This window comes from Metopolophium dirhodum, chromosome 5 (assembly GCF_019925205.1).
Source record: "Metopolophium dirhodum isolate CAU chromosome 5, ASM1992520v1, whole genome shotgun sequence".
Taxonomy (NCBI): domain Eukaryota; kingdom Metazoa; phylum Arthropoda; class Insecta; order Hemiptera; family Aphididae; genus Metopolophium; species Metopolophium dirhodum.
In genome coordinates, this window is record NC_083564.1 from 33,835,998 (window position 1) to 34,405,435 (window position 569,438).

At 30.8% G+C, this 569,438-nt stretch overlaps 4 protein-coding genes and 1 non-coding gene across 9 annotated transcripts; 4 read left to right on the forward strand and 1 right to left on the reverse strand.

Moving 5' to 3' along the window:
* Nucleotides 1-19,540: 19,540 nt before the first annotated feature.
* On the forward strand, nt 19,541-53,817 carry LOC132945153 (serine proteinase stubble). The gene is made up of 9 exons (XM_061014813.1): nt 19,541-20,050; nt 48,581-48,683; nt 50,116-50,713; nt 51,578-51,936; nt 52,001-52,086; nt 52,221-52,327; nt 52,394-52,691; nt 53,228-53,353; nt 53,428-53,817. Exons 2-9 carry the CDS (start codon nt 48,593-48,595, stop codon nt 53,584-53,586), a joined length of 1,824 nt encoding a protein of 607 aa, XP_060870796.1. The 5' UTR covers nt 19,541-20,050; nt 48,581-48,592; the 3' UTR covers nt 53,587-53,817.
* A 10,459-nt stretch (nt 53,818-64,276) lies between these two features.
* On the forward strand, nt 64,277-215,852 carry LOC132945330 (uncharacterized). Its single transcript, XM_061015038.1, has 9 exons — nt 64,277-64,931; nt 106,825-107,018; nt 144,392-144,529; nt 144,655-144,800; nt 156,081-156,256; nt 157,577-157,703; nt 160,749-160,858; nt 168,960-169,036; nt 213,756-215,852. Exons 1-9 carry the CDS (start codon nt 64,657-64,659, stop codon nt 213,764-213,766), a joined length of 1,254 nt encoding a protein of 417 aa, XP_060871021.1. The 5' UTR covers nt 64,277-64,656; the 3' UTR covers nt 213,767-215,852.
* On the reverse strand, nt 151,104-151,177 carry Trnai-aau (transfer RNA isoleucine (anticodon AAU)). Its single transcript has one exon. It is a non-coding gene; the product is annotated as a tRNA-Ile (tRNA).
* A 2,211-nt stretch (nt 215,853-218,063) lies between the features above and the next one.
* LOC132944346 (protein TANC2) lies at nt 218,064-416,355 on the forward strand. Of its 5 annotated transcripts, none has more exons than XM_061013637.1 (22): nt 218,064-218,319; nt 288,560-288,758; nt 402,319-402,519; nt 404,633-404,733; nt 404,840-404,924; nt 405,003-405,116; nt 405,222-405,317; nt 406,066-406,386; nt 406,864-406,971; nt 407,089-407,373; nt 407,451-407,659; nt 408,275-408,567; nt 409,028-409,469; nt 409,531-409,652; nt 410,071-410,571; nt 411,043-411,358; nt 411,434-411,602; nt 412,435-412,616; nt 412,682-412,851; nt 412,925-413,114; nt 413,178-413,278; nt 413,341-416,355. In XM_061013637.1, the coding sequence occupies exons 2-22, from the start codon at nt 288,587-288,589 to the stop codon at nt 413,507-413,509; spliced, it is 4,347 nt and encodes a 1,448-aa protein (XP_060869620.1). In that variant the 5' UTR covers nt 218,064-218,319; nt 288,560-288,586; the 3' UTR covers nt 413,510-416,355. The 5 variants fall into 5 exon arrangements, with proteins under 5 accessions (XP_060869620.1, XP_060869624.1, XP_060869622.1 ...); XM_061013640.1 differs by lacking the exons at nt 218,064-218,319; nt 288,560-288,758 and adding exons at nt 350,896-351,299; nt 354,825-354,903; XM_061013641.1 differs by lacking the exon at nt 406,864-406,971.
* Nucleotides 416,356-447,955: 31,600 nt separating this feature from the next.
* LOC132945950 (uncharacterized) lies at nt 447,956-449,183 on the forward strand. The gene is made up of 2 exons (XM_061015791.1): nt 447,956-448,501; nt 448,598-449,183. Exons 1-2 carry the CDS (start codon nt 448,377-448,379, stop codon nt 448,890-448,892), a joined length of 420 nt encoding a protein of 139 aa, XP_060871774.1. The 5' UTR covers nt 447,956-448,376; the 3' UTR covers nt 448,893-449,183.
* The last annotated feature ends 120,255 nt before the right edge of the window (nt 449,184-569,438 follow it).

Below are 569,438 nucleotides of genomic sequence, written 5' to 3' on the forward strand. Positions count from 1 at the left end.
AACAAAGCGTTAGAAATTAAAATCCCATCTTTAGCGACTTTTCGTAATTTGTCGGTAGTTTTTTCCATGGCATTAAACAACTATTTAATCGAAAAATTACCTCTTTGAAGTACCATCTTGATTCAATTTGCTAAAAGATAAGGTACTATATGTTAAAATCGAAGAACTCCTTCAGGTAAAACTTTTGTATACAGGATAAAAAAAAAAACACTAATGTAAAACCACTATAGCTTCCTCGATCTGCTCAGAATCTAAAATGACAACAGTTTTTTTTATAATTTTTATAATTAGAAAAAATAAAATTGATGAAAAAGGTATAAACTCTAAAGTAATCACACTCTATATACGACATTACTTGGGTAAAATAATAAGATTTTCATATTTTTAGATGAATGTATATAGCCATACGCACTATATATAGGCATATAACTAATTTATTCCAAAAGAAGAAAGAAATAATTATGCTAGTCTCGTCCACATAAGCTGGCACACGTAAATCTTAAAAAATGGATCTCATCATTATCTATATAAAATGTATATTACACTGTGCATAACAATTTTATTTTACGAACATTTACATATATTACGCGTTGTATTATAGAAATTGAATATTGTTACAGCGTTTGAACATTAATAAAATATTATGTACAACTGTTTTGTCGATAGGTATTTAATGTATGTAAACCCAAACTCAGTAATATTTCCATTATTAAACGAAATTTAATATGCAAGCACAATAATTCAATGTTTTAATTCATTTTTTGAGCGCGCAGATACCGAACGAATTCCAATTTCCGAACGCTGAAATATTATAATTTCAACGTTTTCGATACAATACTATTTAAATTTTGCAATACCGTAAGAACTGCAGTGTACACATTTTTTTATACGGACTGTAGGAATTAATAATGTTATACTATGCAAATATTATATTTTAAAAACCAACACGCTGTTTTATAGTAGTATCGAAGTTCTGGGAATATATTGTACGAGTTTCATGTTAATCAAGCAATTCTGACATAATTGAATTGTGAACGGTTGTTTGCTTGTTGTTGTTATTTTTTTTTATCTCTAACGGCCAGAATGGAAAGTCAGTCGCAGGTATAATATAAAATTTCCCAGGTTTGAGAGAAAAAATTCGAAACCATCGGTTTAATTCAAGATTTACTACCATCAATATTATATAGGTACCTAACTACAGTATGGACGCTGTCTTCACTGCGGGTAACTGCGGTTAACTGATAGGTAGGTATGTATACACACAAGAGGTTGAAGAAATTACCTCATTAAGCGTTCGTTAGTGCGGTATGTGTTTGTTTTTCAAAAAACTATTTCATTAAGCATTTGATACCAGCTAGGTTATAATGAAATTTTATAGCAATTATATGGTATGAGCTTAGACATAGATACCATATAATATAGACAATAACATATTATATACAGTGTATATATATTTTTATTCGCTTGTATCCGTTCGGAAGTAGGATAATATATATCTATATAGCTCCGCGGGGTGTTGAATCAAATATATATTTTGAAGCCATATAGTGGTCCGAGCCAATAAGAAATATACGCGTTATGTTTTTGACCGAATAAAAACAAATGTACATAATAACATATTATACGCGTAGGTATATAGTTTGAGAGTGAGTATATTATTATAGGTATTATGTATAATATCGAATTGATATTACAAAAAAAAAAATATAAATAATTTATTTTTTGACACCAATAACTATTTATACGTATAATACAGGTACGAGTCGGCGGCGCGTAGAATTTATACGAACGTAAAAAACAAATAACACGATAAAACGGATTGTTTGTGGTTACAGCCAGCACATTTCGTTCTATAACTATATAGATACGACGGCGATGAGAATATAATCGAATAAAGGATTCACGGATTCGTGTCGTGGTTATTGACAAACTTGAGAGCGTACGACCGTGAAATTTGGTCAACAGATTAATTTTTTTACGCTGTTCGCAGTGTACCTATATATAATATATTATATTATTTACCTATGGTTTAACTGCTGCTGCTGCAATTTCGGCAATAAATTTTGTCCGGGGAAAATTCGACAAGAACTGCACAGAATATATCAGCTATACCTTCGCTAAACTTCAGTCATATAATATATGACGTATCCGTTTACGGGCTATAATGTATATAGTGTGTCAATTTTTTTTTTCGTTTTTTGTTCATCATCGCGATACCTGTTTCGTGCCCGTACTACTAAACTGTTCCAACCTTACGTGAAACCATCACACGCAGTTACGTGATTGATTAGTTTTGATATTTTTTTTTATTTTTTTTTATCAATATTCGTGTAAGCACTTGACTGACGCGAGGAAAGTGACGATTTATTTGCTCACCGGCTATGTAGTGCTGCGACACGATGTCGTGGACAAAGTCACTCATCGGGATAAAAAAAAAAGATAGGAAACAATAAAAAATGTTTTTTGATACCTATAGAAAAACGTTCCCGAACAAAACCGTATGTATAGTAAACGCTGAATAATTTCATCGTTTTAAGACGATACCAAGACGGAACGGTTTTCTAATAACACGTCATTATAGGTAGTTACAGTTTTTTTCACGTACCCATATCATATCGTAAATCGTAAAATTGAAAATCAAAAATGCTACTTTGCGCGACCTGCCGACGCACACGCTATATAACAACCCGTTTGTACAGTCAAACAAACCGCGATTCGTCATTGGTCCATATTATAATATTATGACAGTGGCGTAGAAATGTTAAGAAAATTTAAAAATAATTTTAATGGTCTATGATAGTCGCTCAAAAAGTATATAAATATGAACACTTTGCAGCTATCTATCTGTGATAGCACGAATTTAATGTGTAAAAGTGTAAAAGTTATCAGCCCCTCCCCCCCCATCTTCCCCCGAAGAAAAATCCTGGCTACACCACTGTATTATGATACACTGCGCACGTTCCACGCGAATCACAAACACATTTTGAAAATATCGTTCTCGTTCGGCATTATGTTTGCCCTATTACCTATAATTTATGTGCAATTTTTTTGCGTAAAAATGCCACCGCGGCTGGTGCAGTGGAGCTCTGTTCAAAGCGGATTTAGTCTATACATTTATTTGCAAATTTTCAAACGAATATCTCGGATGGTGGCAAAATATTGGGCACAGACGGTCGCGGGAAAAACTTCTGTTTCAGTGCGGCGCGAACAGATCGCCGGAGGCTCGCCCGAATAAATTAACACGTTACGATTTCCTCGGTCCACCGGATTTTATACGAACGGAGCACAATATTATAACTTAGTATAGTAGTTACTATCATTATAAATCATAATACTACACAAGTATGTACGTATAATAATAATAATGCCCATATAACCCAGTCTAGACATATTTTGTTGTTATTAAACATTTATATTTACTGAAACACCTATTTGTAAAAAAAAAAAATATATATCTTATCCCAATGACCAAGTTGCCGAGGGTTATTTCTTTAATAATAATAATAATAATAATAAAAAAAAATAATAATCATAATAATATAATATAGGAAGGTACAATTTTTTTTGCGTACCCATATCATATCGTAAATCGTAGAAAAACGCTACTTATTGGCAAGACCCGTCGACTCACGCTCAATATAACAACTCGTCTACAGCCGCAATTCGTCATTGGTCCATATAATAATATTATGATACACTGCGCACGTTCCACGAGAATCACAAACACATTTTGAAAATATCGTTCTCGTTCGGCATTATGTTTGCTATATTACCTATAATCGGTGTGCAATTTGTTTGCATGAAAATGCCACCGCGGCTGGTGCAGCGGAGCTCTGTTCGACTATACATTAATACGCAAATTTTCAAACGAATATCTCAGCTGGTGGCAAAATATTGGGCACAGACGGTCGCGGGAAAAGCTTCTGTTTCAGTGCGGCGCGAGAAGATCGCCGGAGGCTCGCCCGAATAAATTAACACGTTACGATTTCCTCGGTCCACCGGATTTTATACGAACGGAGCACATTATAACTTACTAGTATAGTAGTTACTACCATTATAATACTACACAAGTATGTGCGTATAATAATAATAATAATAATGGGTTCCAGTCACGCATCCATCGTCCGTCGGAACCTATTTATTTCTGCCACGCGAAAATTATAACGCGCGCGTTTACCGAAATCATAGCAATTATATTTATGATAATGTGTGGATTTACCTTAATTCGAAAAAGAAAACAATCGTCGTCGAGTATAACATTATAAAGAGCGATGATAAAAACACATATTATAATATCGTAATAGTGATTTAGGTCTACGACCGTTTGAGATCTGTGCAATACGATACCGACTTAAATGTCACTGCGTGTTTGTCACCGTTGACATGATTCACTCTCTAATAATAATTATTAATGTCTTTCGGTGCACGTTCATTCCGAAATTACTCCACTGAAAAGTACCTACATTATTACATTAACCACTTCTGCGTTGATTTTAAGTGATTTTTTGCTAACTTTTTCCGTGCCATACTCAAAATATGAAATCGTGTGTTACTGTGTAAATTCAAAATCCCAAACAACCAATTTACAGGGCTAATTTATGTGAATATTTTAAAATTTGAATTATTAATTTCCATTACATATATTAATAAAGTTACGCAAAGTTTTAAACTCCAGACGGGTTACACATAGAAATATTATTAAAATATAATAAAGAAGGCGGGTGGGTACGTACGCGAACTGCAAACACGGCCAGACATCATGTACATAATATATTATGTTAGATTTATTCGTATGTACCTTGTGTTATTGAATTTTCCACAAAATGAAAAAAACCGAACATTTAAAAAAATCGTAACCACATTTTCCGGTTATAGGAATAATAATTGACCCAATAACGACACGTTGTACAAATAAATTCGTTTTAAGGCGTATTTAATATTAAATAAACATGATGCAATATGTACTCACTATACCTACCTATAATAATATATACCTATCAGATACAATATCTAAACAAATATATACATAATATATATTATTTATTTTACAGGTGCGCACGAACAAATGAACAATACACCGATACAATACGCGTACCTATACATTCTGTCAGTGGAAATAATTCTCGTTGGTATAATTTATGTAAAATCATTTAATTTATTTATTTTTTTATCATATATTTTTAGGCAACAATAATATAATATACCGTTTACGGTAACGAACGGTCAGTGCAGGTAACGTCTTTTCGAAGGGCCGAGACGAAAACTGCGGAAAAAAAAGATGCAAAAAATCTATTGTCGTGGAAAAAAAACCGTCCAATTTCACCTGAACAAATAATTTCCCAGTCGTCTGAGATTTCACAGACGGACACTGCGAGACAAAAATATATATTATACTATGACGAATGTCCGTGTTTACTTTCACTCGTCGACGTGGGCGCTTGTTTCCCACATGACCTGATCATAATTATTATTTTACCGGGGTGTGTTTAATAATAATATGCCATTTTGTAATCGACTTTGGCGGTTACCGATTATGAACCGGGTAAAACACGAGTCCGGTCACCGCAAGTATTAGTCACGATCCCCCCGGAGACATTAAATATAATATTATACGTACACTATACCAACAGCCATCGTATCTGAAACCGGCCAATTTACGGGCTTCGGGACGACTCCCGGATCCTCGGGGCCACCCAGCAGGTTTTTTTCCCGTCATAACTCAACCACTTCAAAATTTTTTTACAAATTGCAATCTATATAATAATATAACGATATCTGCTCGCGTATCAGAGCCGAGCGATTTTACTTAAATTTTGAGTTTTTAAAATTGGAACGATATAGTTGTCGTTTACCGCACGATAATAATATTTATAAGTGTAATATAATTATGACGTGCCGCAGTGTCGACAAAAAAATCGCTAATCGAAAACATAATAATAATATGCAACTACCGATATCGAAACCGTAAAATTATCAAAAGTGGGTTATCGCAAGTAATAGGAGATGTACTATTATAATTATAATCCAAACTAATTAATACAATTAATTAATAATTACTATTTACTACTCGATTCTTATCTGTTTCGCGTGTTCGCTCTGATCGCGTCTGAAGTACGTACAAAATGTATAATAATATTATGTATAATTGATTACGGCGATATTTTAATGCTTCCGACTAAAAATCGTAATAAAAATAATAAAGTCAGTCGAGCATTTATAATATAAGTGTTTGTACGTAGCACCGTTCACCTGCACTTCACTAATACGCATCGTACCAATTATTTTTTATTAATTATAAAAGTTCTCGTTTTTAAAATATTTGTTTTATAGCGATTAACTTGAATATAGTGTATAATCGAACAATAGAGTTACCAACACACTATACTACCTAACTATAAGTGATTAACTTTTATTTAACTCTTTGGTTTTTTAAGTGTTACGTGATTATCATATTGCCTATACAGTATACATGGATAATTTTCATTAATAATTTAACAACTTTTTCAAACAAACTTAATGAAATTCATTTTTAAACATTAAAACGTTGAAAACTTTCACACCGTGTTTAAAAGAGTCGGAAGGTTATGTGAACATATTTCCGAAAAAACAATTATTTTCTTTTATTGTTTTTGCTCTCTAAAATATTTACATCTAAGTGAATTAGTTTTTTGCATAATATTATTTAAAATTTCAAGAGCGTGTAATATGTTTCTCACAACTTCATTTAAATGTTAGATTGCTTTGAATAATACTGACCTAACCTAATTTTAAACTATTTATAATATATGTTTGAAAACCATGATCATAATACGGTAAGTTGGTGCCGGCTGAGTGTCTCCCTTCGCTCATTGCTATTCGGCCAGCACCTACCTATTGTGTTGTTATTTTTTAGGAAAACAATACAATAATACATCATATTATTTTAAAAACTGTTCCAAGAAAAGCTCAGATCACTGTAGTATTTATGTTTTAAACTTACAGAACATTTTCAAAATTATGAATAATTATTATTAAAACAATTTATGGATAGAGTTTTTAATGTGTATAATATTATATAATATTTTTAATGAGAAACCTGTAGTTATTAAAATTCCACGTGGATGTCATACAACAAGACACAAATTGTAATCAGTATAAAGTTTAAACATTTTATAAAATAAAAATCACATAAAAATGCTTTATAGATTACAAAAATGCTGAAACATTTATAAAATATGGAATAAATTTGTAAAAACTAATATCACTTTTTTGTAAGCATTAAAAAAATATTAAATAATCAAAATGAGTTCTGTAACAAAAAGTTTTATTTCATAAATTGTTAAAATTCATGTAAATAATTATACATTTGTCTGTTAATATGACTACGTAATATAATGACTTCCATTATATCTTTACCCTTACGGGTGTTAAACTATTAAATAAACAAATAATAATATAATGCATCTTGGTTTTTGGTTCTACTTTTAAACATGCAGCATCAACATTTAAAGTTTTGAAACTGTGTTGGAATCGCGATAGAATTATGGTTATTATTACTTTAATATTCTGAATTTCAAAGTAAGCGATTAAGCTAATTTTTATCGGTTATATTTACATTTTAGATTCTGAGCGGAGCAATTAATGTATTGATTTTACAACTATGTTTTTGTTTTTTTGTTACCACGATAACAAACATACCACGTTTGAATACCCTTCGGAAATAGCTTAACCACTTGCACGTCTATATACTGCCATCGTCGACGTAAAGAGATGTTTTGACTAAATAAGCTCTGCGTAAGCTAAACCCTCTGAAGCTGTTGATAATAAGACGAGTGATAAGTGCCGCTGGTGAGTTAAATTAAAATCACACATCTCTTTCTCGCATTTCTTGTTTGTACGTTTTAGAAAAATAATGGCTATTTAATCCGCTCAATGTGAAATTAATCGATTTGAATCAACAAGTATAAATAAACGTCCGTGGTTCAATCCACGGCTGATGACAACAGTTTTGCACTATTTTTTATTTATTTATTATTAATTCTTTAATGATTGAAATAAAATATTATATGTTCATTTTGGTCGTTGTAAATATAAAATTATTGACCTTAGATTTTGATCGGAACAACGCGTATGTATTGATTTTAGAATGATGTGTTTTTTTGTTGTGTCTGTCATTACCTTTGGGGCAGTAAAAATGTTTCAATTTACATTTTAAATTAGCATTTAGTTTGAAAAAACGTTCGCAAAATTCATCAAAATCTAGAAAATTTGGAAATTATTTTGTAGTTAAAAATGTATTAAATGTTCAATTTTTATATCTATGGATTGAAAGTTCAAACAAAGTTTCACATTAGTAGTTCATATTGTAACGAAAAATCTAAAAAAATATATAAATACAATGTTTTTTAAACATATTTTAAGTTTAAATTTGAACGAAATTAGATATTCAATCGAAGAATAACGATCTATGTTATTTTGTTGTAATTTAAGAATTATTATATTATTATATTTAAAAGTATATTATTACTTACCTACTTACATTTTCAAATGCAATTTTTAACGTTTTACCTACTGTATTACTAATGTCAACTAATGTGAATAATGTCTATTGGTAAAATGAATAAATAATTAACTTTAATAACAATATTATCATAAAATATACTCAATAATAGGTATAATATTCTGTCTTCACTTAGAATCGTTTTTCTTATAAGTACCAACATTAATTTTATTTCATTGAATTTAACACATTCGTTGCAGCAACTCCTCTATATAGACACCTCCCACACAGCATAAAAATTTTTCCTAACTATGATAAAAATATTTTCAGAAAAATAATATAGTTGTCAAAATATTCGTTAAAAGTTTCGCAAATAATTAGGAAATATTTTAGTTATATTCTTTGGCCAAGAAGTTCATATTTTTGAAAAAATGTTATAAAAAACATTTACAAAATATTTTGGTCACATATTTTCAAAAAAAATTTTTACGGAAACTTTAAAAAATATTAAGTCAACATTTTTATGCAATCATATAGTACAATATTTTGTTATTATAAGAAGAAAATATTTATAAAATATTATTAGTTAAATATTTTTTATTCAACCACTTTAAAACATTCATAAAATATTATCATTTCCTAAATGCTGTGTGGGCTACTGTACAGCAGAGCGGTACCCACTTTACCATCATTTTTAACACTTTTCTTAAGTTTGGTTTCACGTCTGTCTGTGATCAAATCTTGCGCGCTCGATTTGAGGCACTTTTTGAAGATGAAAAATTCTGAAAATTGGTATAGACCTTGGTCTTGGATGACAATACAATAATCCGTTGTCATTTTGGGACATGGACCAAAAAAAAAAAAAAAAATAAAAAAAAAAATTTTAAAAACACACTTTTCCATAAAAACATTTAAAAAAAAATTTTAAAAATTGCACTAAAAAGACAAAAATAATTCTCTGTACTTAAAAATAATGAAAAATTTATTGATGAAAAATTTAAAAGTGTGTGGTGCATCATACAAAACATTAAAAGCCGAGCTAAGTCTCACATACACTTCTTTGTTCAATCCTGTTTATAAGATAGTGACTGGCAGTATATGTCAAGTATAAGAGCAAAATAATGAAAAATTTACTGATGAAAAATTTAAAAGCCAAGGAAAGTCTCACATACACTTCTTTGTTCAATCATGTTTATAAGATAGTGACTGGGAATATATGTCAAGTGTATGAGCACCACACACTTTTAAATTTTTCATCAATAAATTTTTCATTATTTTTAAGTACAGAGAATTATTTTTGTCTTTTTAGTGCAATTTTTAAAATTTTTTTTTAAATGTTTTTATGGAAAAGTGTGTTTTTAAAATTTTTTTTTTTATTTTTTTTTTTTTATTTTGAATTCTGAGTGTTTATATTCATTATTATTTATAGTATATAATATTATAATGTCACACTATTTTTACAGCTAAAATTCCTATGATCCAGCGGAACATTTTCACAGTGAATTTTTTTTTTTGCAATGTTGAATAAACATGATAGATTTAGTAACAATTTATAATATAGCAAATAATAATACTTTAATCCTTCCTAGTAATTTAACGATGGTATTTGTTATTATAATTATACCAATAGTACCTAAACGTTCGTTACGATAAAAAAAAAAATAATAAAACAAATCACATTATTATAGTGATCCGTTATAACACAAAAACGACAAATTATTAATTATTACGGTTAAAGGTAAAAACGATATAGGTATAGGTGTAATTCCTAATCGACAAGAAATATCCACTTGAACTCCAATGATATCTATGTTCATTTCCTAGGTCATTTTATTATGTAATATTATTATACACTCTTCGTTGTACGTTAAAATGTATAGCGAAGACTGCAGTCGGAAACAAAATAAGTATTAATGCACGCGTGTTATGCACTATTTTGTCAAAAAAAAATTTCACTCCACGATGTGCATCAACTATTAATAAATATTGTTATACTGCAGGCGACGGGTACCTACACCGAGTTATGGTTTAATATGCACACTGCGCATCTCCACGCCCATAATAATATGAATTACATAGGTACCTATTACACCACGAAATCAAATAAGTGATAATATTAATATAATATCGTTTAGTGTTTTCACTTGTGCATATTTTTTTTTTTTCGAATCGTTATGCATTGGCCGTTTAAACAATACGCGACAGTCGTCGCTACCATTAAATTATTATTTATATTATAGTGTGCCATATGTTTACACGATTCCGCGGCGTGTACCGTCAATTAGTAGGCGCAGAGGGTTTTCTCGAGGTAGGCGTAAGAAATCGAGAGGAAAGAAAACGTATTCTATAATAGGTATAATAGAATATATTTTGTTTAACCAATTGATCAATTGTTTGGCGACGTTGAACAAACCGAACAGTATAATATTATAAAGCGCGGTGACTTGTATACTGATAAGCGCACACGACTTTCGACGTGTTTTCGATGTACTATCGACATCGGTGTAAATCAATCGGAAGCATTGTATAACAGGAAGATGCGCAGTTTTTACATTGTTTATATTAATATCCATGCGCAAACGTTGTAATCGGACCAATAATGTTAAATTTTTATATTCTCTCTATGCCAAAAATAAATGACAAAAAATAATAATTTTTACAATAGGTACTTTAACTCGTTCGACGCCACGCGACGGGTAGTCGACATCGTCTACTCATCTATAAAAACAAGACGTACTTTAATATAAATATGGGTAAACTACATCTTCCTTATATTATAATATATTATTATATAGTGGGTGGGTATGAAAAAAAAATTAAAAAAATATGATTACCAATATTACTTAACTTCTATTTATTGATCTGATTAAAATTCATTTTTAAATGTATTAAAATATATTACATATTATATCGTAATATATTATTTAAACTAGCATCAGAAGTTAAAAAAAAAAACTGGTAAATAATAGGTCTTAAAATTTGTTGTTACATTGTACCTACACAAAAATATTTTACACACGATTTTACTCATGTTCTGGGAATTGAAATGTGACGTCATTTTTCATATTTTTATTCGATAGGTATTCTTAGAATTTTTTAGTTAATAATTTAACAATTACAAATACGGTGAAAGTACCTACTTAACTGAGTGTTATGTTTGCAGAGTAATAAATTTGAATAACCTTATAATTTTTTTATGAACTACGAATTTTCGATTAAATAATAGTTTACCTCAAGGAATCCGGGACACTTCTACTATTCCCAAAAAGTGTTTAACTGAAACAAAAAACACATTAAAATCCCAATTTACTTCCTCTGCAAGCTATATACCTAACTTTAAGAATTTATAATTATTAATTTTCTCGTCAGTAAAATATAATATGAGAGACTATATTATATTATTTTTATTTGGTGTTAAGTCTTAACTTTTATTTTGTAACTTTATTATTTTCAAAGCTTATAAAAATATGGGTCAATAATATTATACAACTGAACATTTATAGCAATTAACCATATTATTACAATAACAATAAAAACGGACAATAATATTTTTTATATAGTTTATGTATGGAAGTTGTTACTTATTTACACTTTCATAAATCAGTAGACAATAGGCTGAAAAATAAGTGTCCGTGAGCCACAGTATGAATAAACCTGATTATCTACACAATTAAACCTCATTTTATATGAATTAAAAACATTTAAATTTTCTTATTTAATTATAAACACTTTTGAGTGAGCTTTTTATTCATTTTAGTATTTTATTCAATAATTCATGTATAAGATACTACAATACTGTACGGTAGAAATTAATGTTTCACTGTTCGTTGGTAATATTTTTTAAAACTGCAGCCTATAATATGCAAGTGGACTTAATACAGTTTTATATTTTTTCATTCTATAGAATATTGTTATTCATAATAATATATCCTTATAAGACTGGATTGTGTTTATCAAGAATAAGATATCGATCTGTATGATCTATACAATTGATATGATCACGATTCATGATGTATTACCAACAAATTCCAATATATGAAGTTATGTGAAAACACATGCCCTTCACTATTTAACTTATTAAATTTGTTTAAAATTATCAATATTGTGTTTAAGACGAGAACTATTCATTTAATAAAATCGACTGACGTCAACTTTATTTTAGAATATCACATTTTGTTAACTATCAACGAGTGGTAATTAAAAACCGCCATTTTGCGTGTTATTTAGAATAACGTGTATATGATTTTTATGGTTATTCAAAATCGGTTCTTAAATCGAGTCTTTATTAATTATTACATAATTATTCATGAAAATATTCGTGGAAATATTTACAAGTTGATCGTAACTACTTTTCAAACTAAATCATGGGCTTCACAATTTTTTCAGGTGGTTCTCGTTAAAAAAAAAAGGAGAAGTTATCTTATCGAAAATTCGCAACAACAAATAATGTATACAATATCCAAGCATCTGAAAATAATAGTCTTTAAGTAGGTATACTTAAAAATGTCAAAAGTCAGAATTTGAATAAATGTATTATTAACGGATAAAGAGGCGGGTGGGTGAGCATTATTGGTGAGTTACTTATAGTGATTCCTTCGTTTCCGGTTTATGCTGTTTGTCATTATCGGAAACGGATGAAATATTATTTGTTTTTTTCGACGACCATCTAAGTTCTCAATTATTTCAGCCCAGAGTGCCACGTAATCGACGTAATGGTTCAAATTTATAATGACGCGTTTTGTCATTAATCCAGAGCTAGTTTTATGCCTACGCTCATCGATTCGTCTCGTACCGATCTTATTTACATATTATCATCGTAGAACTGGGTCATGGTCGATATGCCGTCTCTATTATCTTACGTAATTTGGATTATGATGTAGAAAACATTTATTCACATCCTACTGTCGATATTAATCATACTCGGAAGTCGGAGGGTGCAACGTGTAATTTATGAAATGGATTATAATAATTATAATCAATAAGTGCACTGGGAAAAAACAATCTAACACTAATAAAATCCATTTGAAAGTCACTATTAAGTCTAAGTTTTTTTTAAATTTGCAAATTTCAATGACTTAAATCTTACAATCTTTTTTTAAAAAAACACTTATTACTTGACTAGTTAGTTATTTAGAAATTCTTACGCCTCAAATATAGTTTTATTTAATAATTATATATTATGTATCGCCAAAGTCCGGGATTCACTGCAGAACACGCATATAATAATATAGTTCGTTTGTATATTAAAAATTGTTAGTGTATTTAGCTTATATTTACATAATTATGTTATACTTTGCACGATTTTATTACACGGATGGCTAGTCTTGCGTGTAACATAATAATGATATGTATTGTACGTATCAATTCCTATACTATATAATATCTCGCATAAAATTTATTGTTTGTTATATTAGATCCGTCGAGTTCACCATTTAAATATTTCCCAATTAAATAGTGGTGTGTGATTTTTTGTCGTTGTTTTTAATGTTTTAATTCTTCCTAGACCGAACGCGTTCAATATTATATGGATACGAAGTAAACGAATAAAAAAGTTCAAGTTATGTTTTAATGTAAGCCGTAAACCATAAAACCATATAATATATATATATTATTGTGTATAATTTTAGGTTAAACAACTATATAGTATTATGGAGGTCAACAAAGTATTTAACCACCGTGTGCGCATTAGATATTGGTGTACCACGAACATAATATATTATTCTCATACGTTTGATCAAAGAAAGTAAGATGATAATACCATCATAAATATATAAGGAGGTTTTATATAGGCGAACATGACGTTTGAATAGCATCGCGGTATACTTACACGGTAAGCTAAACACACACACACACACACACACACACACACACACACACACACACACACACACGCACACCGTACATGGCATTACCTAATTACGGTATTTATGGAATCAGGCTGAAGTATATAAAGTGTATAATTTTCGTACAATATAATGTATCTATATAATACATTTATGTGCTTGTTTTCCCGCACAAATCGCTAATTTTCGATACCTACCTACATGATTTTATTTTCTCATAACCATTAACGCGTAATGACGACGGTGCTGTATAATTACAACCGTAGAGAAAGGATTTAGATAACTCTTATGTTTGTACAGCGCATATTATGATATAATGTGTAACAACGAGCTGGTTTATTAGGCATATTGGACGAGAAGAACTGTGAAAAACCGCGATCGTTAAACAAGTAGACACTATTATAGTTTTCCGTCCACAGACGGTGTATTGGCTGTGGTTTTTTTCTTTAACGATTCCGAGACGAAAATAAAACATAATTTGTGTCGATATCTGGGTTAGATGGTTTTGTAAGACCGGATCCGGTCACAGTGTTCCAATAAGAAGAATAACGTAGTTGGACTCGAAATCGGAAAATATCAAGGTTATGGCTATGGATGTTATATGTTCTCGAGGGTGGCTGTATGATCATAATATTATTATATAGGTACTGCAGAATTCAGAAAAATCGTATTCCACGCGTTCCGACGAGCTCCACTCGAACAGGTGGGTATCTTATTATTTCGCAAAACGAGGTAAATCTATTTTGAACGTTCTCAAAGCTGATAGGGATTAAAATACGTGGACGATACGCGTTTTATTTAATCAGTATACAACATAATATTAATAATAAGCTCTAATAAGCGTACCTGCGATTCACCGATACCAGGTGACCCGAGTTCGTTTTGAATTAATTGTTTAGGTAGGTAGTTGTACATTATTATTATACACTGCACACTTGCACGCGTGTTAGAATATTATTGGCACGTCTGATAAATTTCGCGTTATTTGTCCGATCGTATTACTGGCTGCAGAATATAATATATTATGACCTTTATATTATATATATATACGACTCTGTAGTTGTAGTCGATCATACAATCGCGTTATGAGCGATTAATCATGTTAAATATTGGATAATCGGCATCGGTGCGGGTTTCAGTGTGCGTGCGTTTAATAAGTCATAACAACACACGTGGATCGCTCAACTTTGACACTAATTTACGTGCCACGTTCGGAAGGTGACGTAATTTATCACTAACCAGGACAACTTCCTGAATATATATATATATTTGATATATTACGCGGTTGTAGTTTTAAGGTCAAAGTCGCTCTTTACCTGCTGTTGCTGCTGTTGTTGTTTACAGGCCATTGACATTTGCCGTGGCCCGTGGCTCTAACCACAGCTTGCTGCTGTGTAATATTAACTATAATACTCATTAACATAATATAGCTCGTAACATTTATTGATTTCAACCGAGCCTAAGCCGAGTGTTTTTTGAATGTCCCATTTAGGTACCTGGTACATATATATATATAATTTTTTACACGATAGGTGTACAAAGAAATTATGACCAGTCATAGCTGATATCGTTGTAATCGTCTGTTTCACCGAACCTGTATAGCTACCAAATTACCAGTTGACGTTCAATTATTATATAAGTAGCTTCAAATACTTTTCCATACAGTACACATTTTTCTTCCACATTAATCCGTTAATTCGTTATTATTTCATTATGTTCGTAATAATCATTATTTACGAGTAACGATAAAATTTAAAAGTAATTAAATTGTATTCCCGGAAAATAGTATAATGCAACACTTGTACTTCAAGCGATAATTGATGTAGGCACCGTAATATAATAATACCTATAGCATACGAGCACTAAATAGTAAATAATACTTAAAATGTTAGACATCTATTATAATATTATTATAATAGTGGTTTTCTAAAAATGTTCATGATATTATGTTTTGATGGCATTTCAAAATAAATACACATTTTTTGATTTACGAAATACTAAAAATATTAAATTCTTTACAATTTTTAATAATATCATATACCTAGTGTTCTGAATTCACGTATTACGCGTATGAAATTTTTATCTTTATTATGAGTAAAAATTCATACCACGCGGAGCAATATAATATAATATATTTTATTTTATTAATACAACTATACATATATAGTACATAATATTATTAGTGCTTGTACGGGATCAGCTTTCTTGTACCTAATGAACCAATATGTATACACTTATACAACCACTTACAATTTTTATACTCATGATCGTCTGATAACAGAAATAAAATTACATTAAAAACCAATTTAAAATATTTAATTTTAGAGACTTATAAAATATACATTATTTAATATGTATACATTAGTTTTTTTTAGTATTTTTATTGAACTGCAATGAGCATCACTTTACACGGTAAGTAATTATAATGTACATTTTAATGGTTGACACATTATTTGATAACGGAACTTAAATTTTCATTTTACTTCCAACTGTATCTATATATATACATATATATACATACATACTATAGTTGTACGTGTCATTAGTTTTGTTTTTTATATAAAAAATTTAACTAAATTTAACTAAACCTTTTAGTTTTAAAATTTCAAACACAAGTTGGTTAAAATAATAATAATTAATCATAACTTATGATAACTTAAAATATTTTTTATACAAATCTCTTATAAATGAACACATCCCGATTACATTATAATATATTAGGTATTATACCTATACGTGTTTAAACTATTTAGATTTTGAGTTGAATAACGTGATTTATTGATTTTTTTCTGTAGGGAAATTAAATTATATTTTTAAACACTGTTCATCATTACTTTCAAATTCAAAAACAACTACTAATTTAAGTCTGTGTAATTTACATATAATTAATGACTTCTGTACCACACTATAGTTATTTAATTGTATACAATACGAGTATAAAAGAGTTTTGACGTGGAGTGTGGAATTTCTGAACAGCAAAAAATAAATAAAAATAATAATAATTTGGTTGTAAATATAAAGCTTTATTTTACAACTAGGACAAACTTTAACAGAAAACCCTTGATGTCCCAACCAACCCTTCATACAAATGCACTTAATCACTTTGCAATTTTAACTTGGTAAAAACGTGTAGTGCTTGCTAAATTACCAACTCCGACAATATCAAAAAATGGAAAAAGTCATTGTGTAGTGGCAATATTACGCGATTGATGTGTTCTGAAAAGCACAGTTTTTAAGTGTTTTGTTAGTCGAGAGTTTGATACTATAGTCTATAATAAATAAGATAGGTATACAATTTATTATTATAATTTGAAATTTTGATTGTTTTAGTGTTGAATATTGTAATAATGTAAAATAATATATATTAAACAAAGTATGGTTTCAGCATTTGAGCATCAACTACTAGGTTATTAGCTTGCAAAAAAAAAAAATTAGTTAGGTACATATAAATAATACAATAGTATCCTTACATTAAGTTGTACATATCGATAAGTTTTAGAAATGTGATGATTTCGTTGGTGTTGTCTTGGATTGGGTTTCGGATAGGTTGTCAGGCATTTCTAGGCTTTTTCTGGTATCTATGTGGTTTTGACAGTAGACAAGGAGGTGCTTGACTTTGAGAGGTTCTCCGCAGGTTTTGCACATTACAGGTTCTTCTCTACGCATAAGATGTCCATATCATCTTTGAATGACCTATGCGTAGTCTGTCGATAGAACTACTTAAAGTATGATTTCATTCAGACACATTTAAAATATAAATTATCGTACTATACAAAACATAAACATAATATAAAATAAATGAATATTTAGAGTTTAGCTCGTACCTTTACATCTGTCATATAACCCGATAAGTTACAATACAAGAGTTTAATTATAAATATCAATTATATTTTTTCATAATATGTTCATAGCTTGACGAAAATTATATTTTTTTAACTACACTTTGAAATGTTTAACAATAGATGATACTGCTTATCAATTGCATGATATATATACATGATGTATATCAAGTAAAGTATTAAATTTTTAAAACCTTAAACTTGAATTTTAAAAAGCCATTGTTTACCTCTCTTTTCTTAGATTTAATAAATTAATAAAAATCGTTGTATGTAAAATACACATAAAAAAAACTCAATTGTAAATAAAATAAGTTAATGTTATTTACGTACAATGCATAGATTATTTATCTGATCGATTATTAGTCTTGTAAAATAACTCAAGATGTTATATTTTACTTGGTTGTGGGAAATAACGTACTATGTACATTTTAACGTATTAGCTTCATCGAAGTAAAAATCCATATACCAGATACTAGATAGTTAAGTATACTATATTCATCATAATGTTAGAGAATGATATATTATTGTTTTATAAAAACGGTATTAATAATAAAGAAATAAATTCTTCATATTTATGATAATAATAAGTTAAAAATCACAAACAACAAATATCAGAAACCATTAAACAGACAATTAATTCACATAAATTAAAATTATTAATGATAAATGAACAATTTAAAATAAACATGTTTAAAAAGAATTATTGTTGTCTCCAATAAACATTGAATTAAATACAATATTATTTATTATTTTACCAATTCAATGGATCGATATGGTCGAAAAGTTAGTGCTCAAGTATGCTATCAACTATCATCTATCAAATTGTTATTGATGGTTGAATAGTTCTTAGTATTAGAAAATCAATAACTATATAATAATAATATATACTATATATATATATTGAAAAGAATCACATAATAATATTATGCTGTCATGTCAGTATAACTTATACGTACTTATTCCGAATTTACTGTAGAAAAAAAAATGTACAGGTTTTTGAATTTAAACAATTTACAAATAATCGACCCAAGTGAAACAAACGAAAAGTAGCGATATTAATCGCACACCTATACGACACATAATGAAGTGTCGTGCATGATAATTATATATTATATTGTTATGTCGATATACGGAACACAATGTATAAACACTTATCGGTATATACGCGTATTAAAATGTAAAACGTTCCGATAAATAATGATAATAATAGTAATAATATAATTCTCCTGCTGTGCGCGGCATATAAGTTATAACATTATTTTAGAACGTATAATAATAATAATAATAATAATAATATGACCCACTCCTACGGTTCCCCCCCATTGCAACAATCGCGACGGAGGCGGCAAGGATCCGTCTGTCAAAGCCACGTGCTCGTCTCGAACGCCGCGAATACCGGCAGTCACCCGCGTTCCGTTTGCCCGACCGCTACACACTGACCAGATAAAAAAAAAAAAAAAATGAAAATGATAAATACAAACATAAAATAATACTCGTCAGAGGTATCGTACCTATTGCGATCGTAATAATAATAATAATAATAACAATAATTTATAAGTCGACGGTTCGATTTCGATTTCATTTACTATGCGAGTTACGTTACGCGTGTATATTGCTCTAGCCGTCCGATAATGATCGTCGATTGAATCGCGCGTGTTCGAGTGCAGCAGTGTGCAGTTGTGGTGTGCAACGACGGTCGATAAAAAATATAGTTTATATTATATAAATTACTATTTTGTTATTTTTATTCGCTCATCGGACGACGGTTCAATATTTTTATTCGTTCATTTTTAATGATATCGAGATTCCTTTGGCGCGGACTATGCAGGCCGGGGGTACCGGGCGTGCCAAGTCAATGAACAGTTATTGAAAAACTAAACGAAAATCAGGTACATATTATTAAAATATTATTTGCTCTATAAAATCATATGGTAATAGTAGCTGATGCTTTTTACGTGCAAATATGGAACAATGCCTTAATTATAGTACCTGTATTCCATTTTATTCAGACATTTGGTGTTTTCACATAATTATATTACTTAAATAATATTTTACACTTACAATCCAAAATTATGATAATGCTGTAAATTATTCCTAATTACATACCTAGTGGTATATTATGTACTTAACAAAAAAAAATATTCAAAATGGGTTTAGAATTGGTTAAAGACATTGCAAGTTAATTTAACTACATAGATATTTGAGAATATAATTGTTTATATAAAAAAAAAAGAATAATGAAATAATAAATTATGTTCAATATTATATTGGTCGAAATAAATATTTTTTCCCTTAAAATATTTGATAATTTTGTAGTCGGCTATTAAAGTCTCTGTAGAATAATAATATTTTATGTGCTATATATTTTTAGTACAAGTATGCCCATTGAAAATGTTTTAAAATAAATATGAAAATATGAATGAAATGTACATCAATATTCAATAGTTAAAATGAAATATTTTTGATTAAATATATCTCAATGTATTATTATTGTTATCATGAATTATAAATTATAATGGCATATTATCGCCATAAAAATATCATTAAAATAGTGCAGAATTTAATATAGAATATAAAATATACCACTATGTAGTAAACACTGACCTACTGGCTTATAATACGAAAAATGAACCAGATACAAATATTTCTCTATAAAAATTTAAATAATGTATATACAGTCGTACAGACTAACATCGTGTATAGCATTTACTTTGTCTTAAAGTACATATACATTTTTTAACGATATTAAATCACCAGTTGTTCGAGTATATTATACTATAATAGTGTAGTAAATGTGTAATAATAATGCACCACTGCATGAATAAAACATTCGAAAAATGTAAAACGGTTTTTACTGCATATTCGCAGTAGAGGTACTTGAAATAATGATAAGTCGTGTGGGTCAATGATAATAGATACGTCAAATCGACTTGGATAGAGGGATACGGGAAAAAAAAATAAAGTAGGAAGAAAAAAACGATTAACCGGTTTTTGTTGTATGGTCAGAAGAATGAAAAAAAAAAAAAAAAAACAGTAAGAAGAAATATACTGTACGTGTGTCGTATGATTGAAAAAGCCGACAACCATGCGCTCTCTAGCTAGACAGGATTGTCGTGTTTAAACGGCTCCAGAAATGGCAAAGATGGCCCCAAAACAGCCGCCGCCGCGATATCTGTAATTGGTAAAATTGGTCGGGGAATTTTTTTTTTCTTCTCGTAGGGAGGCGTAATTTATTTTAGGCGACTTCCAACGACACCTTTTTAGGATATGTCCATTTTTACGGACATCTCGGTCACGAACTATAGGCTTTAACGCTATTGTAGACACTTAAGTGTTGTATGCGTAAGGGAGCATCAGCACCATTGTCTTAAGTATATACACTCAATGCAGTGGTTTTCGTAAAATTGCAACCATATATTTATTCAATAAAAGAGTTATTATTTTTTTTTCAATTACATCAAGACTGCGATAACTATAAAATATATTTATAAAAATAAAATCGTTATAAATGTTGGGCCTGCGTTGTAAAATCTGATAATTTACTAGCGAGAAAGTCATACACGAATAACATTTTATACTTATAGTTGGACCCAATGGCTACATCGTAGATGAACATCGACATGTATAATATATCCTCATCAGAGAAAAAAATAATACTTACGAGTTCATAAAGCACTTTCTTTTAAATATTTTTGTAGTCTTATAAAATTAAATTATTAAAATTACCTATTCACAATATTATAATAACAGCGCTTTGAGCGATGGCCATAAGTCACTTGTTGAATCTAAAGACGGTATTTATCTAATTACATAAATAACATAAAAAATAACTGCAGTTTGCTCAAACCATTCTCACGGTTGTAAAAACGAAATAATATTTACATTCTCCGTCTTGTTATTATATTGTAATCAAATGTATTAAACTGCCTAAGCAATTTTTAAGCCTACGGTTTCTTGCATTTCATCACGTCGACATCATATTAAAATCTGTCGATCCGAACATCCAATTATAGCTTTAAATATTGATTATAACAACGATTACGATACCATACTTTTTAACCGTAGGTATACTAATAACTAATAAGTATACTATATCAAAGCACAAAGTTCATTATAGATTCGTCGTAAGTCCATATTGAAATATCTCATATTATAGTCATATATTATATGTGTCTCGTCAAATACAATGAGCTGGTTATACTTTATAATGTCATACATTTTCTACTATAATAATATAATCTCACTGCTCCACAGTGTACCTACGCCCATTCACAATCATTACACACGCGTTTATTTTAATAAAATATAAATATATTATTGCGTGTTTCGTAAAGCAATAAATATATTCCAAGTTCAAAGTATGTTTGTATAATTTTTCAACGTGACTTCTGTAGCAGACCTCCCGCGTTGGAAAAATAACGGTCATCGGACCATAAACGCTGCACCTGGTATATACCTATAATGCCAATGGTATAACATATGTAAAATACATGGACGATGGGTGAAATTCTACTGTTGCATAACATGCCAAATGCATCCGTGGTTAAGGTGTACTTTGTGAATCAAAGCAAATCGAGACATAAAGATTTTCTATTTAACGAGGTGTATAAGAGAATACATATTAGAAAAGTGCATTGTGTTGCGATGAATAGTTTATGATGTGTACCTTGTATATTCGTACGGGACGTGAATTTAATAATTCAATAATAAAAAAATAAACTGTTAATTACCTATTGTAGTTTTAACCAATAAAAACTATTTACGGTGATAAAATAAAGTGCACTTTTACTAACCTGGATCCAATATAGTATAATAATATGTTGAATGGAATATATAATTTCTTTTACCTAAAAATACAAAGACGTCTGATTAGATTTCGATATAGGTACTTACGTTTTACATATAGTTACCATCACATGTTATATAAAATAATAACTTTAAATTTCACAATATTCGTGAAGGTTGTAAAATATAATAATAACACATATACAAAACGAAAACGATATGACCGTTAACCGAAAAGTCGATAAAGATTACTCGTCTTGCTTCATTTTCTTAACCATCTACAATAGTAAGTAGGTATTTCAAAAAATAAAAAAATAAGTGCACTAGGAGACTAAAAAACTTAATAATAGGGTTACCGTATTAGTTCACCAGATATCTAGTGAAGTCAAATTAGTGTTCGCAGAACTTGCACATATACTTACAGCTGCAAAAGCAAAATATCACGTGAATACAAGAAAGCGATAAAGTCGTGGTCTTAGTTTTATGGCCACGCCGACGGTGCATGCCTCTATCAACGTGTTCAGGTTCAACGTGTCAGAATAATATCGTTTTGCTACTGTTACGATAGGACACCATGGGTACATGACACCAGTGCTGCCAAATGGTACGATCTTGGTGGGGAAATACGATCATTTAGAGACAAGTACGATCCCCCACCAAACCCTTAAATAATACGATCTTATTAAGTTTTTAATAATTATTATTTAGAGTATTAGAAATCACGTATTTTACAATTTTATTAAATATGGAAAAATCTAATATTTAATAAAATTTATAATTTTTGGACATAAATAATAAAAACGACTGATTCTTTCTGATGGAATAGATAATGTCTATCTCACTATCTCAGTGATAAAAACCAATGATATCTATAAGTACGTCTTATATACAAGACGTATACAACCATTTAGTCTTATCAGTTCAGTTATGCTTATCATAATATCAACCATTAATTAAATAAATAAATAACATATTTTTACGTATACTTAAAAATTGTTAAAAAATATACACATGTCATAATTATTGCTAATGCACAGTGCATAGTGTATACACTCGGAGTCCGGAGATTCTACACTCCTTACATTCTTGCGCTACGCCGCTAGTCGCTACTATACCTTATTTTATTATAATTTTTTTTTTTTTTTTTGGTACGATCAAAAATACGATCTTTTAGGAATTTTCCCCCATTTTTTGGTTTACCCAGTTTGGCAGCACTGCATGACACTGTGTTCAAAACGTGTATACAAAATAAAAAAAAAATAAACAATTTTCTTCGTCTCGTCGTGTTTTTATCACCGCTTATTTGTAGCAAAAATAATACATAATATAACGATCACGGCGGCGACCGTTAACATAATAATATTTTACTATAATATCGTCTGCGGCGCGGTGAACTGATATTAAATGTTTATACAATACTTACTTACCATAGGTATAAATGTATAACACTATACGTACCTCCAGACCAGTAATCAAAACCTAAAGATATATATCATATATATCATTAATATTGTATGTATATTGGTACGAACAGTAAACGTGAAAAACGCGATACACTATACGATACCCATACATTATAACTTACGCTACGATTATATTACATACCTACTCACCTACTCACCTATTATACGTTGGTACAATATCATTAACCTGCAGCGCATACGTCTGCAGTGTGTAAGCACATAATAATAATATTGTAAGTCGCACGCATACGCCTATGCATAGGTACGCTATGTAACTGCTAAGTACCAATTTCGTTTATTACCTAGGTAAATATGTTTACCAAGATTGTTTCTATGTTAATACACACACGACTATAAAACTGTCGTTATTATTACTGTATCGAATAGTCGACTGACTTTTATTATTCAGAAAAAATTACCATAATATAATACGTCTACGTGCAATCCGTCGGCTTACGCTTATCACAAGAGACGGTAACGTTGTTTCGATTACACGTCCGTATTCTCAGTGAACTGCACTGTAAGCAGATAATTGAATTCCTGTTCAATCCGAGAGATTTTAAAACGCATGCCCATATTTTCGTCAAGTAAATAATGGAAGTACCTACATATATTATGAGGAGTCTTGACGACATTGGCCTCGAAACATTTTAAAACAAAATCTAGAAGCATGAAATATTATATTTTATGCAATTTATTATATCATACCGATTACTCCGGGTCACCAATTCGAAATAATATAATATACGCGTATTATAGGTGGGTAATCGAACGACTTTAAAAATTTAGTTTATTTCACTTGCCCACACTGCGAAAATCGTTTTAAGAATATATTATTCAACGATTACAATCAAACATATTATGCTTACCGTTGACGTGATTGTAATTTTAGAATACAATACAATATCATAATAATATTATTAGTAGGTACCTATTTTATATTTTATCGGTTGATCAGCTGCAGCACTATACTTTAAATCTAAAAGTCGTATTATACATCGGTAGACCGTAGTAATACAATTATTATTTTATTAGAACAATCGGTGTGATAATTAACGAAAACTAAGTAAAAAAAAAAAAGGAAACCCGATTTGCTTGTGTCGTCTTAGATACACACAGTGGAATTAATCAACAATAATTACCCGGGTTGGCGAAAATCTCTGTATTTTCTTAGCGTTTAGTGAAATGTGCTATTAATTAGACACCTTCCAATTTACTTTACTCGGACCGTGTCTAACCTAGATTAACAAGACCATAAATGTTATGAGGAAAAAAAAACTTTAAACAACAACTCATAAAACGTCTAAAATTTTAGGGTGACAGGTATAAACGGATATTTATGTTTTTTATTACTTTATCACATTATTATTTTAATTACTTTTCTATTTTACTTTCGCGTGAGAAACCGGCAGTCGTCGGATAGCCAACCGGTCTGATTAAAATCATTTTTCTTTATTTTTAATAAGTTATTATTTCTGTGTGCCCTTGAAACTATAACTCTTAATTTCTATTATAATATCATAGTTTATGGAGCCCAAAAACTGGTTTACTCCTTCTGAGAAATAAAAGGAAAACGTGATTTATTACTGTTTATTTTAGCTTTAGGTACATATAATATTTCCGATTAATTAATATTAAAACAATATATTATAACGAGGTAAGAAAATTCGGCCTCATAAAAAAAGTCAGAAGCAAGAACGTTTCAGAAGCTTAAAACAATAATAATATATAACTAATTTATATTTTGGTTATCGTTTAAAAACTGAAATGATTATTAAAAAACCGAAAACATTATTTGCGAAAACGTGTTTATAGTTGTCTTAAACCAGATGTTATTTGAAAATATTATAATTATACGCCGTGTGATTGAAAAATAAGTTCAATATAATATCATACGGGATGATGATTATTTGTTTTGTCGATAATCATCGTTGTGTGATTTTGCGAACAAGTATTATAATAGCAGGCCATTATAAATGTATAATTCAACTTGTTCTATAATGACACAATTAAAAACACGTAGGTACATCCATAATAATTTTGGGTAGAAAAAAAAATAAAACCAATCCAACTGTTATATTATTATTATTATACACACGAGTACGCATCATATAATTCATATGAATTAATAAAACATTAACATGGTGTATAATATAGGTAATACGTGAAGTACGAACGTCGAATATTAGCAACATGAAAAAATAATATGCATCATAATCATAGTCATTAATCCGATTAGTTAAAAATAAATATAGGTACGAACCCATGGAATTATTTTATTATTTGTACATATACCTACTGTACACATGGCTTACGATATATATTTTGTCATATTATTTTAAAAAAATATCATCGAATACCTACATAGATTGACGATTGCTATGCATCTGCAGTTTATAGATTCGGAATTTCGACATTAAAATACGTTTTGACTATTGAGCGGAATAATTTCTATTATTCGGTACACATTGTAGAAATAATCATAAGTATTATAACGATAACGATAATAATATATATTAGTAACTAGTTAGAGCTAAAAAAATAATTTTCAACCCGAGACGCGTAAGACGTTAGACCCGACAAAAAGAACTAGACGATAATAATTTTCAGTTAAAATAGCTCAATGGCGAAATGTCGTGGTTTCCCGTGCATTATAGAACAAAAGTGTCACTAATCGGTCGACAATCGAAATTCGTTTGCCTTTTAAATACTGACCGAAACATTTAGCTGGCCCGTATTGCACTCACTGGCCTCCAGATAGGTACCTGGTACATGGTTACTCGTGTAATATATTATATTATAAACGAAATACTTTTTTCCCGAACCATTCATCAGTCTTACGGCATTTTACACTGGACGGTTAACCGAATCACTCAAATGGAACCTCGCGTGGAGATTGAATGTAACATCGTATCCTTGTGGGGGATTTGTAAATCGAATTTCCCGCGGGGCTCGAAAAAAGTATTCGGATAGAGGACTTAGAGGGGATGCGCTCGCGCTATATCCGAATATATACGTTCGCCGCAATTTATATCCGTTTTGTTTTTTTCGCTCTTATATTATTATTATTATATCCTTTATATTTTTTGCGTACGGGTTTCGTTGCCATTTCGACGCTTTCGGACCGGGTCGAACGGCCAATAAAATTAAAAAAAAACATTATAAATGTATACTAATAAAATAAATAAGTACCTACATGTACCTATATGGCTTTATTACATATCTATAGACTATAGTATATATGGGAAACAGATTCGTACGAACTCGGCCACGATCGAGACCATTGAAATCATTCGATAACGATTTATGCTCAAATTTATGTTTGCGTGCGAGTTGTATTATACATAATGATATGTACGTCCATACTAACAACCAAACAAAATAATATGATTACTATATAGTGTCCTAGAAAACGACTATGGCTAGGGCGGCTGGTCTGTGATGGTTTTTATCGGGTATTCAAAGAGATTCTGCAAATCATAATAATTATATAGGTACCTCTATGTACGAGGTAATGGCCGCTGCCAAATATTGATTTTCACCCAAACCCGAATTTCGTTTTAAACTCTCCGAATTTAGATCAAATAATAATAGTAATTATTATCACCTATAACCTAACTATACTACGTACGGGTTTTGTTTGGTTTTTGGCGGACAATTTGTGTGGATAGTATTTGTTAAATATTATCAAATTACCGATAACCATAAAATATACACGATAATTAAATTCAGTCTGTAATATAATATGCAGAGTTCAATATAAAGTGTAATTCGACGAATTGTTTACTACAACATATATTATATACTCTTTGTTTGTGCATCGATTGATTCAAAACCGAAAAAAACCCAAAAGTTTTAGAACAACTAAATAATGAGTTAACGTTAATATTATATTACTTACCTATGTCACGAATGTTACGATTATTTTTTTCTTCATCTCGTTACGATGTATTTAGAATGGGTATACAGTATATGTACGCATTATTACCGCGTTGTATGCATTTACGGTTATACCGTTCAAGTCTAATTTAATACCTATTACGTGAATATTAATAACTGTATTGATTTTAGTTTAACTAGAATCTTATAATTATTTTATGAGTTATACAAACCTATTTAGTATAATTGTATTATTATGTGTGTCTAAATCGTCTGTAATAGGTATGGTAAATAAATCGTATCACACAGAATATAATAATATCATATTATTATTTACATTGTATATTATATTATTATGATGACACGAATTAATGGGCTATGTAAACCGCACAGGACATCCTCAAATCGCGTTGGATATTATTATTATGCATACATAGTACAGATATTATAATGTAATTTGACTCATTATTATGTGTCGTATTGAAATTCGGCGTACCTACTATATGATTTATAAATACCTAACTAATAATCAATAATAGTCCATAATACACCTCGCATACTAGGTTCGTTAAGGCACACAAGAATCGTATACGAATACACGTTATAATACAACCATTTTTTTTTGCAAAAATGCTTTCTAGTGTTTTCCATAAATTTCTTTTAAAACGAATTATGCGCGATTGTTTGCGAGCTTTTGAAGACAACACTTTCACCTGATCCCGCGGCCGACTCGTGTGCCTATATAATATATCTTTCTACATTATACAATAATATGTATTAACGCGTTAATAATGCATGTTTGGCTCTAATAACTCGCTGTAGACAACGATTTACGCTTGCTCTTTGTTTTTCCGAGTAGTAATAATGATATCGTATATATATATATGTATATAAAAAAAACAATAATTAACTAGAAGATGGGAAAATTAACGTCCTACATACAACACGCCCGACGTGCACATTATATCCTGCACTCGGTATGTGCACGGTGCGTACGATATAATATGTATAACGATTTTAATTAACACCGGAGACGTGTTTGTAAGCCGGATGTCACATGATGTCTCCGCGTATGGACGATGATCCACAGGTCGTATCATTTTCGCGCGCTCGCACAAATAATATCTGCGTAGTGTATATAACTGCCACAACAGTTGTACAATATAATATAATAATAATCATGTCGACGGATTTACGAGAAAAATTAAAAGTTCTGATATAATACGCGCTGGAGGAGACAAACTAGTGCTCAGTCGCATTACTAAAAAAAATTAACCATAACGATTATATCTGGAGACGTATATAATACCTTCCTACCTACGCATCTACTTCGCAGTCCATCCGTCACACGACCATACGATATTATTGTTATCTTTAGTTTTATTAAATCAACGTTTTGATAACTACCGACGTCACATGATGTCTCCGCGTATGGACGATGATCCACAGGTCGTATCATTTTCACGCGCTAACACAAATATCTGCGTAGTGTATATTATAGCTGCCGCAACAGTTGAACGATATAATGTAATAATAATCATGTCGACGGATTAACGAGAAAATTTGAAGTTCTGTTACAATACAATATATTACACGCTGGAGGAGACGAACTATAGTGCTCAGTCGTAATACTAAAAAAAAACTAACTGTTACGATTATCTCTGGAGACGTATTCTATACCTACTTACGCATCTACTTTGCAGTCCATCCGTCACACGATATTATTGTTATCTTTAGTTTTATTAAAACAAAGTTTTGATAACAACCGACATCAATATATTATATTCAATGATAAATCGTAACATACCTACTTCAACAAATTAACATGCGATAGGTACTTGTAAACGCAAACGTTCAAAAGCACAGTATATATGTATAGGTACAAGGAAAATGATAACACAAAAATAAAATGACTGTCGTTTTTATCTTTGCCAAACTTTTGTTCCGTTTCGGTTTTGTGTTCCATATTTCTGCGTATGACGAGTTTAACGAGTCGTGAAAAGAAAGGAACATCGAAGGAAAACATCAACATGTGACTAAATTATATCTTCATTTTTATTTTGAAAAAATGCTTATCTATTATTATAATAAGTATGCAACAAAACTTTGGCATTTTACCAACTTGGGTGTAGGTACATGAACAAATTGTTTTTAATATATGATCAGATACCAACAATGTTTTTCATAATAATATAAAATATATTTGTAGGTAAATAAAATTTAAAAACAAAAACAAATTCCACTCATTAATAAAATTAAAACAACCCATAAGTACAATCGCGATCTTTTATAAAAATGTACAATCGCGATCTTTTGTAAAAATGTACAAAAAATATGTTCTGAAATCAAGAAGGATTATACATTACAATATTACATTTAAATTCGTCAGAATATTGAAATCAAGTTTAACCGGTTGCTGCGGTTAGGAAATAACAATTTGTGATAGAATCGTGGTTGACCGATTTTCATCAATCGCCGCGATGTTTCGTGTCATTATACGAGATTTATACGCGGGTATCTATCTCATTAAGCCCATAGGAATAATTATTTTTACTATAATAACAGTGCACCGATGAGTACCGTTCGAATCCATCTGAAACCGAATTGGCGTGTACAAATAATAATATTATATTATTATGATCATGCCCACCGCACCGGTCTACTACAACTGTGCCCACATCGATGATCATCCGGTAGTTCACTGCGAGAACGGTAGCTGCGACGATATAATAATAATGATAATTATCGTAATACTAATATGTATAGGTATTATTATGCGAACGTCACCGTGAGAGATATTATACGATGTATTGGTAGGTGGGTAATAATAATAACAATATGGTCGAAGCGTCCCAGGGGAATCGCTCTCTTTTGTCGGTCGCAAACCGCTGCGGCGGGGAGTAAAAACGTTGGAATTAAATACGCGTATGAAAAAATAATAAAAATTACAAGATAAAAGATAGCTATGGGCTCCGAGAACGGTTAGGTCCGCTAAAAAATAGAGAGAAAAAAACTATTGCGCGGCAGCTCCCGCAACCGGGTTTTGATAATTTAATTACAATAAAAAAAAAAAGAAAGATAATCGCGAATAAGGCACAGGGCCGCAGGGTGTGATTTGTGGAATTTTAACGACCGAACCCTCCGGGGGGGAACGTTCTGCACACTCGCGAGCACACGCTCTCTAACACATATACGCACGCACTCGCACACGTATACCAGATTACCGGTTACCATCGTCGGCAGTTGTACCTATATACCCGTAACTAGAATGACCGTGCGCACTTTGAGCGTATAGAAAAGATTCGTGTTCGGAACGGAATGAGATAAATGGGGCTCGTGTGTTGAATTGACAGCTGCAGTGACAGAAACGGACCAAATGATCAAACGTCATCGAGGATGGTAACATAACGAAAACACGATAATAGAGTCTGCAAATATAGTTTGTTTTTTTTTTTTTTAATATTATTATTATACTCTGCATATTATTATTATGCGATGTACCCATGCATATCGATTGATTATATCAACAACTATTATAAGCTGATATTATTTTTCAAACAAAATCAAAAGTTTCGGTTTCAATGTTAAAATCAAAAAAAGAAATAATATAATGGATAATATATATATATAATATATATAAGTAATAATAGTGGCAGATCAAAATAATATAATGAGTACATATTGTAATATACATAAATGTCTAGGGTATAAAAAACGTGTGGTTTGAATATATTATTATTCGCAAACTAATATAATATACATATTTTGTAAATCGTTTTTTTAGAAGATAAACATTATATATGTTGGCGGAAGTAATAACTGTGGCCTTGTATAACTGTGCCTGTATATTATAGAAAATCGCGGTGAAATTTACTCTTTATTATCAGAAACTTAAAAAAAAACACCAAGTAGGTACCTATAAAATATTAGGTTCTTTGAATGGTAACTATTATTATAATGTCCGTGAAAACGAGTTGACCTATCTATTTTTTTACCACTGTTTATTGTTTGTTCTTTTTTTTTTAACAATCGTTTAATCGATATTATTATAATGCACTGCAGCAGCTGGTACCGAGGTACATAATATTTATTTATTTATATACATTTTTTTTGTAAAAAATTCTAAGATAAACATAATTTTTGATTTCTTATTTTTATCTGTTGGACCCATAAGAGTAGGACTAGATTTTGGCTGACAAAAAATTTCTAATCAATATCTATACACTCGCATATGTGTTATCTGATGAAAACAACTTTATTACTAATCTTAAAAAGATGCAAAAGACATCCGGAGGGTTTCTTAGGCTAGCATAAAATTGCAATTGAAAACCTGTTAGTTCAGTATTTCAGTCACACGATTTCAATGCTTTCAAGCGAGACACGTTTATTGAAGTGCATTCACGATTCACTAACAAACAATTATTAAACGGTTCTTTACTTCTTTGAGATCCTACTTCATTTATTTCTATTTTTTATTTTTTTTTTAACTTTTTAAAGTCAAAAAAATAATGACATTCAATAAATTGACGTTCGTATACCTAGTTGATAGTATTTAGCTTTACTCGCTGTCCCGAAAATAAAAGCTTGAATATTTGAAGTTTTACTAGGTTAGTTTTACTATTTGATGTATGCGTTTTTTAATTGATTAGTTTTTAATCTATTTATATTCTTTGCCATACCAGATCATTATTAGGTACCTATTATAATAGATATAAATTTGAGCATAAAAATTAAACAGATAAATATATTTTATAGCATCAGTAGGAAGTAGGTACTCATAAGTATACTTGATTTTTTTTTTTCATGATTTTATCACTTTAATTAAACTTAACACGATTAAAATATAATAGATTTGTATAAAATACTTACATTATAATATTTAGTGTATAATGATTATAATAATTGAACAATAATTAAAGTTAATATTCTTCAAAATCATGGATTTGTTAAAGAACTGTTTCAAATTCAAAAAATGAAAATGAAATTCAATAAAATAACCTAATACATTTTAAAATAGAATTGAGCATACTATAAAATCTTATTACCTACTACCCAGTAATACATTTCTTATAATAAACATATATATAGATTTTACTAGTTTTACCATTAATTATATAAATACTATAATCAATGGTTTTACTAATAAATAATAATTATTAAAATTGATAAAATATAGATAAAACAACGTATATAACAAAATAATATACAAACAACATATTATAAACATAAACATATACGAACAAAATATAATATTAGTATATTATACTATTCGACAATAGTAATTATTATTCTACTATCGTAAAGTTTTATGTTTAGGTACTGTCCAATAACATTTAAGTTTTAAAATAATATATTTTAAAGATAAAATGAAAATTTAATTTAATAAGCCACCATTAATTTAAAAAAATTAAGTAGCAAACATTTTTATCATAATTATTTACCTACTTATGCTTAATGTTTTTAGTACATACACATGTATATTGTACACAATAATTTTCTATTATTAAAAAAAAAATATAATAATCAGCTGATAATTGAGTTAGTTTACTCTGATACTTTCTATGTACACAGTGTAGAAAAATGACAATTTTATAATGTTTACTATGGATAATTTAAATTATATTATGTCTATTTCACAGTGTCATAATAATAGACAAAAGTAAATAAATATATTTATTTTTCAATCCAATTCCCAACCAGATAGCCATGAAAATTGTAATAATCATTGTGGATTTTTTGCGTTTTATCTCGTTGCTCCACTAACAGTCTGAAAAAAAAAACGATTCTGCAGGACAAATCACATCGAATTAGTCGCTATAAGCAGTGAGTAACTACGTAGAATACAATACGTTGGCACAAAACAATATAGTAATAATAATAATAACAATAACATAAGTAAGTGACCAAAGTTTTCAGGTTACTAGATTGAGAAGACGGTTGTTAACGCCGTATCTAATGGCCTGCTCGTAGCGTGTCAAAACGTATGAATTCCTCGGAACAGTCGATCCGGACCAACCATTATCCGAAGGTTTCTGATAAAGTTTCGTATACAGCTTAACCTGTATTATTTGGGCTCGTTATGTTACGTAATTGGGCAGGAAAAGGTAACAACAACGAAAAAAAAAAATAGAAAAAATATACCAATTATGGAAAACTCGTTCGACCGCAGATGATCCGAACAAATAAGATTTGCGCAGATGGGTTAAAAACGTTAAGTAAGCTTTCGGTGTTCATTGGATGAAAATACGTATAACTAAAATACATATTATAATCACACCCATCATTACCCATCATACATTTTCGAACGATAAAAATAAACACATCAGTCATAATATCTGTCGTGGTAGATAATATTATTATGACGACGATTGACGAATGTTCATACGGACATTGGAACTTTAAAGTTTGACAGAGATCATAACAATGACGTGTAATGTGCTATTATAACTGTTATATAATAATTGATAGATAACATCTCATAATGATAAAAGCGGTTTCATGATATTATTATATCACAGGCAGTTGAACAACTGGGAGATTAGATTAACCTACTCGTTTAATTACTTAGGAAACTAATTAGTAGGTCAGTTAAAAAATAAAGCTTGACAAACTTAGGAATTATATTCACTAAACCTATACATTGTATAACTATGATATTTGATGCTTATTAGAGTATATTTGTTTTATTATCCCTTAGATTTGTATACGGCTTTAAAAGAGTGCTAATTAACTTTAATTTTCATGAAATATAAAAAACAATTTTAACATCTTATACATATAATGCAAGTGGTACCTATATTAAACTATTATATAATAATATCTTAAGTGGTTCCTCTTCTTCGATAGATTTGTCTAAGAAAATAATGAATATTTATTTTTATTCGTTATTATTATTAAATATTAGGTATGTAACATATGTACATGATTTACACCATAAAATTTCTTTAGAAATAAAAACGTGTTACACCCATGTATGAATAATACCATTAAATTGGACATAAATATTAATTCTACCGTATCGTTCGAGCGTATAATTTAAGAACTTAAGAATTACGTTTTTATAATGCGTTATCATTATTTTTGAACATTTTACTATCGAGATACTTTCACGGTTATAATAAATTGATTTCAACATTTCGCTATAATCGCAATGCATTTTTTAAAAGTACGAATTAAAGATGACATCGTTTAACGCCACAAACTCGAAAGTGCGTACTATTATACTATATCATTTTTTATATACCGTAAATATTATTCGAATATTATATGCTTTTTGCTTTTACATATGCTAATGGACGTCATTGAAATATTAAATACAAAAATAAAATTATAATAATAATATTTATTTACTAAAAGAGAGGAATTTTTACATGCGGCGATGTTTGGCTATCCGTTCGTTTGTTTTTAGGTATGCGCTTTTCATGAAATATTAAAAAAAAAAATTACTGAAAAATCTACGTTTTTGTTTACATCGCGCTGACACATCAAACAATTTTATTATTATAGTCAAATAATAATTTTTCCCACCCGCATAAAATCAAAGTACCTAAATAGATTATAATTTGATAGTAATAATATGTATGTAGGTATACATTGTACCTAACAACATCTCCTCCCAATAATAAGAGCTGTATAGGGTACTGTGACAATTTTGTTTTTTCTGCATAATATTATATACTTACCATGAAAATAAAAATAAAAATCAGTTCCTAAATAGGTCGATGGAAAAATCGTTATTAATTCTATGTACTCTGCACTGGCAACACAATAATAATATTATTATTATATACTGTGTGATGACATTCTACCGCGGTAATGCAGGTGTCAGAAGGCGATTAGAGACGTATTATACCGGACGCGTTTTCTCCGTGCAGCCACTATATAGGTACTTATCTAAATAATATAATACATATTATATATATATATATATGTGTGTGTAACATGTATGTATAGGTGCCTGCACATCAAACACGTGCTACCGCGCGGATAATTATTATTGTTAGGACCATTATCACCGGTCGCCGCTTAAGTAACGACCAGCCAATTATTATTATTGTAATGATATGATATTATTTATTTTTTTTTCGGGAAAAAACAACGAAAAAGAAAGTGAATCGACGTAGTGTCTATGTAGATAACAATATTATATTATACTAGCGAGGTCCACGCGCGCACGGAAGAGGCGTCATTGAAACGACGACGACTAAGACGTTGGAGACGTCGTGGTACGCTATTATACACAATAAACGGCTATTGTCATGGAAAGTTCATTGTGCCTTGTACTGTGCCACTCACGCACGCACGCACACAAATTCGGTTACGTCCATAACACACACACACACACATGATACGTGATATAAGCACAGCGTGTCGCGTGTGGACGGCCTTCCGAAAATAATAATAATAACGACGATAATTATTATTAAGAGAATAAAAACGAGAAAAACTTTCCTCTCGCATGACGTAAGCTCGGAGGCGACAAAATTGTGCAACGCCAGAATAGACCCGTCACATTGTCGTAAGTCACATAACTCATAACACAATAACGCGGATGACACGTCATCGGGGTACCTACCGCAGTGTAGTAGGTCAAGACGTCTCGTAATAGGTACCGTACCTATATATATTATTATTATGTTTATTGGTTATGATAACAATGAATAATATTATTATGTTTATTGGTTATGATGACAATGAATAATATTATTATGTTTATTTTTGAATCCTGCCGCACCAGCAGCTGCTGTCGACACGGGTACCTCTACTATTATATTAAATAACGTACCTAGTCTGTACTTATAACATAATATTATATACATAAATTACGTGCGCATAGACTCTGAGGTGAGAACCGATAACCGATAAAATGTTTTAAGAAGAAAAGTGCATGAAATTTCATGTTATGGGTAAATTTAATTTGGTAAATAAGTAAAAAAATAATTAAAATTGAATATTTTCATTAATTAATATAATAATATATTCAAAAACAGTTCAATACGAATAATACAATACGGACAGATTTTATCACTACATATTTTATAAGAAAAAATATGTCTTACAAGTAATCATATTATAAACTATATTATGATTATTAAATTGTAAGATTGTAAGATTGTAATAATACTTTCAGGAAATAAAAATACGTCTTTTTATTTTTATAAAAAAAGGTTTTTACTCGTATCAAAACGTGATTTATTTCATAAAAAAAATTACAAATTGATCTTAAAAGCTGATACACAATGATTTATGGTGTTCTACTAGAATAGTCACTGTCAGTTTTATTTTGTAGTCATTGCAACTTATCAAGGTAGTTGCAAAGAGTCAGATAATTTGTCAGTACGATTTATAATATGTGAAGATAATCCCATCAATAAAGTCGGGTTGCAAATAACCACGAATGACGTTTCAACCAGACATTTTTTTTAAGATATAATAATGGACTGTTTTTTTTAAAGAAATTACATTATTTTGACTTTCCTTTACTTACGTTTAATATAACACGTATACTCCACAAGTAAAACAGAAGATAAGAAACATAAAGTAGCTTATGTCATAAGCATTATTTTAATGATTTGAAACTATAAAATGATTATTTAATCATTTTTTGTACCTATATTGAGTTTAAGTAAATAACAAATACGTAATATTATAGTTTTAAAATTTAAAGTTTTAAGTTTTAAATTTAAAGTTATGGTTAATGATATGATAGAATATTACACTTCAATCAATTAATAAACAATATTAATTTATGAACTTCTGCTTTTTTTAAAAAAACAAAACAATTTATTTGTGCTATACCTTTACGGCAGTTGACTGTTGTGACAGGATATTTCTAGGGTTATCTTGTTTCTTATCATTTTCTAAGACATTATCAGTGTTGAGTTTATCTAGATAAATATTCTTTTATCTTTTATCTTATCTAGATAAATAGAGATTATTAATTTACATAGTTATCTAAGATAAAAATCACCGTTATCTAGATACATTTATCCAGATAATTTAATTTATTAAATGGCTTTTATTTATTATAATTTATAGGTAGACAATTAAGTAATTTATTAAGTAGGTAGTATTTACTAATAACTATCGACATTTTCGATAACATACTATTATACTATATTAAGTTATTCTATATTCCTACGAGCCTACGAAGAGTGCCATAAACCAATATAAAATAATTATCCGATAATTTATCTAGATAAAAAAAATGTTATCATCTTTATCTAGATAAATAAATAATTTAGTGATCTTTATCTTTATCTAGATAAAATTATATTTATCTCGGCTCAACACTGGATATCATACTGCGTTCTCAAGAGTAAATTAATTACGAGACGTTCCATATTATAATATTTCGTACTTTCGTAGTTCATAATATTATCATATATATGTTTGCATTGAGTGTACATGAATTTTATTACGTGTGTTTTTTCCATAATATTATTTCCTCTTCACAACGGTTTCATAGAAATGGACGAAAATCGCATCATACTGTGTTTATTATATTGTTGTTATTGAATATCACGCTGATTTGTTTAAATTAGGTCATTATTCACGGTTTGTTTTTATACACAAACTCGGACGACACCAGATTGTGGTTTCTACTATTATTACTGTTGTTGTCGTCCCGAGGCCTACATTGGTACAATTTTTCGTGTACCTATACGTACATTTGTTCAGGAACACAATACCAAACCTGCTATTATTATATTATTGTATTATTTATACGTTTCTTAAGTTATTTCATTTGTGATGTACTGACCGGATGATGGGCATCGATAAAAAAAAAAACGTAATTTATTAATCGTAAGAAGTTCAATATATAATCTGTGTAGGCACTTGAAGAGTATAGATTTCTTTCTGTTTTAAATCAATAAGGCCATCATATTATATGTACAGTACAACTAGTACTTGCCATTACAATTGTGTTCAGAAATATAACACTGTCAGCGATTTTTTTGAAAAGAATATTGACACAGTTACAAACAAGACCATTTGTAACATACGAGCATGTTTTTAGGGATTATTTTTTATTACTTTGTCTATAATGGTCGTCGTGAAAAAATCCAGTAGGAGCCATGCATATATAGTTTGTCAAATTTAAATAACCATTATAAAGCACTTTTCGTTTTATTCTTTTTATTTGAAAATATGGGAATTTCAAATAGTATTGCTATCATATTATTCTTGTAAGAATCTATAATATAATGTATAATGTATAATAATGTATAAAATAAAAAATAATAATTTTAATTTGTAATAATTTTATTATTATTATTATTATTATTATTATTAATATTATGGAGGTGGTAGTTAGACTATTGGTTTGTGGTTTATTATTTTTTTATATTGTATACTTAAATTAAACTTAAGCTAATTTGTACTAGTCAATAAATGATTGAAGAATAATCTCACTTTCTTAATAGTTCTTCATGTTCTGGTATGTCATTTTTTCCCGGACGTCGTGTGTTTTTCAACATAGTTTTGATACTATTATTTATTACTATCATTTATTATATTATAATTTTTTACTATCATAGTTAAAATTAAATATTATATTTGTAATACAATACATTACATTTTTTTACAATTATATATAGGAATATAAATTCAAAAAAAATTTTTTTTGAGGATTGATTAATGATTATAAAGTGATAATATAGTAATACATTCAACTTTAAATATTAATATTATACTAAATAAACAATTGAATTGTTCATTTTGTTAAAAAAAAAAAATGTTGTATGGTTATATTATACAATTTCAATAAATTAAGAATTTTGACTACTAAGTATATTATACAACAGTGAATTACGATACTTATTAGTTATTATAATTTTGATAGCACATAACTTTATCGTCAATAAATAAAATATAACTCATCATTACTATAGATACGAATCATGGCAGGATAAGTTGAAAGTTTTTTTTGTATAATATATGAATGCATGCATGGCTTTCATTCACTATATAGTTGCTCTTCTGAAGTTCTGAAGCATTTTATATACAATTTTGGGTCAAAACACAAACTTTATTTTGCATAAAACTGACAAATGACCGCGTATAAACAAAAAAAAAACTGTTCAGGTAGGATATTATAATAATATTAAGCGCTTTTCTGACGTGTTTATCTAGCATAAAACGTCACGTTATATCAGCATGAACAGACGAGGGTCACGATTTTCGCGGTTTTTTCCCCTCGGTGACACCTGCAGTGTCTTGTAAGTTGTAGTCGTCCGATTGAAAGTTGGAATATTGTTTAGGAATGGAAAAAAATGGTTTTCCCTTTCTTCTTTTTCGTCTTTCAGTATTTCCGTCTTGGACATGTTTGGTATTTGGGTACCTACCTTTCCAGGTCGCCACTGGGTATATATTGGCTGTGATTGTGAAAGCCGCGTAACGCTTTGACATTGATCGATAATTTACATACAATGCATGTAAATATAGGAGCTTCTACATCGGGGTACTATTTGCCCGTTTTCTGTCTCGTTCTTTTTCCCCGCCCTTCGTATCTTCCTTTACTATTTTCTTTTCATCCACACATATCTGTTGTTCTGAGACAGCCATAAATTTAAACAGTTTCCCTTACCGATTTCACTTCAAGATAGAGAGAAAACTACACTATTTTTATTTATGCAGAGCACACTATAAAAAAAAAATAATACTATTTCATAGATATACATTTATAGTTAGCGTGTACTATTTTGTATAATTTTATTCTTTAATATCTGAGTTTAATAGCTTATAATCCTTATACTTAAACGATAAACCTATGAAAGTATAGGCTTACTATTAATTTATAATTTGGTTTTAAATTAACATTTTACAATATCTCCACAATTAGTAAACACTTTATACATGTCAAAGACCATAAACTTACCTTCCTAGTATAAAGAAACAAACGAGCCCCACCAAGAAACACTTATAATAATATTATTAAACACAAAACTTAACAAAATATTTTTGTAGTTTTCATTTTAAAATATATTGTATGAATGTGTATATGTATATATTTTTGGATGTGATCAAAGGATGTGACATTTTGAAAAATACGAAAGTTTAATCTGAAGCGAAACGCAATAAAAAAACCTGTCAGACCGAAACGTTAACTAAAATAGAACACCTGTGTCAGGGTATTGCTTCATTTTCTAAAAAGTCAACTCCTATATTTCCCCTTTTAAACATCAGTTTGTAGTTTTGAATACAAATGTAATCGAAAATATTGCATTGATTTTATTTTAAAAAAGGATTTAACAATACTATAATTTGAAAATAATAGTAATACTTATAAGTTATAAATAATAGGTATTAGTACTGATTAAAAATAGATAAAGCAATAATACAAATTATACGTTTGAGTTGCAACAAAATTAATTTGTTTAAAAACAAGTTTCTTTTTTGAATTGGTAAATAATAATATGAAGTTCGATACTATAAAAATTAACGAAAATATTAAAGAGATTGAGAGTTAAGCACTTGTCTCACCAAACTCACTTAGAGACAAGCTAGTGTAGAATTGTTTAGTGGTTGTATGTTACTATACATTTGAATGCAATCATAAATCATCGTATTCGTAAATTTATTCTGAGTTAAGTTCGGCTCATTACATAACATAGTGATTATAATATGACATTTTAAAAATGTTAAATGCTCATAACAGTTATTTATGGATAAATATTTTCAAAAAGTATTAAATATAGTTTAAACAAAAATAATTGATGAATATTATGTAAGAACATTGATTTAAACTTTAAAAAAAATCTTAAAATGACGTAAACATAGATACTTATGTATAAATAAACTTGTACCTATCGTTCTAAATTAATAAATTAATTGCATATTATAAAAGCCATAAGTCAAAATATTTTTTTTTGATTCCATACCATATACAGTGCAAAAAAACGTTTCACTCGAAATTTAAATTTAAATTGTATTTTAAAATTAGTTCTTGAAATATAGGTATAGGTATAGGGAAATATATATTATTCTAAAGATAAATAACTATTTCAAGTGTGCCTAATTGGTTAAAATACGTATTAACGTTGTAATGATTTATGTGTATAAGAATCGGTAAATTGATTTATGACCCATCGACCATCGTCACCTTATACTGTGAAAAGGTACTATAGTAATAGGCAGTATGTGAAATCAAAGAAGATTTTACTCTAAACATAGGTGTCGGTTTACGATTTTCCGCACATTTGCAACTCTAGATGTTCCGGGCTTAAGAAGATAATAATATCAGGGGTCCGTGTGAAATTCAAGATACGCATAAGTCATGATTATTATACGTGGGAGGCCATGGCTTGTGTGGTCGACACGAATATTGTACATACAAAGGACCTAATTCTTATTGGGTTATTACATTCTCAACCCCAGCTCTCTGTTCAGAAGTCTGGACACATTACACAAAGTATCCAATTCATATTATACAGCGTGCATGTATCAAACATTTAATTTGGTAGGTATAAAAAAAAACGGTTGTATGAGCCGATAATTTGCACGAAAACGAATATTATAGAACAATACATAGGTACAGAAATAGGAAGTTCTAGTTCAGAAACTAGTGAGCAACTACGAATAATTTGACTTGGATATATTATACTCTTTTACCTCGATTTAAAAGTGATACCTTGGTAACCTGCAAATATTTGTACTACTATATACCTACCGATTAATATTTATTATTATTCGAGAAACAGTACAAAATATAAACGCAGTACCTACTAATACAAATTCGTGTGAAACGGAGTTTTGGTTAATAACTATAATTATTATTGTAAATTATTAATACATTCGGCTGACATAATTAATTAGTGTATAAAACTTTCTGAATAATTACATTTTACAAATTCATTTTTTGAACTGTATAATCAATGGAATGATATTCATCAGAAATTCAATATATTAAAATAACAACTATTATAATGTACAATACATTTTATACTTTTTGCTTGGTTTTACTTTTAAAAATAATGTTACATGTCTTTTTTTAGACTATTAAATTATTAATCAAATATTGTTTATACCTTATCGGACTTATATTCTAAAAGCATGGTCATAATGAAATAAACACATTAATGATTTATGAGAATTAATCACTATTTAAGTATTAAAACAAATATCGAACTTTATTAAACAAAGACTTCAGTTTTTTTAATTTTTAATGATTCAAACATTTAGATTTCCATCAATATGTCTAACAGGTATAAATAATATTATAAAAAAACAGATTATAATAGTAGATGAATAAAAAAAAAATTAAAAAGTTCCGATTGTTATTAAAAAGCTAAATTTCATAAATATTTACTTAATTTCTTTCTTTCTTTTAAAAACCTTTTAAGTTTTCAATTTTAAAGTGTCTTATAAAACTGTACGTTTATATTAGTAAGTAATTAGGTGTATATATGTTTATTCTATATATTGTCTATTTAGTAGTAAATGTATTTATTAATCCGATTGAATGCATGTCATGTAAATCTTGAACATGATTTTAAGACAACAGTCACTAACGATAACTTCTCTTTACCACGTTTGTTTAATAGGCTACCGCTTACTGCTATAATTTTAAACAGTTTGTAGCAGGTGCTTACAACGAGGATATGTTGTGGTTCAAATGATACTTATTCCCCCTATAACCATTCTAATTATTTTTAATCCAAATACTCAAGTAATATAAGTAATATAATACATGAAAAAGCAAATAAAATTAACTTTATAGTTTTCCTATAAAATATATACTGAATAATAGTTATGAATAATTAAATTTGAATAAATATAGCTGTATGAATGCAAAAAAAAAAAGAGAGTTTTACAAAAAAAACATTTTTTTTATTTATTATATTCCTTCAGTAGTCTTAAAAATTCTTTAATCTATAATTACTTAAAGTTTAAATTTAACTTGTTGAAATTATTTTATTTGTTTTAATTTGACCTACAGTTATACACAGTACGATTTTTTTTTTAATAAGTAAGTATAGTTATTATTTTTAAACTATTTTAAACTTTTAAAAATATAAGTAGGTATGTCTACTGATAACTACAACATTTATTAGAGTTTATTATAAATTTAAACCATCTGATTCATAAACGGTATAAATAGGAAACTATAAACATATAATTTTGAAATAATAAATATCTTTAGCACACGCGCGCATATAAACAAGGTCTTATAACTATTCAATATTCCCCTAATTTTAAATTAAACTTTATTTTTTGTTGATACGTCTTAAAAGTTTGTGATCACAGTCGTATTTTCCTTACCGACTTTTTTCTCACCAAAACATCAACTATACATTAAGCATTTTCTCTATACAAAAAAAATCAATCCTTCCTGCACCATACCCATACGTTTGGGGTAGAAGAAACACTAACTTTACCATACTAAATTACCATCCCACTACTATCAAAACAGATATCATTTTATTTTCCTCAAAGCAGACATTGCAATTTTACTTGTTTACAGTGTCTACAGTGTTTACAGTGTTTTTGTTATATTGTGTAATATGCAGTATTTACTATTTGGTAACATTCTAACCAATTTAATCGTTGAAATTTACTGTAGAGATAAAACTTTTTATTTAACCGGGCTAAGACAATTTTTAACAAAATATACATTTATTAATAAAAATATTTTGATCACTTCAAAGTCGATTAAAAAATAAGGTAGGTAGGTACATCTTAAAAATTCAATACTGTAAATTTAATTTGCTCAACCCTAGCATATCATGTACAAATGTTTTAATATAAAAGTTAATTAGTGTGTTATTCATAAATATGGCATTTCAACCGTCATTTGTATAGTGACTTAGTGCAAGACAATAAAATTACTTTTTAAAGCTTTGTAGGTTTTCTATAGGTATGAAAAAATACATCCACCAGAAAAGTAAAAGGAAAAAGAAGAAAGCTTAACAATAATAATAATAATAATAATAATAAAGACTCCCGTTGATATAACCAATCCATTGATTTCTATGGAATTCTCATCACAGATGACCTGTCATGTTTTCGTGGTAGTTTTTGCATCCAAAATGTACAGTCCAAGGGGGCATCCAATGATCATGCAGTTTTATTCTCTTTATAATGTACAGTGTACATACACAATTACTACGATAGAGACCCGTCACGTACATGGTATACTTTCACTTTGTAACCTTATAGATCACATTGCTGTCGATCATCATCACTGCGTTATTGATAGGTTGTTTCTGCTACCAAAATGGGCCAAGTTCTTAAATAATATAACTGGGTGTATGGAAGGTGCAAAAAAGGACACTAATAAGTCAGTTGCAGCAGAAAAAAGTCCAATAACGCTATAATTTTTTTTACTGTCTGTTTAAATCGGAACTTGTCGCAGGTCGTATCATCATACCTTGAAAGTAAACACTATTAATATTCATTCATATTATTTTTTTCAATGTTTGGTACACAATCAGTCGACTTAGCAAAATGTGGTTTAGATTATGTTTTTGTCGAATATAATGTAAACACATGTTTGGTTATACGGTAATTACGACGACAAATCGTACGGCAGAATATCATGGCTTTCTAATGTTTATGAGACGATTGTAATCTGCCGTGTGCATATATAGTAGTTCCATAAGAGATACAGATCTGATTGGACAATGTTACATTGTATTCGTTTAAAATTTTTATTTGGATAAGTGTTACGTCGTTAAAACAACTTCAAATACAAAAGCCACGAAGAAATGTAGTTTTTAATCGGAACGTTTGAAACGGGACTCCCAATTGTTCGTTAATATATTATATTTCCACGTCGACTATGTCAAACTTTTAGATAGGTACCAAATGACATTTTTTTTTAATCTATAAAATTCCGAATTTAATTGTGATTTTCATTTATAGTTTCGAATATTATTATCATTATTTATTTATTTATTATTTTTTTATATACATATTTTATCGTAGAAAATGAAAACCATTAAACATTTTATGTACCGACAGTTCAATTTTCCAATTCATTTTTATGATAAATTATTTTTATATAGGATTATAATTTAATTTTTATGATCTGTAATAATTTAGAAATTTTAGAAATTTTAGCAATTTTTATTATATTAAAAATTGCAGTATTTGGTTGAACTAAATTTCGATTTTAGATCGTTTCTTTTACAAGCAGTAAAAATAATTTAAAATAGTTCTGATAAACAATTTTGAATAATATTATTGATTTAAATTCTATCAGCAACTTATTAAAAGACAACGAATAACAGTGAATAACACATAAATATGAAATTGGAGGTCAAAAGCTAAACATAGCTTGACCAAGAGAATCAAAAGAAATGCAGGTGGTGGTTTATGTATAGTACCTACCTATATATTATATACTCACGCGTGTTATACACAAAACCGCAAAATGTGATATGGGATAATCATTTTGTTTCTTCTAATATCATAGAGGCTTTCTTTTTACATAGAAGAATATTTAGCTGGAGAGTATAACCAGGTCTGATTTCATCTGGTCAACAGCGGGGGGATACGGCTCGAAACTAGTTATTATTACCACGTAGGCATACTTACAATTTGCTTAGATTGCCCGTTACATGAACAGTGACTATCAGCAATAAAAATCCAAAGTAATTTATATTATATTATTCAATAAACCTCGGTAAAAGAATAAAAAATAAAAATATTGAAGCATAACATAATAATAATTTCTATTTATATAAAATTAAATTGTAATAGGAACCCACATTTATATTAAATAAAATAAACTATTTAGAACAAAATTTATTAAGTTTAACTTATAATAATTGTGAAACATTTAGGTAAATTCAAATTAATAGACATAGTCTTGGTTTTGGTAAATTAACAAATACCAAATTTAGAAATACGAAATAAACCAAGAGGTACGTATACAATGTAGGTATTTATATACAATCAATATTCAATTAATGGTTTTATACTCGTTACTGAAACATTGAACAGTATCTACTATTTATCGTCTGGAATATGAGTATAACCAAAAAATACTTATATATTATAAATTATAAATGTTAATAACTCATGTGTGTTGAATACATGAGTTAAATATAATAATCATCTAATTCAGATTATTATTTCTACTACCAAATTAATAGTTTTGTTTTAAAATCAGGTTGAAAACATCAATTATCCATAGTTAAGAAATATATATTTTATTTTAACTACATAATATATTTTTTTAAGTCTGATTAAACATATTTTATTTTGTTGAATTCCGATACAAAACATTATAATATATTTATGTATTTTCAATAACTCGAAAGTGCTGTTTTTTTTTATTAATCATAAAATGTGTCAACTGAATATTTGTCTGTTAAATTATTTTTATTATTAGGTATATACCATATGGGTGTTATGACATTTAGCATTGAAACTTGAAAATAGTTTTGTGAGGTCATTGTCCGAATAGCGATTGTATGGGTACCTACATGGCAATATATGGTTGTATGTATTTTACTATTTCATAGACTATTTTATAGTTGAAAGTGATGTAATTGAATACTATGGAGATATCTATACTGGATAACATGGCTAGTGTTATAATCATAATATGTCTGCGATGGGTCTAGTAGAACAGTTCTGCTGTATAGTTACTGAAGACATACTGTGCTGCTGTTATCAGCTGACTGTGACGGATCAATGTACAACAGGTTTGCGGTACTAAATGGTTGTGATCGTAATATTGTTATTGATAATATCGGAAGCCGAGGGGGCGAGGACCAAACGTTGTATGTTCCAGTCGCTTAATCGGTTACTGGCTTTGCAAAAAGCGAAAACGACGTTTACTACAATACTGTTGGTGTTAATGATGCGTTAGAGCGAGTCTATTAATAGGTGAAAATGCGTCGAGTGACCGCGATAAAAATGTACACACATATTTTGACGGCCATTGTTTAATCGAGCGTACTTTTAAAATTGTCGATTTAGGTACCCCTCTCACCTCTCTTGCCCATGATTATAATACAGGTTAATTAAATATTAAAAAAAAAAATCCTAACAATGATAATGGTTAATTGCATTTGTTCGGTGTTAATAGAAACAAAGTCAGCATGTAAAATAAAAAAAAAATGCCAATAATTATTTATTGATGAATAGTATTAAAATAAATAACGTTTTAATAAATATTGTCTTTATAAACAAATCGATTTTAGTAAAATTGAATAGCAAATCTTTGGTATAAAGCATTCGACCAAGTTTTTATTATTATGCGAGTTGTCTTATTGTAGTATACTTATTTCTCAATCATAAGTTTCTTAATGTACTAATGCACTTTCAATTATTATATAGGTCTGTGCCAGCATGAGAATAGCGACCTCATGGATCGTCATGTCTCTACTGACCGCCATATTCGAATCGTCTCAAGGCCATGATCATCACAAAGCGCTTAACAGTAAGTTCAAATGTAGTTGAAGAATGTTTAAACAATTCAATGTTGGACGAAAACGTCATACAAATAAAACAACTGAATAAAAAATCAATACTGAATGATTCATTTTTCTAAAGCTATTAATAATTAATAATTAATAATCATTAGTATCGATTAATAATTATTTATACAAATATATGCATTATTGAATGTTTAAATTTCTACGTAAAATACCCAAGTATAATAAAGTTACAGTTACCTAAATAACAATACAATTAAAGTATATCCAAGAAAACACAAATGTATTTAAAAAGTAATTGGGTAAGTAGGTAATAATTTCCCTTTTGAATAAAAAAAAATAAATGCAATTCTAAAACAAAATGATGAGCTAATTCTTATCACACAAGATAAAAAACACAGAACACCGTAAGACATTTCAAATATTTTTCTGTTAAACAGGAAAAATAAAATGATATTTCGACTTTTTTATAATAGGTAGTAATAATAAATAATGATATAATGGCAGTTACATTCAAATAACTTTCCACTAGTTATGAATTTAACCAACTAAAATAATAAATTATATAATACTCATGTAACCCTATCAAATTCTTAAGGCTGTAGTTCCTCTAATGGTGTTTGACCTGGACCAGAAAACCTTACAATTATTACAAAGAAAACAATAAAAGAAGAAACAATGTACACCGGAACTTGTTTATAATTTGCATTTAAATATATCACGATACACAATAAATCCAAACACCGGGATGGCTATGAGTGAAATGGCATTTCATTAATTTTTAATCAATTATTTGTATACTATTGGCAATACTTTTTTAATTACATTTTACTCGGAAGAAAAGAGAATAATTTATTAAATAAAATATAGTTTAACACAAAAGTTATAAAATGCGTGTATTAATGAAATATTGAATATCCATCAACCGTATTGGAACTATAATTATATATTTTCAAATTGGATTTAGTTCGACAATGATTAAACATTTCAACGTTTATTGTACACGTATATAATTTTGACCCAAAACAAATTACATTTGTCGACACGATTATATCGATTCATTGACAGCTTTAAACGTTTCGCGTAATACGAATGATTATAACACGATCGAGTTTAAAACCTTCAATGAGCAAGTAGGTGAAACGGCAAAACGAAATGGAGCCCTTTTCTAAAATATTTTTTAAAGAGTGATTTTCGTATTAAAAGTCGATACTTTTTTTCCATTCGAATAGGAACGTTTATAAAAAAAAAGCATCTTCCGAAACCTAAGCGCAACGGTTCTTCCGAAAAACCTATTCGTCTGTCGCGTCCCGTACCATTTTACAAATCCAATGAGTCCTTCGTCCTGCCGCCAACGTGTCACCACCACCGACGGCACAACAATTAATAAATAATACCTATAACAATAACAACAATTTACGAACGTTTCACGCGCAGATTACAAGATCAACAAGAAACCATGCTCGGTGAACAGCCTGGAGGGGACGTGCATGTTCGTGTACGAGTGCATCAACACCGACGGCCGGCACATCGGCATGTGCGTGGACACGTTCATGTTCGGCAGTTGCTGCGCGCACAACCTGACCACTGCGCAGCTGGCCATGTTGCCAGACTCGTCGGAGCCGGCGGTGCTGTTCACGCAGCCGGGTGGCAACGGCGTGTCGCAGCGGCCACAGCGGCCACACCACAGGCCGCACCGGCCGTCCCAGGTGATGACCCGGCCCAACGGCGGCGGGGACGCGGACGGCGCCGTCACGTCGTCGGTGGACAAGAAATACCACTACCAGCCGGCGTCGGCTACGCAGCAGACGCCGAACATGCAGCCGCAGTCGGCGCACGTCAACCGCGTACCGTCCACCAACTTCATTTCGAACAGCCGGCCCAACTTTTTGTCCAGGCCCGCTGCCCAGCCGTACACGACGACGACCACGACGACGACGACACCGACGCCGCCGCCGACGTCCACCGCCGGTCGGCCGCCCGTCCAGGAAGTGGACGACAACGACAACAAAGTGGACTCTGTCTGGTCGCATAGGTTTGTGCATAATAATATTTAAGTTGTATTCCTTATCACAGGAGGCCTATTGATAAGCTCACTCGCTGACCGAGCAATTCATAGCGGTTGTCATACTTTAATATTGTCATGAATGATATACGCTAGAACCCGAATATAAAACGGCCTGAAACTAAAACGTTACTGAATGCTTAAATTCGGTCAGCAATCAAAAAGTTTAGGCAAAGTGGTAAAAATACAATTTTGTTTTAGTTGTATAAAAACGACTTCATCTAAAGGTATCAACGAAATACATCGACTTTACCAAAAAAAAAAGCTTAAAAATTAGTCTAAAAGCATACAAGATACATAATATGAAACACTAAAAATATAAAATATGATTTAGAAATAAAAATTAGAAGTTTGAAACTTGTGTGCAATCAAAAGTATTTGTATCTATGTATGCATTCGATGGAAATAAGTTGTAGAAAATAACGACAAATCCTATATCAAGTTATGACATTATGCCGATTATTATTATACACCACAGACACACAAAGATACTATGTTTATTATTATTATTATTATTAAGTCCTCCCCATTTAAGGAACATTTGGTTTTGCTTATGATGATTGAGTTGGTATATCAAATTATTCATTTAATTTATCGCACACAAAATGTGTATACCTACCTATTTCAATTTAGTTGAAAATGTAGAACTTGAAAATTGTGTCGAATTGGTTTAGGAAATACTATTAGGTTTCCGTCGAATGTTATATTTATTACAATTTTTAAATCGGAATACCCATACAATATGCATGTCCTTAGAATAAATAATTAAAAATAATGATGCTACTTTGTCTTACTAAATTATTATTACTTAAAAATACATTTTTACATGTTTAGACCTAGTTGGAGTTCGAATATGGGTAACCATCATTCATTTATCACCAAGCCAAAGCCACTTCCTCAACACAGACCACAATATATGATACCATCGTCGACGATGTTGACGACCACTACCACTAATCCTATCACTACCACGACAACTACCACCCCAACTCCTCCTACGACAACGAGTACAACTACAACAACTCCTGCACCTGAACCACCACCACCGACCACTACAACTACTACCACTGATAAACCTTTAGTTATAAGTACAACAACTAGTCCCGTGGCAATGTCCACCACCGTTTCGGGTAAGCCGGAAAAACATACCGCCAAGCCGGGTGTATCGGCTGAGACCAATCAAAAATCAATGCGTACGTTATCAACATAAATAGTTTTGCATAGAATTAAATATTAATACGATTTTGTATTTCTTAGCTTGTGGTTTGGCTCCTTTGCACCCCAGGCACGAAGTCCGCATTGTTGGCGGGAGAAACTCTGCGTTTGGTAGTTGGCCTTGGCAGGTAAACAAATCGTCCACATTTTTTATTTATACACAATAATTCATAATATTTGAAATAACCATACTTCACCAATATTTTTGATCTTCTGCCTATATTTTTAAAAATAAATAAATAAATATTATTATCAATTATAGGTGTCTGTGCGAAGGACGTCGTTCTTTGGATTTTCCAGTACGCATCGATGTGGTGGAGCTTTATTAAATGAAAACTGGATAGCAACAGCTGGCCATTGCGTAGACGAGTGAGTAAACGATGAGATTCAATTTTGAATAAAAAAGTAATAAATTACTGTGTATAATAATCACAGCTTGCTGACATCACAAATTCGTATAAGAGTCGGAGAGTACGACTTTTCATCCGACCAAGAACCATATCCGTTTGTGGAACGTGCAGTTGCCCGGAAAATCGTGCATCCTAAGTACAATTTTTTCACATATGAGTATGATTTGGCCATGGTGCGATTAGAAGCGCCTGTAAAATACACACCTCACATAGTGCCAATATGTTTACCTGGATCGGACGACCTTCTTATAGGTGAAAATGCCACCGTAACTGGATGGGGACGACTAAGCGAAGGAGGCACTTTACCTTCAGTGTTACAAGAGGTAATAATGTTATGTAGTTTAATTAAGCATGTTTTTTCTGTCGTTTGTTATTATTCAATTTTTGATTATTCTACGATATACTTACCTTTTATTTTTACTGCTCAAAACATTGAGTAAAAAATTAAATTAATGTAAAAAATCAAATATTAAAAAAATACATCTTTTCTCATAAAATTATAAAAAATGTCTTCAGAGTTTTTATCACTCAAAATCCAAAAAAACAAAATATTACTGTCTTTATAGTATAAAATCATGGATTAAGTCTGGTGCAAGGGTGTGAGTAATGCGAGTTACGAAAAATTCCTCAACAGAAATTTCCTGTGTACCTTACTAGTTTGTTAGCTACTTTGTTAACTGTTATTAACAATATGTAAACTTTAATTTTAGTTTATAAGATTATTTTTATCTGACCATAAATGGTTTAAGTAATGAAAAATTATATGAAGTTTTCCTTCTTCTTATAACACTTGTTATGTGTACATTCTTACGGTTTACTTTGGTTAATATTTTATAAAACTAAGGTATTATTTGTATAGGTGAGTGTACCAATTGTTAGTAATGACAAGTGCAAAAGTATGTTTTTGAGAGCTGGTAGACATGAATATATACCAGACATTTTCATGTGTGCTGGATTCGACGATGGTGGACGTGATTCCTGTCAAGTGAGTGGAATCCAAATATTTTTTTAAAACAATACGATAGTTATAAAAATAACGATGTCTATTAATCTTTTAAGGGCGATTCTGGTGGTCCATTACAAGTCAAGGGCAGAGACGGGCGTTACTTTTTGGCTGGTATCATAAGTTGGGGTATTGGATGTGCAGAGGCAAACCTACCCGGCGTGTGTACCAGGATTTCCAAATTCGTACCATGGATTCTACAAACAGTCACATAGTTATATTATTACCATTATCATGGAGTTGAGTCTTTTATGTAGACTCCAACTATGACGCTAACTATACTTATATAGATATATATATTTGAAATACCGAATTGGTAGCACGTGTACGTTAATTTTCGACGTTAAAAAAAATTGTAAATTCTGTTTTTTATACGTATGTAAATAGTTTATACATAATATATTATAATCATAATTTTGTTAGAATAAAACCTTGCAATAAATCTATCTTCTGTACGAATAAAACTTTAATAATACATGCATACTATCAGAAATGTATAGTAAAATAATGATTCTAAAATCACATAGAATTTGTGTTATTATTTTTAAAGAATCCAAAAACTTGGATATTTAATTTCAAAATTTGATATATTCTCCTATTGAGATTAATTTATCTAGGTTCTTGGAATAATTCCAACAACAATTATTGTTTACAATAGTCTCAAGTTTTATTCAATTTAATCAACGTGTATGGTGTAATTTACTGCAAAAATGTTCTTACATTTTTTTTTTGCGCATGGAAAATAATAAATTGATTATTTTTATACCTGCAGCACGAAGGAATTTGTACATCTTACGATGAAGAAAAACAAGTAATTTATTAGAATTCTGCTATCAAAGGTTATAAAGTAAATTTTTAAGTAATTATAGCAATTTGAACATTTATATAAAAAGTACCTATAGTTATTTTTAAAGATAATAATATTATACAACTGATATAACTGGATAAAGTTAATAAATTTAAATTTCCTAAACTACGTTTTCCAAATATTTATCTTTGAAGAAATTTATTTTATAGAGGTATCTACTATGAAATAATATAATTTTTACAAAAGAAAATAATTGCATGTCATAATATGTTGTGGAAATATTATTCATACAATATTGAAAAATGTATATTAATGTATTAAACTACTAAAAATATCTAAGGATCTGTAAAGAATAGTTTAATAAATAGTAGGAAAAATTTATTTGATTTTAAGATAAAACGATAATATTATTAAATTAAATTAATGAAGTAATCAAAGTACTATTATAATAGGTATTCCGTTACACAGTACCGATATTGAGTATTAATAAGTGTTTTCTTACACTAAATATTTTAAAAAGATTACCAAAAGACTATTATATATTTGAAACTTACCTTTTATTTTCCTTAAATAATTGTCTATGGGACTGAGTGTCACTGTATTTCTATTTACTAGGTAGTTACTACTGAATAGTGAATAAGCTGAAAGGATTTAATCATATCCGCGTCATAATAAGTAAATTATATTGATTATTCAAGTAATTGTATATATGAAAATGTAAAAAGATGATAGTTGAATGTATTATAGTTATACATATTGAATGCTTATCTCTGAATAATTATTTTTTAATTTCACTTTAGATATAAAATCTATTTTAAATAGTATTTTACAGTAGATAAAAAAAAATAAATACTATTTTATTTTATTTTTCAAAAACTCGTTTTGTAACGCATTATTTTGTTTATTTTTAAAGGTTATTTTGAGTTAATTTAAATACTATAAAAATAATAACATATATTTGTATGCATTTTTATGCAAATGCACATAAAAATGTACAATTTGCATATTATAGTAAAACCCTATTTATAGAACTTAAACAACAAAATATAAATAATTATAAAATTTATCATCCCATATTTAATATGGTGAGACGCAATAAGTTATTCATAATATTATCTGTTGTGAAAATATATTATAATAAGTATGAAACTAAAAAATTCCAGGAAAAAAATTATATAAAATAATTTAAAATCAACTAGGTGCTCTGATCATAAAATTATGAGACGTCTATAAAATCTCATGGTTTAATAATTATGATAAAAACAACATATTATGAGTAAATGAACATAATACAATAATATACCTTAAAAGTGACCAATCATAGTTAAAACGGTATTTCCAACGTTACTTTTTCGACCGTTGTCCCGGGAACCTACAAATGCACAATATCATAAACGACATAAACAACGTGCTAATAAAACATTCGCTATAATTATGTTCGAACATCGCGGGACCTGCAATCCACCGCAGGTAGTTTGCCTTCCTGATAATATTATATTGCTCGCATAATCATAATCATGTCTCGCGAGCAACGACAGGCAGGATGGCTATAATAAAATATTATAGTCGACTATGTCCTGACTGACTCGTTGACTGTTCAACTTAGAGCGTAAATAATGATATCTTGAGGCTTGAAATTTTCATGGTACCTTCGTACCATCATATAAGTGTGCACTAAATGCATCTTCCAAAATTCGCATTTTAATGTGGTGCTTGCACAAGTATTTTTAGATTCTAGATGATTGATGAAAATTTTTAAGTTTTGAATACCATACACCGAACATTAAATAATGAATTGAACGAAGTTTACGGGATCAGCTAGTAATATTATATTTTAATCTGATTCAATAAATAATAATATAAAAATATCAACCCAAGTACTTAGGTGGACATAGCTGGAAACTATAATCGCCAACTTTATGAAAATATATTTTATTTTTTCAAAGGCACAATGGAGCCTAGAATGACACAGTTGGTAAGTCTTAAATATAATATAATAACGATATAATGTCCTTGATGACTATTTTATTTTTAAAACAAAAACACAAAACCAAACTCAAAGACAAAATGTTTTTATACGTTTTTAAAATTAAAATATGTTTTGCTTATATTATTTGTGTGAATTATATTATACCACGCTCAATTTTTAAATAAAATACGTTTCATTGCGTTAAACTATAAAATTATGATCATACCATAGATGTGGTACAACCATAGACCTTTTACTAATATACCAGCCCACTTCATGTTTCCACCTAGTCAAGATAGGTATTCATACTATATATATTTTATACTAAACGGGATGCATCACTGCGATATGTCGGGTCACGACTAACAATGATTTTGGTATATGATGGGCCGGTCTATACGTAAAAGGGTACAACAATAATTACTATTAAACTCACTATTAAAATCCACAATTTATTGTTATACTTTATTATTAACCAATACAAAAATTAATTAAAACCAAAATACGGAGTCTACCGTGTATGCAATTTCATACACATACAAGTGAAATAAGATAGTGAAACCATTACGCCTTACACCTATCTTGTTAAATATAATATATTAATAGGTATAACGGACGAAACTATATGTTTTACAGTTTTATTTACAATGCGGCTTGTTTGGTTTGTCTTTAGAAATTGATTTTTCCAATAAAAAAATATATATATACTATTAACACTATTAATTTAAAACTAACATGTTCTTATTTTTTTTTTTCAATATCCATATCGCCATTTGGCATTTACATGTATTGTTAAGCATAATTTATTTAGAAGGTCATAAGACGATTTTCGCCTTAAAAATCTGAGTAACATAAATGACACTTCAAAAACAAATGTCCATACCTTTCCTAATTAAACAAACATTTTCGAAATTTTTTTTTAAATTTAGCTTGAAGATGTGGTAAACTCTATATTAGTTTAATTTTGAAATTTGGTTGGAAATTTTTCCACTAGCAAATTCAAAAACAAATACAATTTGTATGGAAATAGCACTATACGTTTGAAAAATTAACATTTTCATCCAAAAAAGTGAAATTTGTATAAAAACTACCAGCACTTGAGTTTAAAAAAAAAATTTTATAATTTTTATAATTTTTTTTTCAAATACATAGCTATATAGTCATTTACATGAATTTTCAAGCTTAGCTTTAAAGATTGTTAGACGCTGCCTTCCCATTCAAAAAGTAAGCAACATAAACGGCGCGTGAAACACGATTTTCTATATCTCTTTCCTAGTTAAAAGTATTAAGTTAGGTACTTTAACAGTGATATAATTATTAGGGGGGATTCGGGTGTAGTATCCTCCCCCCATGACTTTTTTTTAAACTGGTGAACCATTTTTAAGTACTTTTTAGCTACAAATATTATTATTTATATGTACTACCATTTATCAATACTAATATAGGATATTTTATAGAAACAACACCGAATTCTTCTATTGTAGCTGTACATAGGTAACTAAGATAATAATATTACTTCGTAATAAACACTCATCAGTAATCACTAGTCACTATTTCAATCGCACAAAAATTGAAATATATTGGAACACGGCTTACAATGCCGTTAACTTCAAAGGTGATTTTTGGGAATTTGTTATGGGAACCTATGAATTTCAACGAGTTATGTACCATGGTGCAACAGAATTTACCGGCCATATTTAGTTCCGAGGTTGTTAATAACAAGTTCGGGGTTTTGCGTATATTTCGCATAAGCTGATTATTCCACGAATCTACTCGAAAAAAAGTAAATTTTGAAACTTTATTTACTACGTATTTAGGTAGTATGTAATTATCTATTTTAATATGTGCATGCATTTATACAGTACCTACGTCCTACTTACCATTATTCAAATGACTCCCCTCCACACACACACACACACACACACAAACAAACATGACCAAATTGCACCACTGTACTTTATGTGTTAAATATTAATATAAATTGATTAGAATAATATCATATAGGTAGGTACTTACCTAATATAGTATTAGGTAAGTAATCTAAAATTTTTTCAATGGAATTTTAATATCCACAAAATATGGTTTAATGAATAAATAATTTACTACGATAAATTTTCATTAAATTATAAATAGTATTATACCATACAAAGTATATTATGATACAAAAAATAACCAAATAATTATACACAATTGTTAATAAAATTCGATTGTATGTTATGGTAAATTGATATGTGTATCGTTTGTGGCTTAATCTCTTTTCGAACCACTGCCATTATCAAACATAATTTTCTGGAATTCATGACTACCAAACGCGAACCAAAAGTGGATAACCATTTACCTACTTTGTTATATGAATTATTATTTTAATTTGAAACTAAATTGTGCTATACATATACTATAATATATTTCCACGAAAGACCAACAGACAACGACAACGAATGAACCGTTGCGATATGCGCGTAAATGTCACAGTAAAATATTGTTATATGATCTCAATTAAAATATACGATATTAAATGTTGATAAATTGAGCATCCTGCAATTATAACACCAAAAAGACAACACTTAAAAAGTTGTCAGGACTGTAGAATTTGTTATTTTAATTATTTACAAATTAATTAATTAATTAAATCGTTATTTTAATAAACAAATGTAAATTGGGTAACCTAAACAGACTTCTTCATAATTTTCAAAGCGCCTTAAAATTAAATTAAATAATACGGCAAAGGCTTTAAGTACTGAGATCTAAAGACCATAAAGATTAAAGGAACACACACAAAAAGCACAAGCCAAACAAACTTAATAATAGTTATTATTCCTATTATAATGTTCTGCAGGTTATATTATGCTTAATTAATAGAGTAATATACATTTTATATATTTTATTAGGTACATGGTTAATACTAAATAATAATTAATAATGAAATGTATACGTAATATATAACTTTTTATGCAGATATTTATTTTAACATATTATTATAACCTACACCAATGAATAAAAATAAATGGTCTATCATTTTGTAGTAATAGATTAACCTACTTTGCAGATTTAAAATCAAGCAATCATTTTTTGTCGTCATTGATATCTTTAAAATGATTATTGCTTCTAATCACATAAACATCAACAATCTTCACATTAACTGTTAATCCAATAAATTGACAAAATGTAAGGTACCAGACAAAATTTGAAAGTTATAGATATTTTAATTAATATTCGCTGTTTCGTCTATTTTTCATATAATATAATTTCTGTATGATAATATTAAACTATTTTTCAAAAACGCTGACTCGTTTTGTAATTAATATTTTACGTACATATTATAAAAAGCTTGGATCCATAATTAGGTATCTTGATCAGTGCTACCCTATCAAAGTATATTATATTGAAGTTGGTGTACCTGCGTGAATCTTATATCCAAATATCAATAAATTATTATTACACTGTGGTCGGCCACGATCACAAATATAGGTATACTATAATATAGTAGTATATATATGTGGCCATGATAGTTTAATAACGCCGCCAAGTGCAGCCTGATGTGGATCTATAATATTGTATTCGCTTAGGTACCCAAATTATACATTTGAAATAACTTATAATATTATTTAGGTATAATGTAACGACTTATTTGTGGTGCCACGATTATAATGCATAATAATAGGTACTTACTTAATAGTTTATACTTCTATAAATGTAATATGTAATATTATATGACACGAGACTATTTCACCTGGACGAAACTTGGATTTTACAAATATACACACTACAACTGTATAGAAGTGAGTTAGTACAATATGATTAAATAAACAAACGTCGTTGAGCGCATATTATAGTGTGCCCCAGACATGGAATAAACGAGTTCTTTATCAACACCCCGCCGATGTACTTGGGATGTAAATTTCTTATCGTTTATTCCAAGTCTGGGGCACGCATAGATATATTATACAACTAGTAGTTAGTTTTATATGTCTGTACGGCACACACGCGCAGTGATCGGAAAAAATATACGCGAGCTTGCTGACAAGCCTATTTATTTAGTCACGGGTGAGTACATAATATTATTATACATTATACGTAAATAAAACTGATTCTAAATGAGTCGTAGACTGTCGTGAGGATGTTGTATGGAATTTATGCTATTCCTGTTTATACAAAGTTCCCGTTAACAATATAGGTGATTGATGTGTATCCTAGCTACTATACCTTCACGAAGCGTTCCGTCGGCTCGGAGGTGATAATATAATATAAATATAAGCAGAAGCTCGTTCGGGATTCGTTTCGCAAAAGTTGTTCAAAACACAGCCCAACATATTATACCTTATAAGCGGACGGTTTGATTAGATTTGCGGATACCTAAGTGAAATCGGCTGAACACTGCACAGATCACCAATATTTGGCATGCGATATTTTCTGATCCAAAAAGGTAGGTACCTAAAATTAATACCCAAATCGGTCGTATTGTTTTTCCTTACTGTCTAGTTGTAGTATAATATAAAATATAGAGTTCAGTAGTCCACAGTGCAATTTTCGTCGGTACACGCGTATATAACTTAACCGAAGCGTTTGATTAGGAATTCATATATTTAATTATTTGTGAATTAAATTCTTAAAACCCGTGTCATTCCGTTAACGTGCGACGTTGCGTACAACAATCAACACACTCTATCTAAAAAAAAACCTGTCTAAGGTAAAACCGATTTTTTTTCTCAAAAGATACGAGTTTTACGAAATGACAAGTGCCAACGACGCGTCGATTTAATAATACTCTATCGCCAAATATCTACCGCCATCGTATTCGTATGTGTTTTCACTGTGTAAAATTATAATAATATATTATAGGTATAGACTACCTATATTAGTGGTTTTGGATTGACCACTATTCTGTTGAATGTGTTCAGGCAAAGTGCACTCTTTATCGCCTCACAATCGCTTTTCTCGTTTCGTATAAATTATACATCAGTTACACTTTGAAAACGGTCGTCTGATTAACAATTTACCGGAAAAAGGCAAATCTCATTTGAAAAAAAGAAGTTGGTATCATCGCCACAATACCACATGCCCACGTGACACTCCTTAAATTATATAAAAATCTAGGAAAAAATCTAAGTATTTGAAAATAAGGGCTTTAAGAATATTTTTCAAAAGTTAAAAAATCAAAATTTGAATAAATTATATTGAAGAAAAAACTTGGCTGTATAATATTATAAATATATATGTGAAATGTATACACCTTGTTATACGTGGCATAATAATATGCATTAAGCATTATATAATAATATCTGTTACGAATTTTTCGTGTGTATCAGACTATAAATAATTAATATATTGTTCCAAGAAAAATGTAGTGTGTATAAATAAGTATTTTATTATACGTATTTAAATAAACGGGTCATAATATAACATAATATGCATGTTATGTGGCAATAGAATTTGGTACAAATGACAGGTAGTATTTAATACTTTAAGCACTAAACTTTTTATTTAAAAAAAAATCTATACTTATTTTTCAAAATAGAGACAGTATAATTGTAAAATTAACCAATACATTGTAAGTAATAATTACATAGTTTGACATAGTATAAATTGTTCTACAAACAAACGCTATGGTGTTAAAAGCTCATAGGTATAAACCCTGAGTTTAACCATACATTTTATGTATTTATAGAAAGACTTAACTGAGGATTTATCCAATTAAAATAATTTGAGTCTAAATATGAGTTGGGTACACATTAATTATAAACAAAGAATCTCGAAATAAGAAAACAGAAAATGCTTTAGAAATACATATAATTAATAACAGTTTACACTGCCACTCTTCTTATATTAGAATGGTTTATTTAAAAATAGTAGATATAAAATAGGCACTATGTATTATTAATTATGTTTAACTTTTAGTGAAGCTTAGATTAATAATTGTTTTAATCATTGTAGACTTATACAGTTATAGGTACATATTAATCACATCGTTTAGATTATAATTTTATTATTATATACTATAGTAGGCAACACTTATGACTAACATTAATTTTATGCTCTAAATTAAACATAAGTGTTATGACTTTATGAGGTATTTCAGTTATATTATAATACAATATAATATTATACTAGACATTAGTATAAACAAATAATTATAATCCACTTGCCTGCTCTTGTTTATTTAATTAAATAATGAAGCATTAGCTGTTTGGTATAAGGATGTACGTTATCTCTGGTAGGCACTTGATATTCTTGAACCGTAAATTTACTCTGAGTATAAATGTATAATAGATAATAAATAAATATACAGACCCTTAACACCTAATCAACTAGTGGATCGGTGGTGGTCTTTCGGCCATGTACTGTAAGTATAACTTACTACAGTAATTTGTTTAAACGATCCGCTTAAATCGCGTTAGATTCAGAACGGATTGGGATAATGATTTGCTTCAATTTACCTCTCCTTAACGACTTAACAATCTTCCTTCGGCACACAACACCACTTTTGTTGGGTATGTTTTTACTTTACATAATCGCATTATTATTCAAAAAATTAGACACAATTTATTTATACTTACCTAATGAAATTGTATGTGGTTATTGAGTTATGTAACGTCGTAAATAGTATTTATCTAGCTCTTATTATGTAAGTAATAGGTAAAGTATTATAATATGGTAGAATACCTATGAAATAAAAAAAATATATACCATTTATGTATTATTTATTTCATTCAGTATCATTATACAAATATAGTTGTTTTCAATGATAATAATACCAGTATTATAATACCTATTCATGTCGTGTGTCAATGACTATTCATGTGCACCCATTTTTTGCCGTCAACGATTTCTGAGAATCATATTTTCATCTATTGCCATTTTGCATTTTAAATACATATAAAATAACTTACAAATGCGATATAGTTTTCAAAAAAATTACTTCAAAATTATCTTTTACACGTTTATCTATATAGAAAATTTATGTTGTCAATATTTTGTAGGTTCCGTATAGTAAAAAATACATGAGAAATAATATTGTATTGTGAATAATATGTATTAAAAGTTTTTATTTTATAAAAATCTTGTATATACAGACTACAGTACATAATATATAAAAAAGTAAATAAATTGGTACAAATTAATAGGTACGTACAATTTTTTTTTTTATTATCATTTTGATATAATATTATTATTATCAAATAGTTTTAGATTAAAAACAAGTTTTGGCCTATATTTTAAGATTGAATTTCAAAAACACGTTATGTCCATTGCATAGTAATTATCATATTCGTAAATGTAAATTTTCACTAATTTTGAATTTGAATTGAGTAATTTTCAATATTTTTGTACTTATCAAATATATAGGTAGAAGAAGGTTGTGCGCATAAACCTATAAACTATTTTATGATGGTTGTGCGATTTCACGTGCAGTTAGACAACAGTTAACCATACATAAATGATAAAAGTGTGATCAACAAGTCAGAAAACGATAATGAATACTGACCTATATACGTATTAATTTATTTCAATCGTAAACTCTTATTGCGGTATAATACAAGTACTATGTATAGTGTGCGATATAGTATGCATTAAAATGTGTCGACCATTGATTTTCCCGGGGCATGGTGTATCTTTACGAAATGTTTGATTTAAACAAGACGGTGGACTGCTATGGCTTTTGCGCTCACTTCCGCTACCCTCGGGGTTCTATTATACACGGACGCCGGTGGGACTTAAATCTTATTATTATAAACATTAATTCATATTATGGCAGATATTGTCAATATGCAATATGAACCCTTCCAGATTCTCGATCGTTGGTCGAAAATAATAAGTAATATTAATAATAAAATGACGATATACATCTATTATTATTGTCACGTGTTATATTATATTTTATATCTCTATGACTCGTATACATATTAACAATTATTTTAATATTTATTATTATCGCTAAGACCGCATAACTAGCTTTTGCAAGGTCGACCGTCACCGCGGTCCACTTCTCGTAACGGTCGCCAGATGGCATTTACGCCTTTTCTCTTTCCGCGGAGTGATTCAACGGCGGCGGCGGCGGCGCGACGGGCTGTATACGTAACTACGCACCGCTCAACCCCTTTGAATGGGACGCAGCGCGCGGCACGAGCTCAACAGTCGTTTCGCGCCCGACGTGCCGACCACACGCGCTCGCCGACCGAGGTTTCCGTCGCACCGGAACCGAACGGATTTCGCGCCGCACACACGGAACCGAACGTCTCGCGTACGTCTGATTTGATATCGTCGTTTCCGATTTTCCGATCGAGACGCGGCTGATTCTCACGGCGTTTCCGGCTTCTGAGCGCCCGATAAGTCAGGCAGGTCGAATATTGTTGTTTTCAGGGGAAAAAAAAATAATAATTGCGAATTGTCCCGCCGTCGCCGCTCGGGTAGACGACGTTCGTCGCGATCGTCCGTATAGGTTTATGAACTGCCGAGTGTGGTGATAGGAACGGATCGTGAGAGAGGAAAGCGCGGCCACGACGAGCGTCGACGATGCGTACTGCCGCGCTGACCGCGGTCGCGGTGTTGGCCTGCTGCCGGCCACCGCTACCCGCCGTCCGGGCCGTGTGCCTGCACACGGCCAGGGACCTGCAGGCCCAGGCCCGCGCGTCCGAAGTGGTGGTCAAGGCGCTGGCCATGCGCGTCTGGCCGGAACCCAATGGGCTGGTGGGCGGCCACTTTGCCGTCATGGCCGTCTACAAGGGCGCCCGGGCCGTGAAAAACGTGTTGCACATCGGCGGCACCGACTTGTTCAACATGCACGACAAGTGAGCAATATTTTGTTTCACATCTCACAACAATATCATCATAACAATTTTATTGAAAGTTGTATAAAAAATTGATGCTCGGATTTTTATGTAAATAGTGCAATAATCTTTTGTAATTTTAAAAAAGTGTAAAAACGTATGTACAAGTTAAATGTAGGTATAGTGTAGTTGTGATTATGACGTAGACGACGGAAACAAACATCAGCTTGATTTTTTTGAAATATTTTTTTTATAAACGTCCTACCTATGTTACGACATAATTAAATAATACGATTAGAATGTAAATGAAAAGAACAAAAATACGGTAATATCACTAATCGTGATCAAGACAAATTATTGATGATCGACAATTATGAAATCGGTTATATTTCAGTACAAGACGTCCTACCAATGTCGATCATCAATAATTTGTCTTGATCACAATTAGTGATATTTCCGTATTTTTGTTCTTTTCATTTAGATTTTAATTTTATTATTTAAGGACGTCTTGTACTGAAATGTAACCAATTCCATAATTGTCAGATGCGATAAGTGTATATGCGTTCTTTCGTATTTTACTAAAGTAGAGGCGAACACAACGCACCTTTATAATATTTAAAACGTGTGTGATTCAGTGTCGATGGTAATTTTTTTTTTCATGTAAAACCACCTAAAGCCAAAAGCAGTTCTACATTAATAAAAAGTCAGTATAAGATTTAAGTGAAGAGTGTTTTTCAACTGATGGGACCGTTTTGTTTTTAAATTATGTAAAGGTGAGTGAAAAAAAAAAAATAAAACGTACGCCAGCATATTATAGGAGGAGAAAACCCATGTACAAGCTGTGAAATAATTCGCTATCGCTTTTTTTGTTATTTATTTTGCTTGAAAATACGTACCCTCATAATAATATTATTACAAGTCTTCTATTGCTGTAAGAATACACCTATTATATTATTAGCCGTATAGGCTATACATTTTATAAAATAAAACTGGAATTTTTATGATAGAGCAATGCCAATTGGTGTAAAATTAGTAATTACCACTCTGAAAATAACATAACTTACAATATAATCCACGATATATTGTCAAACAAAGGATATAATAGATAGTACCAGCTATTACATATTACTCCTGATTTTTTTTTATGCCTTATATACGAATTATTGATTTTTTACAATTATTGACAAATGATTAATGCGACCATTTCACATGTTTTTGTGAAATTTAATACATTATGATTGTCCGGCGCATTATTTATTAGTTTTACCCCGATAAAATGTGACATTGGACGGTTTAGAGGGAACAAACTATACGAGTACGTAAGCTCTATTTTTTTTTCAGCTGCATCACAAAATGTAATAATGTGATATTATAAATTAAAACATGCACTACGTGCGTTATTTTCCTGTATTGAGAACTAATTCTAGTAACTATAATAATATAATAGTCTGTACTCTGTAGTAGGTGTAACTTACTCGAGTGTGTGAAACGTTCATGTTCAGCAAACTCGTATTGTGTATAATACAACGATATTTACTATTTATGACCCTATCGACCTAAATTACGAGCACATCATATACTAAATACTAATATTGTGTGTACGCGAATTAAAATATCTCGATATCCAAGTATTCTATTGATGTAGTTATTTATTAACTTTCTTGGTTATGGTTATGTACTAACTACTAATCAATAGTATAGGTACCTATGTACTTATGTTATAATAACAAAAATTACAAATTACAAATTATAAACATAGTTAGTAACATCAATAGTATTGAATGACCGGTATTTTTGATATTAAAAAAATTTTCAATTTTGAAATGAAAATCACCAACTTTCGGGATATTATGAATATTAATATTCACTATTACCATATTTGTTTAATATTATTGCCTAATCAAAAGTTAACCATATTATTATTTCGAAGTTTTTTTTTCATGAACGCTTAATATATTCCTTTTTAAATTTAAAAAACAGATACGTATGCATTCAAAAAAATTTAAATAATTCATGATTATTTGGATACATTTTCCGCAATCAAAAACATTATGGCAACCTAAAAGCATCAAGCTGACATTTTTAATATTCGTTGAAATGATATAGGTATTATTAAAAAGGTGGATAAGTGGATGTCGCTCTGCTGTACAGTAGGTTACAAGTGGGTCACTGTAATGGATGGTGTTAAATTTGAATTCAATGATATAATATCATTGTATAAGAAAAACGATTCTGAGCGAAAACGGTCAGTCAGCCTATGATTTTACCAAGTATATTTGATGATATTATTGTGAATAAAGTAATTTATATATAACCTATTTACGTGAAGCCTTGTTTTAAATTTTCAATCCTTAGCCATAAAAGTTAAAAATTTATAAATTTATAACCACAAAATAATTAATAAATTATAAATTTGATAAATGTTGTCAAAATTTGAACTTTAAATGCTTATAAAAAAAATTGTACCTATGTATTTTTAATATTTTTCAACTGCTATTAGAACGATATCTCAGGAGCCTTATATTCAATTTTCACGCTTTTTTACCCAACAAATAAAAATTTATTGATATTTATAGAAAAAAAAACTAAAAAAATTGAAAACTGACAATGTCCGTAAACAGCTCAAAAAGAGTCAAAATATTTTCAAAATGTTATGGTGTATAGAAAATGCTAATATAAACATTCAGTGAAATTTTCAAGTATCTACAGTCATTCGTTTTTTAATTACAATAAAATAAGAAAATTGTTACATGAGAAATCGAGTAAATATCAAATGTTGTAAAAATATAAATTTCAGACGCTCATAAAAATTTAATTTAAGTTTCTTCTAGACATTTTTTTTTTGATAAAGGTAGACAAACTTATGAGTAATCTTATATTACATTTTCAAATCTTAGATTTAAAAAGAAAAATTTTTATGAATTCTCATCAAAATAATTTGCTATTTTTCGTGATTTTTCCGTATTTTGTCAAAATTTGAACTTTAAATGCTTATAATTAAAAACTGTGACTAAGGATTTTTAATTTTTTTCATCTGCCTTTGAAAAAATAACCTAGGAGCCTTCTATTAAATTTTCAAGCTTTTTTACTCAACAGATAAAATTTTATTGATATTTATAGAAAAAAAAACTAAAAAAATTGAAAACTGACAATGGCCGTAAACAGCTCAAAAAGAGTCAAAATATTTCCAAAATTTATGGTGTATAGAAAATGCTAATATAAACATTCAGTCAAAATTTCATGTCCCTACGGTCATTTGTTTTAGAGTTACACCAAAAACCAAAATCGATTTTCTCGAAAACAGATTTTGCGTAAAAATTCCCGTTTTTCCTTAATTTTTCTTTTGTTTTTCACGTCGCTTGTGAAAACTACTGGGAAATTTTTACTTTTGACCCCCCAAAGTACCAACTAGATTCACTTTCCTATCAGAAAAGTTACTATTGAAGAAATCCAAGCACTTTTACTGTCCTAAAAGGTGATGACAGACACAAAAATAAAAAAAAAATAAAAAAATAAATAAAAAAATAAAAAAAATAAAAAAAAAACACACATCATTGTAAAATCAATACATTCATCGCTTCGCTCAGAATCTAAAATTATTGAAGTCTTTATATTAAGTTCAATTATAGTTATCATATTAATATGATGATTTATTTATTGAAATTGTCTTAAATTATATGATGGAATACCTATGATGTTGGCTTTAGTCAGAATAAAAAATAACTTAAGTTGGTACTTGAAACCTATAGAGTATATAAAAAAATTATCTTTTCTTATTTTATTAGTAAATAGTTATGTACCTACAGAACATTTATGAATCAATTATAAATGCTACTCGTTTAGTACTAAGTAGTGTATTACAATTATGGCCGTTCTTACAATGTCCGGTAAAGTGTCGGTTAACGCTAACCGACTTATAAGTGATAACAGATTTTATTACCGGCAGAATTTGGCCGGTTAAATGTCGGTTAACTTTAACCGGACATTGTAGGAACAGCCCTTACACAATTACACAATAATCACTATAAAGTATAGTCACACCTTAAAATTATTTAAAATTGTGATTTTATATAATATAAACAATTTAAACTAGTATACCACTAATCACTATATTATTATGATTTTTTGTTTACAATGGTAGCCACCCAAAAGTTTGTTCATAATTTAAATTATTTTCAACATAGAAGTTTTCAATGTATTATGTACGAATGTATGATATAATAATAATGATATACACTAACAAATTGAATTTTATTATTAACTATGTATATTATGTACTTTCTTAATTAATGTTTTTCAACCTTACATTAGGGACGGATTGTATTGAAAAGTTTTGTTAATGTAATTATGGTAATTCTGTTGAAGTAAAATTAGCGTTTTCTTTATTATTTTTTAAATAATTAGACTTTTATGCAGGATACTAATGTACTAATATTGAAAACCAAATAAAAAAAGTGGGTAAGTGTGTGTCGCTCTGCTGTACACAGTGTTTAGAAGAAACGAATTCCTTTTTATAAAAAAAGAACAAGAAAATGAACTAGTTCTTTTTTTCAAGGAAAAATAACAAAATTTTTCGTTTCTTTCTAGTTCCAATAATTTAAATAGATAATTATATAAATAATTTAAATTAAGATTTTTTTTTTTTTAATGTGTATAATGTATATTGCTAATTAGTGATCGTTATCGAGTATCGACGTTAAGAATGAAAATCTCAAAATAGAATTATAAAATATGTACCTACTTGTAGTTATATATTGTAATTAAAAATTAAAGAAATATGCATATGAAAAAAAAACAATAAGTGATTAAATAAGAATTTTTATTTTATTTGGAACTAAAAAAGGAACTCGTTCATTTTCCAAAGGAACGAATTCTTTTTTTTTAAAGGAACAAGGAACGGAACGAATTCCTTTTATCGACAAAAATCAAAAAAAGAATTATAAAACGTAGACAATTTCAAATGTCTATAAATAGCTAATAATCATCCCAAATACTGAATACGTTGTGTATAAAAATTATAATATAAAATATATTTGGACAAGGCTATCGTAATAGTTATAGTTATTGGTTTTCTAAATTATTATAATAACAAAATCAATACCAGCTACTAAAACCTAGTATTATCTAAATATTCCGGGTTTCTTGCGGTATTTTGCGCGTTTTCTCAATTATTAATAAATGGAAATACACATACTTGATATTTTAGATTCTGAGCGGAGTGATGGATGTATTGAATTTACAATGATGTGTGTTTTTTTGTTTCTATGTACACGATAAGTGGTTGAAACAATATTTCGGTTGTCAACTTCAGTATCTTTTCCGGTGGGAAAATGAATCCAATGTATTGAATGTATTTGTGAGATCAAAATTAAAATCTCAGTAGTTTTCAAAAGCTCCGGGAAAAACAAAAAAAAAAATAAATTAAGGAAAAATGGGAGTTTTTACACAAAATTGGTTTTTGACAAAATCGATTTTCATTGTTAATTATAAGTAATAATATTGAATTTCATAACATTTTCAAATATTTTGACTTGTCTCAAGCCGTTTACGGACATTTTTAATTTTCAATTTTTTTAGTTTTTTTTTATAAATGTCAATAAAATTGTATTTGTTGGATAAAAAAGCTTGAAAATGTAATACAAGGTAGGTACTGCTGATATATTGTTGAATAGTAGTTAAAAATTTTTAAAAATACATTTTTTTTATACGCAATTGAAGTTTATCTTTGAATAAATTTATCTAACTGAAAATATATAAATTATTTTGTAGTTAAAAATGTATAACATGTTCAACTTTTATTGCTAAGGATTAGTAGTGGGAAAGTGAATATAGTTGGTGCTTGGGGAATTCAAAATTTAAAATCAATTTTGGTTTATGGTGTAACACTTAAAAAATTACTGTAGATACATGTAGTTTTTACTGAATATTTATATTAGAAAATTCTATGCACCTTACAATTTTCGAAATATTGCGACTCTTTTTGAGCTATTTATAGGCATAAGAAAATCTTGAGTTTTATAATTTTTTTTAAAATTATAGTCGAAAATATATTTTATGCTTGGTCAAAAATCATGTAATAGAACGTTTTAGTAAATGTAATAGAACGTTCTTCAAAAGTTGTTATAATTGGAAATTATAAAAAAAGTTTACCGTGAATCCACAATATTTTTTTATAAGCGTCAGACGAATTATTTTTCCGACAAAATATAGTTCTGATAAAATACGGTTCCGACAAACCACTTTCAGACAAAATAATATTCCAACAAAATATTTTCCGACAAAATATAGCCCTTCATTAAAAAAAAACTCAAAATATCATGTTAAATTAAATTTTTACAAGCGTTTCAAGTTTAAATTTTTACATTAGATATTTCGATTTCTCATGTAACGATTGTATCACATTGGATATTCACCCGTTAACTAACAAATTTTCATTTAATGATTTTCTTATTTTGTTGTTATTCAGAAGCTAATAATTGTAGTTACTTGAAATTTAAACCAAATGTTTATTTTATATTTTTATCATTTACTATACTTAATTATTTTGACTCGTTTTGGGCTGTTTACGGACAATTTTAAATTTAAATTTTTTAGTTTTTTTTCATTAAATGTCAATAAAATTGTAATCGTTGGGTCAAAAAGCTTGAAAATGTAATACAAGTTATACAATATATTGTTACAACAGTAGCTGAAAAATATTAAAAATACATTATATGTTGACGACATTTACCAAATTGAAAATTGTATACAATATTCAACTTTTATAGTTAAGGATTAACAATTTAAAACAAGGTTCCACTTAAGCAGTTTATTATGTTATCAGAAAATCTAATAATATACAATTTTTTTTATAGTTATTTTAGTTTCAAATTAGGACGAAATTACTAATTAAATAACCAAAAATAATGAGTTTAGTTATCTTATTGTATTTAAAAATATTATTCGTGGGTACTTGAAACTTCTCAAGTATATTATTATATACAAATATTTAAATATGCAAATAATATTAATTCATTTCACCTGCTACCGTATAAATTATAGCAATATAAGTATGATACAAAATATCCTAGGCTAACAAACCGCCACCGCTCAGAATTATTTTTCGTATACAATGATAATATCAATAATATAGTAAGCTGTTAAAACATTGTAGTTTATGTATTAAACTTAAGCAAAACTAATTTCAATGGTGTAGGTCAAATACTTACATATTGAATTGCAAAGTTTGCTCCTATAACCTTGGTCCTTGAATTTCAAATATCACTAACGAAAACTCATCATTTATATATTAATCGACCAAATGATAAGGGGGACCTATATGCTAATTAAATCGTTTTCATACATCTTACTAACATTATTCCACTGGAGAGTTTTTCAACTTATATACATGTGAAAGTTTATATGTGTGCTTGTTCAAAGAATTAGGTTAAAATCTGTAAGTTGAAGAAAATTGGAATTTTTTGTTAATCTTTTCAGTAAAGTATACGTTCTTTTGTATTTCTGATATTTTTGATGATGGTTTTCGTTTCCATGCTTGTAGATATTTACACTTAAGAACATTGAGAATAGTTATTAATAATAATATACTTATTAGATTTATAATAGGTACGTAATATCATATGGTATACATATTTTTATAGGTAGGAGGTACCTTAAATACATATTTGTAAGTACTTATACGTTCACAAAATATTACTTTAAATGGTTCTATGGTTTTTATAATAATACATTGAGATTGAAAAAAATTTAATTTTGATAACTTAAGCTACTTTTTTTGAAAAGATTTCATCTCAATTAAGCTCGTTTTTCTTTTTTACTAAATTACTTTATAGTAGTAATGTAATTAAAATGATTATAGTAAATTTAATTAAACATAGTATGTAACATTTTATATAGAAACAAATTCGTGCAATTTTAAACCAGACTTTAATTATTTTTAAATTCTATAAGAATTGAAAACTATGATGTTTATTATCTCAACCATGGTAATTACAATTTACAATTACTAACACTAAATAGTGTATAAGAAACAATAATGCAGAGGTTTTTCAAGTTCATCTGCATTGCAGTACAAAATCTGGTCTACTATATCCTTTATTTCTGGTAATCTGAATTTAAACCAGTAACAATTTACAGTAATTTTCATTTTACGCACTAATTAAAAACTGTTAAATTATAATCGGGTTTAATTTTTAAGTTTAATAAAAATACATGCAATTTAATTAAAGTGTTACTCATATTCAAATTGTTCACTTAACTACCTCTTTATATTATGTGTAGAAATGTATAATATTGTATTATTATAAGTGCAGGATATCAGATGATAATTGGAATAATTTCCAAGTTTTAAATATCTTGAAAAAAAATCATTTATCATTTTTCAAACACAATGTTATATACTTAAATATAGTTAATTTTTATCGAAAAATTTAAATAATATTATAGTAGTAAATCAAGAATAAATTCTGGAATCAACCATAATTTTTACATTTTAACAATTGAAACTAAGAGTTTTCAAGATAAGCTAAATATTATTGAAGTGGAATATTTCCGAAATATCTACTACTTGAATAAATCTAATCTTATCATTTTTAACAGAAGTCATATGTATTTTTATTAAGTGAATTTTTTTTCTATTTAAAATAATTTCTACTATTTATCCAGCAATAATAAACTATTTAGTATTTAGCCTTTATCTAAGTAATTTTAATAATTGAATCATATTTTATCTTTTGTTGAATCAAATATATCAAGTCAATACAAAATATTTGAAAATTATCTATACTTTTCGAAAATAGTTGTAAATAGTTCATCTATAATTTTTCTTATATATTTTAATAGGTAACTGAATAATAATATTGCAAAAAAAGAAAAAGGATTATATCTAAAATGATGTGGTACATTGGTTGATTGATGAAATTATTTTATCCATGCTCTGCTTAACTCAGATTTGATGACGAGATTTACGATTCTTTTACATTAACAATAATATTGTCGAGATTAGGTTTTATTATTATTTCTTTAATGAAACATTTTTAGTGGTTTCGTTGGCTAAAATTATATTATCATACATTTGATCTTATATCTTAATGTTCAGAGTTCCATAGCAAACATCAATGGTATAAAACATGTACTAGAAAAAGTTTATTTTAATAATTACTTAAAATAGGAAGTTACTACTATACAAATTTACCCACATGTGTATTGAACCGTTCAAATATTATATAAAAATATGATGATGATATAAAATATTAATATCTCTTACGAAATTCATAACTGAGATAGATTTATTTGCAGAACATTTTTATACTTATGTTTCTATTACGTTTTACTAATTTTAGATTCTGAATGGTGTAATTTATTACAAACTTGTGTTTTGTTTTGTATCTGAAGAAAATTGTTTTACGATGAAAAAAATGCTTCAATCTTCAATATAGAGTGTATTATTTCTGGTCAAAAATTAGATTTAGTTTGCGCTAAATGCAGAGAAATGTACAAACAAATTACGGTAAACAGTAACTAAAAAAATCAGATAAACGAAAAATATTGACGTTTGTACTTTCTTTTCTTCTAACAATTTAAATTATTTGTTTTTTATTCAAGCAATATTAGTCGTAGAAACTTTAAACATTCCACTATTAATTTAGGCACACAATAACATTTTCAAGCAATTTTGATTAATTCCATGAAATGTATTGTATATTTATTGTTTATTTGATAGTTAGTCTCAAACATGTTTTTATCTTTTTCTTTTATAAAATTGATCAACATTTTTATGTTTAGTTAAAATACTTTAAAATATAATATATTATAAGCATTTAGAATTCAAATTTTATCAAAAATCGTTAAAATCACAAAAAAATTAGTAACTAAGGCTTGACAATTTATCACAAGCTTTCTCATAAATTGTTTTCATAACATCCAATTATTCTCAAAAATATATTTTAATTGATATTTCACGTTTAAACCTAACCTACCCTGTCAAAATTGAATATTTAAACGAAAATCAACGATTTTATTTGTTATAAATTTATAATGTGAAAAATATTTTTCGTAGAACTTGATGCCATATTATATAATATTATTATTTACTAGGTATGCACAATGTTATTTACCCTATTTTCAAAATATTTCGATTCATTTTAATGTATTTGTACCATGAACCTATTCACATCATTCTAAGGCACGTTGGTAGTGACTTATTAATTAATAACAGCTAGCGATATTATATGAAATAATATTATTATTTTTTTTTTTTTTATTGATCTTAAGCTTCGGCAACTATGGCCATTAGCTGTAGTGGTTTATTTGTGGTTTGTTAATGTCGGTAGGGGGGAGGAACACGTGTGTGTTGGGTTTGGCAGAATTTTTGATTGGGCACCCGTAGGTATCTGCCATGCCCGGGTGGGAGATGGCGGCACTTGTTCTCCGGACACCGTGACTTGCACGGAGAAAAATGCCACCCGGTGGTCGAGGATCGAACTCGGACTGGCTGTGCCGAATCCGTCGCGTTAGACCGCTTGGCCACCTCGTCCCCAATAATAATAATAATATTATTATAATTACCATATTATTTGATTTATAAGTGATAAAAAAATGAGTTTATCTCATCGTCAACTGCCATATCCAGGATAAATATATAACTATTAAATAGTTTGTTCAATGGAAAATATTATGTATTGTAATTTATACATATTATGTTTTATTTTTAACATTTTATTTTATTTTTACATTCTGATTTTTCCAGGTTGATTAATTAATTTAATTAGATACCACATAATAATATATAGAGTAAATCAGTGTAAATGTTAACAGTTTAAAAGCTAATAACTGTCTTGAATTTGTTTAAAATATAACTTTGGTACATATAGCTACTGTTCCGTTCTATCGCGTGTTCTTTTTTAAAAACATTTTGATATTGGTTTAAACTTTTTGTGACAGTTGAAATGTTTAAAAAGTTTCATGAAACACGTCCGTAGATTTGAAATTAAACATAGATTAGATAAGTTTTCAATTTTAGTCGTTTAAAGACGCGTTAAAAAAACTAATAATAACAGTGAAGAAAAGTGAGAAAACGTATACCTACTATTTACGTAAACTCTATTTTTCTGGGTGATTTTCCTATGCAATTTATGTGATTGTCCTATATAATTTTCAATGCAGATGAAATACTATTCTTGATGAGATAAGCAAAATGGGATGAGTGTCTGATATTTAAAATTGTATTAGGATTTTTTAAGGTAATAATATGACACATGTTTAATATTTTAAATGGTTTAATATAATATGCATTTTATTTTTAAGTCACTAGTTTAAATAATAGTTTAGTATTAAAATACATAATATTACATTTACCTAAATCCATCATTTTAAATTTATAAATCATATTTATGAATTATGACGTGTATATTGTATCAGTATATAGCTTGATTCATAATTTGATGTATTATGTTATACCAGTCTTAATAGGTGACTGCAGATATAGTAGTCTATCCCAGCGGTTCCCAAACTTTTAGTATCACGGAACCCTTAGGAAATAGTTTGTGTTTTGCGAAACCCTAATGTCTTTAATTCCAACTCAACCCCATTTTTTCTAAAAAAAAACCAGTACTACAAAAAATGTTTTAATCATATTGTTAATGATTATTGTTTATTACAATTAATTAAAAAAACAATTTTCAATGAAAATTTTATTTATTTAAATAACAAACATTTATTGTTTAATTATCACAAATATTTATTTTTAACAAATTATAATTAATTCGATTTTAAAATATACATACTATTAATATTTTTAATGAGAAGAATGGAACTGTTTCATTGTTTGATTTACAATAGTTTTAAAATTGGGTTTTATATCTGAAACTTGAATTCGTAGGTGTGGAGCGGCATTCAATCTATTTCTGTATTTACTTTTTGTATACGCATAAGAGGAAAAACCAGCCTCACAGCGGTAGGTTGCTACAAACGGTAATAGAGTAAAAATAGCTGTTTCAACTAGAGATGGGTCTTCGTCCTTAATTTCAATCCAAATCTCGTTTAAAGATCCAGATTCAAATTTCTGTTTTAAGGATGACATGCTTTTAATTTCAATTAAATGCTCATATTTGAGCATGGATAATATGGCAGGTTTTTTTCGGTTCACAAAAAGATTTTGTATCCAATCAATGTCATTATAAGTAGCAGGAAAATACTGAGACAATGATTTTTCGAGGTTTTCCAAATATTTGATAATAATATTTCTAATATTAGTTGTTAGTTGCAATTCGTTTTCCTTTAGAAATTTCATCAAGACAGGAAAGCATTCAAAAGTATTGTCATTTACACATGCAATCCAAAAATTAAGTTTGTTTCTAAATGCTATATTTTTGTCTCTAACAACGAATGTAGTTATTGTTTTTCCTTGCAAAGACTTGTTAACTTTATTCAGTTTACTGAATATGTCTGCGAGATAAGCTAATTTTATAAGCCATTTGTCATCATGTAATAACTCGAAATAACTCGTAGATATTGATAGATTTTGTTAAAATAATTTTCTCAATAATCACATACATCTGACGGAACCCTTGAGATGGTCCCGCGGAACCCTAGGGTTCCCCGGAACACACTTTGGGAAATGCTTGTCTATCCTATATTCTATCTTTGCGGGCGTTTATTAGTATGTGCCACAGCCCATAGTTATAGGTGCTATAACAAATTAACAACTAATATTATAAAACAATTTTACCTTCTGAATTATTTTCCTATTACAATAATTTTGATCGATAATAACCATAAAATAAAATGAAATTGTCAATATACTATTGGCCGTGTATAATAATAATTATTCTTATATTGGAAAATAAACGTGTTTGATTATGGAAATAAACATCTGATATTGCTATATGTCAACAATACTTTCTAAGAAAATGACCTGACTTATCTGCAGGGCTCAAAACCGTTCATATTTAAATGGTTTTGTTTTCAGTTTTGAAATTTTCCTTTTTTGGTTTAGATTTTGTGAATGCTCTAGTAATTTTTTAATATCGGTGGGATTTGTATTTAAATTTAAGCATTATATTATTCTCTTCCTTTACGAATATTCATTATAACATACATTTTAAATATTATAATAAATTTAGAAAATCTAGCAAAATCAATATTCATATAGTTATAGTGGTTTCGGTTTTGGTTTTGTGAACCGTTTTTAAATATTTAGGTTTCAATTACGGTCGTGGTGTTGAAAAAAAAACGAGGTTTTAAGTTTTAACCGTTCTTTGATAAACCGATTTCGAGTCCTGATTTGATGTTTGTCGTGAATTTATCGCTTGCCGCTTGGTATGCGCCATCGCAACTGACTAACCTACCGACCTAACCTATACATTGAAGTCTCGTCTACGATTCTCAATTATTATTCATCAACATGATTCACAGCCACCTTACTTACTCAAAATTTTACAAATATGTAAGATTTAATATAATATAATTTGGTTGTTATTATTATTATTATATTTGTGGTGGTAGGTGATAGAAAAAATAATATTATGCTCACCCCTGTACCTTTATTTATAAGGACATACATTTGTAGAACAATTTAATATAGGTGAACTCTATGAACGATATGAACTATCGTTGTAGTACGGTTAGACTAGCATCATATCACGTAACCTCGGTGATTTATATTACCTGGACAATTCCCTGAGTGCTAAGACTATCCGGACAAGTATTGAAAAGAAACAGTGTTCAAACAAAGATACTTCTGGGAAAAAAGGGCAGTGGTTCAAATAGTAGAAATTCAGAATTGAGTTTTGTTGCATAGTTGTTGATAATTTGTTAAGTCAAGCAGTGTACAATGTATTGCATTTATTTTCCACATATAATGTGTTTTAAAACTTATTTTAGTTATTTTTTCGTAATGTTATCGTTTTACAAATTATCACATTAACTAATTAGTTGTTATAGAACAATATAAATTGTAATAAAAAAAATAATCATCGTCAACGTCGATGACTGATGAGAATATATAAACAGCCGAGTTAACCATTTAACTACGTTCATATAGTCATATGAATAACTTTAACTTTCTTATAAATTATTATACTCATAGTTGATAAAAAATCATTCAACTTCGAACAACCATGCGAGTTTCTTTTATAAAGTAAATTTGGGTTTTTGGTATTACAGAGGATAAGACGTAAAATGCACATTAATTTATGGCAATATTATTATTATTTACGTAGTTAACTTAATTGTTTTTTAAACTAGTGTTTACCTCGTAATGTCTACAACTTCATAGTTTTATACTCTTTGAATGTAGTAAACAAGTGTACAAAAATAAGATCAGGCCTTGCATTAATTTATTCATGATTAAAGTTAATTTATAATAATATATTCCTTGATATATTCGTATGGTATTTTAAACACGAATTCATTAATATTTCCCTACATAATTCAAACGTTTATTTTTTTAGTAATAATTTTTACATTATACTAGTAAATACTCATTATAGCTCAAATTTAGTTTTTATTATAATTTTATATCAATTTAGTTTGATACATAATATTATATCAAAACTGTTTAGGTATTTTTAATCAATACAAATTATTGTCTACATATAGACAAATAATTATTCTCCACATCATTGTAATAATATAAAAGTGACATAAATTAATGGAACTGTGATCTATAATTTGTTCAAAGGTGTATTAATTTAGGCGACGTTAATTTGATGGCCTTAAGTATTATCATTATTTTAAATACATAGTTTTACTATTACTGTGTACAACACAATTTATGTATGTGAATTATAAATATTATTTATTAAAAGGTAGTTAAAAAGTATATCTTATAATAATATATTCCTTCAATAAGTATTATTGAATTGGACTTTAAAAATATTATTTTTATAATCACGTTATCAAAAAATAACCGTAAAATCTGATATGATCCATATTACGATTGACGTGACAATAAATTATCGTTACATAACAACTAATGAATGATCGACTATCAGATCTTTGGTGAATATAGTTATTTCCTTTTAGTTAACCAATAATGACTTTTACGGTTGTAATATTTTTCATGTGAATGGAACGCATTGGATAGACAAATAATTGGATAGGACACGCAAGGTATAAAACTTAAATCTCGTCTCAGATAAAATAAACCTAAGAAAAACATTTGATTGATACACAACATCTTTAGAAGTTTGGTTGTACCTACTCGAATAGATGAATAAATAAATATCGTCGTTTTCAGAATATTGTTACGCATTATTGGTTTTTCGATAAAACTGTGTAGAAAGTAGAACTATACCTATAGTTTATGTTTAGTCTATATTCTATATAAAAAAAACCTCAAATTCAGGAGGGGAAAAACTTAGTTTTAATACATTCTTTTTAAGTTTTTTAATTGAAACCATGAATTAAGTTTTTGGAAACTACTTTCATAAATAAATTAAAAAGTACAGACTGCAAATAGTGATATAACTAAGGCCCGAATTTAAATGCACCTAAAACCATACAAATATGCTCTAAAAAATAGCCAAAAATGCACTTAAAAAATATATTTTACCACAAAAATGACCTTAAAAATGCCATATATTTTTTAAACAAATTGTAATTTATAAATGAGATATAATTATTACTTATTAATTTATTATTTTATAAAAAAAATCTAAAAATTTGAAATATTGACTGCTATGATGCTATGATGTAACACGAACTGACTGATTTTTTGTTATTTGACCGAATACGGGTGACGCTCCACAGTAATCATAATAAATTGACAATGTGTATGGAAAAACCCGATAAGCCTTCTTAAATATCAAGAAAATAATTTATCTTTAGATAATATATTTAATAGGCTAAATTTCATATCTATATTGAACAATATGCATTAAAAACCAACAAAATGACCCAATAATGCTTAAAATGCTCCAAAATGAAAAAACGTAAAAATATGCAAAAAATAAAATTCGTAGCATTCAAACCTTCGTTACATAAAAGGAATTATGTACTTAGAAAGCATTGTGTATGATCAACCAAAAAAATATGCACTTTTCATTGCAACCGGGCCCTACTTATAACATTTATTAATTATTATTATAAAATTCATACTTCAAAGATTATTTTAAAAATGCATTTTTTATTATTGTTTATATATTATAAATACCCGATATTCTTAAATAATATTATCAGAAACAAGGCAAGCATGGGGATTTTTTTTATGAATTATAATTTAAAGATACAAAATGTATTATAATTACGTTTTTATTTCTAAATTACTGCATGCAGTTTTCGTGATGATAGTAATATTATTCCAACAAGGATTCAAATAATTATTGTTTCTAAGGAAATTGCATTGTATTCGTTGTTTAAGTTTAGATAATGGATGGGACTAATTATTATTCGTTGAAATTGCTAACAATGAGTTAGGGTCGGCGAACTAATGTCGACCAAAATTATGGTTTGTGTTCAATTTTTCCCTTTTGGAAATAAAAGATGAATATATAATATATTTATATATATATATATATTTTAAATGCTTTAATCATAATAAGTTGATGAGGAAGTGGTGGGGGACGTCCTGTCGTAAAATGTTCGCAACGGTAAAAGCGAGGTCATAACGCAAACAGTTGCTCTGACTCTTTAATATTCCGTGGCGTTGTCGGTGATAAGTACGCGTTTCTCATGTAAAACAGTCTCCATTTCTTTTCTTTCGTTCTATCTTTTCGTTTTTCCAAATAAACACCACAGAGAGATGTTATTATTATATTATTTAGCCAGCGTCTTATATTTAGAAAACTATGTACGTATATTGTATATTACCCACGTTATTATACTGCATAACAAATAATAAAAAAAAAAATAGACATTATATTATTATATTAATAATAACTATGACAATAATGTATGACAAATCAAATTAATCTAACAAAAAGATAAAAGATAAAAATATTTTATCTAGATAATTATCGAAATATTTAAATAATAGATAATTTTAGAAATTATAATTAGAACAACTAATTTAAAAAAAATTATATACCGTCATGTAAGTACACAAAATAATATACACACACAAGAAAACTCATAGCTAACGGCCGTTCTTGCCGGGCTGGTGGTGGGATCACCGGCCACTTTTCGTGTCACGTACTATTATTATTATTATTAATTAAAAACATTGAAAAGATATTTACGAGTATTTGTGTATACGAAATAATGTTAATTATTATTATAAGTCATGTGCAATTAAAATTGGTTTAGAGATTGTTTATAGTCCATAGATTTATAATATAAAACATAAAACCCGAAATATATAAATAGCATCTCATGCATTGCTCGTCAGACTTATCAATTGTCATTAATTTCAGACGCATTGCAAATACGGAAAGAATAGACTGGTTTATCTTTATTTCTCAATGAATAATATTATATTCTATGGAATTTTGTTTGGGACGGCGGTGGTTATAACTTGCCATCTGTTCTATTATTCGTATTTTAATTATAGTTTAAAAATATTTATACAATTCTGGGAATTTGACATATTTGTTGCGACAGTAATGTACTAATATAGGCTAATTACATAAATTAATTAGTATATTATTTTATATATTATTAACCGAGTACAGAATATTAATTACTTATAAGTAATAAGTATTAAATAGGAATAATTAGTCTTTTCAGAATAATGTCATATATTTTTAGCCCTGGATGTTATTTTACGTACAAGTTGTGCCTCAGATAATGAGAATAAAAATAAAACATTTTCGAACAGATCTAGCAAATTTTCTCCAAAAAAATTATCTTGTAAATTTATCTAGATAAGTTAAAAGATAAAAAAATAATTATCTGGATAATTTATCTAGATAAGTCCTAACACTGCGTACAACTAATAAGCATACTTGGTTTCTTTTACGTTGTTTAAACTTGAATTTTAAAAGTATACTAATAGTTGTTATTATAAAACCTAGGAAAGTACATAATATTAATAATTAAAATTATTATTGAATTTTACATTTTTTTTTTATTAACAAATCACAATTTTATAAAATTATCGAAATAATATTATTTTTTGGTGCATCAATAATTTTTTCAATTAACAAAAAGGATAGGATAAAAAAAAAAATAAAAGTACTTATATTCACATGGGCAACTATCATAAATTATATTATGGTAGAAAGTTGGTTACGCATTACTTTTGCCTATACATAACGCCGTCATAGTTGTATATTTTAGACATTGACATTTTTAATTTCCTTTCCATTATCATGTAATAGTTTTTAAAAAAAATTATTGCAACAACATTTTTATGTATTAAATATCAAAACTGTTGATCGTTATATTTTCAAAATATAATCTGACTTGACTTGACGTTGGTATATAGAGTTAAAATACACCACCGTCAGTCGGAAATAGAAAATAGTGTTTCGCTGTTTGGTTGAAAGGAGACACGGAAATATCACTATAATATTATGTAGTTAACACAATATATAGTAATTTTTTTTTTGGTTGGAATATACAATTGATTAGTTTTGATAATTATTGGGAGACTACAAATATTTTTATCCAAATATCCTAGTTTGACAAACCCTCACCGCTCAGAAACGTTTTTCATATATGATGTTATTTCATTGGATTCATATTTAACACCATATATTAAAGTGACCCATTTGTAACCTACTGTACAGCAGAGCGTTACCCGCTTTTTTATGTGCCTATACTCTAGTAAAGTCTAAAATCACTAAATTTATTATGTTACATAGTTTCATTACTATGTCTAGACCAATCACTATTCAGTTATATTTTAAATGTATTGCAGTGTACTGCAATACATGTTGTAATAATAATAAGTAATTACAATAATTCAATAGGTTGCGAATTAGGTTGACTTTAATTTCGTAAATGCTTAATCATATGAAAACCTTAGATACTAGTTTAATTTATAAATCACTAAGGTTTATTATTTACACGGAAAACAATGATTTATCCATGTACCCCGCAGAGGGAAATTTCGTTGGATAATATTATTATAGTGGGAACTAGTGGGATACGAAAAAAGTATAAGTTTATAAGATTACATGCAGTGGAATTCGGTGACAATGAGCGCGACGAAAGCAATCGTCGTGTATTGGACATTCACGCGAGTAGATAACTTTTTCGAATTTTTTTAATAATATGTAAACCATTTTTTTTATTGAGACAGTATTTTATTTTTTACTTCAGTGTATTATAAACCTGACAAATTGCGCGTAAAAAATGCATTTAGTTTACATATTATATTTGTATATAGTACAAGAGAGAAAAATTAAGGGAAAAGAGAAACTTTCCTGTTTGTTATTTTTTCCACACACCCTCACATGTAACTTGAATAAATGAACCGTAATAAAGTTAACGTGGCATAATATATGACTATGGCATCTGTAGCGTGTAACATTTTACTGGCAAGTGGCAGCAATAGTAATCGTTCTGTCATTGATAACAGATGCATGTTGATGTGGGACCAGGGACAGTATGCACCAATAATTGATCGGGTTATGGAAATGTATAATAATTTTTATATTTCATAAACTTATTTTTTTACTAAAATCTAGTTTAATTGATAACTGTTAAGTTATAAATTATAACAACACTATTGAGGCCATTCGGTTAGAAAATTAAGTTTGTTTTATTGATAGTTTGAAAATATTATTAAATGCAATCTCGACATAAATTTGCGGGAGAAAATAACATCATTAAAATGTCAAAAACTAATTTTAAGGTGTGTTATATCTTATACAATGAAGTTATTAAAATTATCACAAATCAGTTCACCTATTAATATGGAGTACAAGTATAATATTGGCACCTACATTATGCACACATAATATTATTAAAGTCATAACAAATTTATTGATTTAAATGCCTAGGCAGCCCTATATATAATGTCTAATAATTATTAATTTCTTGTAAAATAAAGCCAAACACATACGCGTATAAGTTGGTGTACATTATATTTATTATTTATACCTACCTAACGTGCGTGCAATAATATAAAGTTAAAAAGTCACTTATGAAACATCATTATGTATGCATTTTCTACGTTTTAACTATGAAAAAGGGAGAGAGAAAAAGTAGGTAATTGCTCTGCTGTACAGTAGGTGTCAAGTGTACCTCGTCATTGAGTAAATAACAGACTGTAATGGGTGTGTCAAATTTGAATTCAATAATAAATTATTATTGCGTGCGAAAAACGATTCAGTTCAAAGACGGTCTGTCAGCCTATATACACTATACCTTAATATATTTCATGATATGATTTTTGATTTTGACATTTAATTAATTTATTTACTATAAGTATTACGGTTTTGTTTTTTCCAATTATTAAGAAAAGTACTGGGAATTTTAACTTTCGACCCCTCATCTAAATTCAATTTCCTGCCAGAAAATATATTGAAGTGGAAATCCAAACATTTTTACTGTTTAAAAATGTGATAGCAGACACAAAACTAGAAAAACTAACACACATCATTCTAAGATCAGTACATTCATGGCTCCGCCCAAAAATCTAAAACTGTTAAAAATAACTACCGATTTCGGTACTATTTTAAAGTTGTTGATAAATCTAGTTATAATTACCTTACGTAATTCGTTCAGTTATTAACTCTGTTATAAAATTTAATTATATTTCTGTTGTAACCATACATTTATTCTTATATATTATGATTGAAGTGTTTTATTAAATTATTTTGTCTTATCTAATTATAGCATATTAAAAAATACACAACCTTATATTATGTTTATCAATACAAAGCAATTTAAAACAATAATAATTATTTTTCTTTACAAAAGAATAATATGAAAAAAAAAATAGTAATAATATTATTTTCATTTAAAGCTAAACTTATTACAATTTAATTTACATATTTCATAAATTGTTTTATACATCAGAGTATACATTTAAAAAGTGTAAATGTATTATTGGGGATTCGAATAAAAAAACTTCTGAAAAAAATTATATAATATACATTTATATTTATGTGACCAGTATATGAATCCTAATGAAATTGTGAATTGTATTATTTTAGTATTTTTAAAAACAAGTACTAAAAATGTAAATAAAGGTTGTGGTACATAATATTAGACCACAACAAAAATAATAGTATAACAACAGAATGTTCTGCGTGTTTTGAATTTAAATGAGAGTCATTGATTGGCTTGACTCAGTAGTGTTTGGTAAATTATATTATCGAAATCATCCCCCAGTTAGTTTTCATTATCAGGATACATATATATTTTATTTTTATTATATTTATATCTTATTTCTTTAAAAAAAAAAAATTAAGAAAAACAGAATATGTACTTATCAGAAATACAAATTATTGGATAACTGTGTTAAAGAATAATATTTTATGTCGATTGTAAAATAATATTACTTCCTAATTCAAATATTACATTTGTACTGTCATAATAAATAAACATTACTATTCTTAGATGCAACAACCAAATAATAAATACGTGTATATGTAGGTATCTGTTATTCGAGTGAACCCGTAATTTATGTTAAATACAATCGAAATCGAAATGACTAAAAGATTTTAATACTAATGGAATTTATTTATTTAGAATTCAACACAACTTGTTTTAGTTAAAAAATGATATATTGTAGTCAAAGTTATAAATATGTAATATCAACAATTATTCAAAGACTTATTTGTATGATATTATACATTTTGAAAAAAATTGCAGGTTTAAAATTGTGTTTACACTCATTAACTCCTACTCTTAATAATATAATATAATATTAGACTTGTGACATCGCAATTTTCCGTTTTCGTAATCATATTATTCTGGAAATGTATTTAGGAATTCTATGTACCAAGTACAAACAGTTAACCTATCTTACTTGTTTGCCGTTATATATAGTGAGTGGTTTAATGGATAAACTTGTATTATTTACATTGTCTAACTCTGACTATAAATAATAAATAATAATAAAAAAAAAATGTATTAAATTATATTCAATGCAAGCTAATGGGCCCACCGATTGACCTAGTCCATTTAATTTATTTATGTAGCTGTTTCATGTTTATAGTTTATTCATATAATCTATGTATCTCATTGAATATACTATAGTGGTTAAGTACCCAAAGTTAGACGTTTACTGTTGTAACAATGTAACGTTCACAATATAAATATTCAAATTTAGTGTTCAACTTGAAGTGTTTATCAGAACTTTTATTGAATTATTACTATCACCCTAACCATTCATTCGATATAAAAAAAAAAAAAAAATAGAGGTATTGAATTTATTATTTCTTTAAATAGTATTAAAAAAAATCAAAAGTTTGTTTAAAATAATAACTTATCATTTATCATTTAAATTATTTGTGGGTTTATTAGGTATGTGATCAATGAAACAGACAAATCTTATAAGAATTTGTATGCGACAGTTAGTATTTAATAACAGAAATAATAAAATAAAGAAAGCGTATTGCAATTTTTAAATTGTTTCACCTAAAGTAAAAGTTGTATATTATTATAGTTAAAGTATATATTATTGGATAATATAATAAATGTAACATCATTATTATCAATGTTTATAAATAGGGGTATTTTAAATATAGGTACATACGTATAGGATTATAATGTGTATTTATAATAATGTACATTATAAATTCTTATTAATACTTTAAATATGTATATTATCATTTACGTTTATCGTTATCAACAACATAGTAGTATAGCTAAAATATACCTTTATTATTATTATGAAAGTTTATCTACATAAAAAAGACGATTTACAATAAAATATGATATACTATTTAATTGATTATATTAAATTTAAATTGTCTTATTTTAAATTAAACTATAAATTATTTATTTTTTAATATACTACAGAATAGGACTGGTAAAATAAAATTATAATATATATCTGGATATATTTTTTTTTACTGTATAGTCTTACATACAAAATCAAACAATATTTGATTCAAAATTCTATACATTTATATTTGTATTTCAAGACCAGTCCTAGACAGTTAGTTAATTAAAATAAATATATTTTTTTTTGTAGTTTATAATTTCTTTTTTAAAATACGAAAGTTTAAATTAATTTACTTCTTAATATTATACTATGCACAATGTACTACACACTATTATACTGATTGAACATTAATGATTAATGATTCTGTTGAAAACTTGGAATTTAAGAAAGCCACTGATGCTATCTATTGGCTATTGTATCTCAATATATTATGTATGGTGTATACTATGCCAACCATTTATCATAATACAACTCAATATTATTAAATCAGTTTTCTTAATTAAATGGATTCATAAAATAATAAATGAAATATTTCAACGTAATTTACAAAATTTGACAACCATCATTATTTCACACATTCCCTAGTAATTTATTTATGTATATCATGAAGATTTATTATTGACATATTGTTGGTAACAAAACTGTAATTAATGGGTTTTGAAATACATATAAACACATTTTCGATATTACATATTATAATATTATTATATTCCAATATAATATGACCCTTGTATATTGATGCAATTAATTATTAAATCTGAAAATAATATTTCGTTAAAAAATAAAAAACTTTAAATGTATTTTAAGAAATATAGAAATATTATTGTTACATTATATTTTAAAATATTAGTCATTGCCTATTCAAATAATTAAATTAAGCATTTCAAGGTTATTTATTTTTTATACAATATACCTAATATTATAAAAAAATGAATTCAATTTAAGTTAAAATAATATTAATTATATACTGTGAGCCCTTACATTGCTAATTCTATCTACAAATGTTGACTTGCTCCATGTATGCAAAACTATTGCTGTTAATTTATATAGTTTAACATTTAAATTTAAATTTCAGTAATTTTAGCAAGGCTGGGCAAGTTAATGATTTTTTTTAACTCAGTTAAGTTAAGTTAATATGCACCAATAACAAAAAGATAAAAGTTAAAAGTTAATTTAACTATAGGTTAACTCAGTTAAGTTAAAGTCAGTTTAGTTAAGTTTTGACATGAAAACGAAATAGACTGAAGTAGTGAAATATAATACAATTCAAAACAAAATAAATTAACTTACTTCTTAAAATGAAAAATTAACTATTTAATTTCACGTTAATTAGGAAAGAAATTTAGTAAGTTAACAGTTAAGTTATTAAAAAGCCAAAAGTAACTAGTTAAGTTAAAAAGTTAAAATAAAATTAACTTTTTAACTTAACTTTAACTTTTTAACTCGTTAATGCCCAGCCTTTAATTTTAGTAATTAATTATTTAAATGACCGTAAATTAATAATGAGTAACAGCTACCTGCAACTGTTTAAACTTTACATTCAACGTCAATGAAGTATTGAATAATTAAGTTTTTGTTCCAATTTTAAGTACCGATAATGTAAAATAAATAAATTATTAAGATTCTCAAAAATATTGCGTGATACTTGTTAAGATAAGCAAATTAGGTTAGTATATTTTCCCTTACATTTTTCTCGAGAAAACAGGGTATAGATCTGTACTTTTTAAAAGTCTTATTCGTTTTTGATATCAATATTGTGATTTGGAATAGTGCAAGAATTATTTTCAGTAAAATTATTTTAAAATTGAATATGCCTTCAATTTATTTTGTGGATATAATAATATAGCGATCCTTAACGACCAGCGATTAGTATAAAAAATCGTCTGACAAACGATATACACCGAAAAGACTATTGTCGGTTTTGTTTAATGAAATAACGTGTAATTCACTGCGCGTATAATTTATAAATATATTGTATACGCACAGCAGACGGAATAAACTGCACAGAGATTTCTAGCAATAATAAAAAAAAAGAAACGATTTTTCCCGGACCATTTAGTCACCCATTTGTCGCTCTGCATTATTATTATTATAGCAAAGCGAAAGAAAAGCACGCGTGAGGTTTTTTTTTGTTTTTACGCACTTATATATATTTATTTATTTTTATAACCTCAAAACTCTCCGAACCGGAATAATGCAAAGTTATACGCGTGATTATATTAGCCGGTACATCGGTTTAATGGGATCGCACCAGAGCGAGTGAGATAGTGGCAGGCAGGCAGGCAGGTAGGTAGGTAGGTAAAATATACAATGGGTACCTATACTGCAGAGCTCGTGGCTGTCTCTTATATATACGCGCCGGAGCTTCGGGCGGCGTCGGCCACTGCGTATTATAAATCTTAATGGGTCCTCTGCTGGGCTCAAATCCGAATTTACTGCTTTCCATTTGTTGCCCAGTGCGTAAGCCACCACTGTGCACCGACACCAGGCCCGCAACGTTCGCTAACGATTTCACTTCCACCACACTGCCACAGTCGTTTTTCCTATACCCCACGCGACCTACACGCCGTTTAAAAACGACGAAGCGTCTATATACGTATTATTATTATTGTTATTATTATTATTATTATTATTATTATTGCCTTTGCACCCAGGCGAGATTAAATCCGTCCAAAAGTCAATAACTCGATCTCTATTTTATGCATAACACTTATATAATATATTATACATGCGTATTATATATATTATATTTATATGCGTGTCGGACGGGTATTGTTATTGGACCCTACTCCCACCCCTCTTTCAATCCTATGCGGCCACCAAACGCTCACACACCATGATGGACTTATCGTATCAGAAATCGGACCGCGATTGCTGCGGGGTCCAATTGATTGAAAACGATTGGCCAACGTTTTTTTTTTATGGAAAATTTTACCCCGGGGAACAACGGACTGATTGTGATGTGCGTTGAAATTATACGTACAAAAGCCACAACACTATTTTAAGGTCTAATTTTTGTTTCCCCCGAAGTGCGACTTTTTAATGGAGTTTTCCGATTGCGGTTTGTGTAAAAGAATATAATAATATATATATATTATATATATCTATGTTTGGGTGTGTGTATGTATTTGTTAAGCCATTTGGTCGGCACTAAAAACTTTTAGTCAACACTGTGTGTACGAGCTTCTCGCAGTCACTTCTATTTTTTTTTATCGTCATCGTGACTGATATTAAAACGTCCGGTACTATAGTGTAGCTGTATTTGTCAAATCGAATCCACGTGTTACAAAGTTCTCGTAATCATATCAGGTACTATGTTAAACGAAATGGTGGTAGGCATCTATGAATAGACTCATTCGTCCGTTGTAGGTAAATAAATTATATTATTTTTTTTTTGTTGAACATTTTATACTGTAGAATAATTCGATACAAAATGCTTTAAATTGTGCTGGAATATCAGTCGGAGTTCCGCTTCTGTTGATTCTAGTTGTTGTGATTTCATTTAAATTAACTATGATATAGCCACATACATAATATATAAGCCATATTAAATCGAGGATCCGACACCCCTGTCCCATGTAAATCGTGGTCCTACTGCACTTAAAGATCATATTTTCGAATTCTTGAGTTTTTTGTGTACTTGTATCTTGTGGATAAACAAACCTGTTTTCAAATGAGTACGAGAGGTTTTCTTCTGTACATTTTTAGTGGATAATTTTTTTGAAAATGTTGATGTATCAAAATCAAAATGCTAAAGAGTTTTTTTGAGTTATTAACTGTTGTGTACCACAAATATAACTAATACAACTAAAATACAATACGCCAATATAAAATATACAACTCTTATTCATGATAATGGGTTTTGAAGATATCGAAGTACTAGTGAATTGAACATTTTAGTAATTTATATTAATGTATCAACATTTACAATTTGTAAAAATGGTCCAAGGATAATAAATACTAGATCCAATATTATATATTATATTTTATACTTTCGTAGAACTGATTTAAAAAATTATTACTTATTATCACTCTGTATAATTATAGACGCATTTATATAAGTACGTATAATACAATATTTTAAAACAGATTCATGAAATATATTTATTATTATCTATTAATATATGTACACTAATTTGTAATCACATATAAATAGATAAGTAGGTAATTAATTTGATTTATATATATTTTATTTTACTATTTTTCTTGATACAGCATTAACAACTAAGGTTATTAGCTTACAACAATAATAATATTGGATTCATATATTGTGTACCTATATGTATATCTATACAAATGATATAAATATAAAATAATATTGTGATATAATTATTTAAGTTTAATAATTTACATTTGTGTTTTGGTACCACAACTAAAATATTCTGAAAGGACAAAAATTTGAGTTTTGTACAGTTTCTTGTACTTCGTGATGTTAATATTTTTTTTATGTTGTACATGATAAGAGTTTTGTTTAATTTCTTGTTTTTTTTTGTTTTGGCATTAAACCAATATTGTCTTGCCTGGTTTGCGGAAAGCCTAATAAAATTTATCTAACTATATAGTATTACAAAATATATACAAACAATAAAAGATTATTAGAGGCATTGTGGTATTCATGTCTACTAAAAATAAAACTATTTTTCTGTTATTGAATTATAAACACATCGTTAAAAAAAATGTTCAACTTTATTTTCTGAATATTAATTAATTAAGATTTTGTGCTTATATAGTGATTTATAAACTATATTATATTTAGAACTTAACTGTATGGCAAATAAAAAGCCAAATTTAAATTTAAAAAAAGATGTAATCACATCATTGTATAGAAACATATAATAAATAAAATATTGTAATAATAGTTTCTGAAGCTATTTTGGAAACTTCAATTTGGCATAAAAAATAACCATTGGTATTATAAAATTAATTTTCCAGAATAACCTGCATAATTTGTTTATTTCACAATACGAAACAAATATACCTACATAATTATATGAACTTATTTTGTAAAAATATTGGATAAACTATTATGAGATTTTTATATAGATACCGACTACCGGATTCTTACTAATTTTTCTGGGACGTGAAAAAGTGCTCTCGTGTGTCAAGATAAAAATAAATACATGAGTTACGTCGGTACATTTGTCAAAAAATGTATGGTACATTGCGATTCCAAATAATTTTTTTCTGAAAATCATTTATACATTTAATTGTATTATTTATATAATATTATGAAGATCGAACCTCCCCTACATCCCTACTGTCTCTTTTGCCTTTGGCAGCATTAAATAATAAAAAAATACAAAAAATGCACTAAAAAGAGCAAAAAAAAAATGTACAATTCTTGCAGAATGCGTAGATGGAGAATGACGGCGTGGAGTGGAGGTGAAGTACCTACTCCGTATACCTAGGCTATAATACATGCGATTATCCTAGTACGTTTTACCTCATCTTTAATTTGAAGTAGTTGTATAATAACCATCTAAATTATCACTGTATTATTTGATATTGTCTTTGAATTTTGATGAATCATATAATAAGTTTGTAATAATTATGCAAATATTATTTGGATTGGTATTGACGTACGTGCCTGACATTGATGCAATGGTGTGAAAACAAAATAGACATATATATTATAGACATACAATTAACAATACTCAGTTGAACTAATCCAAACCATGAAAGAAAAACCATCCAAGAAAACGACCAGGAAAAAATTGACATTATTCTCTGTTCATGTAAAAATCGATATCAATTTATCTAAAAACACAGTTTCAGTTGCTCTAAAATAAAAAGTCGAATGGCAATATTTTTTTTTATCTTTATTCTCGTTAAAAAAAAAAAAAAACGATAACGGGACATTGAATAATGTTGCCGTTTTTTTGTAGTCATATGGCATTTTCGATTTCTATTTTCGACCCGTCTAGATTTTTATTTTTAGATGACATTTTAGAAAAATGAGAATAGACTATAGAACATTTAGGTTCCTTCATATAACATTTATGGGAATGATATAGATACACGACGTTTATTCGCGAAGCAAATTAAAAAAAAAAATTGAAAGAATAATATTTGATATAAAATAATTAATAAATAATGATATATTTTAAAGTCAGAATGAATACATCAAATAAATCCAAAAATGTTTAGGTATATTATTTATAAGAGTGATAATAAAAACGATCACGAAATAAAAAAAACATTTACCTATATCTAATTTCCCTTGCAAACATTTCGAGAAGTGTGAAAAACATTTAACACTTGGTTTAAACTCTAAACAATTATTCATAATTCATATCCCTTGCTTGATGATAAACGTTCTCTGCATACTGTACAATAAAATAAGTGTGACTAAACTTTGTTACTAGCCGAAGGCAAGTAACTTGTTGAAAACTGTTACTTGCTATATTTGTAGATTGATTAATGATCATAATTATTTTAATCCTAACTTCAATCTACATTTAATATCGTACAATTGAAATGATTAATTTATAATTTGCATCTTAAAATAATTATTTAAATTAAATTGTAATAATTATAATATTTCAAAGATTTTAAAATGTATTTATTTGTATAATTAATTAATTAAATGTTACACTAATTATAGGATTAACATAACGATAAGAAGTAATATACATTTTTAGTATAAATAAAAAAAAAATTGATTAATCGTAATAGCACATCATATTCACTTTGTTTGAAATGTTGTCTGTGTTATGATTAATAAGTTATGTAAAATATCATTAGATTAATATTAAGCATATTGTTTAGGCATTTTGGTTGTAAAGAATAATTAAGAAAAAACATTATTTGAATAATATCAATTATTATCTAAGAATATATACAAAACAAAATTATTGCATGTATATAATATAGTGTATGTAATTATAGATGTATTATATACCTTAATGTCTGGTATAATATAATATCTTTTATTGTATAATTTATAAATATTTTGATGTAGGTAATATTTATATGGATTTTTGTTTGCATCGTTGACATTCAACTAAAAAAATGTATCAATGGTGCAATGAACAGAAAATCTCATAATTATATTTTTTTTTGTTATGGGTTTATTCTTAGGTAATAATAATAAAGTTGAAATCTTGTCTATTTTCTCCAAATTGTCTAATCTATAAAACTCTTCGTAGTACTTATATACACATGATTTTAAAACTTTCACAAGTATATAAGAATAAGATAGGTGTACAAACAATGTTTTCAACACCAGATTTTGGTTGAATATCATTTACCTATTGTTCTCCTTTATTAGGGTTCTACTTTCACACACACATACATATCTAAAAGGTGTTTGTAACTAATTTCTATACCAAAGGCAGACTTATCAAAGAATAAAAAAAAAAAAAATAACGGAATTTTAACCAAAAATTTGTATTGTAGAATATCTTATTTTATTTAATAGAATTATATAAATTACTTTACTAAAAATTAAGTGACCTAATTCAGATTTTTGTATTAATCAGCCAAAGTATAATTAACGTTTTATTCTTAAAAAAACACATCAAATATAATATATAAATAAAAAAAACTCAGTATTTAGTACAACCAATGCTATTTTAGTTTTATAATATTATTCAAAATGTAATTATTTCCACACTGAATTAAAAATTGTTTAAAACAAATATCGAACATGTATGTATTATCATTTTGTAACATTATTGTAGGTAAATATTGAATGTGAGTTTAAGACAGAATTTTACGTTTACCTATTCAATTTCAAGAACGTAAATTATATCACTGAGAAGTGAGAAAGCACTTTTCATTTTTAAAATGAGTAGTTCCATTTATAATTAAAGCTATTTCAAACAATAATTTTTTTAGTTTTCAAACATTTATATTATATGTATATATTGGTCTAATATTTAGTACCGATATCAAAGTAAAGTTATCATATTTTTCTTAAGATGTTTATTCAAGTTTTTATTATTTCCATTTTTGTTATCAATCTAAAAGATTATTTGCAAATAAACAAAAGCACAACCATATAAATACTCACGAAGCCTAAAGATGTGATAAAATAACATTAGTAAATTGCCGCCAATGGATTTCTGTAAAACTTGTTTGCAATGCTTTATAATATTAAACATTTATTTTTATTTTTATTAAAGACTAATTTTAAGTATGGCGTTTTGTTTTAGTTCTTACTTTTTTCAATTACAGATGTATATAGGTACTTGAGTAAATACTGTTTATTTAAATAAATTGTCCAGACCTGAATTAACTCATACTCTTATCCATTGTTATGGACGTCTCCAAAACCGAGTTTGTTCGCTAATAAGAAATACGTGGTGTAGGAGTTATCACTAATACTTTATTAATATAATCAGTTGTACAGAATACTTAGATTTAAATAATTAGACTTAAAAGATTAACAGAAGTTCTGCTCGATGGTCTGACAGTACTACACTAACTCTTATACAGACAGCGAGACACGGTAGGAGCTCGCTCGGGCTCAAAACTGTCCACACAGCGAATTCCCTTAGCCCGTGTGACTCTGCCTGTTCACATATTAATATGCTTACACACTATTCTATATAATACTATTACTATATCTTATACTGCGTATAGCATACAGACAGGGGTTCACAACACCATACTAAATTCAAATAAACAAATTTCAATTACATGTTACTCATTGGTCTGGCACTTCTAATTATTTGAGCGTTCAAAAAATCAAACTATACTGGCGTTTGTACAACATTTGTATTACGTACTTGGGGTGACTAATTGTTATTTAAAAATAATAATAACCGTGGAGATTTGAATTTTAAATATTCTTATTAGAACTTACTATAGTTGATACTCAATATAGTTTTAATAATACTTTAGCTCTTTTGTTTGCTAATTATAGATATTTGATATTTTTTTACAATTTTTTCAATTCAAGTATAATAAAACTTAAGATAATTGAGATTTAAATGAAAAAAAATTGAAATTTTAATAAAAGATACTTCACAAGTTTGTCTTAGCCTATTAAAAAAGTTGTTTTAAACATTAAAAGTTTAAATTTTAATGGAATTCATCAAAATCACCAAAATTTTAAAGATAATTGAAATACACTTGAAAATTGTTCGTATAATTTTTATTTAACTGTTCACAATGCTAATTTTAAAATATTTAAATTAATTTTAAGCCTTTAAGGTATTTTATATTTAAGCCACGAACCTATTCACACCGTTCTGCGCCAAGTCTTTATTAACTGAAAGTTCATAAATATAATACATCATATTATAAATACTATATAATATTATTATCAAAATAACATTGAGAAAATAATACATTTTATGTTTAGCCAAAACTGTAACCTACCTACTATATTACGTTGGTAGTTATACAGTTTCACGTCGCGAAACACCACTGTGTATACGCAGTTAACTATACTATCTGCGTGCGCAAAAAAAAAAATGTGGGTAAACTTACGGAGAATAGAGTATATTAAATAATATTAGCTATAATAATAGTAAAATATTCTCAGTAGTTAGTAATATAAGCAGACGGTCTTTTCATATACAATAATTTATCTTTGAATTCAATTTTAACAAACCTATTACAGTGGCCTTCTCCATGACGAGATACACTTAGCCAGCAGAGTGGTACCTACACTTGTATTGTTAATTTTACGATAGTTTGTTTTTAGTGATACACAGAGGTCACTAGTTAGTCACAATATCACGATTAATGTAATATACAACATATTTATTTCTACATTTGGAACAAAAGCTCTCTTCAACGTTTGTTCTGTATATTTTATAGTTTTAGTTATTCCACCCGTGAATGAAATATTTGTACCCACGTCTCAATACGCAAAGCTAGTTTATGCGATGTAGGTAGGTATTTTTCGGGAATTTATGAGGCGTTTAATTTGTATTGCTTCTGAAAACACAAAACACAACTTAAACATATAAATATATAATAGTAAAGTAAAATATATAACCATAATAATTGTAAGTTTGATTATTACCTTCATCTCAGTTTGAAATGGTCTTGAAGTAAATTAAATAAAATTGATAATATGATAAAAAATACATTTCGAATATTATACTTAAAAAAATATATGTCGTTAAAATTCCGACTGTCCTACTACAACGTATCTCGACTTTTGGTATGACATGAATATAAAGGTTAAATTTACGTAACCAGAACTTTTATCTTTGTATAAATCAAACAACCGACTGTTTGTGTTATGCAGATTAGTACCTACTCAATAAAAAGGTGGCATATATATTCGTAGGTACCTACGTAGGTCCTACATATATTAAGGTACGAAAACCCTGAAAGCTTGATGCTATAATGGTAAACAGCTAGTAATACTTACCGAGAATTAAGAACCACAGCAGTTATTTATTTTTCCTTTTTAAATATCCATCAACCCATATAAATCAATGAACTGTAACACTGCCCGAAATTGGCAAAGGAACTCAGTGCGTCGATTATTACTCATAGTCGTGAGCGTTCTAGTTAATTGTCCCGAGGCCCCGTCACCGATGCGCGTCAGCGTCACTAAAAACCCATTAAGCATATCATAAAAAATAATAACGAATAATTTCAAAAAATAAATAAACAACTCGGTTGCTGAAGATTTGATACTCTCGCTGAAAACCACGATCGTTCGTTTATAGTGAAGACCGTCTTTCAAAAAAATCTAAATCTATGTCTTGTGTACTCGATCACGGGCCAAAAGCCAATAGACGCTGTGCAACACGTTCTTAACGTTGACACTTTCATTGGAAAATTCGAATTTTAGTATAAATTATATCATACTGCGAGGCACCAAAACAGTTAGGGGTAAAAATGTGGTCGATACGCCACATTTTATTTACATCATAACTTTATTATAAGTTTGAATATATTTAAGTCATGATTATGACTTATGAGTAAATGTATATTAAGGTACCTCTATATCAAATAATTAAGATTTTGAAGCCACGAAGTTTTGAAATTGCCCGACCATATTTTAAAAACTTTGACGCCACTGTTACTACCGACTTATTACTTTTTGTCAACATTTCTTTTTAATTACAGACTTGGTAAGTACCTTACCCCCCCCCTAGTATGTCTACAAAAATTTAATCAAATCATGCTTTTAAGTTATGTTTGTATCCAAGAATGTGCTAGAACTCGGAATAAACCGTTATGCATATCCGGTGAACGGAAGAAAAAAGTTTATTATCATAATAAATGTTGTTCAGAAACACATTTTGTATAAACATACTATATTAACTGTAAATAGTATATATCTACGTAATTATACCTATATCGGAGGTACCTGTAATGTATTTAAAATTGTTTTCTGGTTCAGTAAATTTTACATTTCAAGAACTGGCTGAAGAGTAAATAAAAAAACGCTTGCCAAGTCAGGGATCTGCATATAAACTTTCTTGATTTTCAATTTTGTATTAACTGATATCACACCCAAGCGGTAAACAATTTGAATCCCGAAAAATGTCGGTGTGAACAGCCCCACAAAAAATCATTTTTATTTTCATTTAGTGAGATAGATCTTTGAAACCAAAGGGCGGATTTCGTTATTTAGGATAATGTTGGATTCACATTGGCTAGGAGAAGTGCAGTGAAGATTTACAGAACTTTATCTTTAATAGTTAATTAAAAATCAAAACAAATTTTATTGAGCGTTTTTTGATGTTTTTCAGCTTTACAGCTTTGTAGTGAATGTAAATTGGAGATAAAGTTCTGAAAATCTTCACTGCATTTCTCCTAGCCAATTTTAATCCAACAAGATCCCAAACAACAAAATCCATTCTCCAGTTTAGAAAATCTTTTATCAATGTTACTAAAGTAAATGTTAACTTCACTAAATGAAAATCTAGCTTTTTTTTTATCTGTGAAAAATTAAATAATTTTTTTACAAAATTTTAATTCCATTTTTAGTGTCTACTTGATAATCTTTTTTTAATGAGTTATCAACCAACTTTCTAGTTATCATAGTTTAGGTGAAGAGTTAAAAATAGAAATTTTGGAACTGATCACGCCGACGTTTTTATGGATACAAGTTATACGTATACCGCTTGGGTGTGATATCAAATCTATCTCATTAATATTTTATTAAATAGTTAAATTACCCATCTACTCATCATTACTGAGTTACATCCTAATTATTTTCCTATTTAATACAAATTCTTGAAGTTTTCAAAATTCATACTTTTTTTCATTTAAATTACCATACTTTCTTGATTTTTAATCAAGTAAGTAAAATTTGTAAAATAGTTCCTTCGCCTCATATCATACTATAAATATTTACAAAATTATTTTGTAGCTTTTCAATATTTTATTGATTTTCTACTTTTATATTTTATCAATAGTTAATTAAACTAAATTAAGTTCCTAAAGTATTTTTTTTTACATTTTAGTCTTAATAATTAAGGATTAAATAAATAAAGAAAAAAATGTTATGTTATCGTGAATAATAAATAATAATTAAAGATTAAAAATGAATCCATTTTGTACCTATTTTTAGTAGATTGTTAAAATCCTTGGTAATTGAAATAATATTAGGACGGTCATGCTATATAATAATTTATGTTTTTTTGTTATCAATTACATTTCCACTTGAATAGCACTTAAAAACTAATTAACGCATTTAAAAGCGCAAATTTAAAAACATTAATTTAAAGATTTATATTTTATGATCATTTAAACTCTAAAGGATTATTAATTTAATTTTACATTTAAGGTGTCGTACGATACCCTGTGTTCATTTTTTATTTTGTCAGTAGTGGGTCGACGAAAATGTAATTTTTTTTCCTTTCCCGCTTGATAACAAAGTATACTGCAGTAGTATAAGTGTAGTGTCAAATTGAATTATTACTACTAGTCAAACACACACTGGACACAAATTTAAGCAATTGCCCGTCGCGTATTTCTCGTAACGAAATATCTCTATCACCAACAGTAACTCTTTTTCTCTATTTCTCTTTTTGAACTTCTCTGGTCATAGATTAATGGAATCCCCCGATCGGTCTATGTATTGAACGTTCTCTGGACGCATTATTCAATTACCTATAAAGCTATAATTTGTTTCTCAGCTGAACACTTTGGCTCCAATAAATCGTTAGTGTGTCATTCTTCAGCAATCGCAGAGCTGTATAAGAACATTACTCATATTCTTGTATCTTGATAATACATTTCCAATTGTTTATACAACACGTTTTTCTTTAACTTTATTGTTAATCAATTACAATTAATATTTTAACGATTTATTAGAATTTCGTTAATTTTACAACACTATACGAATAAATAAATTAATAAATAAATAAATTGGACACATTAAATCATAATAAACAACACTGGTTTAAATTTTAATACCTGTGTAAATAATTTTAAAATTTTAAATTATGCCAACTGACCATAAAAGAATGTAGAATACAGTATTCATTGTAGTTACAAGTATTATTACCTTACTTGATTATTAAATGTATGTATTTGCTTCGTTTTTTTTATTACACCGTGTTTAAATAGTATCATTTGAAATTAATAAAATTGCTACTCGTAAAGTTGGGTAAGTGTAACTTAGGTTAAATTTATACATTTTTGTAAATTATATTGGGCTCACTGCCCGTAATAAATAAATAAATAATAATAATAATAATAATAATATAATATGGCCTGGCGGCTGACATGGTTGAAAGAATACAAACTCCCTACTTGTTTTCATTACATTTAATTGGTATTATATAATATAATATTACCGTTTTAAGTTAATAAAATAATGAAATTACTATGTCTCTATTTCAAAACACATCTATTATATGAAAATAGTTAATAAATAAGAACGATGGTAGGTATTATACGAACACCATAAACGTGTCTTATATTATATTATACTAATATTTGTTTAGTATTTACAAGAGTAAGATGATGTGTGAATTGTATGTGATTATATAACAAATCCTTATTTGCGTCCGAATGGTAGAACTTGACATCGTTTAATTACAGTATTTTCAACTCGATGCCAAAGCGTAGCAACTCCACCGCCACTGCCACCCACTCACTCCAGGGGGATAAAAGGCAAAAAAGAGTTATCGTGAAAACTTATTATTTTGCTTTCTCTGCTTTTTCCATCTTCTTGATGGGTTACCGATTAATTTATTAAACTTTGGCAGGACCCTGGCCAAAATATCCGTTCTTTCTTCTTTGAGCAGAATAGGTATATACTTATACCACGATAGGTATGAGAGTAGGAAGGTGGTGGTTTGGAAAAAAAATAAGAAAAATCGATTCACTGAAAGTGTAAATTAGGGCACAATGGGGTGCTTCTATTACACCACTACCAGTTTTACTCTTCCCGCCACCATCAACGTGTCTCTAGCATAAGATCCGGTGCCAACAAATCCTTTGTACGGGTTTATCAACCTCCTCCCAATACTACTGTTCCTCATTGAGAACAGCCCTCATTATGTAGTTTGATAGAACGAATAGTCATCGAAAACTATTGTTACACAATATTAATATATATGTAAATGCTTTAAAAATAGAAAAAACTATCGTTAGGTACCTAAATATGTAGGACGTAGGTATACATATTAATATATATTACCTATATCTTCTTAGTTATTGTAAATACATTAAATGTACCTAGAAGTATTACTAATGTTAACTATAAAGTTAAAATATAGAACTTACATTGTCAAACACTGTAATATTATCAAACATTTGTAACTCGGTTAGCAATAAGTTTAGATGACAAATTAATAGTAATAAAAAAAGGTAGGTACATAAAATCTCTGTACTACATCGGAGCATAAGTTACGTCTATGGTGTATCCGATACATATTATTCTACAATCTACTTAATCAGTAACAAATTACTGCCGTTGCGTACAATTTTGTACATTTATCTCAATATTCAAATTATTTTTTATCTTAAGTATACAATAATATTTGCAAGGCGTTATAAATATTAATGACTATATCGATAGAAAGTATAATATATTATAATTTATATTATAATACGTAAACGTTTATGTATATTGAACACAATTGAAGATATTTAATGGCCGAAATTGATATATCTCCATCGCACGTGTTTAACGCTAAATATAATTGAGAAGTAAATGCATATTTTGTAGGAAATTAGTATGGTACTACGAACAACTTCTTCTATTGTTGTTGACATGAAGTCATACTATTGCATTTTTAAATTTAAATCATTTAGATTACGAGGTATTCTAATACAAGTATTAAATCGTACCTACAAAAAAAACCTTTATTTATTTACTTTACTGTTTTTTTTTTTTTTAATGTGGAAAATATCTTTTAAATGTTTTAAACTTGTGTACTGAGTTATTCACAATATGATTAATTACAATTTACAGTTAATTATATAAATTATATCAATATATAATTGTGTTATGTTTGTATAAACTTCAAAAGTTATTACTATAACTGGTATATGTATATAATATATACACATAAATATACTATGTTTTATATACAAAATTGAAAATTGATTGATATAATATATATAAATATTCTGTAGTTTGTCGTATTCGATGATTATTTGCATAATAATTTATATTGTTGTTATTTTTCTTTAAATATAAAGTATCATTTTGTGATATATTTCTTACAAACTTTAAAACCATTTTGTTTGGTTTAACTGGCTTAGTTGTTCACTACCATAATACCATAATAAGCCATTTCACAGGCCAGCCGAAATTCAACAATTTGAATACGCCTAAGTAAATCTTCCAAACAATTTTTTACCATTTTCACATTAAATTGTAATATCTTACTCTTCAGTGTATATTTTTTAAAAATATTTTTGAAAGTAGTTTTATTCCCAATAACTTCCACGAATAATTGATCAAATAAAAAATCTATTTGGAAAACGTTCGAAGTTTCTCCACTGGGTTTCTTCGTGTCTTTTATTTTTCTCTCCAAATATACAATTAATTTATTGTAGGTTCTACATTTATTTGACAACAGATTGAGCAATAAAAATATTTAAAATTAAAAAAAAATAATTTGGAAAACGTATATTATTATTTTATTTCGAATGCATTTTCAAATAATCTATAACATTAACTCTGTTTAGTTTAACGCAATATGTACAGTTTCGTCTTATTTTATCAATAAAATAAACCTAGAGATAACATATTTTTATTTTATTCAATAATCAGGCATTTAAAATAAAAAAAGAATCAATATCAATAAAATTATATTAATGCTATTAATACTTACTATAAATGGTAATGTTATTAATAATATACAGTATACAGTATACACAATCACTATAACTGCATGTATTTACGAGTTGTTAAACCTTCAAAATCACGAGATGTCCAAATGCAACAGAACGAGTCGAGATGGATAAAATATGTCTTGACAGGTTTCAGTTGATTTAATTATATAGTTTGGCCGTCAACGAGAAGACATCTCGTGTGTATATATAAACATACATTTGGCTGTAGGGTACCACGTGGTATTGGTGGCGGACGCAGTCAATTTGTGGTAGCAGTATAATATGCTGTGTCGGTAGTGATGGTGATTGTGGTCCTGGTAGTGGTGGCAAAAAGGCAATTGTCAAAGGCCACATTTAATCCCCTCCGGATATTTTATTAGATACTTTTTTTTTTTCATTTTCACGCTCACGCTATGGGTCAGTATATAATTCAAAAGCATCCTGTCCGGATGAAAGAGAAAAAGAATCCTTTTATTTATAATAAAAGCGGATGGAAGTTGGTCTGGTGTAATTTGTGTGTGTAGGTGATAGAGGAGTGGCCAAAGAGAAAAAACTTTTAAGGTATTCAGCGTTAAATGCGGTTTACACGTTAGATAACATTTTATAGTATGAAGGGCTCCTTGCCACCACAGTCACCTAAGCTATAATATTATCTGTTCTTATCGGATACCGAGGATATTCTAGACTAGGATTTTCCGACTTATTAGCACCTTTATCACGTAGTTTAAAGGATAAAATTTGTATAATAAGGGATTATTATTATTATTACGTCCCAGCATCTACCTGCAGGCACCCATCAATCCCCAGGCCATTGTCCATCCACGTCATCTGAGCTTCCTATAAACGAAACATTCTTGTCATCCTTTATTTACTTTGTTCTCGGTTATGGCCAACAATGGTTCACCTATACATGCATAATATTATGAAGCCACATCATTACCGACACTTTCTCATACACCAATTCTTCGTCCTCTATATTGTTTGTTTATATCGACTCATTTCGTAAAAAATAATCAATTTTTAAAGTAAGTAATAAAATAGTTTTTGAATGTATTAGGTACAACTAATTTAATAAACGTGTATTTATAATAGTGTTTCAAAACAATTAAAAAACCTATAAAATGTATTTCATCTCTGTTTAGCGAATTTGCAGCAATATAAAATATACGAGTATAAATAAATTAATAATGATAATTTGACTGTATTTATGTGTTTTAAGCCATTTATTTTATTTACATACATTTACATATAGTGTAATTTGCAGTCGTTGTGTAATTTATATCGTATTTCAGAACAAAAACATTTTATATATTTGATTTTAAATTGTATTGGTACCTAAAAAACATAAATGGCTTCCATAATATTATACTTTATTACATCGTGATATCATTACAAAACTTAAGTATTTTGTGTACCTACGCACGATTACATGTGCTGAAACATATTATATGATATATTTAATGGTGATGAATATTTTACCGATATCAACCCGTTATAGCCTAGAACCAAGTATATATATGTACTCAGAACAAACTATTATGCTAGTAAGTTGCTCCTCGCTCCATACTTAGAATTTTAATATTCAAAATGATCGATCCAAAAGTTTTGAATTCACTTTGATATTTGATGGGAATATATAAAATATGAAATCTCTTCAGTAACTTTAGAAAAACAATTTTTTTCACAAGAAACTTTTATATTTACGAGCACAATATAATATTGCTTTAATAAATACTGTATTCCCCAAAAAGGTTTATAAATATAGTTTATAATGTAGTTAACTGAAAAAGAAAATATCTAGCTAGGTGCAATGTAAATTGAAAATGTAAATTATTCGACACCGTCAGACGATTTGTTTACTTTCTTATAATATTTTGTTGATTCAATTTAAAACAAAGTCTGAACTTGGTGCAAGAAAGTGATGCAGGTATTATTACTATTATGTGTTTTTAATTTGAATGAAACTATATACATATTTGAATGAATTTAAAAAAAGTAAAATGATTCTGAAAATCTAAAAGGAGCTTATTATTGTTTGAGTGCACCAACAAATTGGTTAAGATATTTAAACAAATGAGTGATTGTTCCTACATGTTTTTATACAACGTGTTTTTTATTTTCCACCATGTGAAGTCTATTGAGAAACGTACCTATTACATGGCCTCTTAAAGTACATTTGAAATGTCCTGTACTGCTCGTGTTCAATGTTCAACCTATATAGACAGCGCACCGTGAATTTTTTGTCGTTGTTTTTCACGGCCAGAAAACATTTTTTTAAAACCAATCATATATTATAATAATATTATCAACTAGCTGATCCCGCGCACTTTGTTGCCCGTAAAAAATTACAACTTTTCAAAAAATTGTGATTGGTCAACTCCTTTTGGGTGTAACTCGTTGCAGTAAGTGCAACTCAGACATCCTGGTAGGCAGTCCAACTATATCGGATCGCGGACAATGTGCGACAGCATATCAAGTAGGCAACGACACGCCGATGAGCAGCTATAAGTGCAACTCAGCCTTTGTAGGCAATGTCCGAAAATTCGATTTGATGCATGCTTGTACCTGATCTGCCCGATAACCAATGGCAACCAATAAAATAATAAATACTAATTTCTAATAATTATTTCTCCTATAACCAATAGCAACCATTTATAAACAAAAAATTCCATCGTAAATCTTAAAATTCCTGTTTGAGCACCTCCTCGGAATGGACCTACCTGGTCCAATAATTGGATTAGGATTTATAATTATTGTGAATCTAAACCTTTCTCACGAATCACTCTACCGTTGCATAGTTTTGAAGATCTAAGCATACAGATAGACAGCAGGACTTTGTTTTATACTATGTTAAGATGACCAATGTACATCATATTATATTTTTATTGACTCGACTGTCGGTGATCGTTGTAGGAGAATGAACGTGACGGGATTTTGGAACGATGTACAGGATGACGGGCATAGGGCGTGCGGGGCCAGAGTGACGGTGGGCACGTATTACGTGCTGTTTGCAGACGTCGTGCAAGGCCGATTTGTAGCCAAGGACAGACAAGGCGCGTTGGTCGAGTGGACGGACGGCAACGAAAGGGCCGTGTGGCACGGTCTTGGTGAGTAGTGCATAAAATATGATATTTATAATACTAATATAGATAGATTTGCATATTGTACATAATGTTGTAAATCAATTTTGCGTACCTATTCTCATTGAGTATTGTACACGCAAGGCTATTATCAATTATTGGTACCTAGAGGTTATTACGGTTACAGGATATAGTAATAACGACCTAGTAACGGATATCAAATTCTAAATTACTTTGTTTGCCCCCCCCCCCTCTCTATTTAAAAATCCTGGATATGCCACTGTATATGTAAATATATTATAATGTTTAATATGGATACGAGCACGAAACATTTTAATTTTCTTTGGTATCATTAATAAATAAAGGAGAAGTATGTGAAAAATTAAATATTCGTGAGATCCGCACCATTCCACGATGACTAATTCATAGAATATCAGATACGAGCCCTACGTATTATACGCACTTACACAACGTCATTACAATAGTGACATCCTCTACAAAGACTACCACAAGGCGGTATAAGTAAATACATTTTTTACGTGTGAGATTTCTTGTGTAGGCCCGATCGACAGTTTCGAAAGCTGTATTATCATATAATAGAGAAAGAAAGATTGAGAGTCGGGGATAAAAACTGATCTTACCGTTTGTTGCTTATTGGATTCACATACGCATTCAGTATTACCGCGGTAAAGGAAAAAATATATTGGTTATTTTCATGGCGTTTGGAGGGGGGGGGGGGAGGAGGGAGAAATAAAAATGTTATCGAATTATTTCCATGTGCTCGACTTTATGATAAATAGTCAAAAGTCGCATTATGAACATTCTGTGTCCCTGTAGGAGTAATACCTTTAAATTCAATTATAGAAAATATAAGAACTTAAAGCCACCGTTACATAATTAGTAGGTTTTAAGCGCATTATGATGTGTTTTGAATGCCTATAGAACATATTTATTATTTAATTTATTGAAAATACATCGTTAACGTTACATCCGTGTATTGATCTGCTAATTTAAAATAGTATCTTTAATTTTTCATAATATTTATTGGTAAAATGTCTTCTACATTTAGTAAACATGTTTTGTTTTTTTTACTCCATCCCTTATTATTGAATATAACACGCATTGTAGGTTATTCGATTCGATAAGGCATTTTTCGTTTTAAGATCGAAAAATACTGACTTATATAGTATCGACTATCGTATCGAACTTGGAAACGATACAACTATATTAACGTGTATGCGTGTAAATAATATAGGTACTGATGGCCGCGTTTTTGTATAAAATGTAAAATTATTAATTAACAATTATATATTGTGTTCAATATGATATAATGCACCATGTTTTGAAATACATATACGACATATTGTATGAAATAAAATAATTAATGAAATACTGCAGTCGGGTGATTTATTTGGGTGTTATTGATTTGTTTATGGCAATAAGGGTGGCTAAGATTACTAAATGAGCCCCTACCTAAATCAGTTTGGTAAAAATCAAAAACGAATACTTATCGAATCTTCCTTTATAAATAGGAAAATGTACGTAGGTAATAGGTACTAGAAGAACTGCACTGGATAATATAGCTATATATATACTACGCGGATGTACAATGTTTGGTTTGGCTTTATTTTTATATTAGCATAAGAGACTCGTAAGGATATAACACGTTGGACGTGAGTGTGTTGCTAATTTTCAAAACCGTTCATACTAGTTTCATGCTCGCCCGCCCCTGCGTAACTCCCCATACCGGAGAAATTGTTTCTCAGTTCGGTCACCATGACACTGAAAACCTAAGAGGGGTCCGACGACCGAATTCGCTTATGAATATAATATAGCTACATAATATAATAATAATATATCCATCACGATCCACTTCATCGTCGAATCGAATCGGTTGATTTAGTACCATTATCATCAGCATTATCACCGTTAGAAACGACTTTGCCAGGAGAGAGGATAGCACGTATTGCAAAGGCCAACGAATTATATTTATTGAGATCGGTAATCCTCCTCTACCGTGACGATATTTTCTGGGTCCATAAAGTAATATATATTCTATTTATAATATGTTGTCGTACGTCAATCTGGAACCAATATCGCACAATATAGCTAGAGGTCGGCAGTCGCTAGGAAACCGTTGAAACCGTTTCCAAGAGTTCATTTGGCGTAGTTAACGGGGTAACGGTGTTTTATATTCGATACACTCTATATGTACTTTTCCACACCAATGTTTTTCACCCTCCTCGCATAGAAGTCTCTTTTCTCCAACGTCACATTTCACTATACGGCTCGACAAAATGAAACCACGTTATTCGGACCATTGACCGTTACCAACACTTTTCCGCATATATATGTTACGTATATATACATATATATATATATATATATCATTAATGGAAAGACTTGGACAATTTATGTGGGTCGTAGAGTACAATGAAAAAAAATTCATCCGCATAATGGTCATAGATCTGAGTTGAGGACACGAGAGGAAAAATGACTTTCTCCTCCGTCGTCGTTTAATAGTTGTAGTAAGTTGTAGCAATATAATATTATAGGCAAATGCATATGTGATGGTGCTCGATCCATACAAAGGTCAGCACAGTTTTGGAATCGTATATAGGTACATAATATTACATGTGTAAGAGAAAATAAATGTATTCTTTTTATTTAAAAGTGTACGATTTATTTATATTTTTAAATATGTATGAAGGGGGCTAATATAATTTAACACTTCACGGCGGTATGATTATGTTGTACACAGTTGAGGTACACGTATATATAATGCGTATAACACAAACATTATTATAGTTAAAGCATTCCATGAAAATAATGTGGCCCATAAAATTGTAGGCGTAATACATTAAATCTTATTAGCTTTTCATTCCTAACATCTACTAATATAACTTAGAATTAGGTACATTATCCTTTAACAATAACCATATAGAAATACACAATAGGTACAATTTATTTTATAAATATAAATATATTTTTGTTTAAAAAATGAAAATAATATAATCCTAGGTATTAAATTAAATTTTATTTTTTTATATATAAATAAATATATTCACTATAATAATATGTACCTCATACCTATTAATATATTGTTTAAAAATCTTATTGTTAAATTAAAAACATATTATGGTTTCATAAACCGAATAAAGCACCTACAACATAAAACTTTTTTTTACTCAGGCAATTTGTTACAAAACTGAATAATAAGTTTAGTAGATAAAGTAAAATAAACTATAACATGAAAATAACATAAGAGTGAAGAGGACCCCAGTGGAGGTACTTATTTATAAAAAAGTAGTTATGCCTACTAAGTTTACATTATAATGATCTTCATATTTTTATTTTTGTTAAGCCAGTCACGATACTACTGTATTTTTTACCCTTTTGGGGTTGCGTGTACAGTGTGTGTAGCGTTCTATAATATTACGAGGAGAGAGTTTGAGGTGCACGAATTATTGATCATATTTTTATTCAATTAGTCTTGGAAATTATATTGGTCAACATGGTGATTAGGGAATTAGTTACAGATTTAAATTTATCTAAAAATGTAGAAAGCATTTTGGCTGAAGGTACATCAGTTGTTTTATTTTGTACGGTGTTACCCGTGACATTAGCGTAGGATTGTATTTGTGCTGTGATTAATTCTTTCTGTTTGACTGTTGGGACTGGGCATTGAGCCATTGAGGTGTATGAATGTAGTTGGTGGGTGTGGTTAGTACTGGTAGAATTAGGACGTCGTTTTTGGAGTTATAATCAGTACATACCTTATTCCCTTATCATTTGCAGGATGGTTACCATTGCATAGAGTGCAAATATCTGGAGACTCGCGTCCTTTGCTAAATGTTATAGTGAGATGGCTTTCACCACAATTTATTAACTAAGCAAGACGTGTAGAAGAAATAGATTTTTGTTTGACTACACGATTGACAATTTAAGTACAGGAATATTTCATTGCTTGCGTGGTTCCTTAATTTTGATTTTGATGTTAATTAAGGATGTTATACCAAAAATGTCATTATTATTCCCACCGGGCTCGAGATTAACAAACAACAGTGGCAGTGGGTTATTGGTTTGTTTATGTATACTATTAGATGTATAATTGTTGAACATAATTGCCTACTTCCTCAATTGCTGACACAGATTCAGAAACAATAGTGTCGACTGTAGATTATACGACGAGATTGTAATTTTTTATTGGTATTAGGTGTGATACTCCGCTTTAAAAAAATGTAGTGTTCTCTTGTCATTACCAAGAGTATGAGGTAGGAGCTGAAACTGTCAGAACTACCTATGGCATCGGTAAATACTTTTCTTAATTTAGAATTGTTTTTATCTCTTTTATGAATATTGGTTGTGGCAATTTTTTTTCCTTTGTGTATGTGTGGCATAGTGCATTAACCCCTGGATTTGTGTTTTAAATTTAATTTTTATTAAAATTGTAATTTTTTTCATTACTAAATTTGGGCTCAGAATATTTAGTACATAAAAAATGCTTTTGATTTCTTCACAGTGTTAAATGTATTATTATGGATGACCGGCGAGGAAGGTAAAGAACGTTTACTGCGTTTAGATTGTAATATTGTAGATCATTATTTACATTTTTTTGTTTTTATTGATTACAACTTTGTTTTCAACTATCTTGATAGGCATCAGGGTGAGGGTGATTTTAGAAGTATTGTTATTCGGCAGAATTATCATATCTTATTTGATTCCAAAGGCCACTATATATGTACGACGACGCCTTGGTTATTGAGACACGATAACTTCGATGACTATGTTCTTTCTTTTATAATATTACAGTTATTAGAATTAAAACAGTTAAAACAGTTAATATTCACTTCCCTTCAGTGGTGACTGACGAATGTGTGATATAAACTAAATAGTTTTCTCTGAATAAGATTTAACGTAGATTTATGCAGGTCTAAGAAATATTTGTTGGGATGAATGAAACTTAATGACTTAGAGTTACCATTTTTGAGAAATAACTATAGAGTGTGAGCTGCACTTGTCGGCTGTCTGCCAGATACTGTTTTTTTACTTTATGAGGTAAGATTTCTTTGCATGCCGAGTTATACAACAAACTGACTAATTAGTAAGGTTAGGACATAAGCACGTTATAATACTATTAAAGTGATCATTTTATATTGGAGAATTGGTTCTTATAAATGATGAACATAGCCATTGGTTTTGCATACCATAACTTATAATAACAATGATTTAAGACATGTTATCTTCATAATCATGTTATTATTCATACTCATTATATTAATGTCTTAATTTATGTTAGGTATATTGTAATAGTTTTATATTAAAACACATTTATGAGGAATAAAAATCAAAAATTTAAAATATAATAATAACAACAAATAATTGTACTACTTAACAGTTTCATTAAAAACTAAAGTAAGTAATTTATTATGATAGAAAATAAACCTAATTTGTATAAAATATTTTACTGCTAAATCAACAGAAATTTAAATTTAATAGAATCACGATGAGAAACACCAACAAATATGGTTTGAAATGGAAGTAAGCAGAATAAAAATGAGTTGTAGAAATGACTAAATAATTTCTGTGTGCTATACGTATTCGGGACTGTAAGCCACATACGATAAATAATTATTATAAAAACAAATGTTTTGGGTTTCATATTTACATATATGTTATACCATGTATATTATTCGCAGGTATAGTGTAGTTGTTTATTGGATTTCTTGTTTAAATTAAAGCTTTTGTATCTAAATGCTATGTAAAGTATTCACTATTCAACGGTGTTCATGTTCAAAACCATTTTATTTTTGTAAAATAACCATACAATAGTAAATTTTGATGTAATGTGTATTTCACAACGTTACAAGAAAACAATATAAACACACAACATGCCATATTAAATTTTAATACATAGTTGTTTAATAATAAAATATGGCAAGTTGAGTTTGCTTCTGTACATATAGCATTCAAACGTATATAGTTTTTATGAAAACTTTTTGTTACAGAAAATTAATTAATTAAATTATTATGTACCAGAAAAGGAATGTACATATGTTACATTTTTTTAAAAATACAATTTTTTTTTTTATTAGTTAACCCGCGGCAGCCATTGTGTAGTTTTTAATCTGTGGGGAGGGAACAATAGGTGTAATCACGTGTGTGTAGTTTTGGCAGATTTTCTAGTGGGCACCCGTAGGTATCTGCCATGCCCGGGTGGGGGATGGCGGCACTTGTTCTCCGGACACCGTGACTTGCCCGAAGAAAAATGCCGCCCGTGGACCGAGGTTTGAACCAGCGCCGGTGTGCGTCACAACCGACGCCTTAGTCCGCTCGGCCACTTCGTCCTCCAATTACAATTTATAACAACTATAACCTTATTCCTATTCACATAACTCTAGATATTTCAATATTTTGTATTAATTTGTGATAAGAAAAAACACTTTTATTTTGCATAATATCTACCTTAAATTTTTTCAAAATAAACAATTTGAATACATTTTTTTTCTAAGAAAATATTTCTCAATCTATTTCCAGACAAAAGAAGTTGGGAGCTTTTTTTAAAAAAATGTTTACTGTTGAACTTCTGAGATCAAATAGAGTCAAAAGTCAAAATGACATTGTTGAAAGTTCGTCACCATAATATTATTAGCAAACCTTTGATGTTGTACTCATATTTGTTTTTTATGCTAGACAAATAAAATATAGGGAAAATAAGGTTGTGTACCTACATCTTGTTTTATCTTTTGAAGGCAATAATAATACTACATATTTTCATTAAATTCAGAATCTCTATAACCAATATTTCTAGTTATACGAACAAATATTGATGAATTATATTGTCTATTGATTACTTGTTAATGCTATAATGTATTTCAACAAATCATAAATCATAATATATTATTTAATTATTTTTCTTATTATTTGCGTTTGTTTCTATACATTCAGATTGGTAATAGAACATTTAGATGTATCCAAATTGTGTATCAACCCTAACTATCTGATAAAAATGTATAATTCACATAATCTCGATAACTTAACAATCAATGCAAAGGGTAATTTAAAAGTTCACAAAGCGTTAAAAATTGACTTATAAAAGCACATAATGGTAAATAAGATTCTTAGTATACCTACAACAAATTTAATTATCTGTGTTGTAAATTAATGTTTGTATGTAATCAAGCTTTAAGCTTTATGTTATGGCATATTACAAGCAAACTATTCATAAAGTATTAAACTAAAAAATTATGTTTCAAGCATAGGTATTTTGTTCGCTTAACCTTATTAATTTTAATTTAATTCCGCTTTAAGTAAACTTATGTACCTACCTAAATTTTGAAACTTAAGTTCAAAATTCACAAAATGACCAATTTCGTAAATTAATTATTCTCAGAAATGTTAGCAATAACGTTAAATACTAAATGGTCATAAATTATAATGGTATCAGAGAAGTTGTAAAAGTTATTTGTTCAGTTGAATCAAAGTAAAGAAGCTAATAAATGTTATAATAAAATCATATCTACTCTTAACAAGGTGCATAAACTACAAAACAATCGGATTTAAAGAAGCAAACTTTGACTTTATATTTACTATATTAATAATAAATTTAGTTATGATTTTCAATGTCGTTGTTGCAGTCGTTAAGTCACCGTTATATCAACGTTTTAATATGAATTGTTTCTCTTTAACCTACAATATTATTCTATTTCTACTTTACTATGCATATTTTCTCAAAAAAATATTTCAATAAATAATTACCAAAACTTTTAATTGCGTAGAAAAGAATAGTAGGTATCTATTCTAGACGTAAATCATTAATTTAGCAAAAAATAAAAAATTTCAATATAATATTTTCAAAGTACAACCAAAATATCGAATTGTTCTGCTTATTTCGCTCATTTTATGACGTTATATTTATAATTAAAAATATGATTAATTTCACTATGTATAGGTAACCATAACTCTACTCCATTCATTAGCGTTTCAAATAGGTAGTGTTTATAATATTCAAACTTTTTGTAATAACCAATGGTATAATGAAAAATTTGTATAGAATTGATTTTTCCTTCCTTATTTTGTTTTTTTGTATTTATTTAAATTTAGTATCATTAAACCAACACAGTTTTTCAGTGAAATGATAAACCTAATTAAACTTTCACGTTCGCATCAATATTTGTGGTTGACGATTTATTTTTGACGTCACATTCAAAGTCATCTTCCACCTGATTGATTTATGACTCACATAACTTAAATAAAAAAATAACTCCTATTGTATGTCCTATATGTATAATAAATAATGTTCGGTGCAAAATAGTAGGTATTATACAATATTTTGATATTAGCAAAAGAAATAATCTATCACAAAATATAGTTTTAAAACTATAATTTCAATTTTCACATTCTAAAATAGGATGACATACATATTATTTACACTTTATAATATACTTAAATACCTAATGTAACTTTCGTCCCCAACTAGATTTAGGGAAAGAAAATGTATTCTACGAACAGAATCATAATTATAATATTTCCTCTATCTAATTCTCTTTACGTCGCTTGTTCATAGTAAAGAGATTAATTACTATATGTGTATTAAAAGGAATACCACAATAGGATTTTGATTGAAACCATAAATTTTTAAATTTTAAAATAATTCTAAATTAAAAAAAATTTATACGAATGTTAATTATTTTGATTATTTAATAATGTGGTATAATAATTTTTAAATCTTTGTTTTACAGTAAGTATTTCATAAAATAAAATTTGTTAATCACATAACATTATTATATAAGAGTAAATTTAACTTTTTGACCTGAAGACTCGACAAAGATTTTAATTATATTGTAATATGCATGTTATTAAACATGATTTTAATGTATAAAATATATTTTCTTTGTACTGTTGTATACGATTTTAGTAACTCGCCCATTGTTCCTCACAGTATATAGGATTGCTGCAAATGCTCTTAATCACCCGTGATAGATGAGACGAGTTACTAATTAAAAATTACTTATTTTATAGTCCCTAGTTAAAATTATAAAACATGTATTACTTAAACACAATACTTATCATAAACTAAAATTACTCACTATTGCTCACAGATTACAATAATATACAAAGAAAAAAAACATAACATGTTAACAACTGTTAAGCCACGCCAGACCTCATTTCTACCCCGCAACTCCTCCCAACACAATAGCAATAATAATAATAATTTTCTGATGGTATAATGCGTTGCTTTGCTACATTATTCTGCAGATCAGCTAAATATAAAATAATCAAATACACGTATAACATATCAGTTAAAGAATATTCATTTTTTTAAATTATACAGTGCATAATATTATTATAGTTGTTAATGATGTCGTAGAAACTATAATATATAATATAATATTATGTTCCGAATTCTTAACTGATTGGACATGTTTTTAAATTTAAATTAAATTGTTTTATATCAGTGCTCCCGTTTTGTGATGATATATGAGTAGATACAAAGAAAAATATATCAACTTTCATTATATATTTGTATAGTAATATTGAATACCAATATTCTAGTATTGCTGTTAAGAGACTTATTCACACTAAAATAAAATAATATAGTAAATAGTAAATAAACATAATTTCATAATTTTAATCGTATGAATATATTATTTTTAAATTAATATTTTTATTAAATGTTCGTTAACTAAGAGTACGAGTAAGAGTATGAAAGTACTTATGTTTTATATGAATGTTAAGAGTAAATGTTTAAAAAGTAAATGATGACCTCATTCTCAAGACGGACTTAAAGGGTTTTACGACATATTTTTAAATTTTCATTTTCCAAGCAAATTAAATGAAAATGTAAACTGTAAATAATTTTATTAGGTAATGAAAATCTTAATTAATATCATGTCTAGTTTTGATGCCAGAGATATTATTTCCATTTTCCATTCTCATACATAAATATGTATTTTTTAGATTTATTGATGTGTAAGATTGCAATAACATAATATATAATAATTAACATAATAACATCTCTGAAACCTCTCACTCGTGACTCATTCGAGTTATATTATAATCTATCTACAAGGGTTGTTTAATTATTGTATAGTAGTTAAAGCTGATCTCGTTCCTCTTGTCCTCGGCAGTGTTCAATTGTTTAATGTCGGGGTAAATTGTGTACACTTATTTTGCACCCAAGATTATTTTAAAAATGTATAATTACACCAGTATAATAATATAATATGTAATTTAAGCTTGTATCACCCAATGGCTACTATTGCCGCAGGTTTATTTAAACACAAGATAAAAAATAAATAAATATCATTGAGTTAGTAGAAAAAACCAAAAAGGGCTTATACACACAATGTATTATGTATATGATTTAAATTGTCACCAAGGTAAACATAAACCACCAAAAATAAAGAATAATTAAAAAAATGTATTTCGTGTAATTGTTTTCTCTCTTATTTTTGCACGCATTTATAAAAAAAATCCAATGAGTAATAGTACTGAACTCAAAATTATTATCATTTAGTGCGTAGTCGGATTATAACCGATAATGAACATTTAATATTCGATATATTATGATGAGACGTATGTCAAGTTATTTTTTATAAAAGGAAATAAAATATAAAATATAAAACTATTGGTATAATTTAATTTAAGATTTTCACGAGGAAAAAACCATTAGTAAAAGTAATTCACCACCATATTATATTATATCGTTCACGGACGACACTACCGCTGCTATTTATGTGTATTTATTTGTCGTCATACAGTATATTATAAGGCTTTGAATGCAAATACACTCGAAGACTTAATATATTGAAAAGACTGTAAAATGTAATGTGTTCTTCGGTGCGGGGGACATGTATAAATGGATTTTTCAGAAAATTAAATTCTTAAAATTACCAAGGGAATTGCCCATTGGGGTGTTTAAAATGTATTTCCTCTCGAGCGTAGTTCTTTTTCAAACATTTATGTTTTTCTTTTACTCTTGACGATTCCAATGTTGAGTTCTCAAACGTTTTGGACTCGGATCAGCATGCATTTTCGAGTTCAACACCGACATGTATATCATTATTATGAGCTTATAATTTCACGTAAGAGTTGTCAGTCGACACATAAAACAAACCATAAGAAATCAGACGTGACACGTTATTTAAATAAACTCTCATTGTTATTTTCTTCCATAGTAATTTATACAGGCTGTGTAAAATATTAAACAATATAAAGTATACAATATAATAATATACAATACGTTCAATATATTTTAATGAAATTACATGATATATATGAAAGATTGTATTATAAATTGAACATACGTGTATATTTAAATTGAATTAATTAAAGTTTATTTTAATAGTTGGAAAATATTCAGAACGATTTTATAAATACTATTCTTTTAACTATCGATTTCTGACTTCAATATTACAATATATTTTTAACGATATTTTCCAAATGAACATTTTGTTGTACTTACTCAATTACTAGCTGACTCTATTATGCAAGCAAAGTTAAATTATAACGTTTTTTTTTATAATTAAATTCCTTATTATTAATATGAAACCTGCGTTTGAAAAATAGAATAATAAACTAAGTAACGGAGAGTATACATAGTATTTATAAAAACATTGATAAATATTAATAAGTAGCAAGCATATTTAAAAAAATGAACACAAATGTACGTTCTAAAAATGTGTTCTAAGTTAAACCTATAGGTTTCATATTATAAGATATTTATTTTAATAAACTTGTTATTTTTCTTTCAACTAGTGGAAGTCGGAATATAAGTAAAATTGAACTTCAGTCACTAAAAATGTTAAATAATTATCTAAATAGTAAAAAATCAGAAAATACAAAATAAAAACACGCCATTAAAATACATTTAGCTAGGAAATCACCGCCGTCTAAGAAGTTAGACATTTTTTTTTTAAAAACACAAAATGCATTAATATTTTAACCTTAATTATATCTACATTATATACATATTTTAATATCACAATCATCATACTGACTAACAATTTTTTATATTTTTACCTAATTATGAATTTTTTAATGTCAGTTAAGTTCTATTTTTCCAATGTTATCATGTATTGCTGCTTTAAGATATCTTTAAGATTTTAAAATAATTACATCTTACTGGTTTTTGTAAAGATGAGCCAATCAAGACGAGTCCCCAAACTCTAAACGTCTTGGTTTGTTAGGTTTGTAATATTCATTGTACATTAATATTCTATAATGGCAAAAAATGATAAAAATGTAAAATTATGTCAGAAACATTTTTAGCTTATTATTTATAAATTTAAAACATCCGTTGACATTTATTTTATTTTTATTTTATAACAGCCAAACCTATATCTTTAAAAAATATCTTTCAACATAATATTCGACAGTTTTTTTTTTGTAAACGCCATTTTTTTCCATACATTTATTTATATCATTTCTTAGTTTTGTTATACCTACTTTAACTATAAAACATTATAAATTATTTATTAAAACGTCGAAGTCGAAATAGTTTATTAAAATTGTATTAACTATACAAATACAGTCCTTGCTACATTTCTCGTAATGTAAGTTTTCTAAATTATATATTACAACTTTTCCCTCAAAGTGCTGTGGTTAGAACCATTTTAAAATTAAGTTTAATTCATTTTCGATCATTGGACTGTTCAGTGATGATACTTGTACAGTGTTTAAGTTTAAACAATGAATTGTTAGAAAGTTCAATACGAAGAAATGTAATGAAATTATTTTGTTTTGTACAAATTGTTATTTCATGTACATTTGTCAACAAATGAATTCACATACTTATAGATTTATATTAAATAGTGTTTAATTTAATATATCGTGATATATATTATAATATATATGTAATTAGAAAACTTGTAATTTTACCCAAATTAATTATTTTATTCTGTGAAAAAGATTCCCTCTATATATTGATTTGTAGTTCGCCACGGATATTGTAATGCAAATAATATCATTAGGAAAAATCATGATTGGTTGAACATTTGTGGTGATGAGTGTCTTTAAATTCGATCTTTATTGTATATCCTGGCAAATAATACTCTATTAAAAATAGCACGTTACTCGATATTTTTCCTCTACAGGAAAAATCTATGAATCATAAATAGTTTTTTGCTAATAAGTAACCGTGGCAACGAAAACCTTACGAAAAATCGGTCAGAAACAAAAAATCTTATGGCAACCAAAAACATATTTATGTTAAGAATATATGAACAGAAATGGATAACTATGTAGTATATAATATATTGTATATGTAATCTGCGCTAATTTTAAGCAACGGAAGACATTATTTTAAATGTGTTTATAATATAGCTATAGTCTAGCTATAGGTTGTTTAATATTATTATGTAGAACTAACTTTTATATTAACAGTGTTAATATATTACACAGTTGCATGGACTTTTATATTATTTTTGCTATTGATAAACCACATGAATACAATGTAATATAATCCATTTAATTGTTTAAATATATTGTATTCAACAAGTTAAATCCTACGCGATTCAGAAAAATTAAAATATTGTGCTTAGAGAAAAATTCAGATGATTATTTACCACTCGTGACAAATAGCCTTAAATATATTTGAATTACCAACATTTCCTTTCGGCTGGTAAGTTTTTTGTTCTATGAACGCAAAAATTCCTTAATAATAGGTCTATTAATAGCAAACGATGGTATATACGGGATATATGAACAAATACCGTGGAGATGTGACAGAAATAATATATTGTATAGGTATAATATTATATCGCGAACATCAGACGGATATTATCGACATTTCGCATTCACATAAGGTTAAGAGTCACAATTTTATAGCCCTCCGATTCGGGGTGGAATACATTTCGACGAGCATTGTTGTCGTGGAGCGATCGGATGTATCGTCTTGTTACATGTCGGCTGGTAAATGTCATTAATTTTCCCGTTACCACCGTCGACGACGTTCAAAAAGGGCATTAAGCCGTACCAGCGGCGGTGGCGGAAGGAACGGATACTGCAACAGTCGACGGAAGCTGTAGAATAGTAGTATTATAGCTGATGAATTTATAGGTATATGTATATCAAGTGTGGGTAATCAAACTTAAACTGTCGTGGCCGATTTGAATACATCAGTGTCGTCATGGGGAGCGGTGCAGACTGCCGCCGGATCTAGAAATCAGAGGACTTCGTTTGCGGTGTGCCGGTGTTGGGGGAATGGCAATACAGGATCCGCCGCCGCCGTCGCCACTGCCAGAGACACTGCACACTGCCAACGAAATAACCTTAGGTGTATTGGATTATAGCCAGGCTAATCGAACTATGTGCGAGTTGGCTTCGAAACTGCAAATGAGCTCCGCTCATCGCCTCCTTTCTCGTTAGTGGTGTTGGGGCGATTTTCGGCTATTATTATTATTATTATTATTATTACAAATCCAAGACCGAGAAGTTCCAGCAGATAACCACGGGAGCGAAAATCTCTGATATCTACACGGACCTAAATTAGATTGTTGATTGCGTATGTGTTTTGTCGTAACGACTGTTGTGCTTGAATACATGTAAGTATATAGTATGTATACATTATTAACGTGATTGGATAGTGACAATTAAGTAAATCCCAGCTAATTAACGTATTGGTACACGGAGAAGAACGGTTCGAATTCAATCAGTTGCGTTCATCTATTATATTGTCTTAAGCCAGGTACGGATAATAATCACTTCGTAACCGCGCTGAAATTTAAACACGTTGTATTAAACTACTATTAAATACTAAGAATTAAAATAATAAACGCCAGTCAAACTATACGTGAGTCGTATGTAGAAAAAAAATTTCTCAGTCAGCCATATAGTTATATATAACGTTGAGTATTTCTCCGTGAATCGTATTATTTTTAAGATCTGGCATTGATTAATATATATCAGACACAATAATACAAGTATCCATCAGTTGTACGTTGAAAATTCATTAATATTACGTATGTTAAGTCACTTGGATTTTGATTTTAAACTATTTTCACAAGGTATTATTTTAAGAATGAAAAAATAATTTGAAAACAATAGCGGTTGTCCAATAATTGATGTATGATATGAGAATAATATATACCTAATGATAATTAACGTAGAAATATATACTAATGAATACTGTGATCTATTTCAATTCAAATAAAAAAAATCATAATTTATTTAAATACTTACTTACTAACAACTTTAAAAACAATACTGTGGTTTGGTGCGGTCACTAGTTCCCGGTGACCACCCAGGTTTATAGTGCGCAAAAACCTCGCCACACATACACGTGTTTAGAACTGTACGAACCGTTCCAACTTTACCATACCAACCCTACCAACCTTATAGGCTAATGACCTCAATATTCAAAGCCTTAATCAAATGAGCAATACAAAAAAATAGAAACAATACTTGAATTTTAATTAAAAATTTGATTATGCAGAAAAAAACGAAAAATAATTATTCATTTTACTCTTTTGACCTACATTTTTGGAAATCGTCAAACCATCGTATTCCTCTAAATGACATAAATATATGATGTGCCTATAAATACGGTGCTCATAAAACGGTTTTAAAATATTATAAACAGTTTATATGCTTTTTTTCAAGACCTGACATTTATCAAATACAACTTTTAGTCCTGGTACGCGTAATATTATAAATCAAGTGGGAACAACATCAACTTATGTCAGGCTCAAATTCACGCTATTTTGTGTTGGTAAACGTTGTTTATTTTTTGGATGATCATAAATCCCGATCAAAAACCAGGATTGTGCTCATCTATAAAGAGCGGTAGGTACCGTAGAAAGTTCACATATCAGCGACAAATAACATGAATTATCAGACTAAGGAAATGGGAACCGTTGAATTTTGGTCTATTGGTTAAAGGAAAAAGGAGTTTTTTGCCATGGTGATGAATGAAACCATAGTGTAGGGATAGGCTGGGCGCACTAAAATGTATTGTGTCAAAAAGCGAACGAACGTCGGTCGACCCAGTCATCAATCACCTCTCAATCTTTACAAAATGAATAACGAATTCCAATTTTGCACCTTTTTTTTTCGTTTCTCTTCCAGTTTTTTTCTTTGTATATTCTTTCGTAAAACTTTCTTTTTTTTAGCTTTATTGTCACCGCATTCAATACGTATTAGCCGAATAAAACCACCCTTAACAATATATTTGTCATTTGGACGATAAAAGCAAAATAATTTAACTTATAATAATGCCATTATACCTTTTGACTGGCACAAAATACAAAGGATAATGATCAGCAGAACGAAATTGTTTTTCCTCTAAATAGCAATCAACAATAACAAAAAGAATTGCAACCACTTCGTCCATTTATTTTCTCTTTTTATCAATCATCATCAACTTGCCAACGAAAAATATTAAACTCGTATAATAATATTATCTTTAGTCGAATTTCGTTTGTGTTTTCCTATTTATTATTAAAAACCAATAATATATTCATAATATTTATTTTAATTTTTGAATACCTATCATATTATTTAATCTATAATATTAAGTTTTATCTGGTTTATATTATATTTTATAACTTCAATTTCAGCTTACTTATAAATTCAATAACCATAAATTATAAATCCGATTTCAATCAACACATCTCTTCAAACAGTACCTATGCAGGATACTTAATATTATATAGTTTTATCTCTCTTACCCAGTATAATATTTACTTAAGAAAACATGAAACACGAATTATGATTATCTCTGTTTAGCATACGTAACGCCAGTACACCACCAAATAACCGCTTTTCATATTTTTCACTTAACATAATATTATATATACGTAAGGGGTACTCAAAAGCCGTTTAGTATTAAAAATATATAAGAACGTAATTACTATTCTATATTATGTTATATCTTGTATGTTTAATTTATATACCCCTGGCATGAAAGGAAGGAGGTTTTTTTAACTTCCTGCAGTACTCTTTACTGTTTATATTCAATTTAAAATAACTACATAAATGCATTTTACATACTTCATAATAATAAATTAATGATAACAGCAATACCTTAAATTAAAAAAAACAAACGAACAAACATATAGTGAATATAATTATAATATTATTATTACTAAGTAATAGATCTTCACGGAAACAAATTTTAAATTCTATTGAGGGTACCTTTAAAAATTTAGTAATACCTTTATAAATATTATGTAATTTCTAAAATGAATTTCTAATTACCAAAGAAACATCTAAAACATAATATTTTAAGCATATAAATAATAGTAAAAGCGTTTCATGAGAGGACTATTAATTGACAGTAAAATGTTGCTTCAGTTAGTTTTCGAAGTATCACTATATTACAAGTATTTATAATTTTAATTTTAATGAAGTTTCAGCAAATCCCACTACTTTTAATTGTATGTTTTTTTTTAGATCGTCTTTGCAACTAAAAATTCACATTTATTTATTGTATTGTATTGTACTGTAAAGTACGAGTATTGTTATATGCTGTACGATGTACCTTACCTACGTGACTTATTTACAAATGGTTTATCTACTTTATTCAACACACATTGCACATTTGCACTACTCTTAATAAGTCAGTAGGTATATATAGTATAGACTAATAGACTATATAGTTAAGTTATATGTAGGTATTAGTCAGTAGGTATTCGTAATAGTTTGTGATCCCAGAGTGTTTCAGTCGGATATTTCGAACCCAGGTAACCAAACACCGTTATTTACAACTAATTATTTTGAATCTAAAATACTAATAAAAAATACGATTAAAAGTATATAGGAACCTAAAATACACAGTGTTTGGCCCATTCATTTTTATCATCGATTGTTTTTAGATCATATTAGATATGAAATTAGATACAATGTAGTTCATCGAAGCATAATAGATTTAAAATAACATTATATTAACATTATTTATTATATTTTGTAAGTTTATTTTTTATTTTATTTTTTTTGTAAGTCATTTCGTAAAATATATACACACCATTGAAACCCGCAACCTTAATGGATATAAGCCAAAATTACCTACAATGATTACTTTTAACGTGCAAATGACAATCAATCAGAAATGGAATAAGTACACAATTAAAATTGAGAGTAAAATTACGTTTGATTGTTCAAATTAGTAACTATACTGTGTAAATATTATTCTTAATCATAATTAATAATGAGTAATTCAAAGAGAATAATGTCTACTTATATTATGATACTATTTGCATTATAAATGATGAATAAAATTTGAAATTGCAAAAGTTGTTACGTTCTGGTATACAATCATATTAGTTGGGTTCAGCATTCATATTTATCAACTAAATAGCCGAGCAGGAAAAATTGTAAAGTATATAATATAGTTTTTATAAACCATGACTAGGTATTTTACCCTTTTAAAATCATTGTTTGAATACAAAACAATTAATCAAAATTGATGTAAGTACCTACCTACCTACCTGCTTTTATTTTAAAATAAATCACAAAATCATTAGCTCAAAAAATCTCTCACAGCTATTTCTTATTCAGCTGTTCAAGATTTATGACTATTGACTATATATAAATATGTTCATAAAAGTATATTTTCTATTTATAAATATTATCGTTAGACAAAGTCTGTAGGAATTTACGGGAAAATATGAATAGTTTTATTATAATAATAATTCGTACCTACCTATGTTTAATAATATGTTTAGTCTCTAAATCGAATTTGTCATAAGTCAACGAAAATTGATTAAATTAATACAACCTAGTATTAGACTTAATTATATAATCAGTAAATAAAAAGTCAACTAATTAAAATATAATAATTGTATTAAAAATATGTAAGTCAATGAGCATTAAATAATATATACCGATTATTTTATTTCTTATGTAAAAAAATAATCTTGGAATAATGTAGGTATGCTAAATATATAATCAAATGGTACAAAATATGAGAATTTGAATTAGTTACAATAATTGCATTTAAAAGTTACTGTGATTGAATAATTTACAGTTATATTAAATGCAACTTATCAAAAATAAATAATAATAGTAGTAACAGAGGGTGAAGCAGAAATGGTGCAATTTCAAGACCAATAAAAAAAAAAAAATTCATAGTATTATATCTATTGATAATTTCAAAATAAATATGATTTAAATAGTTACACACAAATGGTACATAATATGTCACACTAAAGTACGAATATTGTCCATCGATTTAATTATTTTTATTTGGTGTTTAAAGTTAGTTATATTAATAAGTATCACTACAGTTTCTTCATAACCAGTTGATATTTTTACATATATTTTAACATTTAAAACCATTATTAAAATGTAATTAATATTTTCGATATTTATTTTTGTAATATAACATGATATTTTGGTTATAATTTATAAGTTATAATTATAATGATAAATGCGTATAATTTAATTTTATAATTATTAAAATCCATATACATTTTGAATTATTTTTTAGTATCGTTAGAATTAATATTATTTTATCTTGGTTTTTTAATTAAATACTTACATCAGGTATTAAAGTACCTACTTTATTTAATGTGAACATTTTTCTACTATAATAGATAATATATAAACGCTTGAAATTTACTAAATAAATTTACTTTGTGTGTTAATAATTTGAAATTAAATTGAAATCTTCTTTCAATCATTACATATTCTGGCAGAAACCTTCATGTTATATGATAAACTTATTATACAACATTTGTATCGATTGTTTAGTTCAATTAAAGTAGATACAAAAAAAAATTAAATCAAAACAATATTAGCAAATATTAAAGACGGAATCAAAAAATCAAGTCTTTAAACAACTTAAGGCACTTAACCCCCCTAGTCTGTTCAAAATTAAGAGGCCCTTGGAATATATTTGTAAAAAATAAGACCCATATAGTTCTAAGAAGTGGAAGTCAGTTTTTCGATTTAACTAATTAATATCTAGTTCAAATTTAAAACATTTCAACATCACAGCTGTTTAAGAGAGCCGGTTGGTTTTGTTAAGTGGAGTACTCAGAATTAGAGGATTTATAATTGGAGTTTGTCATGGGAATTGGCGTTGTGCTTATTTGTCAATTATATTGGTTGTTTTTTTCGATCCAATTATTTAATAGTGTGATATATTTAATTCCTGTCAAGTGATAATACGATCCATACGAAGAGATATCATAATAATGTATTGGCAAGTTAGAATAGTTCAAATTTTTAGATCTATTACGCAAGCACAAAATTGCATACCTGCATGTGTATACCAAAAAAGGTTTTGGAAAGGTTAAGTTAAAATATTATAATATTGGTTTTTATGCAGATACTGGATTTCGACAAAACAGGGGTGAAGTAAGTTAAATCCACTGTTCTGCGGTTGTTGCTTAGATTTTATGTTTAACTGTTATTGTTCAAACGCTGTGTTTGAAGAATACATCATTGAATTTTCACTGTATCTTGTTAAAAATGTCGTGTCTAAAACTTTTTAAAACGTTTGTTATGCTTAATATCTTATCGTTCTCGTGCTGCATTTATACTTTTGTTAATCTGGTGTATTTGAAAACTAAACATAATCTAAGTTGTTCGTGTTTCTGACAGGAATACATTTCAGCCTTCTTCCGAGTATATTGTATGTATAATATAGTTTTATGACAATTTTTTAAGTTCTACTCTAAAATACTTTTCTAGTATACGAAGTTAGTAATGTTAATTTCTTGACGCGGTTAATCAATTACAGCAATGTAAGGTACTTACTAGGTACTTCATGATAGGAATATAGGATTAAGGAACCACAATATATTATATGCTGTAACTATAATGTGTCATGACTATACTAGAGTCTAAAATTAACTCACATCTAAATTATTATTATCAACGTGATTTACTCTTCTAAAATAATGAAGAATGTATTCATCTAAACCATATTATATACAAAAGTAATTTTAGCATAAGTAGAAATTGTTTTACTTTTTCTAATTGAGAAAATGTTTTAAAAATAAATTAATATTTGTTTTTTAACTAAAAGTATTTTACGTCAAAAATACGCACCTTGTTTGAATTTCTATCATCGTGAATACCAATGCTATAAATCATATTTAAAGTCGTTCTATAAAAAAAAAAACAAATGTCTCGAAAAAACGGTCGCAAAACTTTGTTTAGTAATTTCAAAACTATATAAGTTCGAAAAACTAAAATAACGTGGTTGACAAAACGCGAGTATGAAGAATCTACTGCAGACAACCGCGATAATTATTGTGCGATGGTGAAAAACGGTGGCCGCCAAAAAAAAATCAGTGGTACAGCACAACTACGCGATAAAGTCATATTAGTTTATTACATAACTACGCGTGGTGAGCTTCTCGTGACCGACTGCAGAGATGGTCCTCATATTATTATATAGTTGCACTCAGAAAAGGTGATTAGTCCCCTGTGTGCGTCAAGTATCCTCACCGCCACTCAGGCAGGATCTGATTAACTGCGGCCTGTTCACTCCGAGGTAGGTCTCGTCCCCGAGGTGTGTTAGCAGTCAGTCGAATCCTTTGTAAAATCATTCCGGTCAGGGATTTTCTTTTGTCCAGCTCGCCGTTCCTGGTTTGCCCGGAACTTATACGGTAGGTAGGTATTTGTTATTTTGAAAATATATTATAGTAAAGAGTCGCTGTATAGGACAGCCACGCTCCCAACAGGCCTGCTTCGTGTAAACACGGTTCTTATCCAATATATTTTCGTTCCTCGAATTTTTACAGCGTAATAACATAACATGGATGTAAATTTAAATTTAATCGACGATAATAAAACGCTGGTGGGTGTAAAATTCAAATGTTTTTATTACAGTGGTTAAATGACATAATATTGTTTTTATGTATTATCTTATGAATATTTCTATAATTGACTCTCCGAACGAAGCTCATGAAATAACTGTGATGTTTTTTGTTTTAAAATTATGTTGTAAGTTATTACGATATTTAGGTACTCATTGGTGCTCTAAATAAGTTAGATATTACACGAATAGTATTTAGATACTTATAATAATATATTAATCATTATAGCATTATAATATTGAGTTCAAAAAATAGGTAATATCATGACAAAATATATAAGTATTATCACAGTTTTTTTGATACGAACCCCCCACTCTTTACTTCACCTATAACTTAGTTATCCCCACTCCTTATCGGCTGTCAATCATATACATACATAATATATTACAAATACAATATCTGTGATAATACCTATCTATTTTGTCATGGGTAATATTATATCTACACTGCGTGTTCGAACGCATCCATCTATTAATAAAGCAAGAATTCAATAATGTAACACTACTTGAACTTTTACAAACGCCATAATGTGTTTTTGGAAATCGGATATGGCTTGAATTGAATAGGTATTATAAATGTTAAGTGAAATAATTTCTCGTCTAGAAACGGGGTTTTTTTTTATTATTATAGCTTTTGTAATATGACAACAATCACTTTTTAATATATAAACAAAATATTTATTGGAGTTCGTATTTTAAACCAATTTATCTCGAAAAACAACATTGTAGTGTACGTACTTTTTACGGTTAATGTGTATTAAAAATGTAGAGAACCTTCGTTATTTATTACTATAAAAATTATATACCAAAGAAAAGTGTAGCTACTTCTAAGAAACCAGGAAGCAATGTTTCTTGTACAGTTTTACGTCGAATGTAAAGAATTTCTTTAAGATACATTGTAATGTAACTTACTGGAGAAATAAACAATACTAACTTCTCGAAGTTACTGTATCAAAAGGCTTTCCCAACTTTTATAATCACTGTAAACTTTGGAGTACTACGGGGAAAACATATCAGGTCTTAATGCCGAGTGTGTAATTGGAAATTTTCTTTCGAATCAACCATTTCACGTGTTCAGAAAAACCGAAATTTATAAAATCACATGTAATAATCCATTGTAACAAAAAAACAATGATTGTTTTTCGGCTAAATTTAAACTAGCTCTACTCGTTTTTATTTTTTTTCTCGTATTTTCCTTTGTTAGTTTAACATTTTATGCAGCAGTAAAATAATAATATACAACATAATAGAATGCTATATGCAAGTAAACATTTGTTTCTAAAAGTAAATGTAGAAATTACTATTAATTACTTATCATACATTATTCTTATACTCGTTTAATTAACTTGTTACTTATGTTACATAAACGAGTATTAGGTACGAGAAATAATATTACTACTCCCAAATAAATACATTTATATACTAATTGTCTAACATGTGATTTCATAAATTGTATTTATGGTGTAAATAAATTAAAATTAATAATTTCATTTTTCTGACGTGTCTCATTTTACCATTAGGTTTGGAGAAGTAATATAGCAAAACGTGTAATTTATTTTAAACTATTCGACTCAAGCACCCGCAATCTTTTTGACATAAATGTGCAAATAAAACGAACATTTTAGTATATTTGATATTTGTTTAATATCCCGGGGGCGCGATTAATTTTAACCCGTCAAACTCATAACAATATCAGGATTTAAAGTTGCCAGCATAGCTAATACGCACGCAACCACCGAAGTTTTAGGCAATTTTATGAAAGTGGATAGTGAAACCACGATGGCTTTAGAACTTACCTCGTCCAAGAAACTTTTCAATCCTTTATTTATTCGTGTTTTATATCATGTCATGTCATGTTATTTATAAGGTGTATATTCAGAAAATCACAAAACCATATTATAGACATCTAGCGTCCACTTTTATTTTTCAAAATACATTTTCTATCAATAATCAAATAAAATTTAATCGTAGGTAGTAACATAAAAATAATTATAAGTACCTATACGGCTTAATTTATTATTCATATTTGTATATATTATATATCTGTGCATATTCACGTATTTTCATGTAATTTAATATTTATAATATATTATAAAAACAGTAGGTAAACAGAATATACTGTGAGTTCTGAATATATTTCTGGGTTCTCTTAAATCTTCCGCGTAAATACACATCACCTTCGTATAAGCAACACACAGTACACGACAACTTTACCAAACAGTAATAGTTAAATACCTACCCGAACGTGTATCAATAATTACTTCTTATAGGAAACTCCACATAAACCTACTACCACTGATATATGTCTATGTATCTATTCACATACCCTATATAGGTTACCTAAATGAATAGTTTTTGTAATTTTTGTCATCAACTGTAATATAATAATTAACAATTTTACTAAATTAATTAATAAATTATCTAATTTTGGGCAGATTATACATTTATACCACTTAACCCCTGGTATATTATTTAGTATTGTTTCGCTGTTATAGGTTCTTTGCTGGTGAAATATATTTTAAGCATAATCGTATATAATGAAAATAATACCTAATATTTAATAAAATATTAAGATAAACGTAATTTTAACTAAATAAATTATGCCGTAGGAAAATGATCATAAACGATTTAGAAATTGAATTCGTTGGTCCTCGTATGATATTCTCTTAAGTGCACGCACGTGAGACCACAACTATAACATCGATGACTGCTCAGCAATAAGTTTGAGATAAGTGACTACGCCAGGTATTGTATTTTGTTGATCGGTTGATCGGTTATCATCCATACAATTTATTATATAATTAGCTAGCTGATCCCATACACTACATTTCCCTTAAAAAATTACAACTCTTTAAAAAATTGTGACTGTTCAAATCCTTTTGGATGTAACTCGCAACAGTAAGTGAAATTCAGCCACTACGTCTGATTGCAGACAATTTTTAACGGTATATCAAGCGGTCAGCGGACATCGCCCATGAAGCCGCTATAAGTGAAACATATTGGTAAGCACTATGCGACAATCCGATTTGATGCATGCTTGATTAACCAATATACAAATAAAATACTAATACTACGTCATTAATAGTTATTAATAATAATAATAATTTAACTAACGATTAACCAATGGCAACCAATAATCATTATTATTATAGTTTTAAAACACATACGTAAACAAATACGTATACAAACATAATATAGAGGAACTACAAATTTACAATTAATGTAACCTAAACCCGAATCCCAATTTGAATTCCGTAACTTCCATTCAACTATCCATCATAAGTACATTCACTAAGATTATTGATGATATATGTAGTATCTTTGTCATAGAAAAAAAATGCACTCCCCGCAGTTTTTTTGGAATTTGTTCAAGCTTTTGTCTCCTATTCAAGCTAAAAGCCATAATTCCGCCCACTTACTTTATGTTATACAAATTATATCTCGACAATCGACACTTCGCTACGTGAGTAGGTGACTATACACTTTTACAGTCTACACTATCGCCATTTCTCATTGGAGTTCCCCAGTGAGCAATATTATCTCCGGTTCTATTCAATATGTTCTCAATTGACCAACAAACCACACCGATCATGTGTAGAAGAGTACTTTTGCGACAAAGCTATTTTCACCTCCTACGTTGACCCAGTCATAGTCATAGCTTCAACATAAATTCTGAGGAATAAACTAATTTACATTAAAGAATTGACAGGGTTCATTAGGTGTGAAAATAAAAATAATTTTTAGTTATCTGAATAATTAAAAGTAATGAAACTAATTCGCGTGACAAAAAGTGCATATTTTTTTTATTTTTTTTTGAGTATACGGTTGACTAAACAAAAAAGAAAGTATTTTTAAATTTATAATCGGCATTGTAACAGATAAACAATATTTTTCGCTATTAATATTATGTCATAATAATAATACCTACGTGGGCATTTCATTTCTAGAAGAGAATAGGTAATAATTAATATTTCCCCCTATTTTCCTTTTAATTTATAACCGAGTATAATATAATATGTTCAACGTGATCGAGTGCATATTATATTATCTAGGTAACATAATAATATAATTCTATATAAAAAATAAATATGAACTACAGTAACTTGAAACCAATTAAGTGGAAAATACATTCTTAACACAATTTTTAAACCAAAAAAATAGGTCAGTTATTCATAAATAATTATTACCCATCATTATACCGTCTGTTTTATTTGACTGGAATGTATTTATTTTAATAATACTTTTAATCTCAAAAAACCTTACCTAACTTAACAATATATTTTAGCATTGATTTTAACTTCTTATATCCCTGATCTATTTTTATTAAAAAAAAAAAATTAATGTCAACAGAATGTGTATTTAATTATTTATTACAGATCTTATGAAGAATGTTTTAAAAGTTTTAATATTATATATTGCTTATAAACGGTAATAGAATAATGAAAAACGTTGAATTTTTTGTCAACAACACAAATAAACCATAAGTTAAATTTAAAAAAGTTGTACATATTATTACTTATATAAAACTATAAACTATTATTATACCTTTAAATATTACATGGAGATAATGTTAGTATTTTTAATATATAGATATATACATATTTTTCAATTGGAAAAATAAATAAAAACGAGACTTTCGATAAGACCCGCTTTAGGTGATTAAAATCAGGAGTGATTAATTTTTAATTCATTGGTTACACATTTTTTTTAAAAAATAATTATATTTAAAGAAACGTTTGTATTTACAAGTTAAGATAAAATAATTTAATATAGTTGAGTCTTGTTTGAATTTAGTCTGATTAAAAAAAAAAACCTATTTTGAAGAAAGCCCTTAAATAACGAAGTTTACTTTCGATAAGTATTTATTTATGAAGTCCTCTTCAAAATGTAAGTAATGGTTTTTATTGATCTAACAAAATAATATATAAACGATCAGAAACTGACCAAAAATGATTTGACGTGTGGTTGTACACTATTTAGATTTCTCAAAACGTTACTCGATTAGTTAAATTGCTTAAAATAAAGTTTGGTAATAATAATATTCAACTGCTAAAAAATGTTTTATCTACAAATTAAACTTTTTAACTAACATTGTTTGTATATTCTTGAGGAGCCTGCTTGTTTTATAATGTTAATTATTTACAGTGGTAAACAATTTTTATCGATTAATTATATTTTCCATAGTACGCATAAGCAATTAAAATCACATCATTAGTATAAATACAACGAAAAAGAAGATAAATTAATATTCAAAAACACTTTAAATAAAATACAATGATTTTTAATTGAACAGATATAAAGCTAATCGTCTTTTCTCGACGAGTATATTATTATTATGCGTCAATATTCGATAATAATGCTTTCGTGTTCATAAAACATTAAATAAAGTTATTATACATAATAAATATATTATATAGGTATAGTATAATCCCTTTGTTTAATCTTTTATAGTACTTTTCAAAGTCGAGTTTGTACATTTTGTTTTTATCAATGTATACTTATTTAAAGCGAACCGATAAAATAAAAATAATATCTATTGCCGCCATCATAACCGCGAAACCCATAACCCAATAACTTGTTTGGTATAAATTATTTTTCCGTTTCATCGGTATTTTATGTTCACCTAAACACTATGGCCCGCTCAACAACCACAACATACATTTTCGAATTCTATACGACCAGAAGAATAATATTTACTCGTATACAAAGACGTATTACATTCACAGTGGATAACACGCGGCTTGTCATCAAATAATCATAAAAAAAATTAGTTTTCCGCCCTTTGTCCTGCCAGCTATCGACGGATTTGCTTGGCCATAGTTATTTTTCACCGGAGGGTAAAAATCACCTACCGCGTAAGAAGGCAATTACGGACGATTCTCAACCTAATTTTGCGAATAATCTTAAACTTCTCGACCTTGGATTTTGTCGTTTACTACCGGACTTACATCGACACGGACAGGCGTGTATTCATTATTACTCTAATAAGGGTACGCACAACTATCACGACAATACAATATATTAAATATAATAATTTATGACGTGTATTATGCAGTGTCGTCGACGATGGTATACATAATATTATATGGTACCAGAATCGTATTCTTGGACCACGATGACCAGGATTTCATGATGTACACAATATATTTTCCGGAGCCAGGCATTCCATTGGCTGAGTGGTGATGGTGGTGGTGGTGGTGGTGGTGATAGTCCACCTGTTCTCACTCAGCATCGCGATATTTTACGGTGGAGGGCGATGTGGGATGTATAATTAAGTGGATAAACCGAAATCGAATAAATAATAATAATTTGCCGACTTTGAAACGCCAAACGTTTGAGCTCGAATCTATATACTGCGCGTATTTCGTATTACATTAATAATATTATTATTATACTGACAATGGTCAATGGTGTAGTTGCAATGGCCATTTTTTGTTTTCTAATAAGCAATAAATAACGTTCAACTTTAAACGGTAGATCAGTGCAAATGTTATTTATTTATCTTCGAGTACTGCTAATAATTATTATAGTTTACGTACACTACTATACTACTCCACTACGTTGTCTTATCAAAACTTTATACATTCATAGTTAGATAACTTTTCAATACTAACAATAATTGTATTAGATAAATCGAAGTATTGTGAAAATTATTACATTAAGAATTTGAAATGCAATTTATGAGTTGCAGTAAAAACATTAAAATAATGTATAAAACTTTATATGATACGATTAAATGGTATCTAAAATAAAATTACATACAAAAGGATAATATCTTGACTTTTCTTGACTCGTTTTATATAGAGGTATACGTCTAAACGTCCTTTTATATGTCATGGAGTGTATGTTTCTAGTATTGAGTTCCAACTATAATTTATAACGAAACGTTAAACACCAAAACGGCGTGTATTATATAATATTTTGGTGGTCGTTTACACGAATTTCTTATCTTACGACATGTCGTATACCTATATAAATAATCATACCTGTAAACCTAACGGCCGTTCAACTCCTCTGCTCCGAAGTATTCCATTTAATTTATGTGCACTAAACTCAGTGTTCTTACCACTCGGTGTAATCACACATCCTAACATTATGCAGCTGCAGGGCTGTTTAGTTTATCGACTTACACCCTTAGAAGCGATGCCGGTCTGACTCGTAATGTAAACGGAATATTATCAGCAACATTATTCCGTTCAATTTTGCATCGATAAAATATATAATACATATATATCACACGATAACGATGTAGGAATACTTTGGTACTTATGGTAATATATTTTCCACATTGAGGATAATCCGATAAAGTAATGAGAGCCCTGCTGGATAGTGTTTATAGGTTATGTACAGTGAGCATATAGTGATTAGTGAGTATACATTAAATGGAATACTTCGGTGCAGCAGACGAGTATAATAGCGAACGTCCAACAATTTTTTGTGAAACATTGTTAACATAATATCATACGCATGTTTATAACTGGATCCCGGTTATTCAATTTAGCGAGTTAAACGTCGAATAAAAAAACCCAAATAAACAACGTCCTTGGCGCTTCTGGCGTTAAATTTAATCGAGTACACCTATACAAACGTAGTTGAGGATACATTTTTTTTCTGTTACACATATACAGTGTATATAATGTCGTTTAGTATAGCCACAATTTCATGATACTGACAACTTGTAAATTTATAATCATTGTAGGTATATACATTATAATAATATGCACTATATGTCTATACCTACGTATTGATGGGCCAAATTTATGCAACTATATTATAATACTACCATGTGTTGTGTCTATTGTAACATGGCTTATAATATAATGTAGTCCCTTTATGCAGAAATAACTGTTGTTATTATTGCAGTAGTCGGGGACAATTCGCCAATATTATTGGGAAATGAATTTCATTAGCATATCATAACACAGCGATGACTGGTGGTGGGTTTCCGTCGGGCCGCGGCTGCAATGTGGGTTCGAGAAATCATATTATATGATAAAGGTTAAATATTTGAAAATTTTCCACGGTATATGAACAAGATCCTATATGTACAATGTTGTACCTATGTCCTATATAATTGAACCTAATTTTATTGTACTATACCTACCAAATACAAATACATTTAGCACGAACACGCATTATTCTGCATGATCAGACTCACATGAATTATATATTTCTGTTGATATTGGATATGTATTTTTGTAAAGATATTTTTTCAATCGATAACTTATATAGTAGCGACTTATCAAGTGATATATTATTATTTATCCAACTGCGATTACTATACTCAAACTATAATATAATGCTTCCAGTATCTGCGTTGAGTTAAAAGTAACTTTATTATTTATGTTTATTACCTACGTATATTTATATGGAATAATAGTAAAAAATAATTGAGGATTATTAAAATCAATAAAAAGTTAAATGTTCAAATCAACATGATGTAAATATTATAATCATAACATTATGTCTACAATCTATAAATAAATAAATTAATTGCTGTTCGTTAGTCTCGCTAAAACTCGACAACGGCCGGACCGATTTGAATGAATTTTTTTGTATGCATTTGGGTGACGCCTCGGATGGTTTGGATTCTCAAATCATCCCCCTAGGTCCAGCCAGGGGATGTGCTCAAACGGGGATTTAGAGATTTACGGTGGAAATTTTTGTTTATAAATGCTTGCCATGGGTTTTAAAGCTATTATACTAATAATTATTGGTTGCCGTGAAATCAGTGTATTCATGCAATGCGTTTAATTTTTTTGTACGCTGTGTTTTGATATTATATGTATCAGTGGTTAATGTCTACCGCAGGTAGATTGCCTACCTGATAATATACTGCTGCGAATAATAATTGTTATTCCGGGCAACAGAAAAGTTAAGATGAATCTGGAACATCATACACCGAATATTAAATAAGGCATTGAACAAAGTTTGAGTCATATACAGTTTGTACATTTAACGGGTAACGAAGTGCACGGGATTAGCTAGTTGCATATAATAATATATATGATGTTATACCTAAAATATTATATAATATGGGCTACGAGCTCATCATTTTGTACGCTGTACAGTGTACAATTAATATGTATTTCAATTTTTTATGGCCAGAAAGCGACACTAGGTACACAATTTAAATATATTTGATTTCTAAAGTTTTTGATATTCATAATAAATTACAAATAACATACATTTAGGTAGAACTTTATATACATAAATGGTACAGAAAATAACTTACCGGTAAGACATTAATAGTTTACCGTATTACGGCTTACGCTGGAGTACAGATTTTAATATTAAGTTACAGTAATAAGTAATTTATTTAATCACTGTTAAAATGGTAAACTTTATTGATGATAAATTAAAACAAACTTTTTGTAAAAGCCATGCATTATAATAATAACCTTTTCTGTGACTTTACACTGCGTTATGTATCGTATTCTATTTGTACATTTCTGTTTGAATTATTGTATAAATAAATACTATAGAGTGCGATTATTAATAATTCGTCCTGGGGATTTGCAGAAGAAGTATATCGAGCAGATAGTGCTTGTGTGCATTTTAACGACTGCAAAGCCATTTTAGAACACTGTAATTTTATTCCATCATAATAATTGAAGTAACAAATCACACAACACAATGTTCCTCCTAAACCAACTTGTATTTTATAATCATATAATCGTTCCGGTATTATAATCTATGACATTTGTGCCATATACACACACAAACACACACACACACTCACTCACACACACACACACACACACACACACACATACACTATATACGCGTAGCAGTAAAAGGGAAGAGATAATATTATTTAAATAAATATTTAACAAAATATTTAGATAAATATTGTATAATATACATTTTACCTATTATACTAACGAATAAAACATTTATCGACTTCGCGATCTACAAATAGATTATCCGAAAAAGAAAATATGAGTACACAATGTAATAAGTTCACGTCAGTGATAATTTTTTATCAAGACGAATTGAAATTCTTAACGTCTTTTCAGTTATTAATCAGTATAGTGAGACGACTGACGTGGCAAAGGAGATATTTTATTTATAACTAAGATAGTTAGTTACGATCAATATGAATGCCCTTATCGGGTTGTTCGTACTGCAGGATATGTGAAATATTAGACTTGAAAATTTCACTGAGCAACACTATATCGGCTAACATATTGCAACGTCGGTGGAGTCTTTAGACAAAGATTTAAACCTATTCTAGAGATGATACGAGTTGATCGAACTGTGTAACCGTTATATTCGTAGACAACACATTTATCTGGTTTAAATCCTACTCGTGACAATACAAATTATAGTACCTATTCCAGGCCCAAGTTTGATCTAAGCTTAGGTAAATTTGTCGATTAATAACAGGTGCAGATGTCAAGACCGTAAAGCCCAATCGTTAAGTTACAGTCAAGTTGCGCGGTCTGTGACGGTTAAAACTTTTTGCTTTTCGTGCATTAAACATGTATACATTTTAATAACGTGAACACAAACAATAATTATTCATTTGTCCGTCATTTATATAATCGGACAGCTTAAACGAATTGAGTGTTGACCGGGCGAAAGTGCTTGATTTTGTCGATTCGATTGTAATTTATTCGTTTAGGACCACTGTTTGGTCAATTACGGATCCAAGACCGAGAAGTATGGGTGGGAGGAGGGAGGTGAAGGGACATTTATGACCCCACCTACATTCAAATACAAACACCGATCCTCCTACTCTAATTTACTTTTATTTTATTGATTTGTGTAATTATTGTGATTTAATAATCATTTAGTACCTATACTCCTGGGATATATATATATACGTATTATAGGTACCTACTGAGTAAAAATAAAATGTCCATATCATCCTCCACTCGAGTGTAGGGGGAGAGACTGTTCCCTCACACAACGTGTTATGCCCATGATCTCGAAAAACGAACCCACAAGTGCCACGTTTGTTTTTCTAAGTACCTATATATAGGTACAACGTATGCGCGAGATGCGCGTGGGATTACCGCGAAATGTACATAACAGTCCAAAACTGTTCCGAAACGAAACGTGCCTAAACATATATTTTGCCGGATGAAATGTGCATTGTGGGAAAACTGATGACTCTGCCTCATTCGCCATACCATCATATTACGTATATTATTGTCTTAAACGCATACAGACCCTAAAAATGATTTCTTACCGTTTCTATTTATTACCCGGTCATTCTACGAACAATCGTTTAGACCGGCAGCAGGTTACGTTTAACGTTATTTTTATTCATGCCCAAACGTTTTATCTCGTCCGTTATGCGTTTAAAGCTTAAACCAAGTGGATCGCTCAAACGTATTTATGAGTATGCACTTGCTGCTATATAATATAATCGAGAAACGGTTGTTATTATTGTTTTGGAGAAAAATTAGGGTAATTATTTTATTTACTATAATGCAAGTATCATAATTTGTATTTCGTAAGTAAAGCATTATCATAATATCCGATTCGAGTAAGTATATTAATTGTGTACGAGAGCAAAGATTAAATAAAATAACGTTCAATAACGAACAATTACAACCTGGAAATATTCGGTGAATTACTCAAAAAGATATATAATATTATAATCCTTCCTAATAACGAAGAAGGATGAGATTAAATCCTTCAAAATTTCATATTATACAAAGCCGGTGTTATAATAAGTACGAGTACGCCGTTGTGCACGAAAGACGATAAGTATCGGTGTAGTATATATATATTATGTATATAACTATTATTATTTTCGCATAATTTCTGGATTTTCGTTACACAATATTAAAGGTTATAATATTATATTATGTTCACTATTGTGGTACGCGTACACAAAACAAAAAAAAAAATGGTTTAACGTTTCATAACACTTTTAGGTTCATTCCGAAAAAAAATCATAGACTCGATGAACTCAAATTGCTCCACCTGTTGTTTGGGCTGATAATACAGTGATTACACTAAAGTATACGTCGATAGTATAATATTTTATTGTTGTGCAGTCGCAGTGTCATAATCGCTATGGGTAATCATTATTTTATATTATATCCAAAATATGTGTGCCGCTCACTTTTCATGAATTCGCATAATGTATTAATGAAACAAGATTGAAAAGAGACGCAGTGATCCACCTTTTTGTGCTAATACACTATGGTTTATTATGTATGATTTGTATCACATAACGCGGTTGAATGACGTACAAAGCATTAACATTGAATTATTCATTTTTTTGAGTATTTTTATTTATTAAATTCGTAATGTTTGTGCTGCTTACTTGATCGCAATTTTTAGTACTATAATTTTTGGTACTATAATTATTCAGCCCAAATCTATAGTATTTCATATAAATAATAATTATATTATATTATATTATAATAAGTACCAACCTATAAGTTAATAACTCATTATAATTCCAATATTATAATATAACAACTGAAATCATTACAATTTTACCACTGTAATTTGTTTTGGATAATTTTTGTTGTATGGACAATACCATTAGATATAAACAATATGATATTATGTACGGTTAATAATCACCAATCATATGGTATCCAAGCAACTGTCTTGGAACGTAACCTCCGTGGATAACGAGAAATAACTATAGCTGTGTATATATTATGGGACGTTTAATAATATTTATCTTTACAATCCATTGATTTTTCGCCTTTCACACTACCGATGACGGCTGGCATGCATTCCATCGATTCAATTTCCGAAGTGTTTGTAAAAAATTAGTTTGATCTAAAACTGGGCGGGGACGGTTGTTTAACGGGTGTCTGACGGCGGTCATCAGTTATTTGGAATGAAAACGGGCAGCTAAATGGCAAGGACCGTGAAATCAAAATCACAGCAACCGCAGTCAAGTGTCAGTGGTGGTGGTGTCGAAAGATGTCAAAATAAGTACAAAGTCTATTACGTATAATAGTAGGTAGTCGCTATAGAAACCTACGATAATCACGACTTTCAGTTGATCAAATTCGGCGCAATCAATGGAGATTAGGATATAAAAACGTTTTAATACAATTAATTTATGAATAATGATAATTTTTTTTATTATTAGACCACAGTTTTACCAAAATGAAAATAAATAATATCTTCACTATCTATCAACATTTACCTGCAGTCAATTTACTAGAAAAATGGCCTTACGACAGTGCAGTGACAGTGTAGTTAGATTATCTAATCAGGACGCCGTGTTACCGCACTAATGTATAGTAATGCAATTAAAAATAATAAAAACAAAGTACCTACCTATACAATTACTATAAATATAAAAATAACATCATAATATTATTAGGTACTTCTGTCATGACGAGATACCCAGTAAATATTCTCGATGTTGTTATAAAAAAAAATGTGAATTTCGAAAGCACTAGCTGAGTACACTGAAATATTCGGTGGCAATATAATTATAATAGCACTGTATAATAATTGTATAATATAAGAATAAAAATAAAAAAGTAAATAGGTATATAAATGTACCGATTTATTAATTAATACTAAATAGGTACTCTCGTATATATTATCTACTTGTTTGAAATTTAATTACTCGATGGATATTCAATTTTGTGTGAAATTTATTTACTAAGTTTATTGGTCGAATCGTCTTGTAAACTATTTTGCTTATCTTATCTATACGAAATAATATTACAAAATTATACGTCTTATTGGCTTGTATCCAATTGCCTCTGGAAGTACCACTAAAATTTATTTTTATTCACCGTTAAATCCTTTGCTAATCTGATTTTACGTGTACGACATTACTGTTATTATATAAATACATTAACGTCGAAAGTATACGCGACATTAAATTCGTATGGATCTTTAAGTCGTAAACAACAAAACATAGCAATATTTCTGCAGTATATAAAATGTTTAAGATATTCGTTTAACTTGTTCTAAGGAGAGCTGAGAGAAATATTAGATTTACAAAGATGTGTTTTTTCTTCTTTTTTTTACCTACTGGTTTTTTTTCTGAAAATACTTTTGGGGGTAGTAAAAAAACTCAAAAAGTTCCATGAAGCACTTTCTAGATTGGAAATGGAACACAAATATGGCATCTACCTTAAAAGTATTTATTTTTATTTTTATTTTTTGAGTTTTCCCTTAGTGGTTTTCGAGGAAATAGCGAATAACAGCAAAGAACGTTTACGATAAATAAAGTATAAATTCTATTATACATATATTATATATAAGTATAATATAATAACTTGTTTTTAGACAAAATGTTGACTGTGTTTGGTGAACTGAACTCTGCTCTGAATCGTTTTTCGAATAATTTATCATTTCTTTAAAATACGAAGACACAACCCTTCCATCCTCCTATACCCTCGCCATGTGGCCTAAACTAACCACAGTGCAGTTATTTTTTAATATTTTGTTATTGCTATTATAGATACTTCCTAAAATTTTTCGGTATTTTTGGGCACTATTTTTTTTTTGTTAAATTACATACAACTTAATGGTTTGTTTTCAAACCTACTCAATAACTCTACTCAATAACTCAAAACTAAATATTTGATATTTTAATTAATTTCCAGTAAAACTGGAATTATAATTATTTATAATCAGAAATAAATTCCAATATTATAATTAGTAAAACTCAACGAACCATTCAACGTAATATTCTAGTCATAAATTATATAATCTATTTTTCATCGTAAATTTGATTTTATAATTTATATTATATAACAAATTAAATGTCTCGAAAGTTATATTGTGTTAAAAATATGTATACATAAACATTCGAAATTATATATTTTTTTCAATAACAACGTAATACGTTTTCATATTACACTAAGTTATACAGTCATTTTATATCGACTTTTTCGTTTTCATCACACGAAATTAAATTGCATATTGGTAATAGAATATAATATGTATTAAACTTCTGAAATGTATTAATTTGTATTCAGTATAATTGTATAAATTATTTCTTCGGTCGCTTTATTGCTACGGAAATTAAATGTATAAATATTTGAAATATAGCTATACCATATTATAATTAAACACAAATGCCATAAAATCTCTTATAAAATGGAGTGAATATCGAGTGTCATTTTACACGGTATAAATAAGTTAATAATTTATAAAATCGAAAACGCTCGTTTAGTTTGTATAATACCTACTTGTATAATTCGACGGTATTTTTTTTACCCCAGAAAATCGAAAAAAAACATTTTTGGTATTAACATTTTCAGAAAAATCACAAAAATATTCTGGTAAAAGGCGTATACATCTATGGAAAAATAAGATAGCAATACCTAATACAATATATGCAGACGCCCTTTAAAAATTAAATTTATCTACACAGGACTGGTGACAGGGCTTATACCACATCGAATGCATGCTAATTGTTTACAACTTCACAGTTCGTAACAATAATTATGATTATTGCTATTTGTATATTACCAGATTGAAGAAAGTAGTGATTTTACTAGGTTACACACTGAACATCGCTTGTATTGGTAACACTTGATAACAAATTTCCCTCAAATGATTTTTACATCAAAAACTTTTAACTTTTTTCGAAATTTTCGTTCCGTAAAATGTTAGGCACATGTATTATTTTATACGTGTTGTTCGTGTCGCTTACATTTTTTTTATTAAATTGTAGGATGGGGTGACTGGAGTGATTGGTCGGCGTGCAACGTGTCGTGTGACACCGGCCTGCAGTATCGGCACCGACGTTGTCTGAAGTGCGGGCAAGGGCACAACAAGGAAATGCGAAAGTGCAACGACTTCCCGTGCGACGGTAAATATTACTGCATAGTTGCATAGTTGCATTATGATTCGACAATCGCTTCAACAACAATAACAATAATTATTTTCTTACCGTATTTCGATATAATAATTTCGGTAAACTTAACGTGCATACAGGTGTCATGGAACTGGTTGCGCCGGGTGACCGCGTGCGCACCGTCGGCGGCAAACTAAACGGTAGCGAAAATGGGTTCAGTCTTCTCGACACAGTTGGCTTCTCGAACACGTTTTCACTGTTGATCACGCTAAGAGTACAACCAAAAGTAAGTGATCATTATATTTTGTTTTAAACATCATGTAAGGTATTTAGGTATTATAATATAATACTATAATATTATTATCTTCAGGAACGCGTACAGTGTACATTCAAATAATATACACTCTTCACGCCTTTGAGTTTTAGTGTCTGGTCTTTTTCTATAGTTGTGAGTATCAATGTGGTTTACCTAAACTAAATTGAACAAAAAAATTATTTCGTACGTTAACGGGAGCGATGGTTCTCTCACTTCTCAGTAACAATACTTTATTTTATAATCGCAATCAAATATATTTTATTTATCAATCGTTTTCAAAAGGTGTGAATTATATTATAGTTCCGTCACACCAGCACCAATGCTTTTCAAAATGTCTACTCTAAATTATATATTATTTTGTTAAATAACTAGAAACATTTTAGGTCTATGCTAAATTTTTTTTTAATTTCCAGCCCCAAACTTAGTTTTTCATTCTCAGTTAGAGACTAAAGTAGCCAAGTAAACACATGTACCTAGTATATGAAATTGAGAAAGTGCAAATTGGTATTGTACTATTGTTATAATATACACTGATCATAATTAATTAATAATGTTGACTAGAATGTTAAGTTGACAGTAAAGTATATAGCGATATAAGCTGAGTTTTATTTTTAATTAAGTTAATTAATATTATAATTTAATGATCAAGCACATAACTCGTTTTTTAATAATAATAAAATAATATTTTTTACGCTTTAATAGGTACTTAGGTAGGTATATAATTATCTTGTAATATACATTTTTGTCAACGCTCTACACTCTGTATTAGTAGAAGTGTCCAACAAAAAAAAAAAAACCTAAAAATAAAATACTTGAGTTTTAATTGTGATGTCATAACATATTTCACTTATAAAAAATTGAATTTAATGCTTATGACATGACGTTTGTATAGTATAATAACATATTTTACCAATCACAATAGATTCGTTTTTAAAATTCACGTTGCAAGCTTATACATTTTATTTATAAATATACCTCTGTATACTATTATAGCGTATACAGTATAATATATTATAACATATATACTTACTATATGTATAGGTACATCATATTAACTGTATCCATCTTTTCTTGATATAGTAAATACTAAAGTTACGTTGGTACCGTAAGTAGTGTTCAAGAAGTGTTGATAGCATATTATAAATGAGCATATTAATTTAGTACAAAATTTTGACAAATTTGTTCACAAGAACCGGTTTTATAGATGCTGGTGTACAATATTTTAACATCATTATGGCATTATACCGATATGTAATGTCCACGGCGAACCACCATAATAACTGGTGTCATAGTTTTGATCGGTGAATGTGCCATATTATTACCAAAATGAAATTAAAAATTAATATCGTGATTTGCTGCAATAATATATAACATGGCCAGTGGATATAAAATTCGCAATATACCGTCCTAAATGTTTATAATCCCACTGGGACGAGTGGCGCATGCTCATACGTATGGACAATACAATAGATGTTTCGCTTATCGAGAGACACTCATTATTTAAAAACTATTAACATTTTTTTTTTCAAAATATTTTTTTATAATTTTAAGCCGTTACAAAACAAAATTTTTTTTTAAAAATCAAATTTTGGATGAGTATTTTATGAATTAAAAGTATTAAAAGTTTTGATAAGTGGAGTGGAGTGACATACCACTCAAAATTATGGTCCACTAATCCGATCATCTAAACTTTAAATACCTGTAACTACATACTATATTTATTACTCGTTCAAAGTTTGATTTTTATATTAATATTCTCCGAAAAATATATTGGTAATAATAAACTTTGAAACATGAAATTTAAAATATACATTATCATAACTTAAAAAAACCATATAAACAACAAAAAAAATTCAAAAATTTTGTTTTAAGACGACTTACAATTAGTTCAAATAATAAGTGTCTTACGTTAAGTGAATCATCTACGTAATACTATGATGTGGTACATATTATTAAAATTGTCGTTGGTATATTGTAAACATGCAGTCATTGGCGTGTTGCATATAATATTATATCGTTGACGGAAATCGGTTTGTGCTAAGGTACTTACAGGCGTTCAGCGCATAAACAGCCTTCAAAATCCTTTCAACACTAACAAAAAAAAAAAAAATTGTTGAAAAAATAAAAAGTAAAAATAAATGTACTTAATGAAAAAAATCCGTATTTTCTCCCGAGCTGCTTGCGCAAACGACAACCGAGTGCTATAATTGTTTTAAAAATATATTAGAAAAATATATACGTAGAAAAAACACTTCCGGTCGCCATGCTGTATAATATATAACCATACAATACAAATATAATATAATATATTTATCAAACAAAATAAAAACCAAAGTATGTAGTTATAATAACATGTATATAGGTAATAATAATAATTTATAATATGTTATGTTTTTATGAAATCATTTGGTACAATGCTGGTTATAATTATCGATATTTCGGTCAATATTTTATTTTTTTTTTTTTTTTAATTGAGTTTTCAACCAACCGTTATTACATCCCGACAATTATAGAAAATAGAAGATAAGTTAATTACAATATTACACAAATCGGTTAATTTTAAATAATTATAAAATATGAATAGTTATTAGTTATACATTATTAGTGATATTCAAGGTAGGTATGTGATTTAAAAATAATAATAACAAATACTACGAGGTAGAGATTAATGATTTTTGGAGTACATATGGTTGGTTGTTATTGACTATAGAATAATTTGCGTGTTACAAATACGGCTATGTGAATGGATTTAATGATACAAAATGTACTAGGTCTTAGGCAAGAAAAAAATTTTGATGAATTCCACGTTAAGATTTTGAGGTTAACTATTAGGGTTAAGACCAGAAGTAACAGAAGCATATGACGTGACGGATTGGCTTGATGACATTCCTAAATGGAGTAGGTATATGGCTCAGAAGATTTTTCTTTAAGATTAGGAGTATTTTTGTGACAGTTGAAATGATTATTTTCCCAGTGCTCGAGAATATTTATTTGAAGAATGGACATCATCCCCTCGGCCGATGTATCCGTGTATGGAATATTCGGTGAATGAATCATATAAACCATTAATCATTATTAACCCATATAATATGCACATTGTACCTATATACCTATTACCTATATATATGTGTTTTTATCAGATATTATAATAATAATTAATCATCATTATAATATCTACGCACGAGAACTGGAATAAAGCAATTATAAATTCTTAATACTAAAATAATTGTGTAGGTTTTCCTCAAGTATGCAGTTATGCTTAATCAAATCATAAGTCAGAATTAGATTAGATTCATTATTTAAGGAAATAATTGGTGAGCATGCTTGGTGAATCAGGAATCAGGATTTGCCCTACATATAACGTGAGCAACTAGACATTTTTTTTTTCATTTTTGTGTGAAATCATAAGTCAGACAAAAATAATAATGACTAACAGTTCAAAAGTTGAACGTCGCACGGCGCGTAATATAATCCTTTTATTATCTCACGTTTCGTTTTCAACATATTCAATGGGCGCACAAATATAGCCATATATAGGTAGACTAGGTGCAGATAAAATTAATTTTTAAGACGGATGGGACGAACGCCACTGCTATGGTTCTATATAATATTTTCATTCGTTTCAAATAGTCATATTTTATACTTAAACAACAGAACATATAATAATAAATACTGTCGAAATCATATCCGGTCTGTAAAACGTCACCTGCAGTTCCAACTACGATTCATCCGTTGGAAAATAAAAAAAAATACACATCATATATATATTATAATATATAACACCTTAAATTACTGATAGGATACCTAAACTTTAATATTAATGTTATAATTCGCTCGTAAAACGAATGGGTCGCAATTCAAACAATTGCTCGACGCGTATTTTTTTTCTCTCTGATAACACCAACAACGTAAGCTGTGTATAATATATAAAAATAAAAGTAAAATAAAATACGCAATCAAAAATGAAAAAAAGTTTTCCAAGTTTAAATAAGTAAATAAGTAAATCATTCGCGTAGAATAATATAAAAATAGAAATTATAAAATCGCCTTTGTTTTCTCACGATGGTCACCAAAAGAAACATCGTCAAGACACATATTATAATATATACGATATTATTTTGTTTTGTTTGTTTTTCAAATCCTTATTTGTAGTTTGTCAAAGTTGTCCTACTTAAAACTCGAAACTTTTCTAAAAATTACAACTCGCACCACTGTATTATAATATAATATATCTTGGTTATTTGTTTTTTGTGTACATTTAAATATTAGTTGTACAATAATAATATTTATGCTATTCAAAACGTCAACGAAATTTCCATTTTAATCAAGAGTAGACGTTGGTGGTTTTATTATATGTGTACAAGTTTGACATTTCGTTGAGGATTTCCATATAGGAATTAAGAACCCAAACCGTACTTGAAAGATAAAGTGTCGACAAAAAATAAAAACTTTTCTATGGGCCTTAGTCGTTCTTTCTTAGCGTGTAATCCTACGTAGGGTTGATGATCTGTACGATACAGGGTAGTACTATTTTTATTCGTGTCTTAAACAAAAAAATATAATATATAACAATTGCGGTGGTTAAATAGGAATTATTAAAATTGGCTATTTTTAGATAATGGTTCTAATAAGCATAACTATTACGCTATCCGGTAAAAAAAATATTCTATACAATATTTATTTTAGTCTTTATATGTATAATAGGTATTGTACATTAGGGCCATCCCTAAAATAAATATTCATGGGGCGTAGTTTTCCCGAAGTTTGGGACGTTAGGTATATGAACCATCGATACCAATGTTACCAGTAACAAGTTGCTAATATGTAACTAATACGTACAACCATTCCCATGTATCACTATATCTAGTATTTACTAATAATTGATTTCAATTAAATAACAAACGACTTTTCCATTTTCCATTTGAACACTTATAAATTCAAGTTTATACATAATATTTACCTACTAATTTAAATTCATAGTACTTGCATACACTCTTTGTAAAAGGATAAAATTATTTTTTTCATGGTATAAGAAATAACCAAAAATGTTGTTCTGTTTTGTATCTATGTGATTATCTATGATTTTAATAATTTTTCTGATCTCAAATTATTTATGAAAAATGAAAAAGCCATTACAGTCATGCAGAAATAAGACGACTGGGCTATGTTTTTATTTTCCCGGACAGTACTGATTTTGACTAATACCGTATTAGTTTTTACCCTAACTCTAACCATTTATATAAAATGTTTTGTATATAATAGGTTACACAAATATTTGATGAAAATAATAAGGAATTAATTATTAAGTACACTAAATTAAATATTAGGCATAATCACTATAATCATAATAACTGTCATAAACCCTGATATGGGTTTGTTAATGAGCCACACGAAATAAATAAACACGTTTTGTTACACTATTGTTATTAATTTCAATTAAAAACGAAAATATTTAGAACACATATTTTTTGTTTATCTTATCGACTGTACCTATAGTTCAAGTTAATATTTAAATTTCAAAACGCACTTAATGGTATTGATATAAATAATAATTATAAATAAATTTGTAAAAATTATAACGATGTAGTAATAATTTAAAATACAATATTAAAGGGTTACCGACCGTTTCTAAGGAGTTAAATGTATGCAATTTTCTATTTGTGTGCACGCGGGTTGTGTAAATGTGTGCGTAGTTAGTGATCATTAGTGTGAGTGACTGCAGTGTATAAAATAAATACCGGAGCGTATCCGCACGTGAACGCACATGTCAGTAACGTAGCACTTTACGCACTAATTTATTAAAAATGTGAATTTTAGTGAAACACTGAAACTTAGTTTCGTATTTCCAATAATATAGCTTACTGAGTGACATTAGAGTATGAACAAATTGAAGAGAATAAGTTTATCTTGGCTTGTATAGAATTCAATTTTCGATATTATATTTTCAATGTCCAATATTTAAAACTTTAAAACTTGTGACATTTTACTTTTTGAATTTGAATTATTGAGTTTAGTAATTAAAATATCGAAAATTTACTTTTATACAGGATTTATATTAACTTTTCTTCTACAATATTGATGATAATATTATATATTTTTACTCTCAAACCGCTCAGTAAACCATATTATTGGAAAATACAAAAATACATTTTATAGAATTTTTCAATTCCCCTTAAATAAATTAAATAATATAATATGAGTATAAAAAAAAATTTTTCTAGTGTAATAATTTATTTATGAAAGAAACGTTGAGAAAAAAAGCAAAAAACTGGATGGCCCATGGGGGGATCGAACCCACGACCTTCGCGTTATTAGCACGACGCTCTAACCAACTGAGCTAATGGGCCAGATGCTGTCGATGAGTAAATGTATATTATTTAACTTACCATTCAATAATGTTAAATGTTATATTTTATTCGTAAAATTTTTTTATAAAACATTACTTATTTTTCTATATTAAGTATTAACGTAGATATAACATATTATTATATAAAAATCATTTCAAAATAGTTTCTGTTTTAATATTTTTCGTTAAATGATTCGTATTGCATACTTACGGGTTACAGCATGCCATACATATTACTATATAACTATATTTAGAATTTACATTAGAATATAACATTCATTTTCTGAAAATAAAATAAATTAAAAATATTTTCATTGTACTGTTATAAATCATTAAAGTCATATTTTGGCATTTATAAACGGTTTATTTTTATAATTTTATAAGTTCTCGTTGTGTTCTATATTATGTATTATGATTTTATTTTCACATACCTAAGGTTTATGTTGTGAGTTTGTGACATAAATACATAATATACTTAACTATACCTATAATGATTACCATTGATAAGTAGGTTTTACCATTGGTAATGTATTTCTATAAAAAGTTACATTATTGCCTGCAGAATGATAATTGCCAAAAAATTTGAAACTTGAATTTTTTGTAACGAGAAAGTAATGAGTTACTTTTCTATTTGAAAAGTAAAGTAATTTCATTATAATTTTATTTGAGTAATGAGTAAAGTAACTGAATTACTTTTCAAAAGTAACTTACCTAACACTGTATAACACGTTGAATTTTTGTAGCTAAAGTGTGAAATATTAAGGTTTATCATTAGAACTTCATACTGCAACTAAAAAATCTAAATCTAGTTTTTTTTATACATATTTTGATTTTAAATTTGAAATAGGATATTTAAAATTATGATTTTAGTTCTTTTTTTGTCATTTAAAAATAATATTAAATATTATGCGAGTACTCGAAACTTTTAAATACGTATATTATTATAATATATGCGGTTGACTGCGGTTCGTCTATCGTATTTATTATATAGCAATACCATTTGTTGGTACAATAATGTACATAATATTATTCAATATTATATATCATATATAATATGCAATTGTTCGCCTACAGAGTTCCTTTGGAAATGGATTCGCTGTGAATTACCGGGTCAGGGGATGGGTGTGCTCTGCGTACAACAGTCTGAGGGCAAATATTTAAAGCGGCGGCGGCGGACTGTTGCAGCCCGCAGCGGTCCGTTATTAATATAACCTTTTGGCCGCCGCCGCCACTGCCAATCTGCTCCTCTCATCGGCAATATACCATAATATGATACGTATGATAATGTATAGCTATATTATAGTAATATTATAATAATAAGTCAAACCATTCCGATTCTCGAGCGACTTCGTGTACAAATGATGTAATAGTGATGATATCGCCCGGACCAGCGGGCAATGATATCGCGGCCATTGCAGCATAATAATGCACTAAAACACAATACGTGTGCCTACATAAATGTATAATGCGCCAACTCAATTCAATAATAACGATCGGTAGGTACCCTCTAGGCTTTAATGCGTCATTTGTATTTCCTCATTTATTATTTATATTGTTATTGTTAATCTTCTTTTATATTATTTAATTATTTAAGTTTATGAAACATCGTAATTTCATCGTAAAATATTTTTTTTGCATTATAAAATATGTTTGAAAAAAAAATTATACATTTCTATCTAGAGTGTTTAACAAAACAAAATTATAAATGTAATATAATAAAATAATAAACATAATATTATGCACCACGCATGACTAAAAATGTATTATCACTTCAACGTCGCGACAGCTTAGCAAAAACACTATAGCAAAACCAGATGGCTCCAAAAACGGTTGTTGGAATATTGTTTCGTTCATGTACTCTTAATTTTTTTGCCAATCAAATCAGGCCAACACCTGATTTTTAATGAAAATTTGAGTTATTTGATTTTTGCACGAACACTTTTAAATGTTTTCGTGTATTTGTTTAACATTATTTTTTTTGTGGGTATCGTTAAGTCGACAAATAACTAAACTAATGGGAACTTATTATTTAAGCACGATTTTCACGTCTTTTCCGCTAAACCCTGAAAACATGGTTTGATGTTTTTGACACATAACAATTCTGATACTCAGAAAAATCAAAAAAAATATTGATGGTTAACATAACCGCAATCCATATTTTTCATTCGGGACGAGTCCTCGAGATAAAGCAGTTATTGCGGCATCGTCGTCCATAGATATATAAAACAACTAGATACCTAGCCGACTCGTGGTACAGCCTCATAAGACCTAGGAAGTCTGTCAGCCATATATTATATCAAGAGGGAAAAATCCAATTGATTGATCCATGTAGTATTTAATTTATGTCATCAAAAATCACAGAATAATCTTATAATCATTAACCTAATATAATAGGTCAGTGGTTGTTACCATAAAACCATATTATATTCCATGACGAGTATTATAAATATCATTGATTAATCAATCGTATTTTGCCCTCTTCACATAATATTATGTCTGCCCAACTGCAATATAACTCATCAAATCGACTATCTAGTATTTTTATATATCTATGTCGTGGTCATAATAGTTGTGTCGCTGAACGTGATAAGGCACAAATATAAGTAGGACTATAAGTGGACGTCGGGAAAATAGTGGTTTACGATTTTTGCTCCTCCTCATATTAAACTCACCTCGCGGGGCCGATCGATCGATAACTCTCGTAGGTAATGACAACACGAGCACTCTCTCACTCTGTATTATACACGGCGCACATGTTTGCAGGGTGGTCAGCGATTTTTCAGGCTATTTTATTATATAGGTAGGTCCTTGCTAATGATTGCGTGAAACGACTGTGGCAGTAAACGTAATAATATAGAGCTTCGCAAATAATAGTTTATTTTATACACTAATTTAAAACAAAACTGAACGTGTACCATTTTGTGTCAGAATTTTTTTCCCCCACGTCGGCCGCATGTAAGACGTAGGTATACTAGCCAACTAAATAATGTTCATGTATATGAGCAATATTATACTGGACTGCATGGCGTTCAAAAAAATATTTATTATTTTATTATATATTTTATTATTGTTTTGACGTGTCCATTGTTTAGAGTGCAGGTATAAAGCTCCTCACGGGAAGTCACGTTTTTTTTTTAGAACCTTTAAGGACGCATTCATTTTTAACTAGTGTACGACCATAGTAGGTCTCAAACAGTTTTCGGTATAATAAATTAAGATAGTAAAAAAAAATTTGGAATTTCCTACATTTTCATTGATGACTGATCAATTTCCTTTATTACTTCCTATTAAGAAAACGATAATCGATTGTTTGTTGGAATTTGGAAATAGACGCTTTTGATATACAATTGAACATTATTATAGATTTGGATTTAAAATATCGTCGTATTTTCTAATTTAAAACGCGTTTATGTTTGATTTTGAACCGTATACGTTAAATGTCGAAAAGTCGCAGCGCGTTTTAACAACTAAGGAGTGACGGTGTGTACGTGACTTTTGACCCCCATCGTTATTATCATTGTTTCATCGTATGATGTCCTATTCAAATCTCTATTCAAAATGGCGGTGGCAATTATTTCATGCGTGTGTATGGAGTAAACCAATTTGGTCGAATGCGCCAAAAATTTCAGTTAATCAATTATAATATATTATTATGTTTTATTCCAGCTCTTTTGTTTTCGTTCGTATTAAATCTCATTGAAAATTCATAATTTATAATCATTTCGCGTTCGAAAACGCAATAATGCGTGTACATGGCATGTGCGCGTATGATATATGATATATATATATATGTATATATAGATATATTTTGGCTTTGCCCGCCAACTGATTGCAATATTATATACATGGCTGCTTCATGCGTGAGTCGAATAAAATGTTTTTGTTCATAAAGAGACGTATAAATCGTCATCAACTATTTGAATATACCATAACAATTAATATCGGGCGTCATAAAACATATTATTTAATATTTAAATTATATTATAGTTGAAAGTATGTGATCAGTGGATGGATTCATTTTCAAAATTGTTTTTTTTTTTTTTTAATTTTTTTTTACCTATAAAGATTATATGTTTCCTAAGTTATAGGTACTACTGGGTGATTCACTATATGCTAAGTCTCCAAAATGTCGTCCTTATTTTGTTCAAATTGTAATTTTTGAATTTTTAAGAATTCATACATACCACCTACATCAAGAAGGTGCTTAAAGTTTGTATGCCCTTAAGACCTGTTGCGATACCATTTTTTTTCTAATGTATAACTGTATAAGCCCCTATTTTAACTTTACATCGCAGATGTTTATTTTGAAATTGTTGATTGTAGGTTTTGAGTTATTAAACTGTATGTACTAAGCATAAAATATAAAAATCCACGATGACATATAAGGTACATATAAAAGATATAATGCTATGGTGATGGGATAATTATACTTATTATTATTATATTTATAATCATTTTACAATTGGTACATTTGTAAAAAAATTTCAAATGTAATTAGACTAAATATAAAATTTAGTTGTGTTTTTTTCATGTAAATTAAAACTTTTAATTGTTAAAAGCTATTATCTTTAATACATAAAGTATAATAACTACTCTTTAGAATTTTGATTTATATGTAAACCTTAACATAATATAGACCTACTGTCAAATATACCCAATAATAGATTATAACAGTCTATAGTATAATGGTGTATTATGACTTAAAACTATAAATTATTGGATTACTTTTATACTCACAAAATAATTATTAATGTTGGACCAAATGATAAAAAAATGTCCATTTTAAGACATTTAAAATGGTCTTCCCGTATTTTAAAAACTTAATAATATTAATAATATTTGTTGCCGATACATCTTTCTGTTGTACAGCTTGCAGTCAGCCTAATTTTTATTTTTATTTTCAGGTGGACTTTGGTACTGTCTTCCGTTTATCTTCATCGACAGAACCATTGAAAGTCATAACGCTTGAAGTCAGTGGTCCAGATCTATTACGAGTGTCTGTAAACACGAGGCAGTCGAATAGATCAGTGCTCATCGCTGCGGTTTTAGCTGACGGAATTACTCATCAGCTAGGATTGGGGTAAGTTCACTGAATCGTAATTATTTGTTTTGCATATTGTTTATTCAGGTCATTTTTTAGTGCATAACCAGTAACATGCACTGTGTGTTCATTCCTCCCCTTTTCAAAACAAGTTTCACTAGTAAAAATATCCCCTTAGTTCAGTTACCTCTCCAGCTACTCCACTAGCAGTTGGATTGATATACCAGCTATAGTACCCACTCATGATAGAAATAACTACTTTTACGTGGAATTAAAGGGGCTACACGCCAAGCCACGGCACCTTCAATACTATTTATGATAAAAATTAACAATAAATATTTTTATTTTTATCATTTATCAGAATGATAAATAGGTACATAATTTTTTATGAAGAAGAATAATAAGAATCTAAAAAATAATAATAATATTAATATATTAACATATCATAGTTATTAATTATTTATTCTATTGGATAGAGTTAGCAAAATCTTACTCTATTGGGATACAAAAAAAATCTTTAAAAAATGACCTGTGCTTATTTTAATTTTAGAATCATTTGGATTTACAACATTTCAGTAGTGTATTTTAATTCATATTTATATAACATATTAACATTCAATAATTTAAAACCATTCAGTTCAATATAAACTATTATTATTAATGTATGATGTTTTATTAACTAATATAATAATATATATAGTAAATATTAAGTAATAAATGAGACTTAAATAGTTCATAGACTATTATATTATATTACGAATATAAAATGAGTCCGTTTGGCGCATATAATATGTATACCCAATACCTAAATAAATATTTTTCTATAATTATTTAGCATACTAATACTACAAAACCACAATATTACATTACTAAATTATATTAGTATTGGAAAAGTAGTATACCATAGATAAAAAGCCAGTATATTGAATTTTACAGAATATTTTTTTTAATACCATTACAAGTCATAACTATGACAGTCAGATTTATTACCATCCAGTCGATACGTTCGAGTTCAGTATACATAATACTGTATTATATACCTAATCATAAATAATTTTTAGTACATAGCATAATGTTACCCATTTCAGATATTCCATAATAATTTTAGTAAAGTAGATATATAATACAGTGTACCTATAGATCGTATTAAACCTGAAAACAAAAAGGACTTAAAGAAGAAAATATTAACTTTATTAACTAAGAAAAATGACTTATTGCGGAAATAATTTTATTCTTATTCTAAGACGTATAGATTTGTTTTATTTCATCCATACCAATCGATATTATTTTTATTATTATCATTCAAAAAAATACTTAAAAAATAATTTACTCAATTTTATAATACAAAATTATTTTTAGATTTCAAGAAGATGAAATCATAGCGTATTTGGACTGTAGATGGGTTACGACTGAGACGCTTATGCAAAATTCGTATGCCTCATCTCCAGAATATTATGACATGGACGTCTTTGAGGAATCGTTAACGGTATGTTTCATATTTTATAAATATTAGATTATAGATACCATTTTTTAAATATTATAATACGCATAAATTATGTTCTAAAATATTATACCTATATTATTTCAAGTAATAATAAAATAATCTTTTTTTTAAATATTTATTTAAAATAGTTAATACTTAAAGTCTTAAAACCACAAAAGTGGTTTGCTCTTATAAAATATGAATATTTTTTATATTTATCAAATAGTTATAAAAGTTTGTTAATATCTTGTTATATTACTTTTTGAAATGCTTAATTTAAGCCAAACGTACAATGATTTATAACATAATGCATGACAATAAATTGATACTATTTTTTAAAACTTAATAGGCTCTGTAACACTTAACAAAACCTGTATTTAAGAAGTTACTTGAAAAGGCTCATACAAATAAATGAGCTACATTTGTTAATCAAATACTTTAATCTCAGATTTAAATCGGTTTTTGGATTTGAATTAATTGACATACTTAATCCAGTAGAATAGATTTCGCAAATGGTGTTAAAATGTCGTTTTGAACATAACGAAGAAACTCATAACTATATGTACATGGTACATATTATTTTTAATGACTCTTTTAAGATTTAAACTTGGAAATAAACTACATTACTGTTGTAATCATATTTCGTATCGCGAATGGCGAATAGCGTATAATCCTTGTATTGTTTGCCTTGTGTATTATTCAATTTCAAAAAGCAAACATCGATTAAAACCTTTTTTTTAAGTATTAAAATTAATTGAACAAAGCCAAATTTAACTACCAATGATATAGTTATTATCTTGAAGCGTGAAACTATTAAATTAATATACAGCGCGATGGTTATTCGGGACCAATTGGATTGCATTTATATAAAACTACTGATAACCTCTTCGTTCCCAGTGTCCTTATAAATGTACGTCCAGTCGTTATATACATTGGTACTCACTTCTATCATACTTTGATCTTTTTTTTCACAAATCACACTTTTAAAATACCATTTAAATAAACGTATGGCTATGACAGTGGCTTATCGAAAAAGTTTAAATGTTTATCATTAATAACAAATGCGTTTGCTGGTTCATTCTTTTGGTATCTATACACAATAAAAGTTTAAAAATATTTCGACTAATTTAAGAATAAGGAATTTTCGAGTTTTTTTTTCAATTTATGTTTAAAACATTTTTGTTTTTGATCGAAAAGCTTGAAATTCTAATACAAATAGTTGCTCATAAGTTTTTCTTGTACCAAGTACGTCTTCTTCACTGAGAATCGTTTTTTCATAATTAATGATTTACCGCATCAAATTTAAATTTAACACATCTATAAGGGGCATTATATAATATAGCCTACTCAATGCCAAGCTTTCAATTGAGCTAGTTTTCCGGTTTATTGTTATTATTATTTTTTTTAAATTTTAATTGTAAAATTATTGTACGGCTTTATAGATAGGCAATCAAAAGTACACCACGTTCACTGGTCTATTTAATAATATTTTTTCTATGCATTTCAATCATAAAACGAGGCGTTTAATAGATTCATTTCAATTGTATTATAATTTAGAATATCATTCAATTATAATTGTTGAACGCGTAATAACTTTAGGGTATACGATAGTCAATTAATAAATTCCTGAAAATGCTGATGTGCGTTGATCCAACAATGCACAAACAATGTATTAATATTATAATATTCTACTTGAAGTTTTTGACACAAGTAGAGCAGTGTAATGGACAGTACGTTATACATAAATAGCGATTACTCCATTTCTTTAAATATTTTTAAAAATGCATGAACAGTTTATTCATAATTTGATTTGTACACGCAAAATATAAATTATTTAGGAAATCGTATTCCCTATATTATACTATAGTGTAAGTCCTTAGTTGTCTTAGTATTATTTAGTATATAAAAAAATAGTTTTTATTTTAAAATCAAAATCCCAACCATTCGTTCACTAGTCTCCCACTATTATAAACCATTTCACAAAAACACATTCATTCATACAAATTCCCTATTTTCAAACCTATCCTCGCTTCTAACACTTCTTGATAAATCACCACGTTGTTTTAAACAATTTGGACCAACTAGGACCTCCTCAAAATTAAAAAAAAAAAAAATAATAAAAACAAAAAAATTTAAAAACAAAAAAATAATATAAAAACCGTATAGAATTATGAAGTAGGGTCATTGGACCCCCCTTCTATCATGCCGCCTAGTCCTGTATACTTATACCCCCCATATTATCTATTGTATACATTTTATTACAGATTGTTTATATATTATATTCTTGTTTTTTCTAATAAAAAATAAAAATCCAATGCGTGTGACGTGAATCTCAGATGATACCTTTCATTATCTATATTTTATCGTATTATTCCGGTAATTATGATATTACAAATATAATTTGATAAACTTTTTAAAAATAAATAGAGATTTTACTGACATATATAAATCAGTATAATGTACGAAGCGTTAGAATTCAGTGCTTTTAAAAATGTTCAAAGCAGTTGAGTGCTCATCGTGTCAATATCACATTGTATACAATATATTATCATACAATACTGTTATTATACGTTTCAATTAGGTAGAATAGAAATATGTTTGTTAAAAATGTATGTCATGACGTATTGGAAATTGAATACCTATTGTGTGTTAAATGTGTGTGTATCCCATAAACGTAAAATCAGTACTTAATTACAATATTATATCAATGGTTAAATTAAATAACCAATCATTTCCGATGGATTACATTCACGCTATATATACATTATAATTACATATGTATTATATTGTGTATGAAATCGTGATTGTATGTATATGATCCACATCACAGAACGATACACACAATAATAGATCGGCAACTTGTGTCGACAATATAATGACGAATCGGTCTATTATTATTATTATTATTATTATTATCACTATTATTAATCCAGAGGGATCAGTCCTTGACTGTCGTATACATAGCTTCCGGTGTGTCGTCTGGTTTACGGTGGATATAAATAATAGTATATTAATTGGATTTCATCGTTATTGGGGTGTGTTTCGCAGGCGGACTTGGTGCAAATGATCGTCGTGCCGGACCCAACAGCCGTTTCAGACCAGTGCACCGTGTTTCGGATAGCCGTGCTGGACACGGAGATTGTCAAAACCAAAATAAGGTCAGTATAATATTATTATATTATATTATAATGATAGTTATAATAATAGTGAATAGTTGAAATAAATCCGCAGAGAAACCACCCCTATTATAATAGCTATACATATATATTATGACCAGACTTATTTGTTTTCCGATCGTATAAATATAAACATAATATTGTATTATAAACGACTGCGCTGCAGGAGTGGCCGATGGACCTCGGTTGAACAATGCGTATTTTTCCTCGGAAAAAATATATCCTTCAATTAAATTTATTCTTTACAGCTTCAATGGTAGAAATGAATAAACCAATTACGTTTCAGACATCTATTATGAAATATTATATTTAGGTACCTATTAACTTGGTAGTTTGCACAAAAGAAATTGAAAAATAATTATATGTTCATTATTCAAATTATTATTTGCAGCAGTCTCTTGGATTTTCAAACGGTAACTCATCTTAAAAAATATTCAAATAACGTGTTTTTCCTAGGTAATTATTAAAGAGAAATTTGTAAACTGTAATATTGATTAACAGTTATATCAATCAACAATATTAGGTACACATCGTTTAAACTATTTTCTACATTCTCAAAACATAATATATTGTTTAGTATCGGATTGGTCGAAATTGATTGACTTTGGTTTTGAAATATTTATTTCTAAACACATGTTTTATTGTACTCGTGTATTCATCGTTTTGTATGAAAATCGTATAAAGCGCAAAGCAAAACTGATTCAATAAATTTGACTTGACAATTTTTTCGTTCTTGACCCAACATTATATTTACGAAATTAGAACGAACCAACGTGTAATGAAAGTAATTATATAACTTGTTATTTTGAGGCTATACTGATTTCTGTACAATAAATTATAAATACTTAAGTCATTATCATCTTTGGTATATTTTCAAATATAATAATATTTTCGCAGAATAATTTGCATTATGCTAATTTATCTATTGAATATTGTTTACCTTCAACAATATACTCGACAATATTGTATTCACTTGGTTTAAAAATAATATTAACACTTTTACTAATTAATCGTGACAAAACAGAGATCACATATTTAATATTTCTTGTCTGCACCGCTTGCAAATTTTAATTATTATGCCTGTGTATGAATGGAACCAATGAAATCAGTTACTATACTTGCTCATACTTGAGAGTGGAGTTCCACATGACCAGACTGGTTTTATTATGGATTTGTAGATTGTGAATTTACAGGTAGTTGGTCAATTGAATCGGACGAAACAGCGTGAGCCTGTAATTTGCTGATGTTTGATAAGATTTAAGACAAGGAACCCAGGTGCTTGTCAAACATTTAGCCTAGCTATGTATTTTACACTGGGCATGGTAGGAATTATTTTAATGTTTAGCTTGACTTTTGTCATTATTATGACTTCATTTTTTAAAAACGTTTAATAAGTAAGGGGAAAAGTCATTGGCGTTTTAAATCAGACAGCATTTATGATAATAAGTAGGTATGTGAATTTCTATCCAACAAATCTGTTAGTCACATTCACAACAATGGAAGCCAATCATATGCGTATTATACATAAGGACGTAACAATAAAATTTACGTTAAAAAAAAAAAATCAACTTTATTAATTTCGTTAACGGCATAGTACCCTTACATAATATTATATTACAAATTATTATTCATTTCCTAGTTTTAATGTCAGTAAGTACCTACAATTCAATTGATCGAATTTCATTATTTTTTTTTTAAACCACATTTGTTAATAATCCATTAGGATACACTTTGAATTTATTATTTTTTACTGTATTTATGCAATCTTTTAATGGTTATCGATTTCGTATCTGTACTCATTGCGACCTTCTTAGGTGAGGTGGATAATATTCTCTAAATATTTAAACACGTTTTAAACAATGTTCTTTTCGTACGCGGTAGTAGTATATAATAAAGGATAGGTACTGAAAATTTCAACCGGAAGTACTATGCAATCCCTCAGAGGAAATACCGGATAACGTTTGGACGTGATGCGAGACTAGAAGTATCTAACTAAAAAGTTTTTCATTATTTTTAACAAGAATTTCATTCCAAGAATGATCTTGAAAAACGAGAAGGAACATAAGTAATTCGATTTATTTCTTATAACAATAATATATAATATTATCGTCTACGTAACAGCAGACTACTATAAGGTTTAAAGCAAATTCGTCATTAAATCAGTAGCAGGTTAAGTTAAGTGTATAATAATAATATTAGTACAGATCACTGTGATTAAGTATTATTACAGCTTTGGATTATGGTTTTTTATTCAATTTATTATCTTCTGTTATTATATTTTGCGAAGCACATCTGATAAATGTTGGAATCGTCTTTAAATCGCCAATAATTGTATTATCTTGCAATTTAATTTAACACACGACAAACAAAGCACTATTACTCGATTAGCCGTGAAATACAGAAGTTTAATTGGATGAGAGGTTCAAACAGACACCATAGATGTAAAACTTTGACAGTTTCCAATTGAAAGTTTAAGGTGTCAAAATGGCCAAAGGGTAAACTCGTATAACATTTCTCAAAGAGTAGTAATCGGATAACGAGACCATTTTAGGTAAAAATTCCAAGAATTTCTAATAATTAAAAGTTATATATTGTTAAACTTGATACTCAACTTAATGGTAGACTCTCGCTATACTATAAACTATATAAGACTTTCATAATTTTAAGAAATATTTATTCATCCGAGTATATTAAATAATACAGATAGGTAAAAGTTACAATTTATTATTATTATCAAAAAATAAAATAAAAGACGCAGTGTTCGACTTTAATTGACCCCCGGGGCAAACGTTTATAATTTTAAGAACAATGAAAATTCACTGTATTTGAGTAATGTTTTTTTTATCAAAAACCGCACTAAGATATTATTTTAAAATCTCTGAAGTAAGTCGATTTTATTTTTTTAGATTTTATTATTGCAATGATTATTTTTCTGAAAACACTAGTACAAAATAAATACATTGTAAAACCAATATTAATTAAAACTAATATTAGAGCTGCGCTCACGCTTAGACTGAATATTGTAAATTTATTGTATTACTGACATGGTAACCAGTCAGAATAAAAACATAATAATTGTGCCTAAACAATAAATTTACTATGGTTGTCTGGAAAACATTTCCGCGTGCATTTATTTAATGGCCCGATGTATAATATTATACTATGGACAATATTATTATGATTTTTTATAAGAACTTTGAATCGGTAGATGTACTATAGTTAAAGTGAAACAGTTAGATAATTTGTGTGTTACACCGTCTAATGTTCAAAAAAAAAAAAAAAAACGTCATTTCGTAAAGATTCTAAACGTCACACACGTCTTTCCGTGACTCGAGGCAGTGTATCTGATTTGCCTATTTCCAACGCAGTGTTATAAAAACTGTATTGTTGAATTGCGTTTACAAAATAATATTATCATTCTTACTCACGGTAAATTTATATAGTGGTGTACTTAATATACCAACGCTGAGACTAAAAAATAATTTAAATTCGTAATAAGCGTGCACCGATTAATGAGTACACGTCATGAGTCGGTTAAATATAATCGATAGAAATGTGTGTAGTGCATTTCTATGGTTAAAAATGAAAGAGAAAATATTAGTAAATATATTGTAATTAGCTGTCCCGCCCGATGTTGACCAGGTCAAAGATTTATATTTTTAATAAATATATTTGTACAAAATGTATCTATCATATTTCTTCTAATTATAATATATAACGAATTGCAACCATTTTAATTGACAAAAAAAATTTATTTTTTCGAATGCTAAAAAAACTTTACCTATCTACAGCCTATATTAGTTGAAAAATCAAGCTGTATACTCCCTCCAATTTTCAAGTAATAATGTATTGAAATAACTTTTATTGAAAATGGTCCAGTAATTTTTTGAGGCTATTAACTTTGGATAAACCAACATCCATTTTTAGTGGTACCTATAACCCGATTTCACCTGAAAATTTAGATTATATAAGTGTATCTTGGTTTTGGTGTACCTATCTAGGTACCTCAGTTCACATATAAATTTGGGTAGCTTTGCGAACTAAATCAACCAAGGTGAACAATTTATTTGTGGTTGATAGGGTAAAGCACTTGGTATAAATCGAACGTGGTTCAAACTACTCTTTAAACATTCCTGATATCTCCAAGAACAATTCGAAATTTTCACAAAATCGGTCAAGTAGTTTTTGAGAACCTATATAATGGCCACAAATATACATTCAACTCATATTATATTTGTTTTAAGATATAATTTCTTTATTCGAAACCATAAACGTGCGACGATTTGATGGATACTTTTACCTCATCTGCCAGAGTAACTAATGGCATTTAAAATACTAATTTTTACTATTTATTTCTCCTATAACCAATAGCAACCATTTATAAACAAAACTGTCTGTCTTAAATCTCAAAATACCTGTTTGAGCCCCTCTCAAGGTTGAACCAACTGGGTTTAATTGTGAATATAAACCATTCAGGGACTCATTCAAAAACACACAAAAAATACCCAGTGGTTTATAGGAGGAGTTCAATGACATACAGATAAACATTTATTTTTATATGTATAGACATAGATTGTTTTTATTTTCGACCACCCAATTAATTTCACCAAGGAAAATTACTATATATTAAAACCTTCTCCGTTACTTGACCGATTTATTAATGATGATAACCGTATTAAAATAAGAGAGTTCTTTTCGATATAATATGCTCATACATACAAAAAAGGGGCGGAGTTTCTCTACTATATTATGCATGTTATATACATATATACTTCTCTTGAATCACTTTATCAATTAAAAAAACAGCATCAAAATCCGTTTCATAGTTTTAAAGATCTAAGCATACAGACAGCGGGACTTTGTTAAGATAAAGATTTATTATTATTATTTTTTAATTTGAATAATATTTTATATTTGTTTGTGTCCATAGAAACAATTAATAAACAAAAATTTCTATCGTAAATCTCAAAATTCCTGTTTGAGCTCCTTTCGGGGGTGTTTTTCTTCTATATTATACATGTTATATACATATAAACCTTCTTCTTGAACCACTCTATCAATTAAAAAAAACCGCATCAAAATCCGTTGCGTAGTTTTAAAGATTTAAGCATACACAGAGAGAAAAAGAGACTGTTTTATAATATGTTAAGATTAAGATGATGTAAGAAAAAAATTAAAGAGGTCTTATTATTATAATTTTTCGTATATTACATTGTTATATGATGATTATAGTCCATATAACTATTACTATATAATATTATGTAGTCACCAAATTCTAAATGTTTTTTTTTCATATACTGAAAATCGGATAAGGTAATTTAACTTTAATTTCACCAATGGACAATGAGGTTTAGGTCTTTTAAGCTTAGGTACGTTTTTCGCAGTTGAGAGCATCCCCTGGGCATTCGGAGCGATTATTTATGTAATTATATTTAACGGTTAATGTATAGGCAACTTTATTTTGGGTATTATTACACTATAGGTTACTTGTGCGTGTAAATGTTTTTTTTTTTCAGAGTCGGCCATGACTAATGTTTTGCGCACCGTAAATGTAAGCAGTGAAAGTTGGTCATTTCAATATTCTTAAAAGTACCAATCGATTGAACCTTCGTCGCGAGTATAATTTTATAAACTTACACATACCAACTTTAAAAATATTAATAAGACATAATGGTGTACATATACTCGTACTTATTTTTGTAGATAAATTATTATGAAACTTAATTATTCAGGTTTTTTTATTTTTTTTTTTCATAAAAAGTAACGTATTTAATAATATATTATATTTTAAAACTTTTATAATAAAAATATTATTTATTTATTAGTGACTTTCTGTTGTTTTTCTTTTTAATACTGTTAAAATTTTAAAAAGTTTTATAATAATATATACAGTATACACTGTACGCTCTTTATGAGGTTATATGTGCAATATTGCAATTGGTAAAAATGTTATTAAAACAATAAATTTAAAGTGTATTTCAGTTAAAAATATATATTCTCATTGTAAATTATCTTCAGAATATTTAAGAAATATATTTAAAATAAACGTAAAATATTTTTAATTTAAAAATAAAATGTTATTACCTAATTATTTATATTAAATATTTTACTATTTCCTATAAATTATTTTGATATAAATACTAAATATGGTTTATTATATTTGGTCCATCAACAATGTAAAACTTCAAGATTTTATAAATCAAATATAAATAAAAACTGCTACATAGAAAGTAAAGCTATCATCATGCCAATAACTACTACATTCAATATTGTATATTTTAAAAGCTAAATGTGTATTATCTTTTTTAAATTTGAACCATATACATATGATATGGGCTGTACGATTATTCATTAAACAACACAAGAAAATTCCGTATTTAATGATGCGCTTAAAAATACATAAATTACAAAAATACTTAATTATTTTTGTTGTTTGTGTATTGTTATTGAATTAATGAATGAGGTTTTTGTGAACTATTAAAATGTAAATGAAAAAAAAAATGCATACGTATTATTATTATGTATTATACACGCAATTATATATACCATGCACTTATTTAGTTTCAGTGGTAGACGGTGGTTAAAAAGTAATAGAAATATTGTATGGAAAATTTAAATACTAAAATGTTAACTTTAAAAAACGAGTAATGTAGGTTGCTTTGGATGTCTTCATAATTAAAACGTTGTGATATTATCTACCACTGACTGTGGCGCATTGAAAAATATTAACGTTACAATTTCCAACTACTCGCCATAAGTTAAAATTATTTAAAATATGATTTTGCTTACAATCATTCACGGGATTTGTTTTAAAAATACCGAGAATTTCTATGTCGAGTACTAATAATTAATTTTCATACCACTTAACGTGCAAATTTATTTGAAAGCTAAAATTTTGCGCTGAGTAAATAATAAATATTATGTTATTAACATTTTATGAAAACTAGAGTGCACCGTTTTATAAATACCTATATGAAAACCTAAGAACTATCACCAAACAGCTTTTTTACTTAAATTATACTCTAAAAGCTTTTGTAAGATACAATGTGGTAAACAAATATTTATACAATAACTATTATTATACAACACAAATAATTCCATTTTCTTATATCATTACATTTTTTAATCTTAAGACTTCACAATTTAAGACAACTTACAGGAATAAAGGATTTATTGTATTAATACAAATGTATCACATGACTAATAATGTTTTATAAATGGGCAATTAAATTAATATAATGAAAAACTAGCGATGATGTGATATTAAACAAATTTAATTTAAGATCTTAAGTATAGCTTAGCAATTCGGTAAGAAAAATCCAAGCTCATCCAACATCAATAAAAAATATGCTACTATTTTAAAAATGATTATATAAATGTTTTCATAATAAATTGTGCGCTCTTAAAATATGTAAATTAAATTTGTTACTTAGGTACTAAAATTTGTTATGGCTTTAAGATTGATTAAAATTATATGATTTCAGTAAGAACAAACAATTTAGCTTACAGAGTTTTAGAATAATAATAAATTGGTTAAATAGTGAAAGTTAAAAGCCAATATTTTTCTTCTTGTAAACCGATTTTAACATAATATTACAATAATATTGGTGTTAGAAGTCTTGAAGGGAGCTAAATATCCAAATACAAGTTATGTTATAATATACTCACTGAGTATTACTCAGATTATGTAGAAATTTAATAAACACTATAATTGTTTTTTTTGCGTTGAATTTTTAATATGAATAATTTGGAAATGTTTATAATGTTATACAATTTGTGAAGTAAGTTTGTAATTGAAATATAATCTTTTCATGAATTTTTTAATTATTTTTATAATTGATAAAACATCATTATATTCAAAGAATAATTGAATTTCATTATATTTCACACAAAAATAAAATCGCACCATAAATAGTGTTAATTTGTACAAAAATATATTTATTAAAATACGATTTAAGTATTAAACGTTGCAGACTTTAAACGAATAAAAAAAAGGCTCAACTTAATATTTTAACCTGTGTTAAATATTTTGAGTTTGAATCTCGTATACACACGTATATTAAATATTAGTTTTATTTTTCAGGGATAAATCTCAACGTGGCACCAATGGAATTATTAACGGTGAACATGAAACCAAAAGAACTATTTCCAAACACTCGGGTAAGTGACATTTATTAACTACAGCTTCTTATCTTTTCCAATTACTCCAGCGAACTTTAAACGGAAAATACATTAACCATATATTCATTTATATATTTACTATTCTATTATATTATATTAATTTTCATTGGTACATGTGACATGTCTGATATCAATGGGTTGATTTGAATTACATTTCATCATACACAATATTATACGTATTTAATAATATACTTACTCGTAACAGTAATAAAATACTAAAACATAGTTCCAAACAATTTTTTCAGTTGCTTATATTTTATGTTAACATGGTATTTGTCTTAACATTAATATTTATGATTTTCGTCATATTATGCCTACAGCAAAAAATAAAATAATAAATTAGGTGCCTATCTCAATTATTAGCAATATGAACCTCTATAAATAACGAAAAAAACATACACTTAATAAGAAGTTTATTATCGGATTGTTGCAGTGTAGTACTTTTAGTAAATTTGTTATATGGGTATTATTTTAATGGACAAAAAATTATGTTTGCGAACAACCATTGTTAGAACAAATTATTAAACATAATTCCTTAAGTCTGAGATCACAAATGTCCTCCGAATATAACAACACAAATAAAATAGTTTTTAGACTTAGTTCGTTATTTAATTTTTGTTATCTCGTTTGTATTGTTTACATACAATTTTGAAATGCGATTATACACTGAAACATTGAGCACGAAAATACAGAATTAAAACAATATTAGATATTGTGTTGAATAAATGAACATATTAAACTTTTAAATGTAGGTACTATGCACACGTTGTCACATTATCGATAACAGATTGTAAAACGTTAACGTTTTTTACTATAGTAGAATTTATAAATTTAAATCTTCTTTTAATGATTTTTTATAATTATGCACAAGCAGTAATCTTTAAATACGTAATACCAGTTATACTGAACATTAAATTTAAAATATTGCTTATGTTTGAATGTTTGATCCTATACTTGAACATTTCATTTTCACTGTTTATAGTTAATCACCAGATAACCTAATTAAAGAGAATATTTTCAACATTTTAAATAAGCCACAGTTTGATGGTTGGTTTCGAAAGGTGTGCAAACTAATTACCAAAATTAACTCGAATTCCCCGATAATTAAAATAATTCAATATTTTAAGTTAGGTACGAGAAATAATACATTAACTTAAATCGGTTAAAAAGTATACCATACATTTATTTTAATTATGGCCACCTGGGTCATGCATAGATATTGTGCAACTTTCAATTTTTTCAAATTAACTAACGATTTTGATATTCCACCTTACACACTTGCTGGATGGGTTTAGGCCACTATGGATTTGTGTCAGTTAAATGATTAAATGCAGGAATATTAATTTGATTATTTTAATTTTAAATAACCATATTATGAACAGCGCAATAATAAGACAAAAGAAAATAATTCATTAATTAGTTAATAATATTTTCATATAGGTGCAGTTATAAATAATATGCATAATATACATTATTTTAACTTGACGTATTGTTTTTAAAATTAACTAAACAAAGTTAGACGTTGATACAATGGATACTTTAACCAGCATTAGTACATTTTCAGAACTACCTAGTTTATATCGCACGTTTTGTTGCTTCTTTTATTCATGTGCCGTGTATCGGCATTTATATTTTTTATTTCACCCGTGTGTACTTATCGTGTCGTCCATTGTGTGTACGAAATCGTGTTGTCGATGGAAAGGGAAAATTAAAATATAAACGTAACGGTAAAACAGATATTATGTACAATATAAATTATATTCTTATTGTTGTTAAATCTTCTGTTATACAGAGTTTATGGCGTTTATTAACATCACTTGTATTGTTACCAAAAGTTGTCTGGGTTAAATGATTTTAAGTTCATTTTTTTTACAAAGTTCATAAATGCGCAGAAAAGGATGAACACAATGAACATTTGCAGGAGCAAAATTAAATGTTTGTTTAAACGGTTTGTCCAGGCAGACGCGTATTCATAGATATAAAGGTATATAATAATATATTCTCTCTCTTACAGGGCTCAGTGGGCACCTATAAAGGTTTAAGCCGTTTCCACAAAACGTTTTCCACTCGAAAGTTTAATTAATAGCCGTTGCTCTTTGTTCTTGCGTCTTTCAATCAAACGTTTAATTAAACGCTCGTGATTAAATTTATTTGACTTCCCGGCGCGGCGGAGGAAAAAAAGTACCTATCGGAGAAAAGAAAACGAAAAACAAAAAAAAGGATGAAAATACTACAATAATTATAAAAAGGAAAAAAAAGAAGCTCTCCCTCTCTCCGTGCCGTAATGCCATATTTAATGTCAACCTAATGAAGGAGTGAGCGAATTCCACCTCTTTATTTTTGGTTATTTTTGTTTCGTCTAACGAGTCGACCCGCTCGTCGTTCCCTTCCTGTTGTAATAATTTCTTATTTTGATAGGAAATGAAACTTTTTTTTTTACCCCGCGGTTCCGGTCGGTTGTCGTCATTTTATCCGACAACGCTCCCGCCAGCCAGCCAGCCAGCCAGCATTATATTATTATACACCTGCAGCAGTACTATATTATATAATATATTATTATACATATACGTGACTATATAGTTTATACCTAAGGTCGTTTCGCCGAAACGGGAGCCGCGAAAAACCCCTAACGATTGTAGCCGTACAACTACGGTCGGGCCGCTCTCACGAACGTCAGGACGTAGAATATAATATAATACGTCGTACGGGAAAAGCAGAACATAATATTATATATATATATATAAGTTCTTTTGCCGCACCCGACGGGCGCTACGTTATTAAAAACCATAAATCCGGTGCCGCGCATTTCAACAGCCACTCGGCGGCTCCGCGTCTGTCTGTCCGCGTTTAATGGCAATCCTTATATATTCCTTATTATTGTTCCGCCACCTTGAATAATGTACGGTTTAATATTATTATTATTATATGTGTGTGTGTGTGTGTGTGTGTGTGTAGACACGTTCGAAGCGTGGCGATAACGTTTTAGCGTATCACGCCCCGTATGATGATATAATATTGTATATTTTTAGGCCGATGCAGTGGATCTCAAACTACAACTGCAGCGGTGGTACAGGAAATTGACTAAAATACAAAATTATTAGTTTAGAAATAGTTTGTAGGCACATCAAAAACAAAAACGCCTCGTGTCGTATAGTTTCGTTTTCTGTCATCGCAATAAACAGTCTGAGAACCTCTGTCTTTACCAGGGGATGAAATAATAAAAATTGCATTGTTCTCAGACGGAATAACGGCCCGACCGGTGTACATATTATTATACTTTGTAGGTCGTATGTGTATTCCGTTTAACGGGAAAACGGAATCCTGCGCATAACTCCCTCCCCTTCCGAACCATCCCTCGATGACAAGGAAATAATCACTGGAATTAACTTGTCTTCCGCGAGAAAACCAAAAATGCGCACGAGATGCATATTATTTTCACGATGTATACCTAATGCACGCTGGCTCTAGATCACCAAAATGCCGTTATCACTATACTTGGTGATCCGAACACCCCCTTCCTTTAATCCATTAAAATAATGTATTTATTCAAATTCTGATTTTAGGAATTACTATTAGAGACCATTTAATGTATTTTAAAATAATTAGGGTCTTATTCATAGTCAATGCTGAAGAGGATTATTGCTTACGCTAATTTTGATAATTTAAAAAATAAAAAATGTGTAATAATAATACTAAAAGCAATGCTTAAGGTAGGTCTCGACCGATCTTAATTTAAGTAATACTTTTTTCTTTTCTTTAGCCAAAGTCTCGTTTATGAATCTCGTTCGAGTCATAAATATATGGCTTAAGCAATACTTATTCTTAATCATCAACTACGAATACGGCCTTTAGATATTTTATACAATATTTAAGGAGTGTGGCGATAAAATAATAATCGCTTTACATAAAATAAAAATATATATTCTAAAATATCAGATCATTTTTCACAGGTTATAAAATGTTAATATTATAATATCTTTTAAATCTTTTAGTTAAACTACTGATCCGGAGAGAGGGGAGGATCAACGTGATAATTACTTCCCCCCAGATATCTTTTAAATCTATTGTAATGAAATATAAATAAATTATTCTTGGAGTTGGTACAGTATAGAAATTGATTAGTCAGAAAAAATACTCATTCCATATTTCGATTAATTAGTACCTACCTACCTAATACTTACCTATATAGGTACATCAAAGTTTTCATAAAATAATTTGCTTAAAAATGTACAATTAAAAATGGGGTTTTCATTTGAAAAAAAGATGTCTGTACGCCACAAGACGCTAATTGAAAAGTAGAAAAAAATTAATATTTAATTATGGTCTTAATAAAAATAATATAAATGTACTTACTTAAGATTTACAAAACAGGAATATTAACAAAATTTGAACAAATGCATATTTAAATGGAAACTTGAGGATTAACATAATTGGAGACTTACCTAATACCCGTACGAACATATTTTTTTCTAACGCACTAGAATGGTGAAAACTACAACGACCTACAGTATAGCCATGCAATTTATTGTATTTCGAAATATTCGTTTTTTGTTGTTGGATTTTACCTAGGTATTCGAAATATCTATTATTGACTTTTACGTACTATAACTATTGCCATTGTTGTTGATATTATATACATTTTCGATACGCATAATATAATATTACATTTCGTATTAACACTTAACAGTGATATGATATTTGTATGTAGTATTATGAACTTAAAGCACATAATATTTGCTTTACAGTTTACAACTAAATTGAGTTTTTTAATTAATTTTTCCTACGAGTACCTAGGAAACCCGTATTTGATTTCCTGAAATATTGCATGATAAGTATCTACCCATGATACGTTAATTAATATAAATGTGAGTAATTCGTTTTCGACGTACGCTATGAAGTAAAAGGCAAAATAATCCAAATCTGTTTTCAGGAAATGGAATAGGACATGCATCACAGTGTACTTTGCGTCGTTTCGGTCGGATTATTGGTCTAGTGAGCACAAACAAAATGCGACCGCCTTAAAAATACGTCGAAAATTCTCGGAATCGTGTCATTACGGTTTCATTGGTCTTAAATATTTTGTCAAAGCCATCTAAACGGCAACCCTTATAAATAGTTACTGTTACGCGGTTGAGTCTCCTCAAGAATAAAGCACATATACCGTTCAAACGTGGCTCCATCCCTTAGGTTTTGCATGTCGTTTCATCCTCAAATACGAGAAATCGTCCGTAACACTACAATTATTATCTGTGAACTACGCGATAATATATTCGAAGGCATACGTACCTATATTTTTCTAAGCTTTTTAAATCGTTATAGTTATTGTGTTTTAAGGGCATCTTATATTTTGATTGTTTATAATAAATAATATAATATTATAGCTAGTACATATATACATAATATGTCATATACTACAAGTCTTTCATCAGCGTCATGTTCAAATTATTGATCAGTGTCGTTTTTTTTTACACTTACGGTATATCCTTATCGACCCACATAAAATCCGTTTTAATTTAAAACCTATTTGTTTGAAGTTTGAGCACCAAAATTCACAATAAACAATTCGGGTCCGCGAATTTTCAGCCTTAGTATATAAGCATATTATGTGAAATAATAATAATATTATGTAATCCTTATTACATACGTATTATTAGATTAAATATATAACTAAACAATAACTAATAACTAACATAATATAATTTTGAAAGACTAATTATAATATTATATAAGCCAAAATACAACTCGGCTCAGGTATCTAACTTGAGTGTGCTAAATACATTAGGTACCATCGAATACCAAAGTTATTTATTTCAAACATTTTCACACGAGAGATTAAAAATAATTATAAACTATAAACTATATATTATTATTTTAAGCAACAAAATACAATTTTGGATAAAAAATAAATAAATGTTCCATCAAATAATATTTTCTATTTGGTTAAAAAGCATTTGAGATAAAGAAATATTTATTACTCAACCCTCTAATGCTATAATACTTAGATTCAAATACATATAAATGGCTTTGTATTTCTGACAAGAAATAAATAAATGACGGATTAAATCCACGAATTTCATTGCGTCGCTGCAAGTAACAATTTCATAAATATTATAGATAAAATCCAGGATCACAAAAATAAATTTCGGTAAATACTGGGATTTAATTTAGATAATTCATATTCTCAAGTGACGGCCATACATTGGCATTTTAACGGGCTTTGGAAAATACATTTTTAAGCAATTATTTAGAAAAACGAAAATTCAACAATGTTATAATATATTTAAATCTAACTATACAAAGCCTACAAATAATATTATTAACATTATTATAATATGTTCAATGTTTATATTCAAGTATAAAACGGTTAGTTTTCTATAATATTATTGTTAAGAGTTGTAACATTTTAATATTATAATACAGTGAATATCCTTAACAACAATTTTCTTCGTTGAGTTGACATTAAAAAAAAATGTTCTTAGACAAAGTAAAAAACATAAATTGCTGTTAAATAATAGCTTCAACACGTCGACGTCGTACAAAAACTGAATTTAAAAGTTCCAAGCACAGAGTTTGAACGAAAAGGCAGATATGAACTTAGCGATTCGTAAAGCACATACTCGAAATGGCTTTAACAGAAATGTTAAACCTCAAAGCTTTACTGCGTTTAAAATTACCAAATAAATTAGAAGAAGCATAATATCATTTTAAAAACACCAATGAAATATCTATTATTATTTATTAATTTGAATTTAATTTGGGTCAATATAATATTACGTCAGACAAAACTGGAATAACCGATGAACTAATTACATTCAAATGCTATGTTAAAAAATAAACCTCAAGCGCATAATACGAGGATAATAATACAACGATATATATGAAATATTATGACTAAATATACGAATCAAACGACAATATTATTATGAATGTCATTAAATACTCAATATACGATTAGAATAGTGACAAAATCCTGACATTTTTAACGATAACAACGAAAAAATATCAATCCAATATAAACCAGAGAAAAATTAACGATAGATATAATTCGACAACTTTTGGACATCACAAACGGAACGAATGGACGTCCATGCGTATATTGCATGTTTTAATTGAAATATTAAATGCTAAAACCGGTCGATCAAAAAACTTTTTAACTTACGTGCATAGTCATCTGGTTATATTCTAAAGATTTATTTTGTTTGCGCAGAGGATACTGAACTTTATAAATTGCTTCATTAAAACGAAACCCAAAGGTCGCTCAGTAATTTATTTATTTATCTATAACTGACAACGGTTCGGAAAGTTGGGTAAAAATATTGTAACGCAAATTTCTTCGGATACAGTAAAGAAAAAATAGGTGTCCGCCAGATGGGATTGTTTTCTTGATAAATATCATATTTATTTATGTATTTATTTTATTCGGTTGAAATTTTTACTCGATTTGTTTTCTTTTTGGTTTTCTTAGGCCTCATGTACATTGTCAATTTAGCCTACGGGGGTTGTATGGAAGACATATTTAAACAATAATGACTAAAAATAATAATTATAGTATAACATTTGTTTTTCTGTTTCGGTCGAATCTTGGCAATTTTTGAATTCGATTTATATGTATATAATGGACCTATGATAATTTGAGTGTATTTCATTCCTTTAAATTGATCTTAAATTGTATTCAAAATATGTTTCTAAACACTCGAAATTCCGTAAGGTAAATCGATCAAGCCCAAGGCTTTACCGTTGTAAAATGAGTAGGCTTGCCATTATTCAATAGGTAAATATTTTAAGATTTTTATCTGGGCTATTAATATTTTATTGAATGTATTTTTGCTGTTATAATATTATTCCTATATATAAGTAGTTACTTATTGAAAATTGTCTTGTGTATTCCAGTCTATCTGTTTTTACTGTTCACGACCACCCAGTGGTATAATAAAAATAAATACGATTGAAATACATTTATCTAGATAAGTAGATATTATGTAATCTAAGATAACCAATAAATAAATAAAGAATATCCTTATTATTATTATTATTAATAGTTAGGGCTGTGACTATACTGCATTAAAATTTCAAAAGATTCAGTAAAAAATGCAGTATGAGGATACCTATTAAACTATTATATCTTTAAAATATCTATCAAGTGTGACATTTTTTTTAAATTAAAGATATCATTGTTAATTACGACGTGCACCGTTAAAACCTGTAAAATATTTATAAGATTAAAATGAACGATAGTTCATAAAATGTTTAATATGTAATTTTTGTTTATTTGATATTTTTGTTTTGACAAGTCTACGTTAGGTTTATTTTATTATACTCTTTTTTTCACTGGTGCCACATACTAAATTACCCAGGAGCACTTTCGGCACGTGTGCATACATATTATTAAATTCTTATATATCTTTTCAAAATCTTAATTAAATACTCGGCTAAAACACTGTTCACGCGTTATATAATTTTTAAGAAAAAAAACCGCATAACTCTATACACAAAAGTAAAACAATTGTTATATTTATAATAGTTTAAAAATAAATGTTCAAAATGCTTGAACAAACGATTATTGTTTTTCCCAAACAATTATTAGAGTGTAGGTATAATTATTATTGTGTTTTACACCAACTACATACTATTATTATAATATGGTTCCGTTGGTAGATTCATCCAGGTCGGAAATAAAATTGTTTCACTATTTATAATTTATTTTCCTGAGAAAACTGTTAATAATTATAGTCAACAATAGTTACGGTTTTACATTATAAAATATATTATGTAACATTACTTAGCCATTTTCGTTGCGGCTTATCTGATCAAAATAATATCAATTTATAAATGTAAAATGTATTTATCTTTCTCTTTATCTAGATAAATATATATGAAATTATCTGTATCTTTTCTAGATGACATTTTCATTATCTATTCTCAATACTGCAGTAAGTAGGTAGGTACTGTTTATGTTATATGCAATGATAACTAAATTTCTTTGACGAGTCTGATGAACTTGGTAGTGTAACACTTATACCGTTCTCAACGTAGCTGGTGTTTGGCTTCAGCCACAAACATGTTCTGAGGTCTATCATCAGCTGGTGCCACTAGTTCACTTATTTTAGTTAAAAATTCTCACCACATACACGTGTTCTAAACGACTGTACCCTCTCTCACAGTTTAAAACCTACTTAATAACCTTCAGACTAATGACTATAAATGTCGAAGCTTAATACAATAAAAAAATAAATGCTCAACCTCCGTTATAATCAAATTACGACTGTTTTAATGAAAAACTATTTAACTTATTATATGCATTTTTTCTTACTTATACCTACTACAGATAGAAAATTAATAATAATAATTATTATTATAGTAAATAAACAGTATTATTGGTACTATAAAATGGATCTTCCAGATTTCTAGGTTCTCATCTACGCTTAGAGGTAATTGGTTTTTGCATTGATGATTGTTTTTATCCAAAAAATATTATTTGAGATGGCCCTTATCTATACCTAACCCATATGATTCGTATATCACATGCTTCTCGCAATCAGTTGAATAATTCAGTTTAAGCGTTTAAAACTACTTTAGAGTAATATATATTATTAAAATTAATATAGCTATATTACTTTTAGAATTACGGTGAAATGAAAAAAATTGGATTAAATGAGTACCGTAAAAGATTGCTGTAGATCCGTATTACATTTCTGCGATGACCGTAGTAATATAATATTATAGTTTTACATTTTCAATCATTTTTGGTAAAATACATTTTCAATAGTTTTACCGTATTACGTTAATATTTTAACTATACTGTGGCATGGAGTTGTATTTTACCATAATGCATGGAAACTAAACGTAGGAATATTCAAAAATTGTGTAATATTATAAAAGTTTAATCTCGTCATATTCTGTCAAAGAGAAATCTTAAAAATCCAAAATCTTTTTTTTTTATACAATCTACATTTATTTATTTTTTCTACACAAATGTTTATCTCCATACCAAATACACTGCGTTCAGAATTTTTTCTTATGTGGAATTCCATCATCACTTCCAGATCAAAAGAAAAAATAATAAAAGAAAAACGTAACTACATAAACTTTTGCAAGAAGCTTACACTCCGGCTAGTGATGTTTCGAGAACATATTTTATCTTTTTATTATTGGTTATAAAAATAATCTTGGAAAAATATGAACATATTACATGTATGGGTACGTTGAACGCGTTAAACTATGTATGACGAAAAAGAATATAACGTCAAAGTGAAAGCGGAACTTCAATTTAATGGGATTAAGCGGGATGTCAAATTTATTGAATTACATGTACGGTAAATAGTACTAAATCAGATTGGATGAAATCGGTAAAACGTTTTAGGGACCGGCTTTGTTCTTTTTCAGCATTTACGGGAGATTACTTTTCGCAAACGGAACAATCATTGTAGATCTCCATACAGTGGTTGAATCACGTTAAAATGTATCGGTGTCATACTAATATTAAATTATTTAAACATTAAATACAATTATTAATCATAAATTTAAAGTCAATACTGTTCTAATTTATTCAACAGTAACAAATTATTACTTCAAATAACATGAACACAGGAATATTTTTTTAGTTTTTACAAATTATAATCATGCACGTTGATGGTGGCAACAAGTGTTTTTAAATATCATAGACTATCACTTATAAGTACAGCTCAGATGTGGTGCAATTTTTAAAATACCCGTTTGCTATAATTTACGAGAATTTCTCATACTCAGAAAATAAACAAAGGAATTGTATTAAATATTTTTATTGTAAACACTCCACAAATTCTACAAAAATAAAAGACTTCATACTATTTTTTATTATTTATTTTGAAAACATTTTTAACAAAGCTGTACTCGTATATATATAAACAGTAAAGACGTATTTGGTACACTATATTATATTGGTGTATTTGAAAATTTGTATTGCTGCCTTATTGTCCTTGGGTTTTCTTTTGACTTTTCCCCATACTTCTGCTACCCTTCATTCTAAAATTACGTGTCCACGTCACTGTGCAAATAGGTACAATGCGTCAGGTCTTTGATTGAGCTTGGAGTATTATTTCACACGTGAAATAAAACGTCAAATTCGTTTTCATATGATGTACATCACACGTGTGAAAGAAGTGGATTATTGAGTTATATACGCCTTGTATTGTTCACTACCTTATTTCATTTAATTATGCACCTAGGTATACGGCTATAATACTCCTTATACAGATACAATTTTCAAACAGTATCCTACTTTTTTTTTATGCCAGTTGTGTGCTGTAACAGGACGAATGCCTTAATAGTTTACTGAAAACTATCGAGCAGATTATTATTTTGAATATTATGTAAGTAATAATATGTTTATAATTTGGAATTCAAAATATTGTGTTCTCTGTAATTAAACTGTATAGAATGTACGTACTAGGGATGATAATGATATGATAGGACCAGGGGTGGTTCCTGACACAATTAAGGGGGGGGGGGGCAATTTCATAATTTTCAGACAATTTTAATGGTTTTTTTTTTTGTAATTTTGTTTTTAACAATATAAAATTGTTTAGAAATACAGCTTGGGGGGGGGGGGGGGGCTAGGACCCCACTGTATTGTTCATATGTTAATTTATAAAATTATCTGTGTATGATAAGTGCTAGACTAAAAAAGATTGCATATATTTTATGTTTTAACAATTATTATTTTATAGCCTTCGATAGAATAAAAAAAAGTGAAGTTGGTATTTTAAAATAATATTCTGGTCTTTAAGTAGGTGGGCATGCTTAAAAATTACAAAATTAGGATTCGAACAAATATGCAGGATAAAGGGGAAAGGATAAAATGGGATGAGGACGCATTTGGCAAATCACCCATATTAATTATTACCCTGGCGTATTGCGATATGTATCACTGGCAGAGAGCGATAGCGATGATGATGATGATGATGATGATATTATTATACAACGTCACCCGAAACCGTTTGTAGAAAACGAAGCCGACGGATAACAATTAGCAGCGGTAAATCTCAAGAAAATTATTCGCCTTCGTGCTTTCGCCTATATTATTATAATACGCCACCGGATGCTTTTGACTGGAGAGAAAAACGGACTTCTTATATCCATCATATAATACGTCCCGCATACCCGAGGTTCAGTGGATGCATTTCGCAGTCACCGTATAATATCATTTCTTTATGATGGAAAATATTTTGTCGAGAGCAATCGCCTCTTCTCGCCTTTTGTATTTTTTCGTCGTTTGGATTTGATATTTAGGTCCATATGAGTAGGTTATAAGTAACAGGTAAATTAAGACACATTTCTCGGCACACAATCGATCTTCTATAGGTATAGTTCATACGGCATACCACGGTATCTGTGTACGTACATAAAATACTTAAGTAAGTATATGTAGGAAAGTATTTCTAGGTAAGGAAAATACATACAACAAATTAAACAATCTCATTTTACACTATACGAACTGCGACTATAGTTTAGAATAATAGAAAACAGTGATGAGTATTCGATAAGAGTAACATAACTTGTATAAACGCATGTTATGATCATTAAAAAATAATAGTTGAATATTTATTTTTGAAAAATGAGAAAATAAATATTATTTTATGTATAAAAAAATCCGGGATATGTCACCAGGCTTATAAATTCTGGATTTATAAATTTCCAATTTACGATGAAATATAACCTTGATCTTAACACGTCCATGATTTTAACGATTCACATGTTTCTTTTTAATTTTTCAGTAGTTTTTTTCTCACACACTCGCCAAATTCCGTTGAAAAGTGAAAAATGACCCATTTCAAAGAACCCATCGCGCATCGGCCACGTACAGTTTTCGTTCTAGAAACTTGCCACATAAAACTTTTGAAATACACTTTTTGCTTGAAAACTTGGCCTTACCCATCGCACATTGTCGTAAATGCATTACGTCTCTTGCTCCGTTTACAATCTAAAATAGATTTAATTTCGTTCAAATACCAGTACCGTGGTATATACTAATAGTAATTTAATTAGTTTACTTGTCGTTACGATTTAATCAAATAACAAATAAGTAGGAGGTATATCGTTTAATATAATATAAGGACAAAACTGCATTTAGTCTTGAAGACGATATTGTTCAAAATCATTACACGGGAGTAGAGACTTAATTTTTAAATAATACATTGTTCATTATATTGTATGATATTATAATATTATTAGCCAATCTTGGACAGGGAAATGTATTGTATATAATATATATGCGTTGGAAAAAATATTAAATTGGAAAACTTCAAATGAAAAAAAAATATTAATTTTGTTTTCTTTAACTTCGATAAATTATTAAAAAAAATAATACAATATGTAGGTAAGGCTTTCGGTGTATGTAAGTTTATTTTTTCGAAGATTTACGGTGAAAGTTTTTTTTTTAACAACAAAGAATACTTTTATTTTACTTTTTTAATTATTTCATATTCAAATATTTGACTTTAGAAGTTGAGAAAGACAAATATTCGATTAAAATTTTCTTCTCGGGTTTTTGAATATTTTATTATTATTATTATTATTATTATTATTATTTAACTTGTGAAAATTGTCATAAAACACTAGTAACTTGTTAATTATTATTCGTTTGCACTCCGAATAGAATTAGCATGTAGAGCAAAGATTTTTATAATACCATTATGTACTCGTCATACATTACACATACATTAATTAAATTCGATAATAAAACATATTTATTTAAATTAACTTGTCTTTGCATATATAATACAAAATTTTAACTATTATAAGCATTATTGAGTATACAATTTTGGACAGAAAACTATTAGCCAATGGTTGGAGCTTAATAAAAAGTTTACTTCTATAATTTAAAACTGATTAGGTAGGTAATATCAATATTTAATTAATACTAAAGGATTAAATTAATGCATATTGATGTTAAAATTTAAATCAATAAAATATAACTATGATAGAAACTAGTTTGTGAAATGTTTCATACTATTCATTCTCGGGGATTAACATTACAACCATAGTCACTTTATTTTTATTAATATTTATATATTTTATAAAATACATTTTAAATTATTATTATTAATATAATTTTATATTTATTGGAATGTTGATGAATGTACAATAATATTTATTGCAATTTTTGAATTTTAAATTATTAATAATAATTCTTATAAATTAAAATCATCGTTTAATTATAGAGTTTTTACTGCCCTCCACTGAAAAATATGTGCATACACTTCCGTCTAATGGAAGTCTTGTTCAAAGTAATATTATACATTCTTCAATATTCACCGCTTAACAAAAAAAAAAAAATTAAACGCTTTGACGTAAATGTATATAGGCTTTACGCATGAAATTTTGGAGAAAACACAAAGCTCGTTAAGACAGAGTCGATGACTGATCAGGTATAAAATTAAATTAAAAACAAAAAAATCACCGTGCTGTGTAAAAGGTTTCGATAGACAGTGTACCCACCTCATCATTGGGCAGGTCATTGTAATGGATGTGTTAAATTTGAATTTAATGATAAATCATTGCATGCGGGAAAAGATTCTCAGCGGAGACGGTGTGTCAGCCTCTATTCCTGTGGGTATTTTATAGTTTATTTACATTAGTTGGACATAACTATGTTTTTTTCTATTTGTATTTTGTAATACGGTAGATTAAACTAATTTTTGCCGAAATCATAGCATTTAATAATCATTTTTTTTTTATTAATTATTATTATTATAATATTTTATCACCTTTATCAAATCCTCGCGTTATGGACACGCATTATTGACAACAATTGACGACGTAAATGTTTAGCCATATTTTTTTATATTATAGGGTAATGTTGGCTACACTATTTCTCACATTCTTCTGTCGGTACAACTGTGTGTGTGTATGTGTGTATTACGAAACACACAATTTTTTTATGTTATGTACGATACACCTTTTTTCTTTTAAAAGCTAACTTTTTATGTATTATGTTCTTTTGGATTGTTATGTATTAAATCCTATTCTTTTAATATTATTAGTTTATGTGTTCAAATATTTATTAACAATGGGTCGGCGTAAGGGTAGCGCCTCCTACAACTTCAGAAGTGGGATCGCCCTCAATATAAGCTGTTGACTGCTGTCCTCGACTGCCGTGAGGAATACCTAAACGAAAGTGGGGGGGCGCACAGTATTTACCTCACGACTGGTACTGTGTATTACATGAAATCTGTGGCTACAGAAAGGGGGTGGGTTCCGCTAGTTCGCATTTACTGCGACATGTAATCAGGTGTACAGTAATAACTACCATATTTGTATGGTCAAATAAGACGAAGTATGGTAAACGGTAACAACGTTGCTACTGCACATCGAAATATATATAATATATAATATTAATATGTTAAGTTTGTATTTTAATGATCAATTAAACCAATTCCACCGCTACCATTCCAGTACTCACTTCTGGTGTGCGTACCGGACACACACAGATTATTTTTATTTTTGACTTATATCGAAATGGTTCGATGCGAAAACATCAGTGTAAATATTTTGAATATACCACTGCGCACAGAAAATAATAGGAAGTCACACTCGAACCAGCGTTGTACTGCTCGTGAGGGCGAAAAGTCGCAAGTGCCTACGGTTGATGTCTTTTGAATTACAACAAAACGACTGAAACCTTTTCAAATGAAGACGCGGCGCAAAACGAAAATAAGACTAGCCTCGGGCTGCAGTGCAAACAAGGACCGAGCATATAATATGGCGTCCGAGTGATATTAAAGGGTCTAAGCTCCGTCAGGTCCGAGTGCCCGCGGGGCCACTGTTTTTAATTACTAAATAATAATAGTAATAATAATAATAATATGTTATACGAACCCTTTGCGTACACCACGACGGTCGTACGAGCTCTAGTTTCGGCAAATGTACATCGGCGATCAGCAGCAGCTGTAGTACCGATAGCGCATATTATTATTATTATTATTGGACCGAACTGATATTATTATGTGGGTACACTGCTGCGCAGGCACTTTGACTGGTGCCCCGTTATTAGTAAACTGCGGTAATAACCGTATAGTAATATTGCGGTAATCGCCGATTCTTAACACCGGTTAGCTGCTGCGACCGTGGTTTTTTGCGATTGACTTCGCCATATTATTGTACGCGTACAAAATCGTTATCACGATCAATACGATATTTTATGATAACCGGAGGATACCTAGGTATATATGCGCATAATTACGATTTGGCGAAGCGCAGCGACGAGTGCCAAATAACATTCGAACGGTATAATAATAATAACAATTATAATTGGCGTGCGATGGTATTCAATGTCTATAAAGTAGGTAACCGACGGCCAATCGGGCGGACTATATTCAGCGGATCGATACAGTTGCAGTAGTATAATATTTATATCGATTTGTCCCGATTTTGCGCTTACGTGTTTTTTTTTTATTGTCACCGGAAAGTAAGGCGAGATTGTCATTAAATTCGTTTCGAAAACGCTCCTCGACATCGTTATTGAATTAAATAAATAAATTACATTAAACCACACGCGTCTTTGTCGAGTAACAGCTAAATAAATAAAACCGTACGCGGCAAAAATTTGAGTTGATTACCTATTGTTATAGGTGCTTGCTTAGTGCCGTATAATCAGTAAACCGTATTATGATTTTTATTATGTTTTTGTGCTTATAAACTATATTAAATTAGCCTTGTTCGAACTTATCGATAACCATATGGCATATATACACGTAAATAAGTACATGCAAGGTTTACGCATAATATCTTATTTATTCGTAGGGAAAATACGCATATCAAAATAACAGAATAACATTATAATTGGAAATTTCAAATTCTCGAATTTTTTATTTTTATTTGAACACAGTCGCGTACCAACCGAATCGTTGTTGCATCCCACTAGCTGAAAACCACCGGAGTAGATACCCGACAGCGAATAATCGATATTCACCCCCTTTTAAAATTCTATACGAATGTGGATCAAAAGACACAAAAGTGTCATCTGTGTTATTTCTTTCCGGCTTTAGATATCAAAAATATTTAATCAAGAATCAAAGCTGAGAAAACCAGGGATTTCTTGAAAACTGGCAAAGTCAATTTATTTTATACTTATTTAAGCCCTAATATACAAAGTATAAATAAAAAATTGTTAAGGTTACTTCATTGTTCAATCAATTTGGGTTACAATTAAATCTAAACTACAGTTTCAAATTGCAATCGCCCGATACGGTTTTAATTTGATTTCATATTTAAAAACTTTTCTTTTTCATAGTGGTACATTGTACTCTATGTTGGTACAAGTTTTCCAATTGTGACATCAAAATGTATTGATATTGTATATTTGTATACGTAAGTGCCTATTCGTTCATTTAACATTTTCATTGAATTTAGCTCCAATGAAAATTTTTTGTGGCTTAGATAATAGTTTTTAACATTCTTGCATAATAAATAGTAGGTACCTTATAATTTATTATAATAGCAAATTGTTTTATACTAATACCACATTTTGTTTTTGTCTCGTTATAAAATCAAGTCACCGTGTCCTAAACGCTTTACGTGTGAAAAGATTTGCGCGCGCGTAAAGAAGAAAACTTCCACGGGGCTTAAGTAATTTCCACGCAAACTTTCGAATCGTCAGGCCCAGGCGCGAATATTAAGTCTCCACGAGTAGTATCCGCTCCCCACTCATTACAGTTTCGTAAATAATTTTAATGAGTTACCGTGGTTTTGCGAAAGTTTACTTTTCTACGTGCCACGGCGACGTGTGTGAACGTTCAGTGCACAACTCCCGAACAGAATTATTTAGAGAAATGCAGTTTTCGCGATCACTAATCAGTGACGACGGGCGAAACGCAATAGGACGTCGCTCGGGTACAATAATACAATTATAATTATACGGCGTGCGCAGTCTAAAATAAATAAGTGTGTGTGTGTGTGTGTGTGTGTGAGAGAGAGAGAGAGAGTTTGGAGAAATTACGATGATCTAATTAAATTATGTATTAATAAAATTACCTCGTTTGGGGGTGACGCTCGTTTTCTCACGACGGTTGTGCATATACGACACTGTTAATAATACCGCTTTGTAAATATGCACAGAGTGTCCCTGTGTTGGTGAATGATATTGCATAATCGTCTAGGCAAACAAGGTGTTAAGCCCGTGGTATATTATGATTGCTTACTCGATTCAATTTCACTCCTCAGTAAGTATTTATCTACGCCTAATCGTTGAATTAAATTTTATATATTCCTAATAATAATTTTTGAAAAACCTACAATAGGTAAGTATAATATTTTAATATCACGGCGTCAACCGTGACGTCGATATTCAGTATACAAAAATCAACAAATCATTTTAAAATTGTTTACAGGACGCGTTAAAAATTTATTTTTAAATTTAATCTGAGATATTTGTATAGGTAGAAACAAGAAGTATAAAATATAAATAGTTTTTTTTAATTATTTACAGCTTTTAGTTCATATTGTAAACATTTTTATTTGCCATATTATTGTGTTACTTGTTGTCGATGCCAATACATTTTTTTACGCCTCTGATGAAACATTTAAACATATATGAGATATTTATACTAATTCATATTGATATAATGAAAAATTGGTCAAAAAAAAGTTGTAGATACTTAACCTACAAAAATATTTATATTAAAAGCGCAGAAGTTTTTCCTGGTCTTATTCTTGGCTTGAACGTTCATATTAACACCAACAGATGGGCCTATATGGGTGACTAATAAGCTTACATCAACTTTATCAGGTATCTCTTTGTTTTCATTCCACTATGGCGGTTCCATAACACTGGTAGCTATTCCAGCTACACTTTTATACCAGTATTACCATGATCGAGTTTGGCCAGAATTTGAATACCGTCCCCATATCGTTTGTTTTATGGTGGGCGCATAGGCAGTGTTTGTGTGGTGCTTCTCTAAGCAAAGACTTCCCCTCCCCCCCCTAAACAAAAAAATGTATTTAAAGCCTACTCGAAGTTAAAATAATAGTCATTGTTTTATGTGATTAATTCGCTCATTTTGTGTTGGAAGATTATATAGCTCACTCCCTAAAGTGCAATTAAATCTCCAGTTATATAGATAGATCGTATTTTGTGGTTATCCCTGTATCGCACTATTTTTATTTTTATAATATTTCTTATAGCAATATAAATGTCTAAAAATTCATAATGTTAATTGTAAACATTTCGATATGTCACCACAACGGACAATCAAAAATATTGGCTTTCCGAACATCGATTACCTATGGATATTTTCCGATAGCGTGTACACATGATTCACGAATGACTAAATTACTCTTTTATTTACACTTGTGTTATCATCCATCATACGAGATATCCAACGACAAGAGTCAAAATGATAATAATGTATTACATATTTGATATTATAATAGTAGTAATAATATATTATAATATTATACAGTTTATACGCTGTAAATGTAAGCACGCATGAACGTTACTAACATTTTTAATTTGTTATTTTTGAGCCATTGAGTAAATCAGGGTCGATTTGCTCGTTTTGCTAAATGTTATAAATAATATGTTTTTACCATCAAAAACGAAACAACCAAGCTTACATATTTTATAGTAATAATAATTGCGTTAGTATATTTTACGACTCAATAATAATAAAACTCGTCATTATTATATTATTATTATATTGATATTAGCCCTTTATTGTATTTTACTATTATTATTATTATTATTATTATTATTATTATTTATAATAATATGTCTGTCTAAAATGAGACATTGTAAATATATTTTTAAACTATTGTTAACATTTTATAAAGGTTCAAAATATATTAACCATATTGTTGGTGTGTCTAAAAAATGACATCAAAACCTTGTAATATAATGTTAAATTCCAAGAAGAAGAATATGCACTTATCGATGACAAGCTCGTTTTTATGACATAAAAAAATAATTTTAAATGGATGTATTAATGGTATTAAATATATTAAATTAAGTAAGTAATCTGTATTCCGTTTTGTTATGAAACCATTTCAGTTGACGGGGGAAAAAAATGTAAATACTCTTTGGTCGGCTGCTGTGGTAATATATTGGTGTTTGTCACTCACAACTTTTGTTGGTCTACAGCCTGTACGTAATATGTATTATAACTATAGAGATCGATTTGTATGACGTTACTACATGTATTTGATTAGGGTTAAAGCTGTTGATTGGTAGTGAGAAGTGTGTTTGATTTAGGATAATATGCCGAGTGAATCGTTTTAGGTAAAAGTTTATTTGGCGTGCGACGTGATAATTCAAAGTTGAGCACCATAATATTATGGTTTGGTTCGATTGGTTTTAGAGAATGTCATATAATATTATTATACGTCAGAGGTGCGCTTTTCGATGTCTTAACCGATTCGTACATAATAATTGGTCCTCTCCATCGATCAATACCGAATACAATATAATATGTTCTCGTATAATACGATAGGTATTACGTGTGTTTCACAGTCGTCGTCGTGTACGTCCTTTTCACACGCAACTATATATGTGCATTATATTCTTTGTATGCGTCCTGTTAACTTCCTTTTACTCTCAAACTCGAGATTTCTTTGACACGCTCCCTCTCTGTTTCCAGACTGAATTACTATATAATAGTACGAGTGCAGCTCACAATCAGATATTATACGCAATATAATGTATATAGGCACATTATATGATACCTACTGTACAAATCGTTCGATTTACTAAATATGTTGTTGTATATAATATGTCCCGTCATCGTTTTAATTTTGTTAAACGCACGCACATCAATAATATTCTATATCGGTATTGCAGGGTGTGTATATTATATTATTATATTGTGTGTAATACTATTTCGTACAAAGTAATAAAACACTCAGTCGCCTTGAGGTTATATATATTGTACACGCTTTGGATTAAAGTCGTGCACTCGTGCTGAAAAAAAATACGGTTTCTTAGAGCGATAAAAAGAAGATTGGCGAAATCCCTCGGTAAAATGTGATATTTTTATAAAATAAATAAATACATATATATGATATTATACAATAATAAAAATCTAGGTCCTGGTTTTTCTACTTTTTCCATTAAGTAATGGTTCTGCATCCCTATGCTTGTACCTCTCGGTCGTCCACGGCTTAGCCAAAGAAAAATATATAGTAAAAACCTCGAAAATTAATTTCGAAAAAAATGTAATCCTGCCAAATTCCGCTACCTTTGCAAAGAATGACCGACAGAGAGAGAGAGAGAGAGAGAGAGAGAGAGAGAGGGAAACCTATTTCGAATACGAAGTAGGTATAGTTGTTGTGACTGATGCTGCGCACAACGTATAAAAACGAGCGTCATATTTCTAGCACTCTAATTAGTGAGATACTTCTCTTACGGCGCTCCCCTAACGTAATTATTCGGTCTAATTAGTTTACTTTAATAAAGCGAAATTATCTGATGCGTATTTATTTACGACGAGACGTTAAAAAAAGAAACTGAAATATTAACACCGTAAAATCCGTCACAGTGTAATATAAAAGGCATCGTGTAGCGTATCGTACATATTAGTATGCATGATCAGTACTCACCCCTATTGTTTTTTATTCAAATTATGATTTTTGGAATTTTTAAATATACTTAGAGGCAATAATGGGTGTTATCTATTACTTACATTTTTTTAGGCCATTTACTGAGAAATGTATTGTTTCAGTACAAACTTGTTTTGATTAAAACTAATTTACTTGGAAACACTCTTTTCTACTGTGAATTGCTATAAGCGGATCTTTTTTAAAAACATTTTATGTATATAAATTTAAACTGGAATGAATAGTTCTGAATTATTTAACTTGTTGTACTAAGGAGTAAGGGTAATAGTCATGATAATAGGTTTCACTATATTATAGCGGCTATATGAATATTTGATGTTAAACCGCCATGGAATATTACTATCCTCAGTACATAAAGGTTAATAGTTATGAAACTACCGAATCAAAATTTTATTTAGATGGGATAATTGGACAAAAAATAAACCGTCTACTAAACCGTTAGAAAAAAAGTATGTCCCGAAGAATCTGAATTTAAATAAATTCATTAATTGAGGATAAAAAATGGTGAGCATGTTTGATGAATCATCCTGTATTATATATTATGTCATAGAGGGTGATGACAAAAAAATTATGATCCTTTCCAACAAAATAAATATTATTATCTCTGATTTTTCACACTCGTCTTACGAGTATTTCTCAAAAAACAAATACGACATGTAAATTTTCTACCTAGTAATATTAATTGTAACGAATGCAATCGTATAATATTATAAAACACGGCAGAGGATATCATTCGCGTTGTTTAATTTTGATTAAAACTCGGGCCAATTTCGTATTAACGAATTAAAAAGTTTAAGTTAAGTTACTTCTAACTTAAAGGACTGAAATTCGTTCAATTATATTATAAAGTTACTAATTAGTTAATTAATTTTATAGTTACATTGAGTTGATTTTTTTTCTAATATGAAATCCATGGATTTAAAAAATATTTTAATTTATACAAATTATTATTTTTATAAAAAAAAAAATTAACATGAATATTATTCATAGAAAATATTTTAATATTCTACACTGTAAATAATAAATCGTTAACTATCGAAGTGTCAAAAATAATCAAAATAATCTATACAAATACGACGTTATATACATTTCCATAGAAAATTACAATCTCCTCGAACACATTGATTTCAAATCTCTCGAGTTAGACTAGTCAGATCACCACCGAAGAGACGTTAGGGTCGCAATTCTTTAAAAAACTAACGAAAAAAGTTAATAATTTCCATTAGTAGCGTCAATCGGTGTATATCCGCCCCTTCTGTTATTTTATCTCTTAATATTACTCTTATATTATCTATGATTTTTACTATATTATATTTTATACTTTTATCAGATTATAATATTATACTTATTGGGTTTCATCATGGACTGTAAATATTGAATTGAAAACTTAATGCTACTGATTTTTAAGTAAAGTTATTTTTTTTCCTATTACGCTATTAGACTATTTTTCCTATTTAACTCATAACCTTAACATTTTAAAAAGAACAAAAGTTACTTTTAACTTAAAACTGAACTTACGTTTTCTATATTTACTCGACTTAAAAAGTTACAAACACTAGTTATCTTGCTCCACGTGTATTATAATATACGTCATGTCGTCATATATAGTGCATACCTATATGAAATGTAACTGCATTTTCATTGACATGCTCTCCGTTCGATTCCAGAATAATGACGTTCCAGACGAGCTTGTATACCACTACGGAACCACCCTTACATGCACTGTGTGTTGAAAGCCGAAGATTCTTTTCTACCTTCCGCTAGTGAAATATTCTTGGAATATATATTATATTTGCTTTACCCCACGCAGCGTATAATATGTTATAAAACATCTATGTTGTGCAGTTTGGGTTTTTTTCTTCAGATTTACTAAAATTCAGATGAATGCAATATTTTATACGTACCTACCACGACGATTTCCTATTATTACACAAATATACACATACACATAATATAATATGTGTATCCGTGCTGTACATTCGCTGCTGTAGTGAGTAACGTGATTATAGTAATAATAATGATTTGGGGATGAAAAAAAAAAATCGTATATTATTATTCTGATTTGAAATGAAAAAAATAAAAATGTTTCGCGAAACTCATCCTCGGACCCACATAATAATACTACTATAATACTATATACAAATATAATATAATATGCTGTGCAAAATGTGCAGAACTGGCGGACAGAAATGACACGAAAAGTATATGACCGCAGGAACAAAAGAACATAAGACGGAATGACCAAACAAGTTTGGGTCCTTGGGGAAAGCGATACTACGTGTATGCATAGAATATTATACATATATTTTTTTAAAAACTTTTCGTTATTTTTATCACAAGATTTGTATCTCTTGCCCGAATATGATATACTTTTTCGCGGGACGGCGGTGAACACTAAAGTGTGATTATGAATTACGTAAGGTCCCTAGACAGCGGACGCCGCCAGAAGGCGGCATATACGCGACGGACGTATATATAGAGCAGAGATCGCAAACTTTTCGTATTCCTCTCGCTGTCTATGTAAAAATATTATGTAATATCATATTGTATAATATTTTATGCCAGCAACCGCGTTCTCGTGCTCACGGTAGTAGGGTTATTACCATAACGTTTAATTTAAAAACCAAACCAAATCAACCGACCTAACTCGAACATGGTGCATGGCAAAAATGCGTCTTGTAGTGCTCGTTAATTGTATTATATGCATTGACAACTCTATGCAAAACGTATCTATTATTGATTATTATTATACATAAGAAGGTAATCTTTCGACGAATTCCTCTAAAAAATGTTTATTTTTTTTATCTTTATGGTAGTCAGATCACTTACGCATGTACATGTACAAGTCAATATACTATGGTCACTATATATACTATATTTTCAAGCCAATAAAAACGTGATTTGCTTCACCAAAACTGCAGTGTGTGACCACTAAGAAAATCTAAATGAAATAATATTTCTTCGTGCAGATTTTTGGTGTTGGTATTTGCCCTTCCCGGCTCAGACTGTTTTATCGAAGAGAGAAGAAACTATTATCGTTTTACCAGTTATCGCTACACCGCTTCCCATGATAGAAGTGTCATCGTTTTACAAACTTCTGAATCCCTTAGACTAAGTTATGCATATATTATATGTATATATATTTAAAAATGGATTCGTCAATAATAGGTATTATGTAGTATAATAAAGTTGAATTTCAGATATTCATTTTTAATACATTTCTAATAGAAAATATTCTCCAAAACGTGATATTTTAAAAATGAAACCCAACAGTAGGTATAAGTAAATCGTTAATACACATCTCCAGAATTTGGAAAGAATATATCAAATTGAATTTTTGTGAATGCCGTATGGTCTATAACTACGATAATAATATGATGTACTTATGAACATTACTCGAGACTTTTTTGGGGGGAATTTTCTACGAACATCATCAAGGTATAATATAATAATAAATACATAAGGTAATGACCGGAGTTGAAGAACATTAGCTTGTATTATTTCACAATAAAACAGTTGTCTCGGGTGCATCACTTAGATCTTTCTTTAATGCACAAATGACGGAAATACGACCTGCTCATGTGGCCAATAGCAAAGCATATCCCACCTACTCATATGTAAAATCACATATTGCTCCAAAAAGGACATTATACAGATAAATCAAAAGGCCTTCGACGTAGCTCATGGTTAGGTTAGGTTAGGTTAGGTTAGGACTGTTTAACATTACATACCAAAATAATACCACAACAAACTGTGATTTATGTTACCTATTATTATTTATCCAAAATGTTTTGAATATCTATTATTATTTATTTTTTATTTTATCATCATGGTGGCGTTTTTTTTTTTTTTAGCATTTTATTATCAATATTATACTTATGCCTGACTCGACGAAAAAATTGCATTTTATGAATTTGAAAACAGGTATTTCATAGACAAAATCCTTGCCAACCTAACTTAATCTAACTTTGTTAGGTCCGCAGCTATAATATCATTTTCTAGCCATCACTCTCTACTCTCTATTATTGCCTACTCATTTTCATCGTCCACCAGTTTCACCTGTTGTATAGGTACAAAGCATTGAAGAAAAAAATTTCCAACTGTGTTTGCAAATAGGACGATATATATCTGTAGGATGTACTGCTATATAGATAAGTACGGTTGGTTAATTTTAGACGAAAATGGTAACATGGCTCGATGACATTGTACGTATAATCATCAGACGAAACGTCTCATGCCGACCTATAATCGGTGTTCATTCGTCAGGTCCGTCATAATATAGTAACACTATCAACGGCACGTCGTTGGTTTATTTCTGACTTCTACGTATAAAATGTTGTGGACATCTGTAGTCCCTGACATTAGTTATACACGTGCGAGCACGTTGAAAATAAATAAAAACGTAGATGGTAATAAATTCGGTTGACTGAACGCATTATTCCGCTCAGGTGCCGAAGCGACAAGCGAAAAGAAAAAAAAGTCGTATTTTATTTGTTAAAATAATTTATAGTTATGAATTTAATCAAAACGTTTACTCATTACGTCTTGTTTTCTCGATAAATTTGTATATGATTTTTTTTTTGTAATCGGCCTTATCTTTTAAAATTTATTCTATGGATAATCTTAGAGTAGCTAGGAATAAATAAATAACAATTTATGAATAATAAATAAAAATAATTTTTCATTGCATACATTTTTTTTATTATCATTATAAAGTTTTATAAAATATTATATAAACAACTTATTTATTTATTATTAAAAGTAACTTCTTTATCAACTGCTAATCCGTTTACAATGAATGTTTTATATTTTATAATTAAAATCACAATATTGGTTTTATTTTCACTGGAAAATCTTAAGAAAATATTTAATATCAATAATCATTCTTGGAAATCCTGTTTGTATTGCTCTGCAAATATTTTTGATCGTCCTTAATAAGGGGGTTGTTGTAAAAGTAAAATACCGTTTTAAGTGCACATTATTATATTTGTAATTCTGTTCGCTCTCTATTGCTCAAAATTAGTGAATATTAGTCTGTCGGTGTTCCGGTTTTTTCTTTATTTCGAACCAATCGATTTACGTCTTACTACAGATTAAAATATAATATTGTCTAAAAGTGTTTACTTAAAGCACAATATATTTTAGACGAGATAACAATATTATACGTACAAATAACAGTCTATTTTAGATTATTTTGCACTAGTAGCATAGACTTAATAATTATATATATAAAATATATATATGTGTAAGTATAAGGTCTATGATTAGGAGTAACCTGCACATTATTTTTTAACTGTAAACTAATATTTTCAGTAGACTTTATTTACACATTTATCATCACCCTTAATATATATTTATTACCACTTGGCTGGTATATCAAGTACATAATACCATACTGATAGTAATGTAATACGACATTTTATTGTTTATATTTTTAATTTACTGAGTACCGGGAGACAAGACATTTTTTTGAACCAGAAACGCTGGTAGTTTAGGTATAATGTGTAAAGTACAAACTAAAATAAATGGGCTAAATGTTTTGATTTGACGTAAAAACCTCAAACAACTGGAATTCGTCTTTTTACCTGCAGGTACCTAAAATATAAGCTATATTGTATCGTCTGAAAACGAACTCGCAAGACACGCTCGTATTCTGGTCAGGAATTTAATGTTTATTTGTTTCATTCCGGAAAGAAAAAAACGGTTTAGCAAAAGTCCATTCCTAAAAGATGGGTGTTAAAAAACGAGAGTAATTTGTACGTGGGTTGAAGAAAACATACTGCGTGGGCTAACATACTCTAACATCTGATTTCTATAACATATTATATTATTCTCGATTTTTATTCCGTTTCGTGGGACTAATAAACGCTTGGAAAAAAAGATCACTTTTGTCCATCCATGGCGACGTCACCCACCCGGAGAGGGAAAGAGGTGGTTGCTGAGCAACAAGAGATAGTCGACCGAAGAGGTGGTGGCGTGGGATTAGGATTGTTCGACTCAGAATTTGTCGCTGGATTTCATATGGACTAGTTTTAGGATATACGGACGAACTGAGGTGATATTCTAATGATCGACGGGTCAGGTCAGCGGTTTCCTGCAAACCGTGAAAGTACAGATTTAACGATACCGTCGTATCCGTGCTTAGAATTATATAGATCCGTGGATCTCTATCGGTGGTATGTATACCCTCGGTGTAGTGTCGAAAGATCATAGGTGGTATGCGGGGAAATGTATTTTAAATGAAAATTCTAAATAGTATTAATGTACAATTTGTGATTCACGAATTATGTTTGCCCCTTTTTTTTTCAATAATGCAGTTGTTCAAAATCTGATTTTTAAATTTATAAATATACTTAAACCCATATTTATAAATTGTTGACATTTTTGTTCTAAAGGCGTATACAGACTTCTATTTTTCAAATGACAAGTGGGGGTTGCTCCATCCTCTTTTGTAGTGTCAATAATTTAGTGGATAATTTTACTTCACATTGTTTGTAGTATCAAAATCAAAATTTTAACGAGTAGTTTTTGAATTAACCAAAGGTCCAAACCACCCACATCAGTTGTACTGTTTTACTTTCACCGCAATACAAAAATTCTTAAGAATTTTAAAATTTGGTCTAAGACTAAAAATGAATTTAAAAATTTTAATTCGAATAAATTCGTTCTTAAACGAAAAAAAATGGGGCGAGCGTGCTAGGTGAATTACTCTGTATATGTTGGCGAAGGATGTACACCGAGGTACATTATATTGTATGCCGTACTTTTGACTGAAAGCAGCTGTGAATATTAAAAAAGCGGTAAAAGTAGTCGAGAACAATAATTTCTGACAACCGACGGCCGCGGCGGAGCATTTTCAAATATTAATTAGTTACTAATCAAATCTTTTAATTTTCTCATAAATATTGCGTTTCAAATAGCTTTCCATTCAGGTGGTACGTGAAAATATTCAAACCTTATAGGTAATAGTGGTGGTGGTACGTGGATATAAAAATGTCGATAGCCGGCGATTTAGATTTATAGGTGACTGTGTTACCTACAGATTAGCAACGTTCGTCACTTGATAATGAGGACCTGTGTAGGATGTTCGTTTAATTATTATTAGACTGCATCAGACGGGCTGTCAAAAACATTTGATTTTTTTTTTACTTATCCATTCTCATAATCGGACAATGTTACTATGTTTGTGTTTACGGTGGCGCAAAGACATTTTGGAATATTAACATTTCCGTATACGCATTTTTTTTTTTAGACAAAAGAACAGTAGATTTGTACGCATAGCACTGCATCCGAAACACAATGAAACTCTCCATCCTCTCCCTTGAACATGTAATAATATGACAAAGGATGAGCCGAAAAAGTTTTCAACTTATTGTGTTTGTCGTGCACATAACAAAACGCTTATTTCCGTGTCAACTGTCTTTGGGATAATCTACAGTGTACACATAACAATGACTTTAATCTAATATCGTGACTTAATAATATTAATATTAATATTAATTGTATTATGCTTCGTAAGAGCATGAATATATTTTTTAAATTATATTTATTATTTTCAACCATAAGATGTTGGTAACACGGCTCTGCGGATAGGCAATTTAGCTACAACACTGTCGTGGAGTGGTCAGTTCTATTCCGATATCGCCGAAAACGCCTTTCAATGCAATGAAATAATATATTCTTATTACGTCGAAGCGTAATGTCAACGGCTTAATTTCAATGGTATGGACTAAAAATTAACAACAATCTATATTATGTACATAATATTATTCTGAAAAGCACAAGAGGCAAAATAATAAAAAAATAAAAAATAATAATATTTCGTTAACATAAATATTTATTTGGGCCGGGATACACGTCAAAATATTTCTGGCCGATTTTTCGTAAGGTTTTCGTTGTTGTGGTTACTCATAATTATTATTAACAAAAACATATTTTTATGGTTTGTAGATTTTTCTTTTAGATGAAAAATATCGAGCATGCTATGGTTTTTTTAATACTGTTAACTGTGCATATCATAGATTTGGGTGTTTCGTTATTTATTATGTCTATAAGAAAGGCATCCCTATAGGAAAACGTGTGTGACCGTGGTCATCGTTATTTGACACGGCACACCGGCGCGTTAATTTTCTAGGTTACGTCGTGTTCCGGTGGTCGTAATTCGTCGATGATGATAATAATAATAATTATTATTGTTGTAATCGCGCGGCCCGCAGGGAAATTTATCCTCGAAATGTGATATTTGCGCAACATTTATTCATAAGCGCAGTAAAATCCGCCCCACGAAAGATATACGGTTTCATTTTCACGCCATAAACTTTCCGAAATTAAATCCCGACTGTTTTGTGTTTTTTTTTTTTTGCCGTAAAAATAGCGATATTTTATTTACCAGATTAGTGAAGAAAAAAACCGTTCGACGTTCGAAAAAAAAATCCACCTTGGCGCTCGGCAAGTGCAAAAGTCGATATTGTTAAACAGCGAATATGTTTTTTTTTTGTTTTTTTTTGTACGTTTGGCCCGTGAGTTTGCGTTAGTTATATTTATTGAATCGGTACACGCAGCTGATATAGTTTTGTTTTTTGTTTTTTCATTCAGTAACTATTATTTACAATCTTCGCCTATATACTGGCAACGAGTAAATCTGATGACAAGATAACAATAAAAAGTAAATAAATAAACAAAAGTCAATCCGGGGAGAGAAGGGAACCAAAAGTATATGTATAATATCCAACGCGAGTATAGGCGTATTATAGCTGATGATTCAACGCAAATTTTTAAGTAAAAAATAGTAAATTTATTCGCAAAATAGTTGTTATGATAATAATTTATATCGTCCGATAAATAAAATAACAGCATTTATAAACGAGTTGAATATTACATTCCGAAAATTCGATGACACTTTTACTCGTATATACATACATCGTATTATATTACATAGTATTATATACATAAACATGTCTTAAAGTGAGAAGACGTTGAAACTGAGTTCTCTGAAACCGTTTAAAATGAGTTCCCTCTAACTTTTACTTCAAAAGGTGCAAAGCAACGCTCAAAACTGACTTCAAAGAAACCTAAAATGTAATGTGTGATATAAGTATAATTTTATTGTAAAATTCATGAAGAATTATACTTAGTCTTGTTGTTACTTATTTGTCACCTTTATAATAGCTGACATCCTCTTAAATCTTAATATTAATTTAAGCTTTTAGTATACAATATGATAATATTATATTGTATTTATCGTATACATATTATGGTACATTTTACTAAGTAAGGTATAATACGGGTATACAATAGTGCATACATATTATATTAATATATTTATAATAATAATATTCTATCAACCAAATTTTGTAAACTGTACAAAACACTGGTAATTTTAAAGTTTATTTTACGATTTCCAGTATTGTGATGACGTACGGTTCCCCAGCCACTCACGTTGTAATTTAGCAGTTTTTTTTTCAAAATATTCAGTTACTACACATTTTAAGACAATAGAAACACGATGTGCACGAATTCATAGTTCCAAAGATATTCGTAAGCTCGCGTATAAATGTTTATAGAGCCGGGACCAATCCCAAAAATGAATTTACGTCAACGCCAGTCTTCGGTAAAAAATGTGTACGAATTTATACGAACATCGGCGCGACATTCGAACGAAATCTCTTTCTTTCCTCCCCCCCTCCCCTCCCCCACCGACAACGACACGTGAATTTGTGAACATCTACGGTACTAAAAATTCGTACAAAATGTCGGTGCTAGTCTTGCAAATTGACTACTACCTATGTAATACCTACCTACGTCCCACTTGTATAACTGACATAAAAAAATTTGGAAAATGTCGGCGGGAGTCTGGGGAGACGTTACGCGTTTGTATCTATAATATAGATATTGGCTTTTAAAAGGCGGCGCGTCTCGAGTTGAATGACAACGGCGATATTGACAGTGAAATGTCTACGTACGGACGCGAAACGGACCGATATCGAACGCGTCGCGTATTATACTCGACTTTTGATCTTCATTCACAATATAATAATAGTGTATAACAGTATGTCATATGTATATATAGCGAGACGGATGAGACATCTGCAGGCCATCGATTGGGACCTCGTCGAATCGCATAATAATAATAATATAATGCGTATAGTACGGCGCTGTATTTATTTATATTATATTATATTATATTTTACGATATTATCGTGGCAAATATTATTTAGTTTTCGGTCCGCGTCGCCGTCGTCGCGTTTTCCGATCGTCGCCGAACCGTCCCACGCGCGCTCTGCACAAGACGATATAATAATAATATCATTTTGTCGCGCAAAAGTCGCACTCGCCGTTTACTGTCGCGAATATTCTCGGAATCGACTCGTAAAATAACGCTCAACGCTCGCACGGCAGCACGTTTCGTTCAAAATTGGATTTTGTTTCGACACACATAATATTACAATTGTCACCCGGCATTCTTCCTAGGGCAGCCGCCGTATAATGTAGTATATAACAATATGTACCCAAACGTATTATAATATAATAACATTCTACAGCAGTACCTCAGTTACGCATATGACGCAGTACTTATCTAATAGAGTTAACCGTTTTAAGTGTCCTAGATATATATTTGTGTCTTTCGAATCCGTCGATATTGTATCAATAAGATACGCGTTTTGCGTGTGGCTTGTGTCTGTCTTTTTTTATGTGAAAGTCTAAAGCCGCCGGGTAGTTGAAACGATTGTCAGTCACTCGCGCAAAACATCCTATGCGCCTTCAAAATAAAAATAATAATTTTTCTCATCTGAATATTTTATTTTTGATTATGCCATGTTTGATCTCTTCGATAAACCATCCTTTCTATTTTTATTCATATTTTCTATACAAAATAATTTCTGTTTCATATCTGCCCAAGGGTCCCGTGACGGCTCACTTTTTTTGGTATTAATAAACTAGAGAAACAAAATATGAAGAAACAAATTTTTTTTAAATTTAAATTTAAGTTTTTTTTTTAAATATAAATTACATTGTTCAGTATCTTATTATTATTATTATTATTTTATTATAACTGGTATAGCCATTGTTGTCTCTTGTATCTTTTATCTTATGTCTCGAAGTTAAAATCGATAAACCTATCTAATATCTTGAGCAGACTTGAGCACATCTCTGATTTATAAACTATATACTATATAACACTACGATTTAGTAGTAGGTATAGAACTGTGTAGTTGAAGTATTAATATAGTACTAATATTGTGCTTACCGACCCAACACTCAATATTAGTACAAGGCAAACGAAAAATCATTATTTGCTGTTCAGAGCATAGGCGTTGATTCCCAGATAGGATCAACCTAACCTATAACCTGGTTATGTGATTATGAAAAAAAAAAACAAATCACCAATCGGGTTTGTCACCCGTATTTATACCGAACATCAAAATATATTATAAACGCCCTCCACATATTATATAACTATTATAGTGGGCAATAACAAAACGGCAAAACATAATAATATTACCAAATAATATACAATAACCTCTGTTATTACGGTTTGCAGTGAATATGTATTGTCCGTAAAAAAAAAATCCAAATTGGTTATTACGACATATTGTAATTCCGTGAGAAGTTTTATTATATTTATTAAAAAATAAGAATCGCGACAAATTGGTCATCACGATGAGCGTCACCATTCTAGTATATTTTATTTTGAAATAATTTCATCCGTCATCTGACTCGGCAGCAGTGCATCAACTAGAAAATTCTGTTTATGTGTTTATCTCATTATAATATAATATATTATTTGTATTTTTTTCGGAAACAAACCGATCGTATACACGTGCAGCAGTACTAGGTACGTAAGGTGTATTATTATATGATAAATAGAATATTTCGTTTAAATTAAGCAAGTTCCCATTCCCAAAACATATCGTCCTTGGAGAGGGGAGACCATACTGTTCATATTATCGATTCATTTTTTATTTATAATATCCAGTCAAGTTACATAAAAACAATACACACAATGCTAATATATAACAATAGACAATTTATAGTACACTGGTGACTGGTACACATAATACAATATAATATTTATCTGCAGTTGTTCAGTCATTATTAAAATGATAGTGTTTTCTATATTTAACATAAGCGGACAATTGTAATCTCAATAAAAAAAGGGAAAACATGTTCAAAAGATCTATTGTAAACTTTCAATATGGAAATAAAATATTTTGCACTTTATACATAGGTAGATATTATAGCGAATCGGAAAATGTAACACATTAGCCAATTTTATACTCTTGACATATTTGTGAGTTACGACTGAGTGCATTGCACAATATTCAGAGACACATTTCGGAATTTGACGTCCTAAATAAAGTGTAGATGTCACCCATATTAGGTACCCACCCCAATTCAAAAAAAATGTTCATTAAAAACAACTATTTGAAGACAAAAAGTTTTCAAAAACTTCCAAACACTCAACATTTGGTACATACGCGAGTAAACTTTCAAGTTCCTGAGTCGTAATAAGCTGATAAAATAATTGTCTCATAGAAATAAGACCTATGCATTTTTTAAATATTTTATATGGCTAATTTTCTAGCAACTACTGCGTTACTTACTTTTATTATTTTTACAGTCATTTGAATATTGTATTGTGTTTTTGATATTAAAAAGCAGGTAAGTGGATGTCGCTCTGCTGTACAGTAGGTAACAAGTATAATGTACACTGTGGTACACTGTATAATGGATTGTATTAAATATGAATTCAATGATATCATATCATTATATACCAAAAACCATTCTGAGCGGAAATGGTTTGACAGTCCAGATGTTTTATATTGTTATTATATTTTATTGTAGCCTGTAAATTGAATTAATGTTATAAATTATAACAAAATAACTAAAATCGTTATTTTTATTTTTATTCGTTCCTATGGTGATAAACAAAGCGTTAGAAATTAAAATCCTTAGCGGTTTTTTGTAATTTGTCGGTGGTTTTTCCCGTAGTATTAAAATAATAGCTATTGAGAAAATCTAAAGATGACCTCTCTAAAGTACCAAGTTGATCCAATTTTCTAAAAGTTAAGATACGATATGTTGAAATCAAGGCACTCCTTCTGGTAGAAATTTTGTATACAGGATATGAAAAAAAAAAAAAATAATAAGCACCATTGTAAAACCACTAGATCCCTAACTCCGCTCAGAATCTAAAATTATCAGATTACACTTAAAAATTATAATATAAAAAAAAACAAAACATGATGTTTTGTTTTAAATAAATCTGTGAAATAATAATACGCGTGTCATCACAGTAGTATGGATAAATAATATGATAGTGCGTTCAAAAATAATTACAAAAATCATAATTTGATAAAATCAATTAATTATTAAAAAAAATGGTGGTGAACACGACGATCGCACTGTGCATAAATAATTGTAAATGAGTACGACAACACAACACATTTGGAATTTTTTTTCGCACCGATAATTTTGCATTCTACTCGCGAATCCCGCGCTCCGCCGGTGTCATGACTTATCCGGCGGTGACCTTTAAATTGTCAGTAAAACATAACCCGAACCGGCGCGACGCGGTAGGATTACCTATGCACTACTATCGTTATTGTCATGGTAATGTGCTGAATTAATTTTTTTTTCGCCGCAGCGTTTTATTTTCATTAAAATAATATATTATTATTATTATTATTATTACATTGCGTTGTTATACTCATAGCCATCCGTTATTGTTGGACTCGTGTGCGTTGTTTCTTGGACGGTCCGATGTATACGGCGAAATACGAAATCCGCCCATGGCGTGAGATGACCTACAAACCAGACAAAATTTAATCATGCGAATTTTCCGAGTGAGAATAAAGACATGTGTTTCGAATGCGTAATCATTCGGTACACGTTCGCGCGTTATTTATACGTTGTTTTTCACTGTTTTTCTGATCCCGCACTGCTCTTGCGGCGGCGGCGGGTTCTAATCATTTTCCATAAATAAAAACGTGAAATAATAATAATAATACATGTAGTTTGTGTATTCTAAACAGTCCGGAAAACGGTCAAATCAATGCGTTCGAGGGGCTCGCCGTTTAGCTCCCTAAATAAATATGAAAATGTTGACTTTCGGGTGCACGGGGATCGTATAAAATTGTTTCCACCGACCTCGAAACCACCGCGCACAACCGTAATATATATAAGTAGGTACTTACTACCTACTATCGGTAGGTGCTTTGGCGGGCAGCAAACAAACAAGCTGATTTCTGAAATTTATTTGTATAAAACTTTTTTTTTTTTTTTTCAAAAACAAGATTATTTCTGTTTTTTTTCGGCGCCAATAAAACACAACGCAATTTTTAATGATATCGTATAGTAAAACGACGGTCGTTTCGTCTTATTTTCTACACAAGACACAAGGGTGTACCTCGTAAATGATGCAGAGTAAGTACTTTCTATGTGTAATATTGTACACTGCGATTTTTATCTGTCTCCGTAATAATAATAATAATAATGATTTATAATACGCTTATTATTGCTACCTATGCGCCGCCATATTGTTTTATTCTTAATCTTATTGTCACCGGTCTTGGATGATTTGTTTATCAAACAACACTCATTGTTTCAAAATTCAGCTTTGAAAATTGTGTTTTATTTATAGAATTTGTTATCATTTTTACTTTTTATATTTTTTTTGTATGACAGCATACATTATTAATTCATTATTTTAAATCAAAATATTTTTACTTTTAAATTTTGGATGAGTGGTTTACTAGTTATAATTAGTAGGTATTTAAAGTTTGTAAGTACTGCTCAGTGGAAGGCACAAGCTAAGTACGCCGCAAAATGTGTGCATACATAATATATGATGTATTTTATAAAATATAATCAAAAATAAACGATAGTTTCACAAACCTTACTTTGATTATTTAAAAATTCACCGAACTAACGTTATAATAATCGTCATTATAATAGTACTTTTCATAATAATGACGACACTTTACGAATATATTATTATGAATTATGTCCACAGTCGTAGGCTCACTGGTTACGTCATTGCTAATTCCGAATAAGATACAATAGAATATCGTCATCTTTACTATTAATATTATCATATTACCCGTGAGGTATGACAAACCATGCTCGAATTTTTTTGGCCGTGGTGGGTTGTATTTTACAATATGGCATCAAACACACAGAATTTTATGCAAAACAAATAAATAAATAAATAATTAAAATCCGACGACGGTTTAACCTAAACATAGACTGAGCCGCCCCCCGTGAGTATAACATTATAATAATATTATTGTTACATCAATGCACAGAGTGTCCCGCGAGGATTTACTAATTGAGTAATTAGTATTTTGTATTTTTTTTTTTTATCTTTGTGATTTTATTTTTCGGTTTGCAAATGGCGTCCCATATTTTTTTTTTAATTATTCGTAGGTACACGAGAATAATATGTGGCAGAAAGTTTTTTTTTTCTGTAAACGTCTATATAATATGAGCAAAACTCACGATTAAGCTATTATAACCGGAACGAGGCGTACTTTCATAATAATAATATACTTAATGTGTGTATTTTTATCTTTTTTTTTTTGGTCGGTTGTGTCTTGTGCCGGGTGAGCGCAATACATTATAATACACGACGTTTTGTAACATACTGCGAATTTAAAATTCGAAAATTGTGAACGCGTGTTTTAGAGTGTAAAAAAATATGATCAAAGGTAGCGAAACAAATTTCATAAAACTATATAATATTCACCCAGATTCTTTCAATGACGCCCTTGTAAAAAATTACCAGTTAAAAAAACTATTCTATAAACGTTATGTACCATCAAAAGTAAGAAGTTAAATTCTGATATGCTACATAAGATAATAATTATCCAATATAAAAATGTCTTGTATTGTGCATAAAAAAAACTAACACAATCTAAATTTTATAATAATATATTGGTTCAAAAATCAGCAGGTATTCTCTAACTCTCGAGATACTATTGAAAATAAAATTTTGAATTAGCTACAGAAAGAACAATGACATTTATGAAAATATATAAAAATATAACAAACTAACATATTAGTGTATAAGTTATGTTTCTTCAAAAACAGATTGTATGATTTAATAATACGCTATTTGGTTTTGTAAGTTGTGTAAGTATCGTAAATATTTTATATTTAACCATTGTAATATTTCTACAATTGCATACAATGTTATTAACTTTCCTTTACACGTCATATTTTCCTAAAATATTTTTTTGTTTTATGATGTGAACTCGTAAGCCCCCAGGAGAAATTTTTCAGTCTTCCTCTTGCAGAAGTAAAATATAATTGCTCTAATTTGATGTTTATTGGAGGTTTGTAGATAAGTAGACAACTATATCACGCGTTGCTAAAGTTGGATTGTTATCTTATCAGCACCTACGAGTATCATTTAATATCACAGCCACCGGCGGGGAATAAGGCTACTATTTTACTAGCTTTAATTGTACAAAATGCCAAATAATTAACAAAATAGAATATTATGCAGAAAATTATTTTTATTTTTGTAATGCATGAACTGCAAAACAGGTTTATTTGAAATTATTCATCAATCATTCTCGCTTTATAATAATATATAGGTTACCCCGTGTACGCCATGTGATTACTTATTTTTAGGATTATGCATAGGAAACCCAGTCGCAGTCCGCAGCATAAATTGTCTATCGCTCGCGGAGGACCTGAACAGTCGGTATTATGCCGGATATTATATATTTTTGCAGAAAATCGATTGTTTGGATTCTCAATAAAAGAACATTAAAAAATATCAGAAACTAAATTTCAAGTAGAATTATTCGCATTGAGTTTACCAATATTATCACTATAACCACTGGAAATATAATAATATTATAACCGTTTGAGAAATAGTTTTGTTGAATCCTGTATTTATATAGTGGTTGTAAATTTCCCAATCTCACTCGTATTTGTCTCATTGCTTATTTCGCAGACTTTTTTGCGCACTCACATTTTGTATTTCTTAATCATATTCTATCATGCTCGCCGTCGTTGCTCAATACGTGTAAATATTATATAGGTAACGCATATCATGACATACCTATACCTGGTTTTCTCAATGTAATTATTATCGGCCGTTAATTATTTAAATTGTTTTTTATTGGTCGCTATATAATTCACATATCAAATGTTCTACGTTGACCGTACGAAACACGGTTCTCCGAACGAACGAAATCGATCAGGTGTTTTGGACATTTACAGAGCCGCACTCGGACACAGACCACCACCACCTGCACCCGACGTGATCAATCGACCGTTTTCTCGTCTACTAAATTTCACGAAATCTTACGCAGACTTGGGCGTGAAACGCGTGTGATTTTGCACACGCATACACATCCGTCGGAAATATTTTTTATTCGCAACCGAGTTTCGTTTCGTTTGCACAATACGACCGAGATTATAAAATTATTATTATTATTATTATATGTTTCTTTCGCCGGGAAATCGCGTGTCTCGGCGGCCCACGCGCTTCCCTCCTCCTCCCCTCGCCACCAGGTTAACCGGTCCTCCGTATACCGGTCATACCGTGGTCACAGCCGCCGCCGACCATAAATCTCCTCTTCCCCGGACCGGAAGTCCCGGTCTGTGCCGATATCACACGCGGCGAAACCACCGAGTATAAAATAATACGCGTAAAAAAAAATCTATATATTATATTTTAATATATTGTATAATATTCTGTTAAATATTCGCGAGTATATTAGGTACGAATACGCTGTCACCGCCCACCCAATGTCGGGAGCGTAAGTACTCTGCTGCAGCTGCTGTTGCTGCTGCATTGTGCAACGATTATTCAAATTACTACGTTGTGCGAACCACAAATTCTATTGAATAAATTACGTCATGTTTAATCGATATGGTTATAGCGATTGCAGTATACCTACCTACTGCCGTTTGTTTTTGTCCAAACGGAAAAGTTTTTTTAACACAAAAAGTTTCTATATACATCGGCTGCGTCTGAAAAAAAATTCATCCGTAGTGTTTATTTTTTGTTTATTGACAAATTTCCAACTGTCAAAAACACGTTTAAAAACATATTTTTCCGCGGTGGAGGTCGGTGGGTATAATTCTTCTTTGCAGTTTTCCTTTGTTTGTTGTGCGAAATACGATTTCAGTGCTTGCGCGTCGTTATTATTATTATTTTTGTTGTTTTTATATCTTAGGTCCCAAACAAATATGACGCATCAATAACCGATCGAATTTTTGGCCACACCTCTCGACGAATACACCGTACATGATATAAATATAGAGGGGGGAATCAACGCGACCCTCCCCGCCACATTGATCATCGGCCAGCCTTATGTAACGATAATTACTATCACTTTAAGCTGTAGTTTAGTCCGATCGAAAACAATGAGTATCAGCATTGATATATTATAATATTACGTTAAAAAGTCTTTTAATTATTAATATATAAATAATATTAAATACAGTTTTAGTTTGTCTATGATCGATGGTTGCACATTAGAAATTTAGTGAATAGAAATGTGTATGTGGCAGCAATAGAAATCGAAAAAATAAATCCGTAATTATAAGTACCGGTCGCCGGTCGCCGGTCGCCGCCAATAATACGTAATAATCTCATCATTATACTGTATTTGTAGTCCTTTGAATATGTAATATATGTCATTATCATAATAATGAGAGGACTCCTTCTGGTTATGTTAGGCTAGGTACCTAAATCTGGTCAAATTCATTTGCGACCCGGTTTAGCCAAAGACATTGGACCCTTATAGACCCAGGTCTTTCGGTTCAAATATCCCATCGACTTTCGTTTTTTTCTTTTTTAAATATTCATAGTCACTATATATAATAATACTTTTTCGTATTCACATCGATGGTTTTCAAGTACTCAAAGTATCTACCGTGCATACGCGGAAACGAAATATTCCTGCGACTGTTTTCCCGGATTTTTATCCTGCAAGTTTCGATTCAATAATTTCTACTTAAGTTAAGTTTTTTCTTTTAATGTTTTTCTTTGCTCGCCCAGAGACATTTTTATACTTTATCTGTTGACCCGGGTTGTTAGTTTCTAAGTACGACTCCGAGTAGCGTTCGTTTTTATTACCACAGGTAAAATGGTCAATATTATACCAACGTTTCGATCATGTTTATTACGGATAACTAAAAATGCATCAGCAATGAATTATTAACTATAATGGATTTAATACAATTTAATTAAAAATGTTCAACACAAGGCGGGCTTTTGTGGGGCGAAACAAAAACATTTTTTCTCGCACAAAATAGGTTATGTGACATAATTTCATATGCTATTTTAAAAAAATAATAAAAACTTTTATAATTATTTTTGGATCCGCAAAAAAAAACATCATATTATACCACAAATATTATTTTGTTAACAATGTATAGGCAGTTAACGCTATAGTGCTATACATCAGTATATTCAAACCACCATCATCAGCTGAATTCTAATCATATAATAAAATTAAAAATATTCTTCTCAAATCCCCTAGTGAACTAGACAATAACAAAATAAAATTACACGTATATTGGATAATCCCGATTGTGTTTTATCTTATTGTGATATAATTTACTCGTTTTCGAACGCTATTTGGCCGACTTCCAAATAAAAAGTCTCTATTGCTACCTAATGATATTGTTGTGGCCATTATTGTTATTGTTATTAACCATCATTATTCTTAGATTATACCCATAGGTTTGTGTCTGTGAAATACATTTTTTTTATAATATGTACTATATTTTTAGCTATTAAAAGTATAAAATGTGTACTCGAAGTATTCGTTATTAAGATATCAGTAAGAATCGCTGAGTACTGTATAGCCGAAATATTCCAATTTATTAATCTAAATTACTTATCGGATAACGTAAATTAATGTGTTTTTTTATCATAATCGTTCATTTTTCTACGAGCATGTCAATGTCTATAAAATATATTTTTACAGTAGGATGTCTGATTGTGTTTATATTTATAATTTATCGGAGTTCATCGAAATAAATCATTCATAGTGGGCTGTGGGCTATTATATTTTTATATTTTATATTATGAAAATGACACAATTCGCGTAATGATGTATATTATTGTTTCGAGCGGTCCTATGCAAATAACGTGCTTGTGTAAATAACAGACGAATAAAAAAAATGTATTGCATTCGTTAACAGGAAAAAGCACCGCAAAGTACAATGATAATAAAAAAAAAACCTTTATCTGGTTTACCGGGCGTTTTGTATAGGCAATATAGGTACACTCCGGCGATTGTGGCTTGGCAGTGTTGTTGTATAATATTATTATGTTACATCGTTTAAATAGAGTAAACGACAATATAGAATATGAATTTATTGATATGAGTTATCGAATTTCAGGCGATTTAAATATGTATGCTTTTAATATTAATTGTGTAGTATAGTTTTACGATAAAAATCAGTGCCTTTGTCGAATCGATACCTGTAGAATACTCTTGATCTTATGAAGTTGTACGGTAGTCTATACTGTCCATTATTGACGTATGGCGAATAACGTTATTAAAAACAACGCTATACAACGACTTATTATAGTTGTATACAAAAGTCAAAAAGTGTTACACTTGTTACGGCCTCTGACATTGTGCGTTGTTAACTTTTAAGCGGATAGTAATGTTATTCAACATTAAAACGATTGTTAATCTTGTTAATGAATTCGAAATCTCAATGTTAAAACGCTGATTTTGCATCATATCTACATGGCTACACAAATAGACACACACACACGCACAAGCAACACGATAACCAAACTGCAATCCGAACAACTTACAAAAAAACTTTATTGTTCGTTTTAAGAATCTTATCCTTTCAAAGGTGGTACATCGAACAAAGCGAATTGCGTTTACCGAATTAATATACATAATTATTGTATTATTCATCGTTATCGAATTTTATGCGATTTAAATAAGTATTTTTTTAATAATATGAACTGTGTAATATAATTATACGATTAAAATCATTACCTTTGTTGAATTGATACCCACAGAATACTTTTGATCTTATGAAGTTCTACGGTAGTCTATACTGTCCATTATTAACGTAAGGCGATTGTATACGTTATTAAAAACAACGCAATACAATTACTTATTATAGTTGTATACAGAAGTCAAAAAGTGTTACACTTGAAACGTCCCCAGACATTGTGCGTTGTTAACTTTTAAGCGGATGATAATGTTTCTCAGCACAAAAACGATTGTTAATGTTTTTAATGAATTCGAAATCTCAATGTAAAAACGCTGATTTTGCATCATATCTACACACACACACACACACAAGCAACTCCAAACTGCAATCCGAACAACTTACAAAAAAAAACTTAATTGTTGGTTTTAAGAATCGTATCCTTTCAAAGGTGGTACGTCAAACAAAGCGAATTGCGTTTACCGAATTAATATACATATAATTATTGTAATATTCATCGTTCTCGGATCGTAGTTGTTCTCGAATCCACCGCGGTTAATATTATATACTTCCACTCTGCACTTCCGTCCTCGCAACAATACGGACACGTGTATCACTCCAACTCGGACGAGGAGGATTTCCCGGGGTAAATAATTAATTTTTGAATATCGCAACCAGCGGCAGTCGTCTCTCCGACGCGCTGCGCTGTCAACGAGAGAGAGTCGAAACTATTCGCCGGTTTGCGTCCCCGCCCGACGTACCTACCCGTAACATAATATTGTTATGTACATCGTATTTTACCTGCAAACGCGTCCGAAATGTTTATCGCACTCGGTTTTCTGGCTAAACAGTACGACGTATAATATTATTATTATTTTATGTGGTACACGCGCTCGACGATTTATATACGGTATCGCGGGCACGGGACGACGGAAAACCGACTGAAATGTTGGCAAACAAGCTCGACTGTTGTTTACGGGCGGTTGTAAATTTAGATTTTTAATGTTTATCATTCCGAGCGATTATATAACTACTCTATATTAATATATTATTACCTAAAGGCTAAAGAGACAGCGCCCGCGGTAACCAAACGAAATTCCGCGCAATAAAAACCACGAAATAAATTATTTATTAAACGTTTGTTTTCTACAACTAAAAAAAAAAATAATAAAACAAAGACTAATCATCATAAAAATACCGGACTGGAGCGTATGTGTTTGTATTTCATTCCAAAAAGAAGAATTATTGTATTGTTAAGACTCTTAATGTGATTAAAATACACTATAACACTAACGGCGATCGATCGGTGAGATGATGAGTTCATAGTATATATAGCCACACATTACATAATAAATATTGTTATCTTAGGTGTAACGGATGTAGACAGCAGTATTGATAAAATACAATATTAAAATTCGTTGATAACGCAATATGCTATTGACGATTAAAATAACGTGATTGTATGTGGTTTAAAAGCACTTAATTATACTATATTATCTTCATTTTTGGTGTTTTCTTTTTGCTTAGGTTTTCCATAACAGTATTCGAAATCGTAGCAACGATCGCGGGGTACAGTATGACATTATGATTAACCAATGGTTAAAATGTGTAAAAGATAATAATATACATATTACATAGTTTAAAATTCGAAATTTTCTTTGAACACATACGTAATATAAATAATTAAAAATATGGTGTAGGTGAGATTAATTTCAATAACTAATTTATCCGCAGTCAAATTGTAGGTACCTGTTTATTTTATAATCATCAATCAGTGTAGTCTTATATTTATAGAATTTACAAGTTCAATGAAAGTCCGTTAAATTCTATTGAAATTTAAAAATTGCAAAATATAAAATATACAAATATGTGTATGATAATATGTATTTGTATCTTTACAAACCTCGAAATTACAACACTTGTGTCGGGTAGGCAAATAGGTATTAAAAGCTCGTTGATGACACCATTCGTGAACGGAATCGATGGATTCAACATACGCTAAGGCATTGGTTAAATGTATATTAATTAATCAATGGCTAAGGCCTAAGCCACGATCTCGGTAATAGGCGCGTAAACAGTTATATATAATATAAAAAAAATTACTATCGATGTGTGTTTCAAATTATTATTTTTCTTTTACGTTGTATCTAACAATATGTGGTTATTATTTCTGTTTCAGAGTCCGTTTAATGAGACCCGAGGATGGACCTCGACCGGAGACTGAACAAAGAATACGACGACGTATCAACGCAAGCGTGTTATAATACGATATTATATTATTGCAATAAAATAATAATAGTCGGTATTAAAAAAAAAAAAATAAAAAAATATTCAATAATTATAAATAATAACGAAATTATCGTTCGAAGTTCTCGGAATAAGGTGTGCACATAATAAGACGTACTACGAATGATGTCGATGTATAATAATAATAATAATAATAATATAATATTATAATAACCGAGGGCATTTTATTTTGTGAATGGAAATCGTCATCGCACCGCAACGGAGCTGAGTCTAATGCCGACGCCATATTTTATCTCCATATATTAATAATAATAATAATAATAATAATAATAATTATTATTATATGTATTTGATGTCTGTACATAGGTAATTATAATATTATAAAAATACGATAATAATATTATTATATATGCCATACATCTTTGTCTGTGTGTGTTTTCGTGTGCTCGCGTGTTGTGTACACACGAGCAATGTTTTATTGTAATTATTATTCTAACATGTAATTAATTATTATTCCCAACCTAAAATTATAAGCTTTTCATCAACGAACTTCCTCTTTTCACGCGCAATCTTCGCGGTACATATTATTGAATTATAATAAATAATAATATTATGAATGTCAAAAAATGAAAACCCCCAAACAACAATAGCAACTTGGCAATCGATCGGAATACGCGAGACCGAAAATATTATGTAGGTCTCATGTATTCATATTATATACTGTGTACTATATGCTATGTATTGGCACGAAATCGATATTCCGAAAAATTCCAGTTTCACATTTTATTAACAATGTCAAAAAGCGCGCAAAAAAAAAAAAAAATACGAAATACCGAAGGCCATTAATAAAATTCGTTGTCGAGGTTTTGTGTTTCGATCGGTACCTACCTATAACTCTACGTGTACATGATATTATAATAATAATGTGTATAATTTAATTTAATTGCGTTTTAGTCCTTAAGTCGTATTGTACAACTGTAACGGTATTGTCTCATTTGTATCGATAACTACTATACATACGTATTTATATTAAGTGTAAAATGTAAATAGTATTGTCGTCATAATAATATTAAACATGCATCAATGAAATCGAAAAAGTCCCGTGCGAACTTGCCGGTTACGCTACAAATTGATGTCGCCAGTATAGGTATATTGTATATTATAATATTATTATTGTGTATATTAATATGGTTACTGTTGTCGTTATATTTCACTTATTGTTTTTCTTTTTTTTTTTTTGACGACGGAAACGATCACGCGACTCCGAGCCACCCCCCCAACGGATAGATTTCAACAAGTTTGTTTTTATTATTATTTATTCTCATCATTATCAAAACTTTTAAATGTTTAATTTTTTTTTTTTTTGGTTCCATGACTGAAAGGCTGACTTTATACCTAAAATATTTTTGTTCTTACAAACAATGTGTGCATATAAGTTTTTTTTTTATAGTTTGAATCCGACAGTTTCTGTCAATTCTAACGGCTTAACGGCTTCGTATCGATTTAAAACATTTTGATGTAGCCCCCCGAAAAAGTCTTTAAATGTCTTCCCTCCGAACTGTATACGGAAAAAAAAATCAAAAATATTTCTAATCTTCCGTTGGCTAGTGTTGTGTCTTGTCACAACAAGTGGTTTCAATCATGTATACTTATTAGTATTTCAGTTTTTTTTTTATTTGTCGATATTATACATTATTAATAAGTGTATTATAATTTATAATAATTAATTGATCACGTGTACCAACAAAACGTATTTTACAACCTCGACCTGATTATATTATAGTGACAAACTATCAAACTATCAATACACGTTATTGTGATCACTGTTATTATATTATAATCATAGTTAATAAAAAAAATCGAGTGGCCACTGCCGTTCCCCTTGTACATTTAGAAAACCGAATGAGGATTATTATTATGCCATACGATTATAATATTATTATTATTATAGTTTTCGTAGAAATGTTTATATACGTTTGTTTTTGTGTACACGATAAAAAATAAATAAATGCATACGACCAAAATCTCATTGAGCCGTTGTCGTTATTTGTTGCTATACCATATTATGTTACGGGTCGCCACTGAAAAAAACTTAAGTTTCAATTAAACAGCTGCTGCGCACTATCCGCCGCGTGTGTTGCGCCGCAACAGCCGAATGACGACGTGTGATACAAAAAACGATGTGTCCGCACTTCCTTAAAAGAGGATGCTTTTTTTCCATGCCACGTTCCACGCAGACTAGGATAGCGTGGTGTGTGTGTGTGTGGGGGGGAGGGGGGGGTCGATAAACTGAGGTGAATGTTGCGCCCTAAGAAATGTATGAAAAGTCAGTAACTCGATAATCATAATAATATTATAACGGCGAGAAACAGTATTATAGACAATACGTAATAATATTATAATTAGGTAGGTATTGAATGATTTGTATTTATACTTTGTGGTACATTGGTCGCATTACTACATTCATTGCATCAGTTAAAACGTGTTTGTGAAAATAGACTAAAAATAGACGAAAATGTTGTAAATTCACATTTCTGGTGCTTAAAGCGCTTGTGGCGTTGACTCGGCACTGGGCTCAGTCTATATTATAGTACTCTAGTGAGTCGTAAACTAGTGCAGTCGTGTGACACTAGTTTTGTACTTCAGAAAATTATATACGTAAGCTATGACTAATAGGTATATTATTTTATAATTCCGATTTTATACTCTCGCGGCCCCTTGCTCCGTCCCATTATACCGAAATCTGAAATGATGCATCTGACGCCTTTCGTCTTCGTTTGCATACAACGCAGGCGTACCTATCACGGAACTCTGAGTCCTCTGGTCCGACCAATATATTTTGAAATCGATTTTTCGGAAGCAACTCCCAAAATTCCAAAAAGGATTTTGACCAACTATTTGCCACGCCGGACAGTTAAAATTCCGACGAAATCTACGGGTATATCGTATATACCACGACCAGTTGTAAACTGTACCTACGTTGCACACGAATAAGGAATAGGCATGCGCAGAACGTTTTGCACAGCCTGCTGAAGAGTAGCATATTTTTCAAATCACGGTGCCAAACACGCCAATCGCGTTGCCGGTTTTAATTTAGTCAAACCGTCCGAATGTATTATTATGATTTATAGTCTTACCTTAGTGCAGTCATCGTCGAGCGATAATACCTATTACACGACACAACTTAATCGGTATTTTAAACGGTTTAATATTTCTATAAAATATATACATTCGTAGAATACGCCAGTATTTGTATTATAATGTACGAGTATAATAAGGATTCAGACGAAGCACTGCCGATGTTAAAATAAATAAAAATTGACTTTGAATATAAACCAGCTAGGTATAGCGCGTATCATATCATAACTACTCCATAATTATTAAAAATCCAATTATAATATTTCCATGGTTAATGTTGTTACGCTTTATTTTTATTAATTTTAAATTATTGACATAATAATATGGTTTGTATTATTGACTTATACAATACAAAAATGTAGATAGGTATTTACAAATGGAGTTACCTGCTAGTTAATGTATAACATGCATTGGAATTTAATCAATTTTTAAACCGCTGCAGATTTGATTTTTACTTATAAACTTACATTAATCGTCGGTTTTGTATAAAGTCGTATTTTTTAATGCACATGATTATAGTACCTAGGTATACCTACCGGTGAGAAATGTCGTTCCGTTTCCCTTTTACGGGCATTATATAGGTATATACTTTTCGTTTGAAATCAAACGCGGAGGACGGTTTTTGATTTGCAGACGAGTTTTTGGCAACTCTTATCACGTCTGCAGGTTATATAATAACGCTACCGCGTACGAACGGTCTATATTTATACGAGGAATTTATTTCTCCTCTCCCCCTCCCCATAAGGTTATCGTTATTATTTATTACACGATATCGCCACGACCGCGGGGGGACCTGCGTACATCGTTCCAGAGTCGTATAATGCACATTAATATTATATTATAATATATATCGTGTATACGGAGGATCGGAGAAATCCGACGCAAGCCGTAGTCCTCTCGGGGCACGCGCGTGCCAGGAAAAAAATAATAATGAAAAAAACCCGGCGGAGGAGAAGAAGCCGACGACCGTCACAGGATGCAATAATTTCTGGTGGCACGGCTACATAGCATATAGTGGGCAAGTAGGGACGACGCGACGGCACAGGGTGTATTTTTAAACGCTGGGCGCCAACGGATATCTGTGGCGGTGCGGCATCGGCAACGGTAGTCGCAGTCGTCGCGCCGAGTCCATTTCGAATGTAACCGCGAGTGCGATCGTCACGATATTATTAAGACGACAATGCGGTAGTAACAATAACGAATTGTAACAATTATTACAATACGCGTACATTGTAATATTATTCGCGCGGTAGAGTAAATTATTCGTCGGCGCCGCCGCCGCCCGTAGACCGACGACATTTGTGAGCGCCCACACGACGACGATAACCGCGCGGGACCGCACGACGGACGCACACGAGGTGAGTACCAATACCAATACATTTTTTCCCCTCGGCTTAGGGGGGCGTTTTCGGGAGGGTGCGACGAAGACGGATTCCACAGTAAATCCAAAAACCAAAATAATATGTATAGCCAAATGTGGGTTAAGATCTCTCGGACGATCCACATTCGGTCACGCGAAATGCAGTACTTTATTGCAACTCTATACAACGCATTGCTCTTATGTGGACCCATTCCCACCCCTAACCGTGCAGTGTAAACATGACATATTATTACCTATATTGTCTGGTGAAAACAAACCGGAAAATTATAAAAAAAAAAAACACTACCTCTCCCAAACTATAAAAAACGAATTTCAAACCGCCTATACCGGGGTAGCCCCACACGGGCATTCAATACCAATTATAATTTATAATAGGTGAACAGTATTAATTTATTAGTCACCACGCCAGTATTACCCAGAGAAATCACTAGAGTTACCGCGTGAAAATCGTCATACACGTTGCTCGCAATAATTAGTTTTAATAGACTGTGTTTTCTCGAAACTTATCGCTGGCCGCCGAACCATTTAAAACGGAAAGTTTGAGTTGTCACTTGCGTCGCAGTTGAGATAATTTATTTTGAAACGGTAAAAACAATAGAACGCACGTAAAATACGTATTTCGTAATTAATTTACTTAACGACGCACGTATGGTTGATGCAACAATATTAGTTGTAAGCGTTAAGACTTAAAAGTCATTATATAGTTTGCCGGGCTCACATAAATTACAGGTAGGTCGTATAGGTATTTAGTTTTAAATAAGTTTCGAGCGCGATGCACGTCGTGTGTACGTACCCATGTTTCGTGGGCAGGTGGGCCTATAATACCTGTTGCCTATTATTGGTATTTTATTAAAACTCAACATTAACTCTTTGCAGTACTATGTAATTTCTGGATATAAATATATAAGTAGGAACATCCAAATTCGGTCCAAACGAAATTATAAAGCTGAAGATCAGGATATCGTGTTATTATTATTATTACATTTATTAATTTTTTCGCTCGCGTAAATACGTTCGAAAATTGAAATATAAACTATACAAGCGTTTTATTCGTATACGTTACGGGGTACGCATTGCAGAGGAGGAAAAGGTTAATAACAAATATTAACTTCACAAACTTAATTATATACATACATTTTGTATAGCTGAAATAAAAACTCCATCATTCCTAACCACCAAAAGAATTTAATTAAATATTTTTTTTTTATTTAATTTATAATAAACCAGGATAAAATATACCTATAATACTTGTTATATACATTTTTTTTAAGACTTCGTCGTAGGTATTTAAATCATTTTTTTTACGATTTTGATTCGTGTTGCTTTATTTGACTTTGAATATTGAATTTCAGATATTAATACAATATAGTATAATATTATATTTTCGTCAGAAAATGGTTCATTTTAATTTCGACGTTATTGGTACAAACATTATGAAATAAAATTGTGATATTGCGCCACGCCGATTTGGGTACTACATTTAATTTGTATTGTAACAATCGAAATATAAACATTTAATGTTTTTTTTCACTTAAAATGAATAACATCAGGTTGATATAGTTGGTTTTTCTTTTGTATTTGAACGGAATAAAATGTACAAAAAAGTATAATTTATTTTTATTAACAGCCTTTGTCGTTTTATTTAAAATTATTACAATCAATCATTATAATTTTTTTAAAGAAGCATATAATATTATTTACCAATTTATTTCCACAAACGACACCGTTGTGCAGTCATTTCAAACGTAATACATATTATTATGTTAAAATAAATCATAGACGACAACTGCAATAAATCAATCATTCAACATAATAGATAAATCTATAAAATCGTCCAATAATCGAATTCATTAACGTTTTCAAACAATCGAGGCTTTACGAGTCACATACCTATTTTAATATACCAACTTTGAGTGAATAATAATTTGTTTTATAATATTAGTCCATTAACGAATACCGACGCGCGTACGTCACATCATCGTCCAATTGTCTCGTCTGTCGCGTTTTATATTTTTGTATGAAGTTATTATTTATAACACTTCCGGTCAAAGCATTATTAATATACAGTCGGCTTCGACGTCTATTTCCGTTTCGAAATCGTAACCGCACGCGTAATAGCACAACCGCGGTCGCTACTGATGCGCAAGTTGTTCCAATATACAAGGTGTAACAGAAAGACTTGACGAAAAAAAAAATGATGCTACTTAAACGTATGACAAAAATTGTTAAAATGATATGATTAGTAAATACTAAATAATTTATGAAATATACGCATGTCAGCAATTTCCAAAAAAAATAATTTGAAAAAAGTAATTACGTTCAAAATTAATTTGTAATCAAAAAAATTTAGAAATTTAAAAAAATTCTAAAAAATAAACTACTCGACTTAGATAAATGTTTTTACCATCAACAATTTTCTTTTAATTAGATTCACATATTGGCTATTTTGAATATATCCAAAAAAATTTAAATCAAATTTTTAATTTTTTATTTTCAGTATTAAAAAAAAATCATTTCTTGTATAATATACGTGTGGCGCAAGTGACTATAAATTATATATAAAAAAAAAAATGTTTAAATATTGATTAGAACAACATTTATTCCAAAAGGCAGTTTTATCTGTTACACCCTGTATATGTATATGTATTTTGACGGGATTTCTCTAGGAAGGAGGTGTAGCGAAATTTTTGATATTATGCTCTCATGTTTCAAGGGGTGTCTGAGTAGTGACATCGATGAAAAAGAATTACGGAAGTTTATATGATTATGGGTATGTGCTGAAGAATTTTTCGCAATAAAAAATGGAATAATTTCTGTAGATTCGGTGATAATTATTCTGCATGTGCTCTGTAAATGATACCTATATTTTTCCAACTGCACTTGTATAAACGTAAGTTTGACGTTTCGCAGTGGCGTATATTTGTGGGTGAGAAGGACCACTTATTAGTGGCGTTATACATATTATTTTATATTCATAAATTTGTGGAAGCGGCAGGTGTCGCGAAAAGATCGGCTCCAATCACATTTTGTTCATTGATGTGTTTTCACTTTTCGAATAAAATATATGATTACGGTGAATAATAATTAAACGGTCAGTTATTAATTATGTTTATCGACACTTACATCACTCGATTATGTACCAATTACCCATAACCTAACTAGGAACTGGTGGTATTGGAAACCTGCACGTTCTATGCCAGCTTCTACTTGCGTACCATTGAACAATGATTTTACGACCATAACATATTATAATATCAATAAACATAAATCATGACGGTCACTTGTTAATAAAACGTATCTTTATATTTTTTCATTTCTTTAATTGGTATTATAAAAAAATAAAAAATAAATAATTGAAAATATTACTATTGACAAGACGCAATGCCCGTATGTGTTGTATCCGTCTTTCGGACGTGAAGTAAAACAATATGACAAATTTGGGTTCAGCATTCAGCAGAACGGATTTTGATTTAAATTATAATGTCAATGCGAAAGTCGACCTAATATCATTCGTCTCATTTCTCCATTCGTTAAAACAATTTTTAAACAAAAACCTTCCTCTCACTTTAACTTAGGCTGGTTCCGCCTCTGTCTTTGTCTGTACCTACTTTGTTTCTACAATATTACAATTTTCTTACAATCGAACTGTGAGCATTTTAAGATTGTACTCTTGACATCAAAATATTAATTAATAGGATACCGCAAAGGAAACATCGTACGTACTACAAACACAGATATAATGAGCGTTTACATTTAAATTTTATAATAGATCCACTCACTCTCATATTAAAGCCAACTGCACACGAAATCGGTAACAATTACTAACCCCCCACCCCACCCATCACACACACACAAACACACACACACACGCACACGCGGAGATTGAGCTTCGCAGACGATACGCCACACTACGCGACGGTGTATTTAATTTATTTCACCATCACGTGTATTATATGCATATGTACACCTATATAAAATTATACGTAATAAATTACAAAAATACATTGCACACGGCCGTCTGGTACGAATATACCTACGTGTTTGACGACGCCGCGGATAAAAAAAAAATACAAAAAAACAACCGTAATGGCACGTCGTTCGAACTTTGAATTATCGTTTCCGGCGGATATACGAGGCGGCGGCGTTAGAGACGTCCTCCGTACGACGTATACGACGCCCGATAATAATATTGTATTATTAAATTAAAATATTATAATAATAATAATAATAATATATTATTAAGTATATCTTTTTACGACTCTGTTCGATCGCGTTTCATTGATAACGCGACGGCGGCGGCAGCGCAGTTGTCGTTTAGTTTATGTTAATATATACACGTGCGTATACATTATATATATATATATATATGCACATTATATTATAGTGTACGATTTAATTGTCGTACTTAACGACGACGACGAAGACAACGACTTTATAGTAAATATATTACCGCGCGCGTACATCATATTATAATTCATAATATTATTACTCATATATATATAAGTACCTATAATAATATTATTATCATTATATACACGGCCGAGACGTATATAATACGCGCGTCTCGTGTAATAGTATAAAATTATAATATAATACTTTACTATAAAACTGTAGCCGACGGAATGCACCGCACACGACTGCACTCAATAATAATAATAATTCGTACCTAATACCTATGTCGACTTGCATCAGTGCAGTGTGAGCTATAGGTACCCAACTGCACTTCTAAGCATACCGCCGACGATAACTTACTGAACACAGGTTCAGTCACAAAAGGCGCAAAAGTCCAATTTATCGTTACGACCTACCTTTATAGGCCGCGGTATAATAATATTATACTCGTAACCACGGTTATTAGACCATTCCGGCGCGTCACATGGAGGTACGCGAGCGTTTATACTTCCGACGTGTCATTAAAATATTATTTCATATATTATTATCCGGGTACGTAGATGGTGTCGTTAAATCTTCCTATCCCGTTGGTAGTAACGGTGCCCGTTATGTAGCCTGCGCACGACATTAGTGCGAGACGACAATAAACGCAATTTTTTAGTCAACTTCCGAAAAGTATATAATTTACATATTATGTACATATTTTTACATCATACATAATATTAATATACAGTTTTGTGAAAAACATTATATATTGTATTGTTGTCACAAAATATTATGCTCCGTGATCAATATAATGTATTGGCAATCTGTTGTTTTGTTGAACAGTAACGCCTTACGGACAAAACAGTAAAATACTGCTAAAATAAATTATAATAAAATAATACTATCAATTATGTATAATATTACATTACATTAAGAGGACGTCACACCCGCATGTGTTGTCTCCGACTTACACACGTACGATAAAGACAAAACGCGTTTTCGCAGTCTCAGTATAAATCGCACAATTTTGGTTCTAGAGTAAAAATACGTATTATAAAATTGAATTCTGAGGGAATTCGTTCCGTTTTTTCCATTATACTCAAAATAACGTCCATTATATCGTTTACAAAATACCAAAAATGTCGAAATTTTTAAAATACCTTTAACTTTACAAAATTAAAATTTTTTTTAATATTGTCATCTTTTAATTTTGTAATAAGTGTTTTATTTCAACACCAAAATTGAGTGGGTTGTACCCAGACAACACATGTGGATGTGACGTCCTCTTAACAACAACAACAACAACAACAACAACAACAACAACAACAACAACAACAACAACAACAATAATACAAAAAATAATAATACTACCAATATAAGTTAAACAAGTATATTTGGAAATATTATCAAAATTAAAAACAAGTTAACTATATTACTATCAGAATAAGCAAATGACTCATAGTACTAAAGTAACTATTGTTTTGAGTAAGGATATGTATCCACAATTTTCCACCGCTTTTCGTTGTACGCTTTTCGTTAACTCTACGTCTGATTAAAATAATATTATACCTGGAAAACCTACATGTTATTTAATAATTTTAAAATCAGTTAACAGCCGAACATTGAGGTTGAAAGTGTTGTTTTTAATATATTGTATAACATAATATTAACACGATAGTTGTTTTTAGTAAATAATCAATAATAAACTTTAGAGAATCGGAAGTAGTCGCCTCTATCACACGTGTAGTACAGAAAATAAGACGTGTTCAGTTTCCAACGTATATAGGTATACCAATCGATTTTATAATAAGTATTATAAAAGCAGATTTGAATTTTATGTAAAGTTTACTTGAGATCCATTTACACATTTTTGATTTTATCTCCACAAGTCACGCCCGAGTAAACTGCGGGCAAAATAAGAACCTTGAAGCTTGCGGTATTCAATTTTTTTTGGTAAACTTTAGGCAAACAAATCAGAAATGCGGCTAAGTCGATCACGAGTAGACTTCACGACGAATTCGAATTTGTTTTTCCGAATCCTTATCGATCGGTGCTCTTGAAATATAACACGTCTAAATTCCTATACTTACCTACGTCGGGACGGCCCAAAGTTACATTATTTCCATTTTCATATCCTGATTTCGGTCCATACAGAGTACCTGTGTAGGAATTACTGTTTGCAGTGATTATTACGACTGAGTTACGACGAAATTTTAAGTACGCATCTCTTAGGAGATTTTATTTTTATTATACGTATATTTTATACGTTATTTCGACAGCCAATAAATATTGTGTGTGATAGGACGCATTCGGGATACTCATATTCTTTGAGCCGAAATCGGGCATCTCTGGCAGTATATTATACACGAGGAAGAAGACGGCGCAAATACAGAAAATCGCCTCTCCTCGCAAAAAGTTCCAATCCGTTTCGCAGTAAAATAGTCGACAGTTACTCAAAAACACCACAATAATACATATTATTATCGTGCGCTAAACGAAATCCGTCGATCGGTCATCATATCTTGCGACGGCTTACACGTATGATATGCTCACCGAAGCATCGCCGAGATTGAAATATTATACAATAAATAATACAACACCGGACAATAATGTCGCCTGTCAGATGCATTCCGCTCCAAATTTTTTTCCATCCAGCTAAATGGTAATCCGCGTTTGTTGCCACGAATAGAACGCTTCTATATTCACATCGCGGTCCGTTTATAATATTCAGCATAGTTCTGTGTTAAAATGTTATGCGCTCGCTGTATGATATTATAATATATTGATAGGCAGAGATATTCCAAAATATATTATGGAGAACCATTACCTGCAAATTAAAACCGAATTTATGCAAATATATTTGACCCGATTTTCTCAACATATAACACGATTTTCTTTGTTGATGGCCCGTGACACTTTGTGGTGATGATATTATGCAAGTTTTACCGAATTATTATATTCCTTATATTATATCATATCAGCAAGTACCTACCTATATGTTATTATATAAATGTGAAATCAGTTTTTTTACGAACGATTAATCTCAGAAACCTATGGACTGATTTCAATAAAAGTTACATCAATATAGAGTCCTATTGAGACTTTTAATAGCTTCCCTTTTCAACTTCTATAGAATGCTATAATAGGACGGCTCAAGTTCGTTTTTGCTCATGAGTATTTTTTTGTTTGTATTCCGATTGCATAGGGCTTCCATTCGTAAAAAAATACAATTTAAAAAAAAAAATTTACACATAATTGTCGACCCTCCGTGCGTTTCTAAGGGATTTTTTTTTTAAATAAAGTAAAATAATTTTATTTTTAATTTATTCTTTGTCAATCAAAAGAACATCATATGAAAAGCCTATGCCCTTATGTTTATAGCTTGTAAACTCAAAAACTACTCAGCCGATTTCTACGAAAGTTTCAGAGGTTGTACTTCGAAATATCGGGAAAGTTTTGAGAGTATAGTTTGTACCACGTGATATATTGAATCCACCACGAGTCCATCTCAGTCGGATCATTTCACAAAGTGAGGTGCACCGATGCGCCGGTTTCCCGTCAACCGAAGTTTCCTAAACCCGCGGTATATACACATACCGACACATAGTGACATAAAATACTTACATTTGTTCAATTTTTCCCAGACAGATTTGAGACGCACAGCTAGTTTATATATTAATAAAACCTAAGTATAATATTGTAAGCGGTGTTGCTGTCGCGCTAAGTAATCCGATTTCTATGGACGGAAACCATATTCGTTCGTCCGTCGTCAGTGCGCGTGACATGTCGTCGTTTTGTCATGCGATGATGTATTAAAAGCGCACCGTTTATTCGTGAACGAGACAGTCGGTGAATATCGTCGTCATGTTATAATAATTTTATTATGTACACAGCATCGCCTCACTCAGATCGTCATCGTATTTATCTTTGTATATTATTATCCGAAGAACGGCAACGATTGGGTCCGAGCGAGGGACGGGGATAGGAGGATAGGGGATCAAAACTTGAATCGTTTATTAACAAAAAAAAAAAAAAATGGGTTAACCGACTTTTTTCGGCAAATCGGTTTAACGATGTGATAAAAACGTTATGAATTGAGTCTAATGCACACACCGTTTGATTTTAAAAGCGATATTATTGTCATTGTACGAGTGGGTGGTTTGAATGTTTAGTTTACTTATGTCACTGCAAGTCAGTGAACTCGTTTTTATTTTTTTTAGATTTCCAACAATTTTAATTATTTTACTCAACCCCTGTTATATAAACAATTTGTTTTTGTACTCAAGTCGACCCATAAAAAAAAAAAAACACTCAAAATGCACAAATAGGTACTCCCAACCAGTAAGTACACTTTTTTATTGGTTTTTACTTTTCGAAGTCTTTTAATATCACAACATACGATTTATGAGACTTTTAGATAAAAATGTCCATGGTCATCGTTGTATTTGAATCATACTTTTATATTTTTAAGATCGTATCGTACGACAGCTGCGGGTTTGGTTGATTTCGAAAGGGCTCGTGTAATATAATATACTAGGCACACAATAGTAGTTTAACAATGCTTTAATATGTTATACAGAATACGAGTTCCGTCGGACTATCGTCTGATCGCGAGATCGCCGAGTTTGTCTGACATGGACATGGGCATTTATGTCATAATCGAAAATATTATCATTACTCTCAGAGGGGTCGTCGACGACAGAATTATAATACGTAGACTAGGTATAATAATTTAATCGCGTACAACACGTATATAGTTTATTATAATTTTCTAAAAAAAAAGAGAAAAAATAATGTGTCGGACCGTGGCGGTTTCGGAGATGCCCAACGACGATAATAACATTATCGGTCGGGCTCGTCGTCGTCGTCGTCGTCGTCGTCGTCGTCAATGTGTCGTCGTCGTCGGCCGTTGTAATAACTATTATAATAATATATCTTACACGCCTTTAGCTCAGGACTAGTGTATATTAGAACGTCACGTGGCGATATTATTATGTACACTATTATGTACGCCGTTATACTTGCCGCACACAACGCGCGGAAAAGTCTCGTACGATAATAGCGGCGCGTTAGCCTCCGCTATTTTTAAAACTCTATATAAAAATGTCCGCGATTTCACCGCGTTATTGCCGCTTCGTTTTATTATTGTTGTCGTTTTTTTTTTTCGTTTTTTTTTATTATTATTAACTCGACTTAACGACTCCGTTATTGCGTTTTTCACGCGATTGTATTATATATATATATATTTATATGCACATACTTTATTCTATCGCCCGCTCGACACCATCGGCAACAACAACAACAACAGCAACAACAACAACAACAACAACAACCAGTATATAGGTACCGCTCTAAGTACCACCGGGTAAGCCATACTGTGTAATATATTATAGGTACACATATGTGACTTATACTCGGTGGGTGTGTGTGTGGGGTTCAGTGATTTCGGGCACTTAACTGCCACCGAAAAATGTTTCAACTGACCCGGTCTTAACGGTTTCCTCTGATCCCTTCGTTTTTAATGCGACGTATGTGTCTCGCCACGGCAAACACTTTCTGCTGCCCAAAAAAATTCGATTGCGTTTTCCATATTTTCGTTTGCACAGTCTTTCCCTGCACCTCCGTCTATGTGTGACACGACGTCATTTAGTATACTATGATATTACCGAATACTGCACCGGGCTAGTTATAGTCGACACTTGACGACGATATCTGCAGGTTTAACGTGTCCCGCGCGTGTACCAGACGAAAATAATATCACCAGAATTCGCAGTTCGATACTATTAAATCATGTACCTTTGAAGAATTTAATACGATAGTTTATATTTTACAACCTAAATGTACCATATTTTAAATTGGTATTTATATTAATTATTATGGTGGTTATGTCCATCGTATAGTTTAGACCACACGCGTATACTAAATAATATTATTTACTATGTAGGTACCTACAACCTTCCTATATTTCTGAAGCGACCGCGTTTGTAAAATAAGAAAAGGGCACTTCTATTTGTATGCTCCTCCTCCCCCCCCCCCCCCCCAACAACAATCACCCACACGTTGCTAATCGAAAATAATTTCTCGTGATATCGTAATTGTTCTCATTTTGAAAAACAATTAAACATTTTTTTGCATAAAAGTAACATTTCTGCTTTTAGTCGTTTTAACTGAAAACACGATTTGTCGGATGTAATTAATATTGACATTCTGTCCTCTCGACATATACTAGTTCACTCTTTCACTATACGACCGTTCATCAAATATTTAATCTTCAAGTTCATATATTATTTTTCCCAGGACGTCGAGAGTACCCCCCTCCCCCCCACCACACAATGGGCACCCGTGATTGGCTCGTCGCGTTAAAACTTCACAAGTGCGTACAACTGCGATTGATATCTCTCGTAAAGTATATAACATTATAAATTATGCATCGTCGTCAGCGCTAATACGTCAGAGAGTCAACTCGCGTCGACGGTGTTCGAGAAATAAAAAATTCATATTATATATATATATATATATCAATGCATATTATGTAGGCACCGTCGTACCTAACCTGTAGTCGGTTGCTATCAGCCCCGCCACAGCTACAATACTGTAATTATATTATGACATATATTATATAATGCGTAATGCGTACAACATCCTACGGCCTTTGGATTCGGACCGCCGAGTTTTCCTCTGTAAATCAAAAAAAAATGTCGGTGCACACGTATATAGGTGTATACTTTCCAAAAGACGTCGAGGGCCGTCGAGAGCTCCTACCTATATTTGTGAAGAAAGTCTCCCGAAAAACGATGCCGGGTTTCAGTGACCACCGTCACATCCGCTGCATGATGAATATGAATTAGTGAGAGACAAAGTTTTCGGTTTCGCGGCGCTCATTGAAAATTTATCAGGAAAAACTTTTCCCGTCCGAGAGAGACTATTGAAGCTACATCAGCGTGGGACGTATATAATATATAGTACAAATATATTTATATTCACTGCAGCTGTGTATGCGAATACATTTAAAATCGGACGTCCTTTGATAATTTCCCGTGGAGAAGACGTCACCGTCGTCGCGTTACGTCAAACATCATCTGCAACGTAATTTAATAATAATATTATAAGTGTAATATTATTATATTATACGGAAAATAAGTAATAATATAATAGTATTATATACGCTGTGAATATCATTTCGTCTAATTAAATATCATTCACAATAATATTATGTTTTTATTCACCAGCGCACGGGACGTGGCTTTGACGATATTATTATTATTATTACGTCTTCACAGTATAATTTTGCTCTATGAAATATTATTACGTACTCGTATATTTCACGCATTACAAAACCGATGGGTGGGACATTATTATATAATATAGTGTTCTCCGTGACAAACTAAAAATGATAAATCGCAGAAGACTCTACGCGGTTGATAATGATATAATATTATGATAGGGTATGTCATAGTATTTTCCTTGCAGTGCTGCAGCCGGCTGCGTTTTCTGCGATTCGATATTTACGGTCGGAAGATTGAAAAATCAATTTTTTAAACATTTCGGCACATTGAGAGAGCTACAGAGAGCTGCACATCATTACATCAATACGTGATAGTTATTATTTAATATTATCATACGTATGGGTACGCATTTGGTACGTACCAATAGTATTGGGGCTCTAACTCGTAACTTTATAATATTCACTTATTTCCTAAAAATGAATTTTTATTTTTTATATTTTGTGATTTGTTACGATAATATTAATTATAATATTATCACTGTCATTATATCAGCCTATTACACATCGAACATCCACCGTAAATTATATGATAGTATAATCAAAGAATTTTCCCAGTCACAATCTATAAGAAGACAATTTAAATTGTTCAATTGTCGCGTTTTTTTTACTAATACATTTTCTTTAGATACCGTTTAATTGAGCGGTTTTTCTTAGGTTGTCTCTGCAGAGCAGCAAATTCATAAATACCATATTAAAGTAGAACGTCTCGCGTACAAGAAATTGAATAAAATGAATCAAATTAATGGATACCTTACTTTGATTACTATAATATCCTAGAACGTCGTCCACCCATCGTTCCTTTGTCTATTTATGTTTTTAATTAAATAAAGTGGGTAATGAGAAATAAATAAATAATTCCCCAAGTAAAAACCTTAACCTGTATTTTAGATTTAATCAATTTATATTAGCTCCCCGCCTCGCCCACGGCGATGTTTTAAACTCGTACACTTCCAAATTTAATTTCAACCCTATATAGTTTGAAAATAAAACGATATTATAACGTGCCGATTTGATTAATGTAAAATTAACGATGAAAAAAATCTACACCCTTTTAAGTTTAACATAACTATAATATTATCATCATCTGCAGCGATGAGGAGTACGAAATATTACCCGAATTTTTAAAAACATAATACATAGTGTATTAATTATGTATATATTGTATAAGTATGATACACGTTTCACCGAAAAGCGATATTCAGCGCGAATAACGTTTTGTTTAAAATTTATTTTTTTATAAAATATGGACTGTGTTATTTTTTAACTCTCTTCCTGCAGGTCGCGAAAAAAAAATCTGCAGGTTAATTATACCATAATAATTAATGAATAATGACACGGGGACTTCGAGGGCGCTTCATTAATTATATTGTGTACGTTTATATTTTTACCATCACATTATTATATTCACATTTCTCATGTTCGCAAATTTGTATTGAAAATTTGATTTTCGACCTACAACTATGTAATAAATATGGCGGCGATTGTATACACTGCAGTTGATTGTGAGAAATCGTTACGAAATACTACTCAGATCTATAATAGTGTTATTATGAATAAATGATGTACCTGTTCATTTGTTTTAATTTTAACGGGCCCAATCGCATTGTTTAGACAAATGTTAACAATCATTCGAAACGGAATAATAATAATAATAGTAATAATAGTGATAATATGCAATCAATGTGCACACTATATTGCATAGCCATATATAGTTATAGTTACTCGAATACTCAAAATGAATAAGTTTATAGGTCGACGCACTTCGCGCTTGGAGTGAAGAAGGATAAACGACTTAAGGATTATTCAGGACTGTCAATATTTCCGGGCAAAAGCTTAAATAATAAATATAACTCCGAATGTAAACGTCTCTGTTCTAATGTTTCCAGGTTGAGTATATAGCCAAAAGTGGAGCGTACGAAAAGCGAGTTTCCCAATAGATAGATTATCTTACTATAATATATTAATACGGATAATGTAAACGTAAAATGTTATTGTTTAATATTAATCCATTGAGTAATTATTATAAGTATTATCATTCGAATGTTTCACGTACAATTTACATCGGGACGCTCGGTGTAAAATATAACTGTTCGTATTGTAAAATTAATAGGTATTAATGATGTTATAAAAATTAAATAACGTCCAAATGTCTAAATAACTGACAAACATTAATTCATAAATTTAAAAAAATTTAAAAATATAATAACTAATTTAATGACAGCAAACATATACGTACACTATATTGCAATTATTAATTCAAATGTTGTATTTGAAACAAGTCACCTATCATTTAAATTTATTCAAAAATTCAAATTGCAAATAGAATTTAATATAATCGTATACACAAACAAATCGCAATTGTCGTGTATAATTTCATTGTATCAACACTATTGAGATATTATATATTTTCAAATTCATGGAATTTTTCACGAAACGTGCTGTTCAAAAGATGTATCATTGTATGGGTTTCGTTTTTAAGCTATCAAATTTCTAAAATTTAATACAACGTCGTCTGGGCGGGGAAAAAACGTCACTCGACCCACTGCTCGAATAAGACGTTTCGCGCAAACGGGTGCTTCCGCCTTCGCGGCTGTTTAATTGTGAACCATTGTCTCAGCAGCCGTACAATGATCTACACGACATATTGTTATTATTATGCACACGCCGCCGACTTCCGTGTGCGAGATAACGAGTCGTCGGAAAATATTCGCAGCCGGCGTTTCTCGTTTCGACGGCAGTGTGTTCGCGGTAAGATAGGTAGGTACCACTAAATGTTTCAGCTGGATGACCTTGGATTTAAATGGAGTTTTCGGGAGGTGAAAGACACAAATACCAAGAACCTACACGTCGTATTGAAAAAAATTAGAATTTAATCGTAAGCATGATGCGACTCGCTTTTTTTGCTATAATGACAACACCAGAAAAAATCCTTACATATTCAGTTAGACTGTTTTTTTTTTTTTTTTTGTACTATAGTTGTAATTTTTCTTATAACAAAATTGACAAAGTCCGAGTGCTTAGCTAATTGTTGAAATATTCGAATAATATCAAACTAGTCATCTGAGAGCTCAGTTTATCTATTTTTAACACTCCTTATTGTTTTCGTCATTTACTCGAATTGTACTTGCAAGATAAGAACAAAAACATTTATGGCTAACACGTTTTTTTGCAAAATCGTTTATTTAGATTTTGTTATTTTATAAATATTAGTGTTTTATTTTTGCTTCTTTTCTGTGTAGTGCACAAATTCATTGTAGGTGCTATCTATCCGCCAATCATACAGGTGACCCAAAGTCAAGTTACTGAACTGCATGTGGGTTATATTATATTATCGTCGTGCACATAACAAATTTAAATCGTATATAATATAATATTATACCTCACCGAATTTCCGACGCCAACCGCATAGAAGGATTTATTTTACGTGTAGACAGTATAATATTATGATATAGGGTCGGCACCCTATTAGGGTGTATTTGGATGAATTTACGATTCTACACTGATTCAAATACATCATATTACCATTTAGGTACACTTTGTATACCGAGTGTTTCTTTTAACGGCAAACGCACATTACATTGAAAATTAAAATCATATTTTTGAAATTTTTAAATACCTAGGTATATTTTAATATTTATTACAATTTTGTTCAAATTAAAGTTTTAATTTTAACTATATTATCTCATCCTTATATTTTTTATTTTAAAAACCGCATACAATGTAGATTTCAAAGAAGTAGTTAATTTATCAAAAGTATTTAAAGCGCGTCTAAGCTTTAATAATACTTCTAACTTCTTATTTACTACTCTCACGTAAAAATCCAATTTTACGCATCGAAATCGTTAAGTAAAAATGTTCTGCTTTGGGATTTTAAGACAATAATGGACGTCGCCATTCAATAAACTATATATATAACGTTTAAATTATAAATTTTTTTAAACGTCGTGTTTACTTTTAATCTATCTGTATATTATATTGTTGTTGAAACGACATTCGTTTATTATATGTACCTACTATTCCTATAAGATAATAATAATTATGCGCACACACTATTCTGTGGGGTATATAATATTATTAAAATAACTGCACCGGGCTGCTGCGAGATTGAGACAAACCCGACTGCACGCCATTATAACTCAGCCAGAGGACATGTCTCATCTAAATTGATCCAAACGCACGTGTGTAGGTATACAAGTGTACATATATATATATATATATATATATTATGGCCACCGGTGCAGTGCACGTACGCACTGACTGTATATACCTACCGACTATATTATATTATATACGTGTATTTATATATATAAACACTATACAGGTATACGTGTATACTCGCCCACAGCAGTCTATATATATATACAGCACGTATGACACGAGTTATATATATAATATATATAAGGTTCAACCTGTGTATATGTATTTATAATATTATATATATACGTATGTGATGGGTACGCACGCGGCCGGGTGTGTTATGAAAGCCGCGTGGATGATGACGGACGAAAAATCATTTTATCCGCGGTGCGGGCGAAGCGAGCTGCCGAGGCACGTACACGCGCCTTGGGTGGTTGGTGGGTGTCGGCGGGTGGCGAGTGGGTGACTTATATTTCGTCGGGTTTAATTTTCGCTTATCGTCGACTCGCGCGTCCACCACCCGTCCGCCCGCCGAGCACGACAGCCCCGTCGCGACCCCCCCTCCCCCCACCGAATCACCACAGCTGCAAGAGGAGGGGGGGGGGGGGTCGAGATTATTTTTTATTTCCGGTCGGTTAACGAACAACGCGATATTGTATCGTTATTACTGTGGGTGAGCTGCGGGGTAGTATAATATTATTTATGTGGTAGACGCCTATATAGTGGTAGTCGCCTATATAGTCGTATTTACTATATCGATGAAGTCATAGATTCGGGCCGACTCAAATCGATATGATTGTGTATATAGTTAGGTATGACAGGTATGTATAAGTATTTATTTTTAGGTGACGTGTAAGTTTAGTTGTTAAATACCTATATACAAGACATACCTAATAACAGTGTTTTGGTCTAAAGGTTTTTGAAATGAAAAAAAAAATGCGACAAACAAACATAAAAATAAATATATTTTTTAAAATTTAAATTTTATAATTTATATTTTACAGTGAAATTATTTATTTATTCAGTTTTGGTGGTTTATAAAGTTACATTTTTTGGGTTATGGCTTATGACAATATAATAGAAACATATTAAATAATGATGAAATATGTGTTTAGTTTTATGGAGTCATAACTCCATATTACATGGTAAAAATGATGGAAATAGGACATTTGCGAATTGACAGATGTGATAAGACATTTGCCGAAGGAATGTTTTTCTTTTCTCCTGAAAACTAGTCAATATGGAGTTATGTGATTTATTAATTAGGCCGACAATATGTATAATATTATATCGACGAACTGAAAAAATTATCGAATGCACCGCAGCGATTCCACAGTTATGATCCCCAATCTTTCCGTTTATAAATAATGTATCAAAATAAACTAAAAAAGTGTGTATCTCTTTGAAAAATAAAATGTCGGTGTCACCACTGAACAATCCCCCATTAAACGGTTTGCAAAATCTCAGTGCCTGAACACATGCAATCTCTGTGAAAAAAATTTCAAAGAATTTGAATAAATGATAAATTTAAGGATAAAATGGGGAGGTTATGAGGCTCGGCGTGAATCGCCTTGTATAATAATATGGGCGTGTTATCGGGACGCAGACAAAAAAAACTAAACCCACCGAGTGCCGCCGCCTCGACGACGACGACGTACGTTTCTCGCCTCTTCCTTTTTTTCCGACCCATTCTGCAAATGTATTATTACTATATGTACATCGGTACATTTTTTTTCTTCTTTTGTTCACAGCGCGCACGACCTGCACCGTATATGCCACACACACACACACACACACACACACACACACACACACACACACACACACACACACATTAAACACACGAGAGTGTTAACGCATCGCTAAACGCGCTCCGACGGCGACTCCTCCGCCGACGAATTAACATGCAGAAGAGCACTACGGCGTGCCACGTGTATTAAAATGTTGCACAGTGTTGTATAAAACCTTTGAAAGATATTGTGCCACAGCGCTAAAACGCGAAGAAACATAATGCTAATAATTATGCTGCACAACCGTAAGACGCGGGATATGTGTACGTACAGAATAGGCCCCCGAGAGTTTACAGCGGCTCTCTTGAAATAAAATCCCGTCGTGGTGAAATACCTTCATATACCGTCGAGTTTGGTGTAGGTACGTCATATTATTATTGTTTCCATGACGTACCGGAGGGCCTATTTCAAAAAAAAATGCACTTTTGGCCATTGAATCAATAACGTGTTCGAAATGTCCGACGTCTAAAATAAACTACAGTCCACTATTATAATAGGTAACGTATTCAATTTACAAAACAAATTTCAATGCCTGGAACAACACCTATTATGTATCCATAAGCAGATAAATATAAGGACATAATATTATGATTTAATGAATACTTTTGTCATTAAAAAATAAAATACCCATCACAATGTCAGTAATATAAATTATAATAATAACATAATCTGTAATATTATGTTAGTAGCAATTATCATAGACCATAGATCGGCCAATTCAGCCATAATTATTGCATGTTTTATTTCTGTTTTGAGAGAAATTCTAAAATAGAATTGGTTCTAAATTAATTAAAATGAGGTTTTAAATGAATTAATTAGTTAGAATAATTATGTTCTCTTTAAAATCGTATAGTATGTTATAACTTATAAGTATATCTACTTATTATTTATGTAGATATAATTCAATTCTTTCCAGCCTTAAGCTAAAAACTTTAACCACATGTATTAGACTTATTAGAGCACTCATTAGTCTATTATAACATATTACAAATAAACTGCGATCTGTGTACACTGTACATTTTCTTGTTTTTAAAAATAATTAGTAAACATATTAAAAAAGTACCTACACTATGTTTATTAAATATTATAGTCAAAAAAGTACATAAAAAAAAGTTATGACCTAGTAAAACATGTACAATTAACATTTGAACTATGCCATATAAATTTATCAGGTAAAAATTTAAAAAAAAACGACGCTAGAATGTACCCAGTAAATTTACTGAGCACATATTTTCAATTATATCCATGGATACATTGTATTATATTATTCTGTTTAATTAAATTTAAAAACTTCATATATTTATCTGAAAAATGTTGATAGTGCCCACAATTTGCGAACACGTGTTTTTTCTGAATTATAAAAATACCCACCTATAAAAAATACTTTCTCGGAATGCAAAAAGTAAAGCTCCATCACCCTTCCCCAGCCCACCACTGTAAGTATGCCAATGGATTCCTCGCACGTCAACCGAAATATCCACCTATCGATACCCGCATTACTTATTTCACGCGTGGGTAAAAAAATTGATTTACAGATTGGCTTACATGCGTACGTTTCACATAATTTTACATGTCGTGATATTGAAATTTACTATCGAAATTGAGAGGCAATCGACATGCAGTCAAAGCGAGCATCATATAACACAAAAGTGTATAATTTATATTCTAATATACTTCTTAACATATAAATATTATTATAATTTTTTAGATTCTGAGCGGAGCTATGAATCTAGTGGTCTTACAATGGCGTTTTTTTTTTATCCTGTAGGTAGGTATACACAATTTCTACCAGAAGCAGTAACAAAATATAGTACCTTATCTTTTAGCGAATTAGATCAAGATGGTACTTTAGAGAGGTAATTTTTCGATTTTCTCCATAGTTATGTAATGCCACGGGAAAAACCACCATAGAAACGAATAAAAAATTATAATATTATAATATTAATTCAACTTATAGGCTATAATAACTAATAACAATATAAAATATCCAGACTGACAAACCGTCTCCATTCAGTATCGTTTTTCTTATACAGTGATATTATATCATTGAATTCAAGTTTAATAGCATTATGCATTGACCCACTTGTAACCTATTGTACAGCAAAGCGACATCCACTTACCCGCTTTTTTTTCCAAATTTTGACGACATTGTAGTAGTTTTTGTACTGAATGTGTACCTACATACATTTATATATATCATAACATTATGTTGGTATACTAAACCGTCGGCATTTGGCAACCAAATCCTATAATAATAATATATAATATGTCCGATGCAGTTCGTTCTACGGTTTTAGTGTTATGTCCTTATTATTTTTTAAGACTTTTTTAATCCCGCGTACGGTGTACCTACAGGATTATTATTTTTAGGCTCATTTGGTTTTATTGCATTTAGCCGGATGTTTTACGGCTGAAAAGAGAAAAATGATAAAATGGAATTTTAATTAAAACGGACGGGTATGTATACATTGTTACTACATTTATTTGAATAAAACGCATACCTCCTACCAATATATAAACACTATAGTGTAATACTGTAATATATATATATTATGTGTATATATAATTATTTCGGTAAATGCATAATTTTCACCGACTACAACACGAATCGGTAGGTATACTTTTTTGGTATAGTTATGCTGAATCGTTATAACATGCATTATACATATTATATGGACATGTATAATTAATATAGTATACTGTTGTGCTAAGCGAAAACAGAATAACTCTATTTTCGTAAAAATCAAGAGTTTTATTTCTATGGGTAATATTAATGGTTTTATACAGATTTTTTAAGTAAATCAATAGCGTAGTTTCTATTAAAAGCTATCTTAAATGCAATTTGAAATTTATGAAAATGCGGTTAGTCCAATATGTTTGATTATTTGTAAGCGAAAACACTGTAAATTCAAGTACCTACTAAGCAAAAACTCGGTATATCACAAGACAAACAATGTAGTTACCATATTTTGGCTTATACGTTAGAAAAAGAGTTATTGACGTGACCATAACATTAGTTACATATTGTAATTTAAATAATGATTATTTAGTATATTATTTTGTGATTTACCAAACTGATATTGTTAAGAATGTGCGGGTCTCATGGTCACTGCTTAACCTTATTATTTATTAAACTTTAAACTATGATCTCACTTGCTGGGCGCTGGTTAATGATCAATAAAAATAGTGAATTAGTGAATTTAAAATTGTTTCATTGATAAAACTGGAGTTACAGGTTTTTTAAATACAAACAATGTTGTATGATTATGTGCGGGCCAAAACTGCCTAATCGATAATCTGGTAAGTATATTATTATGGACTTATCAATTTTTCGTTTAGTACTCAGATATTTATTTAAGAAAAACTCCATTTTCTCCTTAAAAAAAATTCAAAAAAGATTAAATGAAAAGTGTTCAACCAATTCTATATGTAAAATTAGATATATCAGCACAAGTTTCGATACATTTTTTATATAAGCTGTTTCACAACAATCATTATATTGACTGGAGTTATCCTGTTTTGTCTTAGCACGACCGATTAGGTACCTATATAATATAGATTTTATGCTATTGCTCCCGTTTGTTTGCGGTAAAGCTGAAAAAAAAAAAATATATACAAATCGATTGGAGCAACATGCCATAACATGCGCAATATATATTATTTATTATGACCAACATAACCGCATAGGTACCGCACTTTAGCTGAACTCGCGGTGCTGTTAGAAAATCCTTCGTCTCCGAAAAAATTGGCTTCGCGACGTTCCAAAAGCAGGATACCGCCCAGCAGTATGTTTAGAACAGTTATCTATAAGCTTATAACTAGGACAAAATATCAAGGTAGACTTCAATTTCTGTAGATTATTTTAATATGTAGTTATAGTGACATATACGTATGTAACCGTATGTTAAACGTTTAAGCCTTAAAATCAAAACAATTATTGCAGAACTCAAAAACCTCGAAATCTAACTATATAAAATGTCAACTATATATTAACACTGCAATATAGTGAGCTTTCTATATTATCACTTATCAGTCATTTAACTACCCACCAACCAACGTTTATATATTATCACTTATCAGTTATTCAACTACCCACCTACCGACGATATTGGAGTAATGATAAATAAGTATCCGTCACAGTTGAGTTTATTCCTTTGCCTTCGCTCAGAATTATTTTTTAGTACAACTTAACCTACGACGAATTATTGAATTCAAACCAATCGGTTAAGTTGTAAACGTAAAACCATCAGTCTTACAACTTATTTTTAAAGTAATGTCAACTCCATCGCCTTTCACAAAACACTTCAGCGAACTTTACCAATATTACTAAGAAATTATTCCATATACGCATACTTATACTTATACCTTTTACTCCTCCTTTACGGACGTTTTGGACAATATTTATAAAGGAAAATAATATTAAAAATATTTTTTATTTGTTTTTATGCGGGAGGGCTCGGAATACTTTTTAGGGGTCAACGATCCCCTCTCCCCCATAGATTTCTGCCAATAGTGAGGACCGTGTAAACGGAAAAAAATTCGAGTTTGAGAAGAATAAAAAAACAGTGAAAAGATTGTTAAAAAGAAACACAACGCCCTCCGGAAATACGCACGCTAGTCGCCGTCGTCGCGCACAGCATAATAATAATCACAGTCTTGTGTGTAATATAAATATACGAATATGTTCTACACTGCACCGGCTCTATTTATGGACTCTCGTCGTCTGTCTGTGCGACGAACATTACCGTCAACCCTTTTTGTACATTACGGCGAAGGCACCCACAGAGGCACCCGAGAGTCGCCGGGCCCGAACGGAAACTGTTTTTAACGCTCGCCGACTCTGGTGATCGCGGTGGGTGAGCGGGTCGGCGGGGTATGCTGCACTTAATATTATGATCGCGGTGTTGTAAAGTATATTTTGAGTTTCGGTGTAAAATTGTTTTTTTTTTTTACAATTATCTAGTATTGGGTACATATTTGTGAAAATGATTTTTTTTTAAGGAGATGGTATTGGTACATATTTTAAACACCGACTGTCGGCGAGTATTTGCAGAGTTCATTTTAAATATTATTTTATTTTCTTGAAGGTACTCGAGCAGGAATTCCTCAAAACTTATCTGCAGACAATTGTTTTTCGACTTTCAATAGCAATGTATAGAATTTTAAAAATGAACCCCTCAGACATCTTACTGGTATTTAAAATGAGGCTATTACTTATTACGGTTAATACGGTTTGTACGGGTGTTCCGTGTTCCGGTCGAATCGGATGCAAAGCTCCGGTTTCAACATCGATATCAATATGTTTCGGAGTGCACTGGCGACATGTGCAGGCTCGTATAGGCAGATTTTATGGTAGGTACCCGTAAAAAACCCAGTTAGGCTAGGTACAAATATGACAGTAAATTAAATCAAACCGATCCAGTAGGTACAATTTAATGACTGCAGGACCAACACGATGTTTAGACGTAATAGAAACATTGTACGATATTGCGTCATTGCTATGACACGTTACTCCGGACACCATCGCACACACCAACCAGTGGCGGGGGGCAATCCCCGCCTGGGCCTGGCAAAAATGTGGGCTGTTTGAATAAATTGGGGCCGATAACTTATAAATATTTTACGACAATATTTTTCCTTTGCCTAATAATAGATTTATTCGAATTCTGGCTTTTTTTTGGGGAATTTTTAATTACACTACTTCAAGACCGTATTTTCAAATACTTAGATATGCCACAACGAGTGTCGTGTAGCGATACCAACTTCTTATTTTTCCATGAGTGAACCACCTCCTTTAATTGCTGTAAATTGCTAATCAGGAGACTTTTTGGAAGATTTTGATACAAAATTCCTACTACCTATTAGTTTTTTTGTGTACATTTTAATTTTGATAAGTGCACTACAGGACAATTTGAATCAATTGATATAGTTTATAATCTCGATCCGTACACACACCTCTGTTAAAAATTTCAAATGCTGTCATTGGGGTTCGTTTGTTGTATAAATCGTATTGTAATCGGGGTAAATTGGAGTAAATTGAAAAAATTCAATCAAATTTGAGCCTGTACCGTCGTCACTTATCCGTTCTTTAAAATATCAGCGATTGAAATTAAGTTAGCAACAGCTTTTTGTTTCGTCCGTCAAATTCATTTTTCCCGTTCAGTCATAGAACTGGTATCAAATTAACTTTTACCGTCGAAAATTGACATTTTATTAAAAATTGCAAAAGCATAATAATATGGCACAAGGGCGTGAAAATCCTGACCACGTCTCTCGAGTTATCGTATATAATATTAGCTATAGACTACAAGTGTAACCTAGTTGTAGCAGTACTAAAGGTATATACCACGGAACCACAAATATAATAATTCATAGAGGGGGACGAGGTGGCCGAGTGGTCTAACGCGACGGATTCGGCACAGCCGGTCCGAGTTCGATCCTCGACCACTGGGCGGCATTTTTCTCCGTGCAAGTCACGGTGTCCGGAGAACAAGTGCCGCCATCCCCCCACCCCGGGGCACGGCAGAAACCTACGGGTGCCCCATTAGAAATTCTGCCAAAACACAACACACACGTGTACCAACCTACCCAATATAAAACCTACCAAACCTACCCAATATAAAAAAAAAAAAAAAACCTACAGTGCCCTCCCCACACCCAATGGCCTAAGTTGCCGCGGGTTACCCAATAAAAAAAAAAAAAAAAAAAAAAAAAATAATTCATAGAGTCTGCGGGTGTGCTGTCTCACTCTCTAGTGGGTTTTCGTTTAATGTAATATTAACGAACTATATTCGATATAGTATTATATGCGCACTGCACCGAATAGCTACAACGAGTGTAAACGATTAATAATAACATTAATTCCCTGATTTCTGTACTGATAAAATTGACGTTTTCTGAAGTGAGTCAGTACAGCTGCGCAATAGAATTTATAAATATATTCTACAAGGCAGTGTTTCCCAAATGGTGTGTTGTCAAAATTTGAACTCACTTAGACCTATACCTACAAATAATTTTTTTTACATTCAATTAGTACATGCTATAAGTACATGTATTTCAATAGTTTAGAGGGGATTAATTCTTAAAGTTTGAACAGTTTGGTCGGCGGATTTTTCTCGGACCTATAGGATAGTACCTACTTATCATAGAGAAATATCAATTATTTATCGAAATTTTACGCGAAATTTTAATACTACATAACAATATGCCACGAGGTAAGAGACAAAAGAGAACACATTTGGGAAACACTGCTCTAAAGTAAATTGGGAATTTACACATCAATGATTATTCTGTATTTTCACGGAAGGTAAAATGAGTAATTTACTAAAGGTTGATATTAGTATTTACTGCGGTGGTCCGTAGTGCTGAGGAAGGTACAAAAACTACCAAAAACCACAACAACCTGGTTAAAAAAAACAACGTTTCACTGCTATCAAAGTAGTTACATTATACAGAACTATTTTGATAAGAACAACTGCTTTTCACTCAAATTAAATAATATGATAAATACATTATAACATAATCATGTTATGACCTAAATCAACAATCGTCTAAAACTAATTTGGTTGGTATTTTTGGATTGTTTTTGTAGTGAAAACTGCTATGTATTTTAAATAATTGAAATATAATTTAACTGCATTATAAATCATCAACCAACAAGTCATACTTAATTACAGTAGCTTTAACAGCAATTTACAGTTTATTAATAATATTTATTTTTTTACTGGTTAACGTTATACAAGAATTTGATAATTATAATAGAGTAGATTATAGTTATTTCCCTGGGCCTCTACACGATTTTTTCTCATTGAGGCCCAGTTATTTCGATATTAATTTAAATAAAAATAATAAAAATAGTATTAAGCGTTACAGTATTTTATTACAACTTATTTATTGGTTCATTCATTTTATATTTATTCGAATTATTTCGAAATATATTTGAATGCTAGATCGTAAAAAATAATTAAAATTTGGAAAACAAATTACCTACATAGATAGTAGATACCAACTAATAATTATTATAATGAACGATACGTTTAGGTAAATACTGAGATACTTGATTCACCTTATTTCCAATTCACATTTAAGTATTTAGTGTTGTAAAGGGAGAGAGGGTGAAAAGGTTTAATTTCTTAATATTTAAGGTCACAATTTACTCAACGCGACAAATATTGTTATAATAGAACGAGAAACGAAAAAATGTGAACGTTTCCTCCATAGCTCATCGTATAGCTTCGGCGATTTATCCTGTATCGATCACTATATTCCGTATCGTTTTAATTTTAGCTCGGCCAAATTCAATTATATCAGCACGTTCCTGAGCCGATTAATTTTTTGGAATAAATATTTACTTATTTAAAGGGCAAGTAGGTCTCTACGATTATAATAATGATACGGTAGGCACTCGTAGAAAATACCAAACGCCAATTTTAAGTCGGACCATTTTTAATTTTGTACACAGGTAAGTTATATACAGTCGCGTTGAAACCGCGAATAGTTGTCAGCGCCTATTTACGAATATCGATTAAACCGAACCGATGGTTTATTATTCATACGCATTTATTTATTCATAGCAATTAAAGTTTTCGCGAACGGCGAGTGGTGTCTATATATTATTATGTCCATCCCTATCTCAATAGAGCAAACTGCGATTTAACGAGATCAATGAGCGATATATGCCATTGATGATGCAGGCGCCCTTGGAGAATTCGTACGCAGAAGTCCAAACTTTAAACGCTCATAAATAATAAAACTCTATCGGTTCGATAATCGACGGCATTCGTGCGTCAGTGTTTTTTTTTTTAGAAAAATACGATCTATTATTTACTCTTGCAGGATTATGAAATTAAATATATATATGGAGGCTGTCATTATTACAACAGCTACAAAAAAGAGTACGAAACCTAAAAAAATAACACAGATGAAAAATAGTAAGTCTTATAAGTATTTCGAATTTTATAAAAAAAAAAATTGTTTCCAAAAAGTTTTCGGAGAAAACGAGCGCTGCACTAACGTTAAAAAATCACCTTGTATGTGGGCATAAATCATTTTACCCAACTACTCGAGCTGTGTAAATTCAACATAAAATATTATATAATAGTTCGACCGAAAAAGTCACTCGGCAAAATTAGATCACTGCACTCGGGTAACATAATATTATTATTAGAAAAAATACAATAATATTATATTAATTATTTTATTCGTTGACGGATTGGCAATTATAGCGATCGTACAGCGTGTACCTACGAATCTGTATAAGTAGAGCTGGTAATAAGCTACACGAGGTAAATGCACCTGCAAGGCGTGTGAAATGGGGTGAAGTGCTACGATATTCATACTTGCTTCATAACTTAAGCTTCTGTCAAAAATTTAACTTTAAGACTAAAATTAATAATTATAAAGGACTTAAATAAATTGCTTTTATGTCGAGTGTACTGTCTAGATAAAGTTTTTCAAATTTACATCAAACTTTTTTCATACAAGTTTGTTTCAAATTATACCGTGCAATGTGGTAAAAATCAACATCTTCGTGTTGATAAATTCATTTCGTATGAAAAAAGGTTAGTTGCAACTTGAATCATGTCTTAAAAAACATACTTAACATGTAATAAAATATCAAAATCAAAAAACAATGTCCCCACATTTATTCAACAAAAAAATAAAATATTTTTTAATTTCTTAGTTTAAAGCATTGGACTGTAATTTTATGTCCTCTGAAAAAAAAACTAACTTTAAATGGTAGGTAATTATTAATTAGTTATACAATATGTATACAGTAGAATGTGAGTAACTACAGGCTACGGTTGAAAAAAAAATACAAACTGACGTACTGTTATAATATTTATAACGTTGTAATTCAACCCGAAATCGCTATAAATTATACCAATTTTTGACGTAACTAAATATTTAAAAAAGTATTAAAAATATGGACTTTTAACTTTTTTTGTTCGAAAATTGACAAATTTTGATTTTATTGATATCAACATAATTATTTACGTTATCAATATTATGATACATGACTGTGCTGATCTAGGATTTTTTCTGTTATGTTTTCCAGATAAAATTATTGGAAGTTTGTAATATTTTTTCACTCTGTAAACAATTATGTAAACCTAAAATATGTAAATTTATTAAATTAAATTAAATTTATTGGCATTGATATTATAATCTAATAGAAAAAAATTGATTTACAAACATCAAAATAAAACTAACACACACAACCCTTGATAACGAATTCCCCGAGATTCGTATGGCAATATTCACCGTGATGTAGCGTATTCACCCAGTTTATAATATTAGTTATACCAATGTGGGGGGGGGGGGGTTGTTGTAACAGAATTAACTTACAACGTAAACACTTTACTCTAATACGATATTTACAAATATTATTTATTGACTAGAACCAAAGTTATTACTGGTCTGTACCTAATTTCTGTTTAACATTATACATAACGCCATAATATAAATAATATGTATCTCATTTTTCACTCGTGCAATGGTGGATCGGTAAAGGTAAATTTTAAATATATATTATTAAACAGTGGAGAATCTATATTATATCGCAGTGGATACAAAAATCCACATATAACATAATAATAAACTTGAATTGAAAATAAAAACGATTTTTAAAAACGAGCCAGATGCTTAGATTCGTTTGTGTCGTATATTGTACATTATATATTATGTTTCGCCGGCTACGATAATGTCGTTTCGATGGGTTTATCAATATCGCTCAAGTTTCCGAAGTTTTCTCTCGGCGGGATTTTTGTTATTATTTTTTCCGCCGTTTTTCTCCTATACACTCAAATCGTCCGTCAGACGTGCGCTGTTTACGATCGGACCGTCGATTCGCGGTCTGTTTTTAGCGAAACCATCTTGAAAAACGAAAACGGTGCTACGTCGACCACGTTCGTATATATATATATATATACACACCTTATATATAATATTATACTCCCTTGCACCAGCGATACATCAATGTTCATTGGGTTGAAAGCTCGAAGAACCGAACAATCGATGCAGGTCGTCATGATAGTAATCAATTTCGCGTGTCTCGGACGCGCGAAGAAAATCTCAAAGGAAAACGACTACTACTTATACTAAGGTTTCCACAAATATCGCATAATCGGCTGCGGCGCGATAAGACCTGCAAGGTGCAAAGGGTTATGGTACGATTATATTATGCGAAAAGAGTGATGAAATTGAATTTCACGTGAAATGTGTTCGTAAAACGCAGGAAGGTACACTATGCTATTTGATTAAAGAAAAGAGAAAAAAAAACGTTTAACTTGCGAGACTTTAAAATGGCAGTTTGCCATGCCGAACGAAAACGGAATGTTCGTTTCGAGGACTGCGTTAGATCCGTAACGGTGCATGAGAATATTTCAATCGCATTTCTTTTGACCGACTGTTTCGATAATAATTGCTCCACGTTTATACTATTGCACCAAATATACAAGCTCGTTTCTACAAGCCACAAAAGGTTTTCATAATTGCCTGATAATAAATCGATTTAAAATGCCTACATAACATGATAATATGTCATTAACTTTTGATCACTGCTGCAGTTATAACTCCACGTTAGTAGCGTAGCCTGTTCCGCAGTTGGCCAAATGTCCTCCTCGCGGTGTTATCACTTGTTGATGCTCCAGTCTTCGAATCACTATCGAAATCCTTGTCGCGGTGTCGACCATAATATTTTCATCGACTGGCCATAATAGCATACTAACAAGAAGGCTCTGTCGGCCCGCTGCAGACTCGACCATCAGATTCGTTCTTGCCAATAACCTCAGGCAGAATAAATAATGTATAGCTAATATTAAGTTTTATACATTTTTGTGCGTAATGCATAACTTACACTACGCCAACCCGGGCACCCGGTCTATAATTCTCTACAAGCGATACAGATGGTTTTTTGTTTACAGATAAAACAATTTAACTGCACACGACTTCAATATAAATTATTCCTATAGGTATCCTTAAATCGTATCGTCGTCAAATCACCCTCGTATATATGGTCGATTTTCATAGATTTATTACATCAGTCAAAGATGAGTAAATAATATGATGCATAATTATATATATATATATAGGCACTAGGCGAAGAGTCTTAGAGGACGTCGTACATGCATGTGTTGTCACCATGTTTGGGTGGTGAAATTATAAATAATGAGTTATAAGACGTGTACAGAAATAATAAGTGAATACTGAATATAAGCTGTATACGACTGCTGTTGAGTTAATGTACAGATAAACCTTTAATATCCAACCTGTGGTTGGTGGAGTGAACCTCATAGCATACACTGTATAATTGGACTTGGCATCGAAACTACACCTCGGCAAAATACTGATATATGTATGTATTAATACAGTAGAATCCTATGATAGCTGCAGTATATTATATTATAATTAGGGAACGGACTTTAGTGCCATAAAAAAATGAGAAAAATGTCCTGAAAAAAACACTACTTAATGCCTTAAAAAAATGCTTTAATATAAAAAAAATGCACTAAAAAACTTTAAAAATGTATTTAAAATCAATAAAACTCAATTTTGAATTTAAAACTTATAAAAAAACACATTATTATAAATAATTTATCTTATGAAAAATATTTAAATACAATAAAACCTGCTCTTGTCTTCTCAATTATCTTCTGACCATCTTTTTACCTTAAAAATTATTTCCAAAAAACTAATAGGTATTCAATTTAGATAGGTATATTCGTTATACACATGTCAACAATAATTTCGTAATTTCGTAACATAATAAATACTTAGAATGAATGTTCATACATTTTTATTGAATTTTATCCATTCCTATTTCCTATATGAAAATGACTTAAAAACATAAAAATGCACTACAAATGTCAAAAAAATGCAAAATAAAAGTTACATTTTTTAATTCCTTGATGTATGAAATGAACTTTGTGCTTTAAAGCAATGTTTTAGAACATTCAGAAAAAAATGCAACTTGCATTCAAATGCGTTCCCTAATTATAATACACCTAATATATAAGAATAATAATATAACATCAAAACGGTTTACTTCACCGTATTGTAGTCCGTTATTTTGTGAATAGGTAATGATTTAATTAATAATAATGATAACAATAAAACATTATTATATTGACCCTATATTAAAAAATTGAGTTATTAATTTAGGGCGTAGATTTTAATGCGAATTGCATTTTTTCTGAATGGTCTACCACAAAATGTATATTTCATACATCATAGAATTAAAAAATTAAAGAAATAAATTATTACTTTCAATTTTTAGTGTATTTTTATATTTTTATGTGTGAAATTTGATCAAATTTTCTCCTCAAAAAAATCTTAAAAAATAATTTATTTTTCTATGGCATTTATTTTTTGCACTTTACGTGCTGGAACGTACGTAACGGAGGCGGCAGTGGATAAGTGATTGTAAATTCGGTCTACAATGAACCTAGTAAAGTAAAAATAAAGGCATTTTATTATAAAACCATGTGTATAATGTTATATATTTTATATGTATTATGTTGTATTTTTCTTGATTTTTACAACATCAAATCCACGCCCTAATTATTATTATTATCATTTGTCGTCTACACTATTATAAAGCTGAAATAATTTTGCCGGTGAACAAATACAACGCACTTAATAACCGTTTAGGCTTTAACCGATATGATATATCGTTTTGCGTTTTTACCTTTTGAAAATATCTCTTGGAACAAAAAAAAATAAAACAGAGAACGTCATAATAATAAGTATAGGTATAGTGTGCGCGTGAAAAAATTCGTCTGTGTATCATATAGGCATCATAGTGCATACCAGCTAATGTCGGCTTACGTTCTATAACGTCTCGGGTTTCGGTCGGTCCTATATATTGTGCTCCTATATCTATCTATATATAATATGTATATGTATTATATATTATGTTTTATGGTTATGACGACTGCGACGCCCACCACGTGCTACGGTGTCGCGTGCTTTTAGCCGAGCAAAGTAGAACTGACACAGTTTGTCAACTCCCTCGTGTTTTATCGGTTGTGCTCGCGTCCACATGTACATAATAATATGTGTTTTGTGTGTGTGTGAGCAATACACGTCATATATATATATTTAGTTACCGACCACGCGGGGGAGATCCGTTCACGTGTTATTATGCACAACGACGTGGTCGTTTCCGACTCGCAACACGTCTCCCGTTCCGGTCTCCGTCGCGCGAGAGACGACAGCGCGTAAAAACGCCCATCATGACGCTCGTGCCGCGGAAATTCCTACATCGGTTATTTTTTTATTATATTTTCGATCGTCAAGACCGGAAACTAAGAACGACACAGAAATCCGGCACGGGACTGACTCGACGATGCACATAACATAGTACCTACGTAAAGATAATATTATCAAACTCGCATGTTTCTATGATATTTCGAAGAAATTATTGCTATCGTGAGGGGTCTACTCGATCGCGGATATATCGGGTGTTTACGTTTAAAACATATTTTTTAATGACGATATACATTTTTAGTTCCTTATTCCACAGCAGAATACTTTTCGGAGTACTTGGATAGATAAAAATCTAATTTTCTTAACCCGGACGAGTAGTTTACGAGTTATAAAAATTTAAGTTTAGATGAGCCGAGTGTAGTGACCCAAGAGAGACTATACGCAAAGTGATGGTTCACTACTCCACTCATCAAACATTAAATACTTAAATCAATGTCTTAATAATCTAACATTTAATTTGTATATATCGTTGTAATTGGAATAATATTCTGCTTCGGAATATGAAACCGAAAATGTAAGTAGTTGTGATTAAAAAAGTAAAACCCTTGTTCCTTTACAAACGATAACGATAAATAATAGTAAGAATAAAGGTAATCAAAAATGCAATCTTGTGTCGACTTGAAGTTATGTGAAAATAATATTTTCAAAAACGTTAATAGTTTTTGAAATAATATGTGTTTATCACGATGAATGAATCACCTTGTAGAGATTTTACGTAGTTTACTCATCGCATCTTAATCGGCTGCTATTGCGGTGTAACCTACGCGCCCGAACGCATTTCTTTTCGTTACCATTATCATATTATAATGTTATTATGTAGGTATAATAGGCGCGTGACTGTTTCCGCCGAGTTGTATCGCAATGAACACAAAAATAATATTATAATAATGTTACGCACATCTACGCGGTCTTCTCCAGATCACTATCATAACGTAGTCCACTCGCCTTTGAGTCTAATCTTAAATTTAATTATTTTTACAACGGCAATGGCTGGGGAATTTACGCCCCGATGAGTAACTACCCGCCTGTGATTATTATGCCCCCTCAGCGTCTACAAAATAGAGTAGAGAGTATTATGGAAATGTCTTTGTCGGACGCTATAAAATACCGACTGCCCACCACTTGTCTCGCACAAGTGCTGCTGCAGGTGGCGCTACCCACCGGCTTACCGTATACGATCACGGTTGTTTAAAATATATTTTGTATTGTTGTGTGTTTGTTTAAATAGCCTATGCGTATATAATATTATTATGGACTTCTGTATACTATTATGACGAGCATGACAAAAAAAAAACGGTTCTCCGTCGTCGTATACGTCTTACACCATCACGCTCGCCTAATACAACACATACGTGCGTGCGCGCGTGCCAGCGCATTTGGAAACGCGTAAAAATAAGTATTAAAAAAAAAAAAAATTAAAAATTCACGGTGGGGTCCCGTCTAGACGGTAAATTATATAATGTGTTTATATATATATATATATACGCGGCGCGATGAATGAGAGTCGCCGCCGTTAATGAAACGGTCACCAGAAATAGAGAGCGACTCTGGCGGACAAACGGTTATTTGGCATTTGTACAGATATATAGGCAGGAGACACACGCGCACACCGTTGCGGTGGGAACGAAGGGTTGACGAGGGGAAGAGGAGAGAGAAAAGAGAGTGTGTGACCCTCGGGAGAGATAGACGAGGAGTGCACACACAGTGTTGAGTCGCTGCGGTGCAAACGGAAATAGACGACTGGCGGCGAGGGCCCAGTGGAGGTACGATGTGCACATATATGCACTCGCACACTCACACACATCGGCAGCGTGGTAGACACAATGCTCGAATTCTTTAAAAGGTCTCCGATCGCCCCCCGACCGCCACCACCCCGCCACGCAGTCCTTACAGCCGTTCCGGTCTGTAATCCGACGGATCGGCATTTTTCGATTCCGGACCCGAATCATCGTCGACATCGTTCGCCCGTCACCACTCCGCTCCTCTGCCGCGTCTCTTTCTGCTGAGAGATTCTTCGTACATCACACACCTCCCCGGCCCCGCAATACATCACGAGTCCCGTTTAACTTTCATATACTTACGCTATTTTTAAACCGTCCTCGCGTATCCATCGGTATAAGTCGATACATTATACCTATTATTAGCTATACATGCCGCGACGTTGCTGCAGCGTGCGTCGTCCCCGCTCGATTTATATATTAAACAGGTATAGCGGAAAAAAATTACTAACTTCCACCTCCCGCCCCGCCCAGCTTTGGGCTCAAGTGGCAAAAAATTATAGTTCAAATCTCGTAGGTGCTAAAAATAACGTACCGCTCACGAATTTGTGGGGAGAGGCTCTACCCATTGTCAATATTACTATTAATACACATATTATGCTAGTTATTATAAATATGTCAATACGTTTCATATTAAATTATGTTTTAACATAACGTTCGGTCCATGTCAGCAAATATCTTAAATATTTTAATACTGTTGTCGGCGTTTTTGAAATTGAAAGGATGGTTTAAGGAAATAAACATAGCATAATCAAAAACAAAAAAAATATAGGTATTCAGATTTTTTTAAGAAAAATTATTCTTTATTTTAAAAGCGCATTAGACGTTTCACGCGTGTGGCCACACACGCTTTGCGAGGCGTTATACGAGCCAACAAACGGTTTCACCCACCGCATTAGATGTTTCACATCAAAAATGTGAACTGATAGTTAATTTTATAAAAAAATTTAATTATAATATATATTTTAAAACTATAGTATTATGAAATATTATAATATACAAAGACAAGACAACGTTTGGGGGGGGGGGGGTTGGGGGGTTTGCTTTAATTTAGGTTTATGGTGCTTCAGTTTCCTCTAGCACACTCACAAAACTACTATCTCTTATGTGTTAAACTCACGCTGGTATAATATAATACATGTCCGTCTCATTTTTAAAACGTTCGTCGTTGTCTTTTTTAAACGCAGCTCGGTATCGATGGCGTCGAGTCTTGGTCTAATAACTTTGTAGGGCTGTTCCCTTACGGCCGTAGAACTACGATAATAGGCGTGCATAACATCTATATACACATAACATAGCAGCTTTTATGTCCGTCGGGAGATCCGCGTCTTCGATTAGATTGTTATTGTTATATTTTTTTTTTGTCTTTTATCAACAAACCGCCTTACCGTGGTGGTGGTGCCACTCGATTTTGCCGGTTCGTTTTGCGTTGTCAATGTGCGTATAATATAATAACAATAATAATAATATATGTAACGTACAACAAATATGTGCACTGTGCAGCGACCGTTGAATTTGTATGTATATAGGTACAAGCGAATAAATTGAAACGGTTGAATCGGTCTTGTGTTCTCCGCCGCCGCACCCATATAATAATAATAATAGTAATAATAACATATATATATATACACATTACATTATAGGTAGAAGCCCGCAAAACTCGGCTTTGGAAAACTTCATAAATAAACGGTTTAGAGTACGATAAAAATAATATATATAAAAAAATACGAAATACGTGCACGCCGTTTCAGATCAATAATTTCTAGCCGGATATATTATTATTATAGCATAAATATTATATATATAATATTATGGTACACGTGCACTTTCCGAGTGCGTGGCGTATATACAGTTATAATATGTATATATATATATATATATACACACAACACACACAATATATTATAATAGCGTTTTACATTCATTCTGATCGGCTAAATAATATAATGTCTATTTATAATATATATGTGTACATAATATGACGACGAAGAGGTTCCAGGAAAAACGTGTTTCATAATGTATGAAGTTAAATAAAATTCAGAGTCAAAAGAAATAACACAATATATTATAATAAAATACGGTCTTCGATCAAACGACGAAAATATTTTTCTCATCGAAGTCCTATTCTTTGGTGCTTTTCAACTCTGGATTGTCGTATCGCCGATCAGAGACGTAGGTACACACATAAACGATCAAATTAATTATAATAAGCACTTTATTAAAACTTTGACGTCCAGTGGCGTTCGAGTCACACGATCACCACTCCGTGACCCTCTTTCTGTCTTCACATATTATTTATACATCAATTTTACTATCGAAGCACAATCGGTAATATCGATGTTAAGTTTAACCTAGTCACATTGTACTTATTGACTATGCTTAAAATTATACTAATTGTTATTTTATTACATAGTTGTTATCTCAACCTAATTTGTAGGAATGCATGTTTCCACGTTGTTACTTAGCTTATTGAATATTGTATAATTTGTTTTGGTGTTTTACCTGTTACATTATAGTATGATTGTTTACTTAACCTAGTTACTAGTCTTAATTGTATTATTTTTATATATTATGCATGATATACAACAGGATTTGTATGTGTTAAATATTTTCAATTTGGATATTTTAGTACGAGATATTTTTACCTAGATTCGATGCAACATGTTTGCAACTAAAGTTTTATACTAGTTTTAACAATCGAAAATTGCATTAAAACTAATTACCTAGATGGCTAGGTATAATGATTAATATTTAGTTCATTCATATTTTCCCCCTATGGTTTAGGATTTATTCTCTAATTTTTGGAATTTTTAAGTATACCGTAGACATATATTTTATTGTATACTACCTACGTGAATTCACAGTGGTAATATAAACATATTTTTCAAACAAGATCTGTCTTATTTTATAGAAAATTGTTAAACAGATAATTTTTTTTGAAAACTGTAAGTTTGAAATTATTATAATAATATACAAATCGAAATAATGCTAAGAATAACGTTCTCCGATAATAGGCTTAGAAGACTTGGGGGCTTTGTTGATTTCAAAATTAAAGTGATCACTATTTGCAGTAAATGTTGAGTATAATACTACATAGGCATCACTTTTTTATTTTATTCATAACCATTGTGACTGACTACAATAATATAATCATTGGTTCATATAAAGGTCAATAATAGTCAGTAAGTAACTATGAACTCGTTTGATCGACAATCAGAATTCAGAATATAAATAAATACCTAATAATAATAATAATAATAATTTATAACAATTGAAAAAATAAAACGGTGAGCGCCGTGAATGTATATAAATATCCTAGTAGCTCGATGAATGAGCTTTTTCTACGTAAAGACTTTTAATCTTAGTACCGTAGTGTAGGTCGACATTTACATATCTATATAATATACGTCATATATATCGTTGTACCTACGTCCTACGCGTTTGACCTGCACGGTAATACATATACTACACGACGACCCTCGGCGGCGAGTGCTTTTCCTCCTTGTAATCCGTCATACTCCGTCTCGAGACGACTATAATATATATATACAGGGTGGCCCTCGGAAAACGGATGAATTTTTAATAACCAATACCTAGGTACACGCTTGTTTTTTTTTTTAAATTAAAACAATTTTATTTTATTCGTTTTCTTAGCGAAGTCCTAGCAGCCTCCCACCCCCATTTTACAGCATGGACCCCACCACGGTGTGCAGAGGGTGCAAGGGACGACGCGCTTTCCTGAGGAGCCCCCGGTGATCTGCTGGACAACACGTCAGAGCGCGTTCTCTGTTCAACTTTACGAAATGTCGACTTGCATCATATTATTATTATTATTATGACTCAACGCAATTTTTCAAAACGATGTAATATTAGGTAGACTTATATAAATTACCCGTGCGAACAAAATCGTAATAGCTCAAAAAACAACCACGTATAGGAACTGAGCAAATATTATTCAGAACTCACCAGTTTTCCGGGGATCACTCTGTGTATACTATATAATCTAATATATATACATATTATCATGTCATTATAATATGAAATTATTATTTTTATACAATATAATATCGTAGTGCGAGTTGGCGAACAATTCCACGCGCACCCGACTTCGATACGAGACGACGAGACGTATACAACAAGTCATACGAATGTATATTATTATAATAATGTATCGTTTGTTCGTGCCGTTCGTCGACGCTCTGTCGCGTACATAATAAATCGCAATTCGCCGCTCACCTTAACGTCCGCAAGTGTCTTATCGTGTACATACCATACGCATATATTCTGTACACACACACACACACATACACACCTCATATTATTATGTGCTTCCGTGAAGTTATCCACTTCCGGGCGAATAAAGTTCGGACCACGCGCGCTGCACAACTGCAACTGCAACACACGCACACACATATTATTATAATATGGTCGATGACGTTTTCCGACCGATTTATATCTGTAGGTGGTTTAGTTATAAATGTTATAATATATTATATTGAATGTGGCGGTGGCCATCAGTACAATAACAATACGCCACAGCCGTATGCGCTGAAAACGATTATTAAATTTGTATACAGACGTGAAACAGGTAGCTCTCGATTTTATGGCCCGACACGTACTCTATAATTCGACATTATATTATTATTACCCCATTTGACTCGTGGAAATCATTCGGTTCAAAAGGAAATGTCTAGTTACGTCCATGTATTAGTACGTTTCCATCGTCTATTCAAACGCATGCTTGTCCGGAAATCTTGACATGTTAACAAAGTCAAAAATGTATTCAGAAAATAAGTTCATTAGCAGTAAAATAATAGCTGCAGTACTACCTATACGACTAGTACAAACTACAGACTGTTTTTCGATATGATCGACGTGTCCATCGTTTATTGTTTTGTAGTGGTTTGATAGTGTCAATATAAACAGATTTTTCGTAAATAAATAAATCTGTTTTTGGTCTTTTTTATTTTAAGATTCCTGGTTAGGTTAGTTATAAATTTATAAATAATTTAGTATTAAATTATGACTCCCAGAGCCCAAACCCTCCTGGTTCTGCATTTGTTATTCGTAGTGTTTGCTCCAAGGGTCGGTCCGAAGGCTAGCGTAGAATGCTCGATCTGCAGATCTAGGTTTTGGGGGTACTGTAATATATACAATACAACCAAAAAGTTCCGTGTCAATGTATCACTCTTAGTGTCATCTTGGAAAGTTATTATATTTAATTTTGGTTTTTTACAGTAATAAATAAGAAAATTATAACAATAACATTTTGTTATGCAATTTATTATTTTGATTTATGAAGATCGCAATTATTTTGATCATTTGTTTTAAACTTTAAAGCAGTTTGAAAAAATAAATAATAAATATTTAAATTGAGGGAAATCGACCAAATTAAAGCATATTAAGTTTTTGATTTTGTAATAATAATAGTTAGGTTATCAACTCACGAATGGCCTGAATAAACTGTTTTAAAAATATGATTAAAAAATTGAAAAAAATTATTTTTAAAAACTGGTTTTAACTGGTAATCGATTACCAAAAAACCTTATCAACGGTTTTTAAACGATTAACGGTTATCATGGTGTTTGAAATATCTTCAAAGAAACAGTTACCGGTTACCAAAATATCAAAACTAAACGATAACCGGTTACTGGTTTTCAGAAATTTTCAAAAGCCGATTACCAACTTTATTGATAACGGTTTTAAGCCCTGATAATAATATACCATCGACCTATATTATAATATTATATCAATACAGTATGATTTCATATTATTTTGTTTTGTTTCAATATTACTTCAAAAGATCTGTACACGTGCATTGGTCTTAAGTTGCCTATACATTCGAACAGTTTGCATAGCATGTATGCCGCAGAAATTCTCGAAATTCCTTTGTGCTCTCTTGATTCGGTTTGAGCTAAAGCAGTGTGTTTCTAAGAATAACGACAGTGTTCGCTATAAACCGTAAAGTATATAATATTAATATTATGACGGCAACAGGGCTCCTCAAACAACCACTTTGTTGTATAACAAAGCTATTATAGTAGTATATTATAATGTGGTGGTACATCGGAAATCGTGAAACCCTCGTGTTTTTTCAATAAAGACATACATTTCCAATTCCTATATACATACGTTTCCAATTCCTATATACATACGTACGAATCGCTAGTTATTTCCAAATCCCCAGGATCGCATATATACCTACACGCCGAGACAAAAAGCCTGCAAACAGCATGAACTTGACACGAATAATAATAATAGTCGCGTATGTTTTGGTCGGTTTATATATAATAATATATATATTGTGTGTGTGTGTGTGTGTGTGTGTGTGTGTGTGTGTGTGTGTGTGTGTGTGCGTGTGTGTGTGTGTAATAATACCGATCGATTGTGCGCCGTATACGCGTTACCTATCGTGGAGACTTTAATTAACTCACCCGGTCACGACAATAAGCGATCGGAAACGCGCACTGGTGCAGTGGGTGGCGGTGTGCTGAAGGGTATCATATACGTTGAATTCGGTCGTATTGGCGGATTGGGGTTGTTGAGACTTTCTGGAACAGTGCCTTTATATATATATATATATATTTAATATTATAGAGCTGCGCGGGGATGAATTGACTGCCGAAAGAAGCTGATAATAAGTTTCCGCGACCTGCACGGGCGGAGATCGATTTTCCGTGCACGTCGCATGGGCCACGGATCGAGGGTGTTCGAAATTCTCGGTATTCGTTTTCTAGGGAGGTGGGATTTAACGTGGTGGTCAAGAACTGCGTACCTTACAACGAAATATAATAATATTCACCCACCCTTAACCCGAGACCGTCAAAACACCGGCGAAACTGCTTCGCTTGCGTATAATAGTATATATGACACGTACAAGTTATTCGACTGGTGACTTACTATTTTGTTGTTATTATGTTATATTGTATACCAATATTATTTAATTATGATTCTGTCATACACTGAAATTACACCTTTACCGCAACGTTGCAGCGGAGGTGAGGAAGAAAAGCGGGCATTTTCACCGGGACGCCTCAGTTATTGGTTGAATATTTACTAGAGATATCTCAAATATTAATAATTAACTGTTACAACTGATAAAGTTGACAATTTGACGTTATCACTATAATATTATAATCTAGTCTATGCATATATAAACACGCTGATACTCTGGCAGAAATGCTGAATGCATGATTCTAAACACGGTTAATTGAATACCATCACGCTATAAACGATGTTTATATATAGGGTGTCCCATAAAGTGCGCAACTTTTAAATATGCTGCCATTTTTTTTAAATTTTGTTGGCAGTCTTATCATTTCTAGTATCTACTATTACTCCGATTTAATTATTAGTTGTTGATATAGACCTATTAACTAATGGACAGCGCTTAGAGAGAGAAACCAGTGGACGAGATACGAAAGAACTATGCGTTTTTGAATATCATGGAGGACCATTTACATTTAGTTTTTTCATATAAATGGTTTTCCATGATGTTCCCAAACGCATAGTTCTTTCTCTCTCACTCTATCTTGTCCTCATGAACTGTAGACAGGGTGGTGTGGTATGCGCTGTCCATTAGTTTATAGATTTATATGGTTGTTGATAAGTATAATTATAAGAACAGGGCTACCAACAAAATATTTAAAAAATAGCGGCAGATTTAAAAGTTGCGCACCTTATGGAACACCCTATATTATGACGAATGCGATAAGAAAATATTTTAATCTATCTTTTTATGCGCAGATGCAAGTGGAGATTTGTCGAGGTTTGAAAAAAACTTGGGGGGATAACTTCTACGATATTATATTATAAAAAATTGTTTTTTGATAGTATATAATATACACTACAGAATTAGTCAGAGCCATCGTAATTTCTAATTAGGGCTGTCGAGGGGAAGTTAGGCGTTGTTTTTATAGGGCCTACCTAAATAACGAGCATTTGAGCTTAAAACTGGGCTTTTGCAAATATTTACACTTGGTAAGCGTTTTTCCATATTATTATGATATTTTCGACGCGAAAAGTCCCGCGCTATTCTTTACCAGTATAATATTATGTTATGGAATATATTATATAACATATTATTTCCTCGATCGGACTCGATGAAATAAACGCAAACGCATCAGACGGCGCTCTATAAACATATCGTTTACGGTATTATAAACATTATAATATACAATGAAAAATAATAACAAACGACGTGTTCGCGTCTGATCATATTGAATAAGCATAATACGATGTTATAATGCCGTTAGTTTGGCGTTAAAAACCGTTTGCTGGTTAAGATTTTTCTCTCGGTAGACCGTCTGCAGAATACGGCAGCCACGTCAATTCTAATTTGTCTAAGTAAAATATGACACTGACAGACGTCTGTGCAGTGCACGTGCCCAGCCGATTCCTGTTTTAAAAAAATAAAATCCGTCGTCATTTATCCCCTGAGAAAATGGCACGCACGCGCGCTAATGTTATAATGTTTTATATATATATGTTTAGGTATTTTATGCGCACGCCATTCGCCAGTGCGCGTTTCAATAATCTTCATCGTTTATTAGACCGCACAGTTACGATCTCTCACTTCTAATATATTATAATATATTTATATTATATTATAATAATAATATGATACGTACACAATATATACAGCATAAACCCGTTTGCACTTTGTGTACGGTTGGCTATTTGAGTGTAATTTGAAACGTATACGCAGCGAAACTTTTCCTATATAAAATTCTCTGCAGTCCACATCGTAGTCCTCACGCTTGTCCATTGGTATACGACACTGTTTTATAGTATTTTGAAATAATTATTATGAGCGAAACTCCATCGAATGACGATAAATGTAGGCAATAAATTATTATATATAGGTAGGTACATAATAAGTACATATAAAACTTGGACTACTTGGTAGATAAAATATAATATACGTATACAGATTAAATGCCGTACGGATTCCCACGCGTTTTCTCTCCTCAATTTAACAATTTTATCATTTTTCAATTGATTATTCAAATTTAATTTATTCAAATCACATTTAAATAATTCATATTTATGTAAAAGAAATAATTCGTATACACATTTAATTGAAATGGAAATATCAAATAAGATTTTTCATTTCTGTGGTTATATGGATTCAAATGTTTTGTCCACAAAGACATTTTTTATATAAACGACTTCTGAGTCATTTCACAATATTTTACATTCAAGAAAATAACATTGAAATGAGACACTGTGTTTCTCAAATATTCAGAATTGACTTTCTTATTTTAATATCATATCGCCATTATAAGCTTTTATAATTTAAACACAGAACGTTCAGGTTAGGTTTGTTTATATTTTAAAATGTGAACCATTTAGATCAGGGACAAGGACCAGGATAAATTACCTATACTTGTAATTCGTCCATCATTGAATGCGTTAATACTAAGTGAGTCTGTGGAATTTATTAAATATGCCACTAAACAATAAACATTCTTGCAGATTCATGTTTTTAAATCAGTTAATATTCAGTACTATATAATTTGGATTTTTATACCGCACAAAAACCGTACCATTACATTATTTTTTTACTTAATATAGTAAACGATTCTACAATTTTTTTATTCGATTATGACTAAAACGACTTGTACAGATTTCTACTAACGTTTGACTACGAAAATCCATAAACTAGAAAACAAATAAATCATAAATACATCCATGATCCATGCTCCAATATCGTTATAGTTCAGACTTAATATTTTATAATGTGAGTATGTACATAGGTAGTAGATAAATAAATACGCTTAACGAAATGAAAATTACAATATAATAATTAGACGGTTGAAATTGTGCCCAAGTATAAACGCAATATAATCCGATGGACAATAATATAAATTCGATTTGTCTGTCGATTATTACGTATTATATTATTATATTAACACTATTGTTTTTAAAATAATTTTCTAAAACTGTAATAATTATAATATATTCTGCTGGTACGTGCTTACTAGGACGTCAAGGAAATTATATACCTATTGAGTTTATTTTTTATCTGATGCTTTCCAACAAATCGCATGACTGGCTACAGGTACTGTCGATTAAAATTTCATTATCGTGAACAATTATTATTTATTTATAACGTAGATTTTACACAACGACATAATCGATCAAATCGTCTGGCCTTTACTGTGTGGCGCCTACTCGTTTCCACACTATTATAAATAATTTATAATATGACGTATAATATTATAAAGTATTATGTAATATGTATGGATATAAAGGAAATTAATATGTCTTAAATGAGTTTGTCTGCGTTTACATTTGCGTGTTTGTCGCATTATGAACAATTTATTTAGGACGCCGCAAATCGCAATCAACGAGTTACAAAAAAAAATTGTTAGTTATATTATAATATAATATCATTATCTCATAATAATATTCAAACGATCGATCACGCATTCACGTGTATTTATGTAGGTATTATGTAGAGATAGATTGGTGTCGTATAATGTTTTGAATTAGACAAACCTATCCCGACCAACTAATTAATAAAATAAAACCAACATTCCAATAGAAAATGAATAAAATACGATAAATAATAATAATAATTACAGTTATGAAATTACAGTTATGACTGTTTTTAGATTCTGAAAGGAGCGATAAATGTATTGGTTTCACAATGATGTGTATTTATTTTTTTTTTTTTTTTGTAAGCCAAAATGCTTCAATGTTCAACTTTAAAGGAGGTTTCTGGTAGCAAATTAGACATAGTTTTTGTACTTTGGGAGAGGGTCAAAAGAAAAAGTTTACCAATATACCTACTTTTCAAAATATAAAAACAAAACAAAATGCCAAAAAACCGGCGCAAAACTAGTCTTTGGCAAAATTGATTTTGTTTTTTGTTTTAATTCAAAAACAATTTTCCGTACAGAAACTGACACTTTTAAAAAAATGTTTATATTTTTAACACTTTTCTTAAGTTTGGTTTCACGTCTGTCTGTGATCAAATCTTGCGCGCTCGATTTGAGGCACTTTTTGAAGATGAAAAATTCTGAAAATTGGTATAGACCTTGGTCTTGGATGACAATACAATAATCCGTTGTCATTTTGGGACATGGACCAAAAAAAAAAAAAGGATTGTCCCCACGACGTCGCCGTAATATCTCTCACAGATATTGAACTTTCTCTCTTCCCCAAAAAAAACCGCAACCTCTTACGAAGCAAGTATAGGCGTGTCCTATCCATTATTAAAATATCTATGGTAACAACGGTAATTATTACCAAATAACATTATACCGGTATTCTGATATAAAAATATTTACTTTCAACTAAAAAGTAGAAAATAAAAAATAAAAAAAAAAATTTTAAAAACACACTTTTCCATAAAAACATTTAAAAAAAAATTTTAAAAATTGCACTAAAAAGACAAAAATAATTCTCTGTACTTAAAAATAATGAAAAATTTATTGATGAAAAATTTAAAAGTGTGTGGTGCATCATACAAAACATTAAAAGCCGAGCTAAGTCTCACATACACTTCTTTGTTCAATCCTGTTTATAAGATAGTGACTGGCAGTATATGTCAAGTATAAGAGCAAAATAATGAAAAATTTACTGATGAAAAATTTAAAAGCCAAGGAAAGTCTCACATACACTTCTTTGTTCAATCATGTTTATAAGATAGTGACTGGGAATATATGTCAAGTGTATGAGCACCACACACTTTTAAATTTTTCATCAATAATTTTTTCATTATTTTTAAGTACAGAGAATTATTTTTGTCTTTTTAGTGCAATTTTTAAAATTTTTTTTTATGTTTTTATGGAAAAGTGTGTTTTTAAAATTTTTTTTTTTATTATTACCAAAATCACACCATTTAATATAGACCCGCGTTAGGTTAGATCGTGCACGTGTGATCGACTATAATATTATACGGATACATATTATTATATAGGTACTTTTAAAATTGGGAAAAAGAATTCGTCGGCACAGTGTGTAGAGAGAGAGAGCTAGCTTCGATATATGCACAGCACTTTCCCACTTTGCGGTAAATGGAACTCAAAATTCTATAATCGTTTTTCCGTCGTTGTACACGCCTTCACCTTCACCTTCACCTTCATCGAAACCTCTGTTGCAGAAGCGTCGTCTGATCCGCAGTAACACGCTTCATCCTCGGTGGTTCGAAAACCGTTTACTCGTAAACTGCAGTCACGTTTCGTATAGGTACCTCACCTGTATACCTACCTAATATAACGATCCGATGGCGTATAGTTATATTAGTATTTTTTTTTTCCATAATAATCGCATATTACTTTCTAAACACATATTATTAAATCTGATTAAGTCCGAAAATAATATTATATTATGATAATATTATAATATATTATTTTACTCGCTAATAACAATCGTGAAAAAAAAAATCCTTTCCAATTCGATTTGAAGCGAGGAGCGTATGGTATACATATAATAATATATACGTACCCTTTATTACGACGGTCAACGTGTACACGGCGTTAAATTAGATAAGCTCCAGCGAATATTATTGTATTCGAAAAGTCCTAATCGAGCTACGATTAATTTATCGATTTTTTTTTTCGTATATTTTTTATAACATAGCGCTATTCGTGGTCTTATACACACGACACAGAACATAATATGCAACGATTATGCATACGTCGAATCCGGTCGTTACAGGTTCGTGTTATATAGTGTTGTACTATGATATTGTGTGATATTAAAATACGTATAAGTATGGTGTCGTATACGACTGGGCGAATGCTAATAAATCATACGATATAATTTATACCATCACATAATAATAATAATAATAATATATCGGCTACAACAGCAACACAACGGGTTCCGGGACGAAATGACTAAAAAAGGATCTCATTTCACGTGTACACGAAAACCGGTAAATCGGTATATCCGCGTGACAACGTCGGAGTATAATAATAGTCGACATTTGACTGACGGGACGCACCGGAAGACGGTTTGAATATTATTTTGTACGTTTTCGTTTTCGTATTACTACTACTACTACTACAACTCCTCATGATATACCGTTGGTCCGCGAATACAGGGTACACTATATATAGTGTATGATTTAAAATTACCCATATTACTCAGTACCCCATACATATTTTTGAATTCTGTTTGCAGGACACGAAACCAGACTATATTATTGGATCATCGATCTCCCGCAGACAGAATTCCAAAATATGTATGGGGTACCGAGTAATGTAGAGTCATAGAGAGTGTTTACTACTAATTAGTTTACACGGACATACTGGAATATTATACTCGTTTTTATATATTCTTATATTTTTATCTATTCAGGTTTAGCGATATTATTTTCTATCGCGCGTGCCATAACATGTTATCATATAATATCGCACATGTTACCCCGTCAAAGTCGGAAAAATATTCCGGCAATGCAGGTAATTACCAGACGATGCCGGAGGACTCCTGGTCCAGTATTGCAGGTGTCATCGGTATACATTTCCGTAATTGGCCGATAAGTTTTGTCAAAGTAACCTACCGGTATTTCCTATAAGGTGATGATCGATATGTCGACCGTGAAACTAAATACATATTTACATTTTGGTTTCATCGCCACCTTTCCAGGCCCAGAAGGGTGGGGGGGGGGGGTTATGTGCGAATTGCAAAAATTGTTTTTGCGAACGAACGGATATAACGATAGTTTCGAGAACGGTCGGACAGGCTAAATATTTTCCGATTTTTTTCCTTGACTTCAACCGGGGTTGGGGGAGCACGTCCGAGTTCAAAGTGCTTTGCAGTTATTGTTTTATGAATATAAATAACATAATATCATATGAGTGTTTTTCAGTCATTGAAGTAATATTTTAGGACTCTAATAAATAAATAAATAAAACCTCGCCCACTTCGACCATGCATTTTAAATCACAGTCATTATACCTTCTGAGAATGTCTGATTGTCAACCTCGACGCTAACATTATAAATGCACGATGATCTGGATACAACAATTAATAAATTATATTAGAATGGATGCACAGTGTAGACGCTTTATAGTATATACATGTCCAGCTGTATTCACAGGAGAACCGAATACGATTTTCGTAATATAAATATTATGCGTATTTAAATGTATTAATCCAATTATAATACAATATTGTGTATTTTAATTATTTTTCTTCTAAAAAAAAATCAGTAAAATTCGATAAAAATATATTATAGCGTTAGAAATGCTCTGCGACTCAAATCAAATCGAAACATTCTTTTTCGAGTCACATACAATTACCGCGTAAAAGCGAGCGAGTCTTAAACCCAATAAAAAAAAAAAAACTTCCCACACATTATTCTATATGTCATTCGTTTCGCGATTCGATAACGTCTAAACTTGGATACGTACCTATAATATAGCGACGAATCGATAAAATGTGTACGTGTGACCGGATCGTACTGCATAATTTCCCCCGTCAATCTTTGGCCATAAACTGTAAGTTTGCGTGAGTTTAATTAGGTTTAGGTATGACATCTATATCGTTGTCCATTTTTTTTTCGTTAAATAATATTGAATAAAATAATAAACAATAGGTATATCATATTATATGTACAAATGTTAAAAATATATTTTGTATCCGTAACGACAACGGAAAATATGCCTATCCGGTTATCCACTATTGAAGCAATCAAGAGTTCTAAATAATTTTGTTAAAAATTAGTATTGATATTCAAAAGCTAATCCTATAGCTAGGATTTGTTTTGGAGACTGCAGTTAAGGTGCAGCACAAGAGAAGTTCACATTATATAAGTTGTGAGAGAATGTCCGTAATTCTTATCGATTATCGTAGACATTGTTATAAGACAAGTATTATTTGAAAGAATAAATAATATGTCACTATCGGTAATGCGGTTTAATGTATCGGACGAGACACACATTAGTCATTTTCAGCTTTCTGCAGTTGCTGTTGGCTAACGATATTGACGCATATATTATCCATGTTACATATAGTCTGTAGTTTCGCTCAGTCCGTCCTCTAATAATCATTAATTGTGAGTCCACGCAATAAATAAACTTACCTATATATAATCTCAAAGCCGACGATAAAATTATTTTTGGTCAGACCGACTTTTATACTAATCACGTGCGGAAATAGTATGTCTGATAAAACTACAACTGGTGCGCAGTACATAATATATCCGCCAACGCGACCTCTGCAAAAAAAGGATTTATGAATGAATATCAGATCGATGAGCGACGTTTTGAAAAGCAACAGAATAAAATAATATTCAGTTTCGCGACGAATAACGAAAAAACCCGTAAAAAACGCGTGTGACTTTATACTAGGTAATCTAGTAGGTGTGTGTTCGTGACTTGGACGACGTAAAAATGATTTCGCGAACGAAGGATACCTAACGATAGTTTCAAGAACGGTCGAACATAACATATGCATGCTAAATATTTGCCGATTTAATTTTTTCATTTCAACGATGGTTTAGGGAGGATGGGGCTGATTGCTTTATATTAATATAAATTAAATAATATTGAAGAATTACTTGGTCATTCAATTTGCTTATATGATTAAATTAAATCGTACTCACTTTGGCTGTCAATTGTAGTCACATTAATTACTGAAAATTACTGATTGTCAACATTGACGCTGACATAATATGTACGATGATCTAGATAAGATTAGACACAACGAGTAATAATAATAATAATAATATGAAGGCTTCAGAGTGCAGACGCATTATACTGCGAGCCTAAATTCATATCGCTATGATAAATTCGAATTATATGTCACTCGGTAATGCAGTGCAATATTTACCTATCAGATGAGATAAACATTTGTCATTTGCAGCTTCCGGCTGCCATTGGCCTACGCTACCGACGTATAACACGGTATATCCATATCATATACACTCGTAGTCCGTCCTCTGATAATCATTAAAATTGTGTGACCTCGCAATAATAAACTTATTTAATATTACGTTTGACCCGACGATAAACTGATTATTGGTGGGACCGACTTACTGGAAATATGTCTGAGAAAGCTCGAGCAGCTGCAGATGCAGTGCATATCCACCATCGCGACCACTGAAAAAAGGTTAGGATTTTCGGATGAATCTCAAATCGCCCGACGTTTTAAAAAACGACAAAAATCGTAATCTGCAGCAGTTTTTCAACGATTTCGTTACGACCTGAGGCCACAAGGCAGCAGTACAAAAAGCTGAAATAACATACGAAATAAAACTTTACGAAATAACATGTCGTCGTACGTGCACAATTTTAGTCACATCGACGAGGGCGAAGATAATAAAATATATTATGACCGTTTAGCGCGGTCGAGAATTCGATTTCTAAGGGAGGGGGTTGCTCGTCGTATACCTATTTATGGTACACATATCGTTCACACCCTGCGATGAACGATGCGCAGGATAAGAAGCACGCCGGCCTCTTGCGGTATTATTACTATATAATATTGACATGTACGCTCGCATCACCCTAGGAAAAAATTAAATAATAACGTTCCTGCACGCGTCGTCGACTTAAGGAGCAGGAGATGTAGGTCCGAATTGCGCGAGAACCACCCCACCCGCATCGCCGACATATTATGTCTGATAAAGCTCGAGCTGCTGGTAAAGTGCATATGCGCTATCATCGCGACCACTGCAAAAAGGTTAGGATTTTCGGTTGAATCGCCCGACGTTTTAAAAAAAAGAGGAAAAATCATAATCTTTAGCAGTTACTCGACGATTTTGTTGCGCAACATGTGAACAAAGCAGCAGTACAAAACGCGCGCGACTTTACGAAATAACATATCGTATACGTGCTCGTCATCGGGGGTGAAGATAATAAAATATATAATCGTTTACCGTGGTCGAGAATTCGATTTCGAGGGGGGGGGAGGGGGGCGTTCGTCGTAAACCTTTACGGTACACATATCGTTCACATCCTGCGGTTAGAACGATGCGCTGCAGGTTAAGCACAGACCTCTTACGAATATTATTACTATATTATATTGACATGTACCTATAGGGTCGCGTCACCCTAGGAAAAAAATAAATAATAACGTTGCCGCACGCGTCGTCGGCTCAAGGCGAGCAGGAGATGTACGTCCGAATCGCGCGAGAACCACCCCGCCCGCACCGCCGTCAACCCCAACCCCCGCGGGAGACACTTGGCTGACAGCGACCGCAGCAGACTCTTACAAATCGATAAACGAGACGAGATCGTACGTTACAATGTGTGTGTGTGTGTGTGTGTGTGTCCGCCACGGCGTCGGTGATTGATGGCGTTACAAGAGCGAGACGGTAATAATAATAATAGTAATAATATATTATATACAAGACATTAATTAGTCGGATGACGGTGACGATGATGATGACGGCGGTGGCGGAGAAAATCTCTGGACGGATTTCACTCGCGCTGGGGTTGCATAGGATTATTATTATCATCATCATCATCATCGACGACGACGACGACGACGACGACGACGGAAGACAGTGCGCGCGTGGCGGAGAGGGGCGTACGATTATATTGTTGTCGTGCAAGGGGATTTCGACGAGAACGTGATTTACGGTACGGAAAGTATATTATAATAAAAATATTATGTTTATCATATACGTAATACGTATATACTATATATTATATTTCGTGTATAATGATAATAATATGTACGAAAGGTAAAACGCAGTTCAGGTTAAAACGCCGCATACGTCGTATCATACTAATATTGTATAGAAATAAATAATATTTAAAATATATTATAATGTACTTAACTATAACAGCGTTAATTTATCGACGACGGGAAAAAAATATATATAATACACCGATTAGAAAATAATGCGTTTCGTTTTCGACGTCCCACAGTCGAACGGGCAATAATAATAATAATATGGTGATGATGACAATAACGTCACATCTATATATCATTTTTACGGTCCGTGGGTCGACGGTTATGTGTATATTATCATATTATTATATCATATTATTATTATGTACCCAACTACCGTTTGAGATTTTACGCAGTCTTTCTCGTCCGAATCCTATACCGGGGACCCTATGACTGGACGTCCTCAACCTTCAGGGGAAGCTAAAATCAATAGGTATGTTTGAATCTTTGATACTAATTATATTATCATTAAGTAGGTATTCCATAATCCTATATAATATTGCTGAGCTTTACAACTTAATAAAGTCAAAGTACGTCAAAAATATGATCGAAATCCAACAGCAAGTTGATTCAAACGAAATATTAACTCGATTAACTGGTATTTTAGACTTTGAGCGAACGCGAATTCTACGCGATTTTAGTCAGAATTAAAGTAAAACAAAATTTACGATAAAATAAAATGAAAAGTCGTTTGCGTAATATTTGTTTTATAGTCAGCACTATGAACATTTCAACTTACGTCAATGCAGGATATAGGTATGTGTATAATAAACACTGTTGAAAATATAATATAACAAAAATGTATCTAGACAAGGTACAGATAATAATTGTATATTGCGAAGTAATGTACCTATATAGATACAGATAAAGATAAATATTATATTATAATCTCAATTTTATCTAAATAATGTTATGATAGATAATTTTTTATTTATCAGATTTAAATCTTATATATCAAGTACCTAATGCGAAAACACGTGTGTGAATTTGGACATAATATAAGTTGGACGTTTTTACTTTTTGAGCTTTTACAGTAAAAATTGTTGAGAAAATTTGAATAAAGTTTGAATGAATAACATATATTAAATATTCAAGTTTTTAAATCAAAAACGTACTGGATACTTGAACTTAAAATGTCATTAAATCATCCGAAATTGCAAAAGAATAATTTTAAAAATCTATCAGCGTCAGTAAGTCAGTACCTAAATACTTGTATATAAATCACGGCTTGAGTGTAAATTTCAAGATTTTTAAAAATCATTAATTTTGAAACTATCGACAAGATTTTTAGATTGTAACGTATTTGATTAATTTTTTGGTGATTTTTTTCGTTACGCATGTTTATCTAAAATGTTAAAAATTCATAAAATGGAGTTTCCAACTGCATACAATTTGCTAGAAGAAATACTGCATATACGTGCGATCGGATAAAATCTACTGATTATGTACTTTTAATAAAAAAAAAAATTATTATTATTCATGGGAAATTAATATTGGACTGAAAGTGATTTAAATTTAATTTATCTAGATAAAATAAACTATGAATATTGTATTTGTTGGTAGGTCCGTATTCGCGACACTTCACACGCCACTCGCTTATATTATATAGTATATATCGTACAAATAATACAACAGCATGGTGGATTATTAACGACAGTTTGCGAATAGTGTAAGTTTTATGGCAATTTATTTATCGGTTTTAAATTGTTCGCAAGGTTTAGTGAACTTGCTCGGAAAAAAAATAACTCAGATTAAATGTTATACATTATTATTTAGTGAGAATTATATTGATATAATACATCGTTATGCATACCTATGCAACTGTTAAAAACTAAACGTTCTGCTTACGGTTTAACATAACCGCAATAACTGGACGACAACTAAAAACGTAATCACACTAATTATCGCCGTCATGCAAATCACATAATATTTTCATCGATTCTGACGATTATTATTATTGTAATATTGTCTGCAATCCAGATGTAATTTGATTACGTCTGAACACTGGAGGCTGTATGTGTCTAATAATATTATTATTTTATTTTGTATTTTAACATACGTTGTACGATACAATTTAGTATCGGTTACTATTATAGTTTTATACTATATAGTATAGTTATAACTTATAAGAGTGCGTCATAAAACGATTCGCTAATAATGATTATTTCCAGACTTATAGTTCTTAACTGTAAACGTGTTCGTTATTACTACAAAATAATACCATCCACGTGTATGACCAAAGACGACATTGAACATAAAACGATTTGAATTTCTAATGAAATCTGTGGTTTGAAACCGTTTTATCTGAACGTCGTAAGTTCATCGGCTGTCATTTAATTTGTGGACTTCTACATAATATAAACAATGTTGTAATTTTAGATTCTGAGCGAAGCAATGAATGTATTGATTTTACAATGATGTGTATTATTTTTAAATTTTTTCTTGTGTCTACCATTTAGGACAGTAAAAGTGCTTGGATTTTCTTCAACAGTAACTTTTCTGATAGGAAAGTGAATCTAGTTGGTACTTTTGGGGGGTAAAAATTGCTCAGTAGTTTTCAAACGCTAAGTGAAAAACAAAAGAAAAATTAAGGGAAAACGGGAATTTTTACGCAAAATCTGTTTTTAAAAAATCAATTTTAGTATTTGGTGCAACTCTAAAACAAATGACCGTAGATACATGAAATTTTGACTGAATGTTTGTATTAGCATTTTCTATGAAAATTATTTTTGAAAATAATTTGACTCTTTTTGAGCTGTTTACGGACATAGTCAGTTTTAAATTTTTTTAGTTTTTTTTTCTATAAATATCAATAAAATTTTATTTGTTGGGTAAAAAAGCGTGAAAATTTAATTTAAGGCTCCTGATATATCGTTCTAATAGCAGTTGAAAAATATTAAAAATACATAGGCGCAATTTTTTTTTATAAGCATTTAAAGTTAAAATTTTGACAAAATTTATCAAATTTAAAATTTAATAATTATATTGTAGTTAAAAATTTATAAAATGTTCAACTTTTATAGCTAAGGATTGAAAATTGAAAACAAGGCTCCACGTAAATAGGTTATATATAAATTACTTTATTCACAATAATATCATCAAATATACTTGGTAATATCATAGGCCGACTGACCGTTTTCGCTCAGAATCGTTCTTCTTATACAATGCTATTATATTATTGAATTCAAATTTAACATTTATCTATAACAGTGACCCACTTGTAACCTACTGTACAGCAGAGCAGCATCCACTTACCCACCTTTTTTTGTTTTTTTTACTCGCCAGAATATACTATTATCATTGTGTTTAGTAAAAATAACAAATTTTAATATTCCGATTAATGGAAATTGTTTAATGAAAAGTACATTACCTATTTTATGGTGTGAAAAAATAAATGTATAATATATATAGTACCTATAGGTACCCAGTAGTTGTAGTTGTAAAAGTAAATTAGACGATTTTACATGACAAACAATTATTTAATTCATAAATATTATCTACAGATTATAGTAACATGTGTAGTATTAATGCTATAATATTTTTTAACATAAACAATTTTCAAATGTGAAAATTAATTATTGTTTTATATTGATTTAGATTATCAGGCAAAACATTTTCACAACTTTTTTTTTATGATAAAAATGATAATAATTCTATTATAAATTATTGGAACATTGGATCTCTACCTTAGACATTTTTATTTGTTAGTTCTTTATAAAAAAAAAAAACCAAACATTTTTAATATTTTTAGAGGTTAACTTCCGTCACTGCGTATAGGTGAGTTTATTAAGTATATAAAAAATTATTTAATTTGTAGTTTACTGCATTATTATGCTTATTTATGTTTATGTCCTTTTTTTATTTATTTTTTATGTATGTTCATTATACATACATTTAAAACATGTGCTTACTTACTTCAGTTATTATTATTTATTATTATATATTTTATTAAATTCTTATATAGCAGTAATGCTTCATTTTTTCCTTTCATTAACAAACATATTTTAAATAGAGATATGTAGAGTTACCTTTATAATACTCTAACAAAAATGATCTCTAAAAGTATTCACTTTGGAAAATACTTTTAATTTATCAACTTGAAATTCCCCTAAGGCTTAGACACTATAAAAATTGCAAACTATAAATAAGACAGCGATAAAACTTTGAATACACTTCATCCATACATATATATATATGCATATAATATAACTTTGCTTATACGTTATAACGATTTGCTCGAGATATAAAATCGAAGATTTATCCGACAACTTTTTATATATATATATATATGTAGATAAACTATAATACTATATTATATTTAAGTATAATTCTGTTGGAGTGAAACATTTCCAGGACCTACTCAGCAATTAAGTCGAAAAGTTACCGATTGTGTTTACACGCAAATTCCTGTTTTGGAAATAACCGCGTGGTGAGCTATATATTTAAAAATAAAATAATTATTATGCGTCCATATAACAAGAAGAAACGGAATAAATAATTATACGGTCCTAAGGCGTATTTTTATACGCACATTATATACATATATAGGGTTAAAATAAAATATTAACTCTTGCAGACGTTATTCATTAAAATAATTATATATCAGGAATATTATTTTATAACATTTTTCTTCACACCACGCGGCTTAATAGAATTACGAAAAATTCTTGAATTCCGCGCAATTAGATCGCTTCACAACAATATTCATGTGCCCAACTTGTTTGTGTTCACAAGCACGGAATTATGTAAAACCGCCAAGTTTTAACGAATGATTATTAGTTTTCATCTTAAATTGTGTTTAAAATAAATCAAACCGTATACCTACGTATATAATTTGACGGTTGACGGTGAGTGTCTCGTCGTAGTGGAAATTTGCTAATTTAAAATTGTGCGAGATAATGCAGTTATAACCACTTATAATTAGTAAATTCTCGTGGGATCGCAGCGTCCCTATAGCTTATATAATATATATGGACTTGCGCGCATGCACACGCGCATATTATGCTCTATTTATCCAAACAAACTTTATAATTGGACAATAGGTTAATTTGTTTGCAAACTTCAATTAAACACCTACAGCACACGCATACTTACATACGTTACAATGGAAATAAAACTTATGTATATAATATGTCTATATATGTACGTGTACCTACTTAACCCGGTACAGCGCGGAGATTTTTAAAACGAGTACCTACATACAATTTTTTTACGGTTTTTCGTCGAGTAAAATTCTTATTGCGATTGTCATTGTGGCTCACGCGTTTTCTCGAAGAAAAAGAAATCGACCTGCACTCGTGCCGAAACACGTCGATCGCCGAGCACGTGAACTGCAGGGTTAGTGCTTCGGCGGGGGGGAGAGAAGGGTGTGAGGTCATACAGAATTGTGCGCGAAAACATATTTCACTTATATTATATTATATACATTGAAACTTTTAATTTGTCATTTATTTTGGTTACGATTTATGAGCCCTTTCCTCTGCGAAGGATTTCTGTGCACAGCTAGTACACGTTCCTGCCAACCAGTCGCCCGAGTATAATATATAGGTAGGTACGATAGCTACAGGCAACAGCCGGTAAAGGCCGGTGATGTCATGCCTCCGACCCGTTTAATGGAGATGTAGACAATTTACCGCGTTGACGTAATAACCGTCTATCCAGGAATTTTCGATACTATTAAAACACGCGTCATACGATCAAAACTTTTCAATCGCCAACAATTTTTTTTTTAAAAAACGTGAAGAACGTATTTGCGAATCATCCACAATAACCATACGACATTTCCGAAGATAATTGTGATTGTAATTGTCTATTACAATGTGCCGTTTCTAAAACAACTGTCGTCCACTCCAGTGTTTCTCAACCTGGGGGTCGAGACCCTCTTGTGGGTCTCCAACTTGTCATTTAGGGTCGCGTATGAATTACAATTTAACGTTCAATACGTTTATTTAATTAAAAATAATATTAATAATATTATATGTATTTTATGTTGTGTACAATATACAGTACTTTTACTATTGATAATTAATAAAAAATCCATATTCTATGCATGTATATAAAAAAAAATATGTAGGGGGGTCGCTAAAAAATTGAAATTTAAAAAAAGGGGTCGCCACAGTAAAAAGGTTGAGAAACACTGGTCAACTCTACTGCTGCAGAGCACCACGGTGATAATAGTATACAGGTTGTAACAGATAGAACTGACTTTTCGAATAACTTTTGTTCTAATCAATATTTAAAATTTTTTTGTTTTATAGAATTCATAGTCACTTCCGCTGCACTTACACTTATATTATACAAAAAATTGTTTTTATTTTTTAAACTAAAAATTTAAAAATTTAAATTTGATTTAAATTTTTTGGATGTATTCGAAAAACAGCTAATTTGTGAATCTGATTATAAGAACAATTTTGATAGTAAAAACATTTATATAAGTCAAGTAGTTTATTTTTTAGAATTTTTTAAAATATCAATTTTTTTTTTGATTAAATTAATTTTAAACGTAATAACTTTTTTCAAAAGATTTGTTTTTGGAATTTGCAGACATGAGTATATTTCTTAAATTATTTACTAATCATATAATTTTTACAATTTTTGTCATACGTTTAAGTAGCATGATTTTTTTTTTTGTCAGGTCTTTCTGTCACACCTTGTATAATCCAAGTTATAAGTACCGATGAACAATATATTGTATACCAAATATAGCTACAAAATTGTCTAAATTATAATGACGGCCGCGGCTATAGACGTCTGCTGTCGTTACTCTATTGCACTGACTGCACTTCACGACTGCCGACCGAAACCGTAGACATATTATTATAGCCGTAGGTCATCGGTTGACCGCAAACATGTATTTACTAAGGATTAGTGTCGATGCAGTGTCCTGTCGAAACGCTTTATTCGAAGATCGAAATCATTGATGTGCGTTGATTATTGCCGTCTATACATAGCGACTCGAACGGAGTGATGCACATTTCAGTGTATACTGTATGTATATATATATATAATATAATATATGGGTACTTGTGACAAATTGAATCAAAAAACCGAGAGCGACTTTGTTTTCGACTTTTTCGCATTCGAGTTGAAAATGTTACGTCGTTATAATTATAATGTAGGTACATCATCATCAATTAATATCAATCACGCCTACTGCTGCCAATTAGCTAATTGACAAAATGTGTAACAATCGAACGAGTTAATAATAACAACACGTAGGTACCTACTCTACCTACGCAAAATATAAAAATATACACATTGCATAATATTATTTTATTATATTATAATACATACATACATTATAATGTAATGATTTTAAAACAAATACTCGTCTGCGCTCGGCTTATTGTATGACTATAATCTAATTAAAATGCACGTTTCGACCATATTATATTGTTTATTTTTAATTGAATTTCCATGCACAAAACGTCATGGCTCATCCATTCTTCGTTAGTTGATTATGATATGTGCGGCGCTCGCCACTTTATTTCGCTTGAAAAATCAGCTCGGTGTAAGTGAAATATCGTGTCTAATTTCTAACGTAGGTATTTTTGTTCTACTTTTTGTAATACGATTACTACGAACAAGAGTTTTTTTTATCTCTAAAACATTTTATTTGGCATAATTCATTTTATATCGTCCGAATTTTAAAAATACCTTATACATATTTTTCGATTCGATCCATCGTGATTTATACTTGGTGAACACAAAACCACAATACATTTTAAAATCAATGAACGTTTGTCGAAATCTATAACGTTGCCGTTTTTAAAGACGATAACGCATTATTCGATTTCGATAATTTATTTGCGATATTTTATCAATTGTTCCGATGCGTAGTTTTTATTGCAAGTTTACTGTACTATATACCTACAGTAAAAATATATAGGATATACCTAAGATAAAATGTATAATACATTAGAGATTTCTTTATTTGTATTACTGCAGCTGTCTATACATCAAAGCTAGTCAAAGCATAGCTGTGAGTTGGCCGTTTGCACACACAGCCAATACAAACAGTTTTTGAAAACCATATCATATTCGTTACTTTGTAATCATTATCCTATTTTACTTTCTATGGTAGATTTGACTTTTTCCGATTAGAATGCTATTAGTTTTATTATAAGTATAATATTGGCCATTAAAAAAACTATACTTACTTCCGTTTTTGATTCTGTACGATTTTGACTTTCGACGCTTACAGTGATTTACTATTAACTAATACAACATTTCCGTTTACCCAAATAGGTCACTTTTGCTTTACTTTAAATGTGATTTATCAATTACGGTATGTCACTTGATCACTGTTTATCAGACTATTCAAATAATTGTCGATTCATTTTCTTTATACTTAGGTACTTCGTACAAACAAAAAACAATTTCTTTAAATGAGTGCTATGCACCGTAATAACAGTGTACGCTCATTTGCATATTTTGTTTCAATTGTATTGGACGTCAATTATTATTCAGATTCGAGAGGGTTTCTTTGTGTCGTTTAAGGTTTTAAATTTTTAATTAGGTAATCGACTTTTAATAATTAAAACTGAAATTATTGAACATTGAAACAATGATCGTATTGTACGCACACAAATACACAATGTGCATGTATGTTTATAATATAATATTGTCTTTGCCTTTAAGTGTCATTTGTCAGATATGAACTAAAAAATGTTCTGTGAAATAAATTACCAGCTGAAGACATAAATTTTAAAAATCACGTCCGTCCTCCGTTACTTTTGTGCATTATTTAGTTTGCGGAAAGTTTTTACATTAGTAGACCCACAAAACAAAATCACAGACAGTATGGCTATGCGTAAATGTATATATAATATATAATATAATATAAATGGTATTATAATAATATACGCGTTTATTGTATTTTTTAAGCGATTACCGAAAACCCTGAGAAATGTCAAATTATAGATGCACGTAGTAAAAAAATCTGAATTCGTTCGTTTTCAACGAAATGTTTGAAATGTATTTGAACAGTATTGCTATAAAAATATATTTTAACGCGAACGTGATGATAGGTACAGGGTGATTTATCTTGCATGCTTTCTCCCACTTCCATCCCTCTAATCGTGAATTTATTTAAATTCTAATTTCTTGAATTTATATAACACGGTAGATATTTTTTTTACGTCACGTGCACAATATCCAGCGTAGCGATAAAAATTTTTATTTTTTCAAACGAGAGTCTCTGCTTTTACTGTAAATTGTTCAACAGATTTCTAATGCATAATAATATAGGTAATAAATTCAAATGTGTACTGTTAGTTTCCGAGTTATTAAACTTCACGCACTAAATAAAATAATACGACGATAGGTGTTGAAGGTACGTGGACAGCTACTACTCATTTTGTTTTTTTTGATTTAATTAAAAATATTATAGGACTTAATTAACATTAATCTATTAACACTATATAATTTAAAAATATTGTTCGAGTATAATAACTAATAGACTGAATATCACATAATATACCTCTACTCGTATTTTTATTATAATCAAATACTGTAGTTATCCTAAAATCCTCGTGCAATGTTTAATGAAATAAATGAGCTATAAACTGGAAAAAAGAAGTTTGCATCGCCTGCACTGCAAGATAGCTGATGCTCATCTAAACGTTTAAGAACCTCATTTTTACCGTTATAATATTATGAAAAAGTGTTAACAAAGGCTTAAAATGGGGTAAGCGCATGCTTAGGAATCACCCCGTAAGACGTATTTTCCCCGGTGAATCACTCTGTGCATAAGACGTATTTTCTCGATGTGATACATGCACCGACTAGTCAATAATGCTTATTGCCTAAAAGTTCTATGATAATTATTCATTTTGTTTAATTAAAAATATTATAGGACCTAATTAACATTAATCCATCAACACTATGATATAATTTGAATAAATATTGTCCGAGTATAATAATAGTAATAGACTGGATATAACATACCAACTCGTATCTTATATTTTAATCAAAATCATTATTAAGTAAACTGTAGTTATCTTAACATCCTCGCACAATGTTTAATAATACGCTGTACAACTATACTCGTTCGGGTTTCGACTTAAATTTATCAGTTTATTTTCAAAAATCTGTTTAACGATTTACTATAAAAATGGACAATGCTAGGCCAATAACGAATAGCTATGAACTGGAAAAAAGAAGTTTGCACTGCAGGATATCTGATGCTCATCTATACAATATTTTAAACCTCATTTTTACTGCCATAATATTATGAAAAAGTGTTATCCAAGAGTAAAACGGGGTAAGTGCATGTTTGGGAATCACCCTGTATGCGCAAGACGTATTTTCCCCGGTACATCACTCTGTGCATAAGACGTATTTTCTCGATGTGATACATGCACCGACTAGTCAATAACGCTTATTGCCTAAAAGTTCTATGCTAAATTATTATATCGAATACAGTTTCCGTCTACCAAAGTACGCATATGACTGCAAAGTTAGTGTGCGGTACAACTGTATAACGTAAAGATATTTCACCCCAGAGACGAAATAAAATTGAAAACTTTTTACCAATAACTTAATGCGCGTACATAAATAATTCTGTACAGCAGCGGCGGCGGCGGCGGTGGGAGTTACACATATACATATTATATATATAAATGTATTGGATGTATTTTACAATATACGAAGGTTGTCGAGATTCGCATCGGTCTTTCGTTAATTAATTACATCGATCGCTCGGCCGGTTATACTTGAACACATTTATACGAAAAATATGCTAAACAGGCTATATATATATACATATAGTTAAACTATAATGTACGCGGCTAAAACTCTAAGTGACGAATGCGGCGGCGGAGGTTATTTACCGACAAATTTATACATAATTGCGTTAGTTGACACGGACCGAGGTCAAGTTTTATGAGCAGATAAATAAAAAAAAGCTCAGCTATTACGTTTTTCACATTGCCTCGGAAAAGATGACAAATAAATAAGATTATAAAATCAAAGGTATTGGCGGAAAGCTATATTTTTATCAAAGACGGTTTGTATTAGTCTGTTTATTCGTTTACCTTTAGTTTATTTATAGTCTGCAGTCGGCTAAACGTGAAAATGAAAATAATATCATCGCATATTTATTACATAATATTTACATAGTAATAATAATATGTAGTTACCCATTATATTATGTAGGTGGTATATTGGACATGGCTGGAGGTAGGTATACTCGATTTTTTATTGGCAACATTTAAAAAGTTAATAATATTTATCGCGTTCGCGTATACGTTGTTTTAATATCCGGTTTGACGTATGGAAATCCAGTTCGAACGGTCTTTCACAAAACGGGAAACAAGTGCTGACTCGACTTGTGAATTATGGTCGATATATAATATACGACGACGTATATTGTACTGCGTGAAAAAATCTAATATTTACTGTATGCAATTATTTTTTACAGCGATTTCTTTATCCATAAAATGTGTATACCTATGCATAGTTCAATTAATAGTGTACCTGGAAATGGTTGAATTTCGTATCAAATGCCGGCCTTTACACCGTAGAGTCTGTCATGTCGGTGCGCAGGCTGCATATTGAGCTTGGACCTTGTAAAACTAATGTTATCAAAACCACCCCGCTGGGAAACTTTGCTGGAAAATTTTAGTGTCGCCAATCGCAAAATGACGCCTCTCACCCTGTGGGCCCGTGACCGGATTAAGCCCGAGCATAGCGGGGCGCAAGGAACATCGTTTTTAATAGCCTTTGTGGTGAGGACGTCCGAGAAAAATGTTCAGACATTTTCAACTTTTAATGTTTTGTCTACGTCATAAACCAATAAATATAATATATCAAAAATATATTCAATCTTTAGTCTTCAGGCTTATTTAATAAATCACAATAGTTAAAATAAAAGTATTTATATAAAAAAAAAAAACATCTATATAGTACGTGTATCGTCAGGCTTTGTTATAAAATAGACTTTGATAGTGGCTATTGTCTCTGTTTTATATACATCAGGTTAAAACGATAACCAAAATCAAAAAATATTGTTTTTAATTTGGCGAACTTTGGAGCGTATTATTGCTATTATTACTAGAACAAAAAGCCATTCTTTGGCAAAGACACTCCATTGTCTGGTTCTAGACACGTGCCTACCTCGCCTATATACATTAATCTAGAACTGTCCATATCGACGTGACGAAGTCGCGATGTTATGATAAGACATCTACCAACTCGTGTGTATAGTATCTATTGTGTGTACCTATGCTCCGATACTCGTAACGTATAAGTTGTAGACAATTTTAAGATAGCTCACCGTTCTCACTCACTCTCTCACTCACTACGACTAATTTATATAGTTGTCTGTACTTGACCGCAAGTCGATCATAAAACTTCAAAATTTCATCTTAAACGTCATTATCTATACGGGTGATCGTGACGGTATGAAAATACCGTTAGGTAGGTGTTATTTTTAAATTTTTTTTTTATAGGTATAATAATATTATATCCGTTTAAGCACATAATATATAATAAAGTTGGATCATTGCATCGAACTTGACCCATGTCTGTAGGACATTTAAATTGTGTACAGAATTATTTAGGTTCCTACGTCAATTATATAATATTTCGACAGTTGTTATCTCACTCGTATTATATTTATATAGCTCCGACTACGTGTCATAATACACACGCGAATAAAAAGGGAAGTCAGCCATAGAGTGTATAGCGTGTTTTTGTGAATGTCTCGCCTCGCTCATGATAATTAAAATGTAATATAAATTAAAACCACACTAAACAGTAATGGGACCCAAAACAAACGACCTCGGCTAATTTTGTGCTCGCCCTCGTTAGTTGTATTTTTTTCAGCTTAATTCTATTTTAAATTGTTTCTTTGCGGTTACTTATTATAAGTCATAGTTAGCGTATAACTTTATACCATTCATAATATTAAATATTACAGTATAGTATAACAATAGTATAACGTACACTTAATAATAAATCATAATGTATAGTGTTATACGACAGACAGCACTGTCTTGTTTTTGAAAGTGCACACGAAGTTTACATTTGGGTTTTCAAAAAATGTTTCATACAAAATAATAAGTAGGTACCTACCTACAATTGAAATGAAATGCTACGGAAGAGAAATTATTTGAAGAAAATCTTCAACAGAACAACAATCATTAACGAACGCTTAATGAATGGGTTCTACGTTTTTTTTCTCTGCTCATTAAATAAATAAACTCGATTCGTAAGTAGGCAGGTACTTATATAAGTTACAACAGCTTAAGCATACACTAATTATCAATTGAAAGTGTTTTAATAGATTCCTAATCGACTTTCACGCGTTAAATTCATAACGTAAGTATATTGATTTATGGTCACGGACAGTAATAATTGCCGCAAACAGTTGTTAGGCGCAATACAATTAAAAATAAGGAAATAAATTCCATTGATAATACAAGTTGTAGTGCCAAGGAGATTGGTTATTTTCATTTCATTAGAAAATAAACAAACACATAAATTGTATATAGGAATGTGATAAATTGTCAGTATATAATAGTTAATATATACTTAATAGGTAGTTATTAGTATTTGCTAATCTACTTGTAGAGTTATATTTTATTCACTCGGTCCAATTAATGTTTTTATAGGCTTAGAAATTTGAATATAAAATAACGTGGTCAATACTTAATAGTTACCAACTTATATGCCTACCTATTTATTTATTAGCTATTCAATTTATATTTTGGGAAGTTTAAACATTTGTCTTATGAATTATAATAATTATAAGTCATAACGTACGTAAATCTTATAAAAGATCATACCTACGCGCAATTTTTTCTAAATTACTAAGATATTATAGCTAATTATGTATTACAAAAATCAAAAGTATCCCTCATATATAAAATACACAAAATATAAAAATATCATAATACCACGTTAATATATTGCTATAACGATTATCAATATAAAAACTAAATTTACAAAATATGTATTTTATAAAACTTTTTTATACTTTATACTCGCATGTTTTACTACGATTTAATTCTACTTATTATACCAAGTTAATTTTCAAACAATTTACTGCCTTTGTTACAATTATTATTGTTTTTGAGTTCTACAATGTTTTAAATACGATCCATCGATCCATATACCTAACTTAACCTAACCTGTCTATATAGTATATACCTGCCTAACACAATTGAATATAATAACAACATATTTTATACCAACACGATATTATGATTTTTACAGGAGACATTTTCCTTTGTACGCTTTTATATCAAAGGGGTAGTAAAATACAAATTCTCTAAAACATCGATGATTTTTTTTTTTGTTACACGTCGCGCGATAAAAAAAACAACTACCAGCCCGGAGGTAATCCCCGTGATATTATAATGGAAACTATAGGACAATATATACATTATGATATAATAATAAAAAATAACATAATATCGCATCAAAATATACCTATCGCGTGTAATAGTAATAAACGTTCTACGCTTATGATGAACTTTCCGCTGTTTGATTTACGGTGTGGGTGCGCATAAAAAACGAACGAGAATATTATATTAATATGCAATAACAATTATAATATCAAACATAATTTTGATATAAAATAGGTACAATTTACGTATATTTTGATTTCGACACGCCGCGCAGTGGTGGCGGTGAATTGACTTTCCCGACTATATATAAGTAACGCATATATATAGATATGTTTTAGTAATTTTTTTTTTATAATCACATAATATCTATCGTTGTGTAAAAAAATGACGACTTGATTTTATCCGATTGTCATTCCGCGACCTTATTTTTAAGCCCGTCACATTCGCCGCCGTTAATAATTTGATAACGATTTTCAGGTCTAATGTATCTCATTGCGTCCGCGAGGTTAATCCGCGTCACGCCGTATACCATCTACCGCTGCAACAGGCAGGACGTGTGGTAACCATAATTAATAATAATAACCGATCGAATGACCCGCCGCGACGGATTTATACGGTTTCGGCGAGGTGCAGTAGTATTATCAAGGTATATATACCGGAGATGAAAACCGCAAAAACGATACCTGCGCGCGGGAGTGTTCGTTAAAAACGAAACCAAAGCGGCGAAATAAATTTTTTAAAAAAATGTAACGAAATAAGACGAGAAATAAAAATATATACTACGCATTATTATAATGATTTTTCGTCACTGGAAAACCTCTGTTTTTCTCAACGTTTCTATGGCGAGTAACTGCGCCTTCCCGAAAAAGTTATTAATTACCAAAAATAAATGTTTACTATAATTTCGTGAGATTGGGGCCAATCTGATTGGCCTTGATGTATAGTGTGGTATTCTCACTTTATATAGGCTTTCACGATAATTTATTAAGGGGATTCAATACCGTGATTTTCTGTTTTTGTCTGACACACGCGTGACATCGTATTTTAGACGTGTGTTTTACCAAACATACCAATTGATTTAATGAAGCGCTAAGAATTCTGAAAACATTTTCTTCCCACATTTTTGATATTATTGCCCAAATTCTTAAAAATGTCATATTAAAACAAGCTATTTAAAAATTGTTGTATTTCAATTTTCAGTGAAGTTAAAATCAAAAATGTGGGGAAAACTGATTTCAAGAAGATTTGACGACAAATTCAAATCTTTTTTTAGAATTCTTATCGCTTCAGAAGATCAATTGGTATGTTTGGCAAAAAACACGTATAAAATACTATATCGCACGTGTGTTAGACAAAAATAGAAAATCACGGTATCGAATCCCCTTAATAGGTTAATACGATAGGCACCACGATGACATTTTGATTATTCACGTCGAACATAATAATATTATAATAATTATGTGTTTATGTTATGTCGTTCTAACCTCAAAACGAATTTGTTTCTTCTTGAAATGTCGTCAAACGTGAGTGTCTTAAACACATACCCATCGATGGGTATATATAATAAATAAAACAGAAATTCAAATTGTTCGTTTCACCAGTGCGTCTATGACGTATATTTTATCACCAATTATAGGTGAATGGTCATTGAGATTAAATAGTATTTCGACCACGGTATAATATTTCACTCGAGTTATTAGAATAACGTTCCGTTTCGTGTGCGCTTATAATATTATACGTTTCGAGCCGCCGAGGCTATGATGATGATGATGATGATGACGATGTCTTGAAGGGGTAACGAAATAAAAAATAACCTCACTTATTACTCTTTGAACTGGCACTGCTTTCCGTAAGTCTGGGTCATGCTAGCTAGTGTCATATATTATTCACTGGGCTGCACTTTGCCGTTTAGATTTATTAATTGTCGCGGGGGTCGAATGTAATAATTGTACAATATTGTTTTGTACAAGCAATACTTCTACGATAATAATATTAATATAAGACGATGACTTGACGGAAAAAAATAACAGTTACGTTGACGACGGCGATCGTCTGCACGGTATATATAATATATTAGGTAGGTACATAATTGTACATATATTATTATTATTACGCGCAGATTATAATAATATGTTATAAATATTATGGTACCTACTGCTGTAAAACTAGGTCCTACCTTAGGTAATATATCTTATGATTTATGACATTATTATGTATTATTACGATCCGTATAATGCGACTTATCGTTCGCAGCGTCCGGCGAAGGCGCGTGTCATATTATTACCGTGTGCCGGTACCTAATATAATATATTTATTATTTACGCGATTGATGACGATTGACACACATCCGGTCAGCACACCGAGGCAACGGCGGTGGGTCGAGAATTTGTTCGTATTAGTTATTACCACTATAGTAGTCATACACACTATAAAGTCTGACCACCACCACTTGTATGCATTTGATATCAGCTGTGCTCGAAATGGACAGGAACGCACCGGACCAGCGTTCCGGCTAGTAAATAATAGCTAGTATAGCTTTTATACGTCCCATTCGCCTGTTGTTCATATTTAGAACTTAAGACTTTTGGTTCGTTAAAATATTAATTACCTATTGGAATGAATGTAAAAATATAATAGGTTACACTATAAAGTACAAAATATATATACAACGATAAAAAAAATAATAAATAAAAATTGTTTTTGTATATAGGCGATATATTGACGCTCTTACGGTTACGAATGTAACCAGCTATTGTAGATATGGATCTAGGACAATTCGCCATGGCCGTTATTGGTGTAATGTCCTTTGTGAAACGGCCATGACTATTTGTCCCATTTCGTGTAGATACGGCTAAACATTTACGTATTTTAAAGCCTGTGCTTTTATTTATTTATTTGTTGTATGTTGACTCATCGAATTCAATCCTGAAAAATATTTTCCCTTGGTTATAGTTAAAGGTATAGGAATTCAGCTGATGACAATTCGCGAAGTGAAAAATGACAACAAATATGAAGCTATGTGGAAATTATTATGAACATTTAACGGTTATAAATCGTACACCGAAAAATTTAATTTACTAAATCAAAAGAATGTTATTAAATTAATTTTACTGCATGTCTATATGTTTGTGTACTAACATTTAAAATTAATTATAAGAAACTTTACTTTAGTAAATTCAATAGTTTAGTGTACGACATCTGAAATATAATATAATATTTTCGTAAAAACAAAATGTGTATTTGTTGGGATGATAAATTTAATCGATCAAATTTATATAATTTATACGTAATGTTATAATAAATTATAAACACGTTGGAAGTGTGTTATACATTCAGTTATTGAAAACAAATGAATATATTATATTATAACTCTTTTGTTATCATTCAAACGAGGTGATTATTAGTTTGCGTGCTAAAAAAGCTTCTAGTCATTATGTAAGTACATTATTTTGAAATTTTGAAAACAAAAAGAAACAAATGCTATTTTAATTGTATAAGCGTTACGGCTCGAAAAATCTTCCATTTCGAGCACCACGTTATATTATCACAATAAGACCCCCAAGGAGACACACCTATAGTACTCACCATTCTACGCAATAAAAATACAATTTGGATTAGAATTTTTTACTAATTGTTAGGTTGTTTGACTAACAACATTGCCTGAGTACTTGATTGGTAACTGGGGCTCGGTACTTAATGCGGTAGACAATTTCAAAATATTATGCTCTCAAAGAAATCAAAACACGCCAATTGAAAATGTTTACGTCTTGACCTGCACTGTGCCATAAGACATAAATCAATCATCTCCGTACCGATAAATTTAGGCGTGCACAATTCGCATCTACTAAAACGCCAACAATTGTGCCTACCGGTTTTATGTATAATTATAATATGTATTGTGGGCTATATATTGGAATTAAGGAACAATAGATTTATAAGGGATAAAAAATAGCCTATTTGTTAATCCCTGACATTTACTATATTGATGTCCCTCCGACAAGTTTCTTCCGAATTTTTCAGCCGATAAGGTCGATTGGTTATCGAGTAACAGACATACAAACTGTCGCAATAAGCAATGATGTCAGAGCACCATTTGTTTTCTCGCTCTGACTCACGAGCAACATTGAAAGTTTGCGCTCAGCAGAAGCAACCTTGTGTTGTTAGCATTTTCAGTATCAGATTGAATTGATCTATTACCAAACTTAAAGTTAAGACTTAAAAATAGTATAATATGTGTTTGTACGTTGTCTTTTTTACGGAATTGCAATTATCATTTGACACGAGATGGGTGTATGCGAGAATTTTCAGTAATATTTTTCATAAGTACCTATGTATAACTTGCATGAATACATTTAGATATTGTACAAAAAACCAACGTGCAAACACAGTCGTTAATGTTCTTAACTTTAAGTTTAATAACGGGGAAATGCACTCTGATACCCACAACACAAAGTTTCAGGTTCTGCTGAACGAAAATTTGCAATTTGCGCGAGGGTGAAAAGAAATAGTGCGCCGAAATCCTCATTAAATAATATTATAATTATAATATACGATGAGATGAGCTGATTCTAATGATTCCGTCGTGTTTCAGGTGCAGTTTTTCGAAAACACCACCTCGATGGACGTCGACGGTGACGATTACGTGTTGACGCCATTGCAGGCCGAGGCCAAAGATCCGGAACCGGAAGTCGCGGACGAAGACGGCAGCGATGACCCATCAGACGAGACCGGAACGGCGGCCGACGACTACGTCCAATCGCTGGTCACCATCGAGTCCAACTGGGAGAACGGTAAGTGTTGTGTTCAAGTCCAAATAAGTTTGCGTATTTTCAGGCGTAGGTACAACAGGTGGCCCGCAGCTGGACCATAAAGCGAATATCTAGTGATTTCATCTGCGACCATCCGATCGACAAGGGGGTTGAGATTCTTGAAAATTAACAATAAAAACATTATCGGGGTAGTATTTTCTCGATTAAACGTTTTGTATACTTAGTTTAATCGTCAAGACATTTTCCAGATATAATTACGAAAAAGTAAAAAAGAAAAAAATCCAACAGATCATTCGTCTTGTCTGTAGTTGGTGAAGTACGATTGAGCATGGTCCTTATATTATTATCGGAACAACATTAACAGTATTACGATTGAGCACTGTGTCTTTTTTTCTTGGTTCCAATAACGTCGCTAAATCCAATCATCTTTATAATGTAGTGGATAGTCTGTGTTTAAGGGTTTTATCCGAATTTCGTGTCAACATAATAATATACCTGGTTTGTCATTTTATGTTTTAATGTTAATATATAATAAAATAATATTTTAACAATGTATACGATCTTACTACACATTATATACATTTAAACATTTTAGTTATTGCATTTTGTGATATTTTGTAACAAACAATTTAATAAATTACTATATTAATTATTTTTAATTTATTATTTATAACTTACACAATAAAAATTTTCTCGTTAACCCTAAATACAAACAGATATTTAGTAACGTCATTATTTTCTCGAAAGAATAAACAAAAATAACTAAGTTACTGACTATAGGTGCAACTTGTAATCAGTCAGTATAACTACAAATTTCTAAGTTACAATATATTATTATTATATTATGTAATCAGTTACTCAGTTACAACTAATCGAGTGACTTGTTCATCCTTAGTTGTATATCAGAAATATAAATAAAAATATTTTTCATGAATTGATAAAGCTTGACTTGTGACCTTTCCTTGTTAAATAAAAGATATTACATTATAGCAGCATTGCACGTAATATTGTGCCCAGTTGTATTGGTTTTTGGTGTCAACAATGCGAGTTCTTTGTGAAATAAAAGGTGTGCTCAATCGGTATACAATGTACTCGATCGTTCGATAGCCAATAGCCGTACTTATATATATGTATATATGCGTTCTCCAATTTAACTGTCGTTCAGACGGTAAACGCCCTCGCCTTTATTTTGTTTCATATATAGGGGCACAACTAAATTACAGCAAAAAGGTTATTTGTAAAAGGTATACGTCACGGCACACGGATAAGTCCTTCCCGAGGCACTTATATGATGTTTTTCCCGAGTAGATATCCTGCTTCCAATCTTAAACCCGCCGCCGCGCATATTATGTCTCTTAAACTAATTTTACCCGTAAATATTATGCCGCAAAACCACGGAATTGCCTCTCCCACTTCGGCATAATGTACACCAATGTCTTCCGATTATCATATTTTAATTATTTGACGACATTTTTGGAAATTATGCGATTACGCGAGCTTGTATAAGCGGTGCACGCCACTTTTGTGGTGATATGTTATGCTAAGTCCCGCACAAATCCCGTAATCGAGGTGTCGTAAATTTAGGTACCCGGTTATTCGGTATAATATATTGAGTACCACGCGCGGAGTAGGTATACGTATATTATTATTATATAATATGACGATACGTGCGTGCAGATATTATATACGCACATAATCTTCTTCTTCTTTTGGGTTATTCGGCCGCTAGGACCCTCCCGTCTCAGAACCAATTCTCCAGGCGTCCCTATTCATCGCCAAATCCTTCCAGTTTACACCGCCTCCTAATTCTTTTACATCCCTCTTAACTATATCTTCCCATCTCAATTTTGGTCTTCCCGAGGGTCTTTTGCCTACCGGATTCTGTTCCAGCACAATTTTTAGTAGAAAGTTCTAGCTCCGCAATGTATGCCCTGCCCTGCATTATTTTCTCGATCGTATCTACTATACGCACATAGTATCATTTTATTATTTCTCCAAAACGCGATATTGAGTCAAACCGCTAAAATCATATTTTACTCTCTCGTGCCTACTTTTGCGATCGTTTTTTGTGCAGTTCAAATGAAATACGAGGAAAAAGCGTATTACTCGATTTAGTTCTCCGTCCGTTCGTCTGGTTCAGATCGCTCTCGTACGACCGTAAATACAATAATAATAGTGTAGGCACGTGAGTTTTCGTGTGCACACAACATCCAGTATTACACAGCATATATATATAATTATTATATATATGCACCGTGACTTTTATAAATCAAATAATATAATAAGTCCGACTGCAGTATATGAACTGAAAAGGCTTAAAAGCACGCGGATTTTCTATTGTTGTATTTTTACACTGCAGCTGCGCTGCTCTCGCCGAACCGCAAAACGTTTTTTTCATCCTCCATATTCCTTTGCGTAAAGTACCGACTGCAGAGCTTTATGAAATACTAATAATAATCACTATTTATATTGTTTCTCACACATCGCACTCCAGCTGCATCTGTCTCCTGCAGCCTCAACTGCCCTCAGTCACAAATACACGATAATACGTATGATAATATGCGAGATTTCGATATCGATCGACGTACACAGAGTACCATAATATTCTATATAATATTTGTACGATATTGTTCGCGTACAGATGTTACTCAATGTCGTTCTATAATCATATTGTTGTGGTCGGTAACCATTCTCGTGTGACAATAATAAGCGAAATCACACATGCATAAGCACAACAATATGTATTTCGTTCATAATATTATATAAAATGGACGGTTATTCGTCGTGTGTATAGTAGCACTGCTGTAATTTTCTCGACAGTGTCGTAGCACGCGTTTAAAATTCGATGATAAACGATTATCACCGCACTGTTCTGAGGACGATAGATTTTATATTGGTTCGATGTTATAAAAGCAAGACCGCTGTTTTTCCAATAATGCATCGATTGTAGATCCACAAAATAATAATAATCAATCCGAAATCATTATACTTAATCACCTCAATCACGATTAATTGTTTTACGATGACAACTGATTAAAATATTACGGTATCATGTACGAACGTTTGTACGACTATCGAGGGTTAAAGTGAACTATACTCATCCTCCAGCAAAAACCATATTATGATATTATAGTACGCGTTTGTGTTCCATCAGCCAGTAATTAAAATTATAATAATATTAAATCTTCAAAATTTAAATATCGTGTTGTTTGTTATGAATTGAATAACTTTTGTGGATAAGTACAGATTATGTGACAGAAAATTCAAAAATGTTTTGAAAAATCGATATTTTTAATTAATATTGCTGCATCTGCAGTATGTATACCACACTATGAATACACTACGTGAGTGCATCTATATTTTCATCCCGATAAAGAGTATTATAAATTCATCGAAATCAACATTTTTTTATTGCAGGAACGATGCACAATAAATAATTCTATACAATATTTTTACCAGTGAAAAAAGAAAATCATTAACAACTATACTGTAGTAAAAAAATGTTCATTTTACCAGAACTTATAGTGCACTCGTTAAATATTTCACATAGGACCTTTGACTTGCGTTATGTAATAGCCCCATGTATGGAAATTTTATCGATTAACGATAAGAAATATTCTATTATAGTACTATTATGTATGTGTAAATCAGGAAGTGTAAATCGGGAAAGTATATGAGCAATAATATTGTCGTAATTATACACGTTAGGCATACATACCTCATACCAGGTATATATAGAGGTATAATACCCGCTGTTATATTAAGCTGGGTTCACATTTCGCCATTTCGTGTCGTTTCGTATTTTCATGTTTCTACCAAAATGCAATACCAATGATATGAATATTGTACCTGATGTTAGCATAATATAATTTTTTTTAGTTATCACTTTTCCGCACATAAGTGTAATCACACGTTCAAAAGTTGAAGATATTCAATTATATGCGGTATCGTTTGGTAACTGTGGTAACTTACTGTGATTATTTTACGCAACACGGTGCAGTGTGAACTCGGCTTTACTGCTTTTTACGCAATACTCGTTCAAAACCTATAACGATGTCATAAATATTACATCGTATCATATTACACTTTTTTGATGTATAGTATGTATATAATACCAGGACGAACAGAAAGCCAATAAGATTATTGCTTTAAAAATGTAAATAATATATTCCTAACGCGTGTAAGACAAGCATGGGTCAGCGTGTGCATATATTAAACCTCTACACGTAGATATATTTTTTATAATATTAATACACGCAATGTCGTCGTTATAAACAATCTATATAATATTAGGAAACTGGGAAAATTAATTTCGAAATATTTTGGGTGTTGTAAATAATGGAACATTTTATTTTGATTGCACGAAATCACAGTTCATAATACGGTACTAAAAAATGCACATTACACACTCGACAGGGATGGCGCGGAAAAAGGCGTCAACAAAGTATATACTTTTCGCATCACATCTGTAAGTAAACAATCCAATAAATTTATCGGATAAGGATAAATACATTACGTACGAAAAAAAACGTCCATCTATCTACGTCATTCAGAAATATAAAAAATGTAAAAGTAAAAAACCTGTACCTATATACACGTCATTTTTTTTATTCAGCTCTCTGCCTTTTGCTCGTATTGTTCACTTCTAACTAATATTCCCTATGAATAATTTTAAGTCATTACAAAACCACTTTTTTACGAACAATTTATACTTTTTACCATTTTTATCGTTTTATTTTTTTATTTTTTCCCCTAATTTAAACGATAACTTACATTTTTAATTTCATATTTCAAAGTAGAATATTATTCAGAGTATTCCTATCTATAAAAATCAAATTTCGGACGAGTGGTTTATTAGGTATAGCATAGGTATAAATATCTAAAATTTGAATGACCGGAGCTGTATAGTGGACCAACAGTTTTGCGGGGCACGCCCGTGTATCATTCCACTCCGCTCATCACAACTTTAAATACTAATTATAAGTTATAAGTTATAACCAATTAACTACTCGTCCGAAATTTGTTTTTTATCGATCGAGATACTCCGAATAACATCCTACTACAACTTTAATAGTTTTTTAAATAATGAATGTCTTCCGTTAGTTGGGGATCATCCGGTATTATTTATAGACGACCGCGACGTTGGAAAACTCGTTCGGAACGCGTTTCATCTTGCACATTCCACGTTCCGAGTACGAATAATCTGCTAAATGTTCATTATTTATTAATATTTGATTTAAATAATATACTCTTGGTGTACCTACCTATGTCTCGGATCGTTAGCGCAGCCTGCACAGCCGTCCGCCGCGACAGAAACTGCAGCGCAGACGTCGTTCCGCATATATATGTATATATCAGTTGCAGATATTTCAAACACGGTTACTATTTTAGATGGTAAAATATATCATTCCATCGCCGGGTGCTTACACGTACGAAATACAAATTTAGCTTTTAAACGTATAATATATTATTATAATATTATTATACTTACAACACCCTCCGGACCCTATCGCGACCGGCGGCGGCGTATAGTGAATAACGACAGGTCGTTAGTGCCGTCTTCTTATATAGGTGAAGGCGTTACACGACGGTTATACAGACTGCAGGCCGCTAATGAAAAATCTCCGGTAAGACCGTGTACGTCTTGATGTGTATATATGACTATTAATGTGCATATTATATATAGACACTGCGCCGAGTTCCAAACTGTCGCTACATAGTTCTGTATATTATTATTATTAAAACGCGATCCAGACAAGACGACCACCGCCTATTACGGCTGTTTGCGTCTGCGAGTGATCGATACATTTATATTTTTGGATCCTCGGCGGTTCGTAGGTCCCTGTTATAATAATTGTACAGCAGTGGCCAACGGACGTAAACGTATATAATTATATTGTGCATGTGCGTTACCGTGGTATCGAGGCGGTTACACGCGAGTTTAGAACCTTATATAGCTGAAGGAGATCGGCAGAGCGATTCCCGAGCACCCCAAAAAAATAAAAATAAATCCATGAGTTTTATTGTCTTGTTGCAGTTGTCGTAACGGTTGTTACGGTTCGTTATTATTTTCAAATTATTTATACATTTCATTCGGTTTTTCGGAGTTTACGATAAGTTCTAACCTTTGGCCCGACCCACCTCATCGTCTCGGAACTCATTGGTTATTGATTCGATATCGTGGAAATGGGGTGTTCTGCAAGTTATGCCACTGCAGAGTACTTTACGTCTTTCCGACTGCAAGAAAGCCCTCAGAGGACATTTTTTCTTAGAAAATTCAATATATAACCTTAAATTTTAGTTTTAAAAAAAGTCTTAGGAAATAGTTGTTGAAGAAGTTAAAAGAGCAGTTTAAAGACCTCTGCAGTGGTAAAAGAAAGTGGCTTATACTTAGGTCAATACATTTTTTTTCAATTTTAATGACGATAAATAAATAAATAAATAAATATTGTACTTAGTTGATTTATTTATTTTTATGTAAAAGTTCATATTATTTTAGTGGTCCCATTTTTGTATTGCATATCGCATGACCTACCAATTTGATCTGCGTCTGTTATAATATCCGTCTATATGTATGATGTAGATTCCTGACGACAAATCCTACAAGCACGTTTGTATTATTATGACGTCATGACGGATCTGCTGAAAATTCAAATTGTTTCTTTTATAAACTATAGTTGTATACTTAAAATATTTTATATTATTTATCACAGTTAACGAGTTATGTTCCGAGGGGTACACTATTTAACTAGTTGAAATCTCGAAGAAAACTCGATTTTTAAAAAATATGAAGTTTTCAATTATTAGTTCTTACTTTTAACTTATATAATAATATATTAATCATAAATATTACTAAACAACATTTATTCTTGTGTAACAATGTAACATAATACTAAATTATGTATTATTGTAATGAACAAAATCCCGATTATAATTTTTCGGACACAACTTGTATATCCATACTTCTTTTTTGACTAGACACAACTATAGTCGTGGTGTACCTCACTAAAATCACAATTCGCAATTCCATGTTTGGAACTCGGCTCGCGTTTGCAGCCCTATGTATTGTAACAAATAATAATAATAATAATAATGTATTCACATGAATGGAAACTTAGTTTGGTTTTCAATTGGTCGGCGGTGGTGGCAGGTAATAATATTATAATAATATTGAAACCTCGCGCGCTGACGAAAACATAAAAATTACGTCGCGCGTTATAAAAACAAACGTCGGGACGAAAAAAAATTCTTCGAGACGTATATTTATTATACCTCCTGGTCTTACGCATATTATATAGGTTCACATTAGGCGTGTGAACGAACCATTTCCACGATTACGCCTCGGCGGGTACTGCTGCTGCAGTGATTATACGACTTCTCACCTATCCGCGTAAAAGTAAAAAAGCCATATAATTAAAGTTGCTGTGTGTGTGTGTGTGTGTGTGTATGTGTGTGTGTGTTCCAACACTGACAATCGTACGTAAAGTCTCGGATTATGTTTTTCGTATTCGAATGCTTTCTCACGCGGCGAGCGAACATCTCCGCGCGACGACCGAATGTAGGTCAAATCGTGATCAATTATCTGACGGACATAGGCTGTGCATACCTATTATAATATATATATTATAGGTATAGGTACCTACCGCGGATTAGGTCTGACGTCCATCTGTACGACGATAATATGTCGTCAACGAAATGTTGACGTTTTTAAATCAACAACAGCAACAATCCATTAAGAAGTGGCTTCCCGGGTTCATAGTAGTTAAAAACCTTGCCACACAACACGTGTTTGCTACCTACCGTAAAATCAATTGTAAAAAAAAAAATATAACCTACCGTACCAACCTTACCCTTATCACAGTTAATAACCCCTACAACAGCCCATAGGCCTTAGTCGCCGGGCTTAAGTTCAATAAAAAAAAATTTAAAAAATCCATTAAGTCATTAGGCGTTGACCCCACGCAGTAATATTATAATATTATTCGCGACAATATATACGACCTCGGTGAAAATTAAATTGGGGATTTCTACTCTCCGTCCGTGGGGCAGAATTGTATCGAATTTGAAAATTTGTTGAAAAAGGCCGTTTTTAAATTTTGAACCGCATAATGGCACAAACGAAAAAAATAACCCAACTGTGTGATGTACTGATGTTATACAATGTACGTGATTGCAAATTCGTTCACAGCTATGACGATGATTTTATACATCATGAAAATAGGAGTTATGTAATTTTATTTTACATTGGACGCGCAGATGTTGGTCTCGATGCATGACGTCGCGTAAGGCGTAAACAAGATATTTTTTAAATTTTGGAAGCAATTGCGGTCGTCTCAAGTTCGTTGTGTGGATTAAAAGCAACGATATATAGCATCGTCTCTCGTAATAAATTGTTTGCTGATTCACGATGCTAGTATACCTATGACATGCAGGGAATAACCATTCGGAACCGGGGACCCTAAACATATCCAAAACCCTTATAACCAGAATGATTTTTTTTTCAAAACACTGAAATTATAACTGACACCAGAATAATTATTTACTCTACAAATTTAAAGTGACAATGATATGTACCTAATCGAATACGTATTTTTACGGTTGGTACGATTTCGTAATTAATATTTAATTATTACTATTGACGGGAATTATTATTATGCTTCTGTCAATCGGTATTTATTATGAAATAATATTTCTCGTTATCGACACGCTTTAACTTGGTATATTATGCTTCGTTTCATCCATCATTCAGTGATAAATTCTATTATTGAAGTAAAACTTCTTTCTTGAGGTGTGGGTGAAAAAAATTTGAACGAGAAATGAAACGACACATTTGTTTATTTATTTATATATGTCCATAGCAACCATTAATAAACAAAAATGTCTATCGTAAATTACATATTTTTTATTGTATTGATTTTTCTCACTCTCTCCCTAGTTCACTTATAATTTCACGGGCCCAATTACTTATAAAAGAAGTTTTACTTCCCCAGAGTGTAATGGTGGGCTCACACACTCTCCCACTTTTTTTTATCAGTAATTTTAAGTTAAATAATGTTAATAACCTAAATAAACTAAAATATTTCACGTACCTAAATAATTTTCAAACCAATTTTTTCCTGAATTACTCGTCAACCACATTAACCCACATACATCAACCCGATTAATAACGGTTATGAGCACCTAATTGTTTGTTCAAATTTTAATTAAATATCCTGCTCCGGAGACTCGGAGTAAATGATTCGCGTTTGCAAAAGCCTGCCCTTTTCAGCCGTGAAGTTTATTTGTCGGCACAACGTGTAATGGAGTTAACCAACACGCGTACTTAATCCATATACCTACTTGCGCTTTTGCTCTGTACACTATTATTTATTAACTATATTACGTGAACGCGCCAACACACGCCAAAAATGAGGAGAATGATCAAGGGAGCGGCCTGAGTGGATTAAACGTCTAGCAAATCCCATTTGGGGATGATGTGAACACGTCTGTTTTTGCGATCCCCGAGGAGAACGCGTTGTTCTTTGTCGATCTTCTATCCCAACTACCCCCGTCGGTGTCGTATATTGTTTTTAAGTCACCACGTGGTCAAAGCCATCCTGCAGCGCAGTGCAGCATTCGACGGGGGGTGGTCCCCCTTCACCCTTTTTACGCGGGGCGAGTGGGTCGTTTCGTAATCAGACGCGGAATAACGACTTTTCCAATAACGTTCAAAATGTATAAATATCCACGAGTATTGAATAAACGGTTTCATGGAAACCGTTTAAAGTTCGGACGAACGACGAGGGGTATAACCCGCAAAGGGCATACTATAGTCTCAAAAGTTATGGTCCGCTAGTCGTTCGCTTATTGATAAGGACCAAAACTATTCGTATAAATCAGTATTTTTAGAAGAGGATTCTGGTCATAAAAAAGTCTAAAAAAAACCACCGTGATAGAAAAACAAAATTATCGTGAAAAAAATGTGATTATATATCCTTTGTAATACAGTGACGGTAAATAGTTTAATTTATAGGTACAATAAATGAATAAAAACACTCGAAAATATTAATTTTCTCGGAGAATACGAAAACCACTTACAATCGGGGCCGTCCTTAGGGGGGAGGGGGGGGGCAGGGCGCCCAGGCCTAGAGCCTCGCAATTGTTGTGTGGCCTCATGTTTGAAAAAAGTGGTAAAATTGGTTTAAAAATTGTTTTCACCCTAGGCCTCGCAAATCCTAAGGACGGCCCTGCCCACGACCCGTTTGTTTGTCTCTAGGCGGATGCAAAAGTACGCCTTATATTCGCACATCCGACATCGTTTTGAACCTTTTAGTCGTCGATTGGCGCGGGCAATGCGCCGCTGCAGTGAGTACGATAGTAAATGATTATAATAATAATAACATTATACAACATGCGCACACGATTTCTGCAGTGATAATTAAATAAAACCGTCGTCGCGGTCGTCTCTATATAGTATGATATGCATTTAATAGTATAAAAAATGTTAATCGCGTTCGAGAGTGCGATGGTTGTGCGATCGGAATATAAGCGTTTGTTTTGGTTTCTTTACATTTCGTCGTGTACGTATATAATAATGTACGCATTACACCGGGTGGGTATATAACTTATTACACTATTACGATAATATGTAGGTAGGTACTTATATAAATATTTCTCAAACGAGCTGGAAACGTTCCAGGAGCATATAGACGCGCGCGTTACAACAACAATAAACCTATAAACCGATACGCATATATATATATATATATACTCGGAGTATATTATTATTATTATATTATATGGTACGCGCAGGGTATATATTATTATTTTATATACATAAGTACATATATTTGTAGTGCGTACCTTATATATTGCGGTATTTAATTGGATAAATTGTATTTAATAATATATATAATATGAGCTAATGGAATTAATCGTCCGGCGTTATCGGCGACGGAACATTTTTTTGAACCGTGTTCGCACACTCTACACTTCTACAGTTTATCTCTCACTCCTCCAAACCCCCCCCCCCCCCACCACCACCACCATAACTACCCCGAAGCTGCTTTCCCGCGTTATGCATTATAGCTGGAATGTATATATAGGTGCTCGCAAAGTTTTTATGCTCCGACGTTAGTATTACTTAATATAGAGAGCCGACCGCTCGGCGAGTCTGACGATTTTCCGGCGGTTTTACGGTTTTACGGTGCGCCTCCGTTTTCCACTCGAAGGTATATAGTGGTATATAATTTGTCCGCGGACCTACATAATATATTATACTTATATATATATATATATATAGGTGATGTACCTGCGTATATAAACGACCCACGCTTAATGGCTGTGCAGTGAGAGGGTGCAGCCGGCCCGTCATAATATCGTGAGCGTACCTATTATTATTGTTATTAAATTGTGTAAATGTTATTATATTATATACCCGTGCCAAAAACGGCCGCGACCCTTGACCGGAAACTCAAGTCTCTCATCAGCTGTTTTTTTTTTTGTTTTCAATTTCTTTTACCCGTCGAGAAACATCATTCGTTTAATCATTTGATGAACCGGCAGCGTCCATACGTACATAACCATACGTGAAATTTCGATTTTGTAGACTAACGTGCGTAAGGCATATTTTCAATAATTCTATTTTTTATAATTGAAAACCTGTAGTACACATTATAATACAGTACCATGTGTTATTGTTATTATCCCCCTCCCATCCCACAGCTAATAACGTATATTTATTGTACCCGATTTCCGCCTATAAATCTGACCAGAATAATTATAGGTACGTTGTACACCCCACGTACCAAGGTATATTATAACATACAAGTTACAATGTCATATACGACGTTCGATCAAGCGTGACCGAACTTTAACCATACAGGTACAGAAATTGTGGTCGGTTTTTATGACCACAGGTTATGCGATCATATTATAAGTACATAATATGATATTATATAAATACTTTTTGTTTACGCTCAGGAGTACGATATTATATGCGGGCTTTAGAGTTTTGACGTTCACTATAAATGTATTACTGTATTCGATGTCTATTTGAAGAAATAAAGTTTTAAAATCCGTCGATAAAATTCTTTGTTGATTTAGGTGCATTTCATTAAAAAAATAAATACAATGCACCTATTTAGAAAATACAAAGAGTCAGTCCAATATATTTCAAATGTTTGCTATGCATCCATCAGTACTGCACTGGGTATTTCGAATTATGTTCGAAGTATTATTGGTTTTTTCGGTATATCAATCTACAGCTTAATCGGTTTCATTGAACTAAAGCAGTTACAAAAAAACCAAAAATACATAGGTAGTTACGATTTTCTCATTCCATAGATTAATTTTACAATAGCGTTTTGGAGCTTATTAATATAATACATAAAATAAAAACTAATTGAATTATTTAACAAAAACTTGTAGTTGTGTTAATCAATACAATTTACAATAGGTACTTCGTATATCATTAATTTGTATACTAACTAAAATATTATAGCAGCGTCCACAATAGCTATTTTCCTCGGTACTACCGCACAACAGACGCCTAAAGAATTTTTAGTACGGAACTAAAATGATCAGCCTTTAATAATACATTATTTATTCAACAATGATTTTAAGTAGGTAGGTATACTTGTAAAGACCATATTTTCAATTATTTAGATTCTTATACTAGGTATAGTGTCCCGTGGCGATAGAAACTTCTTTTTTTCAAATAAGTCCAACCTTTTTTACTGTAAGTTGTTAGAGCCGTTATAAGCTCATGGTTTTTTTAGAAGTTCTCTATCGTGTTTAAAGGGAAAATGGACGCAAGCATGCTTGGCAGAACACCGTGTATAGGTACATTATGTATTTTAATAATTCATTATCACGAGGGTATATTTTTGAATTCAAAATCTGCTCGCACGTATATTATACACTCGCGGTTCTCTCTGCATCACAAATATAAAGTATTACGCCTATATGATATAAATTTGAATTCACAATAATAAAATTTCAAATTCTGCACCAGTGATAATAATATTATGTTATAACGCACCCCCATATTATTGTGTTAGATTTCTCCGCGTACCTACCTATGTATACACACCACAACTGCCCTATCGGCGCTGTGTACCTCATACGCATATCCCCTTTGCGTGATCTCAATTTTTTTCTTCTTACTTAGCATATTATTATTATGCCATCGTTATATATTATATATAGATACGTACACCTATATGCAGCAGTAGACGTTTGGTGCGGAAACTGCAACAATTTTATAGGAGAACAAAAAACGGTTAGAATAATTTATTTCTCTTTGATCGGTTACCGCATTACGTCTTTCCATTATGAGCATTATAATACCGGTTTCGGATAACGACTTGAGGGCGTGCTCTCTCTAGTCGCATGAGACAAAGCAAAGGACACCGATCAGAAATAATGCGCCTGGTGGAGGAGACCTCGCTCTGAACGTACAGATTTTAAGTCGTCGCAATAACGCGGAGATTTTAATTGGAGTGATGCGCGATCGCCTATATGGGGTATAATATGTATATAATATGTGTGTGTGTGTGTGTGTGTGCAAACGGAATAAACGACGACAATGTCCAATTGCGAAAGTATTTCTTAAATGACCACAATATAATATAATACGAGCAAAATAAATAATATAACGTATAAATTCTCGCGTTTGTCTTATCCATTAAACGGGTTACGTTAGATCCAAATGTATATAAACGCGTTTAAATAATAATAATTATATACGGAACGACTGCAAGCCGGTGGACGTATATATATATAGTTAATCCGTTCCTAGCCTATTAATAACAAAACCATTTTTCATTTTTCTATACCATGTACATTGTACCCACTTGCTGCAGTGTATATAAGCTCACACTCCTAAAAAATCGGTCCGTCGGTGAACGTTGTGGGTACCTATATATATAATATAATATTATTATTAAAATTATTATTATTATTATTATTAATCATATTAAAAATTATACCATTTAAATAGGCCTCGTTAAGTTTTATTTATCACGATTTCTGTCGGTATTGTAGAAGCTGTCGTGAGCGTGTTGAAATTCGAGTGATTAAACAATATTTGACGCGGTTGGCCGTTCACTTTTTGTCGTACCGCATGGTTAGGTACATTGTACGAACTTTGAAGTCTGATTATTTTAATAATTATTCCCATCGTTGAGATGAATATTTTAAGATAATTTTAAAATGTAAATTTCTTGTGCAATGCAATGACTAATAATAGGAGAATGGGTAAAATTACCTTTTGATTTAATATTTTTAATACCCATATACATTGAGAGCGTAAATGTTATATTAATATGATGAATATGGTCACAATATTTATCTTAAATTATTATAATTATCAATTATTATTTTTATGTTCGAGTCTCCTATATACGCGCGTCTGTATGTAAAGTGCAAAAAAATGTTAACGACATCACTCATAACAAGAGCTCGTAAGTTCATTCATTTGCATATCAATCTTGTGAAGTCGTATTAAATATAGGTGACATCGCTTCATGTGGTGATAGAATAGCATTCAAAATATATGAAAGTTTATTTTCCATTAAATTGCATATTTCGAGATTTTCGGCATATTTAGCGACCTAATCGTGCATTTTTTTACATTTATTGAAGAGCATTTTACATTTTTAGAAGTTATTGCCAACACATTGTTTATCGGTAATATAGTTCAAATCAAGAAGGTACCTACTCATTTTTTTGATTCAAAATCAATTTCAAAAAATGTTATGATGAGTCATAACCATTATTTAATTTCGATTTTTTGGTACGTGTAAATAGTAATAAAAAAAAAAAATGTCCTTGCTGCAGTTTTCTACGACCACCGACATAATGTTTTAAATACTATTAGATATAATAACACGTTTTATACACTGCTTATAATACAAGGCAGAGACTGTTAACTGTTTAGAGCGTGAAAATGAAAAAAATCTCTTTTTTTTATAGCTCTGAATTCATTAAAATATTAAATAGAATATTATTATTGTTGTGATGTTGAATTCGTAACACCACCGCCGACAAATTAAAATATTTTTTTCATATAATATTATATATTTTATAAATGTTATTACACAATTATTATAATAACGACGCGACGGTTTCGCGCATTAAAGTAAATGGATATATTTTTGCAAACTAGACTTTGGTCTTATGGCAATATTGTCTTGCGGTCGTTAAATGAAACTATAACAATAAACGGTCTAAGACAATATGATATTTTATGCATCAACGGTTTTATATATTATAAGAAAGAAAACCCTGCAACGCTTTTAATTTTTTTTATCCGGCCTAAGAGATTAGCATATCAGAAACTTTGTTTTCTTAACTTTACCTATAATAAAATATTTATAAGGTATACTTAAAAAAAAAAAGTTATATGGAAATGAGTTTCTATAGCACGGGTAAAAAAAGTAAAACTATCATCTTATTAGAACTAATCATTGCTAATCAAAAATTGTATAATATATTACAGACGTCTGTCGTAGTCATTTGAACAAAACTTTAAATTAGGTATACATATATTTTAGCTGTATGCACGTCGTTTTTAACTCGTCGGAATATACATTCAAAACGTCGGGTCGTAATTTCTTTGTCCAGAAAATCTGCGAAAAATTAAAGCAAAGTGCGAATTTTAAGGGAGTTTTGGGGGTTCTCCTTCGCCTGTAAAAAAAATATTCAGTTTTTGGATTTTTTTCTGTAATCATACTCGGACGGTTTGTGGCGTGACGACCTCGGCTATAAATTATTATGATGATGTTGGCTATTTTATTGTTCTAATTTATCGTCAACTGTACTATACAGATAAACATAATACAATGTACGGTAATATTATGCAATGCAAATTTAATAAACTAAAAATATCTAAAACGCGAAAAAAATGTAATAATATACCATTGATTCAATAGAACTTATATTATGTAATTTCTTTAAATACGTTTTTGGACAATAGAACTGACTGACTTAGGGAAATGTTTATAAAATCGAAACTTTAGACACAAACATGCATAAAACATAGCTATAGGCATACCTTCAGTATATACCAGATACAATTAATATTGTGTATGCACGGTTTGTCGTCGTCTTTATATTATAATAATAATAATACGAATTTTGGTCTACATGGGGAATTCGTTCCAAGCTCATATATATATATATATATATATATATGAATAGGTCATAGATTATAAATCCAAAAATGGCCGTCGAAAACACTCCAAATTCCTAATAAAAACTGCGGCACAGTGGACGACGCAAACAATTTAATGTATATAATATGACATAATATTATGTGTTCGTATAGTATTATATTATAAATGTACCGTTTATTTTTCCCGATACAATAAGCTAGCGCCGGTTGTTGACTTTTGGTATATCTCAGCGTGGCGAAATCGGCTTTTGTCGCGAGTCCCGGTTAAATACGTTAATACACGATGTGTCAGTACAATATATTATAATATATATATCAAATAATAGTATTAGATAATGACTTTTCTGTAAATTTTGATACCAAAGAGTCATCTTTCGATTTTTAGTTGTATATGCCCTTTCAAGGGGGTTAGAATATTTTTACCGTTATAATAATTTGATTATTTTAGTCGCGTACACGTTACAGACCAATTTATGAAAAATCGTTTGAGGTACGACGAAGAAGCAGATATATTATATTGTACTTTGTATATATGTATTAATTTCTAGGTGTACAATGTTTAGGCATTTTTTTATGCGAAAACATTTTAGTCTTGAATACCGCTTTGTATCAGCATGATGTTTGTATCAACGGTCTGTATAATCAGTGTAAAAAAATGTATTATCTATTAGCAAAAACAGAACATCTCACGACCTATAGAGGTGGCGGTCGGCCCATTCGCCTCTTCTCGGGGTCACCCCTGCTTGTAAGTCATTTTTCTTAACTTTTAGATTTCAAAATATATTTTTAAAAACCTTACCTATAGTGAGTAAAAAAAATGATAAATTAGGTAGGTATTATTAAAAGTATAAACTATATGTTTAGAGTATTAGTTATTTTTAATTATTAATTATTAGTTTTTATTAAGAAAGTATCGTACATAATATATTTACGTAAATTATTTATATTATTTTATATTATTTAATGAAAAATAAATAATACAATTTTTTAACACATTTTATAATTGCCATTTGATTTTTTAAGTGCATATACTTTGTTGTTTTTTGGGCATTTTATAAGCGTACATTTTTTTCTAGAGTTTTTAAGATCATAAACATCCTACCCGGCCAACCCCCTCTTACCTCCTGGTAATATCATCTCATCTTTATACAGTACTATGGTGTAATCATTTCGGTGCAAAATTTTCGGATCATCGGGACACGCAATATGTAGCGATGCGTATTTTAATTACGTACTTAACCTAACCTATATTGTCCATGTCCGTGTACAGTCTTCAGAAACAGTCGCAGGCGAATTCAATGACACGATGATCGGGTGGGCCCGAACGGTGATGACGGTCGATGCTTTTCGACACGTCATAACCGGATATTGCAACATTGCGTTGTAATTCTACGCAACAGAGACAAGTTGCGCTGGCGGAAGTCGGCTACATGACGATTAGGGTGCTACGATTATCAGAATAAAAATCGACAATCCTAACCATAATATTATATTAATTATATTACAGTGAAAAACGATTCGTTAACAGAAAAAAAAAAAACGATTTGTCTATAGTCTATACTCTATAGAATAGACTCTATACCTATATGTTGAATATTATAAGCATTGATAATATTTTATATTATGAACCTATATTACCACGAGTACGAGCTAATCTATTGCTCGCCGTATATCGTATATTATTAATTAATTGCCGAACACATAGTATATAGTGTATAATAATTACTAATTTGCAGTTACAAATGCTTTATGGAACACAACAATATAATATCGAATCAAAACTATGTATATATACGTCCTACTGTATCCGCGTCAGCGGGTGACCTATTTATCGCATTAAAATGTTTAAATAAAAACATATTATGCGTTTGGTAAAATTAAAAAAAAAATTGTAATGTAAAAACACGGGACGATGCTGCAGTTCGACGACGTACAGGACGCGTTGTCTGCGAGTACCCTACCGTAATAAATATAACATCATAATATACGACAATTTTTTTTTGCACGTTCACCCCGAGCGGTGGGTGTCGATTTAACCCGCAACTACTCGTGTTACGCGCCAGCGACATGCACACATATACGCGTATCGATGCTTAAGAATAATATATATATTATAAGTCATGTAAAATACGTATATTATGATTACCTTCTCGATTACCTTAACCCATATTTTTTTTTTCACTAGTAAATTTCAAAATCTCATAGAAAGTCGACACGCGGGAAACGCGCGCGCGTGTATTACAAAACGTCGACAGCAAAACAAAAATAATATTTTATAATAATATTATACTGATATTATAGGTAGTATTATTATTATATATTATTACTCTTTTTCAACACTGCCTAGTATTATGTTATTGATAGGTACCTCCATATAATATTATACCTATGCAGTGTAGTTGCCGAGTCGTCGAGTGGAAGGTTAATCGCGTCGATTTCGCACTGCAAAGGACGACGTTCGAGCACGATAATATCATTATTATTATAATATAATACACCTACATAGAATATTATTGAATATTATCCATTATATCGCGTACCCCCGGGTACAAAAGTCGCCACGAAGTACGTACATGATGTTCGCGAATAATTATTTAACAGCACATAGACATAGGTCGCGAACATATTTTAATATCGTAATATTCTGTTTCCGAGAACTGGTCCAAAAATGTGATCGCCGGTCGTCTATAAATAACGAAACGTAGGTATAATATTATTACCGTGCAGATGATAGACACCTGTTGTAGATATAATTATACCTACCAATAAATGATTGTACTCATTAACATGTTTACGCGTTACACCATTATCGTTTATCACACATTATATTATATATTATTAAACCGGACGGATGCTGAGAGATACGAACACCGATTAGACGCACAGTGCGGGGGCAAAGTGCCACGATTCGTTATCGGTCGATTAATTCGATTTGTTTAACGAACACGCGAGAGGAAATCACATTGGGACGTATAACATTATTTTTTTTATAAAAACGACCGATAAATACCGAACGACCTTTGCAGGTTCGTTCGACGACGACCACCACAGTTAAAATACCTAATTATTATAATATGACGACGGTTTTAATCCTCTAGATTTTTCTCCACTATTTGGCCGGTGAAGACGACCATAATGATTATTATTTATTACTATAGGTACATCAAGTCGACAAGCACGTCGTCTTTTACTGTGCTCGGAAAGTCATATACACGTACGCGGTGTTTTGCGTGTTCAAACATTACAAAAAATGTTTGGTGTTTTTTTATGTATATTAATTATTAAAAATATACTACGATAATAATATGTATAGTCGGGTATGGATTTAATTTCGTGATTTTTATTTTTTATTGTACCTAAATATTATAAGAAAAAACGCATCATTGTGAGTGTTTTTAATTTTTGTTCGATGTAAAGTGGTATACTGGTATATTATGTTTATAATTTTCGACATCTAATTTTCAAAAAGTAAAAATACCTTTCCGAAAGTATTTTTAGCAGAAAGTCTGTTCGAACTACGCAACGTGCGTGATTGCTCCAATATTTCCGATTGAAAACAACAATGCTCACCAATATGTACCCACTATGTTGTTTTATCAGCAGTAATATTGCGTACATATTGTTGTCGGATGATTATGAATGGAAAATACCTTATACTAAATACTATATGATAAAAATAATATGAAATATTTTTTTCTCACACATAGTAACACAATAACCTATATACCTAAAGCATATAAAAAAAAACCACGTGACTACGACCTCGTATACGAGCGTAGTTGTACCTGGATTTATTTCGGACCAATAATTGTCGCGTAAAGTTACGTAGACAGAAATCAAAATAATAATTATGTATAATACAGTAGAAATCGCTAATATATACGCACGAAAGTCCGAAAAAAATATGACATAATAACTGATGATAACCAATAAGTTTAAAACTAAATACTGTGTATTATTTGGCGATAAAATATGGCATACATATTGTCGGACTAAGTCACACATGTTGTCGTAACTACATATAATTGTTATATTAATTAATTCTTGTAGGAATAATAAGCTGTAAATTGTTGTTCTTTTATTTTATAAAATATAGGTGGTATCAATACTATTATTATCGAATTATCACAGTGCAAAAATAACGAGGTTAAGACAATATTTTCCTGTATTTAATCAAAAGGATAGATTCGGGCTTATTTCATCATATTTTGACAAAAGATTTCATGTGAGAGTAAATCCACGATTAAAGTTGTGATGATGTTCAACAATGCATTATATTTTTCTTTAAATCAAAATGTAAAAACCTTAAAAACGAGTTTTCATTCTTACGTGACTATTATTGTGAATTAAATTACGATAATATATTATTATATATGAAAAAAATAACGTTCGTGAAGTAGACCCACCTAAGTACTTCAATTTTTTTTAAATCTATGACATTATTTTGCAAGTTATTTGCAAATATTTGCAAGTTTATTTTTAGTTAAAAAAATAAAAAAAATAGTCCTGTCTTGTCTAAATCGGCAGGTCATGTATAATATCCTTCCCGTAACTTAGGCCATATATCTTTTCAAACCAATTTTGTGTAATCCAATCATACAATATCACGACTTGTTCAAATCTTTTTAATCCAACCACAACCAGTCAAACGTATCAAAATTATACATAATATGACGCAGCAGGTATCACGACCTTTGACTAATTCATTGGCTTTTTGTTTAATGGTCTCAGTGCCAGTATTTCAAATTTTCCACAATTCTATAAAATTTGAAAATTAAATTTTATATTTTAGTTGCCATTTCTATTATAAGACTTTTCCACTAATCTACCTATTTAGGGGAGAGGGTTGATAGGGTGTATTATATCGAAAATAATTACTTTTAATAACTCTCAAACTTTGTATAATTGTCGGATTTTGATGACTATTTTTTTATCTGAAAGAAGAAGACTTCCTACAGCCTGAAACGATCTCTGATTTTGTATTTTATTTCAAATAATTGTATTACAAAATTTGTAAAAAAAAATGCTTTTTATCTTGTATTTTTTTAGACATATTATAAAGTTTGAGAATAAATTATTAAAAATCAGAGATCGATGCGGGCTGTAGAATATTTACCTCTAGCAATTAAAAATTATGAAATTTGGTTGATTCTACAAGGCGGTATCGTTATTCTCGCAGAGTGTATTTTTGAGGACAAAATGGCATCGGCACCGGGCGCCTTAATAATCAGTCCGTTTATCGCGATATTCAGCAATTCCAGTGTTTTTTATGGTCGTTACCTATATAGATGATATTTTTCTAAAAATAATATACCGAAAAATAAGCATCATTACACCAAAGTACGGTCGTTGTGCAGAGTATGTCTTAATATCCGATTTACGATATAAATTATAAACATATATAAAAGATAATATTACATCATATTTGTCATATCATGATAATAAATTGTATGATTTTTGCATGGACCTTCAGTAATAGGTCGTTAAACCAGCGATATGTCACTGCTACCGGTGCAGTCCATTATAAATGATTTCCACTGTATGTGTATAATACAATTATGAATTTATAATAATAACAGTCTGAAGGAAGGGTGCCTATGGTTTTTTTTCTACCTTATTGTTCTCGGTAAAAGTCAATACGGTTTAAATAACCACTACAACTCAGCTGTAAGCTGTATACTCGTATAATATGCTTTTATACATAAATACATAATATTATAATATATGGTTTAGAGTCTCGCCTTCTTAGAACAAATAAAAAAAACAATTATTAATACGGTCTGCGCTCCGAGCAAATGAACAAGGCGTTTTACTGAGTTAAGTATTTTCTATTTCAAAACATCCGGTATATATTATCTTACCATATACCATAGGTTCAATCCCCGAAATATAATAATAATAATGAATGTGTCTTGCCGTTCGCCGATGTCCGTCTCATCCGGGACGTGTGGGTTTAGTTTAATTGTCGGTTTTCGACGAGCAAAAAATAATTATTTAATTATTGAAATAGGTGCACACGGATGAGTGGATAAATTAAATTATAGGCATCTATTACATAATCATCATTTATCATGTTCTATACTGCACAGCGATAGCATTATAATTATTATTGCAATCTCTGCAATCGATACGACGGATATAAGTGTGATGTATAAAATAAAAATTGATTTCTAAATCGAAAACAGTTATCATTATCGTCGTATGGCCAAATTCAAATCGACTATAATGATTACGCCTAACCTGTAGTCTAATATAATCTATTAACATATTATAATATTATAGATAAATACATTTTTTATGGCCCTCAGTTTTTTTTTAATATAATTTATTAATATTGCCTACTATAAATGTTTCGCGGCATAAACGAATGTATAATAATATATTATACACTGTGATACAACTACCAACGGCAGTATATTTTATGAAATTAATGTTTCACGTAGGCTTCATCCTGTTCGTTTATTAAAGATATGTAAATAGTGATCACGAAAAATTAATCAGTTTTAATCTAGTGGGCCGCGTACAGATGCATGCGAGTACAATAGTTCACATTATTAAGGTCAAATAGGCGTTGTATGTAGGTACTATACTTATTAATATATACTAAACGAAATCCTTACGACTATAAATCGATTATATATATTATTTTACCGTAATATGATATACCCACTAATGTTATTACTTATTACTAATTTTTTATTTTCCACATAAACATATTATATATTATTAATATGTTAGATGTGATTAGAATGTTTGTGCCTAGGACTTCCGATAATAGATGCGCTTATGTTTGCGTGATGTGTACTTAACTGCTTTCTAGCATTATTGAATTGGTGACAAATCATCAAAAAATCAGATTTTCCTATTTGTATATGACTATGGCTATAAGTTGCAAATATTGCACCATTGCGTTTTAAAAAATAGATTTGTACACAACTTTATTATTTAGATATATATTTACATATATTATCACAGTTTGCAGATAGGTAATGATGACTTAGAATCATGACCTTCATACATACTTACTCATGATATTATTGTATCCAATACAGTTAGGTACCAACGTTGTTATATGATTTATACACTATACATAATGATATAACCTGTTGTTTTATTTTTCTGCTCTATGAAAATGTATAAAACAAATGGATGAGATTATTATTTTATAAAGTGAATAGTTTATACAATAGTTATAATAAGCGAATATAAAGTTACCTCTTCGTGTATACGTAAGTGTCTTTTATTTCTTTAGGATTTGTTATATAATACTAGGTTCAACCATCGGTTATAGAATAGACTTTTCAGTAATCAATTGGTTTCATATATGTTTTAAACATACCATACATACCTAATAATGTTCTTATGTCTTTATACACAATAAACAGACTGAGATGATAAATTCGATTAATTATTATTATATTATTTTGAGTCATACCTTAAAAAACTGATAATACGAGGAATAAACGTTTCGACGAAACAAGTGATATTAAAAAATGCAGTGTTTTTTCTCTTTATAAACAAAATTGATTAAATTTTTATATTATTATAAAATGATTAGAATGCATTATTGCATTGTTGCACTAATATATTTACAAATTATAATCAATGTTAAAATGTTTTCATTATAAGTATATTTTTATTACATTCTTTGTGTTTTATAAAATTACGCTTTACAATATAAGATTTTATTGAGGTTGAGATGCTTCAACTACGTTTCATATTTTGTACTTTGCCGTGTGTCTTGCGAAAAAGGTTAGGAGGTATTAACTATAAATTAATAAATCATTATTTTCGCAAAATTACTGAATACTCGTTTCTCGATATAATATTAAATTACATATTTCATACGAGAAAATGTCATAAAATGTTATAAATTAAATAGTATTCGTTAACAAAGTGACTCAATGGAAGGCTTCTTAAATCCGTTTTTTTTACCAGTCATTAAGTCGTCTATCTTTTTTGCTTATTGTTCTGTATTGTAACAGATAGCAAATTGTATTATGGAAAATAAAAATAAGTAAAAAAATAATATTTGTAATCTTTAAAAAGTGTAGGAATAGTAATGAAATCCAGATACAGGAAATTCCCAATAGGCAGACCGCATAGAAACAACGAAGCAAACATTCTACTTAGATCAACCCAAAATATGTTCCCTTGGGGGAAAAGCCATGTACGATGTTCAATATTTTTCTCTCTCTAGTTTAACAACAAATTGTATAAGTTTGTTTTTTATATTTCGATTTTATTTTCAAACTTATTGTAGATCAGAATAATTTAAATATTTTGAAAATCACAAGAAGTATACATCCCGACCATTTGACGTTTGTCATCTAACATCTTGAGATCGGACTAAAAATAATCTAAATTTTTAATATTTCTTATATTAATCGAATTTTCTATATACTATTAAATGTTATCAATTAAGCCTAATTAAAATATACGGATAACACTTTAAATAAGTAACACATTTTAAAGCTCAATAGAAATAGTTAATTTTTTTCTTTAATATGTACCTACACATTATACAGTCAGTTGATAGTTGAAAAATGAAAATTTTTGTTATTTCACTCTATATTATATTTGATCGCCTTTCTCTTAATCAGTTTAAAACCGATAAATCAAATTTGAATCAAATATACTGTAACGTGTTCGGGGGAGGTTTTTTATTCCTTGTGGATAAGATTTCCGTAGCCGGGGGTTAGAGCACTGTGTATGAGGTATATTTTATCAATAATAAGACCCATTTGGTTAATAGATCTACAATAGTTATTATATTAAAAATAATACCTAACTGAACATGTAGATGGCTGTTAATAAGTGTATATATAGGTGAGTTCGCTCCAGTTAAGGGTAACTGCCGTGTGTCATTTTAATAATAAGTAATAATGTCTATGGGTCAAAAAGTGTTGAATGTTTATATTTTGTATTGGTCAATCCTATAGTGTGTGTTTAGTGTATAGTATATATATATTATATATATATATATATATATATAGGTGTAACGAATGTTACAGTACATATTGTTTAAAGGAAAAACGGGTTTGAGCACGTTTAGTGATGACCACCCTGTATAACAGCGACCGTATATAATTATTACGTACACTGGCCATTGTCATAAATACATCGTGACGCGAAGATAATACAAATTGTTCGACAAACTGTTATACATCTATACTAATATATTATGATATTATAGCGTTTGTTTGTATGTTCGGGATAAACTCCGAAACTACTGAACCGATTTCGAAAATTCTTTCACCAATAGAAAGCCACATTCTTTGTGAGTGTCATAGGCTAATTTAAAAAGAGAATTGATCACCCCCGGTGGTGCTCAAACAGGAATTTTGAGATTTACGATAGAAACTTTTGTTTATTAATGGTTGCTATGGGTTTATATATATAAACTAATGTTTGTGTGCAGATTAGACCTCCGGGAAGAAGATAGGCAATTTTAAAACGGGTTAAATTTGTTTTTTTATATTCATCGGATGTTAGTACGGTTATAGGTTAGGATTTTGTAGTAATTGATTATATTAATCCACCGTAAGTGCAATTAAGTAAAAACGACAAACTTGGTATAACTATGATACTTTAGAGTTAAATCCATACAGTTACGTACAAACAGCACGGGGTCCGCAATCTAACTTTAGTAGATTGCCTACCTGATAATATACTGCTGCGAATCAGAATTTTTATTCCAGGCAACAGAAAAGTTAAGATAAATTTTGAACACCATACACCGAACATTAAATAACGAATTGAACAAAGTTTGAGTCGTATAGAGTCGGTACATTTAACGGGCAACGAAGTGCACGGGATCAGCTAGTTTATAATATACGTCTATCTATATTATAATAAAAACTACGCTGGCGCTGGTCGCAGGCATATATTATGCTATATAGGTATCGTATAATAACCTAATAATAATAATAATAATAATATATCACGTAGGCCCGTCGTCTTAGGGTAACATAATACACGTCGACGACCATTATATGATATTATTATTGTAACGACTGCGGCAGTGGAACGTATAATTACGCGCGGCCTAAGAAGGGTTATTTCGGACGTTCGTCGTCTCGTCGCCGCAGACTCGTTGAACATTCGATTTGTCTACAGTCGCCCCCCCCCCCCGCCCATCTTTCGATATTTCCCCAGACCTACGCGTTTCGTGTGTGTCGTCGAAGTATTTATTTATTTATTTATTACTTTTCAAACGTATTAAACCTTACCTATTCCTATGATTTATTGTACCCCACATTGCCGTAGACATTTGTCGTGTAGCTGCTGCAGTGTTATTTTATCGGTTGTCCTCTCGTATACCGATTATTATAACATTATTAGGACGATGCGGTGACTATATCGTATTTTGGTGACGGCAACGACGACAAAAATATTAACAATATTATTATTATATTAATCTCATGCGACCTATCGTCACCGCCGTTGATGACTTGTCATCGCATTGGCCGTGTGATTCGTGTTCGACAAACAAACGGAGCACGCGACATTTTACCCGAGCTTGAGTGTTATCGCTGGAGCGGAGAGCGTTATCGCTGGGACGGTCTACGCACGTGACTTGCATACCTAACGATGGTAAAATGTAATCAGACAAGAGAGCAGAGAAAAAAACGCTCTCAGCCGACGCCACCGATCGTGCCATTCCGAGCGATTACCCGCGGTATATAAACCGTGGTATATATACCGCGGTCACTCGCGTCTATTACCGAAAATTGAAATTTTTTCGATACCTATAATACAAACTTTATATGTATCATAATTATTTAAATTAAATTAAACGATTTTTATGTTTTATTTATTAATCACATCAGCTGCGTCAATTTTTTACATAACATATTAATCTATTCACAGTTTTGTATAACCCCCTATACACGATACACTATACACTTGTCACATCCCGTAAAGTGACCAGATGTCGATATATGTATAAGTACCAACTACCACATTACAATAAGACATTTTTAGTTTTTCACGAAAAATACACATCATACATGCAATACATGGAAACAAGTCTGCGAGCTGCCGCTTGAAAATAGGTTCATCGCGGATAACCTAACCAGTAACCGTGCGACAATTCACCGCACGAATGTTCACCGCCAATAATTAACCACGTGTACGATTCACTGTGGTTACAATTCATCGAAAGATGAATTATTTATTAATCTATTAATTCTTTGTAGAAAACTTGTATAAAATCAATAAAAACAAATATAAATTAGGTTATGCATAAACATTTACATAGACTGTCTTAAAAAAATTATCAAAAAAAATTACAACATAAATAATTGAACATAACTTAACTGAAAATTATGGGCTATGCCTCCTAATTATAATTCTCATCATCTATTTAGATAGTCATCACAAACTTTTTGTAATCGTTCAGCAAACTCCTTGTATTTTCTTTTTACGCCTGTGGAATGCCCTGCAATAATATATTGATCAATGTGGAGTTTGTTTAACGATGCTACTTTTTCGAACGCCTCAATACACTTCCAAATACTAGGAGGTATTTACATTTAATGTATTTGAAATACTATTATGCCACCCGTTTGAAAATATTTTTACAAATAAAAGATGTATTTAAAATAAGTGTACTATTACTGCTGCCGAAATCAAACCTAACACTGCACGTATTCTTAAATCCGGTCGTTCGATTGCTTTATATGTCCATTCTTTGATTTCTTTGCATACTTCAACTTTTACACAGCCCAGCACATGATTGTGTTCTAACTTCTAATCCCTTTATTACTTTATCGTTATTCGTTACCAACTTAAATGTAAACGTCCTCTATTTTTCATTTTCTGATATAATTATCACACTCCCATATCAATTCGTTTGAACCCTCTTTTTCGAGTATATATAAATGTACCCTCTGAAGATTAATACACCTTTACCCCGTTCAAATATAGTATACGATATTTCGATATAAATATCCATAACTATAAATGTAAACAATTGTCAAAATTCAAAGAACGACGTACAAGATAACTCGTACCTGCGTACAAATCGGCTGACACTTGATAAAACAATAATCAGTGTAGGACTTGCCGTGTGTCCTACCTACTCGTATGGCATGTATGTGACTCTGTACATTTTTTTTAGTTTAGCCTTTAGGTCTGGAAATTCAATTTGGAAGATAAACTTAATGGCTCATTTAATCAAAAATGACAGGTCGTTATTTCATAATATATAATATAACCAACTGAAAAATTAGTTATCAACGTAATCGGTAAAACCGTTATATTATATAAAAAAAAAATAGGTAGTTATATGAAATAACTGCAGTGAATTGTCCAGATACCCAAGAAAATAGCGACGAGCGTTAACAAATAATAAACAAATCAACAGTTAAATAAGTCAAGAAAATGTTTAAAAAAATGTAGCAAAAAAATAGCAGTAGTGATAGCGAGTAGCAGTATAGCGATAACGAAGGCCAGTTCGGGCACTTATTTAGCAGAATTTCTATTTGGGCACCCGTAGGTTTCTGCCATGCCCGGTTGGTCACTCGAACGACTAAAGGAGTCTTTTTACAATAATCCACAAACGGATCGTCTAAATTTAAATATTATCAACTTATAGCTAAACGATAACGTGTTATCAACATTTCGTGACCAACGTATTGAGGGTATATAAGCTCGAAGGACACAACACGGTGCAGTGTATTTATCGAGGTATACCTGGTATAACTGGTATACAGCAGTCACATAATAATAGGAAAAAATTATTTTATTGTACAATTTCAATTTCCATTATTTCATCATATTTTTAGTCAAAACTCAAAATTAATATTTAAACGCAAACTAAAATTAGATTAATAATTATAATATTCTTATTATCTAGATTTCATTTTTAGACGTAGGTATATTTAAAATTATGTTGCATCCACAGACGTGATAATACTGTAATATTATTATACTGTGATTAGCAAATATTGGTATTTATCGATAAAGATAAATACGCACGACGCAAAGCCCCGTTATTTTTAATTAAAGAGGATGCCACACCCCCACGTGTTGTCTTACAAACGTATAACATGCGTTAAGTAATTTGCTTTTAGCAGAATCAAATTTGTGTGATTACTTTTTATAATAGAGTGACCTATTATCTATACTTTACGTAAAAAAATCGTTTAAAAAATTAATAATTCAACAAACAAACACAGCGATAATGTTCTTACTTTTAAGCTTAATATTAGCAGGTCAATTCAATACAACAAACTAACATTAAAACTAAAAACACAAAATTGGTTCTACAGAACGAAGAGGCAGCTATGGTGTACTTCATTTTTTAAGACAACACGTGCGGATCCTTCACGTTTTTTTTTTTGTCAACGAAAATGTACGCGTTGTTCTTTATACTATAGAGTTTATACTTTAAATGTTTCTTGAACGTCGTCATAACCTATTCATCCACCAAGTGACAAGTATAATATTTATTTAATTTAAATACTCGTAGGTACATTAATCGTTTACAGTTAAATAGTTCAAACCGTAAACAATATTATTAGACTTGATATCAGCTGCAGTGGCGGTGTACTAATTTTCATCTATCGTAAAAAAATCACTGCACCCTCCACACAAAATCATCAGAATGACACAGTCACGCCGGTCACCAATCGAAAATATAATAATATGTAATACTTAATGCCGATGCGGCTTCGAATCCTGCTGTGGAGCGCTACATCAGTGGCGTGCCCAGTGGGTGGAGGTTAGGGGTTATATCCCCCACCCCATCGACCCATAAACCCCCCTATTTGTGTCTTTGGTACTGCCCCCACTATGCATTTAACTGTATTATAACTCGTGACACCCCCCCCCCCCTATTGGAATTTCCTGGGCACTCCACTGAGCGCTGTTATACTATATTACGTATCCGTCAGCACACTCGCGGGTACCCCCAAACCGTAACGTGAATTAAAACAATTTGTCGTACATGTGTTGCGTACGTCGTCTCGTCCGAGGTCGTTTCCGTTTCGTATGTGTACGATGAGATGAGAGTGCGCACCGTCGTCATAACATCGTTTTTTTTTCATCCAACGCCACAGCTGCATCACCACGCGGGTGGGGGCCCGCCGAGTGTACTGCTGCACGTCTTGACTAAAATATTATTGTGTATCGCTTTACTAGAACCGCGAATGAAATGCTTTCGTTTCGACAGCATATAATATTATAATATCGTAATAATATCACGTCATTACACTCGTATATGTGCATTATAATATTATTATACTTTGAGACGGAACGTGTTCCGCTATAGCTAGCAGTCGACGTGTCTAACGCGAACGTAAAAAAATAACAAACGACTTGGCTCTTACACCCTCTCACTCCCCCACCCCCCCCCCCCCCGACACCCCGTCCCATTTCTCGTTAAAAGTATACTATGTATCTAACGGTTTACATTGTACGTATATATACCTACGCGTCTGGTCTGAAGAGTTATCTCGCTGCAACCACGCGCGAGAGACTTGAGCCGCTGTGGTAGAGTTGTGTTGTAATCACAGTATTTTGGGAAAAAAAACTCGACGATCAACACTTGTATAAATCCGCCACATATATAATTCAAAATTCATAAATTTTAATAAATATTCATTCGCTAAATTTCTCGATAACCACCGTCATTGCGCGCGTAATTTAATATATAATAATAATTTTAAATTTATTTTAATAAAATGTATTTATATCATCACGGTCAATGTTTACATTTCTAACTACGGAATAATATGATAAGTGATACTACTTAAACTAATGAAATTTTATTTATTTTAACATCGATAATAGGAACATCATTTAGATTAATAAATCAATATCGGAAAATTCAATAAATACCATAATATACCCCCATTCATTAATATTATTAAATTTTAAATATTATGCAAAGGGTAATTTTGCACAAAACAGCTGTTTGGCCTGGAGAATTAATTTTTTTATTAGGTACCACGGCTTACCTACCACGTGCGTCTATGCGATGCCGTTCCGACAAAGTGGTCGTTGACTTTAAAAATTGGGTAATTTTACTACGAATAAAAACTGCAGGATGGTTTTTAATAATAATAAAAAAAAATAGGTTAGAGGTATGGCGTATCTATTATAGTGTGGTTGCGGGGTGTCGTGGGCTTTCATATACTACCTATATAATAATAATATGGTCTCGTTTTTCCCGTCTCGGCGCAAGCCATTACCGCAGAATTAATCACTGTTATAATTTTTAATTTTAAATAATCATAAAATATATTATTATTACCGTTATGCTTTGGGGAAACGATTTTTTCGTACGAAAAGGTCATAGCTCACATAATGGCGAAAACGGTTTTTCGACTAATCGATTGACTGCTGCAGCAGTGTAAGTAGTTGTGGAGGAACTCGCTGTTGTAACACAATAGTATAATATTATAGTACCTGTATTATAGTGTGGCACTTACTCGATTAGCATTTAAAAATAGTCTAGTCGAGAGATATCATATTATTATTCTGTATACATGTATAGAGGCCCCGTGTATTATATGAAAGCACAAAAACGTTTCCCGTGTAAGTATGTCGTTCAAAATCAAAACCAGCTCGTTAATTGCTACATCACGATATTATTATGCAGCGCGATGGTAATATATATGTTATAATAGGTTTAAAGTTTAAACCGATTGGATGTTACGATAATGTAAATTCTCGCGCACAGGTTTTAGGACGCCAACGTAATTTAATGCGATAATAAGTATTATAATAAATTTATTTACATAATGACACATCGCGTATTATATATAGTAAATTAATATAATAATAATATATTACGTTATAATATGGTAAAACTGAAACGGGAGCTATACGTCATCGATACGGGGAAAAAAAATTTACGTCCGTTGGTCAGGTTCATTGGTGCGTATGCGATAATTGTAAACGTCTATATATACTTACGTACATAATATATAGGACGCGGAAGTTCGAGGCGATGGTTTCTTCGAAATTTTCGCAACGACTTTGCAGTGCGGATGACTAGTTATTTTTTCGGGCGATAACGCTAAATGATAATTATGACACTGCACCGCCATATTATCGCAGGTAGCCAATATTTAATTTATAATTAACACCAGAGCCGTTTATTATCCTTAAAGGCTCAGACGTTCACAACTAGTGATGGGCAAATTCCCGGGAATATAGTTTCGAGAATTTACCGGAAATATAGTATGTTTTTTAAATATTGATCATAGATTTCAGTTTTAAATTAAACTTATGGTTGTAATGACAGCTCTTTATTGATATTATGTCAGTTTAGATATTTATTCTTATAACATTCCTTGGGGAATATTCCCAATGGCACATCACTATTCACAACAATAGTGCAGTCCTTAAGAGGATGCTACCCATGCATGTATTGTCTCCGTCTTACACACGTACAAGTCGTACAACATGGCAAATTTTCGTTCACTAGTGTCAATACCTTGTGTGCTGTGAATTTCGATATTGGACTGATTAGACCTACTATCAATTTTTAAGATAATAACATTATCTGTGCTTAAGCGTTGGATTTTATTCAATATTTTAATTTTCAATATGAGCATTTTAAATTTTTAATATTTCACAGAGCCATATCTTGCTTGAAACTTACATTTTGAAAAATCGGCAACGCTTAAGCACAGATAATGTTCTCACCTAAAAGTTGTATAATAGGTCAATTCATTGTAGTATCAAAAGTAACAGCACACTATTGAAACTAGTGAACGACAATTTTCTATGTCGTGCGTGTGTAAGACAGAGACAACACGTGTACGGGTAGCATCCTCTTAAAGTACACAACTTTTTTTTACTAATTGTATTGATTGATTCAAAATATTATCGAATTTCAGAACAATTGACCGTCTTTCGGTCGAAGCAAAAAGAAATTGTGTAGTTTTTTATATTACACCAAAACAGTCATATATTATGGCAAACAGACATGAACGATACCATAATATTATCTCGCTAAAAAGGGAATTAAGACGGAAGAGAGCGCATAAAAAGCCGAAAATATTATTGTGTCTGATCAAAATTTTTAAACGTTTTTAATTAGGCACCTAACCTAATCTATTTTAGCTGACAAATATTTTGGCCGACAATATTCTTAGACGACATTATATTATTTTCTGCCGACAGTATTTTTGACGACAATTATTTCGACTGTATTTCAGCCGGTGTAGTATTATAGCAGACAAAAATATTTCGGCTGACAATATTATCATATCCGACAGATAAAATACGTTTCGGCCAAAATATTTGTCGGCTAAAAAATATGGTTTGGCCAAAATATCTGTCAAGATGAAACACTGCAGACGGCTAAATTATTGTCGACTAAATTATTTTCTGCTGAAATATTTTCGGATCAAACACTACTGCTGCTGCAGTTGTCCTGCAAGATATTATTCGGCCAAAATATTTGCCGGCTGAAATACTGTCGGCGACATTATTTTCGGACTTTTCACAGCCCCTCGTCCGCAGGTCTAGGAACGGCCCTGAATGTTGGTATATATTATTATGTAAACTTTTACACGGAAGGGGGAGGGGGGCATAAAAATACGATCGGTGCGAGCGCGCGCAGTACAATAATATAATAATAATAGTAATAATAAATGGACCGAAGAGTCTGCCGCCGGAGGAGTTCAAATGAGTGTGTTGATATAACTGAATACATATACATATATATATATATATATATATATATATATTTATAATCATTTATTTGTTCACACACACGCGCACACACGTGTATTATATACCGGACGAGTAGTGGCGGCGGTGGTTGATACCGATGAATCATCGGACATGTGGTCGTGCGGTTCTTACCAATTTAGGAGAGATGCAAGTAGTCGCGGTAACCGGTTGGCACTCCGCCGCCGCCGTGATCTGCAACTATATAATAATAATATAATACAACTTGCGATGGCGGTCGTCGTCGACTGCGACTGCGACGACGGTTTCCAATGCATGATAATAATATGAAATTCGCGTGTGTGTGCACGTGTATATATAGAGTGTGCGCAGACGGTGAAATGGATTATAAGTACATGTGGTTTAACGTCCGCTCGTAAGTCCGTCTATACCGCGACCGAGTTTCGCCATCGCTATATATAGTGTGCGCGCTGAAAATTTCTGCACGGAAAAACCGTCAGCAGTGTATATTATACGTACTGCACTTGGCGCGTATCAGCTGCCGACTTGCAAGTGACCCGGCATGCGGGGGTTACCGTTTTTGTTGAATTCCGGACGATAAGTCCGTTTTGAAAAAAGCTGGACAAAAAGTCCGAAAATACAAAATATTCTATTAAATTTTCATTTATAATTATATTATTCATTACGTAAATAATAAGTAGATAATACAGTGTACTCTCGGTAACTCGAAGCTCACGAGGAAAAAAAAAATTCGACTTACTAAAAATGTCGAGTTATCAAAATCTTAATGTGTTATTGTTATTTGAAGGGGAATTTTATTTGTTCGAGATGTCGAGAATTTCGAGTTATCAAGGTTCGAGTTCCCGAGAGTACACTGTACTATATAAGTATACATAGTATAATCAATATTAATTAAAAAGATGTTATTCGTTTTAATATTCTAATAATTAATTTGGTAAGTATTTTGATTTGGTATAGTTGTGCGGACTATTAAGTAAAAAAAATACATAAAAATAATTATTTTGTTGGATTTAAAAGTACAAAAATTAGTAATAACGAGTTGACAATAGAAGAATTTGTACATAGGTCATTGTTTAAAAAAACGTAATTTTGACCATTATTTTAAATTCGTGTATGGAATTAAAATATTTGTAAACTGTAGGGGAATATAAGGAGTAGTAATTACTAATCAAATTAAAATATAATATTTTGTTTTCGGACTTTTTGTCCAACGATAAAAATGTGCTTGGACTTTTTTCGAAATGGACTTTTTTACCGATTATTATTTTTACTATACCACAATATTGGTCAGCGAATTCCGAGCTTATCTCATTTTGTTTCCGTGCCTACTTTATAATATTAAATACCTATATAATATATATACCGCGGTCGTATCGCTTTTGTGCTGAATCTCGACGTAAATCATAATAATTAATATTATGCGTATACCTGCGTCATATCTTACGTTATAACTTAAGTATTGTTATTGTACCAAAATGTCTTTATGTATATGTTATCTTTTTACTGCGTTCTAGTATCTTTGTAAAATTTCCGTCTGCAGTCGTTGAAGTTATAAAATAAAATAAATAAATATCACACGGAATATTAAAAGTAATCACATACGTCATGATACGACGAAAACTAAACGACCTGAGCTGGAAAAAATAAACTCAAATGAAACCGCTAATTTCAAAAACACTTTCAATCGATTTTTTTAACGTTTTGTTGACACTCGATAGAAACAAATTTACGATCGGTTGTATACTGAGTCCGTGTTTTACGACACGTAAATATGTGATGTAGGTAACCCATACTAAATGGACGATAAAAAAAACAACATACAAACATGTTCAATAACGAGTCGATATAATTTAATAAATCCGTCTGTAGACTCCCGAGACCTGTGTACGTGTAATATGTACGACGGCACGTTAAAACGTGTGTACAATTTAAATTATTCTATAGTTATTATAGGTACCTAAGGTACCTATACAATATATTGTGTATTATATGCGTTTACCATTTTCGCTTACAACGGAGTGTAGACGACTAATAATTAATAGTCTTCGAAAAATTTAAGCAGGACGAATTAAAATTAAAAGAATCCTTTGTTTAATTAATTCCCTCTAACACTCGTCGTTTCCGACGATAGCGTTTCATTTCCGCACATGAACACATTTATTTTTTAAATTGAACAATTAACATAATAATGTTATGTACATGCATATTATATTATTATTATTATTTTTTTTATCGAGTTAAGGCTTCAAAATCTGAGGTCATTAACATGAAGATTATTTTTAGTCAGTTTTTTACTGTGACGGAGGGTACGGTTGGAACAACATGTGAAGTACATGTAGCGAGGATTTGACATCAAAAACCCGAGTGGTCACCAATCGGGAACTAGCGACACCGGCTGTTGCTTGACCTCAGAACACGTTAGTGACTGAGACCAACCACCACGTCACACCAGATCACTATTATATTATTATTATTACTATCATTCTACTACCATTTCCGTTGTTGAAATCTCGACACGTTGCATTAATTATCTTTCTACACAGTGTTTGTTTATAATCGTCGGACATTAATATACATATTATTATTATACAACTAATATAGTTATTATACAATAATATATTATAATAAAGGAAGTTACCGTTATTTAATTTTACGATGTGTAAAATCATTCAGTTATAAAACTAAATAACTAATAACGTCCGGCCCACTTGAACGAAATGCCTACACGATCTAAACTTGTCGGATCGATTGTTATTGTTATTATTATTATTATTGGTACAGTATCCATACGACCGCTGTTAATAATTATATTGTTTATTTAATTATCATCTTCAATCACCGCCATATATAACAATATTATACAATCTGCTACAGTTACCAATAACTTTACATCGAGTTGTATTATAATATAATATAATCATAGGCCTACGCAGTTTTTACAGCAACTTAATATTATTGATAATGTTATTTAGGTTATCAATAACAATAGATGATACGTATAATATGTTACACTGCGCATGCTCGTGCGATTGATGCCATGCTATCGGCGTATGACAACTTTGAGTGAATAAACTTACGTACTATAGGCAAAACGTGTATTTCGGCTTTTAAATATTTACATGCATCGCGACTAGCTCTTAAACCTGTTCGGTGACTGTTTTTACAAAAAACTAATTCGAATCTGCTGAGTGGAATCGAAAATAATAAATAATAAAAATAACAGCTATCGTTTTAGTGCTCTGCATAGGCTGGACTAACAACCGTTGCACGCGCATTAGATACTTGAAAACGAAAATATCACAGAGTGATGCTCAAGACTTGTAGAGTGTAATGAACCTTATACCGCGTATTAGGTATATGTATATTATGATGTATAAACGGCATATTGATTTCATCAATGCGATGTTATCTGGTAGTAGGGTTATTACCTAAGTGTTTTAATAATGACGCCTAACTGGCGAACTATCAAATTTAGACACGTATAATATGACGCACGTATCTTTGATTTTAAAACACAAAATATAATATACACTAATACGTTTGAATTGCTCATTCCTCCGATAGTTCGATGATTGTTCTAGTATCGATTGTTCTGTATCACATTATCATCCGAATAATTAAACTATGGAATACAATATTTCCAGATGCATTCCAAAAATTCCTTTTTTGACCATAATATGTCCACATTACCTATATTATCTCCTAATTAATATATTATAATAATAGTATATAATATACTACCTACTTTATCAATGTGTACATTTAACTACCTATACATACATCATTATCAAGTTCCCACGTACACCTCTACACGAACATATATTATCATAATATACCATATTATCATATCTTTGAAATAACAAAGTGCGTTATAAAACAATAAATTATACCTGCTACCTAACCCATAAAAAAAGACATACCTATACTGAAAAAAAACATTAAGTAATTAGCAATGTTTTATAATTTCCTTTAGATAGGTACTATATTTTTTTTTTTTTTATTATTGGTTAAGCATCAACTACATAGGTTATTAGCTTACAGGTGTTAATTTCTACATTAAATATTATATGTTATTGTACAATTCAATTTTTTTTAAAAATAAAATTATGCTATGAAAGTTTGAAAATGGACCAATTGCTTCGTACAGGTTGTCTGGGATGTTGAGATCTTTTCTGGCTTCGTTGAAGTTTGGGCAGTGGATGATGATATGCTTGATGGAGTAGTTTGTATTGCATGTTAGGCATAAGGGTGGATCTGTCTTTGCCATAAGATGTCCGTGTGTGAGTTTCGTGTGACCGATTCTGAGTCGATTGAGAATAACTTCATTTTTTCTGTTTAGTTCAGTGTATCTTGGCCAGAGTTCAACAGAGTGCTTAATTTCCCTTAATTTATTTTCCGTGGTCATGTGCCACTGTGAGTTCCACAAATCAACACAGTATTTGCTTAGGTACTATATTATTATATTGGGAAATAACGTTATATCACCAGGGCTAGGATTTGTATCATATGCAACATCATGTTTTTTTTTTGCTACAATTTTTTATTGCATACATATCCTATCCCCACGGTTATCACGAATTATTTGTGATAAATTATAATTTTGCGCACTCGGTTTTGAAGTCGATTTGTATTATAATAATAGTTATAATATTATTAGTGATTTACGCGGTTAAACGTTTATTCAACTCTGAGGAGAAATCGGCATCGAAAAATGTTTGGAAACTGAAATAGCGGTCCTACAGGGGCAGAAAATTACGAACGGTCGGCAAAAGCAAAGAACTTAAATATTTATATATTATATTATATTCCCGTTGACGAGTCTTCGCGGGCCGTGCGGCGCCTCTCTGCAGCGTGTGAGCGAAATTAATAATTGACCGTAAACACTCGAACGAGACTCGAGTACTCCGTTCATGTACCTATACATCAGTCGTGCAGGGCTATAGTTATACATTTTGCATTTACTTATACTCAACGGTCAACATAATACATACATACAACATATAATACGTATAGGCGTATATCATGTATAATATAATATATTATTACCGTTTATACGAGCGTGTGTACAAAAACAATTCGACCGCGGCCGAACCGAATGCGAATATATATATATATATATATATATATACGATCGTCCCGTCGACGTCGAGAATGATTGACGCGGACGATCGGTATAATAGATACAGTACGACGATGTAGGTTCAAAAACCGCACCGAGATGAAAGTGATTTAGAAGCAGCAGTACTTATATACCTAGGTACGTGTATAGTACGTATAGTATATACTATCATCGCCACTCCATGCCAAACCTCGAACAAACACTGCAGCTGCAGCGATGCACTCGAGTGCACTATAATATATAAAATATATTATATATACGACTACGGCTCGCGGGTCTCGACGAGCGTTTTGTTTACAACACTTTCCCGAACGCTTTGACAACAATATAATATACACAATATTAATGTAAATACGTTATAATAATACGTTCGATATATTATAATAAGTACAGCGAGCGTTTGCACGCAGCAACTGCACTTCCGGTGCAGCGGCGCCATCGCTATAAGCACGCGTTATACGCTCGTTTGAGTGCGTTGAAATTAATATGTATTTAGGTATATTACTATTATTATAATCGTTATTATTGATGCAGCAGCGAATACGAGTGCTTAACCTACATGACGGTATTATATTAAGAGTGTGGTGCATATATGTGGAAAGTGCGGCTGTCGGTAGAATAAACAAAGCACGAGAATTGAAAAATTATCAATTTTGTATAGGTAACCTATACGTATCTCTGGGTCCGTATATAGTTTGATTAACTCGGACGTGTATTATTATTATAGTATATATTAAGTAGGGCACGCGTTTAAATACCCTAAAACACTGGTAAAAAAAAAACACTCTAAAAAAAATGCAAAATAAATCTTCACTTTTGAAGTATCTACTATATGAAATATGAATACTACATGAATCGAGGAAATAAAAACATACTTACCCGAAAAAAAATTGCATTGCAATTTGGACCTTAACAAAGGATAAATAGTAAGAAATGTCACTATTATATATTATTTCAGCCACTACTGACAACTGCTCGTCTGGTCGTCTGCGTCAGCGGCACCCCGCATCGATATTTTTTATAATATATTAATGGATGATCGAATCACGAGGGATCACGACTTCACGAAATTAAAGATCACGATATTGCAAACTTTCGGAATAGCTGTAATGTGATGCCGACTAATAAATTGGGATATGAAATTGTGCGGCGTCATGTTTTCACAACGATCATAATATTTTTTATTCCAAGGAAGATGTGGATATCATATTTATTTTTATTTTTTAAAAAACATAAATCAATCGGATCAACAAAATATGTGTTCACGATGTACGGTTATTTAATATCGTGTTTAAAATATAAAAATAATAATTAGTCGCACACAACGATCACACCGGCAGATACAATCTTACTCCTCCGACTGGTAATCGGTAAAAAAGTTTAGATGTGGTGGTTAAATTGATAAAAATGATAATTATACCACATTATAATTTTTAATCACTGGCAACATTGGTATAAAACATGGACCAAGAAGATCTTAAAATCTTAGTTCATAGTATAAAACACCATGTCTATAACACAAATTATAATGTCAGATAGAACATGAAAATAAATGATATTGTATAAATTGTGTGAGATACATAGAGTATTACTCTATGTCTCTATGGTGTGATACAGCAGTTAAGAAATTGTCGATATCCCTTTTACCGTTTTTGTAATCTTCGCATAATTGTTAAAAGTCTAATTTGCATTTTTTCATAAATACTAAATAGTATTTTTTTTTTATTCATATCCTCCACGCATAACATTTTGAAATTTTGAGCCAACTTCGTTTCACTGGATGTAACTGCCAGGCGTATTTTTGAAATCAGCGTCCATACCGTTGGATGATTATGTCCAACTAGTTCCAACCTATGATCTCTACAATCTACATAGAGGATTTCCAATAGGTAATAAAAATGTATTTTACTCTGTATACTATACCACAAGTTATATTACTAATATATTAATTTGTCATATTTATTTTTAATTTGTACAATCTGTATAAAATATTTTTACAATAAGCACAATCGATAGAGGGACTTATAATAAGAGGGCTTGGTTGGCTAGGTTGGATATTAGGTATATCATCGAATTCAAATCTAAGTAGTGACATTATAGTATGAATATTTATTATACAAATTGAAAAGAAGAAGTTTATTAACTACCTATAATTAATATATTTATTAATTTTTAAAAATTATTCTTTTTTGGTTGTTCTTTTTTTCCTTCGTCTTTTTTCTGGGATTTCTTCCGATTATACAAGGATATATACAAATTAAAGTCAATATATGTTTACATAAAAAGCGAAGGTACCTATTTATTTTTCTTTAGAACGCGCTGCGCCTATATTTGATAATTTTATGTTTAGACATAATATCACAATAACTATAATTGTTATCAATATCGTTTTTTTTTTTGCGTATACGATATATTTTGTAAACAACCTAATCGCATAAACCTTGAAAAATATTTACATATTATATTCGACACATATCCACACCTTTTATGATAAAATAAAATAATCACATTCATACTTAGACAATATTAAAATTATCTAATTTTACTGCGCTATAAAAATTAACATATTGTTTTATTTATAACCGATTTCATGTTGTTAGCTAATATTAGAATGAATTGATTTCTTACGATATTTTACAATTTTAATGAATAATAAGCATTTCTAAATTATTTTTATATGTAACATAATATTATAATGAGACAACACGCCACGCAAGTATAACTATAAGTGGCTATAACATCATATTTATCTTAATCATATTACCATCTAAAGATATGGGCTCTAGAGGAGGAATATTCTTATGAACATTTAAAATAAAAATGTCTTTATAATAATATAATATTAAAACGATTAATCGCAAATGAAATATATTGTATAAAACTATAAACTTTGTTGTGTATACAATTTAAAAGAAATTTGTTACTGGGCAAACGAGTTTATCATCAGTTAATACGTGCGTATATGAGTGTATGACAATAATAATAATAATAATAATAATTATAATATTATAGCTTATAATGAGTAACAATAGTTGATAATACTGTTTGAAAAAAAAAATGTAACCACACACGTTAATAACCATTGTTGTTGAAGCGTTTTTTTTAGATCAATAAAAAAAAAATAGTTGATAGTATTTAATTGTTTGTAATTTATTAATAATATTGTAATACCTAATTGTAAAGTATTCACAATTTACGCTGTACCTCAAGCGCGGATCGTGTTTATAACAATATCGAAAATGATATCATAGCCCATAGGTATACTGCATATAGGTAGGTACAAAATATAAAATGTGTCTAAATGTAAATTCGATTAGAAACAAAATATATAGTTTCACGCGTTGGAAACGCGTCCTGAATTGAAAATGTTTCGTCTCTTTTGTGACGTTCGATAATAGTGCACAATAACTTGCACAATAACGTTGTGTCGTCGTCGCCGTACACACTCGTTTAAGTGTGGACGTGATCGTCTAAATTCCTTTTCGATTCGCGCGTGTTAATCAATAATAGAAGACGACGACGACCATGGCAATAGTAATAATAATAATAATATACCTTTTATGACAAAGCACATAATATAATATGTACGAGACGTAAACGCTCGGCTCTCGCAGAGGTAAGTGTACCCTACATGACAGACGCACGCCCGTCGGGTGGTCAGGGCTCGACTATAGGTGTACAATATAATAATATATTATGCATATACCTATATACTTGCGGGAAAAAAATTACCGGATACTTGCAGATCGATTTCAATTGTGAATTTTCCGGATAAAAACGTTTTCGAGAGAGAGAAACGAACGCGACGGCAAAAATAAATAACAGACGTCACGTTTTCAATACCGTTCTTCAAAAACGAGTACCTATAAAAAAAAAAAGGTACCGTAGACAATATAATATGTGTATAGGTACACAAAGTTACATAATATTATACGGACAATCATCCGTACGCCACACACACCACGTGCTCGATGTCGCTGTGTTGTACGCACGTTGCGGATTCGTATAAAATATATTATAATAATGTTTAATGTAATATTATTATCGTCGTACTATTGTATTATTGTCGTAATACCTATATAGAGCTGGCGATTTACACGCCAATGACAATTGAAACGCAATGGTGACATTATTCTTCACACTATCTTCGTCCAGAACGTGGCCCGAAACGACGTCCCAGTATTTAAACAGCAGGGACCTATACGTGATTTTCTCACCGTCGCCACATCGAGATTGTGCTGCACTCGATAATGTCATTTGTTGTGATATTATGACGTACAACACAGGCACACAACACCGAGATAAGTATACGATATATACACTGCAATATTCTATATTATATGATGTGTATATTACAGACGATATTATCGACTATGACCTCGTTTTATAAATTAAATAGAAGTAGGTACAACGAGACGAATTATTATCGTTTTGTGCTCAATTATTGTGTTACGGCTGCAGAAGTGTATCTACGTATGTTTATATATTATGTATTATATTATTATGTCTTATGTACAGGGTGCGAATCACAAAGCATGCACACACACTATTTTTTCCTTTGGTAAATCATTTATAAAATTTTGGAACTTTTCAACATACATAATTACTATAATATAATAAATACTAGATACAATACAGCGTATATTTTACATTTTTGTAAAATCACACATTAAGAGACTACCTTATTATCCTCTGTGTATACAATTTAATAACTCAACTCAGAAAGTCAGAAACTTCTCACTTAAATAATGTATTAAAATTTAAAAAAAAAAACATCCGATTAATAATTTATGTTGTAAAATAAGTTAGCTCTCACATGAAAAAAAGAAGTTTATATCGCCACAGGACACTCGTCAAACGATATAAAAAATCTAAATACCTAATTAAAAGTATGATCCAATTACTTAAAAACTCCAAACAGAATTTGAATAAATTCATAATTTAAAAAAAAAATAGTAGTAAACATGCTTGATGAATCACCCGATATATTATATTATTATTATATATTTAGGTAGGTACATATCTATGTGTAACAGATCGACCCGATTGTTGGCGATTCGCAATGAAAAAATCGGTTTCACGTACAAGGTGAACGATTCGTAATTCGTATGCATCATACATTATATTTAGCGCACATGTGTATTAAGTACTGCATTTTTATGAATATCTTAGACCTCGGAAACCACATTCGAAAATTAACAGTTGCAATGTTATGTAATAGTAAATATTATTCAAAAAAATTTAATTTAAAAATGTCTATATTCAATCTAACTGCTTGCGTGAACCAAACACTGTGAAATAAAAAAAATGTCAAAATGTGTGCTGTAAGGTTAAAGGTTTAAGAGGACGTCGCATCCGCATGTGTTGTCTCCGTCTTACGACACATAAGTACAACATAACAAATTTTCGTTCGCTAGTATCAATAGGGTGCTGTCAGCTTTGATATTAGAGAGATTGACCTATCATAAAACTTTTAGTTGCTCACATAAAATCTATGTTTTCTCGTTTGTTTTTTACGATGCGGGAAATCAAACTTTTTTTTTTAAGTTATAATATCTATTGCGTCCGCTGGTATCGCGTCCAATATTACAATGTGTTGCTGTCAAAGATCTAATACAATTTAGATGAACTTTTATAAATGATTTTTTTTTTGACAATTATATTGACGTTAACTCGCAATTGTTTACATTTGTCTACGATTTGTCAGCGTAATAAGTTAAATTCGAACAAAAAAACTACAACAATTCAAAAACCACCATTATTTTCAAATATTTACTCGATTCACGATAAAAAAAAATGGAAAAAATAACCCACTCTGTATACATACGCCGTAAACCGTGCGTGCTTAAATATGTATATAGTTGCAATAACACAGTTGCGATCAGAATCAAACGTTATAAAATAATATATGCTGCTGTCTTTCCTAGTGAAAATTGTATATATTGCAAAGTATAACTGTATTTAATGCAATCGGGTGCAGAGCTTTACGGGATCGCGTGGAATTTTTTTAGTTTAATTCATCACCCGTACGACACTATAATATATTATATACACCATCCCGTGAGCGCGTGCGCCGAATAAATTATTATTAAAAAATTATACGCGTTCTGTTTTCACATTACCGGAAACGATTGTATTGAAACACCGTTAAAACAATAATACACGCGTCGCATTGTTCGAATTTCAACAATAATTATTTACGTTTAAGACGTTATTGTTTATTAATCGTCAATGCGCGCAATTCTATTCGAATTTTTTTTCCACGGCAACGCAAAAATACCGTCGCGCAATATCGAAAATATAAATTTTAGTTTCGAAATCGCACGCGTGTAGTACCTATACTTGGCCGCGGGCTGCCTTTTGTGTTTACTACTAAATCAAATGATTATTGTTTATACAGAACTTCAATGATTTTATTTCACTGATTTTAAGTTAAATAAAACAATACAAACATAATTTATAATTGTCGTTTAACTCGAGTCTCAGATATGCACGTATATGTCAGAATTTTCGAAAAATTTGACAATCGAATAAAGATATATTATATTATAGTGATGCGAGTATGCGACGATTTTATAATAAGTGATAACCATAATATGATAATATCTAATAACAAAAATCGTTCGTAGTACCTAAATAGGGATTAAATTAAGTCGGGTCAGGACTCGGGAACATAGTATTACATAAGACACATAGGACGTATATAGTGTGCAGGGTTGTGGACTTGAGAAGCAATTGCATATCTGTACAACATAATAGAGTAAAAAGTTTTAGAAGAGTTAGTTTTCAAACTACAAGTAGATACCTAACCCTTTATGTAAGTACAGATAATTCAATAAAATATTTAATTTACACGGTTTAGCTGCATATTTTGGATTTTACTATTTACCCGTGTTAGTCTGCGTGGATAATAATAATCCACAATTAATTGTCAAAACCTAAATAAAGTTTAATTGAAAAAATAACCAATAAGGAGTCGAATATCTATTTGGTTTGACCTAAGATTTAAGAATATCTATTTTTTCAATATTATGAATTAGCTTTAGAATTAATTTTGTACAAAACCACGTGGCAACCAGTTTCTAAGGAAGACAACATTTTTTCCACTAGGGCTATAAATTATAAACAATGATGTTTATTGTTTTATATGCGTGTATTTTTTCTTTGTTATTCTAATGAAATGTATAACGTCTAAAAACTAATAAAAACTGTTACTAAAATATTTGTTTAAAAAAAAACCGTTGTACTTATTTCCATATTTTCAGTGCATATAATTAGGTACATTAAATTACATTTTCTGGGACATGTCTCAACGTCTTCTATATAGAAGCCAGGAAGAGGTAATAACTTATAAGTAATAAAGTAACCCAACGAAAATTACACACACATAAAACCGTATAATACAGCACATTGTTATATTATTATATATAAGTACCTACACTCTCGTTGAGGATTTCCACACGTGAGTCAATCAGTTTGAATAACTATTGTACTACGTAGTCGTCGTCGTCGTCATATATCGAAATTATCTATTTATAATAATTATGTAACATATTATATTAGATTTGGAGTTGGAGAAAGATTTGTAGTTGGAGAAGGATTTGAAGTGTACAGGGTACAACACTATACATATATATACCTACAACCATTCATCGACTTGCGAACGTGCGAGTAAAGTTTACTGCGAGCCTATATGGAATATAAACGCTGTCGCTCGGGGAATTCGCCAATCAAAGGCGAAACCCTTTAAAGGCCACCGAAATCCGACGCCTATAGAATATTATAAACGTTCGTATGTATAATTGTTATTATATTCCGTCTGCAAGTATATAATATATAGTATATAGTGGTAAAGTTCGCACCACTACGCCTCGCCGTCATCTCTGCGTCGTCCTAAAGTATACCACTTATATTATGTATATATACCTTGGTGCATATATTATCATTATTATTACATACAGTATGACGTATACCACACATTATCACTGTCTCGCAGTCACCGTGTATATAATGCATGTATTATATCATATAGAGTATAGCGACACGGATGGAAGACGACGAGCGTGGTCGCGTCGATGGAGGAAAGTGATAATATGCATAGGTAGTGCGACGAAGGTGGAGGCGATAATCGCTACAGAACTTTCCTACAATGATAAATTCACTAACCGAGCAGGTTGCATGGCTGCAAGATAACCCACCCCTCGGAGACGGCCGAAAATTCGCCTACCTATGACGATGGTGTGATTTGAAATACAGGGCACGAATACCGATGGGGGGCTGAAAGCTGAATATAACTCACAAGTACATCTGTTTCAAATAATATATAAATATATAGATAACCCGTTCTCCCTCGTTTGTGTGAGTTAATTTAAATAAAATGGCTTAACACTCTATATAATTTCTATTACACGACTACAGTTGCAGTATATAATATAGACAGTAGTAAGTAACCTTCGATATTTTACGTGCGTTTATGATGAGTCATCACTATAATATAAAACTATAATATGGTACCGCACGAGTAGTGTTAATTTATTATTCATTTATGACCACTTATATACTTTATGGGGTGCATATTTTATGTTTAGCCCCCTATAGATTCATTCCTAGATCCGCCCGCGTCGGTGCATGACGCGATAACGATGACACGGCCCTCCGCTCGCGAACACTCGGAAATTCACTCTTGAAATCCGAAAATCGGAAATTGCTCGATTAGAAAAAAATTACCGAACAGTCTCCACCACAAACGATAAAATCATTTTCGTCAAATATAATATTATTATATATTGTATTATACATAATATCTATTATAATTTATGACACGCGGTCGGTCACTCGTCGCGTGCAATTATATTATATAGGTACGCGTACCATATAATATAATAATATATATATTGTTGTTATATATGAGCTTTTACTTACACGCGCAAAACGCACAACCGTGCAAATTTATCGCATAACATATTAATATATTATATTATTATTATTATTCCGACGACGCAGTAGTAAGTAGGTATGATACGCTCGTCACACACGACGACGGTATAAATTATATCCGGTTTATGCTGCAGCTCAGCCGGTGTAATAATTCGTACGACAATTATTTATTTATTGCAGTGCGTGCGCGTGTTATGTGTGCTTTGCGTGTGTGTTGAAGTGCACGTTTTATTTATTTTATATTTTTATTATTATCATCATCATCATCATCATTGTCGTCGTCATCGCGTTACTATAATATTTTTCGCAAACTCGTCGTGGAGCGCCCGTGCCACCTGTTCGACGGCGCGCCGGTCAGCCGGTGTGACGGGGCGAAAAGAGTGAATAGCAATAAAATAAAACTGGAAAAGGCGAAAATTATAATTTACATAATAATATGCATCTCTTACATTTGTGCCTGTACATAATATAATACACATCGACAACCCATGTGTGTAATATAATATTATAATGCGATTCGCGTTCCGCCTACGTTTATAATACTATAATCGTATTTTTTTTCCGCTGCAGCACGTGGACCAAGTTTTTTCGCTCGTAATAATATGTATAATTTTTCGTAATTACTCGCGTATATATATTGCCGGTTTATCGACCTATAACAACGGACACTCGCGGTTTATTCGATGAGTTTACAACTAATTGAGTATACAACGTACGAGCTGTGTATACTGTATACCTATATTACAATATTATATAATATTTAGAATAAGTAATGTGTAATAGGTATTAAATACAAATAATAGTATTTTATTATAATTGTTATTTGTTGTTTATTTTGTTATTCAAAAACTACATAATCGTATTATATATTATATATTTGTTTTCAGAATTATAATCAGATATTTAGTTTAATAAAATACACTTGGTCATCATTTAAATAGTATAGGCTTATTATGCAACGTAGGTTAAAATTCCAAAAATCAGAATTTGAATAAATTTATTATTAAATAGAAATGGGGGGGAGGGTAGGGTGAGTATGCTTGGCGAATGGGGCAATGTGTTTTAATATCAAAATCAAACATTTCCTACTGCATATTTTTAAGTACATATATCTATGCATTGTTTCGACTTTAGACCATGGTTACACACGTCATATCCAAGTGGTTTTCAGTGCATGATGAACTTCCTTGTCCCGTATATAATCCTCAATTTACGTAGGTTACCCATATAGGTGCGTACGTTAATCTATGAACATTATAATGGCACAAGTATACAAATTCTAAAGTAGCGGCGGCGCGTAAATAAAAATAATTAAATAATCACAACTATACCGCTCCCTTATTACATTATCTGCAATTAGCGTCGCGACTAAATACATAGGTACATTATATACGTTTTAAAAAGTATACGGAGGCGCCCGTTGAATTACAATCGAGCGTATTAAAATATATTGTAAAATGCATTTTTTTTCCTTCATCTCGTCGGACTTCCGGTCGTGTTCGCGACTCGTTTATCCGGATGACTAAATAGATTCGTTCGATGTCTCGAGTGCCTCTTTTATTTTTATATTTTTTTATACTCTTCACTGTTTTCAACTCTCCGCTCTCCATACCGCTAAGGCAAAACGATCGCGACCACGAGACCATCGCGCTCCCATGCACTCGACCCCAATACCGCTTGTCCCGGCCGGTGAAAAAAGACGGACGTGAATTCTTTTCCGCAGCCGTATCTTTTACACATGTCAGTAACTTTCTATGGCGAACAGGTAAACGAATTATTTTTCAAAACGTATTTAATCTCTTTAATTTCCTCTCCATTCCCGTTATACATACGGTTTTTCTTATCATCTAGACGTCGTTCCGCGTGACGTCCGTGATATTAGGTTTAGGTGAACATATATATAATATTATTGTTGAGCATTATACATTATTATTATTATTATTATTATTACGACGGTCAACCGTGTTCGAACGAACCAGATATAATATAATGTTATAACATTGTATTTCAGACAATGCGAACAACGAAAAGTACCGTTTAATAATAACAATATATATACGTACCTATTATACGTCTTATAATATGTTTATTTGACTTAAATCGTATTTACGGTTTTATAAAATAAAAAATATCGTTGTCTCTCGATTTCTAATTTCTGATAAACATCTAATATTATAATGCCCATCAAGCTGTATATTATTTTGTTCGGGAACACTAGAGCGGTCTTAAATTTTATTGTTTGTTTAATCCAAGCAATATATTATAGTATTATTAATTTTTATTTTATACGTGTCCGAAACATAGAGCTGGGTTCGGCACACAAAGCGGCATGCACCACTACTGTTCATCAATAATAATAACTATTATTCGTATAGTCTTCTACACTTAGTTTTGAATGAATTTAGCTATTAAATTTTGAACAAATATCGCAGTATCGATTGCTTCATGTTGGTAAAAAGACAAAAGGGCCTGTGAAAAAGTATAATTTATTGTGGATCATTTCGAATGGTTTTATTGGATAGACATATAATTTTTAGTTAATTTAAAAGCTTGCGGGCAAGAATTTTTAACTTTTGCCACTTCTCAAGTTTATAATGAAATTACTACCACTTACAGCAAAACACTATTTCGAGTAGCAATTAAGAGGATGTCAGCGCGCTATTAGCTATTTCCTATACTCTGACCCACACTCAACTTAAAAAGTTTATGTTCAGCAGAGCCAATGTTGTGTTGTTAGAACGTTAACCATTTGTGTATAATTTGAATTCACCTATTAGTTGCATTGATACTGTAATTTTTAATCGAATTGTGAGCATTTTAAAATTTTAATATTTAGTCTAAACTCAATTTAAAATTAAATTATTGACAATAAAAATTAAAAGCCCAAAATGTGTCTTATTATACTTCTTGATAATAGGTCAATCTATTGAATTCCATTTAATATCAAAGCCAACTATACACAAAATAGGTTCGGATGAATTCAAATTGGCCATGATACGCGTTGGTCGGACTGATAATGGGTAACCAACACAATGGTGCGCTGAAGCCTGAAATTATGAAATAAATGAAAACGATCGATTGTGTATATTTTATATAAAAACTTTCACACTAAATTTAAAACAAAAATGCATAATAATATTATACAGTCAACACTGTCGTTAAAGTGAGTGTAACCACTAAATTGGTTTGTCGTAACTCATAGTCAATGCATCAGGCGTGCAGTGCAAGATTATTAATAATATTTAATATCTATATCTCATAGAAACTGGGTTAACCGGTAACGATATTAATCATATATGGAACGAAACTGTACGAACACGTGCTAAAAAACATTTTACTCAATAGATATATTATATTTTTAGACGCACAAAACACGTAAAGTAAAGTTAAATGCATTAATCATTGGAAAGATATTTACAGTGAAATTTCATAAAGAAATCCGTTTTTAATAACTATTAATAATTTTCCGTTATCTCGGACCGCACTATATAATAATATTTCCCTGTGATCTTAAATGGTATTAAAATAGTTTTTTAAAAATGGCTTCTTCGTAAAATGAGTCAATAAATAATTATTGATATACGGGAAAATACAATAATAAAACTGTAGCTGGAATACCGCGGAGATGATAGCTGCTCGTAAAATTACGAAAACCAATAAAACGTGATTTATTTTCGTTAGACCGCCGACCGAACATGATAGTAATTATTTTTTATTGTTATAAAAACTTTATTGTCCATCGAATATTGATAAACTGTTATGTTCATGTCGTAATCCGCAATTATATTCACGTATACAACGTCTTTCTAATCATATTATATACTATTTCGTTCAGCTTTTTAATATCCACACAATAAATTAAGTTATACAGTTCAAGCTCAGATCTGGAATTATAATATTATATTAATTATGATAATAGCTGAATTCTGTCCGATAATAGTCCTAATTGACGCCAATTTTTTTTTTACCTATATTGATACTAATTATGACTTTTTAACATATTGCAGTGTATTGGCAGTCCTAAATCAGTAAAATGTGAACAGTAAATGGTTACTTTTCTGTTGATTTAATAGTTAATATTAGATTATTTTTCAGACCGAATTAGTTGTAAATTTGGGTCCACAGGACTCAACAATATAATACGCCCATTGTATAAAATATTCATGAACTCATGCCTAGTTTAAATATTTCGTGGTCGATCGTAAATATAGGTACTATAGATTAGGAAATATCTTCAGCAATATTTTAGTATTAATTTCGGAGATAATACATAGTTTATGATAATTAATTGGTTAGTCGATAACCTCTAATGATATAGTAAAGGAACTAAGAGTAATTATAGGTTTGGTAATTGGTATATAACTATATAAGTGAAGACGTAAGGTGGTAAGCTGGTAATTGACACTAAATAATATACACGAGACTGATAGGAGTTTGAAGCTTAAATATATTTCGATATGTCGTCATAAATTAAACTATCGACGTTTAATTATTCGTAGTAAACGTTTTCCTGTGCAGGGGTAACGGAAAAGAAGAGTGACGTTTCATCGTTAATACTAATATATTAAGTACTTATTATGTAATGTATTTTAATATCATCTCCCAGATCGTTAAAAATTCCTACAATATTGTTACATAAATGAGAACGTGATGTTAAACAAGGCCTATAGCTGACCGATACTACACATTTCAGACTTTCGGTCACACGACAATCCTCTTTTATAGTAAATTCCAGCGGTTGGCCAAGAAATGTTTTTTTTAAACCTTTCGATACTACGAATGACAACAATATTGAAGGTGTATTGTTTTTTTGGAAGCTCCTTGACAATCGTTTATAGTTTTTTTTTACGAAATCAATCACCACAGTTAAAATAATTATAAATATTGTCGTCCGACTGCGATATTCCCTATACAGTGGGTATAATTAGTAATGACAATAATTATTGTCTGTCGAGAACGCCCGAGACGTCGCGTCACTCGCCGGCGAATCGGCAGAGAAAGAAACAGGATGTCCGCCGCCATCGTCGTTTACATTAATTAGTATAAAATAATATTATATTACAGTTGTAGTAGACAGTAGTAGTACTATACATGTGATATCCGATGAACGAGTATAATTGTTATTGTTGTTAATTAAAAACGGTTTCTATACTTTTTATGGTTTTAAACAGCGTAGCGTGTTTTTTCAACCGATATCACCCAAAAATTTGAAAATCGAAAGACCTTCAAATTTGCGTACAATTTAAAACACCACGAAATATTTACCTTGGCGTTTAAGGTCTATCGGAAAGATTAGATTCACTCTATATATCCAATGATACCATAGCGGTACAAGCTATTGTTTTTCAAACGAAAACATCTCCGTTTCACTGCTAATGAATTTTAGAAAATATTTATGCATTCATTTAAGTCTAAATATAATTCAAACAGGTATAGTTTTTTAATATTTTTTTAAACTACGTCGTCCGTCCCGTTTATACTCCCACTTACTTATTTATTCATATTGTATTCAAAAAGTTCAATAGACTACCTATATATTATTCTTATTCTTATATAGCTTTAGCTTTAAAGTTTAATAACTGAGAAACTAATTATTCAGTGTTTTGGAATCGCAACACGACGGTGCTTAACCTAAATTTCAAAACAGCTATGAATAAGTATTTTAAAATCCTATTATATTAATATTATGTTCTTTCTGCTGCAGCACCGATATAAAAATAACAATTCCAAAAATCACAATTCGAATAAATGCAAGTTAATCATAAAAATCACCCCGCAGTACAACAATGGTTATTTTTCGCTGCCGCTATTATATTAACAATAGTATACCGCGCTAACACTCCCTGTATTGAACGACCACCCTGTATAGGCATTCGAATGCGTGCCTTTTAAGATATTATAATATAATATAATAATTATGGTGACGATTATTGCAGTGAACGATATCCGAGCAGAGCACTCGGCCTCGTATATTAAAATCGAAATAAAATTTAACGAGATCTGCGCGCGGAAAAATCCATAATAATATAATATACGAAACGATGATGTCCACTGTCGGTTTTATGTCGCAAACATTATAATAATAATAATAATAATATGTGGTACGCGTTCGAATTTAATAAACCGATAGCACGCGTGGACAATATAAAATATAAAGTATAAAACGTTCGCGTCGGGTTTTCTGTTTCGCTCGCAACACGTACATAATAATACTATTATATTGCTATAGGTACCATACCGCCGACTGGCCAGTCGCCAGCGAAAAATAAAGTTTTTGATTGAAATATTTCGATTATCTATATTATACACCCCGTCGTTTGGCTTGGCTCGAGTTTCGCTTTATTTAGGTTTATGATATTATGATAATATATATAATATTTTTTAATCGGTTATATTATTATTGTAACAATAGTAATAATAATTTATTATTACGCATCTCGATGGAATTTATCGTAGTCATATTAAATAATCATCAGATTTTACTAAATTAATTTTAAGCGTGCTAAGTATAGGACCTGTGTATTTGTCTGTACTTGACCTACGCAATTCCGTTCTGGAAACGAAACGTATAAAATAATGACAATATTCGTTGCTATAACGTATACATATTGGTTATATCATTGATTATAAATTCTATACTTTATAATCAATGATTATAATATAGATATATTGACTATATTGTTCTAGAATATTTTTCAAAAATGGTTCAAATCCAGATTGATAATTTTGGATGTAAAATAGGTAAGTATGACATGGCAAAATATCGTAACTTTCAACTTGTTATAAGTAGCCTTTATAGGTATATTAGTATATTACCTACCGTAAATCATATAAACTAGTTCCAGAGAATAGGCATAGTCACGTGGGTATAATGCCGATTCCACACAATATGATAAAATAGTAAACAAAAGCTTAACTTTCCCATAATAGACGGAGGCCACGGACAGACTAAATTGTTTTTTAAAATACAAACATCGTTTTTTTTTTTTATTTTGTTATCTTTTTGTGGACTCGGCTTAATGTGTTGTTTACCGATAATTAAATTACATAATATTATAAATCTATCATTACGCATTCTAGTTGTGGATATATGACGTAGCGGGCTAGTGGCACTATACACTAAGAGAAATTGTTATGTTTAAAATACTATTTTTCAGAATTATGACAAAATCAGTATACAAAAGAAATGCCTACTAATTATGGTTTATTGTTACCAACAATTGTCGGTTATTAATGTTATTATACTTATTAGTTATTAATATTAAAGACATTACGCGAGCGCACCGATGCGTGTACATAAAGATATTATTATATACTTAGTATAAATATAATATTATAATATAAAGATAAATAAGTCTGATATTATTATGAATGATCTCATGATTTGAAAGTAAATATAACAAACATTTTGAATTTGAGTTTTAAATTGTTGAATTTCTTATTTTTTTTGATCATCCAAAACTCACAATATTCATAAACGATCCTATTACGACACCCAATAAGAAACATAATATATTATTAATAAATTATATTCTATACAAATTATTTATGTTTTTTTACTATTATACGGCGAAATTTTAATGATTCGCTTGAAGGGTACATATTATAGAACTTATATAATCTGTACTATACGTATTTAAATATACGATCCTGCTCTTGTATTTCAATATATCCATTACCCACCGTCCCTCGCCTACCTAGCTCACTATAATTCTATCTATTATAGGGTATTCGATATTATTATTAAATTTGTCGGCCAATAGTTTCTCTAGGTACACTCTAATGTAACGGTTGATAGTTATTATTTTGTTACCAGCTACACTCGCCGACCGCGAGAGGATGTGATAATAATATCAGGCAATTATGACATACCATAATATGTCCACCCACTTGTTGTAGGTATATGCGTAAAACGTTCGCCTTTCTTCAGCACCAAAAATATAATATGTTTCGTCGTAGGTAACCTAAGCGCACGCCCGTGAGTTGGTACCTCGTACCTTTTAATGAATGATTTCAAATTACCTGTACGTTTTTAAAATATTAAATTAGCCGTGAACGCCGAATGACTTTTAAACTCTATTGTAAAAATAGGCGTAAACAATGCATTCCATAATAATACGGGGTATGTGCAATGTGTATTATTATTATTATTATTATTATTATTATATTATTAGGTATTAGTTTAGTTTCAAACGTTTCCGAACCGTACCCGCCCAATAACATCCGGTCACTCGAGTCGCGTAGGCTACTATTGTGATATATATATTACGACTGAATTCCATAATATTTCCAATAAAGCGACGAACGTATCGAAAACGAGTTGTCGAAAATTAATAATTCACCGGTGATTGAAACCCGTAATAATAATAATAATATAATCTAAATAATATTATGACATAATCACGCCAGGCATCAGTAAGTATAATATCCATAACAATAAAGGCTCATTTCGGCCACTTGTTTATAGTAATAGATACGTAAAAATGAGCAGAACAGACAGCGAGTATATAATAATATAACCACTATACCTATATTATAATATTATTATGGTTACTGCGCGTTTGGAGATCGGGTTGTATTTTATATTTTTATGACTGAACTACAGCTGAAGTCGTGGGAAACGCAACTGTGGGCTCGGTGTAAACGACTCGAAAAATGTATTACATTTATATCATTCTATATAGCGACTGGAACAAAAATCCATTATTCGTCGTATGGGTATATATCTGCTGCAGTCGATCGTACCGAATCGCTTTCTCTGCGGTTTACGAATAACTAATTTAGTAGTGGTCTTATAATTTGATATAGTATTATATTATGCAGACTTATGGACTCGGATGGACCATACTTTGATTTTCGTTTGCGTGATTCTCGTAGAGTTACAGGAATCGTGCCAATCGTGTCATCGTGTCTATGGTTAACCGGTAAACTCCTCGACTGTAGAAGGAAAGTATAGAAATAATGTCGTCTGACGCGTTTTTTCAATCGAACGCCCACGAATGTAAATTGTTGCGACAATAATAAAACATGGTATTCGAGTATGGTACGAGAATCAGTGGCGTAGACAGGTGGGGGGGGGGGGGCTCAAAACTTGTTATCTGATCTGAGGGAGGCTTAACACGGATCCATATAATAAGTTTGATATGCCGATGCCTTGGATACATAATATTATAATACGCTATAGACTTTTGCAGTAGCCTTCATATACAAATTACAATTTCCACACGTCGGTTACATGGTCTTACATAATATTATGTTTAGAAAATTTGGTGGTGGGATGTGCTCCCCCCCCCCCCCCCCGGCCAGTGACCACCACCAAGACTACGCCACTGGTACAGGTATATAATATAATATTGTAAAGCTGTACTTTTATTTCCACAAGAAGATCGTACATAGATTTCGTGCTTGCTCCTCACGGTTAGGCGGTGCAATAATATTATTAACGTGCTCATTTTACGTGTAGTAAAATAATGCTTTTATCGGATTTTCAAACGAAAACCATAAATGCGATCCAATTTATTTGACCGCGCCCGAGGATAAAATACCAAATGGCGTGTCGAACGTTTGTATCTGTAGCTGGCTGCAGTTGACACGCAGATAGATATTATTATTATGTTTTTTATTTACGTTTTTTCTTCTTTTTTATCGCAGCCATAGACATATTATCCTACGCCAGCATGTATGTATAGGTAACTCCTTCATCTGCGGTTTTTATCACATTTTTACGATTTTATTCTTGTTCACGGTTGTTTCTTTCTTCCCCTCTCGAGATTCGTATCGGTTAATTTATCGCGATTCGTAAGTATCATTACCCAGCCAAATAAAACTCGGGCAAACCGATATTAATTTTATGTGATAGGTGTGTTTTATACTTTTATTATGTATATAGTTAAATTGTAGTATGCTAATGATACGCACACAATATCTTTTATTTTGGGAATGGCAAGTTTAAAGTACCTACCTATAAACAAACCTAAAAAGGACGTGCAACACAATATTGTAAGTTCCTTGACGAATATAATTTTGTTTGAAAAGTTAGTTAATACTAGGGTGAATGCAGAGTTAGTAGGTTAATATGAAGAGTATTTATAGGATTTCCTTAAAATATAACAGAAAATCAAAAGTTAAAAAACGAATTTTCTTCATTCATTTCTCCATTACACAGGACCAACAAAAGCTGTGTGATTGAAATTTGTTCATTTGTTGCGAGTTAATATAACTTCGCTAAGTGCGAATAGTTATTAACCAAACGTAAGTTTCACCAATGCTGTCGATCGAAAAATCCGTTGTCAATTAATTAAATATTTTTTCTGACTTCTGAGAAGAAACTTAAGTATTACTTTACAATATTATATAAAATTCAATTAAATTCATAAAAAGGTACTGTAAAATATAGAGTTCTAATTATACAGTATGCATATTTAATAATAAACAAAAAGTTTAATACTTAATCATATCATGATAATACCGTATTACCGTACAATTTTACTTTTGCTGTTTATTTCGAAGAAGGCCTCACACATTACTAATTAATGTTATCAAAAGTAGGCACTTACTATGTTATATACTTTCAGGTATACCTTATACCTAGCTTAATAATGTATGGGAACTTAAATATTTAACTTAAACTCTGGTGAATAGTGAATATACTAAATAATATACATTCATCCATTTTTTTCATACTTCCATTTGATCGATGAAATTATGATTTCACACAATTGCACGATTTTTAATCAATTTCCGCACGTTTGAGATGATCAGCTATTTAATCGTATTGATAACAGTTATTACGTTATATTATATTCGTTAAAAATTATATTTGTTGATATTTTAAAGTGATTTTATAAGCTTATTATTATATCCTCGGCCATGTAGGTATAAGCTGGTATCGAAGAACGGTATTAATTATTAACAGTATAATATTGCTATTTGCTTTATTATTTGAATGTCCTAAAAATATAAAACTATTGGAGTAGAATATTATTTACAGTTACCAATTACCATAATGATTTCAGTATGCGACTATACGAGTTTAAGTAACACGCACTGCACACATAACTTCGTTTTATTTCTATAAGTTCTAAACGTAAAAAGTAAAAATCTCAAAATGTTATTTCATTATTTCAGTACAATATTAATCCATGTTCCATATTATACTCGAACGAGGAGTATCGAGTTTATGATAGGTTTGTAATATTATCATCAAAATCATACTTATGAAGCGTAACAAATAACAATAGGACATGTTATGGACCAATTACCAACGTACTTTCATGTATTTTATTGCTTCTAATCTTTTATGAATTCTAATAATTTGAGCTTTTTCATTATTTTAAACGATGAAAATCTATATAATAGGTAGGTAGTCTGGTGTTTTTCTTTTACAAACTGAACTATACCTATCGTCTACCAAATGTAGAACTTCGTTCGTTAAAGTGATGTAATAAACCTATTGAATTGTATTTAATACTTATTATGAATTTAAAAATACATTCATAATATTATATTTTCTACATGTCTTGTTGGTACAAGGTTTCTTCTAAAAGCGGTTTGAATATATTATAATTAACTCATTAAATGATAAACATTGTATAGTACCTATATATCTTATAGGTTACGTGCTCGAATTCGAACACATATTATTACCTATATTACTTTTATGGTTTTGTTAACAAGGTATTTATACCGGAAACAAATAACCTGATAAATGATGAACGATTAATTTGTTAAAAATGATTGAGAACAGATTGAGAATAAGCGTTTTCGGGCTATAACATTTACGTTACGTCTTCGCGGTGTTATTATAGTTATTATTTTGTGTGCCCGGACGATTAATCAAAACCGAGAGAGATCACTGCGCATGTCCGCCATAATCAAATTAAAATAATATTATGTACTCGTGTCTTTCGCGCGGTCATTATTTTTCAGGAGTGGGTAATAATCGTACAACGTGGAATATAATAATAATAATAATAATGGTACATTTTGGACGACCGATAGAGTCTGGTGCATATAATGAATGTTGGACCGGTATTGCAGGGGTCATGATGTGTAATTATAAAACGCACGTTTTAAGTGCAACCTTTCTGGAGTCTCGTTTTCGTCCTAATGTCTTTTTGGTACACGACAGCAGACACAGTCCTCCCTGGAATGTGTAATAACAGACATCGCCGAAACACTAATAGATAAAATTAAATTTCGTTTCACGAAAAACACGATTCACCATTATGCACTCCCCGCATCGTTCAAACGGTCCCGAAATAAACGTCATAAATTCACATTAAAATGTTACGTTCAGCATTTTCAGACACCCTGACAAGAAGCAATACTTTTAATTATCGCATTACTTACGGCGATTGTAAAACTTGCACGTGGACTGTGCGGTCCGTTTCAGTGCCATTGTGCACTTCTCCGTTCTCGTTCTCGGTTTTCTAAACGGTCGTGGGAAATTAGTTTCCCAAACAAATCAAAAGTCGAACTCGGCGGCCGAACTTGACCTTTCACGGGGAAAACAAATCGCAGCATAGCAGTGAGCACACGACGAGTGCTTTTACTTTTCACAACTCAATACATATTATTATAAAAGGGGTCTTCAATTTAAATGTTACGCATAAAGCCAACCGTTATAATTCGATACGTGTTTTATTTCTGTTCGGACCATTGAGCAGTCACGACCTTTAATATTTTAATAATATTTTGTTCGTTTCACGACGCTATCGTTATCCGCAGCGATGGTTAAGGGTTACCAGTCGGCATTTTCGTTGTAGAACTCACTTTATAGCAGATTACGATTGTTGAACGAATCGATAACGAACATTTTACGACCTATATGATAGGTTCGATCCGAACAATATCGTGTGACGTGAAATCGTATGACGAATGCGTCGTAGGTAAAAATAAAATGACATAGTAGGCACCTGCCCACGTTGTTTGGTCGTCGTCGTCGTCGTCGTCGTCACAATAATGATATCTTTATTAGTTGTATTTTGTTGTATGGAAACATAGACGTGTCAGAATAGACGTACAACGTCGTAACACATAAAAGTACGAAAAATACTATAAACGAGGTCCACGTCTTGTAATCGAGACAGAACAATCACTAGGCGTCGACAATAACAATAATATTATTGTTGTTGCGTTTATATTTAACGCGATTTTTCCGGAACGCGGACGATGATAACGCGCTTAAAGTGCTAATTATATTATTAATTATTTTATTTATAATATTCGTAATATCTTTTATACGGGCTGCCCCAATTATTCGAATATGAAAACACATTTGCAAGCTAATATTTAACAAATTAAAATAGTTATAATGACATTGAAAAATAATAATAATAATAATAATAAAATTACAATGCATTTTAAATAAAAATAAAATGATAATAATTCAAAATAAAAGAACGATGGGTCCTCGACCCTCGTTGGCCAGCGTTGTCATCGTCCTGTACATTTTTTTTTTTTTAAAATAAAGTGTTGAACAAACTGGCGAAATTGGAATATAAAAGGAATGGAAATGGCGAAGGTTCCGAGTAGGGAAATTTATATTACCCAATAAGTCAATAACACTTGAGCATCTGTAGAGAAATATTGATAAGTTTAGACGGAAACAAGATTATTATCAACCCTTCTATATCAGCTAATGATTTTTAGTTAAGAATCCGACGAACAGGAGTATAATCGTGTGGTGGTCATTTTATTGTAAAAAAAGAGCAAGAAACTTGAAAAATGTCTTCTGGACACGCTGGATCTGGTCAGTATTAGTAATTGGAACCCAGACTGCAGCTTATACCATACTCCAGGACTGAAAAAAACAATAATAGAACAGTAGACATTCAATAGAAGCAGAGAATTTAAAATCAGTACAGATACAAAGCTCAACAATTTAAGTGCATTACACGACATAATATTATTATATTCGATTGTAATAATGATAATAATTATAATCATCAGTATCAGACGCGTTACGTTCGGATGGTCGACGTGTCTAATACTAATAATACTATGGTACAGCAGGTCGACGTAAACGGGTAAAATAAATTATTTACATCGAAACCGTCCGTTCACAAAGCATTCATTAAAATATTATAATTATTACAGTATTATTATTATCGTGTGTATTGGTCCACGAAACGACGTTCGCGCCGGGAAACGGCGAAAAAACCGAACCGAACGAGATAATAATAATATTATTATTGTTGTTGTGTGTGGCGACTCGTCGGCGGCGCGGGGTCAACAGGTTGGGCCGTCGGAAGCGCTGAAGTAGTGTGCGTGCGGCGGCGTGGTCGAGCGGAGTGTGTGTGCGTGCGCGCGCGATCAGTGTGCGTCGAGTGCGTGTCTGTTGCACAGCGACCGTTTGAGCGTCGTATCGTGTGCGCGTGCGTTCCACTCGTCGAAGTCGAAGTCGTTATACGCTGTTATTTTATTACATTTTGTTTTTCGAAATCTCGCGCGTCCGCGTCGTCGCTGTCAGTCGCGATTTACGAACGTGTTTTATTCGTCTTTCGGGCTTTAAAACGATATCGAAATAAATATTTTCCGTTCGGATATTTGAACACGTGATCGCGAAGTGCGAGTATTTACCACCGACCTCTCTTTCGAGTGTTTAGATTTTCGTGTTCGCCTCGTGAAGTTCGCGTTCGGCCCGCAGAGCTGCTTCCACCGGACATCCAAGGTACGTACCAACGTCACGTTGTACTAAATGATATTACTTTTGGCGACGCAAGTGGGTTACGATTGACGAGTATCATAATATTATTATCATCGTTATCAGGTCTGATTTCGCGGTTAGGATTTTCAATTTAACCTAACCGGATTTTTTTCGCCGTTTCCCCGGCCCGGTACAGGACTTTATGAGATACGTCACGACGTCTCGTTTTGTCACCTGCTCATGATAGTGAATGAGTCACGAGCCGTTTAGAGGTGTGGCGAGGACACGAGCTCGCCGGACTTTCATTCGTTTACGACATAACGCGTATATTATTATTATTAGGCACTTATTAAAATATCATATGATATTAGCGTCGCCCACGGGTTTCGTCCGTCAACTCACTTACACGTTGTTATAAACAACGTTCGTATTTTTATCGTCGACCCCGCCAATATTATACACCGCCGACCCGGTTTCGCGCATGGACCGCGGACCGCATGGCGCACTGTGTCCCGCCGGTTTTAGAGTTTCCAAGCGGATATCAGCGTACTTTGCTCCCATCCCCTATTAACCCTTTAACGCTGTGACGGAAATAATATGACGGGGGGTCAAAAGCCCGAGAGTGAAAGGCTTTCCTAGTGTTGACTGCAGGTGCAGCACCGTACAGTCGGATTATATTTTATGCACAATAAAAAACGAGGGACTGGCTTTTTGTTTTCCGTGATCGATATAATGTGTGTGGGGTGCGGGGAGAAATATCGCATTATATATTGTGCAGCAGTTGGAGGGTTGTGATGGTAAATCACGTACGATTGAATAGGGTGGTTCCCAAAACCGGCTGTCCGACCAGGGGTTCGCCAGGACCTGCAGCGGTGGGTGGTGTTGGTGCGGTATGACGCACGATGCTCAGACGGGTTTCGTTTTTTACCCATTTCGGTCCTGCGAAGAGAATTTTCTGAACGGCGGTCATGATTTGACGTGTCGAACTCTAGTACGGCCTAAGCCTAATGCCGGTGGCATATTATTATGTCCGCGTGTCGTTGTCGTCGTCGTCGATTATTGTATATGTAATACCATTATAATACATATCAGTCAGTGCTAGTCGTAATAGGTCTCCGACAAACGATTAGCCGCCCGAAAAAAAACGTGTGAACTAATATTTCTTGTCGTTGTCTCAAAGTGTTTGAAGTACACTCGAAAACCGTTCGTAGAAGAGGTCTTCGTAAACTTGAAATGGACTGCGAAAGTGGTTGGTATCTTTGGCAGAACGAACTCCTTCGCAACTGCAATTTCCCTATAAATCTCGAGTGTCAAAAGTTTAAATCGAAGTTTTTCGAGTGGCTTCGATAGACATTACGTTTCAAGTGTGTACGATCGACGGTCGTATCGGTTTCCGGTGCGGCTCCAAACGGTTTTCGAATACACTGCGCAGTCCATGTAATTATCGGCTGTACTCGCCTTGCAAATTGCCGTCGATTCGACTTGGTCTTATGACAAACATGTCATTCGTACGTATTTATTGGAGACTGCTGCCGTCCGTATTTTATTTTGATAATATTATTATTATATATCTTTCTTTCGGAGTCGTCGTCGAGTCTGCTGACCGTCGGTAGAATTAAGACATCGTTTTACGATGGTTTCATCGCTCTCTAAATGCCTTTTTCTATTTTATACGCATACGCCTACCGCGCGGCTGTAAATTAACAACTGCAGCAGAGTATGATCGTCTTTTGTATTTCTGTCTTAACGACGACGGCAGCGTAAAGGTAAAAAAAAAATCGCAATCTTTTTTAAAAATCGAAACGGACGGGCAGGCCTGAGGCTAGTCGTGGTGAGTAGTTTATACTATACGGTTCTCCGTACAGTCGGTCGGACAGGTAGTGACTTCTTGATTTGGTATGGTCGAACGGCGCAGTAATAATCTTTTTTTTACCTCTGTTTTTCTTCATTACCGTGGTAATCGCTGCGATTCGAAACGGTCTCCTACTAGGTAGGTACCCGTCTACTGTATAACTACTAATACACACTCCCATAAAAAGAAGAACGAATGTAACCGACTAATTCCGGTGCGCTTTTGTTTTCACGAAATATACCATTATAATTTTAACGTCGTCTTACGTTTCCAAAATCTTTCGTGTTGTACAGTTTACCCAAACTGCATATTATACTCGGGTTCATTGACGTGGCGATATAATATTGTTTATAATATTATGTGTGGTGAAAATTTATTTTTATAGCATCCACCCCTTGCAATTTGTACACTCCACCCACTAGATATAAATAAAATAATATATGTACCTATAGCTATTTGTAGGTAGTTTATTTACGTGTAGACTTTTCTTATTCTACTCGGGGTCGTCCGAAGTGACCGTTTTGTCCTTGGCCCCATTATAAGACAATTTCTACAAGCCCTCTGAATTCCAGATGAACTTGTTTGTTAGTCATAAATCATAATTGTTATTTATTATTTAAAAATATCAAAATTTCTCTGTAGAAATTCGTTATTGCAAGTACCAATCGACGGGCGCTGACTATGTATAAGTAGTTATTATTTATTAGTGTTATTATTTTAATACCGAGTAGGTACCTACTATGAGTTACATTAACACTGACCGATATCATGAGTTGAATGACCTTGGTCAAATTTGCTAAAATGTTGCAAATCTCTGACCGATCTGTGGATAGTTTTCATCATATATTTTATCCCGATGTGTTATGATGATTTAGGGGTGCCAAAATCAATTCCCCCCCGGTCACGAAAAACTTTGGGACAGCTCCGGTTATAGTTGGATAGGTAGCCGGTTAGGTTACAGGTATATGCAGGATACTCATTTTGAATTAGTAGATGGCCATACAGTTAGCCACTGTCGTCCACGGCCGAACCTGCAGGGTCGACCACTCAAAATAACCTCTCCGACCTGGGTTTTGACCTCCGGACGACGATGTGAAAAATCCCGTATTCGAAACCACCCCGCAAAAACCGCTGTAGCTCACATACGCAATACTATGCCATTGAATATTAATAATTGTAGTACGAGCGCCACTGAGTGGGCATGTGTCTCGGTGTGTATGTAATGTGTGTGTGTGACGATCTCAGAGGTGGTGTGTTGCATGTGTCGAACACTAGGCGGAGAGAAACTCAATACGCGCCGCCCGACCGGAAGACCGTACAACCGTCAAAACTTATCTCCAGCACTCGCTTTCCTCCGTCGTCGTATATGCATCCGTATATTTTGTAGATACCTATACGTATATTATAATATCAGCAGTTGTATTATTATGGCGTCGTGTCGAAACTATAAACAGTCGCCGCTGCCACTGTGTTTCGCGTTCAAACGACACACAATAATATAATAATTTATACTATATCGTCGTTATCATGAAGTTTACTACGTGTTGTATGCGTACATAGATAATAACGGGGAGACGTGGTCGATTTCACGCCGGTTTTTTCGTCGTGTACAGGTGGTGATCGATGATACTCGTCGTCGTGTATAATAGGTATTGTATATTATTAGCGATACATCATTACAATAATCACGTTTGCAGGACATCGCCGGAACCATGCCGGGACACGACCAGCAGTGCGACCTGGAAGACGACGACTTTTGGCCGAACATTTCTTCAGGTACACATCATCATCACAATACGATACTGAACACGATATTATTATATTGTAAGCGCGTTCGAATAGACGTAGGTACGCGGGAAAAAAGAAAAATTGAGCGGCTTTTAAAAAAAAGCGTTTTTCTATGCACTGTTCCTCTAGTAAATATATCGGCTCGTATTAAGCTCGCAGAATATAATAATATAATGGCGTTATGTTTCGCGTCGTTATTGTATTATTATTTTTATTATTATTTCGTTCACATCTGGGGTGCTATACGCCCGGGAAAGATTTCAATAATTACCCTAAGGTTATACGACGTGTTCGCGAGCGCCCGTGTACGAAATATAATCATTACTGTAAACAAAAATATGACGAAACGTGTTGATATTATATAATAATATAATATCTACGTCACGTCCAGACAAATATTTTAATGGTTTATGTTAACACGGCCGTCGTAGTACACTGGAGTCTTTTGCCGAGTGGGCAAATTTGGCACGCGGAATGGAACTCGAGGCACGTTTGTTTGGCCGTCTACAATTTACTGTCGTCGTGGTCCATTGGCGTTTGATGACCCACACGCGAACATTACGTGCCATGGACGTTATCGTTGTACAAAACACGAACTTTGGGTTTCCAGGCGAAACATTAGGTACAGCCGTCGACTTTTAGATAATATCTCGATTTTGCGAGGCGTATTTAAACAAATTTTCAATGTATTATATATATATGTATATTATAATATTATGGTAAACGCGGTTATCGGTGGCCCGAAAGCGGTTGTTGTAACGTTATCCGCGCCGCTTCTTATCGTAAATCAGAAAGTACCTATAAAATAATATAGGTAATAATATATTACGAGGTACCTATGCCTAATTGATTACGATAATACTGTGTTTATAATAATAAATAATTATAATAATATATTCTGCACGTTTTGACGAAAGTATAATGTTTTAGTAATAATAATAACACTAATAAATTTAATACGCCAATATAATATTATGTACGACACGCGCGCGACGCAACTGCGGAGTAGATTTTAATCGGATCCATAGATTATTGAATATAGTTGAGTACATTGTACGCATAATATTATTATAATAATACTCGCTCAGGTGATTGATTTAAATGGATCCCGTCGGCTATACAATAATATAGTTTTTCGACGATTTACAAGATAGAATCATATCAGATGATAAGATTTCCCCTCGTACTTTTCGTATAATATCCTGAGATAATCTCGCGGGTGGCAAGACGGGCGTACGGTTTCGATAAAAAAAATCGGTAACTTTTTTTGCGCGATTGAAAGGAGCGTGTACGTTAAACATGTATAATCGTGTGCGTATTATGATCGGCACACCGTCAAGTACGATTTTTCGTCCAAACGCCGATCAATACTTACCTATAGATCTTGGACGATTATAACGATATTATAATAAATACAATTATCTGAGATCCTGTTTCGTCTATAATTCACATAAATATAATAATATATGAACCGTAAAACGTTTGAAATTCCTATTAGTATTCGCGGTATTCATACCGCCACAGTTAGAATTAATTACTTTGCCCTCGATTTTGCCGGACAACAAATTTAAACTAAAAGACGTTTAGGGTTTCACCCAAGGGAGGTGTAGGTACTGTGCACATTGCTGCTAACTCTGACGCACTGCAGTGCAAAAACGATATCACGTGTTCTCGATTCCCTCAGACTGCGCTGAAAACCAGAAGCTTTACCTTCTTTCATGACGAAAACGATGTTTCCTGCAGCATGTAGTACGCGAGGAGCGATCGGAGGAAAAATTATATAAATTTATTTTTTAGGTATACTTTATAAATCATGCAATACATTTTTTACACAATTTTTTGCATATTTAAATGCAAATTTAATTTTTGTGAACTAATCATTATATTTTTCGAAATTTTCTCATTATGTCAATTTGATGAGACTTTTTTGAATACCTAGTTATAATATGTAACATGATCATAATACATTATTTTACATATAATTATGGTAAAATAAAATGATCATCAAACGTTGATTTATTATCAATAGACGATACTCCGATACTCACTGATAATTTTAACTTAATCACCACAGTTTGTTTTACAAATGTATACGCTGTTTATGTAGGTATCCATTATTTTATACCATAGTCATATCTATATCAGGCTCCAGATCATATCTTGTTCTTCTAAAGGACATAGAAGACTCTAGTTTACACATCGTCTCCTTCAGCAAGTATAATATTTATATCAGTTACACACTTACTAATTGTAAGCAACTTGATTTATGAGTAGGAAAAAAAGATACCTAACTTTGATAGATTTGCTCAATGAAAGTCGGTTATCTATTGATGATGGTGTTTTCCGAGAGAAAATCCGAACAGGGGGGGCGGGAGAAATGTGTCAAGTTATAATTATTTATTAATTTATACTTAATTAATTATACTCAAATATTAGTTGCACTTACCTGCAGTGTGCAGTGTGCCAGCTAGTGAACCGTATACTTACTATTATATTATTATCGTTATGGTCATTATTAAATATTTTTATTATCTTGTCATCGTCGCGGCGCTGTGTATTGTACTAAAAACCAGGGCGCGTGTATTATATTATTATACCGCAGGTAGCCACTGAATCTGTTTAGCGTATGGCCCCGAGGAAAAACTCGCTGGATAAGCTCCATTGTCATAAATCAGTTCGTCGCTTTGAAATGTAATATTTACTACGATATTATTATAGCGTCCTACAACCACCTTCCCGGCCGCTCTCGTTGACGGTATAATAATAGCACGTAGAATGTCTGTTGTATAGTCGTTGTAGCCACAGTACTCGCATGCGCTCGGCGTGGAAAACGCAGGCAGGCAGGCGTGTTATATAGGTATACGTTTACATGTACAATAATAATATTATATAGATAGATATTGCCGAACCTAACCCCCGGACGACTGCTGCAACAGTGGCGGACGGTCGTTTTTCGATTGGCCCGGTCCAGAAATTTTCGGCGTCCGCGATGCCGGAAAGAGACCGAAAACGAGCTCGTCGGTCGTCGTCAGCCCCGGGGATGCATTCCGGCGTGTTCGGACCTCTGCCTCCGCCGTTGCCGTTCCGAGAACAATACGAATTCCGGTACGTCGTATAATACTACTCGCACACTACAACAATACAATATAATACGCGTGTACACCTACCTACCTGCCTGGCCTGCGTGCCGGTGTAATAACGAGCGTATAGTCGTCGTCGCGTATCTGTGTGTTTGTGACATTATTATCTATTCTCAAAACGTTCACAGACCTCCGCGCACGAGCTCTTTCACCGACGACGTGCGTACGACAATATACAAGTGCGAGTGTGTGTGTGTGTGTGTGTGTGTATGTGTGTGATATTCACATCATATATTGTACGTATAATAATACTGTCGAGTACACGTACGGAGATGCTGCGCGTTTCGGGAGACATCAACGCCGCAGGTCCTACGTGCCGGTCCTGCAACCGTCGCAGCAGACAACGACAAAACGACGCCGCCTCCGGGGCCCCCCCACGCACGCGACTGCTAAAATCAGCTCGCTAATTAATTCCGACCTATATATCATAATAATAAAGAAATATATTATACGCGTACACTTTGATAACATATGTAGAGCGGCGCTAACAGGTACAGCATTTGTATGTATATATAATATTATTATTGTAGTTGCGGTGGTGGTGGTCTGCGCCGAATTTGTTTTTGGGAACGCCGCCGCCGGTCACGTGGTCTGTCCCGCGACTTGCCGTCTAAACAAAATACAAACCATTATATTATTATAGATAATATTATCCTCTCGAGACTTTCTCTGCAAAACATTAGATTTGACCCATCGGCGGAGCCTCGGGACTCTCGTAGAAAACGTGAAATCGATTCAAAGGCACGTATGAAAAATACTCTTATATAGTTGATATAATATAATATGTTTTAATTGAAATATTTTCGTGTGTTTTATTTACTGCTTGACCCGAGCGTTGTCTATAGTAAAATTGTGTACCTACCTCTACATCGCTCACTGGAATTAACTCTAATCCATATCTCTACGGGAATGAAAACTTTTTTTTTGTTTAATCTAAGGTTTTCAATAAACTTGGAAAATACAAGCACATATTTGATTTGTTGCCTCCAAAAAATATTATTTTGACATTTTTGATTATTATAATATGCTTTATGTATTAATGTTTATTGCACATTAGGTAATATTTTTAAATATATTCAAAACATTGTTTGGGGGAGGGGGTGACTTTTTTAGATACCCGTTTGTGGAAATTTTATTAAAAAAAAAAATAAAGTCTCCCTTAAAATTCGGCTAAAATAATATCCCGCTTAACCAAGAGAGGCGTATTTAGTCCTTATTTTAAAAGGGCCTTTATTTCTCCCTAAAATACGTATCGGTTCGCCTATATGGCATGTGGTGTTATGCACCATTGTAATCATCAGATGTACGTAAATAATTTATTAAAAAATATAAAAAATCGATCGTATTATATAGACGTATCCCACCGCCGCTGACAAGGAGTGAAAAAGTGGAATTTTAATCGTATATTAGGTACCTATAATTCGTATAGACACGGCCTCCGGACTGATTGAAAAACCAATATAATACAACAATACCTCGCCTTAGTTGATTGAATAATTATATTTTTATAGAGCATAAAGCCTCTCTTCGGATAGTTTCGGTGAGGCGCCTAAATTTCGAAAAAGAATATTAATAAAGCGAAAACAAATAATCGTCTATATGCGTTATAATATTCCTAATGAACACGTCGTCTCGTTCGTTCGTGGCCGACGTGCGTATTATATTATAAAGTCATAGGTGTTAATAACAATATTACATTATTACCTATATTATTTAGGTATGTACTATGTACTATGTAGTAAATATACTGTGTGATAGATTACTGAATAATAATTTATTATACTGTACAGTGAATACGCGCAACGTCTTTTGGGATTCAACGGCTCTTACGCGCACGCGCACGTCTTCATAGCGAAAGCCGTCTGCTTCCGGTCTAATTAAAAATAATAAACACGTGTTGCGTACATTACATATTATTATATTATTATAATTTTGATGCCTGCAAAATAAAAGAAAATGCCAATTAACGAACGATTTAAATGAGAGTACGTACACACAACGTATGTACCTATCGACATTGTCTGCAGCGATGGTACTATTATAGTTACGTTTCGTTCGACCGGTCTAAAGAAAGGTCGTGTAAAACATGCCGTTGTGATAATATTGTTGTGTTACTGTTGGCGATTCGTTAAGTAGCCATATAATATAATATTATATACCTATCTATTATTGCAATTTTGCCCATGTGCTACGGTATTTCTTTCCAATTAGAATATAATATAGGTAATATTATGCGTTTTGGGATTAACGGTGAACGCGTACGGCTACTGCAGGCTCTGTGTATACCGAGGGGTTAATTATTGTTTCGTTATTGTTCTACCAATTGTATATTTTGTCTCTGTCGCCGTCTTACTGTTGATATTCCGTTTAATACAGGGTGATTCACCAAGCATGATAGTTTATTCTTTATATTTCATCCTTAATAATGCATTAATGCTTTGGTAAATTATCCTGCGTATGTAATATTATATATATTATTATATAATAATAATATGAATCTAAATTCCGCTAAAATTATCATATGTAGGTATAACCGTATAAGCATGCGTCCTTTGATGTCTCAACAAGGAGCTTATAATACGGTTAAAATCGGACCTTTCATACCCAGCCTATCAAATTATTATTAATAATATTATCTGTATTAACTAGGGAGTTTCAAGCATCATTAAGTGTATAATACTATTTGCAAACATCTTCACGGACGTAACTCTCTTAGTTAGGTGTACGCAGGTACCTATATAGACATTATAGAAAACTGGTCGTATAACAGTGCATACCTTAATGCTTTAAACAATAATATTATTTTCGTGAGTTGTTTTTGATTTTTAGAGTGAATATTTTTTGGTGAATGACGAACACAATAGAATAATTCAATTGGGGTCGCGTTGGTAATAATATTTATTTTACTACATGTATACAAACGAATAATATATTATGTAAATATCACGAACACGTTATAGTATAGGAAGTATACACTCATATTTCAACGAAATAAATAATATTATAATCTATTTTCAAAATGATGTATTGACCACTCTTTCAAACGATTCGTATTTTTACCGTCATTGGAAAAAAAAGGCTAAAATAAATTGGTCCATTAAAATACGTGTGTCATGTTATACGTGAGCAAAAATAACAATATATTATGTACTTAGTATGTTTGTAATATTTGTATACTCTAACAGTATAGATTAATAATATTATATTTCGTTTCTATTAACGTACTAACCTTATCTATTTTGGTGTTCTAAAAAGTACAGAGTATTGTCACGTATAGTCGAAACGAGATATTATTATCATTTTATTTGTTAATCGTCAAATTAAAAACATAGTATTACACTGTCGTGGGTGAAAAAAACATAATCGAAAGAAAATTTAAATTTAAAATAAAATAATTATCTTGAATTCGAAATATGCACCAGCCATAGAAGAGTTAGTAGACAACGTAATATTCGAATTATTAAATCATTGGGTCGGTGATCACTATCGTATAAAAGATAAATACATAATTAGTATTTACAATTATTTATCGGCTAAGTAATAAGTATTTTGAAATATAGTATTAAAGTATATAGTTATAGGTGCCCGGGTGTCTACTTATAAAAATGGCAAAAATCATATTTTGAATGAATTCAAAATTAAAGAAAAACTGGCGATGAGCCCGCTTGGGGAATCACCTTTTACATGTATTAATATAGGTAACCAACTGTTGTATTAAAGTCTTTGTACGAATTCTGTTTTCTATAACGCTTTGGCGCTTCGACTCGTTGTACGACTTATGTGGAAGGGACACAATGTGGACGCCGCATGACTACACGAGTCAACATCATTATTGTTATAGGCACCTATACCTATACTTCCTATATAGTTCGTTTATTTATCAGAGACAATAAAAACTATTTGTGAACAATATTGTATTATGTATCTCTACTAATTGCGACCGAATACGATATATGATGCGTTTTTGTGTTTTGGTCCGTTATTGACACCCTCGATATATTTTTTTTTCCGTTATAACCCCATGATGCTGTTCGCCGTCACGAACACGCTGCGATGACGGCATCGAATCATTATTTAATCGTGTGATATACCGTTATGGGTGTTGCGAGATCACTTCGTGGTCGTGATCATTAAAAATCTCGACGATCAAACGGCGCGCGACACCATCATCACCGTAGTCGCATCATGGTCGTCGTCATTAAATACCACTCGGCTAGAACATACTCAACACACACCCATACGAAACCATACACACCATTATTATGCCGCCTCGCGAATCCTTCTGTATATTATAATAGTAATAGTATATTATATTATGATGTGAGAATCGCACGATTTCCGCTTGCACGTGTCGCACTTCACAGAATATTATTGCGGTAGGCGCTTGGAAAAAAAAAACCACGGAAAACCTTCCAAACGGCTGCTGCAGGTATCCGACTACGATCCGCGGCGCATACAGCTGATAACTCCTCCTCGTCCTGGTGCAGGTTCAGATTTGTGGTCGTTGGCTGACCGCGTGCGTCCGCGGTAGAGTTGCTGCACAGTGTTGCACTTATCTGGACGGTGCATCAGAATGCTAACCGGTGTGTATATCACGATGCGACGACGATAATATAATATCATGTGCGTGCGTGTTTCGTGCAGAAAATCATTATAATCTCCACTCAAGTACTATAGGTACGGACGAAGACGGACGGATGTGCAGTGTTGTGCGCGAGAACGTATATATATATATATATATATATATGTTATTATATATAATTTATGTATATGGGTATTATAATATATTATATAGGTAGTATATACACAGTTGGCCTCCAATTCGACCGTCGCCGTTACTCATGAGCAGTAAAAACATATATAAATAGGAACTATAAAAACTGCTAAACAATTTTTACAGTTCCGCTAATAGCGCATATAACCAGAATTGTTTTACTGCGGGGGGGAGGGGGTCTATAGTTCGTTTGATGTGCCGAACGCTGTGAAATGTTCTCCGTAGTCGTCTTATCATAATGTGAACTACCACAAATTCGTTATTACAGTCGATCATTTATCCATATTATGATGTTGTAGAATAAATAAATATACTTAATAAAATATTTCTTACGGCCCAAGGGAGTGGGGGGGGGGTCCGAACTCCACACCACCCCCCGGTTGGCTCACTGATCTGTTTTATATTATAAGACGTCGCATCATCGTATACTGCAGAGCGGCGAGACGCGTGAGTTAGTAAAATATTCTAATATTGCAGTGGTGCGTATAATATACGACATGTTATTAGTTATTACTTATTATACATTATCCTATAAGGTACCGTGACTATATACACATGGAGTTCGTGAACTGCGCTCTGCGTGTATACAATTCCAGTTATTGGTGCCATGCACAACACTGTATATATTATAATAATATATAGTTGGATGGTGCACGGGTAAAAGAGGGGGGGGCGAATCCTTAAAATTATTATACTTTTCAGGAAACGAAAAAAACGTGCGTCTAATTTTCTGTACATACTATTTTTTTTTTTTTTTTTTTTTTTTTTTTTTATTGGGTAACCCGCGGCAACATAGGCCATTGGGTGTGGGTAGGGCACTGTAGGTTTTATATTGGGTAGGTTTGGTAGGTTTTATATTGGGTAGGTTGGTACACGTGTGTGTTGTGTTTGGCAGAATTTCTAATGGGGCACCCGTAGGTTTCTGCCGTGCCCCGGGGTGGGGGGATGGCGGCACTTGTTCTCCGGACACCGTGACTTGCACGGAGAAAAATGCCGCCCAGTGGTCGAGGATCGAACTCGGACCGGCTGTGCCGAATCCGTCGCGTTAGACCGCTCGGCCACCTCGTCCCCCTGTACATACTATTATTGACGTTACAGTATGTATGTATACCTATGTATGTATACAATTATGTCTTTTTAATTTTACATAGATAAATATTAGATTTAATACAATAAAAATGTAATATTTTGATAGTGAAAACTATGCGTGGAATATGTTATGTGTGTATGCGCGTTTGTTTTCCTGCTAATGACCGTTTTACCGACTCCGGTATACTGCCGGTGGTCGGCCACCTGTGACCCACCGTCGGCGGTGGTGACGTCCCGGAGATATGAAAATCCGCCGAGGCGTGAAATACGGATCGCTGCACGAACAACTGTATGTGGTCATAACTTGCGGGCAACACGGCGGGGATTGTTGTTGTGATATTATCATAATATAATATTATATTATATAATATAATATTATATCGAAATCCGTTTGTAAAAGAGTCTGTTATAATATTTTATGCGGCCACTGTGAATTTAGAAAATGGGTTTCGCTGGAGGCCAAAATTTTTCTAACGCCCCATACCTCACCCAAAACTTTATATTACATTTTAAGACAAATAATATTTGGAAACTTTTGTTCTAATAATATGTTATCTAAATAAACTAATCAACTAGGTTAATTATAAAAATAACGATTTTATATTTTCGCCTCACCCGGTCATGCGTTTAGCGAATCGTCGAACAAAGTGTTAATAATAATCGGATAATATAATAATATGCGATTGATGGGTTTTTGTGGCAGCTGCTGCAGGAAGTCTAATATATAATATAAGTAATGGACGTTGGAAAATTTCCCTTTCCTCGGCTATTTGTAGTGGATTAGGACGTTTCCCACTAATATGTATAGTTAAAAAAATAATAAATTAAGCTTAAAACAAGTATTATAACTTGAAAATATGTGTTAAAAGAAGAATCACAAATCAACATTTTTTAGTGTTTTTATGTTGGATTATCTAGCAATTTTTTCTTTTCATCAATTATATTGAATTTACCAAATATTTTAGTTTTTAATTATTATATTTCTTTAAAGTTATATTTTTACTGTTTGTTTTAAACATTACTTAAGTACTACTCTACTGTGTTTATATTATTATAATAATATTTTTTATTATATCAAAGAGACTATGATCAATCGAAATTATATAATATACATAAATAATTATTATATTTATGTAAATATTTGTAAATGTATTCCGTTTTTGTTTTATAATAAGCCCGTTCAAAATTAGACTTGAGAGAAATAAAAATAATTTCAAATAAATGTTTTTTATTTAATTCCATCTTACTTTACCGAAAATATAGCGTGTGCAGTGGGGGGTCTTCACCATGAGAAATATTTTGGAATACTTTTCGGAGGGCTGGTCGGGAAAAAACGTTCATTATAATATATATATGTCTACATAAAAATATTTTATACCATTCGTATACGTAGTCACACAGGGACGACACCGGTCACACTGTATAGTGAAATTCAGCTGTGTACAATAAGATGTACTTACAGATTTTTACACGCCCGGCCAAAGTTATGGCGGCGGATAACATCTCGTCAGACGTCCGAAGAGCGTTTTATCCGCAGCGCCGCACTCCAGCTATATAATATAATATGTATATCAATCTTCGGGATCTATGTGCGTGTGTTTGCCTCGAGAGTATAATATACCTATAATAATAATAAACGATCGCGGCCGTCAACCCGTCCGAATAAATTTAAACACAAAAACCACGTTTGACGTCACATTACACACAGTGTACCTACCCTCCTCTGCAGTAGTTATGTGTGTTATACGCATACGTATGATACTATAGCTGTCGGACACTGTGCAGCGCGTCGTGTGTAACATTACGCACTGAAGCATAGGATCACGGAATCACGCATACAGACCAGGATTAGTTCTCACAGTCGTCTGCAGCTCTTATTTTCAAGTTTTTTCCGTAAAATGTGACGGGTATGTTTTTGTGGAGCGGTAGTCGTCTGCTCATTCGACGGTAGTGTTTGGTGCGAGTTGCGTGAAGTCGGTGCGTGCAGGTATGCGACCGGTGGCGGATGTTCTTCGGAAAACAATACGTTTCGGAAATATTTTGACAAACCTACGTTTTATTTTTACATTGTCAAAGAGCCCCAAAAAAGTGTAAGTCAAAATCGTTTGCTGTGCGAGTCAACGGCGACCGTTGCTTTTATGCCGCACACATCATATACTATACTTAATGCTGGAGGAATGTCGGGTCTTAAATATCTGAAATCCGTGTCGAGAATCACGACTATAGGTATATCATCGTAGATATCAACATTGAGTGGTATAGGACATCATATACAATATGATAATAATATAAATGGGTTTCCGATTACACTCGATCATTCACCGTAGGTCCTCATAGATAACTCCCCGACTATGCACGGGATATCCTGCGGTCGTTTACCTTATATAGATTTTACATTTCGGGTGTGAACCGATATCGTTTATACAATACAACGTTATTGTTATAGTTATTGTTTTGTTTTTCGGCGAACGGTTTTTTATGGATTTTCATAAAATATTCAGGAAGTTTTCAAAAAGATTCGTGTAACTATTGTATTATGCATACATATATCGATTGGAAATGTTAAGGAAATTATTATTATAGCGGTAACTGTTTATTTCAATAAAATCGTTTTTCGGATTTTTTTTTGCAATTTCGCTATACAGGTCGGAGCTATAACAGGAAGGACTAACCGACAACCGTCAGAATATTGTTATAAAAACAAAGTTGAAGAAATAAATTTAAAGACTACCACGCCTTACCGGCAGAACGGAATTTTAGTATGTCTGAAATTTTTTTCGTCAACGATAATAATATTAATAATGTTTTGTGAAAGTTTCACTATTTTTTTAGCTTTTAGCAGTGTTTGCTGTCGGTTGAATTTATAGAAACGGCATGTCAAACGTGTAGTATAAAGAAATATATGGAGCAAAGTAACAACGACGGTTTTTTAAATTTTTTTGTAAAATTAACAACATTTAAATAATTGTGTAATCAGCGAACTGGGTTTCATCGGTATAATATATATATATATATAGGTACTGGCGAATTGTTTGTTGACTCGACCAGCCATACTATGCAGTCGTCGTGTATAATATATTTTTTTTGTCGAATAAACTGCCATTTCCCCGTGTAAACACGCGTGCACGGACGTTAGGAGAGTTGTTTTTCGTTTTTTTTTTTGTTGCGTCGCTTCGGCCCTTTATAATAAATTGATACATTTAAACAAACAAACTCGCGTAGTCGGTCGAATACGTATTTTAACGTGTATGAAAAAAAAAAATTCTGGTAATTCGATGTAATCCACGGTTCGTTCTGCACGTCTCTCCTCGTGTGTATTTTTAGAGCATTAGGTGTATATACCGTTCGTTTTAATCTCATTTAAATATTTACATTTAAATTTTAAACGTATATAACGATAACTGCCATGTAATATATAGGAGGTACCTACTGAAACAGTGTACCTACTGTCTAATATAATAATATGAAATATTATGTTCTGTAATGAACTTGGTCGGGTGACGTATTTTAAAATTTTTCAAAAACCAACTGATTTAAATCCACGCCTCGCGGTTATTAATTGGCGAACGAACCACGCCATATCATAATAATTATTCAGATATGCAGTTTTTAATTACCCGTGTAATATGCGGCGGCACCGTGCAGATTCTTATCCGCTCGTCGTCGTTTCCTTTCGTCGCCATTTCCTCCGTTTGTATATATATATTATCATAATGATTTCCGCGGTAAACGCGAATAGCGAGCGTGCGTATCTTATACAATATTATGGTACCTGGTATATACAACAAGTCCATCACGCCTATATTCAAAACAATATATTAAAATATAATATTATAATGAGTTCTATTATTTGAATCGTATATTATAATAATATAATATTATCTAGGACATACAGCGTGCGGTTGTGTAATAAATTTGTTTGTAATATAATATTATTATTATACGTCTTTTCGGGTCCGGCGTTTACGACGCGAATAATCCGCGCGATGGCGTTGGTATCTCTTCGCATGATGTCGTATAATAGTGCGTATGCGCCTCACCTGTAATACCTGCACCTGACCTGTGTATAATACGATGCAAGTGCCATGGGAACCGTTTGTTGTACATATATACGCCGGTACATTATTATTATTGTTATACGACGAGAACGTTTTGTTATGATTTAAAACACGTTTGGGGGGGGGGGGGGGGGGCAGTGTGGGAGCTGAGAAAAAAAATAACGCTATCCCGACAAAAACCGAAGCCACCGTATTATTCACGGACAAAAACCAATTTTCACGATCCCTTTTAACGCGTTTCGCCGATGGTCGGGTGTGGGGGCGTTTGTGCGTATAACGTATGTACAGTATATATATATAGGCGCATATGCAGGCGTCGGCAAATCTCTCTTTCTGGCCAAAAACAGCCGCCACGACCCACGACCCACGCCACCCCCACCACACAGCCGACACTACAGAGTCGTGTCGGCCTGGGCGATAAATCGCGGACGAATTCGCAGAAAAATATAAACATGTAATATACGCGCATGCGTTGTTAATAATATTATTTATGTCGGCGAACAACAATATAATATTTTATTAGCGTCGTCGTCCAACACGTTTTCTGTATAGGTACCCTAAAAGACTGGTCCTATATATCGTTACAAATAAATTATCCGTTTAATAAGAACGGTCTGCGGCGGCGGCGACGGTGGTCTTGCCGATCCAAAAATGCGCAGGTGTCGAAGACGTTATTAAAATATGTACAGGGTGAATCAGCGGGTATATGATGCCCCGTCGTATGAAAGAGTGTTTTTTAACCCATGATTATGGATCGGTTAAGTATAATTAGAAAACAAAAAAAAATTCGTTTCTTTGTTATTTACCTGATTTTTTTTTATGACATTTTATAGTCAGGTAAATTCAGTAATAGTTGAAATAATAATTTCATTTACTAAAACTAAAAAATATTCACTCATAATTTAATTCGTAATACAATACCGTACCTATGTTGTTAGAAACTAAAATGATGAATATATCTATTTGATACGAAGCACAAGAAAAACGACATATCAATATAACTTTTAGAATAGATTTAGAATTACATAACTGCACAAATATATAAGTATTATAGTATCCAATTTTATTTTGTTTCCAACAATATTAATTACGGTATATTATGAATTAGTTAGTGAGTCGTCATATCGCAATGAACAAAAACTGATGATTCGACCGTCAAAAAAAAAATGTTCCGATAAATAAACACTGTCGAGGGCAGGGTAGCCATCGGAAAATAAAAATTGTTGTCAATAACATAATATATAGATATTTGTATACCTAGAGGTATTTTTCGATTTTGACGATCGTCGAACCGTACACGCGTGTATACAAGACAAGCACCCTGTACGTACATAATAATATCTCAGGTGTATCATATAATGCGCGTGTGTATGGACCATTATTAGAGCCCCCGACGGAAGCCGCTGCAGAAGCGGTCTCGTGCACGCCCGGAGCGACGCTCGACGACTAGTTTCCGACTGCGACGGCTACCGGTGACTCGCGGTCATCCCGTGTCCGCCCACGGTAACCGTATACGCGGTTATTATATAACACGCCGAGTGCATGTGCAGCTGCAGCGGTGTTCTCATAGGTCATCTGTGATGAGATTGCCCACCGGCGCCACACCGTGTCGCGGGTGAATCACGAGAATTATATTATTATAGGAGGAGATCTATTCGGGAGGACGTCGGAGAATTCTCCTTCTTATTATTATTATTATAAAGAACTCCTTTTTTCGGACAAGTGCGATCCCGCGGAGGTTCCCACGAAAAACCGCCGTCGGTTCAACGTCTTTAGGACGCGTCGTCGCTTTTTATCCGTTATATTATATGTTATTATTATTATTATATGTATCTATATAATATATTATTATGGAACGTTACTATTATTATCATCATCGTCGTTATTGTTATTATACATATATTGTGTCCGAACGGCGCGGCGGCGACGACGGTTGTGCGACAATTTCGTCGTCGTCGACATAATATGCGTATATTACTTTATATACAATGTACGTGAAGAATTCAGAGTCCTCGAAAAATCGCGTCCTTCGGGTGTCATCGTAAATCGTCCGGTATTCGGAATGCTCGGGCGGGCCGCGATATATATATATACACATGCACTGTAGTAGACGTCACTATAGCTGTCGTTTTAAATTCCTCAGACTTCGCCATTGTCGTCATATCGTATATATTGTACACATTTTATATTGTTATACATTATTGGTTGTATTACGCCCGGGAAAAAATTGTCCACTATTAAGTACACGGTGGTACGTAAATCCGTTGTTTAAGTGTAATCATAACAATGTGTGAATCGGTTTATATGTGTGTATCGTACCTACCGCCGCCGCGAAATCGAACGACAAAGGTTTTCAACACGGTAAAATGAGTGTGGTAGCCTATCATATAACACTCCCCAAGTCCTGCAAACGAATCTGTATCGACATACCTAACTCGTTAAAAATAGTGCAGCCCCGTGGCATGCCTATAAAAAACTGCGCATATAGATATAGACTCATTTACAGTGAAAAAACAAACAAACAATTCGACTTTTCAATGACATATCTCTCAGTCACGCAGCCATTCCCCGTGTTGCTATTACAATATATACATCCATATTATATATATATTTATTTTCGCTTTCCCCTATAGAAGACAATATTGGCAGTTATCATTTTTGTCTACGAATTAACACAAATGGAAATACTGGTGGTCCCTCTTTATCATTATAAATAAAGATCTCGGTGATCCCCGTTAAACATATTACATATAAATAAAATAAGTAATTACATAAAATATAGTCATGTACTTTGTACGGTGACATTCTAATATTAGTTATAATATTATTAATATACTACCTATATATATACGCTATTAGGTATTAAAATAATCGTCTAGGAGAAAATTCTCAGCTATTTGGATTACACGACGGATTTCCGTGTCGACATCGCGCAGTCTTTGGCAGAAGACTACATTTATCGATCTTTATAACCACACATTATATCAAAATATATAGTTGTCGCGAAAATGTTATTATGTCATCAGTCATCAACGCGGTCGTCGATACGGTATATACCTACGATAATGCGTTACCGCGGTTATCGTCGGTCAGCCGCCATGCGCACCGATTTACGGTTTTTTTCGTTTAACGCCCCTCGCCAGGTTTTTTTCATTTTTTCGGTAGATAATAATATAATATGTATATTACACGATTCCAACGCGACGCGATACACAAACTGCCGACATAAATCAAGGTGCTCGCGCCATAACAGTTCTATAGATTTTTTTTTCCAAATTACTTCTTGCAGCTATTTTACTGTCACAACATACCTAAACATAATATAACGTTAAAGTATATCGTTTGACAAAAAAAAAAAAAAATTAACTCACAAACCGACGTCGAAAGTATATATATATATGCATATGTGATTTACCTGCCATTATATTATTATATGTATATATGATGTTTACTCATTTCGTATATAATATATTATATTATATATACGTCGACAAGCGAAGAAATAGAATATAGTCGTCGTAAAATCCGTGTTCCCGTTTTTATTTTATGTGTGCAGATCTATCGATGTACGACTTTATTATGCTCGCGTTGATTTATGAAAGAAACCATACATATAATTTATATATATATTCCATAATTCTACTTTCGCTCTATCTTTTTTTTCCGTATCTAAATTTATATACCTTCGCGTTTCCCTCCGCGAACCGATCAATTTATACGTCCGTTTCGAAAGCGCCTGCATATAATATATATATAGGTGTAAAGTATGGGGAATATACCTACCGTGCGATGTTGTTATAACGATAAACGAAGGAAGAGGAGGAGGAGGGAGGAGGATGTGGCGTTGTAGGTATAGGGTTCGCTCTCGATACGAAATATTATTTCCACTCGGTTTTTAACCAGGTATAGAGGTATAGGTAAATAGCTGGTACCTACCATATATCTGTTAATTGCCATCTCGTTTCCGCGCTGGCTAATTATATATATATTGTGCAGATATAGGTACCTATATACAGCAGCGTCGGTGGCGTTAATACACAAAACATATTTTTACGTAACTGAAATTACGACAAATTATGTTTCCGTTATTATAAATATCTGCGTTTAAATTTACTGTACGGAGTTTAGTATATTCACGAAAGTTTAAAGCGGAATTTTCAACGAAAACCAAAACTTCTAAACCCCGCGCTGCCCAGACGAATATTATACACACGTCCGTTATTTATATATTATTATTTTGTCTCTTGTTATTATATTATTCGTTATGTATGCTTTTAAGCTTTACACAATCCGTTGCTCTCTGTCTCTGTCTCTGTCTCTGTCTCTGTCTCTCTCTATCTGCAGTCTACAGTTATTTATTATTTGATAGAAACATGTTTTCGTTGCGGGGCAGACGGAAATGCGCTTCGACTTATTCAACAATTATAAAAGTACAATTAATTATTATGCAGCGACTCGTACACGACAGCGCTCCCGTCGCGTGTCCCGCCGCGCTGCACAGTCTTCTTCTTTCGAACGTCGTGCGTAATGCACTTTTATTTTCACATGTCTTAACACATCTTCATTAGTACTTCCACCACCCCACGCGGCTGTCTTACACGCTCTCGCTCAAATGCACATGTACGAACCGTTGACATTTCAAAAGCCCTTTATATTATATAAATATATATATATATGTATACTCGAGCGAAAGACAAATATATATATTATATATACAGAGAGAGAGAGAGAGAGAAAGATCCTTTTGGACAAATCTAAAGTGCGCATATTATACTCTTTCAGAAATGTGCTATATATTTATAATATGTAAGTAGGTATATATATAGTTACCCACTATCTGTACGTGGAATTTTTGTGCGTTGCCCGCGCGCACTTGCTCGTGTGCGCTATAGTGACGTCGTAAAGTCTTTGAATTTTTCGTTTTAATTACAGTAAACGCGCATGATATTGTAGTGGGTCTATACAATTTAAACACACCCATATAATATATTATAACATATACATACTATATGCTCGCTACTCGTATGGGACCAAGTGGGCCTGCAGTGTATTATGAAAAACGAGACCGCAGTGTCGCGTTCTTGCGTCTTATTGTATAGGTAGGTATATAATATAAAATTATGCTCGTCCGTAAAATCGAAAAACGTAGTTCGTACAAAAGCGTGTCTTGTGCGACTGCGCTGCCAGCTATATATTTATTATATCTCGTTGATTAGCGTCGTGTTCGGACATCCGTTCTGCCAACCGTCCCATACTCCCGTTCATATATATATATACCCATCTGCCAGTTATATACCATCCGTTGGAGACGCGTGAAAATTACGTTGTAAATTTACGGTTGTTAATTTCATATTAAATACACCGCCTCGGGAGCCTGCACCGGTGCGTTGGAGACCGGCTCTACATATACCCGTATTTATATGATATATTATATATATATATATGCTGAAGAAGAAGACGGAGAAGAAGAAGACGACGACGGAGAATTAACTAGCGTTCAACAAAAGGATACCACCACAATAATAATACTAATAATATATATATATATATAATTTTGGTGTACGTACGTGTGTGCGTCTCTGATAATGACTACCTGCAACCGAGAAAGAATGACGGGCTGTATATATTATATACCTCGTATGTGTGTGATGTAAGAAAAAATGTGGACGGCCATGAAACTCCTCGGCGAGCATATAGGGTGACTTGTGTATGTGTGTGCGTACGTGTGTTCAGCGACGTGCGACTCCAAAGGGTTGCCTGTCTGTCTGTCTGTCTGTCTCGGACGAGGAGAGCCCTAAAGCGACCAATAACTCTTTGTCACGGTGTTGTTATTCCCAAATGATCTCCGAACGATCGCACACACATACACACACACACACACACACACACACACACACACACACACACACACACACACACACACACACACACACACACACAAAGCACCGATCATTAAGTAGCACGCATTTTCGTTGTTCGTGACTGCGCAATGAGATTTCAATTCCGGTTTGGCTTTTTTATGTTTTTTTTCCACCATTTTTTTCGTCCAATAATATTTTATTACACCAAAGAACAAGACTCATCGTCTCAAAATATAACACAATAATATATTATTATATGTTATTCAATTGCGACGGCGGTCGTTTATTTTTGCGAGTTCTTATAATATATGTGATTATGTGTCCCTACGTAGTATTTGTCGATCGACTACGTCCCTTAACAATTACACAGTTTCGATATTACTCGATCGACAATGGCATATTTTGTTACACTATAGACTGTCCTGTTGGCGTCGCCCGTGTGTTATCCGATTATACTGCAGCTGAGTTATTATACTATTCTCTAATCGATTATCGACACCTCCGTACGAAATGGTTTTTTTGAACTGCTGCACAATTTACTGTGCCGCCGAATTACGCGTGATCCAGACGAGCTAAACGTGTAATTCGCCCCCCCCCCCCCCGCTTCGCCCCATTTTCGATGTAAATCCGTTTATTTACACAATCAGCAGGCGGACTTAGCCGAAAGTCTATCGGTCGTTTGATATCGTCGAAAACCGTGTATTCTGCGCTCCAAACAGGCGCCTTTATATACGGCCACTAATGCGATACAATATAATATGGTTGATATGCACTTTTAGCCGAGCCACGCACCGAATCGTCTATAAATGTATTAGATTTTACGCTGTCAGTCGCGATTTGAAAGTCGTATGTATATGTAGCATTTGCCGGATAAAATTCTCCTTTGATCTATAACTGCGATGTATGACCAACCACCCATTTCTCCAGCCGAGTATAGAGAGTATAATATTATGTTAGATTATAAAATTGTATATAAGCGGATGTATGCGCATATTATACAAACGAATGATTTCATCATTTGATTACTTCTGAAAATCAAAAGCTACATAAGTGTATTTTAATATACTGGAGGCGTCCTGCAAGGAGCAATGAATATATATATAATGAAGGATTGCTGCACCATCCATATAAATTAAAAATAATGATTTTACCTAACCTGCGATCTATTTTTTAATCAAAAATTAAAATTGACATTTCATCGGAAACAGATTTTTGTTTAGATATATGTCTTATTATCTGTAAAATGTTAGTCTAGACCTACATGTTATAGATTTGGTTTTTAAATTTATATTTTAAAATATTGTGTTACATAATATATATTTTAATATATTATCCAATGGCATAATAATATTTTATAGTTACCTATAGCTGAATTATGTATAAGTATAGGATTTATACTAGTTAGAAATAATTGTGATAGAAATATACGTGCATATAATAGTGCATAGTTGTATTTTTACTCGATAACAACGTTTTTTTGTCAATACAAATTGAAAAATTGATGCATTTTTTTAATCATTGATGTATATACCTAGTACAGTTAGCCTCTAAATCACCTTAGTTTTGATTGACGTCGAAGACTCATCACACGTCCATATATATCACCATGATATTCATGCTGGTTTATATAGTTAAAATTGTAAATAATTATTAAATTTGTAATTACTTAAAATCATTTTAGACTTTATTGATATCAGTGTGTCGGGTTTTGTGCTTCTGTCGAAATTTCAATGAAAATGGCCGTACCTATATTTGAAATGTGAGATAAAATAGTCTAAAATATAATTTACTAATTTGTATTGCTGTATATTATTGTACTATAATATGTTATGAATTTTTAATGTTTAATATTTTTAACTTTGAAATTTCATGCAATTTAATCAATTTGTTTGCTCGGTTAACATAATTTATAATAAAGTAATCCTGTTTGGAATTTCTATTAAACTATTATTATTTATAATTTACAAAAATTAGACACCTCTCGAAGAATTATCAACGAAATACGCCCGCAGGCATTTTTATGATATTATATAGACAGAACGTTTCCACAAGTCAGCCAGTGCAGTAGTAAGGTTGTTTTATGTAATTTTTATTATTATAATTTATAATAATATATAAAATATGTAGATTCTAGCGTTCATTTAATGCGGGTACTTATCAATTTAAAACGGGTTGTATATATACACAGACACTCGCCTGTTAAGTTTCAATATCATAGGTAGTATATAATTTTATAAGTTAAAAAAAAATGTTTACATATACATAATAACGTATATAATTATTATTACAGTAGTAAGATTATTATAATAATCATATATATATATATAGTCCTGGAAATGTTGTTTTCATACTTGGATCGCATAAATAGGATTAAATTAATACAGGATTAAATTCTGTATAGGTTTCCTACCTTCATGTCAATACGTCTCTCGAGAAAATCTGAGATGATAATAATAATCGTTTATGATTCGCATGACTCGGCTGATCTGAGTATCGCTGATTATTATAAATGTTATTATTTATTTTTTTTTTTTTCAATAAAAATCCCACAAATTCTATCACATTAAAAATATTTGAATTATTTTTCTTTGCGTCATTCGAATACAGAACTTATCAAATATTTGAACGACCTATTTACTATAATATACTTACACGACATTATTACATACGACATCGACATTTAACATGTGTAATGTATGTCATGAAGTGTTTTCGGAAAAGCCGGTATAGAGCATTACAGCTTTTAATCAATATCAGACTTCTATCGGGAAGATTATAATTTCTGGTGGACACACGCTTAACGCTCGGCGTTACATTATTATATTTATAATTATTACAATTATAGCTGCGGTCGACACCTGACGTACCCCCGAGTGTCGAATAAGTATTATGATAATAACAATACTCGACTATGATAATAACATACAACGCGAGTGTAGTTCGCGGGACGATGGTATACAATCGATTTTGTTTTCACAATATGTGTACGAAAGCTGTACAATATCGTCGTGAAATACGTGCCCCGCAGATCCACTCCGGTCAGCGGGTAATGTTATTGCAGCGACGAAACTCGAAACCGTCGTCTGGGCGCACAAAACGTCGACAAAACGCGCACTGTCGCTTCCGTTTTTTGGCCGGGTAGCGGAGACTCTTAATTGGTTTTTGTTTTTCTGTTTCTTGAGGCTTTTGAACGCCTTTGGTCGTGAACCGAATTCCGAACAACGTCACGTCCGCGCTCGGCGTTTTCCCCAAAACGTATATATAGCAAGCCCGTTGGCGCAATCTCGTGCCACTCTCGTTTTAAATTTTCTCGGGAGAAATTAAAAAAAAAATTCAACGCTTTGGTAGAAACGCTCCGCGGTATAATATTATTATTATGTTTGTCGCAAGAAAATCGGTTTCTTGTATTGTAATAGTCATCACTCATCAAATCAACATTGTGTGGTTGGAATTTAAAACCAATATAGGTACCAAACCTGCTGACCTATCCCCTGTCTAGTGAAATTTAGTCAAACCTGCACAATTATGTGTACTTATATTTCAAGTGATTTTTACAAATCCGTGTGCGCGCAAAACGGTCCATATTGATATTAGCGTACAAAATGTTCAAATTGTGTGTGCATTGTTGTAACGAGAGTAAAAAAATTGTGTGTTTATTATAAACGGCGATGGACGACGACGCAAAGCGCGTGTCGAGTGGATTAGTTTTTAATTGTTTCGCATTAATTTCACTTATATACAATACGTCGCCGCAAAGGTCAAGAGCCAAGAGCGAATCAATTAAAGGCATTGATATTTTCATTCGTTTACTGCGGTGGCGGTGGCGGCGGCGACGACGACAATGTGTTTAATCGCAGTCTCATTCATAGTATAAATTATAAATGTATATAGGTGATTTATAGTTGATGTATAGTCATATTATTTACATTATACTATATTATAGTGTATTAACAATAATAATAAAAGTTCTCTACTCTCAAGTACGGCAGCTGCAACTCTTTTCGGGAGCGCTGCACCACTTATGTGTCAACAGTTTTTACGACAAGGTACTCACTACCTATACTAAATGAACAACAAAAAAAGTAATTTTTATAGGTAACTTTTGTTATATCGATATCGCTCTTAATAGTTATTACTTTATTAGTTCATATAGGTATATGATGTAATATTCCACCAGCCAGCCACCCACCACCCATTTTGACAGGTATATGGACCCCTTCGTGAGCGCCATGGCATTGGCTCTAGGCGATTTTATATTTCTCTTCGCTACCTAGCTCATCCGTTTTTCAATTTTTCCGTTCAATATTATTCTCCCGCGAGGCTGCTGCAGGGCGTTAGCGACTTACGTCGGATTACTCGCGACTGTTATGATATTACATAATTATATAATTATTATATTATATGCGTACGGAAATGATCGTGTATATATAGATACGGTACTTACACCTCCGCTGCAGCAGGTAATTGTCGACTCGTTGAAACGACGCCCCGCGGGGAGACTGAATGTGCGCCTGCAGCAGACCCGTCGCGCGGATGAGAAGCTTTTAGTAAATTGTTTCGCTGTATAAAGTATTCCATACATAGTGTATATATATATATATATGCGCACAATGCCCGGCTAATGGCGAGCCAGCAGTGATAGAGAGACGGGTGGACGGTTGAACGGACGGTGAACCTATTTATATATATATATATATTATACGTGTGTGGCACTAATCAGAGTGTGTCTGAGCGCGACAATATACACACAAACGTTATAAATGATTTGCAATTAACGCATTGAATTTGCACCAGCAGCAGTATATATATATATAAATACGGTACGGGCGAGTATAAACAATAATAATTAGTGTACCTATATATATATGGAGTGACCTCCCACCCTCCTCTCCCGGTCCAGGAGTGTGACGTGAATTGAATGCACGTGCAAACGCAATTTATACTAACCATTTCACTACTGTGTGGATACACGTCCTTATCAGTTTAAATTATTAGCCACGTCATGGATTAATAAAATACATTAGGATGATTTTGAATTCTTTGGCTAATGGAAGCGGAAAATCACATGGTTCTCGAAACTATGGATTTTTTATTCAAACATATTAAACAACCTATATAATATGTATCTATAATAATTACACGGAATCATAACAACAAATAAGTGTATACCTATACATATAAAAAGTGTGATTTCGATTGATTTTTTAATTTATTTATTTTATCGAGCATTTCGGGAACTATAGGTATAATACCTTCTTACTAAATAATGGAATATTATATAATAATTTATAATTCATAGTAGGTACCTACGTTTTGATTAGAATTTTTTTTTTTTAATTTTCTGAGTAGTCTCGATTTAGGTTGGTTAAACATTTTAACGAATATGTGAATATTGTTCAACACTATACATATTATATATATATATATACCAACGGTGAGCTGTGCGCATTTGCCCATTATGATTATTCAATAAACTCACACTTGTTCACTTCTTCTATAATAGGCGCGGTAACACCGTTGGCAATACCACTGCATACGAACACGGTCGTTTAAAATCATTTTCGTATTCGATTACTCAGCTAGATAGCTATATCGCTTTTTCCTTACATAACCAAGTCTGTCCACCTCGCACCGTCATCAACCGACTTAAGAGTTTTCGACGTCACGCCGCTGGTGCGTGCGCGGACGACGGAAATTCTAAACGAAAATCTTGTGCGGTTTCCACATCGGAGGTTATCGTTGTGTTGTCATCGAGCGACGTCGTTCGGGCAGAATGAACAAAATAATTATAAAAACATAAAAATAAAAAAACGTACAAAGCAGTCAAAGTCGAATAATCATTTTCAGTTTCACTCGTCGCCGCTGCATTCGGGATGAGATCGAATTTCCGACGTATACACGTCTTCCTCTCCCGTGGTGGTTTCTCCTCCACACTTATCATATTTCATCATCGTTCACGTCTCGTACCTATAAAGTAGACGGAGTATACTTCTATGGCGATGTTCTTTAAATTTTGTAGGGTTCCCGCCGTAGGCCTAACAGTAAAAAAAAAATTAATAACAACAATAATATACGGTCATTAACGAAACTCTGGACCGATCGTAAAAAAAACAATATTTTATATTTAGAACGGCGGCATACCATATTATATTATTTATTACATTAATGCGTTTTTGACCTATACCACTTTGTTGTTGTCGTCACGGAGTACCTATCGCCGCGAGACGAGAGGAGGTCACACACGTGTAAGTACGCGTAGGTATACGTCAAGTTAACCTGTAACAGTATGTCAGTATATAATACAATAATATATAATATTATGATACACGCACGTATTTGCTTTCCCGGACAAGTCTGGAGGGTTGACCGAGGGGGGGGGGTGTGTTATCGTATAGTCAGTCGTCGGTATACATACGAAATATTAATCATACTTTCGTCGGGAAATCGCCATTGAACACGCGCGAGTCTCTCTTCCGCTAAACGTGTATTTAACACGTCCGCCCACCACCAGTGCACCCCATCCTTTATAACCCCTAGGCCCTAAGCACCCTTCCGAAAAAAACAACCGTTAGTTGGTGATCAAAATTGTTTTCCTCGAGTTATCAAAGAAAGGTCTGTAACTCACGCACTTGTAGTAAACACCTGCAATTTTCGTCGCAAACGACGCGATCGCGTGGAGGCTTCGTCGAGGGCGCATAACGAGTTTATTATTTTTGTGTGACTGCGCCTGTACCGCGATCGTACGAATATTACTACAGTTGTCGGTATTATTATTATTATTATTTATGATGATAAGAAAACCAAAACTTGAGTAATATTTTCAGCGACCCCTCGAGTTCGGGGTTTCGTCGCTTCGATATGGTATTCACTATATAATATTATTATAGGTATACGAGACTTGTACATTTTAAAAACTTTACGAGCAATCAAATCATCACTTCTTGCGGAGGTAGATGATATATTTTAGTATATCCAGGGTGGCCCACCCTTAGGTCATAATAATATACAGTATTTGTATATAATCTATTATCTATGCAGTGGTGGATTTAACGGAGTAAATATGGACATTTTCGGACTGGGCACTCGCTCACTTGGGGGCCTGAACTCTGAACCTTTACAATTTGTTTTTTACTATACCATAAGCATAATGGAAAACGATTCGATCCATTAATTTCAGGAATGATGCTTGTCATGTGTGCATCGTCTGTGATGGTAATATATAATAACTGCATCTCAAAAATCTCAAACACGTACTCGCTATTGACAATCTGTACACATGTATTTATTTTTAATCTTTTGTGTCGTAATCGTCTACATTAAAAAACATTACAAACGAAAAATAATTTACAGCAAGAACGGAAGGCAAGGATAAGGTTATTATAGTAACCAAGTTTATACATTATTTGTATTCATCCTTGCATTTTGAAATGATTTATAAAAGCTTAAAACAAACCTATTTATAGTTACAATTTTGATGTTGAATTTTATATACAGATATACCTATATAATCAGGTAGTTATTGTATAAGTTAAATCATAATTAAGGTAATTTAACTAAAAAAAATATTTATTGAAAAACGAAAATGTTGTCCTACCCCAGCAGAATAATGATTTTTTAATATTGTTACCTACATATGTTTGTTGACTGAAGTCTGCAGGGATTTTTCTTTAAATCCGCCACTGGATCCACAGTAGCTAATATATAAGTCCATTTTCGCATCGACAATATATCATTATATTGTAAATTCATATGTATAATATATATTATATATTATGACGAACACGTAGGCAGCTGCAGGTATGTATAATAATAATATATGATATACACAAAATTATGTCTACCGCCGTCCAACAGTGTATATTATTATGTATATATAATAATAAGAGCGTCGATGGCGGTTTTATTTTGCTCGTTAAAATTTATTTCCCCGTTTCTTACCATTATTTTACATTATAATATTATATTATTATAATATAAATGCCGACATTAAAATATGGAAATATTAAAATATAAATATCATATTATTATACCGTCATCTAAAATATGATTTATTTTTAATTCCTTAAACGCGGTATACGATGAATAATGATGATCGTGTTTTAAATTTTTTTTTTACTATTGCAAATTATTGTGTTCTATATACATATATATTTATATTCACACACAACTCAATATATTATAGAGGGTACCTATATAAAAAAAAACTGATGTTAATTAGCGTATTAACATAAATTTAAATTGCATTTTATGTTTTTAACCGAAACGGGAACTCATTTAGTTTTAAGTACTTATATAATTATATATGCATAAAATTATCATGTATACATATTATATTATAGTGCGGCCGCGCGTTGTCCTGTATATAGACGGTACCTAAAATGTTGATACATCTATCACCCGAAATCATTTTCGACGGCGTTTATCTTATTCTAAAATATACGCAGTATACTAAAGTGGAAGAATTCGTGCCCAATCAATTGCTCGTTTTTACGATAGGTATAATATATATTATACTTACCGTCATTGTATACAGTTTTACTACCGCCATGGAGACATTCTGAATTTGTACTTTAATGGTTTTAAATAATAACACGACGTTTAGAATTACATCGACACTATATATATTGGAGGAATTGTGAAGCCGTCACAATTTACTGTTTGTGCAGTATCTAATACCAATTATTATACCATAGGTACTTATTTTTAAAGGTTAACACTGAGTTTATTGAAAAGTATTATAACGTATATTAATTCTTTCCATCATTTAGTCTTTACAAAACAACGACGTTTTTGAAAAAAATTATATTTTTCCATTTTTATCGATATCAATTTTCAGTTTTACAGTTTTTACTCTGGGTCAGTCAAATATATTCTAGACGACCGGAGTAGTGTACCAATATTTAGGGGTGTATCCCTCCGCGGCGGCTTGTTTAGATTTAAGACACTTATATAAGCTAAATAACTTATTATAACCATGAACTTTTTGAAATTTGATTTTTATACATTGAAATTCTCAGAAATATATTCTGCTTCGAAATAAGAGATGAAAAATCTCTACTCACAGTCGCTCAAAAAGAGTGAAAACTTGTAAAAGAAATTTTTTTTTCCAAAAATGTTTAGCAATAAATATAAACGATGCGGAAAAAAACATTTTTCAAAAAAAACGTTAACACGCGCGCAGTACTCGATACAACGAATGTTGACCTTTATAAAAATCCTATTGTATAACATTATAGGTACTACACGACCGCATATATGGGCTGAACGAATCAATGGTTCAAAATATATATAATATGTTTGTTATATTATTATATTATGTATATTGTGTGTGGTACTATTGCTCGGCGTCTGCTCGTAAAATGTGATGTTTCGACAAGAAAACGACTTATACGACGGGTAAGCGTACAGGTATCTTATAGGTATCGGTGCGTGTTCGATACATACGCTCATATAATGTCTGTTGGTTTCTTTTTTCGTCTTCTGCTCCTATAATACGCCCTCACAACAGGATCAGACCCTCTGCCTCCCTGCTCGCTTGGGACTATACGTCCCTTTGTTGGACACACTCGCACGTCCAAATAACAGTACTCGATGCCAAAGATTTATCGGTCCGGTCGTCTCGTCTCTCTACGCGACAAAGGTCTGCAGTGTTATCGTTCCTGCCGTCACCTTAGAGTGGCGCCGTTCACATGATATTACAATATAATAGTCGCAGAAATATGGTCCGAAAAGGGGTCGATTTTGTACCTATATATCATATACACATTATAGTAGGTACATGATATGTTTTCTCATTGTGTTGCTGTGGTAGTGTGGTAATACATAATATACATACCGTCTACGTTTGTGTCTCAAATGTATAAAAAAAGATCAAATTGAATACCTACGAAAATATTTTATTTTTTTGTCTAAAGAAATTACTGACACGTTACGAGTTATTACCTAAGTTTAAGTTCTATATTAATTTTAATTTATTCACGTAACAAATTCAGTTTAAAAAAAAAATAAATATATTTTATAAATAACGACAGCAAAAGGAACAAAAAATACATTCATCGCTTCGCTCAGAATCTAAAAAAAATTAACTGTTCGTGTTTTGGAAGAATTTTTTTTATTTACGAGCTTTATATTTTTCCGTCGATTTGATTTTTATTAAATTAAATATCGGTTGGTCTGTTAGCGACACTACAACATTTTCAGTTGAAACTCAAGTAACCAGCTACTTATACAATATTCTAAATGACATAAGTCACATGCACTTCCGAATCAATATAGGACGTATACTACGTGCGGTAAATTTGAATTTCCTTATCAATATTGTTTTCGTAATGCAGAGGACAGAGGACTGTACTTAATACAGTGTCCGAATTTCGAATAACGAAAACTAACGATGCAGCAATATATACAGAGTGCTTCACTGCAAATATCTAACAATATATATATTATCTTAAACAGTTTTTATCTCAAAATATTCTTGAATTCTCTAATTTTTATGTCATTAATTTACAACACTTTTAACGGCAAATTATATTATTTACTATTTTTTTGTCGTCGGAATTTTGAAAGTTCTATATTCGTTGTATACTTTTTTGAGTAACATGCACACTTTTAATTACTTATTCCAAATATTTATTTTCTCGTATAGACTTGAAATTATGTGCGCTGTATTATAAACCGACCGATTGTGCAACGCGAAATGAGGACCACTCTGTATAGTCGCATAGTTTATAATATCATATTATATACACACAAGTAGGAAAAAGCGCTGTAGTCAACGGTTCCCTTGCAAAAACAGTTGGACAGTTGTGCTTCTCGTGATTTTTTCTCCGTTCCGGAATGACCGTTTTATTACCATTGTACGGCAAAAACTGTTATTTTATTTCCTCACGCAGTTTTATTTCGATACATATTATTGTTGCATTTTTACCGGTTTCGCAATATACGTATTTACTGTATTATTAATTAGTACACGTAGAACTGACGTGTTGCTATAATTATACTTATATTATTATCGGGAGCTGATAAACTATGTAGAAATGAAATATAATTTGACTAATAGGTTTTTTTTTACATTTACTCCTTTCGACTGTATACTATTAATATACTTATTTATTAATCGTGTCGTAAGTAATTAATTACGCGCGTTCAATTATTTTATTTTCTTAACACCACACAACCGGTGTTTGATCGTTTAGACATAATGATATATAATATTGTAAGACCGTCAATCGATATATCATAATATACCTATATGTTATGCATTAAAATAGCACTTAGTAATATTATTGAATGCTTTCAAGTAATGATTTCTTTAAAGAGATCAACAACACTACTTTAACCTAGGTGTCATATAAAATATATTGCATATATATATTATATTTAATATTCGTACAAGTGGTACTAACGCGTATAATAACAATATAGCCCGCTCGATAATTTGTGTTTTTCAACAGTTGGGCGCTTAAAAACGTCGTCGTTGTGCGTTTGGTATTTATCGTCTCGTTTCATATAATATTATATTATTATGTACACGATAAACGGTTCGTAGAGTGCCTACTTGATAGTAAACATTATTATATTTTCGTGTTCATTTTTTTTTTTCCATCACCGGAATCATCACGTTCGTTCTTTCCGAAACAAAATCTGCGGGAGGGAATTGCGACACAAAAGTAAAACGATATACGTTTGGACAATAAACGGAGACCGAGTTTACCTATATCCCATGCGATGTATTATAATTGTTATCAATATTATAATCACACGTTTTTTTATTGGCACATCCCGATTGTCCGCGATGCGATTGAAATGCACCGTGGAAAAAATGGACAAAAGTCGAAAAAAATGTAATAAGTTTAACAAAGTAAATCATTTTTTACGTATCAAAAAATGTATTTAAAATTTAAATAGATTGAGATTGTATTGTATTGCTATAATGACTTTCAATCTATTTCCCTATGTAACATTGTACCCATTATATCTGTCGTAATGTGGAAATTAATTGACAAAATCCGTCAAGAATCTAGTGTTGAAATATATATATATTGCATTAAACGACATCGGCGAACGAAATAATAGCAATACATCTAATACAATTATGGACAGGCAAGTATTGTGTCGACGATTTGTCGGCATAACGAGGAGCCAATAAATACTTTTTCAAACTAAGTTCTATGAAACGATCAGATCGATTGAAATTCGAACATTTCGAGTTTTTTCGTTTTTAGGTAGTACAATTGGACTATCTGAGATGTAATGACGAGGCCCCTCGCTTATTGCACCTGATATTTTATGAATATATACATCACCTGTTCGTGGTCGGTCGAAAACGATTTTTATTTATTGCTTTATATAGTTGTCACTGTATAAATAAAAAACGCTAGTGTGTAAAGGTCAGCGGACGTCGCCATCGTCGCGCGAAAGTCTCGACGGCGACAACTACAACTTATAAAAAATATTTTAAAAAAGCGATGCCTGGTAGAAGTTGTGGATAGGCCCGAGGGAGACACGCAGACGAGATATCATTAGGTATATAAATATCTGCGAACAATATTTACCATATGATATTATATTACCCTACCGACGGCGTTATTAAAATGTTTATATCGTACATGCGTATACCATTACGATGACTCGTGTCCGTAGTCCTGTACTGTCCTTGTACGGGTCGCGTGTGCCCTCTCAACCTCCCCACCTCTCGCGTGAGTGTAACTATACTTACATAAATCCGTTATAACGTGAACTCGTATATATATATATATATATATTATATGTGTATAAACATAGTTTTTCCATCTGTCACGTATTTCTTCCATATGCGTTTCTCCCCCTCCCTCGCCCCACCCCGTCTCGAAGACCTGCGAAATATGGTACTTCCCACCGCCTTACTGGTCGCCGGACGAAATGATCGCCGTCTTGCTGTAGCACGGTCGCTAGCAACCGCCGTATACCTACGTATAGTAATCACACAGGTATAGGCATACATGTATGTACTATACGCGATACTATATGGTACTGTGGTATTTGGTATGCGCGGTATACACCACGAATGTATATAATGTACACGCGAGTTCATTCTCACGAATAGACTGCGTTGTTATAGACGTTTGACTGCCCGCCCGCCGGAGACCACCATATACGGACCAGCATGTTTAGCCATAGGTAATCTGTGATGACGAGAAAAAAAAGTTATCCGGTAAACACGCGATGATTTCTGACGCGGGCGGCCGGGGTACAGATACGATATAATATATATTTTATACTATCGTTATGTGCACGGAAATCTTCGCGATATACATCGGTAACCGGGTATATAAACTTGCACTCAGCGGTTCCCGCAGTATAATTTCGCCACGATTGTGCGAGCCTATTTTTCGATTTCGGTTGAGCTTTTATTTTATGTCTTACGATAAACTGCGTCGACAAAAATATTTCAAAACGTACCCTGCACGAGGAACTCGCTTTTTTATATTAAATCAAGTGTGGCAAACCAATGGGGTGGTACATGTCGGCTAAATTCTAACGGCTTGCCGAAAGTATTAATTTAATTTCGTTGTTAAATTCCTTGCATTTGTGAAAAAATTCTTTATTATTTCTATAAATAAGTAGGTAATAAAGATAAAGTTACCAATTAAAAAATGTTCAAAGTTTGAAACACACTTTCAGACAAATTTTGTCAACATATTATACAGTTATGATAGTTTACTTTCCAGTTTTCTATACAACGAAAGCGATAAAATCATAACAGAGGAATAAATAATAATAAATAATGGGTGCAGTTATTGTTGCTAGTGTTTCATTCAAACTAAGAAAATACTCAACTGAATTTAAAAATATTGGTAATTTTTTTTAAAACCCTGATCATTGCTATGAAAAAATGTCTACAGGTTATCCATCAATATTATATTGTATATGAACTGGCACATGAAATTTGTTTAAAACTGATTAGGTGTATAACATTTTGACACGTGACCCGAAAAAGGGTCGCTACCACTGGTACCCTTCAGGTACACACACACATATGCTAAAAGTCGATAAGCAGACCTCACGTTCGTTTGTACATTAGTAATGCGTATTTACCAATGTACCTCACACGAATTCGTCACGAACTAACGTAGTTCAGTTTTTTTTTTCAAAGATTTCAAAATTCAATCTTTATCTCGCTGCCTCTGCGATGCTTTCGTTTCTATCTCATGCGCGTGTACACAATACGCCAAGGCCGCCGTTGTGGTGGCGGTGTTTGGATAATATGATATCCTATAACCAGAAACGCTGTGACATTATGAATCCCTCCGCTTATTAAATCTGAGACGGACTTATATAACGGTGGTATAATAGTTCTGTATATATTACTACGTATTTACGTATAATATTATCATTTCGACGGCTCAGAGACGACATGTTTACCCTACAACGGTGAGCACACGAGCACACGGGATATATACTTAAATAAATATATTATATTTTGTATAAGCGCGGTAATTATATCTGGTACAGCTGTTGTACCGGGTGTGATGTGCAGTGCGCAGATACTTATAGCGGTACGGGGGTAACGAGGAGACGATCATAATATTGTTATAATAATGACCTCGTAACGAAAACATGTGACCGACTTGGGGTCGCTCACACAACTGCACATTGTAAGTGTGTAAAGCCGGTGTCCCAATTAAGGGTAGATGGTGTCAAAGGCGACCTAGCTGGATCGTGATACGTATGGTGAGGAAGTTTTAAGCGTTTGGCTTTTCGGTTTTCAAAAATGTGACTTCCGATGGACACCCTTGACGAAGAAAAAACGAGTGTGCGCCATTGCAGCTGTAACGTTCGACCGAGTACCATTATAATATATTATAACTTATGAATATTATATTGTGCATAGATCGTGTAGGAGGTACCTGTACTGGCTGTAGGTACATACCTGTATATTATATAACAACATAATCACCGGTACGGCGCGATTTATCGCTCCTCGATTCGATGCTGGTTATAATAGTCGTATAATAATAATATGTCCCCTCCGCCACGGTGTCCGTCTGAACTCTGAATAACGAACGAAACGCGCAATAACTAATATTTATTATAAATACGATTATTTAACCCGAGAGAGGGAGAGACGAAAAATAAATATGACCATACAGTCGAATATTGTTATAATTCACAATTATTTATTTATTATTATAATAATAAGTGTCTGTTCAGCCCGCGTTCTGCCCACTACAGCGGCGGCAGAAACGAGCTAGTGCAGCTCGAGCATAAATATATCGGCCATTGTTATTTCGATGCGCGTCTGCAGCCGACTGCAACTCGATGTCGTTAGTTTTACATTAGTGGCTCGGGACGAAAATCCTCTATAGTCGTAATAACAATAAACACAATACTGCTGCAGCCATATAATATAATAAATATATTATATTATGTATGCCCAACAACGGCAAAGTGACATTTCGTTCGGACGGTCATAATTATTATTTACGTTACGTCGTAATAATAACTATAATAAGTAATAATAATAATAGTAATAACCGCCTTGGGTTGCACAAAACGGTTCGGCGGCGACGTTACGACGACGACGAGTGATCGACAATAATTATTTAATAGTATTTTGTTATTTTATTCCGCAATTGGTTTTACATAATATTTTATTTTTTTCAAAAAAAGCGGCAAACTGTTTTTTTTCGTTGTTTTGTTTAAGGAGTGCGCTAAATATTCATTTAAATCGCCGCCACTATATGTGTATAGAATTTTGAGCAAATCGTCTTCGCCGCGGCGCTAATCCTCCAAAACATTTTACCGGCTTTGCATGTGATCATCTCCTTCGGCGAAGGACAAAAACCGTTGCCGCGATAATATTATCGTTTTAACACAGTCCCACTACAATTTTACGCCTCTAACATGCAGATCCCGTCGCCTGAACGTACCCTAATATAGTAATAACTTATGACATTATAAAACGTTGCGGCAAACTTTTTCAGCTAGCGACTGTATTATAGGCTTTGGCGGTGACGCAGCTTTGGTGGGAATTTTCGAAACCAATTTTTATTTGTATATATATATTTTAATGATAAAACCTTACAATATTATAGTTTTATATGTTTACCCCCTGCAACGGCTATAATATATAGGTAGATAGAACATTGAACCAGTGCCGCGACGAGGCGCATATTAGTCGACAAATAATTTAGTCAGTTAGGTACTTTGAATGTAGGTATATCAAAAACACAGTAGTTGTACCAGACACAAATATATTATGCCCGTAGATTAAATCATAATAATATGTTTTATTTAAAATCAAACCGGTAGGCCACGAACCCCAAGTTGGCACCCTCTACAGCTTAGACACAAAATTATTGTAGACGACGCACCTCTTACCCGGAAGGTACAGTTTGCACTAAAATTAACCGACTGTTCGACAACAAAGCGTAAAATATAAAACCTAGACTTCTTGAAGGATTCGAAAACAGTAGACTGTTTTTCATTATACTTAATATAGGTCATTTTATTTCGATGTGTCCTGATCGGTCTAATGAGTCGATTAAGATTTTGGACACATGTTTTGATTATTATATCTTCTTTTTAGTTTTTATCTATTTAGATCATATACTAAAACGTTTATCAAATTTGGACTTATTCTTATCTACAATATTATAGTCTATATTCAATAGTGGAGTACGCTCTTTCAAATAAATAAATGAAAAAACTTGTTGGTATTTATACCTATAATATTATAGGATCCCGAGTAAACATATTATATCACGTTCATGTCCGTTTTCAATATCAAAATCGCATTGGCATATTTATACGATGGAATAAAAATCGATCAATTTAACCCGTAATTATATTGAACATAAATATTTTGCCTATATGTACAGAACTCTTTATAGGTATACAAACGATACGCGTTTCGAATCCCCTTAAGACATATATTTTTACTGCGACACGGCGCCGCCCAGTCCTTGTTATCACGTATAATTATTAAACGGTGCGATGACCGAACGATACGTGTAATTGTCTACTTACTGTTGCACCACTACACAGTTTGTGCAGACGTATCGTCGACCGTGTAATCAGGAGAGGTCGGTCACGCCCATTTCGTAAGCGTAATATATTTTGTTTTTTACTCATATATGACCGTCGTTTTCGTCCCCAACGATCGTTAATTGTATGTTTCGATGTTTCCCTGTGCGATGGCCGCCGAGAATATACGATTTTTCAAAGTCGCACCCCGTGGTGTGTTAGAGGGGTAGTCGGGTTAGGTTGTATGTACGACGCGTCTATAAATTACATTATTACCATACGATTAAAAAACGCGCCGGCCCGCGAAAAGAGTGCCGACCGCCGTATTTTCTCTCGATTATTTTCCCGCCATGGGTGCCTGCTGAGTTGTATACCTGCGCGTTACCCTAAGGCCTAAGTATATTTTGTGTTCGAATATTCTGTTGAAACTGCAGTTAATTATCGCAGGTGTTTAACAGTGGTGTGATTTAATTCAAATTTCTGATGATGCAAAGTTTTTTTTATGATATAATGGATATTTTATTATGTCTACAACGGCTTCAATCCTCTGATACAAAAATGCGTGTATAAAAGGTGTCAACAAAATATCGATAAACAAAAGCCCAAACTTAACCCTTAACTATGGTTGTAATTTACATGTGCACTGTGCAGGTAATAACAACCGTGATGATAACCATATCTTGTTGACTTTGTATTAATGTATCAATATTGCCTATGCCCTATTATATAGATATACATATATAGGTAGGTATAATTGAGTTAATGTTTAATATTTATTAAATTATTATTATTTCATTATTTTCCATAAATAATTACAACCAAAGCGGCCTACAAACTTGAATACTTTCGGTGTGGCAAAAGCTACACCTTGCAACATCCTAGCTATATACCACAGTATATATACCACTGAATTGGGCGTTTTATTATTTACTGTGGTGTATATAATCGGATACGATCTAATGACGTTGCTTTGATAAGTATTAAATTTGGTTTATGCAGTATCAGGTCTTCTTGAAATGCCCTTTATTGGCTCGGGCCGCTCACCAATTATTTTTCCACATAGTATATGATATGTCGTGTTATCGTCTCAATGTTTTCATAGTTTAAATTATTAAACGTACTCGCGAAATATTAGGCTCTTTAAAATCAGCAACCGTGGGTAACCTATATACACATATTATAGTATATTGTAATGTACCTTCGTCCTGCGATGTTCTCGTGAAGTCGATTCTGTGTGCGCATATACAATATAGTTCAATTTTTAAAAATAATAATAATAATATGTGCACATGAGAGAGGTATACACGTTATCAATTTTCTCACAGACAATAACCGTCGAGCTCGTTCGTATAACAAGGTATCCTATAGGATTCCGACCGGCTTTCATATTTAGACCGTGTTCGCGGGGTTGGTTATCGAAATTTATATTGTATCATATACAATGTTCAGACGATATATTAATAACGTTATCTATGTATGAGTTGCGTTTGTGTGGAGAGCTCGTCGACGAACCCAGAAATATTAATGAAAAAAAAAATTAGAAATAAACCATCCGTTTCCATTGTCAAAGTGTATACCAACTCCTCATACTATATTATGACCTACGTTATCGCTCGGCGAGTCTGTAGCAGGACCATTCGGTTCGACCATTTTTATCTCGATTTCGACGTTCATTTTTTCGAAAATAAAAATATATACCCATTATATATATCCGTCGGACGACGTCCCGCAATCGACGGTTTATTTTCAATCTCGCATACTATATCGACCGCCGCCAGCACGTCTGCAATGAATGCAGAGTGGTATACCTACGACCTACCTAGATGTCGAAAAAGGTGGGTGAGCATTTTTTAAATGGTCGGATTTTGTTTAACAGCATCGAATATGAATTTAATCCGATTTTATCGTCACGCAATAACTGTTATATTATTATGATATAAAATGTACGATTATTACATCACAAACGTTTTGAATTGAGTTCAAAAATGTTTCGACGGTACAGTGTATACTGTATATAGATTATTTTTACCGCCGCCGAGTGAGTCGATTCTCTAAATCGTTTTCGAATTTTAATTTCATCGTCGAATTCCAGCTATAATATGTTTCCAAACAATCGAAAATAAATAATTATACGTTCACGGTAATGAAATCGGTTTTATAACGACGCGTTTGTCGTTTTATGACGATTTCGATGCAGATAATTATAAGTCGTCCGCGGCATTATCCCTATATACCAGCGAATGCTGTGCACTCCTTTATCTCGATATATTGTTATAAATTACAATATTATCGCCGCGGTTTGTGTCGCGTCGTATTATAATAGGCCTGCCATCACAGGAATTATCGTGTAAAATTTTTTTACTGCCCTCTCGTACATAATATTACATTAATACGTACCTATAATATGTATAGTGTTATAACGGGCGCACCGTTTTATTATCCGGTCGTGTCGGTTTTCGAGCGATAACAGTTTTTATTCGTCCGGTAATAATTAATATATTATAATATTATAATATTTTTTTATTTACGCGTGCGACACGAAATTGGAGCAACGTTCGCGCGGCATATACCTTTCCACGTCACAGAGCTTCGTAATTGTACCTCCATTATAGTGTTAAACTGTATATAATTATAATATATTACAGTAACTATCGTGTTATCGTCTACATGGTTTCGACACAAAATTCATAAAATTCTTCGCCGCTTTAAAAAGCGTCGCTGCCTCGTAAATTTTACCGATATTATACACTTGACGGGAACACTACCTACTTTATATTATAATTAAGCAATCATACCTACATCGGTGATTATCGACCTTTTTAAATCGGGGATCTTTACTGAATTAGAGATTCTGATGTCTGCAAGCGTGCAGTAAACAGCGTGAGAAAACATGTTTTGGACGTGAGCGCGATTTCGCAATGTCCAATTTGAGTGCACTAATAAATAGTCAAGTGAATTTAAAAGTCAACCTCAAATGTTATGTTAGTTTTGGGGTAAAAAACGTACCAGCTGCGCTCAAACGGGTGACTCTCTTAAATTATATACAAGTATTCAATATTTTTGAGATGGTAACCCATTAAATAATTATAGCAATAGTAATAATTAGTCGACTATATACCTCCAAAGGGGTCGCGTGATATCTAGATCGACGACCGCTGGTATACATGGTAACATGGTGGCGGATATCGATTCTACAAATTTATATTTAAATAAGTGCGGGTATGAATAATCTATACACGATTCTGAAATTTTGTGGAATAGCGTTGCACCAGAAAACTTGGTCGACTACGGCGTATCGAAAAATATGCCACTCGAATCGCTAAACCGTATTATTATTCCACCGTTCATCTTTATTATTTCGGTCAACGGCTCGATCTGACGGGCGCGGGAGTTTTACGGGCCGAAAGTTTTTTCATTATTACAATTTATCCCGCCGGCGTTTGTGAAAAGTCTCTGCGGTTTAGACGTGGCGGCGGACGATAATTTGCACGATGCCAGTTTTTGTTCTTTCGAAAGTGGAAAAATTTACTGCGGAAACACGCGCGCGCCGAGCGACAACTTGTTCGAAACGGTTATGGTTATTTTACGTCAAATGTATGTGTCATCGCGAAACGAAAGTGTGCGTACATTGCACGTGGCTGCAGCATTAGGTAGAATAATATTATGTGATTGTATATGCGTATAGTAATAATAATAATAATAATAATAATAACGAATCGAGGGCGAATGAAATTGGATTTCCGTCGATATATTTCGAGTGCTTGCCGCTTACCGTTTTCTCGGAATAGAAAGAATAACGCTCGCGCAATAAAATAAAAGTATACGCATTATATTGTCTGCTAGCTGTTTCTTTTTACCGCGTTTAATCGAATGAAAACCTTTGAATGACTTTTAAAAGTTTTCGCCGTTCAGCGATGGAGCGGCTACGACGATTTTCACCCGGTGTCCCTTTACCCATATATAATATATATATATATATTATATAGGGGTATATTATACACTGTGCAGGGTGATTTACCAAGCATGCTCACACACCGCTTTTATTATTTAATAAAGCGCTTGTTCAAATTTGGACTTATGGAATTTTTAAAGACCATATTACTTTCAGGTGCTTAGATTTGTGTTCTTAGAAGTCTCCTGTAACGATACAGCTTTTTTTTTTCAATGAGAACCATCCTATTTTACTGTAAACTGTTAAATAGATGACTTTTTCGAACATCTTAATTCTTAGTAGACATCTTAAGTATTTTTAACTTAAAGCTGAGAAATTTAACTTTATGCAGTATCAATATAAATCCTTTCTTATCGCCTTGCGTCAAATATATAATATGTATTGTTATATCTAGTCTAGTACTTATTATAATGCTCAGACAATTTCCACAAATTATTAAATACCAATATTATATTGTTATTTATAACTTTGTTATCACTACCCACATCATTTTAAATCTATTGGCATGCGGACTATAAAGAATATAAAGTTTAATAATAATTCAGAAACTTAAATATTGAATTACGATACATCATAATTAATAAAAAAAATTATCTGATTAAAGTTTAAAGAAAAAAATGCGGTTCTCATTTGAAAAAAAGAAGTTCGATTCGCCTCAGGACTCTCCATAAATGGCATAATAGTTTAAGTGTTTGAAAATATGGTCTTCAAATGGTACCTTATATTTATAAATTCTAAAGTTCAGAATTTGAATGGATGCTCTACATACATAACTGTAGCGTTATTGCCTTATCAATATGACGTGTAATTCATGCACATTCAGCGTACCTGTCAAATTCATATCAAACGAAAATTGTATTATAAAGGTACAAGATATTAGATCTTACAAATAAGATATACCGATAAAAGCATTTGAATGTTTTTACAAAATACTTAACAACATTGCTTTATGTAGGTACATAAAAAATGTATTAACCTGCAGTGATTGGTTTATTATAAAAAACTATACCTAATACTGTAATACTTTATTTTTTTGGTTTTAAATTAGTTAAGGTTTTTACTTTTTTAGTTATAATTCATGTAATTATAGGGTAAATGGCGATGATGTTTGACATTATTTAATATTGTATAGTTTATTGATCGACAGATCTATTGTATAAGTATGTGTATAGTTTGTTATTCGTTTGAAAATTGTGTTTTGTATAACTATCGTATCTATAGTTACCTACTTCTGTTACCGATCCTACACCGTTGCCATAATAAAATATCATCTGTGTTATTGTTATCATTATTAATCTTATTATTATGACAATCCCATCATTCCTGTGGAAGAAAAACCCGTTTTTTTTCGTTGTATCGACTATTATTCATAAACCAAAAACTCGAGAGTGTAGGTCGGTAATATATCATATACCTATATAATGTACCTAGTTAACACGAACGAGACCTGTATAAAAAGAGTGGTTACCGTACGGCTCGGAGATTGAAATCCGTTTAACGATACGTTCTAATATTCCTGTATAGTATGTGTGCTCGTATTATGTGATTCGGACCCCACCGGCCTCCACAACCCTAATTGAATTTCATTAACGAGGGATAACACTTTTTTTTATGACGTTTTTCACCGGCAACCTGTGAACTGTAAAACGTTGCTGCTATTAGGCCTACTACTACACACACACACACACACACAAATACAACTCTCGACGTGCAGTAGCGGTACCTATACGTTTTTAATTTCCGTCCATGTCGATACGGCTGCGAACACGTAGGTACGACAAGAGATTAAGATTAAAATAATATATACCACAATACACATTTTCAACGCATAAAACTCGTTTATCGAACTATTCCACTCGTGTTTTTAGTATATTCAAGTCGTCGTGCTATACGTTTCAACGACCTGTACGCGCGGTCTATATATATATATATATATATATATATAACGTATCTATATCATGTACTGTGTATTTCGGTGATTTGATCGCGGTGTGTAATATTATACAATAATAATATAAAATATAATGTGAATCTGGTGCGAGTGTTGTATAATCAAGTATCTCATAATACCGAATGTATCATAAAAATCAAGTGTTATAAAAGTAAATAAATAAAGGTAAACGATAACATTTTCAATCATAATTTAAAAATCGCTATAGGTACATATAACTGTGTTATAATATGCCGTATTATGTGCTATAAGAATAATATTTATCGTAAGAATATATGTATACCTATGTGTATACCTATGATTGTATGTTATGTATAATGTTGTGAATATTGATTTCGGCTGAAAGAAAAATACGTTTCCATCAGATAATGAAATATTGACATTTGACAGGACTAAAATTGTATTGCTTAATATATTATATTGCATTAAAATCGTATATCATTCTTATAACATTCAGTTTGTATACATTCAGTATAAGATATCTGATTGTAACAGTTTTAACACGGCTCAAATTTTGCTGGTGAGTCGACAGTTCATATATTTTTTTTATACGTTCGATAACTCGATTTGTGAGTGTTGATTACGCGCGCCGAAATATATATAAAACATAAAAGGCTCTCGTTAAGGGTGTTTGGAAAAAATAAAGAAAAAATAAAACCGTACGCGTTTTACGCTGTAAGTTCGCCGTTGCCGTGTACTATATATAACTTGCACACACACTCGCATACATTCTATAAATATACCTATATATGTGCCAATCAAATAAATCGTTAAGTCGTCGGGTTCGTCAGTTTCCAACGATGGCGGTTTGGCCGATATACGGACGAGCGAAGTCGCCGGGTCGTTTGACACAATTATTTAGGTTAAGACCGGCGTTTCGTCTCTATATAAATATTATAATACGAGCTCTCTCTCTCGCTCTCTTTTAAGCGTATATAATAATAATAAATTATTATATGTGCGATCTATTCATTAATAATAATACAAATTATATACGAAGATGAAATAGTATACACGATCGATTGAACGTCCGACGCCGTTAATTGGGGCCACTCGATTTGGGTCTTCGCACGTCGTGTTTACATCTCGATATAATAAACAACTTCGATTGTACTATTTCGTGCTCCGAACAAGTAGGCATATTATTTTATTCCCTCGTCCATCGGAGGCTTATTACAAATATACCTTCACGATTATATACGGCGTGTGTGTGCAGCGTGAAATGGGTTATGATCCTTATAATATATACGTATATAGTATATAATATAGATATACGCCTTATAATATTATATAGGTACAGACACGCCCATCTCCGACTCGGCTAAACGATATAATAATATTATTATTATAATATTATGTAATATGCATAAAACGCGCGCGCATAAACGTAGAAAATATCAATGAAATGATAAATTATTAACTCTCGATTTATTATGGGCCGCGGATACGAGTGGTTCTCGTTAAAAAAAAAAAAAAATTAAAATATAATATGTACACGCAGTTACTCGCCGGTTACTATATTATAATATTATATACCTAGGTACATAATATATTATACGATAAAATGTGTTTGTATATTATTATGTGCGGTGGAAGATAAAAAAAAAAACGTATTTATTAATGGTAACGTAAACGTCGTATTGTACGCTCACTGCAGTGGGTCGAATGCGCGTGCGTGCGTAGTCATCGTATGTGTCGTGTATGAGAGTATACGTTGCGCGCGTGTGGGAAGTCGTCCTGGCCCACTGGTTCTCTCAATGAACTTTATTGACGGCGGCTCGGCCATTCGTGTCGGGTACGCGTCAATGAACGTACCGCAGTCACAGTCGTCGTCGTCGTCGTCGTCTTCGCAGTCGGTGGTTTTTTCGTTTCGCGGACGCGTATAGTGCGTATAATATTTTTGTACAAAACGCTTTTCGACGACGACTTTAACACTATATAAACAGTAAAAACAGTGCGCGTACAATAAAAGTTATTATCGCTGTTCGCCGCGTTCGACATGATAACCAAGAACGGAGTAGGAGGAGGAGCACGTCGCCCGCTGAAGAGCGGCGGCAGCAGAGGAGGCCATCCGAGACCCGTCAGCAGCGGTCTAAGTTTCAGCGTGCTAGGTACGTTGTTCTCGTCGGTACACGATGTATATGATAAATTAAATATGCAACGTGGTACATAATACATTATCGTGAACCCTTAAACTAGGATTAGGATGTTTATGACCTTAAAATCTAAAAAATGCATGGAAATTTGATCTAAAAATATATTAAAGTATGTTCTTAAACAATCACATGTGACATAATCAAATGCATTGAATAATATTCTATTATTCTGGTGCCTGCTTTTGTTATTTCACTTTTGATTGAATTCTAAAAAAAAAAACCAATTCAAGTCATAGTCGAAGGTAGGTTATTGCTATTTATATATATTTACATTTATCAGCCTGAGTGCTTTGGGTTCAACTTTGGAGGTGAGAATACATATATTTTATTTGCTACCACCGAAATGTTAACCTTGACCGCCGGGGTATAGACCGTGCTACCGCTGAACCGGGTAAAAACGGTGTATAGTTTGTATTATTATTTTTATTTTCGCATCGATCGCATGTTGTTATAACTATGTTCGTGTCGTAGCATAATCATCGTACAATACGGTAGATAATATTTAAGTATTTCAATGATATTATATTATAGGCAGATATTACGTACCTATTACGTCAGTGTACAATATTGTCAAATCCTCGACCACTCCGCGCACTTTGACGCGATAAATATAATATTATATCGCCAGACCGGTGGGACGCGGGTCGTAGAAGATTTTTTCGTAAAAGAAATTCGTAAATTATAATATAATATCACATCGGTGAAACATATACACGAATAATATAATGTTATATATATATTTATGTATGTGTGCGCGCGCGAAACTAGTTCTCGTCACAGCCAGACGAGAGCATCCGCCACACCGGTCGAAATCATTCATTCCGCAGTCACACCGCGTGCCACATCGTATTATTATACAGACGACCACCATATAATATTATATGTATATCCATTAATTCAGCGTTTGGTAATGTATAATAAGCTATATATTATAGATGTACTCGTTACTCTAACGACTTCACTATATATGCAGTAACGCCATATAGTGATTTGAGTATTATTTTTTGTTATGCTCGTTTCTAACGCGTTATTTTAATGTTGCACAATAAACCAGAAACCATAATAATGCGTGTAATATGTCATATTTTAGTTATCAAACAGTTATTGAAAAAAGATAAAAATCTAACTTTGTAGATATCTGCGCAGTTTTTATATCAATCAATAAAATTGTATTCCGAACGAAATATGTAATGTTTTTAGAAAGTTTCGGACTAAATATGTAATATGGATATTCGATTAAAATATTATTTTCTAGAAAAAAAATAGGTATAAATTTGGTATAACAATAAATATATAAAAAAAATCTCTCGTGAATATGTATAGTTCTATAACTCCATTCCAAATTCATTACTTTTTAGTTTTATCTACATGATAACATAATATTATGTGACGTGCTTAACGTGTTATTTTGTATTCTTTAAACAAGTAACAGAGAAGTAATTCCGATAACTTTGTAACGATATACTAATTTCGACAAGACAGGTGTTCGTCTATATAATACGTAAGTAATAATCTTATACTCCGCAATGGCATTCGTCTGTCTATACGCCGATCGACGCCTATATCGATCCCTAAATCCCTTGTGAAGTACTACATTATATTATTGTATTTTAATTCGTTCCTGTGTTTTTCTGCAGGTCTGTGTATATACGAAAGTAAACATAATATTATATGCGTGGCTGTAACTGCAGTGTATATATTATGTGCGTGCGATGTCTTGTGTATATATATATATTTATATCTGCGGTCGTGTTTTAAGTAATTGCCGAAACGCCTCTGGGGCAGTTGGAAATTTTAAATCTGTTTTTTATTGCTGCGCGTCCCGAAAACGATTTATGACCGTACGCGAGAAGACGACGGACCATATGTGACGACGTCGCCGCTCCCACATCGCGCGCCGTTACTCATACCACGGTGCCGGTATCTATAATATTATGTCTATGTAGGCAGAGTCGCGTGTATATACGATTACTTTTTTAAGCGAACGCGTCCCCGCACCTCCCCGCCCCTTGCCCCGACTGTAGCAAGTATATACGTAAGTCACGGCCAAACGATTTCGGTTTTCGGAGCGTTTATGTGTGCGTTGAAGCAATCGTTTCACTTGCGATTGATTTTTTTATATTTAATAAAAAGGGCAAAGGGAATAAAAAAAAAAAAAACAACCCACTTCCGATATAAACGCAGCCGTTGTTGTTCGTCCCGGGGCTGCGGATTATACGTGGTAAAGGCGCGTGGGAAACCGTCTGCGACTGTGGGAACGATTATACGTCGGCGGCAGAGAGGAGGGGGCGGGCTGTAGTAGGTATATATTTAATATACAATACGCAACCTTAAACATTACGCGGTTCCGTCATTGAGTGGTTGTGGTAGTCCAGTAGAATGCGAAATGCCCGGCGTATGAAGTCGAGTTTCCACAATACGGTAGAGTTGAATGTATTTAACTTTTAGGTAGATAACGTGTATTATACCAACATTTTGTTATCAATGTATTAATTATATAGGCGCAGAACCTCGTACGATACGACACGGTGAAGTGGAAACCCGGCTTAAACATTCAGCTCTTTACGTAAAATACCGCATCACCACGTGTACCCATAACCGCGGTAACGCGTGATATCAAAATAATAATACCGACTGTTGCTGCCGTCGCGATGCAGTGATAATAATAATATTATATTATACGAACAGATTTAGGTGGACCATGTGTAGTGGTTGTCGCGACAATTTATTATTTTGGGGAGGGGAGCAAAGAAATGAGTATCGTCGGACTAGCGCCAGACAGTCGGACGGGACGAAGATTTTCTTACGCCCACACGACTTGGCCAAAACCGGTGTAAGTAAATAATAAGTATATAGTGTATAAAAAACCGGATTCGAGAGGTTGTTTTAATCTCGTCCGTCCGTCCACCTCACCACCATCACAGTCGTGAATGAACTCCTCTATACAGTATTTTTGTTATTATTGTTGTTGTTGTTGTTTTCACCTGCTTCGTCTGATTATGATGCATTCGGACGGTCACGCGCGAAGACTACGACCATCGAGATAGAAAATATTATAATAACTCCGTCGTGGTGTGTATACTCACTCGGTATTATATTACACCCAGGTCTACGGGTTTGATATAATATTATAGAGGTGTGAATACTATTTATTCGTTCCGGTGACGCGCGCTTTCTAAAGTAATAGTAATAACTATAGTTATATAGTGATAAATAATTATATCCGCTGAAAAAAATTAACGTTGAGGTCATCGGAGGGTAGTTTTCACGACGGTGCCCCGCGACGACGAACGCAAATCTCGCTAAAACCACCGCCTCGTAAACGTTAAAGCGTATTAATATTATATTTTTGTCAGTGTACCGCGACCGCGTAAATCATATCATATAATAACGGTTTTGGTTTTTGGTTTTTCAGATTTGGCCGCTATACGGAAGCTGTTGGAAGAAGGCGATGGCGACGAAACGTGCCCCAGCTGCGGCATGCCTTTCGACAAGGGCAAGAAGAGAAAGCTCATCGACTCTTGCGGACACGAACGATGTTACGCGTGCATGTTCCGTAACGAGGGCTGTCCGCTGTGCGCCACCGCGGCGACCGCCGAAGAAGGTTCGACAAAAGGTATGCTAGGACCTGAATTTTTTTTTTAATACATATAATATATTATTATGATTGATTTTGGTCTGTATTACACGTCAAATTTGTACGGTACTGCAACTGCATACGCCCACACGACGTGTTTCTCGTAATCGCGGTGCAGCAATAAAACGGTCGGTGGCGATTAAATTAAATTATGATAGAATTTAATAATTTAAGTTTTTCTTATGAAAATTCTATCTGCTTTATTAGTCCATTCATAAACTTCAATTTTTTTCAAAGCTGATTCATTATCATTTATTTGTTAAGTCGTTTGCATTGTCGTTACCAAATTACTTCTTTTGTTCTTTTACGGACGTGTTGCAGAGAGTTCTTTTTTCGTTTTTTTTTCTTCTTTAATTTACATTTCAATTTATCATTAATTAAACGACGAATTTCATCAGATATTTACTAATTTATATCGACATGGACTATCCTTCTACGTTTGGAAATAGAATTGCGACTTTTTATTCTTAAAATATCGACTAATTTAAGAAAGACTGTATTTAATAAAGTTTATCCACTTTAAAAGTTCAAAGAATATAAAAAAAACAACAACCGCCAATAACCGTTCAAAGTATATACACCGGATGCTTCAAACGACCTCTTCGTGGAAACCGTTTAAATGAAATCAGGGTTTAGGAATTTTATAATTTCGTAAAGTACTTTGTTTTTATTTTTTTTTCGGAAGTATAAGTCAATATCAAATGCTTACCAAGCAAACTCGGAAAAAAAATAATAGCCATATATTTTGCTGTCTTAATAATAAGTAATAACATTATTTAATCGATTATATTAAATTTAATTTTGTGAAAAATAATATGGTGAAGTAACACGATAATAAACTAATAACTAATAATATTATAATAAAGACTGCCGCGGTAAACATTTTATTTGCAAAACCCTCGTTTTTTACCTTCCCAAAAACACTAATTCGCGTTTATCGTATATTAATGTATTTGCTCTTCAAATAACAAAAATAAATTAAAAAATTGAAAATATAGAAAATAAAACATTTATGTTGTGGTCCATATTGTAGTGAGTACTTGTATATTTTATTGGTACGAAAGATAAAAGAGATATTTAGGTATATCATATATATATATATATTTTTTCGATTATTTATAAATTGTTATTATTATTAGTAGTAGGTATAGTATTATAGTAAAATAAAGAGTTGTGAACGCATGATTACTTTAATAACATACGTATTAAAACTTTCACGGCGAACAAAGTTTTGTTTATATTTTGTTTTTCACAGTATAAAATACAAAGGTTTAAAAATGTTTTCCTCGACCAATTTCGTCGAAATACTCTGAAAAATAATTTTAATTGAAAATTAAAAAGTTTCATTTCAAAGAGGTTCTACAAAGCGTCTAGTAGAAGTTTTTAATTATGTATAGTACATTGAAGTTCGCGTTGTAATATTATAAATTCGAACATATACATACGTATACCATAATATTATGTATATTATATAATTAATCAAACAATTAACTCGTATAAATGAATGGCACGCAGTTCATAACAATTCATAAACATAATATAAATATATATAATTTAGGCACCTGGTTTATATAGTTTGAATCGGTTTTGTTGCCGCCCATATATGTGTTGCCGTACACAACGTGTAAAATATAATACGTTTTTATAGTTATATTATAAATTATTATTTTTTTTAAATTATCATTTGACGGAGGGTAAAGCACGGTATTGTTGAGTTTTTATTCAACACAGCTACTGTTGTGGTTCCCACGATATTCGGTAAAGCTATATACATATATAGGTACCTACTATATGCGCCACGCGGCGTCGTCGTCGTCTCTATATGATAATTGTCGGAAGTCGAAAACAAAAATAGACAGTGAACCAAAACGAAATAAATATATTTTTAATTGAAGTCGAAAAAATTACGTTGAAATCGCGTAGGTTGATATTTTTTTCCCCGCGTGTTAGTCATGGTTGATTAACGTGTATATTATATATATAATTGTCGCCACGCGTATACCGCAGCTGCTTATACTGCCTTGACGAAAGTTTTCCGCGCGTGTAGAATACCAATCAACTTATATAATATTTGTTTCCTTTCTCTGTGCAGCTTCCAAGAAATCATTGACCGATGAGCCGATATACGTGCAAAACACACGAATCAACAGACCAAGGGTCAAGACTAACGGACACTTTTCGCCCTACGTCCAAGTAATTGCCATTCACTCGACCACGATATTTCAATAATAATTGCGATAATATTATGTGTGTGTATATACAGTTACTTATTACTGTTTGTTGTTTTCGTTTATTTTAGTCGAGACAAGGTTCACAGGAACTCAGTCATTCACCTAGTAGGCTTCCCAGACCCAACAGGAACTTAGACGAAGTCATGACTCAGAGTGAGTTGGTGAAAAAAAAATTATGAAAATTATTTTGGCGTCATCAATTAATTTTTTCTTCGTTATTTTTGTCATTAGGCTGTCCAACTCCCCCGCAGAGCAGAAGAAAATTTTTTCTCAGCCCGAAAACCATACGAAACCAATGGTCCATGCGCAGTGGATCCAGGTCGCCCTCGGACAACGCACTCTCCGGTAAGTTTTTTTTTGTTTAATTTTCTTTTATAATAATATAATATATAAGCTATGTATACACACTTAATATAACACGGTTTGTATTAAATGCATTATGGAATTCAGTAATGTCAGCGTCGACATCAACAGTAACTTCTACGGATCAGCGGCGATGGTCTTCAGTGGTGTTGGGCAAGATTAGATCTCTGTGGTCGTTGAGAGGTTTGTTAGGTTCTAAAAATGAAATGTTTTTGTTTGTCGTTGGCCGTGTGTGCACTTAAGCTTATTAGAAAACACTTTATTAACATTATGTCACCGTAGTTAAACCGTTGAATGTTCTCTGCAATTGAGAGTTAACCTAAATGTTTTGTTCCACAACAAGGTCAAATCAATAAATTTGATTTTATCACTGTATATTAACTATATATTACATACAAACTTTGGTCGTCACATGAGTCTTAAATTTCAGAATTTCGACTACGTATTCATCGATAAAACAAACCACGCGAAGAAAATCTGCGAGTTTAAAACAATTGAGCTTTAGTAATCTATTATCACGATTCATTCGGTCCTCGAGAACGTTTAGTTTGATTCTATATATTATAGTCAGCCGAGTTTTGTTTTAGCAGACTTTTAGTGATTCGTTTTTTGGAATCAGATCAGACGAGTAAAATCAATAAACTACCGTTAACTAATTATGTCTGTAAAATTGTTGCGACTTCAGAAGCAAGTATATGACACTACAGTGAGGAGGTTAATAACATGCGTATGTGTAAAATAAAAGCCTCAAATATGAAAAGCACCTATTTTTGTCTTGTGTTCATTTATGTTTGTTTTTATATTTGTAATTGCATGGACACGGACATTAGCTTTGTGCACCTATTTGTTATAACTCAATTCTGTTTTTTAATGGAAATATAATCTGTTCAAATAACGAAAAATTAATCGTTCTTCGTTTTGTATACTGCAGACGATGAAGGTGGAAACGTGAAACCGCGAGGATCGTTGAACCAGAGGAGTTGCAACTCGGACACTCTGTATACAAGACTGGGATTGCTGTTGTCGAGAGACAGCAATTCCAGATCATTTACGGAGGACGTGTCATTGTCGAACATCAACTCTAAGCCGGTGTCGAGCAATGGGAGCCCCGTGTCCACGCTCACGGGGTCCTCAGAGACCGAACACAAAGCGATCAAAGAACAATCATCCGACAGCATCGGATCCCTGATGTCCATGTCCGGACAGAGCAACGGTTCGTGTAGCCCTCTGACCAGAAGACATTCTGTCACAAGTGAGTTGAATTTAAATATAGAATAAAAAGTAAAAACGCTTATATTGTTTTAAATTTAAATACTAATAACTTCTGAAGGGTTCAGATTTTAAGGCAATGTCATTTTTAAATGTATATACGAAATACGTTAAGTACTTAGTTTAAGTATTTTGACATGAAATTACTATAATCAATATCTCTCATCGTCTACTGGTATTTATATAAGGAATAAAGCAAAATCAAAATGCAGTAAAACGCGATCTTTCTATAATTAAAAAAAAAAAAACTGTGTACTCTCGAATCTGAACCCATTATTTTTGATCGTAATTACGTAAATATAATTTATCGAATGACGTTCTTTTCAACGTCTGACGTGGGTTTGAATTACTTTAAAATTATACATATTTATATATATTATATACTCACCACGCTTCGGCTTTTGTTCTAACAGCGATTTTATATTGTGCGTGTGCGTGATTGTTTGTGTTTGTCTTGTAGCATTACAAGCGGGCTCTGTAGACGATTTACGTTCGTTTAGAACGAGGCGGCAGCCGACCAGGAGGTCCGCTAGATCCGGTACGATTAAGGGACCCATCGATCCCAAAGGTATGATGTCTACTGTCTGGAGGTTTTTTCGCTTATAAATTTAAAATTTAATTTTTTTCGTCTGAAATTGTCGACGATGTTAACTCATAATTTACCACTTGTGTTTTCCCCGTGCAGTGCGATTCGCCCAGTACAGAACATCCCCGCAACAACAACAACAGCTCCAGCTTCAGCAGCAGCAACAACAACAACTCCTCGTGCTGAAACCGCTGTTCTTCGAAGTGCCCCAACAAGAGTCAGACCCCTTGTTCCTTGGCCGTGAGTGGCTGGTCCAGGACATTAGCAGAGGAATGCTGCACGCCCAGTCCGGTGTCGCGGTGACCGGGCTGCCGGGCACGGGCAAGACGGCGTTCGTCCTGCAACTTGTCGAGCACAGCTGTTTCGGCCGCCTGAAATCGAATGGTAAGCGCAGTTTTTAACCGATTGTCACATTGTGGTGTTCACATTTCTCTAAACTTTTCGCATTTCGTTGTATCCAGTATCCGATGTGAGTGCGTCTCAGTCCTCGATCGTTTCTGAGGACGTCAAGTCCCTAGCCTCGCGCGTGGTCGCTTACCACTTCTGTCAAGCCGACAACAACAGCACGTGCCTCATACCCGAATTTGTACACTCGCTGGCGGCCCAGCTGTGCCAAGCACCCCAGCTGAACATGTACCGACAACACGTGCTGACAGAACTCAACCTTCAGGTGAGATGATAAAAAAAACAACCAAAATCGAATAGGTTCTTGGCTGGATGTTTTTGTAAAGTCAAAAGTTGTATAATGCATAAACATTTTTTAAATGACAATTGTCATCATATTAACGATATATCGACAAGTATAAAAATGTTTTGTTTGCTATTCTTGTTTTTTTTTTTGCACGTTTGTATAGGCACTTTCAAAAAACTATCATTATTTGGCGCCAACTTTCACCTTTTTATTATTTAAATAATTTTGATTCATATGATATCACATTTTTAGCTGTGTGTGCGAGTAGTTATAATTAATCTTACATTTTAGGAAGGAATTTAAAATAAACTGAAAACAAAATATTACAAATTACCGTTTCTGTTGATAATATGGTTTTTCCGATTTATAATTTATGTCATACTTCAAGGCATAAAAAAATGATATTATTAATATTAAATTGACTCTTTTTGATTCTAATTAGTGCTTTACCGTATATTCATTTTGAATGCATTTTTCAAATTTACAAGGATATTACAAAAATAACCCACTACCTTGACACCTGTGATACCTTGGTTATGAAAAAAAAACCGCTAAAAAAAATGTATATATTTCTACGTTTTTTATTTGCTGCAGGATTCGCTGTCGATGCGTGAGTGCATCGTAGATCCCGATGCCGCATTCACGAGAGGTGTCCTGGAACCGTTGAGCGCACTCAGTCGATTGGCCAACACGATCGGCACTGGTGGTCTAGTGATCGTCATCGATGGATTGTGCGAAGCCGAATACCACCGGCCCGATCACGGAGACACGATCGCTTCGTTTTTAGTGAAGCACATGCCGAAGTTTCCGGCTTGGCTCAAAGTCATCGCCACATTGAGAACCAACCTGGAAGACGCGTTACCACCGTTGCCGCTGACAAAAATTTGGTAAGTCACCACCTGACATAGTTTTTGTCATTGTAATATGTATATATATATACTAAAAATATTTACGGATATAGGTTGTTTATGCTCATATTCACGTACTTTGATATTTTTCAGTTTTGTAGTTGTTTTTAGATTTTTTTTCGATCATGCCTATTTGTCTGTATTTTACAATACTAAAACGTAGGTTCTTATTGTTTTAGTTATAATTTTCTGACTATTTTTAAATTAAACTAATACCGTTTCGGATTACATTCGCTTCGTATGTTCAATTGCATACCTACCTATATATATTGTATTATATTTTTCAATTAATTTTTTTAGTGAATATTTGAGAATATTTTTCAATGCATTTAAATTTAAATCCGCTAGGTACTTTTCTATTGACTAGGTATAGTTAATAATATTATGTCGGTTGATAAACCTCGAAACTGATATTATTTCATTATTATTTGTATAATAGTGTGGACGTAATCTCTGCAAATAAAGAAAATGTGATAAAAGACATGATGGACTACATCAGTTTCCGAGTTACCAACAGCGCCAGTATTCAGAACAATTTGATAGCCGGCACAACGGGACAGTTAAAGTTCTGCCAACATTTGCAAGCCGCCAGTGACGGGTCGTTTCTGTTCGCCAAACTCACCTTAGACCTGATCGAGAGGGGTCATCTGGTGGCCAAGTCCCAAAGCTTCAAGGTGTTGCCGGTCACGTTGGCTCAGATATATCAGCTCCATTTCAACCTGAGGTTCCCGACGACTAGCTCGTTCGAAAAGGTCGCCGACATTTTGAGCGTATGTCTCGCTGCGCTCTACCCGTTGACGATTTTGGAAATTTACTATTCGGTTAACTCTCTGAACGTCGACGAATTCGTTTCGTGGGAAGCGTTCTTGCAGAGGTTCAAGGTACGTAAGAAACATACTTTTAGGAGAGAACGCCGATATTAAAATGGTTTTTTTTATACAGTTGATCTCGGGACTGCTCATAAAACGACTAGACAACACTTATATGTTCTTCCACCCGTCGTTTAGAGAATGGCTTATGAGACGCGAAGACAGCGAGTCGAAGAAGTTCGTGTGCGATTTAAGGTCAGTATAATCGACCCGTTTTGTGATATCTACTTATAGGTACATGATTTTAATGCTTGTATTGAAATTACATCATTTTGAATTTAAACATTTCGAGTACAAAAAAAACTTTTTTGTTCGTTTAAAACAAAAATAAAATACATAAAAATATATCCTCCGGACTCAATTATTATTGTAGTTGGATGGATCCGCTATAAAATAATAATTGTTCCCTTTCTTATAATATAATTTACATTTTCTATACAAAGCGCGTCACATTGTGTTTTGAAATATTACATAGACACACAATACTAATTATTGGTATAGATATTTTTAACGATTTTAAAATATTATTAGTTTATTTTGCGCATATAATATTGTGTAAATCCGTTTCCCACAACTGAGTGTATCGGTTTTTTACTTTTATTTTTCATCGCAGAAACGGACATTCGGGAATCGCCTTACGGTTTTCGAGACTCCAGGCGCCGCTGGACAGCGAAAAGACTCTGGAACTGGGCCATCACATCTTAAAAGCCCATCTGTACAAGAACGTGACACTGCGACCTTTGGACGGCGCGTCGTCCAGGGACCTGCAGGCCAACTGGTTGGCGTCCGTGTCGAGTAGCGTGTCGTCCGCCCTGTGCTCCATGCGCAACACTTACGCGCCGAACGTCAAAGTGTCGAGGCTGCTGTTGCTCGCGGGCGCGTCGCCGGACGTCCGGACGGACATGCTGGGACGGGCGCCGGCCATTTGCGTTTACGCTCACGAGGGCGTCTACGACATGGTGGCGGTGCTGTTGGAGTTCGGTGCCTCCGTGAACGTGTCCAACAGCCAAGGCCGGACGCCGCTGTGGATGGCCGCAAGCCGAGGTCACATCGATGTAGTCAAACTGCTGATCGAGGCGGGCGCATCGCCCGGGCTCACAGATTCGGCTGGCAGGTGAGTCGTTAAAAAAAAAAAAATCTTAATTAGAAAATAAAACAGAAACAGAAACCGGGAATCCAAAAAACCGAAATAGAAAACGGAAAAGTAACAAATCGAAATATGAAAATATGAAAAATGGGCTCTGACTATGCACATTATTTTTTTTTATGCATTCTTATAATATATTATTATTATTTATAACTACCTATTTAATAATTTGAATAAATGCAGTAAAAACTGTTAAATAAAATACACTTGTACACTAAACAAATTTCAAGATACGCATACTGTACATAAATATTATGCAGACTTCCAAAATTTAATAAAAACCAAAGAAATAATTGAAAATTGACCTACTTAATCAAAGCAGATGTAAAAAAAAAAGTTTTCGTATTTCGGTATCTACTTAACACTAAAGCATTGTAGAAAATCCGATGCGTTTCGCTTTCACTGACCTAGACTTTTCTTTATTCTCCCCTGCAACAGGTGCCCGCTAGTAGAAGCCGCAAAAAATGGCCGTTTCAACGTAGTGGCATTCCTGTCGGGCTGTGAGTGGACCGTGACCGACCCGAGAGCGGAAGTCGACCACGCGGACGCCTCGCAGCAGGCCCTGGTCCAAGCATCTGGATGCGGGGTGGACGACGTCGTCGAATACCTGCTGGACGTGGCCGAGGTCACCGTGGACGGGCAGGACAGCCTGTCAGGAGAGACGGCACTGACTCTAGCATCGTCCAACGGTCACAAGTCTACCGTGGTTCTGTTGATTGACCGTGGCGCCCAGGTGTCGTCCGCTAACGTGAAGGTAATTACCACGTTCACGACTGTAACCGTTGCTTGACACCATTTACTTACCATTGTTTTTGGCATGTGTTTGCAGTCTATGAACGCCCTGGCACTGGCTGCTCGCGACGGCCAATGGGAAGTAGTCGAGACGCTATTGCACAGTGGCACCCACGTCGATATCGTCGACTCTGAACAAAGGACATCATTAATGATGGCCGCGTCCGAAGACCATTCTGGTATCGTTGAACTTCTCCTCGACAGTGGTAAGGACTCATTTTCAGCATTTGTTTGTTGTCGATGACATTTTTATGAGTTGTATCGTTATGGCAGAATAAACCTAATAGATAAGGGTTGGATTAGGTTATACATTAAAAATATTTCAAAATGTTTTGTTACTCTACTGCCAGTATTGGTATTTGGTACTCAAATTAGGTACACATATCCAGAAACTTTTTATTCCACATAAATAAACATATCTCTTTTTCAAATGTATCTACGCTGAATAATTACATATTAATATTTTCAAAATGTCTGCAAACTATTAAACAAACGCTATGGTTGTTAGAGATGTTCAGTTTTTAAATCAAGTGTTTTTGAATTTTATGACCCAAAAGAAAAGTATTAATTAATCCTTAGTACTGCGTTTCAAAACTATTGTTATACACATTAAAATCAAAAATAGTAAACTAACGAGTGTAGAATAATTCTATGTTGAGATTGTATATTTCACTATGACAAAAGAAACAAAAGTTTTATCTAAATTATGCATCATAAAAATTGTCAATTTAGTTATAACTAGTGTAATGATTAATGCTTATTTCTACATTTCTACACAACACAATTATACCATTTTTCAAATGATATGGTTTTATAAGTACAATAGAATATTATTTTTTATCAGTTTTGCATTTAATACATAATTAGTGCTTTTAATATTACATATTTGTAAATCTACTTAATTTGATTATAAACTTAATAGTTTTGTAATGATTATTTTTAATTTGTTAAAGAAGTAGTAAATATAGGTTTATAGATAATAAGTGTAGATTTTTTACTAATTGGAAGTGTATTATATTGTATGTTAATTGTATGCAGGTGCTGATTTGAGTGCTGAAGATCGCCAGGGACAGACTTCATTGAGTTGGGCTTGTCTGAAAGGACGGGTAGCTATTGCCCAATATCTACTAGATCGTGGAGCACCCATCGATCATGCAGATAAGTCAGGAAAGACTGCTCTTGATTTGGCAACTTTAAATGGAAATCCGGCCTTAGTACAGGTAGGGATAATATATAAAATAATTGTCAGATAAAAATGTTAAATAATGTTTTTTTTTCTTATTAGCTTTTATTAGAAAGAGGTGCATTGATTGAACATGTCGACCTTTATGGAATGCGTCCTTTAGACAGAGCAATCAGTTGTAGAAATGTACCAGTAGTGCAAAACTTTTTGAGACGAGGTGCTAAGCTTGGCCCGACAACGTGGAATATGGCATCAGGAAAACCAGATATAATGTAAGCATCATTTTTTAAATGTTCTCATGCAAAGTTACAAGTGCATTTATTGACTATACAAATTGTTTTGTAGGTTGGTTTTGCTCAACAAGCTTTTGGAAGATGGAAACACATTGTACAGAAAAGGAAGATTAAAGGAGGCTGCCTATAGATACACGTACGCTCTGAACAAATTTCCACCAGAAAATGAACTAGACTCGACGTTTAAACAACTTCAGATTAACTTCTATCTGAACACTTCACGTTGCAAAAGGAAGTTGAACGTAAGTATATTGTTTTTGTGGCATATGCATTATCAAGAACTTAAGGCAAAATTGTTATTGTAGGAAGTCCACGAGTCTGTTGAGTTTGCAGAAAAAGTATTGAAGCTGAAATCAACATCGTTTGAAGCGTATTATGCCAGGGCCAAAGCTCTGAAAGACCTGAGGTATGTGACTGCAAAAGAATAATAAAGTGTTATGGAAAATTATCATGGTTTTTTTTTTGTAGGAGATATGATGATGCGTTAACAGACATCCAAGAAGCTGTGAGACTGGTACCGTCTGGAAATTCAGACATTAGACATGTTCTGTTCAGACTCAAGGATGACATACAAAGCAAATTGACTTTGGACCATACTGCGCTCAATCAAGAGATCGCCGGACCTTCCTACCTCTGAATTGATGACAATGTTCCTAACGACAACGTAGATAATTTTTCCTAATGATTCGTTTTTTTTTTTTAGACAACTTTATGTGGTTTTCCATAATTATATTAAAAGCGTTATTTAGAAACGAATCGTCATGTACGTACTTAATGATAGGTTAACTAGTTAATCAAAAAAATTTAAAAAAATTAAATTATATTAAATTATATTAAATTAAATTAAATATTCAAACACACATTGATAGTGTGTACAAAGATAACTTGGCGTTTATGACAACAATTATTATTATTATAATATTGTTTTTAAAACTAAAAATGATATTATGCATTTCACAATTGTTTTTTTTTATTAATACACAATTTATTGACATTGTTCCTGTTTTTTTTTTTTTTTTTGTTAATTTACTAATTTATGTAATGTGATGTTTATTTCAATTCGAAATATCGTGATTATAGAAAGACGGAAGAGTTTTGACTAATCAATGAAATTTACGTGCAATCATGTTACTAATTTTATTTATATAGCTTGTTTTTTTGGTTTTATGGAGATAGTTTTATTTCTATTTTATACCATTATAAAAGTACCTATTTAGTTTAGCTAGATGTTATTTTTTGTCACAGTTTTTTTTTTCTTAATAGAATTTAATTTCTTTTACATGAATATAATAATTTATACAATTTATTATATATATAAGCATATTTATATATATTTTTTTTAATATGGTAATAAATTAAAATAATACAATTGTTAGTTAAAAATTAAAAGCTATTAAATTTTTGTTTTCAAATATTTTTATGTTTGTTATTATTTTTCTATATTCTTATAATAAAATACTAAACAGTTGGTATTTTACATGTAGTTTATGTTTATATGCATATAATATTTGCTTGAACAAAAAAATATGTAATAATAATAATTTATTGTTACTACCTTTAAATATAATAGGTAATGTAATTTTGATCTTAAAAGAATACGAGCTTAACATATTAATTATCTCTGTCCTTAATCCATCCCATACACACCATAGTAAGCCCTATAAATACATTTTTTTTTTTTTAAGGCGCCCAGTGCCGATACCATTTTGTTCTCAAAAATACACTCTGTGGGAATAATTATACCGCCTTGTAGAATCAACCAAATTTCATAACTTTTTTTTTAATTGCTGGAGGGAAATATTCTACAGCCCGCATCGATCTCTGCTTTTCAATATTTTATTCTCAAACTTTATAATATGTCTAAATATATACAAGATAAAAAGCATTTTTTAACACAATTATTTGAAATAAAATACAATTTCAGAGATTGATGCGGGCTGTAGGAAGTCTTCTTCTTTCAGATAAAAAGATAGTCATCAAAATCCGACGACTCTACAAAGCTTGAGAGATATTCCTGTAAAGTCATTTTTTTTGATATAATACACCCTATCAACCTCCCCAAAATAGGTATCGGGTAGTAGATTAGTGGAAAAGTCTTATAATTGAGGTGGCAACTAAAATATAAAATTTAATTTTCAAATTTTATAGAATTGTGGATAATTTGAAAAACTGGCACCGGGACCCTAAGTAAAACTTCTTTACGGACGGTATCAAAATAGATGGGTGGTACCTTTACGCTCGGGCAACAGTTTTTTAGTTATGTGACTAGTTGCATTTTTTGTATAGACTCGAACAATGATGACTTGATGCCCTATGAATAAACGTTCTTGAATAAACTATATATTTCTATTAGTTTTTTCTGTTTAAGATTCTGGGTATTTTAGTTTCTACTTTGTAATGTGTGTTCCTACTATTTAATTTCTTCTACATTTTTTTTTTGGTTCCTGAAATCGCATTTGCCTGCAGGCGCCGACACCTCTATTCAATTTTTTTTTTATGATTTTAACATAAGCCGATTTTTTTAATTATTGATAACCTGGTGCCATACGAATAATCCATCTTTAATGAACTAATTTTTTTTTCTTTTTAAGATTCTGGGCATTTTAGTTTGTATTTTGTAATATGTATTCCTACAGTAACATTTTTTCCACATTTATTTTGGTTTTCTAAAATGCATTTGCCTTCGGGCGCCAACACCCTCCTTCAATTTTTTTTTTAGTAATTTTACTCCAGTTGAATTTTTCGTATATACTTGAACATTGATAACTTAGTGCCCTATGAATAATCCTTCTTTCATGAACTGAATATTTCTTTAAGTTTTTCCTGTTTAAGATTCTGGACGTTTTAGTTTGTACTTTGTAATGTGTATTCCTAAAATACAATTTTTTCGACATTTTTTTTTGGTTTTCTAAAACGCATATGCCTGAGGGCGCCAACACCTCCCTTCAAATTGTTTTTATGATTTTAACTCTAGCCGAATTTTTTAAACATTGATAACCTGGTGCCATACGAATAATCCTTTTTTAACGAACTAAATATTTTGAATAGTTTTTTCTGAGATTCTGGACATTAAATTTTGAAGTTTGTAATGTGTATTCACACAATATAATTAATTTCAAATTTTTTTTTTAATCATGTTTAAAGACTTATTTATAATTATAAGAAAACTTTATTTTTAAATTTTAGAATTAATACTATCATAGTTTTCATATTTATCTTATTTATAGTTAGATCGTAATTTAAGATTTATAAATATATGACTAATTTGTTGTAATTTATTGTTATACCTACTATTGCAGCAGTTTTTTGTTCATGCGAAATAAGAAACTCTTATTAAGTAAGAAGAAATAAATTATAGTATAATATAAGATGTAACCGTAGGCATATAAAACAATTAAAAAATGTTGTGTTTATGTCTATGGATTAACGAAATTAATAATAATATCATTAGTGACCAAAATAAATGTATTAAGAGACGCGTGATATTACAGTTCTTTCATCACTGTACACTATGTACTAAAGTTCGACAGACGACGGTTTTCCGGGCGTGCCTGGGAAGTTATATTTCTTTGGAAATTAAATTAAAATATGAATTATAAGTTATATAGGTACCTATTATGTAGGTAGGTACTTAACCAAAACTCGTTTGTCAGAATTTAAATAGGAAGGGAGGTCAATTAAAAAAAAATAAAATTTGGAAGTGACTCTGCTGAACAGTAGGGTACAAGTGGGTGACTGTTATGGATAGTGTTACATTTGAATTCAATGATATAATATCATTATATACGAAAAACGATTCCAAGTGGAGACGATTTGACAGCCTAGGATATTGTATACTATACTTATATTGATATTATTAATACCGTAGCCGGTTAAGTTGAGTTATTATTATTTGTTTATTATCATATTTGTATATAATAATACATTTTAGACGTTTCAATTACCCACAAATAATATATTTAAAATAGGTATATAAATTACAAGTTACAACGAATTATGAACGATATTTCAAAAATTAATTGCCGAAAATCATTAGTTTTTAACTGAAAACGACAGTGAAGTCTGAATTTGGCGGTCAGTCTTATTTTTAAGTTATATTATAGCTAATTGAACTTTTTGGTATTTTCATATAATATATCCGGTGTAGTCACTTGCACACTGCGCTTGCTCGAACAATTAAAATCAAAAACATCCCTCGACTTGTTATGTAAATCCACCATAGGTGGGTGTCAGAATTATTTTTGCATCATCAATTTTAAAACGTTGATTTACCTAGATTAAAAAAAAAATTAATTTGTTATACTTAAGCTCGGTAAACTTTAAGCGTTGTACGGGTGCGTAAAACACCGAAAATCGTGAACTTCGTAAGGCTGTACCATAAATACCAATGGCTTCCCGGTAGTAGAGTTTTGGACAAGTACCTACATAGGTAACTTATAATAATTCATATTGTAAATTAATTAGATACCAAAAAAATATAACTTCTCAAACACTGTGTCTATTGACACTGCCGGGAGAATGTATTAGAATGTCTATAAACTTACGGACCAGTATGTATAGTTAAATTTGACATGCGAACTATAATTGAAATAGAAAACCAGAATAGGTGCATTGCAGATGACAAAGATTTCTGTAAAAGAACATACGATTTATCAATATACCGTATAGGTACTGATAATACTGATAGTACTAGATAATACTATAATATATAAGTTCTATGGATTTATCATAATAAACAATATATTTTATAATATCTATGGCAATCGTCAATTGTCGAAATTCGTCGGCGACGGTTAACAATTCTAATAATTACAGCAAATGCTATTGTATTATAAATATAATATATTGTATATTTTGATTTCAGTGAACAAAAAAATAATAGGCCACTAATATAAACGGACAGTTCGTTAAACCGTACATATTATAATGTAAGTTTTAATACAAACTCGCAAATTTCATTATGATCAGGTTATTTTCATAAAGTATTTCGATACTTTCGAGTTTCAGTTCATCGGAGTGAGATGATTAGATGGAGATGGATGAAGATAGCTGTTTCTTCGGCGATGGCGGCTCTCTAGCTACGTTTCACAGGAAGAATAGATGTTTACGAGTAAGTTTGTTTTCATATTATTACCTACTATTTTACATTTACTTTTTAGACTTAAATTAGGCGTAAAATAGGAATTTTTCTTGTTTTATTAAATAATTTTTTCGAAAAATATATGTAACATGTATAGCTCATACAATTATGAATTTATAGTTAATAGAAATGCGGATGTTTATACTTCAGTGAAAGGAACAAGATTACTGCTAATATTTAAGTCTTAATTATTATTAACAAATAAATACAAATATTAGATATTTTAATAGCTTTTTACTATTAACATTCAGTGTAAATATAGTTTCTGATCGACTTACCTATATGTAATAAACCTGTATGTAATAAAATAATTATTCATATCAAATAATCCTAACAATTTAATGCAAGGATTCTCATAAATTGATCTTACAGCAGCCTTAAAACACCAAAAATACATTTGTACATCATTTACAAAATTTTAGTTCCCTATTATGGTGTAGGTATTAATACAAACAATAAATTGCTATTCGAAAACACAATTTCGTATACCTATTATTATTTACTAAATACCTACAATTAAATTGAACTAAAAATAAACATACTGAGTGCCTATAATATAATATTATATATGAAAATTGAATCTTTATTACGAATACTTATCGTTTACATAGACCACTAGAAAAAATAATTAAAAATATTAAAAAAGAAAAAACACACATCATTGTAAAAATATAGTTGGTATTATAGTATTTGATGAATTTACTGTATACGTTTATGGCTTTATGTTAACTCTAAAATCCAGTAATCACATTTTTATTTAATAGTTCATAAAATACAATATGCTCTTATAAAAATATTCTTGTGCTTCTGATATCTATTCACCACCTTAATCAATAATTAAATTGATAAACAAAAATAATAATTTAAATAATACCTATATCATATTATTATAATTCAAATTCAAAATTATAAACTATTTTGGTTTATTGTCATATCAAATTTCAATGAAAAAATTGGTCCTTAACATAGAACTCTTTGATATAAAAAGTTGCATTATATTATATCCGTGGATTCATCATATTGACGTACCTAGTATAATATCTATCATTTATTTATTTAATCTATGGCAAATCTCAAAGTCGTTGCAGAAGACACAGTCGATTAAAAATTCTAAAATTTCAATAAGCAAAGAAGATATGAGCAAAAAACTTACTGCGTTTCGTATAATTTTATTTTTCATAGATCACAATATTCTAAGTTCTGGCTGTATTCTGGAGCGTTTCCTCATGGTCGTCGCAGTTCACACACGTCACGGAGTCCGCCGAAGGAGTCGATAATTAAAGTAAGTTTGTTTTTATATTCTTTTGGGGCTTAAATTTACTTTTACGACTTAAAACAAATATTTAATGTCACGAAAAATGTGCTATCCAAGTGTTGTAGGCGCATATTTTAGTTCCGGACTAGAAATGTATAAAATACGCGAGATATAAACGCCGTCGTCGTTTTTCCAGTCCCTGTTTGTAGAATAATTATAATTAATAGGTACATACCTATACAGGGTACTTAATATAAATATATAAATATTTTGGTTTAATTCATAGAAATATATGTTTTGACTTATAACTGATAATAGTCATAAGATACAATTTTAATTAATAACTGGTACATTACAAGACTCTAATTAAAATCACATTATTTTTATTTTTTTGAACACAATGGTTTAAAAATTATTAATTAATATATAATTTATTGGTATAGTACTAAATAAATTAATGAAATAAATCAAACACAACTACTATAATTATTAGTAATAATAATGTATCCACGTATAAATTATTAAAAAACAAAACGAACAAACGAAAAACGATTCTGAGCAAAGATATTGTTAACTAATAAATAATATTGAGATTAAAGTAATTTATTTTTTCGGTAGAAAATCGGTATAAATATGAATTATAAATATTTTTTTATTTTCATACCATGCCGCGTGTGTGAAAAATTGTTTATATTAAGTATTTAAGATGTTAGATTTCGGTTCGGCTGATTGTCCACGCCTTCACTCTTCCGCATCAATGCATCAGAAATTATTATTTATAATATTTAAATATAAACTGCATTTTCTGAATTTTCTAAAACATTGCTTTCTAAGCAAAGAATTCGTTTCATATATTATCAACGAATTGAAAAATGAAATTAGAACATTTATATGGGATAAAGTCAATTTTATAAAAACTTATTAGAAAAAAATTAAATACAATTAAATAAAGGTAATTTTTTTTTCTTATATTTCTATTTTTTTACGTACCCATTATGTTCGATAATATAACTTCAGTCTTCAGTTATAGAAAACAACACTTGCCAATATGGAATTACTGTCGAATTTTTTTATTTTAAAATATTAAATAGCATCTGATCGACTGATGTGCTATAATGAAACTCAAAATATAACGAATACACTACTTATACACTTATCTAAATTCTATTTTATATTCGTTTAAATTGGACTTTTAATTTTTCTGGCTATTTTATTAAGCTTTGTAATATAAGTGCATTAAATCGTATTCTTAAAGCATTTTTCTTATTTTTAATGCATTTAAATCCACGTCCTATTTATAACTTAACGTTATTTTGTACATACCAATCGATTAGTGTACACAGTAAAAAATATAATTTTATTGATGGGTTAATAGGTTGGTAACTATTATGTAGGTAGGTACAGTTTTGTACGTTCAATGTATCGTTCTTAATTCATAAAGTAGCTAAATGAGTCAAATGATATTGTCAAAGGGTTGGGGGGGGGGGAGGATATGGCTGATTTTTTAACATGCACTATTTCAAGGGCCCTTAACCTAAGGGGCACACCACTCTAAGGAGGAGTGACACAATTTCGTAAGTGGGGAGGGGGGACGTAAAAATGTTTAAAGAAAACACGAATTTATTTAGTTATTTTTTTATTTAGGTAATACATATTAATTAATAGGTATTTCTTAAATTTTTTTTATTATTTTATTTGAAACATTATTTTTAAATATTGGGATCAATAAAACTATTTTTATATAATTACTATTTAAGTAATAAATAAATGGTTACCAAGTAAAAAAACCGTTATCTACAAATTATAAATTATAAATTATAAAATTGAATTCAATTTACCGCGTTTGCGTCTAGTAGAAACAATTAAATGTTTATAAGATGCGTGTTATTTCAGAAATGGTATTCGTCAGTGAACATTTTCAAACTGGGAATAACATATCATAAGCAGATTAAAATGTGTGAACGTTTCAGTGTTTCGAAGACTAAGTTCCGTAGCAGATTTCGATTCCGTCACGGGGTATGTATTTTCTTTTTTCTCAGTAGGTTTTTTTTTATTATAGTTAGTTGATCAGGGGATGTATTATGAAAATTTTCAATATTTGTATTGTAACTATACTGGTATAACACTATTCGGGCTATCAATAAAGTCGTGTTCAAAATTAGAAAATTGGTGAGGTATGATATTTTTTTAAGCAATTATTTCGAGTAGGAAATTCGTTTAATGATATTTAAATATTTTCACCGATAATCAAGTATGATGACTTGTAGGTAACTAGAGACTGAGTGAATAGGAATTAGGAAGTGTGTGATATGGCGGAGATAAGGAAATGGGTCAACAGGATTTCAGAATGTTTGGTGTATGAAAGGGAAAGATGAAAAAGAAATGTAAGGTTAGGGTAGGTAAGTGGAGTGAGAGTAGCAGATATGAGAATAATAAGTAAGGTGTTAAGGTACAAAAGAGGATAGAATAAGAAATTAATTAATTAAGGGTAGTGTAGGGTAGTGTACATATTGTAGTGAAAACAAGAGAGAATAGGTTTAGGTGGTTCGGTCATTGTATGATAAGAGATAGTGAGAGTGGCTATAGAAGTTAATTTAGGGGAGAAATGATGGACGAGAAGACTGAAGAAGAGATGGATAGACAGAATACCGATCATATGGTGGTGTGGAATGAGAGTGGCTGAACCTGTATATAGCTGTGAGAGACGGGGGAAGAAAAAGTGTAAAGGTAGAATAGTTATGTTAACAATGCCGAATACGTAGGAAAAGATCTTGAATTGCAAAGGCCCTATTGACTCTTTGGCTTCAACTAATCATATATGTTTACCTAACTAACCTTCTTGTGACTCATTAGGACACTTTGAATAAAAAGATCCTGAGTTGCAGGTTGCCTAACTTAAGTGTTTGATTATCAAGTTTATCCTTTGATTGTGGACACCTTAATCCATGCTATGGATGAAGCCCATAGATACTAAAGATATGGATAGTCCACGCCTATGTTAAATACATTTGAGGCGGTGTTCCCAGAGGGGAAGGCTATTGAGGCTACTTTATATTGATAGTCGATAGTCGATACTCGATATAAGTATACTTTATTTATTGTTCCCCTCGAATACCGCTGATAAGACCAAATCAGGTAAAACACCAAATTCTCTGATAAGCGTCATTCGTTCGCAATCGTGTTATACGACATAATATACACATATACGGGTACAACACGATTGCGAACGTTTTACCTTTTTTATAACACGATTGCGAACGAATGACGCTTATCAGAGAATTTGGTGTTTTACCTGAAAAACGGAACGATTGCGAACGTTTTTATAGACCACGTTGCCAAGTTTACAAAATATTTTTTTTAAATAAAAACTATTGATATTAATTACACAATAAAAACAACAACTACGTTACAAACTAAAATAAAATAAAATAATATTTAATTATAATTATTAATAATACTATTACAAAATCTACGTGTTAATGTTACGTTAAAAGCTGAAAAATAAATAAAATAACGGCTTTTAAAAATTGTTTTCTACATTTTTGCTTTTTTTAAATTTTTTCCCTGGTAGGAATTTCCAGTTTTTCTTAAATATAAAATTAGATCCTTGTGTATTTTATAATCATTATAATTTTGTAATGTTAATTCAATTTTAGATTTATCTATTTTGGCCATTGGATTATATACGTTGTTTTTAATTGATTTTATTATTGTCAAATTTTGTGTTTCTTTTAAAACTGATATCACGACGTGTGTTGGAGGATGGGGTCTATAAAACTGACCATTGTACGTGTCCTATGAAAGCTCTCTGGGCCATTGTTAGTTCTACAAAATAATTATAAAAACTTAGAGATCTTGTATTTACTGGTAAAATTTAAGTGGGAAGGAACAAGAATTCAAGTTATTTTTTTTAAATCATACCTTGGATTTACTGAAGGTTCTTGTGCCCAAAGATATGGTGGAAATAATGCATCAGGTGGAATATATGTCGATACTAAATAGTCTGTAAATACATGACCTTCGTCAAGGCTGGGGCATTCGGGCATTTAAAAATTTGTTATTGACTAACACCAAATCTGACAACACCGCACGATTAAAGGCAGGTAAAAACGTTCGCAATCGTGTTACCGGAAAAGGTCCGTTCGCAATCGTTCCATTCGGAATCGTATATTACCCACCCAGCTCACTCGTGTAAACTTGTTGCCGGTTGGGATGTCAGCGCACTATTTGTTTTCCATCTTTGACCCACGCGTACCATACCAAATGTACGATTAAGAAAACACTAAAATGATTGGGTCAGAGAGAGAAATAAATGGTGCGCTAAAAATCTGATATCCTCTTAGTGTTATCAAGTTGAAGAAGCAGTTGATTGTTGACAATTTGACATTTAACATTAGCTGTGGTAGGTATTATGATTGGAAGTAAAAGTAATTAGCAGGGCTGTGAATTTAATGCAATGAAAAAGTGTTAAATATTTGCCTGCATGTATGCACTAAAAACAGGCAAATATATGCACTTAAATATTCAAAAATATGCACTTAAAATTCAAAAAAATACTGAATGAAAACGTTTTTATTAAATTTTTTTTAAATTAATAAATTATAATTCAAATTGGTTTACAAAAAAAATTCTTTATTTACACACTTTGTAGGTAGGTATGTAGGTAGGTAACGGATGAACCGAAAATATAAAAACATCTTAAGAAAATAAGCATAAATACGAAGAAATCATGAAAACATGCAATTATATTAACTAACCCCAAAAAAACGCATATTGGTAACGGTGTTGTAATAATAGGGATCTCCCAAAAAAAATACGTGCCTACTAATAGTTCAAACAAATCATAAAAGCCAACTGTAATAAATATTAATTTATGAAAAAGTATATTAAAAAGCATTATTATTATAAATGAAACAAAACTATCAACTATGGACCGTGACATAATATAGGTATTTCTATATTTTTAGCTCCATAATTTCTGTTAAAATATTAGGAAAATGTATTAAGTACCGTAAAAGTGCTAAATTTGAGTTATTACTTAAAATATTACATTCATAACAAATTATAATAGAAGGTTAGGTACTGTTATTCCACATACCTAGGTTATAGTTTAATTTAACTACAACATTCTAGTAGAGTCTGATAAAATATGGTTCCACGACTTTGATCATACAAACTTTAAATACTAAACTATGGGTCTGAAATTTAGTTTATATAGATCTAAATAATCGAAAACATATAATATTGCTTCAAAATATAAAAATAAAGTGTCTTGTATTGTAGTAGGTAGGTAACTTTCAAAAAAAAAAACTAAAAAAATCTTACTTGAAATCTATGTATAATATACGTATATTGTAATAAATGTTCAAATGTTTACTATAGTACATTATAAAAAATTAAATTAAGTTCAATATAATACAATATTATAACAGGTGTTCAAATAAACATTTCATACCAACAATTTTGTTAATTCACACAGTCTCTCTTCAATTTTAAATTTTTTCAAATTATCTACACAATATAAATGTTTAGTAAATTGGAAAACTTGATTAAGTATTTAATCATTTATCTAAAAGAGATGTGCCGGGTCGCCACAATTTTATATCGAGGGGCCATGGTGCAAGTGTCGTCCATAAATATCATATTATATTATATTATGATTGTATTAGTTACAAACTCTTGAAATAAGAGTTATGTTTGAGGATTTAATTAATTTCCTAAAAGGAAATGCCTCAAGGTTGCCCCAGTAAGTTGAGGGACCGGTACTTAAAGTGCCGTCCACCAATAAAGTACCCGAAAAAAAAAATGATTAATTCAAATATAGAAGGTACTTATATCATATACTTTTATCAAAGTATGATTGTGTTAGCCACAGTCTTGTGTAAATTATATTGTTTTATGTTTTCCCAATCTAATAATACAAAATACTGAAAATTAATGAAATCACAAATATTAGTACAATAGAGAGACTGTGCATTGATTTACAAATTTGTCTTAAATTTACTTTTTGCATAGAGAATAATATGAAGGTGGGCTGGGCATTTAATATCAGAGTATAGGGCTCCATCATAGATAATAGAGATATAACATAATGGTCTTATCAGCGGTCTTCGTGTTCCCCTCGTCTTCGTGGGCCGGCTCAAGGGGTAGGCGACATAGCCCCACGCCTAGGGCGGCACGTAAGCTGCACTTTAGTAAGAGGGCGGCATTTTCAAAATACTGATAATATTCTATTGTTAAGGGCGGCCAAATTTGATTTTGCCTAGTTCACTATTTTCGCTTGAGCCGGTCCTGCCTCACAATGTTACAAAACACATACACACGCACATACACGCGCACACACATAAAACAGTTCTTTTCCTTTTTCTTGTTGAACCAACAAAAACTCATAACAACCACATGCAGACAGCAACTATTATAGTACGCAAAAAACATATATTATACACGAAACGCAATGGGCAAAAAGGTGATTCTCGTGCGGCAAAACGCAACCAATCCCAGGCCAAATTAGTACATAGCCAAATGGTATAAATATGGTGACACTTTGCCCAATCTTGTTGATTCCCCCCATATATGTACCATATATTCTTGTATATATTATAGACCCCCTTTAATACGAATAGGCCACTTATCTGCCTGACGCTCCCCAAGCACCACTGACTGTACCGGCTAGCTTAATTAAGCCCAGACGATACAACTCGACGGTCCCCAAAACCTGTACATTTAGTGATAAGAATGGATAATATAAATCAACCGTGATACCCTATAAATAATCATGTTTTTATTTATCACACGGAAAAAAATAATTTGGTTATAGTAAATAGTTGGAAATATTTTGGTTGCCCTAACAATACACAAGATTACAACAACTAAGACTTTACATTGAGAATACTAAAAGTAAATAGTTGGCATTTTTGGCATTTTCAATATAATTAACGGTATTTACACTATTTTTTATAGTTCGTAAAATATTTAACCATAATGAAGGGTTCGATTGACACTTTTAAAATGGTTAGAGTCCAACAGTTCGTACTACTAAAGTATACGGTTCAATTAACAATAAAATAATATTATTATTTATTTCAACCACAACTATATGGTTAATAATATTGAAATTGATAAAAATAGTTATAAATATAAAATTAATTATAAAAATCCTATGGGTAAATACCATCTCGTGCCATCAATTCATGGGTGGGTGGTGACGGGGTGAAACAATTATTATTATGTTGCGATACTATAGATAATAACTAAGTTCTTACAGAAATACCAAAAATTATTGTTGTCATGTTGTAGTCGTTGTAGAATCTAGCTGCGTAGTCACCATTCTATGCACTCATGCACACGGTACACACTACACACCGCTATTATATTAATTGTAGGTCGTAAATATTATAACTTTTAAGTACGTATGTTTCTACTACAAGTCGAACTAGAGTTTTAGTATTGTCGGTGTCTTAACCTCAGTGGCGTGGTGATGGGGGTAATCGAGAGGCGGCCGCCTCTCAGATTTTTTGGGTGGGTGCCACTGGGTAGGTGGGTAATAATTTAAAATCATAATAATGAATTTAGGAAAAATATTATTATACATTTATAATATATAATTGTCATCGAGTTATTGATGTCGTACGTACATCATGGTTATATTTCGTTGTGTGCCTTTGTTGCTGCAATGCTGCATAGATAGTAGATACATACCTACACGATTTACTACGAAAATATTGTAATAATTATTTGTATAACATAATATAAGTACTGCTATTCGTATGTAATAGTACTAATAGTAATGGGTAAAATATTACTAAATATCTAAGCCGGCACTTAAGCTGCACTTTAGTAAGAGGGCGGCATTTTCAAAATACTGATAATATTCTCTTGTTAAGGGCGGCCAAATTTGATTTTGCCTAGTTCACTATTTTCGCTTGAGCCGGTCCTGCGTCCACCAATAAAGTTGATAGAGACTCGTTGATCGCTTTTATGTGCTTCAAAATGTTTACACGAGTGAGCTGGGTATGGGTCCATCATATATAATAGAGATATAACATAATGGTCTTATCAGCGGTCTTCGAGGGGAACAATTGAGGCCAAATAAAGTATACCGATATCGAGTATCGACTATCAATATATAGGAGCCTCAATTGCCTTCCCCTCTGGGAACGCGGCCTCGAATGTATTGAGCATAAGCGTGGCCTATCCATATGTTTATTATCTATGGGCTCTATCCATAGCATGGATTAAGGTGTCAACAATCAAAGGATCAACTTGATAATCAAACACTTAAGTTCAGCAACCTGCAACTCAGGGTCTTTTTATTCAATGTTTCCTAATAAGTCATACGAAGGTTAGTTAGGTAAACCTATGGTTAGTTGAAACTATGGTGATGATAGACGACTATCATCACTGGTCGAGAGCTTTGCGATGATCTTTTCCTACTAACTATCAAGGTATTCGATATTGTAAACATAACAATGAAAGAAAATATTTAAATATTATTAATTTGGTTAGGTGAGGTAAGGTGAGGTAAGGTGAGGATAGGACAGGAAACTTGACGTCTTAAAGACTGTCAGCTAGAGTTGTACCAGTATAGTTATTAAAAACTTAAATACAGCCAACATTAATTAATGATTTTTTTTACCACAACAAATTATAAAATGTAGATAGATATTTGACTATGTTTTAATTTGCATTTAGACTTAATAGTTCGTAATTTAATACTGACTGTGGACCGAGCCAAATACAATATTATTTTAAATTAAACATTATTATATGTCCTTCATAAATAACAATCACATAGTAGAGTCCGTACAGGACCTTTTTCTCATTTAATTTCTTTGCATCCTTTATAAATTACAATGATTTTTATACATTTTCTTATACATATATTACGGTGATACACCTCTGATCATAATCGTTGTTCGTATTATTATAATGTAAACAATACCTAGTTTTTGGATTGTAGTTAACATGTATTGCAGTATTTAGCTTCCATCGTATTTTTTTGGTTAGTGTTATTTCACCCAGGTTTCTCAAACAATTTTTTTTTTCGATTCATTGAACTCTAGTAGATTTTTTTGTATAAATATTATGTTGTTCTTTTTATGTAGATTTTTTAAACACTGACAAGCCAGTGCCATCTAAAATTTTTTTTGCCTTCTAAAATGCATTTGCCTGCTGGCAACCACATCTTCTTTTCAATTTTTTTTTATGAATTTATCTTTAGGTAATGAAATTGTATACATTTTTTAAACATTGGCAACCTGGTGCTCTATGAAAAATCCTTCTTTAATGAACTAAATATTTTGAATAGTTTTTTTCTGTTTAAAATTCTGGTCATTTTAGTTTGAAGTTTTTAATTTCAATTTTTTTTGTTTTCTAAAATGCTTTTGCTCGCAGGCGCTAACACCCTCCTTCAAATTTTTTTTTGTTATGTGACTAGTTGAATTTTTGTATAGACTTTGTAATGTGTATTCCTGCAAAAATAATTTTTTTTAAATTTTTTTTTGTTTTCTAAAATGCATTTGCCCGCGGGCGCCAACACCCTCTTTCAATTTTTTTTTTTTGTTATTTGTCTAGTTGAATGTTTTGTATATACTTTTTGAACATTGCAAATCTGGTGCACTTTGAATAATCCATCATTAATGAACTTAATATTTTGAATAGTTTTCTTCTGTTTAAAATTCTGGTCATTTTTGTTTGAAGTTTTTAATTTCAATTTATTTTTGTTTTCTAAAATGCATTTGCCTGTGGGCACCAACACCTTCCTTCAATTTTTTTTTTAGTTATGTGACTAGTTGAATTTTTGTATAGACATTGTCATGTGTATTCCTACAATAATATTTTAATTTCAATTTTTTTTTGTTTTCTAAAATGCATTTGCCTGCGGGCGCCAATACTCCTTTAAATTTTTTTTTTGTTTTGTAACTCTAGTTAAATTTTTTGTATTGACTTTGTAATGTGTATTCCTACAATAATATTTTATTTTAAATTTTTTTTTGTTTTCTAAAATGCCATTGTCCTGCGGGCGCCAACACCTTCCTTCAATTTTTTTTTTAGTTATGTGACTAGTTGAATTTTTTGTATAGACTTTGCCATGTGTATTCCTACAATAATATTTTAATTTCAATTTTTTTTGTTTTCTAAAATGCATTTGCCCGCGGGCGCAAACACCCTCCTTCAATTTTTTTTTTTTATGTTACTAGTTGAATTTTTTGTATAGACTTTATAATATGTATTCCTACATAAATATTTTTTTTAAATTTTTTTTTTGTTATGTGACTAGTTGAATTTTTTGTATAGACTTTGTCATGTGTATTCCTACACTAACATTTTTTTTTAAATTTTTTTTTGTTTTCTAAAATGCATTTGCATGCGGGCGCCAACATCCTCTTTCAATTTTTTTTTTTTGTTATGTAACTCTAGTTGAATTTTTTGTATATACTTTTTGCACATTGAAAATCTGGTGTACTTTGAATAATCCATCATTGATGAACTAAATATTTTCAATAGTTTTTTTCTGTTTAAGATTCTGGTCATTTTAGTTTGAAGTTTTTAATTTCAATTTTTTTATGTTTTCTCAAATGCTTTTGCCTGCGGGTGCCAACACCCTCCTTCAATTTTTTTTTTTTGTTATGTGACTAGTTGAATTTTTTGTATAGACTTTGTCATGTGTATTCCTACAATAATATTTTAATTTCAATTTTTTTTTATTTTCTAAAATGCATTTGCCTGCGGGCGCCAACACCCTCTTTCAATTTTTTTTTTTTGTTATTTCTCTAGTTGAATGTTTTGTATATACTTTTTGAACATTGAAAATCTGGTGCACTTTGAATAACCCATCATTAATGAATTAAATATTTTGAATAGTTTTTTTCTGTTTAAGATTCTGGTCATTTTAGTTTGAAGTTTTTAATTTCAATTTTTTTGTGTTATCTCAAATGCTTTTGCCTGCAGGCGCCAACACCCTCCTTCAATTTTTTTTTGTTATGTTACTAGTTGAATTTTTTGTATAGACTTTTTTTTTTAAATTTTTTTTTGTTTTCTAAAATGCATTTGCCTGGGGGCACCAACACCTTTCTTCAATTTTTTTTTAGCTATGTGACCAGTTGAATTTTTTGTATAGACTTTGTCATGTGTATTCCTACAATAATATTTTTTTTTAAATTTTTTTTTGTTTTCTATAATGCATTTGCCGGCGGAGGCCAATACCCTCTTTCAATTTTTTTTTTTGTTTTGTAACTCTAGTTGAATTTTTTGTATAGACTTTGTCATGTGTATTCCTACAATAATATTTTTTTTAAAATTTTTTTTTGTTTTCTATAATGCATTTGCCGCGGGCGCCAACACCCTCCTTCAATTTTTTTTTTTTTGTTATGTGACTGGTTAAATTTTTTGTATAGACTTTGTAATGTGTCTTCCTACAATAATATTTTTTTTTAAATTTTTTTTTGTTTTCTCAAATGCTTTTGCCCGCGGGCGCCAACACCCTCCTTCAATTTTTTTTTTTGTTATGTGACTAGTTGAATTTTTTGTATAGACTTTTTGAACATTGAAAATCTGGTGCACATTGAATAATCCATCATTAATGAACTAAATATTTTGAATAGTTTTTTTCTGTTTAAGATTCTGGTCATTTTAGTTTGAAGTTTTTAATTTCAATTTTTTTTTGTTTTCTAAAATGCATTTGCCGGCGGGCGCCAATACCCTCTTTCAATTTTTTTTTTGTTTTGTAACTCTAGTTGAATTTTTTGTATATACTTTTTTTTTTAAATTTTTTTATGTTTTCTAAAATGCATTTGCCTGCGGGCGCCAACCCCCTCCTTCAATTTTTTTTTTGTTATGTCACTAGTTGAATTTTTTGTATAGACTTTGTAATGTGTATTCCTACAATAATATTTTTTTTAAATTTTTTTTTGTTTTCTAAAATGCATTTGCCTGCGAACGCCAACACCCTCTTTCAATTTTTTTTTTGTTTTGTAACTCTAGTTGAATTTTTTGTATAGACTTTGTAATTTGTATTCCTACAATAATATTTTAATTTCAATTTTTTTTTGTTTTCTAAAATGCATTTGCCTGCGGGCGCCAATACCCTCTTTCAATTTTTTTTTTGTTTTGTAACTCTAGTTGAATTTTTTGTATAGACTTTGTAATGTGTATTCCTACAATAATATTTTAATTTCAATTTTTTTTGTTTTCTAAAATGCATTTGCCCGCGCGCGCCAACACCCTCCTTCAATTTTATTTTGTTAAGTTACTAGTTGAATTTTTTGTATAGACTTTTTGAACATTGAAAATCTGGTGCAATTTGAATAATTCATCATTAATGAACTAAATATTTTGAATAGTTTTTTTCTGTTTAAGATTCTGGTCATTTTAGTTTGAAGTTTTTAATTTCAATTTTTTTTGTTTTCTAAAATGCATTTGCCCGCGGGCGCCAACACCCTCCTTCAATTTTTTTTTGTTATGTTACTAGTTGAATTTTTTGTATAGACTTTGTAATGTGTATTCCTACAATAATATTTTATTTTAAATTTTTTTTTGTTTTCTAAAATACATTTGCCTGCGGGCGCCAACACCTTCCTTCAATTTTTTTTTTAGTTTTGTGACTAGTTGAATTTTTTGTATAGATTTTGTCATTTCTATTCCTACAATAATATTTTAATTTCAATTTTTTTTTGTTTTCTAAAATGCATTTCCCCGCGGGCGCCAACACCCTCCTTCAATTTTTTTTGTTATGTTACTAGTTGAATTTTTTGTATAGATTTTTTGAACATTGAAAATCTGGTGCACTTTGAATAATCCATCATTAATGAACTAAATATTTTGAATAGTTTTTTTCTGTTTAAGATTCTGGTCATTTTAGTTTGAAGTTTTTTATTTCAATTTTTTTTTTGTTATGTGACTAGTTGAATTTTTTGTATAGACTTTGTTATGTGTATTCCTACAATAATATTTTTTTTTAAATTTTTTTTTGTTTTCTTAAATGCATTTGCCTGCGGGCGCCAACACCTTCCTTCAATTTTTTTTTTAGTTTTGTGACTAGTTGAATTTTTTGTATAGATTTTGTAATTTATATTCCTACAATAATATTTTAATTTCAATTTTTTTTTGTTTTCTAAAATTCATTTGCCTGCGGGCACCAACACCTTCCTTCAATTTTTTTTTGTTATGTTACTAGTTGAATTTTTTGTATAGACTTTTTTTTTTAAATTTTTTTTTGTTTTCTAAAATGCATTTGCCTGCGGCGCCAACACCCTCCTTCAATTTTTTTTTGTTATTTTACTAGTTGAATTTTTTGTATAGACTTTTTTTTTTAAAATTTTTTTTTGTTTTCTAAAATGCATTTGCCGGCGGGCGCCAATACCCTCTTTCAATTTTTTTTTTTGTTTTTTAACTCTACTTGAATTTTTTGTATATACTTTTTGAACATTGAAAATCTGGTGCACTTTGAATAATCCATCATTAGTTATGTGACTAGTTGAATTTTTTGTATAGACTTTGTCATGTCTATTCCTACAATCATATTTTAATTTCAATTTTTTTTTGTTTTCTAAAATGCATTTGCCCGCGGGCTCCAACACCTTCCTTCAATTTTTTTTTGTTATGTGACTAGTTGAATTTTTTGTATAGACTTTTTTTTTTAAATTTTTTTTTGTTTTCTAAAATGCATTTGCCTGCGGGCGCCAACACCCTCCTTCAATTTTTTTTTTGTTATGTGACCTAGTTGAATTTTTTGTATAGACTGGAACAATGATAACTTGGATCCCTATGAATAAATCTTCTTGATTGAACTAAATATTTCTATTAGTTTTTTCTGTTAAAGATTCTGGGTATTTTAGTTCGTACTTTGTAATGTGTGTTCCTACGATTTAATGTTTTCTACAATTTTTTTTTTGGTTCCTGAAATTGCATTTACCTGCGGGCACCAACACCTCCCTTCAATTTTTTTTTATGAATTTTAACATTAGCCGAATTTTTTAAATATTGATAACCTGGTGCTATACGAATACATTAAAGATCATACAATACATCAACACAACCACTCGCAAACATGTACAATTATATCCCCCCTCCACTTACCAGGATTAAATTAGTTTTATGTAGGTTAGTTTAGGTTAGTTTCCTGTACGTTCGAAGAAAAGAAAAAAGAAAGGTTACTTCATCTTCACCATGTGAAGAATTAGTCATGATATATCATGACATTTCTTTTTTTTTTTTCGAACGTACCGGAAACGAACCTAACCTAACCTACATAAAACTATTTTAATCCTGGTAGGTGGAGGGGGGGTATATAGTTGTACATGTTTGCGAGTGGTTGTGTTGTTGTATTGTATGATCTTTAATGTAGCTCGAGATAAACAAAAACCGTGTGAATTCATCATACTCAGTTATATTGAATATATGTGTCGATGAATCTGAATGACAAAATAAATTTAAAAAAAAAAAACATTTTTAAAGCTATGTTTAAAATATTTGTATTATAGCAAATTATTTTACATATTTATAAATATATTTAATCAAGTTAAATTATTTATGTAAATTGAATAGCAATATAGCTAATATATGATAATTTTTAATCAATTTAAGATAGTTTCATGCAAATTTATCAAAGTTATGTTAATTATAGATTTTTTTTTATCAAAATTTGATATTTTTACATATTTTTAACGAATTTATGAAATTTAAGTACCCGTGTTTTCATTAATATTATTTTGACTCACATAAATCTATTATTAATGATACGTTATGTACGATTGAGTTTTAAAATGTATTTTCTGGCAAGGTATTTCGATACCTAACAAAAGAATAGATGTGCAAAAAATGTCAATATTATTAAAAGAATTTAAATTCATATTCAATATTCGTTTTTTTTGTTATTTCGCTTTTACCCTCATCGCCATTTGAAAGTATTTTTTTCCGTTTAAAAGGAATCGTTTCTGTTACATACAAATGTATAATGAAATGTAATTTTCCAGTCAACCAAAAAAAGTATCAAATCAGACATATCCAATTATAATATACTCTATTGTCGACGTAATTCATTTGAGTGTTGTTTACACCTTCTTATTCGAATCCATAAAAAAAATTAACCATTGGATTACTACATCGTTAATAATAATAATATGTATATTTTTTATTTCGACCTCGTTGCTTTTTAACGATCGCTTACCGGATTCTGTTTGTTGCATGTCCGTGTATACATTCTAAGATGTAGCCTGCAGTGGTGGACGATTTATCTAGAACTTATAAAACTTATCGCTATGAACTTAAGTATTTTCGCCACAAGTAACGTTATCGAACATTATTATTGTCGTATATTAAATGTCGATTCTCTATTATTTTACATTTTAAACTTGTGCTCGAGTTTTTTAATTTTTATTTAGCGAAAATTTGTGCAGAAGCAACGCATTTTGTTTCGGTGTCAATATGTCTCTGAACTGAAGACGTATGTACGCGTAGCACTGCAGGTGAGTAATTAAAAGCTGCAAATTAAATCCGAATTTTAATTCCAGCCAAAAAAACGTTGGTTTTATCGTGTGACGTTAATTTTGTGAGTGAAATAAAAAAAACCGTTTGGATCTTTTTTTCGTTCTCCGATACTGCAACGACGTATTTGTTACCTCCTCGTCCTTTCGCATTTTGTTCGTTTACCGTGCCAATATAATTAATGTGTTTCGATTTTTTTCGTGCGACGGCCCGTTCTGTTTTTTTACGAACGCCGATCGATTGGTCTACATTTTGTATATTCGGTGTCGTTATAAACGTTTCTAAAAAAGAGAAAATAAATCACACACTCACACATGACAGAAATAGCCGATAAGCGGACATTTAGAAGTTAAAGTTTAAAAAGAAAAACAGAATTCCAAACGAACTGCACGCAATATGTTCAACGAATATGTCTATAAGTTTCTAAGTCACCACGTGCATATAATCAATATTAAACACGGTAGTAAAGCATTAGCCGTTTGGTATAAATTTACCAACACACAATACCTCTATGTAAAATGTTGAAATTGCTATAATAAACAGAAATAGAAGAAAAAAGATTTTATCTTCTTGATTATTTTTAAAATCAGTTATCATTAACAAGAACATTACGGTAATTTTTTTCTAAATATTCTAATATTATCTGATCTATATATTTAACAATATTACTATATATTTGAAATATTTTGAATTATGTTACATTTACTGAAAAAATGTATTATTTATTTATTATTTTCCTAAGTAGCCACATGATTTTATATTAATTTCATCTTCACTATACTAACTCTGAAATTATACTATGAGAACTCTATTTATGGTGAATAAGTACCTTTATAATAGTTATTAAAGAATGAATTAGTGATCAATAAATTTAACTCAGATACATTCTATAGGTATAAATTGTCTGGTATATCGACATGATGTACCTAAATTGCCTACTCACGGCGCCGTGTTACCGATGGCTTATAGTGGAAATTCATAAAGAAGAGAATCATTCTATACATAACCTAATACCTACGAAGTATCAAAAAAATAGACTATTATATATTGCAGAGGGTCTAAAATGTTTAATATCAATGTGAGCATCAGGTTTTAGCCCCCCTCCCCCACGGATTTTCAAAATTTGGTAATAGCTTAAAAATAATAAAAGATCTGTAGGTAGTGTATAAAAAATAGTTCTAGGTCAGACTCAACTTCTCCAAAATCAAAGGTCATAATATGACTATGTTTATGCTGTTATAGAATATATTATATAGTTATAAACAATATCTCAGGACTGTAGAGATAATAATATACCGACTATCCACTATCATTTGACGGGAACGATTATCAAATTATCCTCACGGTGTCAATCTCTTTTAATACTTAAACTACAATGGTATTTATATACTTTTATTGATATAAGCTGTCAGGATACCAACCATCGGTGTTTACTATATCGTGTTATAGATACTATCACCCAGATTTAGAGTATTATAGTTGTAGGTATTACTTCAACATTTTATTGTATAATTATTATTGTCGCTATTGTATTATAATAAGTATGTAAAATATAATATATTGTAAAATATTATAATAAAATAACTAAATATTTTTATGATTATGAACAAGTTTCCCATATTTTTAACCTGTTTCTGAAAAAAAACATTATTTTATATACCTACTTAACTTTTTTTTTTCCAAATAAAATACCATGGGACAATCTGACTCCCACATATCCGCGCTTGTGTACATATATTTAATTTCAACGTACATAAATAGTGATATCATTATACTATCCACTACCTATTTTATATAGATGAAACGCACCTCTATTTGCATAGGTATTATATCGGATGGCCTACATTGAATAATATATAACTTTTGCATGATATTGACCGTTGACGGTTAAGCCATAAAATATACTACCGTAGGAAAATCGACTTTTTTTCAAATATAAACTAATGTTTTAATTGATTTTAGTTGGATGGGTTGGAAGAGCCTATGAATACAGATAACATACTAACAAGTAACACGGTTATGAGTCTTTCCTTGACGGCTGCCGCCTTTGACTCTTAATCCTGACGATGCGTTTCGTCGGCCTGGATATGATGAAGTTAATATATAAACATTATAAATAATCTCACTGTACTTTCAACACACTTTTGGCGCACTATTATATTATGGTAATACGCACTTGTGGACGAAGATGACGCGAAAACAGTTTGATCAAGAATCAGATGAAAATCAGGCCAGTGACGATATCGTTTTCTAAACACTAATAATGACTAACGACGGAAAATATCACGGTTACCCACTCTTGGTTTCATGGTTATACCGAATACGACGCAAACCACGGTTGGTGAAATACTATCTATACCACAGACGGCCACTTGTACCCTACTGTTCGGCAGAGTCACTTCCAAATTTTATTTTTTTTTAATTGACCTCCCTTCTTATTTGAATTCTGACAAACGAGTTTTGGTTAAGTATATACCTACATAATAGGTACCTATATAACTTATAATTCATATATTAATTTAATTTCCAAAGAAATATAACTTCCCAGGCACACCCGGAAAACCGTCGTCTGTCGAACTTTAGTACATAGTGTACAGTGATGAAAGAACTGTGATATCAAGCGTCTCTTAATACATTTATTTTGGTCACTAATGATTTTATTATTAATTTCGTTAATCCATAGATATAAAAATAACATTTTTTAATTGTTTTATATGCCTACGCTTACATCTAATATTATACTATAATTTATTTCTTCTTACTTAATAAGAGTTTCTTATTTCGCATGGACAAAAATCTGCTGCAATAGTAGGTATAACAATAAATTACAACAAATTAGTCATATATTTATAAATCTTAAATAACGATCTAACTATAAACAAGATAAATATGAAAACTGTGATAGTATAATTAATAAAGATTTTTAATACTTTTCACTTTAATTCTTAAATTTTTAAATAAAGTTTTCTAATAATTATATATAAGTATTTAAACATGATTCAAAAAAAAATTTGAAATTAATTATATTGTGTGAATACACATTACAAACTTCAAACTAAAAAGTCCAGAATCTCAGAAAAAACTATTCAAAATATTTAGTTCGTTAAAGAAGGATTATTCGTATGGCACCAGGTTATCAATGTTTAAAAATTCGGCTAGAGTTAAAATCATAAAAAAAATTTGAAGGGAGGTGTTGGCGCCTGCGGGCAAATGCAATTTCAGGAACAAAAAAAAAATGTAGAAAAATTTAAATAGTAGAAACACACATTACAAATTACAAACTAAAATACCCAGAATCTTAAACAGCAAAAACTATTCAAAATATTTAGTTCATTAATGATAGATTATTCAATGTGCACCAGATTTTCAATGTTCAAAAAGAATATACAAAAAATTCAACTAGAGTTAAATAACAAAAAAAAAAATTGAAGGAGGGTGTTGGCACCCGCGGGCAAATGCATTTTAGAAAACAAAAAAAAATTTAAAAAAATATATTATTGTAGGAATACACATTACAAAGTCTATACAAAAAATTCAACTAGTCACATAGCAAAAACAAAATTGAAGGAGGGTGTTGGCGCCCGCAAGCAAAAGCATTTGAGAAAACAAACAAAAATTGAAATTAAAAACTTCAAACTAAAATGAAAAGAATCTTAAACAGAAAAAAACTATTCAAAATATTTAGTTCATCAATGATGGATTATTCAAAATGCACCAGATTTTCAATGTTCCAAAAGTATATACAAAAAATTCAACTAGAGTTACAAAACAAAAAAAAAAAATTGAAAGAGGGTGTTGGCGCCCGCAGGCAAATGCATTTTACAAAAAAAAAAAAATATTATTGTAGGAATACACATTACAAAGTCTATACAAAAAATTCAACCAGTCACATAACAAAACAAAAAAATTGAAGGAGGGTGTTGGCGCCCGCGGCAAATGCATTTTACAAAACAAAAAAAAATATTATTGTAGGAATACACATTACAAAGTCTAAACAAAAAATTCATCTAGTCACATAACAAAAAAAAAAATTGAAGGAGGGTGTTGGCGCCCGCAGGCAAATGCATTTTAGAAAACAAAAAAAAATTTAAAAAAAAACATTATTGTAGGAATACACATTACAAAGTCTAAACAAAATATTCATCTAGTCACATAACAAAAAAAAAAAATTGAAGAAGGGTGATGGCACACGAGGGCAAATAAAAAAATTCAACTGTTCACATAACTAAAAAAAAAATTGAAGGAGGGTGTTGGCGCCTGCAGGCAAAACAAATTTTAGAAAACAAAAAAAAAAATAAATTAAAAACATCAAACTAAAATGTCCAGAATCTTAAACAATAAAAAACTATTCAAAATATTTAGTTCATTAATGATGGATTATTCAATGTGCACCAGATTTTCAATGTTCAAAAAGTAAATACAAAAAATTCAACTAGACTTAAATAACAAAAAAAAAAATTGAAAGAGGGTGTTGGCGCCCGCAGGCAAATGCATTTTAGAAAACAAAAAAAAATTTAAAAAAAAATATTATTGTAGGAATACACATTACAAAGTCTAAACAAAAAATTCATCTAGTCACATAACAAAAAAAAAAAATTGAAGGAGTGTGTTGGCGCCCGCAGGCAAAACCATTTTAGAAAACAAAAAAAAATTAAATTAAAAACATCAAACTAAAATGTCCAGAATCTTAAACAGAAAAAAACTATTCAAAATATTTAGATCATTAATGATGGATTATTCAAAATGCACCGGGTTATCAAAGTTCAAAAAGTATATACAAAAAATTCAACTAGAGTTAAAAAACAAAAAAAAAAAATAGAAAGAGAGTGTTGGCGCCCGCAGGCAAATGCATTTTAGAAAACAAAAAAAAATTTAAAAAAAAACATTATTGTAGGAATACACATTACAAAGTCTAAACAAAATATTCATCTAGTCACATAACAAAAAAAAAAAATTGAAGAAGGGTGATGGCACACGAGGGCAAATAAAAAAATTCAACTGTTCACATAACTAAAAAAAAAATTGAAGGAGGGTGTTGGCGCCTGCAGGCAAAACAAATTTTAGAAAACAAAAAAAAAAATAAATTAAAAACATCAAACTAAAATGTCCAGAATCTTAAACAATAAAAAACTATTCAAAATATTTAGTTCATTAATGATGGATTATTCAATGTGCACCAGATTTTCAATGTTCAAAAAGTAAATACAAAAAATTCAACTAGACTTAAATAACAAAAAAAAAAATTGAAAGAGGGTGTTGGCGCCCGCAGGCAAATGCATTTTAGAAAACAAAAAAAAATTTAAAAAAAAATATTATTGTAGGAATACACATTACAAAGTCTAAACAAAAAATTCATCTAGTCACATAACCAAAAAAAAAAATTGAAGGAGTGTGTTGGCGCCCGCAGGCAAAACCATTTTAGAAAACAAAAAAAAATTAAATTAAAAACATCAAACTAAAATGTCCAGAATCTTAAACAGAAAAAAACTATTCAAAATATTTAGTTCATTAATGATGGATTATTCAATGTGCACCAGATTCTCAATGTTCAAAAAGTAAATACAAAAAATTCAACTAGAGTTAAATAACAAAAAAAAAAATTAAAAGAGGGTGTTGGCGCCCGCAGGCAAATGCATTTTAGAAAACAAAAAAAAATTTTAAATAAAATATTATTGTAGGAAAACACATTACAAAGTCTATACAAAAAATTCAACCAGTCATATAACAAAACAAAAAAATTGAAGGAGGGTGTTGGCGCCCTCGGCAAATGCATTTTGTAAAACAAAAAAAAATATTATTGAGGGAATACACATTACAAAGTCTAAACAAAATATTCATCTAGTCACATAACAAAAAAAAAAAAAATTGAAGGAGGGTTTTGGCGCCTGCAGGCAAAACCATTTTAGAAAACAAAAAAAAATTTAAAAAAAAATGTTACTGTAGATGTACATATTACAAAGTCTATACAAAATCTTCAACGCGTCACATAACTAAAAAAAAATAAAAAATTGAAGGAGGGTGTTGGCGCCCGCAGGCAAAACCATTTTAGAAAACAAAAACAAATTTAAATTAAAAACTTCAAACTGAAATGTCCAGAACAAACAGAAAAAAACTATTCAAAATATTTAGATCATTAATGATGGATTATTCAAAATGCACCGGGTTATCAAAGTTCAAAAAGTATATACAAAAAATTCAACTAGAGTTAAAAAACAAAAAAAAAAATAGAAAGAGGGTGTTGGCGCCCGCAGGCAAATGCATTTTAGAAAACAAAAAAAATTTTAAAAAAAACATTATTGTAGGAATACACATTACAAAGTCTAAACAAAATATTCATCCAGTCACATAACAAAAAAAAAAAATTGAAGAAGGGTGATGGCACACGAGGGCAAATAAAAAAATTCAACTGTTCACATAACTAAAAAAAAAAATTGAAGGAGGGTGTTGGCGCCTGCAGGCAAAACCATTTTAGAAAACAAAAAAAAAAATAAATTAAAAACATCAAACTAAAATGTCCAGAATCTTAAACAATAAAAAACTATTCAAAATATTTAGTTCATTAATGATGGATTATTCAATGTGCACCAGATTTTCAATGTTCAAAAAGTAAATACAAAAAATTCAACTAGACTTAAATAACAAAAAAAAAAATTGAAAGAGGGTGTTGGCGCCCGCATGCAAATGCATTTTAGAAAACAAAAAAAAATTTAAAAAAAAATATTATTGTAAGAATACACATTACAAAGTCTAAACAAAAAATTCATCTAGTCACATAACCAAAAAAAAAAATTGAAGGAGTGTGTTGGCGCCCGCAGGCAAAACCATTTTAGATAACAAAAAAAAATTAAATTAAAAACATCAAACTAAAATGTCCAGAATCTTAAACAGAAAAAAACTATTCAAAATATTTAGTTCATTAATGATGGATTATTCAATGTGCACCAGATTCTCAATGTTCAAAAAGTAAATACAAAAAATTCAACTAGACTTAAATAACAAAAAAAAAAATTGAAAGAGGGTGTTGGCGCCCGCAGGCAAATGCATTTTAGAAAACAAAAAAAAATTTAAAAAAAAATATTATTGTAGGAATACACATTACAAAGTCTAAACAAAAAATTCATCTAGTCACATAACAAAAAAAAAAAAAAAAATTGAAGGAGGGTGTTGGCACACGCGGGCAAATAAAAAAATACAACTGTTCACATAACTAAAAAAAAAATTGAAGGAGGGTGTTGGCGCCCGCAGGCAAATGCATTTTAGAAAACAAAAAAAAATTTAAAAAAAAATATTATTGTAGGAATACACATTACAAAGTCTAAACAAAAAATTCATCTAGTCACATAACCAAAAAAAAAAAAAATTGAAGGAGGGTGTTGGCGCCCGCAGGCAAATGCATTTTACAAAAAAAAAAAAATATTATTGTAGGAATACACATTACAAAGTCTAAACAAAATATTCATCTAGTCACATAACAAAAAAAAAAAAAAAATTGAAGGAGGGTGTTGGCGCCCGCAGGCAAATGCATTTTAGAAAACAAAAAAAAATTTTAAATAAAATATTATTGTAGGAATACACATTACAAAGTCTATACAAAAAATTCAACCAGTCATATAACAAAATAAAAAAATACAACTGTTCACATAACTAAAAAAAAAATTGAAGGAGGGTGTTGGCGCCCGCTGGCAAATGCATTTTAGAAAACAAAAAAAAATATTATTGTAGGAATACACATTACAAAGTCTAAACAAAATATTCATCTAGTCACATAACAATAAAAAAAAATTGAAGAAGGGTGTTGGCACACGCGGGCAAATAAAAAAATTCAACTGTTCACATAACTAAAAAAAAAATTGAAGGAGGGTGTTGGCGCCTGCAGGCAAAACCATTTTAGAAAACAAAAAAAAAAATAAATTAAAAACATCAAACTAAAATGTCCAGAATCTTAAACAATAAAAAACTATTCAATATATTTAGTTCATTAATGATGGATTATTCAATGTGCACCAGATTTTCAATGTTCAAAAAGTAAATACAAAAAATTCAACTAGACTTAAATAACAAAAAAAAAAATTGAAAGAGGGTGTTGGCGCCCGCAGGCAAATGCATTTTAGAAAACAAAAAAAAATTTAAAAAAAAATATTATTGTAGGAATACACATTACAAAGTCTAAACAAAAAATTCATCTAGTCACATAACCAAAAAAAAAAAAAATTGAAGGAGGGTGTTGGCGCCCGCAGGCAAATGCATTTTACAAAAAAAAAAAAATATTATTGTAGGAATACACATTACAAAGTCTAAACAAAATATTCATCTAGTCACATAACAAAAAAAAAAAATTGAAGGAGGGTGTTGGCGCCCGCAGGCAAATGCATTTTAGAAAACAAAAAAAAAATTAAAAAAAAATATTATTGTAGGAATACACATTACAAAGTCTAAACAAAATATTCATCTAGTCACATAACAAAAAAAAAAATTGAAGGAGTGTGTTGGCGCCCTCGGCAAATGCATTTTACAAAACAAAAAAAAATATTATTGTAGGAATACATATTACAAAGTCTAAACAAAATATTCATCTAGTCACATAACAAAAAAAAAAAAAATTGAAGGAGGGTGTTGGCGCCTGCAGGCAAAACCATTTTAGAAAACAAAAAAAAATTTTAAAAAAAATGTTACTATAGGAATACACATTACAAAGTCTATACAAAAAATTCAACTAGTCACATAGCAAAAAAAAAAATTGAAGGAGTGTGTTGGCGCCCGCAGGCAAAACCATTTTAGAAAACAAAAAAAAATTAATTAAAAACATCAAACTAAAATGTCCAGAATCTTAAACAGAAAAAAACTATTCAAAATATTTAGTTCATTAATGATGGATTATTCAATGTGCACCAGATTCTCAATGTTCAAAAAGTAAATACAAAAAATTCAACTAGAGTTAAATAAAAAAAAAAAAATTAAAAGAGGGTGTTGGCGCCCGCAGGCAAATGCATTTTAGAAAACAAAAAAAAATTTTAAATAAAATATTATTGTAGGAATACACATTACAAAGTCTATACAAAAAATTCAACCAGTCATATAACAAAACAAAAAAATTGAAGGAGGGTGTTGGCGCCCTCGGCAAATGCATTTTACAAAACAAAAAAAAATATTATTGTAGGAATACACATTACAAAGTCTAAACAAAATATTCATCTAGTCACATAACAAAAAAAAAAAAAAATTGAAGGAGGGTGTTGGCGCCTGCAGGCAAAACCATTTTAGAAAACAAAAAAAAATTTAAAAAAAAATGTTACTGTAGGAATACACATTACAAAGTCTATACAAAAAATTCAACTAGTCACATAGCAAAAAAAAAAATTGAAGGAGTGTGTTGGCGCCCGCAGGCAAAACCATTTTAGAAAACAAAAAAAAATTAAATTAAAAACATCAAACTAAAATGTCCAGAATCTTAAACAGAAAAAAACTATTCAAAATATTTATTTCATTAATGATGGATTATTCAGTGTGCACCAGATTTTCAATGTTCAAAAAGTAAATACAAAAAATTCAACTAGAGTTAAATAACAAAAAAAAAAAATTGAAAGAAGGTGTTGGTGCCCGCAGGCAAAAACATTTTAGAAAACAAAAAAAAAATTAAAAAAAAAATATTTTTGTAGGAATACACATTACAAAGTAAATACAAAAAGTTCGACTAGAATTACAAAACAAAAAAAAAAAATAGAAAGAGGGTGTTGGTGCCCGCAGGCAAAAGCATTTGAGAAAACAAAAAAAAATTTAAAAAAATATATTATTGTAGGAAGACACATTACAAAGTCTATACAAAAAATTCAACTAGTCACATAACAAAAAAAAAATTGAAGGAGGGTATTGGCGCCTACAGGCAAATGCATTTACGAAAACAAAAAAAAATTTAAATTAAAAACTTCAAAATAAAATGTCCAGAATAAACAGAAAAAAACTATTCAAAATATTTAGTTCATCAATGATGGATTATTCAAAATGCACCAGATTTTCAATGTTCAAAAAGTATATACAAAAAATTCAACTAGTCACATAACAAAAAAAAAATTGAAGGAGGGTGTTGGCGCCCACAGGCAATAGCATTTTAGAAAACAAAAAAAAATTTAAAAAAAATATTATTGTAGGAATACAAATTACAAAGTCTATACAAAAAATTCAACTAGTGACATAATAAAAAAAAAATTGAAGGAGGGGGTTGGCGCCCGCAGGCAAATGCATTTTAGAAAACAAAAAAAAATTTTAAAAAAAAAGTCTATACAAAAAATTCAACTAGAAACAAAAAAAAATTGAAATTAAAATATTATTGTAGGAATACACATGACAAAGTCTATACAAAAAATTCAACTAGTCACATAACAAAAATTAAAATTGATGTAGGGTGTTGGCGCCCGCAGGCAAATGCATTTTAGATAACAAAAAAAAATTGAAATTAAAAACTTCAAACTAAAATGACCAGAATTTTAAACAGAAAAAAACTATTCAAAATATTTAGTTCATTAAAGAAGGATTTTTTCATAGAGCACCAGGTTGCCAATGTTTAAAAAATGTATACAATTTCATTACTTAAATTGAAAATTGAAAATTGAAAAGAAGAAGTGGTTGCCAGTAGGCAAATGCATTTTAGAAGGCAAAAAAAAAAATTTAGATGGCACTGGCTTGTCAGTGTTTAAAAAATGTATATAAAAAGATCAACATAATATTTATACAAAAAAATCTACTAGAGTTCAATGAATCGAAAAAAAAATTGTTTGAGAAACCTGGGTGAAATAACACTAACCAAAAAAATACGATGGAAGCTAAATACTGCAATACATGTTAACTACAATCCAAAAACTAGGTATTGTTTACATTATAATAATACGAACAACTATTATGATCAGAGGTGTATCACCGTAATATATGTATAAGAAAATGTATAAAAATGATTGTAATTTATAAAGGATGCAAAGAAATTAAATGAGAAAAAGGTCCTGTACGGACTCTACTATGTGATTGTTATTTATGAAGGACATAAAATAATGTTTAATTTAAAATAATATTGTATTTGACTGGGTCCACAGTCAGTATTAAGTCTAAATGCAAATAAAAACATAGTCAAATATCTATCTACATTTTATAATTTGTTGTGGTAAAAAAATCATTAATTAATGTTGGCTGTATTTAAGTTTTTAATAACTATACTGGTACAACTCTAGCTGACAGTCTTTAAGACGTCTAGTTTCCTGTCCTATCCTCACCTTACCTCACCTTACCTCACCTAAACAAATTAATGATATTAAAATATTTTCTTTCATTGTTATGTTTACAATATCGAATACCTTGATAGTTAGTAGGAAAAGATCATCGCAAAGCTCATGACCAGTGATGATAGTCGTCTATCATCACCATAGCTTCAACTAATCATAGGTTTACCTAACTAACCATCGTATGACTTATTAGGAAACATTGAATAAAAAGACCCTGAGTTGCAGTTTGCTGAACTTAAGTATTTGATTATCAAGTTGATCCTTTGATTGTTGACACCTTAATCCATGCTATGGATGGAGCCCATAGATAATAAAGATATGGATAGGCCACGCTTATGCTCAATACATTTGAGGCCGCGTTCCCAGAGGGGAAGGCAATTGAGGCTTCTATATATTGATAGTCGATACTCGATATCGGTATACTTTATTCGGCCTCAATTGTTCCCCTCGAAGACCGGTGATAAGACCATTATGTTATATCTCTATTATCTATGATGGACCCATACCCAGCTCACTCGTGTAAACAATTTGAAGCACATAAAAGCGATCAACGAGTCTCTATCAACTTTATTGGTGGACGCAGGACCGGCTCAAGCGAAAATAGTGAACTAGACAAAATCAAATTTGGCCGCCCTTAACAATAGAATATTATCAGTATTTTGAAAATGCCACCCTCTTACTAAAGTGCAGCTTAAGTGCCGCCCTAGGCGTGGGCCTATGTCGCCTACCCCCTGAGCCGGCCCACGAAGACGAGGGGAACACGAAGACCGCTGATAAGACCATTATGTTATATCTCTAATATCTATGATGGAGCCCCATACTCTGATATTAAATGCCCAGCCCACCTTCATATTATTCTCTATGCAAAAAGTAAATTTAAGACAAATTTGTAAATCAATGCACAGTCTCTCTATTGTACTAATATTTGTGATTTCATTAATTTTCAGTATTTTGTATTATTAGATTGGGAAAACATAAAACAATATAATTTAAACAAGACTGTGGCTAACACAATCATACTTTGATAAAAGTATATGATGTAAGTACGTTCTATATTTGAATTAATCGTTTTTTTTTGCGGGTACTTTATTGGTGGACGGCACTTTCAGTACGGTCCCTCCACTTACTGAGGCAACCTTGAGGCATTTCCTTTTAGGAAATTAATTAAATCCTCAAACATAACTCTTATTTCAAGAGTTTGTAACTAATACAATCATAATATAATATAATATGATATTTATGGACGACACTTGCACCATGGCCCCTCGATATAATAATGTGGCGACCCGGCACATCTCTTTTAGATAAATGATTAAATACTTAATCAAGTTTTCCGATTTACTAAACATTTATATTGTGTAGATAATTTGAAGAAAAATTTAAAATTGAAGAGAGACTGTGTGAATTAACAAAACTTTTGGTATGAAATGTTTATTTGATTATAATGTATTATATTGAACTTAAGTTAATTTTTTAAAATGTACTATAGTAAACATTTGAACATTTATTTTTAGTTTTTTTTTTTTGAAAGTTACCTACCTACTACAATACAAGACACTTAATTTTTATATTTTGAAGCAGTTGGCTTTTATGATTTGTTTGAACTATAAGTAGGTTTTTTTTTTGGGGAGATCCCTATTATCACAACACCATTACCAATATGCGTTTTTTTGGGGTGAGTTAATATAATTGCATGTTTTCATGATTTCTTTGTATTTATGCTTATTTTCTTTAAATGTTTTTATATTTTCGGTTCATCCGTTACCTACCTACCTAATTTTTTTTGTAAACCAATTTGAATTATAATTTATTAATTTAAAAAAATTTTAATAAAAACGTTTTCATTCAGTATTTTTTTGAATTTTAAGTGCATATTTTTGAATATTTCAGTGCATATATTTGCCTGTTTTTAGTGCATACATGCAGGCAAATATTTAACACTTTTTCATTGCATTAAATTCACAGCCCTGCTAATTACTTTTACTTCCAATCATAATACCTACCACAGTTAATGTTAAATGTCAAATTGTCAACAATCAACTGCTTCTTCAACTTGATAACACTAAGAGGATGTCAGATTTTTAGTGCACCATTTATTTCTCTCTCTGACCCAATCATTTTAGTGTTTTCTTAATCGTACATTTGGTATGGTACGCGTGGGTCAAAGATGGAAAACAAATAGTGCGCTGACATCCCAACCGGCAACAAGCTTACACGAGTGAGCTGGGTGGGTAATATACGATTCCGAATGGAACGATTGCGAACGGACCTTTTCCGGTAACACGATTGCAAACGTTTTTACCTGCCTTTAATCGTGCGGTGTTGTCAGATTTGGTGTTAGTCAATAACAAATTTTTAAATGCCCGAATGCCCCAGCCTTGACGAAGGTCATGTATTTACAGACTATTTAGTATCGACATATATTCCACCTGATGCATTATTTCCACCATATCTTTGGGCACAAGAACCTTCAGTAAATCCAAGGTATGATTTAAAAATAATAACTTGAATTCTTGTTCCTTCCCACTTAAATTTTACCAGTAAATACAAGATCTCTAAGTTTTTATAATTATTTTGTAGAACTAACAATGGCCCAGAGAGCTTTCATAGGACGTACAGTGGTCAGTTTTATAGCCCCCATCCTCCAACACACGTCGTGATATCAGTTTTAAAAGAAACACAAGCTCAAAATTTGACAATAATAAATTCAATTAAAAACAACGTATATAATCCTATGGCCAAAAAAGATAAATCTAAAATTGAATTAACATTACAATATTATAATGATTATAAAATACACAAGGATCTAATTTTATATTTAAGAAAAACTGGAAATTCCTACCAGGGAAAAAATTTAAAAAAAGCAAAAATGTAGAAAACAATTTTTAAAAGCCGTTATTTTATTTATTTTTCAGCTTTTAACGTAACATTAACACGTAGATTTTGTTATAGTATTATTAATAATTATAATTAAATATTATTTTATTTTATTTTAGTTTGTAACGTAGTTGTTGTTTTCATTGTGTAATTAATATCAATAGTTTTTATTTAAAAAAAATATTTTGTAAACTTGGCAACGTGGTCTATAAAAACGTTCGCAATCGTTCCGTTTTTCAGGTAAAACACCAAATTCTCTGATAAGCGTCATTCGTTCGCAATCGTGTTGTACCCGTATATGTGTATATTATGTCGTACAACACGATTGCGAACGAATGACGCTTATCAGAGAATTTGGTGTTTTACCTGATTTGGTCTTATCAGCGGTCTTCGAGGGGAACAATAAATAAAGTATACTTATATCGAATATCGACTATCGACTATCAATATAAAGTAGCCTCAATAGCCTTCCCCTCTGGGAACACCGCCTCAAATGTATTTAACATAGGCGTGGACCATCCATATCTTTAGTATCTATGGGCTTCATCCATAGCATGGATTAAGGTGTCCACAATCAAAGGATCAACTTGATAATCAAACACTTAAGTTCGGCAACCTGCAACTCAGGATCTTTTTATTCAAAGTGTCCTAATGAGTCACAAGAAGGTTAGTTAGGTAAACATATATGATTAGTTGAAGCCAAAGAGTCAATAGGGCCTTTGCAATTCAAGATCTTTTCCTACGTATTCGGCATTGTTAACATAACTATTCTACCTTTACACTTTTTCTTCCCCCGTCTCTCACAGCTATATATACAGGTTCAGCCACTCTCATTCCACACCTCCATATGATCGGTATTCTGTCTATCCATCTCTTCTTCAGTCTTCTCGTCCATCATTTCTCCCCTAAATTAACTTCTATAGCCACTCTCACTATCTCTTATCATACAATGACCGAACCACCTAAACCTATTCTCTTTTGTTTTCACTACAATATGTACACTACCCTACACTACCCTTAATTAATTAATTTCTTATTCTATCCTCTTTTGTACCTTAACACCTTACTTATTATTCTCATATCTGCTACTCTCACTCCACTTACCTACCCTAACCTTACATTTCTTTTTCATCTTTCCCTTTCATACACCAAACATTCTGAAATCCTGTTGACCCATTTCCTTATCCTCGCCATATTACACACTACCTAATTCCTATTCACTCAGTCTCTAGTTACCTACAAGTCATCATACTTGATTATCGGTGAAAATATTTAAATATCATTAAACGAATTTCCTACTCGAAATAATTGCTTAAAAAAATATCATACCTCACCAATTTTCTAATTTTGAACACGACTTTATTGATAGCCCGAATAGTGTTATACCAGTATAGTTACAATACAAATATTGAAAATTTTCGGGCAATACATCCCCTGATCAACTAACTATAATAAAAAAAAAACCTACTGAGAAATAAGAAAATACATACCCCGTCACGGAATCGAAATCTGCTACCAAAACTTAGTCTTCGAAACACTGAAACGTTCACACATTTCAATCTGCTTAATATGATATATTATTCCCAGTTTGAAAATGTTCACTGACGAATACCATTTCTGAAATAACATGCATCTTATGCAGTAAAATGTTCTACAATATTTTAATGTTTTACCTACAGTCTACAGATATTATATAAACCTACCAATAAATACCTAATATTAATTTTTATTACACAGAGTTTGTATTTTTAAATGTTGTATTTAAGGATTTATTAGTTTTATTTTTATACCTAACAAAAATTACATTTATTCACAAGTCAGTTATTAACTAGAACTCGACTACGAGCGTTTGGATTGTTCGGACTGGCGTATAATTTATTATTATTATACATTGCGCCTTTAGTAGGTAGTAGTAAACGTATTTGCTTCTACGTTACTTAGTTAACAGATTTTCCGCGACAATAAATATTTAATTCAAGTCTAAAAAGTAAATGTAAGATCAAAATAATATAAAAACAAACTTATGCATAAACATCGACTCTTCCAGTGAAACCTAGCTGTACTCAACTACCAGAATTAAAATTAAAGAATGTGATATACCTAGGTAACTTATCGATCGATTCTAAAACAGAAACTTAACATAGGCACAAATAATATCACAATATCAAATAGTGAAATGTGAAAATTTGAAGAAAATTTCCCTTAGGTATCCCGTAAAACCCCCCCAAAAAAACGTACGTTTGAGGTGTTCTCTAGGTATGATCTGCTATGTACTTACAAATCATATTAAATAACATTAATCATTATGTATTTTCTTATTTTATTAGGTAGGTATAAAAACCTACCTTCCTACTTATAAAAGTATTGCCTAATCATTGATTTCAAATTTTAAAAATTATTCTACTATAACAATAAATTAACAGTTGTAGGCAAAGTATTATAATTTAAGGTATTATTTTCATAATTTTTGCACACCTATAAAAACTGGATTTTAAAAATTACTCTACGTCTAGCGGTTATATAAGTTTCTCTGACAATAAATATTTACATTAGGTCTACCGCCTCAACAGAATAGAAGGACAAGACTTACGTAATTATTTATTCTTCCGGCGAAACGCGTTCCCTTCGAGTGTATAATATTGTCTAGTGTCAGAGCTGTGCATCTCCGCCAAGGAAAATGCAGCGCGCGTCTTCATATCTCCGATCCAAAAGTTCAGTCTGGAAGTATTGAGATTAATGACATTTATAAAAATAGGCACCTAGTTTAATAACCAGAATGGAACGAAATATGTGAGTACGTATTGGAATCGCTGTTCGTCTCAGACGATTGTCATTTGCCATAGATTATTTATAATTATAACCTCACCGTCCTAATCATATAAAATATATATATGGTCCTAACCGATGGATGATGGATATTTTTACATTATCTTCAAAAATACATTTATTTGTTTCTACTAGACGCAAATGCGGTAAATTGAATTCAAATTTATAATATAGATAACTGTTTTTTTTACTTGGTAACCATTCATTTATTACTTGGTTTATTAACAAATTCTAATTTATATGAAATAGTAATTGAAAAAAATAGTTTTATTGATCCCAATATTTAAAAATAATGTTTCGAATAAAATAATAAAAAAAATTTAAGAAATACCTATTAATTAATATGTATTACCTAAATAACAAAATAACCAAATAAATTCGTAGCTTAATAAAATGTCCAGAAAAATTAAAAGTCCAATTTAAACGAATATAAAATATAATTTAGATAGGTGTATAGGTAGTGTATTCGTTATATTTTGAGTTTCATTATAGCACATCAGTCAATCAGATGCTATTTAATATTTTAAAATAAAAAACTTCGACAGTAATTCCATATTGGCAAGTGTTGTTTTCTATAACTGAAGACCGAAGTTATAGTATCGAGCATAATAGGTACGTAAAAAAATAGAAATATAATTTAAAAAAATTACCTTTATTTAATTGTATTTAATTTTTTTTTATAATAAGTTTTTATAATATTGACTTCAACCCATATAAATGTTCTTATTTAATTTTTTCAATTCGTTGATAATTTATGAAACAAATTCTTTGCTTGGAAAGCAATGTTTAGAAAATTCAGAAAATGCAGTTTATATTTAAATCCGTGGCCTAATTATAAATAATAATTTCTGATGTATTGATGCTGAAGAGTGAGAGAGGTGCACAATCAGCTGAACCGAAATCTAACATCTTAAATATTTAATATAAACAATTTTTCACACATGCGTCATGATATGAAAATAAAAAATATTTATAATTCATATTTATACTGATCTTCTATATTAATAATAATTATAAATATATAGTGTGGTATCACCCGTATTAGACAATACGTGGTAAACCAACTATCGCCTTACCCTCGTATTCTCTAGTTAATGACACTCTCTAAAGTTAATTAGAATGGCACTGTTAACTCGTTGAGGTACGATGGTAGGCGCTTGTCAATTCTTAGTTCGTTCCTATCTAGTTGAAATGACTCAAAGATTACATATACCTTGGCACTATTCAGTTTAATAAAACTTCATTGACACTTAGTACGTATATCCCAGCGCTGTTTCTATAAAAGGTAAGAACGTAAGAATGACTAAAATAATGTTTAACTCGGGTTTTCAGGTCGGAAACACTTTTATTGTATTAAAACATACATAAATAAAACACTTAGCAAATTCAGATCGCCTAGCCCGTACTACGATCGGCGTTTCACACGCACGTCGTAGCTACTAAAAGTAAATTTAAGCCCCAAAAGAATATAAAAACAAACTTACTTTAATTATCGACTCCTTCGGCGGAATCCGTGACGTGTGGGAACTGCGACGCCCATGAGGAAACGCTCCAGAATACAGCCAGAACTTAGAATATTGTGATTTATGAAAAATAAAATTATACGAAACGCAGTAAGTTTTTTGCTCATATCTTCTTTGCTTATTGAAATTTTAGAATTTTTAATCGACTGTGTCTTCTGCAACGACTTTGAGATTTGCCATAGATTAAATAAATAAATGATAGATATTATACTAGGTACGTCAATATGATGAATCCACGGATATAATATAATGCAACTTTTTATATCAAAGAGTTCTATGTTAGGGACCAATTTGTTCATTGAAATTTGATATGACAATAAACCAAAATAGTTTATAATTTTGAATTTGAATTATAATAATATGATATAGGTATTATTTAAATTATTATTTTTGTTTATCGATTTAATTATTGATTAAGGTGGTGAATAGATATCAGAAGCACAAGAATATTTTTATAAGAGCATATTGTATTTTATGAACTATTAAATAAAAATGTGATTACTGGATTTTAGAGTTAACATAAAGCCATAAACATATACAGTAAATTCATCAAATACTATAATACCAACTATATTTTTACAATGATGTGTGTTTTTTTTTTTTTTAATATTTTTAATTATTTTTTCTTGTGGTCTGTGTAAACGATAAGTATTCGTAATAAAGATTCAATTTTCATATATAATATTATATTATAGGCACTCAGTATGTAATCATATGTTTATTTTTAGTTCAATTTAATTGTAGGTATTTAGTAAATAATAGGTATACGAAATTGTGTTTTCGAATAGCAATTTATTGTTTGTATTAATACCTACACCATAATAGGGAACTAAAATTTTGTAAATGATGTACAAATGTATTTTTTGTGTTTTAAGGCTGCTGTAAGATCAATTTATGAGAATCCTTGCATTAAATTGTTAGGATTATTTGATATGAATAATTATTTTATTACATATAGGTTTATTACATATAGGTAAGTCGATCAGAAACTATATTTACACTGAATGTTAATAGTAAAAAGCTATTAAAATATCTATTATTTGTATTTATTTGTTAATAATAATTAAGACTTAAATATTAGCAGTAATCTTGTTCCTTTCACAAAATGTTTTTTAATTATTTTTAATTTAATTTAGATTTATACGTTTGGCATTTATCCCAAAGTTATCTCTGAATAATAATTCAATGATTCAATTTAATAGTACTAGTGATGAGTAGGTACCTGATTGTTTAATCAAATTATTTACACGATTTCAATAATAAAATATCTATGAAGTATAAACATCCGCATTTCTATTAACTATAAATTCATATTTGTATGAGCTATACATGTTACATATATTTTTCGAAAAAATTATTTAAAAAAACAAGAATAATTCCTATTTTACGCCTAATTTAAGTCTAAAAAGTAAGTGTAAAATAGTAGGTAATAATATGAAAACAAACTTACTCGTAAACATCTACTCTTCCGGTGAAACGTTGCTAGAGTGCCGCCATCGCCGAAGAAACAGCTATCTTCATCCATCTCCATCTAATCATCTCACTCCGATGAACTGAAACTTGAAAGTATCGAAATACTTTATGAAAATAACCTGATCATAATGTAATTTGCGAGTTTGTATTAAAACTTACATTTTAATATGTACGGTTTAACGAACTGTCGTTTATATTAGTGGCTTATTATTTTTTTGTTCATTGAAATCAAAATATACAATATATTATATTTATAATACAATAGTATATGCTGAAATTATTAGAATTGTTAACCGTCGCCGACGAATTTCGACAATTGACGATTGCCATAGATATTATAAAATATATTGTTTATTATGATAAATCCATAGAACTTATATATTATAGTATTATCTAGTACTATCAGTATTATCAGTACCTATATACGATATATTGATAAATCGTATGTTCTTTTACAGAAATCTTTGTCATCTGCAATGCACCTATTCTGGTTTTCTATTTCAATTATAGTTCGCATGTCAAATTTAACTATACATACTGGTCCGTAAGTTTATAGACATTCTAATACATTCTCCCGGCAGTGTCAATAGACACAGTGTTTGAGAAGTTATATTTTTTTGGTATCTAATTAATTTACAATATGAATTATTATAAGTTACCTATGTAGGTACTTGTCCAAAACTCTACTACCGGGAAGCCATTGGTATTTATGGTACAGCCTTACGAAGTTCACGATTTTCGGTGTTTTACGCACCCGTACAACGCTTAAAGTTTACCGAGCTTAAGTATAACAAATTAATTTTTTTTTTAATCTAGGTAAATCAACGTTTTAAAATTGATGATGCAAAAATAATTCTGACACCCACCTATGGTGGATTTACATAACAAGTCGAGGGATGTTTTTGATTTTAATTGTTCGAGCAAGCGCAGTGTGCAAGTGACTACACCGGATATATTATATGAAAATACCAAAAAGTTCAATTAGCTATAATATAACTTAAAAATAAGACTGACCGCCAAATTCAGACTTCACTGTCGTTTTCAGTTAAAAACTAATGATTTTCGGCAATTAATTTTTGAAATATCGTTCATAATTCGTTGTAACTTGTAATTTATATACCTATTTTAAATATATTATTCGTGGGTAATTGAAACGTCTAAAATGTATTATTATATACAAATATGATAATAAACAAATAATAATAACTCAACTTAACCGGCTACGGTATTAATAATATTTAATAATATCAATATAAGTATTGTATACAATATCCTAGGCTGTCAAATCGTCTCCACTTGGAATCGTTTTTCGTATACAATGATATTATATCATTGAATTCAAATGTAACATTATCCATAACAGTCACCCACTTCACACAGTTGAAGTGGCAGACATTATACCGCTGTTAAGCGACCGCCGCCGTCCAGATTTAAGACGTTTTCGCACTACAACGTGGACCGCGTGTGACTTCCAAAAAAATTATATTTAAATGTAGGTATGATAATTTGTTGTCATGTGAAGTGATGTAAGTGATTGTGTTGAAGAACTGAATGGCAAGTGGTTACTGGTTTGACGTCAAAGTCTGCAGGTTTCCACTAAAGGTGACCAATAGATATTCGTCACTATTATATTATATTCTGTGCTATAATCGTGACGACGGAGAATACGTTTTGTCGTAATTTATTCAGAACGGCTTTAACTCATTGTTTCCTATGGTATAACATTACACGTAAGACGTAATATAATTATATTTTATGATAATATTATGTGATTTTTCAGTATTAAACATGCACCGAAGTCTGTCGGACAACGTCAGAACTATAATAACTGGACCAATACGTTTCGTGGTTTCTGCACTGCGCTCTGTGTACGTATTTATCGGGTATACTTCAAATTCGATAATTGAGAAATTGAAGGCAATTTCTGCATTCAAAATTTATACTATTGTCATTGAACAATGCTGCAATAATTATCAAAACGCCCGTACTAAAAAATGTATTCTGCACGATTTACAAACCGTACTAAATATATATATTTTTTTAAAATTTTTTTTATTGAATCTACACCATTGTGTCTATGATGTGCACATCCGACAGTACCTATAATGTTTATAATTAGGGTCCAGATGTCGATGACTTTTGCATCTTTTTTTGGAACATCATTTTCAATACTTCTTAAACTTAAAATGTACCTCAATAATATACGAATATAGTTAACTAATTTTTATTTAGCATTTATTTTTAGGCCATTTTTCAATTTTTTTTTATCATTCGCGTGAAAAACTTGCGTTAATTATTTGTCATTATTATTATTATTATTTTCAATAAGTCTTTTAAATTGTACAGGTATAAATGTTATCATTAAAATGTATTTCATTTTATCTATCTATTCTACCTATTATTAAAAATACTTAAAAACAAAATGTATAATTGATTTCTAGATTAATACCAGTTTTGAGTTTCAAATTTAAATCAAAATAGTGTATATCAATAAATTGTTTTCTTAAATTTTAAATTTAATAAATAATTGTATTGACTTTAAACATATTATGAGTTTTTTTGAGTATTTAGATCATTAACATAAGAATATTTACGTCATTTTTTTTGTTTCTCATAACACGCAAATTCATTTTTTTAAGGCATATCATCTGGGCCCCATTTATTATATTATATCGTATATTGCTACATTTTAATTACATTTTATCGATTTAGTCTTAGAAATTGAGTAACAATAAAGTTAGAAGCTACTTAATAATTAAATAATACAATATTTCAACCGAAGAATAACATTTGTTTTAGTACTTATCAACACAACTTCATAATAATTATTATTGTGGCGTACTCGTTGGTAATTTAACTGTTTAAACCACAGTGTCTTCGCCAGTCCGTAAACAATTAAACGCTTATCGATTATTATTATATTGCAGGAAAATAAATTTCAATGTGAACATTTGTATACGAGGTAGGTAATTAATCGTACAACTGAGCGTAAAAAATATACTCAAACATATTAATCGTATAGTTACCAACCGTTAGCAAATGTAAATTGTCAATCTGAACGTGAAAGTTTAATTATAATTATAATTTTTAATAGTTGTATAGGTGGTCATAATAATTTTTATTTTATTACAATGTACTCGTTTGACCTCGAAATTTTAATTGTTATACTTTAATGGGTTCAAATATCGTTTTTAACTTTTAATCAAGTCAGAATAATATGTAGCCAACAAAATGCATCGTATAAAAATGATTATCAAAAACACTGTTAAGACTTCAGGCACGACTTTGTATAAAGCTAATATTCAATTATATTGCCGTTTAAAATATTGAAACGTGTCGCGATATAGTGAATATATATTTTTCAACCTTTATAATATCGGAAACTTACGTTGTTGGAAAAATAAAAATAAAATTTGCTCAGATAATTGCCTTATCCATTTATTATATTATACATTCATACATATTACTAATTATTACTATTTACACTATACAAAACTAAACATGCTATGTAGTTAAAGATAACCAATTAAATAGTATCTAACTATTTGATTAATTTACCGGAACGTGTGAAATTCATGAAAAATATAGGTATAGTTCGTACAGATATTATGAGCATTATTTAAATAATAATGAAAAAAACTCAAAAACTTGTAAAATACGTTGATTTTATAGTATATTGTACTGGGTAGACCGTGGACGAGATGGAGGGATGCTGTGGAGAATTACATCCGATCGATGAATATTAATGTATTTGTTGAACTAGCACTAAAAAGGGCTTCACGTGCAGAGTCTTCTCTGCTATATCGTTTTATAATATTATTTTCTCATACCTATTATTTTACTCACAAATTTTGGTTTCTGTAAAAAAAAAAGTTTGAGATAAAACTAATTTTGTATTATATAATTGCGTCTAGTCTAGTAGTAACCACCGAAATGTTCCACGAAGGAATCTTCGGCAAATGGAAACGACTTCGTTAAGTCTTTCACGCATTATTTTCGAAACGATTCCCGTCCATGCACATAAACGAGCGCGCGTTCTCGTTCTTTGATTCACTTGTTCGCTCGCCGCGTAAAGTTATCTGTGAACTATTGATTTTCGAGGGACTTCGGAAACCATAAAAATAATTGGTTTTATTCTACATTTTCGATACATAATATATTACTATAACGTATATTACACGTATATTGTATATATGCACAGAGTTCGTCTATATAGTTTGACCGTGAATTCATATCGTCCGCAAACCCATCGACACAAACGTAATATAATATGTAGCGCGTTCATCTCAATATTATAATAATATGTAGGTATCTCCAACGAGCAACATTTTTTTAAAAACATTCATACAATTATTGTCTTATAGATTTTGTCGAATACGATGTACAATTTTGCAATAATATCTGATTTTTTGAATATTTAGAGGTTCTCAAACTGTGGTACACAGATGACCAAGACAGAAAATGAATTAAGACATCAATACATATAAAAATGATCGTAATATCTTACCAATTCATAATTTTAAATTTTTTCGTTTCAAGTAATTTAGTGGTTGGCGATCGATCCCCAATATATGTAATATATTATAATATTATACCATGTGATGCAAAAAAAAATGTTTGAAATTATCTGATTAAAAAGTTTCGAAATCGAAATTCAAACTAGTTGTTATATTATACATAATACTGAGTGATTGGATGGATAATAATTTATTGGTCTATTCAATTTCTGAATACATTATAATAATGAAAACATATGTACTTAGAGGTTTTGATCGTACGCCTATATAAGTTTATTTAAAACAGATTTTACAGTTTTTTGGAAATCGCTTGAAATATTATGGTTTATAAATATTATTACTTATAATAATTATTATATAATATATAGAATCTGTTAAAGCCATTCATATTTTATGATATATATTTGAATGTTGCGATCCTTAGCGCGCATGAAGTACTAATAATTGAGAAACTATTCGTTCAAATTTCAATTTCGATAAACATCTAAACTTTAAAAAAAAGCTTTAATTTTTTCTCGGTCTTTTACGATAAAACACCGTGATATTTAAGCAAATTATTCCAAAACGTGATCAAAGTACGAATGTGGGGCGGACGTGGGATCGAACCGTATACCTCAATTATTTGATTTTGTTCTTTTCAGACACTACGTGTCACATGAAACCGATTGGGATATAAAACTCGTGAGGAAGCCGCATTGCTATGTATAATATAATATATTACGTATATAATAGTCTGTAAACTTCGGTTCTGTTATGCATATCTGTTATTAATTATATTGCATTAGGGTTTTTTATGCTCTTATACATAGTATTGTACCAGCTATATATTGTTTTTCGAACAAACAAAAATATTATTTACGACCGCTGTAAGACTCGAGTATCCCAATTTTGCGGTAACATGGCGCCGCCGTATTACCTATGATAAACGTTCGGCGGTTTAAATGTATAAAACCATATTATAAAATTTTTTTCTGTCGCACTTCAGCGAAATATTCAAATATTTACGATGGGGCCAATAATATTACAGCGCCCACAGAGGTTAGCATATAACAACAATATTATAACCATCGTAATAGGTAACAATATAATATTATAGCATAATCGTTTAATTATGATTAAGTGCATTTTTTGAGGCTTTACTGTACTAGGTACCTAGCTATAACAAGTTTTGTTATTGTTGTCGTCGTCTTTGTCAAGTGTACATCGTCGATTAAACTTTTAATTGCGTTTCTAGCATTAATACCTCTAATGTACACATACACAACGCATATAATATTTGATATATTATATATATATATAAGTAAAGCCGGTGCAATACGTTAAAGCGTAATATAAATATTAACAAACGCCTTATCTACGCTTTACAACATATTTTAACGTAGTTTAAACATTTGCTATTCGGGAGAAAAATATGCGACCGTAGGTATTTGTCGGAAATGACTAATTTTACAGTATATATTTATTTTTTTATCTCAGCTCAATAGGTCGATTTCGAGTAGGTACATATTATTATTATTATTTATTGCAATTTTATGCTTAATAATTATTATAATTATTATTATACATGTTTGTAGTTTTATTCGTGTACTGCAGCAGCTGTAGTCTATCGATAATAAGGATGTAGTTAGAAACTTAATCAAGGAAGCAACTAAGTGTGTTTTGGAAATGTATACCCCAATTTTAAAATTTTGTCCAACATAAATATTTTTTATTAGCTATGGACGGAGAGGATTGCATCCTCTACCCCCTTTAGCTTTAGTCCACTAAAAATGATTGGACTGCGCTTGCTATACGAATCCTATAGTTTGTCATATTATAACACATATAAATATGCAGAATGTTGATTAATTGGAATTGTTTCTGTATTACGAATATTTAAGAACAGTTTTTTTAAATTATAAATTATATTTTAATACCACAGGCCATCATAATATTATAGTTGTCAATCCGATTAAAAAAAATTGCATTAAAATATTCCAAAAACATCTTGAATTTAATGAATTATAGCAGGGTTATTAAATTTCCAATTAATTATAATAGATATATTTTATTATAGTGTACAATACATACGGCGCTGTTACCTACGACAGATTATTGTAATTATTATTATTTTTTTATTTTTTTAATCTGTTGGATCAGAATAACATTATAGACGTTCTCACAAGTCGTCTACAGTATTTAGGTATTTTATCATTTCAGAAATGTGTGTCGAGATATGTATATTTAAATCAACAAAATATTCTGACCACCTTCGATCTACATAATAGTATACCAACATACTGCTCACCGTATTATAATATTTGAGTACGTTTCATTGTATGTCTGTATAGTTGTAATCGAATGAAATAAAACCGCAAAACAAACAAAGTATAGAATCATGCTCCAAAGACGAAGTTCCACTTGACATTCACATCGCAGTTTTCACCGAAACGGACTATACGTATTATATTTGTTTGAAATGGCGTGATTCGAAATTATTATTATTATTATTCGATTCGGTCGAATGTTCGACGATCGTGCCCAGGGAAAAGTTTTCGGACTTTCGCAAACAAATATCGATTTCAGCTCACGGCTTGGTTTCGGTATCGTTGCGCGTCGTAGAAACTGAGAGCTATAATATCCGAATGCACCATCACGATGTCCGGTTGGCATATTATAATATAACAGTGCATATTGAAAATCTGGCATTTTTTTACTAGTCCGGTCATCGTCGCCATCAAAATCTAACGTTCTATAAACAAATCCGAACAATTAATATACTATGATATATTTAAATGACACGACGTTGAGCGTGTACGAGTGTACGGCAAAATAATAAATAACTTATAAGTTATAATGTATGTGATCTTGCATAAAATAAGGATCAAAAACAATTGATAAGTATATTATATTATCGTAGTGAAATGTGTGAGATAAATTCCGACAGCGACGAGCGATCATTGATCGATGGACGTATAAGGTGTATCAAAACGCCTCGTCCCCGACGAAACGTTCAGTTTATAATGTGATGGTGGCGATGAGTGGCGACCGTGGTTCTAAAGAGTTCATTATATAATATTATATAATATTATTCCATCGACGAGTGTAAAGTTTGATACGTACGCACGTGGCCTTTGGCCCAATCGGAATTCCACATTAATATATGAAAGAAACGTACAATATTATTATATTATATACAGGGCGATTCACCAAACATTCTCACCCACATACTATGAACCTTTGGTCATGCGTTTATTTAAATTCAGATTTATGGGCCTTTTAAATGTGCCATGTTTTCAAGCACTTAAATTTGTCATGCAATATTCAACTCTCTACTTGTAGAATAGGGATTTGAGTTTGAAAAAATATGTATAATCGTTATAAGACACTCCTTAAATATGCCATAAAAATCTTATGTCTATATGCATGGTCTATGTGACACATAAGACATGACGTCTAACTATGCATAGTTTAACATGTTTTTCGTGACACGTAAATTGACTATGCATAGTACGCGGGCATTAGTATTTTAAAATATTACTGAAATACATACGAGTTTATGACAGTATAATATTATTGTTATTAAGTAGATAAACGAAAAATTTCTAAAAATTTGGAATTCAAATAAAATATACATAATCAAGTGATAACTCGGAGAATCACTCTGTATTATAATATACATTATCGCAGTGTCTGATGAGTACGAAGCCGCGCGGCAATCAACGAAGATAATACAACCATAGATACAATATTATACGATTATTATTCGTGAAATATGCTTAATTAACGCTGCTTATCCAAAAATTGAGTTCATTGATCTTTCCCTAATACAATCGTGTAAGATGTGTGTAAACGCTTGTAGATGATATTGGACGTTTCACACGTTTCAAAAGTCGAACTGCATACCTGTGACTTGCTCGGACATTATTGAATTACAATATTTTATCAGTAGGTATTATAATTATTTTAGCAGCCAGTGCCTAATATTCTTTGAATAAATTGACTTATTAGTCATTATTATCGAGGAACAACTAATCCATCACTCGAATTACATTTTTCGTTCTATTTAATATAGATTATCTATAACTAAATCCTGTGTATGAAACAAATCACAGTCACATATATGCGTCTACCTATTATAGATTAAATCCGAAATTAAATTGTACAACATTCGCACTCGCATTCAACTAAAATATAAATTTCAACGTAAGACAAATACATTTATGGAATTATTTTTTTTTAAGATTTTAGTATTTACTAAATATAATGGTTTTAACCAACAATTCGGAATTAACCTATCTTTGAAGCTGACTTATGAATATTTATAACTATAATAGTCTTTTAGTTATTTAATTATTTTAATTTGAAATAATTTTTTCCAACGTTATTAAACAAACAATAAGAGACAATACCTCAATAATTTAATTTATGTAAAGTTTTTCTTTAATGAAATTGTTGAATAATTGCGAAGAAACTTAAATAATGCGACCCAAATCGTGAAAACTCAAAATAAAACTTTTTAAATGGTTGTGATATTACGCGATTTTTTACATGATAATGTTATCGATAAAGTCTAATATGTACATATTATATATTCAAAAGATGAAAAATAAAAACGTCTTTATCATTTATTTCAAGTAATTTGATAGGCACGTTTTTATGTATAAGGGTGAAAGGAGTTTTTTGTCTTTAACGACACTCCGAAAAGTCAAAAACTAACACGAAAAAGTTGTAATTATTATACATTGTTAATTTCTGTTATAATTTAAATTTGAACAAAAAGTAAGTTTAAAATTTAAATTGAATAAATTTGTTACAACGTACCTAACCAGATGTTGAAAAAATGTTTCATACAAAATTATTTGTTTTATAATTAATATGACGTAGGTATATTAGCTGCACACTTACTGAAATGTATTATGTAAGTATATATGTATATATATAATATATATATATTATATTTATTATCTATTTCGTCCTAATTATCGACCTGCAGGTAAATAGAAAACTTCATTTATCTAATTTTTTTCCTTTTTATTGTGGTTGTATTGTAATGTTTATCATATTATTTTAATTGTTTGTTTTTACTATCATTGTTAACGTTTGTTTATTTTAATGTTAATTAATTTTTGTATTATAAGTCATAATTTATAACCTTTCGTACATTCATACAAATTAAAAACGTTATCCAATACTTATATTTTAACAGTAAAATACTAAAATAAAGGTTTTTATGTAATTTACTGTTTAATTAATTAAACATTAAGCAGTAATGTAAAAAAAAAAATTAAAATATTTAATTCGGACATGTGAAATCGTTACACCTAATTAGACGAACAACCAAATAAAATATATAATGACTGTTATGGTTTTTATTTATACTTGGAAGGAAGTCTAATATTTTTAATTAATTTAAGACAAGAAAAAATACAATAAATATTAAAAAATTAATGAATGGTAAAAACGTTCAATATTTTATTGGTTATATTATGAATTTTTGAATGACATTGAATACATTAATTTTAATTTCATCAAAGATGAATACTTTTCTAAAAATGTACTATAAAAGTCGTATTTCTAACGTATAATTAATTAATTATTTATTATTACTAATAAGCATTTAATGTTTATTAATCATTATAATTAATAAGCATTTAATGTTTAGATTAGCGGAGTAAGGGACAAGCATTTTGTGGAACACCTGCCCTAGTATAATTCCACTCCATTAATTACTTTGTGATTATTTGTAATCAGTGGCTTACACACGGTGAAGGAGGGTTGGGTGTTCAACCTCCCCAGTCCTTCATATTTTTTGGTACATCTATAGGTATATGTACACAAATTAATACAATTTAAAAAAAATTTCTATATATTATGTACATATTCATATAATTTTTTTATGGAACCCCATTCCATTGAATATATCTGTGTACGCCACTGTTCATATTGTTTGTGTTTTGCGAATAACCAGTGTTCATGGTTAGTTGAACAACCAGACACAATATGTTTTCAATATTTTAATTTAACGTAAAAAGAATTAGCGATACTACTATAATGATAGTCGATGACGTTCGGAGGACTTGTGTTCAACTATGCCGTAGCAAAATATTCGTGTGCAACTATAGTTGTACTAGTTGCATAAATAAGAATAATTAGTTATCAGATCTCGATTCGAACATTCCGAACGTATAATTTCCGAGCCACCTTATTCACTCTCCACCGCGATAAACGTATCTCGACCGAGTATTCATATTGTATTAAAACTGATAAGGTTATAAAAAACTAATACCTATTTGTAGGTCCAATTTGAAAACTTAAATGGCGCTCCTGCGGTTGTGCAGTAGCGAGTATCGTTATTTTGGACGCTCCGTATACACTCGTGCGGGCTATAAGTCGCCTGATTACGATTTCGGTTGTGACGAGACGAACAGCAAAGGCGTTTGAGGGTATTTAATCTATTACAGCCTAATCCTTAGGGCACACCGAGTGTACGATTACGTGATTTACGGTGCGATTTGTTCGCACTTGTAATCCGCACGCGATTTTTATACAGGTGTACATATTATATGCGTTTACCGATTTTGCGATGTACGCTATGGCGTTTACTCTATCGTTCTTATGATCATTGATATTATCACTATTATCATCATCGCCGCCATCCGTGTCATATTATGTTACATGTATATAATATATAGTCCTACATTTTCACCTATACCGGATACCGGTGACGATAGTATATTATATTTTCACAATCTTATATAGATGTGCCTACTGCGAATGTACCTGTACGCGTGTACTATATGATTTATATAAATGGCGTTGGATCCTTCGAAATAGAAATAGATGAATTGGATCGTTATGTATACATATTATTATAAAAATATTTTATAATATTTAAATTTGTAAATACCAAACATGTTCAACCCCATTTTACCCTTCTATAATAAGTTAATCACACTCTGATTATAATGGATAATTTAAGTATTCTTAAAGACCAAATTTAAAAATAATTAGATTGTTCATGTCATTTAAGGATTATACTACTTCGAAACAAACTTAATTTTTCAAATGGGAATCGCTTAAACACTTTTTTATCGAAATTGTTAATCATACGACTTTTTGCTTCAATTTTGATGCGTCTAACTACTCGTTCGAGTATAAATTTATATGCACAAACATTTAAAATAAATCATCTCCTTAAAAATGTTCAATAAAAGAGTGTGGTTCTTATCTAATAAAATAAATTTAAATCGCCACCGGACACTCCTAAAATTGCATAAACAATCTACCTATATATTTTAAAATTCAAAATATAAATACATTTTTTTTGAAAGGAAAAATGGGGGTGAGCAAAGTATGATCACTTTACCAAGTATGTGAATCACAATAAGTTAGGTTTGGTTAGGTTAGGCAATAATGCCTACCTATACATACCTGATACATAATACTCGTATACCTACTCGATTACACGGGATGAATATTGTCAATTAATAACGTATTGTATTTTCTAAATAATTCCAACCTTTCTAACCCATTTATATATTATATACCCTCGTAACAGAAATATCTGCTTTCTAAGTTAACTACAGTTTCTCTGTTAACGTAGCTTTCTAAGTACATAATTTGAATTGTGTAACAATAATTCCATTTATGAAACTTTTATTTTGCATTTTTTGACGTTTTTAATTTTTAAGTCATTTTTTTGACTTTCCAGGTCATTTTTTCCTTATAGGCTACAAGTACAATATTATAACAATATAGTCTATATACGGTAAAAAAAATGGTGAAGTTAACAGTGTTATATAACAACATACAAGTTACAATCATCTGAACTCCCAAAAATATATGTCTGCTGAATATATTTGAAATTTAAATTTTTAAGTTTTTATTACTTCTAATTTAGCCCTTATTTTAACACTTAACACTTTTTCAACCAAAAACCAAATAAATAATATTCAACACCTGTTAAACACTAATTACATATTCCATTAAATTAGTGGGATATATTATGATATAAAAGCAACTACTTCTACTGATTAATCAAAACTGCGGTCCGTCAAAGAGTATTAAAATATACGTATAAATATATGCATCGCATGCGATTCTATTGCGATTCGAGTTGACCCAAGCTAATCGACGTGTCTGTATAGATAGCCAAATAGTTTAAAGTGTACGGACTTATTATGATTGCGGTATAAACAATATTATATAGCGAGGAAGATTTATATTGGGTTCAGGGTTTAATAATCAGCATATTATACTTGAAAGTGGTTGAAACTTAAAAAACATAAGCCATTCACAATAATTATCATAATATTTATACGAGTAGGTATACAACAACAGTGCCGAACGTAAGACTCGGTGACGTATATTTTTATGTTTAGGCAAATGTGCGTGTTACAGAAATGACGTCAATGGCAATTTCACGTTATAATAATATGTACATATCGTAGTTATATGAACGTTTCCATTGATTTTTCGTCAAAGTTTGATTTTGTATTTTTGGGAAAACTATGATTTTCCTACAGGTACGCGACGGTGGTTTGCAAACTGCGTTTAAGTAGAAGCAATAATATTTATCGTGTCACGCAATCGTCACGATAGTACATTAAAATAAATAAACGAATAATAATTCAAGGTCATCGTGGCGGTCGTACTCACATCTCGCCAAACCCGGTCGCCCCGCAATAATATTATTACCATAATATTATGATATAAAATATATTATAATAATTGTCTAATGTTATGTCTAATGTTATGTCTAATGTACGATTAGCGCTGTCGACGATAGATTTGCAACTTTGTGAGCGAGACCTTATGATATACACACGCCGATTCGTAACGAATATCTAATCTAACTACCGGTAACTACTAATTATTAAATTGAAATTTTATACAAATGACACCAATTATTTAAATGCGTATTCTGAACACGTGTAAATAGTATTAACGCGTAACCACGTTCATTTAAAAATGTTTTGTTTATATAATCATAATAATTAAAAACAAACTGTTGTAAATTGTACAAAAAAAGCCGATTACCGATTTTTTAGTATTTTAAAAAAATTAAAAAAAATTTCGCCGGCCGGTGCAAGTTACAATCAACATTGCAACACACGGATTAATGATGATGAAGATGAATGAAGAAGACGAAGACGACAACAACGCTATCCGATGGATACACATTTAAGATCCCCGGTATAGTATAGCAGCTAGGGCTACACAGTAGACACCAGACTACACACCAAACTTGGGTCAACAAACGGCCGGCGGTCTCAAAGGACACTTGATCCATGGTGTTCATGTCTCTTATATACTATCGAGTTGTGTGGGTACCATCACAAGCGAGAGGCGTGTGATGGGTTCCTTGGTATAGTCAATAATTAAGCAGTGCTCGTCGAGGTGTTCACTACTAGAGTGCGCTTAAGCGAGTGTTTCGTGCACAGACTTCCATGGTTGGGGCTCTATAGATAATATGTAGAGCCTTACCATGGTCTGCCTTACGGAAGAAAGGTATCGCGTCTCGACAAAATCCGGACATTCTTCCGCGTTTTTTTTGAAATAGGTACTTCACAAATTACAACTACAAACTAGACTTGGGATTGATAAATGGGGTCCCAATCCCAAATGACATTATCTTTATTAGAAGTCAAATTTTATAATTAACTATACTAATATAAAAATGATAGCGTTTGCTTGTATATTCGGGATAAACTCCGAAACTTCTGAACCGATTTTGAAAATTCTTTCACTAATAGAAAGCCACATTTTTTGTGAGTGTCATAGACAAATTTAAAAAGGGAATTGATCACCCCCGGTAGGCGCTCAAACAGGAATTTTGAGATTTACGATAGAAATTTTTGTTTATTAATGATTGCTATGGGTTTATATATATAAATTAATGTTTGTGTGTAGATTAGACCTCCGGGAAGAAGATAGACAAATTTAAAAAGGGTTAAATTTGTTTTTTATATCCATCGGATTTTAGTACGGTTATAGGTTAGGTAAGGATTTTTTATTAATTGATTATATTAATCGACCGTAAGTGGAATTAAGTAAAAACGACAAACTGGTATAACTTTGATACTTTAGAGTTAAATCCATACAGTTACGTACAAACAGCACGGGGTCCACAATCTACCGCAGGTATATTGCCTACCTGATAATATACTGCTGCGAATCAGAATTTTTATTCCAGGTAACAGAACATTTAAGATACATTTTGAACACCATACACCTAATATTAAATAACGAACTGAACAATAAAATACATGCGCATTAATAAAAAAAACGGACAATATGGCTTTGGAAAATTCTTAATTCTTCATTCTGATCAACACAACCGATCAATTGAATTGAATCACCTTGCTCAATCATTGACGTAATAGTTAATAAATTATCGATATTAAGTTCTTCATTTTTCAATGTTTCTAGTGTCGATTTTCTAAAGTAGAAATTAAACTAAATAGATTATTAGATGAATGTATCAAGTGACCCTTTGATCGCATGTCTATAAGTTTGTCTCTAGATGAAGAGGAACAATCGTTTCTTAAGCTAGAAAGACATATTTAAACTTTCAATATTTCCTCAATTTGGTGTAATCAATCGATATCGTAAATATGAATCTACCACTAGAAAATAATATGAACCAGTATAATACATTTCGTGTCTTTATAAATAATTAAAATCCTTAATTTAATTATAAAATGTATAACATAAATACAGAATATTAATATTTTTTTGTAATTTATTCTTAAAGATAAATTTGCGCTGAATATGATGGTTTAATTATAATTTAAATATGATTTTAATTTTTTAAAGGTAATAAAATCGAGTATGTCCCTATGTAATACAGGTTAATTATACACTGAGCCAGCCTCGGATTTTATCACCACGCAGACTGGTGAAAAATTAGTGTGCGATGTTTTATAGAACCAATTTTTGTGCAGGCGCCCAGCAGAGTTTGGACTACTTATCTCTAGTCTTTGTGGGACATGCCTATACTCATCATAGATAATATAAGAATATATATATTCTTATATTATCTATGATACCCATAGCACGATTTAAGATAGTATGGTTACCCAACAAGCTATGATAAGACGGCATTGGATTTAAATCGTACCCATGGTGCTACCGATTCTAGTGGACGATTTTATAATTTATAATATAATACGATCATTATATATATTTTTATTGTATATATTAAGTATAACATAGCAATTTTTATTAGTTTTAATTTGAACCGATATGAGCGCTGTATGCGAGGGCACCCGTAGATCACGTGACTTTTCGATTCAAACCGTATGCCGTGTGATGACATTTTTCTAATGGGTCGTTGGGCAACCATACTATCCATAGATAATATAAGAACCCGTCGCCATGTAGCGAACAATAATAATAATTAGCGCTAATTAACAAGTGTGTCTGTTGCCTATATATAGGCATATAGCGATGACATTTTTTTCGACGTCGATTTCACGAATCACATATTATAATTATTATAACTTAAAGTACGACATACCTTATAAGTGTTATTCGTATATTACTATAGTCTATAAAGTATTATTATTATAATTAATGAGTACAATTTTCTTTTCAAAATATCATTCATGACGCGTTTATGCGTTATATTGCTGTTTTGTGCGTTCAAGCGCGTTTATCTGTTGTTTGTTGTATTAAATCATAATACTATTATAATACTATATATACATATAGTGTAACGAAAAGAACCGACAATGGTTGAGACGTAATTAACTATCCTTATAAGTTATAGATAATACGTATAATAACACAAATCATTGATATACCAATATGTTAGTTATTGATCAATAATATTATTATAGTGTACCTAATAATTGTGATACATAAGGAATATTATGTCAGTTTTTTGTGTCACACCCTGTGGAGTAATATAGTATAGGTACATAATAAATTCGTACGTAATAGTTTATTATCTCTAAAATTTTCTAGAAAATTCAATGGTTTACGCCGTAATAATCTAATTAGTAAATTGCGCTCATAATAATTATTTAAATTACGAACATATTATAATTAGTATGGTATAATGTGTGTGGTCTGTCTACAGTATTATAGTCATCCCGCGAATCGTAGGCGCCCATCGCGAATCTTTATGTACTTCAGAACGCTTCGGTATGGTTATACAGTACTGACATTAGCATTGTATTGTATTGTATTGTAAAATATTTTTAATAAGCATATCGTGGAAACATGTCACATCGAATATGCTAATGTGATACTCAGACGACGCGAGGAGTTAAAAGTATTCTACGGCTGCGAAACGATCATTCTTTTTTGCACACGCGTCTCATAATATAATAATAATTATGAATTCAAGTTACGTTTAAATTAAATTAAGCGTAAAACGTGTTAGACCATAACTGTCACTAATATCGCGTTAGCTGTACAATGAGTATTAAATATTTAAATTTGTTTCAAGAACTTTTTTGAGAAACTAAGTTTTATTGAAAAATTCTGCTTACGCATTACACTTTTACCACGCAGTATCAAAAAATATGATGATTATTTTAGCACCCATTAAAATTTTTAACGTTTTCGAAAATATATATTTATCGAAATTATTTACTTTTTTTAATGACGAGATACAGATTTCCATGTCTTATAATTATTACATTGTTTCGTGATAGAAGATTGGTAGCAATGAGAAAGCATTATTCTGAAAAGGATTCAGCTAACAATAATCAAAATAATAAATAAGAATAAAAAAGTTCTAATTAAATATATTTATTTTATTTTTAGGATGAAAAGGTTCTAAATATTCTAATATTGTAGAACCTTTTCATACCAAACATTTTATAATTTGTATATCAATCAATACAGCAAATTATTGTTATGAATTAAATTATACTAGTTTCTACATACCTTAGAACTTTAATTTTCAAAAAATGTTGTTCAAGAAGTAAAATATTTGAACTCGAACCTTAAAACTGCTCTCCTGGACAATTTCATAAAAACCATCTAGAACCTTTTCATTCTTGACCCACGCATTGTAATTTGGCTAAAGCTCGTATATAATTAAAATGCGAATAAATCAATAATGTTCTATTCCAATCTGTTCTGGAAAAGTAGCATATAATATTATACACGCAATTAGCCCCGATAGCTATTATGTACATAAAAAAAAAAATAAATCAAGAAAATACCATTGTAAATAATTTTTATGAGATCGGTGCATGAAATAAGTAAATTTGCGTCTATTTTGCAGCTATTGAATATTAGTCCTGATATCGATATCTTATCGACATGGTCTACCATCACTGTAATATAGCGAATAATTCCGACGAAAATAAAAGCATTTATCCAGGGTGATTTTTTAAACATGCACACCCCCATTTTTTCTCTTAGTTCTGGCTTTTAGAATTTTCAAGTACCTATACCTAAATTCTAAAGACCAGATTTTCAAATTCCCGTTATTTTTGTACTATTTAAGGAGTGTCTTGTGGCGGTGCAAACAACTAGTTATCAAATGAGAACTCCCTTTAAACTGCAAAATATTTAGCGGGTTATTTTCTTGAAAATGTTAGTAGTATTAATTATATTAGAATAGTTTTTGCAAATTATTTACCTATATTGATAGATCAATAGTAATTACTAAAATGTTCGAAGCATCTAAGCCTCGAAATATACTTGACCTATTACCATAGACATAATATACACATAAGTATTATCCTTAATACACAAAGTTATATAACTCAAAACCTACTCCTTCAAATTTTGATTTAGATGCATCAAAATTCTCAAAAAATATCTGTTGAATAAATAAAAGTGAAAATGGGGGGTTTCTATTTTAAAACATAAGGTTTTACTGTCACTACAGAATTATCCTTATAAATGGAACAAAAATCCTCATTTATTCAAAAATATGGTCTTCACATGTGTATTTAAAAATTTCAAATATCAGAATTTGAATATATTTACAATTTAACCAAAAAAAAAAAATAGGTTTAACATGCTTAAAAAAATACCGTGTATACCTTTTTCATCGAACGGCTGATAAAATTCTGAATATTAATAGCTTGATAATATGCTTATACTGGACGTTCTAGTTAGAATATTACTTTTATATTAGGTAATAGTATTACAATTTTAATTTATTTAAAAATTGTATTGTGATTTGACATGCGTGCAAGACAATGTAATTGCCTGCATCCAGACAATAACGCGTAAACGTATGCGTTTCTGCAATTATTTGGTATTCAAATATGTATAGCTAAATATACATTTTTTCGTGTCATTTTGAAGAAACAAAACATATTTTTCGATTCGCATAATAATTGAAATTTTTTTTGCATTTTCATTTCAGTATTTCACATTGTCAATTGATGAACATTCTTGTAGATGATTAGCATGCAAACATAATTTGAATCAAATTGCATATTTTGAACTGTAACGAAAACGTGGCTACGATTTGTTATATTTGTTTTTTTAAGAATATGTTTTGTCCTTGACGGGTTTTTTTTTCATATAAATTATTTATATATTAGTAATAATATAATATTGTTAACGATAGGTACTCATCATTCAATTTTTTTCGAGACTCGTGAATTTATTATATTTTCAGAACAGATAATGTATGTGTACATATTATGTTAGAGATATATATTTTTTTAATTATCCGTTGCTGGTTCGATTATCATATTTGTTTGTGAATCCTGCATGTAATCGATATGGAAAGCAAACTCTGTAATTGCATACGCCAATTAAGTCGATTAAAACTAAAATATATCTACCTCCACTGAATCCACTTTACCCTAATCTTAACCAGTGTTCATACTTCACATTATATTAGTCTCGATTGGCGAAATTATTGTCTCTTGTCAGGCCGCTATGATTTATTTTAATAAAGTATCTGGTACCTAGGTATTTGATAAATTCATGCTTATGTGGCAATCAAAAATCACTCATAACTATAATATACTAATATTTAATAATTATATACATTTGGGTATACAATAAGTAGGTATATGTGCAGAATGTGATTTCTCTTGACTTCTTTGTGACTAGGCTATACAGGTGTAACAGATAGAACTGACTTTTGGAATAACTTTTGTTCTAATCAATATTAAAATTTTTTTTATATATAATTTATAGTCACTTGCGTTACACATATATTATACAAACAATTATTTTTATTTTTAACACTGAAAATAAAAAATTTTAATTTAATTTAAATTTTTTGGATATGGTTCAATGCCTAAGCCAATTTGTGAATCTGATAATAAGAACAATTTTGATAGTTAAAACACTAAAAAATTTTTATCTAAGTCAAGTAGTTTATTTTTTAGAATTTTTTAAAATATCAATATTTTTTGATTAAACGAATTTGGAATCTAATAACGTTTTTCAAAATATTTTTTTTGGGAATTTGCTGACATGAGTATATTTCTTAAATTATTTACAAATCATATAATTTTACAATTTTTGTCATACGTTTAAGTGGCATAATTTTTTTTTTGTGAAGGATTTCTGTTACACTTTGTATAGCACGCGTTACAAGCCCAAGTACATGTTTGTACGTATAAAATACTAAATTATAGAATATATTTACATTTTTTATCGCCCTAATAAATTAAATACATAATATTGTCGTTTTCAAACAATAATATTTTCTCAGTTTAAAGTTATGTTATTTTGAAAAAAGTATAGTAATACCTTAGTAATACCTTATTTTTTGCATTATTTGGTATTTTTTATTTGATCAATAATAATTATTATGTTGTCTGAAAACTGTCACCTAATTATAGGAGTGGCGCAAAATGTGTGGGATTAGAGTAGTAATTAACTGTATAAGTATTACGTATAGTTCGGTAAACTCAAAACTGCCTCGTTGTTTATCTTGAGTATTTTAGTTGTATTTTCAATAGGTACTAATAATTTAGTGTTTCTGTAAGTTGAAACTGATACAGCCAACCAATGTTATTTGTTCACATTAATCTAACCATTTAAGTTCCTCAACGCTATAGATTGTCCTTGACAAAATAACATCATCACGACATCACAAATTTCTGCAATTCTTCCTCGTAAATGGAATAAAAATTGCTCTTCATTACTCTGTTTTGTACGACAAATCACATAATTTTTTTTTCAAATATTTACATAGTTGTAGGTTTAGTAATATATACAAATATTAATTAATTAACGGCGTGAATAGTAAAAATTTGAAACAAAAAAATACTTAAAACAATATATACAACCGAAAAGGACTCATATATGGTTAAAACATGTAGGTAGATTTATGTTTAATGTTTATATATACACACGTATATTATGGTCTTTAATTACTTGAACTTTTTCATTGTCGGTGGCAAACTTACGATATTAGGAATTCAAATACTAAGGGCACATAAACAAACAAAATTGGTTGGGTAAAAAGATTTAAAACTGACAAAATATTGTTTTATTTGTTTAAAAACAATGGTATGTATTTTATCAGTCAAAGTCAGTTAGAAAAATGTCAATATTCTAATCTAATCTTTTATAAGTACGCCTCTATTTAAACATAATAATGGTATCATCAAGTACATAATATGAACTGTTGTTTCTAAACCACTTATTAATTACTGTATTAATATACCTAATATAATAAACAGTTTTATACTTTTGTTTGTTTATAATAAATTATTTTTCTAGTCTTATTGATTACCAGCTAGCTATATGACTGTCTTTCTATGGCTCTATGCGCACAACCATAAATGGGTGGTAATATCGTTTGTTTGTCTTATTTACAACCTGTACACAATATAGATATACGGTAATCAGTATGTGTTACATATATTACGTATATATTTAATTGTTAACGAATAACACTCGCGTTAATACGAAGCCATTCAGCAGCACCACCTGCAGACTAGGGTATTATTATTTTAGTAGATCTCGGAGCCATAAATATTTTTTGAATCTTCTGTAGCCTATTTCTGGAAATGATAAGAAGAGGAATAATATTGGTTTGTTGACGTGTCGCTACGAGAGTCGCTAATTTACTACGGTATAACGAGTATTGTGTCTTGATTAGCCAATATATTGAGATTTGAGAGTAGAAGTCTTCACGAAGATTTTTATAATATACCATTGACGTTGCAGACAGATAGACTAAAACGATGAAAGGCTTTTAGATTTTAAATTTTTGAGGGTCTTGCCGCACCCCAGAACTGAATTGCGCGTGAAACTATCGATGCATGTATGTCGTTCCAACAAATGTATTTTAAGAATTAGTCAAAAAATATTGATACGCAAATCCAATTAATACATTTTATTTTTTGGTTTTTATGCTTGCAATATTTGAATACCAGCTATTTGGATCCCCCGCTAATATTTTAAGCCATATAATACCATATAAAACCATGTATAGGCACTCGATATAATTATTTCCACAAATGATCTTTGTTTTTCAGCTAATTATGTTTTTTTTTATTACAAACTGTGATTAATTTCTTTTTACGTATTATACTTGATATTTTTATTATTTTTTTTAAAAAATTTGAAGATTTTTTAAGTACATACTGTCAAACTGTTTTACTATTTTGTTTCAGATTTTAATAGGTGCCAGAACGCAATATTACAATAAACATCATATTTATTTTGATATCTATTCTAGTAAATTACTTCAAATCTATGTTGTAACTACAATAATGAGAGCAATCATAAATTATGATCATGCTTAACGAATGCATTTGTTTTGGGAATCTATGTTATTTACAACGTATTTTTACAATAAAAATTTAAATGATGTAATATTTATTAAAATACAATTTTTATGACAGATAAATATCGTATAAACACTGTGTATGATTATTATTGTGGAATGTACATGACATTCACATAATATTATATTATTAAACACGTAAATTATTGATCGGTTGTATAGCCGGTGAGGCGTGTCGTATCCATGAGCGAATGTCGAGTAAATACCATGGTTATACAGTTATGAATAGCATAATAAAGTAATATGATACGTTCATAATATTCGAAATTTGTTTTTCCTACGTATATTTCGTTTGCCCAACATTTCCGGAAATTTTGGTTGAGATTGAAAAATTGATTGTAAATCCCAAAACAAAATAAATAATAATAAGTTTAATGATTTATTTTCATAACGATTAAGAATTTTTACAGAGTGCCACAATTATTAGATAATTTTGATTATGAAATAACATTACATCATAATATGCAGTGCACAGTTAGGTATTTAAAATTATAATTTCAATATACAGCATAATATTAATAATATGTAAAACTGGTTACAATAATTAGGACGGTAATTAAGTTACATATTATTATAAATAATATATTGTTAAATTACTATTCTTATTTGTAACCAAATTATAATGTATTGTATTGTTTATCACGAAATTAGTCGAACTGTTATACATACAAATAGTTAATGGTAAATAAGTATGATTGCTATAGGTTTATATTAAGTAACATCATATTTTTCCCCATATATTTGACTATAATATTCATATTTACATTATTGTTTTATTCTCAAATTTTATATTTCTTCTGTTTTGGTATAAATGTATAATGATGACGTATATTAATAGCCCGTAAATTGAAGAAAAAAAAGAAAAAAAAACTAATGAGGAGTCTACGGATCTGCTCAGTTACGCTCTCGGTCCCCAGCTTGGGAAACGCTGCACTGCATAGGTAGGAACCATGGTTATCTACAACGTGATAACCGTAGATAACCGTGGTAGGAACACATTTATTGTTATATAAGTAAGTACCGATGGTTGGGCATAATATATATTTATTAACAGTTATGGGTCAAGTTACTTTAGGTTCATTCATGGTAACCAATTAAACTAATGGACATAGTTAAACGTAATTGTGTAGTTTTCAAATTTGTTGTGTCAGTTATGTAAAGAATGAAAGTTGTCCCTTTTGAAAGAAAACAAAAATTATATTTGCAAACAGTTTGATAACCTATTTATGTTTATATTATATACGATCCATTTATACTGCCTAATGTTTCTTGTTATTATTAATTATGTATAAAATTATGATTTTTTTATTATAATATCTAGTACAAATGATATAATATCGTAAAAGTTCATAAAGTAATGCAAAAGTATATTAGACATAATATTTCACTCAACATGACAATAGAACGTATCCATGCACAATCGAAAATCAATGTATATAATATCGATTTTTGATTATACACCAACGCAGGTATATAATTGTTGAAACTGGATTTATGTTATATTTTTAAAGGTCCAAATTATAAGTTTGTTTTTTGTTTCGACCAAAAGTCCTTACCGTTCGAAATGAATTATACGTGTTATGAAAATGGTATCGTTATCAAGTATTACCAAGTGCGTATTACTAGATTGAAATCACTATACTTTGAATAAAGAGTGGCCCCCACACGACTACACACTGGTATTTGAACTGTTAATTTTAAGTATAGGTACTTCGTACATTGAGTAACAGAATAATCCATGCTAACTTAGTATTCCAACCTAAACTATTAGTGTGAAAATGGATGTTTCGCACCCAGGGCCGGATTGGTTAGACGAGCTACCGAGAGTGTGAGTGTTGAGTGAAAATAAATTCATGTTTAAAATACGATTGGCCACCTATATAAGGTAGGTAATAATAATTTTATACGTAATTTTGAGCCAGTGAATATGTAAATGGGCCGCATAGAAGTGAAAATTTCGATAGGCTGATCCATACCAATCTGGCCCTGTTCGGACCTATTATCTAAGGTCAATTTTTAGACTAGTGGTGCTAATTTCTGCAAATTTTCTCCATTCCATGTTTCAATGTGTGAATACAATTATTTATTTATATTGCAATGAGCGTGTCCTGTGTATGATGAAATTGGCCAATTTTCGGACCAATCGTTCCTAAATACACATCTGTGTTATTTATAATTGTTATATTTTTTTTTTATTGTCAATTTGCAATATATTATCTTTAAATATTATGCTGCGTGTTTTTGTAATTTTAAAAAGGGTTTGTCCCGTGAATTGTAATAAATAGATTACCATATCATTATGAAAATGTGATTTCAATTAGTTTTTTTTCAAATGTATTCATAATACCTAATATTATGTACTAATACATTAATTCGATGTTATAATAACATCATGTAATATACCATTTTAATATATCATTGAATAGTATTAAATAATTATAATATTATTATATAGACAATTGCAATGAGAAATAAGTGAATTATGTGATATAAAATCGAATGTTGTAGTACATATTTTTATTTATTTAAATTTCTATACAATGCTTACGTTAGTACTTCATTATTATACCATCATTCTAGTACCAATTCGTATTGATTTGTTATTTCCTCCAAACTTTAAGCAAATCAAACAAGATAATTATCATTCATACTGAAGAGTAGAAGACTTTATCATTCACGGCTCTCTCGATCTCCGACCCATAACGGTATCCAGTCGCATTTTAATCATCCGATTCTGATATAAATTGTATTATATTCAGATATTATTGTTTAACGTCGGTTACGTTTTAAGAGTTCAAATAATAATTGTTCTAATTGTCTGTTATATCAGTGTTTAGGTTTAATTATTCGGTGATTATTATTTTATACGTTTATCGAATTTCCTTCGACACCGTAAGCCGTTTTGTGTTATAATTTGTTTTTGTTTGTTGCGATAAATGTTCAACGCACATAGAACATTGTGTGAAGTTATGTGAATTAAGGTAAAATCCATCGCAGCCTTCTAAAATTTAGCATTATATTATAATATATTTGATATTACATGTACGGCTGCTGTACACAATAATAGTATACTCAGTCCATAAGCGCAAATAGCGTTTGGGATTGAGAAGGGGGGGGGGGGGGGGGTTGCTAAAGCCTTACTTTGATAATATTGAATAAGTTTAAAACAAAATTTAGGAAATGTTTGAGGGCTATGGACCTTTTTGGGGGGCTTAGCTCATAAAGCCCCCCTTTTTTCGTATATGATACACACACCAAACGCACATTAAACAAACGGATCTGAACGTATAGGTAGGTTATTATATAGGTTCCACGCCTTTCGGACGAAACGATTTGTAATTTAGTTTCACGTGTGCTTCTTCGGTTTTATTGCGTGCCCGATGAGCTGGTGACAAAGACGTTAAAGGAGCGTACTACAATTATGATAATCACATAGAACACGATAACGGGAAGATGAAAAAAAAATATTGCGCGCTAAATAATATAATATAATATAATCCTAAGTGTACAACTCTGTACACACCTAAAGATAATTTATTGCCGTGTCGACGTCCAATTAATTATAAAATAATTTTACGACGTAGACGATAAGACGTCCGTGCTATATATTATATTATGCTTTGGCACAGGTAGAGGTACCTACTTGTTGAGTCGTGGTGATCTATGTTATTATGTTGTATCAAAATATATTATTCGATATGGTAAATCCGTGATTGTGTAACGGGCTTACTTATTTCCACGGTTTTTCTTCTAAAAATATATGTTTTATAGTAGTATTTTTTCCATCCAAGCTATACCACCTCGAGTGAGGTGAATTGCATATTTATATATAGAGGAACCCGAAGCATGCTTACCCCCATTTTTCCCTTTGTTAGTGAATTTATTCGAACTCTGATTTTTAGAATTTTCAAGTATAGCTCTACTTAAGGATCGTGTTTTCAATTATTTAGATTTTAAAACCACAGAATGTCCTGTGGCGATTCAAACTTATATTTTTTTTATACGAAAACCGACCTTTTTCATTGTAAATTGTTAAGCAGCTGGTTTTTTTTTTGAAAAAGTTGATGTATCTAAATCAACATTTGAACGAGTAGTTTCTGAGTGATTAAAATGTATAAACCAAGTCCTTAAAATGATTTTACGAAAATAAAAAATAGATAGAAATAGTATTTATATTATACCAATGAATATTTTTACAAAATATTATAAAATGTTTTTATATTAATATTAATATTAATTAGGTACTCAATAAATTCCATAATATCATAGACACAAAGTTGAATTACTCAAAGACTACTCGTGTTTAGAATTTCAATTTAGATACATCAACAGGCACATTCTCAGAAGAATTAACAAATTGAGATTTTTATCTGAAAAAAAGGACACACCTTATAAGGCTTGTATGATATAAAGTCTAATTATTTTTAAATGTATTTTTTTTATTATTATTAATTAAAATAAGTTTAGAATGTATTATTATTTAACTCACCCCATTAAGCAGTATTTGTGGTGAGGTAAATGAGTTATTAGTAGGTATACAATATAACCTATATTTAATAATTTACAATATTTAAGATATTTGTACTTACGTATATTATATCCTATTATGATATATAACTTAAGTTCAAGAAATCTCCAGTTTACAATAGACTTTTTATTTTTTCCTTATTTACATTAATAAAATTATGGTCATAAACAATGCTTAAAAATTCAAATTAATTAATTATTAAAGAAAAAACGGGGCGTGAGCGTGCATGGTGAATCGACCTATAAAATATGCAAATTCCGTAAGGGCTAAGCACAAAATATTATGCCGTTACAATGTTATTTAGTAACAACAAAATTATTGTTGAGCTTTTGCAAATGAAACAATTTTCTTAAAGGCTTCTAAATCTTCGCAAGTACAGTTTCGGTGGATTATTTAAAATGTTAGGTCTTAAAAGACGCATTTGCAAATTATATTATAATAATTAAAGTATCAAAGTATTTAAGTATCACATAAACATTATATTATTAGACATTTAGACAATTGGTTGCTAAAATTACAGACTCCATTTAATATAGTCTCTGAATAAATTAATTTAAGAACTTGATACTTGTAATTTTGTATTCGAAAACAAATAAACAATAATTCGAAAATTTCATATCTAATAACTAATAAGATTAAAATGAACATATCAAAAAAATCTAAAATATTTTACAATTAATATAATATCTAGGAAATACTAATTTAAGTATCTGGTGAAATGACAAGTCTCAACGATTATTCCTTTCTAAATTTCAATCAAAAATATTTTGTATAGATTTTTTGATGTTGCGTAAATATTTCGGTTTTTTTTTACTAACTGTTGTTAGTTTTCTCTATATACTAAGAAAAGTATTACGAACTGCCTATTTTTAGTATATAAGAACTAAATTAACGGTTTTACCAGAAATCACGCTCAATACTCTGCTCCAAAACGTGAGGTCAGATTAATTTGTGTTTTTTTTTAAACAGACAGGTATTCCTTGATCTGCTAAAAATTTTAAATATGAATTGAAATCTATCTAATTGATCATCACGATGTATAGCCATAAAACATGTATTGTACAGAATATATCGCCTATAGACATAATAACCATACCTATGTAAGGCGAAGTGTGAATATTTTTTTATGTAATTATACATTATAATATAATGTTAACCACCCCCCTCAAAAAGGAAAAAAAAATCGAAGAGATTGTCGTCTATATTTTATGACACAATGTGTTAAAAATATTTATTAATTTAATTATAAATTAATATAAACATTGCGGAGCAGAATATAACATACATTTTACAATATTACATTGCATATAACGCAAAAAGAACAATGCGTGTAATAGAAAATTAGAAATATTTAATGTTTCAATTATTTGTAATACCGCATCATTGAATGCATAAATTGTGCGAGTAAACCTATTAGGTATAAGTGTGTGTGCTATTCAACATTCGATCTGCAACTATGCTCTTCGTTTTCAACTTGCGCTCTACTTATTCACTCTTTTTCATGGACGCAAAAAATCCTTTTCCTTTTCGCGTTTTTGGTCGATCGTATAATATTATCAAAACAACAGAGCAGCGCACACCGCTGCGGTTTGAGTATACCAATCAAATTTATATACCACCACTACAAAATGGGTACTCGAAATAATTATCATCGAAAACTATATTTTCCTAATAACAATGCACTTAAACGCTCTTTATTGCTCGCGTGACCTTTGAAAAAGTGAATGGCTGCGGTTAAGACGGAAGGCATACCGTTTTAGAAAGTCACGCTCAAATAAAAAATAATTAGCGACTCTTATTATCGAAAACGCATTTTATCGGGCACGTAAATAATAAGACAGTTATCGCGAGGTAGTTGGCAAAAGTGTGAATTCATAAGTTATTATACAAGACATCAAGAACAACTTTTTTGTTGTTGTTATTGATTTCCTGTTCATAATAACCATTAACGTTCGAAAACCATACAGTCTATATATTATAATTAATAGTACCTATAGTAATTATATTTATATAATATAATATCCGCCAAATGAACTTTTATACTAATCCTTTCACGGGACAAATATACAATATCACATGCGCAATACATGTTTTGAATAATATTTTATTCGTTATTAACATATCGAGGAATTTATACAAGGTTTTTCACCTGCAAGCATATACTCACCCCGTCCCCCTTTATTCTTCAACAATTCACTTATTCAATTTTGAATTTTTATATAATGGACCCTGTTTCCAAATAGTTGGATTTATTTATAATTTTAGAAGTGTTCTGTAGCGATATTGTATTTACGACAAGAGGCACGACGACCACTCTGTATTTATGTTATGTTTTTGTAGTACCTGTTACTCGTTTTGACGAAATTAATAATATATATTAATTTAAATTATTAAAATACAATATGTATGGTAAATTGAACAATGGTTTCACAGAATAATAGAACATAATAAACTTAACAAAACATGTTAACCTTGTTCAAAAATCAATTTGTACAATGGATCATAAATTACGGTAATTTGTTTTTTTTTTAATTTGTTTCTACTAAATTGTACTAATCAAAACACGAACGATTTACATCATACTATAACACTCGTGGAGCACTCGTAGATCATCATAATTTAATTTATCATACAGTCACACGACAGTGCGTTATAGGTATAATTTGTTTGGATGATTGGTAATTTTGTTTTCTCTCATAGAACCCTATCGAAAATTTTCATAGCTAATTATTATAAAATTGATTGGTCGTATTAATAAGAGACGTGTTGACCGATTTAGTTATTGAATTCGTAGTTATTACGATTGCCTACACTGATTAATAATAAGTATAGGTAGTTGACTATTGTTTTTGTTTCAAAAAACAAAATTTAAACTAATTTCATTCAAAGCACTTGTAATCGTGTAATCGATGGTCAGTGCGGTCACGTGTACTATAATTTATAATATAGAAAAATTTAACTCGACTTGGCAAACGCATATAGCCGAGTGATGTAAATATGTATAGGTAATACACGTCTCGAGACCGACGGCTAATTCGATTAGTTTTTAATCCGTGAAACAACACGAGAGTAAAATGATCATAATTAAATTGAATCATGATACTCTCTATGTTATGAGAGGAAATCAAACGTGACTGATTTGACCTTTCGGGTTTCTGATCTCGTTTTTAATATATTACGTGTACAAAACATAGGTAGGTAGGTAGGTACTGTATAGAATTATACGTTATTATGCACCGGGCTCCAAGTAAAGCGGTGGTTTTTTTATATTTAAAAACATTAGATTGCCTGTAGATCAGTTTTGCAGACTATATTGCTGTCTGAGATAACAATTTATAACCTATTAAAAAGTGTCTGGGAAATTAATGAATTATATTTTGATTCAGCCAGTAACATATTTTTTGTGTTGAACATCAAGCCTTAAATTCTTAAAGATACAAACTCTGTGAAAATAAATCCAAAAAAAAAATTAACACCGCTGTCGAATTAAAAAATATTCTTTGTGTCCACAAAAATTAACTGAAAAACCAAAAACTTAACTCTTAAAAATGTGCTACATACCAGTTATGTCTAAAATGTATTTTCAATATTATATTGATAGTTGATATTGGTCGTATTTGTCAATCGTGACAATTTTTAATAACTCCTATTATAGGCTTTAACAGTTAATCTACACTAAACGGTGCATATGCATACTTAAAACAACCTAAAATCGTGTAGTTATTATATTATTTAAATTCAAACAATGTTGATCGTACATTCATACTTCACCAGAGTTCACCTATATATTTGTTCTCCTATTGAACATAAACTATATGCGTTATCTGAGTGTGAACAAATACTCAGAAAAATTTCGTTTTATTTGTTTCCAATTTACGTAATCTCAAGCGTAGATAATTACTATTGGTGGTGTGATCGAAAAAATTAATTGTACTGGTCGGACCCACACTCAAATACATCGTCCAAACTGAGATTTGAAAAAAAAAACATACCCCAAAAGCACTAATTTTATAATATATCTTACGGAAAGTGCACGTCATGCACACAAACACCCGAACCGAACCACCAAAGTCAAAATCTCCAAAAAAAATAAACTTAAGAAATGTCAATAATTTTTCGGACGGAATTATACTTTGTACCCTCTTATAACGTGCTTCACTTATAAAATATGTATTATTCAATATTAATGTAATATTCACAATTCACCATCATCATCACGATTCATGATTATCAGGGCTATGAATTTAATGGTTTTGTATTGTTTTATACAAAATGTTGTTTATTATATTTAGGAATTAGGAAGGTATAGGTATGTATATTTCGGAGTCCAATCATAGACGCGTTATAGTGAGTATAAATAAATTTAACTATTTTCACTATGTTTTTATTACTTAAGTACCTATATGTATTTTTAATTTATTTAATTTTTTTTTTTTTTTTTGGGGGGGGGGGTTGTGGATTTTACGATTTTATACCACAGTATAATATTTGAATATGATATTTTAAATAAAATTATACAAAGTTTATTCCTTATATATTTTTTCAAAAATCTTCTTGTTTTATAAAACTTATTTATGTGCATACAATATGTTGCCATTTTAATAAACTTGACAAAATAAATTAATACATTTTACAAAACTTTCTTTTTAACGCGATTAATTTGATCAATGTTTTATTCTTTTTACTTAGAGTTCATTTTCGTGTTCGAAGTGTGACCAATCATGTTCTACCGTAATACTCAAATTCTTCTTAGTATCACTCTGAGTTAATTTATGTCACTGAGTATATGCTGACATTTGCTCTTCATTTTGTCCTCTTCAAACGCATATCATTCTTTTCCAGAATCATATCTCTAAGCGTCCAATGAAATTTTGCTCAGACTTACTCATATTACCAAAATGTCTCATTCATTTAATGTGACACTCCATACATTTGCACTTATGAGGAATTTCGTCACACCATTTCTTCTTGTTCATATGAATACAGATATCGCCTGTGCAATCCTAGATAATATTTCTACGATTCCGACTTGGTAATTATTCTACCTAGATAATATTCAGAATTGATCCATTTGGTCAAGTATAATTATAAACGTTTACTAGCTTGGATATTAATCCTACGAAATCAGTCCGAGATTATTTCGTCCGAGAGGACGCACATGATTCCAAGGACTCGAGAAGGATGCTGCGTGGAAGATGTCACGCACGGCACTCCTCAAAGATCACAGACTGCAGTCAAAAGTCATAACTCCTATGCCGTCGGATACTCGAGATTTGGCAATTGGCAACACGTTGCGACGAGGATTTGGAGATTAAAATTACTGGGTTGGAGGTGCCAGGTATACACACCACACGGTACCTATCCAGCGTGTGCTGATCTATAATTAGCAGGGGTCTGAGATGTTTTCGACATAAAGAAAAATTGTTGTCGTGTTGAAAGAGTTAAAAAGATACAGCAAGTGTGCTTATAATAGTATGCCCCATCCTCGAGTGCCCATTATTATAGTATTCTTTTCCGGCGAGACGTAGAGAGGTCTAGGTCGTCAAAAGTGCCTGGCAGTTATAAAAAATCGCGTTATCCGCCGAACGAATTAACTCGGTTCTATTAATAAGAAGTCAAGTACTCGTTTGCGATATAATTACAGACTATACTGATAATAAGCACTATTAATAGCATTTTATAATCTCAACCAATAGGCTTGCACGTGATTAATTTTTGTGCACGCGCACTACAAGTACCTATGGCCATTGTACTGTAATACTACATACGAGAGACGAACAAAATATTGTCATACTATTTTATTACATTCGATTTTTTAGTAGGTATGTGCAATGTGCATAGTAAATGTTCACGTGTTCGACGTATGCTGCAGTTCAGACCTCAATTTTCAACACATCCAATTTCCGGATTTAGAGTCTGAATGTTAATAATATTATAATATGTACCGCATGTGGTATCTGGGTCATAAAAACCTAGAGAGACGAAACTCGAGGGTGCTAAAATCGTAAGACACATAATATCCTCATATTCTGAAACGTACGAAAAACGTGAATTTATTTAGGTTTGCCGAATAGCCACTAGGGGATGCTAATTTGATACCTATAAGGGTTCAGCTAGCCTTAACTAGTAAGAGCCACGCAGTGACGTTGTTACTTTCAAAATCGAGTTTCTAACTGCACACAGTATCGTATGATATGTTGATATCTGCAAATGTACGTCGATTATACATAAAAATTAAAATTAGTGATATTCCAAAAAAAAAAAAACACATGTACTATAATACTATATATTAAGTAGTAATAATTATAATATTATATACGTCCCCGTAATAATAGAAAAAATGTAAAATGTAAATTTATTTGTTAGATGTCCCTTAGAATAATTAAAAATAATACTCGGTGCTACCTTTTAAAATATAGAGTAAATAACACCCTTATTTATTTTTAATTTTCTTGTCAACTGACTCAGCAACTTGGGCCATTAGTAACAGGAATCTTAGCTTAATTACAATTATTGAAGAATAATTTTACAATGTACCTTTATTATATTGTAATAATATTGGACCCGTCTATCTACAGGTTTGCTGATAAAACCTCTGTGGCGTGATTAGCTCAAATAATTTTTCCGTCATGAAAATTGTACTCATATTTATTGGTATGCGAAATATTATTCAAATATCATAATGCCGTGTGCAGCAGCGTATATTACTATTATAATAACAGAGAGTGGTTTTTATCGATTTTACAACTTATATTAATGAGCCGTGTAGAGAAATGTGTTTTACAAATCCAATCGCATATTTTTCTACGCGTAGTTTAATAAACATAATGGCTGTTAAATTTGAATAATTGAGTTTGGACGTTAACACACGCCATACTGCAGCTCCAGTAATAACAGTAATTACTAATTACGTGTATAATGTTTTAGTTTAACTACGAAAAAATCAATTACACACATATAATATTGTATAGTAATGCGTTAAAAAAAATACAACGCACCTACAGAATAATGTAATAGTGGTGTATTATTTTTCATTTGAATACAATTTTACATTCGGAAAAATACACAAAATAATAAAACAATCATAATATTTTTTTTTTTTTAATTTCATGCTTGTTATTGGTACAGTGCATAACTGTTCATTACAATCGCATGTCTGCATGTCTATACAGCACTTGAATAACAACTCACCAACCATAAGACATATTATTATAATAAGCAGATTGTATAAATTATGTATCATATTATTATATGGTCAAGCAAAAAACAAACCTACCGAATTGTATAATATAGATATCGCGATTTACAACAAAATATAACAATTATTACTTTGGACGTATTGAACATTGAACATGATGGGAGATTTTAATCATGATATACAAACAGCAACAAAACCTTAAGTTTCGTGTGAAAAAGATGATAAAATAAAACAAAAATGTCTTATTGATTACTGTCCAATTTTAATATAACTCGTAGGTACGTAAAATAATCTCGTGTATCCGTTGTAGAAAATCATCATTCAAATTTCGTTAAACTCGTTAACTGTGTCAACTATATACATATTAATATTGTTTAGGTACTTGTATTTTATCTTCATATAACATTATCATCTCACTTGCTCGTGTTCACGCTAGACGATAGGACAAAAAAAAAATGCGTTAGAGGTACTTTGAAGTTTGAACATCACTTTTGACCGCAAGAACTGACTGTACAATCGATCGGAAGGTCATTTTAACAGACTTGAAAAACGTTATATTATTATAAGTATAATCCATCATTGTTAGTCTTGCGGCTGCGTTGACTCGCGTTTCCCAACTTTTTTTTAATGTTTTTATCATTGACCGACGCTTTCTATATTTTCTAATGTTTCAGTTGGGTACTTTAAAATATTTATTTCGATTATTTACCTAATCCATATATATTGTGCTAACGAACGGGTAAGCAGTCACGTCGGGAAAACGGAAACTTGTTTTTCGATTTATTTGCGGGACGTGGAAATCCTACACCGGATGGTAAAAATATTGTAAAAAAACGACGTATAATGATATTAGTGTGCAGCTCATAATATGCCGCGGGTTGCACGAAATTTCGATTATTTTGGTGTACTATTCATCGTTATATAATATACTTACCCACCAATTATTATATTATTTATACCGAACAATTATTTGACGTGACCCGTTTAACTGGAACAGACGTACATATTTTATGTGTATTGACGTGCATATTTTTTTACTGTCGTGTCGACCAGACTGGAAACATATTATATCGAGTTGTAGGCATGTACACATGTGTCGGAAAAAGATTTACGTCGAAACGGTCGAGGCAATCGCATTCGGGTCGGCATCGGTGATGTATCGTCGGACTTTCAAAATCAAACCTTACGCATGTTATACAAATACAGCGTATGTACACAAGGAAAAACTGATAAAATAGTAGCTATCAATATCATTTTTGTGACTATTAATTGTTATTCTTTTTAAGAATATAATATTACTAACCGGCTACCTGTTAATATGGTATAGTCATATTATGCGTTGGAGAATAAAATTTAAAATATTGATTAAAACAAATGCCGTTCTGTGCATGCGGTATTTAAGTTATAATCGATACATTCATTAGTTATTTATGTTACACCCTATATTATGATCATACGAGCGTGCATGGGTTTTAAAACAATACCTGGTCACGAACAGTAGATTGTAGTAAAAATCCATCAATGCCAATGTCACGGAGACCTTGAGAGAGAAAAATCGTTTTTCCAAACTGTAATTACCTACACAGGTACCGAAAACGGTAAGTGCGAATACCATTGCGAATACCATTGCGTCAAACAATTATTACCTGTTTAATACCCACTATGATAGGTTAACTCCCAAAGAACGTTTCGACAAATTTTCATTAAACACGCAAAACGTCTGAAATTCGAGTAAATTATCATACAACAGACGTATGGGATTAAGACGATATTCGATTTAGCATTCAGCGCGCTTAGTGTGTAGGTTGCTTTTCGTGAAAACTTTTCTGAAAATGGATCACATTCAATCATAATGTTATATCGTAGACCCAATTCGAATTGTAAAAGTATTTCGCAGTAATAATATATATATAAAAAAATGGCGAGGTTATACGGAGCGATTCACCAAGCAAGGTCGCCCCTATTTTTTCCTTTACTAATAAATTTGTTAAAATTCTGATTTTTGAATTTTTCAGTAAACTTTAGGATCATATTTTCAATTATTTAGACATTAAAAACCATTACGAAGTGTCCTTTAGAGTTACGTTGTGGCGATACAAACTTCTTTCTGTTTTACAGTAATTTATTAGATAGGTAAATGATTTACTATTTAGGTCTGTTACCCCAGCACTGCCAAGTTTGAAACTGAATATCAAAATTAACCAGTATTATGTACTTTATTTTGTACAATTTTTTACAGCCAAAATAACATTTTGTACATCTTCCCCAACTTGAGAAAACGTGATTTCCTAGCTAGGTAACAATTATACTATTAACTTAACCTAACTTATTTTGGTTTATGGTAAGAATTTTTATTCTGATATACAATAATAGGTAATCACTTTTTTATTCTAGAAATGTTTTATAATTGTATAAACTATATTATATAACCATATAACTATTATATTTTTTCAACATATTAAAACAATAATATTATAGCTTTCCTAAATCCACTTTAAATTCCAATTCCTAACCAAAACCATCCTCATTTTTCTTCAGACATTGAAACATTATTTACTTCTTTTATTTCCGAATTCATAGCTATCATAAAGCCCCTCCTCTCTTTTCTAACGAATTTATTAAGTAAAGGTCAGTTATAATTCAGTTGTAATCCATACCACTGTACCGACGTTAAAAATTGTTAATGTGTAATTTTAATATGTACAAGCTAACTATATAAGATTCATAATTTTATATTTTTATCTTAGTTATCTTTATTTTATATCATTATAATATGATCCCATACTACTTTATTAATACTCACTATATTGTGCTTATATATTTTAATTGTTGCAAGCTATACAATTCATTATAATATTAAAATCTGTAATATTAATAGCTATATGATGACAACTTAGATACAAACATTCCTGTTTTGTATATTGGGTTTGAGCTTTTGAAATAAATGAATATTAATTTTAATATATGAGTACAACTGTACAAGCTTGTGGTTTAAATGGTATTCAGTCCGCATAATAAATTGTTAAATTTAATTAAATAATTTATCAGGAGGTAATTATGAATTAATTTGTTTTGCCTGTGCACAATTTCATTAATAAAAAAAGAATTAATTTTAGTACCATTCAATGGCCCAGCTGCCGAGGCCTATTCTCATGGCTTATTCAATTGGCTATTTAAAATGCTAAAAGTTTAAATATAGTACACGATGTAAATCGTTGACAATAACAAGGTTAGGTATAGTTTATCTTTTTACCGGACTTTCTTCGTGAATTTTGGTGCCCCATGAAAGTTTGGGTTGATCATCCATCAATTGGAATGTTGACCACCAGAAATTTCAATATTTTAAACATATAATCTAATTTTACCGTTACATTTTGATTTTATCAGTATTTAGTATAATTAGATAAATAATTGAAATTGTTCAGTTAGAATGGATTGGTATACATATGTATATCGATGATATAAGTCAAAAATATTTATCTGGCATTTAAAAACAATGACAGGTGAAGATTTGGGTCACTTAATTTTTTACGTTACATCTGCTATCTACATTTATTGAGTCGGCGCGTGTTTAAACGTATTTTGAACATTGATTTGACAAAAAACTAAAGGTGATTGCAATAGTAATTATTAAACAAAATAGTTAGATATAAAATAATTAAAAATTATTATATTATAGAAATTATATTTACAAATGTATAATGCACGTACCATATAGGGTAAATGGATATTTACCCCCGACTGTAAGTACTTTAAGTACCACATTTCCCCCCCCATTTTTTGATTAATATATATTAATATTAGTCAGTAATTAACTTATGTATAATAATATTAACAAATATTTAAATAAATATCAATTAATATAATATAATCTTAATATTAATAAAATATAAATATAAATAAAATCTTAATCTTAATAAAATATAAATATTAATAAAATCCTAATATTAAGAAAATCCTAATATTAGTAAGATCCTAATATTAATAAATTCTTAATATTAAGAAAATCCTAATATTAGGAAAATTCTAATATTAATAAAATCCTAATATTAATAAAATCTTAATATTAATAAAATCTCAATATTAAGAAAATCCTAATATTGATAAAATTCTAATATTAATAAAATCCTAATATTAATAAAATCTTAATATTAATAAAATCTTAATATTAAGAAAATCCTAATATTAGGAAAATTCTAATATTAATAAAATCCTAATATTAATAAAATCTCAATATTAAGAAAATCCTAATATTAATAAAATCCTAATATTAATAAATTCTTAATATTAAGAAAATCCTAATATTAGGAAAATTCTAATATTAATTAATTCCTAATATTAAGAAAATCATAATATTAATAAATTCCTAATATTTATAAAATCCTAATATTAAGAAAATCCTAATATTAATAAAATCCTAATATTAATAAATTCCTAATATTAAGAAAATCCTAATATTAATAAATTCCTAATATTAAGAAAATATTAATAAATTCCTAATATTAAGAAAATATTAATAAATTCCTAATATTAAGAAAATATTAATAAAATCCTAATATTAATAAATTCCTAATATTAAAAAATCCTAATATTAATAAATTTCTAATTTATTAATATTAAGAATATCCTAATTTCCTATTTTTATTATGTAATACCCATTTCTAAGTATAAATGATTTATTTCGGGTTTCAATGGTTTAAATTATAAATATAAACCGGATAAACTTTGATTTTTATTTAGTCATTTTACCTAAACTAACCATATTATAAGTGAAACTGTTCACAAATTCTTAAAATGAGTGGATCAAACATACCTACCCATAATAATGTACCACAGATAAGAGGTCTCACGCCCTCGCTAGGTACTGTCGTCAATTTTAGCTCAAAAGACCTTAGGTTGTAACAAAATTAAAAGTAGTTTTCGTTGTCCGATTTTTATTCTGAAAAACCCGTACTCGCCAGAAAATTATCTATAGATATTGTACGGAACACTTTGTAAAAATTAAAACTTATATTTTTTGTAAACTGTAATTGATTACAAATTACCTAAATGCCAAAAAAAGGCAAAAAAAAGTATTTAATTTATATAAAAAAGCAATTGCATGAAAACTGTTCCAAATTAAATAGTTTGTTTATTGTATATTTAACTAGTTCGTATTAAAAAAAATTCACTACCATTATCTAGTAATGTAAGTACTTAGATAAACTGTCTTCGGTAAAATGTTGACGGTTTGGACTTAAAATATTTTTGTACATAGTAAATGATCTTTTTACATCCATGGAAGTTATCGGGGTGGACTAACGAATATTTGTTAATCTAGTATCAACGGATTATGAATATATTTTAATCTATAGATAGGTAATAAGGGTGCTTTTATAAACGTTAAATTTACTGACCATACCAAATACTCGATAAAGTATTTGGTGTTATCGATAAATATCGCCGATAATAAAACCCATTAAAAATAATTGACAAACTATAATGCACAGTCTTCAGAAAATCTTATCGAATTGTATCGTTAATACGTATGTCGTGTATAAAACTATCAAATCAATTGAAAATTAAACACAATAAATTCATTTATAAGTGAAAAAGGCAAAAACGAATTTATAAGTAAAAAGGGAAAAAATGGGAAAAAATACGTTCATCATCTTACATATAAAATGACACACATTTTTGTATGAACATTTTTTATCTTTTATTATTTTTAAAAAAAGGCTTTTATCTTCAAATCTGAACCCTAATTATTAGTGACCAGAATAGACGCGTTGTATTACCGTTCTTTCATCACTGTACCCTATACCAAAGTTCGACAGACGACGGTTTCTTAGAATTGGTATTTACTATATTGGAAATAATCATGGACAAAAATTATAAATTAACAGAGAAGGAATTTTTATATTTTATTTTATATTTGAAAAATCAAAAATTTTTAAATTCTCAGGTGGTGCAATGCACCACCTAGCCCCCCTCTCCGGGCGTGCCTGAAACATACAATTAAAAAAATCTCAGGTGAGGATAATAGCCCTGCCCACCCACCCAGTGCGGCAGTGCTTATACCCATGAACTTATACTTAATACGTTTACTTATAGTACTTATACTAAATGTATTTGACCAGTTGTGGGTCGGAGAATTTTGATTTGATAATATTGCTTATTGGCAGTGCTGGGGTAATGTTAACGCAGCAAGATCATGAGGAAATCACGTTTTCTCAAGTTGGGGAAGGTGCACAAAATTTTATTTTGGTTGTACAAAATTGTACAAAATAAAGTACATAATACTGGATAATTTTGATATTCAGTTACAAACTTGGCAGTGCTGGGGTAACGGTGCTAAATGATTTTTCGAAAATGTTTATTCATCTAAATCAAAGTTTGAACAATAACTTATTGTATATGGGAATGAGCATGCTTAGTGAATCACTTTGTATTATGTACTCCGACTAACCATGTATATTTACCAATTATTTATTTATCTAGAAAAATACTGTGACCCGAAGATCAACGATATAAGAATATTATGCGCATAACAAAACCAAACAATATTTCTTAAAAACTAATTACTTAAAACTTAAACCAACAATTATGTTTGATGTTTAAAGTTTTAAACAAGAAAGCGAAAGTCCTCATTTGCGAGTCGCATAAGACAAGTTAGAGTAGAGTATTATAGACAGTAGAAGGGTATAAAGGAATAGAGATCGGAAAATGACATCTTGTCTGGTGAGGAGGAAATCTCGACATTATATTATTCTGCCGTAATCAATACCCCGTTAATAACGAGCGCACTCTAACAATGGACTCTAATTATTTTTTTAATTGGTTCATAGCCGTTATCCATTATCCGTGCATCGGGTCGAATCAGATTGCGAAGGATCTATCTTTTTATGGACTCGATTGCGTGTTGTTTTTTTAATATTAAAATAATATGAGATTGCCTACTAAATATGCTACAACGTTATAAAATGTATAGTCATATAATTTTGAATTTTATAGATATGACACAATCAAATTTAATGTGTTTATGTCAGCTGAAAATCCTTAAATAGTATTTAAGGGTAAAAATGAACCATTTACACAATATCAATCTCAAATTACCAAAGTATGGTTAAATAGCTTCATTGAAATATTTATTCAAAAAAAAATGATTCATTACCAATTTAAAATGAATCCTTTCTTTGGAATTCATATAGCCAACCAAAGATGAATATATCAAAATATTTCTGTAAATTCTAAATTGTATATATATAATATACATAAATTTAAGTTTATCAAACTTATAATGTTATCAACATTTTAAAATGGAAACCTCTTGAAATTGAAGTATATATAACATGTTATTTAGTCGTTATTTCAACCTGTACCACGATTAATAATATGTTTTATACTATTTCGTGTGTTGGTATGTGTGCCTTGTGAAATTGGCCATTTTGTATTTTATGGACGCCTTTTCGCCTTTTTGTACTGTTTATATTGTTGTATATATTTATTTGTACGATTTTGGGAACGACATTTCACAAAAATTCAATCGATTTCATGTACGGTAATCGTGTATATAGAGACAAAACCGCATCCAATAAGTCCCGTACACAATCTTACTCTACCAAATTAATCGATGTGGACAACACCGTCCACAGTCTGGTAAGTGGTATTTGATACATGACGAAATACTTGACGATTATACGTTATGGTAATTTATAGCAGCCCAGATCCTTGCAAATCTGGTTTAATATAAAACAGAACCGATGCCGATGCATGATTCAATAAATTTGCAATTCACACCACCTATAATATTGATGCAATAAATACGTATTTCACGTCATACTTAATAAAAACTTGAAAACATCACCGTGCTTATATAATTTTTAGCTTCAACTAAAAATCTAAGTTATGTATCTAAAGTATATTATAGCGTTCGAAAAAAAGTCGTAAGCACTTGCAGGGGTATAATAGGTACGACGTCGTCGTTATAATCCACGATATCCTTCCAACCGGGGTCCAATTTCCTAGTCCAATTTCGTCGAGATACGTATAGTGTTACTTACTTCGTATATACATCGTACTTACTTAGTCCGACTCGCTACTGTACTTTATTACCGCCTGCAGTGGCCCACCCGTGGGGGGAGGGTCGTTATAGTCGCCCCTTAACCGTCTACAAAAATCCATATATACACATATATATATATATAGCGATGACATTTTAATATAATATGGGACACGTAATTAAAACGAAAACGAGTCACCTCCACAATATTATTTCACAACTCAACCGGTACAGTATATTTACTAGTTTCGATAATGCGGAGACCACCGCTTATAATAAATAGAGAAAAATGGGGCACGTACCAACGAGTCAATAATTTTATTCGCGCATTTTCATTTCGACAATAATGATAAAAGATAGCTTTGTGTTTTCACGGACCCGGAAAACCACAATCGTGTCCGACACGTTTTGCTGCGTACCCAACCGCAGACTTATCGTACGGGGAAGTTCGCCGACTCCGCTACAACAATATGTTTAATGCATAATATATAGTAAGTTATATTAACGTGTTTGCGATTCCGGATTCAAACATAATAATATTACCCCGATAGTAAGAATGATGTCCATAGCCAATAATCATTCCTACCTGCAAGGCCAAGCATTAATCTTTCTTTTGCAAATAATATTATCATATCATACAATTTGTAATATTCTGTAATATAACATATTTGTTTAATTCTGTTGTATTTCTTATGAAAGTAGGTACCTAATACTGTTTAAAAAAAAATGGTGTTAGGTAGTTCGACTTATAAAAAAAATTATACGACTGTAAATTTTATTATAATAACACATCGGACTAAACAATACATAACTGTACTTACGGACATAAAAAGGACGGTAAAAATAATTTTAATACATATTCCGCTGATAAATATATTGATATATAATATATAAATATATTGTCTGATGGATTATTTAATGTTTTCATAATTATAGTACAATGTACGTAAGTATAACATATTATACAACAAATAGTATTTACAGAAAAATGTCATACATCACATGCACAAATATAAAATTTGATTAATTTCAGAAGATTATTTACAGTATTCACTCCGGTAAAATTGTTTATATTTTCACTGTTACTGACTTTTAGAGCACTACAATCTTATATATTTTGTTATTTCTCAAACGGGTCTCAACCGGTTGTAGAGTGCCACGGCTATACGGATTAATATTATACTATAATACTTTAAGTGAGCAGAAATGGACTATAATAAAAACCTTGCACAATGTATAAATTATAATTCAATTCATAGGTAACATTTTGTCAGTCGGGCACACGAGTCAGAATCACAACTCAACGAAATTAGCATTAGAAGCGACAGAAGCTAAATATTAGATCTCAACCACTTTTCAAACGACCACACCCAAAAGTTGCACCTGCAAAATACGCGAGCCATCAATTTCCAAAGGAGCCGACATCGTATATAGAAGTGCTAGGAACACGGTATATTCAGATGTACCAGAGTCTTTACGACCAGACTAACTTAACGCCACCCTCAGCCACACCACACTTTTAGATGACTACTGCACAATTTATATTATTGTAATATATTACTATTTCATTTTACTGTTCAAATTGACCACGACTTATTTCAAATCATCATCTTTTGGATCACTGACGGTCCGCAAGTGAACTCTGTAACAAAAACAAAGTGGGTACTTATATACAATAACAAGTAGAGTAAAAATTGCCTAGGTTTCAGTGCCAAAATTCTGTGATAAAAATTCAAAGTTAAAAAAATTCCATTTATCGGTAGTATGTTCGAATCTACAAACATTGTTTTCAGACTATTCGAGGTGTCGAAGCTGAGATTCGTTAAAACAATTATAATCCTAATCCCTAAAATATTTTTAAAGTGGGTGTCGCTCTGCTGTACAGTTGGTTATAAGTGGGTCACTGTAACGGATGATGTTAAATTTGAATTCTATGATATAATATCATTGTATAAAAAAAACGATTCAGAGCGAAAACGGTCAGTCAGCCTATGATATTACGTATTAAGTATATTTAATGATATTATTATTTTTTTTTTTTTAAACAAAGTCCGCGGCAACTGTGGATGATATTATTATGAATAAATTAATTTATATATAACCTATTTACGTGGAACCTTGTTCAAAATTTTCAATCCTTAGCTATAAAAGTTGAACATTTTATAAATTTTTAACTACAAAATAATTATTAAATTTTGTCGAAATTCGAACTATACAAAAAAAAATGTGCCCATGTATTTTTAATATTTTTCAAGTGCTATTGTAACAATATATCAGGCCTATCAGCCTTGCAACGCTTTTTTTACCAAAAAATAAAATTTTATTGATATTTATAGAAAAAAAAACAGATTTTGCGTAAAAATTCCTGTTTTTCCTTAATTTTTGTTTTTCACGGCGCTTTTGAAAACTACTTGGAAATTTTTACTTTTGACCCCCCAAAGTACCAATTAGATTCACTTTCCTAGCATTTTTACTGTCCTAAAAGATAATAACAGATACAAAAAAAAAAAATACAAAAAAACCACACATCATTGTAAAATCAATACATTCATCGCTCCGCTCAGAATCTAAAAAGCTTTTATATGCGATCTCTGAAAATTAGTTTCAAACTTTCATCATCTTACAATGAGTAACCAAATTATTTATTAATTATATATATAATCGTTTATTAAATATAGGTACAATAGATTCGACAATGAAATAGAAATAATTTTGCGAGTGATTGAAAATCGTGCTCGTGTGCCTCTTGTGCTATAGGTTCTCCACCCTGCTCGCTGTATATGACGTATAATATAGACGTATTGTATTTGCACGTTGAGGATTTTGTTGGGCACACATCGTGAGATCGTTGGGAAAAATAACGAGAGACAGGCGTTTGGACCCCCTATCAAAACGCACTACGCAGTCGAGCCTTCAAGGGTGAGGAGTTGGTTTGTGGTAGCTCTCATTGCACCCGGCAGTCGGTATACAACCCCGTTCGAGAAGAGTCTATCGTATACAATAATAACAATTAATATTATTATTATTGTTGCCGTGTCGGCGTCACCATCCAGCCGTGTTTGTCTGGGCACATCCCCTGCTCCCGTGAACATTGTACGATATAATAATATAACAGTAATGGCGAAAGGACCCTCCTGGCTAGGTAATGTGTGACCGCATCGTCGTGCACAACGGGGACTCGCGTCCGTCGAGCGTTTTCCCGTATACCAATCAACGAGTCTATCCACTGCAACCGCTTATAATTTTGGAACCCGAAGACCACGATTTATTTATTTGTTTAATTAAACGCACGTGTAGGGTTCAAGCACAGCAGTTATAATATATATATATATAAATTATATGAGTACCTACATAATAAAGAAAAAAGTAATTTTTATTAGTAATAAAAAAAATAACATAAAATAGACTTAATTAAGCGTGTTACCATTAATAACAAAAATAAATTTTAAAGTACAATATTGCAATGACATTAATATAATTATTATAATCGAGGCAAAGGACTTAAAATAAACAAAAAAAATAAAAACAATGATCAATAGGTATACCTACCTAAGTAAATAATAACTAAAATTAGTGTATATACGTATCTGATAAAATTAGGTTCCCACATACATTTTTTTGATAATTGCGTGTGTGATTTAATTTTTGTAATTATTTTCGAAATTAAATGAACGATGATTGTTTGCCAATAAACATTTATACCTCAAAAATGATCGCTTGACATTGACAGATGTGATTGGTGTGAGTTTATACTACCTAGTGAGTAAGTAATTTATTTGCAAGTCTTCAAGAACTCTTTCCATTCAACTGTTTTACCTTCTAAGCTTTCAGTCTTTCATATAATTTATTTTTAAAACTTTATTTTTTTAAATCTTTGTTTTTTAAGACAGTTAAATACTAATTTACACTTTATACACTTAAAATGCAAATTTAACAAAATTTGCACAGGAATTATAGGTTAAATATGTAAAATATAAGCAAAAAAATCTCTTTGAACTGCTAGTAATTAGAAACAAATGACTGAATCGATTAGTTATATTTAAATAACAGAGATATAATTTGAATTAATTGTTAAGAAACATACTAATTCCTATAATTCGCTAGTCCTGGTTAATTACGATGTATGGTTTGAGATGAAATAGACGCGAGTCCAGCGACATTCAGGAATAGAAAAATATACGAGCAAAATCTGAGCATTTAGACTCAGTGGTTCCCAACTTATTATTTAGATACGCACGGGAGAAAGTATAATAAACAGTGGCGAGGAAATGACGAGAATAGAATTCAACGAAAATCAATTTATCACATAAAGATAGTATTAATTCAAACTTGACTGCAGTTTAAACATTTTTAGTTTTACTAACTCACCCGTTGAGAAACAATGATATAATAACTATTACTGATATGAACTTCGCCACTAGGATGACAGTATGACACTGTTTGCAGTCGGTTTTGTCACTTTGAAAGTATGCAATATTTTCCGAGTTCAAAATTTAATAGGGAGGTGGGATGTCCGGCTGTAGTTGGTGGCGGAAAGTTTAAAAGGATGAGAACCACTGAGCCAGAGTCCTATATAGCTGTCTTAATTTGAACACGTCGCGTCATCCGTGAAATGGCGAATAAACGATTAAAAGCGTTTCGGGCGTCAGAATCAACCGACGTGGTATACACATAATAGCTAATAACATATTATTAGAGTTTGCCGTACAATTTAGTTCGCGGCCGAATGTGCGCACTGATTACTGAAAGCTTTATTAAACGTCGACTTTTTCCGTATATATAGTGGTCGTGTGGATTAAACGCCACCGTCGTTGCAGATTAACTCGGCGTTATATAAGCGCACTTTATTGTATATTGTATTGTGCAGTACAGTACGACTATACACAGTACTAAATATACTTATATAATATTATTATAGCCGTACATAAAAAAAAACGGTAATATTGTGTCACGCCCGAAAGGAATGGGCTCAGGATTTCGTTAAACAATGTGTACCCAATTTATTGTAGTCAGTATACGACCGACGGCGATCAATAGGACCTACCCACATATTGTGTTGTCTCCGTCTTACACACGTACGATATAGACAAAAGGCGTGTACGCAGTCTGAGTATAAATCGCCCAATTTTGGTTCTAAAGTAAAAATATGCCTATTGTAAAATATTGAATTGTGACAGTATTTCTGAGGGCAAGTCGTTGCGTTTTTCCCATTATACGCAATATAACGTTCGTTATATCTTTTAAAAATAGCAAAAATATCAACATTTTTAAAATACCTTTAAATTTTCAAAATTTAAATTTTTTTAAAAAAAATCAACGTTTCTCCCTCAAAAATACTGTCGTTTTTTAATTTTGTCATAGGCGTTTTTATTCTAACACCAAGCGAGTTCTACTCAGACGGCGTAAACGCATTTTGTCCATGTCGTACGTGCGTAAGACGGAGACAACACATGCGGAGATGTAACTTCCCCTCAAATCTTCCAATACTATACACACGAGGTGCACTGGAAGCGACGGCCAGTTACGTCTTGTTCATTTTGTACCCACGTAGGTTTTTCGCTTTCCAGACGGTCTAATGACGTGAACGATAATATCGAGCTGAGAATATTACTGAATATTGATATGATATTATAATATCGTCCGAATCGCAAAATTCGCAAATCGGTCTTCTCGTCAGATAATACAATATGTTTACCAGACGCGTGTCGTCAGCTGCCGCCGCACAATAATACTATGACTATACTATGTATACCTAATATTATTATATTATTAGATATTATTGTGGTTTTGTATGCGGGGCGAATCTTTTACCGGAGAACATTTGGTTATTTTCAAACTACATTTTTTTAAGTATTTTACTTTTTTCTACGACAACATATTATTATACTTTGCTGATTTCCAATTCCGGAACGGAATGCTTTTCGGAGTACCTATTTCGATTTATAAAAATTGCATTTCGAATGAATAGTTTATTAATTATGGGACGTGTTTAAACTTTAGATTGCAAGCAGCATAGGAGAGGTACGCAGGGGTACCCCGTAAAATATCGATCCATTACTCCACTCGTCTAAACTTCAAATACTTCTAACTAATTAACTTTAAGCACTCGTTAAAAAAATCGATTTTCGCACATCGAAATACTACAAAAATATACTTTTTCGACGTATGAAATTAACAATATGTGGCATGGTCCGTACACTCAACTGCGAAGTGTACGTATCGGCCGGTGTTGATAGCTCCTGGATGGGTGACCACCCGGGATTTATAGCAACAAATCCTTGCCACACATACAAACGTATTTCAACAAACCGTTCCTCCCCCTACAAACAAAAAACAGCTAATGGCCATAGTTGCCGGGCTTAAGCTAAAAAAAAATTAACTATATATTATATTGTAAAAAATAAACGTTGTTTTTCAAGATAATTATGAGCGTTTACTCATCATTTTAAGTGGTTTTTTTATCACTTCAATACACATCATTTATTATAATATGACCCTTACGCACAAATTTGTTTCGAACTATATTCGACCGGAAACGATTCGATAGTAAAAAAAAAAACAGATTTTCTAGGTCAATTGAAAAACATTGAAATGTACAATTATTTTATGATTAGATGAATTTTCTAAGTTATCGCAGTTCATTGAAATCGAAACCGACTAATGGTTATAGCTATACCTACTACGCACTAAGCAACCCATTAAAATATTAGGTACTATATGGTATAGTATGAATATGAACCTATCAAACATTTTTGATATCGTTCGACGGGAAAATGTAAAAAAAAATTAACGACGTTCATCGATATAGTAGTCGAGTTAAATATCGAATACAATTATTCGGTTTCGATTATCAAAACTTTTTCAACAACAATTTTTTTTTATTATTTTATGCGCAGCCGTGTTGAGAAAAATAATTTCAACGAGAACATTATTATCAGTTTTCTAGCTTAATGAAACTATAATAACCATAAGCGCGCTCGTCCCAAGGACATCCGATACATTATAACAACGTTAAATCATATTATGTGTATGTGTAGTGTACACATTATGATTTATGATGTATAGCACACTTACAATTTTAAATCAAATAATAATGATAACGCGTGGTTAAGATTTTTCAAAACGTATATTCTATTATATTATGCAATAGAATGTAGAGCACTCAATATTAATATTGGTCACGATTGTGCAGTCCAAAAAATTAACTGAAATTTACAATTAATATTGTAACATGTAAGACATAAACTATGGTATTATCCTCAAATCCATAGTTAATAATATATTATGTCCATTTATAACTTTATTATAATCGATTTACCTAATGACCTAATGTAGTTATATGAAAGAAATGAAAACATAAAAAATAAATTACGTAATTTGTTTATATTTTAAAAGTTCAGACTATTCGACAAAAAAATGAAAGTCTGATTAAGATCGTCATTGAAAATGGAGGTTCATAAAATCACAATATTTTTCTAGTTTCTACTGAACTATTGAGTAGTTATATTAAAGTAACACAATTGATTTGTGTATTCGAGAAACTGACGAATTTCGATAATATCTAGGGAAAATATGTATAATATGCAATGGTACGTTTCTTTCGCAATATTACAAATTTGGTTGGTCCACAAATTGAGTCACAATATAAGCCAAATTATAAACTTTTTGTTTTTCGTATTTTTTTGATATTTTAGTATTATATATAAGTCATAAGCTAATTTTACCTTTGATATTACATTTTGCATTTTTGATATAATATAATATAATATAAGCGATAATAATGTAAAGGCCAGATGCCAGTATGCCACGTAATATATTACACTGATAATTTATAAACCAGCGGTTTTATCTTTGACCAAAAAAATTTTTAAATCAAATAAATTTGTTATGGATTCATTTTAATGTAATGCTAACAAACAATATTATATTATTATTATTTTTTTTTTTTTTTGTCAGTCGGTTAAAACTATGAAACTTAGAGCATAGAATGTTATTAATAAAACAACAATAGGATGATAAATAAATAATATTGTATAAATAAATTAATAGTATGAGAAATATAAAATTGTATGAATCATATTATAAACCACAATTTAGCTTACGTAAAAGTGACTTTGGTTTTCTCACTCGATGTGTTTTATAGAAGACGCTTCACTTTTACTTAATTATTTCGAGGTTATCGATGATTTTGGGCGTATAACGATTCCGCCGGCTACTGTTTATATTAAGTACCTATTGATTCTACCGAGTCTTAGGTTTTTTTTAGACATACAATACAAAATAATGAAATTTTTTTAAATTATAGTGATAAAAATAGCAAAAAATTAAATCAATTATTTGAACATTAAAATTTTTTTATTATTTACAATAATTACTATTAAAAAAAAAAATTTTTTCAAATGCGTTTATAGTTTTTAAAATAATGAGTGATTCACATACAAAAAATCACCCTGATTATTAATATTTGTCGGCAAGTTTTTTATTTAAAACAATTTAAGACTGTGGAATCATTAGGTTACCTAGGTTAGATGACTTAATACGAACAGAATCTGGTGGAAACGATATAAACCTTTTTCCAAAGTGGGTTAGTTTTGGTGTAATCAATAAATCCCCGCGATTTTATTGCAGGTATATTCTATTACATTTTTATTGTATCTAAATTATATTATTTTAACGGAATAATTTTAATCATTTTGTATTGCATAAAAACTATAACCTAGTGTCCTAGTCTACGTAATATAATATATTTCTAATATCATTGTTATTAAGCCGAAGACGAAGACGATGACGATTACTCTTTATCTATTATTTCCCCTCCCCCAAGTCTCCGAGATAAAGCGGAAGTTTGATCCATTGACATTATATAATATTTTATTATGCATCGTAATGGCTAATATAGATTTAAGTACCTACGTCAAACAAAACGCAACTACAGTCGCACTAACAGTGTAACCTACCATAGTATTATTATAATATAAAGTGTGCTCGCAGGGTCAACAGGCGCCACGACCTGGTCGTGTACGTGTGTTCATGTAACTATAATGCGCATTTGCTAAAAAACCATAAATAATAAATACTATTCGCACAACGAAATGTGATTATTGGAATTCAATGTTTATTATTTTTTTAATCGATCACTCGAATCGAAGCGTGACGTAGGAGATCAACGATCACTAAGTAACTTATCGACGTGCGTAATACATATTATTATATAACATCGAAATGTCAAATTTCGCCGCATGGTTTTCGAGATGCTAAAAAATATATTTTTTGTCGAACATTGCACGCGACAGTTTTGAGCAGTATAATCAGCTGGTTAAAATTAACTAATTTTGACACCTGATTTGAGTTCATCGGATTTTTCTTTCCGAGTCATCGCGAGGGTCGATTTTTGATAAAAAATGTTTTTTTTTAGAATTTGAAAAACATAGGATTTTTGCATCATTTTAAAATTAAATCAAAAAAAAATTATTTCTACAATACTTGTAAAAAAAATAAAAGAGGCTAGGTATTTTGGCTTAAAGCTTAAATCAAATTTAGTTCATCCCAAATGGGCCGATTTTCGTCCATCTTTTAGGTCCAGAACGATCCAAAAAATACCTCGTTCCTAATCTCGCCTTAACGTATTACTTGTCGATAACTGCATCGGTATGTGGTTTCAAACTATTTGACGTATTTTCATGAACATATATAGATTTTGAGTCCGTTACGGGCTTGCAGTAAAAATCGTATACCCACATGAAGATCAAAACTCCGAAGCGAAATTATTGGTTTTATTTCGATAGTGATTTATTGCAGTAATTTGTACGAGGCTCATATTCGACAAGTATTGTGTCCTTGCTTTTTGGTAACAGATAGGAAACAATAGAGTCTTCGGGGCGCACTCTATACAATTTGCACACCACAGACAACGACGTTATTTTCCCATTCGATATGTTCGAATAATAATTTAGGTATAATATATTATTATAATATGTGATGAAATGGTAAGTTTTTTGCGAACCGCAAAGATAAATTATTTAAAACATCGCGTGGTTAGCTGCACTGTAAATTAAAATCACAGTATCGTTATAATATTTTATATTTGTTTAAAACTTTAAAGTTATTTATGAAAATTAACGCAGCTTTAGTGTTCTATAATCAGCAAATTCGATAACACGCAAAAAAATATTATGCATACGATGGGTACAATATTATTAATGAACAATAGTCAATAATAATAATATTGTATTATTACAATATGATTTAAACTTTAAAGTACAGTGACTATAAATAATAGATAATAATAATTAATAAATACCTACGTCTGCAGCAATTGACTAAAATCTACGGTTAAAGTACCTCCACTGTTACTATTGTCCGCGGTGTGTTCCCGCGGTATTTAACAATAATGTACAAAAAATGAAAAAGTGAAGGTTTATAATAAAATGAAACGAATATTTACGTAAATCATAAATAAAAAACGGCGAGCGTGAAAATACCATAATATCATCTAAGAAATGCAAAAAAAAAACACATTATCTGTGCGTCAACCCTAGAGTAATAATATTACTCTATGGCGTCAGCACTGAATATCAACATTGAACATTGATTATAATTTCCTTATCATCGTTACAAAACATAATGTTCTCTTCAACGAACCGTAAACCGGGTTATATACTTTGCAGTTTTTTTTTTAACTGTTTATTAATAAGTTAAATAATAATTACTATAATCAGCTATATTATGGAATATCGGAATGGGTTATCAACGGCAATAAAACTTCAGGTGGAGCGAAATATATACCTGCTGATGATATACAATACACCTATAGTGCAGACTTCTGAAAGAATAACAAGTGTGTATATTACGATTGGTCTGTTGAAGGTAACAGATAATATTGTAATGTTGTAGAAATAATTGAAAAATAAAACAGATTGGCGTTATGATAATCGGATGCTGACTTAAAGATAACGTGGCCCGGAGCACAACCTCTTTGGGATCGTGGCCGCTTTGATAATAATATACATTTGCGCAGTAAAAACTTTTCGAGTAGGTATATAATATAAGCACCGCATTCAAAATAGGTAGTGTACAATTTTAAATGTTAAAATACAACATAATTATTAATATAGGTACCTACATAATATTATAACACGGTAATATCATATTATGGTATATACGGTACATCGTACATATGAACAATGTACATAATATTATAATATATTATTTGTCTTTATCGAATCTTGTACTTTTTAAATGCATATGCAATAAGAGTTTAAAAAATAACAAATTCTGGTAGATTTATAAAATATAACTAAAAGTTATTAAGTATAAACGTATTTAAAAGTATAATATTTTTATTATAAAATGCATACCTACGTTATTATCATCATCGAGGTATAGTTTATGTAACTCAAATAATCGATGATTATTATATTTAAATATTGACGTTTGTGCCTCGTAGGGTTATCAATAATTATTATTATCGTGTCTTGGACCATTATTATCTTATACTATTAAATCTCACAACTTGATACAGAGATAGTGAAATATTTGATTTTAAGGCTAATTCTCACAAGATTAGATATGCACGTTTAGTGTGATAAAGTAAACCAATTGAGTGTTAAAACAATTCAAACAAAATTAAGCACCTACCTGTTTAACCTATTTTATGAAAAAAAATATTCAATATTGGATAGGTGGTGGCCTGAAAATCGTGTGTGGTCCTTTTCCGACCAAAAACAGCTAGATTCCCAGATTACTGAACGGCAACTTCACGAAAATGTTTCGATTTCATTTTTACTGTCAAAAAGTATTTTTTTGAAATTACGCTTCTGCTAAACTTTGTTTGGGGACTAATCGAACCATATTATATTATGTAATAGTGCAAAATGTAACAATCATTCGTGTATGATGTAAACAGAAATAAAATATTTTTTTGTCATTACATAATTGCATACCAATCATAATTAACAAAAATATATTTTATCAATTTTCACGGTCAAGACTAAACGGCAATACCCTTCAGATGTATACGTTCTTAACACCTAAACGTACGCTGGTGGAGTCAATAATGTTATTTTATTTATTTTGATTTATTTTGCCCCAAAAGAAAATGGACCTTAATGAATAATTTCGTTTTAGGGAGAGAGGAGTGGCATGAGTTCACATAAATGTTCTAATATAATATATTGTATATACGTTATGACAAGTGAATATTATGTAAAAAAGTTCACATGTTATACATTATTGTTGAAACGTTGTACCTAATAGTTAATTAATTTTTTTTAATATTAAACTTGAAAAGCAAAACATTATTTTAATAAAATTCTAAAATTCGTTTTCAACGAACAACGGTTGGTACGTATAAATATTAGTTGTATAAATCTTTAAATTTTTTTCCTTCTGTAACCAATTAACAATTTACATGAAGATCAGAACTATGATATTTATAGACAACTGTTTTGTAAATTGAGTTTTACTCGTATACATATAATATTATATAATATATATATTATTAGAATAGTTTTTGTTCTTTATAACAGGTACGTAAAATTAGTTAAAAGGGTATTATTAATATTCTATTTTGTATATATTTTTTGAAAAACTGTATATACAGGGTGATTCACTAAGCATGCTCGATCCCTTACGTATCAGAATCAAAATTCGTATGAGTTACTAAGTTATTGAACTTTGTGTATTAATAATGATAGACCAATGATAATGAGTTTGTAAGATATGATGGGGGGAGGGGGGGGCTATGATGATTTGAAAATTTTAGTGATTCAAATTAATCTATAAACATAAATTATTTGTAAAATATAATAATACAAATTTTAAATAATAAATACTAGATCCAAATATTAGATTTATTTTATATTTTTGTAAAAAAACTTTTAATGGTAAAAATAATTAACCTTTAACATTAGTATAAGAATTTTAATAAATGAGAAACTACTTGTTTGAATTTTGAACTAGGCACATCAAAATGTTTAGAAAAATTATCCACTAAATAATTTACAGTAAAAAATGGTGGTTCTCCCATTTTTAAGAAAAAAAATTGTAAAACAGAAGTTTGTATCACTACATAACTATCCTTAAGTAGCACAAAAATCCCAACAATTGTAAAATGTGGTTCTTAGGTATATTACCTATTTAAAAACTCTAAAAATCTGTATCTGAATATTTTTATTATTAAAGAGCAAAATGAGGACGAGCGTGCTTGATGAATCATCCTGTATGTAAATTGTCTTCCATAAAAAAAAGTTACAAAAACCCTGATCCTATAACAACGGAAAATTTCCAAGTATAATCTTACGTATATATGAAACGTGATGCTCAGTTTATTTATTTACACGTTGATAGTAGGAATATATTTTATCTAATATTCAGAAAAAAAAACTATGTGAATATTTGGATTCGTATAACCTTCAAGTTTTATACGATTTTTTTAAAAAATAATTTTTATTAATAGAGTTCTGATAACATTACAGCTCAACAATAATAATTATCTGCAAACGCGCAAAAATAATATAGATAAGCAGTTTTGTGTAATTTTGCGATAACTGTATTATGGATTACTTCTATATACTATTGTACAGATGAGGTTGGTGTTTGAATTAATTTGTGAAATTTGTAATGCTCTCGAGTAAAATATAGGCAAATATATTCGGTTGAATAATTTTTTTTAACAATCGTGGTTAACCGTATTATAGTATACTTGTTTGGTATCACCCCGCCACCGGGTGACCTTACATCAGCGTTCAGAGGTCCAATTTAATACAATAATTCGATATTCCTGAATCCTGATCGATATTTTTCTGTAACTTGATTTTTGATATCCCATCATGTGTATAGGTAAGTCCAGTACCTAATATGTGATTTATTTACGAAAAAGGGTTAAATAAATTTTATAATATATTTTGATAATATTGTATTTTATTATATTATAGTTATGACGTTATAGAATACTGTCTACTTTTTGCTATTTATTGTACGCCTAATTTCAAGTGCGTAGGACCCTATTTTTCTATTATATTATATCCAACCGTATTAAATTATTTAAAAATATTGTTATCCAAACATTAATTTTAATGATTAAACTATTATAATTCACCGCAATATACTGGCATTCACTTTTTACAATAAAAACATACCGTTAATCAATTGAAATGTGTAACATATTTTTAGGATCTTCAGGATATTGTCTAATTTGATTGTGTTTATTTTTGTGTAATTTTGAAATATTAACTATTTACTATAATGTATTGTAAACAATATTATATTGTTATTATTTAATTTTATTTGAATGTTTGGTAACGGCCGTACTTGCATAAAAATAATAGCAAACAACCACTGTTATTGGGATGTAAGTGCCAAGTTTTACACAATTAATTTTTTCTTTTCATTTGAACAGAACCGGAGCCGTCAAGGGTAAGATTAAAAAATTAATAACAAAAATTAAAATTCGTTAACAATTTTACATCCTAAATTAAAAAAAAAAAATGAGCAAATTAAATGTGTTTCTTAATATACTCTATCGGCTATCCATGACATTACAGTATCGGTCCTAATTCTTTTTTTTTAATAGTTAATTCAATGTCGCATATTTTGAAGCTACACCCAAAGGTTCTACACGTCCAGGACTTACTTTTAAACTTTCATTAGGCAAGTATTAGGCGGTAAAAAAACAATATTTTTCGTATCCACCCGATTTTTAACCAGGTTTCAATTTTATTCAATAAAAACAAAAGTAAATCAATCGGCCCAAATGGCCATAATAATATAATTAATATAATATTATTTATGGTTCGCCAATTTTTCGTATCCAATATCACACTCTCACCAATTTATTACCGTCACTTATTATTTAAAAAAATAAATATTATATCTACCTATATTTAATAAGACGACGTAAAAAATTATAATATTATGTTGTTGTTTTTTTTAATACATATGTATTGTTTACCAAACACAAAACAATACGGACGTAGTACACTCAGTACTTATGGTCGGTAGTGCAATCACTGTACATAAGTTGTTGACTAGTAGTCATAAGCTAAATAATTAAACATATTTATAATAATATAAATAATGATGTACTTATGTTTTGATCAATAGTAATACTATAATATTATAATATTTCAAAAAACAATGTTGTTTGTCTGCAGTGTATCGCCTGTACGATTTAATTATAAATATAATGCCAAATGTTTTCACTTAAAGAAGTTATTTAAAGTCATTATCGTGGCCGGTCGCCAACTAAAAATTATGGACACGTGTTTTTGCCAAAATAAATTGTTTGTTTATAAAATAATCAGCTGATCGAAAATTATAATGTTATATTCGTATGCATAATATATACTGTACATTATAATTATTCATAACAGTCGGAGTCATATATTATGTGTATTTATAAAATTGACTAGATAGGTACATATACAATTATTTTCTCGTAAATGTTAAAACGATATATTATATATTATATTATTCGCTATCAATAATGACCTCGCTATTCACATAAGTCGCGGATAGCAGCAGTTGGCTGACGATGATAAAAACGATGACCTCCCTAAGCAATCGTTAGTCTCGTCTCTTAGGTCAGAGCCCCGTGCGATACACATTTAGGCGCCGTCTATTGCGGCCGTTTTTTAGTTTTACAATCGTATAAATCAGTCGAGTTCTGGTCAAATGTCGGTTTGAAAATGAATTTAATCTGGTTGAATAAAAATTAATATTATTACGCAGATTATAAAACGCACGTAAAAGTGTTAAAAAGTTTAAATTTCCAATAAGCATTTTTTTAAATAAAAAAACAAAATATTAAAATCTGAAGATATAATAATATAGTGAATAATAATATTATAATACTAGCTGACCCGCCAAACGTTGTTTTGCCATATCAATAATTTCTAATGAATATTTTTGTAGCCAAATAAAAAATAACTAAATTATTGTAATTGTGTGTTGATGTGTTATACTGGTATATAGCTGAAAGAGGAATGGAGCACTGTAAACAATAACAAAACACTAAATATTCATTTTTTTGAATTTATTGTACTTTTATTATCTTAACTAATAAATTTAAAATTACATCTCTATCACACATCAGTCTCTTAGTGCAGTGGATTATACGATATTTTTAGTGAGTCCATCTTTACACAACACAAACAAACTGGATGGTTTACCCCCGCAAGAACATGCCACGTATAATTGTCTGTGTGAAAAACACGGTATACCCAAATCTAAGCCACATACAGACATCGTTTGGCCTTGAGATTTATTTATTGTCATTTGTCATTGAATAAGTGACCATTCAATAAAGCGTCCAGATCTCCGACGATGCGTCTGGAAAAAGGTGAATTAAGGTTATTGTGCATCCATCCTCATCGCCCATAAAGTAAATTTATAAAATTGTATGTGGTTCGTTTGGCATTGGTAGCAATGACCCAACTTTGTGATAAACTTGGCCTTTGATTTTTAATGTTGAATTAAATTGTTGACCATTTGCAGCATTATTTTTAACTATTTCCGTTGCTCAAAGCGATGTCATTTGGAACATGAATTGAATGTTCGAATTGACTTCAGGAACAGGTTAAAACTAAATCCGCACCGATAAGTAAGCCGTTCAATGGTTCAGGTGGTGTTTCAATTTCCGGTAGTTGCACTTTTCCTGACGCGCAACACATACCGGCTGGCTCATTTTTGAATTTAAGCGCATAATGATTCGGACATTCCTTGTCCATATCACCAATCTCTACTTTCAAATGAGCGAACATTAGTTCAATATCAAGCACATACTCGAATGCACTTGGATGTAAATGCTCGATGTACTCGTTGACGTTGTCAGTCATTTGCTCTGCGTGACAACTACGACATCGGATTGGCTTTGTTTGTCTGTTCTATGTGCTCTTCTATTTCTCATGTATGTAGCTGCATTATTATTATTATTTTTATTACTTAATTAATTACCTACTTAAAAACCTATTACCTTACTTACTTAATTAATTAATTAATAAGAGACTGGTAGTGTTTTAAAATTTTCATAATGTGTGACAGAGATGTAATTTTAAATTTATTAGTTAAGATAATAAAAGTACAATAAATTCAAAAAAATGAATATTTAGTGTTTTGTTATTGTTTACAGTGCTCCATTCCTCTTTCAGCTATATACCAGTATAACACATCAACACACAATTACAATAATTTAGTTATTTTTTATTTGGCTACAAAAATATTCATTAGAAATTATTGATATGGCAAAACAACGTTTGTCGGGTCAGCTAGTTGTAAGTTGTAACTATATAATATTTTTATATTTGATTTTCTTATTTTTTTTAAATATATTATGTTGGTAGGTAGAAAATATTTAGATGAAGCTTATTCGTGATTGAATGCATCATGCGTGGGCTTCCAACATGAGTTGCTGAGAGAATGGTCAAACGACCAATGTTGGCCGCGTCTCCCCCCCCCCCCCCCCCCGGTGGCCCACCCCAAAAATTAAATTTAATCATATTAGAATAATGTTATTAGTAATTTTGTTGAAAATGTCATCACTATTGTTTATATATATATGTATAAATATATCAAGTCAACAATTTAGCCCTCCCTAAAAAATTTGGGCGTCAGCCTGGCCCACCTGGTACTAAAATTCTGGATGTTAGTAAGAAATTTCATACAAAAAAAATTATAAATTTTTCAAAAATATTCGATTGAATTTTAGAACATCAATACAATATACTGTGCGTGTTAATTCTATTATTAGATAATATATTTTCACATTCAGAAAATTCGTACACGTTCTGTAGATATAGGTACCGAAAATGTACATGCTTGAAATTTTTAAATTTCAAAAAATGATATTTCTGAATAACCATTCTTTTATGGAACGATCACACTGTAGTAATATTATATCTACGGCCCGGCACGCTCAGATAATAATAATTTTAAATCGGCAAATCCAATTGACGTTTTTCGGTGCGCTCGCAGTACAGTATAAATGTATACATACTAATATTATGATACCAAAATGTTCGGATTTTTGGATTTCGGTAGGCGTTCAAAGAATATTCGTTTTTTTCTGACTTTTATATTATAATATATTATCAGCTCAAGCCTATACGTATCCGAATGTTCGATAATATAATATAATATTACACCGCGGAAATATCGATAACTATACTGCAGTTTCCGGCGTGAGAGAGTCCCCGCACATACATCACAGAATATTAGAATATTTTACGTAATAATAGATTATATTATATCACCGTACGTTTGTAAACGCGCGTCGAATAATCATAGTTGTTTCTGTTTGTTAAACGTACATATACGTATTGTATAGGTATACAGTGTGTAACTATACGTTATTAATCTTTATAGCCTTTTGCGGCACAGTGCAGCGATAACTGGCAAATGAGTGAAACAATATACATATCCAGCACGATGTAACATAACAATAATAATATAATAAATACGTTTCACAACGTTGACCTGTTCGTGACTCGCGTACCGGACTGTTGAATATTGTGCTAACGAGTGAGCCGCAGATTGCGCCGAAACAAAAACATGAAATAATATTTCCGAGGGGTGAAAAAACCGATTCAATCGTGACTTATTTTTAAAAGACAAAATAATATGAAAATTCAACGGAATTAACAACGAGTAATAGCACGCAGCGATCGAGATAGGCTGTGTGTAGTTGAAACCGAAACTATCGTACTCGCGTCTTCGGCTCTTGGCAGCGATCGTGTTTCGACCAGAATCATAACATGTACAGAGTGGGGTGCACCAGTCAGGCTCATCCATTTTGCACATTTATTTAAATTCCGATTTTTGTATAGTTCTTGTAGTATTCTCGCATGAAGTCTCTAACGATGGTTTACTGCGCAATAAACTTTAATAGTTTAAAACGCGATGATATTTTCGGATACATACATTTTGACTTTGACACATCACTTGAGGCGTATTTGAGGAGGGCGATGGTAGCGATCACACCCCATCACTTGAAGTTTTATTTTTGTTAATTGATATTTATATAGGTTTAATAGATACTATGATGTCAGGGCAAAACGAATTGTTTTTAAATCGTTCATGTTTTCAACGGTCGGCGAATTAACAACGAGTAAGCACGCAGCGATTGAGATAGGCTGTGTAGTAGAAACCGAAACCATTGTACTCGCGTCTTAGGCCCTTGGCAGCGATTGTGTTTCGCCCTGAATCATATTAAGTACAGAGTGGTGCACCAGTCAGCCTCATCCATTTTGTGCATTTATTTACATTCAGATTTCTGTATAAATCGTGTAGTATTCTCATAAGGTCTCTAATTGTTTATCGCAATGAACTTTAATAGTTTTAAACGCGATTATATTTTCAGATAGATTTTGAGTTTGACCCACCACTTGAGGCGGTGGCGTATTTGGGGGTGGGGGGTGACCCATGACTTGAAGTTTTATTTTTGTTTATTGGTTTTTATATAGGTGTAATATAGATACTATGGTATCAGGGCAAAACGAAATTTTTTTATATCGTTCATATTGTTCATATACTTAATATGTTATAGCTGACGGGAGTTATAGCGAGATACCTAATGCTTATTGATATTAAACGCTTATAAACTATTGTACTAACCATATTTAGATGCCTAAAATATAATCAAAACTAGCCTATTATTCCAAGCATTGGTATTATGGTAGTTGGAATAATAGAATAGGTAGGTCCTGAAATAGTATCATCTGCAGCTCATACCTACCTTGAAGATTGCTTTACTTAATTAATGTAGATTAAAAACATGGCTAAGATCGAGAATAGGGCAACAAAGATTAAGTGCATTGGCTTTACTGCATGTATATATAAATATAAATATTGATACTGAATAAATTAATAACAAGTTTTCAAATATGAAAAAAAGTAATATTGGCTTTATTATATAGTAATAATGATATTATTTGTTTCATACTTATTATATTATATTTTAATTATTATAATACTTTATTTTATTCAATATAATAATATAATAATATTTCCTGTTTATTTAAAGTAGAAGTAAGATTAAATCTGCTACCAAAAATCTCCTTTGAAATTGAATATTTAGCATTATTTCTGCTAGAAAGGTGTCATTGGACACAAAAATGAAAATAAAAACACTTCATGGAAAATCAATAGGGTAGAATATAAACTTGTGTATATTAATTTTAGTGTCACCCCCCTCCCCCCCTCATAAAACTAAACCAAATACAACACTGACTTGAGGCCATACAAGCTTCTTTTTATCAAATGAGGACTAACCCTTTTTTTCTATAAATTGTTAAACAAGAGTTTTTTTTCTAAATGTTGATGTGTCTAATTAATGAAAATGTTAATGAGCACAATTGTTTCCAAGTTATCAAACTCATATTATGTGTTAAGGAATAAGGATGAAATTACAAAGATGATTTTTTTGTGTTTGGATGAAAGTAAAATCGGAATTAAATGCGTATTTATAATTTGATAATATTAAATTATATATTATGGCCTCATATATAATAAAAACTAATCGAATTACGATTTCAATAAATAACGATTATTACAACGGTTGTAAACTGTATACATAATAAACCAAACGAATTAGGTAGTCATTTCTGCAACGTCTCGTTATTATTTAAACGACTTCACGTATTGCTTACGTGCATTTTAATTCAGACATTTAGGAACAATTTTTTTTTAATGCGAGACCTACACATGCAGTGAAACGAGTGCATAGATATAATAATATGAGTAAATTTCAACTTAGATAATATATTGTTATATTGAAAAATTGAACGAAATTTACTGCATAAATCTTTGGATCATTATGTCTTTTAATATTACTGTGTTAAAGAAACATTTGTTGGATTTAATGTTTGTTTGAAGTAAAACAAAGCACTTTATTCACCCTAAAGACATAGTGTGAAGAATTTAAAGTGGTTTCGGAGTGTAATTGAAATTCTCTCCAAATTTGACACACATTTCTGCAGTATCTTTCATTCATAATTAAATTATCATACCCATATACTTTTTTTCCTATCCTCTGTTTATGATTCTGAACGATGTTATTGTGTTTTATTGTTATCATCATGCAGGCTAAATATACCTCCTATCTATTACATATATCATATATGTATATTATATTATATTGAATATTATTATGATTCTCGCCAAAACAATTATGCCTGTATGTTGGTATTGTAGTCATAAATACTTGTTGAAGTATTATAGGATCAAACTTTTCGTATCATACTTTGTCAACAAAAAATTAAGACATGATAATTATTTGTGGTAAGTAGTAAGTAGGTATATTAAGTCACAAACAATTATATTATTAAAGATTATCGTGTTATTGTTTTCCTTTGTCTTAATACAATCGATTTCAATTTAAATTACCGATGAATCATAGTATTATTGGATGTATCATAATTTTTTAGACGAGTTAACAAAAAAATAAACATTGAAATATCATATCTAAAATTTATTTAAAATATCCGTTAATATGCGTGTTCGTTTTATAATTATTCAACAATATTACTGTGAACGTAATTTTTAATAATATGAATAACTGTTTACACACAAGCCTTTTATATTATTATCTCAAGTTGTCTACATAATGGTTATTTTGAAATAAACAAATTGTATTGCCGTTCGTTGTGTAATTAAAATAAATGCTCTCTAGCTGTGTCATGCTTAATTGATAGTTTGTATAGATTCATTTGAACGCCGGCACAATTGAAGCATTCCAATCGGTCGGTCAGACCCGTCTGACTGCTGCAATGCATAGTATTTCACTAAGTATGAACCCATACATAAGACTTGAGTATTCAAATAATCAAAAAACTTGCCTAACTTCACTACAAAAAATTCTGTGCCCAATTGACTACGAATATAAATACATTATAATTTCAGCAATATCCTCCAAAAACATCCCTACAGGTAACCAAATATGAGACTCAAAAGAAACTGGCCTATTCAAACCGTCCAACTTAAAACATATAGCAACAAACAATTTGAAACACTATGGTTGGATACAGAAGCGCATTAATGTGGAAGCTGGTAGAGAAGCCCTCCCCTAAAAAAAAATATCTAAAAAAATTGTGTTTTATATGCACATTTTTTTTTATTATTATTAACATTTAATATTAACTTGACAGTAAATCTTTATTTAATTAACGTTATCTTTCCAAAAAAATAAACCAATATTTTTCCTGGTATAAACCTATTAAATATAGATTATATTATAGTCAGTATAATTATATTACCTTCATATTCGGTAGTGAACTTACTATAAAATTTCACCGAATTTGCAGGAAATATAATAGATATATTCTAGTGTTATTTCAAATAACAAGGGTTGCTATTGTATATTGTATACAATGTATATTATGATCAATTAAATACTAACCATGCGCCTATGCACATACAAAATGTGTATATTATATAATATATGAATTTGTATTTCAATGCTTATAAATTATTTTGACTAAAAATGTTACTTACACCACACATGTGAGCTAAAGACTAGACAATATTATAACCTAAATATTACTATCAGACCCCTTGCCCAAATTAATTTCTAAATATGCCAATAGCTAGCCCTAGTTTCTCACTATATAAAATGTAATGTAAATAAGTAATTAAGTACGTCCAATATTATTTTCTTTTTGAATAAAACTGTTTAATTATTTTATTTAATAAAAAAATATATAAAATTAAAGCTTATATTACGAAAAATATGATTTTCGTAATACGCAGATATTATAGCTTATAAACTATCAATAGGTAAAATTTATATACAAAAATATTATAGGTACCAATCTAAATCTAACAACCCTAAAAATGTTCTTTCTAATATTTGAACAACAAATTCTAAAACGATGAAATACTATAACTTATTATAGCAGATGAAAAATTGTAAATACAAGTACGGGTTAAATAGTTATCAACAAATTTTATTTACGTCGAGCGTCGGTTTCAAATTATTGTTTGCTATTTTAAAAATCTTTAATTCAACTAAAGATTGGTATATTTTTCAATTGGTACCTTCAATTTATTATTTTAATTATAAATTTAATGTATGAAAATATTAAGCCATAAGTGCAACATTTCATTAACTAACCATTTAAAACAGTACATTTTAAATTTTAGCAATATCGCCTTCACGATTTTAACTAATATCGTGGATTATATACATAATATATCATAGTCATATAATAATAATAATAATAATAATAATATTTAGTCAGCCTTGAATTAATTCGCACAATTTATTACTCCTCGGGTTATTTAAAGTGAGGTGTAAAATTGATAAATTTATTAAACTCTAAAGTATTGATACATCTATAATAAGTAGGTACTGTGTACAGATTGGCACGTGCATATTTTACTTTAGTAAAATATCAAGTATTTGAGTAAATACAAGTGGAGCGTTATCTTGAGGTTAGGAAGGTTAGGTTAATTCAACTTTTTTTTTCTTCTAATAGATAGATAACTCGGTCTTTGTTGAGTATAAAAATGTGCAAATAAATTAATTTCGATAAATTTTAAATCACTAAACTTTATCAATAGTTCAAAATCACGTGCACGCTTTAAAAATGTATAACAAACTAGGTAACCAAATGATTAGCGATTATAATTATTACGGATCGGATAAAAAGGAACCTTCCTTTGTTTTGTTATTCTTGTAATACACAGCATTTTATAATATTATACAGTTAATTAATGAAAGTAACTTCATAATCACTACATTATATTATATTATGAATCTTTCAACAAACTTTTCTTATGCAGTTATCTATCCTATTATTTTGAAAATACCTATATGATTGAACAAAAGTTTAAGTCAGGTAATATTAAATATATAAATTGAAAGGTATTTTATTATTATAGATTAATTTGTTATTAATTATTAGTGTTTAGTTGGTGAACGCGAATATTTGCACACTAAATATTTGTGAACTCAAATGGTGTAGAGACTTATACATGTATATATATAGTTTATCAAATTAACGTATTTTTTATATTTTTGTGAATTATCTTGTTTTAATTAAAAAATGAAAAATACATTTTTGAAATATGCAATTGAAATTATTTTAAAAAGCTTTAAATTATAGGGATAATGGTGTTTATGGACATATTCACTAATATGATATTAATAGTTTTAAAAAAATACTTAAATTTGTCGAATTTGCACCTTTATTGTAAAATATAACAAAATACGTAAGGTCCAACTTTGTATTCAATTTCACCATTTTATAAAACAAATATTTATATCTTACCTATTATATTCTACAATATCCACTATCCACTGCATAAAGACGTGCCAAAGTGCCAAACCCTATTTATGACTTACGATAATAATATTAATAACATATGAGTATGCTATAATTTTTTAGGGTTCAGGGGTTAAGTTTCGAGAAATATCAACTAAAAAAAATATTAGTGTGTACTTTATTCCCACAAAAAAAATGTCCAGTTTATAACTTTAATGAACAAATTACGAGTAACTATAGCTAACAATAATATCTGCAAACATTTGATGGCGGTATCTTAAATATCGGTAAGACGTGGTAATTGTTCGTACAGAATTACAGTTAATTTTAATTCATTTTAATATTTAATTAATTAAATAAATATGTGGGACAAAATCAACTTATATGGTATATAGGTATTGCACTATACTATAATACTAATTACTATTATACCTATTTTTATTGTTTATCTAATACAATACTGTAACCTATAACACAATTATCATTTGAATAATAAAATATTATAAAAAATAAATTGATATGGGCAATAACTACAATACTGCAATTTTATTGCAAACCCTCAAATTAGATTGTCTAACGATTATTAGCATATGCCATCGTACGGTTTAATGATTGTAATTAATAATTGCATTTGTGTAAGGTTAAATACTAAATAGGTTATTGAAGTGCATAAAAGAGTAATAATTGTACTGAAAAGTTGTTTACTATTTTCATTTATTTTGTTGTTCGAAGTCTAAAATGCATATTTTAATTAATTATGCATTTTGTCTGATGTTACAGCTGCTTATTGAATTCCAAAACCTTTTTTAATAAAATAAGCAATAATAACAATTACAATAACAGTTGAATGTGTACAGTGTACAATATATACCTACATAATAGGTACCTATATATAACTTATAATTCATATTTTAATTTAATTTCCAAAGAAATATAACTTCCCAGGCACGCCCGGAAAACCGTCGTCTGTCGAACTTTAGTACATAGTGTACAGTGATGAAAGAACTGTAATATCACGCGTCTCTTAATACATTTATTTTGGTCACTAATGATATTATTATTAATTTCATTAATCCATAGACATAAAAATAACATTTTTTAATTGTTTTATATGCCTACGGTTACATATTATATTATACTATAAGAGTTTCTTATTTCGCATGAACAAAAAACTGCTGCAATAGTAGGTATAACAATAAATTACAACAAATTAGTCATATATTTATAAATCTTAAATTACGATCTCACTATAAATAAGATAAATATGAAAACTATGATAGTATAATTAATAAAGATTTTTAATACTTTTCTCTTTAATTCTAAAATTTAAAAATAAAGTTTTCTTATAATTATAAATAAGTCTTTAAACATGATTAAAAAAAAAAATTTGAAATTAATTATATTGTATAAATACACATTACAAACTTCAAATTAAAAAGTCCAGAATCTCAGAAAAAACTATTCAAAATATTTAGTTAGTTAAAGAAGGATTAATCGTATGGCACCAGGTTATCAATGTTTAAAAAATTCGGCTAGAGTTAAAATCATAAAAAAAATTTGAAGGGAGGTGTTGGCGCCCTCAGGAAAATACGTTTTAGAAAACCAAAAAAAATGTGGAAAAAATGTTACTGTAGGAATACACATTACAAAGTACAAACTAAAATGCCCAGAATTTTAAAAAGAAAAAAAATTAGTTCATAAAAGATGGATTGTTCGTATGGCAAAAGGTTATCAATAAAAAAAAATCGGCTAATGTTAAAATCATAAAAAAAAAAAAGAATAGAGGTAATGGCGCCTGCAGGCAAATGCAATTTCAGGAACCAAAAAAAAAATGTAGAAGAATTTAAATAGTAGGAACACACATTAAAAATTAAAAACTAAAATACCCAGAATCTTAAACAGAAAAAACTAATAGAAATATATAGTTTATTCAAGAACGTTTATTCATAGAGCATCAAGTAATCATTGTTCGAGTCTATACAAAAATTCAACTAGTCACATAACAAAAAAAAAGTTGAAGGGGGGGGGGGGGGGGGGGGGGGTTTGGCGCCCGCAGGCAAAAGCATTTTAGAAAACAAAAAAAATTTAAATTAAAAACTTCAAACCTAAATGTCCAGAATCTTAAACAGAAAAAAACTATTGAAAATATTTAGTTCATTAATGATGGGTTATTCAAAGTGCACCAGATTTTCAATGTTCAAAAAGTATATAAAAAAAATTCAACTAGAGTTACATAACTAAAAAAAAAAATTGAAAGAGGATGTTGGCGCCCGCAGGCAATGCATTTTAGAAAACAAAAAAAAATTAAAAAAAAAATATTATTGCAGGAATACACATTACAAAGTCTATACAAAAAATTCAACTAGTCACATAAAAAAAAAAAATTGAAGGAGGGTGTTGGCGCCCACAGGCAAATGCATTTTAGAAAACAAAAAAAAATTTAAATTAAAAACTTCAAACCTAAATGTCCAGAATCTTAAACAGAAAAAAACAATTGAAAATATTTAGTTCATTAAAGATGGATTATTCAAAGTGCACCAGATTTTCAATGTTCAAAAAGTATATAAAAAAAAATTCAACTAGAGTTACATAACTAAAAAAAAAAATTGAAAGAGGATGTTGGCGCCAGCAGGCAATGCATTTTAGAAAACAAAAAAAAATTTAAAAAAAAATATTATTGTAGGAATACACATTACAAAGTCTATACAAAAAATTCAACAACTCAAATAACTAAAAAAAAAATTGAAGGAGGGTGTTGGCGCCCGCAGGCAAATGCATTTTAGAAAACAAAAAAAATTTTAAAAATAATATTATTGAAGGAATACACATTACAAAGTCTATACAAAAAATTCAACTAGTCACATAAAAAAAAAAACTTGAAGGAGGGTGTTGGCGCCCGCAGGCTAAAGCATTTTAGAAAACAAAAAAAAATTTTAAAAAAAATATTATTGTAGGAATACACATTACAAAGTCTATACAAAAAATTCAACAACTCAAATAACTAAAAAAAAAATTGAAGGAGGGTATTGGCGCCCGCAGGCAAATGCATTTTAGAAAACAAAAAAAATTTTAAAAATAATATTATTGAAGGAATACACATTACAAAGTCTATACAAAAAATTCAACTAGTCACATAAAAAAAAAAACTTGAAGGAGGGTGTTGGCGCCCGCAGGCTAAAGCATTTTAAAAAACAAAAAAAAATTTATAAAAAAATATTATTGTAGGAATACACATTACAAAGTCTATACAAAAAATTCAACAACTCAAATAACTAAAAAAAAAATTGAAGGAGGGTGTTGGCGCCCGCAGGCAAATGCATATTAGAAAACAAAAAAAATTTTAAAAATAATATTATTGAAGGTATACACATTACAAAGTCTATACAAAAAATTCAACTAGTCACATAAAAAAAAAAATTGAAGGAGGGTGTTGGCACCCGCAGGCAAAAGCATTTTAGAAAACAATAAAAAATTTAAATTAAAAACTTCATACCAAAATGTCCAGAATTTTAAACAGAAAAAAACATTTCATAAATTTAGTTCATTAATGATGGATTAACAAATTGCACCAGGTTATCAATGTTCAAAAAGTATATACAAAAAATTCAATTAGAGTTAAATAACAAAAAAAAAAAATTGAAAGAGGATGTTGGCACCCGCAGGCAAATGCATTTTAGAAAACAAAAAAAAATTTTAATTAAAAACTTCAAACCTAAATGTCCAGAATTTTAAACAGAAAAAAACAATTCATAAATTTAGTTCATTAATGATGGATTATTCAAAGTGCACCAGATTTTCAATGTTCAAAAAGTATATACAAAAAATTCAACTAGAGTTACATAACAAAAAAAAAAAATTGAAAGAGGATGTTGGCACCCGCAGGCAAATGCATTTTAGAAAACAAAAAAATTTTTAAAAATAATATTATTGAAGGAATACACATTACAAAGTCTATACAAAAAATTCAACTAGTCGAATAACTAAAAAAAAAATTGAAAGAGGATGTTGGCGCCCGCAGGCAATGCATTTTAGAAAACAAAAAAAAATTTAAAAAAAAAAAAAAATTGTAGGAATACACATTAAAAAGTCTATACAAAAAATTCAACTAGTCACGAAAAAAAAAAAATTTAAGGAGGGTGTTGGCACCCGCAGGCAAAAGCATTTTAGAAAACAATAAAAAATTTAAATTAAAAACTTCATACCAAAATGTCCAGAATTTTAAACAGAAAAAAACAATTCATAATTTGAGTTCATTAATGATGGATTAACAAATTGCACCAGGTTATCAATGTTTTAAAAAGTATATACAAAAAATTCAATTAGAGTTACATAACAAAAAAAAAAATTGTAAGAGGGTGTTGGCGCCCGCAGGCAAATGCATTTTAGAAAACAAAAAAAATTTTAAAAATAATATTATTGAAGGAATACACATTACAAAGTCTATACAAAAAATTCAACTAGTCACATAAAAAAAAAAAATTCAAGGAGGGTGTTGGCGCCCGCAGGCAAAAGCATTTTAGAAAACAAAAAAAAATTTAAAAAAAAATATTATTGTAGGAATACACATTACAAAGTCTATACAAAAAATTCAACAACTCAAATAACTAAAAAAAAAATTGAAGGAGGGTGTTGGCGCCCGCAGGCAAATGCATTTTAGTAAACAATAAAAATTTTAAAAATAATATTATTGAAGGAATACATATTACAAAGTCTATACAAAAAATTCAACTAGTCAAAAAAAAAAAAAACTTGAAGGAGGGTGTTGGCACCCGCAGGCAAAAGCATTTTAGAAAACACTAAAAAATTTAAATTAAAAACTTCATACCAAAATGTCCAGAATTTTAAACAGAAAAAAACAATTCATAAATTTAGTTCATTAATGATGGATTAACAAATTGCACCAGGTTATCAATGTTCAAAAAGTATATACAAAAAATTCAATTAGAGTTACATAACAAAAAAAAAAAATTGAAAGAGGATGTTGGCACCCGCAGGCAAATGCATTTTAGAAAACAAAAAAAAATTTTAATTAAAAACTTCAAACCTAAATGTCCAGAATTTTAAACAGAAAAAAACAATTCATAAATTTAGTTCATTAATGATGGATTATTCAAAGTGCACCAGATTTTCAATGTTCAAAAAGTATATAAAAAAAATTCAATTAGAGTTACATAACAAAAAAAAAAAATTGAAAGAGGATGTTGGCACCCGCAGGCAAATACATTTTAGAAAACAAAAAAAATTTTTAAAATAATATTATTGAAGAAATACACATTATAAAGTCTATACAAAAAATTGAACTAGTCAAATAACTAAAAAAAAAATTGAAGGCGGGTGTTGGCGCCCACGGGCAAATGCATTTTAGAAAACAAAAAAAATTTTAAAATTAATATTATTGAAGAAATACACATTATAAAGTCTATACAAAAAATTCAACTAGTCACATAAAAAAAAAAAAAAAAGGAGGGTGTTGGCGCCCGCAGGCAAAAACATTTTAGAAAACAAAAAAACATTTAAATTAAAAACTTCAAAACCTAAATGTCCAGAATCTTAAACAGAAAAAAACTATTGAAAATATTTAGTTCATTAATGATTGGTTATTCAAAGTGCACCAAATTTTCAATATTCAAAAAGTATATAAAAAAAATTCAACAAGAGTTACATAACTAAAAAAAAAAATTGAAAGAGGATGTTGTTGCCCGCAGGCAATGCATTTTAGAAAACAAAAAAAAATTTAAAAAAAAATATTATTGTAGGAATACACATTACAAAGTCTATACAAAAAATTCAACAACTCAAATAACTAAAAAAAAAATTGAAGGAGGGTATTGGCGCCCGCAGGCAAATGCATTTTAGAAAACAAAAAAAATTTTAAAAATAATATTATTGAAGGAATACACATTACAAAGTCTATACAAAAAATTCAACTAGTCACATAAAAAAAAAAACTTGAAGGAGGGTGTTGGCGCCCGCAGGCTAAAGCATTTTAAAAAACAAAAAAAAATTTATAAAAAAATATTATTGTAGGAATACACATTACAAAGTCTATACAAAAAATTCAACAACTCAAATAACTAAAAAAAAAATTGAAGGAGGGTGTTGGCGCCCGCAGGCAAATGCATATTAGAAAACAAAAAAAATTTTAAAAATAATATTATTGAAGGAATACACATTACAAAGTCTATACAAAAAATTCAACTAGTCACATAAAAAAAAAAATTGAAGGAGGGTGTTGGCACCCGCAGGCAAAAGCATTTTAGAAAACAATAAAAAATTTAAATTAAAAACTTCATACCAAAATGTCCAGAATTTTAAACAGAAAAAAACAATTCATAATTTGAGTTCATTAATGATGGATTAACAAATTGCACCAGGTTATCAATGTTTAAAAAGTATATACAAAAAATTCAATTAGAGTTACATAACAAAAAAAAAAATTGTAAGAGGGTGTTGGCGCCCGCAGGCAAATGCATTTTAGAAAACAAAAAAAATTTTAAAAATAATATTATTGAAGGAATACACATTACAAAGTCTATACAAAAAATTCAACTAGTCACATAAAAAAAAAAAATTCAAGGAGGGTGTTGGCGCCCGCAGGCAAAAGCATTTTAGAAAACAAAAAAAAATTTAAAAAAAAATATTATTGTAGGAATACACATTACAAAGTCTATACAAAAAATTCAACAACTCAAATAACTAAAAAAAAAATTGAAGGAGGGTGTTGGCGCCCGCAGGCAAATGCATTTTAGAAAACAAAAAAAATTTTAAAAATAATATTATTGAAGGAATACATATTACAAAGTCTATACAAAAAATTCAACTAGTCAAAAAAAAAAAAAACTTGAAGGAGGGTGTTGGCACCCGCAGGCAAAAGCATTTTAGAAAACACTAAAAATTTAAATTAAAAACTTCATACCTAAATGTCCAGAATCTTAAACAGAAAAAAACTATTGAAAATATTTAGTTCATTAAAGATGGATTATTCAAAGTGCACCAGATTTTCAATGTTCAAAAAGTATATAAAAAAAATTCAACTAGAGTTACATAACTAAAAAAAAAAATTGAAAGAGGATGTTGGCGCCAGCAGGCAATGCATTTTAGAAAACAAAAAAAAATTTAAAAAAAAATATTATTGTAGGAAAATAAACATTAAAAAGTCTATACAAAAAATTCAACTAGTCACATAAAAAAAAAAAATTGAAGGAGTGTGTTGGCACCCGCAGGCAAAAGCATTTTAGAAAACAATAAAAAATTTAAATTAAAAACTTCATACCAAAATGTCCAGAATTTTAAACAGAAAAAAACAATTCATAAATTTAGTTCATTAATGATGGATTATTCAAAGTGCACCAGATTTTCAATGTTCAAAAAGTATATACAAAAAATTCAACTAGAGTTACATAACAAAAAAAAAAAATTGAAAGAGGATGTTGGCACCCGCAGGCAAATGCATTTTAGAAAACAAAAAAATTTTTAAAAATAATATTATTGAAGGAATACACATTACAAAGTCTATACAAAAAATTCAACTAGTCGAATAACTAAAAAAAAAATTGAAAGAGGATGTTGGCGCCCGCAGGCAATGCATTTTAGAAAACAAAAAAAAATTTAAAAAAAAAAAAAATTGTAGGAATACACATTAAAAAGTCTATACAAAAAATTCAACTAGTCACGAAAAAAAAAAAAATTTAAGGAGGCTGTTGGCACCCGCAGGCAAAAGCATTTTAGAAAACAATAAAAAATTTAAATTAAAAACTTCATACCAAAATGTCCAGAATTTTAAACAGAAAAAAACAATTCATAATTTGAGTTCATTAATGATGGATTAACAAATTGCACCAGGTTATCAATGTTTAAAAAGTATATACAAAAAATTCAATTAGAGTTACATAACAAAAAAAAAAATTGTAAGAGGGTGTTGGCGCCCGCAGGCAAATGCATTTTAGAAAACAAAAAAAATTTTAAAAATAATATTATTGAAGGAATACACATTACAAAGTCTATACAAAAAATTCAACTAGTCACATAAAAAAAAAAAATTCAAGGAGGGTGTTGGCGCCCGCAGGCAAAAGCATTTTAGAAAACAAAAAAAAATTTAAAAAAAAATATTATTGTAGGAATACACATTACAAAGTCTAAACAAAAATTCAACAACTCAAATAACTAAAAAAAAAATTGAAGGAGGGTGTTGGCGCCCGCAGGCAAATGCATTTTAGAAAACAAAAAAAAATTTTAAAAATAATATTATTGATGGAATACATATTACAAAGTCTATACAAAAAATTCAACTAGTCAAAAAAAAAAAAAAACTTGAAGGAGGGTGTTGGCACCCGCAGGCAAATGCATTTTAGAAAACAAAAAAAAATTTTAATTAAAAACTTCAAACCTAAATGTCCAGAATCTTAAACAGAAAAAAACTATTGAAAATATTTAGTTCATTAATGATGGGTTATTCAAAGTGCACCAGATTTTCAATGTTCAAAAAGTATATAAAAAAAATTCAACTAGAGTCAAATAAAAAAAAAAAATTGAAGGAGGGTGTTGGCGCCCACAGGCAAATGCATTTTAGAAAACAAAAAAAATTTTAAAATTAATATTATTGAAGAAATACACATTATAAAGTCTATACAAAAAATTCAACTAGTCACATAAAAAAAAAAAATGAAGGAGGGTGTTGGCGCCCGCAGGCAAAACATTTTAGAAAACAAAAAAACATTTAAATTAAAAACTTCAAACCTAAATGTCCAGAATCTTAAACAGAAAAAAACTATTGAAAATATTTAGTTCATTAATGATGGGTTATTCAAAGTGCACCAGATTTTCAATATTCAAAAAGTATATAAAAAAAATTCAACTAGAGTTACATAACTAAAAAAAAAAATTGAAAGAGGATGTTGTTGCCCGCAGGCAATGCATTTTAGAAAACAAAAAAAAATTTTAAAAAAAATATTATTGTAGGAATACACATTACAAAGTCTATACAAAAAATTCAACTAGTCACATAAAAAAAAAAAATTGAAGGAGGGTGTTGGCACCCGCAGGCAAAAGCATTTTAGAAAACAATAAAAAATTTAAATTAAAAACTTCATACCAAAATGTCCAGAATTTTAAACAGAAAAAAACAATTCATAAATTTAGTTCATTAATGATGGATTAACAAATTGCACCAGGTTATCAATGTTCAAAAAGTATATACAAAAAATTCAATTAGAGTTACATAACAAAAAAAAAAATTGAAAGAGGATGTTGGCACCCGCAGGCAAATACATTTTAGAAAACAAAAAAATTTTTAAAATAATATTATTGAAGAAATACACATTATAAAGTCTATACAAAAAATTGAACTAGTCAAATAACTAAAAAAAAAATTGAAGGTGGGTGTTGGCGCCCACGGGCAAATGCATTTTAGAAAACAAAAAAAATTTTAAAATTAATATTATTGAAGGAATACACATTACAAAGTCTATACAAAAAATTCAACTAGTCACATAAAAAAAAAAAATGAAGGAGGGTGTTGGCGCTTGCAGGCAAAAACATTTTAGAAAACAAAATAACATTTAAATTAAAAACTTCAAACCTAAATGTCCAGAATCTTAAACCGAAAAAAACTATTGAAAATATTTAGTTCATTAATGATGGATTAACAAATTGCACCAGATTTTCAATGTTCAAAAAGTATATACAAAAAATTCAACTAGAGTTACATAACAAAAAAAAAAAAATTGAAAGAGGATGTTGGCACCCGCAGGCAAATGCATTTTAGAAAACAAAAAAATTTTTAAAAATAATATTATTGTAGGAATACACATTACAAAGTCTATACAAAAAATTCAACAACTCAAATAACTAAAAAAAAAATTGAAGGAGGGTGTTGGCGCCCGCAGGCAAATGCATTTTAGAAAACAAAAAAAATTTTAAAAATAATATTATTGAAGGAACACATATTACAAAGTCCATACAAAAAATTCAACTAGTCAAAAAAAAAAAAAACTTGAAGGAGGGTGTTGGCACCCGCAGGCAAAAGCATTTTAGAAAACACTAAAAAATTTAAATTAAAAACTTCATACCAAAATGTCCAGAATTTTAAACAGAAAAAAACAATTCATAAATTTAGTTCATTAATGATGGATTAACAAATCGCACCAGGTTATCAATGTTCAAAAAGTATATACAAAAAATTCAATTAGAGTTACATAACAAAAAAAAAAAATTGAAAGAGGATGTTGGCACCCGCAGGCAAATGCATTTTAGAAAACAAAAAAAAATTTAAATTAAAAACTTCAAACCTAAATGTCCAGAATCTTAAACAGAAAAAAACTATTGAAAATATTTAGTTCATTAATGATTGGTTATTCAAAGTGCACCAAATTTTCAATATTCAAAAAGTATATAAAAAAAATTCAATTAGAGTTACATAACAAAAAAAAAAAATTGAAAGAGGATGTTGGCACCCGCAGGCAAATACATTTTAGAAAACAAAAAAAATTTTTAAAATAATATTATTGAAGAAATACACATTATAAAGTCTATACAAAAAATTGAACTAGTCAAATAACTAAAAAAAAAATTGAAGGCGGGTGTTGGCGCCCACGGGCAAATGCATTTTAGAAAACAAAAAAAATTTTAAAATTAATATTATTGAAGAAATACGCATTATAAAGTCTATACAAAAAATTCAACTAGTCACATAAAAAAAAAAAAAAAAGGAGGGTGTTGGCGCCCGCAGGCAAAAACATTTTAGAAAACAAAAAAACATTTAAATTAAAAACTTCAAAACCTAAATGTCCAGAATCTTCAACAGAAAAAAACTATTGAAAATATTTAGTTCATTAATGATTGGTTATTCAAAGTGCACCAAATTTTCAATATTCAAAAAGTATATAAAAAAAATTCAACAAGAGTTACATAACTAAAAAAAAAAATTGAAAGAGGATGTTGTTGCCCGCAGGCAATGCATTTTAGAAAACAAAAAAAAATTTAAAAAAAAATATTATTGTAGGAATACACATTACAAAGTCTATACAAAAAATTCAACAACTCAAATAACTAAAAAAAAAATTGAAGGAGGGTATTGGCGCCCGCAGGCAAATGCATTTTAGAAAACAAAAAAAATTTTAAAAATAATATTATTGAAGGAATACACATTACAAAGTCTATACAAAAAATTCAACTAGTCACATAAAAAAAAAAACTTGAAGGAGGGTGTTGGCGCCCGCAGGCTAAAGCATTTTAAAAAACAAAAAAAAATTTATAAAAAAATATTATTGTAGGAATACACATTACAAAGTCTATACAAAAAATTCAACAACTCAAATAACTAAAAAAAAAATTGAAGGAGGGTGTTGGCGCCCGCAGGCAAATGCATATTAGAAAACAAAAAAAATTTTAAAAATAATATTATTGAAGGAATACACATTACAAAGTCTATACAAAAAATTCAACTAGTCACATAAAAAAAAAAATTGAAGGAGGGTGTTGGCACCCGCAGGCAAAAGCATTTTAGAAAACAATAAAAAATTTAAATTAAAAACTTCATACCAAAATGTCCAGAATTTTAAACAGAAAAAAACAATTCATAATTTGAGTTCATTAATGATGGATTAACAAATTGCACCAGGTTATCAATGTTTAAAAAGTATATACAAAAAATTCAATTAGAGTTACATAACAAAAAAAAAAATTGTAAGAGGGTGTTGGCGCCCGCAGGCAAATGCATTTTAGAAAACAAAAAAAATTTTAAAAATAATATTATTGAAGGAATACACATTACAAAGTCTATACAAAAAATTCAACTAGTCACATAAAAAAAAAAAATTCAAGGAGGGTGTTGGCGCCCGCAGGCAAAAGCATTTTAGAAAACAAAAAAAAATTTAAAAAAAAATATTATTGTAGGAATACACATTACAAAGTCTATACAAAAAATTCAACAACTCAAATAACTAAAAAAAAAATTGAAGGAGGGTGTTGGCGCCCGCAGGCAAATGCATTTTAGAAAACAAAAAAAATTTTAAAAATAATATTATTGAAGGAATACATTTTACAAAGTCTATACAAAAAATTCAACTAGTCAAAAAAAAAAAAAACTTGAAGGAGGGTGTTGGCACCCGCAGGCAAAAGCATTTTAGAAAACACTAAAAAATTTAAATTAAAAACTTCATACCTAAATGTCCAGAATCTTAAACAGAAAAAAAACTATTGAAAATATTTAGTTCATTAAAGATGGATTATTCAAAGTGCACCAGATTTTCAATGTTCAAAAAGTATATAAAAAAAATTCAACTAGAGTTACATAACTAAAAAAAAAAATTGAAAGAGGATGTTGGCGCCAGCAGGCAATGCATTTTAGAAAACAAAAAAAAATTTAAAAAAAAATATTATTGTAGGAAAATAAACATTAAAAAGTCTATACAAAAAATTCAACTAGTCACATAAAAAAAAAAAATTGAAGGAGTGTGTTGGCACCCGCAGGCAAAAGCATTTTAGAAAACAATAAAAAATTTAAATTAAAAACTTCATACCAAAATGTCCAGAATTTTAAACAGAAAAAAACAATTCATAAATTTAGTTCATTAATGATGGATTATTCAAAGTGCACCAGATTTTCAATGTTCAAAAAGTATATACAAAAAATTCAACTAGAGTTACATAACAAAAAAAAAAAATTGAAAGAGGATGTTGGCACCCGCAGGCAAATGCATTTTAGAAAACAAAAAAATTTTTAAAAATAATATTATTGAAGGAATACACATTACAAAGTCTATACAAAAAATTCAACTAGTCGAATAACTAAAAAAAAAATTGAAAGAGGATGTTGGCGCCCGCAGGCAATGCATTTTAGAAAACAAAAAAAAATTTAAAAAAAAAAAAAAATTGTAGGAATACACATTAAAAAGTCTATACAAAAAATTCAACTAGTCACGAAAAAAAAAAAAATTTAAGGAGGCTGTTGGCACCCGCAGGCAAAAGCATTTTAGAAAACAATAAAAAATTTAAATTAAAAACTTCATACCAAAATGTCCAGAATTTTAAACAGAAAAAAACAATTCATAATTTGAGTTCATTAATGATGGATTAACAAATTGCACCAGGTTATCAATGTTTAAAAAGTATATACAAAAAATTCAATTAGAGTTACATAACAAAAAAAAAAATTGTAAGAGGGTGTTGGCGCCCGCAGGCAAATGCATTTTAGAAAACAAAAAAAATTTTAAAAATAATATTATTGAAGGAATACACATTACAAAGTCTATACAAAAAATTCAACTAGTCACATAAAAAAAAAAAATTCAAGGAGGGTGTTGGCGCCCGCAGGCAAAAGCATTTTAGAAAACAAAAAAAAATTTAAAAAAAAATATTATTGTAGGAATACACATTACAAAGTCTATACAAAAATTCAACAACTCAAATAACTAAAAAAAAAATTGAAGGAGGGTGTTGGCGCCCGCAGGCAAATGCATTTTAGAAAACAAAAAAAATTTTAAAAATAATATTATTGATGGAATACATATTACAAAGTCTATACAAAAAATTCAACTAGTCAAAAAAAAAAAAAACTTGAAGGAGGGTGTTGGCACCCGCAGGCAAATGCATTTTAGAAAACAAAAAAAAATTTTAATTAAAAACTTCAAACCTAAATGTCCAGAATCTTAAACAGAAAAAAACTATTGAAAATATTTAGTTCATTAATGATGGGTTATTCAAAGTGCACCAGATTTTCAATGTTCAAAAAGTATATAAAAAAAATTCAACTAGAGTCAAATAAAAAAAAAAAATTGAAGGAGGGTGTTGGCGCCCACAGGCAAATGCATTTTAGAAAACAAAAAAAATTTTAAAATTAATATTATTGAAGAAATACACATTATAAAGTCTATACAAAAAATTCAACTAGTCACATAAAAAAAAAAAATGAAGGAGGGTGTTGGCGCCCGCAGGCAAAACATTTTAGAAAACAAAAAAACATTTAAATTAAAAACTTCAAACCTAAATGTCCAGAATCTTAAACAGAAAAAAACTATTGAAAATATTTAGTTCATTAATGATGGGTTATTCAAAGTGCACCAGATTTTCAATATTCAAAAAGTATATAAAAAAAATTCAACTAGAGTTACATAACTAAAAAAAAAAATTGAAAGAGGATGTTGTTGCCCGCAGGCAATGCATTTTAGAAAACAAAAAAAAATTTTAAAAAAAATATTATTGTAGGAATACACATTACAAAGTCTATACAAAAAATTCAACTAGTCACATAAAAAAAAAAAATTGAAGGAGGGTGTTGGCACCCGCAGGCAAAAGCATTTTAGAAAACAATAAAAAATTTAAATTAAAAACTTCATACCAAAATGTCCAGAATTTTAAACAGAAAAAAACAATTCATAAATTTAGTTCATTAATGATGGATTAACAAATTGCACCAGGTTATCAATGTTCAAAAAGTATATACAAAAAATTCAATTAGAGTTACATAACAAAAAAAAAAATTGAAAGAGGATGTTGGCACCCGCAGGCAAATACATTTTAGAAAACAAAAAAATTTTTAAAATAATATTATTGAAGAAATACACATTATAAAGTCTATACAAAAAATTGAACTAGTCAAATAACTAAAAAAAAAATTGAAGGTGGGTGTTGGCGCCCACGGGCAAATGCATTTTAGAAAACAAAAAAAATTTTAAAATTAATATTATTGAAGGAATACACATTACAAAGTCTATACAAAAAATTCAACTAGTCACATAAAAAAAAAAAATGAAGGAGGGTGTTGGCGCTTGCAGGCAAAAACATTTTAGAAAACAAAATAACATTTAAATTAAAAACTTCAAACCTAAATGTCCAGAATCTTAAACCGAAAAAAACTATTGAAAATATTTAGTTCATTAATGATGGATTAACAAATTGCACCAGATTTTCAATGTTCAAAAAGTATATACAAAAAATTCAACTAGAGTTACATAACAAAAAAAAAAAATTGAAAGAGGATGTTGGCACCCGCAGGCAAATGCATTTTAGAAAACAAAAAAATTTTTAAAAATAATATTATTGTAGGAATACACATTACAAAGTCTATACAAAAAATTCAACAACTCAAATAACTAAAAAAAAAATTGAAGGAGGGTGTTGGCGCCCGCAGGCAAATGCATTTTAGAAAACAAAAAAAATTTTAAAAATAATATTATTGAAGGAATACATATTACAAAGTCCATACAAAAAATTCAACTAGTCAAAAAAAAAAAAAACTTGAAGGAGGGTGTTGGCACCCGCAGGCAAAAGCATTTTAGAAAACACTAAAAAATTTAAATTAAAAACTTCATACCAAAATGTCCAGAATTTTAAACAGAAAAAAACAATTCATAAATTTAGTTCATTAATGATGGATTAACAAATCGCACCAGGTTATCAATGTTCAAAAAGTATATACAAAAAATTCAATTAGAGTTACATAACAAAAAAAAAAAATTGAAAGAGGATGTTGGCACCCGCAGGCAAATGCATTTTAGAAAACAAAAAAAAATTTAAATTAAAAACTTCAAACCTAAATGTCCAGAATCTTAAACAGAAAAAAACTATTGAAAATATTTAGTTCATTAATGATTGGTTATTCAAAGTGCACCAAATTTTCAATATTCAAAAAGTATATAAAAAAAATTCAATTAGAGTTACATAACAAAAAAAAAAAATTGAAAGAGGATGTTGGCACCCGCAGGCAAATACATTTTAGAAAACAAAAAAAATTTTTAAAATAATATTATTGAAGAAATACACATTATAAAGTCTATACAAAAAATTGAACTAGTCAAATAACTAAAAAAAAAATTGAAGGCGGGTGTTGGCGCCCACGGGCAAATGCATTTTAGAAAACAAAAAAAATTTTAAAATTAATATTATTGAAGAAATACACATTATAAAGTCTATACAAAAAATTCAACTAGTCACATAAAAAAAAAAAAAAAAGGAGGGTGTTGGCGCCCGCAGGCAAAAACATTTTAGAAAACAAAAAAACATTTAAATTAAAAACTTCAAACCTAAATGTCCAGAATCTTAAACAGAAAAAAACTATTGAAAATATTTAGTTCATTAATGATTGGTTATTCAAAGTGCACCAAATTTTCAATATTCAAAAAGTATATAAAAAAAATTCAACAAGAGTTACATAACTAAAAAAAAAAATTGAAAGAGGATGTTGTTGCCCGCAGGCAATGCATTTTAGAAAACAAAAAAAAATTTAAAAAAAAATATTATTGTAGGAATACACATTACAAAGTCTATACAAAAAATTCAACAACTCAAATAACTAAAAAAAAAATTGAAGGAGGGTATTGGCGCCCGCAGGCAAATGCATTTTAGAAAACAAAAAAAATTTTAAAAATAATATTATTGAAGGAATACACATTACAAAGTCTATACAAAAAATTCAACTAGTCACATAAAAAAAAAAACTTGAAGGAGGGTGTTGGCGCCCGCAGGCTAAAGCATTTTAAAAAACAAAAAAAAATTTATAAAAAAATATTATTGTAGGAATACACATTACAAAGTCTATACAAAAAATTCAACAACTCAAATAACTAAAAAAAAAATTGAAGGAGGGTGTTGGCGCCCGCAGGCAAATGCATATTAGAAAACAAAAAAAATTTTAAAAATAATATTATTGAAGGAATACACATTACAAAGTCTATACAAAAAATTCAACTAGTCACATAAAAAAAAAAATTGAAGGAGGGTGTTGGCACCCGCAGGCAAAAGCATTTTAGAAAACAATAAAAAATTTAAATTAAAAACTTCATACCAAAATGTCCAGAATTTTAAACAGAAAAAAACAATTCATAATTTGAGTTCATTAATGATGGATTAACAAATTGCACCAGGTTATCAATGTTTAAAAAGTATATACAAAAAATTCAATTAGAGTTACATAACAAAAAAAAAAATTGTAAGAGGGTGTTGGCGCCCGCAGGCCAATGCATTTTAGAAAACAAAAAAAATTTTAAAAATAATATTATTGAAGGAATACACATTACAAAGTCTATACAAAAAATTCAACTAGTCACATAAAAAAAAAAAATTCAAGGAGGGTGTTGGCGCCCGCAGGCAAAAGCATTTTAGAAAACAAAAAAAAATTTAAAAAAAAATATTATTGTAGGAATACACATTACAAAGTCTATACAAAAAATTCAACAACTCAAATAACTAAAAAAAAAATTGAAGGAGGGTGTTGGCGCCCGCAGGCAAATGCATTTTAGAAAACAAAAAAAATTTTAAAAATAATATTATTGAAGGAATACATATTACAAAGTCTATACAAAAAATTCAACTAGTCAAAAAAAAAAAAAACTTGAAGGAGGGTGTTGGCACCCGCAGGCAAAAGCATTTTAGAAAACACTAAAAAATTTAAATTAAAAACTTCATACCTAAATGTCCAGAATCTTAAACAGAAAAAAACTATTGAAAATATTTAGTTCATTAAAGATGGATTATTCAAAGTGCACCAGATTTTCAATGTTCAAAAAGTATATAAAAAAAATTCAACTAGAGTTACATAACTAAAAAAAAAAATTGAAAGAGGATGTTGGCGCCAGCAGGCAATGCATTTTAGAAAACAAAAAAAAATTTAAAAAAAAATATTATTGTAGGAAAATAAACATTAAAAAGTCTATACAAAAAATTCAACTAGTCACATAAAAAAAAAAAATTGAAGGAGTGTGTTGGCACCCGCAGGCAAAAGCATTTTAGAAAACAATAAAAAATTTAAATTAAAAACTTCATACCAAAATGTCCAGAATTTTAAACAGAAAAAAACAATTCATAAATTTAGTTCATTAATGATGGATTATTCAAAGTGCACCAGATTTTCAATGTTCAAAAAGTATATACAAAAAATTCAACTAGAGTTACATAACAAAAAAAAAAAATTGAAAGAGGATGTTGGCACCCGCAGGCAAATGCATTTTAGAAAACAAAAAAATTTTTAAAAATAATATTATTGAAGGAATACACATTACAAAGTCTATACAAAAAATTCAACTAGTCGAATAACTAAAAAAAAAATTGAAAGAGGATGTTGGCGCCCGCAGGCAATGCATTTTAGAAAACAAAAAAAAATTTAAAAAAAAAAAAAAATTGTAGGAATACACATTAAAAAGTCTATACAAAAAATTCAACTAGTCACGAAAAAAAAAAAAATTTAAGGAGGCTGTTGGCACCCGCAGGCAAAAGCATTTTAGAAAACAATAAAAAATTTAAATTAAAAACTTCATACCAAAATGTCCAGAATTTTAAACAGAAAAAAACAATTCATAATTTGAGTTCATTAATGATGGATTAACAAATTGCACCAGGTTATCAATGTTTAAAAAGTATATACAAAAAATTCAATTAGAGTTACATAACAAAAAAAAAAATTGTAAGAGGGTGTTGGCGCCCGCAGGCAAATGCATTTTAGAAAACAAAAAAAATTTTAAAAATAATATTATTGAAGGAATACACATTACAAAGTCTATACAAAAAATTCAACTAGTCACATAAAAAAAAAAAATTCAAGGAGGGTGTTGGCGCCCGCAGGCAAAAGCATTTTAGAAAACAAAAAAAAATTTAAAAAAAAATATTATTGTAGGAATACACATTACAAAGTCTATACAAAAAATTCAACAACTCAAATAACTAAAAAAAAAATTGAAGGAGGGTGTTGGCGCCCGCAGGCAAATGCATTTTAGAAAACAAAAAAAATTTTAAAAATAATATTATTGATGGAATACATATTACAAAGTCTATACAAAAAATTCAACTAGTCAAAAAAAAAAAAAACTTGAAGGAGGGTGTTGGCACCCGCAGGCAAATGCATTTTAGAAAACAAAAAAAAATTTTAATTAAAAACTTCAAACCTAAATGTCCAGAATCTTAAACAGAAAAAAACTATTGAAAATATTTAGTTCATTAATGATGGGTTATTCAAAGTGCACCAGATTTTCAATGTTCAAAAAGTATATAAAAAAAATTCAACTAGAGTCAAATAAAAAAAAAAAATTGAAGGAGGGTGTTGGCGCCCACAGGCAAATGCATTTTAGAAAACAAAAAAAATTTTAAAATTAATATTATTGAAGGAATACACATTACAAAGTCTATACAAAAAATTGAACTAGTCAAATAACTAAAAAAAAAATTGAAGGTGGGTGTTGGCGCCCACAGGCAAATGCATTTTAGAAAACAAAAAAAATTTTAAAATTAATATTATTGAAGGAATACACATTACAAAGTCTATACAAAAAATTCAACTAGTCACATAAAAAAAAAAAATGAAGGAGGGTGTTGGCGCTTGCAGGCAAAAACATTTTAGAAAACAAAATAACATTTAAATTAAAAACTTCAAACCTAAATGTCCAGAATCTTAAACCGAAAAAAACTATTGAAAATATTTAGTTCATTAATGATGGATTAACAAATTGCACCAGGTTATCAATGTTCAAAAAGTATATAAAAAAAATTCAACTAGAGTTACATAACAAAAAAAAAAAATTGAAAGAGGATGTTGGCGCCCACAGGCAATGCATTTTAGAAAACAAAAAAAAATTTAAAAAAAAATATTATTGTAGGAATACACATTACAAAGTCTATACAAAAAATTCAACTAGTCACATAAAAAAAAAAAATTGAAGGAGGGTGTTGGCACCCGCAGGCAAAAGCATTTTAGAAAACAATAAAAAAATTTAATTAAAAACTTCATACCAAAATGTCCAGAATTTTAAACAGAAAAAAACAATTCATAAATTTAGTTCATTAATGATGGATTATTCAAAGTGCACCAGATTTTCAATGTTCAAAAAGTAAATACAAAAAATTCAATTAGAGTTACATAACAAAAAAAAAAATTGAAAGAGGCTGTTGGCGCCTGCGGGCAAATGCATTTTAGAAAACAAAAAAAATTGAAATTAATTATATTATGTGAATACACATTACAAACTTCAAACCTACAGATAAATTCATAAAAAAAAATTGAAAAGAAGATGTGGTTGCCAGCAGTCAAATGCATTTTAGAAGGCAAAAAAAATTTTAGATGGCACTGGCTTTTCAGTGTTTAAAATATCTATATAAAAAGATCAACATAATGTTTATACAAATAAATCTACTAGAGTTCAATGAATCGAAAAAAAAAATTGTTTGAGAAACCTGGGTGAAATTACACTAACCAAAAAAATACGATGGGAGCTAAATACTGCAATACATGTTAACTACAATCCAAAAACTAGGTATTGTTTACATTATAATAATACGAATAATTATTATGATCAGAGGTGTATCACCGTAATATATGTATAAGAAAATGTATAAAAATGATTGTAATTTATAAAGGATGCAAAGAAATAAAATGAGAAAAAGGTCCCGTACGGACTTTACTATGTGATTGTTATTTATGAAGGACATAAAATAATATTTAATTTAAAATAATATTGTATTTGACTGGGTCCACAGTCTGACAGTCAGTATTAAATTACAAACTATTAAGTCTAAATGGAAATAAATACATAGTCAAATATGTATCTACATTTTATAATTTGTTGTGGTAAAAAAATCATTAATTAATGTTGGCTGTATTTAAGTATTTAATAACTATACTGGTACAACTCTAGCTGACAGTCTTTAAGACGTATAGTTTCCTGTCCTATCCTCACCTTATCTCACCTTACCTCACCTAACCAAATTAATAATATTTAAATATTTTCTTTCATTGTTATGTTTACAATATCGAATACCTTGATAGTTAGTAGGAAAAGATCATCGCAAAGCTCACGACCAGTGATGATAGTCGTCTATCATCACCATAGTTTCAACTAACCATAGGTTTACCTAACTAACCTTCGTATGACTTATTAGGAAACATTGAATATAAAGACCCTGCGTTGCAGGTTGCTGAACTTAAGTGTTTGATTATCAATTTGATCCTTTGATTGTTGACACCTTAATCCATGCTATGGATGGAGCCCATAGATAATAAAGATATGGATAGTCCACGCTTATGCTCAATACATTCGAGGCCGCGTTCCCAGAGGGGAAAGCAATTGAGGCTCCTATATATTGATAGTCGATACTCGATATCGGTATACTTTATTTGGCCTCAATTGTTCCCCTCGAAGACCGCTGATAAGACCATTATGTTATATCTCTATTATCTATGATGGAGCCATACCCAGCTCACTCGTGTAAACAATTTGAAGCACATAAAAGCGATCAACGAGTCTCTATCAACTTTATTGGTGGACGCAGGACCGGCTCAAGCGAAAATAGTGAACTAGGCAAAATCAAATTTGGCCGCCCTTAACAATAGAATATTATTAGTATTTTGAAAATGCCGCCCTCTTACTAAAGTGCAGCTTAAGTGCCGGCTTAGGCGTGGGCCTATATCGCCTACCACTTGAGCCGGGCCACGAAGACGAGGGGAACACGAAGACCGCTGATAAGACCATTATGTTATTTCTCTATTATCTATGATGGAGCCATACCCAGCTAACTCGTGTAAACAGTGTGGATCTGGGCCCCATACTCTGATATTAAAAGCCCAGCCCACCTTCATATTATTCTCTATGCAAAAAGTAAATTTAAGACAAATTTGTAAATCAATGCACAGTCTCTCTATTGTACTAATATTTGTGATTTCATTAATTTTCAGTATTATTTAATATAATTTACACAAGACTTTGGCTAACACAATCATACTTTGATAAAAGTATATGATATAAGTACCTTCTATATTTGAATTAATCGTTTTTTTTTCGGGTACTTTATTGGTGGACGGCACTTTAACTACGGTCCCTCAACTTACTGGGGCAACCTTGAGGCATTTCCTTTTAGGAAATGAATTAAATCCTCAAACATAACTTTTATTTTAAGAGTTTGTAACTAATACAATCATAATATAATATAATATAATATGATATTTATGGACGACGCTTGCACCATGGCCCCTCGATATAATAATGTGGCGACCCGGCACATCTCTTTTAGATAAATGATTAAATACTTAATCAAGTCTTCCAATTTACTAAACATTTTTATTTTGTAGATAATTTGAAGAAAAATTTAAAATTGAAGAGAGACTGTATGAATTGACAACATTTTTGGTATGAAATATTTATTTGAACACCTGTTATAATGTATTATATTGAACTTAAGTTAATTTATTATAATGTACTATAGTAAACATTTGAACATTTATTACAATATACGTATATTATACATAGATTTCAACTAAGATTTTTTAGTTTTTTTTTTTGACCTACCTACTACAATACAAGACACTTAATTTTTATATTTTGAAGCAGTTGGCTTTTATGATTTGTTTGAACTATTAGTAGGTACGTATGTTTTTTTGGGAGATCCCTATTATCACAACACCGTTACCAATATGCGTTTTTTTGGGGTTAGTTAATATAATTGCATGTTTTCATGATTTCTTCGTATTTATGCTTATTTTCTTTAAATGTTTTTATATTTTCGGTTTATCCGTTATCTACCTACCTAATTTTTTTTGTAAACCAATTTGAATTATAATTTATTAATTTAAAAAAATTTTAATAAAAACGTTTTCATTCAGTATTTTTTTGAATTTTAAGTGCATATTTTTGAATATTTCAGTGCATATATTTGCCTGTTTTTAGTGCATACATGCAGGCAAATATTTAACACTTTTTCATTGCATTAAATTCACAGCCCTGCTAATTACTTTTACTTCCAATCATAATACCTACCACAGTTAATGTTAAATGTCAAATTGTCAACAATCAACTGCTTCTTCAACTTGATAACACTAAGAGGATGTCAGATTTTTAGCGCACCATTTATTTCTCTCTCTGACCCAATCATTTTAGTGTTTTCTTAATCGTTCATTTGGTATCCTACGCGTGGGTCAAAGATGGAAAACAAATAGTGCGCTGACATCCCAACAAGTTTACACGAGTGAGCTGGGTATGGCTCCATCATAGATAATAAAGATATGGATAGGACATAATGGTCTTATCAGCTGTCTTCGAGGGGAACAATGAATTGAGGCCAAATTACTTTAGTATACTTATATCGAGTATCGACTATCGACTATCAATATAAAGTAGCCTCAATAGCCTTCCCCTCCGGGAACGCCGCCTCAAATGTATTTAACATAGGCGTGGACTATCCATATCTTTAGTATCTATGGGCTTCATCCATAGCATTGATTAAGGTGTCAACAATCAAAGGATCAACTTGATAATCAAACACTTAAGTTCGGCAACCTGCAACTCAGGATCTTTTTATTCAAAGTGTCCTAATGAGTCATAAGAAGGTTAGTTAGGTAAACATATATGATTAGTTGAAGCCAAAGAGTCAATAGGGCCTTTGCAATTCAAGATCTTTTCCTACGTATTCGGCATTGTTAACATAACTATTCTACCTTTACACTTTTTCTTCCTCCGTCTCTCACAGCTATATTCAGGTTCAGCCACTCTCATTCCACACCTCCATATGATCGGTATTATGTCTATCCATCTCTTCTTCAGTCTTCTCGTCCATCATTTCTCCCCTAAATTAACTTCTATAGCCACTCTCACTATCTCTTATCATACAATGACCGAACCACCTAAACCTATTCTCTCTTGTTTTCACTACAATATGTACACTACCCTACACTACCCTTAATTAATTAATTTCTTATTCTATCCTCTTTTGTACCTTAACACCTTACTTATTATTCTCATATCTGCTACTCTCACTCCACTTACCTACCCTAACCTTACATTTCTTTTTCATCTTTCCTTTTCATACACCAAACATTCTGAAATCCGTTGACCCATTTCCTTATCTTCGCCATATCACACACTTCCTAATTCCTATTCAATCAGTCTCTAGTTACCTACAAGTCATCGTACTTGATTATCGGTGAAAATATTTAAATATCATTGAGCGAATTCCCTACTCGAAATAATTGCTTAAAAAAATACCATACCTCACCAATTTTCTAATTCTGAACACGACTTTATTGATTGTCCGAATAGTGTTATACCAGTATAGTTACAATACAAATATTGAAAATTTTCGGGCAATACATCCCCTGATCAATTAACTATAATAAAAACAAACCTACTGAGAAATAAGAAAATACTTACCCCGTGACGGAATCGAAATCTGCTACGAAACTTAGTCTTCGAAACACTGAAACGTTCACACATTTTAATCTGCTTATGATATGTTATTCCCAGTTTGAAAATGTTCACTGACGAATACCATTTCTGAAATAACACGCATCTTATAAACATTTATATGTTTCTACTAGACGCGAATGCGGTAAATTGAATTCAAATTTATAATATAGATAACGGTTTTTTTACTTGGTAACCATTTATTTATTACTTGGTTTATAAACAAAAGCTTATTGATATAAAATAGAAATTATATAAAAATAGTTTTATTGATCCCGATATTTAAAAATAATGTTTCAAATAAAATAATAAAAAAAATTTAAGAAATACCTATTAATTAATATGTATTACCTAAATAACAAAATAACAAAATAAATTCGTGTTTTTTTTTAAACATTTTCACGTCCTTCCCCCCCCCCCTTACGAAATTGTGTCACTTCTCCTTAGAGAGGTGCGCCCCTTAGGTTAAGGGCCCTTGAAATAGTGCATGTTAAAAAATAAGCCATGTCCTCCACCCCCACCCTTTGACAAAATCATTTGACTCATTTAGCTACTTTATGAATTAAGAACGATACATTGAACGTACAAAACTAAATATATATATAATAAATAGGTATCAACCTATTAACCCATCAATTATATTATATTTTTTTCTGTGTACACTAATCGATTGGTATATACAAAATAACGTTAAGTTATAAATAGGACGTGGATTTAAATGCATTAAAAATAAGATAAATGCCTTAAAAATACGATTTAATGCACTTATATTACAAAGCTTAATAAAATGGCCAGAAAAATTAAAAGTCCAATTTAAACGAATATAAAATAGAATTTAGATAAGTGTATAGGTAGTGTATTCGTTATATTTTGAGTTTCATTATAGCACATCAGTCGATCAGATGCTATTTAATATTTTAAAATAAAAAACTTGGACAGTAATTCCATATTGGCAAGTGTTGTTTTCTATAACTGAAGACTGAAGTTATAGTATCGAACATAATGGGTACGTAAAAAAATAGAAATATAAGAAAAAAAATTACCTTTATTTAATTGTATTTAATTTTTTTCTAATAAGTTTTTATAAAATTGACTTTATCCCATATAAATGTTCTAATTTCATTTTTCAATTCGTTGATAATATATGAAACGAATTCTTTGCTTGGAAAGCAATGTTTTAGAAAATTCAGAAAATGCAGTTTATATTTAAATATTATAAATAATAATTTCTGATGCATTGATGCGGAAGAGTGAGGGGGTGGACAATCAGCCGAACCGAAATCTAACATCTTAAATACTTAATATAAACAATTTTTCTTACACGCGGCATGGTATGAAAATAAAAAAATATTTATAATTCATATTTATACCGATTTTCTACCGAAAAAATAAATTACTTTAATCTCAATATTATTTATTAGTTAACAATATCTTTGCTGAGAATCGTTTTTCGTTTGTTCGTTTTGTTTTTTAATAATTTATACGTGGATACATTATTAATACTAATAATTATAGTAGTTGTGTTTGTTTTATTTCATTAATTTATTTAGTACTATACCAATAAATTATATATTAATTAATAATTTTTGAAACATTGTGTTCGAAAAAAGAAAAAGAAATGTGATTTTAATTAGTCTTGTAATGTACCTACCTATATTTAAAAAATAAATAAATATAATAATAACTGTTGAACTTTTAGGGACATAATAGGTAACACATTCGTGTATGTAGTATTACACTATTTATATACCTATACGAGTATATGACATATGAGTAGGTATGTTATTCATAAGTGCGCACACGTCAGGATAGGCAGTTGACCATCCCGTGAACACTAAATTAATAGTTACCTATAACTTATAACGTTGTATTTGGAAAAAAAAATTACCAGTTATTAATTAAAATTGTATCTTATGACTATTATCAGTTATAAGTCATAACAATATTTCTATAAATGAAACCAAAATATTTATATATTTATATTAAGTACCCTGTATAGGTATGCACCTATTAATTATAATTATTCTACAAACAGGGACTGGAAAAACGACGACGGCGTTTATATCTCGCGTATTTTATACATTTCTAGTCCGGAACTAAAATATCCGCCTACAACACTTGGATAGCACATTTTTCGTGACATTAAATATTTGTTTTAAGTCTTAAAAGTAAATTCAAGCCCCAAAAGAATATAAAAACAAACTTACTTTAATTATCGACTCCTTCGGCGGAATACGTGACGTGTGTGAACTGCGACGCCCATGAGGAAACGCTCCAGAATACAGCCAGAACTTAGAATATTGTGATTTATGAAAAATTAAATTATACGAAACGCAGTAAGTTTTTTGCTCATATCTTCTTTGCTTATTGAAATTTTAGAATTTTTAATCGACTGTGTCTTCTGCAACGACTTTGAGATTTGCCATAGATTAAATAAATAAATGATAGATATTATACTAGGTACGTCAATATGATGAATCCACGGATATAATATAATGCAACTTTTTGTATCAAAGAGTTCTATGTTAAGGACCAATTTGTTCATTGAAATTTGATATGACAATAAACCAAAATAGTTTATAATTTTGAATTTGAATTATAATAATATGATATAGGTATTATTTAAATTATTATTTTCTTTTATCAATTTAATTATTGATTAAGGTGGTGAATAGATATCAGAAGCACAAGAATATTTTTATAAGAGCATATATCAATTTTCCTATATAATATTATATTATAGGCACTCAGTATGTAATCATATGTTTATTTTTAGTTTAATTTAATTGTAGGTATTTAGTAAATAATAATAGGTAAACGAAATTGTGTTTTCGAATAGCAATTTATTGTTTGTATTAATACCTACATCATAATAGGGAACTAAAATTTTGTAAATGATGTACAAATGTATTTTTGGTGTTTTAAGGCTGCTGTAAGATCAATTTATGAGAATCCTTGCATTAAATTGTTAGGATTATTTGATATGAATAATTATTTTATTACATATAGGTAAGTCGATCAGAAACTATATTTACACTGAATGTTAATAGTAAAAAGCTATTAAAATATCTATTATTTGTATTTATTTGTTAATAATAATTAAGAATTAAATATTAGCAGTAATCTTGTTCCTTTCACAAAATGTTTTTTAATTATTTTTAATTTAATTTACATTTAAACGTTTGGCATTTATCCCAAAGTTATCTCTGAATAATAATTCAATGATTCAATTTAATAGTTACATTATATGGATTATAAAAACTACAGTTTCCAGCGTCTACTACAACATTGTTTTATGTTTTTAATTTTTTTAATTCAGTCTGCACCTTGTGTCGGTGATTTTACACGTAATATAATAAAATTGATACTAGTGATGAGTAGGTACCTGATTGTTTAATCAAATTATTTACACGATTTTAATAAAAAAATATCTATGAAGTATAAACATCCGCATTTCTATTAACTATAAATTCATAATTGTATGAGCTATACATGTTACATATATTTTTCGAAAAAATTATTTTATAAAACAAGAATAATTCCTATTTTACGCCTAATTTAAGTCTAAAAAGTAAATGTAAAATAGTAGGTAATAATATGAAAACAAACTTACTCGTAAACATCTACTCTTCCTGAGAAACGTAGCTAGAGTGCCGCCATCGCCGAAGAAACAGCTATCTTCATCTATCTCCATCTAATCATCTCACTCCGATGAACTAAAACTCGAAAGTATCGAAATACTTTATGAAAATAACCTGATCATAATGAAATTTGCTAGTTTGTATTAATACTTACATTATAATATGTACGGTTGAACGAACTGTCCGTTTATATTAGTGGCTTATTATTTTTTTGTTCACTGAAATCAAAATATACAATATATTATATTTATAATACAATAGTATTTGCTGAAATTATTAGAATTGTTAACCGTCGCCGACGAATTTCGACAATTGACGATTGCCATAGATATTATAAAATATATTGTTTATTATGATAAATCCATAGAACTTATATATTATAGTATTATCTAGTACTACCAGTATTATCAGTACCTATACGGTATATTTATAAATATAAATACGTTATATTAATACTTTATGTAAATCAACGTTTTAAAATTGATGATGAAAAAATAATTCTGACACCCACCCATGGTGGATTTACATAACAAGTCGAGGGATGTTTTTGATTTTAATTGTTCGAGCAAGTGCAGTGTGCAAGTGACTACACCGGATATATTATATGAAAATACCAAAAAGTTCAATTAGCTATAATATAACTTAAAAATAAGACTGAGCGCCAAATTCAGACTTCTCTGTCGTTTTCAGTTAAAAACTAATGATTTTCGGCAATTAATTTTTGAAATATCGTTCATAATTCGTTGTAACTTGTAATTTATATACCTATTTTAAAAATATTATTCGTGGGTAATTGAAACGTCTAAAATGTATTATTATATACAAATATGATAATAAACAAATAATAATAACTCAACTTAACCGGCTACGGTATTAATTATATTTAATAATATCAATATAAGTATAGTATACAATATCCTAGGCCAGCGTTTCTCAAACTGTGGGTCGCGACTCACTGGTGGGTCGTCAGTCAATTTTTGGTGGGTCGTGACATATTTTTTGAATTATATAGATTTCAAGAAATGTATGTTAAATTAATATTAAATATACTTATTTAATATATTATTATGTTATTAAATATACTTATATTATTATAGTAATATAGTACCAAAAATTACGTGGGTAATTAATAATAATTGGTCGTATATTTATTTATTACGACGGGTATTAAGACACATCATTATTAAAAGTACATTTATTTTTTTGAAAAATATATTGATTATAAATCTATAAAATAATAAATACTCAATACAATAGTAATAAACAAATTTTGTTTTTTATAACTAATTTTTGATAAGTTAAACCACTTGGGTCGTGAACGATTTTTCGGGGGAAATTTGGGTCGCGGTACAAAAAAGAATGAGAACCACTGTCCTAGGCTGTCAAATCGTCTCCACTTGGAATCGTTTTTCGTATATAATGATATTATATCATTGAATTCAAATGTAACACTATCCATAACAGTCACCCACTTGTACCCTACTGTTCAGCAGAGTCACTTCCAAATTTTATTTTTTTTTAATTGACCTCCCTTCTTATTTAAATTCTGACAAACGAGTTTTGGTTAAGTATATACGGTACATAATTAATATTAATTATATATACAATAAATTGATTTGTAATGAAAGTAAATTCATGAGAACTTGATCTGTATACCTGTTTAAGTATTGACTATATTTTTAACATATTATTCGTTTGTATGTAATATTTTGTTTGTCATTAAAATTAAAATTATAGACATTTTTGATCATAATTGGTTGACATAATATTACTCTATTTTTATTAGTTAATAACCAATTATTAAACCGTACTATAATATAAATTGAATCCACTAAAACTATATGCATATTATAGTTAGGTAGTCAATTACTATAGTATTTAGTTGCAAACAGTCGATACTCACTTCTCTAATGCGTTTCTTTTGATCGTTTTTCCAATATAAAAAAAGGAACGTTAAACATTACTAAGCTGGTACAATGTTTTTATTTTATTTCAATCTATCAATGGATTACTCACGTTTTGAAAAATTTTAATTTAGTTGTTCTATTTTTAATTTTTTATAATACAACTCACAGTGGACATCGTGAGTTGTTTACTTTTAATAGAACGTAATTTTCCTAATACCATTATATTAAGGCAGTAGGCACTCACGCAATTATGACTGAGTCATGCGGAAACAACATTTTAAGGTCGTTTGGATACTCAGAAAAAAATATAATATAGGGCGCTACATCATAATAAAACTTTCGAGGATAAACAATAATTATGTTTGTTTTCAAATCAAATCATATCTATTGATACAGTGGGGAAAATTATTGGTACTTAAGTGTTGCCGCGTGGTGGTGACAAATTGAATAGATAATATTTGCATCTTACACGACCTTATTTGATAATAAATCTTCAAATTATTGTTTCACTAAAATTCTCGACGTAGTGGCGAACTCGTATTGATCGCACCAAAAAACTTCACCGACAATAACAATTTAAAGTAGGTACATAATATAGTGTAATGTACGTGTTTATTTCACAGCGTATTTCTCCATAGCTTGACTGTAAAATACTATGTTATATCAGCTGGTGTAACTTTTAACTAGGTCTTGTAGTCACAGAGGCTATAGAGTCCTAGAAAATATAAGTTCAAAATAAGCCAAAATTGAGTCGAAAATCCTCTCGTTCGTCATTCAAATTTTTTTCTCCAAAATCAAATGTAAACAATGAAATATGTACTCGTACATTATAATTTGTATCCTACTGCAACCACAGTTGATATTTCATAATATTTTAATGATTTAGAGGCGAATTTTTTTAAAATTATATCATTATTCATTACCAATGATAATGTATCATAATATTGATCTTATTATATTTCTTATTTCTATATTTATAGCAAGATTACTGAATATGTTTTGTGATATGATTTTCCTTGTGTATGTTAAATATGTTTAAAAAATTATCTTCGTATATTATGAAAAAGAACCAATCAAATTTTACATTTTCATGCGTCACTATAGGATTGTTTCGGTGAAAGTTGGAATAAATAGTTCACATAAACATCCGAAATATTAAAACGTATTGTATACGATATACATCATTTATGAAATCATTATTAATTATTATAAGCTTTGAACGTACGCCAAAGTTGTTTTTTCCAAAGACTCGGAGTGAATATTACAAGTGGAGCTAAAATTATCTATTGGGATACTGAACCCCCCTAGCAGTCTCCTAGATATTGTATAATGATTATATCGACGTGTACACATACTAATAATAAACTATGACGGACTAATTATCATATAATCGTATGGGCCTCTATTATATTATACCGACCGGCGCGTTGTAAAAAATATAATAATTATATAATTATAGGTAATTAATATAAAATTACATGTGTACCTAGAAATATCGTGTAAACATAATACTACACGTTAGTAATACGTCTTGTATAATATTTTTCTGATTATTATTATTATTATTAATATTATTATCATCATCATCATCATCATCATCATCATCATCATCATCATCATCATCATCATCATCGTTGTACACGATATATGGACTTTTGTGATGTTGAATCGCGAAATAAATGTAAATCGAAAACATTATCGGTCATGCTAATGTACCTATAGTAAGTTAATCTCATTAGCATTCACGTTTGAAACGGATGGTCGTCTAGGTCAGTACGATTAAAAATATTGCAAAAAGTCGCTGAACCGGAAAGCGCACTACATGCGTGGGTATGGTTATTATTATTATTATTATCATATCAGTGCAAAGTTCTTTGATCCGGAAAAAAAATGCCTTGGTCAAACCTGCGCAGCGTGTACCAGCTGTAGGTACCCACACAACTATCAGCAGCGGTCCATTCGCAAGAGCTGAGGAATTGAAAACAAAACGGCATTTATCGTGCGTATTATAAATTATAATAATATATATATATCGGCCTTTAAAGCCAACTGAATTACAATATTATAATATAGGTACATAATATAGTCAATTGTTGTATGGAGAATCCGCGTACACCGTCGCCGAGTAATATATTCGTTGTGATTTTGAACGGTAATATAATACCGCGATAGTTCATCAATTATACGACGTAAATCATTAAGCTAGGTGATTTTTTTAACCGTTAACACTCATTGTCTTGAAAAGGAAAAAGTTTTTGTGAATATTTCGAATTTACATTATATTATTATAAGTCATCGCGAAACATTTTTGAAAAAAATTCTATTTTTTACATTTATCGTTTTTCAGTTTTTACTTTTTTGACGGATGTCCAACATTTTCAATTTTATATCCCGAAGCAGATAATATATAATGTTTCTCAGAATTTCAATAGTTTATAATTGTATATACCTATTAAAATTCAATCGAGTAGTTAATTTATTATAACCTATAAGTAATCATTACTTAAGTATTTAAAGTTTAATTCCGCTGTGTCTCTCCACTCCACTCATCTAAACTTAGAAAATACTTAATACTAATTAACGACTCATAAAAAATGTTCAAAAATATATTCTTCAAAATTAAAATTATTTTATTTTTCTTGAATTTTGTTATTCGTGTCTTCGCGATGACTTCAAAGTTCAAATACTTAATATAAAAAACATCTCTTTAAAAATGCTAATTCCTTTTGAGACAAGAGTGTTTTCCGTTAGAAAAATCACCCTGTATAGTATGATGTGAATACTTGACGTGAAAAAAATAACCACATACGCACATTCACTAATTACGCGTAGTTTTTAAATATAGGTCAATACAACATAATATTATTATTGTCATGTGTGTTTTGGGCGTTTCGCGATTCGGGTGAAAATAAGATGATACGCGCAATATTTATTATATTGCACCATTTTGAGCATCTATTTATGATACGCAGTTATAATACGGGCTCAGAAATAATTCAAAGGTGGTGGCGATATTTTAAATTATGAAACCAGCAATACAAAATCGTCAAAAAAAAAAATATTTTTACATATAACTTCAATAGTTTATTAATATTTATAATTTTGTCCATATTATATTAATATTTAAATTTACATTTACCATTAATAGTTAATGGGTACAAGGTTAGTGTTTACAAGACTTTATTTTTGTAATTTAGCTGCTGATATTTTATTGTGGACTTGTAAAGCACAATCGCTCAAAACAATAAATACAATAACTATTGCAATAATCCTTTTTTTTTTTATCATATTATAAAAATTCTTTGAAAAAGAAAGATTATATAAGATTACAAGTCGAATGTCGAAAAATGTCGAAGAATCTCTTGTTTGATCGTTCAATAGTATAATGTTTAGGGTAGGCATAAATCACCACATCGCACTCCAGCTAGATTTGACGAAATATCGCGTGTGCGCGATGCGAAACTACGTCGAAGAACTCATAATTATGGCCATTTTACCGAGCAACGAGTGAATCGTGGCAGTGCGCAACAGTCGAGTTGAGATGAAAAATGTAAACAGAAAAAAAACTGCGGCGGTCGATGCGAAAATCGGCCGAACAACAATAATAGTAATTTATATTATTATATATTGTGCACGCGCCGCTGTGCGAGCCAGCTGATGACGGGCGAGAAAAAAATTAAAATGAATAGAAACGAAATAAAAAAACCGCCAGGAATAGAATCGCGTTCGGCACAGTTTTAGACAGCTCCAAGGTTGACGACGCTTTTCAGGTGCGGGGATCTTTATTATAATAACGATCGTTTCGCGTGTCCGTTGTCTATATACACATTATACAATAGGTACCTACACGAAATCGTATTGTAATAATAATAATATAATATTTTGACGACTGTGTTGGCGGCCGCAACACGTCCGACAATTATAGATTCCCCGTGTATATATACAGAGTCGCTAACAACGATTAAGCCGGCTGCACGCCTCCTCCGCGCGTTTTGATTGGTCGAACCACACTTTTTATACCGTTTGTATCAAATGGTAACATCCCACGATACTCACTGCGAACCAAGCGTGAAACCACCGAGTGAAGTTGAAATATTTCAAGTTTTTCATAATACACAATATTAATTGATAATATTATGATTGAAAAATATGAAAATTGTAAATTATGATAACATGACACCACACGAAGCACGAAGGAGATGTGCTACGGCGCTTGTAACACCAAAATAACGTATCATCAGTGGCGTAGCCAGGGGAGGGGCTAAGGGGGCAATAATCCCCCCTCTATTGACAGCAGTGTTGACCTTAGAATTTTATCAACATTAATAAAAAAATTAAAAGTGTAAATAAAAGACATATTGTATTTGTATTTTTTGTATTTTTTTGTGAGACTTAGCCATTGCGTGTCATGGTTAGGTTAGACGGCGACGGCCCATGACAAATTTGATACATTTCAGATATACGCGTGTATAGTGTATATATATATGGGGAGGTTACCCAACTGTGATTCAAAAATGTGTAAACTTAATTTTTCTGTACTTGCACATTGACGTGTAAAATATAATTTTCGGCAATTTGAGATTCAGAACAAATGTTTGTATAGTTTCATTAAAGGGGTTGTTTTGAATTAATCGGTAATAATATGATAATATCTAGGAATAATAGACAACTTTTAGTTATCCACATATAATTTCCGTAATATATAACATAAAAATGTAATTGTATTATGGCCTGGATTAAAATGCTATAAAAAGAAAAAACTATCAAAAAAGCACTAAAAAAATAACCAAAAATGTCTCATTAACACAATGACGAATAATTTTTTATAGAATGCAACTACACAACTGTTAAGAAAACGACGGTTTGATTCTCGGAATTTTGTTCACCTAGTTTAGCTAAACTAACAATAATATAAAATCCAAATTCCAAATTTAGGATCGCTTAATAATTTTATTATTCCATATTCTCTCATCTAGATGATTCTATTGCAAAATATCTGTCTAGATAACTATATAATTATCTGTGCCTAACACTATGAATAATACGTCCATACTGAAGTTCATCCGCATTCGATTGTTTCCGGATTATACAAATATTAAAAAAGAAAATTTAACCAGAGAAACTTAATAGTAATAGACGTAAGTAAATCTTTCATCGTGAACAGTCGAATGAAGTATATATAAATAGACAATTTATGTGTGATAGTGGTGTATTGACTCAAAAACAATTTGAGAGATTGTTTTTATAGTTATCGGAAAAGTTTAAAAACTGGTTTGAACCACATCCAATAGTTGGCGCTGAACAAACTTTTTTCAAAAATTTTTGTTAATGTTCGTAATTTATTAATGCTTTGTAATTCGGTATTTCCTCCATTATCAGTCTTTGATAATGATTCGAAACTTCATTCGAAAACTTCAAATCAACAACACGAGAAAAAACATAAAGAAACATTTAATTAATGTGGAACAGAAGATTTAATTTTAAAAAAATAACACTAAAATCGTCTGTAACTATATATTATAATATAATATTATTTATTATATTATTACAGATTTACACATCTTAACCACTCACACACTGGGCAAAATCATTCACGAGCGAAATCTGGTGATTTAGCTAGTACCTAATTTAGGTACTAAATTATTAGGTACATAATTTATGTAATAGTAATATCGAAAATAATAATTATAAGAGATAGCTCACCGGCTGCCGCAGCCGCCTCCGCGATCAACCCCTATCGGCGCGTGTGCCGGTTAAGGGTGAAAAAGGATACACGACAATTATACGCAATCAGCCCTGTGAATAAAATATAATATCGACGATTTTCCGACTACGGCCTACGGGACAACCCTTTCGCGCAGTCGCCCAGCCGCCGAGCACTTGACCCAGTTCCCGAAATTCTCCCGACGACCCTCACCCAGTTTTTCGGGCGTACGTGTGCAAGCGCCGTGGCTCGTTTACGATAGACAACGAACGAGCTGGCTCTGTATAATAATTTGATATGGGAATACATACAGCCCACTTTAACTGCAGTGTAATTTATTATGATATTATGCGAACAACCAAAATACAATTATTTATTGTTGTGTTTTACTGATGTAGCTGATGCCGATGGTTTCGTTCCAAGGTCATGTCCCGCGTGGTCCATAATACAGAGAAACTTGCATACCATTATACTACATTGACACATAGTACAAAGTTTCGCGAGGAACACAACAATTTGTATCATAGAGATATTTTATGTGAAGAATTTAATTTGTTAATAAGCAATCAATTATTTCCAAAAAAAAAAATCACATATAAAAAATATACATTTATATAATTACACGTTCGAGTACCTACACATATACTATTATAATAATTAAAAATAATTATATTTTATAAATAAATAGGAACTTTATTTTATGAAAACTTCATACTATGTATTGTACATTTTAATCAAAATTTTCAGTGAGTTTAGATTGTGTATTATACATTAATTATATCTACAAAATATGGTAGTTTTTCAAAAAAATATTGATTTATTGCCTTAATCTGTTTTTTAAGAAAACAAAAATGTTGTGTATTATCTACACGTCGGTGAGTTTTGGTGGTTTTTTTTCGGCTTATAACATGTTCTGTCTCCAATAGGACAATAATAATTAATGGCTAATATTTACCTACTCATGTAAGTAAATTTACTTTTACTTACATGAGTTGACTGGTCAAGGTTCCCAAAAAAATATTTCGCTAAATATATAATTTTGTAAAATCAAAATTCATGAAATAAAAGTTTTGTTGTATTAAAGTTACAGATAGTGTCTACTTTTGTTTTCGGAAATTACTTCTATACCTAATAGCATATAGCAATAGCAGAGTTCACGATTCAAAAATTCTTCATATTATTAGTATAATTATTATTATTAGGTATATTAATAATATTAAATTTATTTTCCAATCAAAATTGATTTTATTCGGTCCAGCAAGGTATTAACTAAGATATGTATACACTTGGGACTAAAAGGGTTAGGTAAGACGCGTAACATTGTATGTTTGTATGCTATATCGGAGCTCAAAATAACAAAATAACTAAAATATTTTTATTTTCGAGTTTCATAGAATTATTGATTTCCATCGTCATAATATTATAACTTATAGGTGGAAAAAACCTGCAAAAATGTCCGAAATCGTGACGAAAAATATTCATAAATTCGACGATGAACGTGCCACGGTACGATAAAAAAACCCATTCGATTTCAAACAGCTGCAGAGGTAACCACGGGGTTATCGTTTCATATTTTGCATTTTTACGTTTTTCGAATTACTAATGAGATCGAACAATAGTTTTTGTTTTCATTTTATCGCATGATAATTAGTTGGACAAATACAATACGTTGTTAGAAATTAATTGGGTGCAACACATGATGTGCGCAATTTTGTTTATTTTGTTAATTGTATTGCTCTTAAAATACCATTACAATCATCATCGAAAACGTTGTCTCTGATAATAATACATTACATCTCAGCAATACTACGATCAGTTGATCCCAACCTCTATAACACCATATTTATGATTCCACTGCAATCGAATCCTGGTATGTTTTTCAATCGTGAGCATTAAAATGTTGTGTGTTGTTCGCAGTCGTTGGCGACAAGTCGCGACTATGTTTGACCACCGAGTAACACATCATTGTTATAAATTAATATTATTATATTATTAAAATATATCATGATGACGCGCCGAGACAATAAAGAACGTTTCTTATTATATTGATGAAACCGGTACGGATCGATTAAAAGTTGAGTGTAAAACGAACACGTAACACAATTTGCTATAGGATTTGGAACAGTTAGGAAGTCCGGAAGTCCGGAAGAGCTACGAATTTAATGAATTTTTTTGTTTCCATATCTTGCGGGGATAATCGAATGTCCTATCAAAATCTGTCCCGCGTAGTCGCGTCACTGTTGTACTGGCGCGCATCGCACGAAATTCTATTTTTTAATAGTCTTGCAAATGTGATGGTCTAAGAAAAATTAATTATAAACTGCATAATATTTTCTTCAAACATTCTGATTTAAGCATCATATTTCAATGTCTTATAATAGTTTATCCCAGCACGATTGACATTATTTGACTATAAGAGCAGTATTTTTTTATTTTTATTACTACCTAGCCATATTTTGTAGTAAATTGTTTTTCGCTAACTTTTCATCTATGGCTTCTGCTTTCTATCTAGATGTTAGTTATCTGAAGGATTATTTCTTGCTATATGTGTGGAAATTAAGTTACATTATTCCAGTATTGACCTCTGGATATATTTCTAAATTATCAGTTTTATCTCATGTATCCAAATTATGTTAATATTTATCATCCTATCATTATAGTCTTGGGCGTTCAAATACTACTTGTAATATTACTTTTTGAAATTACAAATTCGATGATTTCATCATAGTCGTTCCTAAGTAAACGTTATTTATACTGACTTCGCAAAGGCTACCGATCGAGTGAATGTTTCATTCTATGACATTTACCAGTATCATAAACCTATTGATTTGTACATATTTCATTAATAATACCTTTATTTTATCCATTAATAGTTCAGTTCATAATTTAGGTTTCACCCTTACTCTTATACTTTCTCAAAACACTCATCACTTTAAATTTTATCAAGCAAGTTACAAGTGATTTCAAATTGGCAACATCTTTGAAGGCTTTATACTGCGCATTTGTTAGACTAATAAGGCTAAAAGGCTCCAATAAAAATTCATAATCTATTTGCTAAAATCGTATTGCTCTCCTCTAGATTATACTCCTGTTTTGATTAGATTCCGAAAATGACCGTTGACATGCAGCTAACTTAACTTTTATTATTAATTTAATAAATGGTCAAATAGATTCTTCTTTTAATTAACTTAAATTATCTTTTACTATACCCTCTTGTTATTCTGTTCACATCCCTATTTCTCACTATATAATTATGACTCACTATAATTACTAACCACACGAATCAAGCTTCTTTGACCATTTTTCTTATGAACCTATTGGATATTATCCGTAGTACACAAAGTTAGATTTAGGTTCAAAAATTACACGTTTGTTTTTTGATTTTGATGCAACAACATTTTCAAAAAAATTATCAGCTATATAATGTATAATAGTAGAAAAGCAGGGTTTTCATTCGAAAAACAGAAGTTAGTATCTCCATAGGACACAAATAGTGTAAAAAATCTCAAGAAAATATCTTCTATATTGGTCTTTAAAAACTTTCAAAAATCAGATTTTGAATAACTGCATTATTGAAGAAAAAAGGGGATCATGTATGGTGAATCATATACACGACATTAATATATGTATTATAAAACTTCGTTTGCTAGAGAAGCCGTATAATATGTAAAATCGAAACGGAAACTATTTATTCAACATATATTATTAAAATATATTCATGTTGGAAACGAATTTCTAATCGAATATATTTGATGGCGTACTGCTATAAAATCGAAATTTTTTATGGCTTACTAATCACAATAATTATTGTTAAATAATAACGGTGGCACGTGGAAAAAAATTGCTCGTTCCTTTTCAGTAAGTCACGCCTTTTGTTTAGAGCTTTTTCGGTTTTCTCGATGATGATTTTTTTTTTAAATTTATTTTTGACGAAGACCAGAATCCATCCCACTTCATTACCTATAGGAACCAAAAATAATAACTAAATAATATAATATGAATATTTGTAATATTCTTTCAATGTTGCCAACGCGCATATTTTATCAACCATGCAATTAAGTATTATAGGTTAATAGGTACCTATTCAACCGACGAATAGCATCAGGCATATACCTACATAATAGGTACCTATATAACTTATAATTCATATTTTAATTTAATTTCCAAAGAAATATAACTTCCCAGGCACGCCCGGAAAATCGTCATCTGTCGAACTTTAGTAAATAGTATACAGTGATGAAAGAACTGTAATATCACGCGTCTCTTAATACATTTATTTTGGTCACTCATGATATTATTATTAATTTCGTTAATCCATATAGACATAAAAATAAAATTTTTTAATTGTTTTATGTGCCTACGGTTAAATCTTATATTATACTATAATTTATTTCTTCTTACTTAATAAGAGTTTCTTATTTCGCATGAACAAAAAACTGCTGCAATAGTAGGTATAACAATAAATTAAAACAAATTAGTCATATATTTATAAATCTTAAATTACGATCTAACAATAAATAAGATAAATATGAAAACTATGATAGTATAATTAATAAAGATTTTTAATACTTTTCTCTTTAATTCTAAAATTTAAAAATAAAGTTTTCTTATAATTATAAATAAGTCTTTAAACATGATTAAAAAAAAAATTTGAAATTAATTATATTGTGTGAATACACATTACAAACTTCAAACTAAAGTGTCCAGAATCTCAGAAAAAACTATTCAAAATATTTAGTTTGTTAAAGAAGGATTATTCGTATGGCACCAGGTTATCAATGTTTAAAAAATTCGGCTAAAGTTAAAATCATAAAAAAAATTTGAAGGGAGGTGTTGGCGCCCTCAGGCAAATGCGTTTTAGAAAACCAAAAAAAAATGTGGAAAAAATGTTACTGTAGGAATACACATTACAAAGTACAAACAAAAATGCCCAGAATTTTAAAAAGAAAAAAAATTAGTTCATTAAAGATGGATTATTCGTATGGCACAAGGTGATCAATAAAAAAAAATCAGCTTATGTAAAAATCATAAAAAAAAATTGAATAGAGGTGTTGACGCCTGCAGGCAAATGCAATTTAAGGAACCAAAAAAAAAAATGTAGAAGAATTTAAATAGTAGGAACACACATTACAAATTATAAACAAAAATACCCAGAATCTTAAACTAAAAAACTAATAGAAATATATAGTTTATTCAAGAACGTTTATTCATAGAGCATCAAGTAATCATGGTTCGAGTCTATACAAAAAATGCAACTAGAGTTACATAACAAAAAAAAATTGAAAGAGGGTGTTGGCGCCCGCAGGCAAATGCATTTTAGAAAACAAAAGAAATTTTAAAAATAATATTATTGAAGGAATACAAATTACAAAGTCTATGCAAAAAATTCAACTAGTCACACAACAAAAAAAAAATTGAAAGATGGTGTTGGCACCCGCAGGCAAATGCATTTTAGAAAACAAAAAAAAATTTAAAAAAAAATATTATTGTAGGAATACACATTACAAAGTCTATACAAAAAATACACCTAGTAACATAACAAAAAAAAAAAAAATTGAAGGAGGGTGTTGGCACCCGCGGGAAAAACCATTTTAGAAAATAAAAAAAAATTGAAATTAAAAACTTCAAACCAAAATTACCAGAATTTTAAACAGAAAAAAACGATTCAAAATATATAGTTCATTAATGATGGATTATTCAAAGTGCACCAGATTTTCAATGTTCAAAAAGTAAATACAAAAAATTCAATTAGAGTTACATAACAAAAAAAAAAATTGAAAGAGGGTGTTGGCGACTGCGGGCAAATGCATTTTAGAAAACAAAAAAAATTGAAATTAATTATATTGTGTGAATACACATTACAAACTTCAAACCTACAGATAAATTCATAAAAAAAAATTGAAAAAGAAGATGTGGTTGCCAGCAGTCAAATGCATTTTAGAAGGCAAAAAAAATTTTAGATGGCACTGGCTTTTCAGTGTTTAAAATATCTATATAAAAAGATCAACATAATGTTTATACAAAAAAATCTACTAGAGTTGAATCAAAAAAAAAAATTGTTTGAGAAACCTGGGTGAAATTACACTAACCAAAAAAATACGATGGAAGCTAAATACTGCAATACATGTTAACTACAATCCAAAAACTAGGTATTGTTTACATTATAATAATACGAATAATTATTATGATCAGAGGTGTATCACCGTAATATATGTATAAGAAAATGTATAAAAATTATTGTAATTTATAAAGGATGCAAAGAAATTAAAGGAGAAAAAGGTCCCGTACGGACTTTACTATGTGATTGTTATTTATGAAGGACATAAAATAATATTGTATTTGACTGGGTCCACAGTCTGACAGTCAGTATTAAATTACGAACTATTAAGTCTAAATGGAAATAAAAACAAATATGTATCAAATATGTATCTACATTTTATAATTTGTTGTGGTAAAAAAATCATTAATTAATGTTGGCTGTATTTAAGTATTTAATAACTATACTGGTACAACTCTAGCTGACAGTCTTTAAGACGTCTAGTTTCCTGTCCTATCCTCACCTTATCTCACCTTACCTCACCTAACCAAATTAATAATATTTAAATATTTTCTTTCATTGTTATGTTTACAATATCGAATACCTTGATAGTTAGTAGGAAAAGATCATGGCAAAGCTCACGACCAGTGATGATAGTCGTCTATCATCACCATAGTTTCAACTAACCATAGGTTTACCTAACTAACCTTCGTATGACTTATTAGGAAACATTGAATAAAAAAACCCTGAGTTGCAGGTTGCTGAACTTAAGTGTTTGATTATCAAGTTGATCCTTTGATTGTTGACACCTTAATCCATGCTATGGACGGAGCCCATAGATAATAAAGATATGGATAGGCCACGCTTATGCTCAATACATTTGAGGCCGCGTTCCCAGAGGGGAAGGCAATTGAGGCTCCTATATATTGATAGTCGATACTCGGTATCGGTATACTTTATTTGGCCTCAATTGTTCCCCTCGAAGACCGCTGATAAGACCATTATGTTATATCTCTATTATCTATGATGGAGCCATACCCAGCTCACTCGTGTAAACAATTTGAAGCACATAAAAGCGATCAACGAGTCTCTATCAACTTTATTGGTGGACGCAGGACCGGCTCAAGAAAAAATAGTGAACTAGGCAAAATCAAATTTGGTCGCCCTTAACAATAGAATATTATCAGTATTTTGAAAATGCCGCCCTCTTACTAAAGTGCGGCTTAGGCGTGGGCCTATGTCGCCTACCACTTGAGCCGGGCCACGAAGACGAGGGGAACACGAAGACCGCTGATAAGACCATTATGTTATTTCTCTATTATCTATGATGGAGCCATACCCAGCTCACTCGTGTAAACAGTGTAGGTCTGGACCCCATACTCTGATATTAAAAGCCCAGCCCACCTTCATATTATTCTCTATGCAAAAAGTAAATTTAAGACAAATTTGTAAATCTATGCACAGTCTCTCTATTGTACTAATATTTGTGATTTCATTAATTTTCAGTATTATTTAATATAATTTACACAAGACTTTGGCTAACACAATCATACTTTGATAAAAGTATATGATATAAGTACCTTCTATATTTGAATTAATCGTTTTTTTTCGGGTACTTTATTGGTGGACGGAACTTTAACTACAGTCCCTCAACTTACTGGGGCAACCTTGAGGCATTTTCTTTTAGGAAATTAATTAAATCCTCAAACATAACTCTTATTTCAAGAGTTTGTAACTAATGCATTCATAATATAATATGAGTATAGTACATTTCGTAATATTTTTTTATAATATTAGTAATGTTAGTGAAATATTAAGTTTGTATTTCTAATATAATATATGTTATGATATTGATGGACGACGCTTGCACCATGGCCCCTCGATATAATAATGTGGCGACCCGGCACGTCTCTTTTAGATAAATGATTAAATACTTAATCAAGTCTTCCAATTTACTAAACATATATATTTTGTAGATAATTTGAAGAAAAATTTAAAATTGAAGAGAGACTGTGTGAATTAACAAAACTTTTGGTATGAAATGTTTATTTGAACACCTGTTATAATGTATTATATTGAACTTAAGTTAATTTTTTATAATATACTATAGTAAACATTTGAACATTTATTACAATATACGTATATTATACATAGATTTCAATTAAGATTTTTTTAGTTTTTTTTTTTGAAAGTTACCTACCTACTACAATACAAGACACTTAATTTTTATATTTTGAAGCAGTTGGCTTTTATGATTTGTTTGAACTATTAGTAGGTACATATTATTTTTGGGAGATCCCTATTATCACAACACAGTTACCAATATGCGTTTTTTTGGGGTTAGTTAATATAATTGCATGTTTTCATGATTCCTTCGTATTTATGCTTATTTTCTTTAAATGTTTTTATATTTTCGGTTCATCCGTTACCTACCTACCTAATTTTTTTTGTAAACCAATTTGAATTATAATTTATTAATTTAAAAAAATTTTAATAAAAACGTTTTCATTCAGTATTTTTTGAATTTTAAGTGCATATTTTTGAATATTTCAGTGCATATATTTGCCTGTTTTTAGTGCATACATGCAGGCAAATATTTAACACTTTTTCATTGCATTAAATTCACAGCCCTGCTAATTACTTTTATACTTTAACTTCCAATCATAATACCTACCACAGTTAATGTTAAATGTCAAATTGTCAACAATCAACTGCTTCTTCAACTTGATAACACTAAGAGGATGTCAGATTTTTAGCGCACCATTTATTTCTCTCTCTGACACAATCATTTTAGTGTTTTCTTAATCGTACATTAGGTAAGGTACGCGTGGGTCAAAGATGGAAAATAGTGCGCTGACATCCCAACCGGCAACAAGTTTACACGAGTGAGCTGGGTATGGCTCCATCATAGATAATAAACATATGGATAGGACATAATGGTCTTATCAGCGGTCTTCGAGGGGAACAATAAATTGAGGCCAAATTACTTTAGTATACTTATATCGAGTATCGACTATCGACTATCAATATAAAGTAGCCTCAATAGCCTTCCCCTCCGGAAACGCCGCCTCAAATGTATTTAACATAGGCGTGGACTATCCATATCTTTAGTATCTATGGGCTTCATCCATAGCATGGATTAAGGTGTCAACAATCAAAGGATCAACTTGATAATCAAACACTTAAGTTCGGCAACCTGCAACTCAGGAAATTTTTATTCAAAGTGTCCTAATGAGTCATAAGAAGGTTAGTTAGGTAAACCTATATGGTTAGTTGAAGCCAAAGAGTCAATAGGGCCTTTGCAATTCAAGATCTTTTCCTACGTATTCGGCATTGTTAACATAACTTTTCTACCTTTACACTTTTTCTTCCCCCGTCTCTCACAGCTATATACAGGTTCAGCCACTCTCATTCCACACCTCCATATGATCGGTAATTAATTAATTTCTTATTCTATCCTCTTTTGTACCTTACCACCTTACTTATTATTCTCATATCTGCTACTCTCACTCCACTTACCTACCCTAACCTTACATTTCTTTTTCATCTTTCCCTTTCATACACTAAACATTCTGAAATCCTGTTGACCCATTTCCTTATCTTCGCCATATCACACACTTCCTAATTCCTCTTCACTCAGTCTCTAGTTACCAACAAGTCATCGTACTTGATTATCGGTGAAAATATTTAAATATCATTAAACGAATTCCCTACTCGAAATAATTGCTTAAAAAAATACCATACCTCACCAATTTTCTAATTCTGAACACGACTTTATTGATAGCCCGAATAGTGTTATACCAGTATAGTTACAATACAAATATTGAAAATTTTCGGGCAATACATCCCCTGATCAATTAACTATAATAAAAACAAACCTACTGAGAAATAAGAAAATACTTACCCCGTGACGGAATCGAAATCTGCTACGAAACTTAGTCTTCGAAACACTGAAACGTTCACACATTTTAATCTGCTTATGATATGTTATTCCCAGTTTGAAAATGTTCACTGACGAATACCATTTCTGAAATAACACGCATCTTATAAACATTTATATGTTTCTACTAGACGCGAATGCGGTAAATTGAATTCAAATTTATAATATAGATAACGGTTTTTTTACTTGGTAACCATTTATTTATTACTTGGTTTATAAACAAAAGCTTATTGATATAAAATAGAAATTATATAAAAATAGTTTTATTGATCCCGATATTTAAAAATAATGTTTCAAATAAAATAATAAAAAAAATTTAAGAAATACCTATTAATTAATATGTATTACCTAAATAACAAAATAACTAAATAAATTCGTGTTTTTTTTTAAACATTTTCACGTCCTTCCCCCCTCCCCCCCCCCCCCCTTACGAAATTGTGTCACTTCTCCTTAGAGTTATAAATAGGACGTGGATTTAAATGCATTAAAAATAAGAAAAATGCCTTAAAAATACGATTTAATGCACTTATATTACAAAGCTTAATAAAATGGCCAGAAAAATTAAAAGTCCAATTTAAACGAATATAAAATAGAATTTAGATAAGTGTATAGGTAGTGTATTCGTTATATTTTGAGTTTCATTATAGCACATCAGTCGATCAGATGCTATTTAATATTTTAAAATAAAAAACTTGGACAGTAATTCCATATTGGCAAGTGTTGTTTTCTATAACTGAAGACTGAAGTTATAGTATCGAACATAATGGGTACGTAAAAAAATAGAAATATAAGAAAAAAAATTACCTTTATTTAATTGTATTTAATTTTTTTCTAATAAGTTTTTATAAAATTGACTTTATCCCATATAAATGTTCTAATTTCATTTTTCAATTCGTTGATAATATATGAAACGAATTCTTTGCTTGGAAAGCAATGTTTTAGAAAATTCTGAAAATGCAGTTTATATTTAAATATTATAAATAATAATTTCTGATGCATTGATGCGGAAGAGTGAAGGGGTGGACAATCAGTCGAACCGAAATCTAACATCTTAAATACTTAATATAAACAATTTTTCACACACGCGGCATGGTATGAAATAAAAAAAATATTTATAATTCATATTTATACCGATTTTCTACCGAAAAAATAAATTACTTTAATCTCAATATTATTTATTAGTTAACAATATCTTTGCTCAGAATCGTTTTTCGTTTGTTCGTTTTGTTTTTTAATAATTTATACGTGGATACATTATTAATACTAATAATTATAGTAGTTGTGTTTGTTTTATTTCATTAATTTATTTAGTACTATACCAATAAATTATATATTAATTAATAATTTTTGAAACATTGTGTTCGAAAAAATAAAAATAAATGTGATTTTAATTAGTCTTGTAATGTACCTACCTATATTTAAAAAATAAATAAATATAATAATAACTGTTGAACTTTTAGGGACATAATAGGTAACACATTTGTGTATGTAGTATTACACTATTTATATACCTATACGAGTATATGAGTAGGTATGTTATTCATAAGTGCGCACACGTCAGGATAGGCAGTTGACCATCCCGTGAACACTAAATTAATAGTTACCTATAACTTATAACGTTGTATTTGGAAAAAAAAATTACCAGTTATTAATTAAAATTGTATTATATGACTATTATCAGTTATAAGTCATAACATATATTTCTATAAATGAAACCAAAATATTTATATATTTATATTAAGTACCCTGTATAGGAATGCACCTATTAATTATAATTATTCTACAAACAGGGACTGGAAAAACGACGACGGCGTTTATATCTCGCGTATTTTATACATTTCTAGTCCGGAACTAAAATATCCGCCTACAACACTTGGACAGCACATTTTTCGTGACATTCAATATTTGTTTTAAGTCTTAAAAGTAAATTCAAGCCCCAAAAGAATATAAAAACAAACTTACTTTAATTATCGACTCCTTCGGCGGAATACGTGACGTGTGTGAACTGCGACGCCCATGAGGAAACGCTCCAGAATACAGCCAGAACTTAGAATATTGTGATTTATGAAAAATAAAATTATACGAAACGCAGTAAGTTTTTTGCTCATATCTTCTTTGCTTATTGAAATTTTAGAATTTTTAATCGACTGTGTCTTCTGCAACGACTTTGAGATTTGCCATAGATTAAATAAATAAATGATAAATATTATACTAGGTACGTCATATGATGAATCCACGGATATAATATAATGCAACTTTTTGTATCAAAGAGTTCTATGTTAAGGACCAATTTGTTCATTGAAATTTGATATGACAATAAACCAAAATAGTTTATAATTTTGAATTTGAATTATAATAATATGATATAGGTATTATTTAAATTATTATTTTCTTTTATCAATTTAATTATTGATTAAGGTGGTGAATAGATATCAGAAGCACAAGAATATTTTTATAAGAGCATATATCAATTTTCCTATATAATATTATATTATATTTAAAAAAATATCTATGAAGTATAAACATCCGCATTTCTATTAACTATAAATTCATAATTGTATGAGCTATACATGTTACATATATTTTTCGAAAAAATTATTTTATAAAACAAGAATAATTCCTATTTTACGCCTAATTTAAGTCTAAAAAGTAAATGTAAAATAGTAGGTAATAATATGAAAACAAACTTACTCGTAAACATCTACTCTTCCTGAGAAACGTAGCTAGAGTGCCGCCATCGCCGAAGAAACAGCTATCTTCATCCATCTCCATCTAATCATCTCACTCCGATGAACTAAAACTCGAAAGTATCGAAATACTTTATGAAAATAACCTGATCATAATGAAATTTGCTAGTTTGTATTAAAACTTACATTATAATATGTACGGTTTAACGAACTGTCCGTTTATATTAGTGGCTTATTATTTTTTTGTTCACTGAAATCAAAATATACAATATATTATATTTATAATACAATAGTATTTGCTAAAATTATTAGAATTGTTAACCGTCGCCGACGAATTTCGACAATTGACGATTGCCATAGATATTATAAAATATATTGTTTATTATGATAA

Bases quoted from the DNA above. Each gene is read 5' to 3' on its own strand.
- LOC132945153 (XM_061014813.1), top strand. From the start codon at position 48,593: ATGAGAATAGCGACCTCATGGATCGTCATGTCTCTACTGACCGCCATA. The intron at 50,714-51,577 runs GTTTGTGCATAA...TTACATGTTTAG, and splicing joins GACTCTGTCTGGTCGCATAG to ACCTAGTTGGAGTTCGAATA. The intron at 52,328-52,393 runs GTGAGTAAACGA...TAATAATCACAG, and splicing joins GCTGGCCATTGCGTAGACGA to CTTGCTGACATCACAAATTC.
- LOC132945330 (XM_061015038.1), top strand. From the start codon at position 64,657: ATGCGTACTGCCGCGCTGACCGCGGTCGCGGTGTTGGCCTGCTGCCGG. The intron at 64,932-106,824 runs GTGAGCAATATT...TGATCGTTGTAG, and splicing joins TTGTTCAACATGCACGACAA to GAGAATGAACGTGACGGGAT. The intron at 144,801-156,080 runs GTAAGTGATCAT...TTTTATTTTCAG, and splicing joins CGCTAAGAGTACAACCAAAA to GTGGACTTTGGTACTGTCTT.
- LOC132944346 (XM_061013637.1), top strand. From the start codon at position 288,587: ATGGACGTCGACGGTGACGATTACGTGTTGACGCCATTGCAGGCCGAG. The intron at 402,520-404,632 runs GTATGCTAGGAC...TTCTCTGTGCAG, and splicing joins CGAAGAAGGTTCGACAAAAG to CTTCCAAGAAATCATTGACC. The intron at 410,572-411,042 runs GTGAGTCGTTAA...CCCCTGCAACAG, and splicing joins CTCACAGATTCGGCTGGCAG to GTGCCCGCTAGTAGAAGCCG.
- LOC132945950 (XM_061015791.1), top strand. From the start codon at position 448,377: ATGCCCGAATGCCCCAGCCTTGACGAAGGTCATGTATTTACAGACTAT. The intron at 448,502-448,597 runs GTATGATTTAAA...ATTATTTTGTAG, and splicing joins GAACCTTCAGTAAATCCAAG to AACTAACAATGGCCCAGAGA.